General features: G+C 42.5%; 1 protein-coding gene and 1 pseudogene across 1 annotated transcript; one reads left to right on the plus strand and one right to left on the minus strand.

The window, feature by feature from the left end:
• The first annotated feature begins 66370 nt into the window (after positions 1-66370).
• Positions 66371-311892, plus strand: LOC126188614 (spondin-2-like). Its single transcript, XM_049930216.1, has 7 exons — positions 66371-66475; positions 73280-73565; positions 252598-252797; positions 261376-261480; positions 265650-265829; positions 271922-272161; positions 311769-311892. Exons 1-7 carry the CDS (start codon positions 66371-66373, stop codon positions 311784-311786), a joined length of 1134 nt encoding a protein of 377 aa, XP_049786173.1. The 3' UTR covers positions 311787-311892.
• On the minus strand, positions 198788-198905 carry LOC126189108 (5S ribosomal RNA; annotated as a pseudogene).
• Positions 311893-576716: the final 264824 nt, after the last annotated feature.

Raw genomic sequence — 576716 nt, forward strand, 5'->3', positions numbered from 1 at the left:
CTCAATCAAACATAAGAGTAACGTAATTGTGCTTTTGTTTTATCAGCGACACAGCGCTGCAGTTGTGTGCCATAGGCTTTATTTATTTGTCACTGATTATTTATTTAATTAATATTTCGCGTTTCTGAGGAAACTCACGCTCGGCATGCAAATGTGCCTTTATATTGCCCCCTGAATTGCGAGGCGAAAGGACACACCTGCAGGCGAGCAATTCACCTAAAGGCACAAGAAAATCTAAGTTATCTACAACTATTTACATGACTTACATTATACACATTATATACAAAATTTGAATGACGCGGGTGCGCCGTAAAAGTTCTTATGTTGGCAGATAGAGTGCGCGCATGCGCAGAAGCGTCTGTGTGACTCCGGCACTGCCGTTATATCGTACAGTTAGATCACGCTGCACAGTATTGCAGTTCACATTGTTCGTGTGCGCGCGTTTCTCAGTCGTTGCACAAAGAAAATATTCAACCAAGATTACATATGAAGACTACATTCTATGACAGGTAACTTAGTTTTAAATTTACAATATTTGTTATAACACAATACAACTTAGATTGTTGAATGTTCTTAGTTACATAGTATTGTTTTGAAATACTTCAAAGAAAAATGTCCGTATGTTTCAGGTGCGTTGACCTATACACATCGTGTCGTTATTACAGTTCATATTCATCTGCTGCACAATAATTTTTTACAGGTTAGTATCGTCGTGGTAAAGTTTTTTGATCACAGTACATCGTTGTATAACAACGTGATTCATACATAAGCGTGTCCATTTCCCATTTCCATTATAGTCGTTGTGATGCAGTTCGTTGTGACTAAAAGCATTGCTTATTACAGATCAGACGTGACCCGTCGAGTAATTGGTCCACGTGCAGTTCGTTTTTTTTTTTTTTTACATTCCGTGGAAGCTTGGTTGCAGAACCTCAGACGGCACATAGCTGGCGTCGATCCTTGGACAGTCCAGGTAAGAGTGTCCGTCACATTTCGAGAACATTTCATTCCCTGAAGTTCCAACCAAAATTCTTCCACCCGTCGTGTTGTTTTCTGGACAGGCACTTTGTGTCCATTTAATCCAGTTAACATCTTGAAGTTAGGTACTGTAGTAATGTCACTAGACGATGCACGAATTATGCCCTTCACATTTTCAGTTTTTTGCTGAATATAGCTCACCTAAATGTTCGTAGTTATTAATCAAAGAAATCGTTCATCGCGTTTACATAGGTACGATGCATAATGAATGGCATTAACCGTTTCCTTCACATAGGTTTCTGCGTAGTTGCAGAGTTAGTAATGTTCGTTAATGTCCGTGAACAGAGGTTCACTATGCAATGTCTTTTTGGCACTCGTTTTGTTCAAATTTTTACATAGTAACAGTTACATGATACATCAGTTAAAAAAATAAGTAATTATACATACACACGTCACATATTTTCTTAGCATAAACATAATATAGTTGCACATAAACATGTTTACATCATCATTACATAGCTATAGGTTATTACATTGTGTCACGTTTGATTACATGAATTGTCGATATTTACATCCTCTTTAGCGGTTTTGCTGGGATATTATCGATGTTTTTTTTTTGTGATGTCATCTGAAATTAAGATAGGTTAGACACAACATTCATTACATCAGTAGGCAAGACCAGGCGTTTTCACTACTCAATAAATATTCAAAATAGTAAGAGAGAGAAAATGTTCGATTCCTCGCGTTTTTTGCGTGTGTGTAGAGTGTCTGTGTGGCCTTGACTACTGATAGATGCTTTTCGTGTTGAGAGATGTGCGTCTAATCTATTTCTCAAAGTAAAAGATCGCTTCACAGATGACGTCTGTCGGTTCGTCAGGTGTCATACCAAGTCAGTGGTACCTACAATAACAAATGTTCCGTGAAAAATTAATATATCATTCACTGCTACGTAATCATAAATTTTATTTTGATATTCCGTCTTCCAGGTGGTGGCGCGCGTTGAAAGAAGAGTTCTTCTGCCTTCAACTGCGACTCTGGAACCGCTGAAATGAAAATTTCTACACTACTTATTATCTGTGTTGTAACAACAGAGTTTTTCGAGTTGCTTAGCAATATTTTGATGGGTATGACTTTGACATTATTCAGCATGAAATGCTCTAAGATCTCGGTGTGCGTATATTTCTAAAATTCTTTGAAGTGTGTCAACGTGTTCCTTCCAATACTGTGTAGCTATCAGTATATCATCTACATAGTGTGTGACTGTCTCAACTAAATCATCGCCAAGCACGGTATCCAGGGCTGTAATGAATACCCCAGAGCTGACATTCAGTCCGAAGGGTAGAACACAAAACTGATAGGTTCGCCCCCCGAACATAAATGCAGTATATTTCCGTGAATCAGGAGTGATACCCACCTGCCAAAACGAATTAGCGAGATCTATTGTGGAAAAATATTTTGCATCTAGAAATTTCTGTAATTGCTCTTCTAAATTTTCGGGTTTTGTGTGAACCGGTAAAATTATTTCATTAATTGCTCGAGCGTCTAACACTAACCTAATGCTTCCATTTGATTTTTTGACAACAAGTAGAGGACTACAATAAGGTGAGGTGGATGGTTCAATGACCTTCCAGTCTAACATTTGTTTTAATTCTTGCCACACAGCAGGTCGTTGAGATAACGGTACGTTATATGTCTTGTGGTAGAATATCTTGTGAGGCTTAACTTCAATCTTGTATACATACGTGTTGATAACACCTAATCGTTTGGTAAAAACTTGTAAATATTTGGATAACACTTCCTGTAGTTTTATACGTTCATGTACACCGAGAGCTGTAGCTTCACTTATCTTATGATCAAGCAATGTTTTCAAGTCCATTATCTCTGTGTCAGATGAGTATGTTTGCATATCTTGAATGTCATTGTCAAGTACTAACTGAACCTTGTACCCTGTACAGTGTTTGTCATGCTTTAGAGTTCTCCTGTCCAAATCAATAATAATTACACTGCCTTTATCATTTAAAATACATTTACCTTTGGAGAAGTCTATAATAGAGTCCTTCTCGCTCATAATATCTATTCCTAATATGCAATTTGTCACAAGGTTTTGTACAACCAGGAATGGCCATTGTACGGTTCCATTACCTATTTTAATGTTTACAAAAACTTGCTTCGTAACCCTACATGACTTATTACCTAGTGCAGTAGTTATTTTACAGTTTTGGGCAGGAAACTCAGGCACAGGTTCCAATTCACACATCTTTTTATAGAAATTAAAAGACAAAACGCTCACAGCTGCACCTGTATCTAGGATAATAGTAGTTGGAATCCCACCTACTACACCAGTAGTAGATGCTAAAACAATTTCATTTGTGTTTGAACGACATTGTGTACTGTCTTGTAAAAGTTCATCTGATATATTGTTATTGTAGTTGTATCTTATAAATAAAACAGGTAATTTTTGTTTAGAATTATTCGGCATATCATTATTCTGTTGTTCAAGTGTGGTGTCAAATAACTGATTAACATTGAAGTCGCCCCCCAAGAATTCTTCAGCCACGACCTGGGGCATAGAAGTGACTGTTTCTAGTTTGTTGGATCAGCATTTGTACTAGGTACTGACACAGATTGAGGTTGTGCATCAGGTGTCATTTCTATTATATTCACATTCGGATATTGCCTATTATGATCTCCAAACTTTTGCGGTTGTTGTTGCTGTTGCGCATTATAACTTACCTGTCGGTCGTAAGGTATGCTCCAATTTTGTCCTGGTGGCTGCTGTGGTAAAGCAGAGTTTGAATGAAAGTACTGATCGTTACGAGTCCAACCTTGATGCTGTCTTGGCTCGTAGTTATTATTATTTCTATTTCTGTTTGTGTTTTTGTTGTTGCCTTTGTATCCGTTGTTACCGTTGTAGTTATTACCGCGGTGCCTTTTGTATGGATTGCCGCATGAAGTGTTATTACTGTTGTAACTATTGTTTGTATTGGAATACGCGTGTTGATTTTGATTTTCGTATTGAGACGGCATGTGAGTTTGCTGTTTTTGCTGTACCGCGTATCCAACTGTGGGCGCGCCAGAATTGAGTTGGCAAGCCTGCATGTTTTGCATACCACTAGTGTAAACATTGTGGCTGCTGTTTTGCCGCGCGAAGCGCTGATCTTCAAGTAACATGTCAACCGAATCTAAGGCTGTTAAAAAATAATCTGAATCGTCATCCGGGATATGTAGGAGTTTTTCTTTAATGTTGAAAGGCAATTTGGCCTTCAACGCACGGAGTATATCACGCGTTGCGACTGGTTCGTCTAAAAAGTGTCCCATGTTCAAGTATTTTTCAAAATATCTGCGTAAGTTGCCATTTTTACTGTTAAAAATTTCAGGTTCTAAAATTTGTCTTCTGAGTCGCTCCTGGACGGATTGCGACCAGACTTTGTTCAGAAAAGCACGCTCAAACTCACTGTACGTGGTACATACGTCAGCTTGACTGTATGCCCAGACAGCTGCATCGCCTTGGATGTATCCGACAATATATGAAATCTTTTTTCCGGTCACTCCAAGTGCGTGGAAATGCGTTACTAAAAGATTTAAGAAAAATCACCGGATGAATGGTTCGTTTTTCTGGGATAAAAATCTGAAATTGCCTGTGTTTCATTAAGCTTTCTTCTTCCTTCGCATTGTGATATGGATTTATTCCACTGTAATTACTGGTATGTTCAGCTGGCGAGTAATTACGATAATGTTGCTGTGGTTTACCATGATAATAGCTTGTGTTTGTGTTTGCACATCGTGGTATGTGTTGTAGTCGTGGTGTGTTTTGTTCTTGTGTGTTTGTCGTGTGCGGTATGTGTGTGTCATACTCGAATGTATATTGGTTCCTGAACTGTGCATTTTGACTGATATTTTCGTTACATTCAGACTGTGGTCGATCGGTGAATTGTCTCATGGGTGCAGTGACGGATTGTACTGCGTCACTGATCAGCTGTTTGTTATTAGTAATGTATTGCGCTACGGAGTCGTGCACAATTGTTGGTAAATTTTCACGTAGGCATCTATCAAAATGTTTGTCTTTGTTCACTACCCAATCATGAAATTCTTTATTAATATTTTGAAAATGAGCTGTGGCATCAGATTGTAAGATGTCAGTCAGGTGTTGTTCAACATTGTCAAATTTATTCTGTACGTCAGTAATTCGTTTTTCAAGGTTGTCATGTACTGAAGGATATGTTTGAATTTGTTCAGTAAGAACTTCACACGTGACATTAAGGTTTTTTACTTGTGTCTGTAAAAGTGCTACGTCAGTTGTAGTCTTTTCTTGTCTCGTATTAAGCTGGGAAAATTTAGTACTGAGTTCAGTCATCTGTTTGGTCAGTGTGGCGTCTATAAGTTCCACACGTTTACATAAAGTGTCATTACCTGTATTGAGTGCTATGAGGTCAGATTTAATTGCGTCATTTTGTGTCTGTAAGGTTGCCATGTTTTCGGCGTTCTGTTTCCTTATGTATGCCATATTTTCTGCGTTTTGTTTCATTAGCATTTGTAACATGTCGGCAATGTTTACTGTTTGCAAGGTCTGTGCCCCCGTCGCGTCATTAGACGTGACGTCATGCATCAACATGGGCTCTGACTGAGACTTTGAAATTTTTGTAGTGGACGGCCTATTGCCAAAATTTCCGTCAACACTTGCGTCAATGTTTGGTAAATCGTCACTACCGGTTGCTGTCGTAAAGTCATTTTCTAACATTTGTCTCTCGTCCGAGTCGGATTGCGTCTGAATAGTACGTCTTTGCTGTTCCATTTTTGCGTATTGATTTCTAGTTATTACCATGCCACACGTGATATATGTTTCAAGAAAATATTTGACACTGATTTTAAAATAAAATGCAGTTGAGCATGAATCGCTCGTACCAACAATGGCTGTCTGTTAATTTAAAAATATAAACTGAATTTGAGATTATTGGTAATGGCTGCTGTCCATGTTACTACGTATCGTACAGAAGTCGGCCATATTGTACACTCGTGTATTGGTATTGTTGCATACGTTATTGTTTAAGGAAAAGTACTGAGAATGAAATTTATCACTGAAAACTGTTATGCGCGAAAGAAACACTACAGAATCTACTGAAAAGCTAATACACTGAATTATACGTCTGGTCAAGCCTGCTAACGCAAAGATGCTGCGTCTTACCTTATTTTGCTGGAAGTTTCATTGCGTCTTCCCGCAAAATTTTAGAATTGGAAAATATCTTCAGATTTTTTGTTATCTCTCATACATTCACGTCCAGGTCCAGAAAGTTGATTTTTCACATGAAACAAAGAGAACAATGTAACAAATGACAAAATAACAAGTCCGACACGCAGTCGCCAATATAAAATAAATAAAATAAAAATATTGTTTAAATATTAATTTTTCTATCTGTATGATGGTGATTGTGATTGTAATTGTAATTAATATTTGCTTATCTGGAACGTGGACGTTTAATTATTCGGTATCAGACGCTTGACAATGGCTTTTTCGTAAAGGCAATGTTACTCGTAGTTGACCGTGAAATAAAACTGAAATAATCGGACTTCGTAATTAAATCGTTTCCAAAGACTGCTGCGGTAGGTGCGGACTCATAATCTAAATCTCAATATTTCAATAATTTGCCAGCCATGCCAATACGTCGTACAGAGGTGATTGTCTACTAAACATAAAAAAGTTACACAGTTAGTTAAATCAGATATATTCAATGAATAAGCCTACAGTTCATAATCCTACTTACTTTTATAAATATAAATTCTTTACAGAATCGAGTGCCTAGTGTGGTTGCAACTCGCAGTATTCTTCTATAACATGAAATATGGCGGTGTGCCAGACAATAGAATAAAATACGTGCTTCTCGCACCACTTCTACCAGAGCTCTCTCTTTTCTCAATCAAACATAAGAGTAACGTAATTGTGCTTTTGTTTTATCAGCGACACAGCGCTGCAGTTGTGTGCCATAGGCTTTATTTATTTGTCACTGATTATTTATTTAATTAATATTTCGCGTTTCTGAGGAAACTCACGCTCGGCATGCAAATGTGCCTTTATATGGAGTGGGGGGGGGGGGGGGGTGACGGAATGGTGGTTACTGGTCCATAGTGCATATGCACAGTTGATTAACTTACAAAGCTTAGCAGTTCAGAAACCATTAAGTAAAAGTGTAGGTCAACTCGATATCTATAGAGCAGTTCACAGAAAGTTTAAGAAATGTTAATTGAGGAGATGTGTATAATGAGCCATATGCCAATGATAAAAGCCACATATTTCATGATAAATTTATATCCCGTTTTGAAAACTGTTGCTCCAAAGAAATTACTAAATGTAACACCAAACAGTTTTCAAACAAACCTTGTATCACTACAGGTATTAAAGTGTCTGCAGAAATGAGAAGAAAATTGTATGAGGCAGCAATAATTAGTAAAACCCAGAAGTAATTTTACACTATAAAAATTATTGTAACACACTGAGAAAAGTTGTCATAAAATAAAAAAATATGTATATTAGAGATGAAATTAACAACCTGGGCAACAAAATCAAATCTGTATGAAATGTTGTTAGAAGAGAGACAGGAAGAGTAACCACTTGGGTAGATAGTATTACCATTAAAGAGAATGAAACCATCTTAACTGACAGTGCACGAGCAGCTAACGTATCTAACAAACATTTCTTAAGTGTAGGTGAAATAATTGGTGAGAATAGTTCAAAAGAAAAAGCCATGCAATACATGGAAGAGTCAGTTATGAGAAATCGTAGTCAGATTAATTTTCATCTAACGCCCTCTTGTAAAATATGGAAAATAATTAAATCTTTGAAAAATAAATGTTCTGTTGGAGCAGATGACATCACTAACAAGATATTAAAACAATGTGGAGCAATTACAGCTGATGTTCTGAGTCACATCTGTAATGCATCACTAACTCAAGGTATTTTCCCAGACAGGTTAAAACATGCCATTGTCAAGCCTCTCTACAAAATAGGGGACACCACAGATGTCAATAATTATGGACCTGTATCCTTGCCCACAGCATTTTCAAATATTGTCGAAAAAGTAATGTACTCAAGAGTGGTTAGCCATCTCAGCAGTAATGGGATACATAGTAAATCACAGTTTGGATTTCAAAAATGCTGTTCCACAGAGACAGAAATATACAATTTCAGTGCCCACATAATAGAGTCTTTAAACAGTAAAATGTCACCAATAGGAATTTTCTGTGACGCATCCAAAGCGTTTGATTGTGTGAATCATGACATTATATTACAGAAATTACAATTCTATGGTATAAACGAAACACCAAATCAGTGGTTTAAGTCATATCTACAGAACAGGAAGCAAAAAGTTGCTTTATATGGTTTAAGTGATTTAAGGGAGTTTTCCACTTCATCTAACTGGGGTGAAATTACAGATTCAATCATTGGTCCCCTTCTGTTCTTGATATATGTGAATGATCTCCCTTCTTATCTGAAACAAGAAGCTAAACTGACACTGTGAAAGAAACTCCAATAGAAAATGAAACAAATAATGTGTTTGGAAAAGTTATTGATGGGTTTTCTGCCAATGGGCTTGCTCTGAACTTTGAAAAAACACTGTTCATCCAGTTTTATACTGCAAGTATTACAGTTCCTTCAATAAATGTAACACATCAACAGAAGTCAATAGCCAGGGCAGAGCATACTAAGTTTTTGGGTGTACATATAGATGAGAATCTTAACTGGATAATTCACATTTTGGATCTCCTAAAGCGACTAGGTTTAGCAACTTTTGCAATCAGAATAATTGCTAATTTTTAGGATACAGAAACTTGAAGGCTGACATACTTTGCATACTTTCACTCCCTGATGTCATACGGAATAATTTTTAGGGATAACTCGACACTTAGGCAAAAGGTATTCACTGCTCAAAAGAAAGTGGTTAGAATAATGTGTGGGGCTCATAGTCGCACATATTGTAGGCATCTCTTTAAAAAATCAAGAATTCTTACAACAGCCTCACAGTACATTTACTCAGTAATGAAATTTGTTCTCAGCAACCTGGGCCAGTTTAAAACCAACAGTGACATTCATGATTATAATACCAGAAGAAAGAAAGACTTACACTAACCTCTACTTAACCTATCTTTGGTACAGGCAGGGGTAAAATATTCTGCTGTAAAACTCTTTGATAAATTACCAGATGAAATAAAATGTCTGATAGACAGCAGAAACAGTTTTAAAAATAAATTGAATTCATATCTCCTTGACAACTCCTTCTATACCATAGATGAATTTTTGAATAGAAATAAATAAGTCTATAGGTACAATATACGTATTTTGTGCCATTTAAGGGCGTGGGGTAAGTAACAAAAATTTTAAGCTAAAAAACCTTCATTCATGTGTTCATTTCTGAAGCACTTGACACATTCCACATCATAACGGTTACCGTGAGATTGATCAATGGAACACGCAACTAACTAACTAACATATTATAAGTTGAAGAAACCCTCCACGTTTTTCTTTCTGCATGTGAAGGACTATCTTTCGACCCACTGTAGGTATTTAGGAACGGTTTTCATTAATACATAAACTAATTCACGAGGACTGTTTATGTATATAGTTTATAATGATAATAATTATAATGAGTATGTTTTACATGTATTGATATATCTTCTGTATTTAATTAGAGTTTGGAGTGACATCTGTTTAATTGGCTTTTGGAGTGACATCTCGTGCCAATGACGAGAGCTACGAGATGATTACCCACAGAAGTGGCGGTATCTGGTGGGAACAGCAGTGAACTGTCGCCGAAACTCCAGACAGCTGCAAAGCTTTAACAGACTCTACGCATCTATACATTCTATACATTCATTTTATAAATATTATAAACTGAAGTTTCCTGACGAGATTTTCTGTCATTCTGTGAATCTCAGGATTAATGTTGCCCATTCCTGATGGACTGCTACTCTGCTGGCTTGAGCGCGATGCGCCCTAGAGACGGCAGACGCATGATCACTTTTGCAAACGCTTAAATCGGTGTGGTGACATTCTTTCTGCTTTTGCGCAGAACTACGCGCATAAACTGCTTTCGTCGTACTAGTGGCTTCCTTACATCTGAGTCATTCCTATTTCGTAAACGTTAAAAGAGACCCCGTAATTATCTTAAGCAAGCACAAAGTTACATGAAATATTGTCTAGAACATTCCATCCATTGCAATCCTCGCTTCATTATCTAATTCTCGTTTGTGTGTCATATATGACATAAATAACGTTCGGAATAATATTATGGAAATTGCTGATTTTTCCCTCAAATATATTTTACAGTACACAATGCAATGCTTACTGTAATGAGGACTGTAGCAACCCAATATGGAGTAAAATTATTTTGAATTCGATAATGTGTATAAATTACCAGAGTTACAGTTGCTGAATTCTGTAGCGCTACTGTTAAAACACTACCCATTTCGAAGCCTTTTAAAACATATCGTCACGTTATTGACGTTTCCCGCCACATTCAGCAGTGGACAGCACTAACTAACTGATCGAGTAGCTCCTCGGTTGGCCCCAAGATGGTAATCACACCCTGTATCATCCTCCTGCCAAGGAAAAGTCCTTGGCATTACCGGGAATCGAACCCGAATCCGCCACGTGGCACTTAGTCTCGTCACAAACACAGGAGAGGTACTTCATAGTCTACTGATAGTACTTCTCTACCAACCCATTTAGAGGACGAGAAGAAGTTAGAAATACAATAAGGATATTTGAAAGTAACCCAAGCGAGGAGACATTCCAAGCTACGTGACAAGACTGTTACGGAGGGAAACCAGAGTTTGATTCCTCGTCGTCCTTTTACAGCTCTAAGAAATGAGTAGAGGAATCCTGAACAACAGCTGTCGTGATATCGTCACGCTAGCTCTCCGTGTAATAGTACAGAGAGCTGTTAGTACGTGATAAAGGAGTGGTAAATATCCGATGCAGTTTGATGATCGTAGGAACAATTCAGTCGTGCACAGTGTGAGTTTATCATCACAACCAAATTAGTGCAGATTATATAAAAGCTCTAGATCCGCTTATTAAATGTAAGCCCTTTGACCTACGCTAATAATGTTCCCAAAAGGCAAACAGTTATTTGCTTAATGAGTTCCAATACGGCACGAAGCTAAAAGCAGTTAATCTATATCATTTTACGGTGCACTCCTGTAACGAGTATCGCCATACACAGGAGCAATGACGTAAGGGAATATTTAATTAGATCAATCTATTTTCCCATCGCTAAAAAAACAGTTTTTTTCCTTGCAGTCTCTTTCAACAAGACTGTCATCATTCGTCCTACATGAGACCGAACGTCAGAAATTAATCGTTTTACGTATAACCGCATCCGTATCTGAGTGGCCAGCGAGGCTGAGTGCCATGTGGCGGATTCGGGTTCGATTCCCGGTAATGCCAAGGACTTTTCCTTACCGGGAGGATGATACAGGGTGTAATTACCCTCTTTGGGCCAACCGAGGAGCTACTCGATCAGTTATTAGTGGTTCCAAGGTCAAGAAACCTGCCAATAACCGGAAGAGCCATGTGTTTACCGTATGCCTGACCGTACCACATCCAATAACGCTATTGGAAGAGGATGACACGGTGATCGGTCGGATCTAATTTGCCCTTCTAGGACTGAACACGGAACTTAAACTAACTTTATTCAGGATCTTTCACAACCCCTACTAAAGGCATGTATCGATTATAGAGGAGACTTAGTCGATAAAGTTTGCCGGCCGATGTGGCCGAGCGGTTCTAGGCGCTTCAGTCTGGAACCGCGTGACCGCTACGGTCGCAGGTTCGAATCCTGACTCGGGCATGGATGTGTATGATGTCCTTAGGTTAGTTAGGTTTAAGTAGTTCTAAGTCTAGGCGACTGATGACCACAGACGTTGAGTCACATAGTGCTCAGACGCGTTTGAACCATTTTCGATAATGTTTTGATAAGTAATTCATGTTCGGAAATGTATCGTTTGGATAGGAAATAAGTGTGAAGATCGGATCACATTCAAATTTCCTGCTTACGATATGTATCCGAACTGAGAAGAGGGCACCCTATTCGCTTCTCTGACGTAATGTGCCCTCTGTTAAACATTCACAGATTGAGCGTTCTTCGGAGACTGAGCAGCAATGACGCTCGAGACAGTGCAGGATGACGAAATACATGTTTCTTGAGTAAACACAGATTCTGATGATTCGCGGTGAAGCTAGAAGCAATGGTAGAGATGCACAATGCATGCGTCGAGAACGTTTACCGGGTCGATCCAGTCCATCCGGCCCTATCACTACCAGTATGGGTGAGAGCAACTGGTAGATTCGCAACAGTAAGAGCTTTCACTGTGGCATCCACGGACGTGGCGCACACTGAATTTAAAAAGGATTTCTTTCTTCACATAGAAGAGAACGCGACGTCGAATACTTGAAACATTGCCCCTGCTATGGACGTGCCCCACGTGAACGTCTGGGGTGTTCTGCATGACCAACAACTTCATCTTTACCTCCGACAGAACGTGCATGCATTGAGGTCGGTAGCTTTTCCTTTACGTTTCAGTTTCCATACGTCGTTTCTGCATCACCAGGAGAGCCTCGATTCTTTAAGGAACCGAACTCCCAAAACAGCTTCAAACGTCTGATTACAAATGAGTTATTGTGTTAAATACGCTCTGGGTCGAAAATAAAAGACGACACACCACGAATGCAATATCCGAATGGGACAGAAATCCGTAGATGTGACGAACATGCACAGACAAACAAATTATTATAATTTCAGAAAATGTTGGATGATTTATTCAAGAGAAAGAGCTTCACAAATTGAGCAAGTCAGTAACACTTTGGCCTGCCTCTGGCCATTATGCAAGCAGTTACTCTGCTTGGCGTTCATAGAGTTCTTGGATGTCCTCCTGAGGTATATTGTGCCAAATTAAGTTCAATTGGCACGTCAGACTGACAAATTCCCGAGCTGCTTGAAGGGCCCACAATGCTCCGAACTTCCTCATCTGCGGAGAGGTGCGGAGACCTCGCTGTCCATGGTAGAGGTTGGCAAGCAAGAAGACAAGCGGAAGAAACACTCACCGGGGGTTGGGCTGGCGTTATCTTGCTGAAATGTAAGCCCAGTATGGCTTGCCATGTAACAAAATGGAATATAGAATATCGTCGATTTACTGCTGTGCTGTAAGAGTGCAACTAATGACAACCAAAGAGATCCTGCGATAAAAAGAAAAGGCACCCCGCACCATCATTCCTGGTTGACAACCTGCATGGCGGGTGACGGCCTAGTCGGTATCTCACTGCTACCCGGGGCGTATCGAGACACGTCTTCTGTGGTCATCGGGGCTCAGTTCTAAGCGGGACCCATCACTGAAGACAATTCTGTTATTGTTGTTGTGGTCTTCAGTCCAGAGACTAGTTTGATGCAGCTCTCCGTGCTACTCTATCCTGTGCAAGCTTCTTCATCTCCCAGTACCTACTGCAACCTACAGCCTTCTGAATCTGTTTACTGCATTCATCTCTTGGTCTGCCGCTACGATTTTTACTCTCCACGCTGCCCTCCAATACTAAATTGGTGATCCATTGATGCATCAGAATATGTCCTACCAACCGATCCCTTCTTCTAGTGAAGTTGTGCCACAAATTTCTCTTCTCTCCAGTTCTATTCAATACCTCCTAATTAGTTATGTGATCTACCCATCTAGCCTTCAGCATTCTTCTGTAGCACCACATTTCGAAAGCTTCTATTCTCTTCTTGTCTAAACTATTTATCGTCCACGTTTCACTTCCATACAAATACTTTCAGAAATGACTTCCTGACACTTAAATCTATACTCGATGCTAACAAATTTGTCTTCTTCAGAAACGCTTTCCTTGCCATTGCCAGTCTACATTTTATATCCTCTCTACTTCATGGACCTTGCCGTTGGTGGCGAGGCTTGCGTGCTTCAGCGATACAGATAACCGTCCGTAGGTGCAACCACAGCGGAGGGGTATCTGTTGAGAAGCCAGACAAACGTGTGGTTCCTGAAGAGGGGCAGCAGCCTTTTCAGTAGTTGCAGAGGCATCAGTCTGGATGATTGACTGATCTGGTCTTGTAACACTAACCAAAACGGCCTTGCTGTTGTGGTACTGTGAACGGCTGAAAGCAAGGGGGAACTACAGCCGTCATTTTTCCCGAGGGCATGCAGCTTTGCTGTATGATTAAATGATGATGCCGTCCTCTTGGGTAAAATATTCCGGAGGTAAAATAGTCCTGCATTCGGATCTACGGGCGGGGACTGCTCATGAGGACGACGTTATCAGGAGAAAGAAAACTGGCGTTCTACGCAACGGAGCGTGGAATGTCAGATCCCTTAATCGGGCAGGTAGGTTAGAAAATTTAAACAGGGAAATGGATAGGTTAAAGTTAGATATAGTGGGAATTAGTGAAGTTCGGTGGCAGGAGTAACAAGACTTTTGGTCAAGTGAATATAGGGTTATAAATACAAAATCAAATAGGAGTATCGCAGGAGTAGGTTTAATAATGAATAGGAAAATAGGAGTGAGGGTAAGCTACTACAAACAGCATAGTGAACTCATTATTGTGGCCAAGATAGACACGAAGCCCACGCCTACTACAGTAGTACAAGTTTATATGCCAACTAGCTCTGCAGATGATGAAGAATTTGATGAAATGTATGATGAGATAGAAGAAATTCTTCAGGTAGTGAAGGGAGACGAAAATTTAATAGTCATGACTGACTTGAATTAGACAGTAGGAAAAGGAAGAGAAGGAAACGTAGTAGGTGAATATGGATTGGGGCTAAGAAATGAAAGAGGAAGCCGCCTAGTAGAATTTTGCACAGAGCATAACTTAATCATAGCTAACACTTGGTTCAAGAATCATGAAAGAAGGCTGTATATATGGAAGATTCCTGGAGATACTAGAAGGTTTCAGATTAATTTTATAATGGTAAGAAAGTGATTTAGGAACCAGATTTTAAATTGTAAGACATTTCCAGGGGCAGATGTGGACTCTGACCACAATCTATTGGTTATGAACTGTAGATTAAAACTGAAGAAACTGCAAAAAGGTGGCAATTTAAGGAGATAGGACCTGGATAAACTGACTAAACCAGAGGTTGTACAGAGTTTTAGGGAGAGCATAAGGGAACAATTGACAGAAATGGGGGAAAGAAATACAGTAGAAGAAGAATGGGTAGCTTTGAAGGATGAATTAGTAAAGGCAGCAAAGGATCAAGTAGGTAAAAAGACGAGGGCTAGTAGAAATCCTTTGGTAACAGAAGAGATACTGAATTTAATTGATGAAAGGAGAAAATAATCGTTACATTTCCTAATCTAATTCTCGCAGCATCACTCGATTTAATTCGACTACATTCCATTATCCTCGTTTTGCTTTTGTTGGTTTTCATCTTATATCCTCCTTTCAAGATACTGTCCATTCCTTTCAGCTGCTATTCCAGGTCCTTTGCTGTTTCTGACAGAATTACAATGTCATCGGTGAACCTCAAAGTTTTTATTTCTTCTCCATGGATTTTAATTCCTACTACGAACTTTCCTTTTGTTTCCTTTACTGCTTACTCAGTATACAGATTGAATAACATCGGGGATAGGCTACAACCCTGTCTCACTCCTTTCCCAACCACTGCTTCCCTTTCATGTCCCGAGACTCTTATAACTGCCATCTGCTTTCTGTACAAATTGTAAATAGCCCTTCACTCCCTGTATTTTACCCCTACCACCTTCAGAATTTGAAAGAGAGTATTCCAGTCAACATTGTCAAAAGCTTTCTCTGAGTCTACAAATGCTAGAAACGTAGGTTTGACTTTCCTTAATCTATTTCCTAAGATAAGTCGTAGGGTTAGTATTGCCTCACGTGTTTCAACATTTTTACGGAATCCAAACTGATCTTCCCCGAGGTCGGCTTTTACCAGTTTTTCCATTCGTCGGCAAAGAATTCGTGTTAGTATTTTGCAGCCGTGGCTTATTAAACAATTCTACTCCAGTCACTAACGTCTGATTCCAGGGTGAAGACGTGTTTGGAGACCCGCTGGACAGCAGATGCATACCAACCTGACTGTCGCCATGATGCGGCCCAATAATCAGGACTGATGGTTTGGACTGCCATTTCTTTTCATAGCAGGTCCCCTTTGGTTGTCATTCGCGATACACTGAAACAGAGCGGTACGCTGACTATATTTTACATATAGTTTGTCAAATCAAATACCTTTCAGCCGTCTCGTTTCCAAGCTTATTTTATTTGGCTACCAGTTTCGACGATTTACTACGCCATCTCTAGGCCCCTGACCGAGGTGTAGTAAGATTCCACCTCGGTTCTGATCCCAACAGGTGCCAGCAGTGTTGGTATTAGTACATTTCTATTTGCTATAGCGATCATTTCAACACAAGTGATCCTACACATCTGACAGGGGTCTGAATACGGCATAGAAAATAGCCGAAACTGGTAGTTAAATAAAATAAGTTTGGAAACTAGACTGCTGAAAGGTGTTTGATATGACATCCTGTGTCGAACAGCCGAATCTCGTAGCCATCTGTGAAAAGACGGAGATACAGAGATATTTCACATATTGTTTTGTTGCCCCTCATGGCAAGCCATCATGGGCTTACATTTCAGCAAGTTAATGCCCGTCCGTACACTGCGAGATTTTCTACTGCTTGTCTCCATGCCTGGCGAACCCTACCTTGGAAAGCCAGGTCGTCGGATCTCTCCAGAGTTGAGGACGTTTGGAGTATTAAGAGCGGCCCTCCAGCCAACTCCGGAATTTGTCATTCTTACGGGCCAGTTCAAAATAATTTGGCACGGTATTCCTCAGGAGGATATCCTACAACTCTGTCAATCAAAGGCAAGTCGAATAACAATTTGCACAAGGGCCAGAGGAGGATCAAGGCGTTACTGACTTGCTCTATATTTAAAACTCTTTCTGTTGAATAAATCAACCATTTTTTCTGAAAATGTAATCTCTACATGTAAATCACATCTGTTGATTTCCGTTACATTCGGATGGTTCGTACGTGGTGCATCGTTTTTTTATTTTATTTTTTTAAAGAATGTATTTGCCTTTAAGGGGAGACGGAAGGCAATTTTTATTCCTATTCTGCCAATGCTATTTTACCCTTTGAATATGTACACTTCTCAAAAGATCTATAAGTGATAAAACAATGAAACATTTACTGCATGTATATAGCATATATGCCTCAATTTACAAGTAAAATGAACATAATACCTCTTATGGTTTCGAAGAAAAATGTTCTTAGTCTTTCACTAGTAAAATTTAACTTTTTTGGATATTAATTATTATAGAACAGTTTCTGATCAATTTACTTGTAATAACTTATTACCGCCTGCAGTACAAATTGACCAAATTTCATGTTTCTAACCCCATTAGATTATCAAATAATGCTACCTGAAAGTAAAAAAAAAAAAAAATGTAATTTTGAGAAAAATCCATTTTAAGTTTAATATTGTAATTCTAGTATAGTTATTGATGAGAATTACTTACCACTAATATTTTCCTGCACCATACTGAGCATCACTGAATCATACTGATCTTCTTTTCCTTTCTTGGTCCCTCTTATTTTCTGTCTGGTTTCTTTTGTGAATTTTAAATTAGCGATATCTGCTTTGCAGATTCTCTCTTTATCTATTTGCAACTAGGATTTTGCAGTATTTCCACTATATTTTATACCCAATAATTCCATAACATCCAGTTTTCTAATTTCACCATCATTGAAGCATAAAATAGCATCATAAACACCAAATTTGAGGGTTGTAAGCTGAACAAATACAGGTTTCGGTAACCGGTTCCAAATGACAGAATTCACACATTCATTTAAATTTTTGGTTTTCCCATGAAGACATTTCTTCAACACCGTGTCTTTACAAAGATCTCTAAATATGAGTTTAATTTCATTCATTACTGATGCAGGTAAAGAATGTTTGTCGTCATATCTGGCACTTCTCCTTTTCTTGCACCAAGTGTCAGGATCATTCGGGAAAAGACCGTGCACTGGATTTTCATTTGTGGGAAGCTTATGGAAAAAGATAGTCTATACAGCTTTCTTCATGATTTCTAAATTCCCTACATTTTTTCTTATGACCAAGTCATAATAATTCTGTAATCTATTTCTATATTTGTCAGGCGACCATTACCATCTATCTTCTTACCACCTTCCAATACTATTTTTGACTTTTCTTTCAAAAATCTTCTCAACCTGGACCCCATGCTCTTCTGGACATGCCCATTGCACTCTAATTTAGAAATTGACATTAGGACCATATGGTTGTTGTGCACATACCTGGTCATAAGCCTTGCTGTCGCCGTCCCAAGATTGCACAGAGCGTCAGGAAAACCATCATATCTCACGAAAAAATTATCGTATTTACATAAAACAAAAATTGTTTCACGCAGAAAAGACCAGGTATTTCAAATATACTAGAATAAAAAAATCGAATTTTTGAAGCCCACTTGCCTTCCGTCTCCCCTTAAGCATATAAACACGTAAGGAAGAAGTTGAACAACGATTTGAAATTATGGTTAAAGTTCGTTGGAAGCCGCTAAGTGCTCTCATTATGAGACTGTGGTTGAATGTGAACTAGGTAATTTGCGCTCCATTTTAAGCAAGAGCTACTTTCCACGCATCTGAATGTTAATGACGTCCTGTCTCCTGAAGTAAGTGCCGTGCAGTGATGTAGTTTTGCAACTATATTGATATATGTACATACTTTATGTAAATTGTGTTGCGAATAGAGTTATTAGCAAAAAGCAATAAATTAAAAAGTCATGCCTTATGTTGAAGTTTTACTGCGCACCATTTTAAGCAGAAGCTAGTTTTTCAAGCACCTAAGTGTTTACGACGCCGTATCTACTGGACTACGCTTCGTACAATGGTATAATATTGCAGGTACCTTCAGCGGTATGCGGATATCGTATAAAAAGTGTGCTGCGAATAGAATTAGTAACAAAGAAGAAATAAATGCTGAAGGTTGATTGCACGGGCAGCGAAAATGTAGTAAGTGATAAACTTATTTCATTTCACCATTTTGTGGCGGATGTCAGCGATAAAAAGTTTCTTAAAGGTTTGAGATTATGTGAACAGTTTGTTGGAAGTTGCTAAGTGCTCTCTTTCTCAAATTCTGGATGAATAAAATTCTTGTTTGTTTGCCTCCAGTTACTATGTCTCGAGACAAACACGCAGTTTCTAACGGTAGCACTTGTCTTATTATGGTAAACTTTTTAATCGAAATTATACCTCTAATGGGTGGATAGTGACAGCATCTTAAATTTTTAAATTGGGTCAATAATTACGCGAAGAACTAAAAATTGAAGTTTCGCCGCCCCTACGCTGCAAGTGTACCGGGCTCCCATCTGAAGGGGGCATGAGAGCGTTGTGTTAATGTACGCTACTGGCCATTAAAATTGCTACACCACGAAGATGACGTGCTACAGACGCGAAATTTAACCAACAGGAAGAAGATGCTCTGATACGCAAATGATCAGCTTTTCAGAGCATTCACACAAGGTTGGAGCCGGTGGCGACACCTACAACGTGCTGACATGAGGAAAGCTTCCAACTGATCGTTGCCTGGTGAAACGTTGTTGTGATGCCTCGTGTAAGGAGGAGAAATGAGTACCATCACGTTACCAACTTTGATAAAGGTCGGATTGTAACCTATCGCGACTGCTGTTTATCGTATCGCGACATTGCTGCTCGCGTTGGTCGAGATCCAATGACTGTTAGCAGAATATGGAATCGGTGGGTTCAGGAGGGTAATACGGAACGCCGTGCTGGATCACAACGGCCTCGTATCACTAGCAGTCGAGATGACCGGCATCTTATCCGCATGGCTGTAACGGATCGTGAAGCCACATCTCGAACCCTGAGTCAACAGATGGAGCGTTTGCAATCCAACAACCATCTGCACGAACAGTTCGACGACGTTTGCAGCAGCATGGACTATCATCTCGGAGACCATGGCTGCGGTTACCGTTGACGCTGCATCACAGACAGGAGCGCCTGCGATTGTGTACTCAGCCACGAACCTGGGTGCACGAATGGCAAAACGTCATTTTTTCGAATGAATCCAGGTTCTGTTTACAGCATCATGATGGTCGCATCCGTGTTCGGCGACATCGCGGTGAACGCACACTGGAAGCGTGTATTCGTCATTGCCATACTGGCGTATCACCCGGCGTGATGGTATGGGGTGCCATTGGTTACATGTCTCGGTCATCTCTTGTTCGCATTGATGGCACTTTGAACAGTGGACGTTACATTTCAGATATGTTACGCCCGTGGCTCTACCCTTCATTCGATCCCTGCGAAACCCTACATTTCAGAAGGATAATGCACGACCGCATGTTGCAGGTCGTGTACGGGCCTTTCTGGATACAGAAAATGTTCGACTGTTGCCCTGGCCAGCACATTCTCCAGATCTCTCACCAACTGAAAACGTCTGGTCAATGGTGGCCGAGCAACTGTCTCGTCACAATAAGCCAGTCACTACTCTTGATGAACTGTGGTATCGTGTTGAAGCTGCATGGGCAGCTGTACCTGTACATGCCATCCAAGCTGTGTTTGACTCAATGCCCAGTCGTATCAAGGCCGTTATTACAGCCAGAGGTGGTTGTTCTGGGTACTGATTTCTCAGGATCTATGCACCCAAACTGCGTGAAAATGTAATCACATGTCAGTGCTAGTATAATATATTTGTCCAATGAATACCCGTTTATCATCTGCATTTCTTCTTGGTGTAGCAATTTTAATAGCCAGTAGTGTAGATTGTGCCGACATTCCCGAATTACCGCTATGCGTTCGTTTTACTGATGAAACTCACATCACCAGCGAAGCTGTCTGAACTGTCCTAACAGCCACATTTGTGATGACGAAAATCGTCGTGCCATACTTTAGAGTGAATTTCAGCAACAGCACAGTATAATGTAGGGACAGGTATCATTGATGGTCATCTTAACGGGCCGTCTGTTCTGCGCAGATGCTTGACATACCTGCAAAAGTACTGGTGACGCTCCCGTGTATGTTGCACGTGGGGTCCTAGAAAATCTCAAGCAGACTTATGCTGAAAGATGGATTTGGCAAAGTGGACCAAATCTTTGGCCACCATGATCGCCAGATTTAACTTCTCTCGACTTTTTCAGGCGGTACCATATGAAGAATCTTGTGTGTATGAGGCTCTTGTGCAGTCGAAGCAAGATCTTCAGGCAACAGTTCTGGCGGCAATAGAAATTATTCAGCACACGCCAACGTTTGTGGACCGTGTGTGTGAAAGCATCAGTGGCAGATACAGTTTGTGCTACGGACGCCATGGTCGTCAAGAGGAGCATCTCCTGCAGTAGGCACAGATCATTGTGAAACGGAGATTTGAAGGTATTCCGATCTAACGTATTTTGCATCCAGACCGGCATTTCCGGCCTTGGGTCCCTTATCAAGACTTGGTCTATAAGGTCGCCTACACAACCCATAGAAGCCTGTAATACGAACTGAGAAAGACGGTTTAGAACATAGGGGAGCTTCGTTACTGCTTTTGATTGTAGTAACAGGTACAGGAACCCGACTGAGTTCAAACCCAAAATAGTTCCACGCTATACGCTGATGGAAAACAATCGTAATACCAAGAATAAGTCTTGCTGCATAAACGAAATTGGTAGGCGTGTTTCTGCATCTGAAAGATAATCTTTTTGAGATTTCGCGCCTATCACATAAAAGTGGCGTTAGTAGCGTCAGTATGATGATGCGAACTAAGTTTGCTTTAAATACGTGCTGTAACGGTCATGCGCGTTAGTTACCTTTGATGATGGACGTGGTGAGGTGCTGTTAGTCAAGAATGCCCTTAAGGTGGCGAAGATGCCATTATCATTACCCCACTAAGTGTAATACGTCTACGGGAAGCTGGATTTTCATTCTGCGATGCTGCAGGATAACTTGACTGGAGTGTAGGCACTGTACATGACTGCTAGCAGCTGAGAGCACGAGAACGTACGGTCGCAAGAAGACCGTATTCATGACGGCCACGTGGCATTGCTGAGAGGGAAGACCGTCGTGTTTGCGTGTGACTCTGGCGCGTCGTACTGCATCTGCATCAGCAATCAGAGCTGCAATTGGCACCGCAGTGACACAACGAACTGTCACAAACCAGTTACTTCAAGGACAGCTTCGAGCCAGACGCCCTGTAGCGTGAATGCCACTGCCCGCAGACCACCACTATTTGCGACTTAAGTGGTGTCTAGCGAGAGCTCATTGGGCGGCAGGGTGGAGATCTGTTGTGGTTTCTGATTAAAACTGGTTATGTCTCGGTGCCGGTGGTCAGAAGGAGGCCAATTGAGGGCCTGAAACAATCTGTCTGCGTACTAAACACACTGGACCTACTCCTGCAGTTATGATCTGGGTTGCGATTTCGTGTGTCCGTGTGATAGCAAGAGCGATTATCCCACATACCGTGACGGAAAATTTGTAGTCAGTGTAGCGATTCGACACGTTGTGCAACCATCCTTGAACAGTGTGGTGTCACCGCCAGACACCACACTTGCTAGGTGGTAGCCTTTAAATCGGCCGCGGTCCGCTAGTATACGACGGACCCGCGTGTCGCCACTGTCAGTGATTGCAGACCGAGCGCCGCCACACGGCAGGTCTAGAGACACGTCCTAGCACTCGCCCCAGTTGTACAGCCGACTTTGCTAGCGATGGTTCACTGACAAATTACGCTCTCATTTGCCGAGACGATAGTTAGCATAGCCTTCAGCTACGTCATTTGCTACGACCTAGCAAGGCGCCATAATCATTTGCTATTTATCTTGTGATGCATGTACCGTCAGACCGATGTTCACCAATTATGGATTAAAGTTAAGTATTCCAACAGCTATGACCTTTTTTGCTAAAGTCTAACTTCCTTAAATGCTCCAGACCTCACGCCAGCCTGCGTGAGCTTAAACGCGTGCCTTTCGGCTACCGGTCAAAGTGGCTTAGCTGTCTTGCTAAGTCACAACAAACAGCATTCCAGGTGGATTTTCCAATAGGGTAACGCTCACCCACATATCGATTTACAGGTTGTCGACATGTTGCCTTGGCCTTCTCATACACCAGGTTTGTCTCCAGTCGTGCTCATGTGGGACATTATCGGACGAGAACTCCAGCGTCAGCGCAAACAGCATTAACAATCCCTGTATTGACCGACCAAATGCAGTAGGCATGGAACTCCACCGCACAAACAGACATCTTGCATCTTTAAAACAAAGTGCAAGCACGCTTGCATGCTTGACTTCAACATTCTGGCGGTTACACTGGTAACTAATGTACCAGCCATTCACATTTTCAATGTTTATCTCGCGCATACACTAACTTGCGATGTTCACATATGTTATTTACTTAAACATGTTACCTAAACTATTGTATCGCCGAAATTTCATTACTCTACATTAATTATTTTTTATTGTCCGAGTTTATGAGTTACCCTGTTGATGTGACATACAGCTTGTTATAATAATAGTATGGATGTCAACTGCACTATTACTGACTACAAGCGAAGCGTGAGCTGACATTTGTGAGAAATGTGCACAATTAAGGATACATGTGCTTGAAATAAACTTGGTTGTTTATATGGGTTTCAGTCAGACTGGTTTGATGCAGCTGTAACATACGTCCATTTGAACCTGCTTGCTGTACTCGAGCCTTTGTCTACCGCCAAAATTCCTTCCCCCGTCATACACCGCTAGAACGTAATTTTCTTTTCTCGCTAATTCGATTCGGTAGCGTTTCAAAGTTATCCTATTTAAAAATGCTTCAAAGGGCTCTAAGCACTATGGCACTTAACGTCTAAGGTCATTAGTCCCCTAGTCGTAGAACTACTTAAACCTAACTAACCTAAGGACATCACACATACCCATGCTCAAGGCAGGATTCGAACCTGCGACCGTAGCAGCAGCGCGGTTCCGGACTGAAGCGCCTAGAACCGCTCGGTCACAACGGACGGCTATTAGATTTAGACACCTACCACACAGAGAAGTCTATTATTGGCCGTACTGTCAACAAATTTAACTTCCGTACAATGTTAAACTCCAGGAAAATAAGACAGGTGTTCAGTAAGTAATGTGACCGATTTTTTTAAAAACAGGTTGGTTTTATTCAGGATTCTTTTAGCTAGAAATCCCTATTTTGCAATACAATCTCCGTTCAAAACGACGGCCTTATGCCATCTTGCTGGGAGCGCATGTACGCGCGCAGGGTAATACTCTTCTGATCGATGTTGGAGCCACCGTCTTGCATCAACAAGCTCCCCGTCAAGCACTTAATGCTTCCCGCGGAGAGCGTCCTTAATTGGGCCGAACGATGGAAGTCAGAAGATGCGAGATTCTGGCTGTAAGACCATGAGGGAAAACAGTCCAATGAAGTTTTTGGAGCTTCTCTCAGGTGCGCACACAGGTTGCGTTGTCATGGAGAAGGAAAAGTTCCTTTGCATTTCTGGGGCGACGAACACGCTGAAATCGTTTCTTCAGTTTCCTGAGGATAGGATAGTACACTCCAGAGTTGATCGTTGCACCATGAGGGAGGACATCAAACAGAATACCCCACCAGAGTCCCAGAAGTCGGTCGCCATGACTACCGGCTGAGGGTGAGGCTTCGAACTTTTTCTTCGGAGGAGAGGTGGGGTGGCGCTTCTCCATGCATTGTCATTTTGTTTCCGATTCGAAGTGATGAACCCATGTTTCACGTGATGATGTTCGACAAAAAATTGTCAACATCAGGCTTGCAACGTGCAAAAACTTCGGCGCAGATTGTCCTTCGCTGCTCTTTTTGGTCCTCTGTTAGGCGGTGAGGAACCCAGCGGCTACACATCTTTGAGTACCACAAGTGGTGGACGAGTGTGTCAGCACTACCAACGGAGACGTCCAGTTGTGTAGAGAGATGTTTAATTGTAATCGGTGGCTCACCTCGAATGAGAGTGTCCGCACGTTCTAACATTGCAGGAGTCATAACTGCGTGCGACCGGCTGGAACGCGGGAGATTGGACGGGTTTGCGCGACCTTGCTGTGATGACGACAAACGCCTTGCTCAATTACCCCACCGTGCTTTTGTTCACTTCCAGGTCTCAGTAGACATTCTGCAACCGCCTATGAATGCGATGCTCTGGTTTTCCGCCAAAAAAACTCAAACGACAGTTCTTTGCTTGGAACTCACCTCCGTTACAGATTCCATTTTGAAGGCTAATTACAGCGCGTCACCACGAATCAGAACTTCATGAATCTATAGAGTTTGAAGTGGGGACATTCCACGATGTCCCACAACAAGTTCCACATTTTTTAATCTGAAACTGGCAGAGAAAAATATATGTTGCATTAGTTACTCAACATCACTCGTAGTTTCAGAAAAGACTTCCCATTTTCTTGCACTCTGTTCCCTATCTGCTTCGACCATCTTCAGTTAGCCCAAACGGTAAACCTCAACTACTACTTTTAATGTCTCATGTCCTGACATATATAAAACTTTATGCAGCATGTTTTCTACATGACAGTACGCAGATGTACAAGAACTCTCAGAGTATCGAATATGATGTAAAACCACCATGTAATAAGTTCATCCCTCCTAAACGACGCAGGAGATCAAAGAGATATTTTTCTAGGAAACATCTGTAGAGGGGAGGGGGTCATTTAGGGGAAGAGACCAAACTGCGAGGTCATCGGTCTCATCGGATTATGGAAGGACGGGGAAGGAAGTCGGCCGTGCCCTTTCAAAGGAACCGTCCCGGCATCTGCCTGTAGCGATTTAGGGAAATCACGGAAAACCTAAATCAGGATGGCCGGACGCAAACCTCTGTAGGGATCGATGGGATGTGACCCTACAGATGCAAGATGCCGAAGCGTCAAATGCGGTTGTGAGGACCTGTCAGGCACCCTGGGGCGCTAATGCGACGTCATTAGCGATTTAAGCATTTATTGATTTTGCAATAGAATCATCTTCTCCGCGTCACCAGTTGGAGCACACGGGATTGTAGCATATTGATTTGTCCACCTCAGCAGTCTTGAGCACGTCCGCATGGTCCAGGGCAATAGCACACCAGAGGCATGCAAGATAGCTGGCCCAGCTGATGACAGGCGTTGTCCATTCGATGGTGACGCCCAAAGTGGGTGCACTCGTGGGTGCACTCGTGGACTTTGAAGATAGTGTCCCAGTATGATCCCAGCTGTTCTTCACGGGACGGTGGTGCAGAATTACATCATGACCTCTCCACCAGAGGAAGGTCAAGGACGCTGGTGTCCTCTCACAGCTGCAAGTTGTGGGGCAGCAGCAGCTAGCATGCATCCCTGGAATAGTGACAGTTTGACAATGTGTGAGCAGGTTGTGGATGGTTCCATCATTGGGGGAGAGGGTGGCAGCTCACAACGACTAAATCGAGCAAGGTGGGCAAGCTGTTGTCTCACAAGAAGTAGTCTTCTGAAAAATGGCAGTCACTGTAGCAGAAGTCCTGGCGCAGAAACGGATCACTGCAAGTGAATAGCATAAGGGCTCTGAAGCCCGAGTTTTTGTAGCTGATTGTCGAGAGTGATGAATTTATCCCTTGAGGGGAATGACCTAGTGTGCCCAGGTTTTCTGCGCCCATCAGGTTCTTCATCATACTGTTGTGTCCCAAATTTTCATTTCAGGTTTTCAGCCCGTTACTTTCTGCAGTGTCTGTTTGTATAGGAAAAACGTAGAAAACAAAAGTACCCGTATCTTGATGAAATATGGTTTGTGGAGTTGCGTGAAAGGAGGAGCTGTCCCTCACATACTGAATATTCTTGCTGTAGAAGGCAAGATTGCATTCTGTATCCAATGTCACCCATAATTATTACGCATAGTGTTTGTCTCCTGTGTTGCTCCTCAACGAAGGCTGCCAAATTACGGTCATCACGGCAGTGTGTTTCACATATACAGTGATCCCTGTAGCACTCGTTCATACAAAGATCATCTTATACATTTTCATGTTTTCGCTGTGCTATGACTCAGCCATTAAATTTGGGCTTGCAACCGGCTATATTCTATTTCATCTAATATATCGACCGCATGTCTTCCGGCAATCTTCAGAGCCAGCGTTCGTGCCGTCAATTTACACCCATGATTCCAGCTACTACGCTTCCGACCACCAATGACGTTGATCAGTGGCAAAGAAACTGCTATAGGCACGCGTATTCAAATACTGAGATATGTAAACAGGCAGAATACAACGCTGCGGTCGGCAAAGCCTGTATAAGACAGCAAGTGTCTGGCGTAGATTTTAGGTCAGTTGCTGCTGCTGCAATGGCAGGGTATCAAGATTTAACTGAGTTTGAACGTGGTGTTATAGTCGGTGCACGAGCGACAGGACACAGCATCTCCGAGGTAGCGATGAAGTGGAGATTTTCCCGTATGACTGTTTCACGAATGTACCGTGAATATTTGGAATCCGGTGAAACATCAAATCTCCGACATCGCTGCGGGCGGAAAAAGATCCTGCAAAAATGGGACCAACGACGACTGAAGAGAATCGTTCAACGCGACAGAAGTACAACACTTCCCAAAATGCTGCAGATTTCAGTGCTGGGCCATATCTTTGGTGTGACGTCACGTGTGCTGCACTGCTGTTGAAATAGCTCGTTAATATTTTATAAATTTTAGACTTCATTTACTTATTTTAAAGTTTGTTTTAATATTTGCCGCAAAAGTAACTTATTAGTGGATTTTCATTAATCTGTTTTTCTTCCTGTGTTATTGACTCGAGTGGTCTGTTATTTGTGAGTCTGCTTTCGTCGTTCGTCTAAGCCTCGCGCCTCAGAAGTGTGTGTACATTTTGCGGCGTGCACTGCAGCTGTAGCGGTTATAAGCTAAGTACTGACAAACTTATTTGTGCTCTGTAATACAGTTATTAAATTTAATAGATTTCAGCGGTGTTGCGTGCCGTTTGTGGCGAAGTAACGACTTAATAAATTTTTGTAATCGTTCGCTCGCTGTGTTTTACAGAGTTTTCAGTGTGTTGAAGTCGTTAGTAGTTTTCGTGCTTTAGTTTTCAACTGACGTTTATTATTCTTTATAGTGAAATATTTCAGTAAAATTTTCATATAGTGTTTTAACTTCGCTTAGTGTTACAGTGGTAGTTTTAATTTTTTGGTTGTAGCTAATAATTTTGTGAAGTTTTGCTGGTATTGGTATCGCCTGTGTTGTAGTAGTATTAATACAAGTAGCTGCTTTCTTAGTAGGCAGAGAATTTCGAGGCCGTTATTGTTAGTTCTTAAATAGTTCTACTGGTGTAACTGAACTTTGGTAACGTAGACGTATAGTTTTTTTTTCAGTAACTGTAAAATTTACCATGAGTGAAAAGTGTGGGCTCTATCGTAGGTTTGTGAGTTGTGGATTACGGTGTGGGATTTGTTCAAAGTATTTTCATTGGGGGGAATGCAGTGGGGAAGCCAGTGGTGATTTTAGGGAGATCCTCTCCTGAGAATGTAGAATCTGTAGTAGAAACAAGTTAATAGAGCAGCAGGAGCGTAAGATCTGTGCCCTTCAGGTGCAGTTACAATGCGCAAAGGAGGAACTAGATAGGTTGAGGAGGGTGAAGGGTGGTGGGGAATGGGAACTGGGAACTGGCAGTTGGCAAGAAGGTAGCTAGGAAGAGGAGGTACTCATTTTTACTTTGCATACATGCAATAGATACGACCAACTGTCAGAGTTGAGTGGAGAGGAGCCTCGTGTAGCCGTAGATGTAGGTAACTTGCAGCAGTCCTCAGCAATTAGGAGGCCTAGGTTAGCTGCAAAGTCTAGCAGAAAGAAGATTCTGCTGCTAGGTAGTTCCCACGGTAGAGGTGTGGGCCAGCAGTTTCAGGAAGTGTTGGGGAGTGAGTACCAGGTCACCAGCATTGTGAAGCCTAGTGCAGGGTTGGCTCAGGTTACTGAAAGCATAGGGGAGTTATGTAAGAATATTACGAAAGAGGACCAGGTAGTGATAGTGGGTGGAGCAGGGAACAGTCTCGATAGGGACGGGGAATATGTCAGTGGTGACTTGGTTAAGATAGCTACTCAAACTGGTGGTACTAATGTGCATTTCGTGCAACTGTTTCAGCGTCATGATCGGCCTCACCTTAATGCGGTGTTAGGCGCGTTAATGTGGGGCTGGGGAGGGCACTGATGGTGGAGGGCATGGATCACATCTCAGTGGTGCCAGTTGGGTTTTTCAGTAGATGGGGTTTCACTAGCCATGGCCTGCACCTCAATAGGTATGGGAAGGGGAGGTTGGCTAAGCTTATAGGTGACAGTGTAGTGGGTGGTGGTGGTGGTGGTGGTGGTGGTGGTGGCACTCATGGAAAAATTCCTATAGTAATTGGTGTTAGAGCTGCACCTTTTTTTAGACTGAAGTCAGCTGATAGGTACACCTGCTTAAAGGAAGTGCCTCTAACTAAGGGCTCACCTCCAGAGGATGTACTGTTTCCAAGTAGAGAAGGAATTAGCATATTTCATCAAAATATAAGAGGTATTAGAGATAAAGTTAGTGAACTGCTAATAGATGTTAACTCTGAAATTATTGGTATATCAGAGCACCAATTAAATAATTTGATAATTCATAGGCTTCCTTTACCAGGCTACAGATTAGCCGGCTGTTTCTCGAGGAGTTCCTTGCGGGGTGGGGGAGTGGCTCTGTACGTAAAAAAACAGTATTTCATTTGAGTCCATAGAAGTATCACGACACTGCACTGAACAGATATTTGAAAGTTGTGCAGCATTAGTTGAATTTAGTGAAACTAAACTTCTAATTGCTGTTGTTTACAGGTCCCCTAACTCAGACTTCAGAGAATTTTTGCTTAAGCTAGAGAGGGTTCTTTATTCACTTTGTAGGAAGTACCAGAAAGTAATTCTATGTGGTGACTTCAATATTAATTTTGTACATGATTGTGCAAGAAAAAGGATGTTGGTAGATCTCCTAAATTCATATGATCTGATGCAAACTAGTTTTTTTCCAACTAGGGTACAGGGGAACAGTAGCACAGTCATAGACAATATTTTTATTCATTCTTCATTACTAGATGGGCATTCTGTTACTAAAAGGGTGAATGGCCTTTCAGACCATGATGCACAAATTTTAACACTAAAAGGTTTTTGTACTCTAACCAATGTCTTATTTAATTACAAACTACGTAGGAAAGTTAATCCAACGGCAGTAGTTTTTCAAAACTTGTCAAGGAACAAGAGTGGCAAGATGTTTATAGTGCCGATAATATAGATGATAAATACAATGCTTTCCATAACACATTTCTCATGCTCTTTGAGAGTTGCTTTCCATTAGAACATTCTAAACGGGGTACTAGCAATAATGGACAGGCCGGTTGGCTGACTAGTGGGATAAGGATATCATGTAGAACAAAGCGGGAGTTATATCAAAATATTAGAAGTAGTCACAATCAAGCTACAGTAGCCCATTACAAACAGTATTGTAAGGTGCTTAAAAAATTTTATTAGCAAGGCAAAAAGTATGTGGTATGCAAATCGAATAGCTAATTCACAGGATAAAATTAAAGCCATATGGTCAGTTGTGAAGGAAGTGTCTGGTCAGCAGCACAAGGTTGACAATATAAAGTCAGTTTGCAGTAATAATATTTCTGTTACTGATAAATCAGATATATGTACAGTATTTAACAACCATTTCCTGGGCATTGCTGGTGAATTAAATAATAATTTAGTATCTACACGAAATCATAAATTTCTTAGCAAATGCCTTTCCGAGATTGACGTCTGAAATACTCCTCTGTGATACAGACAAGAGGGAGATTGAGACAATAATCAAATCACTGAAGACTAAGGACTCTCATGGTTATGATGGAGTGTCTAGTAGAATATTAAAGTACTATGTCGCACATGTTAGCCCTGTATTTAGCCGTATTTGTAATTTTTCCTTTAGGAATGGTCAGTTTCAAAAAATGGTTCAAATGGCGCTGAGCACTATGGGACTTAACTACTGAGGTCATCAGTCCCCTAGAACTTAGAACTACTTAAACCTAACTAACCTAAGGACATCACACACATCCATGCCCGAGGCAGGATTCGAACCTGCGACCGTAGCGGTCACGTGGTTCCAGACTGTAGCGCCTAGAAACGCTCGGCCACACCGGCCGGCAATGGTCAGTTTCCTGAGCGATTAAAGTACTCAGTAGTAAAGCCGCTTTATAAAAAGAGAGAAAGGGATAATGTAGATAATTTTAGACCTATTTCTATGCCATCAGTGTTTGCAAAAGTTATCGAAAAGGCTGTTTTTGTCATCAGTCTACTGACTGGTTTGATGCGGCCAGCCACGAATTCCTTTCCTGTGCTAACCTCTTCATCTCAGAGTAGCACTTGCAACCTACGTCCTCAATTATTTGCTTGACGTATTCCAATCTCTGTCTTCCTATACAGTTTTTGCCCTCTACAGCTCCCTCTAGTACCATGGAAGTCATTCCCTCATGTCTTAGCAGATGTCCTATCATCCTGTCCCTTCTCCTTATCAGTGTTTTCACATATTCCTTTCCTCTCCGAACTGCGTAGAACACCCTCATTCCTTACCTTATCAGTCCACCTAATTTTCAACATTCGTCTATAGCACCACATCTCAAATGCTTCGATTCTCTTCTGTTCCGGTTTTCCCACAGTCCATGTTTCACTACCATACAATGCTGTACTCCAGACGTACATCGTCAGAAATTTCTTCCTCAAATTAAGGCCGGTATTTGATATTAGTAGACTTCTCTTGGCCAGAAATGCCTTTTTTGCCATAGCGAGTCTCCTTTTGATGTCCTCCTTGCTCCGTCCGTCATTGGTTATTTTACTGCCTAGGTAGCAGAAATCCTTAACTTCACTGACTTCGTGACCATAAATCCTGATGTTAAGTTTCTCGCTGTTCTCATTTCTACTACTTCTCATTACCTTCGTCTTTCTCCGATTTACTCTCAAACCATACTGTGTACTCATTAGACTGTTCATTCCGTTCAGCAGATCATTTAATTCTTCTTCACTTTCACTCAGGATAGCAATGTCATCAGCGAATCGTATCATTGATATCCTTTCACCTTATATTTTAATTTCACTCCTGAACCTTTCTTTTATTTCCATCATTGCTTCCTCGATGTACAGATTGAAGAGTAGGGGCGAAAGGCTACACCCTTCTTAATACGAGCACTTCGTTCTTGATCGTCCACTCTTATTATTCCCTCTTGGTTCTTGTACATATTGTATATGACCCGTCTCTCCCTATAGCTTACCCCTACTTTTTTCAGAATCTCGAACAGCTTGCACCATTTTATATTGTCGAACGCTTTTTCCAGGTCTACAAATCCGATGAAAGTGTCTTGATTTTTCTTTAGCCTTGCTTCCATTATTAGCCGTAACGTCAGAATTGCCTCTCGCGTCCCTTTGCTTTTCCTAAAGCCAAAGGCTGTGTATGTAAGGTTAATTGATCATTTTATATCACACGATTTGCTATCAAATGTACAGTTCGGCTTTAGAAGTCATTTGACAACTGAAAATGCTATATTCTCTTTTCTCTGTGAGGTACTGGATGGGCTAAACAAAAAGTTTCGAACGCTTGGCGTATTTTTTGATTTAACAAAGGCATTTGACTGTGTTGATCACACAATATTGCTCCAGAAGTTGGACCATTACGGAATAAGGGGAGTAGCTCACAATTGGTTCACCTCTTACTCTAGCAACAGGCAGCAAAAGGTCATTATTCACAATGTTGATAACGGCTGTGATGTGGGATCTGAGCGGGGTACTGTCAAGTGGGGGGTGCCCCAGGGATCAGTGTTGGGGCTGCTCCTGTTCCTTATTTATATAAATGATATGCCCTCTAGTATTATGGGTAACTCTAAAATATTTCTGTTTGCTGATGATACTAGCTTGGTAGTAAAGGGCGTTGTGTGCAACATTGACTCGGTTTCAAGTAGAGCAGTACATGACCTCAGTTCATGGCTTGTAGAAAATAAACTAACGTTAAATCACAGTAAGACTCAGTTTTTACAGTTCCTAGCACACAATTCAACAAAACCTGACGATTTAATCTCGCAGAACGGGCATATGATTAGTGAAACTGAACAGTTTCCTAGGTGTTCAGATAGATAGTAAGCTGTCGTGGAAAGCCCACGATCAGGATCTTGTTCAAATACTTAATACTGCCATTTTCACTATTCGAACGGTATCGAAAGTGAGTGATATTTCGAGACGTAAATTAGTCTATTTTGCTTATTTTCATTCACTTATGTCGTATGGTATTATGTTTTGGGGTAACTCTTCCCATTCTAGGAGGATATTTTTGGCTCAGGAACGGGCGGTTCGGGCAACAAGTGGTGAGAGTTCACGAACCTCTTGTCGACCTCTTTTCACGAGTCTGGGTATTTTGACATTGGCCTCTCAATATGTATTTTCCTTATTGTCGTTTCTTGTTAGCAATATTAGTTTATTTCCAATAATAAGCAGTTTTCACTCGGTTAATACTCGGCAGAAATCAAACCTCCATTTGGATCGGACTTCCTTAACTCTTGTGCAAAAATGTGTGCAGTATACTGCTGCATCCATTTTCAATAAGCTGCCACTCGAATTCAAAAATCTTAGCAGTAATCGGCGCGCTTTCAAATCGAAACTGAAGAGTTTCCTCATGGGTCACTCCATCTATTCTGTCGAGGAGTTCCTTGAAAAATTAAGATGATTCTCATTGTATTGCTGATAGCGTTTGCTTAATCTTATGGACTGATTTTCTTTCGGGTTCATGAACATTTATTTTTATCTGTTATTACTTTTTATGTTGTAAGTTCATGTACTGACACGTTCCATGACCTTGGAGATTGGCTCCTCAATTTGGTTCTACGGAACTTGACATTTAAATAAATAAATAAAAAACAAGTGTCTGCGTGCGAACCATTCAACGAAACATCAATATGGGCTTTCGGAGCCGCAGGCCCACTCGTGTACCCTTGATGACTGCACGGCACAAAGCTTTACGCCTCATCCAGGCCCATCAACACCGACAATGACTGTTGATGACTGGAAACATGTTGCCTCGTCGGACAAGTCTCGTCTCAAATTGTATTGAGTGGATGGACGTGTGCGGGTATGGAGATAACCTCATGAATCCATGGACCCTACTTATCAGCAGGCGCCTGTTCGAGATGGTGGAGGCTCTGTCATGGCGTGGGGCGTGTGCAGTGGGAGTGATATGGAACCTCTGATACGTCTCGACACGATTCGGACAGGTGACAAGTACGTAAGCATCCTGTCTGATCACCAGCATCCATTCATGTCCATGGTGCGTTCCGACAGACTTGGGAAATTCCAGCAGGACAATGCGACACCCCATACGTCCAGAACTGCTACAGACTGGCTCCAGGAACACTCTTCTGAGCTTCAACACTTGCGCTGCGGGACGCCTTGCAACGTGCTGTTGAGAAGAGATCTCCACCCCCTCGTACTCTTACGGACTTATGGACAACCCTGTAGGACTCATGGTATCAATTCCCTCCAGAACTACAGCAGACATTAGTCGAATCCATGCCACGTCGTGTTGCTGCGCTTCTGCGTGCTCGCGGGGGCCATATACGATACAATGCAGGTATACCAATTTCTTTGGCTCTTCAGCGTATAAATGGAATCTGCGGCTATATGATCGAACTAGGCTGGGATATCGATGTACCATTATGAGCTGCACTGTAGACGACTCTTTGCAAGTTTTGTTAAAGAAAATCTCGCTCTCCATGAGCTGCCCAAGCTGAAAATATTATTTCTATTAATGAAATTCTTCGCCCTAAGTCAATTGCCTCTTTCACCACAAGTCTCATACACACATTGTCGACGCAAGAAGTTTGACATTTTCATACCGCATAGAATGACCACGCTGATGCAGTGCTCTCCACAGCCGATTAATTGTGCTGTTATTGGCGGCAGTACTTCCATGCACTTTTCCTGCACGAGTCGTCTGTCCGATATACGAAAGGCCGTACGCGCAGGGGATCTCGTAAACCTGTCTTGCGGAGCGTCAAGTAGAACCCAAAGGTGTGCTATAGTCGTTGAGTGAGGCAGCGCAGACTCGCATTCAAGAAAACGACTGTTCAGGTTCGCGTCAGGCCGTATGTTTAGGTTTTCTGTGATTTCCCTAAAGCACAACACAAACGCTAGGATGGTTCCCTTGAAAGAGCCCACCGATTTCCTCCTCCGTCTTTCACTATTCTAGCTTGTGTTCCGTCTCTAATGACCTCGTTGACACTAACCCTTCTTTATCTTTGTCTTGCTACACTATACCGGGCAAAAGGAGGAATTCCATGACTTCTATTTCCTCAGTGTATGACGTAGAATCGCGAAGTACTAGCACAGCGCATCACTGTCGCTACACTATCTCAGGATCCCGCAACGAGGTGAGGTGCAGTTAAAAGGGACATTTTTGGGACGGACTACTAAAGGGGGAAATTGGAGAAAAAGGATATGGAAGGGTGAAGCGATACAGTAACTGTTGCAAAAATTTTGCAGCTGACAGGATCATAGTCTTCGTCTGACATTATTGCTTGCGGTGGCTACAGTTTGCCCTCAAGCTATTAATCTTTGCCTGCTTCCAATTAGTGACATTGGATGCGAGAAACCATTTTCGAAGTCAATGAAACCACTATATCTGCTAAGAAGCTTTTAAACTGTGCAATGTTGATCGATTCTATGGAAGATTTACTATCAGGGTGAGATGCTATACAGGTAAGTCTTTAAATATGTAGCAATGTTTTGACTGTCTTTTTTGTTAGTTTTCGCAGTTATGAACAAGGATTACACCTGTGTTGAAGAGAGCAGAATGACACAGGACTGTGCCGCTTTTACACAGCTCCGTCACATGGCTTATTTACTGCCGAAATGCAATGTGTTCAAATGGATCTGAGCACTAGGGGACTTAACTTCTGAGGTCATCAGTCCACTAGAACTTAGAACTACTTAAACCTAACTAACCTAAGGACGTCACACACATCCATGCCCGAAGCAGGATTCGAACCTGCGACCGTAGTGGTCGCGCAAATGCAATGTGTCTGTTTCTAGAAAGCCTGTCGGAAATTAAAACCTAGGAACAATAGGAAAAGAAGTTCCAAAAAGAGAAACTTGCTGAGAAAATCAAACCGACGTTTGGCCGTGGTTTCGCCCTAGATGAAGAAGAAGCAGCAGATATAAAAGTTGGTACTGACAAGAGGGGAATGAAGCTTTTATTCGCAGCTTTTATTTGATGTTTTGATTTATTCAGCCGATCAAAAGAAAGTATATCAGCTGCTCAGAATGGAGCTATGCTGACTATGCTGAGCTTTCTAAGGGCACAAATTTATGTGTGAGTTGAGTCAGGAATATAATGATTCCCTATCTCAAGTGAAAATATTATCCATAAATTGTATGTTGCTCAAAATTTAAGTGCATTGGAAGAATCAAGTACCTGCAAATAATTTACCATACATTTGATACATTTTACAAATGCACATTTTAATTTGTTAGGATTATAGTCTAATACTTTACTACAATTTATGCATATGCTAACAATTTATTAGTAAAAATAAAGAAAGAAATCTTCTAAGCCAAAAGATGTCATTTTGCCCCATGGGGCACCGCAAAATAACACGCTGACAACACTTTTGATATTTTAAATTCATAACGAAACTAGTTATTTTATATTGAATTCTACTGTTGAAGTATAGATATTAAAATTCTTTACACCATAATTCCAATAGATGAAACTCCGCGTCGGAACTGATCCACCTGAAACCTCTAAAATGTTTATTTCGCTACGAAGCTCGTTCGGCGCAACTAGGTGCTATGTTGTATGATGCGTATGGATTGATGTGTCCAACTTTTTTATCAACGAAAAGTTTATTGATTTTGAGATATTCTCTCGAAGAATATTGACCGTGAAAAGATTCAGACTCGCACTATCATTCCACACTGCACCTCCGATCGATCTGCGACACGTGATATGTGAAGAATGTTTGTCAAATCTTTTATAAATTGATAAATACACCTTAAATGCGTATTATTTTGTTGAATTTGTTTATTGTGCCATCGGATAACGAAACATTCACAATGGAAATTAGTAGCGTCGCACAACAATAGCAAAATCTCTCCAACACAAAACACGCCCGAGCTCTGTAATCGCTTCACACAGAGTCCTCAAATATACGCGTACATCTTTGGTTACTTATTCCAGAGAGATGCGTCCGTAGCACGGAACATTCAGTTCCTGCATTAATAATTCGCCACAGCTGAGTGAAAGCCTTTCACCATTTTCGAAGCATTACAATGCCCCTTTTTGGGCGCGGATTTTCTTATAAGACAATATGGGTCCATAATTGTAACAAAATTGACCCTATTGTTTCTTATAGTAATACTGAATGGAATATGCTGGCGGCTGATCATAACTTTTGTAACTTATGAACTTTGTGAAGCTTTCATAAACACTCGATACTTTTCATAAGGTTAAATATTTTGGCATTAGCCGTTTAAATAACTCTGTAAACAGCTCATGTGGCCATGGACTTTCGATCAGAATAGCCATCCCATTCGGGTAAGGGTTCCTGGGGGAAACCATGGAAAACCTGGAACAAGGCTAGTTTAACCTTACGTTCCACCCATTAATTACAAAAATGAATTAAATGTTTAAGTAACAGATCTTTATATGGGGTGTTCTTGCATTGGTGGAGTCGGGTAAATTTGAAGACGTCTTGGTAGCGACGTCAACACGACGTCTGGTGGAAGTTGCAGGACAGGTGTGTGTAGACGGAGAATTACCCTCTTCCTAGTGTGCGTGAAATGGTAGGGATGGTCAGGAACAGGGTTGATCTGCAGGTAGGACGACGGCTCGATCGTACCCTCACAGGGCCATTCTCAGGGCAGTGATGTGTGAACATGTAACATACCCCGGAGCAAGTATTAATGCTAATCATTACTGATTGGAAGGCGCTGTGAGAGAACTGGTTAGAACACATACTCGTCATTGTCACGCTACTGGTCTGAATTTAGTGATTCGGAACAAGTAATATACATTTTATTACTCACTATATGTGTAATCTTTCGCCACAATTATCGATTCTTTTCTCCTTTATACATTTATTTATTAATATCAGCGTACCATGTATATACTCGTTGTCCTTGGTAAACTCTGTTGGAAATTCTCTTTCGTGACTTCACCTTTTTTTTTTTCAATGGAGCACAAAGTCGTTTTCGAATATGACGCTCAAGAGCATATCCTTACTTATTAGCACACAGATAACCACTCTTGTCTCATCACTAGTTTCTTTTTATGACACTGCACCAGCACGTGTTCATAATTTATTTTGTACCTGGAAACACACAACACTTCACGTGAAATTCGTTGCTGGTCACGGAATCCCCTACCCCTGTACCTTCCCTCGACCGCTCCTCCGGGGCACGATTCGGTCGGAATCAGTTTTCCGAGCGCGATTCATTTGCATGAACCGCGACCTCTCTCACTTCCGTACTAACTGGTGTTCGTTGCCTCCAGTCATTATCCATCGGCACAGAAGATTGTGTCAGCCTATTATTGTTTTGCCAATTCGTGGAATTCGAATTCACATTATATCCTGGACTGTGCCTTCTGTCGTGTCGATTCTCTGTTTTTCCCGTATCTGAAATTGTTTCTATTACCGCTACGTGGATTACGGTGTTGGTCGTAATTATTGTAGTGCAGCGGAGCGCGATTTGCCTTTGTCTCCTGAATCAAGTGATTGCTCGCTCGGCTGCCTAAGCGTTATTCGACTGCGAGTACGCGCTGTGTCTGTCTGGTCTTGCCTTGATATCTTCTTGGATCACATCAGTGGAGTCCAAGACACGTTAATTCTTCTAAATTCTCCTCCGATGCGTGTATTAACTTCTCTCGTCTCAGCCGGAAGTTTCGCCTTCAAAATCCGCAGAACATCCTTGTGCGTTATAGGTTCATCCCAGTTCTTGTTTTATTTAAATACTTCTCATAGTATCGCCGTAGACATCCTGTTTTTACACAGAACGGCTCCGGGTTAAAGACCTTTTTTCTTAACCTTTCTTGCACACCCCGTGACCAATACTTAGCAAGAAACGCCAGCTCAAATTCCTCGTACGTTTCGCATGTATCCACCATAACCGTGGACGACAACGCACCATCACCTTGGATATGTTCTGAAACGTAACTGATCTTTTGCGCTTCAGTCCACGAAATTGAAGTGAGATTGGTGATAGCTATGTGTGCTTGCCTTACTCAGATTGCACCGACGTGAGGTTCTGCGGTGGGGATCGGGACTGCTCAGCTCACACGTCCGGATTCCACCAATTATACACTCCTGGAAATTGAAATAAGAACACCGTGAATTCATTGTCCCAGGAAGGGGAAACTTTATTGACACATTCCTGGGGTCAGATACATCACATGATCACACTGACAGAACCACAGGCACATAGACACAGGCAACAGAGCATGCACAATGTCGGCACTAGTACAGTGTATATCCACCTTTCGCAGCAATGCAGGCTGCTATTCGCCCATGGAGACGATCGTAGAGATGCTAGATGTAGTCCTGTGGAACGGCTTGCCATGCCATTTCCACCTGGCGCCTCAGTTGGACCAGCGTTCGTGCTGGACGTGCAGACCGCGTGAGACGACGCTTCATCCAGTCCCAAACATGCTAAATGGGGGACAGATCCGGAGATCTTGCTGGCCATGGTAGTTGACTTACACCTTCTAGAGCACGTTGGGTGGCACGGGATACATGCGGACGTGCATTGTCCTGTTGGAACAGCAAGTTCCCTTGCCGGTCTAGGAATGGTAGAACGATGGGTTCGATGAAGGTTTGGATGTACCGTGCACTATTCAGTGTCCCCTCGACGATCACCAGTGGTGTACGGCCAGTGTAGGAGATCGCTCCCCACACCATGATGCCGGGTGTTGGCCCTGTGTGCCTCGGTCGTATGCAGTCCTGATTGTGGCGCTCACCTGCACGACGCCAAACACGCATACGACCATCATTGGCACCAAGGCAGAAGCGACTCTCATCGCTGAAGACGACACGTCTCCATTCGTCCCTCGATTCACGCCTGTCGCGACACCACTGGAGGCGGGCTGCACGATGTTGGGGCGTGAGCGGAAGACGGCCTAACGGTGTGCGGGACCGTAGCCCAGCTTCATGGAGACGGTTGCGAATGGTCCTCGCCGATACCCCAGGAGCAACAGTGTCCCTAATTTGCTGGGAAGTGGCGGTGCGGTCCCCTACGGCACTGCGTAGGATCCTACGGTCTTGGCGTGCATCCGTGCGTCGCTGCGGTCCGGTCCCAGGTCGACGGGCACGTGCACCTTCCGCCGACCACTGGCGACAACATCGATGTACTGTGGAGACCTCACGCCCCACGTGTTGAGCAATTCGGCGGTACGTCCACCCGGCCTCCCGCATGCCCACTATACGCCCTCGCTCAAAGTCCGTCAACTGCACATACGGTTCACGTGCACGCTGTCGCGGCATGCTACCAGTGTTAAAGACTGTGATGGAGCTCCGTATGCCACGGCAAACTGGCTGACACTGACGGCGGCGGTGCACAAATGCTGCGCAGCTAGCGCCATTCGACGGCCAACACCGCGGTTCCTGGTGTGTCCGCTGTGCCGTGCGTGTGATCATTGCTTGTACAGCCCTCTCGCAGTGTCCGGAGCAAGTGTGGTGGGTCTGACACACCGGTGTCAATGTGTTCTTTTTTCCATTTCCAGGAGTGTATTATACATGAAACACGCACACAATATATGGATTAGTACATACACAAATTATATATATATATGGGTCAATCAACAATTAAGATTGTGATCTAGTTTTTACCATAACAAAATTAGAAAAAACAAAATACCTATGTTTGTACACACTTAATTACACTTTCTCATATAAAAATCCCTCCTGAAAACTGAAAAGAATGCACCAAATAAGTGTCTATGGCTAGTGCTGAAGAAAATACGGATATACTCCTTTACTCGAACGCCATTTTATTATATTTTAATTAATTAATTTATTTATTTAAGAAGTTTTGGTTAAGAAAGTTCTCTACTTCTTATTTATTTTTGGTATTTTTAGTTATGATTTCCAGTGGTTTTATTTAGGTTCTAGATTCAGTATTTTAAAAGCTAAAGAATGTATGTCTTTGGTTTTCAATACCACAGGAGAGCTAGATGTATGTCCCGCAGCGTCGATCTCGCTGATACTCCTCGTCGGAACTGATCCACCTGAAAACTCTAAAATGTTTATTTCGCTACGAAGATCGTTCGGCGTAGCTAGGTGCTATGTTGTATGATGCGTATGGATCGATGTGTCCAATCTTTTTTATCAACGGAAAATTTTGTGGTTCTGAGATATTCTCTCGAAGAACATTGACCGTGAAAAGATGCAGACTCGCACTATCATTCCACACTGCACCTGCGATCGATCTACGTCATGTGATATCTGAAGAATGTTTGTCAAATCTTTTATAAATTGATAAATACACACCTTGAATGCGTATTATTTTCTTGAATTGTTTTATTGTGCCATCGGCTAACTAAACATTCACAATGGAGCTTAATAGCGTCTCACAACAATAGCAAAATCTCTCCAACATAAAACACGTCCGATCTCTGCAATCGCTTCACACAGAGTCCTCAAATATACATGTTTGGTTACTTATTCCAGAGAAATACGTCCGTAGCACGGAACGTCCAATTCTAGCATTATGCTCTGCAAAATATAATTGATGTCAAATAATACAGACTTTTGGAACACAACAGGCCACTAAAAGCACTAATGTAATTAATACAACGACGAAACACGATGTGGGCGTTACAGGATATGCATAAAATAAATGTCAGTAGGGAGATTTAATAAGGAGAAGTCTTTAAAGACTGAACTGCAAATATTTAAAAGTAACCCTGGTTTGGTGTTTCTGTAGGAATGTAGATAATTTTGCAGGTTTGTAAGGGACTGATTTTAATCAGAAAACTTGTTCAACCGAAATCATAGCAAGTGTGTCTTGTTAGCAAAAAATTCAGTATAGCAGGGTACCATAAAACTAATGCACTGAATGGTATTAAGAGTGACGCAGACAAAAACAAAACAAATAAATTAAACAAATAAATTACTTTTTTGGTAGAGGTAGTCAAAAGATTTGCGAAAAGAATAAATTTTGAATTATGTACAGATTGGCAGATTTTACTAGATAACTGATCGAGTGAGAATATAGTAAAACTACTACCAATAAAAAACAGAGAACTTCAGAACTTCGTGGAAGTGTATGATGAAAGATACTAATCGGAAGCACACTATGCAATTAGGACACAGAAAAAACTATTCGGTTCTACTTAGATGGTTTTCATCTTATTGATTTACCCGCTCAGATGTAGGATTTTGATAATATTATTGGGTACGATTAAATGTTTTATTTGTTCAAGTATTGTTATGGTCCACCTAATATAAAAGATATAATGCCATCATGGAACCTGTACAGATGTGTGCCAAAGAAAGATCAATTTCAAACGGAAAATGACAGCGCTGTACTGCATGACGCAACTGTCAGTCTAAAATAGTTAACAAACCGATGATGGATAGTCCTGGTTTACCTTTGGCGGCAGTAACTTTAGAACTCTGTCATCGATTTCTTCGAAACGACAACTTCCGCTACGCAGCCGGAGCCGTGTTTGTTATCCCTCGGCCTAGCGCCAGTGATCAGTGGCCTGTCAATCATCAAGGCAGCGGACTGAAACACATGAATACTCCCACCCGCTGAGCTCTAAATAGCCATCCGGTGCGCAGAATAGTCTACTGCATCGCTTTGAAGTTCATACCGAATCGTGAGCTTCTTGTCTTAGACGAGAACAGCCTTTGTCTTTCTCCTTTTCTTTTTGCCACAGCTAATGTGTAAAAATTTCATTGTGTCCTAAGGAATGTCATTTCTCTTGCCCATTTTACGTATGTCTGATACCTATTCAAAATTATTAATAGAATTCTAAATATAGCATATACTGTGAAGTAACGCGTAAATAACGCTTCTTGTTGATTGCTGTATGCAGCTGTAAATTCTGAAGTGAGTTTTTAAATTGGCTGTTTGTGTACGTATGATATGCAACTAGTCGCTTTTTGAATTTCTGATGCGATTTATTTTCTGTACCAGTTTCAAGCCACCGCAAGATCAGTATCAGATGGAAATGTTACAATAATATTCAATGTTTGGTTACTGTAATACCAAGTCCACCTAAATACTGCGTGTATGTATAAGCTGGATAAAATGTACATTACCGGGATGAGTTTGTCATAGGTAACAAGCCGCAAAGCATTCACCACGACCCTAACCTCTACATGGTTATGGCACAGAAAATAATGTTCCTGCGTCACCATCTGAAGACGAACCTGCAGTGGTCGAAAACTAGAGGATGGTACAACGAATCGTATTAAAATTGAAAAAGAGGTTGGTAGAATATCATGCTACAAAAACATGAAAGTCAAACTTCCTGACAGATTAAAACTGTGTGCCGGACCGAGACTCGAACTCGGGATCTTGCCTTTCGCGGGCAAGTGCTCTACCCTCTGAGCTACCCAACCACTACTTACGACCCCTCCTCAGAGCTTCAATTCTGCCAGTACCTCGTCTCATACCTTCCAAACTTCACATAAGCTCTTCTGCAAACCTTGCAGAACTAGCACTCCTGGAAGAAAGGATATTGCGGAGACATGGCTTAGCCACAGCCTGGGGAATGTTTCCAGAATGAGTTTTTCACTCTGCAGCGGAGTGTGCGCTGATATGAAACTTCCTGACAGATTAAAACTGTGTGCCGGACCGAGACTCGAATTCGGGACCTTGCCTTTCGCGGGAAAGTCCCATGTCTCCGCAATATCCTTTCTTCCAGGAGTGCCAGATCTGCAAGGTTCGCAGAAGAGCTTCTGTGAGGCTTGGAAGGTAGGTGACGAGGTATTGGCAGAATTGAAGCTGTGTCGAGCGGTCGTGAATCGTGCTTGGGTAGCTCAGATGCAGGGTTCGTGTGCCGGTCGGGGCACACATTACGGTCCGGCACACAGTTTTTTATGCCGGCACGGTAGCTTAGCGTGTTCGGTCAGAGGGCTGCGTGCTCTCTGTAATAAAAAAAAACTGAGTCAAGGAACCAACGATCAATTTGAACGGATGTCTTGTGACGTCCGCCCCGACCAAATGCAACGAACTGTATCGAACCAAAAAAAAAAAAAAAAAAAAAAAATGGCAGGACACTTGCAGCGAAAGACAAAGGTCCTGAGTTCCAGACTCGGTCCGGCACACAGTTTTAATCTCTCAGGAAGTTTCATATCAGTGCACACTCCGCTGCGGAGTGAAAATCTCATTCTTGAAACATGAAAGTCTTTTAGCTGATGCCTAACTGGACGGGATAACGTCGGTCCCCTGAAAACTTTCTCACTTCTTCCTTTCTCGTTCCTGCACTTCAAGTCATGACATCCAAGTTATTTTTATTGTTTATAAAGTCTTTCTATGTTTTCATCTAGCCTTTTAGAAGTGCTTCCGTTAAGCATATTTGTGCCTGTCCCTTCAGAAGTTTTATCGAAAGACTATTAATACTGCTTATGGATTTTTTTGTTCAGTGATCATTTCATTAGGATTTGCGCCGCAGTGATCGGAAGCAAATTACAGCAAAGAAAACCACATTTCTTTTAAAATAGGGCTCAACGAGTTTATATCTTAACATAACATCCCCACATGTTGTTTTTCTTAACCACGACAATATATTTCTTTTGCAAGAAACGAGCATCAATGCATTATTTATTTGAACTTTGCAATACTCTTATGGCACATTGTCAAAAACAGAAGAATGCGAAAATCATATTGCGCCAACATCAGCTATAACCTCTGCTACTCGGTCAGCAAAAATCATCAGGCACATGGGCTATTTAAACCAACAAACCTTTTAGAAAATCTGCTAGACAAAAGCGGTACATTCTTGTAACTTCAAACATGTTACTCAAGAAACACTTTAAATAACAGTAATTTTGTGAGTGTATATACGATGTTTAAACACAGTGTGCGGCTTATTTAAAACGCAAATTGAACGTCAGAAAGTGATACATAAGCTCTAAACTTTAAGAAAATTTAACAGATATCACTCACCCCACTTCTGGATGTTTGCAGAGGGTTAGAACATAATTGCTATTTCGCTTATGAAACACGAGTGACAGAGTATGAACCGGTTGCAGGTGTTCACAATAACAAATCAAGGACCTTACGTGCCAATATCTAAATTAATGGAAGAAAGAACGTTCCAGAAAACGCTGTAAAATTTATAAATATAATGTCAAGCTACGTTACTTAGGTGAGGAACAGCCCCGGCCGTACTTCGTGGAAAGCGGTCGGTTAGCCGGGGCTGTTCCTCAGCTAAGTAACGTAGCTTGACATGGTACCACTGTACTTTAGCTTTTTGTGTTTGACTGTGCCTTATTCGAGCATGTATTATTTTATTTTATGCTTCTGAAGAAGGCTAGTTTACTCTAGCTGAAACCTGGGTAAAGACCAGTAACATTTCGCAACTGAGGCGGATTTTTGACCTATTGATTACGGGAACATGACTCCACATTCCACTGACGATTATTTGAGGACTAGGTAGGTTACCAAACTATACCTTTATTTTTCACAAATAAAGTACATAAGTCATCATAACATCCTCAGCTGTTTACATAAAAAGAACTGAAATGTCCGGTAGGTGTAGAAAACAAAGTGGAAAAAATCGTTCATCTCGTCCTCCTGGGTGCTTTTCATTGGACTTACAGAGCTTCAATAACGTGTATGGTCTCGGGGTGCGTTTATCACTGCCTGGCACATATAGGCGCGCTCCTTAAAAGTCTACGGAGGTCATTCTGTGACATTTGTGCTCATCCTTCAATGAGACCCCATGAGAGTACTTGGAGAGCCTGTGGCGGAACAGTGCGACCGCGAACATGTCTGTCAAGTGCGATTCACATATACACAACGAGGTTTAGGTCGGGCCTCGGCGCCCAACATTCCATTGCTTCAATGTCCAGGCTTCGCAAAACATCCCTACTGACGCCCGCCACGTAGTCCCTGGCATTAGTAGGAATACAGGCCACCACCGTATGCAACAGCCTCCACATGGTCCAACAGGCTCTGCTAGATGTACTGGCTGGCTTAAAGCAACCATGGATCTGTGTGGTTGTGAACACTGAAGCCCTCCCGCTGTCTATGTCCTTGACAACATCTGGCAGGTACAGCTCACCACGGGTCTATGCACACGAACGTGGCCATAATCTTGCGTCAAAGGATGTCTGGACTCGTTTGTGGATAACACATTTCGTCAATGACGAGGCTACCATTTGAGAAGGGGTCGACAGAAATGAAGGCGAGGTCCAGGATGTTGCTTGAGGCGGTGTACTCGAACAAGACGTCTGGGTCTTGTGGTCCTTTGTCGCAACCTGTTCATTACGGTAGGCTCGGACACAGTGGCTCCAATGGCCTTTCTGAGATCGTTTTGCAGTGCTCTAGTGGTATCCGTATGACACCGCAACGCAGAGATGGCCAGATATCGGTCTTCACGTGGGGTTGTAATACATCGGTAACCTTGTCCAACTCTACTTGTGTTCTGACATTTGTCCCATTAGCGTGTTCACTACCTATGGATGACACCTGGAGAGGCATTGGCATCTGCAGCAACGCAACCGTAAATTCATCCACTTTGGATCAAACCAACCGCCCTTGCATCTTGCACTGCATTAAGGTATCACATTGCACGTGCTCCCCCTGCGGGTCCGGGGATTAGAATAGGCCCGAGGTATTCCTGCCTGTCGTAAGAGGCGACTAAAAGGAGTCCATCCCCCTCACGGGGGTAGTTAGCGCCTGCGTCCGGAGACGGACGGTTCCACGACCTATAATTGTGGTCTTTTTGGTTTTTTAATTCTCGTTTCTTCCTTCCTTTGGTTGGTTCCTTTCTTTGCTCTTCTCCACCTCACTGTCTTCCTTATTCTTTTCCTTGACTTCTCCTCCTTGCCTTCTCATTGCCTTCTTCTCCTTGCCTTCTCATTGCCTTCTTCTCCTTGCCTTCTCATTGCCTTCTTCTACTTGCCTTCTCATTGCCTTCTTCTCCTTGCCTTCTCATTGCCTTCTTCTCATTGCCTTCTTCTCCTTGCCTTCTCTGGTCTCCGCCTCGGCGTTTGAGACAGTCTTTCCTCTTTCTCCCTCTCTCTCTTCTTTTTCCTCTTCTTCCTTCCTCCCTATGCGTGCCTGAAGGCCGACCCACGCGTTCGCACGCGTAGCCGGTGACGGGGTAACGCGTAAGTCCCCGCCCTGGGTAGACATGTAAGGCACGCGCGTACCCCCTGGTAAAGGCCAGGCCCGGGGAGGAGTGATTGCCTGAGCTGATACCTTCTGACCATGCCGATTGGTCCCTCCGTCTGTTTCTCGGGAGGTGTGACCTGAGGTGTAAACATTCACCTAAGGCGGGAGTGCCCTCTGAGAGGGTCCCCACAAGGAAGGAGCGCGCCATCGGAGACGCTGGCAATCATGGGGGATTCCTCCGCAATGGATTCCACTCCATCTCTCTCGACTTCTGCCCAAAAATGGAAACGTGACCAGCCACCAGTGACAAAAGTACTACCGCCTGCCCCACAGTTCCACGTCGTTTCTCGATCTGAAGACGGAAAGGATTTTTCCTCTGTCAACCCTTTCGTTATCCAGAAGGGCGTAGATGCCATAGCCGGATCTGTCAAATCTTGTACCAGGTTGCGTAACGGTACCTTATTACTAGAAACTGAGAGTGCCTTTCAGGCACAAAAACTGCTTCGGGCCACACTCCTGTACACGTTCCCTGTCCGGGTGGAGGCCCACCGAACTCTGAATTCGTCTCGTTGTGTAGTCTATACTAGCTCCCTCGACGGATTGACTGACGAGGAGATTCAATCTTTCCTCGCTGAGCAGGGCGTGGCAGCTGTCCATAGGGTCATGAAAAAGGTCAACAATGACCTTGTACCGACCCGGACACTTTTCTTGACCTTCGATAGTGTTAAGCTGCCATCGCGCATCAAGGCGGGCTACGAGGTTATTTCTGTTCGCCCCTATGTCCCGACACCTACGCGCTGCTACCGGTGTCAGCGTTTCAATCACACTCGACAGTCTTGTTCCAATGCGGCTAAATGTGTCACTTGTGGCAGGGATGCCCATGAGGGTGACTGTCCACCTCAGTCTACTCGTTGTGTGAACTGTCAGGGTGACCATGCCGCATCCTCCCGCGACTGTCCTGTCTATAAGGAAGAACGCTGTATCCAAGAAATTCGGGTCAAAGAGAAAGTGTCCACCTCGGCTGCTCGCAAGCGATTGGCTAGTAGGAAGCCCGCGCTGCTCCCAGCGGGGAAATACAGTACTGTCCTCGCCTCTCCTCGGACTACTAGGGAGGTGGCAACCCAGACATGCGATCTGACCTTCAGCACCAACATCGTCCGTTCGGCCAGTGCTAAGATCGCGCGGTCGACGTCTCCTCTTCCTCCCATCACCCCACAGACACCAGCCCCTTCATCAGCTTCTGCTAAGACGAAGACCCCGAAGTCAGATGCACGGGCCTTCAAGAAGGAACCATCCCGTACCGACTTCCTACGTACCTCAACCTCCCAGCCTTCGACCGGTACTTCCACCAAACGTCCTTCCAAGAAGGCTCAAAAAAATGGTTCAAATGGCTCTGAGCACTATGGGACTCAAGGCTGACTGAGGTCATGAGTCCCCTAGAACTTAGAACTAGTTAAACCTAACTAACCAAAGGACATCACAAACATCCATGCCCGAGGCAGGATTCGAACCTGCGACCGTAGCGGTCTTGCGGTTCCAGACTGCAGCGCCTTTAACCGCACGGCTCCAAGAAGGCTCATAGGAAGCACAGTTCTCCTTCTCCGCCACGGCGCATTTCTTCTCCTGCGCCACCCAGCGGTTGCCGCCCCAGGCCGTCATCCGTTTCGCCTGGCCGCACCGCTGGTAGCCGAACATCTGGCCGTTCACCGGCGGAGGAAGCTCCCCCTCCCGGCCATCCTCCCAAGATGGCCGATGAACCTATGGACCCAATGGACGATGACTGTCCGCCTACTGATAGCGGCGGCAGTGCTCGTTCGAAGCCAGGCCCTCAGCGGCCTTCGAGGTGACCCCTTCTTTCATCTTCCTTTTCTTACGATGGCACTTATTCACTGGAATATTCGCAGCATTCGCTCCAACCGAGAGGACTTGAAGTTGCTGCTCCGCTTGCACCGTCCGCTCGTCGTAGCCCTCCAGGAAACGAAGCTACGCCCATGCGATCAAATTGCCTTGGCACACTACACCTCTGTGCGTTTTGACCTACCCCCTGTGGTAGGTATCCCAGCTCATGGAGGGGTTATGTTGCTGGTCCGGGATGATATTTACTACGATCCCATCACGTTGCACACCGGCCTGCAGGCAGTTGCCATCCGCATTACTCTCCCCACTTTTACGTTTTCCATTTGTACCGTTTACACTCCATCGTCATCTGCCGTTACCAGGGCAGACATGATGCAACTTATTGTTCAGCTACCTGCACCATTTTTGTTAACTGGAGACTTCAATGCCCACCATCCCCTTTGGGGCTCTCCAGCAACCTGCCCGAGGGGCTCCTTGTTAGCAGACCTTTTCAACCAGCTCAATCTTGTCTGCCTCAATACTGGCGCCCCTACTTTTCTTTCGGACACATCTCACACCTATTCCCATTTAGACCTCTCTATATGTACTCCCCAACTTGCACGCCGGTTTGAGTGGTATGCACTTGCTGATACATATTCGAGCGACCACTTCCCGTGTGTTATCCATCTCCTGCAGCATACCCCCTCTCCGTGCTCCTCTAGTTGGACCATCTCCAAGGCAGACTGGGGGCTCTTCTCTTCCAGGGCGACCTTTCAGGATCAAACCTTCCCAAGCTGCGATCGTCAGGTCGCACACCTCACGGAAGTCATTCTCGCTGCTGCTGAATATTCCATCCCTCACCCTACTTCTTCTCCACGTCGCGTACCGGTCCCCTGGTGGACCGCAGCATGTAGAGACGCTTTACGTGCTCGTCGACGTGCTTTACGCACCTTTAAACGCCACCCTACAGTGGCGAATTGTATCAATTATAAACGATTACGTGCTCAGTGTCGTCGTATTATTAAAGAAAGCAAGAAAGCCAGCTGGGCTGCTTTCACAAGCACCTTCAACAGTTTTACTCCTTCTTCTGTTGTCTGGGGTAGCCTGCGCCGGCTATCTGGCACTAAGGTCCACTCACCAGTTTCTGGCTTGACGGTCGCGAATGACGTCCTTGTGGCCCCTGAGGATGTCTCCAATGCCTTCGGCCGCTTTTTCGCAGAGGTTTCGAGCTCCGCTCATTACCACCCTGCCTTCCTCCCCCGCAAACAGGCAGAGGAGGCTAGGCCACCTAACTTCCGCTCCTCGAATCGTGAAAGTTATAATGCCACATTCACCATGCGGTAACTCGAAAACGCACTTGGCGTATCACGGTCCTCCGCTCCAGGGCCTGATTCTATTCATATTCAGATGCTGAAGAACCTTTCTCCTGCGGGTAAAGGTTTTCTTCTTCGTACATACAATCGCATCTGGATTGAGGGACATGTTCCCGCATGCTGGCGCGAGTCTATTGTTGTCCCGATTCCTAAGCCGGGGAAGGACAAGCACTTGCCTTCCAGTTATCGACCTATCTCGCTTACCAGCTGTGTCTGTAAAGTGATGGAGCGAATGGTTAACTCTCGATTGGTTTGGCTGCTCGAGTCTCGACGCCTACTTACCAATGTACAATGTGGATTTCGTAGGCGCCGCTCTGCTGTTGACCATCTGGTTACCTTGTCGACCTTCATTATGAATAACTTCTTGCGGAAGCGCCCGACCGCGGCTGTGTTATTTGATTTGGAGAAGGCTTACGACACCTGTTGGAGGGCGGGCATTCTCCGCACCATGCATACATGGTGCCTTCGCGGTCGCCTCCCTCTTTTTATTCGTTCCTTTTTAATGGACCGACAGTTCAGGGTACGTGTGGGTTCTGTCCTGTCCGACACCTTTCGCCAGGAGAATGGGGTGCCACAGGGCTCAGTTTTGAGCGTCGCTCTCTTCGCCATCGCGATCAATCCAATAATGCATTGCCTCCCAGCTGATGTATCAGGCTCCCTTTTCGTGGACGATTTTACCATCTATTGCAGCGCGCAGTGTACACGTGTCCTGGAGCGCTGTCTTCAGCGTTCTCTTGACCGTCTTTACTCCTGGAGTGTCGCCAATGGCTTCCGTTTTTCTGCCGAGAAGACGGTCTGTATTAACTTCTGGCGCTACAAAGAGTTTCTCCCACCGTCCTTACGACTCGGTCCCGTTGCTCTCCCAATCGTGGAGGCAACCAAATTTTTAGGCCTTACATTTGACAGGAAACTTAGCTGGTCTCCACATGTGTCATATTTGGCCGCCCGTTGTACCCGTTCTTTAAATGTCCTCCGTGTTCTCAGTGGTATGTCGTGGGGAGCGGATCGAACCGTCCTACTTCGTCTATATCGGTCGATCGTCCGCTCCAAGCTGGATTATGGGAGCTTCGTATACTCCTCTGCACGGCCATCCATCTTACGCCGCCTCAACTCCATACAACATCGGGGTTTACGACTTGCGATCGGAGCGTTTTGTACTAGTCCCGTAGAGAGTCTTCATGCTGACGCTGGCGAATTGCCACTCACCTACCGGCGCGATATACTGCTTTGTCGGTATGCCTGTCGGCTACTGTCAATGCCCGACCATCCGTCTTATCGTTCCTTTTTTGACGACTCTCTCGACCGTCAATACGGGTTGTATGTCTCTGCCCTGCTACCCCCTGGAGTTCGCTTTCGTCGCCTCCTTCAACACCTTAATTTTTCACTCCCTGCAACCTTTCGAGTGGGCGAGAGCCACACGCCACCTTGGCTCCAGGCTCAGGTTCGCGTTCACCTTGACCTCAGCTCGCTCCCAAAAGAGGTTACCCCCGGTTCGGTCTACCACTCCCGTTTTGTGGAACTTCGTTCGAAGTTCATCAATATGACCTTCATTTATACAGATGGCTCTAAGACCAATGACGGGGTCGGGTGTTCTTTTATTGTCGGGGCACAAAGTTTCAAATACCGGCTCCATGGCCATTGTTCGATCTTCACAGCTGAGCTCTTTGCCCTCTACCAGGCTGTTCTTTACATCTGCCGCCACCGACATTCTGCTTATGTCATCTGCTCCGACTCCCTGAGCGCCATCCAGAGCCTCAGTGATCCGTACCCGGTTCACTCTTTCGTACACCGGATCCAACGCTCTCTTCAGCAGCTGGTGGACGTCGGTTCTCCGGTTAGCTTTATGTGAGTCCCTGGCCATGTCGGTATCCCTGGGATCGAAGCTGCAGATGCCGCGGCCAAGGCTGCGGTCCTCCAGCCTCGGACAGCTTCTTGTTGTGTCCCTTCGTCAGATTTTAGCAGGGTTATTTGTCGGCGCATTTTATCGCTGTGGCATGCCGATTGGGCTGCCCTTGTAAGGGGCCTTGAAACCTCTTCCCGTGGCTTGGTCGTCCTCCTCACGCCCTTCTCGGCGGGAGGAGGTAGTTTTGGCCCGGTTAAGAATTGGACACTGCCGGTTCAGCCATCGCCATCTGCTGACGGCTGCGCCGGCGCCGTTTTGCCCCTGTGGGCAATTGCTGACGGTCCGCCACATTTTAATGTCGTGTCCGGATTTTAACGCACTGCGTCTCGATCTTAACCTGCCATGTACTTTAGATGCCGTTTTAGCGGATGACCCACGAGCAGCTGCTCGTGTTCTTCGTTTTATCAATTTGACAAACCTCACTAAGGACATTTGATGATGCTGTTTTTTAATCCTATGCCTGTCAGTCTGTCTTTTATCGTGTTTTCCCTTTTAGTTGTTGTTTTAAACTTGTGCCTCGCGGTGCATTCTTAACGTCGTCAGTGCGCTAATGACCATTGAAGTTGTGCGCCCTAAAACCACAAAAAAAAAAAAAAAATTGCACGTGCTTCGTTGAATACAGGGTCCACAAATGTCAACCGCCATCTGTGTACCTAACTAGAAAACACTGGTACACCGGCGTTTACGTCCTTCTGAGGGTTCACTTCACACTGTAGTGCACAGCACAGTCAGTAGACGGCGAATTATTTGATTGTTACCTACAATGAAAGCGAAGATCTGAAGCCATGCAATAAGACCGCCTGTATCAAAATACATTTGATAAACGTGTTCCCCTAATTCTTTTGAACCGTGTATTTTATGACTCCTGTGATTGTTCCGCAATCGTGTAATCATACGACAAGTTTTTCTGGCTATTTATGCACAATGCATGATTTTATGTTATACTGCAATCTCTGCATCAATCTTCGATCCTCTGAAGATCTTCCTACATTTCGCTACAATTTTCTAGCGTTGCGATTCTCTGTACACAACAGCACTATCCTCGAAAAGTGTCATGGAACTTTCAACGTTATGCACTAGATCATTTATGCATGGTGTTCCTGGCGGATTAAAAATTGTGACGGTACGGTACTCGAACCCGGGAGCTGTGTCTTTTCGCAGGAAGACATTTACGGCTTTACTTCCGAAATACTCCTCTTTTACCGTCCAATCTTCACCGAACTACCCTGCACACCTGGCATCATTAGCACTCCTGGAAGGAAGAATATTGTGAAGAACTGGCTTAACACCATATTTACTCATTGTAGTGCACTCCCCTGCACTTAATAACTCTCCCTGTTAGATACAGTATTTATCGCAGGTAAAGTTATCCGATGGACAATGCTATCAGAAAAGAAATGTGCGAATTGTAATTTTGGAATACATCCAGTTTCGAACGAAGAAAATCCCCAACCAGGCCGGGAATCGAACCCGGCGCCCTTCAATAGAGCACCAGTAAAGCTACCTGCAAGATGAACAGCTACTTACTATGATATCCGAATATATTTGCGAATACGAGCAAGTTTGCTGAAAAAGTATTGGAAATCCTTCAAACAGATAAAGAGATGGGTAATACGCGAGCTGTAGCAGCTCTGCTGTCGTAAGTTGGTTTCACATTGGATGTCAACAGAACGTGAAGGAACAAAAGCAATAGTGGAACGTCAAAATCGTATTGAGTAGCCCAGAGATTGTGATATGCGACCCAAGTTACAAAAAGTCAGAATATACATAACTGGAGAGGTAAAGTGCGTAAATTAATCGCCACGGAAATTGCTAAAGGACCTGATAATGGTATCAATTTTAATCAACAGCCACAGCAAAATTAATGACGGATGTTATTGTCAAAGACAGTACGGTGAATTTTCCATGATGCTCAGAAGTAAAAGAATAAATTTGTCATACAAATATTTTAAAAAAATCAACATTTATTTGATCAAGAAAATATGTAGATACAAAATCAGAGAGAAAGCCGCAACAGACTTGTGCAGACACACTAACTCAGCGTGCTCGATCAGCTGACTGGCCGCCCTCTGTAATTAAAACAAAAAAGAAAAGAATAGAAAAAAACCTAAGTGAAGATTTCATCGATGGAATTTGAGGAACGTAGTGCGACATCCTCACAGACCTGCTGAAGAAAAACAACGAAGAAATACTCAAGCAGAAGAAGGAGCGGTGCCGTCTGTGACTAGAAATCAAAACGACTTGGGCTCGGGGTTCAAACCCAGTCACTTCTTAAATTTGGTGCAAAATCATCGACAATGGCGACGAAAGACTCTGTCTGCCAGGCAGTTAATTGTGGATTGTATAATAGCCACTTAGAGGTAGATGCAGATGTATTAGGTGGTCTAGTGGTTCTAGGCGCGCAGTCCGGAACCGCGGGACTGCTACGGTCGCAGGTTCGAATCCTGCCTCGGGCATGGATGTGTATGATGTCCTTAGGTTAGTTAGGTTTAAGTAGTTCTAAGTTCTAGGGGACTGATGACTTCAGATGTTAAGTCCCATAGTGCTCAGAGCCATTTGAACCATTTGAACTAATTACGTCCTGCAAAAAAAAAAAAAAAAAAAATATGCTAATAATAGCGAATATTCTGTTCAAGAATCACAAGAGGAGATGCTATACTTGGAAAAGGCCGGGAGGTACGGGAATATTTCAGTTAGATTACATTATGGTCGAGAAAAGATTCCGAAATTAGATATTGGGTTGTAAGGTGTACCCAGGAACAGGTAAAGACTCAGATTACAATTTAGTAGTGATGAAGAGTACGCTGGAGCTTAAGAGATTAGTCAGGAAGAATCAATGCGCAAAGAAGTGGGATCCGGAAGTACTAAGGAATGGAGAGATACGCTTGAAGTTCTCTAAGGCTGTAGATACTGCGATAAGGAATATCTCAGTAGGCCGGTCAGATGAAGAGGAATGGACATCCTTAAAAAGGGAAATCACGGAAGTTGGAAAGGAAAACATAGGCACAAGGAAGGTAACTGCGAAGAAACAATGGCTAACAGAAGAAATACTTCAGCTGCTCTATGAAAAAAGTAAGTACAAAACTATTCAGAGACTTTCACGAACACAGAAATACAAGTTGCTTAGGAATGAAATAAATAGGAAGTGCAGGGGAGCTAAAGCGAAATGGCTGCATGAAAAATGCGAATAAATCGAAAAGGAATTTATTATCGGAAGGACTGACTCAGCACATGGAAAAGATAAAATAACATTCGGTGAAATTAAAAGCAAGGGTGGGACAGTTAAGGATGCAATGGGAATTCCACCGTTAAATGCAGAGGAGAGAGCTAGTAGGTGGAACGAGTACATTGATAGCCTCTATGACGGGGGAGAGTTATCTGATGACGTGATAGAGGAAAAAACAGTAGTCGATATGGAAGACATAGGGGATCCAGTATTAGAATCAGAATTTAAAAAACCTTGGAAGATTTAAGATCGAATAAGGCAGAAGGGATGGATAACATTCCATCAGAATTTCTTAAATCATTGGAGGAAGTGACAACGAAGTGACTACTAATGTTGGTTGTAGAATATGAGTCTGGCGGTATACCCTGTGACTATGGGAAAAATATCATCCACGCAATTCCGAAGATTGCAAGAGTAGACAAGTGCGAGAATTATCACACAATCAGCTTAACAGCTCATGCATCCAAGTTGCTAAAAAAGAATGATGTAGAGAAGAATGGAAAAGAAAATTGAAGACGTGTTAAATGATCAGGTTGGCTTTAATAAAAGTAAAGGCACCAGAGAGTTCTGACGTTGCGGTTCATAATGGGAGCAGGACTAAAGAAAAATCAAGCCACGTTCGTAGGATTTGTCGACCTGGAAAAAGCGTTCGACAGTGACAAATACTACAAGACGTTCAAAATTCTGAGGAAAATAGGGATAAGCTATAGGGAAAGACGGGTAAGTTGCAATATGCACAGGAACCAGCGGGAACAATGACAGTGGAAGATCAAGGACTAAGCGCTCGGATAAAAAACAGTGTAAGGCAAGGATATAGTCTTTCGGCCCTGCTGTTCAATCTATACATCGAAGAAACGCTGACGGAAATAAAAATAAGGTTCAAGAGTGGAATTAAAATTCAAGGTGAAAGGGTATCAGTGATAAGTTGCGCATACACAGCAGAATGGCAGTCAATTCGGCTTTCAGATAGTTAAGGACACCAGAGAGGTAGCTCATATGTTGCGATTGTTAATGGTTGCAAGATCTAAGAAAAATCAAGACACAATCATAAGATTTATCGACCTGGAAAATGCGTTCAGCAATGTAATATGCTGCTGTATGTTCGAAATTCTGTAAAGAACCAAGAGGCAACAACAGTGGAAAACCAAGAAAGGAATGCTTTTATCAGAAAGTGTTTGAGACAGAGGTGCAGTCTTTCGTCCCTACTATCCAGTTTATGCATAGAAAAAAGCAATGAAGGAAATAAAAGGAAGGTTCAAGAATGGAAGGATATCAGCGATAATATTCGTAGATAACATTGCTACCTTCAGTGAAAGTGAAGAAGAATTACAGCACGCGTTGAGTGGAATAAACAGTTTAATAAGTATAGAACGTGGATTGAGAGAAGAAAGTAGAAAGTAATGAAGTTAGCCATAAACTTAACATCAAAATTGGGGACGACGAAGTTACGTAATTTATCTACCTTGGACGCAAAATAATAAGTGACGAACGAAGCAAGGAGGACGTAAAAAATAAATTAGCAATGGCAAGGAGAGCATCCTGGCCAAGAGAAGTCTGCTAGTATCAAATATTCACTTTAATAGTAGGTAGAAATTTCTGAGAATGCACCTTTGGATTACAACATTGTACGGTGGTAAATCATGGACTGTGAGTTAACGGGAAAAGAAGAGAATAGAATCGTAGGAGACGTGTTGCTACAAAATGATGTTGAAAATAAGGTGGACTGATAAAAGGATTGAAGGGTTTCTCCGGAGAATCGGCGAAGGTAGGAACATGTTGAAAACATTGACAAGAAGAAGGAACAAAATGACGGGACGAGTATTAAGACGTCAGTGAATAACGTCGATAGTAATAGAGGGAAGTGTGGAGGATAAAAACTTCAGGGGAAGACAGTAATTGGAATTCAAATAATTGACGACATAGGGTGCAGGAACTACTCTGAGATGAAGAGGTTGACACAGGAGAGAAAATCGTAGTGGGCCGCATCGAACTACTCAAGACAGATGACTAAAAAAAGACTTTTTATTTTATTCTTGACGTTCTGTTTTCATTGTATGTCCCAAATAAGATCCAAAATCTATATTTTTCTCCTTCAATGCAACTGAATATTTTACTGTTAAAAGAAGGCTTTTTTGTGAAAATTGCTTCGTCTGATTATCTTTTTGTTTGTGTATAGAGTAGGTTTCGCTCTTCACCCAGGTGTTGTAAATCTAAATCATTTTCGATTTCTGATATATGATCTCTATTATGGAAAAAGACATACGAAAAATATCCGTTACTGAATATTCACAATCTGTCACGAGAGTAAAGCAAACATTAAAACAAAGATTAAGAAGACACAGAAATACCAAATCCACTACCGTAACACGAGTGAGTACACCATGAGTATATTATCTTACGACGATTATGGAAGACGCCAGTCTCCTCCCACGAACGTCAAAGTAAATCTTTATTTTCGAGAATTCTTGAAGATGATGTTCCGTCCCGTTCCATTCCGTTGACGGTTTGCGTCAATGACGCCGTCTGAAGTGCGTTGGCGAATACTTTTATGTTCGATGTCCCCTGCGAACAGATCTCCGAAACTACTTATAATGAGAGAAAGGAGGATTATGAAAGATACATGGGTGCTAGTTGGACTGTAGGTGCTAGGGAGAGTCATAGTTTATTACATTCTTCTTTCCCCACCCACACCTCACCAAATGTAATTTCATGTGATCACAACTTCTATCGTAAAGCATGCGCCTAGATTTTGATCTTAATAACAGCAACAGAACGTATGATATGTTTTGATGATAATATTAATTTGTTCACATTGTTCTTGTGGTCTTCAGTCCAGAGACTGGTTTGATGCAGCTCTCCATGCTACTCTATCCTGTGCAAGCTTCATCATCTCCCAGTATCTACTGCAACCTACATTCTTCTGAATCTATTTAGTGTATTCATCTCTTGGTCTACCTCTACGAATTTTACTCTCCACGCTTTCCTCCAATACTAAATTGGTGATCTCTTGATGCCTCAGAATATGCCCTACCAACCGATCCATTTTTCTAGTCAAGTTGTGCCCAAATTTCTCTTCAATTCTATTCAACACCTCTTCATTAGTTATGTGATCTACCCATCTAATCTTCAGCATTCTTCTGTAGCACCACATTTCGAAAACTTCTATTCTCTTCTTGTCTAAACTATTTATCATCCATGTTTCACTTCCATACACGGCTACACTTCATACAAATACTTTCAGAAACGACTTCCTGACACTTAAATCTATACTCGATGTTAACAAATTTCTCTTCTTCAGAAACGCTTTCCTTGCCATTGCCAGTCTACATTTTATATCCTCTCTACTTCGACCATCATCAGTTATTTTGCTCCCCAAATAGCAAAACGCATTTAATACTTTAAGCGTCTCATTTCCTAATCTGATTTCCGCAGCATCACCCGATTTAATTCGAATACATTCCATTATCCTCGTATGGCTTTTGTTGATGTTCATCTTATATCCAACTTTCAAGACACTGTCTATTTAGTTCAGCTCCTCTTCCAGGTCCTTTGCTGTCTCTGACAGAATTACAATGTCATCGGCGAACCTAAAGGTTTTTATTTCTTCTCCATGGACTTTAATTCCTACTCCAAATTTTTCTTTTGTTTCCTGTACTGCTTGCTCAACATACAGATTGAATAACATCGGGGATAGGCTACAACCCTGTCTCACTTCCTTCCCAACCACTGCTTCCCTTTTGTGTCCCTCGACTCCTGTAACTGCCATCTGGTTTCTGTACAAATTGTAAATAGCCTTTCGCTCCCTGTATTTTACCCCTGCCACCTTCAGAATTTGAAAGAGAGTATTCCAGTCAACGTTGTCAAATGCTTTCTCTAAGTCTACAAAGGCTAGAAACATAGCTTTACCCTTCCTTAATCTATCTTCTAAGATAAGACGTAGGTTCAGTATTGCCTCACGTGTTTCAACCATTCTACGGAATCCAAACTGATCTTCCCCGAGGTCGGCTTCTACCGATTTTTCCATTCGTCTGTAAAGAAATCGTGTTAGTACTTTGCAGCCGTGACTTACTAACCTGATACTTCGGTAATCTGTCAACACCTGGTTTCTTTGGAATTGGAATTATTATATTCTTCATGAAGTCTGAGGGTATTTCGCTTGTCTCATACATCTTTCTTACTAGATGGTAGAGTTTTGTTAGGCCGGACTCTCCCAAGGCTGTCAGTCTGTCTAATGGAATGTTGTCTACTCCCTGGGCCTTGTTTCGACTTAGGTCTATCAGTGCTCTGTCAAACTCTTCACGCAGTATCGTATCTCCTATTTCAGCTACATCTACATTCTCTTGCATTTCCATAACATTGTCCTCAAGAACATCACCCTTGTATAGACCCTCTATATACTCCCTCCACCTTTATGCTTTCCCTTCTTTGCTTAGAACTGAGTTTCCTTCTGAGCTCTTGATATTCACGCAAGTGGTTCTCTTTTCTCGAAAGGTCTCTTTAATTTTCCTGTAGGCAGTATCTATCTTACCCCTAGTAATATACGCCTTTACATACTTACATTTATCCTCTAGCCATCCCTGCTTAGCCATTTTTACAAACGTCTCATTTTTGAGACGTTTGTATTCCTTTTTGCCTGCTTCATTTACTGCATTTTTATATTTTCTCCTTTCATCAATTAAATTCAGTATCTCTTCTGTTACCCAAGGATTTCTATTAGCCCCCGTCTTTTTACCTACTTGATCCTCTGCTACCTTCAAAGCTACCCATTCTTCTTCTACTGTATTTCATTTCTCCATTCTTGTCACTTGTTCCCTAATGCTCTCCTTGAAGCTCTCTACTACCTCTGGTTCTTTCAGTTTATCCAGGTCCCATCTCCTGATATTCCCACCTTTTTGCAGTTTCTTCAGTTTTAATATACAGTTCATAACCAATAGATTGACAGTCTGGAGCCTCGCGACCATTACGTCCGCAGGTTCAAATCCTGCCTCGGGCCTGGGTGTGTGTGATGTCCTTATGTTAGTTAGGTTTAAGTAGTTCTAAGTCCTAGGGGACTGATGACCTCAGAAGTTAAGTCCCATACTGCTCAGAGGCATTTGACCCAATAGATTGTGGTTAGAGGCCACATATGCCCCTGGAAATGTCTTACAATTTAAAACCTGGTTCCTGAATCTCTGACTTACCATTACATAATCTATCTGAGACCTTCCAGTATCTCCAGGCTTCTTCCATGTATACAACCTTCGTTTATGATTCTTGAACCAAGTGTTAGCTACGATTAAGTAATGCTCCGTGCAAAATTCTACCAGGCGGCTTCCTCTTTCATTTCTTACTCCCATTCCATATTCACCTACTACGTTTCCTTCTCTTCCTTTTCCTACTACCGGTTTCCAGTCGCTAATGACTATTAAATTTTCGTCTCCCTTCACTAACTGAATAATTTCTTTTATCTCATCATACATTTCTTCAATTTCTTCGTCATCTGCAGAGCTAGTTGGCATATAAACTTGTACTACTGTGGTAGGCGTGGGCTTCGTGTGTATCTTGGCCACAATAATGCGTTCACTATGCTGTTTGTAGTAGCTTACCGGCACTCCTATTTTCCTATTCATTATTAAACCTACTCCTGCATTACCCCTATTTGATTTTGTATTTATAAACCTGTATTCACCTGACCAAAAGTTTTGTTCTTCCTGCCATCGAACTTCACTAATTCCCACTATATTTAACTTTAACCTATCCATTTCCCTTTTTAAATTTTCTAACCTACCTGCCCGATTAAGGGATCTGACATTCCACGCTCCGATCCGTAGAACGCCAGTTATCTTTCTCCTGATAACGACGTCCTCTTGAGTAGTCCCCGCCAGGAGATCCGAATGGGGGGCTATTTTACCTCCGGAATATTTTACCCAAGAGGACGCCATCATCATTTAACCATATAGTAAAGCTGCATGCCCTCGGGAAAAATTACGGCTGTAGTTTCCCCTTGCTTTCAGCCGTTCGCAGTACCAGCACAGGAACGCCATTTGGGTTAGTGTTACAAGGCCAGATCAGTCAATCACCCAGACTGTTGCCCCTGCAACTACTGGAAAAACTCTTCAGGAACCACACGTTTGTCTGACCTCTCAACAGATACCCTTCCGTTGTGGTTGCACCTACGTTACGGCTATCTGTATCGTTGAGGCACGCAAGCCTCCCCACCAACGGCAAGGTCCATGGTTCCGGGGTGGGGTTGTTCACATTAGTGGTTGGTAAATCGTTTTAGCTTAACTTACAAGAAATTTTAATTCAGTAAAAATACATAGTTAGGAAAGCTTTTGTCGGAGAATTAGAGAAGTACATGTGTCCTGCAATTGATATAAGAACTGTAATAGTAACAGACTGTCAACCTCGGCGACGTGATAAGTAACATGGAGGAAAGTCTCATTCTTCACTCACCATTGTAAGCGTTTATTACCATCGTGTAGCGTGTAAGCTGAGGTCTGCAGCCCGTGTTCTTAGAGTTCATGTGGCTGATCTCTGTCGCGAGTCCCGTGTTCGATTCCAGAACTGGTCGCGAATTTTCTTCCATCGGAACTGGGTGTGTATTTGTTGTCCTCGTCGTCATTCATCTCTATCGACGGCAAGTCGCCGAAGTACCGTCAAATAAAAATACTTGCACCAGGCACAGGAACATCTGGGATGGAGTCTTCCGACCAAAATGCCATACCACATTTGATTTTTAAACAGAGGAAAAGGCAGCCTTTGTGGTGGACGAAGTGGCGTTTCCCGGAAGAAAGCCTTACCTGTCATACAAGCACACTTAGAAACAGTTTCCCGTCTAGTAGTGCAGTGCAGCGTGAGGAGACTAACGTAGAAGCTGTGGACGTGCGTTTCTTGCATTAGTTATGTCAGTTATTAATATGTGTTTTCCGTGTATTGTTATTAAATTTGGTGGAAAGCGCAAACTCCCAGTGTTTCGGAGTGCTGCGTCGTCAGTGGTTTAAGAGGCGCGCTGCAGAACGGTCAGTATAATCTTATGAAACAGTGCGTAGCTGTTCCTTGGAATATAGTTCGGGTGAGAGTGCGGACTCGTCTGTTCTCTCCTCATCTGCACAGTTTGTAGTACTACATTTATTTTACTAAGGAAATAAGCTATAAATTAAAGTAAGTGAAAATCACGCCTCCATTTTTGTGTCCCCGTGACGAGAGACGAAAATTAGTAACATCATTCCCTCTGTACAGGAATAATTTTCTGCTAGGTCAATTTTAAGGCGACGCCATTCAAACTGTAATTATTGGACGTCTTGAAGATAGCGGTGACCGTTGGAAAGGCTCCTTGGTTTGAAGAAGTACGATAAGACCGCAGGGATACATTCGTGCGAAGTAGCTGGCAGTTAAGACTAATCAGATAGTGGCAACCCAACAGACGTGGTGAGTTCCTACAGAACTTTCTTGTAAGGCAGATATAGCTTTTTGTAGGAAACGTCCATTTAGAGAGGCAATAGAAAATAGAGGCTATCTTGACACTGCTGCTTTCTTGCTCTGACAGAATTTTTAAATGGGACCCAAAAGGGTCACTTAGCCTCACTGTTTTCGGTGTCCTGGAGTGAAGACGTAGTGTCGGTGTCCGTCACTACGTACGGTGAGATAGTTTTGGTCCATACGTAAATGACGTAGTAAATGGTAGGACTGCCAATAGTACTGACAGCACTGTTAGGGAAAATGAGTAAATGAAAGTGTGTGAGAGAAACTGGGAGCCGAAGACTGCTTTGTTTTTTGTTGATTTGTTTTGCACATAACTAGAACCGCAAATCGTTCAGTGTTAGTCAATTGTGTATCGTATATCATTACAAAATATACAGTATATTGCATTTTGTAGGTAATAAAAACTTTGGTGCTTTTATGTAACCAAAGCAATTACTTTTGATGCAAGTAAAGTTTACGTGCAAAAGCATAAAAAATCTACATAATTATTATTGTTATTTTGTACTCAACAGAATGTTCATCATGATCAAAGGCAAGAGCTTCCTATTGTTCCTGATAAGTCGAAAGTTGTTTATGAATAACAGAAACATATTTTATATAAGCTCGACGAAGTTTTTAAGCGATATTTGATATGTTTTTGTTTTGAGCTTTTATCTTTTTTCACCGTTTCTGCGTTTTATAGTGCTATATGATGATTTAGTTTCTTAGTTTTACTACAAAATCCCACTGTTTCACGTTACATATCTACAATTTTCGAATAAAGCTTGAGGTAAACTCTGTCAATTTCAGTTTTGCTATAATACCGTTTATTTTTAAGTAACAGACGTACATGAGGATCACTGTGTAGAACAAACTGTTTCTTAAGATTACGCAGCCCTTTGTATATCCTTAGCCATAAATATTTCGTCTGTAACGACGACATTATGAGGGCTGCGACTGTTGATAAATACAAATAAAACAGTTGCAGCGTCAGTCACTTGTTTATTTTGCCACTAGGCGTTGCGTTCCGATGGTTACGTAGGTGGTGTTGCTGAAGAGAACATACGTATTTTCATAGTTGCAGACCATGGAAATGTAGGTTACTTTGCGTTTTTGCCAATGATAAAAATTGTTTATTTAGAAAAGGCCTTTGTAGTTAAAAGTAATGAATTTCGACCAGTGAATTGCTCTTACAGGGACGGTAGAGTTGTAAAAAGTTTGCACAGTGTTGTTTGATGTATGTAATCTCCATTGCATATTACATTCACACTGTCGCCTCAAAGATGTTGTACATGTTACAGATATGTTTGTTTACACTACATGCAGAGGTAGAATAAATAGTTTCTACATTATTTTTTTTTCTTTTTAAAACGATGAATAGGCTCCACCAGAACATTGACATGTGCTCAACTCTGTTACTATATTAGGTGGTTCTAGATACATTTTTGCCCGCATCCCGTGGTCGTGCGGTAGCGTTCTCGCTTCCCACGCCCGGGTTCCCGGGTTCGATTCCCGGCGGGGTCAGGGATTTTCTCTGCCTCGTGATGGCTGGGTGTTGTGTGCTGTCCTTAGGTTAGTTAGGTTTAAGTAGTTCTAAGTTCTAGGGGACTTATGACCACAGCAGTTGAGTCCCATAGTGCTCAGAGCCATTTTTTTGATACATTTTTTAAAAATGTGACTGTACTGCAGCATTGGATACAAAAATGATGATTAAATGGTTATGTACATAAATATGTTTTCCTGTTGTTTAAAAACAATGTGAATGGGCAGCACGTGAATACAGATATGTGCCCACTTAAATTAGTACAGTAATTTCTTATAGATGAAAAAATTACGACAGATCATGCATATATATTGCATATTCAGCTCATTGAGGGATGAATGGGAGTTGTTACGTTAATTGCTGTGCATTGAAACTGTAAATTATGAGAATGCTTAAGTATTTTGTCAAAGCTTTTGAAACAGTTTGTTGCAAAAGACGCAAAATAAACTACAGTGCCTTTGGTCTGCAATTGTGAAAATACAACTGTACTCTTCATCAGAACCAGCTATGTAAATAAACCTCCACCCGAAGATGATGATGTGAACCATCGAAACATGTAGTGGCAAAATAATCAAGTGACTGACACAGAAACTGTTCTATTTGTATATATACTTTCTCAGTTTCTAAATGATTCACTGCTTCCAGTTTCTAGGGGATTCTAGTAAGACACTGATCGCGTATGCAAACAAAGTGAAATGAGGTAACGCTCAACAGGTGTGCAACACACCTAATTTATAGGTAACGCAGTTCTGATCTTAACTGACAAAGGCTGTTAGGAAAACTTCCGTAGTCTACGCTTATTTATGATAGTCTACGGTAACATATGATTGCCTTAGAACTCTAGTAGCAAGCGATCATGTTCCACTGTTACTCTTCATTGCTAGCATTTCTCTTTCCCAAACGTCTCGACCCTCATAGGAACTTCATTATTGCATTTTCTAACTTTTCTTTATTTACATTTTCTAACTTTATTTTATTTATAACTTGATAACATGTGAACTTCATACTGAACACTAGTACACTCTTCCTACTTCGTTGCTTAATTTTCGGTTTCTGTTGCAAATCTTGGATGGAGAACATGTTGCAATTTAGGAGTAGAATTTGGGTCCTTCCCGTTGTTATGAATGCGGTACTGCCCTTGCTGTTCACCTATGTCCCCAAGATTAGCTTCGATTAACCAGTATCCAAAGTGACTGCTTGATTCATTGCTACAAGTAGGATCGAGTCAGGTACTTTCGAGGCCACAAGGTATGGCATGACCTTCATTGGGTGTTATTTGTTAGCGGAAGCGATGGGCAAGCGAGGCGTAACAGTACAAGTTTACAGACAGACGATATGTTCAACACAGCATGCAATTTTTTAGAATACGTACCGTTTTAGAGGTTCGAAGTTTTGACGCTACTTTTTTCTGAAATTCAGCTGAGAAAGCTGAAAAATGTTGTCTGTAGGAGGGCCGTTCCATTTTGAATTACACTCCGTCCTTTGCCATCATCCATGGTGCGCCATTTGACTCCTCATTAAAGTTGCAAGTATGTAGTACTTTCGTCTAACCATAGCTGGCAGGGCAACTTCCAGAGGTGTATTCCCTGCACAGCACAGCCAGTTTTCCCAGCCACTGTTATTACATCAGCGGACAACATGGACTGTGATTATCAGGGAAAGCACTGAAAAACTTAGTTTCTGTGCAGGGTCGTGTAAATACAGCGGATATTTGCCCCAGGCGATTGGTGACAGTATGTGGAGAGAGTGCACCGTCATGAAAAGTGCTCTTGCAACACAACAACCATTATCCTCATACGAGTTAGAAACCGTGGCTGCCTTCGCTGAAATGGGGTTCCAGGTACTGCCATATGAACCGTTTCCTGACTTGGTCCCTTCTGATTTCCACCTACTGTGATAAAGAAACCTCTGCGCAGACATAAAATCGCAGACTTCCAGGAAGTGTGAGCAGCTGTTCTGCGGCAGGAACGACGGCCTCCAGAAAAGTGGTTCGAAGAGGGAGTACAAAAGATAAAAAGGAGAATACGGTGTATTTGGAAGTACCTGGAACCTCATGTCAGCTTTTCTTGTTACGTCCACTGCAGCTGAGTATGGATTTCCGAAAATATTTCTGCAGTTTCTTCACGTCTCAGGCTAAAACGATATGACAACGACGTCGTCAAGACTACACATACTGTGTTCAGCGCGTTTTGAGCAAAGCTGTTGAAACTGCTGCAGACCCATGACTGGGGCTGGTAATTCTTGCAGCAACGGCAAATAATTACCAGAGAGACCAGAGAGGACTTTTTAATACGGAAGTAGTAATAAACGTCTTCCTCAACACCGTCATTCCTGTCAGGCTACTTTTCACTGCTCAGTCTGCGTGCGGTGAGCTTTTTCCACGTAAAAGTTGTTCCCAAAACAGAACGCGACAAGGCCATCCGTTACCCCTGTCTCAACACTGTTCGCCGGGTCTGCCTACTTTTTCCCGTGTGGGAAAGGTGTTCAGTAAATGGAAACAAGGGCAAAAGCTAGGCCTCCTGCAAACCTCATGTCGTCCTTCTTTCTTAAGCTTGTTTTTATGCTTTTTGTAATAATAATTGGTACCAAGTTAACGTGAGTTCAGACTGTACACAAATGATTTGTTTTATCTTCTTAATTCTAGAAATATAATTTTATAGTGTATCAATTTTGTAATTAACCTTTTACTACATAATCATATCGGATCTAGCCAACACATTACGTATAATTTCTCCTTTATATAGGGTGACTCTCCTGTAAGAGTCGGCAGGCGCATTTTCTCTGGTGACTCGGCAGATACTTGCAAATTCTATTTTTACAACATGCAGCTGGAGTCAGAGCAGACAGATACTGCTCATCATGCGACGCCCAGTGTCTATGGAAAGCGTCGCTTTGTTTCCGGTTACAACCACAATGATTTTTAAAGAGGAATGTTATGTACTCATTCGGTAGAGCTGTCTCAGATTAGTTTAGCCTAGCCTGCGCTGACTGCTGCCGCCAAGCATGCAGCGCTACTCAGTCACTGTTTGCTGGTTACTCATCATGTTTTGTTGTTTTGTCCCTCTTAATAAGTATCAATAAACAAATATCGGACTAGACTAATATGGGACCGCTCAACTGAATGGGCATGTAACTTTAAAAATCATTTTATTTGTAACGGGAAACAAAGCGACGCTTTCCATAGACACTGAGCGTTGCATGAAAAACGTAGTGAGCAGACGTTGCGCTGAATCAAAGACCGTTTTTCTTTTTTTCTTTTTTGAGTTATCAGTCTTCCGATTGGTTTGATGAAGGCCCGCCACGAATTCCTCTCCTGAGTCAGTCTCCTCATCTCAGACTAGCATTTGCAATCAACGTCCTCAATTATTTGCTGGATGTATTCCAATCTTTGTCTTCCTCTACAGTTTGTACTCTCTGCAGCTCCCTCCAGTGCTATGGAAGTCATTCTCTGAATTTTAACAGATATCAGATCATCATATTCCTTCGCCTTGCCAGTGTTTTCCACATATTCCTTTCCTCTACGATTCTGCCCAGATCTCGTTCCTTAACTTATCAGTTTACCTAATGTACAATATTCATCCGTAGCACCACATCTCAAATGCTTCGATTCTCTCTCTCTCTCTCTCTCTCTCTCTCTCTCTCTCTCTCTCTCTCTCTCTGTGTGTGTGTGTGTGTGTGTGTGTGTGTGTGTGTGTGTGTGTGTGTGTGTGTGTATATATGGCTAAGGGACCAAACTGCTATGGTGATCGGTTCCTAGTCTTACACACTACGTAAACTAACTTATACTAACTTACGCTAAGGACAACACAACACCAATGTCCGAGGGAGGACTCGAACCACTGATGGGGGCTCGATTATCTTCTTTTCGGGTTTTCCCACAGTCCACGTTTCACAACTACAGAATACTGTGCTCCAAACGCATATTCTCACAAGTTTGTTCCTCAAATTAAGGCCTATGTTTGATACTAGTAGACTTCTCTTGGCCAGGAATGTCACTGCTAGTCTGTTTATGATGGCCACCTTGCTCCGTCCGTGATTGGTTATTTTGCTGCCTATGTAATAGAATTACTTCTCTAGTTCGTGACCATCAATCCTGATGTTAAGTTTCTCGCAGTTCTCATTGCTGCTGCTTCTTATTACCTTCGTTTGTCTTCGATTTGTTCTCAATCCATATTCTGTACTCATTTGACTGTCCATTCCATTCAGCAGATCGTCTTCACTTTCACTCAAGATAGCAATATCATCGAATCGTATCGTTCATACCCTTTCACCTTGAATTTTAATTCCACTCCTGAACTTTTCTTTTTTTCTGTCATTGTTTCTTCGATGTACAGATCGAACAGTAAGGGCGAAAGACTACACCACTGTCTTACACACTTTTTAATCCGAGCACTCCGTTCTTGGTGGCCAACGGCCTTGCCGCAGTGGTAACAGCGGATCACCGAAGCAGGCTGGGCTAGAACTGGATGGATGACCATTCGGTCTGCCGAGCGCTGTTGGCAAGCGGGGTGCACTCAGCCCTTGTGAGGCAAACTGAGAAGTAGCGGCTTCGGTCTCGGAAACTGACATACGGCCGGGAGAGCGGTGTGCTGAACTCAAGCGCCTCCATATCCGCATCCAGTGATGCCGATGGGCTGAGAGGATGACACGGCGACCGGTCGGTTTCGTTGGGTCTTCATGGCCTGTCCGGGAGAAGTTTTTTTTTCGTTCCTGGTCGTACACTCTTATTATTCGCTCTCGGGCCGGCCGCAGTGGCCGAGCGGTTCTAAGCGCTTCAGCCTGGAATCGCGCGACCGCTACAGTCGCAGGTTCGAATCCTGCCACGGGCTTGGATGTGTGTGATGTCCTTAGGTTAGTTAGGTTTAAGTAGTTCTAAGTTCCAGGGGACTGATGACCTCAGAAGTTAAGTCCCATAGTGCTCAGAGCCATTTATTCCCTGTCGGCTCTTGTACATGTTGCATATTACCCATCTTTTCCTGTAGCTTACCCCTATTTTTCTTAGAATTTCGAACATTTTGCACCATTTTACACTGTCGAACGCCTTTTTCAGGTCGACAAATCCTATGAACGTGTCTTGATTTTTCTGTAGTCTTCCTTCCATTATGAAACGCAACGTCAGAATAGCCTCTCTTGTGCCTCTACCTCTCCTAAAGCCAAACTGACCGTCATCTGACACAACCTCAAGCCACATGTTGCAAAAGCAAAATTACAAATATCTGGCGGAACACTAAAGATAATGCGCCTGCGACTGTATACTCGCAACTGTGATGATGAGTCGAATAGTGCACCACGAATGATGGGAAAAAAATAAGTCGTACAGTAGTATGGAGCGCTGCTTGTAAAAATATGAATGCTTTTAGGAAACTGTTCTTTGCAGAATTTTCGGATTTCCAGCGCCTGAGCACTGCGCGTGAAAGGTATGTGCTAAGGTCGGATCAGGGTATCTCCAGAAAATAAAGTCGGTAGCTGCAACCGAAAGGTGGAACGAGTATAATATCTTTGAGTAGGATGATCTTTGATAGGTAAGAGAGCTGGGCGCGTGCAGTAAAAATCCGAGAAGTCGCAGGCAGCTAGGTGCCCGGAGGAAGCAGACGTGTGCAGACAGCTTTAAGGTAGGTCGCTGCCCCTGACCAAACTTTAGCACGTAAATTAGAGAAGATATATAATCATTTCGAATTGGTTTTTGTTAGATAATGTTCAGAGTTAGGATTCGTATGTCCAAGGTTTGACGCAGTAAGCGTTTTGTAAAATTTTTTGTAAGAGTGGTTCGTGCTACAAAAATGTTTGAAATGGTAGGTTTTGTGTATGACTTAAAATTTTAGTAATATACATATTGAGATCAACATTGTGTTTAAATATAACGGTCTGAATCATAATCCACATCCTTTGCTTGTATTGAATATGAAAATGAGTAGTAAAGTAAAGTTACCCACCAATGAAAGAATGTAAAGAAAATGAGGCCTCTATGCAATATACCGGGTGACCAGAAAGTCAGTATAAATTTGAAAACTGAATAAATCACGGAATAATGTAGATAGAGAGGTGCAAACTGACACACCTGCTTGGAATGACATGGGGTTTTATTAGAAAAAAAATACAAAAGTTCAAAAAATGTTCGACAGATGGCGCTTCATCTGATCAGAATAGCAATAATTAGCATAACAAAGTAAGACAAAGCAAAGATGATGATCTTTACAGGAAACGGTCTATATGTGCACCATCATTCCTCAACAATAGCTGTAGTCGACGAATAATGTTGTGAACAGCACTGTAAAGCATGTCCGGAGCTATGGTGAGGCATTGGCGTCGGATGTTGTCTTTCAGCATCCCTAGAAATGTCGGTCAATCATGATACACTTGAGACTTCAGGTAACCCCAAAGCCAATAATAGCACGGACTGAGGTCTGGGGACCTGGGAGGCCAAGCATGACGAAAGTGGCGGCTGAGCACACGATCATCACCAAACGACGCGCGCAAGAGATCTTTCATGCGTCTAACAATACTTTGTATTTTTTTTTGTTCTAGTAAAACCCCATGTCATTCCAAGCATGTGTGTCAATTTTTACCTCTCTATCTACATTATTCCGTGGTTTATTAAGTTTTCAAATTTTTACTGACTTTTTGATCACCCGGTATATGTGCAATTCATGGTTTGAAATCGATTTTGATCGAACTGACGTTATCAGAGCAAAGTTAATTCAAATAACTAATTTTATGACATTTCAGAACTGGCGTTATTCAAGTCAAGATATAATTTCATTAAGTAAACATTAGGGCCGAAAGTTAATTTTTCTGTACAATCTTAATGCCGTTGCACAAACGGCATTATTCTCTTAAACTTGATTGCTGAGTGAAATACATGCTACATTCCTGGCAAAATGGAGGAGTGTATGAAACAAGTTCACAGACGCAGTCAGATGCAGGTTTGTTGAAAAATTAATTTAGAACAATCTTATCAATGATACACTACTGGCCATTAAAATTGCTACACCACGGAGATGACGTGCTACAGACGCGAAATTTAACCGACAGGAAGAAGATGCTGTGATATAGAAATGATTAGCTTTTCATAGCATTAACACAACGCTGGCGCCGGTGGTGACACCTACAACGTGCTGACATGAGGAAAGTTTCCAACCGATTTCTCATACACAAACATCAGTTGACCGGCGTTGCCTGGTGAACCGTTTGTGTGATGCCTCGTGTAAGGAGGAGACATGCATACCATCACGTTTCCGACTTTGATAAAGGTCAGATTGTAGCCTATCGCGATTGCGCTTTATCGTATCGCGACATTGCTGCTGGCGTAGGTCGAGATCCAATGACCTTTAGCAGAATATGGAATCGATGGGTTCAGGAGGGTAATACTGAACGTCGTGCTGTATCCCAACGGCCTCCTATCACTAGCAGTCGAGATGACAGGCGTCTTATCCGAATGGCTGTAACGGATCGTGCAGCCACGTCTCGATCACTGAGTCAACAGATGGGGACGTTTGCAAGACGACAACCATCTGCACGAACAGTTCGACGACGTTTGCAGCCGCATGGACTATTAGCTCAGAGACCATGGCTGCGGTTACCCTTGACGCTGCATCACAGACAGGAGTGCCTGCGATGGTGTAGTCAACGACGAACCTGGGTGCAGAAATGGCAAAACGGCATTTTGTCGGATGAATCCAGGTTCCGTTTACAGCACCATGATGATCGTATCCGTGTATGGCGACATCGCGGTGAACGCAGGTTTTAAGCGTGTATTCGTCATCGCCATACTGGCGTGATGGTGTGGGGTGCCATTGGCTACACGTCTCGATCACCTATTGTTCGCATTGACGGCACTTTGAACAGTGGACGTTACATTTCAGATGTGTTACGACCCTTCATTCGATCCCTGCGAAACCCTACATTTCAGCAGGTTAATGCACGACCGCATGTTGCAGGTCCTGTACGGGCCTTTCTGGACACAGAAAATGTTCGACTGCTGCCCTGGCCAGCACATTCTCCAGATCTCTCACCAATTGGAAACGTCTGGTCAATGGTGGCCGAGCAACTGGCTCGTCACAATACGCCAGTCACTACTCTTGATGAACTGTGGTATCGTGTTGAAGCTGCATGGGCAGGTGTACCTGTACGCGCCATCCAAGCTCTGTTTGACTCAATGCCCAGGCGTATCAAGGCCGTTATTACGGCCAGAGGTGGTTGTTCTGGGTACTGATTTCTCAGGATCTATGCACCCAAATCGCGTGAAAATGTAATCAGATGTCAGTTGTAGAATGATGTATTTGTCCAATGAGTACCCGTTTATCATATGCATTTCTTCTTGATGTAGCAATTTTAATGGCCAGTAGTGCACTTTCACAAAAAAGGTAACAATTTTGGTTAGATACTTTCACGCTCTATTACTAAGTGCGAGAGCATAGTCTTCTATCAGGCGGCCGCTTCTGCCCTGTCTGTTTCCGAAACTGATAACGGTATCTCACTTGGAGAGCCGGAGGGAACCGCTTCCGTTCTGGGAAGGTGGGCCTCGGCAGGCAGGCAGGAGCGGCGGCCGAGCACGGCAGGGCAGGCCGGTAGCTGGCTGGAGGACGCGGCCGCGCTGCGGCGGGGCAGGAGGGGCGTCCGTGCTGACGCGTGCGGCGTGCCGCAGCCGGCTGCGTGCCGCGCCGCGCCGCCTCAGTCCTCCCGCGACGCCGCTGCAGACATGACGCGCCCTCCGCAGCTGCCGCTTCCGCAGCCCCTGGTGCTGCTCGCGCTGGTGGTGGCGGTGCTGGCGACCGGTGCCGCGGCGGCCAGCGCCGTGGCGGCCCACGAGCGCTGCCTGCCCGGCCGCCTGGCCGTCTACCGGCTGGTGCTGCACACGCACTGGACGCGGGCGCGCTTCCCCAGGCACTACCCCGAGTGGCGCCCTCCCGCGCAGTTCTCGCCCCTCGTCGGTAAGTCACTCGCCGTTCTCTGCTACAGTCCTCGTATCGCGAGAAGCGAGGTAACCGGCGAACACGGCACGTGCCATACGTGCCATACGTGCCATCTTCCTACAATTGAAAGAAAAACAGTCCTCGGTCACTATTTTTAACAAATCAACCTGGTTTCAACACTGCTAGGAGTGTCTTCTTCAGAAATTAAAACAAAGAATGGTCTATATTCTATAACATGGTCACAAAATAATGACTAAAAACGTATGATAGGGTATAAGTACGGAATCATCGTAAAAGACTGACAGTACTTACGTCATTTATAAAAAAGCAGGTGTTGACAGATGTGAAAATTACCGAACTATCAGTTTAATAAGCCACGGTTGCAAAATACTAATGCGGGTTCCTTACAGACGAATGGAAAAACTAGTAGAAGCCGACCTTGGGGAGGATCAGTTTGGATTCCGTAGAAATATCGGAACACGTGATGCCATACTGACCCTACGACTTATCTTAGAAGCTAGATTAAGGAAAGGCAAACCTACATTTCTAGCATTTGTAGACTTAGAGAAAGCTTTTGACAATGTTGACTGGAATATTCTCTTTCAAATTCTGAAGGTGGCAGGAGTGAAATACAGGGAGCGCAAGGCTATTTACAATTTGTACAGAAACGAGATGGCAGTTATAAGGGTCGAGGGGCATGAAAGGAAAGCAGTGGTTGGGAAGGGAGTGAGACAGGGCTTTAGCCTATCCCCGATGTTGTTCAATCTGTATATTGAGCAAGCAGTGAAGGAAACAAAAGAAAAATTCGGAGTAGGTATTAAAATCCATGGAGAAGAAATAAAAACTTTGAGGTCCGCCGATTACGTTGTAATTCTGTCAGAGACAGCAAAGGACTTGGAAGAGCAGTTTAACGGAATGGACAGTGTCTTGAAAGGAAGATATAAGACGAACATCAACAAAAGCAAAACGAGGATAATGGAATGTAGTCGAATTAAGCCGAGTGATGCTGAGGGAATTAATTTATGGAATGAGACACTTAAAGTAGTAAAGGATTTTTGCTATTCGAGGAGCAAAATAACCGATGATGGTCGAAGTAGAGAGGATATAAAATGTAGACTGGCAATGGCAAGGAAAGCGTTTCTGAAGAAGAGAAATTTGTTAACATCGAGTATAGATTTAAGTGTCAGGAAGTCGTTTCTGAAAGTATTTGTATGGAGTGTAGCCATGTATGGAAGCGAAACGTGGATGATAAATAGTTTAGACAAGAAGAGAATAGAAATCTGGTGCTACAGAAGAATGCTGAAGATTAGATGGGTAGATCACATAACTAATGATGAAGTATTGAATAGGATTGGGGAGAAGAGACGTTTGTGGCACAACTTGGCCAGAAGAAGGGATCGGTTGGTAGGACATATTCTGAGGCATCAAGGGATCACCAATTTAGTATTGGAGGGCAGCGTCGAGGGTAAAAATCGTAGAGGGAGACCAAGAGATGAATACACTAAACAGATTCAGAAGGATGTAGGTTGCAGTAGGTACTGGGAGATGAAGAAGCTTGCACAGGATAGAGTAGCATGGAGAGCTGCATCAAACCAGTCTCAGGACTGAAGACCACAACAACAATAAAATAATAAATATGCCAAAAGGGCATTAGCCACAAAGATATTTAAGATAAAATTGTGATAGCGAGCCACTAAGGGCTGCTCGTTACTTGTGTGGTGCAGGTTGCAAAACTTATACCCTATCATTTTTAGTCATTATTCTGTGAACATGTTATAGAATATAGACCACTCTTTGTTTTAGATTCTTAAGAAGACACTCCTAGCAGTGTTGAAACCATGTTAATTTGTTAAAAATAGTGACCGAGGGCTGTTTTTCTTTCAATTGTAACTATTCACGGTCTCTGAACGTGCAGCCATGTACAAAGTTTTGCCATCTTCCTATATTTCAGTTTTGTGCTACAGATTGTTAAACCTAGTAGTATACACCCTGAAATTGTCACACCAACTGTACACCGTGGCCCCAGTCACTCTCAATTATTATCTGTCGAAACTGCCTTGGGCTCTGAGCGCTATGGGACTGAACATCTGAAGTCATCAGTCCCCTAGAACTTAGAACTACTTAAACCTAACTAACCTAAGGACATCACACACATCCATGCCCGAGGCAGGATTCGAACCTGCGACCGTAGTGGTCGCGTGGTTCCAGACTGAAGCGCCTAGAACCGCTCGGCCACCCCGGCCGTTTGAGAAACTGCCTTAATATATAAAATTTTATAATGAAATTGGACTCCCATATACTAAAAACAGGAGTGACTTCTCGCGTTCTCCAAGGTACTGTTACAGGCTGTTCCTCATCTACATAAGCGATTTAGGAGACAATCTGAGCAACCGTAGTAGGTTGCTTGCATATGCTGCTATCTATGTATCGTCTAGTAAAGTCATCAGAAGATCAAAACAAATTACAGAACGATTTAGCAAAGATATCTGTATGATGTGGAGGTTGCCAACTGACCTTAAATAATGAAGATTCTGATGTCATCCACACGAGTACTAAAACGAATCTGTTAATCTTTGCTTACACGATAAATCAAGCAAATGTTAAGTCCGTAAATATAACTAAATACCTAATAGAACTCCGTCTTCAGGCCACGAGTGGCCTACAGGGACCATTCGACCGCCGTGTCATCCTCAGTGGAGGATGCGGATAGGAGGGGCGTGGGGTCAGGACACCGTCTCCCGGTCGTTATGATGGTATTGTTGACTGAAGCCGCTACTATTCGGTCGCGTAGCTCCTCAAATGGCATCACGAGGCTGAGTGCACCCCGAAAAGTGGCAACAGCGCATGGCGGCCTGGATGGTCACCCATCCAAGTGCCCACCATGTCCGACAGCGCTTAACTTCGGTGGTCTCACCGGAACCGGTGTAGTCACTGCGACAAGGCCGTTGCCACAACTAAATACCTAGGAATTACAATTAAGAACACCTTAAATCAGAAAGAACACACATAAAATGTTGTGGGGAAGATGTGTGCGTGTGTGCGTGTGTGTGTGTGTGTGTGTGTGTGTGTGTGTGTGGTTTGAGGTTTTCGGGCGCTAAACAGCGTGGTGTACTAAAGAGAGTGCCTACTCTTTCGGAGTGAGCTGCTCGCTCTGGGATCCTTACTAGATAGGACTATCGGAGTACGTCGAGAAAGGTCAAAGAAGGACAACACATTTTGTATTACTGAGAAACACGGGCGAGTGTCATGGACATGATACAGGATTTGGAATGGACATCATTAAAGCAAAGGCGTACATCGTTGCGACAGGATCTTCTCACGAAATTTCAATCACCAACTTTCTACCTCGAATGCGAAAATATTTGTGGCGCCGACCAACATAGGGACAAACGGCCATCTTAATAAGGGAGACCAGAGCTCGCACCGAAAGATAATAGGTGTTCGTTCTTTCCGCGCGCTGTTCGAGAGTGGAATAATAGAGAATTATTGTGAAAGTGGTTCGATTAATCTTGTGCCAGGTACTTAAGTGTGGTTTTGAGAATATCAATGTACATGTACATGTAGAAATGCGTTTTGTTTCACCTTCGTCACATATTTTTTGATCTAATATTAATATTAAAGTATCCAAAATCCGAGATTAAGTAAAATCTGCCATGGAAGCTTTCCAATGTTGAAACTTGCAAGTGATCCGGATCTAAAGACTTTATTTGTGGTTTAGATAGATGAAGACGCTATTTATTTAATGAAACTGGCATATTACAGAAATATTTCGAATATGTTATCGACAGTTGGCAGGCCTCAACTATCAGGGACAGTTGTGTTCCAACAGTGACCATTCTTACTGCGGAGGACTTTTTCTTCTTCGGTATCCGAAGATTCGACAGTTTCGCCATTGTTCATAACTATTGCAGGAGCACCTGCTTCAGAATCACTTGCATCACGGAAGTCATCTATGTCACATTCACGTTGAGTTCCTCTAACAGTGTTTCCCATATATTGCATTTTACTAATGTATAATGTCATTTCTATGAGCCATTTTTCAATTAAATGTACTTAACATTCAGCGACAGAACACTTAAACGTTGTGTACACCAGGATCACAGTCACCCTTCAGAAAATATTCCTGTCAGACTAATTAAACAATAATGTCTCGCAACTTCAAAGGTCCGTACTCTACTAGATTTCACTCAATGCTGAATTTATCTGAACTTACCTTGTTGGCAGAGGGCTGTGTAGGTACAGTGGTGCATGCATAGTAACAAACAAAGAACTCGAGGCTCAGAGTGACCCTGATGTGAACTTCTAGGATTAAGAAAGGACCAAGTATTCGAATCAGGTTGTGAGGTATGTCTGGGAAGAGATTGGAGGAGCCTCCAGCTAACAGTCCTCAGTGTGTGCTCCAGGCATGTAGGAGATACCTGGATATGTCATTCGGACATTTATTAGGTTCCCGTGAATGAGTACAAGAAATTGTTTGTCTCCAGTTGGGTCACAAATCTTGCTGATGACGGAGATCAGTTCGAAATTCCCACCCGCTGGAGGTTCGAGTCCTCCCTCGGGCATCGGTGTGGGTGTTGTCCTTAGCGTTACGTTAGTTTAAGTAGTGTGAAGTCTAGGGACCGATGACCTCAGCAGTTTGGTCCCTTAGGAATTCAAACACATTTGAACATTTAAAGTTCGAAATTGAATAATCACCTAACATTTGTTATGTGGTGAACAACCCACAAAATTTGATAAATTTCACGAACTTCGGATAAATACCAATAAATTTAAATGTAACAACCACCAGGTGATGTACCAATCCTTTAGCTACATTTACATGTCCATACATACTATGTGCATACATACTGCACCAGTCAGCACTCGGTGTACCGTGGAAGGTACGTTGTACCGCTGCTACTCATTTTATTTTCTGTTCCACTCGTAAATGTTACTGGGGATGAACGACTATCTATATGCGTCCGTACGACCCCTAATTTCCCTTACCTTTCCCTCGCGGTCCTTAAGCAAGATGTATGTCGGTGCCAGTAAGATCATTCTGTAGTTGTTCAAAAAGCCGGTTATCTAAACTTTCTCAACATTGTTTCACGTAAAGAACGTCGTCTTCCTTCCGCGGATTCCAGTTTGAGTTCATGGATAATTTCCGTCATACCACCGCGTTGAATAAACCTACCGTATCGTCTCTGGATTTTTTCCACGTCTTCCTTCAATCCGATATCTTCCTTCAATCTGACCGGGCGGGGATCGCCGCAGTGTTCAATAATAGGTCTTAGAAGTGTCCTGTATGTTGTTTTTCTTTATAGAAGAGCTACACTTTCCTAAAATTCTACCAGTAAACCGCAGTCGATGTTTGCCTTCCCTGAAACAGAAGTTGGGTGTCCGTTCCATTTCATGTCGTTCTGCAAAGTTACGCCTAAACATTTAATCGACGCGGCTGTGTCAAACAACCACTGCAGAATTGTTTTCCCCACTCATCTGCATTAAGTTTCAGTTGTCCATATTTAGAGCATGGTGCCATTCATCACACCAACTAGAAATTCTGTTCAGGTGATCCTGTATCATCCCAGAGTCATTCGCGTACACTGCAGAGTCATCAGCGAACAGTCGCAGGTTGCTGCTCACCCTGTCCGTCAAACTGTTTACATACAGGGAGAACAGCATCAGCCCTATAACACCTCTGTGGTACCCCTGACGATACCCTAGCCTCTTCTGAAAACCTACCATAAATCTCCATACCTCCATCTTCTAGTGGACGCTAGGACAACAGGTTTTATTGAATCTTATGTAGGAGGATGTGCTGAAAAGTATGACTCCGAATTTTTTATGTGAGAACTCTTAAATATTTTTAAATGAAACAAAAGTTATTAACATTCTACATCTTTATTCTTCATGTCTACATATTTGAGGCCCTCTACAGCTGGGGGGCTACGAATTCTAGTGTGTAACACGGCGGTGTGTAACCTAACTATGTTGGTGAGTGGGAAAAAGCGTGTTGCAGTAGTTTCCAATTCGAAGAGTTCATCCACACATGGAACTCCTTCGGCATGACTATGCCAGACGACACTAGATCACTGCAACATTTGCAACAATCCGTCGCCGTAAGTTCACTGTAATCGATCATCCTCCACGCACCCCCAACGTGCTCCCATCCCATTTCCACCTTTTTCCAAAACTTAAACAACACCTTCGAAGGCTTCACTTTGATAGTGATGACGCGGCGCAAGCAGAGGTGACGTTGTGCCTCCCTCAACGATGTCAAACGTTCTACTATTACGATATTGACAAACTTGTCGCTCGTTGGGAGAAATATGTTCGTCGCCAGGGTGACTATGTTGCGAAATAAATATGTAGACACTAAAAATAAAGATGTAGAATGTTAATATCGTTTGTTTTATTCAGAAAGCTTTAAGAATTTTGACATAAATTCGGTGACATTATTTTTCGGCACGCTCTCGTAGTTGTGTTTACTACGTTTATTTATACAAAACCGGTTTCGGTGTTACAATACACCATCGTCAGGCACCTGAGCGCCTCTAGGTGACCGCTTTGGTTTTCGGGAATCATTGTCACACCTTTTGTGGAAGGTCCAAGAAACATCGACGTCCGCAAAACGCCATCGCCTCTGGTGCGTATGACGGCGGCACATCATCTCAATGTTGATCACCGAGATTCGTAAAGGGACCTGAGACGGTGTATTGTAACTCCGAAACCGGTTGCAATACGCTAACGGTATTATCGTTACTAAGTATGATTCGTCACCCACTACAACGTAGTGGATTCTATGACAAATATTAAGTGATTATTCCATTACGAATTGATGTCCATCATCAGAATGGGTGAGAGTTATGTCACATACGGGAACGAACAAAATCTCGCCCGAAAGAAATTTTCGCTCTGCAGTGAGTGTGCGTTGATATGAAACTTCCTCTTAGATTAAAACTGTATGCCGGATCGGGGCTCGAACTCGGAACTCTTGCATTTAGCGGACAAATTCGCTACTGACTGAACTACCCAAGCACGACTCGAAACACTTCACAACTTTACTTCCGCCACTGCCTTGTCACCTACTTTCTGAAATTCACAAAAGCCATCCTGAGAGACTCTCAAACCTAGCACTCAAGGTCGAGATGGATAACTCAGTCGGTAGAGCTCTTGTCTGCGAAAAGTAAAGATCCCTAGTTCTAGTCTCGGTACGACACACAGTTTTAATCTGCCAGGAGATTTCAAACAAAATCTTGTATTCGTTGCGGTGACAATCCACTCAGTCTCCTAATTTCATACTCATGAATTTCTTTCATGCCTGAAATACACACTGAAGATTGCTGCCTGCAGGCTGGTTTTAAAGTATACGTCCTCTGTTTTCTTCCCAGACATAGTTTCAGGATGATAAACCAGGAGACAGGACAGGACAGGCAGCGCCAGTAAATTCCTCAAGATGTTTGTAGTGTGAAGTGTTAGCCGAAGTAGCCGCTTCGAGGATTTTGATGACAGACTTCTAAAGCTACTTCCTGCTAAGGTACATCAGAACTGTCCATTATCGGTCCGCTAATAGTTTTGGACACTTTTTATCTGAGTTCAAAATAAAACATCATTAAAAGGAAATTAAAGAAATAATTACGATGTTAGACAACTGTTGGCTAAAATCTTGCAATTTATTGCGTTCTAAGTGGCAAGTAGAAGACCTTCTGTGCAAGATACAGGTCATAATTGGCAATCCGGTAGGTGTTCCGTGCTCTGTCCTACTCCGCATTTATAGTCAGCGGTATCCACAGCGAAGTGACAAATACCAGAGATAAGACAGCTAAGAGACATCCACAGGATCCAATTCTTTGGGGGGTTTCCGAGTTTTAGTCAAGTTGAGAAATCCATAACTGTTTCCTTGCTATAGCTGCTGTTTGCAAAGTTGAAGTACTCTTGGGGAAAATACTTCTGGATCTCTGCTTCGAGCTGCTGGAACATTTATTTCCCTTGGCAGCTACTTCAAGACGAATGTCTGGTGCCACTATGCCTACGAACTGGACAACATGTAACAATGTCACACCTTTCGTTTAGCGCCGTGTTCACCTATGTTATAGTGGGTGGATTTGTACCAGACTGGGCAAGCACAGGCTACTCTGCAGCACTGCAACATGTTGCTAGTGCAATTGTTTCCACGGTTTGTTTCGAATACCTCACATTCTACCAGCGATCTTAAGAAATATATTATTTCTGGATTTCACCGTTTTGCAGTAATGATTGTTTCAAGCATTGCAGCAATGCCGATTTCCGTTTGAACTTGCGAAGTTGCCTCGACAGTCATCTGTTGAGTTGCAAGATAGTACTCGACTTCTTGTAATGACTGCTCTATGACAAATGAGCCGCAGCACCATTTTCGAGGCAGTGTAATCTTTGCTATCAGCTAACTGCTTCAAGTGACATATTTCAATAAAATTAGAATACGCTACTGTGAAATTCAGTATGGGATTATCCTGCTGGAATCTGCCATTTGATACGCAGTTTCAAATCCTTCCCAGAGAAAGAGACAGTAAATTCAGTTGTTTTCGTCAGGTGTTTTGGAAGAATGGTACCGCACGCATGGTCGGGTAGCCAGAAAATGAGTTTGTGGGTACATGCATGTTGATGGAGCTATGTATACTACCTACGCAATAGAGACTTGTGAATGGGTCTTCCTGTGTCGTTTCACCATGTCGTCTGCAGACACGTTGGCGTCGACCTGACCACCTGGAACAAAAGCTAGACCACTCGTTGAATACCATTCAATGTGCCAGTTGACTCTCCGTCTACACCATGCAAATCAATAGTGTCTACGATACGGCGTCAGTGATAAAAGACGCATGGTAACTTGAGAGCACCCAACTCCCAGTTAATATGTTCCCGATGCTTCATGGTGACACACTTCCTGCAAACTCTGCTCATGTTTCAGCTGTTCTCATCCGTCTGCTCGTGAAAGCCAATCAAACATCAGATGATTTTTTGCTTGTTTGTCGTCCTGAAAGTATCTGTGCCTATTCACGGAGTCGATTTCGTCACCACTCGCTCTACAGTCAACGCACCACAGCCAAGGGTGTTGTAACTGTCGGTTGATGCTCCCGTATCCCTTATGCCAATGATTGGACGTCTCCCGAAGTCCGAAAGACGGTGACAAGCTGCTCGTGCGAGTTTCCTAGTCGAACTGTGTTGTGACACCCACCAGAGGAGCCCCAGTAACGTCGAACACATTCAGTAGCCCTCATGTATGATACCATTCTTCATCTGCAGGAATTGCCTCTCTCTGTGCTGTAAGTGATGAAAATGGGCTCGCATGACGTTTGAATCTATAATACGACTGGTTTTGAAGTAGAGGATTATCAGTGTCGCAGCATTTGGTCAAAGTGCTCATGTGCAACCGCTTCTATTCCGTCAGGGTAATTTAATTTACCTAAACAACTTCGACAAGCCCTTAAAATCTGCCGTCCTATATTCAGTTGTACCCATTCGGACAAGTTTTGTACTGTTAGAAAGTTGTTAAAGGCTGCGAGAATCCTTGCTAGGATAGGTGTGTATTCGTTGTGGAGAACGAAGGATGTTATCATACAACTTTTCTTCCACTAAGCTAAGTTTATACTTTTAATTTATTTGCAACTAATATCAAAGCAGTTGCGGCTTCATCTTCAAGCACTTTATCATTGTAGCTGTGATACACCACCGCAAGTACACCCTGTCAATGTATTCCAGCATTCTCTAGGGTCACAGATGAGTGGAGGAAAATTTGCGAAAATTGACATATTGTCCTTTTCCGAAAACACGCGCAATGAATACTGGACAATAAATTTTGTTGTCCGTCTAGACTTCAATATGCCAAAGGCCTTACCGCAGTGGTAACACCGGTTCCCGTGAGATCACCGGTGTCAAGAGCTGTCCGGCTTGACCAACACTTGATGGGAGACCGTCAGAAACTGCCGAGCGCTGTTGGCAAGCTGGGTGCACTTGCCCATGTGAGTCCCATTGGGAGCTGCTTGATAGAGAAGTAGCGGCTTCATGTTGAATAAAGCTGCCAACGGCCGGGAGAGTCGTGTGCTGGCCCTATGCCCCTCCATATTCGCATTTCCATTGGCTGAGGATTTCACGGCGATAGCTCTATACCGTTGGGGAGTTCCGAGGCCTGTTCGGACGGAGATGAGATTGCAATATGATGGTTTGACATAGCTAGTAAATTTGCTTATAGAATATGAGTTGTCAACATACTCAGATCTAAAGACGGTTTGATGAATCAGAAACTAGTCTCAAGTTTGTGAGCATATGCAATTAGACGGCCTATAAAATTTGTTCTCCGTAAAAAATATTTCGCAGATAATACCCCATTTACAGCGCTAGGGAAACAATTGGGCTACAGCTGCCTTCCTCTACAAGAACTCTTGTCTATAGTGCTATGCCTACACACTTCTGAGTCAGTTCACCAAGAGTTCAGTTTCCCGCCATTTCTTCCGTAAGGGAAAGCTCTCGTTCTGTCAGGACGTGGAAGTAGTATCTCTGGAAAAGAGGATACAGTGCTAGCGTTTACCGTATATACAGAGTTGCTGCAAATATGTGATTACGTCATTCAGTAGTGGAATACACAACGAACGATTCAGATACTTTACTGAAAGGTGCAATTATACGGACAACCGGCTGCAAATAAATGTTTGGTAAACTTTCACAGGTTTCTACACCATTACTGATGTCTTCATCAGAATGAAACTTTGGAAAACCGTAAAATTACACTGCGAGAAAGCAGTGGTCAGAATTAAGAGCAGATATGCTCAAGGGGAAAAAAAGTAAAACACGTTCCAGCCATTGGCACGTGTGCCTAGCTAGCAACATGTCTGATGTATCTAATTTATTTATTTGTCACAACAGAAAACTACCAGAAGATGCCAAAAACATTTTTCAGCAGCTATCTGCATGTATAATAATTTTATCTTGGAACTCTTCCATTTGGTCCGTATTTGCATAGAAAGCACAGAAAGCAGACATAAACAAGGAACAGAAGTGGTCCTAATTCGCGCTTCAGTTTTCATAGCTTTTCTCGCCACCTGCGATACACCTCTCGCGACACACGCGAACAGAAGGATGAAGTAATATTCTTGATCAGAAACAAAGTGCGAAAGTATTGTTTTTCTGTGTATAAAAGCAGCTACATACCATCCAACGAAGGTGAGTTCACGAATAGCTAAATAACAGCTCAGTACACACCAAATAACTGGATTCCACAACCCCAAGTATATATTGCTCACATGCGAAGTTCACCTTTTAGTATTTTGTTTACTAACAGCCGCTCACACGGTTGCAGATGACATGATGTTCGCTGAGTAAAAAACGGCAACAGAAAAAAAGCGCACAGAAGATATGTCGCAAACAGCGACAATAATTGTTAAAACATGCTGTAACATACAATAAATAAGGTAGTATGAAAGTATCCATAGAAAACTATATTTCAAAAAACTAATAGTAATAATGTAATAATGTGATACTGTGTTTGTATAACCATGCTATTTTCTGCATGTTTTAGATTTTTAAAAAACCACTGATAATGGTGATATTTGTCGCCGAAACTTGTTTGGGAAATAAAGGAATAATAAGGTATTTTTGCATCAAGGCGGACTCAGTTTCTGATATTACTGTTTATCTGTCCGTACATTTGCACGTGAAGGGCAGTTATTCAAATCAGCAGTCAACAATAGTGCTTCCCAGCCTAGGTCGTGCCCCACATAATCTCCGTAAGTGTAAACTGCGAACCAAGTTTACGCTGTTTTTTACTCTTACTTGGAGGACTAGCGTGGCCGGCGTCATTCGTAAACACTGCAGAAATTTACACCAGGCGTCTCTAGGAGAAGTTACATGCTTGCTGCTGCAGTCGGCAAACAATTGCAATACGATAATAGCACCGCCGCTTTTTTATGCTGTCAATTCCTGTTTATGTTTACATGGCAGCTCGTATTCACAGCGGAAAATATTTTCCTCGAAGGCTACGCTGCTTTCAAAGACAGCTACGTTCCTGTTGACATGCTATATGACATACAATGAGGTGACAGAAGACCTGAGATAGCGATATCCACATATCCACATGTGCAGATGACGGTAGTACCGCGCACAAAAGGTATAAAAGTGCAGCGCACTGGCCGGGCTGTCACTTATACTCAGGTGATTCATGTGAAAAAGTTTCCATCTACATCTATACTCCGCTAGCCACCAGGCGGTGTGTGGCGGAGGGGCACAGTTGGAGCCAAAGTCATATTCCCCCCCCCCCCTCCCCCCCCCCTCCCACCACTCTGTTACACTCGCGGCTCGCGCGAGGGAAAAACGACTGTCTGAACGCCTCAGTACGACCTCTTATTTCCCTTATCTTTGAATGCTGATCATTGCGAGATTTCGAAGTTGGTGGTAATAATATATGCTCTACATCCTCAGTGAAGATCAGATTTCGGAATATAGTGAGCAGCCCCTTCCGTTTAGCGCGCCGTCTACCTGCAAGTGTGTCGCACTTCAAACTTTCTATGAGATTTTTAACGCTCTCGCGATGGGTAAATGTACCAGTCACGAATCTTTCCGCTCTTCTTTGGACCTTCTCAATCTCTTGAATCAGACTCAACTGGTAAGGGTCCCAAACAGAAGAGCTAACGTATGTAAGCTATTTCCTTTGTTGAAGGACTGCATCGCTTCAGGATTCTACCAATAAACCGCAGTCTAAAGTTCGCCTTACCCGTTACTTCCACTTGAGATCATTTCGAATAGTCACACCCAGATACTTGACGGATGTTTCCACTTCCAAAGACTGGGCATTTATTTTGTACTCATACATTAATGGGGATTTTCGCCTTGTTATACGCAGTAGGTTACACTTACTAATATTGAGAGATAACTGCCAGTCATTAAACCACGCATTAATTTAATACAAATCCTCATTGATTTGTTCACAACTTTCGTGTGATACTACTTTCCTGTAGAGTACAGCATCATCGGCAAACAGTCTAATGCCGCTGTCAATACCATCAACCAGATAGTTTATATAAATCGTAAAAAACAGAGGACCTATTACGCTGCTATGGGGCACACCTGAAGTTACTCTTGTTTCTGTTGAAGTCACCCCGTTCAGGACGACATACTGCTCCCTGTCTGTTAGAAAACTTTCTATCCAACCGCATATGTCATCGGATAGACCGTAAGCGATTCCGACGTGAATATGGCGGCACGATAAGAATTAAGTCTTTGAGAGGAGAACGGTAATTGGTGCTAGACGCATGATACATTTCACTTCGGAAATCATTAAAGAATCCAGTATTCCGAGATACACAGCTTACGCCGAGAGTACCAAATTTCAGACGTTACCTCTCATCATGGACAACGCAGTGGCCGACAGTCTTCACTTACCAACCGAGAGCGGTGGCGTTTGCGTTCAGTTGTAAGTGCTGACGGACAAGATACACTGCGTGAAATAACCGAAGAAATCAGTGTGGGATGTACGACGAACGTTTCTGTTAGCACAGTGCGGCGAAATTTGGCGATAATGGGCTATGGAAGCAGACGATCTACGCGAGTGCCTTCTCTAAAAGCACATCACCTGCAGCGCCTCTTCTGGGCTCGTGGCCATATCGGTTGGGTCCCAGTCGACTGCAAAACCATGATTACTGTTGGTAAGAGCACATGGCAGGGTTCGAGTGTAGTGCAAATCCACGAAGCCATAAATCCAAGCCGGCCGGAGTGGCAGAGCGGTTCTAGGCGCTACAGTCTGGAACCGCGCGACCGCTACGGTCGCAGGTTCGAATCCTGCCTCGGGCATGGATGTGTGTGATGTCCTTAGGTTCGTTAGGTTTAAGTAGTTCTAAGTTCTAGGGGACTGATGACCTCAGAAGTTAAGTCCCATAGTGCTCAGAGCCATTTGAACCATAGATCCAAGTTGTCAACAAGGCACTGTGCAAGCAGCTGGTGGGCTGTGTTTGCACTGAATGGACTTGATCCCCTGGTCCAACTAAACCGATTATTGACTGTAAATGGGTATGTTCGGCTACTTGGAGACCATTTGCACCCATTCATGGACTTCACGTTCCAAAACAACGATGGAGTTTTTGTGGATGACAATGCGCCATGTCACCGGGCCACAGTTGTTTGCAATTGGATTAAAGAAAATTCTTGACAATTCGAGCGAGTGATTTGCACACCAGATTGCCGGATATAAATCCCATCGACATAACCGAGAGGTCAGTTCGCGCAACGGCAACACTTTCCTCATTATGGACGGCTATAGAGGCGGCATGGCTCAGTATTGCTGGTGGTGACTTTGAACGACTTGTTGAGTCCATGCCACGTCGAGTTGCTGCACTACGCCGGGCAAAAGGAGGTCAGACACAACATTAGCAGTCCCATGATTTCCATCACCTCAGAGTAAGGGTTCTAAGGTTTTCATAAAATACGAGAGTATTTTCTTCCCTTTCTTCATCCCAGTTCTGAAAGAACAGAATAGCCTTATACAACAACGTAAAGATCAGTTTGGCAAGGTTCATAGGAGAAATCTGTTTTGTTTCGTCAAATGGACTGATGAAGGTAATCTCGCTGAGAGAGCATCAACTGGGTTCATGTAGTTCTATGACAATGGTTTTCCACTGATTTTCATTATTTACCAACCTCTAATCGCACAACGAGGTACACTGTAACAACAATATCACTGATAAACAAATTTTTATAAACACGTGCCTATGCGTTAGATGTTCATTAATCTAGTGTACCAAAGTTTGTGATCTGGAAAATTGTTTACCAAGGTGCAAGTGTTCTCCAGCGCGTATCCATCGTGGTACACGATAAAAAAAGGCGAACATGAGATTATCCTGAAGGTCAGTTTGAACACCAGAGCACGTGGTCTAGTTGCAGACGGTGTGCCACTGCCTTTCGTCGACCTACCCGGTCAGCTATAGGGAAGCTTAGCTTATTGTGGTCGCTGACACACGGAAAAAACATTGCCTAGGCAAGAGTTAATTAGAACAACATAAAAAATATGCGAATAATGGACAGTACAAAAACTTAGTCAGGAGATACTGGCGGTATTAGATTGGCGAATCAGACATTAAAAATAGTGGAGGAGTTCTGTTATTTGTCCAATACAAAAGTAGCAGTGCCCTGAATGCGGAGGATATGATATGTAATTTGGCAATAGCTAGAAAAGTAGTTTAGAGAAAGAGTAATTTCTTAGCTTCGAATACAAATTTTAATGTTAGAATGTCTTTTTTGCAGTTATTTGTCTGGCGTGTAGCTTTGTACCGATGTGAAACATGGACGATAAACAGTTCAGACGAGAGAATAGAAGCTTTTGAAATGTGGTACTTCAGTAGAATGCTGAAGATTTGATGAGTTCATCGAATAACTACTGAAAAAGTAACTGGGATGAACTGAGGAGAAAGCATTTTTATGGCAGAACTTAATTAAAAGAAAAGATCTGTTGACTGGAAATACTCTGAGGCAGGAATGTAGAGATGAAGTTGCTTCCACATGATAGGTTAGCATCGAGCTGCATCAAACCAGTTTTCGGACTGAAGACCATAACTACAATATGTCCTCTGAAAAAGACGAAATGTTAACCAGAAGAAATTATCTTCAGCGTAATTCCCAGAAAGCGTGTGGTACCAAGGGTATAAATAGCGGCCACGAAAGACTGCAGAAGAATTCCGGCTTCAAGAGACCATTTTTAAAAATTTTTTACGCAAGCACGTTTCAGCACTTTATGTGCCGTCTCCCGTAACATATTTTGTTTATTTTCTTGCCGAAAATTTATTATTGGATGTTAACGTCCTTCATGAGGACGCTTGTAATAATAAACTAGGTTAATATGTCAAAATAATTTTTCAGATGGGAAAAGAAAAAATCCCACTGAAAATGCCGCATAAAGTGCTGAAACAAGTTGGGGAAATAACAAAACTGTAAAACGGTGTGTTACAGAAGCTTGAATTCCTCTTCAGGTTTTCTTAGCAAACACGGAAAATAAGAAGAGCTACAATATCCAGAGGATGAGTACAGACATGGAAGCTTTCATTGTACGAAGCCTGTTCAAAAAGGTAATGGGAATATTGTAAATTCACTTGTTGTGTTAGTTTGACTTGTTGTTGTGTCGGTAAACAAATCTGAAAAGTATCAGTGCAGCACATGTATTTTAGTAGTGTAGGAGATTATTTTGTGTAAAAACGGATCAGAGAATTAAAATAAATTAAATTAAATTAAATTTTGCTACAAGAAAGGAATAAAGAACAGTAAAATTTTAGAAATGTTAAATATTGTTTGACGAATCTGCTAAGAATAAAAACAAGGGTTTAGGAGTGGTGTAATCGTTTCGAAGAAGGCCTTGAAAAAGTTGAAGATGACGGACGCTCTGGACAACCCGCACATAATCACCCATAAAGTCGTCGTAAAAGTGGAAGAAATGATTACGAATGATAACCGAGTCACAGAGAGGCTGCAGGTGTTATTGGTGTATCAGTTGGCTGATATCATGAAATTATTTCGGATGTTTTGGGTGTGATGTCCTTAGGTTAGTTAGGTTTAAGTAGTTCTAAGTTCTAGGGGACTGATGACCTCATAAGTTAAGTCCCATAGTGCTCAGAGCCATTTGAACCATTTTTTTTGTTTTGGGTGTGAAACGTGTGACAGCATAACTTGTTCCCAAATAGTTGAATTTCGAACCAAAATAGCGTCGAATGTAAGTCTCTCAGGAATTACTAGATAAAGTTATCAACGATGCAGAACTACCGAAATACGTCATAACACGTAATCCAACAGTATTTTACGGATATAATGTCGAAACAAGGCTCAGTCGTCCCAGTGGGAGAATTCTGGATCGTGAAGATGTTGCCACAACATGGAATGATCAATAACGAGTATTAAACGCGAGTAGGAGGCCGTTTACACGAATGTCTCACAAAATCAACGCCCGGATTTGTGGTGAAACATTGCGCGGCTTTCGCGCAGGGTAATGCAGTTGCTCACACTTTTTAGTTTCATCGAGAATTTTCTGCCGAAAACAACAGTGTAATGATACTCTAGTCTCCATATTCGCCAGACAAGTGACTTCTCTCATCCCAAGAATAAAAAAGAACTTGAAGGGTCGTGATATTACGGGCGAAGATGAGATTACAAACGCACCGCTGACAGAACTAAAAACTATTCGACAGATAGTCCCAGAAGTATTCCGAGCATTAGAAAACATGATGGCGTAAGTGTATAGTACACTACTGGCCATTAAAATTGCTACATTAAGAAGAAATACAGATGATAAATCTGTACTCGTTGGACAAATATATTATACTAGAACTGACATGTGATTACATTTTCACGCAATTTGGGTGCATAGATCCTGAGACATCAGTACCCAGAACAACCACCTCTGGACGTAATAACGGCCTTGATACGCCTGGGCATTGAGTGAAACAGAGCTTGGATGGCGTGTACAGGTACAGCTGCCGATGCACCTTCAGCACGATACCACAGTTCAACAGTAGTGACTGGCGTATTGTGACGAGACAGTTGCTCGGTCACCATTGACCAGACGTCTTCAGTTGGTGATAGATCAGGAGAATGTGCTGGCCAGGGCAGCAGTCAAACATTTTCTGTATCCACAAAGGACCGTATAGACCTGCAACTTGCGGTCGTGCATTATCCTGCTGAAACTAGGGTTTTGCAAGGATCGAATGAAGGGTAGAGGCACGGGTCGTAACACATCAGAAATGTAACGTCCACTGTTCAAAGTACCGTCAATGCGAACAAGAGGTGACCAAGACGTGTAACCAATGGCACCCCACACCATCACGCAAGTATGGCGATGACGAATACACGCTTCCAATGTGCGTTCACCGCGACGTCGCCAAACACGGATGCGACCATCATGATGCTGGAAACAGAACCTGGATTCATCCGAAAAAATGACGTATTGCCATTCGTGCACCCAGGTTCGTCGTTGAGTACACCATCGCAGGCACTCCTTTCTGTGATGCAGCGTCAAGGGTAACCGCAGCCATGGTCTCCGAGTTGACAGTCCATGCTGCTGCAAACGTCGTCGAACTGTTCGTGCAGATGGTTGTTGTTTTGCAAACGTCCCCATCTGTTGACTCAGTGATCGAGACGTGGCTGCACGATCCGTTACAGTCATGCGGATAAGATGCCTGTCATCTCGACTGCTAGTGATACGAAGCCGTTGGGATCCAGCGCGGCGTTCCATATTACCCTGCTGAACCCACCGATTCCATGTTTTGTTAACAGCCATTGGATCTCGACCAACGCGAGCAGCAATGTCGCGATACGATAAACTGCAATCGCGATAGGCTGCAATCCGACCTTTATTAAAGTCGGAAACGTGATGGTGCGCATTTCTCCTCCTTACACGAGGCATCACATAAACGGTTCACCAGGCAACGCCGGTCAACTGATGTTTGTGTATGAGAAATCTGTTGGAAACTTTCCTCATGTCAGCACGATGTAGGTGTCGCCACCGGTGCCAACCTTGAGTGAATGGTCTGAAAAGCTAATCATTTGCGTATCACAGCATCTTCTTCCTTTCGGTTAATTTTCTCGTCTGTAGCACGTCATCTTCGTGGTGTAGCAATTTTAATGGCCAGTAGTGTGTCTAACGGGGAGTGCTTTGAAGAGGATAACAGTGGTGTAGACGATTGAATACATTTCTTTTGCGGTGATTTTCCGGAGCCGCTGTGGGGCCGGTGTGTGAGCGGAGCGGCGGGCGGCCGCTGGAATGCGGTCCTACGCCCTCCGCTGTGTGTCCACCGCGGCAGCCGCTGCGCTGCAGGCCTTCCCTCCCACCTGACTCGCCAAACCTGCCGCGGTGACACCTCCACAGCCCACGCAAGCCGCCGGAAATACCGCGCCGCGCTAGCTGCTGCCGCTACCGCTGCTGCAACCACACTATTCCCACCTCGCTACTTACTATCCTCGCGGAAACGATGACGATGACGATGAAGATGTTTGGTTTATGGGGCGCTCACCTGCGCGGTCATCTGCGCCCGTAAAATGTCCCAGTTTTTACACAGTCCAATTTTTACATAGTCCAAGGTAGATGTACAGTTACAGCTTGATGCGCGGAAGGAAATAATGAAAAGGTATGGATTAAAAGTAAATAAAGATAAGAGTGAAGTAATGGTATTGGGAAGAGAGAAAGGGATCAACGGAAATATTACCTTGAATGGAGAAACCCTCAAAGTGGTAAAAAGTTTCACTTATTTAGGGAGTGAAATATCTAGGAATGGAAGAATAACTAACGAAATTAATCAAAATATCCACGGGTGTACTGCCGGTCTACAGTATCCAACGGGCACTTTTTTTTTTAATATTTCGGCAATTATACATGTCGCCATCATCAGGTGAACTGACGGACTGACCCCCTGTGAACGTGCCGGCACGGAGATCCGTACGCTATGGCTGCTCAGAGGGAACTGGGTTCGGTCGCGGCGGCGCATGCCGATTTAAATTCCCTCCGCCCTCGGCGCGCTCCCTCCGCTGTCCGCGCCCCGCGCCACGGTCGCGCTGTGGAACAGATTGCGACGGCGTCTGAGAGGACGTCGGAGTGATGGCTCTGTCCGCCGTGGTCGTCACAGCTATACGTTTGCTCGATTTACTCTTGATTAACCCAATCGCTGGTTCCCAAGCCTTGCTAAGATTATAGCCACAGTCACGGTTTATGAGGTCGTCATTGGTGCGAATTTCGATGGCCTCTCTAACAACGCTGTCCCAGTATCTCGACGTCTGTACCATAATCCTCGTGCGTTCATACTCCATAGCGTGATTTTCCGACAAACAATGTTCAGCGACCGCCGACTTGCTCGGATACATCAGTCGAGTGTGCCTCTGGTGTTCACGGCATCGATCCTCGACGGTACGCATCGTCTGACGAATATACGACTTGCCACATTGACTAGGAATCTGATACACGCCTGCCTTCCTCAAACCGAGGTCATCTTTGGCGCTCCTCACCAGTGCACGAGTTTTATTCGGAGGTCAAAACACACTTCCGACCCGGTGTTTCTTCAAAATGCGGGCGATTTTCCCCGAGAGTGCGCTTGTATATGGAATAAGCGCAGTGCCTACCTCCTCCCTCGTGATTTCATCCATCTCCACAGGTTGTGCTGTAGTGGTTGGGCGAAGAGCACGTTGAATCTGCCACTCTCAGTACCCATTTTTTCGAAATACAGTTCTCAGATGTTCCAATTCCTGGGGTAGACTCTCTGCGTCAGAGATAGTGCGCGCCCTATGTACTAGAGTTTTAAGTTCCCCATTCCTCTGTGAAGGGTGGTGGCAGCTGTCTGCGTGCAAATACAGATCAGTGTGCGTTGTCTTCCGATACACCCCATGACCTAGGGTGCCGTCAGCCCTTCTCTTGACCAAGACGTTGGACACTGTAGACTGTAGACCGGCAGTACACCCGTGGATATTTGGATTATCAAATACGCCGGGAGAAACTCAAGAATCACCAACGAAACTAATAGGAGGTTACAGAAGGGAGGCAATTTCTACCAAACAATAAAACACCTGATTCACATACGGAAGTTTCAGAAAAAGCAAAACTCTTTATGTATAAGAAATATTACTTCCCTATTGTCACCTATGGTGGTGAAACGTGGACAATGACAGGAAGGGACTGGAGCAGACTGCAAGCAGAGGAAATGAAATTTCTCAGAGGAGTTAAGGGAAAAACAAGAATGGACAGAGTATGGAATGTAGAGATTAGAAAGGACCTTAAACAAGAAATTGAAAAAAAGAGATTAAGATGGTATGGGCATGTTAAAAGGATGCATTTGCAGAGACTCCCCAAAATTATGGAAGAACTGAAAATGGATGGGAAAAGACCTAGAGGGCGCCCAAAAACACGGTGGAAAATGGAGTGAGAATATCAGTAGAAAGGAGAGGTGTGACCTGGCAGCAAGTGCAGCAAGAAAAGTGGTGGGAGGACCGAGCCAAATGGAGAAGACTCGTCAGCACCCAGACCCGGCAGTAGCTGGAGCGGTATTCGGATATAGATAGAAGGTAGCCTCTGTCACGATGATGATGATGATGATGATGATGATGACACAAGCACCCAGTCCCCGGGCAGAGAAAATCTCGATCCCGGGACCCCGTGATCCGGAAGCGGCAACGCTAGCCACTAGAACACGAGCTGCGGACCCTAGCGGAAACCTAGAACTGTTCACAGGTTGGACAAGGTCGTTAGCTGAGCCGAAAGGACAGAACAGGAAATAAGGGATGCGAGAGTGGTACACGAAGTATCCTCTTCCAGACACCACAAAGCGGCTTGCAGGCTATGGATCAGAGGTTCCAGATTTTTTTTGCTGCGTACCACGATAATTTTTAGAAACATGGGTGTACCACTATAGCTTGTTGACTTTTCTATGAACCCTGAGGTGTTAGTGCGGGGGGGGGGGGGGGGGCTGGAGGTAGGGTAATTGAGCGACGACTGCCGCAAGGATGAGGAGGGGTACGCAAGGACTAATTTTCGGCACCTTCCTCAATGCTGCTAACACAACTCAGACTTTTGCGTCGTGGCGGTCAGCTACTACGTATGGTAGGAATTTGACACACACATTTAGAGGTCCTTCGAAACAGTATACTACTTTCTCGAAGATAGCACAAATTATCGCTGGGTAAGAAATCTCTGTTTTGTGGAAACACTGCCTTACAGTCGTCCATGTTCATCGTCCATGTTCACCGTCCATGTTCACATGTGGTACTTTTATAATTTGTAATTAAATTATGCCGGTTCTGATACCAATATTCTGTGAGTACGACAAGAATGACATTTAAAATATTTATTAAGCTTTTATATAAAAAATCGTAATATAAACCAGTTGCACAAGAGAGTAATAATGAGAAGATGGAGTATAGTAAAGAGTCCAAAAACCAAAAAAATTCAAAATAAAATCGAACTTTGATGGTAAATCAGATTTACAACTCAGTAATTAGTCACTTTTCAAATTTAGTTCTGATGAAGATGTTTCAGTTGGGAGCACGTTGCGGATTATCTTTAATCACATCTTTAAAGAATGCCTCGACTGAGCTTAGTGCAACTCTGTATTTGTTTTTAATGTACAGCAACTTAGCAAACCCACTTTCACACAAGTAACTAGCCACAAACGACACCAAAAATGTTACAATCCAAAAAGAAAGAAGAGATTCCTGTATGGATATGGTGTCTGTTCTTTCGGATATGTCCGAAAGAACAACCATATCCATATAATTATATAGTTCTGGCAACACCGGCCATGACCTCCTTCTGTGCGGATGCACATACATTCCCCGAACTCTTACGGGACTTGGTAAGAATGTCTTCCACGAGTAATGAGTGTGATGGGGTGGGACACTACGAATGTAGTGTGTGGCCACACAAGGTGAGAATGTGGGTCTCGCGGGAGGCGTGCGCGAGATAGTCCCTGCAGTCGCGCTATCCTCTGTGCCTTCGGTGGCTCAGATGGATGCTGACACGGTAACTTAGCGTGTTCGGTCAAAGGGCTAGCTGCCCTCTGTAATAAAAGAACTGAGTTAATGGATCAACAACCAACTGAAACGGATGTCTTTCGACGTCCGCCCCGAGCAGATACAACGAACGAATACGAACAAGATGAGATAAAAAAAAATATGGATAGAGCGTCTGCCACGTAAGCAGGAGATCCCGTATTCGAGTCCCGGTCGGGGCACACATTTTCACCTGTCCCCGTTGATATATATCAACGCCCGTTAGTAGCTGAAGGTATTAATATAATTCTAATTTCGAAGAAGAGATTCCTGTTTGAAAGCAAATTCAACTGAACAGTTGCTAATCATGTCGACGAGTTTCTTTCGAGATTACTTCTTTCAGTAATTATCGTGAAAATAGTTTTCTTATGGATCCATATTTTGTGTTATCTTCGGGAAAGCACTTTTCAAAACTGTTTTGAATGATCTCTAAATGTGTAATAATGTCTCGAACTAAGCATCTCACGGGAGCTAGTTGGTTGTATTCCAAAAATGACTGAGGCGTACGGAATGAGAAAAAGAAATTGTTCAGTATTTGTGAATGAAAAAGAGTCGATTTCCTTTTGAAAGACGATTTCTATTGTCTGCTAAGAAAATTATTGTGCAGGCTCAGATTAAAAATCTGAATCCCGTCAAGTGTCAGCTAAATACGCCAATTTTGATAACCACTGATCATCCGAAAAAATTCTTCATATCATTGTTTTTGACACTGAGAAACATAAAGTCGGATCTCAGTTCAAATATTCGGTTCAAAATGCTGCCGCGAGAAAGCCATCTTACTTCAGTATGAAGAAGCACGTTTTTAAACTTACCTCCCATATAGCATGAATAGCCACGAGTTTAGAGCCCTTGCCTCGAAGAAATTTGTAACATTTACAGCGTCTGTCATATCAGTATGAAGCGTTTGTGGCATATCCTTTGAAGTATTATACAATGTGCTTCGACAATCAGGTGCTTTTAGTTGTAAGCTTACCACCTGAAATGCGTTTGGGTACCCGCCTGAGATACGTGTACCACTGCCTGAGAACCCCTGCTACAGAGGTTCACACAGACGTAGAGGCTCTTTGCTTCTGTGCCACAGAGAATACAAGACCATAGGGTCCACTAGGGTCACGCCTTCTACTGATGTTGATAAGGGACAGCAGTTCTTAATTGAATGGAAATTTAATCATTTAATGCCCGTCGTGATGTGAAGAATCCCTCAAAGATTGATAAATAACGGAATGGCGCTTCATCGTGTAACGCTTAACATTCCCGTCGGCGCTGAAAAATACTAATGTTGAGGTACAAGACTGACGATTAAATAAATTAGGTAAATAATAAGAAAACTATCACACAAAAATTCCGTCACATCACTTTCAAACTGCAGATCACAGTCTGTACATTCGTAAGTACAAACAAAATTGCAAAAGTACCACCGGTTAGATTGCATGTGTTTCAAGTTTGTGTCAAACGAGTACATTTTTACAAATTGCTATTAGGTCATTGTTGATCAACACGGCCTTTTACTCGCGGATCCAGGGTTCTGCTCAGGGAAATGGGAGGAGTTCACGGTTTTTTACAGTCTACCACCAACCCACCATAACTTTCCTTACTTTTAACGCGCCACAGACTGTAATAATAATAACAATAAATTGTGTCATATACGTGTAAAAAATGTCTGATTTGGTGTTAGCGCGAGTTATGCTTGACCTGTAAATCGGCACTTGGCACTTTCAGCTGACTTGAGCGTTCTCAGTAGCCGCTTGGCAGACAAACTAATCCACGTGGGCTAGCAACTGAAAAGAAATGTGTACTCAAGAGAGCTTGTAATTTTTCAGTATCTTTAGCATTTTACTGAGTCGAAGATTTCATGTTAATTTATTCTCAGAAAATCAGCTGAGAAATTTGGAAACTAATTTTCATAAAAATATAAAAGCTTTTACTGCTATTATTTCTTTGGGAAATCACGACGCCTGCTCCTCCCCGCCGTTTCCCCATAGCACATTGGAACAGCGCGTGCACGCTGTTCAAGTCCTGTAATTTCTAACTACATCTCTGAGCTGTTAGTTGAAATGTTATTGATTTTCCTCTGAGAATATGCCGTTACCAAATTTTGATGCCCTTGAGGTGGCACGTAGTTCTCTCGTGTAGCTGAAATTGCTCTGGTAGCAATTCCTATTCAGTAGTAGACAAGATCGTTAAGGGAACAAATGCAAGACGTCGTGGATAATGGGGAACGCCCGCTTTGTGCTACACGCGTACACGAAGCTGACTCCATCCGCGGCTTTCTCGGCCGCAAATGAGTCTCGAGACAAAGCGTGCTTGATACGATTGTTCGCCTCCGCCGACAACGATACCATTCATAACGCTGCCATTTGCTACACGCTGCTTGTAGCTCGTGCTCGAGAGCTAGCTTATCACGTGGAGGTGATGCAAGGAACACAGGAAGCCCCGTGGTCCGACGACGCCGCTGTTGACAAACGACGTCTCTCGTCGAATCACCGTGTCGCCTGCACCAGAAAGGTGAACAGGACTGCGTTAACAGGTCTCAGTGACGCTGATCGATTAATACTGCAGACGAAATGGTTCTTAACTTGAGGGATAGTGTTCGAATTCTCCTGGTGAAAAGTTTCATTTCTTCCGTTAGATGGATAAACACGGCAGACCAGCTGGTGCTTATCTTGAGGTAAAGTGTCAGAGTTACCATGGTGAAAAATTTTCATTTCTGTGTTTTGTCAAGTGGAAAAGAAGTTATGACGCACATTTTCTGGTGATCTAATGGACTATCTGCAAATCCGGGAAATGCATCCACAACTGCGAATATGAACCACCATCGGCTGCTTACTGGAATGACAATGAAAATTTGTGCTCGACCGGGTCTCGAACCCTGATTTCCCGCTTTACGGCAGCGGTCGCCTTAATCGCTTCGGCTATCCGTGCACAAATCACGGCCAGACCCAAACTTCCATATGCCGTCGTCACAACCTGCGTTCGTACTTTACGTATATTGCTATCCAGGAAGTTACCTGATATTGCCTATGTGACACGCATGCATGTCCGAAGGAAGCATTGCATTATACTTCTTAATAACACAGTCACTGCTACTTCGTGTGTATAAATCAGCTTTTAGACTCCCATGAGTTTGCTGATGGTAATACACCAGTCTGATCATTAAGAAGGGCAGGTTGTTACCAGTACTTCTTCCGCTCCTGCCTACGTCATACAACTTAATCCTTTACTGTATTTGCTTAGTTAGCCATTTTGAAAAAGAAAAGAAAAAGTTTGCTGTAACGCTCTTCTATGGTATTTCGTCGATACGATTTAAAGAGTTCGATGTGACGCTGTTCTGCGGTACTGCGTGGATACGATTTAAAGTATGAGTAACAAGTATACAGTGTGGACAAAAGCAGACTGATAGGAAGGTAACACTAACGTAAGGGCCGTTGTATCATGTAAAATTTTCCGAACTGCCACATATCGTGCGACGACGTGGAATTGACGCCTGAAAACCATAGCCGAACACTGAAGAACAAGCGGAAATGTCTGTATTCAAACTACGAGTAACTTGCCCCAGCTAATACCTGTTATGCTAAAGAGCGCAGTTACAAATTCAATTAGCTGGAAACCAGTAATCCTCCGATTCTTTAAAGAATTGAGCTTCCATGTATCAAATAGCTTCCAAGCCGACTTCGCAAATGAGCTAATGTGTAAAATATTTACCTTTTTGTTTGTCAGTTAGAAAAGATTTAAAATTATGTCTAAAGTCTGTTGGAAATAGCTAAGTGCTCTCATTATGAAACACTGGATGCATAAAACTGCATAATTTGCGCTGCATTTTAAGCAAAAGCTTGCTAATGACGTCATATCTCCTTAACTATGTGTCGTACAAAGATATAATTTTGGAGGTGTAAAGTGTGTTGTGAATAGAGTAAGTAGTAAAAAAGTAATAATCTAAAACGTCATGCGTGATGCTGAAGTTGACTGCATGAACACTGGAAATGTAATAAGGGATAAACTTCCTTCTTTTCATCTTTTTGTAGTGGGATTCAGCGAGAAAAGTTTCGAGTGGTTTGAAATTATGTGTAATTTTGGCGGTAAGTTCCTATGGGACCAAACTGCTGAGGTCATCGGTCCCTAGGCTTACACACTACGTAAACCAACTTACGCTAAGGACAGCACACACACCCATGCCCGAGGGAGGACTCCAATCTCCGACGGGGGAAGCCGCGCTAACCGTGGCAAGGCGTCTAGGACCACGCGGCTACTCCGCGCGGCAATTATGTGTAAAATTTATTGGAAGTCGTTCAGTGCTCACATTCTCAAATACCGGATGAATAGCGTCCTTGCATTTGAGCACCGGCAGCTACTGTCTCAAGACAACACACAGTTTCTGACTGCGATAATTGTCTTATTGGGTAAAACTTTTAACATAACATTATACACTGAATAACAAGTGTCATGTAATAGCGATATGTACATATACAGATGACAGTAGTATCGCGTACACGAGATATAAAACGGTAATGCATTGGCGGAGCTGTCATTCGTACTCAAGTTTATGGCTTCACGATGGGAATTATCGCACTTTGATAGCGAAATGGTATTTGGAGCTAGACGCATTGGTCATTTCATTTTGTAAATCGTTAGGGAATTCAATATTCCGAGATCTACAGCGTCAATATCAAATTCCAGGCATTACCTCCCAACCACGGGCAAGGCAGTGGCCGACGGCCTTCACTTAACGACCTAGAGCAGCGGCGTTTGCGTCGAGTTGTCGGTGCTAACAGACAAGCAGCTCTGCGTCAAACAATCGCAGAAATCAATGTGGGACGTATGATGAACGTGTCCATTAGGACAGTGCGGCGAAATTAGAGTTAATGGCTATGACAGCAGACGACGGACGCCAGTGTCTTTGCTAACAGCACAACATCGCCTGCAGCATCTCTCCAGAGTTCGTGAACATATCGTTTGCATCCTAGAAGACTGGGTGACAGTGGCCTTGTCAGGTGAGTCAGAAGACCCCGGTTTCTGTTGGTAAGAGCTGACGGTAGGGTTCGAGTGTGGTGCAGACACCGCGAAGCCATGGACCCAAGCTCTCAAGCTGATGGTTTCTTGGAGGCCATGTGCAGCCATTCATGGACTTAATGTTCTCAAACAACCATATCAAGTCACTGCGTGACAATTGTTCGCTATTGGTCTGAAGAACGTTGTGGACAATTCTAGTGAATAATTTGGCCATCTAGATCGCCCGACATGAATCCCTTTGGACATTTATGGGACACAATCGAGAGGTCAGTTCGCGCACAACGTTCTACATCGGCAACATATTCACAATTATAGAGGCAGCATGACTCAGTATTTCTGCAGACTTCCAACGACTTGGTGAGTCCATGCCACGTCGAGTTGCTGCACTATGCACGGCAAAAAGGGGTTCGACAAGATTTTAGGAGCCATCCCATGACTTTTGTCACCTCAGCGTATATCTTATAGATAGATTATCACAGCATTACAAAGTTTTCAATAATTATGCGAAATATTAAAAATACAAATTTTGTTCCCTTAGGCTGCAACTGTTATTGGATTTTAGTAATCGGAACACACGCGACAGTATGCGCTACCTAACACGTTCCAAAACGCCGCTCGTAGAAAAGGATTCTTACGGGGCTCATACCTCGGGCTCTATTGGTGATAGAAAGAAAGTATGAATGTTTTCGACAGCCCTTGGGCTAGGGACCACTTGTATACCCAACAGAAGGATCATGTTAGTGTCATCATCCTACAGTACAGTGTCAAAGTATGAATATTATACACTTCCTCTTGCTTAAACAAATGGAACAATCTTTTAGTTCCTTTTGCATTTGATGTGGTCTACGGTTGAACGTAAGTGACTTATGGAAGCACCATGGGGCTGTTGCTTAGAAAACCACAAAAATATGCTTTTTTTATTTTTTTCACCAAACCCGAGCCGTGGATTCCCAGCCGTCTACGCTCAGCAAGTGGCTGAAACTCTTACAAAATATTCCTAAGTTCCCAACCTCCAACAAACTAAGATTTTATTCATATTTTTATCCGTTTCAGAGGTATAGAGAGGTTCAAAGTTATCTGAAATGTACACGTAAAATATGCACGTAAAATTCGGTGTGAGGTCGAATCTAAACACATCAAACTGCTCAGATTTTAACGTTATATTCTCTAGACGCTTATCTAATGGCGACACCTTCCTCTTTTCAAAAATCTTTTCACATATCGAGAAACAGCTCGAAAACATAGTTTTTGGATACCAAAACCGAGCCGCAAATTCAAAAATCACTATACAAGAAAATGCCTGAATTTGTAGGATATGTTCCTAAGATCTCGATCCCTAACAGCGTCCGAGATACCCTACACGTGCACGTAAAATACGCACGTGAAATCCGGTGTGGGGCGAAGATGTAGTTTATAAAGTGACTTAGCACGGAGAAATATGCTCTAAAACGTCTCCATCATCATAAGAAGGTTTCTGGAAATCCCATGTTGTGGTACTGAAGCACATCCAATATTTTTGTGTACGTAAAATCCGGTCTCAGGTGTGAAATTTGTTTTGCGTTATTTCAATTTCCCGGTTAAGTAAACTATCTTAATTTTATTGACCCATTAAGTTTTCTTCATATGAGTTAAATTCCCTGCTGCGGCAGGGAAACGACGTGAACCAGCGGAAGAACGATACTGTTGGACCACAAAAAAGGAGAACATGCTCCTGTTTGAAAGACTGACTGAAAAGCAGGGTAGCAGATGCCTCGTTCTACCCTCCTCAGAACCTTTAAAAATCTTCCCAAAAATTTTGACATGCGAACATATTCGCCCTTTTTGTATTCTGAGAGACAGAGACAGTGACAGTGGGGAAATGACGGAAAAGTGATAAAGACTGGAAGACAGTAGCCAGTGGAAGTGGTGTAGAAAGAGCAATGAAGCCGATGGCAGTGTGAGAGAAAGAGATGGACACAGTGACAGTGGAACGTGGTTGACAGTAATAGAACAGTACTAGGAAAAGAGTGAAGGAGGCAGTGCGAGAGCGAGAGGAATAAAGACACGGAAAAAGTGGAAGTAGGCGGGAGCCAGCGATAATGACAGAGTCTGACGATGACAACAAGGAAGGAAGAGAGAGAGAGAGAGAGAGAGAGAGAGAGAGAGAGAGATTGACAGTGAGAAGGGAGTAATGAGATGTTAGCAATAAGAGAGCCAGTGGGAAACAGTGACATTGGGACGAGACAGTGGTAGTAGGGCAGTGGGAAGGAGACTGTGACTCTGAGACAGGAGATAATGACATTTATAAAGAGATAAAGGTAATTTGAGACAGGAGAGATTGACAATCATACACACATCAAAAAGTCTTGCATCACCTCGGTTCCGAGAGTTCCGGAACCCGTCCGGAAAATAGGAATAGAGATCAACATAAACATCATTTCCACCCATTTTATTGCATGTTGTACCGCCATACAGCGAGACATTCGAGGTGGTGGTCCAGATTACTGTACACTCCGATACCTCTAATAGCCGGTAGTACGTCCTCTTGCATCGATTCATGCCTGTATTCGTCGCGGTTTACCATTCACAAGTTCATCAAGGTACTGTTGGTCCAGATTGTCACACTCCTCAACGGCGGTTCGGCGTAGATCCCTCAGAGTGGTTGGTGGGTCACGTCGTCCATAAACAACCATTTTCAATCTATCCCAGGCATGTTCTATAGGGTTCATGTCTGAGGAACATGCTGGCCACTCTAGTCGAGCGATGTCGTTATTCTCAAGGGTCATTCGCAAGATGTGCACGATGGGGGCGCGAATTGTCGTCCAAGAAGAAGAAATGCCGCGCCAATATGCTGCCGATATTGTTCCACTATCGGTCGGAGGATGGCATTCACGTATCGTACTGCCATTACGGCGCCTTCCATGACCACCAGCAGCGTACGTCGGCCCTACATAATGCCACCCCAAAACAGCAGGGAACCTCCACCTTGCTGCACTCGCTGAACAGTGTGTGTAAGGCGTTCACCCTGGCCGGGTTGCCTCCAAACACGTCTGCGACGATTGTCTGGTTGAAGGCATATGCGACACTCATCGGTGAAGAGAACGTGATGCCAATCGCGAGCGGTCCATTCGGCATGTTGTTGGGCTCATCTGTACCGCGCTGCCTGGTGTCGTGGTTGCAAAGATGGACCACGCCATGGACGTCGGGAGTGAAGTTGCGCATCATGCAGCCTATTGCACACAGTTTGAGTCCTATCACGACGTCCTGTGGCTGCACGAAACACATTATTCAACATGGTGGCGTTGCTGTCAGGGTTCCTCCGAGCCACAATCCGTAGGTAGCGGTCATCCACCGCAGTAGTAGTCCTTGGGCGGCCTGAGCGAGGCATGTCATCGACAGTTCCTGTCTCTCTGTATCTCCTCCATGCCCGAACAACATCGCTTTGATTCACTCCGAGACGCCTAGACACTTCCATTGTTGTGATCCCTTCTTGGCACAAAGTAACAATGTGGACGCGATCGAACCGCGGTATTGACAGTCTAGGCATGGTTGAACTACAGACAACATGAGCCGTGTACCTCCTTCCTGGTGGAATGACTGGAACTGATCGGTTATCGGACTCCCTCCGTCTAGTAGGCACTGCTCATGCATGGTTGTTTACATCTTTGGGCGGGTTTAGTGACACCTCTGAACAAAACAATGTTCAAATGTGTGTGAAATCTCATGTGACTTAACTGCTAAGGTCATCGGTCCCCAAGCTTACACACTACCTAACCTAAATTACCCTAAGGACAAACACACACACACCCATGCCCGAGGGAGGACTCGAACCTCCGCCGGGATCATCTCTGAACAAATGGACTGTGTCTGTGATACAATATTCACAGTCAACGTCTATCTTCAGGATTTCTGGAAACCGGGGCGATGCAAATCATTTTTTTGTTGTGTGTAGAAACATAGATATAATGACAATGAGTTGGGTTGAATGAGTGAGTGAGAACGTGTAAGTGCGAGTGGACGGGGTGAGCAACATACTGTGATGGATTAGCGTGAATATTTTCGCATGCCAAAATGTTCGGGAAGGTGTGTAGAGGTCCTGACGAAGGTAGAATGAGGCAGCTGGTACTCCACTTTTCGGTCAGAAACTTTTAAACAAGAGCATAACCATCTCTTTTGTGCTCTGGCAAGAGCGTTTTTCCGTTGGTACAGACAACGGTTTCAGTTGAACAATGAAATTCCTACCTACGACTAATTGCGTTAGACCTACTTTTCTGTGATGTTTCTCGAATAATGATTGGCTATTAAAACAACTACCCAGAAAGTACCTGCCACTGCATTTGTTTTCGCTAACGCAGCCTTTGGGATGACGTTTGGTTCGGAGGGGAACTGGTTGGAGTAAAATTTTCACTGCCGGTATTTGGTCGGCAAGAGAGGAGAGTTGGTGGCGTGAAGTTCCTGATTACCAGTCTTTGTGGCAATGTCCTGGATTGAATACCAAATATCTTGCAGTGTTTTTGAAGTGAGGGTATGTGACACTATTGATGGTGACCCGTCTACCATTAAGCTCGGCGCTCCCCTAGGTGCTATTCGAGAGTAGTAGTCTATGTGACAGCATGGGGTTTCACCCACTCCATGCCCTTCATCCATGACTACACAAACACTACTCCTACTCTGTAGAAGCCGTCATCACATCCACACGACACAGATACATTCTAGATACGTCGTAACTGGTCGGAAGAAGGCAACATCAGACCACTTCCACTAGGACCTTGATAAGAGCGGCGTTTCAAGATTCCTGCACTTGCTCCTCTATGCTCATTCCCTGAGTGTCGTACTGCTTTCTGACACTGAAAGTACCGTAATGCCGTTAATGTCTTAAGATCTCAAGCTACTCTGCAGAAAGAACATTGCTGTAAGAAAATCGACATTCCGTACTGTGAGGCGCATTGTTATTAATAATGAAATATAGTGGCCCGTGTTTTAATTTTTTATAATATACAGAGCATGAACAAAATACACTAGCTCAAATTTTTGAGAAAAATTGGTTGTTGATACGCTTCTAAACAATTTCAGAAAATACCCGATTTCATGCTAGTGACGGATTTAGAAATACTTCATGTTGGTTAAATCTCATATAGGAGTTGTATATTTCAGTCTGATTAGCTTTTTATTACATAACGAAATATATTGCAAAACAGCAGCTACGTTGTGGCATTTTTGGAACATTGCTTCTGTATGACATTGTTTCTAGAGAAACATTGAATAATGTATCCTTTCTTACAGACTTGTAACAACATAGAACAAATGCCAAAGTTTAAACTGTATTTGTGATACATATTCAGTAACAAAACCTGGTATCGAATGCATCACTATTGAAGTTTATGAAGTTGGCACTAGAGGAATCTCTCTCTGGTTAATTGCAATAGCCCCTTTCGGTCCTGTTTATTCTTGTGTCGTTTCAGCAAAGAGTTACTGTATTTATGACTTGGTACACACCCTAATCTCTCTTGTCTTTCAGTCAGCTTCCCTATGCGAGGAGACCCAGAGGAAGAATACTGTTCCTGACAGGCGGCTGAACCCACACCGTGTGATATCCTAGCCAGCAATGCCATACGACATTTATATTTTTCTCCGCTTTAAAGGGTTTCATGAAAGTAACCACGTAAAAGTTCAAATGGCTCTGAGCACTATGCGACTTAACTTCTGAGGTCATCAGTCGCCTAGAACTTAGAACTAATTAAACCTAACTAACCTAAGGACATCACACACATCCATGCCTGAGGCAGGATTCGAACCCGCGACTGTAGCGGTCGCTCGGTTCCAGACGGTAGCGCCTAGAACCGCACGGCCACTCAGGCCGGCTCGTAAAAGTTCCATCTCGAAAAACACTTCGATTTAGATACACCGCCTGATCACATATAGTACCAAAGGAAGGAAATTATAGATTAAGGTTTCATCAACGACGACGTATTTAGAGACGGAACATAAAATCACAATGGCAAAAGTGGTGGCAAAATTCGGCCTTATTCTGTTCAAAAGTAGCACACCGACATTTGATTTCACTGGTTTAGGAAACAGCCGAACGGGCTTTCGAACCGTCGTTCTGGTGAACGCGAGTCGAGTGCCTTAACCAGTGCAACACTTCGCTTGCTACGTATAGTGCGAGCCACGTTTCTTGAATGCGGTTTTCTTGATTATAAAAGTAGTTCGATGAGCTCAAAAAGTGTGATAAAGTGGGTCTTCCATTTAGTTCGTTAAATTCAACCTTATAAAATTTGGCGTAAAAAATATGGACGTTGTACGACTGTAATATGTGGACGGAAATGGGCCCTCCATCTAGGGAAAATGCCATAGAGAGAAACAGAGACTTTGAATAAACCTAGAAATTCATGTATGTGAGCATATTATGAAAATTAAATGGATAGAAACCAAGCTATTGACTTCCTTTCTCAAGGCACTTCGTTGATTATTATTATTATTATTATTATTATCATCATCATGATCATCATCTCGTTAGAGATGTTCCGTCTGCGCAACTAGATAAAAGACTGCTTGTTTTTATGCCGTGGTTGTCAACTGTCACTGTGTGTCCCTCGGTCATCTTTTGTTTGTACTGTGGTGTCTGTATGCAGTGTGATATTCGTTTGTTGTGTAGATGAATGTGGTGTGTGTGTGTGTGTGTGTGTGTGTGTGTGTGTGTGTGTGTGTGTGTGTGTGTGTGTGTATGTGGTGTGGAAAAGTATTTTTAGGAAGTGTCAGTGATGGAGAGATGGATTAAGTTGTTATTTAATCTGGTTATGTTGTACATCTCGTTTTGTTATTGTTTTAGTGGTTAAAACGATCAGTGAGTTACCTACATGAATTCGGTCATTTGTGACTTTCTTGTTCAGTGCTAAGGCTCTTTGAATGTTAACATGTTTCTGTTGGGGTACTTTATTCTAATAATATTCCATAATATTCCATGTTAAGTAGTTCATGCCCATGCTTTATTAAGTGCCAGTCAAAGGTAGAATGGCTGTTTTCGTACTTTCAACTTCTTTTGTGTTCTGTGTATACAGTTTTGAACTTGATTTAATGCAATGTAGAATTATGAGTTGCAACTCTGTAGTGTATACGACGTGAAGCTCCTCTCCGATACACAAAAGGAACTTGTACAATCTCGTAAAAATGTCGAGATAATTGTTGTGTTATGAATTGTGAGGTACTCGGCTGTCAGATGCTAAGAAGAGAAAGACTGATACTATAATGTCAATGCTATTTACAACTCGTCATGTGTAGTCTCATCCTGCGAAATAATGTTATTTACTGGGTTATCTACAGATACACAGATGTCATAAATTTTGATTTTTCTGATATCAGCCCGGACAGCCCTTGCATCGTGGCAGTTAGCAGTGGCTCATTCCATTCGCTCCAGGCCAGTGGCCTCTTATGGCGTCGTTCCATCGGCCATTCGCCACAATGCGATCCACGAGGAGGCCGTTGCTGGCAGTTGAGCCCATCTGCCGGACGTTCCATCGTTCGGGTAACGACGGAGCGTCGAAATATCCCTGTTACGTGGTTCGGCAGGCTGCTGGGGAATGTATACGTGTGACCCGTTCGTATTTTGTGCGGGTTTTAACTGACCAGTAGACTCAAGTGCAGTTCAATCCTTGACTTCATGTTGCACAGCTCCAAGTATCAGTTACTTTTACAGAAATTTTAATGTCGACTGAAAACAGAGTGATAAATCACTGCATTGTTTTCTCTTACACAGTTTTGATACTAAATCCCAGGCAACGATACAGTGCAACATTTTTTTCAGCTCTTTTTCTCAACAGGCTTCCTTCTTAGTGGAGCAGTGAACCTCACGTATCATTAACAGCATTGGAAATATGGGAAGGGTAATGCTATATATCAAAAATTGTAGCAGTGCATGACTGATCAGTTTTATAATAAACTATGAACATCATGAAAACGATGATTACTTGGTGATTGAGATGATCGCAGCAAACATCAAATGGTTGTATTTTTCTGGAAGACTTTTGATATGCTTATGAAACAAAAGTTTTGAGCTCATCGATTTTGAGCTGTTCACATATTTTCGAAGTAGAGGTGTCGTGTAAAATGACTGTTCTAAACGAGAGCATTTCATTACAATGGACACACACACGCACCGAATGATCTTGATATTAAAACAAGTGCTCATGACTGAAAAATTAACTGTTTGTAGAAAATTTAAAAATAATCTGTAACAGTTTCTACGATACTATGATTATGTGACATCGTCAGTGGAAGCAGGAGGTGGTCTTCTATACCTGAGAGTCTAGTACCCTTTTGGAACACTTTATTGCATAGATCGTAAGTTTTGTTACATGAGTAACCATTTTCAACCAGTTCAGTTGTCATCTTTAGATCCATGATTGCAGAAACTACGGGTAGATAAATTCCTCAAACTTTTTTTGGAAGAGCAAGGGGTCTGGTAAATCGTGATATATATAGGAATCCACGTCGATAGACAAGTCATATCCCGGTCCCCCTAGGGCAACACTTATCCTTTGGTAATTATGAATTTGGTACATTTGCAACCAGTTACACTGGTGAGGCAACCATTAAAGACATTGCGCACCGCAAGAATGAATGTCACTTGCAGGCTTTGCAAGCATGTGATGCGGTAAAGGAAACACGTAAGTGGAGTAGAGACGAATTGGGGATCTTTCTAGCGACAATAGGGTACGCATGTTCAGAATTCCACAGACGTAATCGGATTTGGCAAGGAGGCAAGTTGTTATGGCCTGGCACCTGGAAACGAGCATCTTGGAAACAGCGAAGCTGGTCTATTGTTCGCGTGCTACTGTCGTGGAAACTGACAGAATAAAGTGAAACTACGAGAAGGCGATAAGGTGTTGGACGTCCACGGCTCATCACAGAATGTGCAGGTCGCAGATTTGACCCCTCTGTTAAGCAGGATAGGTGGCGATATTTGGTAGATATGTAGAGTACAGTACTGGTGCAGGCACAGGTGTTCCACAGCAAAACGTTCAGTGCACATTGTTGAACATGAGGGCCCGCAGTAGACGACCCCTAAGAGTTCCCAAGATGACCCAAAGACATTATCATTTACACTTGTCCAAAATACTCTAATCAAAATGAAGAGGTTGTGATATGTGTACACTTTCGTCTGACTCAATTATTTTATTCCACTTTATATTAACGTTACATGTCGCTGCGTGTTCAGATTTCATTCACGCTACAATTACAGTCACTCATCTATCACTGGCTTATATGAGTTTACCATTCCCAATTCCTTACAGTATGATCGCCTTTTCATTATACGTAGTGATTTAGCCGCCCCTACCACTGGTTTTATGCAGCCCACAACGCCTTCAAATACCACTCGCAAGATTTTCCTATTCTCTCGCTCGCTTCATGCAAACTATTAGTCCTAGAGAAAAAATGAACGGGATCTTTTCGTAGAAAATTTAATGTACTTAAAGTTTTGTACTGGAGGCTGGAGGACACAGTTTGGGGTTATTCAGGAAAAAACTCGTTTGAACGCCAGTTTTGCACGGTTTGAATACTTCTAAAACTATGGCTTCTGGTGAAAATGCAATTTAACATCATTAAATTTCCTACAAAAAGGTACTGTTCATTTTCTGTAGGAGTAAGATTTTGTGAATAGTGAGAAAGTGAATAGGAATAGGTTCCACGCGGTATTTCAAGGTGTTGCGGATTGCATAAAAGCCAGTGGTAGGCGCAGCTGAATCACTATGTATAACAGCTTCCCCCATCCCCAAATTAATTCCGGGATTCAAAATTCTGACTTTGTTCACACACAGAAGCGACCTACTCGCGTGATGGCTCTGGTTCGACTCTGTATAATCTTTCCACATAAATAATTTTTATGTGAGATCGCAGGAAATGCGGACACCCGAAATCTGCCCTGCATTGTTACTCAGGCTCGACTGACTCACTAATCGCGCCAAATATCTCCAGGAGCCAGTCTCTCCATTCTAGAACTATGGGGCATTTCCGTCAGCGATGCTGCCGCGCCGCAGCAAAGAAACGTAAGGGCAGATTCTTCCCTTCGCCCGAATGATCAATATGTGTGGCAACATGTTACCTAGTCAGATGAATCACATTTCTTGTTATACCATGTCGATAGATGTGTCCAAATACGCTGACCCTCTCGTGAACGGGTTGTCAAAATACCTTGACACTTTCTTTCGTGCTTAATCTTTCCCTCCGACGATGGCATCCTCCAGCACGATAACCGTTCGTGTCACAAGGGCAGAATCATGCTGAACCCGATGGGACGTGCTTGGGGCGCTACTGGGTGCCAGCTCTGCACCAGTAAACTACCAGCCAATAATTTACGGAAACTGCCTGACTTGAGCGTAGATACCCGTAGAATTAATGCTACAAAGGGTCGTACCTGTATTGTGTTCCAAGAGTGGACCATTATACTACTAGGCAGTTGCTCATAATGTTTTGGTTCGTCAGTGTAAATAATCGTACTGGTGTTGTTATCCATCCACCATCCATTAAAGCTCCTAAAAGTTCACAAGATTGTTTCTGAACCGGTTGTCTATCGTACACGTTCGAAAGCTGAGCCTTCTATTCGTGAAACAATTTCAGCTTTCTATGACTGGTCAAGAGAAAATGTCAATGGAAAACTCTAGGAAGAAAAAGTTCTATCTAGAAGTATGCAGGTAGATGACAGAAAATGACGTGGAGAAGCTATAACACATGAGATTTTTTCTTATCTTATTCTTACAGCAGTCAGAGATGAAACTGAAATACTGAATGACTGTAAGCCTGAAGAAAGAGTGTGGTGGTTACGATGTCGTAAAATTCACTACCAAGTACCAGAATGGAACAGACCTGAAGATAATGGCGAGAAATTTTTTTTTAAGCCTTTCCCTTCGGACTTCGTCTCGAAAACAGGGAAGTCTCTCAACAATGACGTTAGCTCCGGTGCAATAGAAGGCTGGAGTTTAATTGGAATAATGTTTGGGTGTGTGTGCCACTGTTCGGTTAGGTTGTGGTATTTAAAAGGAGGCAAGCGACGATGTTTTGGAAACAATGAAGTATTACTGAGATAGGAGAGAACCAACAAAGAAAAGGAAGGAAGGCAGGAAGGAAGAATATGGTTTAACGTCAACGGCGAGGACTTTGGACGCAGAATAATGTGGAGAGAAATCGACCATGTCTTTTTGGAATGAACCGACTTAGCATATGGGAAAACATGAGAAACGTAAATCAAGATGTCCGCACAGGATTTTAACCACCACCGTCCAGAATACGATTCCATTGTCTTAACCACTGTGGCAGTTCGCTCGGTGGAAATAAATATGGTTGTTTAGATAAGACTGGAAATCACGTTTGTGTTCAGCGAGGCAATGGAAGAGGCGCAACATAAGCCGTTTTGCACTGAGAAGTGACAAGTGACGTAATGCAGATTATTTGAAGACTAATGTGTGTACGAGATATAACACAGCTATTTCCTTCTGCCACTCGTCTTTACACAACTAATGAGAGTAAACATTGTGCAGAATTCCGTAATTATTTGTGAAAAAAATTTCACAGTAGCGGTGACCCATTGAAAATCGTCCGACGATGTTTACTTAAGAAAACTACTTCTGTTTTAAGTATTTGTTGTTTACAAGCATCAGTGTTTTCTCAGAATGCGGACGATGACACTCAGATAGCATACGCTTGTTAAAACAAATCGCTCTTAGATGTTATTTTGGTCAACTGATCCAGTTTATGATTTGTTTGTTAAACGGATGAAAATTTCCCAGCTGTTACTGGGAAGTTCTTAATAACTGTGTAGTCAAAGAGATAAGCTTACAAGTAATGGTTTCTTAATTGCTTCCTAAGGTTCTTGAATTTTCCGTACCATTTCGTACATACAACACACAGCCTACGAAGCATACGCGCAGTTATTTAGCACTTTCAATGTGTTTCAGTCATGTGGCTCATGTGTATTACGGACGAAGGCTGAGCATTGTAATGCACACACTTCAGTGCACATTTTGAGACCTAAACTCATCCCTTCATAGTGAATCCGGTAGCAAACGGGCCTGTTTTGCTGATCTGGCTATCAGTCTATATTATACCGGGTGATCAAAAAGTCAATATAAATTTGAAAACTTAGTAAACCACGGAATAATGTAGACAGAGAGGTAAAAATTGACACACATGCTTGGAATGACATGGGGTTTTATTAGAACAAAAAAAAATACAAAGTATTGTTAGAAGCATGAAAGATCTCTTGTGTGCGTCGTTTGGTGATGATCGTGCGCTCAGCCGCCACTTTCGTAATGCTTGGCCTCCCAGGTCCCCCGACCTCAGTCCGTGCGATTATTGGCTTTGGGGTTACCTGAAGTCGCAAGTGTATCGTGATTGACCGACATCTCTAGGGATGCGAAAGACAACATCCGACGCCAATGCCTCACCGTAACTCCGGACATGCTTTACAGTGCTGTTCACAACATTACTCCTCGGCTACAGCTATTGTTGAGGAATGATGGTGGACATATTGAGCATTTCCTGTAAAGATCATCATCTTCGCTTTGTCTTACTTTGTTATGCTAATTATTGCTATTCTGATCATATGAAGCGCCATCTCTCGAACATTTTTTGAACGTTTGTATTTTTTTTGGTTCTAATAAAGACCCATGTCATTCCAAGCATGTGTGTCAATTTGTACCTCTCTATCTACATTATTCCGTGATTTATTCAGTTTTCAAATTTATACTGACTTTTTGATCACCTGGTACATCGATCTGAAAAACATACTTCGTTACACTACGCTTCACGAATATGGTCTTCAACCAAAAGTGACAGGTATAAATATGTTCACAAAGCTCCTAGTCGCATTTTAGAGTATTCGGGAATATACGATTTTATATTCTCTTCTTATGTCGGTATACACTGCCAGAAAAACGTTAGTACACCTGGAAAGAAGACGTCAATTTTGATCCGATCATGGCATATGCAACCTGGGGGATGGGAGATGTTCTCATAATGGTTTCAACGTCGTCTGCCAACAGACATCATAGCGGGATACCTACCAGAATGCCATCTGTGTCTACCCGTTAACAGGAAATGCTCGTAGACGGAAGGCTCAGTGTGGTGCACAAGTGTGAAGGAAGCGGGCAACAATGCCACGGAAACCCACTCGCGCTTCCTACAGCAAACTGTGGCCTTCCCAGAGGCGGGACGGTCCTTCCGGAAAATTGCCACACAAGTTGGACGGGCTGCGTTAGTTGTGCAACGATGCTGGTATCAGTGGTCATGTGAACATTCTCACACACGTAGAGGAGGTTCTGGACGTCCACAGAGTACAGACGCCCGCCACGTACGTCGTATTGCAAGGGCAGCGGTGGCAGGTCGTACATCTACCACAGCACCGGAGCGAGGGCTTCTGAGCCCAGACATGTCAAAACGAACTCTTATTAGGAGTGGGACTATGGGCATGCACACGTTCTAGCCCGTCTTCCACTCTCTTCATAGCACGACGTGCACGGTTCAACTGGTGCCGTCAGAGGATCACTTGGAGGATGGAATGGCGCGCTGTGGTCTTCAGCGGTGAAACCAGATTGTGCCTGCACGGAAGCGATGGTGGTTTACGCGTACGACGTAGACCTGGTGAGCGCTGTCTAGTGGAGTGCATTCGTCCAAGACACACTGGCTCCACCCAGAGCTTTACGGTCTCGCCCTCGACAAGCTACAACTCTCCTCTACCTTTGGACATTCTTGACGGTACGCAAACCAGCTCTCGGTACGTGCAGAATGATGTCAGATCCATTCGTTTGCCGTTCTTGCAACAGCAAGGCGATGTGTTATTCAAACGAGAAATGTTCGCCCACACACTATCTATGAAACTCAACGGTCTCTGCAAGAGGTGCAGCAGCTTCCCTGGCCACCACGTCCTCCGAACTCGCCCCCAGTCGAGAACTTGTGGGACATGACGGGATGAGAAGTGACTCGTGCAACTCGTCAACCAACAACTATTAGCGAACTACGTGAACAGGTCGAGCAGGCCTGGAATAAAGTATCACAGAGCGGTAGCCACCATTTGTAGGACCGCCCTGGATGCCAGAGCCAGCGACTGTATTGCCGCCCGTGGAGGCTACTCCACGTACTGACGTAAGTGCTTTAGCGTGGTTTGATACCTGGTACTGCAGAACAGCTTGTGCTTTTGACCTGTAAATGTAATCATTTCATGTAGGCCTAGTCCATATGCACTGTTACAACAACAAATCTTAAGTGAATTACAAACCTCTAAAGGGGTGTACTAATTTTTTCCGGCCTTCATATTTCCCTTTTTTATAAGTTGACTACGCCCCTCACTCATACATTTCATGCAGTCAGCTTCCCACTTTCAAATGTTGCTCTCATCCCTTCGAGGAAGTAAATTCTGGAATTATATGCACGAAGGAATACAGCCTTGCAATACGGCAACAAAAATGAGTGGAATACCAGATATCTTTCATGAAACAGAACAGATACTAATTTAAGTTTCTAAGAATGAAATTGACATTGTAATTCTGTCAGAGACAGCAAAGGACTTGGAAGAGCAGTTGAACGGAATGGACAGGGTCTTGAAAGGAGGATATAAGATGAACATCAATAAAAGCAAAACGAGGATAATGGAATGTAGTCGATTTAATTCGGGTGATGCTGAGGGAATTAATTTATGGAATGAGACACTTAAAGTAGTAAAGGAGTTTTGCTATTCGGGGAGAAAAATAACTGATGATGGTCGAAGTAGAGAGGATATAAAATGTAGACTGGCAATGGCAAGGAAAGCGTTTCTGAAGAAGAGAAATGTGTTAACATCGAGTATAGATTTAGTGTCAGGAAGTCGTTTCTGAGAGTATTTGTATGGAGTGTAGCCTTGTATGGAAGTGAAACATGGACGATAAATAGTTCGGACAAGAAGAGAATAGAAGCTTTACAAATGTGGTGCTACAGAAGAATGCTGGAGATTAGATGGGTCGATCACACAACTAATGTGGAGGTATTGAATAGAATTGGGGAGAAGAGGAGTTTGTGGCACAACTTGACTAGAAGAAGGGATCGGTTAGTAGGACATGTTCTGAGGCATCAAGGGATCACCAATTTAGTATTGGAGGGCAGCGTGGAGGGTAAAAATCGTAGAGGGAGACCAAGAGATGAATACACTAAGCAGATTCAGAAGAATGTAGGCTGCAGTACGTACTGGGAGATGAAGCAGCTTGCACAGGATAGAGTAGCATGGAGAGCTGCATCAAACCAGTCTCAGGACTGAAGACCACAACAACAAGAATGAAATTTAATAAACCAAATATGAACAGGTCTCGGAAGGCCCAACTTCATTGAATGACCACCGTGTCATCCTCAGCCGATAGACTTCACTGGCTGCGTATATGGAAGGGCACGTGGTCAGCACACCGCTCTTCCGACCCTGCCAGTTTTCGTGACCGGAGCCGCTACTTCTCGTTCAAGCAGCTCCTCAATTGGCCACACAAGGACTGAGTGTACCCCTATTGCCAACAGCGCTCGGCACATCGGATGATCACCCATCCAAATGCTAGCCAAGCCCGATACCGCTTCACTTCCGTGATCTGACGTGCTTAATTTTTAGGGGAAATATGGGAGTGATCGTCATACCCTGTGGCCTAATTATCGTGAAGACTCGCATTTCTAATACTGTGCACTTATGAAACTCCTATAAATGAATCCATGCACCGTTCTTTTCTCAACAACCGCTTCTCTTTCATGTCCCTCGACTCTTATAACAAGAGACTGGTTTGTTTACGTGTTGTAGATAACTTCTAGCTCTCTTCCCTGCTATCTTCAGACTTTCAGAAAGTGTTTTGAACCCAAATTGGTCAGAAACATTCTCTACAAATGCTGTAAACAGATGCTGACTTACTTCAGTTTATCTACTAAGACAAGTCGTAGTCAGCAGTGCCTCGCAAGTCAGGTCGTTAAGGAACACATTGGCGGTGGCGCTCGACTCGGACGTAGTCGGTTCGAGTCTTGTTGAGGACAGAAATTTCACTGTCAATATTAGGTTGCCAAAGGGAGAAAGTGTAGTGGTACCTGTATACAATCAGGCTTTGGTTCCATGACGTGGATTAAATTCCTGATATTTCCGCAGTGTCTCTTGGTGCGAGGGCATGTGACTCTGTTAATGGTGAGCATTTCGTTGGGTCGGAACGTTAGGTTAAGCGCTATTGGTGCTATTAGAGAGGAGAATGCTGGCTATTGGCACAGGGTTTCAGTTTGCCTTTTCTCTCACATTGTCATCAACATCACAAACACGACAATGAATCTCTACACTCATACATCACAGTTTCTTATACTCTATAGATACAGTGAGTAAATTAAACGCACTGAAATGCAATGAATAAATTGGAAGGTACGCAGCCAGTGAAGTTGAAATGATATGAAGTGACATCTGCGCACACCATTCAGATATGTTGAACCAGCAATGTAATGTTTACGTACTGAGCACTGAGAACTTCTGGTGGTTGTGGTCGGATTGACATTGTAGGTGCCGCGCGGGGTAGCCGTGCTATCTGACGCGTCTTTGTCATGGTTCACGATGCTCCATCCGTCGGAGGTTCCAGTCCTCCCTCGGGCCTGGGTGTGCATGTTGTCCTTAGAGTAAGTTATTTAAAGTTAGATTAAGTAGTGCGTAAGCCTAGGGACCAATGACCTCAGCAGTTTGGTCCCATAGTCCTTACCACAAATTTCAAACATCGTAGGGCCAGCCGGAGTGGCCGAGCGGCTCTAGGCGCTACAGTCCGGAACCGCGCGACCGCTGCGGTCGTGGGTTCGAATCCTGCCTTGGGCATGGATGTGTGTGATGTCCTTAGGTTAGTTAGGTTTAAGTAGTTCTAAGTTCTAGGGGACTGATTACCTGAGATGTTAAGTCCCATAGTGCTCAGAGCCAACATCGTAGGTGGAAACATCAATCACAATGAAAGTGTATCAGGCGTGGAAATGTGCTTAGAAAGACTTCCTTTCCAGGCCACTACTCGCGGAAAGCCAAAAATCCAGTTTCAGTTGCAGTGTGTCACCAGTTTTCGATTGTGACCATCAGTTTGGATTGCCTTTATTCTCGCACTTAGTGAAGGAAAGAGTACTTTGTGAATGAAGAAAAAAAACCTTCCTCATGAAGTTTCTGAACGCACCTTTAGGGAAGTTATGACAGCAATTTAATGAGTCATGATTATAAAATAGTGAGATGAATTTTTACAGAAGAATGGAAAAAAAGACCGGTAAAAACCAACATTAGGGAAAATTAGATACGGTTCCGAAGGAATAAAGGAACATTTGAGGCACTACCGACCGTACGACGTCTTAGATTGTGGAAAGGCAGACCTACGTTTGTAGCCACTCGTATTTTTTGGGAGGACGGCGCGTTCGAATACCAACGTGACAGACTAGATGGTTTTTGTTATTTCCTTAAGTCGGCGTCAACGGGATGATTCCTTCGAAATGGACCCCGGCTAGATTCTTTCCCCACGTTCTCATCGATGGGAATTTAAATCCTTCTCCTTCTTTTCCTCTTCACATGAAGAGTGTGAAAATCTCACTTCGAGATTGGTTGTGGGTCTAAAGGTGTCGTTGCTAATCTTCTAGAAGGTAGCAGAAAATAGAGTAACGATAGAAAGGGGTGAGTGTGATTAACAACAGTGTCGGAAGTAAAGTATAGCAAAAATGTATGTGACTAGAACTTTAGAACATGTTCACGACAGCAATACTGTGCTGCCTTTCTTCAGTGTCTTGTTTCTTCTTCTTCACTGTAGATGAACAGTGCTAAACACAGGCCTCTTTCAGAGAATTCATGTCGAGCTTTGATGGGCGGTCTGGATTCAGTTCCTTCCCGCATGTCGTTGGACGTCGTCTGTCCATCTTGCCAGAGGATGTCCGACATTTCTCTTTGATTCCCCCAGACGTCTCTTCATCGGCGTTTTGTTCTGTTTCATGCTCCTTCCGATCACGCCATTTCAGTTTCGATATCCTCTCGACAACTTCACAGAACCCGTTCTTCTCCTTGTCTCTTCGTTCTTGATCCTCTCTGACTCGCTCCAAGCATTGGTCTCTCTATCCAATTTTGACAGAACCGGACACGATTTGCGCTGGTTGTTGTGAGTGTGTGTTTGGACCTCGTATGTAAAATGTCATAATGCATGTACGAGTAAAATAAGCCTCCCTCTTTAAATTTATAAGGATAGTCTGTCTGCGAAGAGAGTAACCGAGTTTCCCTAAGGAGACGTCCATTAATTACGTGAGCTCGGAATGGTGTGATTGGAAGGGGGAGTAGTCCGGCAGAATCTCACCAAATCACATTTAACGGGGAAGGGGGCAATGAAAATCTCAAGTTAACTTTTAAGTTCAGAGCGTATACATTATAGTAACGGATGACATTTTGTTTAATGTAATTAATGACGAGCGTAAGTGCCTACCAATCTTTATCGCCTCTCTGAACTGAACTGTATGCGTTACACGTGTGGTTGCCGAGCATTCTCCGGTTTGAAACAAATGCTGCACAAGTGTTAGATTTAGTTCCGGGTATCCACTGCCAAGCTCGTTGAAATCACTGTTGTCTGTGACATAGTCGTGATACTCCACAAATAACATAAAGCCGATGTTATTGTGCTCAGCATGAATTTGTATCAGAACTATTACAATGAATATGTCAAGCGCCACGCCGACAAGTTGAAACACAGTGCGAGCAACAAGTTAATCGTTTGTGGATGGAGAGCTAAGCTGAACTCTACCGACGAGAATTTTTGATCACATAAATCAGGAAGCTGGAGAGCGAAGTAATCATGCGGTTCAGAGAAAGGTATAAAGAATGTTGTCTGCAAAGTAAGTAAATGTTCAGTGGTGTTTAATGAGTATAGTAAACGAATAAAAGGTAACTTTTTGGGATCTGTCAAAACGCTTTATAGGCGTACTATTTTCGTGGAGCCTGTTTGCCTCTCTGTACATGTCCCTCTGTCCGTCTGATTACTATGTAGGGTTGGCACACTTAAAATAAAGTGTGTTTAATGCGCTTTATAAACAAAATATGATTTTATTTAAGTGTTTTAATCAGTGTTTGAAACAAAAAATCATTTTTATTTTTACTCTACTACGGGGTAAGCCTCACGTGAGGTGGACGAAAGGGGCACCACATGACACCAAATCTCACCAGGGGAAGAGGGGAAGAGGGGGGGTCCCGATTCTAAAGAAAACCCCCCACGTAATTAATGGACGTATCCTAATATCGTAGAGGTGAGACCTGGTGATCTCTGCTGATCTCTGCTGTCTGTTTATCTTCTCCAAGTTCGATGTTATGTACCAGATAAGCGCTTTCATTTTGTACTTTCAGAGCGTGGTTTGGTTGGAGACAGGGATGATAGCTTTGGTCTTTTGAAGGTTGATTTCGGGGCCTACAGATTGGGAAGTATCTTTGAATTCCCGGACCATTGTTGACAGTTCGTTCGTATCGCTGCTAAAGAGGATGATACCCAGTACAAAGCGAAGACGGTTGAGACATTTTCCATCTATGCTGACGCCGTCGTGTGCTCAAGACAGACCCTTGACCACACCCTCTAGAATCAATGTGAATAACTTAGGCGAGTTTGTGTCTCCTTATCTGACGCCTCTTTTCACAGGAACCTTTCCAGCGATCCAGTCTTCCTCTTCGGTATAGCTCTCCGATATGTATGTTCAGGAAAAAATAGCGACAGAGACCCGTGAGTATGATTGAAACAATGTCAGAAGTAAAATATAGCCGAAATGGCTCTAAGCACTATGGGACTTAAACATCTGAGGTCATCAGTCCCCTGGACTTGGAACTAGCCTAAGGACATCATACACATCCATGCACGAGGCAGGATTCGAACCTGCGACCATAGTAGCAGCGCGGTTCCGGACTGAAGCGCCTAGAACCGCTCGGCCACAACGGCCGGCTATAGCCGAAATCTGTATGACTAGAACCTCTGGAAGAAATCAGACTGTGGTAGATGTTTCATTATAGATTTCCGAAGACGATCGTCTGAAGTTTCTGTTGGTACAGTTGGTGGTGACCTTTGTGAATGGCCCGGAGGTTGTTACAGTTGCGCGGCATTAAACTTTCGTGGCGGACGGCTTCCAGGAAAGGTTGTCCAGGGCTACTACTGGCCGTGCTCGCTAGCGGTCCGGCTGCAGCTGCAGCCAGCGGGTCTGCGGCGCCCAAGGCTGGCGTGCCATTCAGCCCGGCTGGTTCGGCGTCGCCCATTGACGCCTGGTGGACCTCGCAGCGGCCACTCCTCGTGTGAATCAGCTGGCGAGGCCGGCGCGCCGTGCCGTCTGACCGCACACTGCGCTTCCGGGCAGTCTCTCATTCAACCGCTAACTACTGGGTTACGTTACCGCACCAAGGCTGTCCGCTGTGGGCCCGCCGCGGTGCTGTCCAAAGTGGGGAGACGAATTCGCAACTCCGACTCAGGGACATCACCTACTACTCCCTGCCGTCGCTGCCACAATTCGCAAAGGTCTCAGCGAGTCTTTCGCCAGAGCCGCCGCGCAGACTGCGAAACTAACAGCTGCAGTGACATTTACTGCTACACTGCTCGCAGTTTAAACTACGACACCATGAAGGAAAGCAAAGAACGAATTCTTACTTATTGTGTATAACAGTATGCACTGCCTCACAAAAGCATAAAAAGTGAAGTGCCCGAAATGGGAGGAGGGAACGAGACTGCAAGAGTTGAGGTGATGTGGGATGTTATTTCAGTGATAACGAAATGGAGTCAAACAAGGAATTAGGCTATATGAACCTATTTATCAGTATAACGTAACATCCTCTCTGGCCTGGATGCATCATTTGGTTGGGAAGGGTGTCTCAGAGCGGTTGTATCCTGTCCTAAGGCCAGTTGGCCGACAGCTGTTGTAATGGGCCAATGACATCCCGCATACAGGCACTAGCATGCAGTTGACACCCGAGTTGATGCCACATATACACTAATGGGAAAAAATCCCACCACCAAGAGGGAGGTGTGCGAGGTAAATGAAACTTCCTAGGCCTGTATAAATTTGAAAACTTAATAAACCACGGAATAATGTAGATAGAGGGGTAAAAATTGACACACATGCTTGGAATGACATGGGGTTTTATTAGAACAAAAAAAACCAAAGTTCACAAAATGTCCGACAGATGGCACTGTACAGCAAAACATCAGTGACTGCGCATTACAATCGTGTATAAAAGGAGCTGTAATGAGAGAAAGAATCAGATGCGCCAGCAGTCGCAGCATGTTGACGTTACCTGAAAAGGCGCTTTTAGTGAAGCTGTATTATCAGAATGGGGAATGTGCTGGTTCAGCGTTACGATCCTATCGCCATAGGGATTCGAACGGGTAAAAGTGCGCTGACAAATGCAGCTGTGGCGAGAATGATTTCGAAGTTCGAAGCCACGGGTTGTTTAGACGATAGACCCCGTAGTGGCCGACCGAGCGCAAGGCGTAATGCTGCTGAAACAGTTCAGGAAGAAATGGAGACTCTAGCGGGTTCGTCTATGCACGGGGAAGTCAGCGCTCGTGCAGTCGCACGTCGCACCGGCGTTCCATACACTACTGTTTGGTTGGCACTTAGGCGTACCCTCCGATGCTATCCGTACAAAATCCATCGGCATCATCAACTGTTACCTGACGATTTAGTGAAGCGGAGGGCATTTGCGATGTGGGCGTTTCAAAAGATGGCGAAAGATGACGATTGGTTGAGTAACGTGTTGCCGGCCGCGGTGGTCTAGCGGTTCTAGGCGCGCAGTCCGGAACCGCGCGACTGCTACGGTCGCAGGTTCGAATCCTGCCTCGGGCATGGATGTGTGTGATGCCCTTAGGTTGGTTAGGTTTAAGTAGTTCTAAGTTCTAGGGGACTGATGACCACAGATGTTAAGTCCCATAGCGCTCAGAGCCATTTGAACCATTTTTGAGTAACGTGTTGTGCACCGACGAAGCTCATTTCACGCTCCGAGGGTCTGTCAACGCCCATTACTGCAGAATTTGGGCTACCGAAAATCCTAGAACTGTCGTGGAAACTCCATTGCACGACGAGAAAGTCACGGTATGGGTTGGATTTACCACATCCACCGTTATCGGGCCTTTTTTCTTCGAGGAAATGCGTGATTCTGATTTTGTAACTGCTACCGTGACGGGTGAGAGGTTCGCCGATATGTAACAGAATCGCATCATCCCCATCCCGGCTGATAAACACCTGCTAGAACGTACGATGTTTATGCAGGATGGCGCTCCACCCCATATTGCTAGACGCGTGAAAGATCTCTTGCGCTCGTCGTTTGGTAATGATGGTGTGTTCTGCCGCCACTTTCGTCATGCTTGGCCTCCCAGGTCCCCAGACCTCAATCCGTGCTGTTATTGGCTTTGGGGTTACCTGAAGTCGCAAGTGTATCGTGATCGACCGACATCTATAGGGATGCTGAAAGACAACATCCGACGGCAGTGCCTCACCATAACTCCGGACATGCTTTACAGTGCTGTTCACAACGTTATTCCTCGTCTACAGCTATTGTTGAGGAATGATGGTGGACATATTGAGCATTTCCTGTAAAGAACATCATCTTTGCTTTGTCTTACTTTGTTATGCTAATTATTGCTATTCTGATCAGATGCAGCGCCATCTGTCGGACATTTTTTGAACTTTTGTATCTTTTTGGTTCTAATAAATCGCCATGTCATTCCAAGCAAGTGTGTCAATTTGTACCTCTCTATCTACATTATTCCGTGTTTTATTCAGTTTCCAAATTTAGACTGACTTTTTGACCACCCAGTACATCTGTAAGATGACATCTATTCAAATTTCGCGCCAGTCGCATAAGAGTGTTGTTACTGTTATAAAGTCTGAAGACTGATTTGATGTAGCTCTTCATGCTACTCTGCGCGGTGTAAGGCTCTTCATCTCCTAATAACTAATGCAACTTACATCCTGCTGCATCTGCTTACTTATTCATCTCTTGGTCTCCCTCTATGATGTCTACCCCCCCCCCCCCCCCCAAATTTCCCTCTTCGTCACTAGGAGATGCGAATCAGTTTTGCTTTAAATACGCTCTGTAATGGTCGTGAGCATTAGCTACCTTTGAAACTGGACGTGGTGAGTTTACCACTGTCAAAAGCTCACCGTGTTTGGACGAGGTTGTGTAATGAGAAGCTGGATATTCCTTCCATGATACTGCAGAACGACTTGGCAGGAATGTAGCCACTGTACATGGCAGCTGTCAGCGGTGGTCACGAGAATGTACGGTCGCAATAAGACCGGTCTCCGGACGGCCACGTGGCACTACTGGGAGGTAAGACCGTCGTGTTCTAAGAATGGCTCTGTGGCATCCTACTGCAGTCGCATCAGCAATTTGAGCAGCGGTTGGCACCACAGTGACACAACGAACTGTTACAAATCGATTACTTGAAAGGCAGATCCGAGCCAGACGCCCTGTAACGTTCAGTCCACTGACCCCCAAACCACTGCCGTTTGTGACTTCAGTGACGTCAAGCGAGAGCGCATTGGAGGACTGAGGTATGTTGTGTTTTCTGACGAAAGCTGGTTCTGCCTCGGTGCCAGTCTTGATTAGGAGGAGGCTAGATGAGCGTCTGCAGCCAGCCTGTTTGCGGCCTAGACACACTGTACATACGCCATGTGTTATGGTTTGGGGTGCGATTTCGTGCGACAGCAGAAGCACACTTGTGGTTGTGTCACGCACCCTGACTGTACTTCAGTCTGCTGATTTAGTCTCTTGTGCTGCCATTCATCAACAGCATTCCAGGGAGTGTTTTCCAACAGGATAACGTTCGTCCACATGCCGCTGTTGTAAAACAACATGCTCTACGGAGTGTCGACATGGCGCCTTGGGCTGCTAAATAACAAGATCTGACTCCAATTGAGTCCATGTGGGACATCATCGGACGACAACTCTAGCGTCATTCACAAAAAGTATTGAACTTGTGCAACAGGCATGTAACTCTATCCCACAGCCGGCCGCTGTGACCGAGCGGTTCTAGGCGCTTCAGTCTGGAATCGCACTGCTGCTACGGTCGCAGGTTCGAATCCTGCCTCGGGCATGGATGTGTGTGATATCCTTCTAGGTCTAGGGGACTGATGACCTCAGATGTTAAGTGCCATAGTGCTTAGAGCGATTTGAACCATCCATCCCACAAACTGTCATCCGACACAATGCATGCATGTTTGTACATGCATTCAATATTCTGGTCGGCTATTAATGTACCAGATTTCACATGTGCTACGATTTTTCTGGAACTTGCAATAACCTGTGATCTTGCAACGTGAATCACCTAAATATGTTACCTAGGTAAATGTATTCCCAAAGCTTCATTACTCTACACTGATTATTTCTTGGTGCTGGGATTTTTTCCTGTCGGTGTACTGTCAGGACGAGTCTGGAGATCTTGCTGGACAGTTCACAGATACCTGTGCCATTTTTGGATGAGAAATGTCCTTTTGAAAAATGGAAGCACAATACTGCAGCATGGGAGGTAACAGCTGAGGACGCAGCATGGAGAACGTCCGTTAATTTTTTGTTGTTCCGTCATTCCCTCACACACTAATAGCTCTGACCTGAAATCCTGCCCAGTGGCTCTCCACACCAAGACACAAGGAATCACACCGCTGTACCTCTCCAAAACATTGAAAGGATGGGAATACTCCGCAGGTCGCCGCCATATTCGCCGAAAACGGTTGTGTGGGGTAGTTTTACAATCGTGAGTCATTGTCGAACACATTCCGATGACGTTCGTCAGCAGTTCATGCTTTCCGGTCAGTACACCATACCAAACGCAACTGTTTGTGGTGTTAATGGTTGCTAGCCTCCGATCAGTGATGATGACACAGAATGTTGCACTAAGACCATCAATTGTTCTCAAACGGCAAGTGCACGTGTGAAGCGTTGTGATGGGCAGAGGTGATCGAGCAGAACCTTGAGAATAAATAAACTTGTCGATACCTTTACATGCAGTCTAACATTGGGCCTCTGTCATACCCAAAGGTCCAAAAAAATTCTATGTTATTTCACGATTTGACCAGATGGACAAAAGGATACCCACAATAACGCCCATTTAGACCTTGCCAGGTGCTGATAACGCTGTCTCATACGAGTACGTGGCATCTCCGTGTTCTTCAGAGCGATCATCCAACATCTGACGCTGTCCTCGCTCTTTATGTACCTACTAGGCTTGGTAACAAACACATAGACTCTAATACACTCTGGTAACGACAGAGAGTTGCAACTTTAATCACTTCCATATCCGTCGACGGTGTGTATTTGTACAAATTATATCCGACCATATCATCTGATTTCTAGACTTTTTCTAACATGAATTAGGAAGAATACATGATTAAATGTGTAGGTGATTTGGAGATGTACGTGGTTCGAAATTTAGCACACAGAGCTTCCATCTTTGGCACCAACTCGGCTGGGTATCGAACTGAGCTTAGACGATGTCATTCTATGCTGCCTCAGATCTACGCCAGATTTTATTAATTACAGTGGCTGGTGTGTGGTGACATGATAGGTTTTCAACACCCAGATAGTTAAATAGGGAGATATGGAAAATGTGGTGGCTAATGCAAAGCTCTAACACTTTCTGCACCGAGGTAAGCCAGACAGCACTAGCAAAGCTAGTCTACTGTTATCTTGTTGAAAGTTACTGTCATGGAAGCGTTGAAGATGGGGCACGGCCGTGGACCTTAACGCTTCAGAAATGTAACTGCTGCTGACCAAATTGCAGACTGCTCAGACCAAAGCGATCGTGTTGGGCAACGTTCATTACCCTCAGAGTCTCCACTTTGATTCAACCTTAAGGATGTTACATTTACAGGACTTTGAAAGCATGATACCACTGCTATCTCCAGTGTTGTCATTGGACGCAGCACAGTCGGTGTACATCTCTCTGCTTCTATGTCAACAAAAATGAAGCTATGGGCGTCCTGATGACAGCCAGTGATGTACCAGATGACATGTCACTGACTATGGAGATACTTCCATCGCTGAAAAAAAAACCTGCAAAACTATGCACTCGTGCTACATTTTTTAGTGTATGTACTTTCCTCACAATGAATGGTCAACATTCACAATACTTATGTATGAGCCGCTGACAATCGTCACGCTGGAAGACAGTTGAGCCATCGACACAAAACTGCATCTTGTGGAAGGACATAATAAATGATGAATAAGTTCATATGCATTTCCTCACCTCTTAGCTGCACCATTGTACAACGTATAGCCGAGTGACATGCAACCCACATTGTGGGAAGGTGCACGAACTATCTCCGTGGGCGTTTGTGGTTACAAAATTACGGACTCCAGCTTATTTACCATATTTACCATCTGTTGCTAGAGAACACTTGCGTCGCATCTCCCCCGAAAAATGCGTAGGAAGAGAAGGTCTGTTTTGCTACAACCTCGATCACCTGACTCCATTTGATTCCTGCTCCTACAGTCATGTAGGAAGTCTGCAGCACTGGACGTCTATCGAGACTGAATACGATCTTTTAGAATGAGTGGGGGTGATCGATAACTCGTCTGACAACACAGAATGGAGGTGGGGTATGTAGAAGCTGGAGGTTGCCATTATGAACAACAGCTGTGAATACAGAACGTTGTCAAAGTAATGTAGATAAATAAAAACGAAGTATATTAAAAACTTTCGAATTAATGGTGTTCTGCAGATCATCGGTAAACTGGATTTTTATAATCTATTCCTTAGTAACTTTCAGCTGAACGCAAATCAATACAAGTAGCCTTCTTTATTATCACCTAATGTTTGTGTTATTACAACTGCAGCCCCCTGTACGTTATATTTATATTCACCAAATTATCTTGCTGTGGTGAAAGATACGTCACGAACTGCCATTCACACCTCTTTCGCTCCCCCTGCTGCCCCCACCCTTTCTCCTATATACCACACTATTCGTAACTGAACTGCGTGTTTGATTACATTTGGTTCAGTATGTAATTACGTAAAAAATGTTCAAATGTGTGTGAAACCTTATGGGACTTAACTGCAAAGGTCATCAGTCCCTAAGCGTACACACTACTTAACCTAAATTATCCTAAAGACAAATACACACGCCCATGCCCGAGGGAGGACTCGAACCTCCGCCGTGACCAGCCGCACAGTCCATGACTGCAGCGCCCTAGACCGCTCGGCTAATCCCGCGCGGCTACGTCATCGCCTCTCCTGACGGCGGAACAGTGGGTTGTGATGCTGTTACCTTGTTACTGTACTGGGTGTAAGACTTAGGGACAAAAGTAACTTCTGCATGATGTGTCACTGCGAAGTATTGTAACTCGATTAAACTTCGACCGTACTTAGAAAGAAATGTCACACTATAGTACAGAAAATAACTCAGTGAAACTAATAGAAATGACTTACTCAAAATTAATAATCACACTGAAGTCACCGAGATTTGTGATGGTTTCCTGGACATTACAAAAGGTGGGACATGGTTCTTAGTAGGGTGTGTGATCAGCATGGAAAGCAATATATCCTCTGCAAGCTGCTTCCACGCTGGGCACAAACAAACCGACGCTTTCTGTCGACAATGGGCGTTACATGAAGGCCCGACGAGCAGCGTTTATTTGGGCTGACTCCAGCTCACATTGCAAAAACACAACTGCAAACATCCCCACGAAACATCAGAGAAAACCTGCCTAACGACTGTTAAGGGGTACACCCGGTATACAGGGTGTTTTAGGACCTCACCGACAAACTCTGAGGGATGATAGGTCATTATCTTTGTTGAGGAACAGGTTTTAGTGCGCCTAGAGACCTGCTGCTCGGCTCCGAGCGAGGTTGTTATTCTCCTCAGGTATACCAGCCCTGTCACTCAGCTTGTGTTATTGAAACATTGTCCTTCAGTGACATACATCTTGCCAGTGCTGCATTCAGCTTGTGTTGCTGTAATACCGTATCTTTGGTGTTACGCATCAATTCAGGTTCTCTTGTTGCTAGTACTCAATGAAACATGGAGTATGGATCTGATGAGCTCATTGAAATGATTATGCATTACGATGAGGCGAAGGGAAACGGAGGGAAAGCTCTTCATACCTACGAAAATCGTCTAGTTAATACTCACACCACAGTACCTTTTTTGCAGTTTGAGTTCACGAGAAACAAGGAGTTTGCGACCTCAGCATGTTGGTGGTGGTAGACATGACGTGAGTACAACAGATTTTGAAGGTGATATGATCCGTAGATTTATCAATGAACCTTCAAGCAGCATGCGTGCCATATCCCATGCTATGAGAAAAGCTGACGGATCTCCTTGGAGAATACTGCCGGAGTACAACCTACACGCGTACAATCTTCAACAGCTGATTACCCACATCTTATGCAGATTGTGCACTGATTCATACACCAAAAAGTGAGTATGTAGCATTCCAGACACAGGTTTTATTCACAAAAAAAAATGGTTCATATGGCTCTGAGCACTATGGGACTTAACATCTATGATCATAAGTCGCCTAGAACTTAGAACTACTTAAACCTAACTAACCTAAGGACATCACACAACACCCAGTCATCACGAGGCAGAGAAAATCCCTGACCCCGCCGGGAATCGAACCCGGGAACGCGGGCGTGGGAAGCGAGAACGCTACCGCACGACCACGAGCTGCGAACTTTTATTCACATATGAGGCCTTATTTACATGTGACGGGGATTTTAACAGCAGGAAAAGCCACATTTAGGACTATGAGGACCCGCATGCGGTTGTTGTAGATCACAGCAACAAAGGTTCTCCGCAAACACGCTGGCGAGGTACGTGGATAATCATCTTATAGGACCTGTAGTACAGCCACCTAAATTAAAAGGAGCACCTTACAGTTCCTGCAGACCACACTTCCTTACCCGCTGGACAATCTACCGCTTGGTGTGCGCAGAGGATTCTGGTTCCAGTATGATGGAGCACCAACACACTTCACTACTGATGCACGAGCACAGCTAAATAGATTTTGGGGAATAATGGATAGCACGAGGAGGACCTGTTGCATGGCCAGCACGTTCGCCTGACTTGACATACCTTGATTACTTTCTTCGGGAACATGTCAAGAGTACGGTATATGGTTCAAATGGCTCTGAGCACTATGGGACTTAACATCTGTGGTCATCAGTCCCCTAGAACTTAGAATTACTTAAACCTAACTAACCTAAGGACATCACACACATCCATGCCCGAGGCAGCGGTCGCGCGGTTCCAGACTGTAGCGCCTAGAACCGCTCGGCCACCCCGGCCGGCCTGACACTCTCTACAGTTGAATGGGTATTAATGTGATGGTGTGCAGCAAGTATTGAGCCAGAGGGCAGTTTGAACCATTCATGTAAATTACTGTCAGAAAATACACAATAATAATAAATGACAAATTTTCTACAATTGTACTTATTCATTGTTATAACCTTAAGGACGCGTATAAGACTGTGTGTTCCCTAATGAAAATGATCCTCATTGTGTGACCTATCATTTTTCAAACTTTGTCAGTGACATACTGAAACATCCTCTTGATATTTTTGAAAAAAAAAGCATCGCATTTCGAAACCTATATGTCTACCAGTTTCGGTCATGGACCCTCTTTACAGGACGTAAGATCATAACAGATCAGGTAAAAGCGTATTTAATGTTACATGATATTTCTCCACCTTACGTACTGTGAAACTGGTCCATTATTGAAACTGGTAGACATATAGGTTTTAAAATAAACAGATGATGGTTAAAAATGATTTTTAATTACGTAACGGCTGTCGGTTATTAATTAACCAAAAAGTTAAAAACACTGTAGGCAGATTAGACTTGGGTGGCTGGAGGATGGTTTCGTACCCTTCGACGGCAGTTCCACGCATGGGACGTTTTGGGGCAGTGGACCGGCCGGCAGCTGGCCAGCTAACCCGGCGGACGCAAGGTCCCCGGCCGCTATAGTTCAAGGTGGCGGCACCGAGGGTCGACCTCGAGCGGTCGGGACCTCTGGCACTGCGCCGCGCCGCGCCGCGCTGCCCCAGTGCTCAACACGACGGACAATGGCGGCTGCCTGTCGCACAGCGCTCTTTGTTCTCCTTCGCTAATTACGTGGGCCATAAAGCAAGGCCTTGTTGTTCGGTGAGGGCATCCGCGTGAGCCTTAGAGGGGCAAGTGGTCTGGTACTGAAGCTCCTCGTGGCGGTACGCTCCAAAATATCTGGCAGTGTTACTGTTGCAAACTAGTCGTGGGTGTCAGTGGTAGGGATAATACTAAAACAATGATATACTGAAGTATGGAGAAATCTACCAACTGAACTATTAATGAATTTAGTCAACAATTTTAAAACTCGTAATAAAAGTCCAAATGAATGGAGAACTAGTAAAAAAAAAATTACACATGCAATTCGGATTGATAAATCTACTGCCTTCGGTTCTTAAACTCAAATTAAAAATAATAAGGAATAAAATAAAAACATTCCAGGCCGGCCTGAGTGGCCGAGCGGTTCTAGGCGCTACAGTCTACAGCCGCGCCACCGTTGCGGTTGTAGGTTCGAATCCTGCCTCGGGCATGGATGTGTGTGATGTCCTTAGGTTAGTTAGGTTTAAGTAGTTCTAAGTTCTAGGGGACTGATGACCTCAGAACTTACGTCCCATAGTGCTCAGAGCCATTTGAACCATTTGAAAAACATTACAAGCATTACAATGGAGTAGTGTGATTACAAATCTGGTATCTCGTACACAGATGCAGTATTTCACTGTTACACAGGCTGTAGAGAAGTTCATTGAATGTAACAGACCAGCTTATGTTTGTTTCATTCACTTATAGATGGCTTTCAATAGGATTCACTTAACGGGCATTCTTTCCAACCTAGTAAAAACTATTTTTTCCAAACAACTACATCCAGGTGATAATTGGTTCCAGGTTAACTAGTAAACCAGTTAATAGTGCTATTAGACAAGGTGACTATTTGATCCCGCTACTTTTCAATACAGTCATGGACAAGGTGATAAAGAAAGTAATGGTTGCTTTTGGTTATGGAATGGGGGACAAAGAAATTAAAATAATTTGTTAAGCTGAAAATGCAGCTCTGGTAGCAAACAGTGAAGATAATTTGCAATAACTTTTACTTGTGTTTAAGGTGACAGCCGAACCTAAATGTGGCCAATTTGACGCAAACTGGCAATAGATGGAAAATTACTCGCCAGATAATGACAGTACCTTTGTACTGAATTGTCCAACAGTGGAAATGTCGAAAAAAAGCTTAGAGAGCAAGTACCAAAACCATACAAAGTCTTTAGTGTTTACATGATACAATTTGGAAAAACTAACATAACGGGAAGGATGCGAAGGCAATAATATGTGAGACCCATTATGACATACACATCTGAGACAAGATTTGAAACATCAAAAAGTAGAGGACTTTTGCAAAACACGGAAGCTAAAATGCTGCGGAGGATTGTAGGGAAGACACCGAGAGACAGTGAGATAAGATAACTTATTAGGAAAGGATGTAAAGTAGACGCTATTAATTAGTGGATACACGAGCGAAAGCGTGAATGAAACGAATACATGAAGAGGGTGAATGAACGAATGATTGTGAAAATCGTAAGAAATAAATCAGCCCGTAAACGAAATATAGGCCGTCCAAACAAAAGACTATGAGGTACTGAACGAAATAGGCTTTAGACTAGGAAGAAAAGAAAAAAGAGAAGAAGAAGATATTAAACAAAGTTTATGATAGGGGAAGCGGTAAAGCAGTTGGAACAGGAAAATATCTTCAAAGAAAAAAAACTGAACACGTATATTTTCACAAATTATATGGCGAGGTTCAAAAAATGGCTCAAATGGCTGTAAGCACTATGGGACTTAACATCTGAGGTCATCAGTCCCCTAGACTTAGAACTACTTAAACCTAACTAACGCAAGGACACCACACACATCCATGCCCTGGGCAGGATTCGAACCTGCGACAGTAGCAGCACCGCGGTTCCGGACTGAAGCGCCTAGAACCGCTCGGCCACAACGGCCGGCTATATGGCGAGCAAACGAGGTGTAATCACAATAGACAAACTAGAAATGATGTACGTAACTGTAAATGAATGCAGTGACAGAAAAGCTGTTTTAAACCCACTTATCATGCGATTAATTCCCGTCGCTGTCGATTAAACGCATCGACAGGCAAGAAAATTACTCACCAACAAACGGAAAATACGATGAATATACCAGGAGGATGAAAATACGAGAAATATCTGGACACTACAGTATATCTTACAACTAAGAAGCATCTTGATAAATACACACGTCGATCGCAGCGGTAAAGAATACCCTCACTCATGAGAAACGGGAGACTCGCACAAATAAGTAAATTCGTTACTGAGATCAAGAGTCGCCTAATTCCTTCAGAAAGACAGCGACCATTAGAGCCACTAATGGCAAACTCGTAAATGCCTTTAAACTCCACAGAGGAAACAATTCATTTTAGTGTAAAGTATCTTCAGTTTGATATTAGCTATAAATGAGCGAATACAACCAGCTGAAAGTAGAAATATACAGCAAAAATACATGAGACGTAGAATACAATATCATTTAAATCAGGAGAAAAGTTAAAATCTTGCAGGGGAACACACAATAAGAAGTATCCAACAATGAAAGATTCCTGGAAGAATTGCGTCGAAATGAAGTCATTGTTGCAGCATTTTCATAAACATGGTTATTACCTGTCTAGCGTTAACCTCCACATCGAAGTCCTACAGTTGAAAGGGTGAATTTGGAATATTAGATGTTATATTACCAACAAGAAGCGAAGAAGTGGAATACAGGTCGAACACTAGTGGGGGCAGAGAGAGAATTTTGCTTCTCTGAAATATTCATTCACTCTCCATAAAATAGTAGTGCAATGTATTAATGCTAGAAATTTTTTAAAATAATAACGTCGCATTGCTCAAAATTTGGTGCAAACTATATATTTCACTTGCTCCATATCGCAGGCTTACATACGGGTTTCGTTAATTACTTATTGACGTAGATATGCAATTGTTCCCAAGTGCTCAAGATTTTCTTAACGTAGGAAGGTCCAATGAAATCACCAAACGTGGTCAAACTACAAGATCGCGGAGACATGTTTGTTCAAGGATCATGTACCCTTACACGGATTATTTCGGTGTATTATTAATTTGTGTATTTATTATTCTTTCATTTGAAGTATTGCAGACTATTGATGGAAAGTACGCGATAGCAGACCAATCTATCTAGCTGTTCAAAGCATAAGAAAAATATACCGCTGAACGCCAGCAATGGAGTTGCTCAGCACGACAGTGGACTATGGAGAATGAGAGGAGCCCGCATTCGAGAAATTTTGTTGTGAGCTGTGTAGTTGTGAAAAAGTTGTGCTAGCACGATTCGCTTAAAACCTGAATACAACTTGAGAAAACCGGACTGCAAAAATAAAGTCACGTATCCGCGTTGAGAAGAGAGACGTGATCTAGAATTTCAGTGTGAAACGTTTTTGTGGTACCTCGTAGAGCACAGTCCATTGTGCCTTTTGTGATTCTTTGCGGGACACTGGATGACAAAATAACAATTAAATGTCGTCAGTAATGCTAAAAATCACCGTTCTAATACTGCAATCATCATGTCAGATACATTATAGAGTAGCCATTGATATGACGAGCAGCAATAGGGAAAGAATAATACCTCGTGCTACTACCCAACACAAAAGAAATATACAATGTGGTTGTGAAACATTTACACCGACAAACGGGAAAAGGTATATTTAAAATTAAGTTAAAAATGGTTGGACGATGGAAGTACGATAGTTCGTGGTGTTTGAAATAAGTGTGGTAGACTACAACCGCGGAGTGAAGCCTATCTTCGAAAGACAATTCCGTTACCATATTATGTAACCGAAAGTATAGTATAGTCCAGGATAGTGAAAGACAAAACGTACTCCTCCCCTCCTCTTCATCATCATCACAATCATTGGACTTTATTTCCTGGTTGAAAATCTCCTCCACTCTTCTCTATGTGTTACGTTCTTTAGCAATAACCACCATAAAACTCGCAATATTTGTTCATGAGACCGAGAAAATATTAGATACAGGCTCCCAGGTAGATGCCATTTTCCCTGACTTCCGGAAGGTGTTCGATACAGTTCCGCACTGTCGCCTGATAAACAAAGTAAGAGCCTACGGAATATCAGACCAGCTGTGTGCCGGCCGTAGAGGCCGTGCGGTTCTAGGCGCTACAGTCTGGAACCGCGAGACCGCTACGGTTGCAGGTTCGAATCCTGCCTGGGGCATGGATGTGTGTGATGTCCTTAGGTTAGTTAGGTTTAACTAGTTCTAAGTTCTAGGGGACTAATGACCTCAGAAGTTGAGTCCCATAATGCTCAGAGCCATTTGAACCAGCTGTGTGGCTGGATTGAAGAGTTTTTAGCAAACAGAACACAGCATGTTGTTCGCAATGGAGAGTCGTCTACAGACGTTAAAGTAACCTCTGGCGTACCACAGGAGAGTGTTATGGAACCATTGCTTTTCACAATATATACAAATGACCTAGTAGATAGTGTCGGAAGTTCTATGCGGCTTTTCGCGGATGATGCTGTAGCATACAGAGAAGTTGCAACATTAGAAAATTGCAGCGAAATGCAGGAAGATCTGCAGCGGATAGGCACTTGGTGCAGGGAGTGGCAACTGACCCTTAACACAGACAAATGTATTGCGAATACATAGAAAGAAGGATCCTTTATTGTATGATTTAATGAGAGCGAAACAAACACTGGTAGCAAAATATCTGGGAGTATGCGTACGGAACGATTTGAAGTGGAATGATCATATAAAATTAATTGTTGGTAAGGCGGGTGCCAGGTTGAGATTCATTGGGAGAGTCCTTAGATAATGTAGTCCATCAACAAAGGCGGTGGCTTAAAAAACACTCGTTCGGCCTATACTTGAGTATTGCTCATCAGTGTGGGATCCGTACCAGGCCGGGTTGACAGAGGAGATAGAGAAGATCCAAGAAAGAGCGGCGCGTTTCGTCACAGTGTTATTTGGTAAACGTGATAGCGTTACGGAGATGTGTTTAGCAAACTAAAGTGGCAGACTCTTCAAGAGAGGCGCTCTGAATCGCGGTGTAGCTTGCTGTCCAGGTTTCGAGAGGGTGCGTTTCTGGTTGAGGTATCGAATATATTGCTTTCCGCAACTTATACCTCCCGAGGAGATCACGAATGTAAAATTAGAGAGATTCGAGCGCGCACGGAGGCTTTCCGGCAGTCGTTCTTCCCGCGAACCATACGCGACTGGAACAGGAAAGGGAGGTAATGACAGTGGCACATAAAGTGCCCTCCGCCACACACCGTTGGGCGGCTTGCGGAGTATAAATGTAGATGTAGAAAAGTACGTGACTTGAGTAAGAAAAGCCTCAGTACATTTGCTTATGCCTAGGTTGCCCCTTGCACGGAACGGCCGACATGCAGCGACAGGAAGTTGACCGACCATATGACAATTACATTAAAAATCACGGAAACGGCTTCCAATACCGGTACCAGTTACCAAGACGGAATACCTCTTCGCCTTCTTCGATTCAACAAGTCTCCATAAGAAGCCAAGGCCACTAAATTGACTCTAGCTGTGAGCTTTACCACGTCTCCTAACGAAATGAGAGAAAACAGCTGGTCACACGTGAGCCGATTTCTGCCGTGGGCTAGTTCTGTGGATATGTCAACGGATCAGGCCTGCCGATCTAACGGCCGGCGCTTTGCACCAACATGCAGACCTTGCCCATCTGGTCTAGTCTCCCAGATCTTTCCAGCCATTCGTATGTGGCGTAAATCGGCAGATTTTCGAGATTTATCCGCGGGCGCAGGATTGTGGTACATACTCAACGGGCGAGAGGCCCCTGGCGACAGGTATCTGTAGTCGCGACTGTGTCTTATGGAAAATACTTTGTACAATGCGACGTTTCTAGGTATAATTTTGCTGCGCAAATTTTTGGATTTTCATATACGTTTGTATCAACGAGAGAAAGTTAGTACGGACAAGACTAGGAAGAAAACTGTGGCAGTCACCGGCGGCTTGTTCGCTATGTATTTCTCGAAAGAAAAGTAGCACAAAATGGCTTTTGTATGTATCTGATACTGCGTGAATCGTTGGGGGCGATCTGAAGGTTATATTATTCTTGAAGAATAATATTTGCTAAGATAGCTAATAATTGTTTTTATTACTACTACAGATTTAGACAGTCGTAAGCTGTTATCATCGGATCGTGTAACATTATTAGATTACATGTGTTGTAAAAAGCATGTACATCTAATAATGTTAGAAGATCCGATTACAACAGTGAAAATGTGTCTGAATTGGTAATAATAATAAAAGGAATTAACTAGCGATTTTGGCAAACATGATTCTTCAAGAATAACATAAAACGGTTTTTACTGGTGCTCAACATAGTGTTGGTTTTTACAATTCACTCTCCCTCTTTCCGCTCCTTTTCTCAAAACTGATCTAAAATTTTATGGTCGACTGTTGGAACGCCGTCTACAAACGTTTCAACCATTTATTCAGCCGCATTATTTTTTTAAGTCTTGTCCCTGTAATGTTTCGGGGTCAACTGCCGCAAACAAGGTATTTCGCTGTACAATTATAAATTCTTTTCGATGTAGTCATCGTTCACTCCTTCCCCATACCTTAAACATCTAAAACTCACTGTCACATGAACGTGGTTGGTAACAGAAATCCGCTCTTGTCTGATCAGCTGGAGAGGCGGGATCATCGGTTCCAAGAACTGCAGGTTTCGCGGAACTGAAGGTCGTGCCTCCAGTAACGCGAGCTTTGCAGAATCCGTCGGAAATATCCATGGTCCATCGCTAGCAGTTGCTTGTATATTGTCTGCTAATCATGGGCAGATCAGCACTTCTTAAGATGCGCCAGCCAATCACTGGGCGGATATCCTCCCCTCCTTCTCAACTTTGCCTACTTTTGTTATTACTTTTTAATATTTGCGGGTATTTAATTTTTAGCCGCGCGACCGCTACTGTCGCAGGTTCGAACCCTGCCTCGGGCATGAATGTGTGTGATGTCCTTAGGTTAGGTAGGTTTAACTAGTTCTAAGTTCTAGGGGACTGATGACCTCAGATGTTAAGTCCCATAGTGTTCAGAGCCATTTTGAACCGTTTGAGGGCGTTGCTAGAGTGTATAAGCAACGTAGCGCGACTCCGTTGTTGGTATATAACCCCCAACGTGCAGGATACTGATTAGTTTGGTATTCGTATCTTTCCGACGTGCTTGCTGTAAATGCGGAAACGTTAACTATGGTGACATTACTGCCAAATGCGTCCGAACAGACCGACGAGCTGTTATTCTTTGCTACCGAAGTACAAACACCGGTAGGCAACCATCGAAGAACGAAGAACGCGTATGGTGCGACAAAGGATGCTGCTGCTCTGTGATAAGACACGAACCGAATATCGCAAATGTGAAACATCCCCTTGAAAAATTATGAATGACTGTGCTGGTAAACTTCTATGTTATTTGATTTTCAAACAGCTGAGAAAAACTCAATGTACTCAAACAGTTTTCTCTTTTCTTATTCTGATCATCACTAAACTGACACACAATATTTTTAGCGCAACGCAATCTGACTTTCAATAATCCCTACAAAAGAAGCCCTGGCTGACAATAATCTATACCTATCATGAATCACTTACCTCACAAAAATCTTCGTTACTCAACTACTGCAACACAGCGAACGCCACTACTGTCATGTAAATAAAAGATTCTAACTACTGAAGGCACTAACTACTGATAGGCATAGTTAGCAAATGAAAGAGTTTGAGAGAGAACAAACAATGTATTTACCTTAATAATGTTCAAAAGTCATCATATATATATCTATCAATTCATGACAGCCATCTTTACAAATTTCCTTTCTCTGGTGGACACACGTCCAGCTCGTCTGCTTATAGTAACCTCTCAAAACTCTGGCATCTCTCTCTCCACATCCACCACTGCAGGCGGCTCACCTCCAACTGCCCAACGCTACCAACGCCACCTTGAGAGAAGGCCTGAGTGCTGCCTGCGAACAGCATGACGGGTAGCCAAGAGTAGTCATAACAAAAGGAAGCGAGAAGTGTGTTATAACGTTGTGCTGTGCGTGGGAGTATGTGAATGCAGCACAACGTAACTGTTTTAGAACGTTTTTAACGTTATTTATGTGATGCACAGTTCGAATTTGTGTTAGTGACAGACAAACAGACAAAATGCCGTACAGATGTTGTGTGAACGGGTGTAAAGGCAATTACCCGACGGGACCGAAAGTGCAAGTTTTTTCATTCCCAAAGGAAGAAAAATTATTAGAAAAGTGGAAATGGGCTATCCCAAGGGAAAATTTAACAATCAGCAAAACAACAAAGGTAACTAATTTAAGTTCATTTACGATTATACTGTAATATAAAGTAAACAATGTTAGCCATAACCTTAAATTTACACATCCCCTGGCACTTACTGTGTTAATCTTTTGAGAGTATTGTATTATTATTGTTATTACCGCCACTAATGTACCTTAAATTCTGGGGAAATTAAAGCTAAAAGCGTGTCCATTGCAATTTTGATTTTCTACGTTCTCGCTGAATTCTCAGAAGTTAAAGGACACTAAACGCCAATTTCTGTTGAGTTGTGAGCGTATCACTAATATTTACTTACTTGTTTTTATTTCCTGTCCGATTTTAGTTGTTTGCTTTCCATGAAAGTGAAGCCTAATATGGAATAAGAGCGAATCATTATGTGGTTCGGCGTTTTCCACGTAATGTGTTTAAAGAGATTGTTTTGTTATTGATTTAGAGAACTGCATTTGAGGAGTTACATTACTATGTCAGCAGACCTGCTCTTCTAAATCTAACACGGCGTTGTGTTTAGCAGGTTTAGATGTTTAGGCCTGTCAGCTTTTCACCATGTTTATCATAGCTTCATTAATTGAAGTTATACATGTATGCAGCTCTCTGTGATTTTACATAGGCCATTATAGGGAGAACTGATATTGGTTTATAGTTACCTTGTATGTCTCTGTCACCATTTTTCTGTATTGAAAGTGTAACTATAATATTAAGGCATTCAGGGAAAGGATTATTATCAATAATTTTATTTACAAAATGGAGCATTGGCTTTCTAATTTCCATAAGTATACATTTTAGAACCGAGTTGCTGTGCCCATGGTAGTCCTCTGTTCTGGACCTGTTCAGCTTGTTTTCTGAGTTGGGAAGATCTGTAGCAGTAGTTTTTCTCCAAGTGATTCTTTTATTTGTTTTACTCTGTAATTGCAAAAGGAAGGACCCCACATAAGATGCATCAACACTTTGTGATACAAGGAAACTTTCAGAATTCACAAAATATTCATTCAAGTTAGTTGGGACAGTGATTTCTTCCCTTCCTATGTTTGTTTCACTTTTTATCACATTCCAAGATGGTTTTCATTTCTTTTTAGAATTTAAAATGTACTCATTAGCTTTGATTTCTGCTGCTTTAATTTCAAGTATGTACATTTCTCTCAAGCTTATAGAGTTGTTCTTGTTCTTACAACTGTCAGCAGTTATGTTCTTCACCAGCAGTACAATATCCTCATTTTACTGAGTTGTGGTGTGGTTAAATTTTTTAGTGTGTGGTTAGTGATTATGGTATTGCCAGTGTGTCATCACAAGAGAGCTGTTACTGCCTAGTGTGTGCTTCATGATGGAAATGAATGTGTAGAAGCTGGTCAGTATAATGGACCATTCAATTAGTTTGAAGTCATTTCTCATTCTTTCAGTGTTCTCTTCATTGAGAATTCTGTATTTAGTTAACATCTTGAAATTATCAGTAGACAGTTTTCCATGTTCGAGCCATATGCCATCATGTCATATATTCCTAATTTGATGGTATCACATTCTGATTACTTCTGCTCATTGCCATGCCATGCTTCCATCCTGATTGGTTTTTTATTTAAGCAACATAAATTCATTGAGCTTACCACATTCAGCAAATACCATTTTTTCTCTTTACTTTTTATTTCTGGGTTAATATTCTCAGTGACAAAAATTTTGTAATGATGATGTTTTGGAGTCATTAGACTTAAAGTGGAGAACCTTCTTGTGACTGTTTCTTCATCAGTAGCTGGCATTTGGTAAATAGATGCAATAAGAAGTTTGTGAATGTGAAATGCCACAGCAGATGCTTCAAAAACATAACTTGTTGTCACTGAATAAGCAAATTGTACAAACAAGTTTTTGTCTGTACTTTTAATCCAATGTTCAGTCAAATAGAGATTGCTGCACTTAATTTCATCCAGCCAGTACTGGAATTAAGTAACTATACTACTTAAGGATTGAACATTTACATGTAACAAAATTAACTCATTTTCGCTACAACAAGGAAGTGGGCCTAGTTTTTTATTAAATTTTAGTGTGTCTTTTGTACTATGTTCTGATGTTCTTTGTCATTGCCAAGACCAATATATCTCTGGCTTTGTCAGGCTTATACATTTCTCTGATCAAGTTCTGATGGTTGAGACATGTGGTACTACTTGCTAGGGCAGGCCAATTTATTATTTCCCATGTTAAATACTTTTTGGGTTAGTTTTAATGAATGAACTGCTATTTGTGTGTGAAATAATTGATATAAGAGAAATTTTGTTGAAATAGCGATGTACGACACTAGAAATAAAACATGTAGCCAGAGAAAAGCGTTTCTAGAAGCTCCTGCCAGTAGAAGCCGCTCTTGGACGGACGGAACTTGTATGACTACTCTTGGCAGGCGAGCTGCTCAGCGCACAGGCCTTCTCTCTAGGTGGCGTTGACGCTACGCGCTATTCACATCCAACCGCCCAACACTACAATAGCGAATATTCCAACAATGCCAACCAGTCACAGACTGCACACAGCGCAGTCAGCGATTTTCATGCAGAGCACTACGTGGCGTTACCAGCATAAAACCCTAAACAGCCTACTTACAATTTCAGGTTTTAATGGACGAGGGAAGCGTTCTTTTTAAGAGTAGTGTCTGCTACGAGTACGTATTTATCGAAGAAAATCATTTTCTTATAACGTCACTTATGTGAGCGAAGGAGAACCAGTATTCATCAGTTTAAAAACTGTCAGTTTGAATTTAATGTACACGACTGAAGTGTTCACAAAAATAAATCTGGTAATGTTCCGCATTGCCTATATTTTGCTTTTACAATTCTATATCATTTACGCCGTGCATGAAAATTTAAGCTTATGCTGCGACATGCAACTGGGAACAAACTTCCATTACAGCGTACTGCAACTAACCGTTTACTGCGATGTGAGGTTTTCTTCTCATTCTTTATCGAGAGGTGTGCAGAAAGAACATTTTTAATTAACTTACAGTATATGCACTGTTAACTTTTCACACATACACTAATGTTGTCCAAGAAGTTTTGTACGCGTTCGGATTGTTCGCGACGCACATCCGAAGGTATTCCAGCAGTCTTTTGGCGAAACTGCTATTCTTAAAGAATCTGTTATTCAGTCCAGTCATTTTCCTCTCACTTGCAGTTGAAGAATTCAGAGGGGGTTATGTAAGAACCAGTTAGTGGTCATTCAGGACGGCTACGACGTCCCAACTATCGATCTAACGAAACTACGAAGTAGTATGAATCATGCATAACGATTGCGTCGTTCAGATTACCGCATTTAGGTAAAGCTGAAAACGCTGACGCTGAATGCTCGAAATTCAGTCCATTCGCACCCATCCTGTGACACATATCCTCATTACCGAAGTCACGCGCAGCTAACAGGAGTATTAAGACTGTGTTATGAGGATTGTGCAAACGAATACTGGACAAGATGTAATTAAATTCGTAGTAGAAATAAATCTCGTATTTTGGACGTTGGTACTGTGGACTGCAGTGGTCACTGTACGAACAAGTATGAGGAGAATAGGCATCAGCCTGATTAAGAACGTAATAAGTACACTGTCGAAGGTGGCTGGGTAACGTACAGTATTATTAACGATCCATAAATTAAACTTGTAAGTATCTAACGACCTCCGAGCGGTCGAAAGTTAAGAGCCGAGTAAAAGGCGCGTAGACGTTATTTAGACACACTTAGCAAACGCAATGATTGACAGCAGCCTCGTCAGCTCAGAGGTCAACACGCCGCGCGCGCACTGCCGATAGCCGGCCAGTGATAATTAAGCGCCGACAAAAGCGAGGGCTCTCCGTGCCTACAGGGTGACCGTTTAAGGAAGAGGAAGGCCATCCGTCTTGAAACTGTCGTAAGGACCTTGCCTGCTTCATCGGGCAGCTTCATTGATATCCTGTCGAATGAACCACGTGAGCCGCCTTACGCTTTCGGCATCTCTGGAATTCGACACGTAGAACTGTCATGGAAGTATCGGAATACACAATCGGTTTGCTGCAGAATCCTTGTACATATTCCCAGGTTAAATATAGTAAATTCCCTTGAGAGGGAAAAACTTCAGTCCACAAATCAGCACAGTTTTAGAAAGCATCGCTCGTGCGAAACTCAGCTTGCCCTTCTCTCAGATGATATCCTGCAAACTATGGATGAAAGGCGACAGGCGGTCTTGCGTATTCCTGCATTTCCGTAAAACCTATGGCATGGTGCCACAATGCCGACTTTTAACGATTGTACAAGTATATGGAATAGGTTCCCAGATATGTGAGTGGTTTAAAGACTTTTTAAGTAACTAAACCAAGTATGTTGTCCTCGACGGCTAGTGTTCAGACACAGGGGTATCGTCGGGAGTGCTCCAGGAAAGTGTGACAGGACCGCTGTCACTTTCTGTATATCTAAATGGTCTGGCCGACAGTGGAAGCAGTAGCCTACGGCTGTTTGCTGAATGTGCTGTTGTATATGGGACGGTGTCGTCGTTTACTGACTCTAGGATATACCAACTGACGTAAAAAAAGTAATCTAATGCGAATGAATATGAAAAACAAACACACAAGGTTCGAGTACAGCATTAGAACATATATTGTGTTCGAATATTGTGTTCGAACATTATGAATTATGAATTAATTCGAAGGGAACGGTCTATTGACACAGTCAACATGGGTTTAGAAAACATCGTTCCTGTGAAACACAACTACCTCTTTATTCACATGAAGTACTGAGTGCTATTGCCAAGGGATTTCAGATAGATTCGGTATTCCTGGATTTCCGGAAGGCTTTTGACACTGTACCACACAAGCGGCTCGTATTAAAATTGCGTGCTTATGGAATATCGTCCCAGTTATGTGACTGGATTTGCTATTTCCTGTCAGAGAGGTCACAGTTCGTAGTAACTGACAGAAAGTCATCGAGTAAAACAGAAGTGATTTCAGGCATTCCCCAAGGTAGTGTTATAGGCCCTTTGCTGTTCCTTATCTATATAAACGATTTGGGAGACAATCTGAGCAGTCGTCTTCGGTTGTTTGGAGATGACGCTGTCGTTCATAGACTAATAAAGTCTCTCTCTCTCTCTCTCTCTCTCTCTCTCTCAGGCAAGCTGAGTAAAGAACGCCACGTCTGCACTCCAGGCAAGCTGGGAATGGAAGACCAGTACGGAGACTTCTCCCAGTCCGCTCTTCGCCTCGGTTTCCCCTCCAGCAAAATCACTTACGCCAATTGCAGCGCAACTCGCGTTAATTATGCGTCGCTTCCCAGTGCCGACCAATGCCTGCTCTGGGAAGTGAACAAATTCCCAGAAAATTTCCCTTCCTCTCAACTTCTGCTATTTAGCTCCTCCAAGGCCACCCATCAAGGTTAGAGTCTGCACAAAACACCAGTTTTCCCAGAATTCTGACTCCCAGGAGAGTACTTCAAATTCCTTGGTCCTACGTTCCCATCGGAGGCCGGCGTATTTCATTCTGTCGCTCTTCACCTGATTTACTTCAGACTTTGGAGACTGAGAACTCAGCGTGAAGTTTCTATAGTCACGAACACGCATATTTCGGCCTCTGTTGACCGCTCTACCTAGCTTTGCGTGGCTTTCTCGCATGTTTCACTGAAAACGGGACGACGGACATTTATCAACAGGCATACAAGTTCTCTGTCTGCTTCCCAGTAGACCAGCATTGGTCAACCACCCACTCACTGTCACTCATCATAAGGCAGTTGGAGGCCGTGCCCCGTTACCGCTTTCTCAGAGCTTGAGCCGCCCTAAGCTGCCTATTATCGCTTCCCTTCGCTGTTCCCCAGCTGGCCACGGTCAGTTCTGAACACTTCGCTGGGATAAACTAGCCTCCAGTAAATCGACGCATTTCCACAAAGTTTTCATGTCACGTGAATTACTTTAAAACCATCACCCGACATTAATTATTCCGATATGTCCATACTATACCCTCTACAAGATGCATTGTGCTTTGTCAGTCATTTTTGTTCAGACCTACTGTTCGCTCAACGTAAGTTAGGTGATCTTTAATGACTTCATGTAAGGGGCATAGTTCTTGCCATCTTACAGAATAATAGAGAATTGTGAAGGTAGTTCGATGAACCCTCTGTCAAGCACTTAAATGTGCTTTGCAGAGTATCCATGTAGATGTAGATGTAGATGTAGATTGTAGTGTGCTCCTTGACACAGTCGTTTCGATTAGCATCCAGGAGTAAAACTGCTCAGCAATATGAACTGGAATGAACGTGCAAGGATTGTAGAAGGGAAGGCGCATGACTACAGTTACTCAGAGAATTTTGGGAAAGTGTGGTTCATCTGTAAAGGGAACCGCATGTAAGACAATAGTGCGACTCATTGTTGAGTACTTCTCAAGGGTTTGGAACCTGCACGAGGTTGGATTAAAGGAAGATATCGAAGCAGATTAGAAACGGGCTGATAGATTTGTCACCGGTTGGTTTCAACAACTAACAAGTATTACGGAGGTGCTCTGGGAACTAAAGTGGGATTCACTGGAGGGAAGACGACGTTCTTTTCGAGCAGCACTACACAGAAAATTTAGAGAACCAACATTTCATGCTTACTGCAGAACAGTTTTACCGCCGTCAATGTACATTTCGCATAAATACCATGAAGAGAAGATCAGAGAGATTAGGACTCGTAATGAAATGGAAATGAGCGTTTGGCGTCATTGGCCAGGAGACCCCTTGCAGGGCAGGTCCGGCCTCCTTGGTGCAGGTCTTATTACATTCGACGCCACATTGGGCGACCTGCACGCCGGTTGGGGATGAAATGATTAAGACAGCACGACACCCAGTCCCTGAGCGGAGAAAATCCCCGAACCAACCGGGAATCGAACCCAGGCAATCCATCAAACTGACCGCTCAGCTATCGGCGGGACAGGACTAATAATGAGACATACAGACTGTCGCTTTTCCTCGCACTATTTGCGAGTGGAACAGGAAAGAAAATGACTAAGAGAGGTGCAAGGTACCCTCTGCCACGCACCGTACAGTTGCTTGCGGATAAGGTTGCCATCTGTCCCAATATTTTGGGACCATCACAGTTGTGGACCTTCTTGTCCCGATATCCCGACAAGAGAAAATTTCGACCCGATTTTGCAAAATGCTGTTTCGAGCTTGGCCCAAGTGCTGCAGTAACGCCACCTGTTAGCGCAACACGTAACTGCAGTCTCAGTTTTATTTGTATCAACAAGTTTATGTTGACAAGATCGTCTCACAGATGGCGTTGCGTGTTGCATGTCCTGTATCGACGATGCAATCACCTTCTAGATCTATTGCCATTAATCGCGAAAATACCAAGCTTCTCTAGTAGAATTGGGCTCAAACCATTTAAGCAGTGCCATGCTGAAGAATCGGGCAGTTCTCATTTGAATAGCGATCTGACAGGACGATTCATCTAAACCTAGTACTTGCAACGAGTGCAAGTTAGTAATGTTTGAAGTTACTACTGCGGGTGCGTGGAACATGAACTGATATTGACATGTACACTACGTGATCAAAAGTATCTGGACTCCTGGCTGAAAATGACTTATATGTTCGTGGCGCACTCCATCGGTAATGCTGGAATTCAATATGGTGTTGGCCCGCCCTTAGCCTTGATGACAGATTCCACTCCCGCAGGTAAACGTTCAGTCAGGTGCTGGATTTCTTGGAGAATGGCAGGTCATTCTTCACGGAGTGTTGCACTGAGGAGAGGTACCGAAGTCGATCGGTGAGGACTGGCACTAAGTCAGCGTTCCAAAACATGCCAGAGGTGTTCTATAGGGTTCAGGTCAGGCCTCTGTGTAGGCCAGCCACTTACAGGGATGTTACTGTCGTGTAACCACTCCACCACAGGCCATGCACTATGAACTGGGGCTCGATTGTGTTAAAAGATGCAATCTCCATTCCCAAATTGCTCTTCCACAGTGGGAAACCTGTCCTGTCATAGTGCCACGCAAAACAACAAGGGATGCAAGCCCCCTCCATGAAAAACACATCATAACACCACCGCCTCCGAATTTTACTGTTGGCACTATACACGCTGGCAGAAGACGTACGCCGGGCATCCGCCATACCCACACCCTGCCGTCGGATCACCACATTGTGTATCGTGATTCTTCACTCCACACAAAGTTTTTCCACAGTTCAGTCGTCCAATGTTTACGCTCCTTACACCAAGCGAGGCGTCGTTTGCCATTTACCGGCGTGATGTGTGGCTTATGAGCAGCCGCTCGACCATGAAATACAAGTTTTCTAACCTCCCGCCTAACTGTCATAGTACCTGCAGTGGATCCTGATGCAGTTTGGAATTCCTGTGTGATGGTGTGGACAGGTGTCTGCCTATTACACGTTACGACCTTCTTCAATTGTCGGTGGTCTCTGTCAGTCAACAGACGAGGTCGGCATGTACGCTTTTGTGCTGTACGTGTCCCTTTACGTTCCGCTTCACTATCACATCGGAAGCAATGGACCTGGGGATGTTTAGGAATGTGGAAATCTCGCGTACAGACATATGACACAAGTGACACCCAATCACCTGACCACGTTCGAAGTGCGTGAGTTCCGCGGAGTGCCCCATTCCGCTCTCTCACGATGTCTAATGACTACTGAAGTCGCTGATATGGAGTACCTGGCGGTAGGTGGCAGCACAATGTACCTAATATGAAAATCGTATGTTTTTGGGGGTGTCAAGATATTTTTGATCACATAGTGTACTTCGATAAGTAAAGTCTAATAAACTTATCTTACCATAGCCTACGAAAATGCCTAATGATGCAAAGTGTCACTTTTCCGAGGATTACACAAAAGAGTGGTCTTTTGTCAAGAAAGGACGTGCGGATCAAGAAGCGTTGTATGTGATTTGTAACTTTTTCGTCTCAGTAACTCACGGAGGGAAGGCAGATGTAAGAAACCACATTTCTACGAAGAAACATAGAAACAGATTCGCGGTAACATCGACATCAAATCCTATTTCTGCATACATGATTAAAGAAGATACCCGGGAAGAACTGATCGTTGCTGCTACGGAGCTAACAACAGCTTATAAAGTTGTCACGCGTCGTAAATCATTGAGTTCTCTTGACTATAACGTAAAACTGAATGCCACAATGTATCCCCACTCCAAAGTCGCCGTAAAGCCGTCTACAGCAAGGGCCAAAGCTACAGCGGTTGTTAAAAATACTCTTACCATACTCAGTGTCCGAATGCATAACACAATTGCAATAAGTTTCATTTTACGGCAAGGGCACCGACGCAGTAAACACCGACGCATTGAACAAAGAAGTTGTTGAATTTTGATTTGTTGACTAACAAAGCACCGGAGACAACTGCAAAGTTTTGTCTAGATACTTTAAGACAACTGCAAATTCCATTAGATACATTAAACGCTTTTTGTAGAGACAGTACCAATACCAGTTAATGAGGGCTTCATGGCACGACCAGCGGAACGTGTTTCACCAAATTAAAGAACAACTAGGAAAACATATAGAAGGAATTGGATGCCCTGTCCATATTCTCTGCAATACTATATCAATCATTGCTGGAGTCTTTAACTGTCGACATTGAAATAACCCTCACGAAAATATTTAATTATTTTTTCAATAGACACGGTAAGTACGGAGAAGCTGAAAGAGTTCTGCTTGTACGTTGACGTCAATCATCCGACTCTTCTGTCTCACTCAAAAACAATATGGCTGTCTTTAGTGACCGCAGTTGAAAGAATTCTTAAGCTTTAGAATACACTAAAACGGTTTTCAGACGCCGAAGACAGGCCACCTAAAATAATTTCACATTTTTTGCAGTAGTTCGAACACTGAAATTTACTTCATGTTTCTTCCTTCAAACTTGTCTCTGTTAATATATATATATATATATATATATATATATATATAAGTGTGAAGGAGGATGAAGCCTGGATAATTGAAAAAAGAAATACATTAATTGACACTCAAAGATTTCTGAATGAAAGGAAAACTGCCAGTTTCATTGGCAAACTAAGATAATTTTGAATAAATTAAATAATGAGAACCATAACCAAGAAATAATTAATTTTATTTTGAAATTTGATGAAGGAACAATGGCTTTCCATACCATAGCATTTGATTACTTAGAGAAATGGGCTATTTCTTTTAATAAATATGAAGTATTTGATTCGATGATGCTATCTGAAGCCACAGATTGAGTAATGACTGAAAACGCTATTATACAGCTGACTAAAAGTGGTGTGAAGACTTTAGGCGATAATTGCTTTCAGCACTATGGGAGTTCACATCTGAGGTCATCAGTCCCCTAGAACTTAGAACTACTTAAACCTAACTAACCTAAGGACATCACACACATCCATGCCCGAGGCAGGATTCGAACCTGCGACCGTAGCGGTCGCGTGGTTCCAGACTGAAGCGCCTAGAACCGCTCGGCCACACCGGCCGGCCAATATATGTATCTGAAGAGCCTTTTAGAAACAGTGGCTCGGAAGAATGGAAGTCTAAACACTTTGTGGAAGAAAGGTGGGTTTACTTTCGTATGGAAACCGAAAATGCCAACTGCTAAACTTGTGCGATTATTTGTTTTCTGTTCCTGCACACAACGCCACTACGGAAAGAGTACTTTCGCTGGTGAAGGCTCAATGGACTGAGGAAAGAAATCTACTACCACCCGGGACTGTGGAATCAGTTTTACAGTGCCAGTTTAACTGCAAGCTCACGTGCATGGAGTTTTATAAACACTCAAAAGGGAAAAAGGACTTGCTGAAAGAGGTGCAATCCTCCGAAAAATATGGTGTACCAACTACCTCTGCCGCAACAAGTTCCATGCAGTTGTGTTCCAAATAGAAACTAATTCTATTAAATAACTATTTTTGCTTAATTTCTCCACATCTATCTCAGAGAGCCCCGACGAGGTCCTAACTGGATATGGCAACCCTACTTGCGGAGTGTGTATGTTGATGTAGCTGTAGACGTAGATGTAGAAGCTGAACTCCACTGTAATAAACTGAGAATTCCCTACCGTAACTTCTCTTCAGACAGAAAAAAAATAGCGTCACTAACCTAACAATCGAAGAGGGGAGTATTTAAAATAATCGCTGACAGTATTTTGCTTTGCATTTTCCTTTATTTCTTTTTCTAATACCCTTCAGTAAATAGTAAGTTCCTCGAAGGTACATGTAATCCTTAAAAATCTTTAAGTACATATTTTCCAATTCTGCACTGTCAGAGAAGCAGAAAAGCAGATGCAAAATTATAAAATTTTTAAAAACAACGGCTCTGCCTGCTGTCATGTCCCACGTGGTGACGCGCCGTCCTCATTAGTTGCATTTAATTTCAAATATGCGTTATTAATTGTTACATTTTCTGCACTGGCGAATAAATTTATTAATTTATATGGTTTTACTAATGAATGACGATGAATTATGTCGTGTAACAAATTACAGAATTTCTCTTCACACGACATTTATAATCTTGTTAAGTCGTAAACTTCGTAATGTAGTTTCATATTTTTTAATCTTTGCAATATGCATTAAAGTAATTTTAATTTAATTACTTTCTGTCTTAAAAAGAAAGAAACGAAAAATATTTTCTCACACCTGTCGCTTATGCACCAAAATGTGAGCTACCTGCATTTCCATTAAAACACAACGGTCAGTATTTGTGTAACTGCGAGTACAAGAACGCCACTTTCGCCCAATGTACACATATCTTAACTGCTTGGACAAGTTATCCAGTGTGACGATGTTGTATACAGGGTGCGTCCCTTAAATCCGGACAAATGAAACTTTTTTAAAGCAAATTTTTTAAAACAAAATACAAATGAAAATGAAAATCCTTTTACACATAAGTAAAAATGTCTTTCAAGAGTAACATTACTCGATGTAACCCACATCATCCACAATGAGCGCCTCTAATCGTGTCCTTAAGCAATCGCAGGCACTCTTTAAGATAGCTCTGTCCATATCGCTGCATATTGTTGCATCATTAGCGGTTGTAGAGATGCGACATTATGGTGTCTCGTCATATTGACAACTCTTCCAACTACACTCTAAACAAAGTAGTCAAGGGGATTCAAATCCGGACTATTCGGGGGGCCAGAACTGCTTTGACCAGAACTAGTCAACGTTACCCGAGAGCCACTTTTGGACTAAATGAATTAACTTTTCATAACTAGGATTCAGTGATGTGAAATTTCTTGAAAGACATTATGTTTACGCCAGTGACTGTTAAACATTCGCTGGCGTAAACATGTCTTTCAGGAAATTGGACTAAATGGTTCGTATGACACCCTCCTCTGTCATCCGATGCATTATTCCCTCGCTGACATTCAGTACTGATGCCAATTTCCTCAGCGATTGCCCCAGGTCCTCCGAAATCAGCGCCTGAGCTTTTTCGATTATACTTGGCCACAATATCGTAAACAGTTGATGTCGGATACACGAAGACTCTATTTCAGAGGGCGAAAGCCCAGTGCGAAGACTTTCGATAATCACGGCTCTTCGGTTGTACTCCGCACTTGTCCGTAAAATCTCGGGCATTCTTAGGTTCTGGCTGGTTACTAGATGCCTAAGGGTTTCAGGAACGCCCGTCACGACCTCTCGCGGAACGACGGTACGGTGGGAAATTCAAATTGAAATTTGTCCAGGTTTCAGCGCCGCACCTTGTACATTACAAATATTTTACTATTTTGAGTTACCATAATATGCGCTTCTAACTGAAAGCAAACATTTATCACTTGATTATTTCTTTTCATAGCTAAATCTCTGCTTGAAGTTACTGGCTGTTACGAAAATAATTATACGGACGTTTCATTCAATAAAAAAAATTGTACGGCCCGATAAAAGCTCTTAGTTTCAATCGCTGTCACATATACCGTGGTACATCCAACGAACTACTTTTTCTCTAAACAATTATTTCTTATTCTTATTTGTTTGCCAGTACATAACATACACTGACGGAAAAATAGCAACACCAAGGAGTCCTGCGACATAAACGGAGGTCGGTAGGCGTGTTTCTGCATCCGAAAGAAATGATTCAAATGGCTCTAACCACTATGGGACTTAACATCTGAGGTCATCAGTCCCCTAGACTTAGAACGACTTAAACCTAACCAACCTAAAGACATCACACACATCCATGCCCGAGGCAGGATTCGAACCTGCAACCATAGCAGCCGCGTGGTTCCGGACTGAAGCGCCTAGAACCGCTCGGTCACAGCGGCCGGCCTCTGTATCCGAAAGATGATACCTATTCAAATTTCTCACAAGTCGTATAAGAGTGCCGCTAGTAGCGCCAATATGAGGATACAAATCAGATTTGCTTTAAATATGTGCTAATCTGTCTTGAAAGTCAGTTACCTTGGAAGTTGGACGTAATGAGTTGTTATTAGTCATGAATGCCTTTAAGGCGACAAAGACACCATTATCATCACTGACTTTGAACGAGGTCAGTGTAATAAGGCTACGAGAAGCAATACGTTCCTTCTGTGATAGTGCAGGAATGCAGCCGTTGGACGTGACTGCTTGCAGCATTGGTCACGAGCATGTACGGTCGCAAGAGGGCAGTGCTCGGGACGGCCGGGTGGCACTACTGAGAGGGAAGACCATCCTGTTCGCCGTATTGCTCTGGGGCATCGCACTGCATTTGCAACAGTAAAACAGTAATTTTGGCAGAAATTGGCACAATGAACTATTAGTTTATTCCGTTGACCACCACCGTTTGCCACATCAGTTCTGTCAAGCGAGAGCTCATTGGAGGGCAGGGTAGAGGCTTCTTGTGCTTTCTTATGAAAGCTAGATATGACTCGGTGCCAGTGATGGCACTGTTTCTGTTAGGAGAAGACCAGTTGAGGGCCTGCAAGCAAACTGCCTACGTGTTAGACGCACGGGACCTAAACCTGTCGTGCAATTTCGCATGACAGCAGGAGCACATTCGTGGTTATCCCACGCACCCTGACTGCGAATTTCTACTCTCGTATGATGATTCAGTCAGTTGCGCTGTCATTGACGAACAGCATTCCACGGGATATTTTCCAACGGGATAACGCTCGCCCACATACCGTTGTTGTAAGCCAACATTCTCTACACAGTGTCTACATGTGGCCTTGGCCTGCTCGATTACCATATTGAAAGGTCCCCTTAGAAAAATTAATGAATTACTATGCAGATAAACCTCTTACATTATTTGATTTTCAAACAGCTGAGCAGAACTGAACGTACTCAGACATTTCGCTCTTTACCTATTCTGATCAACACTAAACTGACACAATATTTTTAGCGCAACGCAATCTGACTTTCAATAATCCCTACAAATAATGGCCCTGACTGACATTAACCTATACATTTCACAAATCACTTACCTCACAAAATTCTTCGTTACTCGAACTACCACAATACAGCGAGCGCCACTACTGCCAGCTAATAAAAGATTCAAACTACTGAAGGCACTAACTACTGATCGGAATAGTTAGCAAATGAAAGATTTTGATAGAGAACAAACAATGTATTTACCTTAAAAGTGTTCAAAAGTCATAATATATATAGCAGTTCATGACATCCAGTCTTACAAATTTACTGTCTCTGATGGACAAACGTCCAAATCATCCGCTCTCAAAATTCCGCCATTTCTCTCCCCACATCCACGACTGCTGGCGGCTCACCTCCAACTGCGCAACGCTACGCGCTGTTAACATCCAGCTGCCCAACACTACAATAGCCAACAACAATGCAAACCAGCCACAGACTGCACACAGCACAGCCAGTGATTTTCATACAGAGCGCTACGTGGCGTTACCAATAAAAAAAACCTGTACAGCCTACTTACAATATCTGTCTCCAGTCGAGTGCCCTTGGGACATCATCGGATGACAACTCCAGCGTCATCTACAAACAACATAAAACGTCTCTGTATTGGACGGCCAAGTGCAACAGGCATGGAACTCCACCCCAAAAATTGACATCCGGCACCTGTACAACACAATGAATGCACGTTTGCATGCTTGCATTCAACATTCTGGCGGTTACACAGGTTATTAATGCACCAGCATTTCACATTTGCAATGGTTTATCTCGCGTTTACATTAACTTGTGATCTTGCAATGTTAATCACTTAAATATCTCACCTAGACAAATATATTCTCAAAATTTCATTACTCTCTATTAAATATTTTTAGTGTTGTGAATTTTTTTCCTTCGGTGTATTTGCCCTTACGTTAATTTTAAGCTGTACGAAGCACATTTTACCTAAAAATTTAAAATAAGAATGTTACGGACGATGCAACGGTGTTGAATACTGCGAGTGCATTTATAATGCTACATGTGGTATGTTAATTCCCTGTAGATTTGTTTAAAGCAAGCCAATGGCAATTTTTACAAACGCTGCTACTTAAAATGTAATTTTTCATTTCGTTCGTCTGCTCCCAGATTTGAAGATGGTAGTTACACTACCGCAACTGGTCACCACTTTGTAAAGATTTAATTTTAAATGCGATTGAGACGGTACTTTGCAGTCAACATAGAAAAGATCCACTTCCGATCAAGCATCAATTTAGCAGTTAGATACCTGCCTAATGCCAAGATATTTCTGAGCCTGTACAGTTGGGCATTCATAGCAGTAATTTATAGAATCTAGGTTTAAATCAGTAGTGGTCTCAGTAGTGCACATCGAGTGAAAAGTTCTTCCCGTCGGGCCAAGTGAACGTAATTTTCTTGTGACTAAGACTAGTCCTTCCGCACGAGAGATGAATCTTCGAATCATTTGAGTGATAAAGAGTGTAACATCGGTGTTCCCTGTGGGCTGCGTGTACGAGTCGCATACTTCTTGTACGTTTCTATGCCTAGTATTGTGTGCACAGTCAGGGGCACGAGCAACTGCGTAATGTATTTGTATAGGTTTGATCTCGTTTTAGTGGATATGGACGACGTCGCATGTCTGACAAGGTAATCTGCTGCCTATTTACACATATACATGTACTAATTGCGAGACTAAGCCGGTTGCTTGCTTTAGAATACTTCTTGACTATTCTCGAGATGATTTGTTTTGTAGGACGCCAAGCGGAGTCTTTTTTAAAAAAGGAGAACTGCCCTCTGGGGCTTTCATGGGCTTTAGGCGCGGTTTCGAGTTATTTAACAACTGCTATATCTGTAAGACGCTTTTCATATATTTCTTTAAAATTTTACTTGTGTATGGTTTGTGCTTCTAGTGCGTTAGGCTGTTTACTGGCTTCTGAATATTTTACCGGTCATATTCCGATATATTTTACTCTCATCTTACAGCAAACCGCACAATTTTTTCTTCAAATTCTGACACGGCGGTTTCCGGCTGAGACGTCGAATTTTGCTAAATCGGCGTCATGTCATTTACTTGAAAGGTTGCGTTTATACTCTTATACCAATCTGAAAATGCCTTGTATAGGGCGAAATGCGTCATTGGAGGATAAATACAATGAAAAATCCAGTTTCGCAACCAAGATTATTTGTTCTTTCATATTTAAACTTTTCCTCTAAAAGAGTTAGCGTTATTTCAATAAGAGATTCATGAAAACATACCGTTTGCAGAACTGACTTTCAAAGTCAATGATTAACTTCCCTAGCTTGTCCGTTCCTGTATTTATTGGATAAAAAGGTTAACTTCGCATTTCGTACTGGGATGTGCCATTGCGAAATGTATGTGTAACAACTACAGTGTTTATTTGTCGTATGGCAAACCGCGGTCTATTTCGATTACGAATAATAAAAAAAAAGGACATCCTATCAAAGGTGATACACGAATTCGGTTTTAAGTCAGCACTCGCTTGAGTGGACGGGAGAATGTTATCAGTTCATAAATAAAAAACTATGAAACAAAATCATTTTTACGCTGAATTCAGCATCCAAAGATCTACAAGGACTGACAAGAAATTGAAGAACCTAGAAGGGGAGGAGGAAACGAAACTCTGGTTGTCGTTCTCCTTGTCACAGAGAATTGCAGCTCTAATAATTTACGTACCACTGATGATCTGTACGTGTATGATATAACATGCACCCCCGACCTTGTCTCCAGGGTGTTCACTTCATGTGTCAGGTAGTATTTTCTGGACTAGCAGACGCTACGGACTGTAAGACACTTTAATTTTCAAGCATTTTTTTAAAATAACATTTTTAGCGTTTTTATTATTAGAACCAGAATAAAAAAATTCCTAGTTTATAAAACCGAAATGACCTTTAAAATCCCTGAAAATCGTCGTCTGAAATTTCTTCTTCTTCTTCTTGTTCGTCTTCCTATTCGTCGTCATCCTTGTCCTTTCATATATAACATAGTTTTAACTGCCATCGGGAGCGTTACTTACGCCGCACGTAGTGAAAGATTTAACAGTAATGTGTTCTCTCAGTATGGACCACGACAGTTTTAACCAGGCACACTTACCTGACTGCAGCATCCTGCAGCGTGAATTCATGCTGGGTCCTCTATCACCCATTTGTTCCATTCCTGTTTTATATACACTTTAAATTGGTTATTTATCGAGACTTCAAGAGGTTGTAGTTCTAAAGTAAGTCCTCCCGGAATTACAGCAAGCTCTGTATTCCTCCGTCTCAGTTCCTCTTTCAAAGAATTTTTTCAAATTACTGCTCAACTGATTTAGCACAAGAGGAGAACTCTTCTTCAATAAAACACCTTTCCTCCTCTCCCGCACTCTGTTAATCCGTAATTGCATGCCAGCCTCGTCCATCCAACAACAGCACCTAGAGGTATCTCTCTGGGTGGTTAAGCCATTCCGGTGGAAATCTTTATTCGATTCCTATGTGTCTTTCCATGCTTCCTTTAGGAAAAGGAGTTCATTCAGCAATGGAAAGTTTTGGCGTTGTTTTGCACTTGAAAATGATAAGTGGATTAAGTTTGGTACCCTCAGCACAACATAAAAGGATAAGGGTGTAGCGAATTTTTTCATATCCACTTGTTTTTATAGTTACAATTTCAGCTATTTTGGTGTCAACAGATACTCGACATGTCAGATTCTCTATTTGGCTTAGTTCCATACTTGTTTCCTTTCTATGTTAAATAATAAAGCGATAGAAATATAATATTTTCCCTTCATACTGTTGTGGTATTTTCTGAGATATTTTGGTTGTGGTTCGCATGCTAAGTCCATGACGGTTCATAAACTTGTAGCACCAACCAACTCTATCCTTAAAGTCTGTTAAGTTCCACTGTAGCGCTAGCTTACATTTTTCTATTAATTTCAGTGCCATTTTGACGGTATCCTTGAATTCGTTTCAATATGTCACGTTCTACTTTTGGCCATTTTACATTCAGACCCCTATTTGCACATTTAGTCTTCCTCATTTTTCCAGTTCTTCATTACTAGGCCGCTCATCACGAATGGTTTTTTCCTGTTGGTGGAGAGCCTAAATGCCGCTCAGCTGCACTGTTTCCATGTTCTTTTGCATATACTGTTACTTTCATTTTAGAACCCCCATCATATGAAAACCTTTTATTTTTTTGGATTACGAAACTAGCTACTAACTAGAATATTATACTGTTACCGATAACACAAATCACTTTCACTCCAAGTTCACTGCCACCGTAGATTGCAAAGACGCATCGTAGGCTAGACAATGGCGGGACGGAAGGGAGTCAGTATCAGCAAGCTTGTGAATCCCCGCAACTCATATTCGTCGCATTGATGCACAGCTGCTGCTAGTAATCCAATATTTCCAGACAGAGGTAGGTTAAAAAAATGGTTCAAATGGCTCTAAGCACAATGGGACTTAACATCTGAGGTCATCAGTTCCCTAGACGTAGAACTACTTAAACCTAACTAACCTAAGAACATCACACACATCCATGCCCGAGGCAGGATTCGAACCTGCAATCGTAGCAGCAGCGCGGTTCCGGACTGACGTGCCTAGAACCGCTTGGCCACAACGGCCGGCTGAGGTAGGTTTCCCTCAGCATCGAATGTATGGCCATTCTTAGGATTGACTGGAATTAGAAATCGAACACTGGACCATTTCGACTATAAGAAGCACCTGAAATTTGGAGGCAATTCTTCAAAGAAAAAAGTGCCTCTTGGTAAAATCCGGTATATACACTATGTGATCAAAAGTATCCAGACACCTGGCTGAAAATTACTTAAAAGTTCGTGCGCACTCCATCGGTGATGCTGGAATTCAGTATGGTGTTGACCCACCCTTACCCTTGATGACAGCTTCTACTTTCGCAGAAATACGTTCAGTCAGGTGCTGGAAGGTTTCTTGGTGAATGGCAGACCATTCTTCACGGAGTGCTGCACTGAGGAGAGGTATCGATGTCGGTCGGTGAGGCCTGGTACGAAGTCTTCCAAAACATCCCAAAGGTGTTCTATAGGATTCAGGTCAGGATTATGTGCAGGCCAGTTCATTACAGGGATGTTACTGTCGTGTAACCACTGCGACAAAGGCCGTGCATTATGAACAGGTGTTCGATCATGTTGAAAGATGCAATCGCCATCCCCGATTTGCTCTTCAACAGTGGGAAGCATGAAGGTGCTTTAAACATGAATGTTGGCCTGTGATGCGATAGTGCCACGCAAAACAACAAGGGGTGCAAGCCATGAAAAAGCCATGAAAAACACAACCACACCATAACATCAACACCTCCGAATTTTACTGTTGGCACTACACTCGTTGGCAGATGACGTTCACCGGTCATTCGCCATACCCACACCCTGTCATCGGATCACCACATTGTGTATCGTGATTCTTCACTCCACACAACGCTCAATCGTTCAATGTTTACGCTCCTTACACCAAGCGACACGTCGTTTGGCATTTACCGGCTTGATGTGTGGCTTATAAGCAGCCGCTCGACCATGAAGTCCAAGTTTTCTCACCTCACACCTAACTGTCATAGTACTTGCAGTGGCTCCTGATGCAGTTTGAAATTCCAGTGTGATGGTCTGGATAGATGTCTGCCTATTACACATTACGACCCTCTTCAACTGTCGGCGGTCTCTGTCAGTCAACAGACGAGGTCGACCTGTACGCTTTTGTGCTGTACTTGTCCCTTCACGTTTTCGCTTCACTATCACATCGGAAACAGTGGACCTAGGAAGTTCAGGAATGTGGAAATCTCGCGTACAGACGTATGACACGAGTGGCACCCAATAACCTGACCACGTTCGAAGTCCCAGAGTTCCGCGGAGTGCCCGATTCCGTCCTACGACGATGTCTAATGACTACTGAGGTCGCTGATATGGAGTACCTGGCAGTAGGTGGCAGCAATGCACCTAATATGAAAAACGTATGTTTTGGGGGGTATCCGGATACTTTTGATCACACAGTGTACCAGTGGTATAAATATCGAGATAACAGCCTCATCTATAGCTGCCGATGACAGCGCAAAATGTGCAGGGTAGACATAGCCGGTATGAATCCTGTTTGGTAGGCACTAAGTCTCTCTGGGTGGTTGAGCCATTCCGGCGGAAATCTTTATTCGATTCCTATGTATTTTTGCGTGCTTCCTTTAGGAAAAGGAGTTCACGCTGCAACAGATTATCATCTTCCCACAACTCTGAGGGAGCGGGAGCGTCGTCCAGTGCGGTATGAATCGCAGGCTGATACCACTGTAACCATTCGATTGATTTCTGCGATCACGAAGCCTGCGCCTTGCGCTCGTGTAATGTCGTCCAGAAACACGAACGTTTGAAAGTGTGAAGCTTGGGAGCATTAAGTTAATTTCACTCTCTAACGGCTGTCTGCTGTCGCCTCGGGTATGTCTGCAAGTTCCTGGGGCCAAGGCGCTCATTTAGGTGTATATGTAAACTACTCAGAAACATTGTGCAGTACATGGTTGTCCGCGAGCGTGTGTGGCCTTACACTTAATATGAGCCATGCGAAACTAAAACAAACAAACAAAAAGTACGAGCTTTTCTGGAAGTGAAAGCAAAACAGTAATCAAAAATTCAATGTGTTAGAAAGTCTACATCTTTGCACATCTCGTGAATCAGAAATCTGCTGTGGGTAACGCTCAGTAGCATTTTGCTTAGTGTTGTGGATTGTATCATGCTTGGACCCTCCCTGGCAACCTCCACACCAGAGGTTATCCAGTGTGTGAGGAAGATTCCTGTGATGGCATACTGCAAGTCCTGATCTTGAAGTACGAACCTTTGGGCCGGCCGCGGTGGTCTCGCGGTTCTAGGCGCGCAGTCCGGAACCGCGCGACTTCTGCGGTCGCAGTTTCGAATCCTGCCTCAGGCATGGATGTGTGTGATGTCCTTAGGTTAGTTAGGTTTGAGTAGTTCTAAGTTCTAGGGGACTGATGACCACAGCTGTTAAGTCCCATAGTGCTCAGAGCCATTTGAACCATTTGAACCTTTGGCCGTAATGATGACTGAAGGGCTGAAGACACCTGTCCTGGTACTGCACATACCTCAAATTTCCCTCGATGGCTATGTGAGACGTTCGACGTCTGTTCGGCCGAAACATAGCTGATATCCTCACTGCTGAACCGGTGTGGCGTGCATTGGTAACCTGACCCTTTCACGAGTTTTATCCCAGCGCTCTTTTGCTCACATTCTTCATGCACTACAAAGTTAGAGGGGATCTGTACCATTTTTGTAATGGACGTCTAGATGCCAAATAGATATATGGCTGCATAATGCATTGCTGTTTATGCAATAACACTCTAGAATGAGGCACGATGTTTTAATTTATTACTTCTTTCCTGCTAATTCTATTTGCACCACATTTTTCAGACAGTCTCCACATATACCACTGAATGACGCTGTAAACTTACATTGCTGTACGTGACACAGTTCGGGAGATAGGTCGTCATAAACATAGAGATGCGTGAAAAACCAGCATTTTCTTAAAACGGAGCGCAAATTAGCCGGACTATACTCATCCAGTATTTGATAATGAGAGCACTTAAGAACATCCAACGACTCTAAAACATGCTATTTTATACACGAGGGTTCGATTCTTTAAAGAATCGAAAGTGACGGGATTACTGTTTCAGAATTCATAAACAGTTTTCAGAATGGCGTAGCTATAACAAACGAATATCATGCAATCGGGACACACAATCAGCTCTTCATGGTATCATGCGCAGAATAAAACTGCGGTCACTTTGACATTACTAACATCATGAAATTGTTCCAGAGTTTGTTGGCTCAAACAGTAGAGAAAATGCTGGAAACCAGCAACGTGCCCAGGGATATTATTCGACTATGCTGACATTACTGACGATGTAAGCACCCTCAGAGCATCTCCCACATCAGAATCATCTCGAGACGGAGTTGTTTGGATTTTGGGATAGTTTCGAACGCTGTCGTAGCAATTAAGTAATGTTTCATAGGATGGTATCGGTGTCATTGGGTGTAGTACGTGAATGAAATATTTGTTGAGGGGAGTCAGCATCACATAGAATTAGCGGCAGTATTCATGGAAATGCACTTTCGTCAGACAATGCATTGTAAGTGCTGATTAGCTAAAATCCACGTGGAGCACGTATTGGTCTCACCGCGTACTTCTAATACTCAGCCACATGTATCATATAATATATATATATATCATCAAAGTGTACGGGCCTGAAGATGACGACGCAACGTCGAAACTAGTAGACAAATATGAAATCTTAAAGACAGTCGGAGGAGCTTCATTTTCAATAAAAAAATTGTACCAGCTGATGTCCGACCATCATCCAATTTAAATTTTGATGTACGAAGATTAGCTAAAAGGCTGAAATATTAAGCTTAAAAGTCGCCAAACGCCGGGATCACTCGACGACCCTGTTTTTTATTTTGGATCCACTAATTTCTTCTTTAATCTTCCGAATGCAAATCTTGTGGACCGTCTAACGTCGCAGAAGTAACAGAACATCATGCTTCCCCCCCCCCCCCCCCCCTCCTTGCTGATGGTTGTAGTTTTATTACTTAATACCTGATAATTATGTATCAATGTTGCTACCCGTTTCCGGTCAAGGGTGTTCTCTTTGAGCGCGTATACTGCTGCTACCCGCATTTCACTTTATTACATCTACCGTTCAAGAGGAGACACTAGTAAATTTTTATGCCCTGGCGCTGGTACGGTTGATTTTCCGTTATTTCCCAAAAAGGTTACGTAACTCGGAAATGTGTTCTGTTCTTAAAACAGGTCGTTTTGAGTCTGTTATTTAAATCAATGTAATTAGTTAATATAGTATTCCATGTCCACATAACCAGTAAACAGATCAGCTAAAAGTACACAAAAGCAAAAAACACACACAGACACAGACACAGACACACACACAGACACAGACACACACACAGACACAGACACACACACAGACACAGACACACACACAGACACAGACACACACACAGACACAGACACACACACAGACACAGACACACACACAGACACAGACACACACACAGACACAGACACACACACAGACACAGACACACACACAGACACAGACACACACACACACACACACACACACACACACACACACACACACACACACACACACACACACACACACACACACATAGGGAGACAGAGAGAGAGAGAGAGAGAGAGAGAGAGAGAGAGGGAGAGAGAGAGAAGGAATCTTATGAAACTGATTTTTTTGTACAAATTTTACATTTTTGGCGCAGACTTGTTGTAACTGGTCTGTGAGACGAAATAATTAATAATAATAATAAAATGACATTTTTATCTCCAGAAAAGATACAGTAAAAGAAAATAAATTGAGCGAGGAGGGTCAACGTCAGCTGGTTCATTATAAACCCGGGTAAACTGTGATGAAGTTGCCGGCCGCGGTGGCCGTGCGGTTCTGGCACTGCAGTCCGGAACCGCGGGACTGCTACGGTCGCAGGTTCGAATCCTGCCTCGGGCATGGGTGTGGGTGATGTCCTTAGGTTAGTTAGGTTTAAGTAGTTCTCAGTTCTAGGGAACTTATGCCCTAAGATGTTGAGTCCCATAGTGCTCAGAGCCATTTGAACCATTTTTTTTGTGATGAAGTTAATCTCGGTTATATGCAGAACCTGACCTCTGTCAAAAGGGTCCTTTCTCTTAGCATTACTCGTCAGGAAAATGATACTCAGTAATATTCCTCTGTTCTTTAGGAATAAACACGTCTTACTCGACACAACTGTAGATGAAAACCCTCGGGTCAAGGAAGTGTCGAGAGTTCATAGAACTACCCAAGTAAGCGATGACTTACGCGATATTCTTGGAAACATACACAGAACATCGAAAAAAAAAACAGTTCCGAGATATTTTAAGCTCACTTTGTTCCCTGGGTAATCTTTTTGTTTCTGTGTTTTAGGACACATTAATAACACAAACATATCACACTAGTGACGAAGTAATTAAGTGATAAGTGTATGATGTGTGCTTGTCTAGAGATTAAAGAGTGAAACACGACCTACATCAATGACGAGCCGCGTAGCTCATGACGGCATTTAGAAACTGCTTGAAATAGCTGGGCGTGCTGTAATGAACTCACAGACCACACTAAGAGATCTGGTAAAAAAAAAAAATCAAAACGAAAGTCTATTAATACATTTAGACCAACACAAACAGAGCTAACTCTACTATTCCACAGTATATAGTTTTGTACAGAAAACTACATTTTACGGTTTATAGAATTAAATATGCACTCACTTGCCCTGTATTACGATTCGCATATATATCATTATCCTTTCTTTTTATTATCGAGTGCAACATAATACAGCTACAGTTTCTTTACATCAGGATCAATGTTTTGCACGACCTAGATATGTTTCTGTCTTGCCACTACTCTTTATATATTTCACTAACGTTAACTTCTATGTGGGCTGTGATAGTCCTCTCTTTCGCTCGGCTTCGTGAATCCAGTCGAACATCTGGTTATAAATGTCCTCGTCAGAATAAAATCCAGCGTTCCTCCTTCCCTTTGACTGCTCCGTGTGAGTTTACAACGTTTCGTTTGTCACTACCGTACAATATTGTGATTATTAGTTCAGCCGACTTTGGGCTTCATTCTGCAGCGGAGCGTTCTTTAGATCCACATACATACTCCTCAAGCCATCATACTGTGGGTGGCAGAAGGTGCCCTGTAATACTGATAGCCATTCCATTCGTCCGCAGCTCGTGGTCGTGCGGTAGCGTTCTCGCTTCCCACGCCCGGGTTCGATTCCCGGCAGGGTCTGGGATTTTCTCTGCCTCGTGATGACTGGGTGTTGTGTGATGTCCTTAGGTTAATTAGGTTTAAGTAGTTCTCAGTTCTAGGGGACTGATGACCAAAGCTGTTAAGTCCCATAGTGCTCAGAGCCATTTGAACCATTTGAACCATCCATTCGCAAATGGATCGTGGGAGAAACGACTGTCTATCACTTCCGTACGAGCTCTGATTTCTCTTGACTTCGAGGACCTTACGCGGAATGAACTTAGACGGCAGTAGAATCGTTCTGCAGCCAGCCGCCAATGCAGGTTCTCAAAATTTTCTCAGTGCCGTTTTGCGAAACTAACGTTGTCTTCTCTCCTGGAATTCTCTTTTGAGTTCACGAAACTTCCTTGAAATACTCGCGTGTTGATCGTAACTACAGCCAACAAATCTAGCAGCACCCCTCTGACGTCATTCTCTATTTATATATTGGTCATCTCTGGCTACTAACACAACCTCTGTGTTGTCTGTTCACATATATTTCGTCATTTCTACATCTTAAGGAGACCTGTGCGTTCTTCACTGGTTACATGTTAAACTGTGTAATTTATCTTTGAGTGCGTCGGGTAAGAGATGTATGCCCTCCACAACGTGAAATTTGTAATCTATGGCCGAGACGGGCCGCTTCGCCTGACACCCAAATACGATAGTTGTGTGGCAACGCGGCCGTAAACACCTACGTAACTTGGACTTGCAGGTCGAGGGACGCCATAGTGCGTTCACCCGGCTTCTATTGTATGTCCGAAAAGGTATCGGGACAGTCGCGGGCTCAAACTAACATTATAAACGTTTGCTAATGTACAGGCGCTTTTCAGGGCAGGTGATAAATGGACACGCCCACAGGACACGGGGTGTCAACATTTAATTGACGACACACACCTTGCCGAGAGAGGGAATGCTTTCCAGGAATAACTTTCGTGGCGGTTGTGTATGGTCTTTCTGTCATGAGAAGTGTTGGTGGTACGTAACAGCTAAGAAAGATTTGTAAAATAATTTGACCCGCAAGAAAGAGATCACGTGCTGGCCAATCAGTTGCATTGCTTGCATTGTCATGCCAGGCAGAAATCTGAAAATTCACCACTCCCTACGCACAGTCATTTGCTCGCTGGGATGCTGGCAGCACTTTGTAAGGCACGGTTGAGTCATTCCGCAGATTTCACTACCACCTTAAGCAATGCTCGCCGGTTACTGTCCCTCGGTATATGAGCATTATGTGCTCTTGGTTTAGCTCTGGTTGTTCCTTCGCCTTTGTACCTCACAGTCAAATCACCAACAGTGGACTTAGGTATCTTTAGAACTGTTGACATCCAATGACTCTCGTGACGCACCTAATCTACTGTTTCTGCTCCTCTACTGACCACACTCGCTGCCTCCTTTTTTTACTGGCAGATCCAAGTTTCGTGACATGTAGTGGTCGATTTCTCAGGGGTTTCCAGTTACTGTACTTTTGATCAGATGATGTAAAGTGTGTGTTCAAAGAAAATCCAGGCTACATATGATCTTCTTCCACATACATTTCGTAAAATGACTTTGGCAGGATAATTAGTGAAATTCCATCTCATGCGATGCGTCACAGACAGTTATTCTATTCCCTCCCACCACTCGCGTACTGAATAGAAGAGCGGGAAAATCATAATGGTGGCACAGGTAATTTCCAAAGAACACCTCAAGGTGGTTTGCGGATTTTGCGGATACTCGTACAATCAGCCATACAAGGGGAGATCAAAAAGTTTCTGTTCGATAACCAATGAAGATGGGAATCGTTTGGTCGGCGCGGGAGCGTAACAGATTTGCTCAACAAACTCCAGTGACAGACGTAAGAAGAGAGGTGTTGTACATTACGGAGAGACTTACTACTGAAATTTCGACAGAGCACTTTTCAGGAGGAGTCAGGCAATATTTTACTTCCCCTTAGATACGTCTCGCGAAATTAGAGCTAATACAGAGGCTTGCCGACAATCATTTTTCCACACGCCATTAGAGAGTGGAGCAGGGTAGGGAAGGATCAGTTAGTGGTACCCTCCGCGACGCACCTTTACGTGGCTTGCGGAGTATGAGGCAGATGTACGTACAGATGAAGGCAGTGCAGTCCGGAATCGGCATGCCATTCAGACAAAACCACCGTGAACATTGACGCAGTCATCCCACCGATGCACCACGTTTGATAAAACACCGTGTCCAGCTGCGTGAATAAATCCCCGTCGGACACGAATTGTCGACCCTTCAGGGCCATTCTTAAGGGACTGAAGCGGTGATAACCGCGTAGGGGGAGATCAGGACTATAGGTGGGCGCTCGAGTGTCTCCCACTTCTGCGTTACATTTGTAAGTAGGCTGTTTAGGTTTTTATGTTGGTAACGCCACGTAGTGCTCTGTATGAAAATCGCTGACTGCGCTGTGTGCAACCTGTGGCTGGTTGGCATTGTTGGAATATTCGCTATTGTAGTGTTCGGCAGTTGAATGTGAACAGCGTGTAGCGTTGGGCAGTTGGAGGTGAGCCGCCCGCAGTGGTGGATGTGGAAAGAGAGAGATGCCAGAGTTTTGAGAGGTTACTATAAGCAGACGAGCTGGACGTGTGTCCACCAGAGAAAGGAAATTTGTAAAGATGGCTGTCATGAATTGATAGATATATATATGATGACTTTTGAACATTATTAAGGTAAATACATTGTTCTCTATCAAACTCTTTCATTTGCTAACTATGCCTATCAGTAGTTAGTGCCTTCAGTAGTTAGAATCCTTTATTTAGATGGCAGTATTGGCGTTCGCTGTGTTGCAGTAGTTCGAGTAACGAAGATTTTTGTGAGGTAAGTGATTCATGAAAGGTATAGATTATTGTCAGCCAGGGCTTCCTTTTTAGGGATTATTGAAAGTCAGATTGCGTTGCGCTAAAAATATTGTGTGTCAGTTTAGTGATGATCAGAGTAAGAAAAGAGAAAACTGTTTGAGTACATTGAGTTTTGCTCAGCTGTTTGAAAATCAAATAACATAGCAGTTTACCAGTACAGTCATTCATAATTTTTCAAGGGGATATTTCACATTTGCGATATTCGGTTCGTGTCTAATCACGGAGCAGCAGCATCCTTTGTCGCACCATTTTCAATACGCGTTCTTCATTCTTCGATGGTTACCTACCGGTGTTTGTACTTCGGTAGCAAAGAATAACAGCTAGTCGGTCGGTTCGGACGCATTTGGCAGTAATGTCACCATAGTTAACGTTTCCGCATTTACAGCAAGCACGTCGGAAAGATACGAATACCAAAGTAATCAGTATCCTGCACGTTGGGGGTTATATACCAACAACGGAGTCGCGCTACGTTGCTTATACACTGCAGCAACGTCCTCAAACGGTTCAAAATGGCTCTGAACACTACGGGACTTAACATCTGAGGTCATCAGTCCCCTAGAACTTAGAACTAGTTAAACCTACCTAACCTAAGGACATCACACACATCCATGCCCGAGGCACTATTCGAACCTGCGACAGTAGCTGTCGCGCGGTTCCAGACTCAAGTGCCTAGAACCGCTCGGCCACACCCGCCGGCCCTAAAACGGAAGCTCTTTGATCACCCCTCGTAATGCTTTGCCGCTGAGTCACGAACCCTACGAGAAATGGGACCGCGTCGCCAGTTTAACCCGTCGGTATCAAGTTGTGGAAGCTGTGCAAGTTTTTACGAGGACCAAATTAAATCTAGCGCACAGCGGAGCGGGTCAGATGGCGTGGGCCGTCCTATCTGTGGGCCGGCCGGCCGCAGCCGGAGTTCGTCGGCCGGCGTCGTTTTGCTCGGCGCTGGCGCGGCCTTGCGCCAGAGGTCGGGGCCGCCCGCGCTCTCGCCTTGGTGTAGGTCGTGGACGCCGCTCGGCCGGCCGCGGCAAGGCGCAGGACCCGCACCGCCGAGCGCCGGCTCTCCGAGGCAGCGCCAGAAGCAGTGTCCGCTAACAAGGCCCCCTGTACGTATTCAGAGCCTGCACCCCTGATGGAACTGCCAAAATTCCTCCCTCCCGTCCACCCCCATTTTTTTTTTCCTGTATGGTATTTCGATTCCCCCCGAAGGGGGCGGGCTGGCAGCAGCTTATTACGCTGCTCTGCAGCCTACAGACTTTTTAAAACGTGAGAAAGAAGATAAGAAACAACAAAAGCAGGCGATAAAACGGCGACTGAAATTGTAAAACGGCGGAAAATTGGGGAAAGTTAAAACATAAAGCAAAGGGTTGGCAAAGCTAATAAAATACACAGGAAGCAGACAGGTAACATAGTAGACACACAATTAAAAAGACAAGGCGACAGTCTGGTTTCTGTTCGCAAGAGATATAAAAATCACACCCAGTGACAGTATGATGTCCGTTCGTAACACTTTGGAGAAGACACACGACACTGAACACTCACTGTAAACACTGTACTAAAATGTCGACGCAAAGATAAAACACCATAGCCGAGGGCAGATGGGGGGGGGGGAACAAGGAGGGGGGAGAGGAAAAACGAAAGGGGGGGAACCAAAGGAGGGAGAGGACTCATAAGGGGGTGGAGTGGCAGGGCAGATACGAGAGGGAAAGGGAAAAGGCAGAGGAGGAAAATGCAAAAGGACTTGGGGGAGAGAAGGGGGGCAGAGAGAGGGTAGGTGGGAAAAAAAGAGGATGAAAGGGAGGGGGAGAGGGAGCCCAGGAAAAGGACAGAGGAAAGGAGAGGGGGTGACGATCAGAGTTGATAGGAGGGATAAATGGAGGGAGAGAGGGCATCATCTGGGATGGGGAGTTGATGGAAGCCACCTTGGGAAAGGAGATGAAGGGTGTAGAGATGGAGGGTAGGGGGGACACAACAGTGAAGACGTGGCAGGGGGCGGGGGTGGGAGAGGAGAGGAGCAACCAGTGGGTGAGGGGGATCAAGGCGGCGGGAGGTGTAGAGTATGCGATATGTTCGAGAAACAGGAGCAGATGGGGGAAAGGAATGAGATCATAGAGAATCCGCATGGGGGACAGGAGGCATATACGGAAGGCGATGCCGAGTCCATGACGCTCAAGGATTTGGAGGGATCCCCCCACTCCAGTAATACTATCTTATTGTAGTTTTTCCACACTCAGATACGAGCCTACGAGTGACACGTCCATATGGGAAGGAATGGGAGGCATAGTGAAAACGATTGTCCAGTGAGATCTGAGGCAAGAACTAAATGGAAGTAGCTCTTACTTATGTACAAGCTTTTTATAATCTAATTTTTTTCCCACTGAGAAAACATAGCCGGCCGCTGCGGCCGAGCGGTTCTAGGCGTTTCAGTCCGGAACCGTGTTGTTGCTACGATTGCAGGTTCGAATCCTGCCTCGGGCGTGGAGGTTAAAGTAGTTCTAAGTCTAGGGGACTGATGGCCTCACATGTTAAGTCCCATAGTGCTTAGAGCCATTTCAACCATTTTGGAAAGCATACACTAAAGCATTGAAAGATTGAAGTTTCTTTGCTAACCACTGTGCTACATTTTTACCCAAAACTGTAGCACAGAAACTTCAACCTTTCAATGCTTTAGGTTATGTTTTCCCAGTGGGAAAAAAATTAGAATGTAAAAAGCTTGTACATAAGTAAGAGCTACTCCCAGTGGTCTCACAACACTAGATGAGTGAGCGATGCGGACGATTACCAAAGGCAGAGAATACGACTGTTTACATGGGGGTTTAGCTTATTGGTATATAAGCAGAGTAGAGCTGTTTGCAGCCACAAATCCTGCAACATTGTCAAGTCAGACTCAGGAGGGACGTTCTTGAATTATTTTTTATTTACGCAGTGGATCACATCAACCGAAACTTGTGAAACGCAGAAGCACCGGTCATGCTGCAGGTAAATCACATGTCCACTTTTTTGCTTACTTTCTACATCTTCGCTGGACGGTGTGGCCGACCGGTTCTAGGCGCTTCAGTCTGGAACCGCGCGACCGCTACGGTCGCAGGTTCGAATCCTGCCTCGGGCATGGATGTGTGTGATGTCCTTAGGTTAGTTAGGTTTAAGTAGTTCTAAGTTCTAGGGGACCGATGACCTTAGATGTTAAGTCGCATAGTGCTCACAGCCATTTGAACAATTTTCTACGTCTTCACGCCTCACTTCAGTCGGCAAAAAAAAAAAAAAAAAAAAAAAAAGAGGCGCCTTCTGTCAATAGCATATTTTTGAGAAGTACTGATATAGTAACAGGTCCACTGTGGGACAAGTAATATATTATATTTTTAAGTCCACTTGTGAAGAAAAGAAACATGTATTTTCTTCCACTCAGTTTTCTGCTCCCCTTCTGTGCTCTCGCCATTCCCTTGATAAGTCTCTTGCTCCCAGTTTTTCCCGATGGATTGCTATTGGAGCTGATGAAGTGAAAATTGTAATGCAGGCAGAATGAATATTCACTCTGCAGCAGAGTGAGCGTTGACCTAACTGCCAGATTAAAACTGTATGTGAGACTGGTTCGCGAAGCCAAAATCTTTGTCTTTCACTTGATATATCACTTCTTCTGGCAGTGATAGTCTCTCAGGGTAGTTTGGACAGCAGCAAAAAGGTATTGGTGTAAGTCAAGTGACTTACATGAGAGGCAAAGTTCTGGGACACTGTTTTAATCTGCTGGGAAGTTTTGCTTTACCTTATAGATGTGCGCGGCCTGTGATTGGTTAAAATCTGACTAAATTGCCTTTCTTGTCTCTGAATACTGACCCATTAAAGTATTTCTATAACGCGATATGGCCTCATTTCAACAGCAAGTTAACACAGATACCATCTACTTTGTGAAATGTTTAACCTGGGCTTAAGGAATGTTTAAATTCATCTTAATAGTCGGATTTTCTAACAACAGAATTATTATTTCACTTACGAAAAGTTTAATACGCTTCGCCTTATAGAAGAACATGTGTATTGAACACGCTTAGCTCATAGTTTAAATCTTTTCTACAAACGTACTGAAACTACTGAGTAATACGAAAACGCTATATGAAACTTTGTGTACCACTAGCTGAGACACTCTGCATTTCCTGGTTATTTGTTTATTCCAGTCTTCTATCACTCCATCTCCTCTTCCCTCCTCTCTATATCTGTCTCTTCCTTTCCCCTCTGTCCATCTCTTCTTGCCTCTTCTGCTTGTCCATCTCCTCTGTACCCCTCTCTCTATCACCTGCCCCCTTTCTCTAACCATCCCTTCTTTCTTTATCCACCTCTCATCCCTCCTCTCTCTATCCATCTCTCCTGTCTATCACCTCCACTTCTCCTTCTCTCTATCCACCACTGCCTATCCATCTCCTCCTGTCCCTCTCTCTGTCCATCTTCTACTCTTCCATTTCTCTTTCCATTTCCTCCTACCCCTCTGTCTGTTCATCTCCTCCTCCTCTTCCTCAACCTTTCTGTCTGTCTCTTCCTCTCCTTCTCTCTGTCTGTCTCCTCTTTCCTTTCTATGTCCGTCTCTCCCCTCTTTCTGTCCGTTTTCTCCTCACCTATTTCTGTCCATTGTCTCTTCCATCTCTGTCTGTTCAACTCGTCCTCTCCCATCTTCCTGTCTGTATCTTCCTCTTCCTGTCTCTCTCCATTTCATCCTCTTTCTTTTCTCTGTCCACCTCCTTCCCTCCCTATTATTTCCCATTCCTCTGTGTCTATCACCTCCTCCTTCTATCAGTGCCTATCTACTCCTCCCTCCCTCCCCTGCCCCCCCCCCCCCCCCCCCCCCCGCTGTTTGTCGATCGCTTCGTCCTCTCCCTTCTGTCTCCAGGTTATCACACTCATCCCGATAGGAGGTCCTTACCCATACAGTAACGAATATGTATACCAAATTTGATTGAAGTAGTTCCCGGGGTTTAATATGAGCATACACACGTGTCAAATGTATTTCGTAAATATTTCACTCGTATTTGAACACATACTTCACCTGTATGTGCATCGAATTTCACTCAGAAGATTCATTTTCACGCAGCTTAATGTTTATGACGTCGTATCTCCTGATCTATGTGCTGTAGAATGATATAATTTTGCAGGTACAAGCAGTAGTACATGTGCCTACTGTCTGCGAAACGTGTTTTAAACAGAGATGGTAGTAAAGAAGTAATAAATTAAAATGTCGTACATGATGCGGCGGTTTCTCGAGTTACGTCTTATCTCCTGAACTATGTGTTGCACAATGATGTATTTTTGTAGGTGCGTTCAGCGCAAATATGGATACTGTTTGCGAAAAGTGTAGCTTGTCGCCGCTGAGTCCGCTTGATGCCCCGCTGCAGCTAACAATAGTGATCCCCCATCAATTTACATGTAGAATAAGAAGCAACGGGGTAATAAATTTAAAAGTCTTGTGTGATGCGGAAGTTTCTTATGCATTTATTGTTAATGAGGTCGTATCTCCTGAAATAAGTGTCTTAAAGTGGAGTAATTTTTCTGTTACATTCAGTGGTACATAAGATTACTGTCTGAAAAATGTGCCACAAATACAGTTAATAGTGAAGAAGTATTGGTGATAAATAAAATCGTCACGTTTCATGTGGCAGTTCTACTGCATGAACAGCGAGAATGTAGTAAGCGACCAAGTTCTTCCTTTTCACCATTTTGGCGGCCGTCAGCGAGAAAAAGTTTCGTTAAGGCTTGAAATTATGAGTAAGGTTCGTTTCAAGTATCTAAGTGCACTCATTCTCAAACTTGGATGACTGAAGTATGGGTATTCTCGCGTCGTGGGCTACACTGCTTTTACAACCCCTTCCCCACATCTTTGATAGATGGGTGGTTATATCCCCCACAGTGATTATTTCCAGATAGTAAATGGTATGTGTAGCAAGTTTGGTTGAAATCGATCCATTGCTTTAGAAGACAATGTGGAATATAAATACCTACATGCACACATACACACACTACTGCCCATTAAAATTGTTACACCAAGAAGAAATGCAGATGATAAACGGGTATTCATTAGACAAATATATTATACTAGAACTGACATGTGATTACATTTTCACGCAATTTCGGTGCATAGATCCTGAGAAATCAGTACCCAGAACAACCACCTCTGGCCGTAATAGCGGCCTTGATACGCCTGGGCATTGAGTGAAACAGAGCTTGGATGGCGTGTACAGGTACAGGTGCCAATGCAGCTTCAACACGATACCACAGATCATCGAGTAGTGACTGGCGTACTGTGACGAGCCAGTTACTCGGCCAACATTGACCAGACGTTTTCAATTGGTCAGAGATCTGGAGAATGTGCTGGCCAGGGCAGCAGTCGAACATTTTCTGTATCCAGAAAGGCCCGTACAGGACCTGCAACATGAGGTCGTGCACTATCCTGCTGAAATGTAGGGTTTCGCACGGATCAAATGAAGGGTAGAGCCACGGGTCGTAGCACATCTGAAATGTAACGTCCACTGTTCAAAGTGCCGTCAATGCGAACAAGAGGTGACCGAGACGTGTAACCAATGGCACCCCATACCATCACGCCGGGTGGCGATGCGAATACACGTTCCCAATGTGCGTTCACCGCGATGTCGCCACACACGGATGCGACCATTATGATGCTGTAAACAGAACCTGGATTCATCCGAAAAAATGACGTATTGCCATTCGTGCACCCAGGATCGTCGTTGAGTACACCATCGCAGACGCTCCTGTCTGTGATGCAGCGTCAAGGTTAACCGCAGCCATGATATCCGAGCTGATAGTCCATGCTACTGCAAACGTCGTCGAACTGTTCATGGAGATGGTTGTTGTCCTGCAAACGTCCCCATCTGTTGCCTCAGGGATCGAGACGTGGCTGCACGATCCGTTACAGCCATGCAGATAAGGTGTCCGTCATCTCGACTGCTAGTGATACGAGGCCGTTGGGATCCAGCACGGCGTTCCGTATTACCCTGCTGAACCCACCGATTCCATATTCTGCTAACAGTCATTGGATCTCGACCAACGCGAGCAGCAATGTCGCGATACGATAAACCGCAATCGCGATAAGCTACAATCCTACCTTTAACGAAGTCGGAAACGTGATGGTACGCATTTCTCCTCCTTACACGAGGCATCACAACAACGTTTCACCAGGCAACGCCGGTCAACTGCTGTTAGTGTATGTGATATCGGTTGTAAACCTTCCTCGTGTCAGCACGTTGTAGGTGTCACCAGCGGCGCCAACCTTGTGCGAATGCTCTGGAAAGCTAATCATTTGTGTACCATAACATCTTCTTACTGTCGGTTAAATTTCGCGTCTGTAGCACGTCATCTTCGTGGTGTAGCAATTTTAATGGCCAGTAGTGTACATAAAAGCAATCAAAACAAAGCCCGTCCGAACAGGCCTTGAAGAACCAACGGTACCGACTGGCCTCCGTACCATACTGAGCCCTTAGGTGTCACCAGATACGAATAAGAATGGACATGTGGTCAGCACACTGCTCTCCCGGCCGTTGTCAATTTTCGTGACCGGTGCTGCTACGCCTCAATCAGGTAGCTCCTCAATTGGCCTCACAAGGGCTGAGTGCGTCCCATTTGTCAACAGCACTCGGCAGACCCGGACGGTGACCATCCAAGTGATAGCCGAGCACGACAACATATAACTTCGGTGATCTGACGGAAACCGGTGTAACAAATGCAGCAAGGCTATTGGCTTATATATGTACATCCATTTTTATAATTTGTATTGATTTGCTGCTCCAAAGTTTCGGTGAAAACTTACGTTATGGAACCTGGAAGAGTTTTACGAAAAATACTACTGGTAATCTTATGCTGACTAAATACGTACAGCACATGCAAAACAATTCTCACCGAATAGATATTTCTTTTCTGAATGGAAATGACCACAATAGGATCCTCATTACTGAATAATATATAACTCTACCACCACATGGTTCCTTGAAAGGAACTCTATACAAATGGTCTCAGTTTAATGACGGAAAGGAAAAAATAGAGAAAATAAGGAAAAATGTGGAAATATTTTGCGTCAGTTGGTAATTATTGCAACCCAAAGACATAGTCATTTTACATGAAAAACGTAGTTAAAGTTACATGAAGTACGTGGCATCTATACCACTGCAAGACAGAGCCCTTGTTCACAAAGCAGTCATGAAACCGACAAAAATACAAGGAATCGTTGGATGAGTAAAGAACGGGTCCGAATAGCTCGCCCATGAATCAAATGCATAACGTACAGAAAAGGAATACGGGCCTACATTAAACTGCATGTCCCACAATATTACTCAGAATGGCTTAGCACAGACGTAAATATCTTCCTCCCACATAGCACGCCAAGTAGCGCATTGCAGCCTATTTAATCTTATTACTCGTCGCTCCTGACTAGAGAATGGCCGGCCGGAGTAGCCCAGCGGTTCTAGGCGCTACAGTTTGGAGCCTCGCGACCGCTACGGTCGCAGGTTCGAATCCTGCCTCGGGCATGGATGTGTGTGTTGTCCTTAGGTTAGTTAGGTTTAAGTAGTTCTAAGTTCTAGGGGACTGATGACCTCAGCAGTTAAGTCCCATAGTGCTCAGAGCCATTTGACTAGAGAATGGAGATCACAATTCTCATTATAATTTTTCACATACAACTCCCAGTTGCAACCACCAACCCATTTCTTTCTCTCTCGAGAAAAGTGTGAGGTGATCCACATGAGTTACAAAAGAAATCCGTTGGAATTCGATTACTCGATAAATAGTACAATTCTCAAGGCGGTCAATTCAACTAAGTACCTGGATGTTAAAATTACGAACAACTTCAGTTGGAAAGACCACATAGATAATATTGTGGGGAAGGCGAGCCAAAGGTTGCGTTTCATTGGCAGGACACTTAGAAGATGCAACAAGTCCACTAAAGAGACAGCTTACACTACACTCGTTCGTCCTCTGTTAGAATATTGCTGCGCGGTGTGGGATCCTTACCAGGTGGGATTGACGGAGGACATCGAAAGGGTGCAGAAAAGGGCAGCTCGTTTTGTATTATCACGTAATAGGGGAGAGAGTGTGGCAGATATGATACGCGAGTTGGGATGGAAGTCATTACAGCAAAGACGTTTTTCGTCGCGGCGAGATCTATTTACGAAATTTCAGTCACCAACTTTCTCTTCCGAATGCGAAAATATTTTGTTGAGCCCAACCTACATAGGTAGGAATGATCATCAAAATAAAATAAGAGAAATCAGAGCTCGAACAGAAAGGTTTAGGTGTTCGTTTTTCCCGCGCGCTGTTCGGGAGAGGAATGGTAGAGAGATAGTATGATTGTGGTTCGATGAACGCTCTGCCAAGCACTTAAATGTGAATTGCAGAGCAATCGTATAGATGTAGACGTAGATTACGCCGGAATAGCGACACTTCCAACTTGTGTAGAACACGACACAGAACAGAGTAGAACAGAGGCTTGTGCTCCGCGTTCAAACAGCGACCACACTGCTCCCTCCATGGTCACGATGAATTCCTATTGGCAAAGCCTTACTGCTCACCAAAAAGCATCGATAAGGCACACCAACACAACTGAGCAACAGTTGACTACACCACACATATCGACTAGTAGGCACAGTGACACAGTGCGGACCGTGTTGCCTGCTGGCCGCGCTGTGGTGCGCGCGCCTGTTTGTTTACGCCGGGGCAGCTTCGCGTGTGCGGTGTTGTGAGTCTAGAACGAGATGGCACACTCGTACAGAAAAACGACCTTGAAGTTCAGTTTTGCGAACGACTATACGCGACCAAAGGCACACGAGATCGAACGTTTCTTAAGAGAAGAGGTAAAAATCGGTCCACAGGAAATCGTGGGAATCAATTTCTCGATCGTTTCAAGCGTCGTCTACGTCAAGCTTGTTGACGAGGCTGCTTGCGAAAGACTTCTACAACGATCACCGAACAGGTATCGTTTCTGTCACTCCGACGGGAATGTTGGTGCAGTTACGGTCGATCACGCGGGAATGGGGATCCGCACTATACGAGACTTCGAACTTCCGTTTGAGGTCCCGTCTGAAATTGTTACCGACGCCTTTCGACCATTTGGTACAGTTCTATCCCATGTGGCCGAAAAATGGACGAGTTTTACCACGTACCCCGTTTTAAATGGGGTGAGACAAATACGGATAGAGCTGCGAAAGCACGTCCCCTCTTATTTGTACATAGGAGGTTGTCGAGCGATTATAATCTATGATGGGCAACCTCGCACTTGCTCGGGGTGCGGGAAAGAAGGTCACGTCCGCTCGGAATGCCGCCAGCGACGTTTAGTGCAAACCCCATGGGATGACGTTCAGACACCACAACAGATGACTGTCTTACCGGTGACCTTTGTGGAAGCCCTGAGAGGCGACGTGAGGGAGATTTCCGATGGGCACCAGCAGCTGCCCCCTATAGAGAACATGGACACCAACGGACTGGAACTCAGACCACCGGTTCCACCACAGCAGACACAGGACACCACACAAGAGATGCAGCTGACGGCCGCTCCAGGCTCATCCGTGGTGGCTGCCAGTGCTTCCACCGAGAGCGTGATGGGCCAGGCCCATGACGGAGGATACGCAACCCAAACGGCCGATGCGGAAGCAAGGCAACGGAAACAGCGTTCGCCGAAGAGAAGAAAGAAGCGTCGACTGACTTCTGCTGACGATAGCCATAGTCCCGAGGGGGCAGTGGACGACAACGACAGTATCGACCTGAGACCAGTGGATTCAACAGATACCGAGATGACGGTGCAGGAATTACACAGCGACGATAACTTGAATTCTCCTTCTGGTGACCGGAAGGCAGAAGTGGAGATGACAATTGTCCAACATCAGAGCGGTGACAACGTTGCCTCCCATCCTTCGACCAGTTCCGGAAATATGCTGGGGGACTGGGCGCAAGAAATGGACAAACAGGAACAGAATGAAAATACGAACGCGACGATTGAGGATAGTCCTGGCCAGAGGCCGGGAGGGGTCGGGAAATGTTGAACAACTTAGTGTGGTGAGGAGCGCCGGGGGTGCAGATAGACGCTTAATGACACCGCTCTCCAAGTGATGAACACACGCCAGGCGTACCGCATTGCAACGATAAACATTAATGGCATTCGGACACCGCTTAAAATTCAAATGCTGAAAGATACGTTGCGCGCTGCGGACGTGGATATTGTACTCCTACAAGAAGTGCGTTTCACATCGCCGCCAGAGTTCTACGGCTACGAGGCACATTATTCAGTGCACGATGAAAGTGGATGCGGTGTGGCGATTCTCACCAGGGAAGGAATAGGACTGGAGGACGCCATGTCTCTCCCTTCGGCACGTGGCATAGCAATCACTGTCGAAGGCGTTCGTTTCATCAATTTATACGCGCCATCTGGCTCCACAAAACGAAGAGAAAGGGCGACATTTTACACCGAAAAGATAGCACCGTTGTTCGCTGGACACTATGATAACTATATAGTGGGCGGCGACTTTAATTGTGTCGTCGACAAAAAGGACCAAGTACCTCATTACGTGCCATGCATGGAACTGCGTGCGTTGATTACCGAAATGGCGCTTCTGGATACCTGGGAACTGCAGCATGGCGACAGACCGGGTTACACGTTTGTAACGGGACACTCGGCGAGTAGACTTGATAGAGTGTATGTGACACGAGCTCTACGGACGGCGATACTGGATGCCGAAATCTGGCCAGCGGCTTTTACGGATCATATGGCGTACGTCTTTACGATTTCACTAACGCGTCAGAAGATATGGCGGATTAAGGGCCCCTGGAAAATGAATTGTGCACTTTTACGTGACGCTGCATGTCGCCGGTCGATAGAGGCGGCATGGGAGACCTGCGTTCGCCGCCAACGAGCATACACCTCAGTTCTCCGGTGGTGGATCAAATGCGCAAAACCAACGTTACGGAGAACGTTGATACGGTACAGGCAGGACAAATCGCAGTGGAACCGCACGACGGCTGATTTTTATTTTACAGCCCTGAGGGAGCTGATGACCCAACAACCATCGCCGGAAAGGCACACGGCCATGCGCAGGATAAAAGCCAAGTTATTACAGCTGACGAGACTAAGAATGGAAGGTATAATGGTCCGGGCGCGATTGGCGGACACAGTTGCTGCCGAAACCCCCTCCATGCACCACGTAGTACGTGAACGCCAACGACGACGCAGGACATTGATCAGGGAACTAATCTCTGAAACTGGCCAGTAAGTTGTGAACCAGCATGATATTGCTCATGTGTTTACTGACTATTTCCGCCAGTTATATGGACCTGTACAAGTGAACCACGAGACACTACATGATGTCATCTCAGAAGTGCCAGATAGAGGACCACCACTAGATGCAGAGACTTTCATCACAGCGATAACAGAGGACGAGCTGACAGATGCAATTGCCGTGGGGCTCCGAACAAGTCCCCAGGACAGGACGGCTTCCCAATTGAATTTTACCGCGCCTTTGCATACCTCATGGGACGGACCTGGATTCAGATGTACAACGAACTCCTGTTACCACAGACTGAGATACCTGCCGAATTCACGGAGGGTATCATCATCTCAATACCCAAACCACGAGGTGGCAGAAGGCCAGGAGATTACAGACCACTCACTCTCTTGAACTGCGACTATAAGATTTTCGCGCGCATCCTTGGGGCCCGCCAACGGTCTTCAATTTCTGATAGACTCCTCATAGATCAAACTTGCCTCGGCGGTAAGAGTAACGTACATACGGCGCTCGGTGACTACCGAGATATCATCGCATTAGCAGCGGCATGCCGAGTGCGTGGAGCACTCGTCGCTATTGACTTCGATGATGCGTTCGACAGAGTGGATCATACGTTTTTGCATGCGGTGATGGGCAGATTGGGAATCCCACAGGCCTTCATTCTCGTGATCATGCGACTGTTACACGGCGTGCAATCAAAGGTCTTGGTGAATGGACGGGGCACTGACTACATTGTTATTTCAAGGTCAGTTCGTCAAGGTTGCCCCCTTTCGATATTTTTGTATGCAATGGCTTTGGAACCCTGTCTATAAGGTCTCCGAAGACGGTTGGAGGGAGTGCCGTTGCCACAACTGACCTTTCATTGCCGCGCTTATGCTGACGATGTGATGCTGGTCGCAAGGACAGGCGACGAAGTACGTACGGCGTTGGCATGGATACAGCGATACGGAATGGCGGCAGGAAGCGTGCTTAATCTACAGAAATCGCGCTGCATGAATGTCAGTCGAGGATTACAACCGGGGGAGGAAGGCCCGCTCATGTTAGTTAAGACCATAAAATGTCTAGGTGTTACATTCCACACGGATGTGCAGCGGACAGCAGCGGATAACTACCGACGCATATTGAAGCTGATGCGGACAATGGTGATGTTACAGAAATTAAGAGCGTTGGATATGATTCAGAGGGTGACCTATGTTAACGTATACCTAGCACCGAGACTCACTCACGTAGCGCATGTCCTGCCTTTGACGCGCACAATGGCATCACGGATACAAGCAACTTTCGGAACCTACGTGAGTGTGGGACATCTGTTTAAGATCCAATACACAACGCTTACGCTACCACCTGGAGAGGGTGGACTTGGTCTAGTGAACGTATATGAAAAGGCACGGGCCTTATTAGTCAGTACGATTTTCCGACAGTGGCGCGGTCAATTTCGCAATATCTCGGGTTTGTTGGCCGATGTACTAGCGCCCACTTCAATGCTGCCCCCAGTCAATGTGGGACATATTTCACCGAAGCTGTCACATTTCAAGTCTTTTTTTTTGGAGCTTAGCTATGTCAGAGATTCCTTCCCAACAACACGACTACCGACGACGCGAGATGTATACCAACTCTTACTGCGCCGGTGCCCCAGGAATATCCTGGAAAAGAAGTACCCAGACAAGAACTGGCGACCGATATGGCGCGTTATACGGAACGTTTACCTCCCAACGTCGGTACGCTCAACATGGTATGTGGTGGTAAATAGGAAGTTTGCAACGAATCAACGGCGGCACGCGATTCATTTGGCAGAAACTCCACTATGTGTAGGCTGCGCAACAGTGGACACTGATGAACATCGTTTAGCATGTAGTGGGACGGCTCCAGTGTGGCACTTAGCACAACAGATATTGGCGTTCCTGTTACGCTCCGCCCCTCACACAATTTCGTCAGACACACTTTTTTTACCCCAAGAATCTTATTTTCCGGTCCAAAAAACCAATGCAGTGACGTGGGTACGGGGAATGGTGGTGGACTACGTGTATAACGAATCGGAAAAGGATAAAATTGATTTTTGGCATTTTCTCCTGGATGGACACACGAAGTTGCAACAGCATAAGAGATATGGGCAAGACTTCGCTAATTACTTGCGACTTACATTTACCGACCCGCCGGCCAGATGGGGTGTGACGGGTGAGAGATGAGATAGACGAAGAAGCCGAGATAGACATCGATCACACTTACGGCCCCTTAGTTAATTTCGAGAAGACGACCCAGTCTTACACCAACGTCTGGGGAACGAGTCGATAGATGGCTCTCTTGCTCTATCGAACGCCGGGTCGTGAGCAGGTGTCGCCCCCGACACGAATTTCATTTCATTGCTACAGGAGCATGTTTCTTTTGTATCTGTACTATCCGCAATGTCTTCCTGTCTTTCATTTGGGCATTTTCAGTTTTCTTCATTTCCTTAATTAATTAATTTTCTAATTAGCCACAAAAAAACAAAAAAAAGTAGGCGCAGACTATAACAGCAAAATTGCTCTCGGGTTAGGAGACGCATAACATAAAAAGATTTGTCTTAGGTGATAGAAGAAGAAAAAGGAGTCGATTTAGAAGAGATAGGGGATATAGTATTAGAATCAGAATTTAAAAGAGCTATGGAGGACTTAAGATCAAGTAAGGCACAAGGGATAGATAATATTCCATCAGAATTTCTAAAATCACTGGGCTAAGTGGCAACGAAACGACTAATCACTTTGGTGTGTAGAAATGTATGAGTATGGTGACATACCATCTGGCTTTCGGAAAAATATCATCGACACAATTCCGAAGACAGGAAGAGCTGAAAAGTGTGAGATTTATCGCACAATCAGTTTAACAGCTTATGCATCCAAGTTGATGACAAGAATAATATACAGAAGAATGGAAAACAAAATTGAGGATGTGACAGCAGTTTGGGTTTAGGAAAGGTAAAGGCACCAGAGGGACAACTCTGATGTTGCGGTTGATAACGAAAGCAAGACTACAGAAAAATCAAGACACGTTCATAGGATTTGTCGACTTGGAAAAAGCGTTCGACAATGTAAAATCGTGCAAGATGTTCGAAATTCTGAGAACAATAGGAGTAAGCTATACGGAGAGTCGGGTAATGTACAATTGTACGAGAGCCAAGAGGCAGTAATAAGAATGGACAACCAAGAAAGAAGTGCTCGGATTAAAAAGGGTGTAAGACAGGGATGTAGTTTTTCTCACCCCCCCCCCCCCCCCAACTGTTCAATCTGTACATCGAAGAAGCAATAATGGAAATAAAAGAAAGGTACAGGAGTGGAATTAAATTTCAAGGTGGAAGGATAACAATGATACGATTCGTTAATGACATTGCTATCCTGAGTGAAAGTGAAGAAGAATTACATGATCTGCTGAACGGAATGAACAGCCTAATGAGTACACAGTATGGTTTGAGAGTAAATCGGAGAAAGACGAAGGTAATCAGAAGTAGTAGAAATGAGAACAGCGAGAAAATTAACATCAGGATTGCAGGATTGATGGTCATGAAGTAGATGAAGTTAAGGAATTCTGCTTCCTACGCGGCAAAATAACCAATTACGGACGAAGCAAGGAGGACATCAAAAGCAGTTTAGCGCTGGAAAAAGGGCATCCTGGCCAAAATAAGTCTACTAGTATCAAACATAGCCCTGAATTTGAGGAAGAAATTTCTGAGAATGTACGTCTGGAATACAGCATTGTATGGTAGTGAAACATGGACTGTGAGAAAACCGGAACAGAAGAGAATCTAAGCATTTGAGATGTGGTGCTACAGAAGAATCGTGAACATCAGGCGGACTGATAAGGTAAGGATTGAGGAGGTTCTGCGCAGAATCGAAGAAGAAATGAATCAGTGGAAAACACTGATAAGGATAGGGATAGGATGATAGGTCATCTGTTAAGACATGAGGGAATGACTTCCATGGTACTAGAGGGAACTGTAAAGGGCAAAACCTGTAGAGGAAGACAGATATTGGAAAACATCCAGCATCTAATGGAGGACCTAGGTTGCAAGTGCTACTTTGAGATGAAGAGGTTGGCACAGGAGAGAACTTTGTGGCGGCCCGCATCCCCCCCCTCCCCCCCCCAAAAAAGTAAGAGAAATAGGAAGCTGACAAATATAACAGGTAATGTTCGTAGTGTAGATGTCAAAAGCTGACAGCTTCACTTCAGGCTATGGACAAAGCGCCCACAGTCCTTCCGCCTGCTAGAAGTCTGAATATGGCAATACCCAAACAATATTTCCCGTACTTATCCTTTTTTCGTACTTCTGCAGGCACATGATAGTCCGATCCCGAATCTGTGATAACTGTTCAAAATTATCTTACAGTTCCGTGCTATAATTTCACTCCAGTGACATCTAATTTGAACTTGAGTTCTTTGTGTCCCTCCAAATTTTGTATTCTTTGTTGAGTTATCTATTTCCGACCTCCGGCTCTCTCTTTCTCTATAACATGTTGGACTACTTTTTCCCTGCATAAACAGACTAACGTTTGTAAAAACTGCAGCACCGAGAAATATACATGTAAATGAGACGACCTTGCTATGACACCTGTTATGCACATAAAAATACACTGTTGGCCATTAAAAGCTGCATGCAGCAAATGGTAAATTGACATACGCTGCATGACTGGATATGCAAATGACTAGCATTTGAAGGTAGTTGCACAAACTAGATAAGGGTAACGGTATTGGCATTCTGTATGCAAGGAATTAATATGTAGCGGTTTTCTCGTTCAGAAACAGCATTTGAATTGTTTGTGAGAAGATCTTGTAGGAAGGACCATCGCTCATAAACGATGAGGTTTATCTCTTCCTGATATTGTTTCTTGTGTTCGTCTCGACCCTACGACAGTCAAGCGAATATAGAATCGATGGTTTCAGGAGGGCCATCCTCAACGCTTTGTTGGATCTCACTGGCCACACGTGAGTATAGCCCGAGAGGTCAGACAAGTTTTACGCTCGCCATGCGGGTTTGTACAGTCAGTTCCTCACCTAGTGTCAGGAATTCGCAGAAAGACAAGTACCTCACAGAGACAGTGGAAAATCTGGAACACCATGGGCAGTCAGCACGGCGACTATTGTTGCGGCTTTCTTTAACGCGACAGCAGACACTGGTGCGCCTAATACAGGAGTAGCAGCAAAACGTATTCCAGCCGCGGTTTTTCTTACAGCATCACGATGAATGTATCCACGTGTGAAGGCTCCGAAAGTGTGAAAGTTACCAGCTATCGTTCGTCATCGTCACACGGGCCCAGCACCTAGCGGTTTGGTATGGCGTGCCATTGGTTACACGATACTACTTCATCTGGTTCTGATAGCCGATAATTTGGACTGCATTCGTTAGAAAGGCTGTTAGTTGTGCTGTATGATTAACGTCTCCGTGACGTAACATTCCAACTACATAACGGAGGACCACATACTGGCGGTGTTGTCCTGACCTAGCTTGAGTTCCTGCCACGTCGAGTTGCTCCACTACGCAGGGTCAAAGATCTGACACGATGTTAGGAGGTGTCTCATGACTTTTGTCACCTCAGTGTAAATTATAAAGCAATCCGTGTGACAAAGAATTTTATCAAGGTAAGTAAATCTTTTTGTTATTCATTTAACAAAGTGAACTGGTATTTCCTATGTTGTAGTTCCAGTGAGCCATCTTCCCAGAGCAAGTAAAGAACCCTAAGTTGCGGCTGCACATTTGTGGTTTCGTCTAATCATAATACTGTCAGAGGTATCATTGCTGTGGGCCAGATTTCGCACTCTATATACCCCCAAATCAAATAGAAACTTAACAGCAGTTTCTTTTACTGCACTACAAATAAACTGGTACAGTTGCCTAATATCGTATAGGGCCCCGCGAGCACGCAGAAGTGCCGCAACACGACGTGGCATAGACTCGACTAATGTCTGAAGTAGTGCTGGAGGTAACTGACACCACGAATCCTGCCGCGCTGTCCATAAGTCCGTAAGAGTACGAGGGTGTGGAGGTCTCATCTGAACAGCACGTTGCAAGACATCTCAGATATGCTCAATAATGTTGGCGTCTGGAGAGTTTGGTGGCGATTGGAAGTATTTAAACTCAGAAGAGTGTTGCTGGAGTCACTCTGTAGCAATTCTGGACGTGTGGGCTATAACCCTGTCCTGCTGGAATTGCCCAAGTCCGTCGGAGTGCACAATGGACATGAATGGATGCAGGTGACCAGACAGGATACTTACGTATGTGTCACCTGTCAGATTCGTTTCTAGACGTATCAGGGGTCCCACATCACTCCAACTGCACACGCTCCACACCATTACAAAGTGTCCACAAGTTTGAACTGTACTCTGCTGACGTGCAGGGTCCATTGTTTCATGAGGTTGTCTCCATACCCGTACACGTCCATCCGCTCGATACAATTTGAAACAAGACTCGTACGACCAGGCAACATGTTTCGAGTCATCAACAGCCCAGACCCAGGCGAGGCGTAAAGCTTTGTGTCATGTAGTCATCAAGGATACACGACTGGGCCTTCGGCTCCGAAAGCCCATATCGATGATGCTTCGTTAAATGGTTCGCACTCAGACATTTGTTGATGGTCCAGCACTGAAATAGTCAGCAATTTTGCGGAGGGGTTACACTCCTGTCACGTTGAACGAGTCTCTTCTTGTCGACGGCGGTCCCGTTCTTGCAGGATCTTTTTCCGGACGCGTCGATGTCGGCGATTTGATGTTTTACCGGATTCCTAATATTCACGGTACACTAATGAAGTAGTTGTACGGGAAAATCCCCACTTCATCGCTGCCTAGGAAATGCTGTGTCCCATCGCCCGTGCGCCGACTATAACACCACGTTCCCACTCACTTAAATCTTGATAACCTGCCATTGTAGCAGCAGTAACCAATCTAACAACTGCGCTAGACAGTTGTCTGATATAGGCATTGAAGACCGCAGCGCCGTATTCCGCCTGATTGCATAACTCTGTATTTTAATACGCATACCTATACCAGTTTTCTTTAGCGCTTCAGTGTACATCGTATACTCAGAATACGTAAAATTTTCTTATATATTCTTCTTACTGGTGACGCAATTTCAACTACAGGCATTATACAATACTGGCCATTAAAACTGCTACACCAAGAAGAAATGTGGATCATAAACGGGTATTCATTGGACAAATATATTATACTGACATGTGATGAATATATTATACTGACTGACTGACAAATATATTATACTGCCGTGTGATTACATTTTCACGCAATGTGGGTGCATAGATCCTGAGAAATCAGTACCCAGAACAACCACCTGCGGCCGTAATAACGACCTTGATACGCCTGGGCATTGAGTCAAACAGAGCTTGGATGGTGTGTACAGGTATAGCTGCCCATGCAGCTTGACACGATACCACAGTTCATCAAGAGTAGTGATTGGCGTATTGTAACGAGCCAGTTGCTCGGCCACCATTGGCCAGACGTTTTCAATTGGTGAGAGATCTGGAGAATGTGCTGGCCAGGGCAGCAGTCGAACATTTTCTGTATCCAGAAAGGCCCGTACAGGACCTGCAACACGCGGTGGTGCATTATCCTGCTGAAATGTAGGGTTTCGCAGGGATCGAATGAAGGGTAGAGCTACGGGTCGTAACACATCTGAAATGTAACGTCCACTGTTCAAAGTGCCGTCAATGCGAACAAGAGGTGACCGAGACGTGTAACCAATGGCACCCCATACCATCACGCCGGGTGATAGCCCAGTATGGTGATGACGAATACACGCTCCCAATGTGCGTTCACCGCGATGTCGCAAAACACGGATGCGACCACCATGATGCTGTAAACAGAACCTGGATTCATCCGAAAAAATGACGTTTTGCCATTCGAGCACGCAGGTTCGTCGTTGAGTACACCATCGCAAGTGCTCCTGTCTGTGATGCAGCGTCATGGGTAGCCGCAGCCATGGTCTCCGTGCTGATAGTTCGTGCTGCTGCAAACGTCGTCGAACTGTTCGTGCAGATGGTTGTTGTCTCGCAAATCTCCCCATCTGTTGACTCAGGTATCGAAACGTGGTTGCAAGATGCGTTACAGCCATGCGGATAAGATGCCTGTCATCTCGACTGCTAGTGATTTGTGGCCGTTGGGATCCAGCACGGCGTTCCGTATTACCCTCCAGAGCCCACCGATTCCATATTCTGCTAATAGTCATTGGATCTCGACCAACGCGAGCAGCAATGTCGCGATACGATAAATCGCAATCTCGATAGGCTACAATCCGACCTTTATCAAAGTCGGAAACGTGATGGTACGCATTTCTCCTCCTTACACGAGACATCACAACAACGTTTCACCAGGCAACGCCGGTCAACTGCTGTTTGTGTATGAAAAAACGATTGGAAACTTTCCTCATGTCAGCACGTTGTAGGTGTCGCCACCGGCGCCAACCTTGTGCGAATGTTCTGAAAAGCTAATCATTTGTATACCATAACATCTTCTTACTGTCGGTTAAATTTCGCGTCTGTTATACGTCATCTTCGTGGTATAGCAATTTTAGTGGCCAGTAGTGTATATGTACGACTGGTTAGTTGGCACTGGCAAGGCTAAGAGTTCGTTCACGAGAGCTAATTTCTGCCCGCGGCGTAAGTTATGGAGGCTTCACGCGAGTGAAGAGTGGACCAAGCCTGAGTGGCGGGTGCACTGGTGTGGTTAAAAATACGCGCGGACCACCGCGTTCGCTGACCTCCGCCAAGAGCGGGCGTCACGGCGCGGCGCGGCGGTGGTGTGATGCGACGTGATGAGCCGCCGACGACCCCTGTCGGCAGGCTCTGCTCTCTCGGCGCCAGGCGGGCGCCCCTCGAGAAAGCGGCGGCGGCTGCGGCGCCCGGTGGCCTATCAACACGCCGCGCTGTTCCGGGTGCTGACGTACCACGGCTCCACCGCCCACTCCCACACTGAAAGACAACACAGGGAATGCGGAAGTTCTGCTCTTGCATAGTCAGTAAACGGATGAAAATCGTATATTCTACATCTACATGACTACTCTGCAATTCACATTTAAGTGCTTGGCAGAGGGTTCATCGAAGCACAATCATACTATCTCTCTACCATTCCTCTCCCGAACAGCGCGCGGGAAAAACGAACACCTAAACCTTTCTGTTCGAGCTCTGATTTCTCTTATTTTATTTTGATGATCAGTCCTACCAATGTAGGTTGGGCTCAACAAAATATTTTCGCATTAGGAAGAGAAAACTGGTGACTGAAATTTCGTAAATAGATCTCGCCGCGACGAAAAACGTCTTTGCTGTAATGGCTTCCATCCCAATTCGCGTATCATATCTGCCACACTCTCTCCCCTATTACGTGATGATACAAAACGAGCTGCCCTTTTTTGCACCCTTTCGATGTCCTCCGTCAATCCCACCTGGTAAGGATCCCACACCGCGCAGCAATATTCTAACAGAGGACGAACGAGTGTAGTGTAAGCTGTCTCTTTAGTGGACTTGTTGCATCTTCTAAGTGTCCTGCCAATGAAACGCAACCTTTGGCTCGCCTTCCCCACAATATTATCTATGTGGTCTTTCCAACTGAAGTTGTTCGTAATTTTAATATCCAGGTACTTAGTTGAATTGACAGCCTTGAGAATTGTACTATTTATCGAGTAATCGAATTCCAACGGACTATTCAGTCACTTACACCCATTCCTCCAGACGTGAGACATTCAGATCGGTATTAAATGTTGTGTGTCATTACCGTATCAACCAAAAGTCTCATTTAGTTCGTGCTGTCTCCTGTCGTCCAGAAGAACATGAACTGCAGCAATTGGGAAAAGCGTATCTGTTAATCAAGGTTCGAAGATGACTGATAGGTGAATTGGTAGAGCGTCAGATCGTTGCATCGACGGTCCCGAGTTTGAAACCCACAAGTGGTGATTTATTTTAACTGTTTACTCGTGAAACTGTTACATGAGAGAACATTTTTCTATGTAAAAGGACGTTTCGGAGATTGTAGCAATATTCTTTTGACACTCTGCTTTCACTTCGTTAGTCGAAAGTAGTAGACGTATGGTACTAACGAAGAGAGAGATGACTGCCGAAAGAACATTGCTGCAAACTCTGAAACTTCCTTTTACATGTTAGAAATATGTTCTCCCATACAACAACTTCACGCATAAACAGTTTTATGGGGTTTCGAACTTGGGACCTTCAGTACAGCGATCTGACGCTATACCAACTCACCTACGAACAATCTGCATAACTCGATGTAACACGCACGCTTTCCCCACTGTCTGTAGTTCTGGTGTTCCTTTCAGTTACCGTTTACGCATGCTCTATTGGACGACAACACACAGCACGAACTAAATCGGTGTTTTGGTTCATACTATAACGAGACACAATGTTTGGTAATGATCTGCGTGTCTAACATCTGGAGGTTTAGGTGTTAGTGACTACACTGCGCCGGTCGTTGTGGACGATCGGTTCTAGGCGCTTCAGTCCGGAATCGCGCTGCTGCTATGGTCGCAGGTTCGAATCCTGCCTCGGGCATGGATGTGTGGGATCTCCTTAGGTTTAAGTTGTTCTAAGTCTAGGGGACTGGTGACCTCAGATGTGAAGTCCCATAGTGCTCAGAGACATTTGAATTTTGACTTGACTGCCTTGAAACGGATGATGAAAAACAGAAGGTCGAAATAGTGATTTCCGTCTCCCGAAACTGTGCAGTAGAAATGGAAAACCGCTAAATTTCACATTTGTCAGGAGAACCAAAAACATTGTATCTCTTTTTCTACATAACTTATTTGTATCCAAAAGCTTAAGAATGTATTCCGACACAACAGAATTATGCTGCACACCTTATCATTGCAACATATAAAAAGACAACATAGAAAGTAAATAATTCATTAAAACTCTTCTAAGAGCCATACCACGGAACCGATAGAGTCTAAGTGGGAATAAGTGTCGTTAATACAGATGCACGACGTTTTATTTGTGACAATACACGTACAGAAACAAAGCAGTACTATTCATCATTTGGAATTTCTGCTCTTCTATTTACAATATTTCGAGTTAAAATTACTGGATATAAGGTCCGCCTGTTATGTTAATAACTGTTCTCTCATGTGACCCAAACGTGTTTCAGCACCTCTGCTCCGTCATCAGTGGGTTTCCTTTATTAAAACATGTGAAATGTGAACACATTTTAACTGATAACTAACCTACGAAAATTGGGCTTAATAGCAGTTTTTGTTTGTTTTTGTCATTAACTTTATTTTACATTATAGATTTACGTAGGAACATTTACACATTATCATGTACTGTTAGCTGGATTCAGATGACAAGCTACCAGTACATGATAATGTACAAATAGCCCTACACAAGCGTGTAATGTAAAGTTAAGTTAGTGACAGAAACAAACAAAAACTGCTCTTTAGGTCTAGTTTTCGTAGATTGGTTACCACTTAAAATATTATATTATTCTGAAATATCAGGTACGCCAAGATCGCTTGTAAATCTTTTTATTGATTACCAGTTTCGGCAGATATGTGCTGTCTTCATCGGGTCTTGTAAGACATTGACAGTTCATTATCTTTACAAACTTGGGCAAGTCACACAGCGATTTTGCGTAGTTTTATAATAATAGGCACCAATGAACATCAGCACATCAAACATAAAATACCAGAAATATAAAACATACATCATGTTCCTCGCTATGTGTTATTGTAAAACAGTATCAGTAAGTGACTTGCAAATTTGTAAATATCATAAATTTCTTTTAATGTGTTACAAGATCCGACGATGAGAGCGCCGGTCTGTCAAAACTAGTAATCAATAAAAAGATTTACAAGCGATCTTGGTATATCTGATATTTCAGAATAATATAACAATTCAGATAGGCCCCAGCAGCTGACACTATGTCAAAGATATATAACAATTAAAAGGTGTTCAAATTCCGCAGACTTCAATAAAGGAAGCCCACTGATGATGGCGGAGAGATGATGACGTATATTTGGGTCACATGAAAACACAGTGCTTTGTATAACCGATGGACCAAATATCCAGTAATATTACACCAGTAATATTTTAACAAATAGAAGTGCAGTCAATAAAAACCCTTTCTCATATCTTTTAAATTATTGCAAGAGAATAACAGTACATAATTTGAAAAAAATCTTTCAGTGTTAATTTCTGTTTCTCAGACAACTCCATTCTTGAAATCAGGTGTTGCAAAGCAAAATCTCTCTGCTGCTGAGGGAGAAATTACAACATCGTCAACAGGTTTTTCTGTCTTGCAACTGATGAAAATGACTGATCTTTCAAATGATGTGCGGCTTGGCATACCTCTTCCATGGTCTTTCTTCTTTTGAATACATTGATATTTCTCCAATATTGTGTTTCAGAGTAAGAATTTTCGATAGGTATTTGCGATGGATAAGCATGAGACCCTTTGGTGTTGCTGCAGTAACAACAATGTTTCAGCGACATCTTTAAATTCAAGGAAGTGAGTTCCATGCATTAGAAGTATATGGAATGGGTTCATTGTGTTAGTTGATGGAACTTCTGGGAAAGCAACACTCAGCACAAAGATCATGCACCTTCTTGTAATGAATGTTTGAAACATTTTCTCCATGATTCGACACTTGTAAAAGGTCTAAGAAAGTCTAGACACATGAAACAGACTACGAAGAACTCAACCTACTTGAAGTAGCATTATGGCATAAAACTAATCTTAGGAAATGCAGATGAAAAGCTGAGAGTTACTAGAAGGAACTGTAATTAATTTACGAAATAGGATGACGTACGAAACACTTGTCTGATCAATCCTTGAACATTGATCACCACTCTGGAACCCTTAGCACTTGGGGTTAATAGAAATGGCGGAGAAAATCTAGCAAAGAGTGGCATGTTTCGTCATAGGTTTCTTCAGCAAGATCGAGCTTTGCGGAGAATATTGGCAAATTCTGCAAGATGGAAGAGGAGCACACATTACCAGAAGAGTCGGGCAACATACTGCTTCCTCCCACTTACATCTGGCGAGATGACAACCATTAAAAAACATTTACAAATGAAGCACGGAGGGGTTTGGGGTGGGGTGGGGGTGGGGTGGGGGGTGGGGGGGCTGGTAGTGGCAGCAGAAGAGCCCTCCGTCACAAACGCTAAGGTAAGGTATTCATTTAGATGTAGATGATCTCCGGCACCAAATTAGAAGTGACCATTCACCAAAAATCCCCATGGGCGATGTTGTTGTTGTTGTGGTCTTCAGTCCTGAGACTGGTTTGATGCAGCTCTCCATGCTACTCTATCCTGTGCAAGCTTCATCATCTCCCAGTACGTACTGCAACCTACATCCTTCTGAATCTGCTTGGTGTATTCATCTCTAGGTCTCCCTCTACGATTTTTACCTTCCACGCTGCCCTCCAATACTAAATTGGTGATCCCTTGATGCCTCAGAACATATCCTACCAACCGATCCCTTCTTCTAGTCAAGTTGTGCCACAAACTTCTCCCCAATCCTATTCAACACCTCCTCATTAGTTATATGATCTACCCATCTAATCTTCAGCATTCTTCTGTAGCACCACATTTCGAAAGCTTCTATTCTCTTCTTGTCTAAACTATTTATCGTCCATGTTTCACTTCCATACATGGCTACATTCCATACAAATACTTTCAGAAACGACTTCCTAACACTTAAATCTATACTCGATGTTAGCAAATTTCTCTTCTTCAGAAACGCTTTCCTTGCCATTGCCAGTCTACATTTTATATCCTCTCTACTTCGACCATCATCAGTTATTTTGCTCCCCAAATAGCAAAACTCCTTTACTACTTTAAGTGTCTCATTTCCTAATCTAATACCCTCAACATCACCCGACTTAATTCGACTACATTCCATTATCCTCGTTTTGCTTTTGTTGATGTTCATCTTATATCCTCCTTTCAAGACACCATCCATTCCGTTCAACTGCTCTTCCAAGTCCTTTGTTGTCTCTGACAGAATTACAATGTCATCGGCGAACCTCAAAGTTTTTATTTCTTCTACATGGATTTTAATACCTACTCCGAATTTTTCTTTTGTTTCCTTCACTGCTTGCTCAATATAGAGGTTGAATAACATCGGGGAGAGGCTACAACCCTGTCTCACTCCCTTCACAACCACTGATTCCCTTTCATGCCACTCAACTCATATAACATGGGCGATACAGTATGCGAAATAACACAGATAACACTGTATACTTTGTCTGATAGTTACCTATTTTTGTGATGAATATAAATGTGGCTGAAGTCGGTGATTACAGACTTATGCATGCTAGTCCATTCTCGGCGAAAATTGAGTTTTCAAAATATTCATTTCATAGAAAACATTACGGGGAAATTAATTACTGAACATCACATGGCCTGATATTTACTGGAAACTGACGGAAACAAATTTCAAAATGGCAGATTGGAAGGTGATTCTATTTTGAATCTTTCAAGACAGGCACCACAAATGATCATATTTTTGTCGAGAATATTCTACTGCATTTTCTGTGGATTCGATCATGTCATCACTCACGAACGGAATGTTTCTGACTTCTTGTTTTGTAATATAATGAGTTCTCAGGATTTCTGTTTTGATAACCTTTTCAGTTTTCAAGTAAAAGCTATCACTCTTAGATTTAAAAAAAAATGTTGTTTAGTCATTACCACGAAAGAACTTATTTACATGATTTGACCATCGTACTGGCATCTCATTTTTTCTCCTCTGTGGTCAGGCGTATGTTGACTAAGAAATTTTAGGTTGATGATCTGGGAAAACGGGACCTGACTTTCCTCGGCGTGATTTTCTTTTTTGTAAAAATTTAATGTAAGTAGAAAAAGAAAACTTTGTGACACTTTATTAAGATCCTGGCCAAATGTTAATTATCGAATTCTTTCTCGTAGAATCACTTATGAAAGTTCAGCTATACTCTCAAAATGATAAACTGTAAAAAAACAAAAACAAAAAAAAGCTTACGTCTCACATTGGCCCTATCTAGCAGAGAGGCTTACAAAAACGCTGCATTCAAACGTGCACGCATTCCATGTCCGTTAGTCTATTTACGAGCAACGTGCGTCATTTATTAAAACAAACCCAGTAGCAATTTCTGTGAAACTCGTTTCATAAACCGACCTTAACGTGGCGTCAACGCTGAATTTACATCGCTAAGTGTCGTACGTAACTGGCCATCATAAATCTGTCAGTCACGGTCTCGCTTGGGCCTCGTCTTAATGAGAACTCGACTCACGGGACTTTTTATTCAAGGGAAGTGAAGCAATGCCAGTAAAACTGTCAACTTTCAACCTTAAGAGCAAAAGAAGCACAGAGAAATACGTATACAATAGGCAACTATTTGTAATGTATGGATAACTAGGTTTCAACAAATTTAAATTTGTTTTCTTCAGAAGGTGGCCTAAGGACAATGAACATCATAGCTTACATTAGAAAGGTATGAAACTTAAGTCAAGAAAGGTTTTAACATAAATTAGAGAGCTCTTGCATTACAGAAATATGAGAACGACGACTGGTACTTACAATTTTACATTAGTAAGGACTAATGTACCATCGTCGTTTTTACAAATGTCGGCATAGATCCATTTGTCAAAATTAAAATATAGCTCTAGAAATAGTGTTTGTCACGTAAATATAAATTAGTACATGGATCTTGCAGAGCTCACAACCGACTGAGTGTAATCGGCCAGCGTAGTTACTCTGGGACCAGGGCAGGGGCTCTCATGACGCGAACCATGTGCCAATTGGCGTACAAAAGCAACGAGTAAATTATCAGTATTAATAACGTCCTTAGATAAAGTAACAATAAAAAGAAGGAAAGCGTTTTACACTCCCGTTATAACAGTATGGGAGCCTTGGTACAATTAATGTAGTTATACATCAAAAAGGCAGGTGGCGATTACTCCGAGAGAGTTACACACAGTGGTATATACAGCCAAAATATAAAAATTACATTACTATATTAGTGAAGCCCACAAACGGTATATATGTCAGAACTTTAAAATTGACAATAATGGCTCTTAAGACAGAATTACGAACCCTGGTCCACAATCCAGTTAATACACATTCGCAGGGAACCAACGTTTTAGAGCCAGACAAAATCACATAAGGGCCGATGTAGTGGCAGCCATACATCGTGAGAAAATCACATTTCGTAAAGGGTAGTGAGCTTAAAGCATTAAAAGTGCATCATAGCTTCCTGAGAAAATAGACCATTAAGGTTACCAGCATTGATGTTATACCATAAACAGTAGAGGTTTAAAGCCTTCGAAAAATTGTCTACAAGCAAGGTTCAACTGGTCGTTCAGTATATTACCGTCCTTGAGCTCTAGATGTTTAAAAATTTGTAACTCTTCCCACAGATCTAGTCTACGCCCTTTGACTTCTCTGTGTAGGATAACAGTGTCTTCTAACTGTTTAGGCGTATGGCCGGCTGTCAAGAGGTGTTCAGCAAATGTAGAGCTGTGTATATTCGCTCCTTTTTTATCTAATAGGTGTTGTTTATATCTTATTTTCACAGCTCTGCCTGTTTGACCAATGTAATATGAAGGACAGTTATTACAGGTCAGTTTGTAAACACCTGAATTGGAAAACCAATCGCTGGCAATCTCTACAGAATGTACAAGATTTCTTTTTAAACTGTTATCTGTAGAGAAAGAGACGTTACAGTTATATTTTTTCCTTAGAAGACGTTTAATCCTATACGATATATTACCCAAGAAAGGAATGGAAATAAACTTTTTAGCTTCTTTGCTATCAGTGGGGAGGTTGTTGCTCAAAGTCGAACAGTTTTGGGAAGTTTTGTTACTGAACAAGTAATCAATCATATTCTGATTGTACCCATTATTAGCCGCAATCGCTTTTATGACATTTAATTCCTATTGTTAGTCGGGAGGTGATAAAGGAGTAGTTACCATACGGTGAATGGTAGAATGAAAAAACGCCAGTTTATGGCCTTTTGGATGAGTTGAGTCAGCAGGGATGACATTATCTGAATACGTTTCCATACGGAAGATATTAAAATTGAAGGAACTATTCTGTATAGAAATTGTTAAATCGAGGAAGTTAAGTTCACCTTTTTCATTCTGAAGTTCTTTTGTGAAGGAAATCTTTTCATGTAAACCATTGAAAGTATTGAAGAGAAGCTCTAACTCATGATCAGTACCATCAAAAGCAATGATGATGTCGTCAACATAACGTGCATAATAGCGGATTTTGTGGCGTAATTCTGAACGTTATTTCCAGGGTGTTGATAAAAACATCTGCTAAAATACCGGCGAGGGGGCTACCCATTGCTAAATCATCTGGTTGCACATACATTTTCCCATTGAACGTGAAATTATTGTATTTTAAAACGACCTTAAGCAAACCAATCAGTTCCGCAATCTGAATTTCACTTGGTTTTTTATGTTTTAGAAGATTCTTTTTTACAAGGGCTATGGTTTCATCGACCGGGACATTTGTATAGAGGCTGACGATGTCAAAGGAAACCAGTCTAGTGTCAGGTATACATCTTACAGTTTGAATATTGTTAATTAATTCCTTACTATTTTTAACAGAAAAATTATTTTCAAATGTGAAAGCATCTTTAATTTTAAAATGGAGGCGCCTAGCAAGTGTGTGATGTGGACTACCTATTCCATTCACTACAGGGCGAATCGGGTGATTTTGTTTGTGCAGTTTAAACTGACTTCTGAGCACGGGTGGTTTCGGGTTCATATTTATAAGCCCTTTCTTTTGGAAGTTATTGAACAGGCTGACAGAACTAGCTAAAGTACGCCGGATTTCATTTTGCAATTCCGCGGTTGGATCTACGGTAACCTCAGTGATGTCATTTTCCTCAAAAAACTTTAGTCTTTTCTATATATTCATTTTTATAAGCCACGACAGCGGTGTTCCCTTTGTCACTCTTAGTGACTAAGGCGTCGTGTTCTCTAAGCTTACGATTAATGCTTTTTACTATACTATATTTGCCCAACTGCCCATTAGGAAGTAATTTAATTTCTTTTTCTATTATTTTATTACATTCATTGGCACATTTGACTTGCTCGGTTTTCTCTAATTTCAGGGATTACAAACCGATTTTAAGATCTACAATAAGATTACAGATAACTGGATATTTATCGAGTAGAGCAGGCAAATTATGTTTAAGGCCTTTACATAACAAGTCATTCTCAGCCTGCGTAAAAGTAATATTGGTTTTATTCAGTATTATTTCGTAAAATTGATGTTTGACAGTATTGACTGCTATATTAACATTTTTACTTGTGGTCCTATTACTAAACTTCAACAACTTTCTTTCATGTCTGGCCTTGATCTATGCCGACATTTGTAAAAACGGCGATGGTACATTAGTCCTTACCAATGTAAAGTTGTAAGTACCAGTCGTCGTTCTCATATTTCTGTAATGCAAGAGCTCTCTAATTTATGTTAAAATCTATTCTTGACTTAAGTTTCATACCTTTCTACTGTAAGCTATGATGTTCATTGTCCTTAGGCCACCTTCCGAAGAAGACAAATTTAAATTTGTTGAAACCTAGGTAATGAATTCTTTATCCACTGCAAATGGTCGGCTGTTTATAATTTTATTACGTGGAACCGTTGCTGTTGTGCAGATATGTTTAAAATATGGATAGCTCTTTGTAACATTCTTTCGTAGTACTCGCTTTGGAAATAATAGTTATCTGTCGAGAACTGAAATTCACACATCGAATCTGTCAGTGAGTGTAATTCATATAGCCAGAATGAATAGACTTCTTCACACATGCAACATTGAAAGTTTACTACCTCTTATTTACATACAATAGACTCGAAGGCCTTCGTACAGTCAGTGCAGATACTGAAGCAATGTCACCGTTTACGAAGTCATCAAGGAGGCTTTGCTTTACATCCTGTAAAACTAAAAACTTAACTCCTGCCCCACAGGCCATGAAGGCCCAAAGGTACCGACTGGCCGCCGTGTCATCCTCAGACCACATGTGTCAGTGGAGTGGAAATGGACTGGCACGTGGTCCGCACACCGCTGTCCCGGCCTTATGTCAGTTTACGAGACCGGAGCCGCTACTTCTCAATCAAGTAGCCTCTCAGTTTTCCTCACAAGGGCTGAGTGCACCCCGCTTGCCAGCAGCGCTCGGCAGACCGGATGGTCACCCATCCAAGTGCTAGCCCAGCCCGACAGCGCTTAACTTCGGTGACCTGACGGGAACCAGTGTTACCACTGCGGCAAGGCCGTTGGCTTTTACAACCTGTGGTTTAAGATAAATATTAATTTCGTTACTTTCTTCAAATGAAACGGGGAGCAATTTTAATTTACCCAAGGTAGCTACATTATGACACTAGAAACTTCCTTGCGGTCGCATAGACCCCCCTCCCCCCCCCCCCCCCCTGTGTCCAAGTGTTGTTATGTTAGAATAAAAACTCGAATTTCCGAAAATCTGCACCATCTTTACCATCAAAACGTATCCGGCTTCTGTGATCAAAGGGCAAGCTCGAAAGTATAACAGTAACTTTTTCGAAGGTACTTGTGTATCAGTATTATTGAATTATTTGTTTTGATATGCATCTATTCATTGCCGGAATGGCACGTCTAATGTGTTGATTTAAAATAATTTTATATGAATTCCATTCCGACTGTACTAAAATAGTTAACGACTGTAAGTAATAGCGTCAGTGATTGCGTTCTGTTAATTCCTTCTCTTTCCTGGTGGCTGTTTTGTATGTAAATTTCTGTGTATTTTAGTTGGTATGTGGCGAGCCATGCTGAGCGCAATGGCCAAGAACGGTGATTTGGTATTCTGGACCAACCCACCTCGTCTTTCCGAGGAAATCGCTAGTGAATGAGAAGAGTTAACCGCTGACGGCCATTGTCAGTGCGGGCATCTGCGAGTCACTTTCATGCTGTTCTTCACATAACGCGCCACGTGTGATGTGGGATCCAGGACTACATTCGCAGAAATCGTATAACGTAGCGTGACAAGCACATGCACTCGTGGGAGAGTCTCAGTTTTTACAAGCAGTGCCGTCTGGCCAAAACACGCTTCAAAGAAACCTTGTTTTGCGCCTTCCGAGAAAGCTGGCAGAGAAGATTCAGACAGATAAAGATCTCAGTATTTCCTGAGAAGTGAGAGACCTGCACTGCGAGCAGAGATTCTTCTCGCTTTGTAATGCGATGAGCCGACTTCTTGCGTCGCGGGGTAGCCGCGCGGTCTTAGGCACCTTGTTACGGTCCGCATGACTCCCACCGGTCGGAGGTTAGAGTCCACCTCGGGCGTGTGTGTGTGTGTGTGTGTGTGTGTGTGTGTGTGTGTGTGTGTGTGCGTTGTTGTCAGCGTAAGTTTGTTTGAGTTAGATTAAGTAGTGCGCAAGCTTAGGGACCGATGACCTCAGCAGTTTGGTCCCATAAGACCTTACAACAAACTTCAAAAATTTCCGATTTCGTGGTACCATTTTTCTTGGGGTTAATAACCTCTTGCCTGAAGTTTAAGAGAGATCCTCATTGATTAATCTACAAAAAATAGTAGAATAGGAGAAGTCAGGATGCCAGTTTCCGAGAAATGCAACGAAGGCATTGACTGAAGCAGCAAGCATAGCTGAGGAGTGGAGAGTGATTCAGAATTGTTTAAAAACTGTGTGATTGGCGTGTAACGATTGGTTAGTGTTGTAAAGCTTTCGTTACGAGGAGAGAAACTGCTAAGAAAAATATAATTGGCTAGGACTTTGAACAGTACTTTTTCATTGGCATTTGGGAATTTTAGAGAGATGAAAGAAATATGTGTCGGACGAGAACGCACTTCAGCTTTAAAGAGCTTTAGGAGTCTTCACATACAATGTTCGGAGGCATTACTTTTTAACACGCCCTCGTAGGTACGCGTCTGAGTTTATTCTAGTATATCCTATGAATACACATATGGAATTTTGTGCGTACTTGCATGCCACAATACACATTTATTTCAGAGTTTTTACTCTCCATGTAGTTTGGAGTTAGTTTTTAAACTGACCTACGTCGTTTCGACATGAACCATCTGCAGATTAGAATTTTTTTATCCTGTGACGAAGGACGTACGTTTTGCTGATAGTTGGACAGGTTACCCTTGTGACTGATATAATCAGATCTGAGAATGAGCCTCGTCAGTTAGAAAAAAAAGTAGTGCTATTAAGACGGACATTGAAGAATCTCTTTTACCGAATGACTGAAGATTTTCTCAGGAGACAGTACGTCAATCTTTGCACATTTCTTTCTTAAAAATAAGAAAGAGACGTCACTGATTTTCGTACAGGTATTGAAACTGAATCGAAACAAAAGTTAGAAATCTTCTTTGGTTACCGATAAATTGCGGGTCCCAAAAAAGGATAATTATAGATTTACATTCAAAATTTTCGTGATCATGCAAATTATAAAATAATATCGACTGAATTACCTTTGAGATGTATGAAGGTTTAGCGGGACCCACTGAGACAGGAAAAAAAAGTCGTATGGCATTTTTGGCTGGGATATTCAACGGAGTGGATTCAACTGCCTGTCGGAAAGGTTCTTTCAGTCCCATTTCCTTGTTGCTATGGCAGAATTGTAATGTATAGGTTAGTGTAAGGATGCATGTAGTCTTATGTCTGTACTCGTATTTCCACTATTGTAGATAGTTCCCTCTCTCTCTCTCTCTCTCTCTCTCTCTCTCTCTCTCTCTCTCTCTCTCTCTCACACACACACACACACACACACACACATATATATATATATATATATATATATATATATATATATATATATATATATATCTCGAAATGTGGTGCTACAGAAGAATGCTGAAGAGTAGATGGGTAGATCACATAACTAATGATGAAGTATTGAATAGAATTGGGGAGAAGAGGAGTATGTGGCACAACTTGACAAAAAGAAGGGACCGGTTAGTAGGACATGTTCTGAGGCATCAAGGGATCACAAATTTAGCATTGGAGGGCAGCGTGGAGGGTAAAAATCGTAGAGGGAAACCAAGAGATGAGTACACTAAGCAGATTCAGAAGGATGTAGGTTGCAGTAAGTACTGGGAGATGAAGAAGCTTGCACAGGATAGGGTAGCATGGAGAGCTGCATCAAACCAGTCTCAGGACTGAAGACCACAACAACAACAACAACATATATAAATCGAGTAACTTTCGAGTATTTAGGTACGACTTTTCATGTATTCACTGTATAGTCTATGAACACTCATATTGGTGGCGATAATGAGGAAGAAGAGGAGGAGGAAGATGAGGAGGAGGAGAAGGAGGCAGAGGGTAGAAACCTGCTGCCCGGACACAGCCTACTCCTCCCAAATAGCACCAAATGCGCCACCAAGCTTAGCCTCCCCTGTCCTACAGTTGGATCACCATCAACAGTGTCAATACCCTCACTTCATGAGACACTGTAGAGAGGTTTGGAATTTAATTCAGTTTACTTGCTCAGGGACAGGTGATCTGGAACATCTTGCCACCACCTCTCTTCCCACTGCTGCCCAAATACCCGCAGTGAAAACGTGGTCCACTGCCACGATTCCAACCCTCTTATAGGTTGCACACAGGATACAGTGGCCCAAGTGCAGTGACCAGTTTTCGTCCAATGAGCTGGGCGAGTTCATCTGTTTGTTCAGAAGGGGAGGCCGACAAGCTTTTACCACCTTCCAGCCGGTCGGCGATGACAGAATCGACGCGCATGCCCTGCAATCTTTCTCAAAAAGTTTTACAGAAACTATTGTGTAAAAAAATTCAGTTTTGGTTTATTTGTAGCTTTATATGTCAGGTTCATTATGATGTGCCCATCATTTCGTTAATGGTCGTAATTATTGAGATATTTATGTGGAAGTAATACAAGGCCCGGAATTCGAAAAAGTTTGCAATGTAAAATAGGGGTCGCTATGATTTTGCGTCTGGTGCATATTACATAGCTGGCCGAGCGGTTCTAGGCGCTTCATTCTGGAACCGCGCGACCGCTACGGTCGCAGGTTCGAATCCTGCCTTGGTCTTGGATGTGTGTGATGTCCTTAGGTTAGTTAGGTTTATGTAGTTCTAAGTTCTAAGGGACTGATAACCTCCGCTGTTAAGTCCCATAGTGCTCAGAGACATATTACATAATATGTCGCTGGTGATGAAATTTGCCGGCCGGTGTGGCCGAGCGGTTCTAGGCGCTACAGGCTGGAACCGCGCCACCGCTACGGTGGCAGATTCGAATCCTGCCTCGGGCATGGATGTGTGTGATGTCCTTAGGTTAGTTAGGTTTAAGTAGTTCTAAGTTCTAGGGGACTGATGACCTCATAAGTTAAGTCATATAGTGCTCAGAGCCATTTGAACCATTTATTTTGATGAAATTTAGCAAGCACGTTGAATTGTTCTTTAGACTTGGGTGGAGATCTCTATATGTCACCAATCTCGAGAAAATTGATCCGACGTAATACATTCTTTTGCGATCGCACCGCTCCAGCGGTAAAGCCAGAGTGAAAGATATACAACATCCCTCATTTTATAAATGGTTTGAAATTTCCAAATGAGATTTTGGCAAATGATAGCACACAAAGATGAGAGTATTTTGCCGTATTGTTATTATCTCATTATCCACCGTGTTATTCCACTAACTACAGACTTCTCCGATAAAAGAATGTAATTTTTAAGAGCCATCGACAGTTGGTGAAACGAGAAAGCTATGGGTTTTGTAATAACATAAGTGAAGTCTTTACACGTTTGTTTTGTACAGATGATGTGCTTTTTCGCAAGATGTTGACCTTAGTTTTCCTCAGTTCCTCACTTAATAAACTTAATAAACCACTGTTTCGGAATTCTCTCGCAGCTGCATTTGCACATATTATGGAGGTGAGACTGTGTAACTCCGCTGAGTTTATGTAAGCTCCGCTGAGTTTTGGCAAAAGAAGCAAATTTTAACATGGCAGCAAGAGAATTGTGTAGGTTTTACTCAAAATTCTCCACTCGTGACTCGTCTATGAAAGTTACAAATCGTTAACAAATTGAGTGAATATAAATCGCTGCATTTGCGGCGGAATTCTATTTAGATACTAACCGAAGAAGAGGTGGCGCATGTTTATGAACGGTCACCATGCAAATGTGGGCGTGGGAGGCCCCGCTTAATATTTATCAAAAATGTGAGTGTAGGCTTCAGTTTAGAACGGCACTCCCCATCCACCATCGGCATTGTCCCTAAAGCGCTCTAAGCGACCCCCACACCACTTCCGCCACGCCATGTGGAGAAAACTGCAAAATGTGATACTGTGTTAGCAATAGTTACTCTGTAATGAGCTGGATAGTTTTCAAAAGGAATTTGTACTTTCAAGGAACAAAACCCAGCCAGTAATGTACGTATCTAACAAGTGTGGAGCAACATCCACAATCTATTCAAGATAAAAAGAATACAAGTTAAAAAAATACAGAGATTCCACAAACTCCTGTTCATGCTGTGCTACAAAACATCTGCATTACACCATCTGAGGATATCAAAATGTCATTACAAATACTAGTCTGAGGTAATGTGTAGTACTATATTAAATGTAAATTGAGGTAGCATGGTATGTCTGAGACAGTAACTTCTCACACATATACAAATATATAACGCCTGAAAATTACCGGAGTTCCACTTATGACAGTCTCAAGAAAGAAATGTACGCATATATAATGAGTGTTCATAATAACTGGAGATTCAGAATGATACAGAACATTTCAAAGGTATATCAACAGTACAAAGAGGATTGTGATTAGTACAATTGTTTTAATGCAATAACGCATGACATATAGAAATTTTCTGTCATTAATGGAGCTCTTGACAGAGAACCAGATGCAATACCCAAGAATATGTATTAAAGTAAGGTAGGTAGCTTTGTGCTATTGCATCTAGTTCAGCTGGGCCCTGAGATTATTTGAGGTAAAGTAAGCGACCCCCACGCCACTTCCGCTCTCCCCAAGCTTCCCCAGCCGACTGCGCGTTTAGCGGCCACGCCATTTTGCGCGCACTACACCTTCGAGTCGAGAACCGCTGCTCATCTGAAGGTTAGCGACCTCGGCTACGGTGGCGAGTGTAGGCAAATATTGTTCTTCACACGTGATTGCCTTGAGTGCAGAAGAAGACGCAGTAACGACACAGCCCGTGGCTCGTTCTACAGCGTACAAAGGCAAAGCCAATGGCGACCGTACCGTGCGGCAGTAAAGTGCGCTAGCAGCTGCGCTGTCGACGGGGCGCTCCGTGGGCGCGGCGTTTTTATGCGCGTTTCACGGCAGATTTCTCGGCACCGCAGGAGGCGAGCTTTTTCATAAAAGAAGAGAAAGCGCCGAGCAGCCTCGCCGCGCTTGCGACAGCCGCCGCTCTGGCGGGCCGGGATCTGCCGGTGTCGCGCTGCCGGCCATTAATAACCCGACGCCACTGTTTACGGCGGCCGTATCTCGCGTCCGCGGCCGTCGCGTCCCTCTCCGATGACGTCACGGAATGGGGCTGCAGGTGCGGGACGCCAGCGGGTGGCTGGGCTCATAGCTTTATTGGTAGAGACCAACGGCACTGGACTTGGCTGCTGCACCAGCCATAAACCACCTGACTGCTTCATTCACAAAATCTCTGATCGCATTTAGTTGACTTGGCAATTAACCATTTTCGTATAACCGTACGAGTGGTCCCTGTATATCTCACTGAGCCGTGCGCAGCCAACACCGACCCAAAGGAAGGCCTCGGCGCTTGTTCGTGACGTCACGTCAGCTAGGCACGACGAACGCCAGGTCTGTTGCAGGCATACTCGTAGTAGTGGTGTCTCCCTCTCTGACACAGGAAAATGTGAAACTATCGGCGGTAGTTGACCAACACACATTGTTCTGAGAGATTTCTGCAATCAATTAATTGTGCAATTCATTACACTTCTTAACAAATAGTGTACTCCTGAACTTAAATTTCCACCTGTTTTAAGGATTGACATACAAAAACAACTTCATGGTCCAGCAGCAACAGAATTCGTGCTTCTTTACCTTATTTGTAAATCTGAGGAAGTTACGTTTGTACTGGGTTGCTTTTACAAGAAACTGTGAACATATTGGTGCTCTTCTTTATGTATCTTGGTTGACTATGGGATGAGGAGCGCTGAATGTTAATGATATATCTTGCGATTGTACACGTTGGGGGAGGGGGTTGGGGACAGAAGAAGAGGCAAAAGAGAGATACTTGTTTCATCAAATAAAATTTTTTTTATCTTATAATGTTTCTCCTTTCAGTTGCAAGAGGGGAATATTTATCTTTTCTAATGTGCGTATTTAAAAAAGTTTAAGCTCAGCAGTATTTTCGATGTATGACGCTATTTTGTTTCCTGTTTAGAATTCCTTTCGTTGAAAACGACTGTAATCTAATGACTGGCAACAGTTGGACATTTACACATGTAAATTAGTTCACATTTACAGTGACGATGTCAAACGAAAATAAAAAAAATAAATATAAGAAACGAGTTAATTGCAAGGGGGTTGGGGTAAATTTCGATAACCAAATGGATCAAGTAAATATAGTTATTCAAATGTAAAATTTTCGAAGCTTGCAATGGGGCAAAGCATCTTCTCATATTGATCTACGTTTGTTTCGACAGGATTCAGTAATACAGAACTATGATCTTCATTTGTAGCTTTACGATAGTAAGAAAATCTTTCATCTAAATAAAACTGCAGAATCCAAAACAATACCAAACATTTTGTCCAAAAATAAGAGGCGTTTCTGCGTGCAACAGACCTGGCGTTCGCCGTGCCTAACTGGCGTGACGTCACCAACAAGCGCCGAGGCCTTCCTTTGAATCGGTGTTAGCGCAGCTCGCGCTCATGCGCTGGTGACACACATGAACTGTCCGACGGAGGGAGATTGGAGTGGGACGACCGTTGGTCTGTCGTTCGGTTGGTAGTCTCATCGGGCGACGTGTATTTGGTCTTTTGACCGTTTCTGGGCCTCGTCACTTGGTCCTCTTGCAGGACGTGGGTCGGTTCCTTCCTTGTGCAGAGATGTCATGGCCCATGGTTCAAGGGTTATCCCTGCGTGGATGGGTCCGAGCCAGGGTGCCTGGATCGCCTTGTCTCAGGGTTCCAAACGGACATGGAGTTAGGTTGGAGCTGCAGTCAGCTTCGGACAGCCAAGACTCGCCCGACCGTCGCAGACAAACGTAACTTGATTGGGAACGACCTGGGTTGGTCGTTCGGTCGGTCGTCTTATCGGACGACGTGTATTTGGTCGCCGACCACTTGTGGAAACACTCTGTGTGTCGAATTGATTCATCCTTGTTGTTCCACAGTGATTGCCTTTACTATTGTTCGCGTTCTTGTGCAAGTGTGTTTACGTGGAACTGTGGGTTGCTTCTGTGATTTCCACTGAGTAGATGAATGCTGTCTACGTACAGTAGACAGTTGGTCGGTTGCGACAGAGGTAATTGATTAGTTTGTTGGTTGGTTCCTCAGCAGTTCCTAGGTCGTGTTGCCATTCGATTATTTAGTGTTATGCTTGGCTGCCTGTCTCACCTAAACTGTCGTTTGAGTTTCCTCTCCAGCCCTAACCTTGGAACGCTCCTGAGCACCACTGTTCGTTGTTTGTGGTTGTCATTTTATTCGGTAGCAGGTACTGTGCCAGGCCTTCAGCCATGTATTAACATTGTTTGGATTATGTTTAGTATATGGCCTTCAATCGAACTAAATGACAACTATTTTAAGATTAGGCCTTCAGCCGTGTTTCATTTAAAATTCTTGTTGCTCTGTATTTAGGCCTTCAGTCGCGTTTGTTTCAGAATCTGTGGCTTTAATATGTAAATCTCTCCCTGTAAGATTTCTCTTTAATTATCTTGAATTCTTGAAACGGCCTTCAGCCGTGTTCTGTAAATGTTTATCTTAAGGTTGTCTTTGTTTTTTCTTGAGTAATTGTTTGGGCCTTCAGTTGACAAGATACTTCAAGTTCTCTTAAGATGTTTTTCTGTTGTACAGTATAAAAGCTTACCTTTAAAGACTCTCTTTTTTTATGTAAAAAAATTTGTATTGAGCTTTCAAAAAAATGGTTCAAATGGCTCTGAGCACTATGCGACTTAACTTCTGAGGTCATCAGTCGCCTAGAACTTAGAACTAATTAAACCGAACTAACCTAAGGACATCACACACATCCATGCCCGAGGCAGGATTCGAACCTGCTACCATAGCGGTCACGCGGTTCCGGACTGTAGCGCGTAGAACCGCTCGGCCACTCCGGCCGGCCCTCTCCACTCTGTCTCCTCCTCTTTCCTTCACACATTACATCACTCTGGTAATCCATTTGTCTCTCGGTATTTCTATAGGTCTCTTGCCTCCTATTGCCATTTCACAGGCCTCTCTATCTTGCCCACTCTCATTCTTTTCACATATTAATACCCTTTAATATTGTGTTTTCTATAGTCTCCTGTCTCTGCTTCTCTTTCATTATTTTTTTCATGATCCATTCCTTACTCTATCCATTCTGGTTAGTCCTATAATTGTTTCTCAAAATTTCACTGTGCAAGCTTGTATCCTCACCTGCATTTGTGATGAATACTTTTTTTTCCTTTATTGTATTTCAATGCCCCATCTGGGCCGGGCTGGCAGCAGCATATGCGCCGCTCTTCAGCCAAAAGACAGTAATTATACAATAGAAGACATCTGAAATAACAGAAAAGAGAAAAGACGATGTACATAGATATAAAAAGGGGGAACAGTACGGAAGAGGACAAAAAGGGGATGACTGTAAAATGGAGATAAAACCCGTAAAAGGTAGCATACACACAAAAAAAAAGACACAAGGCGAAGTATGACCGGAGCATTAAAGGATCGATGGATAGCGTAGAACATAACCATCACTGACAGTAACACTACATACAAGTCCAGCACACAATTAAAAGTACAGCTCTTGACGCACAGGACGACAGCACCAAACACAACACTGATGTAGCACACTGATGACGATGAGCAAACTGAGAAGATAGAAGAGTCGGTAAGGGAAGACGGGAGGGAGGGGAGGAGATGGGGAAGATGCGTGGGGGGCGCTCCGAAAAGGGTTTGGGGAGTGAAGGACGTGGGAGGGAAACAGGTGAGGGGAGGGTGCAGGCACTCAGGGTGGGGGGAGGCTGAAGGAGGAAAATCCGCTCAGGGAGAAGGAGGGGAGAGGAAAAGGGTGGCCCTGGGGGGGGGGGGGACAACATCGCCAGTTTACAGTTGGAAGGAAGGGTAGTTGTCATGGCGAAGTTCGACGTCTGGGAGGGGGAGGTGCTGAAAATTTCCCTGATGAAGGAGATGGAGGGTGTGGAGGTGGAGAACGAATACTTGAGTACTGGAGCATAATGTACTCAGTACACAATTTGCTTAAATTAAGCACATTTTTGGTGCAGTATTGTCGTTGATGACTCTGCAGGAATCCACGTTCTTACCCGCTTTCTCTTTTCATTAATCTTCTCATCATTTCTCCCACTGTTTTCTGTTATTACGCACGCCGCGTAATTGAAACTTTGTGTGCCTGTCTTCAGAGGTACACAAAGAAAGCATGAGAGGTCGCCACCACGCAGGCGAAAACACACGTCTGGCGCTTCTCAGTTCCGAGTTGCAACCACCAGATGGTGTGCACTATTCGGGACCACTTTCTGCTTCCGCCATCACGTCCACTTCGTATTTGTCCACCAATATTGTTGCCAGCAGCTAAAGAAACCGCCGTCCAATGAGGAATACATTGCTTCCATTTAGCACTGTCAGAGATGGCAATACTTTTGCCAGAAGGCGGAAAAGGCTTGTCGAGGACACAGACACAGTTTAGATCCTGTAGTCAGAAAGTTTCAGTTCAATGCCTGCGGTCAGCTCAGTTGAGTTCCTGCAGCTCACAAGCGGACCATAGGAACTTCCCATCATCGATATGATATATGCTGGCAAGGTGTGCAGGAGACTAGGACTTCAACATACGTAAACACGAAGACACAACTTTCAACCTTTTTGAGAAAATTGACTTTGAAAATTATAGGTGTGGTTACAGTGTAGGCTATGTAGGGGCACTAGTGTTCACGGAATCCGCAGCCGAGTGTACTGGCACAATAGATCAGAATGTTCGGTCAGAGGGCTGTCTGCACTGTAAACTTCCTGGATAGTTTTAGGTAAAAAATATTTGTCATTAACACTGGAATTACCTTGCAGGTCAATCAGCTATACGTGTACATACACAGAGGTGTTTTGAACTGAAAAGGCAAATGCTCTCAAAAGCAGCCCGACGGCAAATGCTTGGTTCACAGTGTCCTTAAAACACTTATAAAGCTACCTTTGTAATTCATTCAGGGCTACAATGAATTCTGCAAACCTTGCATTTTCGTTAATGCCATGCGAGATTAGGGAACTGGACTGTCAGAATGAGGTCCTTCTTCAACGCAATTTTCTTTTTAAGTGCATCCTCATCACATCAGAAAGAAGTTTCTTTGTAAGGTCTAACTGTGGGCAGTGGGCAGTCAAGTCCACTTAATATCCGACGTCTGGATTCCATTCCGATTGTTCTAATTTTCATTCCCACAATCCTGTTTTCCTCGTACATTCAACTTCTTAATTTCTGAGTCATCAGTCTTCTGACTGGTTTGATGCGGTCCGCCATGAATTCCTCTACTGTGCCAACCTCTTCATCTCAGAGTTGCACTTGCAACCTAAGTCCTCAATTACTTGGTGGATGTATTCCAAACTCTGTCTTCGTCCAAAGTTTTTGCCCTCTACAGCTCCCTCTACTATCATGGAAGTCAATCCCTGATGTCCTAACTGATGCCATGCCATCCTATTCTTTCTCCTTGTCAGCGTCTTCCATACATTCTTTGCTCTCAGATTCTGCGAAGGACCTCCTCATTCCGTACCTTGTCCGTCCTCCTAATTTTCAACATTCGTCTGTATCACCACATCTCAAATGTTTCGATTCTCTTCTGTTCCGGTTTTCCCCACAGTCCATGTTTCACTGATATACAATGCTGTGCTCCGAACGTACATTCTACCAAAATTTCCTCCTCAAATTAAGGCCTTTGTTTGAGACTAGGAGACTTCCCTTTTTGCCACTGCTAGGCTGCTTTTGATGTCTTCTCTGCACCGTGCGCCGTTGGTTATTTTGCTGCCTAGGTAGTAGAATTCCTTAACCTCATCTACTTCATGATAATCAATCCTGATGTTAAGTTTCTCGCTGTCTCATTTCTGCGACATCTCATTACTTTCGCCTTTTTCCGATTTACTCTCAATCCATATTCCGTACTCATTAGAATGATCATTCCATTCAGCAGATCATGTAATTGTTCTCCACTTTCACTCAGAATAGCATCAGCGGATCGTATCATTGATAACCTTTCACCTTGAATTTTAATCCCACTCTTGAACCTTTTTTTTTTAATTCCATCATCGCATCTTCGATGTACAGATTGAACAGTAGGGCATAAGATTACATCCCTGTCTTACACCCTTTTTTAGCCTGAGAACTTCGTTCTTGGTTGTCCGTTCTTCTTACTCCCTCTTGGCTCTCGTACATATTGTATATTACCCGACTCTCCCTATAGTTTACTCTTATTGTGCTCAGAAACAAACGTTTGTTACATTGGCGAACGCTTTTTCCATCGTGACAAATCCTATGAACGTCTCTCGATTTTTCTTTAGTCTTGCTTCCATTATCAACCGCAACGTCAGAATGGCCTCTCTGTTGGTTTTGCTTCTCGTAAAGACAAACTGATCGTCATCTAGCGCATCCCCAACTTTCTTTTCCATTCTTCACTATATTATTCTTACCAGAAACTTGGATGGATGAGATGTTAAGCTGATTGTGCGATAATTGTCGCATTTTTCAGCTCTTCCAGTCTTCGGAATTGTGTGGATGATATTTTTCCGAAAGTCAGATAGCATATCGTCAGATTCGTAAACTCTACACAGCAACATGAATAGTCGTTTTGTTGCCACTTCCCCTAATGGTTTTAGAAACTCTAATGGAACGTTGTCTGTCCCTTCTGCACAAATCGTCATCAGTAACGATACAGGATAGGAATGGTCGGTGTTGTTGACGAGCAAATTGATGACGAGCAATCAGAGATGCACGTGTGATCACTCGCTGATTTTTGTGATTTTGGCTTATAGTATGCGCCATTCTTGCACTCCAGTTTTGAATCTTCCCCATTGCATGCAAATGCTGCACGATGGTAGAATGATCACAATTCAGATCACATTTATCACTTCTCGAGTACAATGACTTGGATCATTGTGGATTAATGCGTTTAAACGATCTTCAACAAACTCCGAAGATCTTCCTGAAAGTGTAGAGTCACTGATGTCATAAAAATCCTACATAAAAGGAGAAAACAATTTTCCGCCATGTTCTGTCCACTGGCATCATCCCTATACACGACGCAAACGTTTCTGGTTGCCTCCGCTGCTGTCTTCTACTGAACTCAGAGAGAAGAATATGTCGGAAAGATTACAATTTCTCCACTTAGCGTCCACAACTCCACTCACTCTCTGCAAACGACAAATGGATGTTATGTAAAATTAAATAGCAAGAGTGAATCACAAATAAAAATGTCAACCGATAAATATACCCATAGCAACCGGAATATCAACATACAAAACGAAAACGTAACGAACTTATGCACCAGCCTGATAGAAACTTTCTATAACAAGTGGGCTTTCAGTGGATAGTTTGCATCTGACTTAAAAGAGTCAGAAAGTTTCTTTTTTCAGCATCTCCGTGGCTCTCTTGCATGCTCAAAACCAACCTGTGATCATATGTGCTGCCTCTCGTCGTATACCAGCAACATCAAATAATAGTCCTATTTAGTATGGGACCCATGGCCGCCCGGCAGGCCGCGTGGTCTAACGCGCTGCTTCCCGAGCAGGAAGGCGTGCCAGTCCCCGGCACGAATCCTCCCGGCGGATTAGTCCGATGTGCCGGCCAGCTTGTGGATGGTTTTTAAGGCGGTTTTCCATCTACCTCGGCGAATGCGGGCTGGTTCCCCTTATTCAACCTCAGCTACACTGTCTCGGCGACTGCTGAGCAAACACCGTTTCCACGTACGCGTACACCATTAATTATTCTAACATGCAAACATTTGGGGTTACACTCGTCGTATGAGACGTTCCCGGGGCTCCACTGGGGGCCGAACCGCACAATAACCCTGCGTTCAATGTGGAGTGGCGGTGGGGTGAGTGGACTGCTGTAGCCTTTTGTGGGGTTGTGAACCACTGAGGGCTACGGCGGGATGAAGCCTCACCGTCGTTCCTAGGTCCTCGGTTTAATACAATGCAATACAATAGGTCCCATACACTAGAGCAATATTCCAGCATCAGACACAAAATGTTTTGTAAGCAGTCTCCTTTGTTGATTGGTTGTATTTTTCTCTATTCCTACCTATAAATGGACGTCTCTCGTCTACATTACCCGAGAGTAAACCTAAGTCGTCATTTTACATCCCTACAATTTTTAATATCCATATAATTAGTTGATTATAATTGTGACTCATTAATGTTGTAGTTATAGGACTAAGTTTTTTCACTTTGAGAAACGCACAGTTTTTCATTTATTAACATTTGCAGCGAGCTGCCAGTCTTTGCATCACTTTGAATTCAATATCCGACCGAGTATTTGTGCAGCTCTTTTTTTCCAGCAACACGTCAGTCTAGATTACTGCATCATCCGTGAAAATTTCGAAGCTATTATTAATATCGCTTACCTGGTCATAACCTACAATACGAGACCTTCTTTGTCGGTAATGTGAACTACGCAGCTACCACTAAGAAGAAGTTAAAAAACGAGAGTTTTACTAGCATGTTACATTCGAGGGGTGTTCAGTAAGCAATGCAACACATTTTTTGCTCAGACAGTTTTGGTTTAAAAATGCAGAATTAGTTATGGGACATCCTGGAATATTCCCGGTTCAGCTCCTATAGTTTCATGAGGTTCCGTTAGGTGGAGGCCCTATACGTAGCCTTCAAAATGGTGTCTGTAACGGAGGTGCAATTCAAGCAGAGAACTGTCATTGCGTTTCTTTTGAAGGAAAACCAGAACTTAGCAGATGTTCATAGGCGCTTGCACAATGTCTATGGAGACCTTACAGTGTACAAAAGCACGGTTAGAAGGGAGAGGTGTCCGTCATCAAAACAAAAATATCGCGCAAACTGGTCAGATCTCCCACGTACAGGCCGGGCGCACACAGCAGTGATTCCTGGAACGTGCAGGTACTTTCATTCGAGGTGACTGAAGGATCAAATCAAACGCCTCGCTGCTCAACTGGACGTCTCTGTGAATAGTGCTAACACACGCGTCAAAATTTAGGGGTACTCAAAGCTGCTTGCCCACTGGGTTCCTCGCTGCCTAACAGAAGACCATATAGAGCAACGAAGGACCAGCTGTGCTTTTTTTGTCAAACACCGTCACAGACGATGAAACATGAGTTCATTACTTCGAACCGGAATCAAAATGGCAATCCAGAGTGGCGCCACATCACCTACAATACTGGCCATTAAAATTGCTACACCAAGAAGAAATGCAGATGATAAACGGGTATTCATTGGACAAATATATTATACTAGAACTGACAAGTGATTACATTTTCATGCAATTTGGGTGCATAGATCCTGAGAAATTAGTATCCAGAACAACCACCTGCGGCCGTAATAACGGCCTTGACACGCCTGGGCATTGAGTCAAACCGAGCTTGGATGGTGTGTACAGGTACAGCAGCCCATGCAGCTTCAACACGATACCACAGTTCATCAAGAGTAGTGACTGGCGTACTGTGACGAGCCAGTTGCTCGGTCACCATTGACCAGACGTTTTCAATTGGTGAGAGATCTGGAGAATGTGCTGGCCAGGACAGCAGTCGAACATTTCCTGTATCCAGAAAGTCCCGTACAGGACCTGCAACATGCGGTCGAGCATTAATGTGCTGAAATGTAGGGTTTCGCAGGGATCAAATGAAGGGTAGAGCCACGGGTCGTAATACATCTAAAATGTACCGCCCACTGTTCAAAGTGCCGTCAATGCGAACAAGAGGTGACCGAGACGTGTAACCATTGGCAGCCCATACCATCACGCCGGCTGAGACGCCAGTGTGGCGATGACGAATACACGCTTCCAATGTGTGTTCACCGCGATGTCGCCAAACACGGATGCGACCATCATGATGCTGTAAACAGAACCTGGATTCATCCGAAAGAAATGACGTTTTGCCATTCGTGCACCCAGATTCGTCGTTGAGTACACCATCGCAGGAGCTCCTGTCTGTGATGCAGTGTCAAGGGTAACCGCAGCCATGGTCTCCGAGCTGATAGTCAATGCTGCTGCAAACGTCGTCGAACTGTCCGTGAAGATGGTTGCTGTCCCCATCTGTTGACTCATGGATCGAGACGTGGCTGCACGTTCCGATACAGCCACGCGGATAAGATGACTGTCATGTCGACTGCTAGTGATACGAGACCGTTGGGATCCAGCACGACGTTCCGTATTACCCTCCTGAACCCACCGATTCCATATTCTGCTAACAGTCATTGGATCTCGACCAACGCGAGCAGCAGTGTCGCGATATGATAAACCGCAATCGCGATAGGCTGCAGTCCGACCTTTATCAAAGTCGGAAACGTGATGGTACGCATTTCTCCTCCTTACACGAGGCATCACAACAACGTTTCAGCAGGCAACGCCGGTCAACTGCTGTTTGTGTATGAGAAATCTGTTGGAAACTTTCCGCAATATCCTTTCTTTCAGGAGTGCTAGTTCTGCAAGGGTCGCAGGAGAGCTTCTGTAAAGTTTGGAAGGTAGGAGACGAGGTACTGGCAGAAGTAAAGTTGTGTGGACGGGGAGTGAGTCGTGCTTGGGTAGCTCAGTTGGTAGAGCACTTGCCCGCGAAAGGCAAAGGTCCCGAGTTCGAGTCTCGGTCCGGCACACAGTTTTAATCTGCCAGGAAGCTTCACTTTCCTCCTGTCAGCACGTTGTAGGTGTCGCCACCGGCGCCAACCTTGTGTGAATGCTCTGAAAAGCTAATCATTTGCTTATCACAGCATCTTCTTCCTGTCGGTTAAGTTTTGCGTCTGTAGCACGTCATCTTCGTGGTGTAGCAATTTTAATGGGCAGTAGTGTATCTTCCGAGAAAAAAGGTTCCAAGCCGCACACTCAGGCAGTAAAGTCATGGCGACGGTCTTCTGGGATTCTGAAAGGCTAATGCTGTTTGATGTCCTCCCTTATGGTGCAACCATCTACTCTGAAATGTACTGTGCTATCCTAAGGAAATTGGTGAAACAATTTTCCCCTTAAAAGTGCAAACCAACTTCTCCTTCATGAGAACACCAGGCCTCACACAAGTCTTCACACGCGAGAACAGCTCACAAAACTTCATCCATCCTACAGCTCGGGCTCGCACCTTCGACTTCCACCTGTTTGGCGCAGTGGATGATGCACGCCAAGGGAAGCAGCATGTGGATGATGGAAAGTTTACTGATGCAGCAAGATGTTGGTTCCGACGTCGACCAGTAGAGTGGTACCAAGCGGGCGTGCAGGCACTCCTATTAAGATGTCGTAAGGCCGTCGCACACGTGGATGGGTGACAATCCGGTCTGCCGAGCGCTGTTGGCAAGTGGGGTGCACTCAGCCTTTGTGAGGCAAAGTGAGGAGCTACTTGATTGAAGAGTGGCGGCTCCGGTCTCATAAACTGACATACGGCCGGGAGAGCGGTGTGCTGACCACATGCCCATATCCGCATTCAGTGACGCCTGTAGTCTGAGGGTGACTTGGCAGCCGGTCGGTTCCGTTGGGCCCTCATGGCCTGTTCGGGCGGAGTTGAAAAAGGCCGTCGCAATGAACGGATATTATGCTGAAAAATGCGGTTGTGTAGTCGTAAGTGTGGGGAATAATATCCTGAGGGTGACATGGCGGCCGGTCGGTGCCGTTGGGCCCTCATGGCCTGTTCAGGTGGAGTTGAAGAAGGCCGTCGCATTGAACGGATATTATGCTGAAAAATGCAGTTCTGTAGTCATAAGTGTGGGGAATAATATCCTGTATTGAAATCCTTGAAGTCTCAAGAGAGTAGAGTCTTGTGTACACTTCAGGTGCTTGTGAGTGTTCGTAACGATTATCAGCTGTCAGTAAATTATTTCAAGTGGCACTCGCAACATCTCGTCCCGCAACAACTAATATCCAAGGAATGTGTATATAGTCTGTAAACTCTCTTTATAAAAATCAGTGTAATTATATTTAACAAATATTGTCGAATGAAGGATTTTTTGGTAATGTACTACACTGATCTGTGTAGACCTAATAACTGAGTTCGATAAAATTTCGTTTCCAATTATCACGACACTTTCCATAGACTCGAATATTGCGTCGGCAGCGGTGGCACTAAATAACAGGCCTGTAGAAGTATAATGGCGTTCCTAATGAAACAGTCTACTAATCAACGAAGGATCTCTCATGAAAATCAAACAGCTTACTTTAGGAGAAGAAAAATGGTTTTAAGTTCACAATGTCGACTGTAAAATACAGTCCTTATCACTGAACTGTCTATACCATTACCCAGGTCATCTTTTTAGTATTGATACTGTTGAATTGCCTTTCGGTGCGCTGTCTTGTCTATGACAAACATCGATGAACGCCTACTTAACTTCCTCGAAATATTACTGCAGTGTTTGTCGCTAAACAAGTCGGTAGCTCCGGGAGGACGGGAAATATGATATAGAGCTCATGTTTTTTCTGGGTATTAAAGAAGGTGGTGTGTAAGGACATCTGGCAGAGAACGAATGTTGGTGGTCACGGACTGGTTCGATTGTACTTCTGCGGATGACAAAGGAGTCAGGACGACAAGTATACGAATGAAGAAATAAAGAAAACAACATAAATTATTCTGTAGCAAAGACATCTACACGAGGACCGTACATAGCGAACTAAAGCACATGTAAAGAGCTACAAGCACAATCCAAGACGTCGTCGCGAAAAAGAAAGGAAAAGCGTTACTTATGCCACATAAAATTTAGAGCATAAAATATGAAATAATGTGCGATAATTTAATTTATACGAGTTTGCAGGACAAGTAGGTCTACTGTCTGATGATATAAAGAGAGCGAAGACAGTCAACAACTCGGCTTGATGTGAATCAGAAGGAGAGTACGCTGAACTTTTGTTCGAAAGATACTGACGACATTGTCGAAATTTAAGTAAATCTCAGAAAGGTTAGATAGAATGACGAAAGGGGAAACCGCTGTTTTCCTCCATGAAATATGAGTGCTGTCTCGGAACTGCTGCGCAACTGAAAAATTGTACCACAACAATACCAAACCTATAGGTACCGTTGATAATTCTAAACGTTAAAGGGAAGGCTCGTGCCGTTGTAGATACGTGTTTATACAGAAAAGAAGCGTTCTACACCCATAAATAACTGAATGAAGTTGAAGATAAAGCTAGACCCCAAATTTCATTCGTAAAAACTCAGTAGATGGAACTATCTCCAAGATACGTCGATGGATATCTTGCAACAAGTCGATTCGGCAAGGTAGTTCAGGAACCTAATTTAAATAGCTGAACAAAATCATCCAATCCTGTACCGTGAAACTAATAAACAGAGAATTATAAAAGATTTACAGAATTACTTGGAAGAGGCGCAGCCAGAAGGTTAATGTCCTGAAAGCAAAATTAAGAAAAAGCAACATTTTAATCTTGAAGTACCCTGTTGAGTGATTAGAATCTGCACAGTCGAAATAGGGGTAGCAACAAAATATCATTAATCATCCCAACATTCTGACACCATTTCCGACAGTTTAGGATAAAAGGCGACTGAAATTCAATGTCTACGTGTTTCAAATGAAGATTTCATACACCCTCCATGTAAGATAAAAACAAATGACAACTTTTTACTGATGGAGACCTTCAGAAAATAGGATACAGTGAGGGTGTTAAGTATGGAAGTATTACACTCAAAAATCAAAATACCGATTTATGGTAAATCCAAATGTAAGATCTAATAACACTTGGGTAGAAGAATGTAATAGGTGAAATTTGAGCGAATAAGATAGGTCTCCCTTACCATATTCGAGTCCATTCACATTCCTCACTTGGGCATAAAGAGACAATAATATATGCTAGCCATTTGCAGGAACGTAAACGACCACTTATTACGTTTTCAGGAACTCATCTGTCACTGTTCACCACACGTTCAACTACAGAAGACTATTACAGTTGTGCAGTTCATTTCTTTTTAAGTCAAAGATAGTGACAAGGCGAGAGTGTAGAGCTCTCTTACTTCTCGTGCTGTAATTGTCAACGTAAAAAATGTTCTCTTGCTGCTCTTTATAATTAGCATCAGATGTTGGGATGGAATAAATATTCCATCAAGCAGGTCAAATACACGTATGCACAAGAGATTTTCGCCTATACTTCTAAGTATTCGTTTTAATGTGATGCATTTCATCCTATAGAACACCAATTCATAAAAATAGTGCATTTCGTGAAAATAAATATTAATATACGATGACATCGTTTGATAGTGGAAAAACCACCATTTGATGCAATTGTCGGTACGTATTGTTCAGTTATTCGGTCCTAATCCAGAAACAGACAAAAGTTTTGTTCAGAAATGTTTTCTTTGGAAAAATAAGGCTTAAAGAGCAAAATAGAGATGGCTTGGCGCTTTATAGAAGGGGGTGGCGTGCTTCGCTCGAAAGGGAGTTTTACGTGCGGGACAATTTCGTGACTGCAACATGCTGATAGCTGCTATATAGGTCACTGTGGCTGGTGATTGATTTATGTGCTTTGAATCGAACTGTTACGCAGAAGTTGTGGACCCTGTACGACCAAGTTTCAAGGCCAGTACTCTTCGCAAAAGGAAGTGGGTCACGAACTTTGGCCTATTTGAGACAATCTCGGGCGACAGGACAAATGTCACTGGTGATAGAAACTGGACGACAAAAAACAAAGTTATCGACTGAGGACATTAACGTAAGTTTGCTTGCTGTTTCCGTCATTGGGTGAATTGCGTGAAGATACCCACTGCGGCAAGCGATTACAATGCAAAAACACATCTAGTACTTACAGTGTAGCAAACTATTCATGATGAGACGCTTTTACTTCTTTATTTGGAGAAAAGACATTTGAACTTGAAAATCATGACGCTTCGTCCCGTGCTGTTACGTCGGCTCGAATGTCTTCTGTGCGATCATTTTCCACGGTTTACACTCGTATAGTTCACATTTGTGATGTAGTAATTTCATCAGCTACTAAGATTCGTTTGCATCACTGAATACGAAATAAATACTCCACAAAGCAACCAGAATCTAACCCATCTGCATAATTTTGTTTTCAGAAACAAATTTAAGGGTTATGAGCCGAACTAAGTGCAAAATTTAAATGACCTAGAACATGCCTAAAAGTTTTCCAAGTGTACAGCTAGATAGGTACAGGAAAATGTTCTTAATATACTAGTAAACGAGATTTATTGCATAGACGAAGATTGATATAATTTTCTAAACTTCTATTGGCATCAATAGTGGTTATTCTTGCTAAAATGACAATGACAATGAAATGAATGGAAAACTTGAAAATAAGAAAAATCCATATACTATCTATTCAATAGCGTATTGTATTCGCCAGTGTAAATTTTGAAGTATATCTTCATTTGCAGGGTATCAGTTGGGCATCAGAGAACCTACGCTGCAATATTAATGCAAGAGAAAGATGTGTCTGTGAATTTTGCTGATTTCAGATTTTAATGTCGTCTTTCAAATCTGTGTATATGCTTTATACGAAGGTAAATAAAAGGTGGAAGATTTTCTAGTGCGATGTTAGATACAACAGAAGTCAGAAAAATCGCTGATACGCATTTGTGTCGCGTTCACATTAGATGGAATGTCATTCGATAGACAACTGAAACACTGAAGATGACACTGTATTCGAGCTTTAATCTGGCGAATAAAATAGTAGGACTTTATAGTAACGTTTATTAACTTTCTAAATCATACTGAGAGCAGAAAAACTTTCTTTCTTAAACACAACTTTGGATGTTCTCTAATAGCAATTTATTCGCTTCATGTTACTTCAAATTCTGTTTGAGCATTGAAAATTAATATTGAAGGAACATTAAAGTTTGACGCGTAGTCGACAACGAGATCACTGGAAGCGTCTGGGTAAGGTGTTGTTAAAAGATCTAAATCTATTTCAGTAAGGAATGGAAAGCACTTGGTTGCAAGAAAATATCAAATAAATATCACCATACAAATAGCCTGAATTAATAACTGTCTGCAATGAAGAAGTAAATTCTTTGCCAAAAGCAATGTTGTAAAGCCTGTAGATGCACGAGGGATATTTGGAAAGTAAGGTCCGCTCGATCTGGTAATGGAAGCCACACTGAAAACCAAAAATATATCTTTTGAAACAGTTTGCTTCACTTTCCAGCTACTTCTGTACATAGTCGCCGCTTTGAATCAGACATTTATCGTAGTGTTGTGCCAACTCTGCAACATCCTCGTCGTAGAAGGCAGCCGCCCGTGCTTTCCGCCACTTCTCTGCGCTGGTCTGCAGTTCGTTGCCTGTGTCAAAATGTTGTCTTCATAGCCAGCGGTTCATGTGAGCAGCTATGAACATTAGCGGGAGACAAGTCCGGATTTTATGTGGGTGATCAAACAATTCCCATCGAAACTGTTGCAGGGGTGTCCTCATTGCCTCTGCAGGGGGCGATCGAGAATTGACAAGAAGAAAGAAATGTATGACAGTTACGTGTGTGGAGCTACATGAAATCAGGCGAAACCTCACAGCGGGCACTCGTACTTGGCGGTAGACAGTATAATTCTAGTCAACTTCACATATTCGTTGTATGCTCAGAACTGGAAAGAGTGACGTAACGCGATCGACAGGCATGCTAGAAACACTGTCCAGCACATCTGTGCACAGCTACATCGGATTTTCACTGTCGTTTCCATTTGGCGACAGTCCTCTATATTGTTTTTCCACTCATAAAATCCAATTGTACATTTCAAATCCCTATTCAGCAACTGCATGTGTCAAATATACCGTTTCACAATGAAGTATGATTAAGTCCTTTAGTCGTTTGTATTAATGAACGTAGAATTCTCCTTAACATCATAAACTCACGTTCTACGAACAAGGCAAAAACGTGAAGATAAATCGGAAAGCTGTGGAATGCGATGCCCTTCGGATGTCATGGTTGTGTTGTTACTGAAAAGGAAGTTTCAGTTTCGACGACAGACCTAGAAAACCAGTCGAATAATTGAAAATATTTATTTCTCACCGTCGTGTGTCAGAAGTACTGCTACATTAGTAAATAGCTGGTGTTCTCTCTAGGTCATGACGAGTCGTAAATAAGAGTCAAGATTAAGAAATCATTTCTGCTTCAGTGTACAGTTAGATGGAGCAGAATATATGCAATAATTCCACTGTATTTGAAATTTAGCCACGCATGTTATTTTGTTCTGAAATGAGAGGCCTATAAATTTGACAAACTATCAACGCTTGGCGTTATGCCTCGTTCATCACAGCTCCACGGGAAATAAAACAACTAGTCGACGAAGCAATCGAGTAACCTTGAACAAGTTCTTTTGGTAAGTATTATTTTACCTAGAAGTCGCACTCCAAGTTTTGATTCGATTTAGAGTGAAAGCCCCCTCCCCCCTCCCCCCCCCCCCCCCACCCCATGAACCATAGTGAACCATAGACCTTGCGGTTGGTGGGCAGGCTTGCGTGCTTCAGCGATACAGATAGCCGTACCGTAGGTGCAACCACAACGGAGGGGTATCTGAGAGGCCAGACAAACGTATAGTTCCTGAAGAGGGGTAGCAGCCTTTTCAGTAGTTGCAGGGGCAACAGTCTGGATGATTGACCGATCTGGCCTTGTAACATTAACCAAAACGGCCTTGCTGTGCTGGTACTGCGAACGGCTGAAAGCAAGGGGAAACTACGGCCGTAATTTTTCCCGAGGGCATGCAGCTTTACTGTACGGATAAATGATGATGGCTTCCTCTTGGGTAAAATATTCCGGAGGTAAAATAGTCCCCCATTCGGATCTCCGGACGGGGACTACTCAGGAGGACGTCGTTATCAGGAGAGAGAAAACTGGCTTTCTACGGATCGGAGCGTGGAATGTCAGATACCTTAATCGGGAAGGTAGGTTAGAAAATTTAAAAAGGGAAATGGGTAGGTTAAAGTTAGATATAGTGGGAATTAGTGAAGTTCGGTGGCAGGACGAACAAGACTTTTGGTCAGGTGAATACAGGGTTATAAATACAAAATCAAATAGGGGTGATGCAGGAGTAGGTTTAATAATGAATAAAACATTAGGTATGCGGGTAGGCTACTACAAACAGCACAGCGAACGCATTGTTGTGGCCAAGATAGACACGAAGCCCACGCCTACGACAGTAGTACAAGTCTTGATGCCAGCTAGCTCTGCAGATAACGAAGAAATTGAAGAAATGTATGATGAGATAAAAGAAATTATTCAGATAGTGAAGGGAGACGAAAATTTAATAGTCATGGGTGACTGGAATTTGATAGTAGGAAAAGGAAGAGAAAGAAACGTAGTAGGTGAATATGGATTGGGCGTAAGAAATGAAAGAGGAAGCCGCCTGGTGGAATTTTGCACAGAGCACAACTTAATCATAGCTAACACTTGGTTCAATAATTATAAAAGAAGGTTGTATACATGCAAGAAGCCTGGAGATACTGATAGGTTTCAGATAGATTATATAATGGTAAGACAGAGATTCAGGAACCAGGTTTTAAATTGTAAGACATTTCCAGGGGCAGATGTGGACTCTGACCACAATCTACTGGTTATGAACAGTTGATTAAAACTGAAGAAACTGCAAAAAGGTGGGAACTTAAGGAGATGGGTCCTGGATCAACTGACTAAACCAGAGGTTGTACAGAGTTTCAGGGAGAGCATCAGATCTGTCCCTGCCACCACAAAAAATTGGTTCAAATTGCTCTAAGCACTGTGGGACTTAACATCTGAGGTCATCAGTCCCCTTGACTTAGGACTACTTAAACGTAACTAACCTAAGGACATCACACACATCCAAGCCCGAGGCAGGATTCGAACCTGCGCTGTAGCAGCAGCACGGTTCCGCACTGAAGCGCCTAGAACCGCTCGGGCACAGAGGCCGGCCTTGCCACCACAGAGCAAGAAGGTGAGGAGTAATGAACTCCCCTCAATTTTCTATGACATACCGCACCACTAGTCGAAGTCTAGCAGGAGCTGGACTAGGAATGCCGCCCCATGCTTAGGCTGTCGATAACACCGCAAAACAGAAAGCTGCCTTTGGAGTGATGTCGTGACTGGGAAGCATGTACTGAGTCATATTGCGTTCAGCAATGAATTGTGGATCTTCACCGCCATGGACTACCGTCGTCGGCGAGTATAGCAGTAACCTGGCGACACGCAACTATCTTCAAATGTTTTGGAGAGGCACAGCGGTGATTGTTACTTCTGGCGTCATAGTGTGGGAAACCGTCGTCTATGACTTCAGGCCAGGAAGGGTTGTGATTGAGAGAACTATGACGGCACAGCTGTACATCGCATCCTGCGTTCTCATGTGTTACCGCTCATGCGACAGTTTCGTTGTGCCACTTTTCAACAGGAAAATACTCGTCTACACTTCTCATTTGTCTCTATGAACTGTTTACGTGATGCTAAGGTACTCCTGCGGCCAACAGCATCCACAGATATGTGCGTTGGAGCGTCAAAATCGTCCCAGTACTGGTCTTCAGGATATTAAGGTTATTACGGATAGTAGTTCGGCGGCAGCTTGCCTCGGTAGAGGATACAAATGCTTTAAGACAGCCTTCCCAAACAAATCAGTGAATGCGTCCAGGCCAGACAGGTGCAGCGTCGTACTGATAAGAAATATTTTGCAGTGAAGCTCTTCGTAAATTTGATACTATGTTGTAATCACTGTATTAACATCACATACTACACTACTGGCCATTAAAATTGCTACACCAAGAGGAAATGCAGATGATAAACGGGTATTCATTGGGCAAATATATTATACTAGAACTGACATGTGATTACATTTTAACGAAATTTGGGTGCATAGATCCTGAGACATCAGTACCCAGAACAACCACCTCTGGCCGTAATAACGGCCTTGATACGCCTGGGCATTGAGTCAAACAGAGCTTGGATGGCGTGTACAGGTACAGTTGCTCACGCAGCTTCAACACGATACCACAGTTCATCAAGACTAGTGACTGGCGTATTGTGACGAGCCAGTTGCTCGGCCACCATTGACCAGACGTTTTCAATTGGTGAGAGATTTGGAGAATATGCTGGCCAGGGCAGCAGTCGAACATTTTCTGTATCCAGAAAGTCCCGTACAGGACCTGCAGCATGCGGTCGTGCATTATCCTGCTGAAATGTAGGGTTTCGTAGGGATCGAATGAAAGGTAGAGCCACGGGTCGTAACACATCTGAAATGCAACGTCCACTGTTCAAAGTGCCGTCAATACGAACAAGAGGTGACCGAGACGTGTAACCAATGGCAGCCCATACCATCACGCCGGGTAATACGCCAGTATGGCGATGACGAATACACGCTTCCAATGTGCGTTCACCGCGATGTCGCAAAACACGGATGCGACCATCATAATGGTGTAAACAGAACCTGGATTCATCCGAGAAAACGACGTTTTGCCATTCGTGCACCCAGGTTCGTCGTTGCGTACACCATCGCAGGCCCTCCTGTCTGTGATGGAGCGTCAAGGGTAACCGCAGCCACGGTCTCCGAGCTGATAGTCCATGATGCTGGAAACGTCGTCGAACTGTTCGTGCAGATGGTTGTTTCACCAGGTAATGCTGGTCAACTGCTGTTTGTGTATGAGAAATCGGTTGGAAACTTTTCTCATGTCAGCACGTTGTAGGTGTCGACACCGGCGCCAACCTTGTGCGAATTCTCTAAAAAGATAGTCATTCGCATATCACAGCATCTTCTTCCTGTCGGTTAAATTTCGCGTCTGTAACACGTCATCTTTGTGGTGTAGCAATTGCAATGGCCAATAGTGTATCTCAACACGTGAGTACTCATTGCATTTTTCCCCCCGTTCTGCGTGGTTTACTCCCTGGTGTGGGGCACTGCATTTTGCATAGCAGTGTTGGATTTCTACATAATTATGTAATCACGATGCTGTTCTTTAATTAATCTTCTAGATGTATGTAATGGATGTGGAACATAGGAAAAACAAGTTTGTGTTAAGAAGGATGTGAGGTTAGTTTGCAACTTACTGTCGTTGTTGTACAACTAGTACGTCGAAAAGAATTTAATGAAATGGAAAATAAAAGTTTTGGAAGACGAATAAAAGTGAGAGGCGAACAAATGGCACTGGTATGGTTCACAGACGACGTAGCCCTAGTGCTCGAAGGCAAGGAAGACTTAAACCGCTTGAAAAGAATGGTCAGCAATATGCCAGATAAAACAAAGACGAATTTGACAAACTGCCTATTGGATTCTGTCTCGGGTTCTTCGGCCGACGTTCATCTAATGATTTTTCTGACGTTTCGCCAGCACGAGTGGCTGGCATTGTCAAAGCTTCACCCTCCATTGCCGGTGGTGAACTGGAGGCGAGATCGCGGCCGCAGACTATATGTACCTGGCGCGCCAACGTCCGAGGGCTTCTCCGCGGTCATTTCCGGTGCGTTTCTCCTCTTGCTACCTGCGACGGTCGTTCGCTGCAGTACGGGAAGCCAGGATCCGTTTACCTTAAGGCTTTCCTCTTTCTTGTTGAAACTGTTCGCGTGTTTTTGGATTTCTACAGCTTCTCTGAACAAGCGCGTGTGATAGCGCTTCTCTACAGCCAGAACTTCCGTGTCGGCGAATTTTATTACGTGGTCGGTCTCATTCAGTGCGTGCTCTGCCACGGCCGATTTCTCCACCTGCCCCAACCTGCAATGTCGCTTATGCTCTTTGATCCTGGTGTTCATGGATCGTCCAGTCATTCCGACATAAACTTTTCCGCATGTGCAAGGTATACGGTATATTCCCGACATTGCAAGTGGGTCTCTTTTCTCCTTCGCCGATCTAAGACACTCTTTGATCTTTCTTGTCGGTTTGAAATTCGTCTTTACGCCGTGTTTGCGCAATATACTGCCGATTCTGTCCGTCACTCTGGGAATGTATGGCAGAAAGGCCGTACCCGACATTTCTTTTTCTGGTTCCTTACTTCGCCGAGTGTCTGGCTCTGTTACACTTCTAATGTAATTTGTGGAGTACCCATTGCTCCTCAGAACAGTTTCCAGGTGTTGCATTTCTCGTTCGAGGTGTTGAGGCTCACATATTCGTCCTGCTCTCGTTACGAGCGTACTAATCATGCCTCTTTTCTGGCTCGGGTGGTGGTTTGACAGTTTGTGCAGATATCCGTCCGTGTGTGTCGGTTTTCGATACACGCTGTGTCCCAGGTTTTCGCCGTCCCTTGTGACCAGCACATCTAGAAATGGCAGTTTCTTGTCCTTTTCTACTTCCATGGTAAATGTTATGTTGGCATGGAGGCTGTTCAAGTGTCTCAGGAATTCACCGAGCTGTTCTTCACCATGGCTCCACACCACGAAAGTATCATCGACGTACCTGTACCACACCTTAGGTTTGCAAGTCGCCGAGTCCAGTGCCTGTGCTTCGAATTGTTCCATGAAGAAGTTGGCCACCACTGGACTGAGAGGACTACCCATGACGACGCCTTCCAGCTGTTCGTAGAAATCGCCATTCCACGTGAAATAGCTCGTGGTGAGACATGCATGGAAGAGCTTTTTGATGCCTTGCGGGAACATGGAACCGATGTGCTCCAGAGCGTCACTGAGTGGCACTTTCGTAAATAACGAAACAACATCAAAACTGACCAGGATGTCGTCTGGCGCAAGTTTCAGTTTCTTCAGCTTCTCAATGAAATGTCCTGAGTCCTTAATGTATGTGTCGGTCTTTCCCACGTGTGGCTGGAGCAGAGAGGCCAAGTGTTTCGCCAGTTTATACGGTGGTGAGCCAGGAGCGCTAACGATCGGTCTCAGTGGAACGTTGTTCTTATAATCTTGGGTAATCCATACAGCCGAGGTGGTAGGGCTTCTGTGTTGCGCAGGTTTCTCTGTATGTCCGCCGGCAGAGAAGACGCCTTGATTAATCGATTCGTATTCCGAGTGATACGTTGCGTCGGATCTGCGCTTAGTTTTCGGTACGTCGTCGGATCTAATAGGTCTCGGATCTTTTGCTCATAATCTTCGGTGTTCATTACGACGGTCGCATTCCCCTTATCGGCAGGCAGTGCCAATATACTCTTGTCGGCGTTGAGATTCTTAATGGCTTTTACCTCTTCTTTCTTCAGATTGCAAGCTGGTGGTTTTGCTCGGCGCAGTATCCTGGCTGTTTCAGTGCGTATTTCCTCTGCCCTTTCACAAGGAAGGGTCCGAATGGCTGCTTCGGTGTTGGCAATGATGTTCTCCATAGGTATAGTTCTCGGGATGATAGCGAAATTCCCTCCTTTTTGAAGAACAGACACTTCCTCTTCGGTCAATTGTCGTTCAGTGAGGTTGACCACTGTGTGTGACATGTCACGTCAGAAAAATCATTAGATGAACGTCGGCCGAAGAACCCGAGACAGAAGCCAATAGGCAGTTTGTCAACAAGTGGCCACGAAAGCCTTAACAATTTTGTAAAGACGAATTTATTGAGTTCTAGGTTAAAATGGCTCTGAGCACTATGGGTCTTAACTTCTGAGGTCATCAGTCCCCTAGAGCTCAGAACTACTTAAACCTAACTAACCTAAGGACATCACACCCATCCATGCCCGAGGCAGGATTCGAACCTGCGTCCGTAGCGGCCTCGCGATTCCAGACTCTGAGTTCTAGGAATAAGACTAACGAGTGGTTGAGCATAAAGATTATAAACGACTCAGTATCGCAAGAAACTATGTTTCTTTTTCTTTTCATGAGAAGTAAGTAGAGAGAGTGGTGAAAGCTAGATAGATGTAAGAAGTGACCGGTGGAGGCGGAGAAAGCTTTTTCAGTAACAAGGTTTTATTGGTTCCAGATATTAACTACGCATCTGAAATTGAATATTGTACAGAAGTGAAATGTTGACATCAGAAATCTGGAGAGGGAGAAACGTTGTGCCATCGAAGAAGGTTAAAAAAATAAGTGAAAGAAAAACGAAGCCGTAATTAAAGGAATAAGTAGGGAAAACAACCAGTGGAAGTCTCTTAGCAGAAGAAGGGGAATGTTAGTACGACATCTGCTTGGGTGTCTTTCAGTAGATGTCTACACGCTCAGCGCAAGAGTCTTTTTCGTTTAGTTGGCATTTTCCGTGTAGCACGGGGTCCGCTCCACTAAGGACATGGCGAATTTACGTTTATTTAACTTTGTGGTCGGATACCCGTCCTCTCACTAGAATCGTCTGTTACGTAAGGCAGGCAAGCCGTGTGCTTTACCTGTCAGTGGATTGTGTAACTGTGTTCTGTGTGTGGTCGTATTGTAACTCTTTGTGCATCGTAATGTCTGACGCTTTTGCATAAACGAGTGTGGGAAATCGTCTGGCATCAGCCAGGGTCGTTAACCCATCGCCCAAATTCGATGCATGTCTGGTTCACCTTCCGGTCTAGCAAGCAAGCTAAGGCGCTGCGCGTTACGCTGTAGAAGCACATCGCAGGAAGCCGCAGCAGAGTGGAAAATTTTCGGAGTACAGAGGAGAATATAATCGCAAGGTAGGAAAATATACTGGATAGCAACTACTTGACAAACTGACGACTAAGAACAAAAAAAAGTAAAGACAAGTATTCCTCCTGGACTTTCGGTTTTTGGAGGATGCTGATTGGAGAAATCATTTGAAACCTACCACAGCCATTTAAAACTCTTTCTCGTCTCCCTTTGCTCCACTGACTTTCTCTAACTCTCTTAATGCAGCGTTCTAGTCGCCAGAGTATATCAGTAGTCACAACCCTACCTTCTTCTGTATTATGAATCCGCTCAGTTCCTCATTCATTCATTAAGACTCTCCAGTTTGCAATGTCGAGATGTGCCGCTATCTAATATCCGTTCGCTGCTGAGGAGCAGTGTTGGTTCACTGACCAGCTTTCAGTAACTCAGTCTGTTACTCACTTTCCTGTTCCTAACAAACTCAAGACGTGTTACACCATCTGTTAATACAGTTGTTGTTAACTCTTAGTCGAATGAGCGTAAGTCATGGTTCTCTTTCTATTTCGCGCCAGTAATTCCAGCTAATTGCAACTTCAGCCTGTCCCCTCTCCATGTACATTATCCTGTTTCGGTACTCCCACGAGAATCTCTATTGATGTAACTTGTTCTTGCCCTTAATTTTTTTTCACGCACATACAAACCAAGAATGTTTAGATTTATAGTGCTCGGGAGAGCCGCCACCAACCAGCTCAAAAGTATTCTGTCCTGCATACGTTAACTGCCCGAGCCTACCGGATAAGCGATGAAAATAACATCAAAGAAGAATTAAAGGAGCTGCAACACACGTTTAGTGCCAACGGCTATGATGACAACATCATAAGAAAGGTAGCTAAAACCAAAGGAAGCAGAACACGAGAAGAAGGCAAAGAAGAGAAGCTTCCACTGGCGCACTTACCAAATGTAAAAGGCGTGAGTGAACGGCTAGGCAACGTCCTCCGCTGACGAGGTTTCAGACCGATTTTTCAGTCACAGGATCCACGAAATGATAGGTTCCACCAAGGATGTAGTCAAAAATCTTAACACTGCAGGTGTTTACGGATTACAGTGTGGGTGCGGAGCTGCCTACATAGGAGAAACAGGGAGACCTGTTAGCTTACGAGTAGCAGAACACGAACTCTATGTACGATTACAACAACATAATAAGTCGGCGATAGCGGAACTCCAACGTGACTGTGGACAACCTATCAAGCTCCAGGAAGCCCGAGTACTGGCGAAAGAATCATGGATGCGAGAACGCAAAATACGGGAGGCGATCGAAATTTTTAAGCAGCCTGACAACATCAACAGTGAAGATGGCTACAAACTCCCGGGGTCCTGGCTGCCGGCCATCCCAGTCCAACGCGCCAGGAGCGGTCGCGGGGTAGAAGCTACGCGGGACACGGACGTATCTGCACAAACAGCTGTAGAGCAACTGTCAGTCCACTTCCGCGAACACCAGGAGGAAAACATGTCGACCAGAAGCCGAACGCTAATTGGCGGACAGCTACCAATCGTTGACGACATGGGCATCCACGAATAGCCTCTTTCCTTCCATCTTCCCTTACCTCATGACTAGCCAATCGTATTAGAGGGCCAACAGTGACATCAGACATTGATAGTCTGTAATAAATAGAAGCACCTATCCTTATGCACTACCAGTCGTGTGCTGAGGAAGGCCGTTGCAATTCGGCTAAAATGTCGGTTTTAGTTTATTATTGTTGTTAGTTTTTAGTTCAAATGGCTCTGAGCACTATGGGACTCAACTGCTGTGGTCATAAGTCCCCTAGAACTTAGAACAACTTAAACCTAACTAACCTAAGGACAGCACACAACACCCAGCCATCACGAGGCAGAGAAAATCCCTGACCCCGCCGGGAATCGAACCCGGGAACCCGGGCGTGGGAAGCGGGAACGCTACCGCACGACCACGAGATGCGGGCTAGTTTTTAGTAATGACGTGGCATAATACCCAGAAGAATTTTAATCACTATGACACCGGCCGCGAAAGTCTACGTTATTATATCAATGTTTAGATTTTCTTAAAGATTACTCGACGAAAGAACAATCTGTCGTGAAACAGGAAAAAGCACTGATTCTACTGAGACTAACTGGCCAACTGCACAAAACGTGTATGAAGAGATCACACGGCTATTTAAAATAAAAGTTTCTTCAACTAAGCGTTTATTGACAGTTAATGGTGTAATGTTACGTGATATCTAAAACGTTGTTTACAGTGACAAGATCTGGCCATCAAAACGCGGGTACTGAAGATTACATCATATATTTGAAATAGCCTTGTGCGTCCGTCAGTTCACGGAACGAGATGAGGTCAGATTTAAGGGGTGGCAATTGTCGCGACTGGTGACAGTTGACGTCTGTTGGAGACCTCATCAGAGTTACATTTAGACTCGCCGTAACGTTGCCCGTGGGCTACGCGACGCGATGCTGACGTCACCGCCTTTCTATTCGAAACGAACAGCACGGCGACAGTTCAACAAGAGGCATAAGGATGTCTCAGATACGAAAGCGCTGCGTCACAGGCCGCAGTCATTGCTAGAATAACACCGGTCGCATCATAAACAGCGAAAAAACTTCGAGAATGCTACTGTGAATTCTAACAGTTCTTCTGGCATCTGTTGTCGTAGCTCGTGGACGTCTTATTGTGGTACACATCCGTGAGAATCATGCGACATGTGTCTGGAACTCTCCAGCTAAGGATGACAAACTGTTGCCGTTGTCAAAGAAATCTTCTTGGTAACTGCACTGCGTCACTTTCTTTTTCTGTCTGAACAAACCTGACATTTTAACAAGCCCCCTGCGATCATTTTTGGGGCGTGTTCTGATGTTTGCAATAAGACAAATAGTGTGGTCTACTGACAAGAATGTTGATCGTTTTCGCCATTACAGGCCAGATGCGTCTCGCCTGAAATAAAAATAAATAAATTAAAAAAGCAAAAAAAAAGAAAGCATTTGATGAATGTTTCACTAACTTTTTGCTGCGGCAGATTTTATGTAATCTCAAGCTTTCGATTATTTCCTCCGTCGCCATCCTCCGGAGTTATGTGTAGACCGTTGTTGTTGTTGTTGTGGTCTTCAGTCCTGAGACTGGTTTGATGCAGAATCCATGCTACTCTATCCTGCGCAAGCTTCTTCATCTCCCAGTACCTACTGCAACCTACATCCTTCTGAATCTGTTTAGTGTATTCATCTCTTGGTCTCCCTCTACGATTTTTACCCTCCCTTGATGCCCTCCAATGCTAAATTGGTGATCCCTTGATGCCTCAGAACATGTCCTATCAACCGATCCCTCCTTCTAGTTAAGTTGTGCCACAAAATTCTCCTCTCCCCAATCCTATTCAATACCTCCTCATTAGTTATATGATCACCCATCTAAACTTCTGCATTCTTCTGTAGCACCACATTTCGAAAGCTTCTATTCTCTTCATGTCCAAACTAGTTATCGTCCATGTTTCACTTCCATACATGGCTACGCCCCATACAAATACTTTCAGAAACGACTTCCTGACACTTAAATCAATACTCGATCTTAACAAATTTCTCTTCTTCAGAAACGCTTTCCTTGCCATTGCCAGTCTACATTTTATATCCTCTCTACTTCGACCATCATCAGTTATTTTGCTCCCCAAATAGCAAAACTCCTTTACTACTTTAAGTGTCTAATTTCCTAATCTAATTCCCTCAGCATCACCCGACTTAATTCGACTACATTCGATTATCTTCGTTTTGCTTTTGTTGATGTTCATCTTATACCCTCCTTTCATGACACTGTCCACTCCGTTCAACTGCTCTTCCAAGTCCTTTGCTGTCTCTGACAGAATTACAATGTCATCGGCGAACCTCAAAGTTTTTATTTCTTCTCCATGGATTTTAATACCTACTCCGAATTTTTCTTTTGTTTCCTTCACTGCTTGCTCAATATATGATTGAACAACATCGGGGATAGGCTAAAGTCCTGTCTCACTCCCTTCCCAACCACTGCTTTCCTTTCATGCCCCTCGACCCTGCCTTTCTGGTTTCTGTACAAATTGTAAATAGCCTTTCGCTCCCTGTGTTTTACTCCTGCCACCTTCAGAATTTGAAAGAGAGTATTCCAGTCAACATTGTCAAAAGCTTTCTCTAAGTCTACAAATGCTAGAAACGTAGTTTTGCCTTTCCTTAATCTAGCTTCTAAGATAAGTCGTAGGGTCAGTATTGCCTCACGTGTTCCAACATTTCTACGAAATCTAAACTGATCTTCCCCGAGGTCAGCATCTACCAGTTTTTCCATTCGTCTGTAGAGAATACGCGTTAGTATTTTGCATCCGTGACTTATTAAACTGATTGTTCGGTAATTTTCACATCTGTCAGCACCTGTTTTCTTTGGGATGGGAATTATTATATACTTCTTGGAGTCTGAGGGTATTTCGCCTGTCTCATACATCTTGCTCACCAGACGGTAGAGTTTTGTCAGGACTGGCTCTCCCAAGGCCGTCAGTAGTTCTAATGGAATGTTGTCTACTCCCGGGGCCTTGTTTCGACTCAGGTCTTTCAGTGCTCTGTCAAACTCTTCACGCAGTATCGTATCTCCCATTTCATCTTCATCTACATTCTCTTCCATTTCCATAATATTGTCCTCAAGTAATGGCTCTGAGCACTATGGGACTTAACATCTATGGTCATCAGTCCCCTAGAACTTAGAACTACTTAAACCTAACTAACCTAAGGACAGCACACAACACCCAGCCATCACGAGGCAGAGAAAATCCCTGACCCCGCCGGGAATCGAACCCGGGAACCCGTGCGTGGGAAGCGAGAACGCTACCGCACGACCACGAGATGCGGGCTGTCCTCAAGTACATTGCCCTTGTATAGGCCCTCTATATACTCCCTCCACCTTTCTACTTTCCCTTCTTTGCTTAGAACTGGGTTTCCATCTGAGCTCCCCGTGTAGACCGTATCGTACTTTATTTGGTTCTCCGAAGCCAGGAAACTTCGATGTGTAATCAGAATCATACCGATTCTGTCATGGAGGTATATTACTAGCGATGGTAATTTCGTTAGACGGTGAATAGCTCAGTTAATTTATCTTTAGCCTTTCGGCATCAATAGCCGTTTCCCACGCAGCAGCAAGACTGTAGCCGCTGCATCCATTAAAGCTGCTATTGCACATACTGACCACGATGGCCTGTCTAATGATAGTATCACCGCACCTAGATGAATAAGATAATATTTTCGTTTCACGGAACATAATCGAATATGTGTTTACGATATTCTGTTCGGCAACAACAGATTCGTCAAAATCGCGATATTTAAAGTGACGCCGGTGCTTTGTACAGAGTTCTGAAGTCGTCCGTATCGATTCACCAATGTAATTGCTACCACGAATAATTTTATAATAACTTCCAGCAAGACTGATGCCAAGGCTGTCTTTTACTAGGTGCCGAATTTTCTTAATTTGCTTGGGTGGTCCGAAAATGGATTGAATATCATGTCTGCCCAGTACTCTGTTTTATTTGTTGTAGCACAAAAGAAAGGAAGGAGTGGATAAGCTTATCATCTTGTGCAGACTGAGTCACTCTGTGCTTCATTTTCTTAGAAATGGCTACTTGAACATCTCGTTTACTGTATCCATTCTTCCAGAACGCATTTTTTTTCAGATATCTGGGCTTGAAATCCAGGTAGCCTTTGCCCGAAATCATTTTAGCTCTACGCATCACCTTCTCTTTTCGACTGAATAATGAAAAATATGCACAGTGAGAAATAGGTCAGTATGTGTTAGCTTTCGGTAAACAGGCAAAACATCTAGAACTGGTAATTTTCTTTCTCTCTCCATCTCAACAGTGAACTTGATATTAGTCTTCACACTGTTCATATCATCAACAAACAGCACAAGACCTTAGATACCACGTGGCAGATCACAAATGTATCGTCAGTATAACGAAAGTAGGTCAAGGTTGTTCGTTTGCAGAAGGAAATGATGATTTCCTCCTGCGACTGCAGAGCAAACAGTTAATCAGTTTTGAAGGTTCCGGTTGGAAACTTCTAATGCAAACACCTTCAATGGGGCATCCATCTGCTTCCTAACAATACTACGTGGATACTACTCGCCAGCACTGATAACGCGCATTCGAACAAGAACGAAACAGGGCATCTATCGCAAACCAGATTTTTCTCTAGTTGACCTTCTTTCTTCCTATTATCGCTACGTATACAGTGTCAAACATTAAAATATCATTCTATGTTATGGTATCGCTATGTTACCTGATCGGTTTCAGAATCCCTTTCATTGATAACAGACACAGTTGAGCATTTGCGTACAGCTGAACGAATTAACAGATGATCATGAGTCTTTATAACTTGCATTATAGAATACACAGCTGTACCATAGTTTTTCGTTGAAGAATTTTCGATGAAGAAAAATGGTACAGTTGTGTATTTTATAATGAAATTTTTAACCTTCCTAAAAGTTGTTCAGTGCCATCTGCACAAAATATTTCTTCCTGGCTTATTTTGCAAGTTTATATTTGTTTCTCTTTGTTCTGTTTTGCGGATTTGTTTAATACATAAAATATAATATTCAATGTTAGTCGAAGTCGACATCATTAGCAACAAAGTATTACATTTGGAGAAGTATCGTGATAATGATCTGAAGGAACATCAGTGAGACAGGTGATCAGTAGAAAAATTGAGAAATATGAGTCCCACTCAACGCTATTATGAATTTAGTTTCTTAACCATTGTGCTACTCCATTCGCTCGTTCTTTATCGCCCATCATCCATGTGAGTTATGGCACGTTTCTCTGAAATGTACAAGCTATCGAATATCTTTCGCTACTACCGATATATATCAAGCCTAATTGTAATGAAAGTCCTCCAAATTCCTTAGTCTCCCTGCTAGCGAGAGTCGCAGCATATTAGATACGTGTATGATATTAATCAGTTACAAAGTTTTGGGTATATAGCTCGTATAAGCAGCTAGGACGGTAAGCGTAAGTCCGATCGGCAGTGTGCAGGGGAAACTAGCTTATCTTTCTGACTCCCTTTATTGCAGTGCAAATATAAACTAGTTTGTCTTTAGACTGTTTGCCTAAGAGTGTAAACTGTTCTTGGTTTGTGTTACCAACAGCAAGTGCTGTATGCTGCGAGGAAACACAGCTGTTATTGTTGTGTTTCTGCAGCGTAGAGCACAAAAGAAATATAGGAATAGATATGTGGTAATCATAGACTAAATTTCGTGTGAAATTAGCTTTTGAGGTTTACAATTAGATGTAATTCTCATCGAACTTGAGCAATTATGACATTAGTCGGCAAAACATATGCTCAGCGGTATGTCGTCGTTTATTTAACAGGGGAGCGGGTGAGGGGGGAGACAAGGCTAACTACACTCCTGGAAATTGAAATAAGAACACCGTGAATTCATTGTCCCAGGGAGGGGAAACTTTATTGACACATTCCTGGGGTCAGATACATCACATGATCACACTGACAGAACCACAGGCACATAGACACAGGCAACAGAGCATGCACAATGTCGGCACTAGTACAGTGTATATCCACTTTTCGCAGCAATGCAGGCTGCTATTCTCCCATGGAGACGATCGTAGAGATGCTGGATGTAGTCCTGTGGAACGGCTTGCCATGCCATTTCCACCTGGCGCCTCAGTTGGACCAGCGTTCGTGCTGGACGTGCAGACCGCGTGAGACGACGCTTCATCCAGTCCCAAACATGCTCAAGGGGGGACAGATCCGGAGATCTTGCTGGCCAGGGTAGTTGACTTACACCTTCTAGAGCACGTTGGGTGGCACGGGATACATGCGGACGTGCATTGTCCTGTTGGAACAGCAAGTTCCCTTGCCGGTCTAGGAATGGTAGAACGATGGGTTCGATGACGGTTTGGATGTACCGTGCACTATTCAGTGTCCCCTCGACGATCACCAGTGGTGTACGGCCAGTGTAGGAGATCGCTCCCCACACCATGATGCCGGGTGTTGGCCCTGTGTGCCTCGGTCGTATGCAGTCCTGATTGTGGCGCTCACCTGCACGGCGCCAAACACGCATACGACCATCATTGGCACCAAGGCAGAAGCGACTCTCATCGCTGAAGACGACACGTCTCCATTCGTCCCTCCATTCACGCCTGTCGCGACACCACTGGAGGCGGGCTGCACGATGTTGGGGCGTGAGCGGAAGACGGCCTAACGGTGTGCGGGACCGTAGCCCAGCTTCATGGAGACGGTTGCGAATGGTCCTCGCCGATACCCCAGGAGCAACAGTGTCCCTAATTTGCTGGGAAGTGGCGGTGCGGTCCCCTACGGCACTGCGTAGGATCCTACGGTCTTGGCGTGCATCCGTGCGTCGCTGCGGTCCGGTCCCAGGTCGACGGGCACGTGCACCTTCCACCGACCACTGGCGACAACATCGATGAACTGTGGAGACCTCACGCCCCACGTGTTGAGCAATTCGGCGATACGTCCACCCGGCCTCCCGCATGCCCACTATACGCCCTCGCTCAAAGTCCGTCAACTGCACATACGGTTCACGTCCACGCTGTCGCGGCATGCTACCAGTGTTAAAGACTGCGATGGAGCTCCGTATGCCACGGCAAACTGGCTGACACTGACGGCGGCGGTGCACAAATGCTGCGCAGCTAGCGCCATTCGACGGCCAACACCGCGGTTCCTGGTGTGTCCGCTGTGCCGTGCGTGTGATCATTGCTTGTACAGCCCTCTCGCAGTGTCCGGAGCAAGTATGGTGGGTCTGACACACCGGTGTCAATGTGTTCTTTTTTCCATTTCCAGGAGTGTAGATATTCTTTCCGGTGAGCCGTAATATATATATATATATATTAGGAAACGAATTTATAATTGTCTACCACCATCATTTTGAAAAATAAAGAATTTTTACATTGGTTCTCATCTGTCGTGCTGCATTGCTATATGATGTTGATAGTCACATACCTAACATAACGCTCATCGCCTGTAATATTTCCCGACAAAAGGAAATTGATTTCAACATGTTGTTACGTCACAGCCGCAACTGGAAAATGGACAAACACGAGAAAAAAAGGCACTCCCATCTATCTGATGCTTCAAACTTACGGCGACCATCAATTTATCCAAAAGAAAGTTCGCTGGAAGTACCTAGCAGGAGAAACTGTCTCACCGACCCTCAGTCTGCTGTAAAGGATTTGTCATTACATCCCCTGTCAGTGTAAACCGCTACATAAAATTTTAATTTTAATAATTAACAGCCTCAGTTGCACTGTTTGCCTAGAATTTACCTAGGTTTCAGTCGGGATAACCCAACCTTCTTCAGAATAACAGTAGCTACCGTCTTTCCACAGTGGACATCGTCAAGCTAAAACTACAAATCTATAAATTATCGTCAGACTAAAAAACATATCTGGAACTGCCTCGGCCCCACTTCTCGACCGCGATGCGGCAGCTACGAGTGCTGTACTGGAAGTAATTAATATTTACACATTTGCTGACCGGTCCGCGAAATGTCGAGGATGCTTATAAAATGTTGGCTGAATGTGGTATACCAAACAGTGAAATTAAGCGCTAATAAATTCTGCAGAAACTGCGATTGAAATACACATTATTAATCATAACGTCGTTTCCTGTTTCAGAGACTAGCAGTAAGAAGTATCACAAGAAGACTGTTCTGTATTTTATTTTGGTATACAGTCGTATAATATGTTCATGTCTGAATTTCGAGAGCGGTAATAATGGCTTTTTGACTCTGCTGTGTGACATGCTACTTTTATTGGCAAGCTAAACTTTTTATACTTTTCAATAACGTGGACTTAGTGTTCTGTAATTCATTTTCTCCCTGTGCCTTTCGCGCTTCAAGTGGCTAATACCGCCGACAGAGTATTTACTGAGATGCTTGATCATAGATAGTAAATTTCAAGTGTTTGCTTTGAGGTATATACAAATGAGTCAGTTACTTAATTATATGAATTTCAAGACCGTCGTCTTTTGATTTTGGATGCATGTTAGTTCGTTTCGTGGAATGTTTGATATACAACGACAACTTTTGTTGCGAATATTTGTATGAAAGGAGGCGTAGTACTTGGTCTTCATGTATCGTTTCTGAAAGAGAATCACTTATAAATGACGTCGGAAAATCTTGAAGTGAGAAATCAAAATACTTTCTATGGAATCTAGGCACTAGACATTTTATTAAACGGTTATAGTTAAATTGGAAAAAGAAAGTGTGTGTTTAGGTGTTTTCATTTCGGTATAGTCTAGCTGTTTAATGATCAAGATTAAAACTAAAATATACCAACGTCGGGATTGGAAGAAATAAGTATGAACATGCTGTTATAAGAACTCTTACAGTGCGATTCTTCCTTTGCTTACCAGAGGTTCTGTACTAGTGGCATGACAGCACACAGAGTACGTGACAAAATTTCGTCTGCTAAACATAATATGGTAAGAAAAAGTAGCCTCATCGATAGACCCACGCAGAAATTGACGAAAATTTTATCTCTGACTAAAGTACCAATGTCCTGAAAGTGGTTACTGAACTTGATATGCGTCTGTCGAAGACAGCGCAAAAGGTACCTGTATATGCGTTACAACATTCAAAGTGCTGTGAGATATCTCCGATAATTTATCTGATCGCAGCCATAGAGATTCAGTGGTGCAAAATGCGTGAAACCGGTGTTATCGACCCTATCATGAAAAATGTTTACTTGGAGAGAAAAATCAGTGGTAGTACACAATTCTTTCTAGTCGTGTGGTTCAATTCCTGTAATAATTTGCTCAGTTACACATTATGGACAAAAATAAGGAAACGCTAAAAACAGAACGCATTACCATGCTTACTGCGGTGTAGACGGCTCGTTAGCATTCAAAGCAGCTTGCAGTCGTTCAAAATGGCTCTGAGCACTATGGGACTTAACTTCTGAGGTCATCAGTCCCCTAGAACTTGGAACTACTTAAACCTAACTAACCTAAGGACATCACACACATCCATGCCCGAGGCAGGATTCGAACCTGCGACCGTAGCGGTCTCGCGGTTTCAGACTGAAGCGCCTAGAACCGCTCGGCCACCGCGGCCGATTATCCTGTAATTCTTCCTCCGCATTATTGCCAACCATTCTGGGACCATTTCGGCTGATCGGGTCCAACTCATGGTACAATGTTTGCTCCTCAATGTGATGCCGTGTTCAAAGACAACAGGGATCCTGTTCACACAGAGCGCATCGTCGAGGACTGATTTTCTGGGCACGAGTGTAAGCTATCGCACCTCTCGTGGCCATCACAGCACCAGATCTCAATATTACTGAGCTTTGTGTTCTACTTTGGAGAGAAGGGTGCGTGATCGCCATCCACCTTCTTTATCGTTACCTGAAGCTACCACTATTTCGCAGTAAGAATGTTCTAAAATCCCCCTGTAAGCTGTACAGGACTTGTATTTAATCTTTCCGAGACAACTGCAAGCGCAAGCCGGTGTGGCCATGTGGTTCTAGGCGCGTCAGTCTGGAGCCGCGAGACCGCTACGACGGCAGGTTCGAATCCTGCCTCGGGCATGTATGCGTGTGATGTCCTTAGGTTAGTTAGGTTTAAGTAGTTCCAAGTTCTAGGGGACTGATGACCTCAGAAGTTAAGTCCCATAGTGCTCAGAGCCAGAGCCATTCCTGGCCTGGGGAAGTCTACTAGTCTCATATGTCTTAATTTGAGAAAGAAATTTCTCAGAATATACGTCAGGAGCACAACACTGAATGGTAGTAAAACATGGATTGTGGGAAAACCGGAATAGAGGAGAATCGAAGCATTTTAGATGTGGTACTATGGAAGATTGTTGAAAATTAGGTGGAGTGATAAGGTAGGGAGTGAGGAGGTTCTCTGTAGAGACGGCAAGGAACGGAATCTATGGTAAACACTGACAAGAAGGAGGGACAACATGATAGGATATGTGTTACGATATCAGGGGTTAGCTTGCGTGGTACTACAGGGAGCTGTAAAGGGGAAAAACTGTAAAGAAAAAACAGATATTGATATACATTCAGAAAATAATTGAGTACGTAGGTTGAATTACTACTCTGAGACGGAAAGTAATTAAATATTGTTCATATTTTACTCTGTTCATTTATTTAATGCAAGCTGTCACACAGCCACTGTTTTGATTATAATGTTAAAATGCAGTACCACCACACTCTCAAATATTGCATTTACTGTAGGTTCCCTCAAACGCGTCCATTTTCCTGCATTTATTTATTTCTGTTTATCTTATTGATATTGCTTAAGTTCCTTATTTATTCTGTAATTACATTGATAATTGTCTCTTCTTTTAATTGGTTTGTTTATCACTCTCCATGTTTCATACCTCCTGATGTAGCCTTGTCTAGTACTAATTTTATTTTATTTTGTTAGTTTTGTTTATTAATAGAAACTGTTATGTAGGCATGCTATTCTTATTTTGTGTTAAAGGTTTTCCTGTCTACTCTATTGTTACTATTTAATGCTCAATTTTTACTTTTTCATTGCATTACCACCAGACTGTCAAAGATGTCACTTACTGTATGTTTCTACTTTAGTCTAGACGTGTTACTTCTCTTGCAATGTTGTTTGTAAACATTGTAACTTCTTTGGTGATAATACTCAGTAAATGTCTGAAGATGGCCTTGTAAGCCGAAAACCGTTTAACAACAAAAGTGCCGTCCGCGGTGGTCTAGCGGTTCTAGGCGCTCAGTCCGGAACCGCGCGACTGCTACGGTCGCAGGTTCGAATCCTGCCTCGGGCATGGATGTGTGTGATGTCCTTAGGTTAGTTAGGTTTAAGTATTTCTAAGTTCTAGGGGACTGATGACCACAGATGTTAAGTCCCATAGTGCTCAGAGCCATTTTTTTGAACCAACAACAAAAGTAATATTGTAGAACAAAAGCAAACTGGTGCTTTTCATTTATTATAATGTTGTTTTTCCAAGAACCGACGGGAGATTCTGTTAACATGGAAACCTAAATCTGGATTGCCTGATGCAGGTTTGAACCGTCGTTCTCCCGAATTCGAATCCAATGTGCTAACCACTGCGCTACCCCTTTCTGTCTACCACTTAACTGTAACGCTGTATTGTAATTGAATTTAATGAGACTGGGCTGACTACATACTTGAAGCAGTTTATACTGACCTCTCAACTAAATTTATAACGGAAGTTGGTGTTATTCTGAATAGCACTGGGTACGTTTCATATTAGTAATGAAGATCGTGATTTTACCCGCCAGTAGGGGCGGATTTGGTCCTATAGTTAACGTTACGCTTGGCTTGACGATGTGTAGTTGAGTTTTATGACACTTGTGCGGAAACGGAATGTGCAGATATTTCTGAGGAGTCTAAGGCACTTCAGGTGGTTTCTTGCTTTCACATTTGTTAGCATCGCCAACTGACAACTAAACATATTCAAATCTAACCTAGACCTGGAGCTAAGCTACTCATCAGTCTGTTACGACAACCATGTTCTTCACTTTCACCGTTGTTGACTTCGCAAAACTGCAGTCAATCACCTTCCGACGTTATTTAGACCTGGGGCAAAGCTACGTATCCACCTGCCGTCACAAGCGGGACTCCTAAGTGTGCCGTATGCTACTGGCTTTCCTGAGCGAAATGCTGCAGAAATGTCTCTGCACATACGTGTCACTCCACACAGGTCTTCAAACGACGTGTGTTTAGAGAATCGTGAATTGCATCATGATTCACATATCACACCGAATAGCAACTGATTAGATGGATTGGTTCACAGGTCCAGTGAAGGTTGACATCACGTCCTATAAAACATTGCGGTGTGGAGGTCACCCTCCGAGTTAATGACCGCTCTGGTTTTTAAATGAAGTTATTAAAATAGAAGTCCAACATCTGGGAGGAAACAGCAACAATAACAGCGCGACAAAGTTGTTTGTAACTGGTCGTCAACCGGTTTGCCGACAGTGTGTAACGAGTACTTCACATTTACTGCCGCAGTATCTAGTAGTAGCTCTTCGGGAAAGACGCGAGCCCCTGAATATTTTAAAGGTGATAGCCATAACATATTTCGGCATCAAAGCACTTTACTCGCAGCTGACACACCATTACCCAAAATGGAATCTTAGATGCCGACGGCGTCAATAGCGGTGAGCGGGTTGCCGAATATGGCAAAGGGGTTGGCGAGGGTGTGGGTAGAGGAAGGCAGAGGGGGGGGGGGGGGGGGAAGCTGGGAACCTGCGCGGCGATACATCACTGACAAGCGACTCAAGTGCCGCCGCAAACCGGATCGCGGCTCGGAAATAGCTTACCGGCTGGCGGGTCGTGCCCCTGGGGAAGAGAACAGCGGCCCATACGGCGCCCGCCAACCGGTTCTCCCCGTTTACCCTCTCCATATGGCTATCCGGAAGTCACGTCCTTAGCGTCACGTTCGCGTGTGCCTAAAAGTGGTATTACACGACGTTCCGGCACGAGCGCAAAGGCTAACACACGCATTATCCACCCGTGAAAATAGACAGCGGTTCTAATCGCCCGTGAATCTGCGCATGCGCCCTCGACGGCAGTAGTACGGGCATGCGCAGAGGAGGATATTGCGAGTGTGCTTTCTGGTAGTTCTTGTTTATGGTTTATTGTTAAAGTTCTGTAGGTTAAATACTGTCTTTCGCAACTGTAATGAAAGTCTTATTTCGACCAAACGCGTTACGCTTTATTCTAGAACATCTTCAGTGGTCACTGTAACAATTTTTTTTTCTCTTACAATTTGGTTCGCTACACTGTGAACAGTTACACTATAACTACTTCTATAAACAGTGTTAACTCTTATCATTGTTGTTTACATCATTCTTCCCGTTCTTCTATATGGACGTGTTAGATTTTGGCCCACAGCACTATCACTGCACTAAATACATTCACGTTTCTGTGCTGTGAAGAACTACTGTGAGGTCGATCACTTCAGCAGTTGGGTCCCATTGGAACTTACCACAAATTTCCAAAAATTCCAAGAACTACCGGCATTTCTTGGGTCTTGTTTTGCTATTGCTGGATGCGTTTGTCACTTCTTTGTTTCTGTAGTGGTGGGAGCGTCTGCTATCGCTGTGGTTGTTTTTGTAGTTTTTCTGTGTGTGTGTGTGTGTGTGTGTGTGTGTGTGTGTGGCCGGCCGTTGTGGTCGAGCGGTTCTAGGCGGTTCAGTCCGAAACCGCGCTGCTGCTACGGTCGCAGGTTCGAATCCTACCTCGGGCATGGATGTGTGTGATGTCCTTAGGTTAGTTAGGTTTAAGTAATTCTAAGTCTAGGGGACTGATGACCTCAGATGTTAGTCCCATAGTGCTCAGAGCCATTTGAACCATTTTGTGTGTGTGTGTGTGTGTGTGTGTGTGTGTGTGTGTGTGTGTGTGTGTCAGAAGAGAGAGAGAGAGAGAGAGAGAGAGAGAGAGAGAGAGAGAGTAGGCCCACAAAAATATAAACTCTTTTCTTTTTTGTTAGATGTGGGTGATTCTCTTTGTTTCGTGTGTGTGTGTGTGTGTGTGTGTGTATGTGGTAGAGCTAACATTTCCTGTGTTAATTATTGCTTTACTGTGGTATTGTGGTGGATGATCTACTGCGGGGATATGTCCTAGTTTGTGGTAGTATTTTGTGAAAACTAGGGGCATTGTTCTTTCTCTACAATATGTTTCATTAATTTCAAAGACGTCTGCTTGCTAATGTTTCGCTCTTCATTTGTAGGTGTTCGTATTGGGGTTTTTGGGCATATTTTAGTGAGTAAATTTTCATAAACGTTTTAATTAAACGCCGCGCGGAATTAGCCGAGCGGTCTCAGGCGCTGCAGTCGTGGACTCTGCGGCTCGTCCTGGCGGAGGTTCAAAAAAATGGTTCAAATGGCTCTGAGCGCTATGGGACTTATCATCGGAGGTCATCAGCCCCTAGAACTTAGAACTACTTAAACCTAACTAACCTAAGGACATCACACACATCCATGCCCGAGGTAGGATTCGAACCTGCGACCGTAGCGGTGGCGCGGTTTCCAGACTGAAGCGCCTAGAAGCGCTCGGCCACACCGGCCGGGGCGGAGGTTCGAGTCTTCCCTCAGACATGGGTGTATGTGTTTGTCCTTAGGATAATTTAGATTAAGTAGTGTGTAAACCTAGGGACTGATGACTTTAGCAGTTAAGTCCCATAAGATTTCATACACATTTGAACATTTGAACAAGTAATTAAACAAAAGCAAAATGTTTGGCCGGCAGACTTTCTTTTCTAAAATCTGTGTGTGGAAAACATTCTTTGTAGTGATTACTTTGTATTGTAGAAGTCGAATGGGTAAAACAAGTATTAAGCGTCCTAATCCAGGCGTATAGTGAGGATCCTCACGATCCTGTATATGACGGGCGGGTCTGGCCCACGACTGGTTTCGATCCGAGGCGCAGAAGGAAGTAGACGGAGAGCTAGCGTGATAATTGGCCCTCACACCTTCAAAGTTATTATCAATAACTCAGTATAACGACCATCTGAGGGCAAATATTGTCTTATTGTCAGTGCTAGGAGTAATGACGAACATGCTGAAACTTCCTGCCACATTAAAACTGTGTGCCGAACCGAGACTCGAACTCAGGGCCTTTGTCTTTCGCGGACAAGTACTGTACTATCTGAGTTGCCCAAGCACAACTTACGACCCATCCTCATAGCCTTAATTCCGCCAGTACCTCGTCTCCTATCTTCGAAACTTCACAAAATATTCCCAGTAATGCCACACATAATGAGAGTGAGTGCGATTGTTATCGGTTTAAGAATTCGACATTCCTGTTGTTCACGTTTTTTTCCGGTATGGCTTCTTTATAACGCAGCCGATATATGTTAACGTCAGGCGACTCAGACAAAGTTTTTAAAATGACAAAGAAATGATGGCTTCATTTATTTAATGTTAGAGAGACTACCTATGCCTCTGCGACCGGTCATGAAAAGCATTATTGGCAAATGTTTAAAAACTGCTGATTTATAGTGTTTTTGGATATTAACACAATAAATTGGAAACACTCAAATAACCGGCCTGTGACCGAAATTCGCAACCTTACTCCTCAGCGCTTTTCGAATGGGTCAGCTTATCCCATAACCGTATTTGTTTTTCTTTTCTTTCTTGTATTAATATCAGAAAATAATTCTTGTCTTCTGTGGACGTATAAGAACACTGAAACTGTTGAAACTGAGAGTGATGCACAGTGAATTAACTGCTACTACTTGCTTTATTTTTGCCTGATGACATTTCAAGATACCTGGCATCCCATCTTCAGACGTTTACATTTATTTACGTATTTTGAATATCGTTTCTTTACTAAAGGCGTTGGAAAATTTTGCCATGGAAAGTTTGAAGACAAGAAGACAGTTACCGCAAAACGTCGTAATTAAATCAATCAGTCAATCAATCAATTAATCTCTTTATTCATCCGTTAACAATATACATTGTATGAATGTAGTCAAATACAATATAGTTTTTTATCTTTAATTTGTTTCAAAAACATGGATAATAAATACAAATATTTTATATTAGTATATATAAATAATATTAATTTTCCATATTCAGATATTCTTCAGTGCTATAAAAACTATGTGTTAGTAAAAATTTTTTAAGATCTACCTTCAATTTATGAAATTCTTTAATTTTATTTATTGTAGAAGGAAATGCACTAAAAAGTATTTTGGGCTGGTAGTTTACACTTTTTTGGTAGAGTGCTCCTTTGTGGGTGTCTGTGTGAAAATCATCCCTGTTCCTTGTTTCATGGTTATGAACCTGATTATTTAATGTTGAAAATTCCTGGAGAGTTTTCAGAAAGCATTCACATTCATCGATGTATAAGCTAGGAAGAGTCATTATTTTAAATTCTTTAAATATTTCCCTTCATGACACTCTGCAGGGAACCCCTTTCATTATTCTAATTGCCCTTTTTTTTGAAGTTTGAAAGCTTGTTTTAAATTCTTTAAATATTTCCCTACATGACACTCTGCAGGGAACCCCTTTCATTATTCTAATTGCCCTTTTTTTGAAGTTTGAAAGCTTGTTTTGCCGTACCTATATTTTCCCAGAAGATCACACCATATCTAAGCAAACTGTTCTTGTAAGCATAATAGGCACAAAGTAATGATTCAGTGTTGTAACATTCGTGAAGCATTCTTAGCACATAGCAGCATTTACTTAATTTTTTACTCAAAACTTCTAGATGCTTTTCCCACCTCAAGTGCTCATCCACCCATATACCGAGGAATTTTGTGTACGGAGCTTGTGCAATAACATAGTTCCCTAACTCAGCTTTTACTCTTCTTCTAGCTTTACTTTTAATATTACTAAAATTCATCAATACCGTTTTATCCTTGTTTATGATCAAAGCATTATCACTAAACCATTTTCCTGTCTCATTTATTGACCTAGAGACACTCTGCTGTAGATCATCCTCAGTATATCCTTTTATAAAAATGCTAGTATCATCAGCGAACATCACCGCTTCTGCAACTGTCAGATGGTTTGGCAAATCGTTTATGTACACCAAGAACAACAGATGGCCTAACGCGGAACCCTGGGGCACTACATAGCTAGTTTTTTTTGAAATCTGAAAGATACTCTTTGCCTTCATGAAAAAGAAACAAATTTCACGACGCGCAAATAAATGTAAACAGCTGAAGAAGAGGTGAACGTAAAATGAATGTACTTACAAAAACGCGTGTTTCGAGGTGTAATTTGCTGGCGTGGCATATCGAGAAAAGGGTGCTATTCATAACGTAATGCTACAACATACGCTAATGTCGCGGACGCTATAGTTTTGACTTTATCCGCTAGGTACGCTCCTGTCGCGTCAAGTGGCGACGCTGCCCTCTAGCTCATGTAAATATGTGAATCACACCTGCGGGTCACCAAAGGTTGCCCATGCCTGCCTACTTTATATCGTAATGAGTACCTCGCCAGTCGTTTTTTTTTTTTCTGAGCAAATATGCATATAACCTTATATTTGTAACTTTCGATTTGCATACATAGCGCCTTGATTGACGAATGTTCGCATTTGATTGCGTCTTTTTCTTTATTTAACCAAGCCGGGAAGGAGAACCTGGCAGTAGTCATCGAGAGAACCCGATCAAATGAATAAACGAAAGGTTTAATTCCTAGTTCCGACTAGGAACTAGGAATTACCTCCTACCTTACTGTGACACTTCAGTGAATTCCTTCATGTGTCATCGACGGCAGATCGTCAAAACAAGTCACATCCTTCTCACGAAGTTCAGAAATTCATGTGGATCTTCGAGTCTCAATTCCTCCATTAATAAGGAATCAATACGTCCCGGGCTTCGTCCATTGTTCCCAGCCAGGGTCGAATCAAACACTGTCTCGCTTTTCGTCGTCTTACTCTAAGGATTATAGATAATGTCAGACCAATGACTCCAAATGCGTCCTCTACTTGCATAAATGTATGTTTTGATAAAAACATGCTTGTGCAACGAAGTGTCATATAAAACGAACAGTACAATAATCACATAATCCAATTACATGTTCGTAAGAGAATGGCAAGCATTTAATAAATAAGAACTGTGACCTCTCAGAATTTTTTAATTCGAAAGAACGACTTTACAAGGAATCAGGGATTGGCCTTTGAGTTTCGAGTGTTATTGCCGTCCAGTACTCATGCGTGGGTTCGCGCCATTTGTACATCGCGTAATGTTGGCCTGAATCGCCTTCCAGTGACATAGTAACCCTTAAGACATAGTAATAATATTCTTCTTTTGCTTTTCTTCCTAATAGGTGTTTCGGAGGATTATTCCACAATCATCAGCTTGATGCTTGTGCGACTTTTCTGTGGATAACTTTTCGCTGTCCTGCAGTAGTCACGGACTCTTTTTCCCGCATCTAGGGTTTACTCACATACACTTCCTGTAACTAAATTTTTTTCCTTTTATTCTTTGGGGCACGTTATGCTCTCTCATAACATGATTATTATGAATATCAGCCAGCTGCACTGCTCTTTAAATTCTTTTTATTTTATAAATCACTCACGATGAGCCCATTTCATCATATTGCCATCATCAGGTCCTCTTACATGTAATATCTTTGCTGCTATGTCCTGTCCGTTTTTAGAAATTCTAAACTGAAAACGTTATAATAAATCCACTTGATAATGGAGATAGAGCCGTCGAAAAAGCGTAGTTGGGGAACGATAAATGTTGTTGGTTAGGCAGTAATTTGTATTTTCATGTTGTTATTCATAACGGTCACGGCCAGTCTGCATGTAGGTTTAACCAGAGACCCACCTCGGCTTCACACGGGAAGCACTATTCTGTTTACGTCCTGACGACTTGTCTAGCGGTAATTGTGTGTGCTGGACACTGCTTAGAGTTAGTTAGGTAACTAAATATTGTTGGATTCCCTTTTTAATTAGTTACTTTTATCTGTGTGCGGCTTAAGCCCAACACGCTCAGTGAGCTTCGTGAACCCAGGTGGTAAATGACTGCCTGATGTAGTAACACGATATTACCGTGTTGTTACTTCTCATTAACGTGACAGAAAAATGTCAGGAGCATTAACCAATGTTAAGATTTACCATATGCGTTGCTGAATAGTTCTTCATTAACTCACCTGATGAAATTTACTTCGTAAGTGTATGCGTCTACTAACAACAATATTTTTATGTCGCTACGCTCTTGTTATTACTATTTCACACAACCCACCCTTATCATTCTCTACCTAACGAAATTAAAAAAAAATATATACGTATAAGTAAATAAAAAACTTAATCCATTCGGCCTGAAAATTACACATCTGATGTCTAATTCATTAACCGGTTACGTAGTTTTGAATGAATGAATCTGGTTTAGCTATAATATTTGGAGTGTTCTTACCGCAGACTATCTTTATTACGAGCAACTAACTTCAATGAATTAATGAACAGTTTGCATTTAAAGCTTCAGAGCTGGATATTAAAATTTTACTCTTTCTTTTCTTTGTTTTAGGTAAGATTTTACTTGCTGCACAGTTTCTTTTCTTCAATAGTTTTTATTCAATGGAGGATCGAAATCGTAATAACGTAAAACTACACATATTACTTACACGCTACCCGCACTAATATGAAATAAACAACGCGTTCTGTCTCTGATATGCTGTTTTTTCCTTTGTTGTACTTCATTGCCTCATCTGGGGCAGGCTGGCAGCAGCCGAAAGACATTAATTATACAACAGAAGACATTTAAAATTACAAAGTAGACGATATGGCGGACATAAATATGAAAATGGGGGAACATAATGAATGAGAACAGACAAAAAGGGGCGACTGTAAAATGGAGATAAAAACCTTAAAAACATATTGAGCACAAAAACGTCACGCTGGGACAATTAAAAGAACACAAGGCGAAGTATGGCTGGAGCATAAAAGTAGCAATGGACGGCGTAGCACATAACTATCACTGACAGTAACACTATGTACAAGTCCAGTACACAATTAAAATCTCAGCTCTGTACGCACGGGAGAACAACACCAAACACAACACTGACGTAGCACGGTGAAGACGATGACCAAACACATGATCTGCCAGGGGCTAGGAGATGAGGGAGGAAGGAAGAAGGGAGGGAGAGGTGGAGAGGGATTGATATGCTTTACCACAGAACTCCTTTATAAGACTGACTCTCTCTTGTTCAAACCATACTTTCTACTATATAAAAAGAACAACACCTTGTCCCTCTTTATAGTAATGTATGAAGGGGGACAGAAAAGTAACCAGAATCGTAATGCTGCACATCGTGTACTTGTAGTAGCAGGTTGCGCCGCCAGAGGGTTGTGGTAGGAGCTCTGCCACGCGGCGTCACCCAACAGTGAATAGTGTGGTTTCTTTGGCAGTTCTTTGAGTGTGCGTACAGTGCAGACGTGACACGAGGAAATGGCTAGTTCTTACGAACAACGTGGGTAGTGAAGTTTTGTTTCTTGCTCGGCAAGAACGCAGCAGAACTGTTGCGATGATTCAGACAGCCTACAAAGACGATGCTATTAGTAAAACACAAGTGTACGAGTGGTTTTCTCGGTTTAAAAAGGGAGAAATGGTGGTTGAAGATCAGCCCCGTTCCGGTCGACCTTCAACTGCTCGAAGCGAAGACAACATCGACAAAATCCGTGATCTCATCAGTGAAGATCGACGGAGGACAATCGACCAACTCGAGAACTAGTCCGAGTTGTCCTGGAGCTCAATACAGCGCATCTTGACCATCGATTTGGGGATGCGAAGAGCGGCAGCAAAATTCGTGCCGAAGCTTCTTACCAGAGATCAAAGGGATCGTCACGTTCAAGCCTGTCTCGAAATGAAGGACGCATTCAAAGATGATCCACATTTTTTCAACAAAATCATTACAGGTCATGATGCTATCGGTACCATCCAGAAAGTAAACAACAGTCATCACAATGGAAGTCACCTGGCTCACATCGACCAAAAAAAGCTCGACAGGTGAAATCGAATGTGAAAACGATGTTGATCTATTTTTTTGACATCAAAGGGATCGTACGTTCTGAATTTGTCCGTCAAAACCAGACAGTAAACCAACAATTCTATTTGGAGGTTATGAAACGGCTTCGCAGAAGTTTATCGCGAAAACGTCCGGCTTTATGGGATTATGGCGTGTGGTTCCTGCATCACGACAACGCTCCCGCGCACACGGCTCTCAGCGTTCGCCAGTTTTTGGCCTCAACGAAGACGACTACCTCGACCCACGCGCCCTATTCGCCGGATTTAGCACCCTCGGACTTCTTCCTATTTCCGAGGATGAAAAAAGACTTGAGGGGGAAGCGTTTTGCGGATGTGGAAGACGTAAAACGCAATGTCATGGAAGTGCTGGCAGGTATCAAAGAGGACGAATTTAAAAGGTTCTTCGAACACTGGAATGAACGTTTGGACAAGTGTATTAATGCTAATGGAGAGTACTTCGAAGGAGATTAAGGTTGTATTTTAAAACAATAAAGTATATGCTTTCTAGAAAGAAATTCCGTTTATTTTTGGCCTCCCCCTCGTATTTCGTGATGACGTAAAGAAAATTCTTCGTAATTTGTGGACAGTTATCTTCTGGGTTTATGTAGGGCGTTGCATGGACAGCATTCGGCTTCAACGGCTAATCTCCGAGGCATGATGTCGGTGGTTTCTCGTATTAACGACCAGATTCCGTCACCACTGAAGACAGCCAAGTTTTGGCCAAAAACCAGTCATAGAAATGTGCATTGTGACATTTCATACACTTTTATTGGTAAAACTTGAATGACGCTAACGAGTTGGATGGTTAAGTAGAGCGTTTGGCCGCAGGTCGCACGCACAGCCGCGACTTCCGGCTGTTCCGCGAAGGCGAGCCGGCCAGCGCCGGCCTGCAGGTGTTCGCCGAGACGGGCCGCTGGGACGTCGTGCCCGCGGGCGGCGGCGTGCTGGACGCCTTCGACGCGCCGGCCGTGGCCAGCGGCCAGGGCGACACCTCAGCCTCCTGCTTCGTCGACGGCAACCACACTCTGGTGAGTCCCGGCAGCTTTCTGATACAGTACTACGTCTCCAATGAGCCAGCAGTTGTGGCTGAGCGGTTCTAGGTGCTTCAGTCTGGAACCGCGCTGTCTCTATGGTCGCAAGTTCGAAATCTGCCTCGGGCATGGATGTGGGTGTTGTACTTAGGTTTAAGTAGCTCTAAGTCTAGGGTACTGATGACCTCAGATGTTAAGTCCCATAGTGCTCAGAGCCATTTTGTCTTCATTGTGAGTGCACACTGAAGCGTTCCTTTCCTTCGTGCTTTGGAGCAACTGCAGCGTTGTGCAAATTCCCCCTTAACGGAGGCCCACTCTTTGAAATATGCGGTGCGGAAGACAAATTGCGCCACGTACTGCTCCACAGGTTTCCCGGTAACTTGTAAGTTCGCGTACCATCAGGAAGGAAATTTTGTTGTGTTTGCAGAAGAGCCAACACCTCGTTACTAGAGGAGGCCGAAATGCAGGCGTTTTAGCTCACGCAGGCTGGCGTGAGGATGGAAGAACTATACTGACGTGAGGTCTGGAACATGACAAGGAATTAGAATTCAGAAAGCGGACGTAATTAGTTTGATACTTAATTTTAATCCATTAATGATGAACGTCGCTCTTGACGGTACATGATTCACAATATTATCTGTTCAGAATACATTCTTGAAGTAATTATAGTAACTGAATATGGTGCCTTGCTAGGTCGTAGCAAATGACGTAGCTGAAGGCTATGCTAAACTGTCGTCTCTGCAAATGAGGGCGTATGTAGACAGTGAACCATCGCCAGCAAAGTCGGCTGTACAACTGGGGCGAGTGCTAGGGAGTCTCTCTAGACTAGACCTGCCGTGTGGCGGCGCTCGGTCTGCAATCACTGATAGTGGCGACACGCGGGTCCGACGTATACTAACGGACCGCGGCCGGTTTAAAGGCTACCACCTAGCAAATGTGGTGTCTGACGGTAACACCACAAATTTCATATGTGTAGTCTAAGGATTTAAGTTTTTCTCTGAAACCCCATTACACACCAGCGGAAGACGTTGTCCAAACCCTTGAAGTGCCGCCCCGAAAACTGATCTTAGTGACAGTAGAGAAGGTACGGCAAGAATCCGAGTCGTGTAGCATGCAAAGCCTCTGCAGCAGAATGCATCACCTGAAGAAAGCATAATCCTATGTGGACCGAGGAACACAATATATTGTAATTTTGCGGGTGGACGAAGGAATAAAGGACACTAAAATGTATGAAGCCAAAGTCAGCGAGTTGCTCCAATATACACTCATCTTCAGAAAAAAAACAGGACACCTTTAGCAACTAGAGATAGGCCGTTCATATTCACAGGACATATAAATCAATATGTTCTGCAGAAGTGATAAACATTTCAAACATGTCGGCCCGCGGGTTCAACGTCAGCATCGATATTGGGGCGCAGTACCACCACCCACCGGTAAAATTTGGCTGTGGCTCTCGTTGTCACTATTGAGCCATGTGCGCCTCGCGTTCTTGCCGTTTGTTCTTTGGCAATTTTTCACATCGACTGTTATCTTGTTTCTTCCTTGCTTACTGGCGTAACAAAGTTACTGGCTTGCTTCCTCGAGTGGCAGCAGCAGCGCTTATCTGTCGTACTATCTTTGGTGTGACAGCTAGTATATCCCGGGTGGTGGTGGTGTGTGTGCTAGTCAGTCGGTTAGGATGAAGCAGTGAGGAACTCTCCGTGGCGCTAGGCCAGGCTGGGACCACTGGCGGCGTGCACGTGCTGTCGGATCATGAGGCGCTAGCTGCGAGAACGACAAAGTTCGTTGCCCACCGAACCTGGACGCTGAAGTTGACTGATCAGTTAACCTGTTATGAAGCCTCAACTATTGTGACATCTCTTCGTTCATTTGCAGGTTGTTGCTCTCTGGGCCGTTCGGGCTAGCAGCAATGTATGAAGTGATGAAGTGTTGGGGTCGGTGAAATCTTGCAGCCATCTTCCTATATTATGATTAATTGTTAAATTGACTGTTATTTACCAGTGAAGAGCACCAGCGGTATTTTCTGCCCTGTGGCCGTTAACATCCAAGATACCTGCCCAGGTCGTTAGCGTTGTTTTCCGGCAGTGTGCCTTTCCTCGTTGTGTTGATGCTGTCCGGTGCAGCGTGTAGTTCGACAGCCTTTTAAGTGGTTTGGTTCATATTTGCTTAGAGTGGTTGTTGTTCCCTTGGCTGTTTTTTTTAAACACCAATTTCTGAAGACGTAGTGCTGTTCGTATCCTCGTCCTTGGCCGATATTTTGCATTGTTGTGCCGTTGGTTGAACGGAAGGGAATTGGTTAAATTGTTGGTAGGTCCTTGGGCCGTCCCTAGTTTGGGTTGCCATCCGATTACCTAACTTCAGCTCTTGGCTGCCTGACTCACCTCACCTTACGTTTGAGCTGCCCTCTCCGGCCGACCCGTGGAACACTTCTGAGCACCACTTGTTTTGTTTGTTTTAGATTGTGATTTTCATTGTAGTTTGAAGTACTGTGTGAGGCCTTCGGCCATGTATTAATTCTGATCTTTTTAAATTTTACGTAAAGGCCTTCAGCACTGTTAAATTAAAATTTTGAAGACTGAATTTATTTTAAAAAAGAAAAAAAGAATTTTTTTTCCTTAAAATTGGTTCTATCTGAAATTGTATATAATCCAGGCCCTAAGCCGTTAGTTTTTCGATGTGTTATGTGTGGCCTGCAGCCGAGGATTTATGTGAACCCCTTTTAATAAGGTCCTCAGCCGTGTGTATTCTTAAAGGAAAATTATCTATAAGAAGGAAGGGGTTTATTTTAAATTGTTGCCGGCCGCGGTGGTCTCGCGGTTCTAGGCACTCAGTCCGGCACCGCGCGACTGCTACGGTCGCAGGTTCGAATCCTGCCTCGCGCATGGATGTGTGTGATGTCCTTAGGTTAGTTAGGTTTAAGTAGTTCTAAGTTCTAGGGGGACTGATGACCTAAGATGTTAAGTCCCATAGTGCTCAGAACCATTTGAACCATTTATTTTTTAAATTGTTTGTCTGACCTGTTGTTCAAGCCTTCAGCCTTTGTTTCAAATTTGTTTGTGGCCTTCAGCGGTGCAATAAGTTAATATTTCTTTAATTAGGATTTCTGCTGTTCTGTTGTAAGATTAAAAGGAAATTTCTCGGTTGGAAAAATTGTTTATTAATTTGTTTTAATTATAGTTGTCCTTCAGACATGTAGTGTAGGCCTTCAGCCGCTAATTGTTTTCAATTACCTTTTTTTAAAATTTTTACCTTCTATTTTTAATTACTTTTGACTTCTAAGTTCTTGTTTTTGGTGTGGTTTTGGGCCTTCAGCCCAGAAAGCATCTCAAGTTCTTTAACTAGGCCTTCAGCTGTATTGTTTAATTGTGATCTTTTAAAACCACGTGTAAATGAGTGGTTCTTAGAAAAATGAAGTTGTGTTTCTGATTGTGCAACTCACAGTAACTGTTCACGGTTCCATCCACAATCGTAACCTTATCCTGTGCGCTCTATGCATACCTATCAACCAGGTTTCAACTATAAACTGAATGTATCAGTGTGACTTGAGCAGATGTGCAGATAGGCTCGCAGACATATGCGCGAACAGAACCGTCAAATCAGTGCGTTTGTAAGAGGGGGTGTTACTGGCATGAGGGAATGTGATGCATTCCGGGAAATTACTGCTACTGTGGGACGAAGTGTTTCGGTAGTGCAACGGTTCCTAGAATACGACGAGATGAGTCATATAGCAGCACCCAGACCACCCCACGGGAAGATCTACATCTCATCCGAATGGCATTACAGGACAGAGCTGCATCATCCTAGGCTCTGGCGCAATAGTGGAACACATCGTACACTGTCAGAGATGACAGTCTCTCGCCGTTTATTACGGCACAGGTTATGTGCTCGTGGTCCACTTCTCCACCTACCTTTCACGAGTGTGTAGAAACATGCTAGACGATAATGGTGTAGGGGAATGGTGTCACAGGGAACAGGAATGGTATCAGACAGCGTTTTCGGACGAATCCAGGATCTGTTTTTTTTTTTTAATTATGGCCGCATTTTGGTTCGCCGCAGACAGAAGGAGCAGCGTCATGGTGACTGCACTCGCACAAAAAAAGGCTCTGAGCACTATGGAACTTAACTACTGATGTCATCAGTCCCCTAGAACTTAGAACTACTTAAACCTAACTAACCTAAGGACATCACACACATCCATGCCCGAGGCAGGATTCGAACCTGCGATCGTGGTGGTCGCGCGATTCCAGACTGTAGCGCCTAGAACCGCTCAGCAACCCCGCCCGGCTTTCTGCACAACACCACAGACGCTATTTTTAAACAAGACAATGCACGACCACATGTTGCTGCACGAACACGAGAGTTATTGGTGTCACAGATGATCAGCCTTTTACTCTGGCCCGCCACATCACCAGACCTGTAGCCATTCGAAAATGTGTGAGCCATGGTGAAACGACTGGTTCAGCACTATGACCCAACGCTAGTCACCATCAATGAACTTTGGAGGTGATGCTTCCAGGCGCTCAACGGCGAGGTTATCAACGATGAACTTTGGAACTAGGTGCATGCAGCCTGGATGGCTATCCACAGGACGCCGTTCGAGCCTTTCATGTCGTCGATGTCATCGCACGTGGAACAAGTTATCAGGGTCCATGGCGAACCATGTGCTTGCTAGGCAACAGGACACGATTAAAGAACCGAGGTGACTGAAATGCTGATGGGAACATGAACGTCCTTTAGTCGTTCGAGGTGTTCTGTTTTTTCTGAACATGAGTGTACAAAGAACTGTAAGTGACCCCATAGCAAAGAATGTGAGATAGACGCAAGCCTTAAACAAAAGTTGTAGAACCGATGCCAACACAGCCAAGTGGCTGACATCGAACACTCCAGTGCCAAATGCATGTATCAGGTACCGAAGGTGTATGTGGAAATCTGTTCTCTAAGACCAGCCGTCAATGGGATCGGTTTGTCCGCATCATATTATCTGAAGAAATAGCTGATCCACAAGTTACGTCGCCTGGTTGGGCACACAACGTCTTATGTTAAGGATACCACAGATTTCATCCAGCTCATATAGGAACACCAAGTACTTGCTACGGATCTAATGATTAGCTTTGACGTAAAATATCTAATTACCAGCGTGCCTACAGCTGAAATAATCTGAAACTATCAACATCCAACATGAACAAATATCGCCAAACATATGTGAAATCTGGAATTTACGAGGTGAGGTACTGGCGGAAGTAAAGCTGTGATGGCGGATCATGGATCGTACTTGGATATCTCAATTGGTGGACCACTTGCCCATGAAAGGCAAAGATCCCTCATTCGAGTCCCAGTCCGGCACACCGTTTTATTCTGCCAGAAAGTTTTAAGATGGTGGCTGTCAGCATTGCTAATATGGTAAGCTTAAACTGTCAAGATACGTCTCCGGACCCTTTCAGTAGGATTTATTTTCGAACATAGTTTCTACGCCATGTTACATCGCTGCGACTGCTACACGTTGGGCAATCTGCGTTGATACGTAAACAAATCGAATCAATTCATTCGCAATGTCCACTGAAGCGCCAAAGAAACTGGGATAGGATTGCGTATTCAAATAAAGAGATACGTAAACAGGAAGAACACGGCGCTGCGGTCGGCAACACCTGTATAATACAAGTGTCTGGCGCAGTTGTTGGATCGGTTACTGCTGCTACAATCGTAGGTTATCAAGATTTAAGTGAGTTCGAACGTGATGTTATAGTCGGTGCACGAGCGGTGGGTCACAGCATCTCCGAGGTAGCGATGAAGTGGGGGTTTCTCCGTACGACCAATTCACGACTGTACCGTGAATATAAGGAATCCAATAAAAGATCAAATTTCCGACATCGCTGCGGCCGGAAAAAGATCTTCTAAGAACGGGACCAACAACGACTGAAGAGAATCGTTCAATGTGACAGAGGTTCAACCCTTCCGCAAACTGCTGCAGATTTCAATGCACGGCCATCAACAAGTGTCAGCGTACGAACATCCTCGGTATGGGATTTCGGAGCCGAAGGCCCACTCGTGTACCCTTGATGACTGCACGACGCATAGCTTTACGCTTTACCTGGGCTCGTCAACACCGACATTGGACTGTTGATGACTGGAAACATGTTGCTTGGTCGGACGAGTGCCGTTACAAATTGCATCGAGGGGTATGGAGCCAACCTCATGAATCCGTGGACCCTGCATGCCAGCAGGGGAGTGTTCAAGCTGGTGGCGGCTCTTTAATTGTGTGGGGTGTGTGCAGTTGGAGTGATACGGGCGCCCTAGTACGACTAGATATGACTCTGATAGGTGACCCGTACGTAAGTATCCTGTCTGATAACCTGCATCCATTCATGTCCGACGGACTTGGGAAATTTCAGCAGGACAATGCGACACATCACACGTTCAGAATTGCTACAGAGTGGCTCTAGGAACTCTCTTCTGAGTTTAAACACTTTCGTTGGCCACCATAATCCCCAGACATGAATATTATTGAGCATATCTGGGATGCCTTGCGTCTTGCTGTTCAGAAGAGATCCCACCTCCTCGTGCTCTTACGGCTTTATGGATAGCCCTGCAAGGTTCCTAGTGTCAATTTCCTCCAGCACTACATCAGACATTACTCGAGTCCATGCCACGTCGTGCTGTAGCGCTTCTACGTGTTCGCGGGGGCCCTACATGTTATTAGGCAGGTGTACCAGTTTCTTTAGCTCTTTAGTGTAGTAATGATAACATCTTTATACGACCCCTCTTTCAGCCATTCTGTGTCGTCTCTAAGTCGACCTGTCTTACGTCACTGATTCCATACAATCAATTAGGATTTACACACCACTTCAGTGGCATGACTTACATCAGCCTTTCAAAGTGACTATTGCGCTCCTTTATTAATATTTCGTGCAGCGAGCTTACCAACGTTGACGCATTACTGGGGATATACTTATTTTTGTTTTTTGTTTTGTTTAGTATATCTAAATTGATTGGCCCCAAAAGTCCGAAATGGAGACATACATTGTAGAACTCCATAATCATATGATTAAATGCGGCTTATGGTGCGAATGTAGTCTGTTGTAGAGAGGTGCATAGTGGATATGGAGTTATCCGGCTATTAACATTGAATGAGCCCGCATCTCGTGGTCGTGCGGTAGCGTTCTCGCTTCCCACGCCCGGGTTCCCGGGTTCGATTCCCGGCGGGGTCAGGGATTTTCTCTCCCTCGTGATGGCTGGTTTAAGTAGTTCTAAGTTCTAGGGGACTTATGACCACAGCAGTTGAGTCCCATAGTGCTCAGAGCCATTTGAACCATTTAACATTGAATGATAAACGGTGAACGACACATGATGCAAATTATTCGAATTTCTGAGGTCACCAGTGCCTAATTGGTTCTTCAGTATCTCAGGAACTATGTTTCTACAAGCGTAAATCACCTTAAAATGTGATCAGAAGTGTTTGAAGATCGGACATCACGTCGCCTCCACAGAACCGTACATGGCAAAGGACGGTCTGCCGAGTTAGATCGCCGCCGATCTGAATTGGGGTGTCAGGAGCGCATTTCTACCAAGACTGAACGCATCGGCATCAGCAGCCTACGAATGACTCAAGAAAGATTAATTACTGCTATTGTGGCATGCACAGTTGACTACATGTTTTCTGTTCTCCTTTAATGCAGATGACCCGAGGATGTTGTTAATTTGACCGAAACTGGCAGTCAAAAATAAAAATAACAGGTACGACTGTGTATTAAGTATTGCAGTTCTTAACTTTTACGAACACCGTCCAACGCCGCTTATACGAAATATTTCATACTTTTGCCCCTTTTGCAAACATCTAGTCTCAGAACTCAACGACTGGTATGGGTCTGTCAGTACCGATTCTGGACCATGGAACAGTGGCAGCATGTAGCATGGACCGATGAATCCCGCCTTCAGTTGTATCGAGGTCATGGGTCCTTGAATTTGACTAGAGCACCGCGAAGCTACGGATGTTGCGCGTGATCAACGTTGTTTCCAGACAGAGGGCTCAGTTATGGTTTGGACCGTGTTGACATAATGGCAGTTAGGCTGTACTGTCCGGCTGAAGAGATCAACGACAAGTGAACGTTATATGGGCATTCATGATGTTACTTCCTTTCTGGCATTAGTGTATCCTCATGAAGATGCCATGTCATCGGTCGTTCGTTGCTAGATGGTGCCTAGATGAACAATCCGACAGTTCATCTTTGCCATGTTATTGGCAGAGAATTTATTTCAGTCAAATTTATACATAAATTATTTATCATCTTAAGCGATTTCGGCTGACAAGCTATTACCAGGAGTCTACAAATACTTGGTGGTCAGTGGAGGATGCTAGGAATAAAGATTTCCGTGAGGCTCACACTAGAGGAGATTTTACATAATGAGATGAATATGAAGTAGGCACAATAAATGAGTCTATCTACTGTAATCATCGTATAGTCGAATATTATCTCATTTCTGGCACTTCCGTTACAAAAATAATTGGATTTTCTTGCTTAGATACATTACATATTACGGAAGTGACATTAGTGCTGATAATGTTAATTTTCTTTTGCAGCTGTCAGTGGTGGTTCGCCTCATTCCGTCACCAGACTGGTTTGTTGGACTGGACAGCCTTCCACTCTGCAAGCATGGCAAATGGATTGACTCGCTCTCAATAGACGTAAGTGAACGACCTTTGTATACTCAGCTTATTACGAGGGTGACATGTCTGTATCATTTTTCGGAATGAATACTAGTGCTCTCCATCTGGAAATGAGTATTTTTTAATTTAATTTACTGACTAGTGTAACTAGCAATATTTTGTTGATTCCTACCGTTATTCCCCGCATCGTTTTTCATTTACTACGCACTGGTATTTGCGTACTTTTGGTGCAAGTGAACGCTAGCATAATAGGTTCTGAAGAGGAAGCACAGAAGTGTCAGCTGAGCACCGAACGCTGGTGATATTAAAAGACGTTTCGTGGCTGGAGTGAAGGGTACGTTTTCATTTTCATATAAAATATAAATTATTCTTCCAGGATGCATGATACGCTGTCTTGACGGAATTAGCTGCATGTATGAAAACACGCGTATACTGGGAAAAATTCGGAGATGAAATACCATAGAGCAGATCACATAAGAAGCAAAAATAAACTAGTACTGAAAATGTAAGTAACTGAAAGGAAAAGAAAATTTACCTCAACATGTTGGCTGAACAAGTGCAAATGATGGACAACATAAGGTTTTCCAAAGATTTCTCGAAACAGGTCTTAAATTATAAATAAAATGGGATAAGCGAAAAAAGAAAATTAAACACTTATGAAACGATAATTTGTTGTGATGGAACAGGTTCGTAGCCTAATCCATGTACAAGAAAAAGAACAAGAACGCCTGATCACTGCTAATCGATTTGAAGATACTTCAGTGACATACGTGAGAAATTTTATTACACATTTGACCTTGGTACTTCACTGTGTTGCAAACATGCTGACAATTTAGGGAAAACTTTTTTTCAAATTCGTTTCTTTCAAATGCCCCTTTCGGGTTTGCCGCCGGACCGTATTGTGCAGCTCCTACAGTACATCGTCTATGTAACTGTTTGACATCTTCAGACGGTGGCAGCTGCTGTTTTTAGTGCTGAAAGACGAGCCTGATGATACTCGCGATTTTTTTTACTTTATTATTGTTTCGATCCCTCGTCCCATATGAGCAGGGAGGGGGCTGCTGTTAGCGGTACAATATTCCGCTCTTCAGCCAAGCAAATTAAAAAAAAATGCATAAAATAATGAGAAACAAACATTAAGGTTGTTTTTCTATTTTAAATAAAAAATCAATAAGAAGCCGATTAAAAACGAAAATATATATGCATTTTAAAAACACATTGCAGAATAGTGAAATTCTTCTGATAGAAAACACTGCACCACTACAATTCCTTTTAAAATCAGAAGGACCTACACTGGATGACAAGTGTTGTGGGAGGGGAGAATATGTCCCATAGAGATGAGAGGTGGATAGTGTAAAATATAGAAGGTGGGAAAGACAGAGGGAGTAGTGTGGTGTGTTGATAGTGTAGTGGTTACATGAGAAAAGGGATGGGGATGGATGGAGAAGAAAAAGAAGAGAGGAGCCCTGACACGGGAATGTGTTTGTATAGGTGCAGCAGCACACTAGGGAAGTATCAGATGGGAGACAATGAGGTTATTGAAATCCAGTTTGAGGACGTTACAGGATATGTAGAGGTGTTCTATGTGGTTGAGGAGCGGTGGGAATTTTATGACCTGGGAAAGGATCCATATGGAGAAAAGTAAACGGATTCGGAAAGCGAGCCGGAGTACATGGCGTTCAAAGGTTTAGAGGTACTTATGGAACTTTGCTGGGGCGGAGATCCATGCAAAATTTGCATAGCAGAGAATGGATCGGATCAGGGTGTTGCAGGTGTGGACAATAGTGGAGGGGTATAATCCCCATGTTCGGCCTGTTAGTAGTTTTAGTTTATTGTGGGATTTCTGTTGGATGGTTAATATGTGAAGTTTCCATGTTAGTTTCCAGTCGAGAGTTAGACCAAGATAGATAATCGCGCGGCGAAGTCGAAATTTAACATGTCAGCAGCAGCAGCAATACGCGTATGCGGCCAGACGCTCGTAGTGCCCTCTGCCGGTAACCGCAGAAAGACCTTCCACGCATGTGCTGCGGGACGCTCCTGTGGTTAAAAGCTGAGTTTAACATCAGCTGAGGCCCACGAGAAAGACAGGCCGCGGCGCTTACGTCACGAAGGTAGGCCTGAACCCGCTCGTTCGCCCAACTCAGCAGGCAAAATGCGTTTCTAGACCTGTTAACTCGCAGTTGAGCGTGTACGCACTAACGAGAATTGCATCTTGTACTAGAATCAGCTTTACTGCTTAACAATATTACAATATAATTCAATTTAAGATCAGTATCTTAAAGAATCTTAGAGATTCTCAGCCTTTCTGTCCCCCTGTTTCCAGAATCGCAGCATTATTTTACTTTTTCTTTCTCTCTTCCGACGAAATGTTGCCTGTAGATCTCCTTTTTAGTAGTTTCTCTTCAAATGGTTTCATGCTGTTGAATTTGTTTTGAACTCTTCTCTGTTTCGGATCGTCTCTCGCGTTCGTTGAGCACGTCTTTTGACGTCTTGTATCTATGTAGACTTTTATTTTATTGATGTGACGAAATGGAAGATATTTTCGCTCGGTCGGTTTTTGTCCATTCTTCCAGGTGTCCATAAAATTTAAAGGTCGTTTCCGCATTAAGTCCTTGATCTTTTCGGTGTATATGTAGAGCTTGTTTTTATTGTTTTTCCAAGTCCCATCAGTAGTCCTCTGTGATCCCAGAATTTTCCTACGAATCGTTCTTACCCTTTTTTTCAAGATCTTCCAACTGTCAATTTTTATTTAAAATATAAAACTCCGAAGCATAGATTCCTGGTTTTATAACTGAATTGTAGTACTTCATGTTGGTCTTGTACGATTTCGCTCGATTCATGTACCTGTTCTGTGTTAGTTTACAATCGAGATGTATTTCTTGTGGCTTTTCCTTTGATTACTCCTTTACCCAATCCACTGGATTGCATCAATTGTCCTAAGTATTGCCATTTATCTTTTCGATTTACTGTAGCAGTTAATGTGATAGTTCTTGAATACAAGGATTACTGAAGGAATCGTCGACTGGAGAAATGGTTTTCATTATGTAACTTAGTAAACTGTTTCATCCAAGGAGAATAGAGATTTCTTTTCTTCACAGTAAGAGAGACTGTAAGAAAGGATTTACTTATTAACTCGAAAAAGGGAAACTTAGTGATGGTATTAACCCTTCTCTATCTGTTCACCCTTCAATGCCACTCACTTTTTAAAATGATGGGTGAGTTGGCCGTGATCTTGGTTGTACCAATCTGGATTTTCCTGTTGGAAAGTCCCTTTGCCATCGTTGTTCTGGAGAAAAACCGACCCTTTGAACAGCACCCTTCTACACCTCATTTGACAGGCTCTCGTAACTTCGTTAGAACATCGTGGTAGTAGGCTCTTGCGCCTGTCTGGTCCTTATGAGCATAATCTATTATCACCAGACCAAGAATTCTAGAAAAACTCAGCATTACCTTGCCGGTTGATTGTTGCGTCTTCTTTTTCGGCTGCCGTGAACACACTGCTTCCATTCCTTTTTCGTCTCAGGGTAATAATGATAGACCCAGAACATGATGATTAGGTGGCTGAAGAACTCATGTGGATCGGCCTAACACAGCTACAGCATTTCCACCACTTCCAGAGTTTGGTAGGATTTTTGTTTGGATGCGAACTGTCGCAAATCCTAGTGGGCTGCGAACTTTATCGCGTTCAAAGTGTCGTACTAGAAGCGGAAAAGTAATTCGGAAGTGATTTGCACATTCTCCAGTATCGCCTCGATTACGATGAGCCAATAGTCAATAACCAGCAGCTCCACTGCCCTTGTGTTTACGGCTTCTTCACATAGAGGCTGCCTGTCAGTTCACCGAAAAGAAATCGTCTACTCCACCTAACCACTGAGTCACGTGATGGTATATTGTTGCTGTACACTCTCATGAGGTTAGCATTAATTGCTGCAGCGTTGCTCCCATTCAAAAGCAGAAAACCAATTATTTGACAAGACTCTTTTTTTTGTGGGCTACACCATTTTGTTTTGGCTCTTCTAACGGTGTGCTCCGGTATTGTGTCGCGGGGATTTCAATGCCTAATAGGACGGCAGACATGTACCTGCTGCGAAAAAAGAGCTTGTTTTTTGGAGATGATGATGAAACCTTTTGAGCAGCCCTCGTAGTGGTACCGCGGACCACGCAGTGCAGCGTTGTGTCGGTTGCAGCTGCCGCTGTTGGACGCCGGCACGGACGACGGGATGACGTTCACAGCGCCAAACTGGCCCAGCGACCCGGCCCACCCTGTGTCTCGCATCACGTCCCGGGAGCCGTCGCACCCCGGCGCCTCCTTCCACTACCCTCACCTCGACCAGCTGCCCGCCATCGCAACACTGCATCTCCGCAGGGTAAGTCACCGCCAGCAGGCAGAATCTGATCACAGTTCCCCCCTCATCATACCTTTATTACCAATAGCTTTCATGAAAATTGTGATTCGTAGCTCGTAAAAACTTTATGTTCCACCTTACGGTAGGTCTTGTCATGGGTGATGCCTCGTCAGAGAGGTCTACTGCATGAGCGACTAGGGAAGTGATTCCAGTGGTGGTTCCCCGTTGCCTTCCACCGATGATGATAATGAGGACAACACAACACCCAGTCCTTGAGCGGAGAAAAATCTCCGACCCACCCGGGAGTCGAACCCGGGCCCTTTAGCGTGACAGACCGCCCCGCTGACCACTCAGCTATAGGGGTGGACATAGCTCGTAAATATTATAAAAAAAGGTCTTGATCATACAAAATTGTTGTTTGAAAAAAAACTGTTTAATGTCTACCAGTTTCAGCCACAAAAATCATCGTAATGGCAAGAAGAAAAGGAAAATCAAAATGCTAAACATGGCTGCGAAACAGCAACCGTGTAAATCTGATGCGGTTGAAAAATCAGCCACTCAGTTTCAAAACAAAGGTTTATTAGCCCTTGACTTAGGTTTCGATATTTCTTAAAATATTTTCTTCAGAAGGAGTGGGCCTTGTTACATCACATGATGGTACATTAGATTAGATGGAGCCGAGCGGCTCTTGTCATATATAAAATTGACAAAACAACAATTATCCCAAGCAGCCAGATTACACATATCGTACTTCAGAATGAATGGTCACTAATAAATGCACACAGGTAGGGGCTCTTGTCACACAAACGTTTCGTCCTGTGACTCCTTCAACAATTTTATGCTGACGAGAGCCTCTACCTGTGGGCATTTACTTACTAGTGAGCATTCATTCTGAAGCACGATATATGTAATCTGGCTGGTGTCTAGAGCCATGGCTTGGGATAATTCTTGTTTTGTCAATTTTGTATACGACAAGAGCCGCTCGGCTTCGTATAATCTAATGAACCATCATGTGATTTAACAAGGCCTAGTCCTTCTTAAGAAGAAAGTTTTAGAAATATCGAAACTCAGATCAATTTGTTTGCAATTGGTTGGCTGATTTTTTCAACCTCTTCAAATAGAAAATTGGTCAAATGTTTTGTGAAATGCTTTGTCTAAAAGTAAGAAATAAAATAGGCTGACGGCCTCGATACGCATGTATAGAAAGATAAGTGCGTAACATGTTTCGCTTATCTATTTCAACCCTTACTTTTACACTAATCACTTCACACAACATTCGATCCAATTTTTTTCGCATTTTTAATTTTTTTTTAATTTTCAATTTTTCTTTAGAAAGCAAGTCCGCAGCTCGTGGTCTTGCGGTAGCGTTCTCGCTTCCAGCGCACGGGGTCCCGGGTTCGATTCCCGGGTTCGATGACTAGGTGTTGTTGTGTCGTCCTCATTACGGTCGGAGGAAGGCAATGGCAAACCACCTCCGCTAGGACCCTGCCTAATCGGCGGTGCGGGTCTCCCGCATCGTTCCCTATGCTCCTCGCACCTCTCATCATCAACATTAGAAAGCATGATCTGATTGGTACCTCCTTTCCTTTCCTAGAATCTTCTGTTCCCTAAATGTCATAAATGTAGTTCTTGATTAGGGAAGTCTTTATGACAGCTAGATATCACACCCATGTAACTACATATCACACCAATGTATCTAACTATGCCCAAGATATCTACGCCTGGAAAAGACGCTCTTTTTGAGGCTTCATTTGCATAGATAGCAGCAGTTGTTCTTGAAATATTCCAATTTGTCCTGAGATCACTATACAAGTTTTCTTAATTATCCTGATTACTTTAAAACAATTAAAACTGTTGTAATAATGTACAATTCCGAAGCGATAACATTGAATAAATCAAGTGATTAAAATCACACGAGCTCTGGGCCAACCACTCCTTGGCCACTGTCAAGTGGTGTGACTGCTAGTGGACTGCTGGTACGGCCCTTGTATACACTAGCTGACGGCTGTGACGCTACTAGTGTCCGCGCAAGGATCTTGCAGACATTTTGAGACCTACTGCGTAACTGATCTCAGTAATTGACGGATTTTCGTCAGAAGCCGAATATCGGTTTGATCTTGCGTCGTTTCAGTAGGTGTCTTGTCTTGCTCCACCTAGAACCACAGAACGACAAAAAAGCAAGTTTCTTTACATACTCCTCGTCCGTTGATCGTTTTAACCGACGTTTACAAAATTTTAGCGTAGTGTAGTCCTACATTAAATCACAAGAACTAACGCCTATACCCTAAGACTGCAGTGTTTATTTATTTACTTGTTTTTCAGTTGTAATCGTGCAGGATGTACAGAAAAAAAACCGAGAACGCACACAATGTGTTGTGCAGGATGACAAGCGGACCAATTTCCGAGAAACAGCTCCCAGTTTGGAAGCTGCGGAGTTTCGAAGTCTAAGAACCATACTGTCAAATTTTCTTCGGATTTCGTTTCTTATTCCAGTCAGTTGAGCAATCCATTAGGCGTCAGAGTAAGGTGGGAACAGTGACTACACCTGCAATACTCGTCGTATCTTGATCAGGACGTAAAAGATAAGAGAGAAACCCATGTGACAATATTCATGGATTAGAAGCTGAGCCAGTTGTTCGAAATTCTGAGAAAAATAGACGTAAGCTATAAAGATTGGCTGACGCTGTAGCTGTCCTAAGCGAAAAATGAAGGAGGAATATGGGATCCGCTGAGTGGAATTAATAGTCTAACGAGAACAGAATGTGGTTTGTGAGTAAGCCGAAGAAACATGAAAGTAATGAGGTGCAGCAGAAATAAGACTAGCGACAGACGTAATGACAAAATTGTTGTCCACGAAATTGACGAAGGAATTCTGCTTCCTTGGAAGCAAAGTATCACATGAAGGAATAAGAAATGAGCATTTTGTCTGTATAATCGGCGATGAGAGAAATATATGAAAAACGCAACAAAAAGGAGCAGGATGAATAGGAAATGTGTTGAGACATTACGGAATAGTTAACATGCTATTAGAGGGAGCTGTTGAGGATAAACACTGTAGAGAACACAGGGGAATACATTCAGTATACTGTATAATTGAGGACGTAAGATATAGGATCTACTCAGAAATGAAGAGAGAGAGAGGGAGAGAGAGAGAGAGAGAGAGAGAGAGAGAGAGAGAGAGAGAGAGAGAGAGAGAGAGAGAGAGAGACAGAGAGAGAGAGAAGGAGGGAGAGGGAGAGGGAGAGAGAGAAGGAGAGAAGATATTCCTCGAAGTCACGAAAATTCGACTCATTCTGTGGTCGTATTTCGGGCTTTCTCAGTGTGTCCTTAATCCACCATACTCTTAAATAGTACGTTAAAAATACCTGTCAGCCCCCACTCCCCTCTGATTTAGATCTTCCACGGTTTCAAGCAATGCATAAATGCAACGACGTTAACGAACAGCCAAAGAACCCTTGATAAACGGAGCAAGGAAGAGATAAAAAGCAGACTAGCAATAGAAAAAAAGGCATTCCTGGCCAAGAGAAGTTTACTGGTATCAAACATAGGATTTAATTTGAGAAAGAAATTTGTGAGAATGTAGGTTTGAAGCACAGCTTTGCATGAAATGCAATCATGGACTGTGGGAAAATTCTAAAATGAGATAACTGAAACGTTTGAGGTGTGGTGCCATAGGAGGAAATTAAAAATTAGGTGGACTGATAAAATAAGGAATGAGGAGATTCTCTGCATAATCGGTGCTGAGAGAAATATATAATAAATACAACAAGAAGTAGCAGGATAACAGAGCATATGTTAAGAAATCGGGGAATATCTTCCACAGTACCGGAGAAACCTGTAGAGGATAGATCCTGAAGGAAGAGAGATTGGAATACAATCACTACATTGGGTGTCCCAATAGAAATGGTCAATATTCAGGGTCAACATTCAGGGATATGATAGGAACGACCATTCGAAGCTAAAGAGTCTAGTAAAGATGGGCTCTAAACTGCACACCTTAATGGCTATGAGCACTTCTTCATCTGCTATATTCTGAAACAAAGCTCTTTGATTTCCAGATTTTGGGGAGAGGTAGTTTGGACCAGAACAAGGAAAAACGTAGGCTCCAAGATGCATACCTCAAGAGCTTTGAGCAGTTGTACAGTGCAAGGGATGTGTTTCATAAAACGAACAAATGATCATAGCTTTTAAGGTGTGAATTTTAGAGCCCATCTTTATCAGACTTTTTTTTGCTTCGAATGGTCGTTTCTGTCGTATTCCTGAATACTGGCCATTCCTCGTGGGACACCCTGTATAACAGAGCACGTAGGTTCAAGTCTGCTCTTAGATGAAGAAGTTGGCGGGGCACATCAAAGCAGTGAGTACACTGGTGACCCAAAATGAGGTCTGTCCTCATAATACACAAAGACAAGAGAACTCCATTCTTATTTTGGTGGTCTTTCGGGTTTCCTCAATATTTACATGACCCACCAGTATCATAATTGTTCGTTGATAAAACCCCTGTCATTCCCCACCTCCATCTGGTATAGATCTTCCACAATTTCAAGAAGTACACTACTTGCCATTAAAATTGCTACACCACGAAGATGACGTGCTACAGACGCGAAATTTAACCGACAGGAAGAAGATGCTGTGATATGCAAATGATTAGCTTTTCAGAGCACTCACATAAGTTTGGCGCCGGTGGCGAAACCTACAACGTGCTGATATGAGGAAAGTTTCCAACCAATTTCTCATACACAAACAGCAGTTGACCGGCGTTGCCTGGTGAAACGTTGTTGCGATACCTCGTGTAAGGAGGAAAAATGCGTAGCATCACGTTTCCGACTTTGATAAAGGTCGGATTGTAGCCTATCGGCATCGCGATTGCGGTTTATCGTATCGCGACATTGCTGCTCGTATTGGTCGAGCTCCAATGACTTTTAGCAGAATATGGAATCGGTGGGTTCAGGAGGGTAATACGGAACGCCGTGCTGGATCCCAACGGCCTCGTATCACTAGCAGTCGAGATGACAGGCATCCTATCCGTATGGCTGTAACGGATCGTGCAGCCACGTCTCGAACCCTGAGTCAGGAGATGTGGTCGTTTGCAAGACAACAACCATCTGCACGAACAGTACGACGACGTTTGCAGCAGCATGGACTATCAGCTCGGAGACCATGGCTTTGGTTACCCTAGACGCTGCATCACAGACAGGAGCGCCTGCGATGGTGTACTCAACGACGAAGCTGGGTGCGCGAATGGCAAAACGTCATTTTTCGGATGAATCCAAGTTCTGTTTACAGCATCATGATGATCGCATCCGTGTTTTGCGACATCGCGGTGAACGCACATTGGAAGCGTGTATTCGTCATCGCCATACTGGCGTATTACCCGGCGTGATGGTATGGGGTGCCATTGGTTACACGTCTCGGTCACCTCTTGTTCGTATTGACGGCACTTTGATCAGTGGACGTTACATTTCAGATGTGTTACGACCCGTGGCTCTACCCTTCATTCGATCCCTGCGAAACCCTACATTTCAGCAGGATAATGCACCACCGCGTGTTGCAGGTTCTGTACGGGCCTTTCTGGATACAGAAAATGTTCGACAGCTGCCCTGGCCAGCACATTCTCCAGATTTCTCACCAACTGAAAACATCTGGTCAATGGTGGCCGAGCAACTGGCTCGTCACAATATGCCAGTCCCTACTCTTGATGAACTGTGGTATCGTGTCAAGCTGCATGGGCAGCTATACCCGTACACGCCATCCAAGCTCTGTTTGACTCAATGCCCAGGCGTATTAAGGCCGTTATTACGGCCAGAGGTGGTTGTTCTGGGTACTGATTTCTCAGGATTTATGCACCGAAATTGCGTGAAAATGTAATCACATATCAGTTCTAGTATAGTATATTTGTCCAATGAATACCCGTTTATCATCTGCATTGCTTCTTGGTGTAGCAGCTTTAATGGCCAGTAGTGTATTTAAGTGTCACGACGTTAAAGAACCGTGAGAGTCTTCGAACTTGAAACTAAATTGCTCATTTGTTTCTGCAGAGTTACAGATGTCACTAGAAACTGTAAGTAGCTGCCAGCTAGTGTTGCACCCTCTTGTGCTGATGTTCTGCGCAGGAGCGGGTGTACAGGCAGATGGGCTCGGTCGCCAGAAGGCGCCCCGTCGTGCAGCAACAACCGCAGCCGCAGCATCAGGCGCAAGCGCAGCCCGAAGAGGTGCCGAGCGTGACGCTGCCTCTCGGCCGTGACGTCAGCAACGAGGTGGTGTCCGCCGCCGTCGCCGTCCACACGCGGCGCTTCCGGCGCCGCCGCCGCAGGCTGCACAAGGGCACCGCTGCCGGTCCGTACCGAGACAGTGTGAGCTCTCTCTCTCTTACACCTCTCCTCTTAACAATGTTGGCAATTAAAATTACAAAACCACGAATGCGGCGCGCGACAGATGTCAAATTGCCATGAAAAGTGCTACAAGCTTCGATGTGAAAACACACTGGCGTCCAAAATTAAAGCAACAAATCGCTATTTCGCCTTCTTGTGTGCAATTCACGATATAATCATGCAACTCATTTCAGTGTATGTCCTTCCGATCGTGTTCTGCACCAATATGGCATTCCGATCAATGGACAACCATGCCAGCGATGACGTCAGGGCACCCACCAGATTTGTCGGGTAATCTCATATCCACAATTGCTGTGTACACAGTCACAGACGGTGCAGTGTGGCACGGAGAAGACGCCTGCCAAACTCTGCAGTGGAGAGGCTTGGGAAGAATGAAAGCAGAGCAGTTACAAACTGGCCCAATGGCTTAAGGTGAATCGGTCTGTTGATTCTCGGAGAGAGTTTATAGAGACCGAAACTGTATCCCAAAGAGCAGGGCAGGGCCGAGCATGTGTGAGATCAGACTGAGAAGCCTGTATTTGGCCTTAGGGGTACAATGGTACCGCTTTAATACTACACGGCAACGAGCATCTGATCTCGGAGTGTCCATTGGAAGTGTTGTGACGAGGCAAACGCTGGGCAGAAGCCTTCCGCAGAGTGGCCTTTACTGTCGGAGTTTTGTTGTGTTTGTACCTCTGACGCGACTTCACAGAAGGGAACATCTAGAGCGGAGTCGTCAACATGCCATCTGGACAGTCGAACAGTGGTCCAGTGTTCTTCTCATAGATGAGTCCGGATTTGGTCTGAAGAGTGTTTCTCGACGGATTCGCATCTGGAGGGAACGTGGAAACGATTTCGGGACCCTAACATTGTGGACACAGACCGATATTGAGAAGGATCCATAAAGATGTGCGCAGGGATTATGGTGACCGCTCGAACAGCTCTTCATGGAGTTGCACGGGTGAATCGGTACGGGTGAATCGCTAAAGTTTAACTGCTGCCAGGTGTCGTGACGAGATCTTGGGACCCCATGTGCGGTTGTTGCAAGGTGCTGCGGGCCCTGACTTTGTACTGATGGACAACAATGCTTGACCTTTTAGAGCACGGGTGGTTGATGTTTTCTTAGAAATGGAAGATATTGCACGCATGGCGTGACCTGCTCGATCTTCCGATTTGAATCCCATAGAGCATGTATGGGATGCACTGCGGAGACGGGTTGTATCACGTCAGCATCAACCAATCATTTCCCAAGAGTTGCGAGCAGCTCTGCAGGAAGAATGAGCTTCATTCCCTCAACATGAGATTGATGACATAATTCACTGTAAGTCTCTGTATGTCCATCTTTTTAGCGATGATCGCGGGACTCGGCTGTTCGATTGAGGATGCCAAATTAAACGCCTCGCAGCCGTCAATTTTCAACCTTATTTTGTTATGCAACCAGTTACGGCGCTTTATTACGCCATGGTGAAAATGGCTCTAAGCAAGGTAGATTATTCCTACACTTCGGGCAGGGGCCTGAAGATGGCATAATAAAGATCCGAAACTGGTTGCCTAATAAAATAAGTTTGAAAATTGACGGCTGAATAGTGTTTAATTTCACATCCTCATTTACTGCCTATACCTTCGTTGTCAGGCCTGTGTTGCTGCCAGAGGTGGTCACACCTCGTGCTGAGCACATTAATCAGTTGTCGGAATGTGTGTGCAAAGAACGAAGAACATTTTTGTCTACCGTTATGCATGTTACAGCTGTTCACGTTCTGTATTCTTTAGATTGTTTCTACTTTACTATCACCTATTTATACTATTTTGTGGCAAAATAAACGCAACCTTGCAAAAATTCCGTTTGTTGTTTTAATTTTGGACACCTGTGTAATTAGCTTTTGACCAAACCGCACAAAGTATGTAGGAGTATCGCTCCCCGCATTCTATACACAGGGTGCTTCCGTGATGATGTTACAAATTTTCACCGGTGAGGGACAACGGTCAATGTACGAATTTGAGGTAACAGTCCCTATACAGGAAAAGATCGAGTCGAAAGCTATAAGCCAAAATGGTTCCGATGGCGTTGACAGTGGACATGTAGCGGTACTGCTGTTACTAAGATTTTAGGGTAGACAACTTTCAGAGGCGGTAGTAAATGCAAAAACAAGAAATGAATGTCTAGGTAACATGGGCTCTAAAGTGTGTACTTTAATAGCTTCGATACTGTTAAACGCATGTCTTCTGAACAAGTGCCCGTAACACTTACAGTATGCATTTTAGAGCTGATATTTACTGTCATTCTCTCTTTTTATTTCTTTTTTGGTCAACACTACCTACTTGGAAAATATGGAAACCAAAGAGCTTGGACTGGAAGATATATGTTTCACAGTATCTAAGATGGACAAGTGCTCAGAGCTCTCGAAGTATACGTTTTAGAGCCCATATTTACGAAGCATTTTTTTCCTTGTTTTGGTCTACACTACCGCCTGTGGAAGTTGCATACCCTACAACCTTAGCAACAACAGTACCGCTACATGTATTCTACCGCCACAGGTATCAGAACGAATTTCGCTAATAACTTTCGACTCGATCGCTTCCGCGCCAGGGTCCCTTACTTCAGATTGATACATTTACCTCCTGCACCATTAATGAAAGTTTGTGACATCATCACGGAGTCACACTTTGAAAGGAAAGGGTACACATCGCGTTTCTCATTAAGAAATAGCATTTGTATGTGCCAGGTTCTATGTGGTTATTAGGCGGTTTTCCAGATCCCACTAGGTGAATACTGCGCTGGTGCCCAACTCACGTCTTAGTTACACGATTCGCAAACAGAGAACACTTTCGCTCACTTTCACACGAATTACACTACATCTATAGATGTTGCAGATTCTGTCGGTTTTCTTTTAAAAGAACGAATTAGGCTATATGGTTGGTAGAGATGAAAATGGCTGTCTGGCTTCAGATTACCAATTAACAGGTACATTTGACCTTCCCTCCTGATTTTCTGCTGTCTTCTCTCTGGCCAGTATCGGAATCTCATCTCCTCTGGTAGGTGTTTCTGATTATTAATGAAGGGGTTGAGAGAGACAACAGGGGAATTCCAAAGACCAGTAGGCCGAAAGATGAGTTGAAATCTTGCGTATATGTCCACAAACACACATTCTCTCTCTCTCTCTCTCTCTCTCTTTCTCTCTCTCACTCACACACACACACACACACACACACACACACACACACACACACACACACATGAAAATGTGAGGTAGTCTCTTACAGTTAAAATATCGGATACTACACACACAGGAATAGCACAAACTTGATACATAAAAACCATGTGCGGCAGGACAAGACAAAGAGAACTATCTGCAGCAGAAATGAGCGTTCTGTTAACTCGTCCAGCCGTTGACCAGAGAGAGAGAGGGTGTACACTGGGAGACGAATTGTAATGATTATTATTATTCACGAGGAATAATAAACTGAGGCCCAGGCAGCTCATACATAGTACTATCGAGCAAGCATGGTTAGCTTTGTCGTGGCTACCGGTTGATACGCAAAACGTTACAGCTGTAAGGTCCGTGGCTTTTTTTTTCTTTTTTTTTTGAGAGTAGTATACAAGCACAAATACACACAGATGGCAGCAACTTCTGAACTCCACGTACCTGCTCCAAACAACCACAACAAGTAATTGAGGATGAGACGGTCTGTCCTATCAGTTTTGTTACCAAGAATATAGCAACCCAGTAAGCGCCCGCCTGCAGAAAAACGGTCCGGTAGCCAACTTGACCAGAGTGACGGTTAAGTTTTGTCCTGGCCTGCAAGACCTTGTCTCGCGGTTCCGAAGCTGGTTTCCCTGGAATGGCGGCAACTTGTTGAAACGGGAGGGACAGAATGATTTCCATCTGCCACGAAGAAGCCGTGGTCTCAAATTCAAAATAACATCTCGAACAGCCTTCATGGCGTTCGCCACATCGTAAACTACTAGGAATATTTAAGTCAAGGGTCGGAAAATTGCTCCTCTCCTTAATAGCCGACAATCCTGTGGTTATGGAAGCCTGCGGCGATATCTGGTTGCCAGGGAAAAGTAGTTTGATGTGGTTCAGTTGACGATTAATTTCATAGGTTTTCTGAATAATAGTCGAATCGATCTTTGTGATATATCAAAGTATTCGTAAATTTGCGTATAGTTTAAATCTACTGTCAGAAAATAAAATGTGTGTCGGTATGACGCTCTCTGTGCGTCAGAAGGGCTGCACAGGGTGGCAGTCGTTTCCGCTGCGCCTTTGTGGCAGCTACAGAAAGGTATCTGCTGTACACACATATTCCGTTCCAGGGGGTAATTGAGTGGCAACTGGAAGGGCATCCGGCCACCCGCTAAACTAACCTTGTCTTGGCGTTAATAGATATACCGACTCTGCTCCGATGCAAGACAAAGGCGCAAGAAAACGAAAAAAAATGAATGTTGTTTCCAAAATGAAATTTTCACTCTGCAGCGGAGTGTGCGCTGATATGAAACTTCCTGGCAGATTAAAGCTGTGTGCCGGACCGAGACTCGAACTCGGGACCTTCAATGAAGTTTGGAAAGTGGGAGTCAAGGTACTGGCAGTAGTGAAGCTGTGAGGACGGGGAGTGAGTCGTGCTTGGGTAGCTCAGATGGTAGAGCACTTGCCCGCGAAAGGCAAAGGTCCCGAGTTCGAGCCTCGGTCCGGCGCACAGTTTTAATCTGCCAGGATGGTTCATATCAGCGCACACTCCGCTGCAGAGTGAAAATCTCATTCTGGAAACATCCCCCAGGCTGTGGCTAAGCCATGTCTCTGCAATACCCTTTCTTTCAGGTGTACTAGTTCTGCAAGGTTCGCAGGAGAGCTTCTGTAAAGTTTGGAAAGTGGGAGACGAGGTACTGGCAGAAGTAAAGCTGTGAGGACGGGGCGTTAGTCGTGGTTGGGTAGCTCAGGTGGTAGAGCACATGTCCGCGAAAGGCAAAGGTCTCGAGTTCGAGTCTCGGTTCGGCACACAGTTTTAATCTGCCAGGAAGTTTCTTGAATATTGTTTGTTTGTTAGAAGATCGTGTTATGCCTCGTGTAGGACAGGAGAAATGCCTACCGACACCTGTCATAATTTGACAGCAACATGTATGTGGCCTCTCGAGAATGCAGTTCATCATTCATTAATACTGCTACTGTCGTTGGTATCCCGATCTTTTAACAAACAAACAACTTTCAAATCTTTTTCATTTTCTTGTGCCTTTGTACTGCATCGGGGCAGGGTCGGCATGTCTATTAACGGCAAGACAAGCTTAATTTAAGGGATGACCGGATGCCCTTCCAGTTGCCACTCTATAACCCCCTGGGACGGAATATGTGTGTCGCTGGTCGGGATACCACGATTGTCGTGCGAATATGGCATCGATGGGCTCAAGATGGCCACACTCAGTGCCCGGAACGTCCTCAACTGTTCTATGTGACCAGCGCTGGAGAATATGACGCTTGGATGTTCATGGACATACAGGACTTGTGTCAGGTTGTGTGCTTGTTTGCAGCAAGACATCTGCCCACACGGACACTGTGGCAATGTCTGAAGCAAAGTGAACATTGTTTCGGTTTCTGTTGAGGCGGCAGAAGCGAGAGGCGGCCTACAGCGGTGGGTACAACAACAACGTTGTCTTTTCAGACTAATTTCTATTGCTCGTACTGAATCAGGATGGATGTAACCCTGTGAGGAGGCTCCGAAGGGCTCAACGTTCTCAGATTGCATTCGTCTTCGTCATACGCGTCCAGCACCTGGGGAGATGTTATGGGACGTTTTTGGGTATACAACACGAACACCTCTGGTACGCTTCTAAAGTCCCGCAGACTCCGATGGGTTAAACCAGTTGATCCTGTGATCGCGTACCCAAGGGTTTCGGGACCAAAGTTATCGACTCCGAATCGAAATTGAGGAACATATGCATCTCAGTGTCGAAAGCGGCAATGATAATTGACTCAGCTACAACATTTTGGATATGTAATTTGCTAACGAATAAAATTATTACAATTTAGACTGATTTTTCACGGAAAGAAGTGGTTATACTAGCTGAATAATTTAATTGTTTGAAATGAACATGGATAATTTTGAAGCAATACGCTCGACAGTCGACAAACGACTTCAAAATCGATGACTTAAGGAAGTGGCGTACGTAATCTGCGACTGCAAGTACAGTTCGATTATTTAATTTCGTGTCATGTCTGCCGATGTAAATATAATCATGATTACTGAATATTCTGTATCTGAATAACTCTGCTCAATAATTGCGACAATACATATTTAATACGATCAAACGTTCTGTGATTATCGTAACACTGAAATGATCTGAAACACGACAATATGCAAACATCACAGCACACTGTCACTTACGTTTACAAATTTCTTTTTACATGGGTTAATCAGATCAGAAAGTTAAAATTCGGAATCTACTGAAGCTCATTATAAAATATCAACTGTAGAAACAACATTGCAATACTGCATACCAAGCGATCAACACACAATAATAGCACAAAAATGCATGCAAATTTGTTTCAGTATTTCTTCAGTGCCAACATTCCAATTAAATACGATGAAATAATTACTTTCGAATAAAAAACCAACAGTCTGAAGGCCTGGCATTATGCAAACTGGCTGTTAGTTAATCTGGATCTACTCATGCATTTTTCAAAGGGATAAAATTTTATACAAACCTATTAACTTCCGTTACATATTTATGATACTCGGTGATAGCAATAGGAGTCAAGGAATCATGAACCTATCCCAGTTAATGATGACGTAAGTCAATAATGTAGTCCGCCATACGCACCCAACACTATAATTATATGAAAATTACTGTTTTGAAAAAAGTCACTCGGATTTACAATTCAAATAACTATTCACACTAGGCTTCAATCTCGCGGTCTCGTGAGGCTGGTGTCGTCGAACTTCATAATATTCTGGAGAGGTTAGTCGGAAGCGACAGTGGTGCAGAATTACTCCACATCCGAAGTTTGCGACTACTCATTAATATGAAGCAGTAGCACAAACTGTTGTCAGAGTTGTCTTCTGTGTCCACTGCAGGCTTGCGAAGAATTTCCTGCAGATAAGTCCCACCTCGCAGATGCACGTGAGCGCAGCGCTTCATTTATCAGCCCGCCTCGCAGCTGCGACGTCTGCTAATGAAGCGCACAGCAGCCGAATTTCTTCTTCTGCGACCAGCGTCCGCTCCCGCACTCACATAGTTTCAAAGTCCTTGTTACGAAGACGTATCAGCCCCAACCATCAAACCCACTTTGTTCCATGGTATCCCAGGGATTACAATAGCTGTATGTTAACATTATAGGTATGGGATTTTTGATTACAGTGAGCTTCATAAAAAATACACAGTAGATAATAAATGTGTATTACTTTGTGTTTGAGAAATAGAAATAACTATTCATAACTGACACTGTTTTGTGCCGTTACACACACAACTGTTAATGTGGACAGCAGGCTGTACATTTCTCACATGTTACTGAAGGTGGCAGGGGTAAAATACAGGGAGCGAAAGGCTATTTACAATTTGTACAGAAAGCAGATGGCAGTTATAAGAGTCGAGGGGTATGAAAGGGAAGCAGGGGTTGGAAAGGGAGTGAGACAGGGTTGTAGCCTATCCCCGATGTTATTCATCTGTATATTGAGCAAGCATAAAGGAAACAAAAGAAAAGTTCGGAGTAGGAATTAAAATTCATGGAGAAGAAATAAAAACGTTGAGGTTCGCCAATGACATTGTAATTCTGTCAGAGACACCAAAGGACTTGGAAGAGCAGTTGAATGGAATGGACAGTGTCTTGAAAGGAGGGTATAAGATGAACATCAACAAAAGCAAAACGAGGATAATGGAATGTAGTTGAGTTAACTCGGATGATGCTGAGGGAATTAGATTAGGAAATGAGACACTGAAATAGGCAAGGAAAGCGTTTCTGAAGAAGAAAAATTTGTTAACATCGAGTATAGATTTAAATGTCTGGAAGTCGTTTCTGAAAGTATTTGTGTGGAGTGTAGCCATGTATGGAAGTGAAACGTGGACGATAAATAGTTTAGACAAGAAGAGAATAGAAGATTTCGAAATGTGGTGCTACAGAGAAACGCTGAAGATTAGATGGGTAGATCATATAACTATTGAGGAGGTATTGAATAGAATTGGGGAGAAGAGGAGCTTGTGGCAGAACTTGACTAGAAGAAGGGGTTCGGTTGGTAGGACATGTTCTGAGGCATCGAGGGATCACCAATTTAGTTTTCTAGGACAGCGTGGAGGGTAAAAATCGTAGAGGGAGACCAAGAGATGAATACACAAAGCAGATTCAGAAGGATGTAGGCTGCAGTAGGTACTGGGAGATGAAGAAGATTGCACAGGATAGAGTAGCATGGAGAGCTGCATCAAACCAGTCTCAGGACTGAAGACTACAACAACAACAACAACAACAACAACAACAACAACAACATGGACGGTGGTTGTGCCCTATCTCGAACTGAACAAGCGTGCAAAGACACACCCGAATGTGCCATCCAAGCTCAGCAACCTTTTGTTGCTGCCAGAGGTGGCAGCTCTATTCAAAATGGTTCAAATGGCTCTGAGCACTATGGGACTTAACATCTGGGGTCATCACTCCCATAGAACTTACAACTACTTAAACCTAACTAACCTAAGGACATACACACATCCATGCCCGAGGCAGGATTCGAACCTGCGACCGTAGCGGCCGCGCGGTTAAGACTGAAGCGCCTAGAACCGCTGGGCCACACCGGCCGTCGACAGCTCTGTGTACTGAATTTTGCAACCCTGTAAACCTCCATATCAGCCATAAATTTTATCATGTATCCTAGTATACCAGCCGGCCGGTGTGGCCGTGGGGTTAAAGGCGCTTCAGTCTGGAACCGCGTGACCGCTACGGTCGCAGGTTCGAATCCTACCTCGGGCATGGATGTGTGTGATGTCCTTAGGTTAGTTAGGTTTAATTAGTTCTAAGTTTTAGGCGACTGATGACCTCAGAAGTTAAGTCGCATAGTGCTCAGAGCCATTTGAACCTAGTATACCATACACTGGGGTGGTAAAAGTCATGGGATTGCGGGTTGTGCACATATACAAATAGCGGTAGTATCTTGCACACAAGGTATAAAAGTGCACTGCATTGTTGGAGCTGTCATTTGTACTCAGGTGATTCATGGGAAACAGTTTCCGACGTGATTATGGCCGCGCCCGCATCTCGTGGTCGTGCGGTAGCGTTCTCGCTTCCCACGCCCGGGTTCCCGGGTTCGATTCCCGGCGGGGTCAGGGATTTTCTCTGCCTCGTGATGGCTGGGTGTTGTGTGCTGTCCTTAGGTTAGTTAGGTTTAAGTAGTTCTAAGTTCTAGGGGACTGATGACCATAAATGTTAAGTCCCATTGTGCTCAGAGCCATTTGAACCATTTGATTATGGCCGCTTGGCGCGAATTAACAGACTTTGAGCGAGGAATGGTGGTTGGAGCAAGACGAATGGGACGTTATCGTTAGGCAGTTCAATATTTCGAGACCCACAGTGTCAACAGTGTGACTAGAACACCAAATTTCGGGCGTTACCTCTCAGCACAGACAACGCAGTGGCCGACTGCCTTCACTTAACGACCGAGAGTAGTGGCGTTTGCTCAGAGTTGTGAGTGCTAATAGACAAGCAACAATGCGTGAAATAACCGTAGAAATCAATGTGGGACGTGTGACGAACATATCCGTAAGGACAGAGCAGCGAAATATGGCGTTAATGGGCCATGGCTGCGGGTGACCGATGCCAGTGCTTTTGCTAAGAGCACGACGTCGACTGCGGGGTCTCTCCTGAGAAAGACGCCTTATCAGTTGGAGCCTAGACGAATGTAGAATTGAGGCCTGACCAGATGAGTCCATATTTCAGTTGATAAGGGCTGACAATAGGGTTACAGTGTGGCGCAGACCCCATGAAGCCATGCAACCAAGATGTCAACAAGGCAAGGTGCAAGCTGGTGTTGTCTCCATAACGGTGTAGGTGGGTTTACATGGAATAGACTGCGTCCTGAGTGTGTTCGGCTACTTGGAGATCATTTACGGTGATTCATGTTCCCAAAAAGTGATGGAATGTTTATAGATGACAAAGCGCCATGTCACTGGGTCACAGTTGTTTGTGATTCCTTTGAAGAACATTCTGGACAATTCGAGCGGAAGATTTGGCCACCCAGATCGCCCAGAATGAGTCCCATGGGACACAATCGAGATGTGAGTTCATGCAAATAATCCTTCCTCGGCAATACCTTGGCGGCTATGGACAACTACAGAGGCAGTAGAGCTCAATATTTCTGCATGGGGTTTCCAGTGGCTTGTTGAGTACATGACACATCAAGTTACTGCACTGCGCCGGACAAAAGGTGGTCCGACACGATATTAGGAGGTATTCCCTAACTTTTTGTCACCTCAGCGTAAGTGCACAAGTAGTATAATTTCATTATTCGCTGTCCTCGCTGATGTCGTAATTTTAATGGCCAGAAGCGTATACAAACGCTGCGCATTTGCATCTGAATTTTCATATGCACTCATTTGGTCTCAATGAAATACAAGATATTCACAGAAAGTATAATCAAATTCAAAGCGGAAAGACAATTAGGTCTTAGTCAAACAAAGGAACAAATTGTATTTAGAAGTTGTTGTAGCACAACTGAAGACTGCAAATATGAACAACACTCTATCTGTTTTACCACTTCAGCAAGCATTCATAGACTTTGAGTACAATTTAGTCTCAGTTTAAAAAAAACCGTACTAACAGTACTTCAGAAATGAATCACTGTTTCTGCGTTAGCTGCTCAAGAATACATACATAAATCTTCCTACTTAAAATAAATTTTATCAAGCCAATGAAAAATTTTGTACTGAAAGAGTAACCACTTAAGTATATTCTATATCAGCAAAGTTATTTTCAATAACCCTAACGTCAGCTTCCAAGTTGTTAAAATGGGAAAACGAAGTAGGAATATGCGTTAGGGGGACATACCTTTATCAAATTTTTTTCTTGTTTACTTCATGCTGTTCTCCTTTCATACATACATTAACCTTGTCCCATAGATCATAAATACGATATTTTCTTTACACAAAATTGTAATTTTTTTTGCGGTTACTACTTCATATCTAAGAATTCATCTATTGAGTAGAAGGAGTTGTCATTCAGAAATTCTTTTAATATGCTTTTAAGTGTTGGTTCGCTATCTCTCAGACTTTTTATACTATTTGGAAAATGACCAAAGATTTTTGTGGCAGCATACTTCATCTCTTTCTGTGCCAAAGTGAGATTTAATCAAGAATAGTGAAGATCATCCTTTCTTCTAGTGTTGTAGCTATGCACTTAGCTGTGATTTTTGAATTGGGATGGGTTATTATTGACATAAGTGAATATATGTATTCTGAAGGTACTGTGAATATCCTAATTTCCTTAAATAAATGTCTGCAAGTTGATCTTGGAAGTCTGCAGCTATTATTCAGTTTACTCGTCACTCCCCAATGAATACTCTCTTAATGATGAATTGCCCCAAAACATGATGCCATATGAAAGCAGTGAATGAAAACAGGCATAGTACGCTAATTTACTGATGTGTTTATCACCAAAATTTGTAACAATCCTAATAGCATAAGCAATGGAACCTAACCGTTTCAGCAGATCATTGATGTGTTTCTTGCAATTCAATTTCTCATCACTGCACACACTCAGAAATTTTGAGTATTCTGCCTTTAGCAACAGACTTTTGTTCACAGTCTATATTTATCAATGGTGTTATGCCATTTACTGTACAGATTTATATAAACTGTGTTTTCTCAAAATTTAGTGAGAGCCCATTTGCAGAGAACCACTTAATAATTTTCTGAAAGACATTATTTGAATTTCTTCAGCTGATTCTTGCTTATGGGTGTGATTACTATACTTTTACCATCAGCAAAAAGAACTAGCTTTGCATCTTCATTAATATAGAGTGGCAAGTCCTCAATACATATTAACAACAATAAGGGCCCCAAGACTGAACCCTGTGAGACACTATTCTTTATACCTCCCCAGTTAGAGGACTCTGCTGGTTTTTGCAGACTATCTGTACTGCAAATTTCAACCTTCTGCATTCTTCAAGTTAAGTATGAATTAAACCATTTGTGCACTGTCCCACTCATACCACAATACTATCTAGAAGAATTTCATGATTCACACAATCGAAAGCCTTCGAGAGAGCATAGAATATCTCAATGGGTAATGTTCAGTTGTTCAGTGCATTTAATATTTGGTCATTGAAAGCATATATAGCATTTTCTGTTGAAAACCCTTTCTGAAAACCAAGTTGACATTTCGTTAGTACATCATTTTTACAAATTTACGAAGCTACTCTTGAATACATCACTTTTTCAAGAAGTTTGGATAAAGCTGTGAGAAGTGAGATTGGGCGGTAGTTGTTAGCATCAGATGTATCCCCTTTTTTATGCAATGGTTTATCAGTAGCTTATTTCAGTCTTTCTGGAAAAATGCCCTGTTTCAGTGAGGTACTACATATGTGACTGAGAATCCTACTTATTTGTTGGAAACAAGCTTTTAGTGCTGTGTTGGAAATGCCATCAATTCCAAGTGAGCTTTTACTTTTGAGTGAATTTATTATTTTCCTAATTCAGTAGGAAAGGTGGGTTGAATTTCAATTTTATCAAATTGGTACTGCCTCTTCCATATACTGCCTTGCATTTTCCAATGAATAGCTGGATTCTATTTTGTCTACAACATTTAAAAAATGATCATTAGAAATGTTATCTACTTTTGACTCCTTGTTAACAAACTTTTCATTGTGTTTGATAGAAACACAGTCTTCCTGTGCTCTCGGTTGCCCTGCTTCGCTTTTAACAATATTCCAAATTGTTTTAATTTTATTATCAGATGTGCTAATTCAGACATAGTATACATATATTTCAACAACTACTTAAACAAAGTGACAGACCAAATTTGTATGCAGACATTAATTTCAAATGCACCCAGAATCAAATAGTGTGCACTGATCAAATCAAAAGGAAATACTGCCAAAGACAGTGATGTAACGGATTCGTTAGGTGGCATTTTATGATTACAGCATGGTCATACAGGGATTCTGAAACCAGATACTGAATTGTGAGGCGTACGCAGGAGCACATGACATGCATACTCATAATTTAGTACTAGTGAAGAGGAGTCTGAAGTTTACGAGAATGGTCAGGAAGGATCAACATGGGGTACGGAAGTACTGGGGAACGATAATGTGCGCTCGGAGTTCTTTGAGATAAAGCGATAATGGCTAATACAGTAGGAAGTTTAATTGTAGAAGAATGAACATCTCTTAAAATGGAATTGTAAGAAACTGGAGAGACAAACATAAGTACAAAGAAAGTAATATAAAAAAAATGCAAATGAGCATACGACATTGTGGGCCGGGAGTCCCCCATTCGGGGAAGTTGGGCCGCTGAGGGCAAGTACTTACTGCATTCGACGCCACAATTGGGGACTTGCGTGGCGGAGATGGGGATGAAATGATGATGAGGACAACACAACACCCATTCCCTGACCGGAGAAAATCTCCTGCCCCAGCCGGGAATCGAACCCGGGCCCCTTGGCGTGGCATTTCACCGCGCCGTCCACTTAGCTAACGGGGACGGATAATATCAAAGAAATCTTGGGTAACGGAAAAATACACTGGTTGACAAAAAGGCGAAACGCCCACAAGACATGGTTAGATGTCAACGTAATTTCGTAGAGGTATACACCATCGGCGGGTATGTAAATATCAGATCTGAAAGTCTCTGTGACAGCTAGTTCGGTCATCAGAGTGCATTGGTATTGTTCGTGTTTAGCGTTGTTAACAGGCCTGGTGGGATATATAAGGGGCAACAACAGCGTCACATGTTGAGTGATCTCTGTGGAAGACAAATGCGGCGTACTGAGGTAAAACAGCGTCACTAGCACCCGACAAGGTTTTAATGGGGCCTCATTGCGGGTCTTCACTTAGCCAGTTGTTCCAGTCGTGCATTATGCTTGCTTGTGGGACATTCGGACGTGACAGTGGCCCACTGTTGGAGTACACGGGAACATGATGACATGCATACTCATCGTCAAGGCTCCGTTCGACCACGTCTACCACCACAAGGGAGGTTCACTGTACTGTGCACTAAACACATCGTAGCCCTTTCTCGTCTGCACCTGCCTTCTCAGAACAAGTAATGAACTCCCGCACCGTTGGTCAGAGCTTAACAGCAGTCGGACGAGGGAATTACCGTTCCACATTCAGGCTCCCGTCAACGCCGTAACACAAACGGCTGCGCTTCCAGTGGTAGCGTCACTACGGACTGCTGGCGTTACATGTGTTACGCGATGAATCCTAGATGACTGGCCTCGGTGATTGTGGCGGCTTTCTGGTGAGAGCTTCCATTCTTCCAGTTTCCGGAGAGCCACAGCAGTATTACTCCTGGCGTCATGGCATTGGTAGCCTTCGGGTATGGCTTTAGGTCACGGCTGGTGCTGCTTGGGGTAACTCTGATGGCACAACGATGTACCATAGCCATCCTGCGCCCTCATGCGTTACTTCTCACACGACATTATCATGCTGCCACTTTTCAACATATTAGTGCTGGCTCACACATGGCACGTGTCTCTATGAACTACACTTTGTGATCAAAAGTATCCGGACACCTGGATGAAAATGACTTATAAGTTCGTGGCGCCCTCCATAGGTAATGCTGGAATTCAATATGGTGTTGGCCCACCCTTAGCCTTGATGACAGCTTCCACTCTCGCAAGCATACGATCAGTCAGGTGCTGGAAGGTTTCTTGGGGAATGGCAGCCCATCCTTCACGTAGTGCTGCACTGAGGAGAGGAATCGATGTCGGTCGGTGAGGACGACACGAAGTCGGCGTTCCAAAACATCCCAAAGGTGCCCTATAGGAATCAGAGCAGGGCTCTGTGCAGGCCAGTCCATTACAGGGATATTATTGTCCTGTAACCACTCCGCCACAGGCCATGCGTTATGAACAGGTGCGCCGGACGGGGTGGCCGAGTGGTTCTAGACGCTACAGTTTGGAACCGCGCGACCGCTACGGTCGCAGGTTGGAATCCTGCCTCGGGCATGGATATGTGTGATGTCCTTGGGTTAGTTAGGTTTAAGTAGTTCTAAGTTCTAGGCTTAGAAGTTAAGTCCCATAGTGTTCAGAGCCATTTGAACCATTTTTTATGAACAGGTGCTCGATCGTGTTGAAGGATGCACTCTCCATCCCTGAATTGCTCTTCAACAGTGGTAAGCAAGAAGGTGTTTAAAACATCAATGTAGACCTGTGCTGTGATAGTGCCACGCAAAACAACAAGCGGTGCAAGCCCCCTCAATGAAAAACACGACCACACCATAACACTACCGCCTCCGAATTTTACTGCTGGCACTACACACGCTGGCAGATGATGTGCACCGGGCATACGCCATACCCATATCCTGCCATCGGATCCCCACATTCTGTACCGTGATTCGTCATTCCACACAACGTTTTTCCACTGCTCAATCGTGCAGTACTTACGCACATTACACCAAGCGAGGCGTCGTTTGGCATTTACCGGCGTGATGCGTGGCTTATGAGCAGCCGCTCGACCTTGAAATCCAAGTTTTCTCCCCTCCCGTCTATCTGTCATAGTACTTGAAGTGGATCCTGATGCAGTTTTGAATTCCTGAGTGACGGTCTGGATAGATTTCTGCCTATTATATATTACGACCCCGCTTCAACTGTCGGCGGTGTCAGTCAACAGACGAGGTTGGCCTGTACGCTTTTGTGCAGTACGTGTCCCTTCACGTTTCCACTTCACTATAATATCGGAAACAGTAACCTAGCGATATTGAGGAGTGTGGAAATCTCGCGTACAGACATATGACACAAATGACACCGAACTACCTGACCACGTTCGAAGTCTGTGAGCTCCGCGGAGCCCACCATTCTGCTCTCTCACGATGTCTAATGACTACTGAGGTAGCTGATATGGAATACCTGGCAGTAGGTGGCAGCACAATGCACCTAATATGACAAACGTATATTTTTGGGGGTGTCCGGATACATTTGGTCACATAGTGTATGTGTGATGTTGAGATACTCCCTTAACGAGCAAGGTCCCCACAAATGTCACCTATAGAACATGTGTGGCACCAGCCCTGAAGTCAACTCTGTCCCAGTCCAAGATATCAAGGATCAGTTACAACAGCTGTGAGCCATTTTGCCTCATTAGAGGATACAACTGCTATATGACACCCTTCCCAACAGAACCACTGCTTGCATCCGAGCGCCTGGCAGGGCAACGTCATCTGGTAAGCGAAGTTGTACTGCCAACTTCTAAGTAAATTTGATTCGATTATTTGGTCATTGGAATAACGTCAGATATCCTCTCAACATGTTAAGTTTCGTTTCGTTTCCTCCTCTCCTTCTAGGTGCTTAAATTATTGTGTCAGACAGTCTATGTCAGTTTAGCGACGAAACAAGAAAGTGCAAAAATGTTCATAAAAAGACTAATATATTACCGTAAGTCAATTCTTTGTGAAATAAATAGGAATTGCATGTTGACCAAGGCGAAGTAACTGCAGGAGAAACAGGAAAAATTCGAAGACATCGAAAACAATGGCGGTTGGGAAGATAGATTCAGCATACTGAAAAGACAAAACAATCTTCGGTGAAATTAAAAGCGACCAAATGAGACAGAAGGCACAGATAACATTCATTACTAATTTCTAAAATCATTGTTGGAAGTTACAAACAAAACATTATTCGAGCCGATGTGTAGAATCTATGAGACTGGAAACTTTTTCACAAGAATTTCGGAATAATATCATCCAAACAGTTCCGAAAACACTCTGAGACAAATAGGTGATGCATCCAAGTTGCTGGCAAGAATAACATCCAGGAGAATTGAGAATCCCTTATTGACGAGCAGTTAGGCTTTAGGAAAGGTAAAAGCACCAGAGTAGCAGTCCTGACGTTGTGTTTTATGATGGAAGTAAGACTTTAGAAAAATGAAGACACTTTCGCAGGATTACTCGACTTAGAAAAGGGTTCGACAATGTAAACTGATGCTGCTTCGAATTTATCATTAAAAATAAGGATGGATAACTGAAAACGAAGTTCTAGAATTAAAACAATGTAAGGAAACAAACCAATCTTTCTCCCCTGCTGTTCAATCTGTACATCGAAGATGTAATGACAGTTATAAAACATAGGTTTAGCAGTAGGATAGAAATTCAGGATTAAAGAATATCAACAACAAGATTCGCTTTTGACATTGTCATTCTCAGTGAAAAATTTAAATTTGTGGTAAGTTACTATGGGACCAAACTGCTGATGTCATCGCTCCCTAGGCTGTCACACTACTTAATCAAACTAAGTTACGCTAAGGACAACACACACATACCCATGCCCGAGGGAGGACTCGAACCTCCGACACGGGGATCCGCGCGAACCGTGGCCAGAAGCATGAGACCGCGCGGCTACTCCGCGCGGCCCATTCTCAGTGACAATGAGGAAGAATTATAGGACGTAGCAAATGGAAAGACAATCTAATGATCAGTGAATATGGACTGAGAGTAACCTGAAGAAAGGCGAAAGTAATGAGAGCACAAATGTAATGAGTGAGGGAGTTATCATCAAAAGAGAGGACCACGAAGAAGAGGAAGTGAAGGAATTCTGTTACCTGCAAAGTGACAGATTCACCCTCGAAACGATCTAAGCTGTAGCTGTGCCATATTTCTGCAAAATCCTCTCTCCTAGGGAGACTAGTCCTACAACGTAAGCAGGAAGTGGGATAAGAGGTACTGGGAGAAGTAAAGTTGTGAAAGCGAGTTCTGAATAGTGTCTGGATAGCTCTGTACGTAAGGACGTCGCCCGCAAAAACACAACTCCAGCCGAGAGCCTCGACAGGATCCACTGTGATCATGTGTAAAGAAATTTCTAAATGGCTCACAGTTCTTTGTAGAGTGAAAGATTCATTCTGGTAACAATTGTGTATGTGGAGTGGCCCACAAAGGCTTAGATGAGATACTCTGGGACAACCTGAAACATATCAAATGACTTGGAAATCTGCCTCGTCTGCCGACCTGTGTGAGTTTCTCTAGTGGGGCATTGGAAGGTTTCATGTCTACAATGGCGAGTCTACACTTCAGTGAATCGTATTATCAGGGATAGTATAAAAATCACTACTACGATGCACCTGAATTACTATTTTCTTCATCTGCAGTTACTCTGGTAAACTGCAAATTTCACAAGTTAACTTACCGTTGCTCTAACCCAGATCTCTGTCGTGAAAGAGTAAGGTTCATATTCCGGCCCACCCGGTTGGCCGTGCGGTGTAACGCACGGCTTTCCGGGCGGGAGGGTGCGCCTGGTCCCCGGCACGAATCCGCCCGGCGGATTTGTGTCGAGGTCCGGTGAACCAGCCAGTCTGTGGATGGTTTTTAGGCGGTTTTCCATCTGCCTCGGCGAATGCGGGCTGGTTCCCCTTATTCCGCCTCAGTTACACTATGTCGGCGATTGCTGCGCACACAAGTTCTCCACGTACGCGTACACCACCATTACTCTACCACGCACACATAGGGGTTACACTGGTGTGAGACGTTCCCTGGAAGGTCCACCGGGGGCCGAACCGCACAATAACCCTGGGTACGGTGTGGGGCGGTGGAGGGGTGAAGTGGACTGCGGTAGTCGTCGTGGGGTTGTGGACTACTGCGGCTGCGGTGGCGACGGAGCCTCTCCGTCGTTTCTAGGCCCCCGGCTAACATACAATACAATACAATACATAGAATGTTCGTATTCAAGGTGTGGAGGCACATTTTATCCATCAGACTGGCTGTTTTCAATACCGGTTGCGGAAATTAGAATAGCGCCTAAAATGTAGTCCAGAACGAGCGTTTACTTCATATCCAGAAATATTGACTGTAGGTAGAACGAATCGATCACCTGTAAGACTCAAAATTTATTTAAATATGATTTTCAGTTAGATGGACAGGCCAGGGTTGCAACAATGTGTATGAATCAGAGAGAAAATCTTAAAAATTGAAATGATTTGTCCTGTTCGGCTACAAGTTTAGTGTCGTTCTACTATTTCCCGAGTATGGCGGCAGTAACTCGAGAACTGATGATTCGGAGTGTGTGTAGTGTCGTGTATAGGTGCTGACGATGAGTAACAGAAATGTGAAACTTGGTGCCGGCACACAGCCTGCTTCATTCGAATAGCACCAAATGGGAAACGAAATTAATATGCACATATGACTGACTGATCACAGTAAAAATATCATATGTCCGTACTCCACGAGACACAGCTGTGAGGTTTCGAATTTAACCAAACATACTGACATGTTGAAATAGTTGTACGCCTATTCCTCCATTGCTGACCTAATGCTGACGATGGTAATTTCTTTCACCTCCAAGATTCGAAATCGCTGCCTCTGTACTAAGCGTCATCGTTCAAGCGTGTGTGTACGACACTGGTTACAGAGGCGGGTGCCGAGCTAGGCAATCGTTTTGTATGAACTAATAATCCCCGTGAATTTTCAAATGAACTGCTCAGTCACTGTGGTCGCAATTGAGGTTAGACACTTTAAAAATGACTGCCAATCCGTATATCCTCACTACTGTAGTGGCCGGTGTTATTTGTACGATGTCAGCAAATTCAACCATTACTGGCTGAGATCCATCATCAGTCCCTTGTCAGATGATACGACGCAGTCCATTCCAGTCAGAGGTGTCGTTGGCTTGACATCAGAGAGAGTTATCCTGTACAAAAGACTACATTCACGCAGCCTGCAACGCAGAGGTACCCCATCGCAGTGAGCTTTCACTCGTAACGAGGGCCTGCGCTACGTCACTGCCTTGGGCATGAGCTGTCCGTCAACCGCTGCCCATGTCACACATGACGCGGCACACATCGAGTTTATGACTCATTCCGCTCTCTATGGCGCATCCCTTCCACACATGCCAGCAGCATTACGCGCCACGTTGACGTTATTTCACGATACGGCAAGCCACAGGCAGAAATGTTGGCCATTCACCTCCGTTTACATTTCCGCAACTCAGTTGTATGGCACCCTTCCAGATCGATGACACACTATGGTAGCTCCTTCACCGTTTATGTTAAACAGCAACATGTAAGTGCACTGCAACAAATGCACGATGGCTAAAGGCCATTCGGACGGCCGGAATCACGCCGCGACTGCGTCCTAATGCCTAATCAATTACAAGTCGTAGTACTTTGAATCCGTACTTTCTTCACAGCTTTAAGATGTTTGCAAGTAATTCTCCCTTAATTTCGAATGTTAACTAAATTTCTGTAAAGATACTGTAAAAGGAGTCAAGTAGCAGACAATTCCTGACATGAAGTGTAATTTGTGTTATCTTTCAACAAACAAATGCTCGTAGTCACACAGATGTGGCGCTCATTCAAATATTGGAAAGTGTGAAGAAATGTGAGATTTTAACTTGACGTCGATGTCGAGGTAATTCGCGAATGAGCTCGAGGTTTTTACACAAGAATGGAGGAAATAATCGCCCATCTACTTGTTAAAGAATGGCACTGCAACTAGACGATGATTTGAATCACTCTCCGCTTTATCTTAACCAATCCGTCACCTTGTTTGATACAACTTCTGAGTCTCCTTTTCTGAATTCTTCAAAGATTAGATGGTAGCAGGCCTACTAAGTTCCACTTTTCTCGATTGCTTATCTCCTGGGAACTCATCCGCTAGAAGTAGACGAAAATCGAAACACTTTGGACCGCTACTGCTTTCTGTAGAAGCCAGTGTCAACTTCAGTGATCATACAGTACTGTTTTCAGTGTTTGGTACTCACTACTAGATGTAGCTCATCCCGAGATATCTATTAGTTTACTTTACTTTTTGCCTCTTCCATGGGTCAAATCGTTACAAATAAGAAACATTTTCTCTGTGTAAATTGTGGCTACATATTGACCTTTTGCATAACTGAATTTTTATTTTAATCAATCTACAACAAAATATCATGAATGAAACACAATCATCTGTGGAGTAGAAGCATTTGTCGAGTAGAAATAACTTCAACTCGTTTTTAAATTATCATTATTTGTCAGCATCTTACATCATAAGATAGATGGCCAAATGTTTTTATGGGTGCATAGAAGGATGTTGTAAGAAAGATAAACTAATAGCGAATGAGAATGTTCTCTGCAGAATCGACGAGGAAAGGAATGTATGGAAAACATTGACAGGAAGAAGGGACAGATTGGTGGGATGTATGTCAAGAGGGAATAACTTCCGCAGTACTCGAGGGAGTTTGAGAGAGTAAACTAGGGATTAGAACTATCCAACAAATAACTGAGGACTTTGTAGCCAAGTGCTACGCCGAGACGAAGATGCTGATACACGAGACAAATTTATGGTAGGTCGCTTCAAACCTGTAAGGAGACTGATATTCTCTCCCTCCCTTCTCCCTCCTTTCCACTCTTCTAAAAAAATCCCGGGTTCTGAATTTCACACTATTCTGATGAAGTCTACTACAAGCTCCAACGCTGATTTATGTATACTTCCTTAAAAATGTTGAATCAGTGTCTTGTCTGTCAATAGCTGTCGTAAGCTTCATTTCAAACTGTGTTGGTGACGTTCTCAAAATTACGAATCCTGGTATCTGCTGGTGGCTGAAAGGTTTTTGATATCGTGACATTAGTAGCAAACGCCTGCCACCCATACTGACACATTAAGATTCCAGAGATACGACGGCGGCTATTTGTGTCGAGAAAATCACAGACGATGCTATGGGTAATTATTCCAAGTTCTTTGTTTTTTTTTTGTCTACCTTTCTATACTGCTCACTGACATTTCTCATTAGTGCATGAAATTGAAGATTAATGCGGCTCCCTCTTCCTACCTGCCTGACCACAACGATTTGTTCTACAACGTAACAAATTTGTAACATCAGCGGGAAGGCCGCCTGGAAGTTAAACGGCGGCTACATACTCGTACACACACCACCTACTTGGTTTTGCTGACTAACTGAATGGTCCGTAAAATGTGCTCGGTAATCGCTTTACCACATGTGCGTTAATGGTTCTTCGTGCACTCGCTTTATGTAGCCTGGACTGAAAGATTACTGTGGCACTGGAAACAGTTCCATGTGTTTGCGTAAGTTTGCGCGGCCGGAGTCAGTGGAGAGTTTCTTGGGTCAGTAGACCCAGAACATGTTAGCTAAATTCCTTTTCACATTGACAGTCATTGCCAGAGGTTCAAATTATGAATCTCATTTGTGATGCTTGAACATTCTAGACAGAGCTACGTAACAATGTTGGAGACGCATTTGTATCCACAGATATCCTTTAGTGCTTCCCTTTGTTTACTATCAGTGGTTTACGAACAGCCTTTTCGTTCCTCGTAGGGTCGCTGAATAGCACCCGTGGTCTAAAAGTACGCGCCACGGTAGCTTAGCGTGTTCAGTCAGTCTCTGCTGCTGTCTGGAAATAAACCCTGAGTAAAGTGCTCAACAATGAACTTGAACGGGTGCCAAGTGATGTCTGCTCACACAAAATGCAACGAACAATCACAAACAAAATAGGAAAAGAAGGGGGTAGCGTTTTTGATCAGTAATCAGAACGTCCTCGGTCCCGGGTTCGAACCACGTCACCGCTTAAATTTTGAATAAAATTATCAGCATTGGTGGCCGAAGACTTCTTGCAGGAGAAGTCACCCTCATTCTGCTAACGGCCTTGTCACAGTCGGCGGGGGAGCGGACAGAGGTTCAACGCACTCTATTGCCCTTGGGGTGGGGAACTGATCCTAAAGGCGGAAGAATCAGCAAAGATCAGCGGTATTAGGACTCAGACGGCAATGCAAACCACTCCATTAAGGACACATGATGTGTATCCGTAGGACATATGACCTGGAATTGAAAAAAGTGTCATTATGATCTCTCTATTGGCAAAAGATTCCAGAATAGTCCCCCATTCGCATCTCCGGGAGGGAACTGCTAAAGGGGTGATCATGAAAGATTGAATAACCAACGAAAGGATAACATTCGGGTCGAGGAATATCAGAAGTGTGAATGTGGTAGGGAAGCTAGAAAATCTGAAAAGGGACAGTGAAGTGCTCAATCTGGATATAGTGTGGGTAAGTGAAGGGGAATGGAATGAGGGCAAGGATTTTTGGGCAGTTGAGTATAGGATAGTATCAAGAGCAACAGAAAAAGTATAATGCGGGTCGGATTCGCTATTAATAGGAAGGCAGGGCAGGGATTGTGCTACTGTGAAGAGTTCAAAAAATGTCTCTGAGTACTATGGAACTTAACATCTGAGGTCATCAGTCCCCTAGAACTTAGAACTACTTAAACCTAACTAACCTAAGGACGTCACACACATCCATGCTCGAGGCAGGATTCTAACCTGCGACCGTAGCGGACGCGCGGTCCCAGACTTGACAGCACTCTGATCCCATTTTGTGTTTTGTATATTTGAATTTTAAAGTATTTTGTTTTTAAAGCATTTTGTTAGCTTGTATCTCATGACTTTCTTCCTGCTAACCATCCTGCCCCCTACAGACCCTATTTGTAACTTGCCTGCCTCCTATTTAAGGGGGGAAACGACATTAGGAGGCAGTTTGACACTTGATTTTTTTCGGATTTCTTTTGGGTGGGAAAAATTAACTAGAAATTAATCAAATTTTGACATAATTTCATTCGTATTTCTAACAGTTTTTGTGACTTTTTTTGAATAACTTCAGCCAAAAATAACAAAGTTACGCTGTGATGTCCGATGAAGGTTGTAAGTACATTTCTCCAATTACGTGCAATGTAGCCATTCCGATTATCATCTGAAATCAAAAAGGTTTTGACTTTATATTAATAACTTATTTTCTAAGAATATGAACCTCAATGCAGGTTAAAAATAATAGAAATTAAAAATTTTGCAGGCGTTGCAACAATTTACTTAGATTTTCACGATTTTTTCTCTAATTATGCAAAGAAAAATATCCTTAAATTCATGATTTCATCTTACAAGTAGGTTAATATGATTCGTAATTTTATAAAGAATCATACAATCAATTTTCACAATGATCGGTTCTATACTTTTTGAGTTAGACTATGCAAATGTGGAGAAAGTCACTTATCGATTAAACGCGTTTTAAAAATAAATTCTCGGAAACTAGATGTTCTAGGAAGTTAAAAATAATGTGAAATGCTTACCGATTAATCTGCGACTCCAGCACCATATAGTAATCCTTCTTCTTCCTGGTAGGTTTCGTTTAGCGCTTGCAGCAGTGCTTTCCGGGCTTTCTGACCTTCCTTCGATTCCAATGAACTGCGTCGATTCTACCGGCTCACCCGCTGTTATCCATTTGTTTGGCATATTGAAGCTTTGCGTGCCTACTACAATGATTCCTGCCTCGTTCATGACCATCAGAAGGGATGAATTTCCTTCATTGATTAAGCCCGCTGCTAAATACGATGCCAACTCAACGACTTTTAGTCCAGAGGGCAAATGTTTAGGAGCTAATCGCCTAATAGTCGAATTAAAACTTCCATTCACATTTTGTGTGTGGCCACCTAAACATCTCTCAATTAAATCACCCGTTGATAAATCTTCATACATTGGATGAATTTCCTTCTGTAGGTCGGGGTGCAATGGAGTAGGGTGCGGTTCATGTTCCATTCCAAGAGCTGTTCGTTTCTGCCACACGCACCAGCTGTCTTCTCCCTCTGGGCAATACTCGTGTCGAGGATTTTCATCTGTGGAAGTCATGGGATAGTATGTCGCCATAATTGCTTTTTCCATGTCTTTTACACTACCTAAAATCTTAACGAATGCGGATTTCGCTTAGAAATTTTGTCAGCGCATTCTTGGATAGTTAATCTAACGATTTATGCATTAAAAAAATCGGAGTTTTTGAACATCGTGGCCGTGCGGTTCTAGGCGCTACAGTCTGGAACCGCGAGACCGTTGCGGTCGCAGGTTCGAATCCTGCCTCTTGCAAGGATGTGTGTGGTGTCCTTAGGTTAGTTAGGTTTAAGTAGTTCTAAGTTCTAGGGGAATGATGACCTCAGAAGTTAAGTCCCATAGTGCTCAGAGCCATTACTTCAAAATTCTACACCATCTGACTAATTCTGTTGTACTTAGTTTTTTGGTATCATGTGGATACTATCAAATAATGGCCTTAGGGACTGAAACTGGTCGTGATTTAAAATGTAAATTAAACTGCAAGTGGTGCTGACATTTTCCTTAAAGAATTTCTACTCTTAGAAGTAGGCCAACATGAGTTCGTTAACTTTTTATTTTCATACTCATTTTCCAGGTCTCTCCATGGAACATTAATACAGTTTCACAATCATTGGCGTGGGTACTCCAGTGGTGTTTACTCAACTATCAGCGCTCCAGAGCAAATCATCAACAAATATGTCAACTTTTGGCAAAAAATCTTGACACTTATTTGTTAGAGTCTCATATTCTTGTATCCAATCGCATTGGACGAACGTCCAACTCAGGGGTATTTCTAAAGAGGGTCCCAATAAAATTAATTTTAACATCTTTAAAAATAAATTGAATACGAATAATCTGTACACATATGCAAACAGAAAGGTTTTAAAGTTTACGAGCGCAGGTTATAAACGTTCGATATGTCCTCCTCCTGTTGCATGACAAACATCTAAGTGCTAGTTGAACTCGTCCCATAAGTGAGGAATTGGACATCCACTTTGTTGTAAGTGTTTATTGTTTTCCGCATCGAATCTGAGACAAAATTCCCTGTGCCTAGAATTTGCCGACTTACTTCGACCGAACTCAAGAACGCAGAAAACCTTGTGTTGTCGGCTAGGCGTCTTGCAATTGATTGCTCATTGGCGCGGGTACTCCAGCGGTTGTTTACTCAATTATCAGCGCTCCAGCCGTGGTACTCGAAATCCTAGATCCTGTTCTTTCCCTGGATGTGTGTTACTGATATCCAAATGATATATCGTTAAAGAAAAATTAGATGTGTCCGGTTCATCTTTTTGAACAAATTTGTATCTTATTAATGAATACTTGATATAACTTGGAAGCCTACAAAACTATATGAAATACTCTAACGCTGACCCAGCGCATTCGAAATGCAGTGTATGGCTAACGGAGGGTATTTTGAACATTTCGTGCAAGAAAGAGATTCAAGTAGGATAGTTGTTTCCTGTTCCTACCTGTTCGGCATAATGGAAGGACTATTAAGAGTTACAGAAAACGAGTTCTGACATGGAAATTAGCTTTTCCCGAACGCATCACCATATAGCATATTTCCTTTTCTATATGAGGAATGTGTCCTGAGTTTATCCATGCTCTTTTGTTGTACCCTGTCTAAAATTGAAGAAATAACTCAGCGTCAAAGATTTATCATCATTATAAAATGAAATTGTGACCTGTTCTATTAAATAATTACAGTGACATCACTTTTCTCAAGCGAAATAAATTATGAACTCACAGTTTCTGAAAACCTTCGCTTCAGTGTCTAGCCAAAAATGCTAAACTCATCCACGTGGTCGTTAACGAATCAGGTACTTCAGTGCTCAGTAAAATAGCTTTTACCATAAACTCCGTGGCGAAGTTGGTGAGCTACCACTGAAAGCTATCTGCGAATCTGCGTCGTCGCCAAGCCAGCTTTCAGAAGCGTCAAGGTCATCCCGCGGGTATTGTTTACGGTAATATCCGTCCACCCGCTCAATAAACGTGGCCACCAGATGGGAGCATGGGCGTTTCTAGTTCCCGTTTACACGTAGAGCTTTCGTTGACGATCATAAACAAACACAGCACTGTTTCTGAAACACTCATTTGTTTACAGACATGCGGTGGAAACATGCTTCCTGATTTTTTTTGGTAGGTATTTGTAAACATAGCTGTCATTACGACAGCAGATACAGACCCTCTCGATTAACTACGTGTTTCGCTGCTTCAGCTGTGCTGTACAGGATGTTCAGCATTTCCTATACTGCACGCAGCTGGGATTACAGAGGACGCTTGATAATAATTAAAGATGTGAATTCGCGAGACCGCTCGCCTTTCCGTTATGCTGAAGTTGCAGTTACTTTCTGTTAAACAGCATAACATGCAAGGAGACGCAGTGCTGGCCGAACTTGGGAATTAACAAAAAACGAGTTTAAGCAAACTCTTTTAACAAAAAGGTCAAATATCTTCAACGATAAAACGTGGAAGGAAAATAATCGTCCATGAGTATTACAGCTAGTAATATCAACATCCTACGTGAAGTGCACTTTTTTGTACGACACGATGTAGAACTCATAAATGGATATAGTAACTGATCTGCTACTTTATTTTTCCCGCAGAGCTATTAACGACTGACAAACCTTTTCTACATCTCCGTCATTGTAATATCAGTGAATGAAGACAGCAATATGATCTGAGATGTTGTAGTTGGGGCCCATTACTTGGCATTTCTGACACATTGGAATGAAACCGTTCCTACATCACTTGGAATTCCGTGAGTTAAATGATGGGCAGCGAACTCCTGACGGTAGTCAAGTTTGTTTTCTTGATCATGCCAGAGTGGTTCAAAAATGGTTCAAATGGCTCTGAGCACTATGGGACTTAACTGCTGTGGTCATTAGTCCAGTGTGCGATTTGTGCTTTTACCAGTGGGGGGGATGTCTTAGGGTGTTAGTATAATTATATATGTTACTAGCTTGTACCGTGGCGTTACCCATGGTTAAACAGTTATTTATAAATAGATGTTAATGCTGAAACTCACTATTCACGCGTATGCACTATCAGAAAAACCACTTTGTGAGTTGTTTTAGTAAACCTTCAAATTTAGATCTCTCCTGAGTTGATCAGGAACCATCATGTCTCAGTTTTTCAAAAAGATGGACATGAGAACTGTGACTTTCAAGAATAGCTCGAACAGCATTAAAAGAGGAAGCAACCCAACGTACGCGAAAAATACGGCCTAGTTTTAATAGCTGCGAGGATAATTCTTGTGAAACACTTTGTAGTAGTCTCTGATTTTTGGGACTTCGAGAAAACACAGAATATGAGGAATCTAAAAAAACCTGTATGTGGTATACATCTGCTACATCATTGTTAACATCGTGGACAGATAATTCCATTTTGTGGTTCATACAATGAACGACAGTAGAGTGGCTACGCCATTGTAAGGTGCAAGCATTGTTGAATCATACTTTTCAAGAGCTGCTAACAGTGTGCTGAAAATGCATTCTCCTGTCCCACTTTCTAATTCAACAATGTCAAAAAAATAATCGCAAGGAACTCCCTCAAAGGACAAACGTATAAATATTATTAAACAAGTTTTATTGGAAACCGTTGTACTTTCGTCCATCATGATACTAAAGTTTGTACCCGATTCTAAAAGGAAGTGAGCAAGATTCTCTTTCATTTCTTCTCCTACAAACATAATGATTCGGCATGCATGGTCAGAACGAAGCATATTACCGACTGATAAATCATTAAGCTTTTGTAGTTCGATTACTGCAGGATACGATTTGAATGGTAATTTCTGTTCAGCTATTACATATGCAGATCTGAACAACGAAGCAGTTCGATTACTTTTTCTTGATACCGCTTTCCCCACAGCTTTGCACTTCAATGACACATTTTTCTAAACTTATCTTTTTATACTCATGATTTCTACGCACTTCATGTGTGATTTGCACTTTGCATGATTCCCGATTTTATCATTTAGTTTTTTGGCGTTATTAACATAAAGACCAGCTAAAAACGCGTTATCGATACGCACATGTTCACCGCTTTCCACCTGAAGGTCACGAACTTGTGAACACACTGTGCACATTACTAAGTTTTTGTCATTTACGGACAGCCACGGCTTAGTCTTTTGACAGTTTTGAAAACGTGGTAAGGCAACACATTTTCCTACTATAATCGTAAGAGTACTGCTACTCCCATTCCTATTTTGAGATTTGTCAGAGTTTTCAGTCGCCGGAGATTTAGCCTCTTCCCCTGTATTAGCACCATTATTACCGTTTTCTTTTTTGCATTCAGTGTCTATTGTAACTCTTTTAGCACCACTGTTAGTATCCCGACTGTCAGAGTTGGTACACGTATCAGGTAATGCACTGCTCTTAAGAAAATCAGAAATTTTGCTTTGTTTGAATGACATCCTGAAATTCTCTAGTTCTTACAGGCCCAGACGCACTCAACTCACTAACGAAGCTACTGAAGCGGGAACGTGTGACGATCGCCGTGTGTTTGGCGGACACGAGGCAACGAACGAACGACACCAATTAATTTGGAGTACGCGATGCTGGGGAGCCTGTGGTTCACGGCTAGCGAAGTCAGACTGTCCGATCCCGTCTGACCTGTACCGTTGCTCACTTCACACTACTTTGTGCTTTCGTCCCAGGAGCGTTAGTCCGCGCCATACCGTTGCCAAAAGGTGGCCTAACAGTAAATGTTCGTACAGGTTCCGGGCCGGTCACCACCCTATGTCAGAGCCCGGAGTGGGAATTTCAGCCACCAGCTCACCCAACTCTGCGGTACGACTGCTGCGGCATGACTGCCACACTACTTCCCTCGCAAGCTCGCATGTAAACAGATGACGAACTTCAGACGAAAGCAGCAATGACAACATGATAATGATGATTTAGTTCTAAATGTTTTGAAATGCTGAACTACTACATAACACTTTTTCAAAATTAATAAGCAAACATATTAATATTATTAATAGTAAGACTGTATTAAAAACTTTCAGTGTTCGGCTCCACAAATTTAAATTATATGTAAAGTTTTACTCCAGTGCGTGGGAAATAAACATCCCAGGTTGGGATGCATAAACTAAAACCAGAGGATGGGATGGTCTAATGCAGACAGGGGGAAATCCCCCCCATTCATCATCATCATCTTGGACAGTTTCCAGCCACTGGCTGGGTCTGTCGGGAACACAAGCCTCTCCATCGTGTTCTGTCTTTCCACCATTCCCCCTCTTCCACCTTCGTCCAGTTCTCTCCTCTTCTTATCACACATTCCTTCACTCCCTTCACCCATCTATCTCTTGGTCTTCCTCTGGGCCTCTTCCCCTCCAGTTGCAGATCAAACATCCTCTTTGGTATTCTTCCCTCATCCATTCTCTTCATGTGTCCATACCACTGCAGTCTTGATTTTTCTATCCTGTCCTGTACTGGTTCCTCCTTTAGTCTCTCCCTCACATACACATTTCGCAATCTGTCTCGTCTTGTTGCACCCAACCTGCTCCTCTGGAACTTCATTTCGCTAGCCTGTATTCTACTTTTGTCGCTATTGTGCATTACCCATGTCTCACTTCTGTATGTCAATATGGGGACAAAGTAGGTTTGGTATATAATTCCCTTGGATTTCTGTGGCACCTCCTTGCTCCAAATAAGCCCCCTAATGCATTTGTAGAACTGCCCTGCTTTTCTGCACCTTTCATTTATTTCCATTGCGTTTCCCCCCTTACTTTCAATCACGCTTCCCAGGTACTTGAAGTTCTCTACCACTTGTAGTTTTTCCCCTCCACAAGTTATATCCACATTTGGCCTATTCGTCTTCCTTGTTGTGACAATTATTTCACTTATCTTTGCAGAAAAATGCATTCCATATTGTGCTGCCGTTGCCTCCCATGCATCTAACTGCTCTTGCACCTCCTTCTCGCAATTTCCCCATAACATCAGGTCATCGGCAAAAAGCACTGCTTTCATTTTATGATCTCCAATTGCATCTGACACTTGCTGTAGGATTTCATCCATAACAATAATAAACAATAAAGGCGAAAGTGCACTTCCCTGTCGCAGCCCATTTTCCAGCTTGAACCATGCAGTACGTTCCCTCCCCACTTTCACACAACTCTCACTCCCCTCATACATTTTTCTGACTTTTCGTGTTATCCCTTCATCTATCCCTTTTGCGTTCAGCACATCCCAGAGCTTGTCCCTACAGATACTGTCATACGCCTTCTCAATATCTAAAAAGGCCATGATTAAGTCCTTCCCGTACTCATAGTGCCTTTCCTGCAGTTGCCTTACCGCAAATATGAGGTCCGTTGTTGATCTTCCCGGTCTGAAACCATACTGCTCCTCTTGCAGTCTACTTTCAATACTGCTTCTTATTCTCTTCTCCAGGATCTTTTCATAGATTTTTCCACAGTGGCATAGCAGGGTGATTCCTCTGTAGTTCTCACATCTCCTTTTATCCCCTTTCTTGAAGATCGGGACTATAATTCCTTTCTTCCAATCCTCAGGAATTCTGTTCTCCTTCCACACCACCCTCAGCACTCTGTATAGCCACTGGGTTCCTACTTCTCCTGCTGCTCGTATCATATCCACTGTTACTTCGTCCCCACCTGGTGCCTTGCCATTCCCCCCTGCAAATCGCACACTGCACTAGTCCCCTACAATTTAGAACTACTTAAACCAAACTAACCTAAGGACATCACACACATCCATACCCAAGGCAGGATTCGAACCTGCGACCGTAGCGGTCGCGCGTTTCCGGACTGTAGCGCCTAGAACCGCTTGGACACTCCGGCCGGCTGCCAGAGTGGTGAGATGGACGTTGGGGAGGTCGCTAAAGTGTAAATTGCGGTACTGACTGAGGTGCCAATTTTATTTTGTCCACATAATAATCGACCAGAATATTACTGCACCTAGGGTACTTGATCAGCTTATCGAGAGTGATTTACAGTGTATGCCCAACTGGACTGAAAGCATTGGCAGTGCAATGCATTTTCCTTAATCATCATTGTACTTGTTTACTGTAACGTCACTGCGTGCTCCCGATAACGGCAAGGTGCAATACCATCGTGGTTGATTAGTACATAGGTTGATAGAGAAATCCTCGGCGCTCGTTGATATAGCTATCTTTTAAATCTTTTCGTTCGTTGTTTCTGCTAGAAGTACAGGTTTTGAGTTTTTTCCCTGTAAACCATGAATACATTAAAGTATATTTTATTGATTGTGTGAGCGGCTATTTTTCACTTACTTGAACAGCTGATAACAATGACAATAAAATTTGTACAATCTTAAATTAGTTTTGTCGTAACGAAATCTGTCTCACACAAAACCACTGACGCACTGCACTCGCAACACTTGCGACTGGGCGAGCATGCTGTGCTCCATACCCTTAGAAAGTTCTATAATCTTAATCCGTACTTTTCGGCTACTATGTAACAAAGTCAACAAAATTGCACAGAATCTGAATGGATAGGACTTGTCTCTGAACCACATAATGTTGACTGACAGTCTGCTAAAAGTTTGTTCTACACGGAAGGTTTACGTTTACTGGCTAAGTGAGGTAAGTTATTTAGAAAATGTTGCTTTTATTGTGGTCTTCAAAGCGAAGTCTGGTTTGAAGCAACTCTCCACGCTAAGCTATTTTGTGTTAGCTTCTCCATTTAGTACATGATTTTGATATACTGATCTATGAATCGTTTTCGTATCGATTGTGATACAGCGGTGTTCGATAACTAGGAGCTCCAAATGTCTTCCGATTCTCGGTTCTTCGCGTAGAAATGGTCTGCCATTCGTTCTTCGTTATTCAGACTTGTTCGAGAAGGGAAGTTTTTGTACGAGCCAACAACCGTGACATATGTTGGGGAATTGTCACCATAATTTCCACCAACTGCACATGAATTGTTGCACCCTTGTTCTTCTTCTGATGTCGAGAACGAACTACAACACGATACCCCAGTTCATCAGTGGGGCATGCCATTGGCTTATGTAGAACTAGGGAATAGAAAAGCATCAAAGGACTTGAGATGTGGTGCTATAGACGAATGTTGAAAATTATGTGGAGTGATAAGGTATGGAATGCGGAGGTTCTTGCACAATCGGAAGGAAAAGAATATGTGAAAAGCACTGACAAGGAGAAGGGACAGGATAATAGGACATTTGTTAAGACATCGGGGAATGACTTCCGTGGTACTAGAGGGAACTGTAGAAGGAAAAAGCTGTAGAGGAAGACAGAGATTGGAATACATCCGAGAAAAAGGAGGGTTTACTACTGAAATGTAACAAGGGGATTTCGCTGTGTAGCAGGTGTGTATTTGCAAATGAAAAAAAAAATACTTTATTTCTCCTAGGTGCTAATTTAACTATTATGACCATCCCTAGCAAGGTGCTTTACTTTTCAGGTAACGAAATAGAAATCATGCCCACAGGCGCGGCTTAAAAGGAGGAGGAGGAGGGGGCGTGGGCAGGAAGGAGGAGAGGGTTGTCACATATGTTACTGCTACACCTCCTCCTAATATATCTTGTCATTGCCGTCCCCTTCACTTTTAACGAGCCACAAGCAACTAATATTCATCAAAAATAACAATGCATTATTATTATTATTATTATATTAAAACATTTTACATAATTCCTTCCATCAGTGCTCAGTACATTGCTTCAGTGTAACTTCCAAGAAATTGTAGTTCAGATACCAGCATAGCAAAGATAATACGAATAAACGTTTCCTTCATGTTTTGTTTTGAATGTTGTTACCAACTGTTGAATGTTATTGCCAACTGTAGTGTGTGTGTGTGTGTGTGTGTGTGTGTGTTTGTGTGTGTGTATGTGTGGGTATATGTGTGAATTGGTATATGTTTCTGAATATTTAATTGTTTCTATGTGAACATGTAATTTTTTGAATTTTTTACTTGATATTAGTATTTTAAGCTTTTTTTGTATTTGCTATCGTTCATCACCTGTTCGTATTTCACAATAGTTTTCTGGATATATGTGAACCTCTATGTTGCATTTTAAAACTATTGCATATCTGTTATCATATTTAGCAGAGAGTTTATGTTCATATGTATCTGGACAAATAACCATAATGAATGTCGTGTTCCAATGCAAGAAAACTATCACAACCAGAAAGCTGTTGCAAGAAACCAGCATGTGATAAACGAAAGCAAGGTACAGTATAGAAATATACATGGTGTTATTAGTACAGGTACAGATGTGATTGGTAGCTTAATATGTACCTACTTCAGTGTGTTACTTGCTTTTCCTCTGCGTCTTTGATAGTCTTCCTGCAAACACAGCAGATAGTTTACTACCTGCTGTTTTCTGCACAGTTGCAACTGTACTGCGAAGTGAACTGTCAATGTCAGTATATACTATCAGGTCGCGTCCATGCGTCCGTACTTCAATACCTGTCCTGCTGTCCTTGGGAAATTAAACGGTAATGGCTTGCTTGTGCCACATTTATTTGCAGGTACCAACCAAACCAAACACATACTACTCGTAATAGCTGTAATAGCATGTTAAATGAAGTGAATAATGACACAATGTTGTTTACTACGCTGTCCTTAGTCATAAATAGAAATACACCCCTAGCACCCGTGTGTATATAAAACGAAAAATTTGAAAAAAATTCAGATATAGATGTACAGATCTAATACCAACTGACACCTGACACACATTTGCACTTGCACAAATAAACACAGACACAGGATCACACACACACACACACACACACACACACACACACACACACACACACAAATGGTTCAAATGGCTCTGAGCACTATGGGACTTAACTGCTGAAGTCATCAGTCTCCTAGAACTTAGAACTAATTAAACCTAACTAACCTAAGGACATCACACACATCCATGCCCGAGGCAGGATTCGAACCTGCGACAGTAGCAATCGCGCGATTACGGACTGTGGCGCCTAGAACTGCTCGGCCACTCCGGCCGGCCACGCACACACACACACACACACACACACACACACACACACAGCCACAGACCATACATGTTACACACATTCGGGAATTGGCTACGACATTCAAGAGTTGGCAATAACATTCAATAGTTAGTAACAACTTTGAAAAAGAAATGAAGGAAATGTGTGTCCATTTTGTCAGTGCTGTGCTAGTGATAATCTGAAAGCAAATATACTGCTTTAAAACCAGAAGAGAGCAGCAACGAGGAACCTTGTAATCATATGTTTGGAGAATTATTAAGTTATATTAAATTAGAAAGTGGCAAAAGTGTTTCTAACATGAAAATACAGTTTCTAATACGTAAAATAAAATACGATACACATAAATAGATATATATTACAACCCACATACGATGCTTTTCAAAAAATAAAGCCTAATAGATGACACTTAGTTGTAGTTCATTTTCTTGACTACTTTTTACTTTCAAAAATACATTAAGTTCTCAGCCTTTGATATTTTTTGTAATTAACTGTTGTGTAATTCGGTTATTTTTGTTATAATTTCGCAAATGGGCATAAGTCACCGTCCAACCCCGATAGGCGGCACAGTTGTGTTCTATTTTCGCAGCAGTAATGTAAGGCACTGATGTTGTTCATTGCAAGGTATACGCACCAAATGCTGGAACATTTTTAATTTTTAATTTTTGACTCGAGCATGTCTACTCGAAATCTTGACGATTGCCTTCTCGCAATATAACTTTACGTAAGTAACCTTTCTATGTTTCTGTCAAACGTTTTTCTATGCATTACCTTGTAGAGTTGTCAAAATTTCGTTCTGACGAAGACGGCCTTAGAGATTTCGAAACCTAGGTCGAGTATTAAGAAATTACTTGCAATCCATTGGCTGTGTTATTTCTTCATTCTAACTGCACATAGCATGATAAAATTGGTTTCATTCAGCTGCATATTGACGTACCTCATGTGACAAGTACCAACCTTATATTACACGCGTCTGAGAATGACAGGACAACAGAAGTAACAGATATTGGGGATATCATATCACCCCACTACCCTCATCACCCTGTATCCTCACCTGCCAATATTTTCTTTTTTTTTTTTATCATTCAACAGTCTTCTACCTGGTTTGATGCTGCCCGCCACGGATTCCCCTCCTGTGGCAACCAGTTCATCTAGTAGTAGCACTTGGAACCTACGTCCTCAGTTGTTTGGTGGATCTATTCCTATCTCTGTCTTCCTCAACAGTTTTTGCCCTCTACAGACTCCTGTAGTACCATGGAAGTCATTCCCTGATGTCTTGTCAGCGTTTTCCACATATTCCTTTCCTCCCCGATTCTGTGCAGAATCTCCTCATTCCTTATCTTATAATTTCACCTAATTTTCAACATATGTCTGTAGCACCACATCACAAATGCTTCGATTCTTTTCTGTTCCGGTTTTCACACAGTCCATGTTTCGCTACCGTACAATTCTGTGCTCCAAACGTAGATTCTCAGAAATTTCTTCCTTCCCAAATTAAAGCCTATCTTTGATAGTAGTGGACTTCTGATGGCCAGGAATGCCCTTTCTGCCAGTGCTGGTCTGCTTTTGATGTCCTCTTTGCTCCGTCCGTCACTGGCTATTTTACTGCCTGCGTGCAGAATTCCTTATCTACTTCGTGACCATTAATCCTGATATTAAATTTCTCTCTATTCTCTTTTCTACTACTACTCACAACTTTCGTCTTTATTCGATTCACTCTGAATCAATATTCTTTTGTTCATTCCATTCAGCAGATCATGTAATTCTTCTTCAGTTTCACTGAGGATAGCAAATGGCTCTGAGCACTATGGGACTTAACATCTGAGGTCATCAGTCCCCCAAAACTTAGAACTACTTAAACCTAACCAACCTAAGGACATCACACACATCCATACCCGAGGCAGGATTCAAACCTGCGACCGTAGCGGTCGCGCGGTTCCAGACTCAAGCGCCTAGAACCGCTTGGCCACACCGGCCGGCTGAGATATCAATGTCATCAGCGAATCGTATGTTTGATAGGTTTCCATCTTGAATTTTAATCCTGCTTCTGAACTTTTATTTTCGTCATTGCTTCTTCGACGTATATATTGAACAGTAGGGGCGAAAGACTATATACCTCTCTTACAATCTTTTATTATTCTGTCTTGGCTCTTGCACATATTGTATAGTACCTATCTTCTCTATAGCTTGCCCGTATTTTTCTGAGAATTTCGAACATCTTGCACCATTTTACATTGTCGAACGCTTTTTCCAGGTCGACAAATCCTATGAACGTGTCTTGATTTTTGTTTAGTCTTGCTTCCACCATCAACCACAACGTCATAATTGCCTCTCTGGTGGCTTTACCTTTCCTAAAGCCAAACTAATCGTCATCTCACACATCCTCAATTTTCTTTTTAGTTCTTCTGTATATTATTCTTAGCTGTTAAGCTAATTGTCCGATAGTTCTCGCACTTGTCAGCTCTTGCAGTGTTCGGAATTGTGTGGATGATATTTTTCTGAAAGTCAGATGGTATGTCGCCAGACTGATACATTTTTCACACTTCCCCCAAGGACATTAAATGAAACAACAAGTTTACTGTTACCAGTCACCGTTTTATTTATTTCCACGACGCGTTTCAAAGGTTTTAACCTCCATCATCAGGTGGATTTACATTAGCTGGTATGACATTTGTGTGTGCGTTGTGTTACGATTTTTTTGAGGAACTTGTGGCACTGCCTAGTGGAGAAACAAGACACTATTTCAGAACATGGTTTTGAATTTCATCTGACAAAAATTAAACTGATATCTTAGTACCTCCAGTGGTCACAGGTTCCTTTCGCTGTCGTAACACATCACATGTATAATAATAATTTCAACAACACATACCACAATCCACAACTCCTCTTGCCACCCCGCAGCACACAAAATGGCAGCACTCCAGTACATGATTAATAGAGCTATCCAACTACCACTCTCTGAAGACAAATGTGAGCAAGAAATTAAAATAATAAAACAAACAGATATTGAAAATGGTTATAACAGCTCCGTAGTAGACACCTTAAACACTCAATAATGGCAAAGCAATCACAACACAAAAAACAAAAAGAAAATAACATCTTCCATACAATCCCCTTTCTAGTTAACATTTCATACCAGATTGCCAATGTCTTCAAACGAAAAGGCATAAGCATATCCTTTACAACAGACAATAAGATTAGTCAGAAGGTACCCCACAATACCGGCACACGAAACCCACTTCATCACACAGGTGTGTACAAAATTGAATGTTTGGACTGTGACTGCTTGTACATAGGCCAGACGGGCAGTTCATTTGAGATTAGATTCAAGGAACACATGGCAGCGCTAAAAAACAAAAAATACCACACATCAGCAATAGCTACCCACCTGCATGAAACAAAACACCATGTTAACAAGTATTATCATCCTACACATCCAACCAAAAGGCAGAAAACTAGACATCCTCGAAACACTCCAAATATACAAACACCAAACGAAACAACCGGAATCCATCTTAAATGACAAAAATGTCAATATTTACAATAGTATCATCTCTGTTTTCAGCAACTGCCTACATTCTTAAAATGCACGCACACACACACACACCCACCCACCCACCCACCCACCCACCCACACACACACACAGGTGCACAAACCTTAATATTTACCATAAATATTGACAGCCGCCAAGAGTACAAGAGATTGACATCATTTACAGATAATTCACCACACCAACAGGTTGTACCCCTTGTCAGCTTGAAACTGTATGTACAGCAACTACTGGCCCAAACTGTATATCTATCTGCATATTTTATAGCATTAACCAATGTTTTACCCCAACCTTTAGGCAGCTAATATATGTAACATGTAATCTTAAGACCCCTTGCAACGTAAATGTTTGCTCTCTTATAATCACTCTTTCCACCCTTTGTCTCTCTCTCTCTCTCTCTCTCTCTCTCTCTCTCTCTCTCTGACTTTCTCTCTCTATTCCTGTCCCTCTCCCTCCGGCATCTCACATCTGTCTATTAATCCCAATAAAATAGTGTCATCCATGTATGATTTTACTACTGTAGCCAATATGATTATTGTGCTTCAAGTCTGTAACATGTCACCTGATTGTTATTAACAAGTATGAAGCTTAAGCCATTTTAACATTTCACCTGATTGTATAAACGAGTGAGAATGTTAAGCTGTTTTAACTTGTCAAAATTGGATTTATATGCCACCTGAAGTACACAGACATATATTCGACACCTCAAAACTCACCTCCAAATGCTTTAAACAATTATTTCTGTTATAATGTTGTTACGATGTATATTCTTTGCACTTTGCGATTATGTCTTCTCTTCTGCTATACGAACCTTGCATCCAGCAAATTCCAGACGCCATATTTGCGTAAAAATGTGGCATTATACATGTGATGTGTTACGACAGCGAAAAAAACCTGTGACCACTGGAGGTACTCTAGTTTACTTATTTATGTTTACCATTAGATATCAGTTTAATTTTTGTCAGATGAAATCCAAAACCATGTTCTGAAATAGTGTCTTGTTTCTCCACTAGGCAGTGCCACAAGTTCATCCAAAAAATCGTAACACAACACAACACACACACACAAATGTCATACTAACTAATGCAAATACACCCGATGATGGAGGTTTAAACCTTTGAAACGTGTCGTGGAAATAAATGAAACGGTGACTGGTAACAGTAAACTTGTTGTTTAATGTAATGTCAATAACAGTCACGATAAAGCCTAACCTAAAATGTTCGGATTTAAAATTCCCCCCATGATTTTAGAAATTCTGAAGGAATATTATCTGTCACTTCATCCTTATTTGACCTTAAATCCTCCGGCGAGTACAGCGTGTTTATAAGAGCGTGTACCTGCCGCAGGTGGGCAGCACGGCGTGAGGCGGTTAGCGGCATCGCGCTGCGTGGTTGGCGAGTGGAGCGAGTGGTCCGACTGCAGCGCCTCTTGCGGAGCCGGCGAGTCGCGCAGGAGCCGCGCCGTGCTGAGGACGGGCGCGCGGCCGTGTCCGGCGCTGTCCGAGGCGCGGCCGTGCGCCGGCGTCGCCGCCTGCACGCGCCGCTTCTTCTCCTGGTGACGGGCCTCGCCCCCGCCGCCGCCCCCGCCCTCACATCTCCCACCGACCACTGCCTCCGCTGCCGTCACACCTCACCGTGGCCGACCGATTTACTGCTGACACGAGCGTTAGCCGTCTGTTTTTCCGTAACTGCAGTCGAGACAGTCTTCTTACTCTGTAGACGAACTGTAATGTGGCTGTTTACTACTACGTCATCGCAACGCACGTTTTACAGAAATCATTTAGAATTTAATTTCGCCACGTTCCTTTTTCGTTGTCAGGATGAAATTGATGCGGATATCAAGCATCGTGAATAGAAATAAGGAAGATAACTGTATAGGTATTTAACTGCACTAATTACAGACACGCTGATACCAGGCACATTTTGCACCACACCGTTTATGGTCTTGGTCGAAAGCGAGCTGAATACCACTTCACTTCAGTAACAGGTGTCACGTGGTACAAGGACGTGATACACACCTGTCGTACGTTGTATCACAGCACCAGCGAACAGATACCACGAGAAGTAGTGAAAGGATTTGTTCCTGTCCATCATTTCCAGCTATTTTTCTAAATCGTTTTTACGAGATACAATCGATTTTGAAAACATAACTGCCCTGTCCATCGAAAGAACTCGGTGATTCTCGCGATTAGAGTAAATCTTTACATACACGTTTCCTGTCAAAAGTATAAATAACTGTAAAAATTGCAATGTTGAACAGATCTCTAAGTGCACTCAATGTCTCCCTCTCTCTCTTCTTCTTCTTCTTCTCTCTCTCGTCACTGTCGTCATCACAGTGACTAACCTGGTTTTTCACACTATCTCAAGTGACCGCCAATCACTTGACAATGGTCTCTAAGGCTACACCTGGTTGGACTTGGTACACAAATAAATTTTAAGTTTTTCCAGAAGCTGACAGCTCTGCGAAATCATGGCTTTTAAAATTCAGCATTTCCAAACATGTTGCTAAATTGCCGTGCCAGTACTTTAAACTCGTCAAAAGAAGAACGGAGCCATGCGAGTGGCTGTGGACTTCCTGTGTTTTGTTTACCAGAGCTAAGATGAAAATGTATTTCATCTCCTCCTGTGCAAGAGCGAGGGAATATATTTCTTGCTATTTAAGACGGTCTGAAAGCTTCTAATTCATATTAGCTTAAGTGTTGTATTGTGCATTTCATCGCGTGCAGTTTTGAATCAGTATAAAGTTTTTTGGAAGAAGTGGGCAATACGACACTCTGTAATACCTGAGGTGGCTCTATGAACACGACAAAATACTCTTGCCAAAATGTAAACGGCTCTTTATACATTAAATGATACCAACAAAACGATAAACGTTTTCGTAATGCACATGTAGAAAAAAAAAACTGATATGCGACAGTTTTCTTCTCACCCGGAGCTGATTCCTACAGTACTTTTGAGGTTGGTCGCGGGGTCCATACCATGAAATTACGTGACCCTTCCTCGTATGCAATGGATTCTTAGAAATCTACGTCTACTTATATACTTCGCAAGACAAGGTACAGCGTATCGTAAAGAGTGTATCGTGTCAGTATTGCAGATTTTCTCTCCTACTTCATTCTCTTTCTGACTATTTGAGGTAGCGAACTTGGGATCGGAGAAGCGAGCTTAAGGATATAACAGGAATAAAATTACAATATCGTGTACTTTTTTATATACATTAGTTACAGTTAACTGCAAATACCATCATTTACACAATGAACGTACCATTTGTAATGCATGTTACAAAATGTACCGAAACTGACGGCCATCAACCTCAATGTAAGCATGACATCGGCGAACAAGGTTCTGACGCACCCTGACAAATATCCGTGGTGTGTTCCGAATCACTTCACAGGGAGGTACAATTCTGGAAACTGATTTCATCCTCGTGTCCTCTGGGGTCTCATACACAAGTGACTTTAGATATCCCCATAGAAAATAATGAAGGGGATTCGGGTCAGGATACCTCGCAGGCCATGGAATAAGACCCGCCCCCCCCTACCAACCCAACGAACAGGAAATACAGCAGTGAGATGGTTGCGGCCATACACACTGAACTGAGGCGGTGCACCGTCATGCTGTATCCAATACCTCTCACGAACAACCAAGGGTACGTTCTCCGACAACTCAGGTAGAACTCTTTGCACGAAATTCAAGTACAGGCGGACGTTCAGATGGCATCATGCCGTCGTAGTAATCAGATTTGACCTCCTTGTTTCTTTGCAGAAAATAAAGAATGTACATGTAAATAAAAGGTACAGCACGTGTAAACTTGTACGCATGATAATTTTAAGTGAAAAACGGGAATACTAGACAAAGCGGCAAACAAGTTTACTTCCATATCTCCTTCAGTTGGATTCTCTTACCCCACGTTCCCTAACTCAATTTTTTCAATGGAGCATTCTCTATGTCATGTTACATTTTTGCACTCTCTAACGGAAACATTCTGTGAATCTCTGTACGCACTAATCCGTCTTATGATCCCCACCAGATATTACCATAGTATCGGCATAAGAGTAGCCCCGTTCTCTTCAAATACAGGCTCCCTAAATTTAGATAACAGGGTTTCCCGCGAACTGCTTCGTCCTCCAAGAATTAAAAGTTTCCCTAGCATTTCTATTACACTAACGTATGGGCTACCGCCTTGTTGCGAAAATAGCAACGCATCTCTGAATTAGTTCAAATTCAAATGTTCAAATGTGTGTGAAATCTTATGGGACTTAACTGCTAAGGTCATCAGTCCCTAAGCTTACACACTACTTAACCTAAATTATCCTAAGGACAAACACACACACACACACACACACCCATGCCCGAGGGAGGACTCGAACCTCCGCCGGGACCAGCCGCACAGTCCATGACTGCAGCGCCCAAGACCGCTCGGCTAATCCCGCGCGGCTCTGAATTAGTTCTGTGCCTGCTGCCGTGCCTACTTCACAGTTTGTCCAAGTCTCTCTGCAGTTCCTTCTGATCGTCTATCGGAGGTCCTTTCATGTATACAACAGCGAAAAATCTTACAGTGCTGCTGTTCGCCCCTGATAAATCGTTTACGGTATTGAAAACATCAGAGGTGCTATTAGGCTTCCTTGGGTCACATCCTATAATACATCCCTTTTAGCGGAACATGCCCCGTCAAGTACTACGTGTTGGGTTCTATCAATCAGATATTCCTCAAGACAGTCACATTTATAAGTAATGTTAATTTCGAGAGCAAGTGCTCCTAACACATAAAGGAAATGTATTTGCAGTTGCGAAGATGAATCACCATCTACTGTAAATTAGAATGACGATAATGGAAAATCTGTGCCGTACCGGGACCCGAACCCGTCCTTAACAGGTTCGGCTATCCGTGCACGAATCAAGGTCAGACCCAAACTTCCACATGTCATCGTCCTTTTGTCACAACCTTCACTCGTACGTTACGTATATTCCCGACCAGGAAGGATATATTTACTGAGAGTCGAGTGCCTGGTATTTCGTAGTTACTAAAAATGTGGATCACACCGGTGCTTAATGACTATAAACGGCAAAGTGGTTTCTTCAGTAAACAGTTGATTTCCTAAGACGTTCCGCCTCGGCGTGATTATCTCTTGAACAACACATGTGTTACCGCTTGATGGATCTGACACACGTCGGTCAAGGGCCACCTTCCTCTCGCCGCAATCTCCGACAGTGGGCGAAGCCCGGCTGCATTAAGTTAATTGTCCTTGCTCCGGACTCGAGTGGATCACATTTCCTCCGATGTTTTCGCCGTCGTCGTTTAGAAGCGTCGTCTGCAGCTGGTGGAATCAGTGCCAGAAGTGACCGGCAGTATAGAGGGAAGGTCGCGACGTGCGGAGGAGCGGGCCACAGAACGAGTGCGTGTTACACAACCTGTCGCCCGGGCCTGACAGCCTTAATTGTGCCGTAAACATGGAAGCTCATCGTCATGCCGCTGAAATAAAAAACACAGTCTGTGTTGTGACTGCACAGCCGTTAGTGTCTCAAGAGCTCATTGCAGGCGACGAGCTACAGCTGTTCTACACTTTTATGATACCACAGAAACCGTGGCACGCATGTCAACTTGCGTACATAATGACCAGCAACACAAAACAGCAGGTTGGACGCTGTAAAGTCTGAGAGAAAGACTGTAGCCCGCAGAGCGCAAGCAGAAAAAAAGTTCAGTCGTTAAGGGTGTTTAAACGGTAAAATCACAGAAGAATGCATGTGCGACGAGTGGAAAGTTAGAAAGTCATAGAAACAGGAGAACACACTCATTCTACACCTTAGAGCAGAAAGTAGGACACTGCAGCTTAAATGCGTGAACGTTATAGATTCAGTGCGTTCGCTTTCTACAGGAAACGGTTATGAATGATGGCATAAACTCTCATCACACGTATCAGAAAAATTATTGTGGGTGTACAGTCACATCGCTAGTACCATTGGCACACTGTCTGGACTGCATGATACGCACTTATTCAGCTCGCCAGTACACCTATTAATGAAAAGTCGAATTGTTATTTACACACAAATTTCGTTCACATATGTAGCATTCTTGAATAATGTATTCTAGAAGTTCTCCCCTCTTGATTAACATTTGTGAGTTACGAAGGTATAGGCTGTTCCAGTAATCCGAAGTCATGCATTCCAACGAAATCGATGATAAGTCAAGTGAAGAAAAGCTTTTACTCATCTTGAAAATAACAGCTGTATTGAGATCTATAGCAAGAGTGTGTAGAAGCAGTAGAAATACATTAGGTGTTTTGTGAAAAATGGTTTATTATTACAATGATTCTGTTGCGACTCAGATTTAATAGTGATAATTTGAATACACGCTGTTACCATTAACATCATCTCAAATAAGTCAATACAAATTAAGTCTATTTAGAGAATGTAAATACTTCATTGTACATATATATGTGTATAAAGGAACTAAGTCACATATTTTAAATAGTATTTATGGTGATATATTTATAACTTTGTATTATTTATTGTATAAAATATACTGAAAAGATAATACATCTCTTCTCTACCATTTTTTTGCTACTTTTACCGAGTATCGAGAGAACAATTGTGAACAATTTTGCGATATGTAAAAGAAATAGTTCCATGGCATTTTGGAAACCACAACGTTAAGTCAGAGAAGTATGTTCATATTCTATTGAACTTAATTCCTCAAGTACCTGCTGAATTTGATGTTTGGACATTGGCTTTTCCCAGATTATATTTGAATAAATCTGTCCATAACATCTTGCACACAGTTCCGTCGATGCGTCATCATTTCGATGGTACGCAAGTGCCTCAGCCGTCCATCTGTAGCTGGAGCAGGGTGCGGGCGACAGCTGTACAGACATGGGGCTCAATGTTTTTATGAATACATTATTTACCATACAGGAACCCAATTTAACGAGATGGAAAACACTTTTTAAAAACCAAAGTTTATTTGCGGTCCGAATAAACTTGAACAGAGCTTGAATAACAAAAAAATCTTCTTGAAATTGTAATTAATACAAAACAATTCAGTCTGGTTCCATAAATGAAACCCAATTAAAGACACAACACTTTAAAATATACGGCCTTCGCCGTTCAATAGTTCTTCAGTAGTACCTTTTTTGTACCAGATAATTTTCACCTACCGATATACTACTCAACCACCCATGTCTAACCGATCAGTACACCACCTACTTATACACGATCTAGCCACATTAATGTGACCACTGTCTGTGTTCAATGACAACGTGAAATAACTACTGACAGACGGCAGATAGCAGCACTGGCAGTGTAGGGTGCTACAGGCAACAAACTTGTGCTTGTGTCTTAGGATACCATGAAACAGCCCCTAGAGAAAGGGCTGTGGAAAACTATTCAGCATCAGTTTTTACCAAGTGCTCTTTAAAACAGTTTACTAACCAACAATACTTTTTTTCCTCAACAGAAACGAGATACAAGGCTTCACTGAAAAAAAAATTGAGGATTAAATGTGAAATTTCACAAGGGAAAGAGTTTAGATATCCTTTAGTCTTTTTCTTTTAAATTACAGCTCATAAAATATTAAATATTAATAATTAATGTAAGTCTGCAGGATTTCGTGGCTGTTGTCATTAAAGTTAAAATATTCCGGCATGTTAGGCCGCCTCATATTTCCTCTAAAATAATCGACGTTTCGACCCCTTTCCTGGAATCTTCTTCAGGATCTCCCGGTGTCTACTAATGCTAGAACACTGTCAGAGACCAGTGTCGAGTTCTCTTACAAAGGGGTGTTTTCCCGCGTTTATGCTGGAGAAGTGGGAGTATTGGTTAAAATTCTTGTGGCTACCATTGGTGGGCCATCGCCATGGGTTAATATTCCCGCGCTGATGCAGTAGATTGGCTACACTCTTGTGGGTACTATTGATGGCCCATCATCATTAGATAGAAAGGCACTATTCTGCACTTACGCTGGAGAATGGTTATTGGTTGAAATTCCTCCTACTGCTATTGATTGGCCGTCATCATTTACTAGATGCGAAACGGACAGAGCAAGAGAGGGGAAATGTTTACCCAAAATATTATTGTCTGCAGAGGTGACTTGCAGTGCGTTGTTGCTCTCTATTGAAATGACAGGCATTCTTGGATATTTCAACCGCGTCTCGGACCTTTCTTCTATAAATGTTTCTTTCCTTAGCCAGAAAATGTACGTTATTACAGTCGATGTCTAATCCACAGTTCCCATGATGTTCCGCTACTGCCAGTTTTACACTTTGTTTTAGCCGCGTGTGCCGTTCGTGTTCCTTAATGCGTTCTTTAAGAGTTCTTCTCGTTTCGCCTATGTACACTTTGCCGCAGCCACATGTCACTTGATAGACACCTGCAGGTTTTTCACTTTCCGAACGATTCTGTTCTATTACAAAGAATCTAACACCTCGAATACCTGTCTCACCCAGTATGTATGGACTACATGCCACTTCGCATCACCACCCAGCACAGAAGCAAGCAGTGCTCAACACGCTGTGTTCATGTGTCTTCCTTACAACAGTGACGACAACTCGGAATTGGAGGTGAATTTTTTAAAGAGGACATTGAAGGCAAATGGCTATGATAGTTGTTCAGTCGACAGGGCTCTTAGGAGGAATATTAATCACGCTAATAGAATGAGAAGGCGGTTTCTCGTCATTGTTATCAGATTACCATTCTTTTCTGGTGTCACTGACTGCTTTGGCAGAATTCTAAAAAAAAGAAAAACGAAAAAAATGGTATCCAGGTGATATGTGGCTGCGGCAAAGTGTACATAGTCGAAACGGGAACTGTTAAAGAACACATTAAGGAACACGAACGGCACACGCGACTAAACCAGAGTGTAAAACTAGCAGTAGCGGAACATCATGAGAACTGTGGCTCTGACATCGATTTTAATAACGTACATTTGATGGCTAACGAAACAAACATATACAGAAGAAAGGTCCGAGAAGCGATTGAAATTTCCAAGAATGTATGTAATTTCAATAGAGAAGAAGGCTATAGGCTCCCGGCATCGTGGCTACCCGCCATCAAGGAAGTGAATATGCGGCCGCGGTGTGTCAGCGCCATAAACAACGCGCTGCAAGTCACCTCGGCGGACAATAATACACTCCTGGAAATTGAAATAAGAACACCGTGAATTCATTGTCCCAGGAAGGGGAAACTTTATTGACACATTCCTGGGGTCAGATACATCACATGATCACACTGACAGAACCACAGGCACATAGACACAGGCAACAGAGCATGCACAATGTCGGCACTAGTACAGTGTATATCCACCTTTCGCAGCAATGCAGGCTGCTATTCTCCCATGGAGACGATCGTAGAGATGCTGGATGTAGTCCTGTGGAACGGCTTGCCATGCCATTTCCACCTGGCGCCTCAGTTGGACCAGCGTTCGTGCTGGACGTGCAGACCGCGTGAGACGACGCTTCATCCAGTCCCAAACATGCTCAATGGGGGACAGATCCGGAGATCTTGCTGGCCAGGGTAGTTGACTTACACCTTCTAGAGCACGTTGGGTGGCACGGGATACATGCGGACGTGCATTGTCCTGTTGGAACAGCAAGTTCCCTTGCCGGTCTAGGAATGGTAGAACGATGGGTTCGATGACGGTTTGGAAGTACCGTGCACTATTCAGTGTCCCCTCGACGATCACCAGTGGTGTACGGCCAGTGTAGGAGATCGCTCCCCACACCATGATGCCGGGTGTTGGCCCTGTGTGCCTCGGTCGTATGCAGTCCTGATTGTGGCGCTCACCTGCACGGCGCCAAACACGCATACGACCGTCATTGGCACCAAGGCAGAAGCGACTCTCATCGCTGAAGACGACACGTCTCCATTCGTCCCTCCATTCACGCCTGTCGCGACACCACTGGAGGCGGGCTGCACGATGTTGGGGCGTGAGCGGAAGACGGCCTAACGGTGTGCGGGACCGTAGCCCAGCTTCATGGAGACGGTTGCGAATGGTCGTCGCCGATACCCCAGGAGCAACAGTGTCCCTAATTTGCTGGGAAGTGGCGGTGCGGTCCCCTACGGCACTGCGTAGGATCCTACGGTCTTGGCGTGCATCCGTGCGTCGCTGCGGTCCGGTCCCAGGTCGACGGGCACGTGCACCTTCCGCCGACCACTGGTGACAACATCGATGTACTGTGGAGACCTCACGCCCCACGTGTTGAGCAATTCGGCGGTACGTCCACCCGGCCTCCCGCATGCCCACTATACGCCCTCGCTCAAAGTCCGTCAACTGCACATACGGTTCACGTCCACGCTGTCGCGGCATGCTACCAGTGTTAAAGACTGCGATGGAGCTCCGTATGCCACGGCAAACTGGCTGACACTGACGGCGGCGGTGCACAAATGCTGCGCAGCTAGCGCCATTCGACGGCCAACACCGCGGTTCCTGGTGTGTCCGCTGTGCCGTGCGTGTGATCATTGCTTGTACAGCCCTCTCGCAGTGTCCGGAGCAAGTATGGTGGGTCTGACACACCAGTGTCAATGTGTTCTTTTTTCCATTTCCAGGAGTGTATTTTGGGTATACATTCCTCCTCTCTTGCTCTGTCTGTTTAGCATCTAGCCAATTATGACAGCCAACCAATAGCAGTAGGAGGAATTTCTACCAATAACCCTTCTCCAGCGTAGTACAGAATAGTGCCTTTCTATCTAATGACGATGGGCCACCAGTAGTATCCACAAGAGTGTAGCCAAGAACACCCCTTTTTCTGCATCAGCGCGGGAATATTAGCCTATGACGATGACCCACCAATGGTAGCCACAAGAATGTTAACCGATACTCCCACTTTTCCAGCACAAACGCTGGAAAACTCCCCTTTATAGGAGAACGCGATACTGGTCTCTGTGTTCTAGCAATAGTGGACGCCGGAAGATCCTGAAGAAGATCCCAGCAGAGGGGTTGAAACGTTGATTATTTTAGAGGAAATATGACGCGGCCTAACACCCCAGAAGAATTTAACTTTATTAATAATTTACATTGAAAGTCATGCCGAGGCACACCATCAACTGAAAATTGCAACAGAGCAATAGAGCGGCCCACGTCAGCTTGTGTTACAAACCCGCAGACGACACAACGTAACGCAGACTTAGTCGTGGAACTAGCCACCCAGGCGACAACAAGCTGAGAGAGGTTACGTTGTGTACATAAACATAAAGAAGAGGAATGGGGCTCTTTCCTCGACCAGAAAACCCGAAAATGGGGTTGACCCGGTGACCGGGAATTTGCTATGGTATAAGCTTTCCGATTGTCTAGTGCAGAAGGAGACACGACCGGTGGGCTTCGCGGAATCGCGCCCGATTCTCCGGGAGCAACCCGGGTACTATGCGAACAAGTGCAGCCACGGAAGGACTAAATTGGTCAAGTGCTGCACGTCAACGGCCGCACAACCCTGCAGGGAAAACGCCGACCACAACGCTCACACCAGAAAAACTGTCCGCCAACAGTGGTGACCAATTTCTCTCCAGAAAGCCCTACGCTCCATGGGACACACCATCCATCATAACCGCCTGTTCCCGACTACCACCCTGCTTTTCCGCACAGCCCACTTCCTCTTTTTAGCAGACAGAAAACCAAAGACCCTCTAACCGGGAAAGAGCGTCTTCAACTCGATGGGCGCGGGCTATTGAACTCGACGCATGGCTCAGTGGATATACACGGTGTAAATTTTAAGTTGACAAACCAGAATAACTCGAAAAATAAGCTTCACACAAAAAAATGTGTAGGATCCAAAGTTGGTTATTTTCGAGGGGGACATCTGCTGGTGCTAAAATTAGCCCCCTGGGGGTGGTGTGGGAGTCAACTTTAAAATTTCAAATGGGAACCCCCATTTTTTATTACAGAATAAGATTCTACATAGAAAAACTACGTGCCAGATGATTTGTTTGACAATTAAAAGTTGTGTGGCCTCGTGACCACGAAACAAACAAAATTTATCCGAATCAGCTGAAAAAATTAATATTTGGGTCAACATTTAGAAAACTTTAATTCCTCTCTTTCAAATCTCACCCTATGGGGAGAGAGGGAGAGTTTTAGTTAGCGAATCAAAATTTACGAAGTAAATAAGTATTTTTTATTTATCAGTAACCATTTTACACGCAAAAATGAGAACATGGATTTTCTTGAATGACAGTGCCAACTGCCAAGAATCAAAACAAATCTTTAAGACAAAATGTGCGTAGTTTTTTTATGTAGAATCTGATTCTGCAATAAAAAATGGGGGTTCTCATTTGAAATTTTAAAGTTGGCGGGCTAATTTTAGCACCAGCAGATGTCCCCCTCGAAAATAATAAACTTTGGATCCTTCGTGTGAAGGTTATTTTTCGAGTTATTCTGGTTTGTCAACTTAAAATTTACACCCTGTATAAAGGGTGTTGGGGCGGACGCGGAAAAAAGTGCAATCATTTTTGTTTTATGGAAACGGAGCGATTTATCTAATGTCCGAAAGTCCACGATCATTGGCTTTTGGGTCAAGGGTAGAAGCATTTCCAAGACGGATAAGTGCGTAAGCTGTTCACGTGTCGCCTTGTTTAAAGTGTACGTGGATGGCAGAATGGTACAATCCAAAACCAACGCCAAGGCAACTTTGATGCACCACAGACCATAGAAGACAGGGATGAACGACGGCTGCGGAGATGTGTTCGGGCGAATAGGTGTGCAACTACTGAGCAACTGACCGCCCAGATGAACGAAGCGGCTACCAACAGTGTACCCTCAACGACCGTTCAGCTAAAGTTGCTCCGTATGGGCCTTTGCAACAGGTGTCTTTTTCATGTATCCATGCTGACTGCTGTTCATCGTCGAAGAAGGCTGGAATTTGCGCCCCAATACCGCAACGCAAATGGACGCCCACTGAGCGGCTATAAAGTAGACTTTTAAGGGGGGACGTTGATGAAATTGACCAAAAATGTCAACTTTTGATTTATTTTTTATTTGTTAGTACAACTCATCAACTCATGGACAATAAGTTCCCAGAGTTTCAATGTTGAAATAGCATCCGAAGTGACTGAAAATTAATTAAAAGTGTGACGCGGCCTCCCTGCCACGCCAAGCTCAGAGGGATAACAACCTCTACATTCACAAGGAGAGGCTTCCAAATTGTATCCTGGATCTTGTCAAGTCCACTTACAGGTTTCTGGCCGATCCTGCACTTCTCAAAATATGTGTTCATGGCAAAACCCAAAATCCAAATGAGTCTCTAAATTCACTCATATGGAACGATGCCCTAAAACAAATTTGCATCTGCTACAGTTGTCAGAATTGCAACTTATGATGCAGTTATTGAATTTAATGATGGGAACGTCGGGAGGATGAAGGTATTAGGAAGAACGGGCTTCCAGATAGGCAATTTTACTGACGACATCCTGAGAAAAATACATTTACAGAGCGTTTCTGCAGCTGAAAAGTCAGTTGAAGACCTGGTAAAGGAAAGAAGACAGACAACAAGAAACCAGAAGAGAAGCCTTGAAGCGAAAGTCGACCCGAGTACAAATGTGGTGCCTTCTGAAGAAGTGACATAAGGAAAAAAGTTAGGTTGAACTTTAAATTGCGTTTCCTGAAAAGTTTATGTACCTTTTCCTCTGATTCTATGAATGCTAGAATTATGAAATTTTGTACACATATTTCTGTAAACTTAATAAACGTTGTCTCAAGAGAAAATTTTGAAATTCTGATTGCAAGCTGAGATATGGGGTAAAGAGCTTGGAATTTTGCATGAATTTAAAATTGTACTTGTGGAATTATAATCAAAAAATTATGAAAATTCTCCTATTTGACTATTCCAAAAACCTCATGAGAGAAGCTTACAACATATAAAGAGATGAAACAGAAAAAAATTTGTAGAAATCTCTTGAATACTTTCTGAGAAAAAGGAACATACATTAGTTTTTGAATATAAAACTTCAAAATTGGATCAAAAAAAGGTGAATATATATAAATCAAAGGATTTTATAGGTAAATGTTATTTCCATGTAAAGCGTGGTACAAAATTTCATTGACATATCTCCAAAACTGTGGATTTGGTGCATTTTTGAAATAGTGTGTGTTTTTTTCATCAACGTCCCCCCTTAAGATATAGTGCGTTTTATGCTCCACCGAACAGACATCAGTTGGTGAAACGCCTGAAGAAAACAATTATGGGAAGGGTCGAGGGTGGAGGAGGCAGCATTATGGTCTCGGGAATGTTTTCCTGGCATTCGCTGGGTGATCTCGTCGTTCTGGAAGGCACTGTGGATCAACACGTGTTGCATTTACCGTTGGAGACCATTTCCACACCCACAAACAGCTTTTTTATCCTTGGGAGAATGGCTTCTACCAGCAAGACAATGCAACGTGTCACACACCTCGCTGGGTACGTGCGTGGTTCGAAGAGCACCAGGATGAATTTACAGCGCTTCCCTGCCCACCAGACTCCCGAGTACAAAACCAGACTATAATCTGTGGGACCACCTCGATGGGGCTGTTCACGCCAGAGAACTTCAGCATAGAAACTTAGCGCAGCTGGCAACCGGAATGGAGTTGGCATGGCTCTACGTCCGTGTCCGTGTCGTCCATTGACTGACTATTCCTGCACGTCTCAAAGCGGTCTACGCTGCACAAGGTGGGTATTCAGGCTTTTGACAGGGCGTCACATTAATGTGACTGGACAGTGTATAAAGAACTCATTCATACAACGGAATATAGTAATCGGTTCAATAACAATCAACATAAAAATCCTAGAGTAAGGAACATATTTCCAACATAAGATAGGACCAGCAACTTGGATAACATTAAGTCTTTATTGTAATTCCGTCAGAACTTATCGCGTCCCGAGAGGGAGTGGGATTGATCCATAGGTCTTACCTCGTTCGATCTTCTCAAAGAGTAAAAGTAGGCGCGGGTAGCTTCTGCAACTCTGACAGCTAGAAGGAGCAAGGTAATGCTAAGGTGCGGGATACGGAACTCGGTGAAGAGTGGTTACTGTTGCAGGGTAGAATTCATAAGATCCCTTATAGTTTGACAACTGAGAATCCCTACTGGCACTATCTTGCACTACTTTCTGTCAGTTGAATTTCTTACTCTGGAATCTATCTCTCTGGTTGTTGCGGAGCCGACGCTAGCGAATCGTACTAAGTCCCCCACGTCTGCCGTAGAACGACACAGGTTTCGTGTCGGTATGCTCAGCAGATCTCGACTGACTGTAACGTCTTCCTGAGCCTCTATTTATACTACCTTGATGCATCACGGAAAGCTTCTAGAATGTTCTATACCTTCTCCCTGGAGGCTGACCACGTACTTTGTATATTTCCATCATCATGTGAGAAAGCTACTTTGATCCCTGTTATGCGTTCGGCTACAGTGTCCAGCTAGTCACGAAACGATATTTGTCTCCTGGCGCCGCTTCGTCGGTGCTGGCCCGTCTCATCGACAAATACTGTAGCACTGCTTCCGCCCAGTAGCTTACGCCTAGCTGCCTTTCCCGCTGAAGTCCTAATACATTTAATTTGTACTCATCGCAACAAACTGCGTTTTATTATTCTGGCGTTTCGAGCTACAACTGTGGAAGTTGCATTAACAGTGCTTTGTTAGACCACAGTCACACACAGGTAATATGTCTACATCTACATCCATACTCCACAAGCCACCTGACGGTGTGTGGCGGAGGGTACCTAGAGTACCTCTGTCGGTTCTCCCCTCTATTCCAGTCTCGTATAGTTCGTGGAAAGAAAGACTGTCGGTATGCCTCTGCGTGGGCTCTAATCTCTCTGATTTTATCCTCATGGTCTCTTCGCGAGATGTACGTAGGAGGGGGCAATATACTGCTTGACTCCTCGGTGAAACTTCAACAAAAGCCCGTAGGAGCTACTGAGCGTCTCTCCTGCAGAGTCTTCCACTGGAGTTTATCTACCATCTCCGTAACGCTTTCGCGATAACTAAATGATCCTGTAACGAAGCGCGCTGCTCTCCGTTGGATCCTCTCTGTCTCTTCTATCAACCCTATCTGGTATGGATCCCACACTGGTGAGCAATATTCAAGCAGTGGGCGAACAAGTGTACTACGACCTACTCTCTTTGTTTTCGGATTGCATTTCCTTAGGAATCTTCCAATGAATCTGAGTCTGGCATCTGCTTTACCGACGATTAATTTTATATGGTCATTCCATTTTAAATCAATCCTTATGCCTACTCCCAGGTAATTTATGCAATTAACTGCTTCCAGTTGCTGACCTGCTATACTGTAGCTAAATGATAAGGGATCTTTCTTTCTATGTATTCGCAGCACATTACACTTGTCTACATTGCCATTCTCTGCACCATGCGTCAATTCGTTGCAGATCCTCGTGCATTTCAGTACAATTTTCCATTGTTACAAGCTCTCGATATACCACAGCATAATCCGCAAAAAGCCTCAGTGAACTTCCGATGTTATCCACAAGGTCATTTATGTATATTGTGAATAGCAACGGTCTTACGACACCCCCCTGCGGCACACCTGAAATCACTCTTACTTCGGAAGACTTCTCTCCATTGAGAATGACATGCTGCGTTTTGTTACCTAGGAACTCTTCAATCCAATCACACAATTGGTCTGATAGTCCATATGCTCTTACTTTGTTCATTAAACGACGGTGGGGAACTGTATCGAACGCCTTGCGGAAGTCAAGAAACACGGTATCTACCTGGGAACCCGTGTCTATGGGCATCTGAGTCGGCACACATAATACATAGTCACATATAGTGTCAGACAAATTTCACAGTATATATTGACTGTCGCTTTACCAAGCACAGTTAGTGCAGCTTTAGTAGGCATTGCTTATAAATGAATATTTTAGTTTGAAACTAGTCTCCAGCTTCATAAAACGCAACTGTGACGGATTTACAATAAAGAATTTGTGCACATTATTGGTGGTAAGTTCTGGGATTGGTAAGTAGGCAGCTGGAGTGGAATGCTGACTCCATTTGAGCACTGGTAACAACACAATGATTAATTAGAATTTGCAGATGGCAGTGATCTACACTGATTATTCAATTCTATAAAAGCAATGAGAATAATTTTAAAAAAATTAAAAGAAAAACAGCCTTAAGGCCCCAACTTTAAATTAATAAAAAAATTACTTTACACAAATATAACTTTAACATAACTGCAGATCTGAGCTTACTAGTCAATTATCAGGCCTCGTGAATATGAGGAATAACAAATAGCAAAATCTCATAAATACGTGAATTACGGAAAACATTCGGCAATATGATGTTATGATAGCCTGAAGGATCTACACAGCAATCAGCACATCCTCGACGTTTGGCGTTCACATCGGCCGCGCGTCTGAATTCCTTGCTGGAGAGCTCAAGTGACAACAACAGGCAGGAGGGCCTGCGCACAGCAATAACGGCTTCTAGAACACACAAACCCAGTATTAATACACAGTTCACCAAAACACTAAAGCCAACAGCCAAGCACTGGGTAGCGCGAAAAGCAGGAAGCGATGTTAAATGTTATAGTGTGACAACCGCAGTTAATATTAAAGCAATAGTTCATTACACAATCTCCAATGACGTGAAATTTCACTTGATGAACTTGTGAACCACAACCAGTTCAAGGTGATAATGACGAGACATTCCGCACACAACCCTAAATGCCAAAGCCCGGTTGACGGCGCAAAATTGTTACTATTGTAGTTGTCAACCAAAAGGAAGTAGGCAAGTCCAATTTAAATTGGCGCCTGAAGTTTTATACAGAGAATAAACTTTGATTCATAAAACTGACCACTTAACATATTAACAATAATAATAAAGAAAAGGAATCGCCGAATATCGGCCAGACTTGTAATGCAACGGAAGCAGGGTACAGCGCTGTTACATGGACTTGCTATACCAAGGATCCTGGACCCACGTCCAAGTGGTTTGAGGAATGACTAGCGAAAATCAAAGTGGCTACACGGAGCAATCAGAAAAGTTTCACCACAAAATGTTTCACCATGTAAAGTTAGTCCAGGAGCTCGCCGTTAACATGCACACCGTGAACTCCAGCGCTCTCCTCAGGATTTAAGATGGACATGACTCTCAAACAGAACCTATATTGACCGACGACTGCTTCCGCAATCCAATTCCGCTCGCCACCACACCCAGGCGCCGGAATGTCAACATCGTGCGTCCTGGCAGTACACCAGGCGCCGACTGACTACTCGCGACGCTCCGTGCGCTGTCTTCTCTCTTGTCACTGCCGCCAACCGACTCTCCGTCACTGTCCCGACCGAGTCTCCTCTTGCGAGCCGTGGCTGTCATCAATAGAGGGGCGCTAGCCAACCAGGACGCCGCAAAGCGCGTAACTTCTGCAGAGAAACTACCCTGCCAAGAGCACCGAAGGTAGACACGGCTCAATTGGCCTAAATTGTGCACAGCCATTTAGCCAATTACATGTTGTTTGTGTTGCATCACTTGATCGAGTGTGTAGGATATAGAAATTAGTAGTTGAAATTGTTGCGCGTCAGCATTAAGGCTTCGTGTAAGTCTTCACGAATGCGTGCGGATATGGAAGCGATGACATATCCCGTGCATAACATGGAAGTGGAGTGCAGGATGCTTTTAACTGCACACCAGTTTTGAGTTGTTAAACAGGGAGTCACAGGTAAAACTGCATATTGAGAGCTTAGGAATACATTTCCAAGACATATTTTGTATACTTCTGTGTACTCTTATGAGGACTACCGATTAATTCTGCCTATGTGTGATGCCATTTTATGGCAATGGAAATTCGCCATAGGTAACTCTGGTGTGCATGAGACGTAAAACATAATTGGAACGTTAATACTTAACACCTGCTTTGTTTAACCTTTAAATCTAAAGGCTGATCCAAAAAGTGAACATTTCAATTCCAATGTGTTTATCAACTACCAAAAAACAATCTTACATAAAAATTGAGAGACGCCACTCAGGCAAGATTATTTACAAAACATTCAATACGTAAAATCATAAGCAAGTTTATAAATCATTAGTTAACGATCTCCAATAAACATTGAGAAACGCCACTAAGGTGAATTTAACCATAGCTTTAACAAAACAACTCTAGATAAAACACGTTATTTAAGACCTTTTCAATTCCAATATTTTAACATTACATGGACACTCAACATCAGTTCTAACACGGAAACTTAGGGCATATTTATTGGGCAATCTTGCAAATTACTAGACTAGAGAACCTGGTAGAGCGAACCACGAAATCATTCAAATGCCCATTGGCTTGTAAGGTGGGCTTTTAGGGCATAGAAAGTTACAACTTTGTACAATCATAAACGTGTAACAACAGAAGTAAGGCGCAAGCTTGTAAGGTCGAAGTTTAACCAGGAACGCTGGAGCCGACTGAGGGAAGTAATTCTTAACTTCGAACCAAGACGTGGCTACGTTTGCAATCCCACATCGAGCAGGCCACCGAAATGTGAACCCAGAAAACGCTACCAAAGAGGAAGAACACACGAGCACAGGCGAAGTCCACCGCCCGTAAGCCAAACTTGTAATGTAAAGGGAAGCTCTGCGCTTCGGTTACACGGTCCCTCAGCTCACTGAAACACAGACCACACCCGACAAAAGGAGGCAAAAAAAAAAAACTTTTTTTAACTTTAGCACCCAAGATTGACCAGTAAATTAACACTATAAAATCAAGGCTAAACAAAAACTAATTTCAAGTCCTTGATTTAAGTGAAACAGTACCTGTAAAACAAACGCTAAGAATGGGACATGAACTGGCTCACGAGAACCGACACTCACTAGGACTTAATGACAGACATACTGGCCACCTTAAGTGGCCCTGCAAAGCTTAACACGGTAACCTTTAGAAATAAAAACTCATATTGCCCGCTGAGGACATATTGACATGGATTAACCGATATCGTAAGCAAATTAACACTTGCTAATAACAGCTAATGAACTAACATTCTGCAATACATCAATATTACGCGGAAGCAGAGCACAAGCTTAGTAAGAGGCATTACATGAAATCAAACACACATAAAATCACGCGTCCGGCAACGACTTACTATACCAAGAGCGATTACAATCACAGTTGATTGTAACTGGGTATCTTGATGCTCGCGATATTGCGAAGATGTCAGGCCATCACTTCGCAAGACCTTAACAGCGTGTCCCTCCAAGGAAGCAGGCACATCCACAGCTCACGAGGTCGCCGCAGAATGCACAGCGCCGGCCAACCCCCGCCGCCTACAGTATAACCACGTCATAACCGCCGCCCGGCCTCAGGCACGCCGTCTTCGCTTCTGCCCGCCAGCCAATTGCCGACCCGCCCACCGCCGCCTTCCGTTCACAAAGCGTTGTTCCCCTTACTCGCGGTCGGCACTCGCTCACATCCCGAGCCGGCCCAAGCCCCAAGACAAGCCTCTGTACTAGGAAGTCGATCGTACTCATGTCAGAGATGCTACTGGCCGGCCCGCCACGGCTCAATAATCTTCGCAACACAGTTTCCATTCAGTGTTTCATTGGCACAGCTGAATGATAGATTCTGTATTTTTAGATTTTAGAAAATGTATGGAAATAGAGAAAAGACAAACGAAAGATCTACAATATGTATGGAAATGAGGTAGGGATCATAAAAGCGGAAAGAATTGATGATGCGAAGAAGGTAGTATGACTATGTTTCATCTTATTGGTATTGTTTTGTAACTCAGATCCATACGAAGCAGTTGTTGAACTACAACAAATTATCAGTGTACAACTGATTAGATTTGCATTTAGGATGATGATTTTAGGTGAAAGTAAGAAAGACTAGCAATAACAAATGAACAGAACTAATGAGATGATTGATTTAGAATGTAGTTTAACGGTGAACGAATGCGTTATGACAATAACGAAGAAAGAAGAATAACAACTTGCTTAAAATTGGTAAGAGATTAAATATTCCCGTTGTCTATAAATACGGCTTGCTGAAGATGAATGATCCGAGAATAGGTTAGGAATATCATCAAAAGAACTCTGTTGTTTGCATCACAAACCTTAAAGTTGATGTGGTACAGTTCTCGATCCTTTTCTCTGGGCTGCTGTCTCACGTACTTCAGCATAACTGCTGCATCCTACGTCATCGACGTTCTGCTTTAGATGTATTCCAGTCCCTGCGAGTCTATTCCCTCAAAACAACTTTCAGCGACGACTGTCTTTACAGTAAACTTCTGTTCGTGACAATTGCGACACCTGAGAGGAAATTTACTCCGCAGATTAGGAGTATGACAGTACATATATTATTAGACTTACAGCACTGTTTATGAACTTTGGCTATCAGAATTTAGTTTGGTGTGAATCTGCCACGTTCTGTAATCAGAGCCTCCAGATGGCGTAGCATGGAATCAAGGAACGCCTGGATGTGATGTTGGGGATTACACTGCCATGTGGTTTGCGGGCGCGTCCGTAAAACATCGACAATGATAGCAGGAAGACCAGAGTGAATAAATTGCTGAATGATGAATGACGATATCACAGACACGTTTGATGACCCATTTGTTAGCGAACGTGCCAGTTCGGGAAGCAGTGATACACGTCATTCTTTGAAGAAGACTTGCACATTCGTCACCACAAGTGACCGGGCGTTGTTCTAATGTAATCCTGTCGAGTTTCCTGAAGGAGGGACAATGCCTCAGGCTCTAAAACTGCCCAGAAGAAGTGGTTGCTGTACCAAATTGAGAGAATACTTAGGATGAAAGATTACTTTTTATAGCAAACGGCCACCCATAATCAACAAACTAGGACTTTGTCCGCCAAGCCCCTCAGCACTTGTCTCCCTCCCTGCGTTCACCAGGCTAGCATTTAATACGTAAGCAGCCATAACTGCAGAACAAGATGAAGCCACACAACAATCGCCACTTAGAATGACAGTGATGGCGTTCATGTGCCCGTTGTGGTCGGAGGCAATGGTAGTTTCTGGTCAGTGGAAAGCGAAACAATGGCTTGGGTTCCAACGGTCAGGGTTGGTTGGTTGTTTTGGGGGAAGAGACCAAACTGCGAGGTCATCGGTCTCGTCGGTTTAGGGATGGATAGGGAAGGAGGTCGGCCGTGCCCTTTCAAAGGAACCATCCCGGCATTTACCTGGAGCGATTTAGGGAAATCACGGAAAACCTAAATCAGGATGGCTGGACGCGGAACTGAACCGTCGTCCTCCCGAATGCGAGTCCAGTGTGCTAACCACTGCGCCACCTCGCTCGGTCCAACGGTCAGGGCCTAAGTAGGTGGGTTCGAACCGTCGACGTAGACATGTCTACACCCCTTGCAGTACTCTAACATCAAGCCCACACTCTTGACAAAGCTGTTCTGTCGGTTATGGCCATGCGGCCAAGCAGGCGGTCATCCCGTGGTGTGATCACATTGTATAGTCCAAATACTCGTTCGTCACTGTGTACCGCTCTCTTCTACCCTCTCGTTGAACACACGCTCCACTGTCGTAGTAGTGCGGCTTGTACGAGCCCCAATGTCACTGTACGATAGACCTGTTTCCCAGAGATGAATCATTCTGCTCCAATATTAATCACTCGCAATCTGATATGGCAGTCTTTGATATCGATGAGACATATGACATATCGGCACTCACTTAAACATTTTCACTTTGACAGCTTTGCACCAATTGGACGTGGCGTAACACTGGCCTGTCCGGGCACACAAAAGAAAACGGCGCCGGGCATACGTGCTCGCCATCTATCGCCAATCTTAATCACTTATTATGGTTCCACTGATCACACACCCATTTTGGACTGAGTTAGACAGTTACCTCTGGGTGACCGAGAGAGGTGGCGCCGTGGTTAACACACTAGACTCGCATTCGGGAAGACGACGGTTCAAACCCGAGTCCGGCCATCCTGATTTATGTTTCCGTGATTTCCCTAAATCGCTTCAGGCAACGCCGGGGTGGTTCCTTTGAAAGGGAACGACCGTCTTCCTTCCCCGTCCTTCCTTAATCCGATGGGACCAGTGACCACGCTGTTTGGCCCCTACCTAAATCAACCAACCAATCAACTTCTAAGCGCAACAGTTTTCACAAACGGCATAGTGTGTACGCAACCATTCCATTTCTTTGAATCATTGTGCTCTTTACTAGGATTTTTTTCTCACTGACTTATTTCAGAACATCTCTGTTCCTTACTCGAACTGTTCATCCGATTTTCTAATAACTCCAAATTCCAAAGGCTTCTACAGTTTGCACCCACACAGAGCTATGCTCCAAAGTAGTTTCTCATGAATCTTTTTCATCACATCACGTTATTTTTTGGATATTAGCATCTGTTTCTTTTCATACGAAGCCTTCTTGCTTCGTGCAGTCCTTACTCTTATAACTTTCTTGCATATTTCTTTTGAGCATATTTGTTCCTCCACTTCTAGTCTCTTGCCAATGTTTAATATCTAATCATGCAGCGTGTTGACCTACTATGCGGATCCTTACCTTAGGCCTCACTTTTCATATGTGTATTGTCGGGTCTGCTGGTCTAGTCGTAAAATGCGTGCCTGGAACCCGAAAGGTCACGAGCTCGAATCCCCGCCTGACCATAGACATTTTCTTTCGCCTCCCAGCGATGTGAGGATCCGCCAGGATTCCACGTTATTCAAATGGTTCAAATGGCTCTGAGCACTGTGGGACTTAACATCTGAGGTCATCAGTCCCCTAGAACTTAGAACTACTTAAACCTAACTAACCTAAGGACATCACACACATCCGTGCCCGAGGCAAGATTCGAACCTGCGACCGTAACGTTCACGCGGTTCCAGACTCAAGCCCCTAGAGCCGCTCGGCAACACCGGCCGGCTCCACGTTATTCCGCAGGACCACTTTCCCCAGGTGGATAAGGCAGGTGAAATACGGACACGCAAGTCGTCGAAGTAGTGCGTGTAGACACCGTGTTTACATCAGGACGTTTTTGGAAATTTTGACGTGTTCTTGTAGAAAATGACTTTTTCGTGTTTTTTACATTTTCCTTAAGTATAGTAGTACTACGTGCCACTGATAAACTTTATGTACCGCAGGTTTTGTAATAGTTATCAATTATTCTGCAGTTTCCATTTAGTATCTGGTGTAGCAGTTGTTCTAGCTTGGTTCTGACGGTTGTCTTCGAAGAGAATGTTTTGGAACACTATGAATATCTAACGTATAACAACGCTTGCTAAGAGACGTAAGAATTGATCACATCTTTTGTTAACGTGTGGAGAGTTGTCTATGAATAAAAGGTTCATCTGTGGAATCTGCAATATTAGCGGAGGACTGCCCATGACAAGTACAGACTGCACAGCGGTATTTTCGGCGCTGCATGCTCGTCACTTTTCCCGAATTTGGTTTTATCTGTCGAGGAACATCCTTCACTGGCGACAGTATTCTGAAAGTATATGTGAATGTAGGCTCTACTAGCGTATACGCTGATGGAAAGCTCTTGGCTTTCCAGCCGTGTTGTGAACAACTTCTACAACTGTCGTATCCGGGCAAACGAATATGCTCTTATGCAATGGTTACTACTAGCCAACACATGTTCACTGTGAACGTATGGACTACGATTATTTGGGATCAGATCCCTGAGATATTTCTAACGCCAACCAGACTAATACAAACGATATGTCGAATTTTTCTGAGAGACGTTTTTCCTACTCATTTGATGAGACGCCGCTACAAGTTTGTAATATTAAGCTGGAAAACCAAGGAACTCTTATTCTCTTTTGATATAAATGTGTGGCACCGCCTGGATGCCATATTCCCAAGTTGACGGGTTTGAAGCGGGATACCTGTTCTATCGCTACCACGGTAACCAGATTTTATACGTCTTAAATAATTTTTGTTGGAGTCCTACGAAGGCTGTGACATATTCTACTCCCGTCACGACTCCCCGCTGAGACTGAAGTACGGAACTTCAGAGACACACTTAGTTTCATCAATCTCTACAGAGACGTTGTTACACATTGTGATCAAGTCAGAGGTCGTGCTTTTGAAGTCCTGTGTGCTGACCCCATGCCCCTCCACATCCGCATCCAGTAACGCCGTTGGTCTGAGGATGAAACGTCGGCCGGTCGGTACCATGGGGTCTTCCAAGGCGTGTTCGGACGGAGCTTAATTTTTTTTTTAGTTTTTTGTATTGCTCGGTATGTTTATTTCGAAATTTGGAATACTGACCCATTACCATACCCAGACCGTTATCAACTTTGAAGCCCCTCAGTAACCAAAATGTGGATTTTCGAACTGGATTCTGACTTGAAAAATTAATATTTTAACGTCCTGCTCCACACATTAAGAATTCTGCAGGTGATGGAAGGGCACTTTTTGACACTGATGACAAGTAGTTTGCATTACACTTATGGCTGATTGTCAGCCAATGTTACGATTATGGTTGGAAATTAGGGTACCAGACACTACCAGAAGAAGCTTCAATGTAACCGTTCTCAAGCTGAGATGCCCCATGCTGCCAATACCTTGCCTTTGTGAACAGGGATTCTCTCGTCAGTAACTAACTGTTTTCATTCACGCACAAGATACTGAGCACTGTGAGTGCGTTTTCTTTTCTATTTAGAATTATTATGTAGAAGTGTTGGAGAGAGAGTCGGAACACTTTCCAAGCATTCGCCTCTAGCCAGTCCTGTAATGAAAGAGTAATATACCTTTTTATTCCATTTTGATGTGAATGCTATCACATCAAAATGCAATAAATAGTATATTATTCTCTCATTCATTGTATTCACCTCATGTGTACGGTAGTAATTTTCTGAAATTAAAAAAATTACTTTGGAAAAGAAAAGTTTTTGTAGATATGAAAATTCTTCCAAGGTACAACATGGTTGTGTGTGAAGGAACAAATATTCTCTTCAATATAAAAGTGCTATCGGGAATTCTGTATTTAATAATCTGTAGGGGTTGGACAAAATATAGAAACACCAAAAACACATTACCAAGCCTAATACGTTGTAATAAAGCCTTGACATTCAAAACAGCTTCCAGTCGTCTCGGGATGGATGGCCCTCCGTCATTTTCAATGGAATCTTATACCTTTCTTCTGCCAAACAGGTGTAAGATCATGTAACTATGGTGAAACGTCTAGTATTCTATATATACATGGTGTTACAAAAAGGTACGGCCAAACTTTCAGGAAACATTCCTCACACACAAAGAAAGAAAATATGTTATGTGGACATGTGTCCGGAAACGCTTACTTTCCATGTTAGAGCTCATTTTATTACTTCTCTTCAAATCACATTAATCATGGAATGGAAACACACAGCAACAGAACGTACCAGCGTGACTTCAAACTCTTTGTTACAGGAAATGTTCAAAATGTCCTCCGTTAGCGAGGATACATACATCCACCCTCCGTCGCATGGAATCCTTGATGCGCTGATGCACCCCTGGAGAATGGCGTATTGTATCACAGCCGTCCACAATACGAGCACGAAGAGTGTCTACATTTAGTACCGGGGTTGCGTAGACAAGAGCTTTCAAATGCCCCCATAAATGAAAGTCAAGAGGGTTGAGGTCAGGAGAGCGTGGAGGCCTTGAAATTGGTCCGCCTCTACCAATCCATCGGTCACCAAATCTGTTGTTGAGAAGCGTACGAACACTTCGACTGAAATGTGCAGGAGCTCCATCGTGCATGAACCACATGTTGTGTCGTACTTGTAAAGGCACATGTTCTAGCAGCACAGGTAGAGTATCCCGTATGAAATCACGATAACGTGCTCCATTGAGCGTAGGTGGAAGAACATGGGGCCCAATTAAGACATCACCAACAATGCCTGCCCAAACGTTCACAGAAAATCTGTGTTGATGACGTGATTGCACAATTGCGTGCGGATTCTGGTCAGCCCACACATGTTGATTGTGAAAATTTACAATTTGATCACGTTGGAATGAAGCCTCATCCCTAAAGAGAACATTTGCACTGAAATGAGGATTGACACATTGTTGGATGAACCATTCGTAGAAGTGTGCCAGTGGAGGCCAATCAGCTGCTGATAGTGCCTGCACACGCTGTACATGGTACGGAAACAACTGGTTCTCCCGTAGCACTCTCCATACAGTGACGTGGTCAACGTTACCTTGTACAGCAGCAACTTCTCTGACGCAGACATTAGGGTTATCGTCAACTGCACGAAGAATTGCTTCGTCCATTGTAGGTGTCCTCGTCGTTCTTGGTCTTCCCCAGTCGCTAGTCATAGGCTGGAATGTTCCGTGCTCCCTAAGACGCCGATCAATTGCTTCGAACGTCTTCCTGTCGGGACACCTTCGTTCTGGAAATCTGTCTCGATACAAACGTACGGCGCCACGGCTATTGCCCCGTGCTAATCCATACATCAAATGGTCATCTGCCAACTCCGCATTTGTAAACATTGCACTGACTGCAAAACCACGTTCGTGATGAACACTAAACTGTTGCTGCTACGTACTGATGTGCTTGATGCTAGTGCTTTAGAGCAATGAGTCGCATGCCAACATGAGCGCCGAAGTCAACATTACCTTCCTTCAATTGGGCCAACTGGCGGTGAATCGAGGAAGTGCAGTACATACTGACGAAACTAAAATGAGATCTGACATGGAAATTAAGTGTTTCCGGACACATGTCCACAAAACATCTTTTCTTTATTTGTGTGTGAGGAATGTTTCCTGAAAGTTTGGCCGTACCTTTTTGTAACACCCTGTGTATATAAGTTGTATGTAATGTGGTATGACTTGCACTCACGGTAATTTCTTTACCGATTTTGGTGCAGGTTGGAGACAGAGCAGATTTTGTGAACTACGTTGCGTTGGTTCTCGATTGTGTCCGGGAGGAATAGTGTTTGATTATGCGAAGGTGGTTTGAACCTGACATTTAACCCGGACTGCTTTCACGCAATCTGATTTTTCGGTACAAATGCCTAAGGGACCTAACTGAATATTGAAAGGGAAATGGATGAAGGAAAGTGGGTTATGGTAATGGTTATCAAATCTGCGATTGAATATATTAGTAGCCTCCTGAAAAAAACCAAGATATCGGTGAAAAGAGCTGCCCTGTAACATAGTTTGCATACAACGGAAAAACGCTGAGGTTATTCAAAGAAAAGAATAAAAAAGGGATTTCATTATAACACATCAGTATATTGTGAAATAATCCATACCACTTAGCATGAACAAATAACCATGGAATATAAAACATACATTTTGCACTTCTTACGCACAATCCGTGCTACGACAGTGTCCTTTCTTGTATGTCCAATATATTCTCAAAATTATTTCTCCTTGCGTGGGCGTGAATGTTTCATAGTGTCACAATGTTTATCAAAGCGTTCGTTCGAAAATTTACATAACTGGTACACAAATATTATATAAAACCTGTAGCGATGCTACATTTCACTTCATAACATATCAGCATCCAAACAGTAAAAGGTAACCTAGTCTCTAGAACTATTCATAGCAAAAGACAAAAATTTTGTGATTCATTTGTTTCGTATCTTATTAGGCTCGAGTGATGCGGCAATTGTTTGCATATCTGCGCTCGGCGGGTCATTGTGTTTATTTTAAGAAGTTAATGCTGGACTCGAGTCTTTGTGGGGACGCACATTACAAAAATATTTCTTTTCCTAACATTTGCGCTGTGATGCGTAACATTTTACCAACTACAGCTCGATGGCTGTTCTTCTCTATTATGACAAATATTTTATATACAGAGCATCCGAAACCCAATAATATTACAAAATGGACGGTGATCGCCCAGCCTTCTCTCCAAAGCAGACCACGGACGGGGCAAGGAGGACATAAAAATCGGACTAGCACTGGCGAAAAGGGCGTTCCTGGTAAAGATAAGTCTGCTAGTGTTAAACATTGGCCTCAATTTGAGGAGGAAATTTCTGAGAATGTACGCTTGGAGTACAGTATTGTATAGTAGTGAAACGAACTGTGGGAAAACCGAGAAAGAAGAGTACCGTAGCATTTGAGATGTGGTGCTATAGAAAAATGTTGAAAATTAGATGGATTGATATTGTAAGGATTGAAGAAGCTCTCGGGAGAGTCGGCGAGGAGAGAAATACATGGAAAACACAGACAAGAAGAAGGGATACGATGGTAGGATGTACGTTAAGACATCGTGGAATAACTTCTATAGAACTAGAGGGAGCTGTAGAGGGTTAAAACTGTAGAGGAAAACAGAGATTCGAATACATCCAACAAATAATTGAGGATCTAGGTTGCAGGTGCTATCCTGAGGTGAAGAGGCTGGCACAGGAAAGGAATTCGTGCGGGCCACATCAAACCAGTCAGAAAAAAAAAGTGGGCGAGCGTAAGCCTGTTGGGAAACATCCTTTGGGGTGCTGCTGATGAATGAGTGGCAACACAACAGTTCAAATCACCAGAATTCCGTGCAGTTTTGGAGTCAGGGTGTATAGGATAACCACGATAGTCCTGCTGCCATATGAAATCGTACCCCAGACCATTCTAGTAAATGTAGGTCCAGTGTATCTCCCGCAGAGGCAGGTTGGTTGATGGCTGTCAACTGGCCTCCTGCTAACCAACACACGGCCATCAATGGCACGGTGGAGAACCATCTTTCGTCAGAAAACACAACAAACCAACACCCTGCCCTCTCGCTTGACACCATTGAAGTCGCAAATAACACTTTGAAGTTCCCAATTTGTAACAGTTTGTTGTGTCATTATGGCGCCAACTGCTGCTCAGATTTGCTGCTGCAAATGAGCTGGAGCCATATGCCAAACACGATGTTCTTACTTCTCGGTAGTGTGCTATGGCATCCCAAAGCACGGTCTTCCTGCAACTCTGCATTCTTGCGGCCACCGCTGCCAGCAATCATGTTCAGTGGCTACATCCCTGTGGAGGGAGAAATGTCCAGCTTCTCCTAGCCCTGTTACACGACCTCGCTCGATCTCAGTGAGGTGTTGATAATGGCGTCTTTGTTGCCTTAAGGGCATTTTTTGCTAACATGAACTCACCACGTCCAATCTCAAAGGTTACTAACGCTCACGACCGTTAGATCGCGTCTTTAAAGTAAACCTGACTTGCATCCTCATAGCGGTTAAAATACCGCCACTTCCATGCGACTGGTGCGATATTTGACTAATCAACATCTTGCAGATGTTAGACCACGCCCAGTAGCTTTCGGTTACGTCTCAAAACTCATCCTTGAAGCTATGATTTTTTTCCGTCAATGTAGGATAATGGTATTTGCAAAGCTCGACCAGCATCTGTATTTATGTTCAGACGTGTATTTCTCGCGGTGTTTCCATATTCTTGTCCAGCCCCTGTATGTTTCAAATTATAATCGGTAAGCGAAATCAAATTAAGCCGAAATATTATCAAAACCAGTTACGAGCTAAAGAGGTTTTGAGACAGGAGCTGTTGGCAGTTAACACAAGTTACTATTTCACAACAGGGAAAGTTGTTAAAACACGAAAGTAACTCAGTTCATTTGCATATATCTCACTCTTCATAGTAGAAGACTGTAATCCTACCCTCCCACACATCACTATCAAAATTCTCTGTCTCTGCGCAAGTTTTGAAAGCTTCGAGAGGCGTAAGACATACAAAAGAAAAACTTTTTTTACTTATCTTCATTTTCTCTTGTTGTTGGCTCCAGTTCTTGCGTCTACGGGTACATTCATGCGGCTGAAATTTTGACCTACTGGGTTCCAGATGAGTAACTAACTAATGAAGTACTATCTGTTGCTATGATTTTCTTTTCTTTTATCCCATTCTTCTATACCACACTTTCACAACCTCCATTTTCATACAACTATCAATTACATTGCAGCACAATAAATTAAGAAACACGTGTGTTTCCATCAGAAACCTGCCCACTACTGCTAACATTCTGCGGTACTCACGTTATTCAAAAGAGTTTACATACTTTCTTGACAAAATAAGAATCATCACCATGTTATAACATTATTTTATAAATGAATCCTGAAATAAATTTAATAATTAGCGTTAGATTGTGCAATTAATAATATAAATTTCAAGTATGCCAGATATTTCGTAATTTCAAATATTTCTACAAAAATAATAATTTTAGCTGTATCGATTATAAAAACTTAATTTCTTTTTATACATTTTAGCCTGAAATATAACACATCGTATAGAAACTCATATGAAATTCTTTCAGCGAAACGGCCGAGAATGTTCACCAGTACCAGATTCGGGATTAATCCTGGTATCGGCTACTTCTATGAAAAAAGGTTATGTTAAAAAGGGTGTCCCATTACAAGATCTTCTTCTATCTGAAGGTACAAGATTGTGCACGACGAATGAAGTGCGGCTTGAACGTCCACATCTTATGTGACTAGTTATAAAAATATACAGAATTTAGTCACCACAAAACTCTGTAACTGTAGAATTAACGGTGTCCTCCTAATAGCTTTAATATGTTATACAGCACTTAAAAATGTAGGACTCTCAATGTTTACAATCGCTGTAAAAACCACATCGTGGCTCCTAACAACAAAATGAGTACAAAATGCCGTAAAGGGCTTATTCGGATTCTAGTGCGCATTACTTCATCTGTTACTCAATTCAGTCACTAGTTTGAAACACTGGGCAAGAATAGTGTTTCTAGGTACGTTATCCTCCACGTACAACAGTCTCTCCTATCGTATAAAATACTGACATGGAAATGAAAAATAGAACTCTGGAACTGAACATCTAGGGACCTGTTATGTTGAGTCAGTGACAGGTGAAATGTAATAATGACAGGTAAAGAAGAAACTGTGAGCAATGATACGAAATGCTTAACAGGAAACAGATATCTAACAGCCGTAAATTAATGGAATAATTTTATTGTGCTATCACTTTCGTTGGCACACATGAAACGAGATAAGCCATCCAATAGTTTGTGCCTTATCTCGAGTGGTGTGCCGGCCGCTGTGGCCGAGCGGTTCTAGGTGCTTCAGTCCGGAACTGCGCTGCTGCTACGGTCGCAGGTTCTAATCCTGCCTCGGGCATAGATGTGAGTGATGTCCTTAGCTTAGTTAGGCTTAAGTAGTTCTAAGTGTAGGGGACTGATGACCTCAGATGTTAAGTTCCATAGTGCTTGGAGCCATTTTATCCATTCTTCGATTCGTGTATATGGGCCTCAAGGTGGTACCAAATACGCACCGAAACTGGTAGCACAATAAAATTATTTCATTAATTACCGGCTATTGGATGTTAGTTTTCTGCAAGACATCGAATTTCAGAGAGATGTGATGCGGTTATAGTAATTAGCGTCTAGAATTGGGGTCTGAAATAAAATCTGATGCAGGGAAGTTTAATAAGACACACGTTGAAATATCTGCTACGGGTCATTTTCCCTCGAAAAAATCAAACTGCGACACGAAACTTAGTGATGGAGTTAGTTATCCTTCAGTGCGATACACCTTTACCAGCGATGGATCGCTTGGCAAAGACCTCAATAGAACTAAGTTTTTTTTATTATTTGGAAGTCGTTCCGATACTAAAATAACCTCTCCGTCTGGAAATAGCAGCCTTTTAGTGGTGATTTCATCCGAGGAAAGAAGCAGAATGTTGGTTCCATATATAGGGTGTCTTAAACCCTTTGGGTGAAATTGAAACAGGCAATAGCCGGTCCACAACTGATCATATTGAGATAGGGAAGCAGTTGTTGGAAATGCATAATTATTGTATTACGGACGTACAAAACGTACATTCATAACAACAACGTAGAGCATAGGAACTGTTCTAAGTGACGACCGCCGACTTCAGTGCATTCACGTTAAGGCCCATGAAGTTCTGCCACATTCTCCGTCTGTTGGTGTCTGTTGTACCAGGACACTTGGAGCCTAGTAAGCAGGTCTTTTTCCGTTTCTACGGGAGTTTCGTACACCAACCATGACGTAATACCAGAGGAGAAAGTCCACAGGTGTGAGGTCCGACGATCGCGCTGGCCATGGGACAGTGATGAGGATACGAGTTGTTCAGGCGCTTGCGAACTTAACATCTAAAAGGGGTGCAGTCTCCAAGAACTGCGGCAGCAAATATCCCAGGAAAATAAAGTAATTTAGACCAGTCTAACGGGAAGACAGCAAATAAGGGCCTACTAGTTGATCTTGGACAATGTCCGCCCTTACGTTGGCAGAGAATCGTTGCTCGTGGCCACCGTCGTGGGTGGCGTGGGGATTGTCCTCATTCCAAACATGGCTGTTGCAGCTGTTGGAAACAACATCGCGGGAGAACGAGGTGCTGAGTGTGAACCGTACGAAGTTCGGCACTGCAGCACTGCGGTGAATAATCAGTTGACAGAAAGGGGTCAAAATCCGTTGGTCCCAGTGTTTGCACACGTTCTTCAAGACAGGTGGGTAGTACCTGTTCCAACAGTACTCTCCAAACTGTACCCTTCACGAGCAAGTTGACGGGTGCTTATTGCTGGTTGGTCGGCCACGCTATCCAACACCTCTCTTCGAAGTCTGGTGTTCGGAAATGCCTTTGGCGGGAATCTTGGCCGGCTCTCTATGGTGCGAGCGACCCTGTCTCTCGGTAGGTTGGTATCCATGGAGATAAACTTCTTCCAGTTAGAATACGCCTGTTGGGAAAGCATTCCCCGTACATTCGCATTGCTTTAAGGGCACTAGATCATGCCGCAACGTACATTAAATGCATGTATGTCACCTCTCGCGACGTAGTCTTTGACTACGTGTCATGTACTGCACAGTAACACACCTCACCATCGACACATCACAAGCTGTGTGATACAGTGGACGTCTGACAGTAGGAATAGTGGTTAATACGCCTGTGTGAAGTATGCGGTCGTCTCATGACACACGTGGCATGAGCTAAGTCGTGTACAGTGTGTCTGTTTGCTGATCAGGGTGTACGCTGTTATCACCCGCTGCCTATTCCAGTGCGCAACAGACACCCGGGATCTTTGCGAGGGTGTGGCACAACTGGTTGCGCCGTAGCAACACAAGGATTGACAGGCGGTAGTTGCTTTGAATGCTTACTACGTTGTTTTTATGCGGTGTACGCTGTGTATGTCCAGTACACATAAATAAGCATTTCCGACCATCCGTTCTCTATCTCGATATAGTAGGTTGTGGACGCACTACCCACTTGTTAAAATTTCACCCAAAAGGTGACTCTGGGCACTATGGGACTTAACATGTGAGGTCATCAGTCCCCTAGAACTTAGAACCACTTAAACCTAACTAACCTAAGGACATCACACACATTCGTGCCCGAGGCAGGTTTCGAACCTGCGACCGTAGCGGTCGCGAAGTTCCAGACTGAAGCGCCTAGAACAGCTCGGACACACCGGCCGGCGAGACACCCTGTGTTAGGAGAACACGGGAGTGAAGAAAGGTTTGACAGTTTCAAGAAGTAGCATGTGGGTGTCCTATAGAGAACGGTCTGGATGTTGTCATGGGCTAGAGGCACACTCTTGAAGTCTCCAGTTCGTGGTCTTGTGGTTAGTGTTGCTCACTTAGGATCACATGAAGGGCTTATTTCAATAATGGTACAAGACCACTTTTGTTCATTCTGAGATACAGAGTCCTATAAGTTAAAAGAGCGCTGAAAACTCTGCCGTTGAGATACCAGAAATATTCAAGCATATGGTTTCTTGCTAGAGATGAACATTTCTTTCTGTTTGTTTGGACCATTAATGTCAGAAGCATCATAGACAGAAAAGTGGAGGTTACGGACTTGTACCACTATTAAAATAAGCCCTTCACATGACCGTGGGTTCGATTCCCGGTCGCGACGGGGATTTTCTCCGCTCGGGAGTGTGTGTGCTGGGTGTTGGCATCGTCATTTTAATACTCATCGACGCGGAAGTCGCCAATGCGGTGTCAAATAAATAGACTTGTACCAGGCGGCCGAATTTCCCGGAAGTGAATGCTCGTTCAAAATATGCCACACGCACACGTTTCACCCCGTTGGTCAGCTTCCATACATGCTTTGTCTTGACAACCCTCACCTCAAAAGATGTCGGTAGTATGCTCATATTACGGTCTGCCTCTTGTGGACTTAATCTGCTACCGCCATAGTTTTTTTATTTCACTTTTTTTTCATGAGTACACTGCTTGGTCTTACGTGACCCGCCACGACTTTGCTCATTCTTCTTCTCAGAGTAGCCCTTGCACCTAACGCCCCCAGTTATTTGTCGGGAGTACTTCAGTCTCTGTCTTACCGTCTACGGATCCCTCAAGTACAATGGAAGTAAACCATGAATTCTAAACAGATACCTTATAACCTTTCTTCTTGTCACTGTTTTCCACATGTTCCCCTCCTTGCCGATTCTGAAGAGAACCTATTTTCTTACCAGCCCACACCGAGCGAGGTGGCGCAGTGGTTAGCACACTGGACTCGCATTCGGGAGGACGACGGTTCAATCCCGTCTCCGGCCATCCTGGTTTAGGTTTTCCGTGATTTCCCTAAATCGTTTCAGGCAAATGCCGGGATGGTTCCTTTGAAAGGGCACGGCCGATTTCCTTCCCAATCCTTCCCTAACCCGAGCTTGCGCTCCGTCTCTAATGACCTCGTTGTCGACGGGACGTTAAACACTAACCACTCCCCCCCCCTTACCAGCCCATCTAGTTCTCAACATCCCTGTATAGCATTAAATCTGAAACATTTCGATTCTCTTCATTTCCGACTTTCCCACAGTTTACGAATTACTTCCGTACAAAGCTACGCATCAAATATACGTTCTGAGAGACATTCTTTTTGATTTATGCCGCCACCATTTGATGTAATCTGTAATAATTTTTATTTTAATGTTATATGATCGAGATTTCGGTCTCAGGTCATTTTCAAGTACGCAAGTTATTTGCATATCAGAAAATATCAGAATGGTATGAAACAAAAGTCCTTGTCGAAAAAGCGTATCTGGGCTTCTATTTCATACCAGTCTGATGTCTTTTGACATACAAATAAGTTTTTGTACTTGAAAATGGCCTAAGACCGAAATCTGGATCGTATAATAATAAAATAAAAGTTATTACAGTGAAATGGCGTGAGCATCATTCAAAAAATTTATCATGGCTGTCGCTCCAGCCAAAATAAAAATTATCAATTCTGAGAACATTATCCTCAAAATAAGGCGGATGTTTGATATTAATAGACTACTTTTAACTAATGACGCCTTATTCACTTCATATAACGCTACAAATTTGGTAAAAGAATAAAAAAGCTGTGAAGCAAGATAGAAGCGTTACATGGCGGACAAGAAAAGAAAAATCATATATGTTATTTCTCAAGTCAGTATCCGTACTCATCGTAAGGGGATGAACGACGTATCGTTAGACCGGTTTTTCAGCCGACTTCTGATATTGCATACCGGTTTTGCGTTAAAAGTTATTATTTGTGCATAATTTTAAGTTAAAAGAGACAAAACTATCGTAGGCCAAAGGGCATCATGGATGCCCAGTTCCATACTTATATTTTACGAAGCTAACTTAATGTAACGAATAAGAGCCTCCCTTTACATGTTGCCTTATTACACATACGCATTGTCACAGATAATAGCCGTGACCACTGCGTTAGTCCATTATCTGTACCCGTCGTACAAGTTGGCTTGTCTAATCGAATACACTTTGCCAAATGACAAACGTATTTGTGACTATCGCCTTGAGTTGTGATTTCCTTATTGCTGCTAAGGTGTAACGTTCTTACTGTAACTGAAAATGTTTGACGAGTTAAAGTTATCGGTTATGTGGGACTACTGAGCCGCGCGGGATTAGCCGAACGGTTTGAGGCGCTGCAGTCATGGCCTGTGCGGCTGGTCCCGACGGAGGTTCGAGTCCTTCCTCGATCATGGGTGTGTATGTTCGTCCTTAGGATAATTTAGGTTAAGTAGTGTGTAAGCTTAGGGACTGATGATCTTAGCAGTTAAGTCCCATAAGATTTCACACACATTCGAACATTCGGGACTACTGACCTTGATCTCTGCCTGTCGTACACTCCAGGACAAACATTCAGAACGAGAAACAACGTTTTTGGACACATGGAAATGTAAATATAACGATGTATCCTAAATTCAAGATTATTGTTTCACGTTGTTTGGTTCCCGGTAAATTTAATGATATACGTCAAGTATATCTATGGTGCCATCATACCTTTTCTCATTGAAGTGTTGAGATTTTTATAGCCAAAGATCATAGTTGGAAAATACTAAGATTCGTGATGCCAGACCGTGTAATTTTTATCGTTAGTGCAAAAAGATAGCTTTGCATAAAAATAACAATGATAAGCAGACTTTTTAAAAAAATATAGACTGCAGGCTCTAATGACGTACGTAATAATATTTTAAGATGGCGTACTAATGGCACCATCGCTGTGTCGCAAAAACCGATCACTTCCAACCAATTTAACAGAAAGTAAAATACGTAAAAGCGTTTATATTATTGGAGTATTTACCACTGCTAATTAAACTCAGTGCAATCTGAGACTCTTGTCGTTATTTCAGTGAATAATTAGGCCAGCAAAATATACAGATCTTTCTCACGTGGAAGCTTGAAAAAAAGTGTGTCAAGACAAGAGATACATAAAACAAGAGTTGTACATCGTTTTCACTTTTTAAGACAACGGAAAAGCGAAATTCGGATTGATAGTAGAATTTGCATCAGATATGAACTTTTGACATTACAGGTAAAATTAAATCTTTGGCACTGAGTCATAATGATGTATTACACGTACTATGAAAATCCCAAAAAACACTATCACCTTCCCTGACGATGGGTCATCGCTTTTTCCGCGGTGTTGGAATCCATGTGTTTCCACTGCTCCCTTTGCTCCTTAGTCCTAGGATCAAAGTGAAACACCCAACACTTGTCCATGGTGATCAGGCACCGAAGAAGTAATGTGGATTGGCGAGACACAGTTGAGTCATTTCCTCGGCGGGATTTTTGAACTGGTGTCGGCAGTTGTGAAACCCACCGGTTGGAGACTTTTGTCGTTATCAGAAGTCGTGCAACATATTTAAGATTGACACATGACTGACTTTCACTTTTTCCTCTATTTTTATACCCCGGTCGTGGCGACTCCACTTCTCTTGAGTTTTTCCAAAGAGAAGATTGGATGTTTAGTTTTTTGTTATGCAGACTTGCGCCTCACCAACTCTGTCATACGATCGTGCACTGTGCCCGTTCACTGACCAGTTTAGCATACAATGTAGGCTACCACCGCTGTTATTGTCTTCACTTAAAACTTCTGGGCTGATACGTCGTGATCGATGTATAAAACTATCCCCTGACGTTTCGTCTCCGACTGCGGGAGACATCCTCCGAGGTAAAGCGGCGAACTGTTTTCTTGAAAGGAAAATGATGCACGTTCACGCTTGGCGATAACCACTTTGCTAACAGTGGCAACTGCATGTAAGTGGCACAACGCGAGGCGTCCGATGGGTCCGTCGTTCGGTTTCGTCACTTGTCGGATTCGTCTGGAACACTTCATGTCGACTTCACCGTTCTTTTATTTCTGCAAACGCAAGCAAACTAGAATTTGAAGTGTCAAAAGTGTGTGGTATAATTAAATGTTGGTAGTTTCTGATGGTAGCGGCGAGCGCCGATCACGGGAGCAATACCCCCTTACACGTCTCCGTCCACTGCAAAGACGAATTTGTCATTCAGATTCCGGTTCATTATTTTCGGCAACTGTTTTTGAAGAATGACGATGTGAAGAAGTAGCATACCAGTTGCGCTAAAAATAGTTTTTTAAGGTAACTGGCGTGCTACACAAAGGAAGTCTTTTATTACATTCATACTGTCACCCCCCGCCCCAAGTGCACCTATACTTGCAACCTACACTTGTTTCACATCGTCAAAGAGAATGATTGGATGTGATGAAACGTCAAAGAGTAGTAAGATTCCTTCACGCAGTGAAAGTAAAATTATGTTCTACAACAGTTCCAAATGTCTACCCAAAAGTACGAAAATAAAAATATTGACACTCGATACTGCCGTTTCATCATCGAATATACACAAGTATCGATAAAAAAATGCCGGCGCTATGGATCTGTACGTTTCCGGTACAAAATACCGATGTATCGATATATCTACATATCGTTGTCTTATCAAAATGGGACTTAAAATCTGATGTCATCAGTCCTCTAGAACTTAAAACTACTTAAACCTAACTAACCTAAGGACATCACGCAGACCCATGCTCGAGGCAGGATTTGAAACTGCGACTGTAGCGGTCGCGCGGTTCCAGACTGAAGCGCCTAGAACCGCTCGTCCACTACGGCCGGCCTTGTTTTATCACCAGGCCTACATACTAAGGTAGTGCCACAAGAGTGTGTACCATCACTGCAGGAGCACATGTTACTGTGAACAAACAAAAATTTTTTGGTATGTAGCATTATTTTGTGAAGGTAATAATTGAAATTTTAGATATTTATAAATTGGGGTGACGAAGGATTAACAAAGGTGGAGATTATACCCTAGCCACAACTGTGTTATCGACGATGTTTGCCCTAATGGATACGCAGATTTCCAAGAGATGAAAATCCAAAAATCCATGCCGCAGCAGCGGAACTGTTACCATTTTGATTCACTCAGTGGCTAGACTTTTCTTTAAACACACATATCCAAACGGTTACAATTATTGTGATGATATATTTCCGTTCACTGTCGAATCTTCATCCATATAATATCGTGCGATTATCAGTTGACTCTGGTGGCAACTTGAGGCAGCTCTAGGTAAGGCGTACACACAGGAGTGTTGCCGGCATCGGCACACAGTAGGTAACAGAGCGGAGACTTCCCGAGTTTGTTTGCGGCGTCGGCCCGCCCGCGGCTGCGGGTGACTAATGCTCTTATACGTACTTTGCAGCGAGGAGTCCATACTTTCTCATCACGTAAGTTTGGCGCTAAGTTCCGCATTACTGCTTTCGTTTGCAAATGAGCCCTGGCGAGAAGTTAATGGGGTAGAGGAGGGGTTCTTCGAGCTGCGGTCCTTTTGAGAGAGCGAGGTTACAACTCCACCGAGACTGAAATGAATACATAGCATCCCGCCGTATATTATTCTTCGAGTATGAATCTGAGGGTTATTAGCAAAAATTATAAAAAAATCCGTGTGTATTGCGGTTAACGACTCCAAAGGGAAGGCAGTTAACATTGTCGAGAGAATGTTTCCAGAGACTCTTCAAAACAAGCAAGAGGAACATAAAAATACAGCATAAGCTTTAAAGAAACCAAATGACATTAAGATACAATTATAGAAGAAAGCAAAACGTAGAAAGAGGAAAGATTTGAAATATTATCTGGGTCACTATCGGAACATTATAGTTGTCGTACACAGGGGTAAGCGGGTCGAAGGCTTCCATCCAGTCACTCACTGATCATTCTGGCCTGGCAACGGAAGACAGCAAAACGAAAGCTGAAATTTAGAATTTAGAATTTGAGAAATCTTTCACGCTTGAGTATCGTACAAACATACCTCCGTTTGAGTCTCATACAGATTCCCGTATGGAGGACATAGTGATAGACGTCCCTGGGGTTGTGAAGCAGCTGGTGGGTTGAAAATAAATAAATCGCCAGGTCCTGATGGGATTCCAATTCGGTTTTACAGAGAGTACTCTACTGCGTTGGCTCCTTACTTAGCTTGCATTTATCGCGAATCTCTTGCCCAACGTAAAGTCCCGAGCGACTGGCAAAAAGCGCAGGTGACGCCTGTATATAAGAAGGGTAGAAGGACGGATCCTCAAAATTACAGACCAATATCCTTAACATCGGTTTGTTCCAGGATTCTCGAACATATTCTCAGTTCGAATATAATGAATTTCCTTGAGAGAGAGAAGTTGCTGTCCATACATCATGGTTTTTGAAAGCATCGTTCCTGCGAAACGCAACTCGCCCTTTTTTCACATGATATCTTGCGAACCATGGATGAAGGGTATCAGACGGATGCCATATTCCTTGACTTCCGGAAAGCGCTTGACTCGGTGCCCCACTGCAGACTCCTAACTAAGGTACGAGCATATGGGACTGGTTCCCAAATATGTGAGTGGTTCGAAGACTTCTTAAGTAATAGAACCCAGTACGTTGTCCTCGATGGTGTGTGTTCATCGGAGGTGAGGGTATCATCAGGAGTGCCCCAGGGAAGCTTGGTAGGTCCGCTGTTGTTTTCTATCTACATAAATGATCTTTCGGATAGGATGGATAGCAATGTGCGGCTGTTTGCTGATGATGCTGTGGTGTACGGGAAGGTATCGTCGTTGAGTGACTGTAGGAGGATACAAGATGACTTGGACAGGATTTGTGATTGGTGTAAAGAATGACAGCTAACTCTAAATATAGATAAATGTAAATTAATGCAGATGAATAGGAAAAAGAATCCCTTAATGTTTGAATACACCATTAGTAGTGTAGCGCTTGACACAGTCACGTCGATGAAATATTTTGGCGTAACATTGCAGAGCGATATGAAGTGGGACAAGCAAGTAATGACAGTTGTGGGGAAGGCGGATAGTCGTCTTCGGTTCATTGGTAGAATTTTGGGGAGATGTGGTTCATCTGTAAAGGAGACCGCTTATAAAACACTAATACGACCTATTCTTGAGTACTGCTCGAGCGTTTGGGATCCCTATCAGGTCGAATTGAGGGAGGACGTAGAAGGAATTCAGAGGCGGGCTGCTCGATTTGTTACTGGTAGGTTTGATCACGCAAGTGTTACGGAAATGCTTCAGGAACTCGGGTGGGAGTCTCTGGAGGAAAGGAGGCGTTCTTTTCGTGAATCGGTACTGAGGAAATTTAGAGAACCAGCATTTGAGGGTGACTGCAGTACAATTTTACTGCCGCCAACTTATATTTTGCGGAAAGACCACAAAGATAAGAGAGATTAGGGCTCGTACAGAGGCATATAGGGAGTCATTTTTCCCTCGTTCTGTTTGGGAGTGGAACAGGGAGACAAGATGTTAGTTGTGGTACGAGGTACCCTCCACCACGCACCGTATTGTGGATTGCGGAGTATGTATGTAGATGTAGATGTAGGGAAGGGATAGAAAAGGGTATTGATCTGGAACTCTTAGAGTTCATGTGTGTTGATAACACATTTTAATGTAGTCAGTTTCCAACGTTTCTACGAGGGCAGATTTTTTTCTAATGGGAACCGTAGTGAAAACCAAAAATGTTTTATCTACAACATTTAGCTACGCGGCCGGCCACGGTGGCCGAGCGGTTCTAGGCGCTTCAGTCCGGAACCGCGTGACTGCTACGGTCGCAGGTTCGAATCCTGCCTCGGGCATGGATGTGTGTGATTTCCTTAGGTTAGTTAGGTTTAAGTAGTTCTGAGTTCTAGGGGACTGATGACCTCCGATGTTAAGTCCCATAGTGCTCAGAGCCATTTAGCTACACGTTCCTGATCAAAACTAAACTGATTCGGAAAAGGCCTCCCCGGCTGACAGGCGTCGCTCGATACTGGTATGTTAGGCATGCGGCCAGCACACCGCTCTCCCTGCCATTGTCAGTTTTCGTGACCTGGCCTCACAAGATCCGAGTGCGCCTCGCCAACAGCGCTTGGCATTCCTGGACGGCCTTGCATGTAAGTGGTAGCCAAGCCCACAGCTCTTAACTTCGGTGATTTGACCGGACGGGGGGACGGGAACCGATGTTACCAGTGCAGCAATGCCGCTGGCACAATTGCCGATTATTTTCATACACAGTCATCGCTCCGACTTTTACATTCGTCACAGTATCGTACCAACTTTCCAGTACGCTCGTCATAGAAGCCAACCGCCTCTGATTTCCACCGATTCTCTACGCTGTTCAGTGGGCCAGTTCGCTTCAAAACCTAGTCATAATAGAAAAGTAGGTATAAAATCTAATAAAACCTTCTTTTTAGATTGTTTGTGTCGTTGATTAGGAATCCAATGTTGGGATTACAAAACCCAAATCGGTGGATGCAATCAGACGCATCAAAAAAATACAGTGTATTCGAATACAACTTCGAGTATAAAAGTACTGTGAGGTCGCTGGTAACGAATTAGAAGTTCGAAGTTATCATAGTGAAAAGTTTTATTCGATGTTTCACATTTTTCAAACGAAATTATACTCATTCTTCGCTTGTCTCATTGCATTCAGAAGGGTCGCTGTCGGGACACTGGGGGACAGATCGAAAAGCAGATCTTTCATCTCAGGTGGCTTCTGTTTAGTATTCAAAAGTGTGTGAATTCCTAAGTGACCAAACTTCTGAGGTCATCAGTCCCTAGACTTACACACTACTTAAACTAACTTATGCTAAGAACAACACATACACCCATGCCCGAGGGAGAACTCGAACTTCCGGCGGGAGGGGCCGCGCAGTCCGTGACATGGCCCATCGAACCACGCGGCCACTCCGTATGGCTCTTCTGTTCATCTTCTTCAATTTTCATTTCCTGGAATCTCGAGATGGAAGTATCCCAAAATGCCAGAAGACGATGGAATATGACATGCGTCGTTAACTCTGGTGCGTATTTGCGCGTAAAGTCTTCCCGTTAACTCCTGGTATCCTCATTCCGGGATTTCTGCGTGCCTTTAGATAGCTGACCATTCGGCAACGGAGCAGCTGCGATTACGACATATCTCTGCATGAAAACTATGTGGAGTGATGGCGGCATCTGGTATTATTCCAGAATATTGGGAGTCCAGTAAAGTTGGCACCTGCATATTTTTTTCAGAGTTCTTGATAGATATGTTTTAGTACCGGTCTTCACTGTACAAAATCCGAATAGTTCTGCAGCATTTCGCAAAAAAAAGAAAAAACGATATGAATGGGCGAAATTTTAATCTTGCAATAAAATTATTTGCCAACGTGCGAAGAAGAGTTGTGATCACAATTCCGAATAGTTCCCTGAAGAATTCTTCAGAGAACTCTAATGACTGTTTTTTGTGTGGCATAAGTGTAGAATAATAGTTTATAAGATAATTAAGATAATGAAGTACCCTATTCTACAGTGAGACACTGCCGCACGGTATTAAAACGATCATTCACTAAAAAAGGGCAAATATGTATACGCAAATACATTTCAACTCGTTAACTTTACTATTCAGCCAGCAGGAGAACCATTTACATAGGTGGAGCCACGCAGAGAAAATTTTGTAGCCAACGATTTCGGATCGGTAGTAGTTCAATTTTAAGTCTATAAGCGTCATAAAATCGGTTCATTCTGTCATAAAAATAGTTAAATTAACTTACGCTAAGGACAACACACACACCCATGCCCGAGTGAGGACTCGAACCTCCCGTGGGAGGGGCTGCGCAATTCGTGACATGGCGCCCCAAACAGCGCGGCAAACAATTGAAAAATGTGTCGTTTCCCGATTCACTGTTTACTGTCAACTGTCACGGCATGTATCATATCGACTTGAGACTGGAATGACATAGCAGTATTGGGAAAATATGCACCAGTACAATCTACACAAGATTTCGCGGGACTAAGGTTTGAATGCGCGCCTTTTTTCTTATATTCTGTCTAGGTTTTGAGGCTAGTTGGCCTACTGTGCGCTGGTCTGCAACTCGCTGTCTGTACCAAAACGCTGTCCTCATAGCCAGTGGTCCATGTTAGCAAAAAGACGAAAAGTGCAGGGAGCCATGTCTGGGCTGTATGGTGACTGATCAAACACTTCCCAACGAAAACGCAGCAGTAGCGTCTTTTGTTGCAGCTGCAGTGACTTCCTTCCACACTTTCCGTCACGCATGACAGTTACGTTATGTGGGCTGCATGACATCAGGCGAAACCCCTCAGCGTGAAGGAATCGAATGATAGCACGCACTTCACGCTTGGCGGGAGACACTGTTGTGCTCCGCATCTTTATTCGCTCGCTGTGTGCTCAGAACTGAAAAGTGTGACGTGACGCGATCGACGGTTACACCAGGGGCACTGTCCAACACATCTTAGTAACGCTTCATCGGATTTTCACCGTGGTTTTACTTTCTCAGCCGTTCAGATATTGAACAAAAAATATTCCTCCTACGAGTTTGAAAAACTTATACATTTGTTTGCCCTACCACTGATTTCATTTGTACTAAAGGCTGTTTGTGCTATTTTTTAACTATGTAATTCACGACAAATGTCCTTACAAACGAATGAGTGTGTAATAACGTTAATGTGTCCTCAGATTTATGTCCACCGTGATGTAGCCTAGAGAAACAAAATTTTACATATAGTATAGTTCTAACTTCTTAGGTGGTTATACTGACGGATGGACGTATCTTTTTGTTCTTTTTCGTTTACCTTTTTATAGCACTATGGTAAAACTGCTCCTAGTGACGTTTATAACCATCAGAAATTTTAAAAATTTACGACGTTGACGTGGCAACTGTTGATAAATACATAACATATTGAACTTACAAATCAAAGTTTATCGATATCTATACTTTGGTGATTGTTTGGAGTAACTAGGACGTCTTGCGTGTTTCCCGTAAATCAGTTGCAAGGACAGAGGTACAATCAATTAACATTACACGGGATTTTACGTTATACATATGTTATTAGAGTTACATGGGAGGGAGATATAAATGTGTATTGTTCTTTAAACCCTACGTCACAGCCGTTGAACACTGCAAATACAATCCCTGTAAGAGGTCTTTCATTCAGAAGTTTCTGAGTTATGCATGTTTTATTGTATTAGATATAAGCCAGATATCCATAGTGTGTTACCAACCTGCATTATGAATAGGCCTAGTTTTCAGCAATTGTTTTTTCGTTTATCGGTCCATTGACATCTTCACGTTGCTATATTTTCTTAATAATTAAAATCTGGAATGAAATATTCACTCTGCAGCTGAGAGGGCGCTGATATGAAACTTCCTGGTAGATTAAAACTGCGTGTCAGACAGAGACTCGATCTCGGGACCTTTGCCTTTCGCAGGGAAGTGCTCCAACCGACCGAGTTACCCAAGCACGACTCGGGCCGCTTCCTCACAGCTTTACTTTCGCCAGTTACCGAGTTTGAGTCTCGGTCCAGCACACAGTTTTAATCAGCCAGGAAGTTTCAGTTAAAATCTGAATTCCCACGTTACGCCTAATGTTCTTCAGTGATAGTATTTAATGTCACGCGATGTATGTATTGCTGTTGTTGTAGTCTCCAGTCCGAAAACCAGTTTGATGCATCTTTCTACGCTGTCCATCTCTGCATAACTACCGCAACATACATTTTTTATCGGCTTACTGTACCCTTATACGACTTTTAGCCCCCTCTCCCCACACTTCCTTTTACTACCAAACTGATCATTCCTCGACAGCTCAGTATGTGTCCCATCAACTGATCGCTCTTTTTAGTCCAATTGTAACAAATTTCTTTTCTCCCCAATTCGATTCAGTGCTGTGCTGGCGTATGTCTTCGCCTGCACACTAGTCGCCACTAGGAAACATTGTATAGCAGGCGCTGAAGTAGGAGCGCCTAGGACAAAAGAAGGCCAAGACACGCCCCCAGGCTACGCTCAAAAATGGCTCTGAGCACTACGGGACTAAACATCTGAGGTCATCAGTCCCCTAGAGCTTAGAACTTCTTAAACCTAACATCACATACATCCATTCCCGAGGCAGGATTCGAACCTGCGACCGTAGCGGTCGCGCGGTTCCGGACTGAAGCGCCTAGAACCGCTCGGCCACGACGGCCGGCCCTAGGCTACGCGCCAATATCGGCTCCTGGGCAGCATGCAATAGGCCGCCGTCGCCGTCCGACTTGCCTCAACCATAATCTCAGTACCTAAGTACGCCGCATCGGGACTCAGTTCGCATTGCACCTCAATACGTCGCACTGCGCTCTAGTCTTCCACAGTGATAAAAATGGAGCAAATGGCTCTGAGCACTATGGGACTTAACATCTATGGTCATTAGTCCCCTAGAATTTAGAACTACTTAAACCTAACTAACCTAAGGACAGCACACAACACCCAGCCTTCACGAGGCAGAGAAAATCCCTGACCCCGCCGGGAATCGAACCCGGGAACCCGGGCGTGGGAAGCGAGAACGCTACCGCACGACCACGAGATGCGGGCTCCACAGTGATATTCGTCGCCTCGAACCTTAGGCGACGAATATCACTGTGCACTGTGGAAGACTAGAGCACAGTAAGGGAACATTAGTGTTTGTATGTAGTTGTCATATTGGCATGGACAATATTCAAGAATTAGTACATGTTATTGATTGCTGTTAACCACAGAACTTTATATTAGACTTCATTGCTTCACTGCAGCTAATTACTCATTTGGTTCATGTAATAAAGTGTATTGTAACCACGTGCGCATTTTGTGTTGTAGTGAGAGGAAACCGGCCACTCTCCTATCATACCACGCTCTCCTCATCCATGCAGGAACCACAAAACATCACAAGAGGGCACGGCCGCAAGAAGTGGGTGCGAGTCTGATCAACAACTTTTGTTTGCTTGTCATGGGTTCTAGGTTGCTGCAGGTGAGCTGTCGCTACAGTGGTTCTATTTCCTCATCTGTTCTTGTTGTTGCGTGTATTACAGGAGGGGAACTGCAGAACTATGTCTCTTTGCACACTGCTCATCTATTTGTCTTTTCATATTTTGCTGTAATTGTTTCGAGTTAGAATATCTACTCCGCCCCCTCCACCCCCTGCCCCTGCTCCTAAGCCGCAGACTACTCCAGCTCTGGAACTAAATCAGATTTTTCAGTTTCAGACCCAGCAAATCGCCACATTGCCGTCTATTGTGTAGCATTGCTTTCCGCACAAGCTGCGTCGGCTGCCCAGCCGACCAACTAGCCGATCAACAAGTGCCACCAAACAAAATTCCACCGTTTCGGCACTTCGATGAAAAAGAAGAGGAATAACTCGAATATCTCACCCAGTTCCAGGCCCACACCAGTACGTGCTCTGTCAAACTCTCGGCGCAGTATCGTATCTCAAATTTCATCTTTATCTACGTCCTCTTCCATTTCCATAATATTGTCCTCAAGTAAATTACCGTTGTATAGGCCCTCTATATGCTAATTCCACCTTCTCACTTTCCCTTCTTTGCTTAAAACTGGGTTTCCATCAAAGCCCTTGATATTCATGCAAGTGGTTCTAGTTTCTCCAAAGGTCTCTTTAATTTTCCTGTAGGCAGTATCTATCTTACCCCTACTGATATAAGCCTCTACATCCTTACAGTTTTCCTCTAGCCATCCCTGCTTAGCCATTTTGCACTTCCTGTCGATCTCATTTTTGAGACGTTTGTATTCCTTTTTGCCTGCTTCATTTACTGCATTTTTATATTTTCTCTTTTCATCAATTAAATTCAATATTTCTTCTGTTACACAAGGATTTCTACCAGCCCTCCTCTTTTTACCTACTTGATACTGCTGCCTTCACTATTTCATCTCTCAAAGCTACCCATTCTTCTTCTACTGTATTTCCTTCCTCCGTTCTTGTCAGTATTTCCCTAATGCTCTGCCTGAAACTCTCTACAACCTCTGGTTCTTTCAGTTTATCGAGGTCTCCGCTCCTTAAATTCCCACCTTTTTGCAGTTTCTTCAGTTTTAATCTGCAGTTCATAACCAACAGATTTTGGCCAGAGTCCACATCTGCCCCTGGAAATGTCTTACAATTTAAAAACTGATTCCTAAACATCCGTCTTCCTATTATACAATCTATCTGAATTCCTCCAGTGTCTCCAGGCCTCTTCCATGTATACAACCTCTTTTCATGATTCTTGAACCAAGTGTTAGCTATGATTAAGTTATGCTCTGTGCGAAAGTCTAACAGACGGCTTCCTCTTTCATTTCTTACCCTCATTCCATATTCACCTACTATCTTTTCTTCTCTTTCTTTTCCTACTATCGAATTCCAGTTACCCGTGACTATTAGATTTTCGTCTCACTTCACTATCTGAATAATTTCTTTTATCTCACCGTACATCTCTTCGTCATCTGAGGAGCTAGTTGGCATGTAAACTTGTACTACTGTGGTAGGCGTGGGCTTCGTGTAGAGCGTTCACTATTGTGTTCGTAGTAGCATACCTGCACTCCTATTTTTCTATTCATTATTAAACCTACTCCTGCAGTACCCCTATTTGATTTCGTATTTATAACTCTGTATTCACCAGAACAGAAGTCTTGTACCTCTTGCCACCGAACTTCGCTAATTCCCTCTATAACTTAAACTTATCCATTTCCCTTCTTATATTTTCTAACCTACCTTCCCGATTAAGGGATCTGACATTCCACGCTCCGATCCGTAGAACGCCAGTTTTCTTTCTCCTGATAATGACGTCCTCGTGAGTAGTCCGCGCCCGGAGATGAGAATGGGGGACTATTTTACCTCCGAAATATTTTACCCAAGAGGACGCCATCATCATTTAGCTATACAGTAAAGCTGCTTGCCCTCGGGAAAAATTACGGGTGTAGTTTCCCCTTGCTTTCAGCCGTTCGCAGTACCAGCACAGCAAGGCCGTTACAAGGCCAGATCAGTCAATCATCCAGACTGTTGCGCCTGCAACTACTGAAAAGGCTGCTGCTCCTCTTCAGGAACCACACGTTTGTCTGCCTCCCAACAGATACTCCTCCGTTGTGTTTGCACCTACGGTACAGCTATCTGTATCGCCGAGGCAAGCAAGCCTTCCTACCAACGGCAAGGTCCATGGTTCGTGTGTGTGTGTGGGGGGGGGGGGGTGGATGTTCTTATATCTGTATACATATATTACCTTTTACAGCTGACTCATTGTTCGTGGTGCTTTTCACGAACTGACAGGAGGGAAAGGCAAGTAAATGGCTCTGAGCCCTATGGGACTTAACTTCTAAGGTCATCAGTCCCCTAGAACTTAGAACTACTTAAAGCTAACTAACCTAAGGACATCACAAACAGAGATGCCCGAGGCAGGATTCGAACCTGCGACCGTAGCGGTCACGCGGTTCCAGACTGTAGCGGAAAGGCAAGTAAAGGAAACGGTTGAGTCGCCCGTGGTGGCCGAGCGTTTCTAGGCGCTTCAGTCCGGCACCGCGCTGCTGCTACAGTCGCAGGTTCAAATCCTCCTTGGGCATGGATGTGTGTGCTGTCCTTAGGTTAGTTAGGTTTAAGTAGTTCTAAGCCTAGAGGACTGATGACCTGAGTTGTTAAGTCCCATAGTGCTCAGAGCCATTTGAACATTTTTTTTTTGAAACGGTTGAGAAAGAAATAAGAAGGAAATAACTACCTCCAGCCCCAGACTGGGGCTCTAACGCGATTGTTCTGCTTTTCTACAATGATTGCCTTAAATGCCTCGGCCATCCCGACATGCTTTCCGTCAGACACAAATTCACAAGTTGCCGCTCGCTGCCCCGCAACGACCCCCACCTATTGACCCCCTACTCGCAGATTTCTGATTCCCGCCCACAACCATGGCTGTATATCTCCACTAGGTTTTCATCAGGAAGTCGTCGTGCCCATATAATTATACAGTACACTGAAAAAAACAACCTGGTATACTAGCCTAGTATCGTGTAGCGCCCCCGCGAGAACTGAGAAGTACCGCAACACGACGTGGCATGGACTCGACTAATGTCTGAAGTAATCCCGGAGAGAATTTACACCATTAAACCTGCAGGACTGTCCATAAATCAGTAAGAAAACAAGGCGGTAGAGACCTTTCCTGAACAGCACGTAGCAAGGCGTCCCGGATATGCTCAGTAATGTTCATGTCTGCGGAGTTTGGTGTGTTTAAACTCATAAGTGTGTGCCTGGTGCCACTCTCTAGCAATTCTGGACATGTGGGGTGTCGCAGTGTCGCATTATTCTGCTGGAATTTCCCACGTCCGTCGGAATGCGCGATGGACATGAATGGATGCAGTTGATCAGACAGGATGCTTACGTACGTGCCACCTGTCAGACGCGTATCTAGACGTATCAGGGGTCTCATATCACTCCAACTGCACATGCCCTACAGCATTACAAAATGGTTCAAATGGCTCTGTGCACTATGAGTCTTAACATCGGAGGTCATCAGTCTCGCGCGGTTCCAGACTGAAGCGCTTAGAACCTCTCGTCCACAGCGGCCGGCCTCACAGCACTACAGAGCCTCCACCAGCTTGGACAATCTCTTGCTGACTTGAAGGGTCCATGGATTCATGAGGTTGTCTCCATACCAGTACCCGTCTATCCACTCAATACAATTTGAAACGATACTCGTTTCCAGTCATCGACAGACGAATATCGGTGTCGACGGACCAAATAAAATGGTTCAAATGGCTCTGAGCACTATGGGACTTAACTTCTGAGGTAATCAGTCCCCTAGAACTTAGAACTACTTAAACCTAACTAACATAAGGACAGCACACACATCCATACCCGAGGCAGGATTCGAACCTGCGACCGTAGCGGTCGCGCGGCTCTAGACTGCAGCGCCTAGAACAGCTCGGCCACCCCGGCCGGCGTCGACGCACCCAGGCGAGACATAAAGCTTTGTGTCGTGCAGTCATCAAGGGTATATCAGTGGGCCTTCGGCTCCGAAAGTCCGTATCGATGATGCTCTGATGAATGGTTCACACACTGACACTTGTTAATGGCCCAGCATTGAAATCTGCAGAAGTTTTCGGAAGGGTTGCACTTTCGTCACGTTGAACGGTTCTTTCCAGTTGCCGTTGGTCCCGTTCTTGCACGATCTTTTACCGGCCGCAGCGATGTTGGATTCCTGATATTACCGGCACGCTCGTGAAATGATCGTACGAGAAAATCTACACTTCATCGCTACCTTGGAGATGATATGTCCGATCGCTCATGTGACGACTGTAATACCACGTCCAAACTCATTTAAGTCTTGATAACCTGCCATTGTAGCAGCAGTAACCGATGTAACAACTGTGCCAGACACTTGTTGTCTTACATAGGCATTGCTGACCGCAGCGCCGTATTCTGCCTGTTTACATATCTCTGTATTTAAATACGCATGCCTGTACCAGTTTATTTGGCGCTGCAGTGTAGATATGAACTGTGTCTGCTCTGTCGGACTCATCCGACAGAACAGACTTCACTAATATCTATGACTTACTCACGATGAGATGTGATAACCAAGTACTTCCACTATCTCTGAGTGTCCTATCTGTGGGGCACCACCAGTGCAAGGACTCTCAACATCCCAGTTATTTACACCTACATTCCGCAATCCACCTTACGGTGCGATGCGGATGGTATCTCTGCTACCAATGTCATTTTTCCCCCTTCCCTCTTCAAAAATGGTTCAAATGGCTCTGAGCACTATAGGACTCAACTGCGGAGGTCATTAGTCCCCTAGAACTTAGAACTAGTTAAACCTAACTAACCTAAGGACATCACACACATCCATGCCCGAGGCAGGATTCGAACCTGCGACCGTAGCGGTCTCGCGGTTCCAGACTGCAGCGCCAGAACCGCGCGGCCACTTCGGCCGGCCTTCCCTCTTCCATTCGCTAATGATGTGTTCGAAGAGCGATTGTCGATAAACTACTGCATGAGCTCTGATTTCTCTGATTTTTTCATTGTGGTTATTTCGCAAGACACATGTGTCTGGAAGTAATATATTCCGCAACTATTCTTCGAACATACGCTCTTGGAATCTCAAAACATGGCCCTTCCTGTAACGGCTGCCACTAGAGTTTGTAGAGTTCGTTAGATATCTTCTCTGTATCTTCCTGCAATATACTTGATAAGGGCCATAGACTGATGAACAACAATGAACAGTCGTTCAAACGACTATTTTTAAGCCTCTTTTTTTCGTGTGTGAGTTATGCTTCCTTAAAAATCTTCCAGTGAATCTCATCCTAGCATCTGCTTTTCCTAAAACTGGTTTTTTGTGGCCATTCCACTTCAGATCACTCAGGACCGTAACTTCCAGTGATTTTTCATCAATGGCGTGTTCGAACAGTAATGGATGGATCTCTTCGCCTAATTAAGAGCAGTATCCTGCATTTATTTACGTTCAGGGCAACTAGAGTCCATAAACTAATCATCAATCACCCGCAGATCATTCAGCATTTCACTGCGGTAGACTTGCATTGCAACCTTCCTATGGACAACAGCATCGTCTGTAAATATCCTGTAACTGCTCCACTAAGTGAACTACACCTGTCGGTATAGACTAATCGCTTTGCGTCCACATATCCACCCTTCAACACCTGACTTGCCGCCAAGGGGAAAATAAACATTAATGGCTTGCTCCTGCCACACATACACGGAGGTACCAACCAACCTAAAGACATACGACTTGTTACTGCTATAATTATTAGTCAGCAAATGACATAAATACTGATATAATGTTGTCTAGCACACTGTCCTCAATCACCAATAGAAATATCTGATTTATATCCATTACATCCAGTATATTGTAAACAGTAGTGACCCTTGGGGCACTCCATAAATTTCCCTCTCATCTTTCTGTTTCATTCCATTAAGAATAATGTATTGAGTTTTATCTTTTATAAGTGAACGCAATCACAAATCTGGTCTGATGCTCGGTAAGCTCGTATTTTATTCATTAAACAACGGAGTGAGACTGTATCGAACATCTTCAGCAAGTCAAGGATCGTGGTATAAATCTTCGCGCCTTTGTCTGCACACTCTGTATCTCATGGACGAAGAGATCGAGATGCCTTTCGCAATATCTCTGTTTGTACGAGTTGAGAACTATTTTATTCACCATGGTGACAAGAACGCCCCATCCCTCCACCTTTATCTTTCACCTTTCACATGAGTGTGCGTCAGACTTATAGCAACAGAAATGCAAGAAAAATAATTATGACTGATTACTGTGAGAGAAGACATGTATGAATAACGTACTATTTGCGTTCGGCAGGAGTGCAGCATAATGTATCAGATTTTACTAAACAGGTGCGTACGTTGACGGAGAGAAAGGAGGGGAGGCTGAAATGTTCCTAGTTTTGGCTCCATCCAGCTGGAAATGAAAAGTGAATTTGGTATGGCATGAGATACGAATATCACACTGTATATGGATTTACCAAGTATTTTCTATTCTTATATCAATTTTTCATTACAGGTAGAATGTCTGATGATAGAGATAGATGCAAAGTTCACGTCTGTTGTGTTACGGTCGGTCGTGTCTGGATAAAGTTTGCAAATGGCTTTCTCACTGTGATTTGTTATACACTAAGGGAGAATTATCCTTACTATATTTATCTCTCGCAACCTGGGTGTCTCGTTCAAAGACAGTGTGTTTCGTCGTCGAAGACGACCCTGCAGTGAGCGATCCACATCACCAACAAATCCAGCGACGAATTATACGTCTATAAGATTGTTCTTGATGATCGGTGAATATACACGAAAACGATAGATCGGAACAATACTGCCGCAGACGTCAGGATGTTTTCAGTGAAGTGTGAGCTGTAATGTATGAACAGTGAACTTAAGAAGGGATGCGTTGAGTCATCTAGAGCTGTTTCGGCCCATTTTGAGGCTACTACTGGCTTTTAGACTAGATGAGTGACTTGAAGGTGAAACGTGCCTCCACGGTTAAGACCATGCAGTCAAGGACACGTTTGATACAATCATGGCCCCAGCGCCGGAATAAGTTACAGTTCCGGAAGTAGTCTAAAAAAGTCATGGCGATCATTTTCTGGGACAAAGAAGCTGTTCTGTTGATGGACTATTACCTCTCGGCTGCAACATGACCGCAGAGTATTACGCTAACCTCTTGACCAGCTGGAGAGGCAGTTAAGATGAAACGCCATGGGATGTGTACAAAATATTCATTTCGTTACAGAACAACACATCTTCGCACACGTCCCAAGTTGTGGTCTTGTACCTTAGGACTATCCCTGTATCTTAACCTTAGGTAACATTTGAAGGTTTGATGACACCACACACCAAACGTATTGCTGAGAGATGCTTTGGCCATCTATTACACGCTTCATTTTTGAATGAACTACTTACGAGTGTTTTAGAATGAACTATGAAAGGTACAACAACAATGTAGCAAGTACATCAGTCTGAGTGGGAGGGTGTGTATCGAATAAACCTCAGGAACCTTTTAGCAAACCATGGGAAAGTATGTTGTTGATGATTTATTAATCGAACACAAATGGACAAAGAGTGTTACATTAAAGACAATATTTCATATTCCTTCATGCGTTTCCGTTAACGGGTTCACTACACGTCTTGTTTTCTACCTCAAATATTGTGTTCAGATGCTGCTTACTACTGTATCGTTGGAGGAAATCTATGAACCAGCCTTATAGCTACCATCAGCAACTGAAGAGGGGCTAAGGTTGCAATTACAAACTGTTTCATATACCAACAAAATTCTTTCCCCTGGCGCAAATTTATTGCAGACTGACCGATTTCGGAATATTATAATTCAGTCTACAGACGCCACCTGTTGTAGACTTCCTCAGCAGAGGAAGAGCGCAGAAGACGATTCTAACGTGATATAGGTAACACAGCTATTCTATTTTAAACAACGATTGAAAACAGTATAAATTCTCTACCGATAAATTCAGCGCTACTCAGAAACTGGACCTGCCCGTAACAGAATAAATGTGCTAGAGATATGATGAACGCTTAATTTCCTTCGAAGCGTGATTGTAGATCACTGCTCACTGGCAGTTTAAACGTTCGGCATAAATTCTGTTGCTTTGTCGGACACAGGAACGACTCCGTAACTGGGCGCTCACAGCTAAAATACTGCCCACCGACGCTGACGTAGTTTCTCGTTCCGCCTCTAGATGGCAGGAGCGCCGCCGAATTAGGATACACGGCACGGAGCAGCGCTGGAGTAATTACATTTCTTTCCGTGCAAGGGGAGCCAGGTGTGAATTTGGCGTCACGTGGCAGATTAATGCCTGATGAATGTGTGTATTCCGCTCGCCGTCACCGGGAAAGAATACTGCAGCACCAAATTAATGGATCTGAAAAGGATCGACGAAGAGCGGATACGCTAAACGGGGAAAAGCCTCTAATCTTCAGGAGCAATTAATGTCGTAGATCACCTGGATAAGGATACGTGCCCCCCCGCAGCTGGGCTGCTGGCACTTCGCTGCTGGCACATCGCACATCGCTATTCTCCGGCAGCCTTGTTACATACAGCTCCCGTCTTGCTGCTGGCAAAACGCTTGTCTCTGTTCGCTAGAAGTATTTACCCTGCAGCTCTTCACGTCGCTAGCAAACGACATTACTTGCAGTGGTGTCAAACGTAAAACATGCTCCCCGCATCTACTGTGGTTCTGGGCAAGGAGAAAGAAGAGGAGGTATGGAGTGCATACTATGAAAGCAGAACGTCTCCATTACGGATACCTTTACCAGCGCTTACTTTTTTTTCTTTTTTTTTTTTTTTAAAAAAGTGCCCAGAGTGCTTTCTCAGAAAGTTAAGAATATCGCAATATCGCAACAAACATTCAAATATATTTAAAATTTAAATACAAATCCTCATGCACCCAAGGTTGCATTCCTTCATTCCGCTATTGACTACGCCTTATCAAAGCCCCTTTCCCCGATTTACAGAGTGAAACTGCTGTTCTAAAATCTATTGCCGTTAACAATTATATGATCAAAATTTAGTTCGTCGTATGATCGATAAGGAAACCTTTACAAAGTTTTCCACGTTACAGAGAAATACACCCGGTGCGAGCAAAGCCGAAAATAGGAAAACGAATTTCTCTCCCTTTCCTAGGAAACGTATCATACAGGTTAAAACGCTTATTAGCGAATAATTGCAAATGTAATGCAACCTTCCCCACTGCAAACAGCTCAAAGAAAAAGATTTTGCATACAGTTAACAATATCAATGATCCCTTTTCTAATTCTGGTGTTTGTAAAGTGATTTTTAATACTTGCCCCTGTTCCTATATAGGTCGACCAGGGAGGGCGATCAAAGTAAGATGTAAATAACAGTCACTAGGAAAGAACATTAACTCGTTATTAATCATTCCCCTAAAGACCTGGGAGAAACCGTAATTTTGTGTGAGGAGGAAGTTAAAGTGCAGAAATAAGACATGTGAAGAACTGGAAATTATTAAATAGGTATGGTAACATGTCAAATAATCAGCTGCGACTTGCGAGTCCATTTTTTTTTTTTTTGAAATTTTAAGCTGGTAGTTCAGACGGGTAATGTAATTACAGTTCGTTAGTGCCCTCCAACTGTCATTCATTCTCATCAAATTTATATTTTTCTCGTAAAATATTTTGTTTATTTCTATTTTTCCTTCTTTTTACCCTTATAATCCGTTTTTTAAAGCTTCCCCTCCTTCTCCCCTACCTCCCGTCTTCTCCCATTTTTCTACCTAAACATTTTCTTAGTCGCTATTGGATACAACGTGACGGTTGATATTGTACAGTTTATCTGCTTATTATGCATATATGTTTTCACGCAGGTACGTCACCTACAGATGAGTCCTATTTCGTACACTGCTGCAACTTTGTCCCATGGCAGCAACCACATACCGGCCGTTTCACAGCTTTTTAATTTCATGTGTATTTTAATGTACAGTATTTTACGCTTATCCCAGCTCTAGTGGGAAAGAGTTTTTACACTGAAATGAATACATCTAGCTGCATACAGGCATTGATATAAGTCGACGCGGACAGTTGAAAATGACTGCCCCGACCGGGACTCGAACCCGGGATCTCCTGCTTAATTTTTGATGGAAGCCGTTTGGTTACTTGACATGACCGTCTTTGCTCTGAAATTTGTCGTCGCCAGTACATAATTTTACGTCAAGTAATTTTTGTTTGTTATGTTTTTATCTAGTAGTTTTGTATGCCCTTTACGTCTTGATAATTCTTTTTAACTATAATGTAAAAAAATTCCTCAATAGTTCCAGGTACTTCTGAAGAAAGTAATTTCTATAGTTGTCGAAACCATGGTCAAGGGTTGTTCATAAACCTTTATACCTACAAGTGATTGATTTTCTCAAATGATTAATATTTTAAATATCATCTAACCAGAAATAGCTGAAGAGATGATTCTTACCAACATTGTTAATGCAGTCTCTGTGGAGGAGCGACTGGTACTTACTAAGGGTAATATTTCGTAAGCTTTTATTTACATCCGCTTTATATGCAACATATGTCACGTCTAGATTTTCACCCTGATAATAAAAAAAAGTTAGTAAGAGAGTTGGTACTAACTTCAAAAAATATTAGACCCAATTTTTTTCTGTTAGGTGACGTTGAAGTGAAGGGATTTTGAAAGCTACTATGGAAACAACAAATAACGATAAAAAGGTTCTGTGATAGTATTATTTTAATCGGTTCTAACTGCATTTCAAAAGTTAGTTAAAATGTAAAAAAAACTTTATTTAATGTCCTTTTGAAGACCAGTTCTGATGTGGGTCTGTCCGAAATTTACTTCAGTCCCGTATGCGCGACCGTAGTCCCTGTCAACAGTTATTTGGTGTGTCTCATCTGGGTGTGGTGAGTGTACACCAAAAGCTATAAAACGTTAGTGAGTTACGGCAAAATTGCTGGCTCCATGCTGAGTGCTAATGTTTAAATCAGTTGTCTAAGGATAAATATCTGTACACTTTTCGGTAGCTGCATCATTTCTTCTGTAATGACGAACTATAGATTCGCATACTCATTCGATAACAAGCTTCTGCGGCAGCGGAGCTGATCTTACATGTTTGTATATTTATATATTGTCCCGGCTAGTGGAGAACCATTCCCTGCCGTGTGGGTCGGGCATAAAACATCTTTGAATCACGTTGTGAATCTAATTGTGTGAACTAGCAGTTGAAAATTGATCTCGTTTTCTATTTCCAGAGATATTTCATACACTTTCAAGCATGACATATCCAAAGACAGTGATTTTATTTGTTACTCGAGAATAACGTAGCAATAGGGTTCCAGTCTATTTTTTCTAGTTTTTGTTCCCCAAATAATTTGATTTAGTTACCTTCGTAGTCAATATGCCTTAGTTAAATCCTATTATCTGTTTGTAACAGGTTGATCAGCTTTTCTCAATAACACTTGAATATTCACAGATATAATTGTCTATGTACTAGCTGATTTTTGGTATTTAGAAAACTCGGAGAAAGTCTCGTATATATTGTTTTATTGACACAATTCACTTCTTAAAGTAATGAGAGATGACATTAGGGAATCAATGAAGAAGGAGCTGATCCTAGTGTGTATCGTTTCGGTATAATAACAGTCAGTCCGTATCACATTCCTTCGCGTACCTGTCACCAAAGATATGATTTCCCATGAAAGTGTCCTTTACCATTAATATCTGATAAATTATAAATATGCCTCTGGCTTTACAATGTCTAAGCTTCTTAATTCTCACGACATGATATTAATTATAAGTTCGAGTTCTTTCAATGTCTGCTCAGCACAAATTTAGTCTTTTGACAGGCACTATATGTCACGTCTCGTTTATTAGCAGAACCACCTTGACAACGATCGGCAAGGATATTAGTATGATAAGGTCCAACTATTTTCTGTCCCAGTATCTCAAAATAATCTGTTATCCACCACTCCAATGTCTAATCCAGATATCAGAATGATATTTAATTAGGCTTATAATCCGTAACTTCCGACTATCACGGAAGACTGCGAACATGCACCATTGAAAACAAAGACACAAGAAAGCTAACAATGCTGCGCATTGGTTTATATATTATATTCAAAACAAAATGCAGCTCTGTTATGTCCTCCTTGGATTCCCTCTGTACTACTTTGCGTTACTTCCAAATACAACTACCGTTTTTTTGGCTCTTGGGTCATTTAGTATTACAAAATTTAATCTATGGAAATGGAAGAGGATGTAGATGAAGATGAAATGGGAGATACGATACTGCGTGAAGAGTTTGACAGAGCACTGAAAGACCTGAGTCAAAACAAGGCCCCCGGAGTAGACAACATTCCATTGGAACTACTGACGGCCTTGGGAGAGCCAGTCCTGACAAAACTCTACCATCTGGTGAGCAAGATGTATGAAACAGGCGAAATACCCTCAGACTTCAAGAAGAATATAATCATTCCAATCCCAAAGAAAGCAGGTGTTGACAGATGTGAAAATTACCGAACAATCAGTTTAATAAGCCACAGCTGCAAAATACTAACACGAATTCTTTACAGACGAATGGAAAAACTAGTAGAAGCCGACCTCGGGGAAGATCAGTTTGGATTCCGTAGAAATACTGGAACACGTGAGGCAATACTGACCTTACGACTTATCTTAGAAGAAAGATTAAGGAAAGGCAAACCTAGGTTTTTAGCATTTGTAGACTTAGAGAAAGCTTTTGACAATGTTGACTGGAATACTCTCTTTCAAATTCTGAAGGTGGCAGGGGTAAAATACAGGGAGCGAAAGGCTATTTACAATTTGTACAGAAAGCAGATGGCAGTTATAAGAGTCGAGGGGCATGAGAGGGAAGCAGCGGTTGGGAAGGGAGTGAGACAGGGTTGTAGCCTCTCCCCAATGTTATTCAATCTGTATATTGAGCAAGCAGTATAGGAAACAAAAGAAAAATTTGGAGTAGGTATTAAAATCCATGGAGAAGAAATAAAAACTTTGAGGTTCGCCGATGACATTGTAATTCTGTCAGAGACAGCAAAGGACTTGGAAGAGCAGTTGAACGGAATGGATGGTGTCTTGAAGGGAGGATATAAGATGAACATCAACAAAAGCAAAACGAGGATAATGGAATGTAGTCGAATTAAGTCGGGTGATGTTGAGGGTATTAGATTAGGAAATGAAACACTTAAAGTAGTAAAGGAGTTTTGCTATTTGGGGAGCAAAATAACTGATGATGGTCGAAGTAGAGAGGATATAAAATGTAGACTGGCAATGGCAAGGAAAGCGTTTCTGAAGAAGAGAAATTTGTTAACATCGAGTATAGATTTAAGTGTCAGGAAGTCATTTCTGAAAGTATTTGTATGGAGTGTAGCCATGTATGGAAGTGAAACATGGACGGTAAATAGTTTGGACAAGAAGAGAATAGAAGCTTTTGAAATGTGGTGCTACAGAAGAATGCTGAAGATTAGATGGGTAGATAACATAACTAATGAGGAAGTATTGAATAGGATTGGGGAGAAGAGAAGTTTGTGGCACAACTTGACCAGAAGAAGAGATCGGTTGGTAGGACATGTTCTGAGGCATCAAGGGATCACCAATTTAGTATTGGAAGGCAGCGTGGAGGGTAAAAATCGCAGGGGGGGACCAAGAGATGAATATACTAAGCAGATTCAGAAGGATGTAGGTTGCAGTAGGTACTGGGAGATGAAGAAGCTTGCACAGGATAGAGTAGCATGGAGAGCTGCATCAAACCAGTCTCAGGACTGAAGACAACAACAACAACAACATACGTTTCTGAATACCCACTCTCTAAAGAGCGGTTACAGTGTGCAAAACTCTAGGTCAAAAGTAAAAAAATGGTTCAAATGGCTCTGAGTACTATGGGACTTAACTTCTGAGGTCATCAGTCCCCTCGAACTTAGAATTAATTAAAACTAACTAACCTAAGGACATCACACACATCCATGCCCGAGGCAGGATTGGAACCTGCGTCCGTAGCGGTCACGCGGTTCCAGACTGAAGCGCCTTGAACCGCCCGGCCACCCTGGCCAGCTTAGGTCGAAAGTAACTTAAGCAAGATGTATCACTGCAAAGTAACGCAATTCGATGAAACTTTCATCATACCTAGGAAGAACTCCTACAGGATAGTGCAGCAGTAAACTGAAAGAAATAACACTTTTATTCAAAGACAAAAATTACACTGAAGTCATAGCGAGTTATGATGATCCTTTGGGGATTACAAAAGGCGGGATATAGTTCTTAAGAGGATGTGTGATCACCGCGGACGGCAATAGACACTCTGCAACGTGGTCCTATAATGGCTGGCCACAACGTTGGTAACTGGTTCTGGAGGTTGGGCGCTCAATTCCCTGCACCAGCGCGGCTGATAGCTACGTGATGCAGTATGTCTCCACCACGTGGGATTTAAGTTTGGAGAACCAGCAGACGAGTACATTCGCCGAATATCCTCTTGTTCCAAGCGCACCTCCATCTGCGTAATTCGACACGATTACGGTTTTTCAACCATAAAAATGAAGTCGGGGTGCAATACACCCTTCAAATTACGCACATAAGGAGGAGTACGGTCTTACAATCTCGTTGACAGGTGAGCGTACTGTGTTCAAATATTTGGAGGTCAAACGGCCATACACCCATTATGCCTCCCCATGCCAAAAACCTGGTCCAACAAAACGACCATTTTCGACCCTGCTGAACGTGCTAGGTGCCGGGGTGAAGAAGAGTTTGTACCTCTTTAATTCTGACGAATTTTGCATGAGAACGAGACATGCACTCGACGGTAACGAAGGGAAATGATGGTGGATCCTGATAGTTGGTAAAATAAGGAGCGCACACTCACAATAATTTAATAAAAAATCGTAATCTACTCAGAGAAGAACAAAAAGAGAACTTTATCATAATAAACAACAGGAAATGGGATTCTGCATATATCTACGAAATGATATGCGGATAAAATATTACAATGAGATTTATTATACAACAGAATATAAAGGCAAATGATTATCGACACAAACAGTAGGTTAAAGGCCGGCCGCGGTGGCCGAGCGGTTCTGGGCGCTTCAGTCCGGAACCACGCGGCTGCTACGGTCGCGGGTTCGAATCCTGCTTCGGGCATGGTTGTTTGTGATGTCCTTAGGTTGGTTAGGTTTAATCAGTTCTAAGTCTAGGGGACTGATGACCTCAGATGTTAAGTCCCACAGTGCTTAGAGTCATTTGAACCATATTTTTTAGTAGGATAAAGGATAGGGTATTCTGAACTATTATGCGAATAAGAGTTGGCTCGAGAACAAGGGCTCCTACTCTCTGTGATGCAATAGCTAGACGATAATGACTGGAGGTCCTAATCTATCAAATATTATTCTCTCCACTATATTGCAGTATTGCTATTAGTAGTGAGAGCTCACATGGGATCGCATGGAGAAGCGAGCAAGGTGGACTTGTGTCAAAGCGAGCGCGCGTGCTACTGAGGACTTCAGTATAAAACTGATAGCTCCTACATTGCCGGAGCCGCAAAATCCTTTACCAATCCTGAAATTTGTAGCTGGTCGTCGGTAGGCAGCTTTCTGATGTTGTAGGCGCCGACTTCTGGTGTGCAGCAACTCTGTTTCAACCCCTGAACTCGAAGGCTGTCCGAGAATTCTACGTTCTGCCGAAAAAAGTGAGACTAAGTCACAAGACCGTCCGACTCTGATGAAGATCAGATCCCCAATCCCCCTGCCCGCGCAACGCAAGAGCGAAGTCAACATTGCTCAACTCCCTACTTCCCTCGAAAACCGCGAATCAGCATGCAGTGCTGATTCCAAAATTCCCCCACACTTTCTCAAAACATCATTCGCGCCAATAGCGACCGTTCCCTCCAATTTCGAGCAGGGCTTTATGACGTCAACTAGCCTCAGTTTCAGTTGACCAGTCATGCCTCTGCTATTGAGATGAGGGCACTGAACTTCCAATTTGACCAGCCACGAAAACAACCTGCCTAGACCACCGGCCATCCGGCGCCAGACAGTGGCACCTAGCAGGGCACGGTCCACAAGTATTCTGGGAATGAAGGGGACAATGCAGTCAGTCGGTGCCAGGGGTCCTCATTCCAGACGCGACAGAACGGTAAACACGTAAACTGCGGCGACACTCAGACATACCGCAGGTTGTTTCGCCCTGCATACAATAGGCGAAACTTGACCGACGTCAATCATTCCGCCAGGCGCTTTAGACATTGTGCGAACCCCTCAGAATGCGGGGAAGTGCAGCCACCAACCGGAAATGCAGTGTGCCGCGTCCTCCGATGCTCGGCTCGTGCAGGCCATCCAGGGAAGTAACCCATCATGTATAAAAGTCAAGTGAAAAGTACTTTTTGAGCTCTCAGTACAAATGCTTTCATTACAATAACCTTATTCGGTCTACACTCCTGGAAATTGAAATAAGAACACCGTGAATTCATTGTCCCAGGAAGGGGAAACTTTATTGACACATTCCTGGGGTCAGATACATCACATGATCACACTGACAGAACCACAGGCACATAGACACAGGCAACAGAGCATGCACAATGTCGGCACTAGTACAGTGTATATCCACCTTTCGCAGCAATGCAGGCTGCTATTCTCCCATGGAGACGATCGTAGAGATGCTGGATGTAGTCCTGTGGAACGGCTTGCCATGCCATTTCCACCTGGCGCCTCAGTTGGACCAGCGTTCGTGCTGGACGTGCAGACCGCGTGAGACGACGCTTCATCCAGTCCCAAACATGCTCAATGGGGGACAGATCCGTAGATCTTGCTGGCCAGGGTAGTTGACTTACACCTTCTAGAGCACGTTGGGTGGCACGGGACACATGCGGACGTGCATTGTCCTGTTGAAACAGCAAGTTCCCCTGCCGGTCTAGGAATGGTAGAACGATGGGTTCGATGACGGTTTGGATGTACCGTGCACTATTCAGTGTCCCCTCGACGATCACCAGTGGTGTACGGCCAGTGTAGGAGATCGCTCCCCACACCATGATGCCGGGTGTTGGTCCTGTGTGCCTCGGTCGTATGCAGTCCTGATTGTGGCGCTCACCTGCACGGCGCCAAACACGCATACGACCATCATTGGCACCAAGGCAGAAGCGACTCTCATCGCTGAAGACGACACGTCTCCATTCGTCCCTCCATTCACGCCTGTCGCGACACCACTGGAGGCGGGCTGCACGATGTTGGGGCGTGAGCGGAAGACGGCCTAACGGTGTGCGGGACCGTAGCCCAGCTTCATGGAGACGGTTGCGAATGGTCCTCGCCGATACCCCAGGAGCAACAGTGTCCCTAATTTGCTGGGAAGTGGCGGTGCGGTCCCCTACGGCACTGCGTAGGATCCTACGGTCTTGGCGTGCATCCGTGCGTCGCTGCGGTCCGGTCCCAGGTCGACGGGCACATGCACCTTCCGCCGACCATTGGCGACAACATCGATGTACTGTGGAGACCTCACGCCCCACGTGTTGAGCAATTCGGCGGTACGTCCACCCGGCCTCCCGCATGCCCACTATACGCCCTCGCTCAAAGTCCGTCAACTGCACATACGGTTCACGTCCACGCTGTCGCGGCATGCTACCAGTGTTAAAGACTGCGATGGAGCCCCGTATGCCACGGCAAACTGGCTGACACTGACGGCGGCGGTGCACAAATGCTGCGCAGCTAGCGCCATTCGACGGCCAACACCGCGGTTCCTGGTGTGTCCGCTGTGCCGTGCGTGTGATCATTGCTTGTACAGCCCTCTCGCAGTGTCCGGAGCAAGTATGGTGGGTCTGACACACCGGTGTCAATGTGTTCTTTTTTCCATTTCCAGGAGTGTATTACCACCTTGCAATGACATAGAACATCAATGAAATTGATGAAAATGAGAGGCGACATGCCAAAGAGGGCATGGAACCTCACAAACGTACCCAAAAAATGGTTCAAACGGTTCTGAGCACTATGGGACTTAACTTCTAAGGTCATCAGTCCCCTAGAACTTAGAACTACTTAAACCTAACTAACCTAACGACATCATACACATCCATGCCCGAGGCAGGATTCGAACCTGCGACCGTAGCGGTCGCGCGGCTCCAAACTGTAGCGCCTAGAACCGCTCGGCCACCCCGGCCGGCAACGTACCCTTCACATGGCTTGAGGTGGGAACAATTAATGCACTCGGAAACACTGACGTACATGATCGTTTTGGTAGTCCAAGTGTTATGATGTTGAGAAGCACGATGTTGCATAGGCGCACTCACCTCCGTAGCTTTGAACACGGTACACTCACTGGACAATGTTGTTGTCACACTGTACGCCTTCCCGATATGGGCCGTTTCAGCGAAGGGGTGCATTCGCCAATGACTTCATTTTAATGAATGACAATACGCGACCGCATCGAACTGCATAGTGGACGTTCTTTGGAACGAGAGAATATTCGACGAATGGACTGGCCTGTGTGTGATGCAAACTGTATATTCACTTTTACTGACGTTGTAGCATACGGAAAACCAAATGGAGGCACTTTTGGAATGCCTGTGTGTCACGTAGAAACAGTAGAAGCTATATTTCACATTCCTGAGGACGATTACATCCCAAGTAATGCTATCAAAGTCCCATTTGTCTTGAGAGGAGATGGAACTTACCCCCTGCTCATGAACCTGATGAACCCTTATGTCACGGAAAGTCTTGATCACTTGAAAGAAAAAGTCAACGTAGCACTTTCAGGAGCTGGAAAAGCTTCGAAAATGCATTTGGAATTGCAGCAAAAAAAGTGGCAAATCCTAAACAAAACCCACTGAAAAGAAGGTGAGCCAGCAGAAGTGGTTGTAAAAGCTGTTAGCGTTTCGTATAATATTATTATATAGAACAGAGGCATACTTCCTCGAGTTCACATATCAAGAAGGTAAAAAGCAGCTTCTACTGAGGCTATCAGAAAAAGCAATCTGTTTCAATGTTGCTTTGATGAAGGATATATTCTCTCAAGAAATAATATTCAAATAAAGCTTACATGTTTCACATTTTATTGCAACTTCTTTCCACAGTTTATCTAATTTGAAGCAGTTAACGTATTCAACATGCCTCTGCTCCCAGATAGCTTTTCTTTCCTGAACGGCTGAAGTAAGAACATGTATAAAACAGTCACTCACGTTTCTCGCTGTTTATACTGTCTCGACAGCACGCAACAAACATTACTGTTTGTGTCTGCTTGTCTGTCTCTAAGCTGCTTGTAGGTTGTGTTCCAAAAATGAACAGCACACAGACATAAGTGATGACACTTTCTGCAAGACCTATCTATCATTTTGCAGGACAATGCTCAAGCACGTACCGTGCAAGCTGTTACTGATTTGTTTGACTGATGGGGCGGCTAAGTTCTATACCACCTACTGCACTCCCCTGACTTAAGGCCTCGTAAGTTCAACTCGATTTATAAATTGAAGCCGGCCGCTGTGGCCGAGCGGTTCTTGGCGCTTCAGTTTGGAACCGCGCGACTGCTACGGTCGCAGGTTCGAATCCTGCCTCGGGCATGGATGTGTGTGATGCCCTTAGGTTAGTTAGGTTTAAGTAGTTCTAAGTTCTAGGAGACTAATGACCTCAGATGTTAAGTCCCATAGTGCTCAGAGCTATTTGAACCATCTAAACTGAAGTAAACACTTCGCGACATTCGCTTCAGAGCTGCTACGAATTCGTCGGGCAACAGACCGCTCCGCTCGAACTGTCAACACAACTGTCACTGCTAAGAGTATCCTACGACTTCCACATCGCTGGCAACGGGTTCTATATAATGCTGCTGGCTACTTTGCAAGTCAGTAAAACTTTCAAACACTTATGTATTTTGTACGAGCTGTAAATAAATAGTTTCCACTATTAAAGTTCCAACCCATGTATAAGGTATTTGTGATGGTTGTTTATTCGCATTATTTTCATTTCTTGTTCCATGTTTGTAGGACGGTGGTTATTGTGTTTTAAATGTTCTGCAAATGTGGAATGGCTTGTTTAGTACTTGCAACACCTGACACGTTCTTTATACCGTGTTTTAAAGTTCCTGCATGTCATGCCTATGTAGAATATATGACGACTTTAACATTCAGGCTTATATATTCCTGATGCCTTGAATTTATCCCTCTTGGTAATTGGTTGGGTTAGCTGTGATTGGAGGGTTTGCCAAGTCTTATACGCTATTTGGAAATCCTGTCTCTTTATTATGTTTGCAACTCTGTGTGTTAATTTTTGTGTGTATCTCATAGTGTACCATCTGCATCTTTTCTGCCTCATGTTGTCATTGTGTGTGTTGAGTGAGTTTGTAAGTTTTCAGCTTGTGAGTTATCTTGTATTTTGGAAGTGTTGTGTTTCTTTTGTATTTGTGTTTTTATTTTTTTGATTGGGCCTGTGTACTACAGGTGTGTCGTACCTATTGTTTCTAGCTACACTCCTGGAAATGGAAAAAAGAACACATTGACACCGGTGTGTCAGACCCACCATACTTGCTCCGGACACTGCGAGAGGGCTGTACAAGCAATGATCACACGCACGGCACAGCGGACACACCAGGAACCGCGGTGTTGGCCGTCGAATGGCGCTAGCTGCGCAGCATTTGTGCACCGCCGCCGTCAGTGTCAGCCAGTTTGCCGTGGCATACGGAGCTCCATCGCAGTCTTTAACACTGGTAGCATGCCGTGACAGCGTGGACGTGAACCGTATGTGCAGTTGACGGACTTTGAGCGAGGGCGTATAGTGGGCATGCGGGAGGCCGGGTGGACGTACCGCCGAATTGCTCAACACGTGGGGCGTGAGGTCTCCACAGTACATCGATGTTGTCGCCAGTGGTCGGCGGAAGGTGCACGTGCCCGTCGACCTGGGAGCGGACCGCAGCGACGCACGGATGCACGCCAAGACCGTAGGATCCTACGCAGTGCCGTAGGGGACCGCACCGCCACTTCCCAGCAAATTAGGGACACTGTTGCTCCTGGGGTATCGGCGAGGACCATTCGCAACCGTCTCCATGAAGCTGGGCTACGGTCCCGCACACCGTTAGGCCGTCTTCCGCTCACGCCCCAACATCGTGCAGCCCGCCTCCAGTGGTGTCGCGACAGGCGTGAATGGAGGGACGAATGGAGACGTGTCGTCTTCAGCGATGAGAGTCGCTTCTGCCTTGGTGCCAATGATGGTCGTATGCGTGTTTGGCGCCGTGCAGGTGAGCGCCACAATCAGGACTGCATACGACTGAGGCACACAGGGCCAAAACCCGGCATCATGGTGTGGGGAGCGATCTCCTACACTGGCCGTACACCACTGGTGATCGTCGAGGGGACACTGAATAGTGCACGGTACATCCAAACAGTCATCGAACCCATCGTTCTACCATTCCTAGACCGGCAAGGGAACTTGCTGTTCCAACAGGACAATGCACGTCCGCATGTATCCCGTGCCACCCAACGTGCTCTAGAAGGTGTAAGTCAACTACCCTGGCCAGCAAGATCTCCGGATCTGTCCCCCATTGAGCATGTTTGGGACTGGATGAAGCATCGTCTCACGCGGTCTGCACGTCCAGCACGAACGCTGGTCCAACTGAGGCGCCAGGTGGAAATGGCATGGCAAGCCATTCCACAGGACTACATCCAGCATCTCTACGATCGTCTCCATGGGAGAATAGCAGCCTGCATTGCTGCGAAAGGTGGATATACACTGTACTAGTGCCGGCATTGTGCATGCTCTGTTGCCTGTGTCTATGTGCCTGTGGTTCTGTCAGTGTGATCATGTGATGTATCTGACCCCAGGAATGTGTCAATAAAGTTTCCCCTTCCTGGGACAATGAATTCACGGTGTTCTTATTTCAATTTCCAGGAGTGTATTAGGTGTAAATAAAATTGAATTGAAATTGTATCAATCAAGAACGATTAATCCGAAAAAATAATTTCCAGTAAAAACGAAAAAAACTATTATTGTAATTTTCAAAATTTATTCCAAATTTATTTCTTTGCAAAAAGTATAACGAGTAATTTAGCTTACAGAGTAAATGTTCTGAATGTAACTGAAATCAAACAATAACCCAAGCCATGACCACAGTGTATAAACGTCACTCAGGTGTATGTATCATTTGCAATAGGTGTAAGTAATATGTTGTAAAAAATTCTTTTATACATAAGCGAATTAAAGAAATAACAAATATCCTCTGACTGACAACCGAACACACCTACTTTCAGTTCGAGAATGAATATCACCTTCAAAGTGATGGACAGTCCATGGGATCTTAGCAAACATTTTCATCAGTCAGATAGAAAATCATATATTTGAATAACCATTAATGGAAGTTTTAAAATCATATATTGGTACAGGTAAACGGATGACATTATTTGTCTGGCAGATGAGCCAAATAAAAAAATAGATGAACTCCACTCAGAAATCAACAAAGCATATCAGATCATAAAATTCACACTCCAAAAAGGAGAAGAAAATTAAATAAGTTTTCTTGATATAACAATAGAAAAAGAAAATGGTAAACATACATTTAACATCTTTAAAAAACCAACAGCCACAGACAACCCCCACAACCAGAAGCTTGCATCACTAAGACATATGTTACATAGATTAAACAGGATCCCACTCAAAAAGAGAAACTATGAAAAAGAAATGAGTAGAATCACACAAATACACTCCTGGAAATGGAAAAAAGAACACATTGACACCGGTGTGTCAGACCCACCATACTTGCTCCGGACACTGCGAGAGGGCTGTACAAGCAATGATCACACGCACGGCACAGCGGACACACCAGGAACCGCGGTGTTGGCCGTCGAATGGCGCTAGCTGCGCAGCATTTGTGCACCGCTGCCGTCAGTGTCAGCCAGTTTGCCGTGGCATACGGAGCTCCATCGCAGTCTTTAACACTGGTAGCATGCCGCGACAGCGTGGACGTGAACCGTATGTGCAGTTGACGGACTTTGAGCGAGGGCGTATAGTGGGCGTGCGGGAGGCCGGGTGGACGTACCGCCGAATTGCTCAACATGTGGGGCGTGAGGTCTCCACAGTACATCGATGTTGTCGCCAGTGGTCGGCGGAAGGTGCACGTGCCCGTCGACCTGGGACCGGACCGCAGCGACGCATGGATGCACGCCAAGACCGTAGGATCCTACGCAGTGCCGTAGGGGACCGCACCGCCACTTCCCAGCAAATTAGGGACACTGTTGCTCCTGGGGTATCGGCGAGGACCATTCGCAACCGTCTCCATGAAGCTGGGCTACGGTCCCGCACACCGTTAGGCCGTCTTCCGCTCACGCCCCAACATCGCGCAGCCCGCCTCCAGTGGTGTCGCGACAGGCGTGAATGGAGGGACGAATGGAGACGTGTCGTCTTCAGCGATGAGAGTTGCTTCTGCCTTGGTGCCAATGATGGTCGTATGCATGTTTGGCGCCGTGCAGGTGAGCGCCACAATCAGGACTGCATACGACTGAGGCACACAGGGCCAACACCCGGCATCATGGTGTGGGGAGCGATCTCCTACACTGGCCGTACACCACTGGTGATCGTCGAGGGGACACTGAATAGTGCACGGTACATCCAAACAGTCATCGAACCCATCGTTCTACCATTCCTAGACCGGCAAGGGAACTTGCTGTTCCAACAGGACAATGCACGTCCGCATGTATCCCGTGCCACCCAACGTGCTCTAGAAGGTGTACGTCAACTACCCTGGCCAGCAAGATCTCCGGATCTGTCCCCCATTGAGCATGTTTGGGACTGGATGAAGCGTCGTCTCACGCGGTCTGCACGTCCAGCACGAACGCTGGTCCAACTGAGGCGCCAGGTGGAAATGGCATGGCAAGCCGTTCCACAGAACTACATCCAGCATCTCTACGATCGTCTCCATGGGAGAATAGCAGCCTGCATTGCTGCGAAAGGTGGATATACACTGTACTAGTGCCGACATTGTGCATGCTCTGTTGCCTGTGTCTATGTGCTTGTGGTTCTGTCAGTGTGACCATGTGATGTATCTGACCCCAGGAATGTGTCAATAAAGTTTCCCCTTCCTGGGACAATGAATTCACGGTGTTCTTATTTCAATTTCCAGGAGTGTATATCATTTCAACCCCATTACTTTCCATGTTTCTGCCTAAACCAATCTCATCAGGCCAAGTAACAATGTAAACAGTGTAAGTAGGCTGTTTAGGTTTTTATATTGGTAACGCCACGTAGCGCTCTGTATGAAAATCACTGGCTGTGCTGTGTGCAGTCTGTGGCTAGTTTGCATTGTTGTTGGCCATTGTAGTGTTGGGCAGCTGGATGTTAACAGCGCGTAGCGTTGCGCAGTTAGAGGCGAGCCGCCAGCAGTGGTGGATGTGGGGAAGTGAGATGGCCGATTTTTGAGAATGGATAATCTGGAGGTGTGTCCATCAGAAACAGTACATTTGTAAGAATGGATGTCATGAACTGCTATATATATTATGACTATTAAGGTAAATACATTGTTTGTTCTCTATTAAAATCTTTCATTTGCTAACTATGCCTATCAGTAATTAGTGCCTTCCGTAGTTTGAATCTTTTATATAGCTGGCAGTAGTAGCGCTCGTTGTATTGCAGTAGTTCGAGTAACGAAGATTTTTGTGAGGTAAGTGATTTGTGAAACGTATTGGTTAATTTAGTCAGGGCCATTCTCTTGTAGGGATTACTGAAAGTCAGATTGCGTTGCGCTAAAAAAATATTGTGTGTCAGTTTAAGCACAGTAATTCATTAATTTTTCTAAGGGGACGTTACATATGTTGACCCTCACTGGAATCTTCCGATTTTTTCTTGTAGTTTGTGTAATTAGTGCAGCTTTTGTTTATTGCTAGCGCGAACTGTAGATAGAGTCTCCTTTGTAGTTGCAGTCTTTCATTGTTGTACAGTAAAACAGTTGTGGCATGTATGTAGATTTGCACCAAGTATTTCGCAGCTGCGGTTGCAATTAAGAGATATTATTTTCAGTGTTATGTTAATGTGTTCTCTAATTTTTCTCTTCAAATTGTGCTTTTCTGTGTTATCGTGTGAAATATTGTGACGATAATGGCGTGTGAAAAACGTAACACTAGGCTCCAAAGTAAACTGAGAAATGACAGTGAAGACGAAAGCAGTGTGTTAGCACCGCCGTGTAATGAATTAACTAATGTTCAAATTAGTAATTTGGTAATTGTGCGTAGGGAAATGGAGCATGCTGCAAATAGCGGTGTAGACAGTGAAACAATTAGTGAACAGGGAAGCATTATCGATCGATCGGTCGGCAACAGCTCGCCTCAGGAATCCGAAATGACAGGACACAATCTTGCAAATACTGTAGATTCAGGTTTTTCGTCCTCACCGTTTTCTCATATAAGTCAAGATACATTTTCTGCTTTTCAAAATGCGAATATTGCCAGTTCAAATGCACTGCCGAATAGCACTGAGGAACATGTTTCAGACACCAGTGCATTGTTATTACAGTTAATGCAAGAAATGGGACAAAGGCTACAAAAGTTAGACACAACACTTGAACAAAATCAGAAACAAATGGGACAAAATCTTCAAAAGTTAGACGCATTGGAACAAAAGCTTCAAAAGTTAGACTCAGTGGAACATACGCTTGAACAAACACGTGAAGATTTAACTACTGAGTTACATCAAATGCAATCGAAATGTCAAAAAGTCTGTAATGACGTAAAACACAAATTTGTGAGCATTTCCAACCTATTTTTTCGCGTCATGAAAATGCATTACAGGATCACGAAGCAGCCATAAAAGGACTGCGAACTATTGTTCATGAAAATCACGACACCTTGCAAGCTAAAATTGACTCAGTTGCATCTACCGATTCGGTTACGCAACTTGCAAAAACTCAGGAAAACTTAAAGGACACAGTAGATACGATTTCAACACAAATGGACACTCTGAAACTTGGTTCAGAAAAACACACAGAGGAAGTAATTTCACTATCGGATAAAGTAGCCGAACTTTCAGATCAGTTCACTAACTTATCTGCAAAGGTAGATCATGATCTGAATGACACAAGACCTGTAGCCTTCACTGACACTGAAGAGTATGAACAAATTAGAAAATTCAAACAAAATCAAATCAATACACTGTACAAAAGAGAAATCCGGGAAGTACAAGATCAGTTGGCACAAGTAATACAAGAATTACATATTTCAGAGGACACTCACGCTCCAGTACGGGAAGAGGTACATAGAAATACGGAACAACCACAAAATAATAACACAGGACACTTCGGAAATTATGAAAGAAATTGGCAAGGCGCATTGAATTTTGAGATGGAACCGCCGAAACGAAGTAACAATGAGCGATGTGCGACTCGCCGACATGATGATTTTGACTATAAGCTGTTCATTACTACACGTAAATTCAAAACATTTAAGAATTCTGGCAACGACATTCATCCACAAGCATAGCTTCATCAATTCTCTCATTGTTTTCCTCCCAACTAGTCATTGGAGTACAGATTAGAATTTACTTAGAGAATGAACCAGCTGTAAGAATCCGATCAGTCATTCACGATTGTCACAGTGAAGAAGAATTTTATCATGCCTTCCTCTCAGCATATTGGTCTCAAGCTACACAAGACCAAGTAAAACATAGCATCTTAATGATGAAACATTTCGAACAATCTGAATTTTCCAGTCTTGTGAAATATTTTGAAGACATGTTGCACAAGAATCAGTACCTGTCAAACCCATACAGCCCCTCAGAACTCATCCGCATTTGCTTAATCAAATTACCTGAACATTTACGACATATTATTTTGGCAGGACGTTGCAAAGACGACATTGAAGCTTTTCAGGGATTCTTACAAGAATTAGAAATTGACATTGACAATCACAGAACGCGAAAACAGGAACACAACAATTACAGGTCACATCCGTCGCAATTCCGCGATGAAAGAAATAATAACTGGACACGACAAGGCTATTCTCACAACACAAATCGTGACCAAACCAGACGCCACCCGTATGACAACCGTTGGCAGAGTAGTAATAATTACAGGGAAAGATCACCTCTCCATGGTAGTGACTATCACAGAGACAATCAGAGAAACAGACAATATGGGAACCAAAACAATTATTATCAAGGGAGACAGAATGACTTCAGACGCAACAGTTCAGTGCGCAGTTAAGATTCACAGAGAAATTCTCCACCATGTGATCAACAAGAAAGAAATTATGGAATCTACTGACATGACGATAGAGTATATAATCATAACGACAGACCTGAATTTCATCAGAACTGGCGAGATTCAAACAGGGCAGGGCCAATGTGAATTTGTAGAAGTTAGGTCTCCAAATCCCAATAACGACACGCGCCATCAAAGAGACAATAGGCAATGACTCGCACCGCAGGCAGCCACGTGCGCCGGCTGGCTCAGAGAAAAATAACATAGACACTAACCTCGAGAAAAATTTGAGCATCCTTTACCGATGTACCATATACCACCTGATAATTCCGTTGAAGCTGGAGCTTTGCATAGTAGGAAGAGTAAAGGCTTGCACCACAGTTCACATGTAAAACCGTTTATTGTAAGATAATCTGCTTTTTAACTTTGTCTTTGTCATAAAACTTTTCACTTCACATTTCTAGTATGCTTTGTCAGACTTAAGAAACTGTTACCATGCAACAATGTTTGTAGTTAAATATCCAGTCAAGAACCAAGAGAACTTATTTAAACAGAAATTATGAATGCATTGTTATAGTGAACAGACGACACAGTGTTGTTATTTGTATATTCTTGCTTGTTAGTTACACGATTATGTAACGACTATCAGGTTAACATACTGCTAATGAGATTTTAATGCAACATTTTGGTACTTGAAAAGATACTCTTTATTTGAAGTACATTCGGTGAGATTAAAGATGACTTAGCATTTGGTTTCTTTGCTAGCTACACGATTATATCACGACGCTACTAATGTGTGACACAATTTACATTGTTACTTTTATGCTGTATCTATTTTATATCTGCACAGTTTTTCTGAATTCTTCTGGAAAGGAAAACATGTTTTAGTAGTAACTTTTGTGGCATAGCTTCAATGAGACAGCCTTTTTTGTAGCACAACAATGCGTTTCAGTGTAGTACTTTATTGATCATGCCTAATGTACGTTAATAACTACGATATCTATACGCATAGCATTTCACTTTTGTTTATGATGAGGTAAGTACATTGACTTCTGCAGAACTTAGATTTCGGAGGACGATAACTATGACACTTCCACAGAATTACCTTACAGCAAGACGCACATTTAACACTACAGGACACGCATTTGAGTGATTAATTTTGTACTTCAAACATTTATTTTTAAAGATTTTTGAATTACAGATAAAGTTTTCTGTGATACATTTCATTCCATTGCTGCAATCTGTAACACCTGAGGGCATAATTACATTAATCCTCGGGGGGGGGGGGGGGGTACATGCTTACTTTGTGTACCGTGTGTTTGGCAAACACAAGGAGCCCTAGCTAATATGGTATTTGCTTATACAACTTTACACATTGGTACCATATTTCTCTAGCACATAAATTACACAGCTATCTGATCATTTAACTGAGAGATTTTTTTACTACATCAGTGACACATGTTTACACAATTACACAGTTGGATAACTTCACACTTATGAAACTGTATTATGTCTGTACTTTGTGAACTGTTCATATTTTTTTGGAACCATTGTGATACTATGAGAGCTTTGAATGATGTATTTGGTATGGGATCGTGATTTTTAAAGTACGTTTGAGGTAGATGACACTATTAAATGAGCAGAGAATTTTCTTTAGGTTTTGATATTATTGGAAGAAACTACGACGATTTTGAGATTTGACTGAGGTGTTATGATGTTATTATTACGACGAGCATGTGTATTTTGCTGTTGAGGTATGTTTATGATCAATAAGCTGATGCTATATGAGGAATTTGATTATGCTATGTATTTATTATGATGAAATATTGAAGAAGTGTTGACGAATATGTATATGTGTAATAAGGTAAGGAATAATGAGTAGTGGTTATGGAATCTGGTTTGTGGAAAAGGTTGTTGGAAGCCAAGAATCGTACTTTAAGAGTTATGAAATGTATGTACATACGTGAATGTATCACAATGCCGGCGAAAATTTTTTGGACACTGTTATATTTATAGGATTTTGTTTCTACACATTTGTAACGCAAATTCTCGACCTGTGAATTTTTTTTATATGAGACTGTCACTGTAGTGCAAACTGCTGTCGTAAATATGTCGGTAAGAAAGTTAAGTGACCACCTTCACATAATGCGTCGTGGGCACCCAGCTGCACGACAGTTGCCTGGAAAAAAGCCATTAGTGTGTGCCTTTCAGAGGCACAGGTGGAAAAAAAAAAGGAGGGCATTATCCTCGCTATTGACATTTCTTTGTAGAAAGCATCGCAAATACGACACGCTCAAACTTGAAAACATATGATTACACTGTGGAACTCTTAATTTATGATATTTACTAAAATGCCTAATGAAACGATGAGATACATTTCATGGCTATTGTCTTGCTAGTTGAGAGAAATGCCATATGGCTAGTGAATGACATTTCACGCCTTGCTTTGCCTATTTTGATTAATATCTAATTTATAGCTGCACTGCAGCACTGGTTAAAATAAAATTTTATAAATGTACTAATATAGATATTTTATGCCTATGGATCCAGTAAATAATAACTTTATGATCTACTTTAAAAAAACGAAGGAGCTCAAAAAGACATTTCCCTTCACAGGACTTGCATACATAATTTTCTTTTCAACTACTTGGTAATATTTTTCGTAGAATAAGTTGTGGTGCACCACTTTAATTACATAGACATTAAGATATGAATAGACATTCCCTTATCTGCATTGTTGTCTTTAGTGTACTATTTTTCTGCTTGAGCTTTGTCATGTTTAGATATTAGTTATTGCATTTGCTGCTGCTGTTTGCCAGGCATAGTTCTACTGAATTTCACTTTGTATTACTCTGTTAAGCCAGTTTTACTACTGATTTATTTTCATTGTTTGCTGCACATTGCCTTATATTAGTTGTCATATTGCAATTGCTCTGCTAATTTATTTTATTGCTGCTTGCTTTGCCAATTTGAATTTTTTTGGCATTGCTGTTTGTATTAATTGTTTTGTGCTGCTGCATTGCCTCGTCCCTTGGTTTAGCATCTGAGCTCAGTAGATTTAAGTTAGCTTAAGATTGGGTAGGCTATATAAGAGAACGAGTTGTGATGAATTGGATGAAATGCATTGAGAAGCTATAGGAAAATGGTTTGTCCAAGAAAGGATTCTGAAAGAGTATAAGAACAAAAAAGTAGGATTTAGGGACAACAGGTTTAGGTAGGATTTTCATGGAAAGTAAATAATGAGGTAAGAAATATGTGAAGATATAAATACAGAAAGCAAGCTTGGATTGGATTTTTTTGGTGGAAACAAATGTTGAAATAAGACGAAAGATCTATGGAATGAAGTTTTGGGTTGGACTGCAGTACCAAATGTTACCCTGAAAACGAACCCTGTCTTTCCTTCTGTATTATTCCGCTATGTGTTTATGTATGCTTGTGTATTTGTGTTTTCCTGTCTTTATGTGTTTAGTTAATAAGATTTATGTTGTAGAATTTTTCTATTACCAAGCTACAGTCACTATGATGAGGAACACTGTTATCCTCAAATATTTTTATTTATTTCTCGTTCAGCTACAGGCAAAGTGTGATACACTTACAAACATCAACATAAAAATTTAAATTAACATTAACAATGATTTACAATAAAATTTTCAGGGTTTCCAGCCACAAAAGTGCTTGGTCACTTATCACATGTATGTCCATCAGATTTCCTCCCTTAAGTCCGTGTACGTCGCACTCAACTATATGCTGCATGGTTTGACTCTCTCCGCACTCACAATTGGGGTCCTGGGAGAAACCCCACTTTTTCAACAAATATCCGCACCGACCAACACCTGTCCGCAGACGATTTAGAGTTACCCACACTCTACGTTGGAGTTGGAAGCCTGGAACTCGTTGAGATGGGTCCTCAATAAGGAAACTGTTATTCACCTTGCTTTCCTGCCATTGCTGTTTCCACAGGTTATCGATATCAATCTGTTGTTTGAGTTCTTTCCAGAAGGGATTTCTTGACATCAATCTGTCAGGGGGAGGAGGTAGGTCCCTGAACTTTTCTTTGTACCTCTGGATTGCTCTTTCACGTCTAATCGAGGGTGGTTCGATATTGGCAAGGACGGGCAGCCAAGGTTTCGGGGTGGGTCTTACTGTTCCTGTTATGAGCCTCATTGTCTCGTTAAGTTGCACATCAATATATCTGACATGCCTACTGCGGGCCCAGACAGGTGCTCAATATTCCGCTACACTATACAGAAGTGCCAGTGCTGATGTGCGTAGAGTTTCAGTGGAACATCCCCAGGTTGTTCCTGCCAGTTTCATTATGATGTTGTTTCTTGTTTTCATTTTTTGGGCGACTTCGTACAGGTGGCTCTTATATGTGAGAGTGCGATCTAGCTTAACACCCAGATATTTTGGCGTTCTATCGTTTTTCAACAATTTACCTTTTATTTGCACTTTTAGCTCACGATTTGCATCTTTGTTACACAAGTGCATTATTGATGCCACGGATTTAGTCGGATTTACTTTGAGGTGCCAGTTGTCATAATATTGTTGTAGTCGTTCCAGATCCCTGTTTAAAATTTCTTCCAGTTCTTCGAAAGTGTTGGCGTGAGCCGCGATAGCGATGTCATCTGCATACATAAAAGAACGAGATTCCAGGTTTGGGATGTCCGCTATGTATAAATTGAAAAGTCATGGAGCCAGCACAGACCCTTGGGGGAGACCATTTTGTAGTGTCCTGTAGCTGCTTGTTTTCCCATTCAGAGATACCTTGAATCTCCTGTTTATCAACATATTTCTGACTAGATCTATGATCTTCTTGCATTTCAAGACTTTTGACAATTTATACAGTATCCCTTTTGTCCATACGGTGTCGTATGCTGAGGTGAGATCTAATAATACCATGCCCGTTTTCTTTTTGTTTTGGTAACCTCTTTCAATGAAAGTGGTCAGGGCGAGAACTTGGTCGCAGCAGTCTCTTCCTTTTCGAAAACCGCCTTGCTCTGGGGGAAGAGCAGCTTCTATTTTACTTTCTATTCTGCCTAGGATGACTCGTTCAAACAGCTTGTAAGTGGTGCACAATAGAGATATCGGTCTATAATCTTTAGCATTCTCTCCTGTTTTCCCTGGTTTCTGGATGGCTATGATTTGTGCGTTTTTCCATTGCTTTGGTAACCGGCTGGTATCTATGATATTAGAGAAAAGAGAAGACAGCCATACTCTTCCCTTTGGCCCGAGGTTCTTCAAGAATTCTGGAAGAAGGCCGTCACAGCCAGCTGCTTTACCAGGTAACATTTTCTTTAGTGCTATATTTATCTCTTCTTGTGTTACCCAGTTCGCTAAACCTGCTTCCTCCTCGCTTGCATCTAGCTCTTCGTTCATCAGTTGGTGCAGTTCTTTTTTCTTCGAGGCGGAGGCATGGATTCTGGATGTTTGTAGTATAGAAGAGCATATCTTGTTAGGGGTCATTTTATTATTGATGTTCCGTCCCTTGAATTGTGCTCCGCCAAGTTTCCTCAGTAGACTCCAGCTCTTCTGTGAGGAGTGCGTAAAGTCCATTTGTTCCATCCGCTTTTGCCATCTCTGTTTGCGTTCCTCGTCCATAGCTCTTATGAGCTGTTCTCCTAGTTCTGGATTCTCTGTTTTGTTGTATTCATCGAGTAGTTGTTCGCACTCCTTTGTCCAGCATGGGATGTATTCTTTCCGCGCTCCTCTTGGTATTGAGTTATGTGCCGCTTTGACAATTAACTTCGTAAATCTGTCGTAATTTTCTGGAATTGGGGGAATTCTGTTTACATTATTTTCAATGGTATCTTTAAACTTAACCCAGTTAGCCTTCCTGAGGTTCCAGCGGGCTATAGGGGGGCTCTTTATTACTGGTATTTGGATCCCTTGGATCCCAAGGTCTATAATAACTGGTCTGTGTTGGCTCCGAGGAATACGGCTCAGTACAGTTCTCTTGGACGGAAGTGCTATTCCAGTTTCTCCAGATGAGACAAAACAAAGATCGGGCGTTGATGTTGTGCCCCACGCTCCTGAACAGAAGGTGGGGGTATCTTTTGCATCGTATATTAATGTATAATTATTTATATCTGCCCAGTCTGCCAGCATGAGTCCTTCTTTGTCGCAAGACTGATAGCCCCATCTGGGGTGGTGGGAGTTAAAATCGCCAATTATGACTGCAGGGTGTTGTGGGTTAGGTAAAACAGGTTGTTCCCATTTTTCTGAAGGTGGCTTGTACACGTTATACACAGTCATATCGTTTAGTTTGATTCCCACGGCAAATTCGTGGTGCATAGTTTCCTCAATATTATCAACCAGTTCTTTCTTGATCAGTGTTGCAATACCGTGTTTATTATGGGCTTTATAGCCCACAATTTCATAGCCTGGTATTAGAAGTCTCGAGATATTTTCTTCTGATAGATGTGTTTCCTGCAAGGTCAGCACATCAATTTTTTCTTCTGTTAGTAGCTTTGTGAGGATGCTGGCATTCTGCTCCTCCTTGAATATCTTCTACGACGGTACGGCATGGCTGTGTGCTCCGTGCGGCTGCTTCGAGTCGACTGAGCATGCTGCTGCCTCAAAACAGGATGTGCACTTCCTGCCCCCACTAGCGCACCCATTCAGTAAGCGAGCGTGACTCAGCATGTCGCAACCGGAAGTACTTGATTATAGCCCCACACGGCCCTAGTAATACTAGGGGCCGTGTGGCGCGGCAGCCTCGTCCAAATATAATTTGCATTTATAATATGTCATTTTCTTTGTAAAGATGTGTACACATTATTAATTCTGTTCTGTTTCAATGGTCATGTGTGAAATTAATGTTTCAAAAACTATTCTCATTATTTTATATATTTACTTAAGTCATAATTCCTGTAACACTGATGTACATGTTTATTTCTATTCTTTTGTAAAGCCTGTATTACTACAAATGTTATATCTATTATTATGTTTTTTAATGATGTATTTTGTACCTTTGTAATTGTATTCTTATGTTGTAAATTTATAATTGTATAGACACCAGTTCATCAAATTAAGTAACTTGTAAGCATTCATTTCACAGCACACATTTCTGTTGATCATAGTATATGCACGTGTGTTAATAATTCAGCAAGGGACTGGTGAACAGCGTTGCTGGTTCTAAGGACAATTCCAAAAACTTTGTGAGTGCACAAGTGGTGATTTATGGACTTGCTATATTGTCCGCAAGACTCTTCAATGGTGATTATGCACCTGCACAGTCGCAGCAGATGGCTGCTGGCAGTCTCTACAAGGACTGCAGTGGGTCTGCACCTCTGGTGGCCCACCACTACCATACTCTCTACCAGGATTACAGTGGGTCTGCTCTGTGATGACCTACCTACCAATATTCTTCAAAACTTCGACTGACTCTGCTGTGGGTTTGCTCTGTTGTGGCCCATTACCTGTCTGCATGTCAAGAGTCAGCACTGTCTTTCCATTGGAAGGACAACACTACTTCTTCAAGAGTGCATGGAAATCCACTTCTTCTGTGTGCAATCTCGTTTACTAATGAGACTTCGTGAAAAAAAGCTGTAATTACTATTATGATGAATGATCAGGACTGTATGGACTGTGAGAAAATTTTAGCTTTTGACCAACATTATATCAATAAGTGTGTGCATTTGATTTCTTTGTTATTGTAATTATGAAAAAATTTTTCAAATCTGTATTGGAAACTGCCCAAAACAATTTGTAAAATTTTTTGTGGGCAGCATGTGGGCTATGTAAGTAGGCTGTTTAGGTTTTTATATTAGTAATGCCACGTAGCGCTCTGTATGAAAATCACTGGCTGTGCTGTGTGCAGTCTGTGGCTAGTTTGCATTGTTGTTGGCCATTGTAGTGTTGGGCAGCTGGATGTTAACAGCGCGTAGCGTTGCGCAGTTAGAGGCGAGCCGCCAGCAGTGGTGGATGTGGGGAAGTGAGATGGCCGATTTTTGAGAATGGATAATCTGGAGGTGTGTCCATCAGAAACAGTACATTTGTAAGAATGGATGTCATGAACTCCTATATATATTATGACTATTAAGGTAAATACATTGTTTGTTCCCTATTAAAATCTTTCATTTGCTAACTATGCCTATCAGTAGTTAGTGTCTTCCGTAGTATGAATCTTTTATGTAGCTGGCAGTAGTAGCGCTCGCTGTATTGCAGTAGTTCGAGTAACAAAGATTTTTGTGAGGTAAGTGATTTGTGAAACGTATTGGTTAATTTAGTCAGGGCCATTCTCTTGTAGGGATTACTGAAAATCAGATTGCGTTGCGCTAAAAAAATATTGTGTGTCAGTTTAAGCTCAGTCATGTATAATTTTTCTAAGGGGACGTTACAACAGGATGGTACTGACTACTCACATCATCACCTGTTTTATTAAAACTCACACTAATTTTAGTCTTATCATGGTGTTATTGAAGTAGTAAATTACTGCGTGGTATTTAAATAACCAGACCAAGCGAATTATTATTTCAGTGCACACGACGATGATTTCATGTTCAAATTGTTCCCCTAGAGCCGCGGGGGATAACCGCGCGGTCTGGGGCGCCTTACCAGTTCGCCAGTTCACGCGGCTCCCCCCCCCCCCTTCCCTCCCCTCTCCTCCTCCGGAGGCTTGAGTCCTGAGTCCTCCCTTGGGCATGGATGTGTGTGTTGTCCTTAGCGTAAGTTAGTTTAAGGTAGATTAATTAGTGTCAATGCCTAGGGACCGATGACCTCAGCACTTTGGTCCCATAGGAACTTACCACTGATTTCCAAGTTCTGTTGCCCTAGAATTTGGAAACAGACAAATATTTAATGAGTTGTAGGCTTGCTACTCTTTCCGGTAGCATTGATTATTTTAACTCCCATTATGAGCAGTACTGCTACTCTTGGTCTTTGTTTTTAACAAATCAAAAAGTTTCCCTGACGTGGCACTTAGCTCGACCTGGTATCAGTTAAAACGTGCATGTCAACAGGCACTATTTATTTGTCCACACTTATCTGTGTCTAAATAGGTCTTAGTTTTCCTATAACACGTCGTCATCCAGATCAAGGTAATTCCAAAAAAATCCGTCCAGCTCTGATGCCGATTGCTGTTTAAATGGTGTTTCGTTTTCTTAACTTCTTGTTCTTAGATATTCTTAATTTATGGCTGCCTCTCCTGCGATTGTTGAAGCCGTTTTGACCACAGCACTGTAAATTTTTTATCAATTTCTTTGATTAACGAACCTTACCTTACCAACAATTCGCTAAGTGTCAAGTCAGGTAAATTTTCTCCGGAAAGATGGCTGTCATCTTCGAAAGTGCTTGGAGAACTGAGCTCTGCCTCTGCTTATAATTCTTCCTCCGTGTTCACGCAACCCACGCCACTCTCGTGGCTTTCGATCAGCCGTATCACGAGATTATCAGCAAACTCGTCTTTCTTCAGAAATTTCGCCTCGGTTTTCTTTAGGACTAGCGTCGGTGCGGTTGGCTACTTAAATAACTAAACATTTGGACAAGCCTGCCTCTTCGGTACAGAGCTTTCAGTTTTTTCATAAACGCTAATTAAATGCGAGAGGAAAAGCGTCAAATACTGTCCACTCTCCCAAATAGCACACCTCCCATAAATCCTCTGTAATTCTATTGTTCGTCGTATAACCGACAGAACTGACCTAGCCACATCTCCTCGCGTTCCCCGTTGCCCCGCGCGATAGCGGAAGTTTTAACCGATATCGGCTTCTTTAATTCCGCCGTCTAATTACACTGTATTGGAGCCTGCGTCAATGATGTTGCTCTTACAGCGGCCGTCTCTTACCTAATGACCGGTACTCCGGTTTCTTCGTTATTACCGACGGTGGTCGCTTTGCAACCGCTTCAGTTACTGTTAACATGGTTGCGTTGCCTGCTCCTGCACATTCTCCCAACGCCAATTTATCCTTTCGGATCTGCCACAGCGACATTGCCTAGGCTTCCTCCTGGGTCGCCAATGTCTTCCCACGCACGGTGGGTCCCAAACAGGCGCGGCTATTCGTTTCCCTGACTGAGTACGACAGGCCCACTTCTATCAGGCTGTCGCAGTTGCTGATTTTGCTCCTGTCTATTAACATTCCGCTGCGAAACACGTACCATATTCACATGATACTGGTCTCTTTCATTTCTACTATTGTTGTTCCCACTATGGCTTACAGTTCTGCGAATTATTACCATGGTGATGGTTATCACGGAGCCCACCGTGCGTGGGAAGACATTAGTGAGTGCAGGGTCTGAATCACAGACTCAGGCGGTTCTGCGACCTTGTAGGCTGCAGATTCCTCAACTTGCGCCAAAGGGTGGTGGGGTTTCGGGTTCCGCAGAATAGATCAGGTGTCCACTATAAGCAGGAGGCGGCTACACGGGTAGGAGGGGCTGTGTAGCGTGGACTGGGCTGTTTATTAGGTCCGAGGGTCTCGGGAAAACACAAGAAGGGCTTCAGCCACAAAGGGTGCAAGCCGAACACAGGAAGAACGTAGATACAGGAACCATCGGTGCAACAGTTGTAAATTGTCGTTGCTGTGTTGGGAAAGTACCAGAGCTCCAAGCGCTAATAGGAAGCACAGATGCTCAAATCGGTATAGGCACTGAAAGCTGGCTAAACCCGGGGATAAGTTCAACCGAAATTTTTGCAAAGAACCTAACGATGTCCCGAAAGGATAGTCTAAACACGGTTGGCGGTGGCTTGTTTGTTGCCGTTAGAAGTAGTTTATCTGGTCGCGAAATTGAAGTAGATAGTTCCTGTGAGTTAGTATGGGCAGAGGTCATTGTTGGCAACCGGAATAAAATAATAATTGGATCATTTTACCGACCTCCCAATTCAGATGATACAGTTGCTGAAAGGTTCAAAGAAAACTTGAGTCTCATTTCTAACACCTACCCGACTCACACGATTATAGTTAGTGGTGACTTTAATTTACCCTCGATATGTTGGTCAAAATACATGTTTAATTCCAGAGGTACGCATCAACCAAAATTATACTAAACGCATTCTCTGAAAATTATTTCGCGCAGTTAGTTCATGAGCCTACACGAATAGTAAACGGTTGTGAAAACACACTTGACCTCTTAGCAACAAATAATCCTGAGTTAATAACGAGCATCAAAACGGATACAAGGATTGGCGAACACAGGGTTGTCGTAGCGAGATTGAATATTGTAACCCCCAAATCCTCCAAAAATAAGCGGAAAATGTACATTTTCAAATAAGCAGATAAAAATTCACTTGACGCCTTCCTAAGAGACGATCTCCGCTCCTCCCAAATTAATGATATGAGTGTAGAACAGATGTGGCTTGAATTCAGAGAAATAGTATAGGCAGCAATTGAGAGATTTGTACCAAATAAATTAACAAACGACGGAGCTGATCCTCTTTGGTACACAAAACGGGTCAGAACACTGTTGCAGAAACAACGAAAGAAACATGCCAAATTTAAACAGACGCAAAATCCCCAAGATTGGCGATCTTTTACAGAAGTTCGAAATATAGCGCGGACTTCAATGTGAGATGCTTATAACAGTTTCCACAACGAATCTTGGCTCGAAACCTTGCAGAAAGTCCAAAGAGATTCTGCTCCTATGTGAAGAATGTTAGCGGCAAGAAACAATCAATGCCTTCTCTGCGTGGTAGTAATGGAGATACTATCGAAGACAGTGCTGCCAAACCAGAGTTACTAAACACAGCCTTCCGAAACGCCTTCACAAAAGAAGACGAAGTAAATATTCTAGAATTCGAATCAAGAACATCGGCCATGAGTAACGTTGAAGTAAATATCTCCGGAGTAGTGAAGCAACTTAAATCACTTAATAAAAGCAAGTCTTCTGGTCCAAACTGTATATCAATTAGGTTCCCATCAGAGTATACTGATGTATTAGCTCCATACTTAACAATCATATACAACCGTTCGCTCAAGGAAGGATCCGTACCCAAAGACTGGAAGGTTGCACACGTCACACCAATACTCAAGAAAGGTAGTAGGAGTAATCCACTTCATTAGGGGCCCATATCATTAACGTCGATATGCAGCAGGTTTCTCGAACATAAATTGTGTTCGAACATTATGAAATACCTCGAAGAAAACAGTATACTGACACACAGTCAACATGGGTTTAGAAAACATCGTTCTTGTGAAACACAACTAGCTCTTCATTCGCATGAAGTGTATATTGCTATTGAAAAGGGATTTCAGATCGATTCCGTCTTTCTGTATTTCCAGAAGGCGTTTGACACTGTACCACACAAGCGGCCTATAGTGAAATTGCGTTCCTTAGAATATCGTCACAGTTATATTACTGGATTTGTGACTTCGTAGTAACTGACGAAAAGTCATCGAGTAAAGCAGAAGTGATTTCTGGCGTTTCCCAAGGTTGTGTTATTGTACCTTTGCTGTTCCTTATCTATTTAACCGATTTGGGAGACAATCTGAGCAGCCGTCTTAGGTTGTTTGCAGATGACGCTGTCGTTTATCGACTAATAAAGTCGTCAGAAGATCAAAACAAATTGCAAAACGATTTAGAAAAGATATCTGAATGGTTGTCAGTTGACACTAAACAACGAAAAGTCTGAGATCATCCAATGAGTGCTAAAAGAAATCCGTTAAATGTCGAGTACACGATAAATCATTCAAATATAAAGCCCGTAAATTGAACTAAATACCTAGGAATTACAATTACGAACAAATTAAATTGAAAGGAACACATAGAAAATGTTGTGGGAAGGCTAACCATGACTGCGGTTTTTGGCAGGGCACTTAGAAAATGTAACAGACCTACTAAGGAGACTGCCTACACTACGCTCGTCCATCCTCTTTTAGAATACTGTTGCGCGGAGTGGGATTCTTACCAGATAGGACTGACGGAGTACATTGAAAAAGTTCAAAGAAGGGCATCAAGTTTTGTATTATCGCAAAAAATGGGAGAGAGTGTCACAGAAATGATACAGAGTTTTGGGCTGGACAACATTAACAGAAAGGCGTTTTTCGTTGCGACGGAATCTTCTCACGAAATTCCAATTACGAACTCTCTCCTTCGAATGCGAAAATATTTTGTTGACACCGACCTACATAAGGAGAAACGATCACCACGATAAAATAAGGGAAATAAAAGCTCGTACGGAAAGATATAGGTGTTCATTCTTTCCGCTCGCTGTACGAGATTGGAATAATAGAGAATTGTGAAGGTGGTTCGATGAACCTTCTGCCAGGCACTTAAATGTGACTTGCAGAGTATCCATGTAGATGTAGATGTAGGTGGTTTTGCTGTTGTTGTAATTGTTGCTACTACCACGGGTTTTAAAATTTTCGCGGTTATTCCACCAATTGTCTTCATCTTCGACCTTTTCTAAGAATGTGGTAATTGCTCTGTAACTACTTCCTGTATATCTCTTTGATTCACTTGGAAGCTCCCACAGTTCCCAGACAATCTCCGATTCAGTCCGTCGATCACGCAAATATTCTAACTTGCGGATCCTATTTTCGCAAAATTCTTTCGTTGAGCAGCGCGAGTTTACATCTTACGACTTTGACAATACGAAAGCGCGCCATACACATTCCTTTTTCTGCTCTGACCAATATTCTTTCAAGAACGCATTCTTTTATTCTTGATAGCTCAAGGTCGCAACGTCGAGGTTTAAGCCCCATCGCTTAATCTCGCAGGCTAGCACGTCGATTACAGCGTTAATTTTCTTCTTATCCGTCCACGATTCAGGCAACACCCTTTCGCAATGTTTAATGAAGTCGGCAGCGTGTAAGCCACACTGCTTTTTGAAGGAATCGAAACGCTCCTCCACTTTGATCTTCTGTACTTCCGTCTGAAAACGACTATTTATGCTTCCTATTTTTGATTGTATTCTATCACAGCCTGTATAAGATGACCCGTTTCGATATTCCTTACCATTATTTCTTTCTTGATTGCATCTACTTTCGTGTCAACAATTCCAACATTATTGTTAACAATTTTGATTGCTTTCTTCTGGTCATCCATTTTATTTAACCGTGCATACACTTTACGGTTAATTGATTCGGATTGAGCATCAATTTTACTGATCAACATGCTCAACAAATCGTTTATTTTTCCACATATTACTGGTTTTGACTAACTCTGGTTCTGTCTTGATGGTTTCCCGTATCCATCGTCAGTCGATCCGGTTTGATTTTCTTCCGGGTTCCGTAGCATCTAAAAATGTCAGGAATTCCATTTTTGTCAGTTGGTGTGTTCCAGCAGTAGCGTGTGTAATGCTAGCTGCCGGTTCGTCGACAATGGGTTTCGCTGTCAGCGTTCCCTTTTGTTCTGTCGATTGCTCCCCGTTAAGTACAATCAAATTATTAGTTTTATTTATGTTCATCATGCTGCCTGTTTTACTGATTACTGCAAAGCTAAAAATTTTGCGACTTATTTCCTCCACTTACTACTGCTGGGTATGAGCGACTTTATTCGTAGCAAAGGATTTAATTCGCTACGAATCTGCACAATGCAAAATTCGTGCCAAGAACAATACCAAATTGATACTCTCCTGTCACTAGCATCGCAACGGCCTATAGGACTGCGATATAAATGAAAGCGATCGTGTATGCATAAAGAAATTTTACAATGAGTATGGCTATCGTTAAGTGTACAACAGACCCTTCTGAAGGAATAATCTATTCTAAACCTAATCTAAATACTGATGATAATTTTGAAATGAGTGGAATATAGTGTAACTGTTCACAAACCACACACATGAGGAAAAATGTACCACGCAATATTTAATGCAAAAAATATTGATTAGCAAAAAAGGGGATAATTGAACGGTCGCCAGCCCACTAGGGCAATGAATATCCAGAATCCTAAGGGAGGTAATGGCAAAAAATTTAAACAAGTAACCAGTGGCGCAACAAGAAATAGTTGTCATTCTTTTCCACAACACAACAGTTCACGAGAAAATAAATGAATCAGGAAGCATTGAGTTTGCTGTTACTTACTCGTAAATACCAAATTTTGAAAGCAAAGTTAAATGAAGTTGCTGGTTAAATAAATGATTGACAGTAACTGAAACTTCATTATGTAAAAAATGACTTTTAGTGACCTCAGCGTAACTTAATGCAAAATTTGGAGAAAGACAAGCAATTTACTTTCAATCATTGGAAGACTGACTTGAATTTACCTTAATCAAATGAGCAATTGATTTACTTTCAACATAAGAATACTAAAATACGTACCAAGCCAGCAGGAGTCACTAGCTAAGCTAAGTACAGAACAAATGAAACTATGCACCTTAATTTGTCCTGGATTTTTAGTTATTAGTTTTGCCAGTGAAATTTAACATTACTTTAAGTGAATGAAGTTAATACTCAAAACTGCAAATTACTTAAGCCTATGTTATGCAGTACAAGAATGAACAATTACTGAAGCAGCACAATCTATGCTGAAATTGGTCACTAGCCATCAAACAAATCTGGCAGTAAATAGTTAACCAATTTTTTTATTTTTATGAGACTTGGTGATTGCATGGAAAGGAAAGGTCCCAGCTTGGTAATAATATCTCAGGACAATGATAACGCAGGTGCCTTACAAGTTAACTATTGCAGGTTGTTATTCAAGAAAGTTAATCATTAAAGTTTATTAAAGAAATGCCACTGGGTAACGCGTGTACAATATTAGCTATACTGTGTCAGTTAACAGTCCTACTATGTTATAGATGTGCGGATGATGAAGAATGTAGCCGACGACAACGTTGAGCTGCTACTGCTGCTGATTGAGAAACATGAGTCGTTTCCAGAGCCACTGATAGTTATGGAACAGACAATAGTTAGAATTGCAACTTCCTCCACCTGTCCACTCTGAGCGTGCTCTCAATACCTGCTGGTTAATAAAGTAGGTGCGCCGACATCGGCGCGATCACAACTGCGCACCGCGTCTGCGGGATCGCTCAGCAAAACCCTCCACACTCTTTCAAGACGAAGCTGCTGTCTCCTCTATGCTCGCAGGGGGGCAGAGACTCTCCATAAGCAATGATAACCAACGGCACAGCTACTCCCATTTCGTCGCTCCTATCGATACATTTAAGCAAAATTCCCTTGGCGATTATGCAGCAATTTACAATATTTACATTATAACTACAATCAATTATGTATGTTCGCAAATAAATACACTATTACATCCACTACGTATTAAATATAGTTTTTGTAGTAAAGCTTACAGATACAGAATTAGCAATATATTACAAGTTATCAACGGATATTAGACAGCGAAAAATTTTGGATAGTGCTGAAGGTATTTTATCTGCATTTTCTGTATTCAAATGGTTTTCAAAAGCTCTCCACGCTACACTATCCTTTCATCTCCGAATAACTACTGCAGCTTACATTCTTTCGAACCGGCTTACTACGAGGGCAGTTCAATAAGTAATGCAACACATTTTTTTTCTCCGCCAATTTTGGTTGAAAAAACCGGAAATTTCTTGTGGAATATTTTCAAACATTCCCGCTTCGTCTCGTATAGTTTCATTGACTTCCGACAGGTGTCAGCGCTGTACGGAGCTGTTAAAATGGCGTCTGTAACGGATGTGCGTTGCAAACAACGGGCAGTGATCGAGTTTCTTTTGGCGGAAAACTAGGGCATCTCAGATATTCATAGGCGCTTGCAGAATGTCTACGGTGATCTGGCAGTGGACAAAAGCACGGTGAGTCGTTGGGCAAAGCGTGTGTCATCATCGCCGCAAGGTCAAGCAAGACTGTCTGATCTCCCGCGTGCGGGCCGGCCGTGCACAGCTGTGACTCCTGCAATGGCGGAGCGTCCGAACACACTCGTTCGAGATGATCGACGGATCTCCATCAAACAACTCAGTGCTCAACTTGACATCTCTGTTGGTAGTGCTGTCACAATTGTTCACCAGTTGGGATATTCAAAGGTTTGTTCCCGCTGGGCCCCTCGTTGTCTAACCGAACACCATAAAGAGCAAAGGAGAACCATCTGTGCGGAATTGCTTGCTCGTCATGTGGCTGAGGGTGACAATTTCTTGTCAAAGATTGTTACAGGCGATGAAACATGGGTTCATCACTTCGAACCTGAAGCAAAACGGCAATCAATGGAGTGGCGCCACACCCACTCCCCTACCAAGAAAAAGTTTAAAGCCATACCCTCACCCAAGTCATGGTTACAGTCTTCTGGGACGCTGAAGGGGTTATTCTGTTCGATGCCCTTCCCCATGGTCAAACGATCAACTCTGAAGTGTATTGTGCTACTCTTCAGAAATTGAAGAAACGACTTCAGCTTGTTCGTAGGCACAAAAATCTGAACGAACTTCTCCTTCTTCATGACAACGCAAGACCTCACATAAGTCTTCGCACCCGAGAGGAGCTCACAAAACTTCAGTGGACTGTTCTTCCTCATGCACCCTACAGCCCCGATCTCGCACCGTCGGATTTCCATATGTTTGGCCCAATGAAGGACGCAATCCGTGGGAGGCACTACGCGGATGATGAAGAAGTTATTGATGCAGTACGACGTTGGCTCCGACATCGACCAGTGGAATGGTACCGTGCAGGCATACAGGCCCTCATTTCAAGGTGGCGTAAGGCCGTAGCATTGAATGGAGATTACGTTGAAAAATAGTGTTGTGTAGCTAAAAGATTGGGGAATAACCTGGTGTATTTTAATGCTGAATAAAACAACCCCTGTTTCAGAAAAAAAAGTGTTGCATTACTTATTGAACTGCCCTCGTATATTCATCTCTTCGTCTCACTCTAGAATTTTAATCGCCCCTCCCCCCCCCCCCTCCTTCCCATGCAGCACCCCTTAGCTCCCACCTGCCCCACTCACATGCCTCCAGTACTAAACTGCTAATCCCTTGATCTCTAAATATGTGAGCTATCAACCGATCCCTTCTTTCTGTCTTTTCTCCTCAGTTCTATGCTGTAGCTCATGATTGGTTGAATGATCTACCCATCAAATCTTCAGCATTCTTCTGTAGCACCACATTTCAAGAGCATCTATTGCCTTCTTGTCTGAGCTGTTTATCGTCCACCTTTCACTTCTATACGAGGCTATACTCCAGACAAGTACCTCCAGAAAATACTTCTTAAAACTTAAAAAAAAATTCGACTTTAACAATTTTCTCTTCTTCAGAAACGCTTTTCTTGCTACTGCGAATCCACATTTTATATCCTCTCTATTTCGGCCACTATAAATTATATTATTGCCCAAATAGTAAAACTCATCTACCACTTTCAGGGTATCGTTTCCTATACAAAATCCCTCAGCATTGCTTGATTTCACTATAGTATATTTGATTACTCTTGTTTTTGTTTTTAATGTTCCTCTCTTATCCTCTGCTCATGACACTGTCCATTCCGTTCAACTGCTCTTTCTTTTTTTCTTACCATAAAAAATGCCTAACTAAGTAATTAAGTTTCAATGATTGACTTTTATATAAAATGTTGTTCAATTTTTATATTGGCAAGATCGTTCATCAGAGCTGTATGAACGTGTCGTTCATTAATGAACAACGAATTTGGCCCACATTGGTTGTGGAACGTTGTGATGAACGTACTGCCAGGACTTTTTTAATCATGTTTCCACACGACTGTCTACTTTATCACGTTTCTTCAAGGTAAATTCGAACTGCTGAATCCCTCAGAGAATACGGCTATGGATTTTTTTAATTTTTTAATTTTTATTTTTTTTCTAACTTAGGTTGTAGCCCCTCGACACCCACACCGGCTTGAGGGCCAACACAATAGGTCTACTGCCAGCTCTACATATTGGTTAGTTTTCACTAAGTGAGATCTCGCTAGATGTGGGTACTGCGATGTTTGCGTACGGTTGGTTATGATTAACCATTAAGACGTGCTCACCTGGAGACAGATTTGGTCGAAAGTTGAACGAAGGGTAGGGGTTTGAAGGACAGAGGAAAAAAAGTGCTAAGGCAAGAGCCAGTGAAAAAAAAAAAACAAAAAAAAGCAAACTCTGCGATAGTTGGGTAAGAGCTGTAGCGGATTTCTTGCTATCTGCGACAGGTCATGCAACGGTAGGTTTTGTTAGGCAGATACCTTTGACGTTGTGAAGCGTTATTACTCGGCGGCTGCATCTGGGTACCGGCGTTGACTTCTTGGCCAGAATCAGCATACCTGTAAGATATAAGAAACTATCAGCCTCGATTGCGGTAATGAAACCAACCTTTATCTAGGTTTCAGCCAAAATAATTGAGGCTGTTTTAGTTTTATTTCTAGGCCAAGCCCTCTTAGACAAATTATAGATTCAGGCATATCGTCTGAAGAATGCTCAATTATTTGGGCTGAAACGTAGGTAAAGGCTGGTTTCATTACCGCAGTCGAGGCTGATAGTTTCTTATGTATTAGATTATCACGATTGCTGACTGGACTGCAATGTTGAAAGTACAAAAATACCTGTAAGAGTTGGGTTCATCAGTTAGTGCCCGATAGCTCGTATATCGATTCACATTGCAGAGTAGCGTTGGTGGTTTGTTTGTGCGTTAGTGTGCCAGCTTGCGGCTTCCCTGCAGTAGCCTGTTGGTCGTCTGTGAAAGCAGCTGGCATATCCAGTTAACGTTGCTGATGTGCAGGGGCTTGCCGAAGTTGTCGCTTGTGAGTGTATGTTAGCTCGCCATAGGTGGTTATGCCATAGCTAGCAATGTGGTGGTAACCTCTCAGTGTTATAAACCCGGTGCTGATATTGGCTAACAATGATCCGTTCAAAATGTTACCAGAAATGTTAGTTTCCCACAAAGAAGAGAGACTTGTCTGTGTTCAGGTTTTGGTGAATCATGTACTTTTACCAGTGGTACGAAATAAAGAAGTAGGTGCAACGAAGCACTGATGATATTAGTAATTTTGTTCGATATTTTAAGTGTTTTATCGAGATGTGACGTAATTTGATAACCTCGGAGAGGATCTCGGGGCAGAATGGGATAGCGGAGGAGAGCGGCATTGACTGTCTTCTAGTCTGAAGAGTGCTACAACCCATTTTAGTCACATGTAACTAGGTCTCTGAACGAAATGGAAGACGCGACAACTATTTTGACTTGGTTTGCAGAGCGAGTTACAAGTTAACAATCATCCTTCACGTTTTCAGTTGTGTTTTTATAACTTTTGATGAATGTAAATCAAGATAAGCTGTGATTTCTTAATTGTGCGCTCTTATATGACAGGTAGTCTTAAAGAGATTGCCATTCGCTATACGTTAGTTACATAATACGGTTAAATCCGTCAAAGGTTACGCTCCACAAAAGTTGTTAACCAGAAATGTGCTTTTAGGGCGGACGGCACGGGGCAGAATGGGATAGTGTCCAGTTCTGCCTGGTCACATTTTGATGCAACCTGCGTTTCAAACCATATTTCTCTTGCTTTATCAGATGGTGTGAACTTACACTAAAGAGACTGATAGACAGCAGTTGGTTATTAAATCAATCGAAACTGCAAATCAGATGGCAAATTTAAATATGTATTCACTGAAGGTCAAAAACACGAGATGGTAGTGTAGCTGAAGTCAGTGGAAAGTAGACTTTTTAGTCCAGCGATGAAAAATCTCATTGTCACCTCATTAACCTATCAGATAGCAGAAAGAAATGGCTTACCCGAAATATTTGACGAAGAAACTTGTCCATCTGGGTAGGACTGATTTATATAGGATTTCAGAAGCTATGGTCGCTGATGAAAACAGTGATTCAGGAAGTGTAGAATAAATTCCTTTTATTTACGTCAATGATCACCAGTTTCAGTCAGCAACGACGATCTTCAAATCTTCAGCAAAATATGGGACATGACATACAAGTAGTGGACAGATTACAACTAAAATCAATAACGAAAAATTGTTACTGTCACGGATGTGGAAAGATGCGCTTTAAATGGGATTTATTACCAAACATTCTATGTTGTCTATCCGCGAGCTAGAAATTGCAGGTTTTGCACGAGCAGTGGGATTCAATAAAGTAACCCTAACAGTAACGTGGTATTAAGTATTAAAAATAAATGCAAATATTTTCTTATTGTTACCCCTTTTTGATGGTCCTGTATTCCTTAGTATAAATCGCTCATTAACCAACTTTGTCTTAGTTGTAAGATGATATTCCTAATAATTACAAAGTTTACGGAATAATTTCACAGAAAATTGCCTTAACCCTTTCTTCCCGTTGAGCGGGGCAAACGGGGAACAAGCCTTTCTTTGAAGAAATGTAAAAAAGAAATACGTAATACACAGTCTTCAGTGGCTTTCAAGTAAGGTACGTTAGCTTATACTATAAAGCGATTTTTATATCTTTAAGAAGTGTTCCTTTTTCGCTGCTCCTGCATTTTACGAAAATTGTTTAAAGTTTAAGTATCCCTTTCCGCCACGATTCCTCCTATAGTCGGATATTGCAGATAAAACAAAAAGCTTACTATCGACAACAGAATACGAAAAGAGGCCCATATTGCTGATATTTACACAAACAAACAACTAGTAGTTTGTGTTAATGGAACTGCACGTCATTATACCCGAAACTAGAGAACGCTACAAGAAAAAGGGTACATGTTTCTCGAATAGAAGAGCGTTTTTCGGCTGTTCTGACTATAGGCTTGATCCAAAATAAAATTTCGTCGATTGTGGATCGAACGTGAGGCAGTTGTTGACTGATGTCGTTGTCAACGTGTTGAATGAATTACGGCGTTGGAGAACGCTTAAAGGAACTGCAGAGCAAGATGAATGTTTCTGACAACATGATAAAGCGGTATTTCTTGAGACTGTAGCAAAACATAAAAAAGTGCATTACGCTTATCTGGATACGTTTGCTGCATTGACAGTGCCAGCATTTTAGAGTAGCGTAGAAAAGCCGACTATAACGGCACCGCCGTTGCTATGTAGACTGTTCGTCCAGTACGAAACATTAAAATGCGTGATTGCACGTTAGGCCACAATGGTAACCACAAACTGGTAGATACGTTGGATACGTTTCGTAACGTCGTAATCCTTTACTGAATCGCAAGTCCTGGGTTTCCTTCTTGATAACTGCCACAGAATTTTGGTTGTGAGATAGCCTGAAAGTGCTACTACCGTTCTTGGTGAAAATCATTGAATAAACTAGCCGGTACACGTGTTGCAAAATGGCATCTGTTCGACAAAGTTTGTGCCAGGTACTGAACCATACGCTATTGTGACTGATGACCATAGATGTTAAGTCCCATAGTGCTCAGAGCCATACGCTATTGTACTTGCTAACGGCAGCTATCAATGTTGTGGAACGTCTCTACGTAGGGAAGAGGCGCAAACCGTTAACAGCAAATTGCAAATGAAGTAATGAACTCGGCCTTTCCATAAGAAGGGCCAAAAGCGATCTTTCTAATAAATCAGTGGTTGGAAGACACACTACGTGAATCATCAACAAAATGTATTGGCACATGAGGAACATCGAAAGAACTCGGTCTGTAATGTACCAGTCAAACGAAGTGAAACACATGAAACATCACAAGCGGCAATTGCGTCGTAAAGTTTCTAACAAATACTGATTTTGAAATACTGACATTTATCGAATCGGTCTGAAACTTTACAATTTCATTAATTTCACTTCCAGCCGAAGCTAGCACTAACTCTTGTCCCGACTCTATTGTTTGCACTTACCATATACCTGTTGATAGTGTCTGCGACTGTTTTTATTAAGTTAGTTTTCTTATTTAGGTGTTTCTATTTTTCTTTTTGGGCGAACAGACGTTCATTTCTGTAAATGAACTTAGCAGTATTTTTGTGAAACTGTTTCAGCGTCAAGCATCTAATCGCAATTGGTAAAAATAATGAAGAGATTTTTTAATAGCGAATGTAATTTCGCTTGTTAAGATTTGTGCTTCATTGTTTGAAACTGTATGAAATTCAGATCGGACTTCCGTTCTCCGTCTGTCACAGTAGTTTCTATTCAGGAAATAGTCATTTATTTCGACTTAAAAGCCATCATTGTTTTACTGGAATTGGCTTCGGTAGATAATCACACAAAATGAAATTCATTATAGTTTCACCAAAATTTTTCTAAGTGGTAGATTACGGAGTCCATCTTCGACAACACGTGCACAAGTAATACTTTCCTTAATTTGAAGCCATATTAACTATTAATCGACCGTGACTGTTTCCCAAACATGAAAAGGTTTTCAAATACCGCAACCAGTCACAAAAGTTGTTACAACTACGTTATTTATTTAGCAACATGTTTCGAGGTGACATATCATCCAGGCTATATTGGCATTACAAAAACTTTTAACAATTGTTTATACACATATTAAAGCCTCTTTATATGACTGGTGTGATCATCCCGTGTGGAAAGAGAAGGATAACGTAGTAAGAGGTGATGTCGTTTGGTGTATTAATCTTCTGTTTACATGTACATTTTATAAAAAGATCACTCACTTTGTTCTTGTGATGCGGCAGGTTTTTTTTATGGTGTGTTGAGGCATCGCTATTTCCACGGCTCTTTTGGATTTCGTCACCATTTACGAATTTCATCCCAGTACTCTTAAAACATTAAGTAGTACGTGACATTAACATATATATATATATATATATATATATATATATATATATATATATATCCCAGAATATCTTTGTAATTCTGAAAATAATAGTAATAATGAGCGTATGGCACTGGTGGCCGAGAGATCCCTCACGGGGCGGTTCGGCCGCCGCTCCACAAGTTATTTAACGCCACTACGGCGACTTGCGAGTGAATGAGGGTGAAATGATGATGAAAGACACAAAACACCCAGTCATCTCGAGGCAGAGTAAAATCCCTGACCGCGCCGAGAATCGAACCCGGGACCCCGTGCGCGGGAAGCGAGAACGCTACCGCAAGACCACGAGCCGCGGACATTCTGAAAACAATAAGTATTTATACCGTAGTTTGCATTTTAAAATTGTCAGAGACGCTCATTTTGTAATATATTACGCCAGCCAACATCAGTGACACAACAGCAAGACATACAGATATTGTTGCACCGGGATCGACATATCGATAGTCAAATCTAAACTTGCCTAGTTTTGACTGCCATCTGGTTTTCTACACTACTGATTCGTTTTGTGTATCGCGCTTTAAAGTCAACGTTGTGAAGTCTGTGAACAATGCTGAAGATGTCCAAAAGTGGGGTGGAAGTAGCGATTCCTCAACATATCACAAGAAAAGTGTCACGTCACAAGAACGAAATGAGCGATTGCTTTATAAAATTTTTATATCAACAGTAGACCAAACACTAAGTGACATAGCCTCTTCCTAAGTTATCCTTATCTCTCTCCACAGGATGATCACAGTAATATAAAGAAACTTCGGTATCTGTATAAAAACGTGTTAAATGTTTTTGTAATGCCAATAGCCAGATGCTGAGGTATCACCTCGGAACATGTCGCTAAATAAATAATTTACTTGGCAAACAAATTTTGTGACTGGTAGCTATATTTGAAAACCTTTACAAACCCTTTGCTTTCTGCTCATCATGCCAAGGAAGGTTATTTGAAATATCAAGGAAGTTTACAGGCAGCCCCTGATTTTCACAGTTCACTCACATTATTCTGTACATAAAACTGTCCTTGAGAGATAACGCATATCGCTCCACAGGTGCCCTCCAGAAGTGAAACAGACACTCATAACTTACAGCTGAAGGATGGGATACATTTTAAATATTGCGTAATCCTCTGTCTGGAAGCCACATTGAACCTCAGCTGGGACGTAACCTAGCACATTCAGAAACAAAAAATGTGTGAGGATCAATTCCTGAAGCTGCCAGTAAATAGTACTATATGCGGGTCAAGTTTCCCCGTCAGCATTCATAGACTTGAAACACAAAAAAATAAAATCACATTCCTTCTGTTGAGAAACTCACTTTGGAACGTGCAGTTGTAAAAATAGTATGAAATCGACCACATCTCTATTACTGAATGCAACGTGATACAAGATAACCTACAGCTCTACGAAACACACACGTTAAGAGATAATACCTTCCTGAAGCGTTAGGCAGCCTTAGGTCACTAATTTTTGCAAATGGCGTGTTATTATTTCTGTCCGCAGTTAGTAAACCAATTAATTTTAAAAATTAAGAGAGCTTTTGGCATAGGAATTGCCAGTACCCATAGCTGATAGATATTTTCACCTATGACAGATTGTAACAAATACAGTGCATGTAACTGCTACGCGTGCTTGTAGATACTGTCGTGGCTCCAAAAGAGAAGTTCGTTCCATCTGTTTGCATTCCGATCTACATCATGCTTGCGGATGGAAATGACCTCTGTACGTCAGGCAATACACTTCCCCTTGCTCTCTCACCCACTTTAGCTGTTACAATTACGTCTCATATGACAGCTGAAAAATTTACTCTCGAAAGTCGCACAAAATATGGAAAACAGCCAATGGTGAGACTTGTCACAAAATCAGAATACCAATTAGTATTTATGCTGCTTTTGTGAGAAGGCTCACAATGCGAATATTGACGTAAAATTGATAACTTTTTTACATAATTACCCAAGTACTGAACAAAGATGGAAAACGTAGCACAAGAAATTACACTTACAGACAACGATGTTTAATTTGTAATATTCGGCTGCCTGAACGGCCAGGGTCATTTTCAGGAAAAAGATTTCACAGTATACTCGTATTTAGCTATCAAGATGTTGCGCACCAAGAGACGACTGGGCTTACCGATTCACCACAGTCTTCTTCAGTATAGCCCCCCCCCCCCCACCCCCTTTGTGACATAAATCCTCCACTCGCATTTTTAGTCGACTGCATGCCATCCATGTCCGGAATAAAAGGTAGTAATCAGTACGAGTGATGCCCTTAACATTCCACAATTTTCGAGGTGTTCTGGCACTCCTCTATTCAATAGAGAAAGCTCTAAGTAAAAGCAGAGGACGAATTGCTGTCTTTTTTTATGCAGAAAACTCTTGCCATTGTGTCACCCTTGAACAACAGGGGTCAAATTCAAACAATGGATGTCGTGGACATGTCTCCTGCTTTTTCTTATGTATTTCTACGTAGATTGTGCATGTATTAAAATTTGAACTGGCAAGTGGTTCTTAACTGAAGTATCCGATATCACTTTCCATGTTGTGCCGGTAGACTGTGCAGGAGATGCTGGGCTCTACTCTGCTGCCGTCGGGACTTCATTTGACCGGACTATTCGCGTTGGTGAATCATAATTTAGTTCTATAGCGTTTGCCGATTCTGGTACATCCACTGGTACTTTCCCATTGCATTGCCATTTATGCAGGTCCACAGTGTATGGTGGCCGTTAAAATTGTGGTGTCACCGCCAGACACCACACTTGCTAGGTGGTAGCTTAAATCGACCGCGGTCCATTAGTACGTGTCGGACCCGCGTGTCGCCACTGTCAGTACTTGCAGACCTAGCGCCACCACATGGCAGGTCTAGAAAGACGGACTAGCACTCGTCCCAGTTGTACGACGACTTTGCTAGCGACTACACTGACGAAGCCTTGCTCTCATTTGCCGAGAGACAGTTAGAATAGCCTTCAGCTAAGTCCATGGCTACGACCTAGCAAGGCGCCATTAGCCTTACATAGCAATTGATAATTATCGTCTAAAGCATGTCTCAACAAGAACGATGTATACCAAAAGGATGGATTAAAGTTAAGTAAACAGACATTACGTTCTTTTCTTATTAGCATTCATTGAGCGTCCTGTTTCAGACTTCACGATATTCTGGGTGAGCTTATAGCGTGCATATCGGCCCCCTTAAAATAACACTGTGTCGGCTCTTCTGTCGACACATCAAAAATAACCTAGTACCAAAGGGATTTCCAGACTGAGTCAAATACTGTTGTTATCGCCACAACTACCGTGACGCCCAAAATATCGGTAACGGGATCAGACTGTCTTACAGTTGCAAACTCAATGGACTACGGTAAGATAAAATGGAAACTACATATCAGTTGTAGAGGACAACGTATATAGAGTACTTACTTGTGAACAATTGGGAACATATTACATAAATAATGCCCAAAGAAAATGCCGAATATAAGAAGTTCTCTAAGGACCAGTCGTAATATAAAATAATCACCAGTAAAATTGCGGTAGTACGAAGGAACATGGTCTATAGACACTGTCCCGTGTTAGTGGAGCCACAATGCGGAGCGACGTGGTTATATTTGGAAGTTATGTTAGGCGAAGGAGGGGTAACGAAGAAGACTTTCAGACAAGGTTGGGTTACAAGAAGGAATGACGTATATAATCGCATCCGCAAGAAGCACCCAATCAGGAACCGTCACACATAAGAAAAATTATTCGAAGGTGAATATTACAGTATTCACTATTGGTTACGTATCACCATTAATATGCCCACACTACACGTACTTGTTGTGTTGTAGTGTGTGTAAATGCCAAAGCGTATTACGTTAGCAAACTAACACCCTCAGTTAAGATAGTAGTTAATAGCGAAAGAGAGAAAAGAAGACCTGTTATCTGAAACTTAGTAGACAATTATCATTATCAAATAGGTCATACAGGCCAGAAAAGATTATCGAAAGTGTATAAACAAAGTAACACACTGACGGCATGCAAACCAGTATCACTAGATTCATTGAGGAGCTAAGTAAAACACGAAAAAACACCTGGCAGTGGGCAATAGATGTTACTGCCCTACTATGGCACATAAATAAATAAAAGTGAAGTAAATAAATAAAAGTAATCATGGCGTCGAATTATATAAATTAAAATTCCACTATACTACTACAAATAATTATTCGATCTTATGAGTTTTATGGCATGAACCAGAGAATTATACGTCATGGTCAAGAACCATCTTAATGAAAATACTATATAAAAATGAAAGGTTGTGAGCGTGTGGGTGCTATTCTGTCATTCTGCGCAACGGATTAATCCGAGATGTACCCTTTACCCTGTGGCTCCTGCGAGATGCAATTTCCACCCCCACACTACTACAGAAGTCAGACAGACGCTCCTAACGTTCTAAAAATAAATGCCTAAAAAACTTTTAGCAATAAATATCTTCTGGAGTCGTCCGCTGTAAGGAATTTCACAAAATTTCGTTACGTAACTGGTTCAAAAGGCTCTGAGTACTATGGGACTTAACATCTGAGGTCATCAGTCCCCCAGAACTTAGAACTACTTAAACCTAACTAACCTAAGGACATCACACACATCCATGCCCGAGGCAGGATTCGAACCTGGGACCGTAGCGGTCGCACGGTTCCAGACTGAAGCGCCTAGAACCGCTCGGCCACTCCGGTCGGCTCTTACGTAACTAGTGGGATACTTGGGTACTGGAGTAGTGCTAGTTAGTGTAAGAAAAACATGAAACTAACGAGAATTATTTTTTATTTTGCAAAAATTCTGAGAAATCACAATGGCACTTTTTGTTATGAAATGAACAAGTCATTTCCGGGTTCTTTTCGGAATGTGAAGTTACCACTTAAGGATAGGATTCGCTAATGAAGTTTCTATACAAAGTTTAAGATTGTTATTGACTTGGCAGAATGGTTGAGAGCCGCGCCTACTCAACTTGAATAATTATCCGTTAGAACATTGCTAGGTATGGTTGAGGCTGTTGCGTGTGAAATGCAGTGAAGTGCACTGTTGTGGAGGAAACATGGGGCTCGCAAGAGCTGTAGCGCACAATACCGTAAGCTGCGATGACGGCTGTCTTTGCCGCTCGCTGCTGACAAATAAGATAACTGTCATTCTATCTGGATTGACCTTCGCCAATCAAACTCTCCCTACGCCTTGATGAAGTCAAGGACTCCTATTCGCGTCTTTTCTATTGGCATGGTACACCGATCGGATAACCAGTCCACCGCGATGCAACTCAAAAATTCGCTTGCAGGCGTTTAACTATAACTCTGTCCGTTCACACCGCACAATAAGTGTGGCGGCCAACACAGTGAACAACGCTTAATTGCAAGGACTCAATATAGAGTCGCACTCCGATTCACTCTCGACAGAGATGCTCTCCCAGTGTACTGAGGAGAGACTTGTTCCTCGCTCTTTGAGTACACGTATAAGCGTGCACGCTCTCGTTACGTGTTCTCGCTCCAAGAGCGACAACGGAACGGCCCCTCTCCACACCAGACGTGAAGGGGTATATCTTTCGGTCTCTTCCATTACTCCTTCAGCTCAAGGCATCAGAAATATCGTCTGCCAATCAGCATTGCTCTTCTAAAACGGGAGAATGACGTTTCGTTTAAGGTGACCAATCCGGAAATCTGTAGCTTCGGCGTTTGGCGTTTGCTGTCTCCCTGTGAAAATCTCTGAAACTGCGTGCTATATTTGTAAAGAGTGCGTAGGCTGGGCGCTCCCACAAAATGTAGCGGACTTTGCTTTTAAGCCGAACACGGGGTCATTCTTCCTTTCACTCGGGCAAACACTGTCTCACCGGCTGACATAGATAGGCTGAGTCGTCCTCTGAAGGGACCGGCCCCCTGGCATGTGGTTTGCGTCTCCCAAACTAAAAGCCCCTGCGGCCGTCGTGTCTTGAATGTGTGTGTGTACGCCAGCCTTGAGTATTTCAATCTCGGTGCGCATTTGCGATTTATTAGTTATTTGCATGTGGTTTACACGAATTCATACAACATTGACTTTAACTTATCGAGTTTTGGTTCGAATGAAGTATCTTGATGTGCGAAATATGATTTTGAGGGCGGAATATGTAAGCAATGAAGGTCAGGAGACCATGATGTCTTACAAGGTAATTGTCACAACAACGTGATGGCCATCGCCACAATTGCAGCAACAAAGCCAAAATTGTCGCTAATAGAATGAAACCTATTAAAATAGTAAAATTAATGGACAGTGATATGGTAAAATGGAAGCACTGCATGTGTTACAGAGGGCAATACATACGTAGTACCTTAATCGGGAATAGACAGGAAACCATTACACAAAAAACGCTACAAATGAAAATATCCAGTACAATAAGTTCTTGTAAGAATCAGTCGTAATATAAAATAATCATCACTAAAATGATGGATGTATAAATCAACATTTTGTACAGACATCATCCATCGTCAGTAGCGCAGAAAATGCGGAAAGCAGAATGAATCAATAAGAGTGTGCATATGTCCTTGGGGACCATGTCCACCCCTACATGCAATATGTTTCTTGCTCTGTACAATCGCTTCTACCAACAGGACAATGCAACATGTCATACAGTTCGCCGTTTACGTGTTTGGTTCGACGAGCGTCAAGACAATATTACCTTCCTCCCCTGGCCACCAAACTCCCCAGATTAAAACCCAATCAAGAATCCATGGACCACCTCGATCTTGATGTTCGCGCCACAGATCCTCAGCCGAGAAACCTAGCATAGCTGGCCATGGCACTAGAGTCGACAGTGTCTGCGTAAGGCAAAGGTCCCGAGTTGAGTCTCGGTCCAACACAGGAAGTTTCAATCCGGTCTCCATACTAATGTCGGGTGGTGTGTGCCATATAATTAAATCTTACTTTTGTTTTTAGGGCATGGTACGAATGTTGAAGAAGAAGTTTCTCAGTGAGTGTCGGTTGGGCGTTTGGAGTGGTCTGAGACTGCAATGAAGAAAGGGGTTTCTTTAGGAAGGTGTGTGTGTGTGTGTGTGTGTGTGTGTGTGTGTGTGTGTGTGTGCGAGTGAATGTGGCGTGTGTGAGTGTGTTTGTGTCTGGTTTGTCTGTTTGTAAATGTGATTGGAGTGTGTTTCTTGGTCTGTAAGCTACGGGTTACCCCCGTTTCTTTAGTATATTTGCTATGTGTTGCTTTGTGTTTGTAAGTATGATTGCACCATTTTTGCCTGTTCTGAGTGTTATTGTTTTGTGTTTTCGTGTGTTATGAAGTGTCTGGAAGTGTCTGTGTCGTTCTTTGGTGTTTGTGTTCTCTGCTTTACTTGTTTTACGTCTTTTAATTTTTTGGTTGAGTTTTTGTACTATATGGGTGTTTAACCATTGTTTGTGGCTATGAGTTGCATTGTTTGTAATTATTTTTCATAGTTTTCATTGTTTTTTTTTTTGTTTATTGAATTTCGATTCCCCAAGAAGTGGGTGGGCTCGCAGCAGCTTAGTATGCCGCTCTTCAGCCTACAGACTTTGTTTGAATAAGATGAAGAGAATAAATAATAAAAACAGGGGATAAAAAAGGAGACTTAAATAGTAAAAAGGATAAAAAAATTGTGGAACTTAAAATGTAGAACAAAGGGGTGATGAAGCTAATACAATACATACGAAGCAGACAGGTAAAATAATAGACAGACAATTAAAAAAACACGGCGACAGTCTGGTTTCTGTTCGCAAAAGACAAAAGTCACACCCAGCGACAGCATGGTTTCTGTTCACAACACTAGAAAGACGAACAACACTGAACATTCACTGGAACACTGCACTAAAAAGTTGGCTAATGTGACATACCACAGCTGAGAGCGGGTGGGGGGAAACTGGACAGATGATGGAAAAGAAAAAAAAGGGGGGGGGAAGGAGAAGAAAAGCGAAGGGTGGGAGGGGCGAAAGGAGCCGATGGAGGATGAAGACCCATATGATGGGTGGGGGGTGCTGGGCAGACGCGACAGGGAGTGGGGAAGGCAGAGGAGGGGAATACAAAAGGACTTGGGGGGGGGAGAAGGGAGGTAGGGAGAGGTTTGGCAGGGAGAAAACAGGATGGAAGGGGGGGAAGAGGGAGCCCAGGGAAAGGACCGAGGAAAGGATGGAGGAAAGGAGGGGGGGGGTGAGGATCAGAGTTGATAGGAGGTATAGATGGAGGGAGAGAGGGCATCATCCGGGAGGGGGAGTTGATGGAAGCCACCTTGGGAAAGGCAATGAAGAGTGTAGAGATGGAAGGTAGGGGGGACACAACAGAGATGGCATGGCAGGGGGTGGGGACGGGAGAAGAGAGGAGCAACCAGGGGGTGAGGGGGTTCAAGGCGGCAGGAGGTGTAGAGTATGCAGATATGTTCGAGAAATAGGAGCAGATGGGGGAAAGGAATGAGGTCATAGAGGATCCACGTGGGGGATGGGAGGCATATACGGAAGGCAAAGCAGAGTGCATGACGCTCAAGGATCTGGAGGGACTTATAGAATTTGGGGGGGGGGGGAGCAGATATCCAGGCAGGACTGGCATAACAGAGGATGGGACGGATTAAGGATTTGTAGGTGTGGTGGATGGTAGAGAGGTGCAACCCCCATGTCCAGCCAGAGAGGAGTTTGAGGAGTCGGAGGCGGTTGTGGGCTCTGGATTGGATGGAGCAGAGATGAAGGACCTAGGTGAGGTGATGGTCAATGGTGAGGCCAAGGTAGGTGAGGGTGGGGGTGAGGCGGACAGGACGGGCATAGACAGTAAGGGAGAAATCCAGGAGCCGGAAGGAGCGAGTGGTACGACCTATGATGATTGCTTGGGTCTTGGAAGGATTGATTGTCCGGAGCCACTGGTTACATCATGCGACATAAAGGTCAAGGTGATTCTGGAGAAGGCGATGGGACTGTTGGAGGGTAGGAGCGAGGGCGAGGAATGCGATGTCATCGGCATATTACAAGAGGTGTCCTGGAGGGGTTTTTTTTCTTTGGTGGGTGGGATGTTATTTAGTCTGTGTAACATGTCACAGGGCCCGTATTTTTGATGATTGTTGTTCGCGGTTTACGATGTGTGTGTATGGTTTAAATGATTCTGTTATGTTTTCTTATTCATGACGACAGATGGTTTCCATTTACTACATTTTGTTCGTTTTTGCTAGTATGTATCGTAGCCTTTAATTTGCGCGAGATTCTGCGTATAACGCACTTGTGCCCTCTCTCTCGTGGGATAGGTTCCTTAGCGTAACCTTCACCTGCTTGACACTAGGACACAGGCAAATTGGTGTTCATATTTTCTATTGTATGTGGATGTTTTAACTGATTCTGATGTGTCTTATTTATTGTGACAGACGGTTCAAAATAGAACAACCTTTAAAATATTGATGCTCATGAGTATATATCCCGGTGTTTTAATGTGCGCGAGTGTCTCGCGCATACCACAAGTGCCCTCTCTCGGCGAAATTGTCTGCCCTAGTGCTTCCACACCCTCTTCACGCTAGTTCACAGGCTAAGTACCGATAGTATGCCGTGTTCGCACAGACCATCGCATTATAATTATGTTGTATAGATGGAGGTGTTATTTTAATTGTAACTACAGACGACGCCTCTGGCACGATTGTTTTATGCATCTCCCTTGCAGGATGTGACTTTAGTACGTGACTAAAAAGGTAGTTTGTTGTCTGTCATTAAGATTTCTTCAATTAGTTTTATTGTGTATGCAGTGGGTATTGAGGTGTACATGCTCTCTATGTCGAAAGAGATGAGTGATGCTGTTTGTGGGATGTTTAAAACTTTTATTTGTGTTATGAGTTAATTTGTGTTTTTCATTTCATAATGTTGCGTTATAATTCTGTTCATGTGTTTTGCCACATGGTATGATGGTGTATTCCAGAAATTAATAATGGGCCTCAGTGGAGTGTGGGGTTTGTGTACCTTGGGTTGGCTTCTGAGCGTTGGTCCTTTGGGTTCTTCTGTATGATGTTCTGTTTTTGTTATCTGTGAGTATGTGTCAAAGGTCTTAGAGCTTGACCGAGCGAGTTGGCGCTGTGGCTAGCACAATGGACTTGCATTCGGGACGACGACGGTTCAATCCCGCATCCGGCCATACCGATTTTGTTTTTCCGTGATTTCCCTTAATCGCTCCAGGCAAATTGCGGGGTGGTTCCTTTGAAAGGGCACGGCCGACTTCCTTCCTCGTCCTTCCCTAACCCGATGAGACCGATGACTTCATTGTCTGGTTACCTCCCTCAAACAAATCAACCCAACCTTCTTAGAGGTTGTTTTTGTGTGTGTCAGGAAGCGTCGCGTTGGATCAGATTTCAGTTTTGTTCAGAATGGTTCAAATGGCTCTGAGCTCTATGGGACTTAACATCTGAGGTCATCAGTCCTCTAGAACTTAGAAGTACTTAAACCTAACTAAACTAAGGACATCACACACATCCATGTCCGAGGCAGGATTGGAACCTGCGACCGTAGCGGTCGCGCGGTTCCAGACTGAAGCACCTAGAACTGCTCGGCCACTCTGGCCGGCTTCACTTTTGTGATAGAGGAGATGAAATGTTTAGTTTCTTCTATATATTGTTCTTTATTAATTAGTACTATGCTGTTCCTCTTGCGATTATTATGTTGTTAGCTTGTAGTTTTTCTTTTAATTTCTTAGTGATGTTTCTTCTGTTTGAAGTTTACCTTTTTGCTCTTTCTTTGACATGATGAATATATTATTTATTTATTTCTTCTGTAGTTCTCGTTTTAGCCCAATATTTAAAGTGTTATTTTTTTTTGTTTCTCTTCCTCTGTTAGCATGTTTTCTGTTATCTATTTAGTGGTAATCTATTTTTGTACTGATGTCGTGTTTGAGCCTTTTCTCTAATAGCTGTTTTTATTTCTCTGTTAATTCTGTATCTGTGAGATTTATTAATTTTGGGTGACGTTTGTGGTGCTGAGTGTTTTGCACTTTGTTATGGTTTTTCTTGCCACGCGGGATTAGCCGAGCGGTCTAGGCGCAGTCTGCCGCCGGCAGTGCTCCGAGGCGGTCACGCGCCAGAGCGCTGCGGGCGAGGCGCGCACGGTGTGTTTGTGTTTACTTCGGCCGCTGTAAGTGCCGTTTTCCCTTCTAGACCACCATGGCGCACAACTATCGGAAGAAGACATTACGTTTCAACTTTTGTTCTGACTTTGCCCGACCCAAGGCTCTGGAGGTATAACGATTTATTCGCGATGAAGTTAAAATACCACCAACGGATCTAATTGGTATCCACTTGTCCATAGTTAGCAGTACCGTCTACGTCAAAATGATCAACGATGCGGCGTGCGACAAGGTGCTTCAAGAGGCAAAACGTGGACTGCGCTTCTGTCATTCCGACGGCAACGTCGGACCCGTTACCGTCGATCACGCAGGTCTCGGCACACGGACGATAAGGATCTTCGAACTGCCGTTCGAACTACCTGCAGACGTCGTCATCGAGGCGCTCCGTCCCTATGGCAACGTTCTGGAACATGTTGCCGAACGATGGGTACAATTTCAAACCTATCCCGTTTTAAACGGTGTTTGACAGGTCCGCATCGAGTTGCAGAAACACGTGCCTTCCTGTCTACGTATCGGAGGCTGCCGTGCCATTATAATGTACGACGGCCAACCTCGGACCTGTTCCGGTTGCGGGAAAGAAGGTCACCTACGGTCTGAATGCATTCAACGACGTGTCGCGCAGCTCCCGTTGTCGGAAGCGTCCGTCACACCCACGATGACCGCCCTACCGGTCACTTACGCAGCGGCTCTCGCCACGTCTACGGTTTCGTCCAGTCTGTCGCCCGGTCCTTCCGATCGGCACGTCCCACCGTCCCAGTCACCTATGGACGGTGCGGACGTCCCACCTGACAACCTTGCCGCCGAACAGGCTCCCGCACCGGACGATGAGGAGAACAGTACTTCTTCACAACACCTGTTTCACAATTTCATTGTACCCACCGACGCCTTCGAACCAGGTCGACGCTCCTCCTTGCCGTCGTCCGACATTGAGGAACACGTGCGCAAACAACGCTCGCCACGTAGGCGCAAACGCCGTCGCCGTTCACCCACGGGCTCTCAAAGCGTCGCCACCCGCGACGACGAAGACGACATCCAACCAGCCGACATTTCCACACAGAGGTCGGCAGACAACTTTCACGAAGAACAAGACGTTTCGCAGGACGGGACCACTATGGAGGTTGCCACTCACAATGTCACGATCGGTGCGCCGGTTGAGACGCCTGTCTCCCCGCCGACAACTGCAGATCTTTCTCACCACGACGCAATCCCCATGGACATTGGACAGACCCACGGCACAGGAGCATGGGCCGACGACATTGACGAAGATACGCCCCCTCCTCCGGATCAGTTGCCTCCGCCGGACAAGGCTGCCTGTTAACATCAAAAGCGAGGCACTGCAGCTGATAGGTCGGGACTTCCTGTCGGTGCCCTCCTCTTACTTCCCTTGGTGATGGTAGATGCGCGTCCACCACCACTGAAACAAACGTACCGGTTTGCCACACTGAACGTCAACATGATCGGCACTGCACCCAAGCTGCAACTCCTATGTGATATGCTTCGGGCCTCTGGCGTCGACGCCGCCCTTCTTCAGGAAGTACGCGTTGCCACACTACCACCAGTCTACCGCTACAACTCATACACGTCCACATGTGATCAATCGGGGCGTGGAGTGGCGTTCTACATGTAACGCCGGAAATGCATATCCTCCTATTTCCATCTATTGTACTATTTTTTTCCTTGCTTTGTTACCTCAAGATATGACATTTCTGTCTCTTTGTATATTGTAATTGTTTTACTATTTGTATATTTATGCATTTATGTCGATGTATAATTGGTTTGTTTCGTAAATATTATTTGTATTTTTACGCTGGGTCTTGCCTAGGGAAAACTGCTATCGAACGATTACGTCGATAGGTCGTGTGAAGAATCAAAGTGTGTAGGATCTTTGGTAGTGTTAACTCTGCCGCGTGGAGCGCGGGCTGAGAGAAGGTGTCTGGCTGGAGTAGCGAGTGGAGCAGGTGTGTTGTGTGACGCTCCCGCGAGTTGCCGCGCTTTCGGGGTTTGGCAGCATGTAATTGCGCTCGACTTGCGATGATAGTTTCTGACATGGTGTCGCGGACGGGAAACATTAACTAGCGCACATCAAGAGCCCGTTTCGTCTGGTGACCGTGTCGAGAAGAAGGCGCGCCAACATCCAGCTTCTGCAACAGCGACGGCCGACAATGAGTGACTGTCGCCACCTCCTCGACCGACGGCTTCAAACCTTCAATCAACCGACAAGGAAGACTGGACGCAAGTAAAGTTTTAGAACTGTATGGCAGACCTCAGCTTTTCAAACTGTACCATTTTCGTAACTATAATTACAGCAACTTAGCATGAACCTTTGTTGCTCATTGTCCCAATTGCATTGCCAAGCAGGGTCCCTTCCTTTTCCGGAATGAACCCGAGTGTCGTTGAAATTCAGACGCCAGCATTAAAGTAACATCATTTCACTGCTTTAATTTCAAAGTTCAGTTAGCTGGATACAATATTCAGATTACACAAGCACAAATTAAGAGTGCGAGTTTTGTTACCATATTTTAGCTTACCTGTGACTGCAGCTCAGCTTGGTACGTACTAAATTTTACTATTGTTAATTGTTCAGAATCATTTAATTCAGGCTCAAAGTTAAATCTCTTCTTTCTAAATTGCGTAGATTCAAGTAGCTTTTGAAATGATTGTTGAGGTAGTCCAAGACTAACCGTATTTTACTGAATTTCGATGTGCTTCAGAAAGAAAGCTCACTATTAACTTCAGTCACTAAATTAACTTTCGATTTTCCGGTTTTATTAATTCTTTTGCTAAATTAAGTCAGGGTGTAGCGAAATTTATTACTTCTGACAAACTTTCAGTTTTCACACTACACGTGTCAACCTTCAGTTGCCACGCTTCTAGTGCTAATTATATGTGTAATAACCTTTCTTTTTCAGTTACTATAGTTATTGTCCTTAGGACTGGCGACCGTGATTTCCCCCAAATCTCAAATACCTAATTACCGCTAGTTAATTGTTAACGTAACGGCTGCACATTTACCTTCTTTATTAACTTTACCCCTTTTCAAAATTAATTTCCACCAGTTTCATTAGCACATTTCCTTTCATTTAGATGTAACCCTTTCCTCCCTCTTTACCGACAGGTTAACTTCGGTGACGATTGCTTTTCCAAAACTCCCATTAGGTACACGCGGTTTCATTTTTCACTGTCATTAAGGTCGGTAAGTGAGGGGGAGGTTACATACATACGCGAAGGAATCCCACTCAAGGACACGACAATCCTTCCCTGTGGAAGAGGCATGGCTGTTACCATCTTCGACACGCGCGTCATCAATATCTACGCTTCGTCTGGCTCCACGAACCGTCGGCAGCGGCCCACTTACTTCGGACATGACGTGGCGCCCCTGTTTTCTGGAAGCTATGATCGCCTTATCATGGGAGGCGATTTCAACTTTGTCCTCCATCCGCAGGACCAAATGCCTGGTTATTCGCCATGCCCGGCGATTCTCACCTTAATCGAAGATTTTCATCTAGTGGACGTTTGGGAGAAAATTCATGGCAATACCCCCGGTTTTACCCATTATACAGCACATTCTGAGAGCAGACTGGACCGGTTTTATGTCTATGCCCACCTTGGCAATGAAGTCGCCCAAGCTGAACGATGGCCCCTTGCATTTTCGGACCACTGCGCCGTCATTTGCTCCCTGGCTCTGCCACCTCAATCAGTGTGGCGCAGCAGAGGTTTTTTTTTTTGTCATCAGTCTACTGACTGGTTTGATGCGGCCCGCCACGAATTCCTTTCCAGTGCTAACCTCTTCATCTCAGAGTAGCACTTGCAACCTACGTCCTCAATAATTTGCTTGACGTATTCCAACTCTGTCTTCCTCTACAGTTTTTGCCCTCTACAGCTCCCTCTAGTACCATGGAAGTCATTCCCTCATGTCTTAGCAGATGCCCTATCATCCTGTCCCTTCTCCTTATCAGTATTTTCCACATATTCCTTTCCTCTCCGATTCTGCGTAGAACCTCCTCATTCCTTATCTTATCAGTCCACCTAATTTTCAACATTCGTCTATAGCACCACATCTCAAATGCTTCGATTCTCTTCTGTTCCGGTTTTCCCACAGTCCATGTTTCACTACCATACAATGCTGTACTCCAGACGTACATCCTCAGAAATTTCTTCCTCAAATTAAGGCCGGTATTTGATATTAGTAGACTTCTCTTGGCCAGAAATGCCTTTTTTGCCATAGCGAGTCTGCTTTTGATGTCCTCCTTGCTCCGTCCGTCATTGGTTATTTTACTGCCTAGGTAGCAGAATTTCTTAACTTCATTGACTTCGTGACCATCAATCCTGATGTTAAGTTTCTCGGTGTTCTTATTTCTACTACTTCTCATTACCTTCGTCTTTTTCCGAATTACTCTCAAACCATACTGTGTACTCATTAGACTGATCATTCCGTTCAACAGATCATTTAATTCTTCTTCACTTTCACTCAGGATAGCAATGTCATCAGCGAATCGTTTCACTGATATCCTTTCACCTTCTATTTTAATTCCACTCCTGAATCTTTCTTTTATTTTCATCATTGTTTCCTCGATGTACAGATTGAAGAGTACCCTTCTTAATACGAGCACTTCGTTCTTGATCGTCCACTCTTATTACTCCCTCTTGGTTGTTGTACATATTGTATATGACCCGTCTCTCCCTATAGCTTACCCTTACTTTTTTCAGAATCTCGAGCAGCTTGCACCATTTTATATTGTCGAACGCTTTTTCCAGGTCGACAAATCCTATGAAAGTGTCTTGATTTTTCTTTAGCCTTGCTTCCATTATTAGCCGTAACGTCAGAATTGCCTCTCTCGTCCCTTTACTTTTCCTAAAGCCAAACTGATAGTCACCTAGAGCATTCTCAATTTTCTTTTCCATTCTTCTGTATATTATTCTTGTAAGCAGCTTCGATGCATGAGCTGTTAAGCTGATTGTGCGATAATTCTCGCACTTGTCAGCTCTTGCCGTCTTCGGAATTGTGTGGATGATGCTTTTCCGAAAGTCAGATGGTATATCGCCAGACTCATATATTCTACACACTAACGTGAATAGTCGTTTTGTTGCCACTTCCCCCAATGAGTTTAGAAATTCTGATGGAATTTTATCAGTCCCTTCTGCCTTATTTGACCGTAAGTCCTCCAAAGCTCTTTTAAATTCCGATTCTAATACTGGATCCCCTATCTCTTCTAAATCGACTCCTGTTTCTTCTTCTATCACATCAGACAAATCTTCACCCTCATAGAGGCTTTCAATGTATTCTTTCCATATATCTGCTCTCTCCTCTGCATTTAACAGTGGAATTCCCGTTGCACACTTAATGTTACCACCGTTGCTTTTAATGTCACCCAAGGTTGTTTTGACTTTCCTGTATGCTGAGTCTGTCCTTCCAACAAACATATCTTTTTCGATGTCTTCACATTTTTCCGGCAGCCATTTCGTCTTAGCTTCCCTACACTTCCTATTTATTTCATTCCTCAGCGACTTGTATTTCTGTATTCCTGATTTTCCCGGAACATGTTTGTACTTCCTCCTTTCATCAATCAACTGAAGTATTTCTTCTGTTACCCATGGTTTCTTCGCAGCTACCTTCTTTGTACCTATGTTTTCCTTCCCAACTTCTTTTTAGAGATGTCCATTCCTCTTCAACTGTACTGCCTACTGAGCTATTCCTTATTGCTGTATCTATAGCGTTAGAGAATTTCAAACGTATCTCGTCATTCCTAAGTACTTCCGTATCCCACTTTTTTGCGTATTGATTCTTCCTGACTAATGTCTTGAACTTCAGCCTACTCTTCATCACTACTATATTGTGATCTGAGTCTATATCTGCTCCTGTGTACGCCTTACAATCCAGTATCTGATTTCTGAATCTCTGTCTGACCATGATGTAATCTAATTGAAATCTTCCCGTATCTCCCGGCCTTTTCCTAGTATACCTCCTCCTCTTGTGATTCTTGAACAGGGTATTCGCTATTACTAGCTGAAACTTGTCACAGAACTCAATTAGTCTTTCTGCTCTTTCATTCCTTGTCCCAAGCCCATATTCTCCTGTAACCTTTTCTTCTACTCCTTCCCCTACAACTGCATTCCAGTCGTCCATGACTATTAGATTTTCGTCCCCCTTTACGTACTGCATTACCCTTTCAGTATCCTCATACACTTTCTCGATCTGTTCATCTTCAGCTTGCGACGTCGGCATGTATACCTGAACTATCGTTGTCGGTGTTGGTCAGCTGTCGATTCTGATTAGAACAACCCGGTCACTGAACTGCTCACAGTAACACACCCTCTGCCCTACCTTCCTATTCATAACGAATCCTACACCTGTTATACCATTTTCTGCTGCAATTGATATTTCCCGATACTCATCTGACCAGAAATCCTTGTCTTCCTTCCACTTCACTTCACTGACCCCTACTATATCTAGATTGAGCCTTTGCAGTTCCCTTTTCAGATTTTCTAGTTTCCCTACCACGTTCAAGCTTCTGACATTCCACGCCCCGACTCGTAGAACGTTATCCTTTCGTTGATTATTCAATCTTTTTCTCATGGTAACCTCCCCCTTGGCAGTCCCCTCCCGGAGATCCGAATGGGGGACTATTCCGGAATCTTTTGCCAATGGAGAGATCATCATGACACTTCTTCAGCCTCCAGCAGAGGTTACTGGAAGCTTAATACCTCCCTCCTTAATGATCCACACTGCCGACAATGTATTGCCACTTCATGGGCGTGTTGCGAAAGACGCCTTCCGCAGTACACATCCACGTTCCATTGGTGGATCAAATGTGCCAAACCTGCAATCAGAAAGGCCTTCATACAATGTAGCGAGGAAGCAGCAGCATGGCATCGAGACACCACAAATTTTCACTACGCCGTCCTCCGTGAGCTCGATGCACTCCCTCCATCACCTGACACCCATAGGGAACGACAACGTACTAAGGCTCGTCTCCTCTCTCTTCAACGTGCACGACTGCATGGTGTCGTGGTGCGTTCCCGATGACAAGACCTCCTCCACGACGAAACCCCATCCACAATCCATGCCGCATCCGACCATAGTCGTCGACGTCGACTTTTCGTCCCCAACATCACGACCTCCGATGGTGTTTACCACACAACACAGGCGGCAGTGGTGTCTGCCTTTGCTGAACATTATCGCCAATTTTATAATGATGAACCGATGGCGACGCCCATTCCTGATGATCTCCGTCCTTCCCCTGATCGGACCCTCACCGTAGCGGAGTCAACGTCAATGATGTCTGCTATCACCGCAGAAGAGGTGGTAGATGCGATCAACAAAGGGGCCAAGAACAAATCACCCGGACCAGATGGTCTCCCGGTGGAGTTTTACCGGGCGTTCACCACGTTAATGCTTCCTCGCTGGACGGAAATGATTCAGGAACTCTTTACTCCGTCCTTCCCAATTCCACCTGAATTCGTCATTGGCATTCTTCTACGTGTGCCTAAACCGAAGGGAGGGTCTCATGTCTCTGCATATCGCCCCCTTACACTACTGAATGCAGACTATAAAATCTATGCACGCCTCTTAGCAGCGCGCATACGCACCGTTTTACCTACGGTCCTTTCAGCTGAGCAGACTGCACGTGGTTGTGGGGCCACCTTACAAACAGCCCTAGGAGAATGCCGTGACCTCATTGCACTGGCGTCGGTTTGTCGCCTTCGTGCAGCACTGGTATCCGTCGATTTCACGAGTGCCTTTGATCGCGTTCGACACCCATTCCTCCTCATGGTGGCGACACGTATGGGGTTCCCATTACTTTTTGTCGATGCCATTCGCCGGTTACTACTTCCCGCGGTCTCGATGGTACAAGTCAATGGGAGGCTTATAGGACCGATTCCTATACGCCGCTCTGTGCGTCAAGGATGCCCTATGTCTACTTTACTATATGCCATTGCACTCATCACTGGACTTACCTCTAGACTGCAGGGCCTCACTTTGCGTGACTACACCTTTCACTGTAGGGCATATGCGGACGATCTCCTCTTTCTCACCTGCTCCTCCACGGAACTCAATGACGCCATCCAATGGATCCACCAGTATGGACGTTCTTCTGGTAGCATTCTTAATGTCCGTAAATCGACTATCTTGCACACTGGGTGCGGCCTCCCGGCTATGGTGCCGACCCCACTCCCAGTCAGTGCCACCCTTCGTTACTTGGCTATCGAATTTACGAGCTCCACACATCGCACAGTGGCCCTGGCTTACCGGCGACTTTTGCAGTCGATTCGGCACCATGTCCGCGGTCAAGTACACCGTAACTTAAACCAACTCCAACGTGTGTCCTATGTCAACATGTACGTCGCCCCTAAACTGGTAAACGTCGCCCAGATCCTCCCAATGCCGTTACTCCTTGGCCGCCGCATTCAATCAGCCTTGGGATATTTCATGTCAGCAGGGGCTCTTTTCAAAGTCCGCTACAACACTCTAACACTGCCTCCTGCAAAAGGTGGCCTCGGACTCGTCAACGTGCGGGCACGATCTTCTGCACTCTTTGTCCACACTCTGTTGCGACACTGGCAGGGGCCGGTCCCGTCCTTAACACGCAGTCTCTTCTATCCTCCGACCAGCTTCTCTCGATCCACCGATGAATGTGGCACCTATTTCTCCATTATTGTACCACGTCGCCAATTGTTTCATAGAACTCAGCTACGTTCGGGCCGATCTTCCAGTCACCCGTCCTCCCCATACAAAAGATTATTATCGTTTGTTTATGCTGTCCAACCCTTGCGACCCCATGATGCTACAGCATCCTGACATTCACTGTCGCACGGTTTGGGGGTGTGTGCATGCACCCTTTTTACCGTCGTCTGTGTCTGCACTCTGGTATATTTTAGTCTATGGAAAATTCCCGACTAATAGTCGACTTTATCGCATAGGACTGGCCACCTCCCGACTCTGCCCTGACTGTCAGCTCGAAGACACCGACGAGCACCGTCTTACGTGACCCCTGAAACAAAACGTATGGCTCCTCATCCAACGAATCGTGGGCTTTTACCTCTGTGCCCCGCCAACGACGGTAATCCCGGATTTCCTGTTGTTGCCCCAGACATTTCACTACCCTCTTGCTAAGCACCATGCCCTCATCTGGTTTCGAGGACAGGCTTTAGAATACCTCTTTCAGAGTGGTCCCCATACAGTCCTTGACTTCTGGTACAAAGTTGTGACCGCGCATAGCACCCTCACCCGAAAACCACCTTACCGACAAACTTTTGCCGGTTATCTCCGCAGCGTCTTCCTTGACCCCCCTCAAAGTAGGGGTGTACCATGCCTACCTGTCACATGATGCAACACCCTTATCCACGTTCTCATGCATCGACCAAGAAAAAAAAAAAAGGAAGAAGACATAATATGTTATATTTTATTGTATTTAATGTTTTTCTTTTTAATATTTTTTTGTTTAACTAACAGTCATTTGTATATTTTTAAACGGTACCTTGAAGAACTCTTGCATAGTGAATATATATGTACTTTTAGTTTGTTCAACACCAATTATTAAAAAAAAACAAAGAAAACAGGATGTGTTATATTTTGTTGTATTTAATGTTATTCTAATAATTTGTTTACCTAACACTCATTTGTATATGTTTAACTGGTACCTTGAAGAACTGTTGCTTTGTGTATATATATGTATATGTACTCTCCGTTTGTTAAAAAAAATAAACAAAAAAAAGGCGCTGCAGTCATGGACTGTGCGGCTGGTCTCGGCGAAAGTTCGAGTCCTCCCTCGGGCAAGGGTGTGTGTCTGTTTGTTCTTAGGATAATTTATGTTACGTAGTGTGTAAGCTTAGGGACTGATGACCTTAGCAGTAAAGTCCCATAAGATTTCACACACATTTGAACTTTTTTTTGTTTTCTTCCTAGTTGTTTTTGTTAGTGAGTGTTCTGATTTTTATTTGGGTTTGTTCGGTATATATTGCAGTGTTATTCTTCTGATTTGTTCAGTTTTTTATATTATGTTGATCATCATTGTTGGGTTGTTAATAAATGCTGATAACATCCCATTAAGTAAGAAATTTTTAGTATAAAGCAATTTGATTTTGTTCTTTAACCAAGTCGTTTCTGCACATGATTTCGTTCATTGTGCTACCAAAGAGTTGTTTCTGACCTTTACATTAATATAACTCGCAGTTACATTGTTTATTTTACAGACCCCCTTGAATTTAAGGTGTTGGGTGGTCTTGTGGAATCTGAGATGGATGTTCTGGAAACTGTTATATAACTTGATGGGAAATGCCTGACATGGGTGTATTATCGTCATTTTTTCTGTTTACCGTCTTTCCATAAGTTTAATAAACGAAACAGATACTCTTAACAGAGACTTTAGTGATCAGTAATATATTTTCCTTCAATATTTGCAGCAGTAGCCGGCCTGGGTGGCAGAGCGGTTCTAGGCGCTACAGTCTCGAACCGCGCGACCGCTACGGTCGCAGGTTCGAATCCTGCCTCGGGCATGGATGTGTGTGTTGTCTTTCGGTTAGTTAGGTTTACATAGTTTTAAGTTCTAAGGGACTGATGACCTCAGAACTTAAGTCCCTTAGTGCTCAGAGTCAGCCCATTTGCAGCAACGCTGGGGTAACTTCTCGTTTACGCGACTGTAGAAATCACGTGGATTCGGGAATTCGTCGAGCCATGTTGGGATTGCATTTTCATCCGGAAAGGAAGTTCCATGAAGCTTGTTTGACAGAGAGCGGAAAAATGAAAGTCTGAGGGCGCAAGACCAGATGAATAAGGTGGATGCGGAATGACTTCCTAACCCAACTCCTGTATATGGTTTTTGGCAATCTAGGAGAAGGCAGCCTGGCGTTACCGTGGAGTATCTTCACTTCACGCAGTCTCCCCTGTCGTTGTTCTTGGACTGCGTCTGCAAGACGTCTCAGTTGTCGACACTGAATGTCAGCAGTGACGATTACACCTCGGGGAAGCAATTCCTAGCAAACCACACTGCCGCTGGAACTTCCTGGCAGATTAAAACTGTGTGCCGCACCGAGACTCGAACTCGGGACCTTTGCCTAGCGGGAAAGTGCTCTACCAACTGAGCTACCCAAGCACGACTCACGCCCCGTCCTCACAGCTTTAATTCCGCCAGTACCTCGTCTCCTACCTTCCAATTTGCTTGGGTAGCTCAGTTGGTAGAGCACATGCCCGCGATAGGCAAAGGTCCCGAGTTCGAGTCTCGGTCCGGCACACAGTTTTAATCTGCCAGGAGCTTTCATATCAGCGCACACTCCGCTGCAGAGTGTAAATCTCATTCTGGACACATTGTCGCTGTTCCACTAGCTGCATAACATTATCTTTTGTGGACGCGCACAGGTCTTTGCAAGAGAAGTTGGTGCTTTGTTTGTGCTCGGCCTTACCTTTCTTCTCCTTATGTTAGTATCAATAAACAATTTGTCGTCACCAGTAACGTTACAGGATGGGAATGGTCAGCGTTGTTCTCGAGCCAACTGATGATCTGCAACTAGAGATGCACGTATGGCTACCCGCTAATTTTTGCGGTAACCACACACTCGATTTTTGCAGCTTCCCATTGGAAGCAAATGTTACACGACGGTGGAATAATCGGAGTTCACCCCACATGTCAGTTTTCGAGTACACTGACTTGGATCATTGTGGATTCATGCTTTTAAACGATCTTCATCAAACCCTAAAGGTCTTCCTGAACGTGCAAGTCACTAAAGTAAAAAAGATCCTCCTTAAAACGAAAAAACGATTTCCTTGCCGTGCTCTGTTCAGTGGCATTATCCCTATACACGGCGCAAATGTTTCTGGCTGTCTTCACGGATGTCACCTCTCTATTGAACTGAAACAGAAGAACATGTCAAAAATGTTCGGATTTCTGCACTTGGGGCTCCATTCTCTAGTTTCCACAGCTCCACTCACCATCTCCAAATGAAAAAATGACAGTATGTAAACTCAAATAACAGCAGTGAACTAAACAGAAAAAATGACATTCAATAAATAAACCCATAGCAACCGGAATACCAACACGGGAAACAAAAAGGTTACAAAATCGTTACGCATCAACTTAATACACCAAAACAAATCTTCTCATTAAGTTTTAATGCATTTATAGTCCAGTTCAAAACACCAACAAAGATTTTATACCAATATTCGCGTAAGTGGCCCATACTAGACGCGGTTTCCCAAATTGGAAAATCGTGTAATTATCCTAATTTCTTACTTTTTTCTTTATCTTGTAAGGAAATTCTTATCAAGTGGCAATTATGCAATTATAATGCTGTCTCTGATAGTTACCTGAACTCACTATACAAAGATACTCTAGGAATGCTTCTCCACTTATAGAGGAAAAACATGAGCGGGTTCTCAGAGTCTGAAAGAAAAATGAGACTGCTGTCTGGTTTCCCGTTGCTGCACGCTGCGAGGCAGAGCGTGCACACCGCGTAATCTCGGCCAGTTCCCAGTACCTTCCGACATTCTTTCCGCTGAGTTATTAATCGACCGGCTGCCGTGACCCACTGGACAGCGCGTTCATCCCGGCAGATCATTAACGTCCTGGTTAAATATAGCACGATGCGCGGACGAGCATCCGGCGCCGAGTTTGAATTATTGCGCTTTCGGTTGAGATCATACATCACCACGTATGGCGCCAGAACAATGCGCCAAAGGCACAGTCGCTGCAGAGTTCCCACGATGGACGGCTGACGCTCCAACTTCGCGGTTAGCTGCTGTGTCGGTGTGTGCACGTGTGTGTGATAAAGAAAACAGCGCTCTAGTAGAGGATTAATGGGAGAAACAGGGGAACGTCAGGAAAATTACGAAAGAAAAATCGAAAAACAATTTCACCCCTTTAGCACTACAGAGCAGTATTTACAAAGAAGTTAGGTGCAGACAGGTGAAAATACTATCGAACCACCAGTTTAATACGAAGGACTTCCAGTAAGTAATAAAATAAATTTTTGCAGAAACCAGGTCGTTGTAACTCAGGATTCCAAAACACATATTATTCCTCTCTCTTTTGTCTGCAAAACCTTATTCCTCAACTTAGTCTTCGTTCATTCCGACTGCCTTACGCCAGCTTATTGGGATGTCCTATATGCCCACATGATACCACTCTACTGGTCGACGTTACAGCCAGCGTCTTGCTGCATCAATAACCTCCCGGTCATCCACGTACTGCTTCCTCAGAAGTGAATCCTCCATTTTGTCCAACTCGTTGCTCGTTGCGGGCTGGCAGCCGGTAATATGCTGGTCTACAGCCTACAGAAAAGTTAAAAAAACTTAATGAGAATATAAACAAACAAGAAAAAAGGCGATAAAATGGTGACATTATTAAAAAAAACAGTAAAATGGCGGCAAGTTGTGGAATTTAAAATACAAAAACACTGTGGTGACGATGCGGATGAAGACACACAATATGTAGACAGGCACAATTAAAAAACAACAGTCTGGTTTCTGTTCGCTCGAGATAAAAAACACAATTAGCGACAGTATGGTGGCTGTTCGCAACACTGACAGGGGACGCACAACACTGAACGCTCAATTAAAACAGTACTATACAGGTGACATGGCAACAGATTGGGGGGGGGGGGGGAGATCCCCGGACCTATGAGGGAAAAAGGGGGGGAGAAGAAAGGAAAAGAAAAAAGGGGGGAGCCAATGGAAGGAGAGGACATAGAAAAGGGGGCAGGGCGGATGCGAGAAGGAGTGGGAAAGACAGTGGAGGGGAGAGCAAAAGGACTCGGAGGAGAAAAGGGAGGCAGAGAGAGGGTAAGTGGGGAAAACAGAATGGAAGGGGGGGGAAGAGGGAGACCGGGAAAAGGACAGAGGAAGGGAGGGAGAGGTGAGGATCAGAGTTCATAGGAGGGATAAATGGGGGGAGACATGGCATCATTGGGGAGTGGGAGTCGATGGAAGCCACCTAGGGAAAGGAGGTGAAGGGTGTAGAGGTGAAGGGTAGGGGTACACAACGGTGAAGGCCTGGCAGAGGACAAGGGCTGGAGAGGAGAGGCATCAGGTCATAGAGGGGATGAGAGGGATCATGCAGGGGATGAGAGGGATCAAGGCAGCGGGAGGTGTAGAGGACATGGATATGTTTGAGAAAAAGGAGCAGATGGGGGAAAGGAATCAGGTCATAGAGGATCCGCGTGGGAGATGGGAGACATATATGGAAGGCAAGGCAGAGTGTATGGCGCTCGAGGATCTGGAGGGAGTTATAGAATTTGGGGGCGGATATCCAGGTGGGACTGGCATAAAAGAGGATGGGATGGATTAAGGATTTGTAGGTGTGGAGGATGGTAGAGGGTTTCAGCCCCCATGTCTGGCCAGAGAGGAGTTTGTGGAGTCAGAGGCGGTTGTGGGTTTTGGACTGGATAGAGTTGAGATGAGGGATCCAGGTGAGGTGATGGTCAATGGTGAGGCCAAGGTAGGTGAAGGTGGAGGATCGGCGGACAGGACGGGCGCAGATGGTAAGGGAGAAATCAAGGAGCCGGAAGTAGCGAGTGGTACGACCTACAATGATTGCCTGGGTCTTGGAAGAATTGATTTTTAGGAGCCACTGGTTACATCATGTGGCAAAAAGGTCAAGGTGATTCTGGAGAAGGCGTTGGGACCTTTGGAGGGTAGGAGCGAGGCCAAGGAATGCAGTGTCATCAATATACTGCAGGAGGTATACTGGAGGGGGGCTTGGGGCATATCTGCAGTGTACAGGAGGTAGAAGAGAGAGGATAGGACAGAGACCTGGGGCACACCCGAGGAGGGGTAGAAGGTGCGGGAATCCGCGTTGTGGATGGTGACGTAGGAGGGGCGGCATGAGAGGAAGGAGGCAATCAGATGAACATAGTTGGTAGGAAGGGTGTTAGGTCTGGAGTTTAAACAGGAAACCGGGGTGCCAGACACGGTCGTAGGCCTTTTCGAGGTCGAGGGAGACGTTTTTATGATCCGTACGTTTCAATATTATAGGAGTCATAGTTGTGTGCAACTGGCCGGCACCTTGTTGCAATGGTGACAGGCGCCTCACCCAACTCACCATACTTTTATTCACTGCCAGGGGTCCGCATGCATTCTGCAAGTGCCTAAGAATGTCTTCGATGCTATAGTTTTCCGCCAAATGAAACTCAGTGACAATTCTCTCTTCCCTGTTGCAGACTTCATTTTGAATTCTACATATAGTACAGCCACCTATCGGAAGATCATGAAACTATACAGACTGACACGTGAATATTCCACAATGTCCTACAGCAAATTCGGCATTTCTTCAACTTAGGAAAAAATGTGCTGCATTACTTATTGAACGCCCCTCGTAAATCACAGCTGTGAAATAGTGTTATGCATTATTTATAAAAGAATGAAAATACTGATATAAGCTCAGGAAAGATAAGTTAGCGCTCCGGAGAAATACAGGAACGCCCTAAGACTTATCTTGGAAGAAAGGTGGAAGAAAGTCAAACCTAAATTTACATAATTTTTAGAGTTAGAGATAGTGTTTGACAATTTCAACTGAAACAGCTCTTTGAATTAGTGAGGGTAGGAAGGGTAAAACACAGAGCGGTAGGTTCTCCATAACTTGTATAGGAGCCAGATTACAGTATGAGACATAGGAGACGAAAGTGAAGTGGCAGTTGAGAGGCGATTGAGACAGTCTGTACCCAATGTTACGTAATCAGCGCACTGAACCATCTGTGAATGAAATCAAGGAGAAATTTTGAAAGGAAATTTACAGTTCAGGAAGAAGAGATTAAAAATCTTTAGATGATACTGTGATTTTCTCAGAAACGGTAAAAGACTTGAGAGGTCAGTTGAAGTAAATGGATAGGTTTTGAAAACAGGTTATTATGAACACCAACAAAACTCAGACAGGGATGAAGAACTGTAGCAGAAATGAATTAGACTGTGCTGAGGGAATTAGATTAGGAAGCCAGACACTAAGAGCACTATATGACATTTGCTATTTGGGTAGCTAAGTAACTGATAATGGCTGAAGCAAAAAAGATAAAAGCAAGACTGGCAAAAGCAAGAAAAGCATATATGGGATAATTTGTTAACATCGAATATAAACATATTTTAGAAAGCGTTGCGACGGCGCGGTTATTTTGTTGCTCCTACAGAAAACAGTTCCACTCACCTTGCGGTGGTTTCTTCTTCTGCAGTCCAGTTCACACGCCTTTAGGCGCTACAGTCTGGAACCGCGCGACCGCTGCTGTCGCAGGTTCGAATCCTGCCTCGTGCATGGATGTGTGTGATGTCCTTAGGTTAGTTAGGTTTAAGTAGTTCTAAGTTCTAGGGAACCGATGGTCTTAGAAGTTACGTCCCATAGTGCTCAGAGCTATTTGAACCATTTTACAAATATCCCCTGTGCATATGACTCACACATGCAGTTTACATACACTTCTTACAGTAACGCACACACAGCTAATAGACTTGACAGTATTCTTTTATTGTATTACTTTGTACTCACACCATCATTCACACTAACAAACATATTAAGTCAGCAATAATCTTAGAAAACGTAATACTCGCAGAAGATACAGTTTTGTTTCCAATATATGCTGTTTTGACTACGTATGATTTATAGTCCGTAAGATGCTGACACCTTTCGTCCACAGCCGTAACTATTAGGAAATGCTGCATCGTAAGAGCACATCTGTCGTTCTAGAACGATGACCGATGTATGAAGCTACCTCCCGACTTAAACAGGCGCGAAATAAGGCGCTATGCTTCAGTGTTTTCTGGAATTATTTGTCTAGAGCATAGCGTTGTATGATAAAGAAACGTGGGCAAAAAACAGCTTAGAACAGAGGAAAATAGAAGTGCTTTAAAAGTGTTGCTAAGTGGAATGCTAAGGATTAGGTGGATAGTGTAGATGCCTAATATGAGGTACCGAATCAGAGAGGAAGAAATTTATGGCGCAATTTGATTAAAAGGAGGATCAGTTGACTGGATACGTCCTTAGGCTTCAATGAGCAAGGAGTAATCAATTTGATAATGGAGCGAAATATGAGTGAAAACAGAAGACTTTTGCAATCACGAAGTTTCATATGAATCTAAAATATAAAGCTTTTCTCAGTCTGAAGGCTGGTATGAACACCATGGATCTGTTGAAGACGGTATGCTCTTGCCTTCCCTTGGCCTTTGAACTGTCTTATCCAGTCGATTATAGGGGAAGATATTGTTCAGCATGGACTATAAATCACATTGCAACACATCATATTTCCACTAAAAATAATTGCCAGACGTGAAAGAAGCGACAAGTTACAGAAAAAAATGCTAGATCGAGGGCTGAATCCTAGACACCCAGCCACATTGAAGGGACACCAAAAGCTGAAAAAATACGCTAGACATAATCACATTGGCGTCTTGACTGCGATTTCCTTTAGAGTGTGCTGCAGTCTCCCCCCCCCCCTTCCCCCCTTCCCCCCCCCTTCCACACCCCACCACTCTCCAAAAATATCTAATACTTTCACGCCTTCTGCAGCCTTATTTCGGGTGTACATCAAATTAAAAGGCGTTTCTTTGCATTACTCCTTGTAATTTATAGGAAGGGGTAGAATTCTCTATCTTTCCATTTGTGCGCGCGCGCACACACACACACACACACACACACACACACACACATACACACACACTGATCAACCAAACCTTTATGGCCACCTGCTTTATACCGTTTAGGTTCACCTTTTGAAAGAAATACAATAGTGATTTTGCCTGACATGGATGAAACAAGTGTTTGTTAGGCTTCTAGAGGTATTCGACATCATATGCCTATGCACAGTCACGCAATTCCGGTAAACTGCGGGAGAGTGTTTCGCGAGAGCAGAAGTGGAGCCCGAAAATGTCCCAGATGTTTTCCATAGAGTTCTGATCTGATGAATTTGGTGGCTAAGCCATCAACGTGAGTTCACTGTCATGCTGTTCAAAGAATTGCAGCACGAATGTCGTCTTGTGACAAGAACAGTGACCTGCTTGAACATTCTATCGCAGTCGGAAAGAAAAACATCAAGCACGAAGAGATGCATGTGGTGTGCAATAATGTTCACTTCGGCCGTATCTGTGGTGTTAATCATAGATACCTTGATAACTGTGTCATGATAACTTCAGTTAGTGACACAGGTGCATGGAAGCCAAGATGAAGTCTCCCATAGCATAAAACTGCTCCACTATGCAGCGTCAGTGGCACGATGCATTTTTCGAGCAACCGTTTGGCTGACCGCGAATCCAGACACGAGAATTGTGCTGGTGCAGTAAGAAACGTGATTCATCTAACCGAGCTGCTTCTCCTGCTGTCTAGGGTTGCCCCCGTTTATCTGCGTCATTCCTTGGACGTACTGGCCCGTCAGTTATTCCATCTCTTGTGTGGTCGTCTGGATAGTCGTTTCCCTTGCTATCGTCCATGTTTATATATTGTAGATAGTCTTGTGTGGTCCATCTGTCCCACATGATCCCTCAAATTTCTTTTTATTGTCTTCATCCATTTGTTTACATCCCGTATTCCACACTGTTCCCTTATCGACACTTTCGTACTTTTATCCTACATGTTTGCTCTTTGGATCTGCCATAGTACTTTCATTTCCAATGCTATTAACTTTTCATTGATCTTTTTCGTTTCTGATCTAGGTTCTGCTGCAAGACAGGACGCACAATTGTTTTATATATTTTTATTTTCTCCCAGTTGTCATAAATTAGTTTCCCCATACAATATTCTGCAGCAATCGGCTACCCTTGCTACCTCCGTCTGTTGAGTTTTCACTGCCATGGTTAAGTCTTCAAAGCTGATTATAACATTCCCTAAATAATTAAAGCTCATCACTTATTCAAGTGACACACCATTTACTTATAATTTACGTTGTACAGATGCTATTGATATTACCATACTCTTAGATTTTTTAGATGGGATTTCCATATTATGTTTCTCGGCTGTTTTATTAAATTGGTGGAGTGACCTTTGCAAATTATCCTCAATATTTGCTATCAGTACAGCATCACATAAAATATTTATCACCTTATGTCCCATTTTATTTACCGGATCCTTTCTTATGTTGTCAGTCATGTTGTCCATTATGAAACTGAAAAGGGGGCGGGGAAATTAATGAACCTCCTTGCCTAATTCCTTTACCTAGTATAATTTCATCTGTGGATCCTTCGTGTGTTTTAATTATCACTTTATTACTTGTATCTATATCTTATGAGATTTTTCGCTTATTTTATTTCGAGTCAAAAACATTACAACAATATTTACAATATATACAATATAACAAATCAGGTCAAATCATAAAAGAACAAACTAAACGGTATTAGCCCAAAATTGTGCAACGGCAGCAGCATTGTCTGAAACATCAACAAGCTCTTGTGTGGAACATGATACAGGACATCTAGGACAGTTAATTAAATGTTTGGTTGTCTGTTCTTCTCCGCAGTCACACAAGGTGGAAGATTCCTTCATGAAGCCCCATTTAAACAGATTGTCCTTAGTTCGTCCGACGCCACTCCTGAGCCGATTTAGAGACTTCCACACTGTCCAGACTTGATTTCCACCAGGAGGAAGGGTCTCAGAAGGAGTCATCCAATCATTACTGTCAGATTTTGCTGTCCACTGAGATAGTCTGGCTGCTCCAGTCCGACCGGTGAGGGGTGTAGTAGTTCTCATGAAGCTCCTCCTAGATTTGAGTCTACTAATTGGTGGCTGGTATCCATGTAGCAGGTGATCGGTGTTATGATCTGCTTTATGTCTCTCAAGTTTGGCTGCGACTTCACGCCTTATGTCTGGAGGAGCAATACCTGCTAGTTTATGGAGTTTATCAATAGGTGTAGCTTTGAGGCATCCCGTTACTGTCCTGCAGGTTTCGTTCAGGGCCACATCAACCTGCTTTGCATGAGATGACTTGTACCATACAGGACATGCGTATTCAGCTGCGGAATAGCACAAGGCCAAGGCTGATGTTCTTAGTAGTTTGGGATCTGCACCCCAAACGCTGCCAGTGAGCTTCCGCAGGATGTTGTTACGAGCAGCAACTTTCTGCTTAGTGTTAGTGCAGTGTTTTCTGTAGGTCAACGTTCGATCTAAGGTGACACCCAGATATTTGGGGTAGAAACAATGTTCAAGCTCTTGATCTTCCCAAACCACTGTAAGTTTTCTATAGGCCTCTCGATTGCGTAGGTGGAAAGCACAAACTTGAGTTTTAGCAGGGTTCGGTCTTAAGTTATTGACTCTGTAGTACTCAGATAGGTCCTTGAGAGCAACAGTAAGCTGGTTTTCTACTGTGTCAAAATCTCTGGCTTGTGTGACTAAGGCAAGATCATCTGCATAGATGAAACTCTTTGTAAGAGAAGGTTGAGGCTGGTCATTTGTAAATATGTTGAACAATATGGGGGAAAGGACACTACCCTGAGGCAAGCCATTCCTTTGACTTCTCCATCTACTCTTTCTTCCTTGGAACTCCACATAGAATCGCCGGTTTTCCAAAAGTGTCTGCACAGTTCTGGTGAAATTAATGTCTCTAGTGATGTAGTAGACTTTGTGCAATAATTGTCGATGTTGAATGGTGTCATATGCTGCTGTGAGATCCACGAAGACAGCCCCGGAAATGTATCCTTTTTCATATCCCTCTTCAATATGTTCAGTCAGATTAAGGACTTGTGCTGTACAATTCTTTCCAGGTCGGAAACCTGCTTGTTGAGGTATGAGTTGTTTTTCAACAATGGGAGTGAGTCTATTTAGCAACATTCTTTCATAGATTTTATACAAATGGCAAAGGAGCGAAATCGGTCGGTAGTTCTTGGGATCAGCTGCACCCTTTCCAGGTTTTAGTAAGGGAATAACTTTAGTTTTCCTCCAGATGGCAGGGATCTGTTTCCGCTTCAGACAACCATTATAGAATTGCAGAAGCCATCTTTCCGTGATGGGACCAAAATGTTTAATTTGCTCAATCATTAGGTCGTCTAGACCAGGCGCTTTACCATTTTTGCATTTCTGAATTGCGGTTCTGAGTTCTTGTAAGATGAAGTCATTTGATAGATGGTTGTTTTCACGTTCAGGTTCTCTTTTGAGTTTTGTTCTATCTTTAGAACAATTGACCCTTCCATTCTGAACTAGATGATGAGCAATTTGATCTGGTGCAATGTTTGCATGGCCATGATTGTGGACAGGGTCGTTGTTCAGGCGTCGCAGCAACTGCCAGGCTTTCTGACTGCTTTTAGACATATCAAGGTTCTCGAGTAACTCTATCCATCGTTCTTTTTTGGATTTGGCTAAGGCTGAGGATAAATTTTGGCCAGCAGTTAAGGTTTCAATGCTGTAAGGATTATCATTGAAAAGTTGGATATAGTTATGTAGATGCTTCACGGATTCTTCTGTCAAGCCAGGTATGTAGTTAACTCGACAGCCTCTGGGAGTTGAGAGTCTTGAGCATCTTTTCACGGCTTCTACAAACTCATCATAGTTGGAAACTGAGGGTTCTATGCGTGAAACTTCTGAGTCAAGGAGGTCAGCAAACTTCTGCCAGTCTGCTTTCTTGAAATTGTATCGCCTTCGGAATGATGTGATTCTAGGAGTAATGGCTGCAAACACTTGGCAGCCTATGGGGCGGTGTTGAGTATTTGGTATCGGATTTAGAACAGTTTTTCTGCATTGGTGAGCTATGTTCTCGCTAACAAAAATTAAGTCGGGGTTATACCCACGTTTCCAACGCCCACTGTTAAAAGATGGTGGGAGTTTATTATCATGGACAAGATTAAGATGGTTGGTATCAGCCCAAGTCAAAACTGCTTCACCATTACTGTCGTCCTCAACATAACCCCAAACACTGCTATGACTATTGAAATCTCCAACAATAAAGTGAGCTTGTTGATTGGTGTAGTTGTTTGTAGGTGAAAATTGGAAATCTGCTCCTGGGGGTTTGTAAATTGACGACACAATACAACCATTCAGTTCTACAGACAGTATTTCAATATTGTTGAATTCTGTAAGTGAGGTAGAGAGAACAGCTATATCGTTCCTCACAAAGATAGCACTGCCATATTGTCTATGGGGTCGCTCAACTGCCAGTTTCATCCCAAGGATTTTTGGTCTTCTCATGGTGTCATCTCGATGGGTTTCTTGTATACATAAAATATCACACCTAGGTTCCTTGGCAATATGTTGCAGGAGTTCTTCTTTGGCAACAGACAATCCTTCTATGTTGATTGATACGATCACAAGGTGAGGTCTTGATAAAGACCTTTGGTTTCCATTCATAGTGAAACCTATAATGCAATGCTTTTGGAATGCTGACGTTCAGTTCAGTACTGGAGAATCTAGTCCAGTACCTATGCAGGGGCACCACGTGCAGGAGTCAGCTTCACCCCCAGATTTTTCGCTAAACCCGTTGGTACTCTCTAGTCGATTATGGTCTAAATTATACCCTTTTTTCTAATTCTACAAAGGCATTTGACAAGTCAACGAAACGCAGGTAGGCTGGGTTCTTAAACGCTATGGATTTCTCGAAAGTATGTTTTAAAGCGAAAATTGCATCTACTGCGGTCATGTTTTCCTGAATCCATGCTGTTCTACTATTTCTACATAATTTAGCATTCTGCCTATAATTACTGATGTCAAGAGTTTTAAGGTGATATAAAGCAGGGAAATTCGCTGGCAATAATCTAATACTCCTTTATCTCCTTTTTTGTACATTGGAACTGTAATGGTTTCTTTCCATTCTTTGGTATCCTACCTTCCTCCATGATATTGTTAAATAAATTATGAAGCTGTTGATATAATAGCCGCACCCCACATTATGTCAGTCCAATATACATGATGCTCGGAAATTCCTATTACAAACTTCTAGGAGTTGTAAAGGGTTTTAAACTGGCACCTATGTCCAGAAACGCCCTTTCCGTGCTACAGTCGTTTTAAAACACGCTAGTAACTCCAATTTTTAGGAGTAATTGAATAGGCGTGACCCAGTACATCACTTGTTTAATAGCGAAAGAAATTGTCCCTGTAGTCGTTGACGGGTTCTCTTCAACGTGATGCAGTATGGCCTCTCCCATTTCGGCTGTGCGGCGTCTCCTTGGGGCACCACAGTCAAGCCTGCTGACGGTGTAGCAGTTGCTTAACTGTGGCGAAGAGGGTATGCTTTGGAGTCGGACGTTGTGGATAACTATCTTGATAAAGGCGACGAGCAGCTCTTCCATTACCGTGAGCTTCGCCAGTCTGAAGGATCATGTCGGTGTATTCCACAAATCTGTACTCAGTCAAGTTGCCTTAACACACGCAGACACGCAAATAAGGCTCGAACCAGGCCGGAGAGATAGGACAGACGTCAAATGACATCTGTCGATCCGACTTAACCATCCTTCACCATGACTACCTTCTTGTATACCTACCTAAGAAACATGTTTTCAAACGGCTGTAGAGAGGAGACGGTACGTTTTCGGACATAGGTTCTTATTCAGAATATTCCCTATAGGAGTCCTTGAATTTTGTAAAGGGATTTTCCGAACACCCTGTATATTTGACACGGACCAAACGTAATTCAGTACCACGTAGGGTCAGCATGGCATCACGTTGGAGTCCTCTGTTGGTGAGTCCCATGCTCAACATTGTGTGCTGAACGGTGAGCCCCCAAGCCCTTGTGCGTCTATTAGCATTGTCGTCTGTCGTCATATCTGCCGTAGATCGCTGCCCATCCAGCTTGAAAGAGCTGTAAGCTTCCGACCTCCATGGTCTGTGATAAGGTGTGGACCTCCAACGCTTTGTCGCCTACTTAGAGTTCCGTCGTAGGCCTTATGTCAAAGCGGTAGGTGGATCAAAACAAAATGTCCAGACACTCTGTGACCAAAATGGTACTGAAACAGAGGATGACAGACTAAAGGCCGAAATACTAAATGTCTTTTTCCAAAGTTGTTTCACAGAGGAAGATTGCACTGTAGTTCCTTCTCTAGATTGTCGCACAGATGACAAAATGGTAGATATCGAAATAGACGACAGAGGGATAGAGAAACAATTAAAATCGCTCAAAAGAGGAAAGGCCTCTGGACCTGATGGGATACCAGTTCAATTTTACACAGAGTACGCGAAGGAACTTTCCCCCCTTCTTGCAGCGGTGTACCGTAGGTCTCTAGAAGAGCGTAGCGTTCCAAAGGATTGGAAAAGGGCACAGGTCATCCCCGTTTTCAAGAAGGGACGTCGAACAGATGTGCAGAACTATAGACCTATATCTCTAACGTCGATCAGTTGTAGAATTTTGGAACACATATTGTGTTCGAGTATAATGACTTTTCTGGAGACTAGAAATCTACTCTGTAGGAATCAGCATGGGTTTCGAAAAAGACGGTCATGTGAAACCCAGCTCGCGCTATTCGTCCACGAGACTCAGAGGGCCATAGACACGGGTTCACAGGTAGATGCCGTGTTTCTTGACTTCCGCAAGGCGTTCGATACAGTTCCCCACAGTCGTTTATTGAACAAAGTAAGAGCATATGGACTATCAGACCAATTGTGTGATTGGATTGAGGAGTTCCTAGATAACAGGACGCAGCATGTTATTCTCAATGGAGAGAAGTCTTCCGAAGTAAGAGTAATTTCAGGTGTGCCGCAGCGGAGTGTCATAGGACCGTTGCTATTGACAATATACATAAATGACCTGGTGGATGACATCGGAAGTTCACTGAGGCTTTTTGCAGATGATGCTGTGGTGTATCGAGAGGTTGTAACAATGGAAAATTGTACTGAAATGCAGGAGGATCTGCAGCGAATTGACGCATGGTGCAGGGACTGGCAACTGAATCTCAATGTAGACAAGTGTAATGTGCTGCGAATACACAGAAAGATAGATCCTTTATCATTTAGCTACAAAATAGCAGGTCAGCAACTGGAAACAGTTAATACCATAAATTATCTGGGAGTACGCATTAGGAGTGATTTAAAATGGAATGATCATATAATGTTGATTGTCGGTAAAGCAGATGCCAGACTGAGATTCACTGGAAGAATCCTAAGGAAATGCAATCCGAAAACAAAGGAAGTAGGTTACAGTACGCTTGTTCGCCCACTGCTTGAATACTGCTCAGCAGTGTGGGATCCGTACCAGATAGGGTTGATACAAGACATAGAGAAGATCCAACGGAGAGCAGCGCGCTTCGTTACAGGATCATTTAGTAATCGCGAAAGCGTTACGGAGATGATAGATAAACTCCCGTGGAAGACTCTGCAGGAGAGATGCTCAGTAGCTCGGTACGGGCTTTTGTCAAAGTTTCGAGAACATACCTTCACCGAAGAGTCAAGCAGTATATTGCTCCCTCCTACGTATATCTCGCGAAGAGACCATGAGGATAAAATCAGAGAGATTAGAGCCCACACAGAGGCATACCGACAGTCCTTCTTTCCGCGAACAATACGAGACTGGAATAGAAGGGAGAACCGATAGAGGTACTGAAGGTACCCTCCGCCACACACCGTCAGGTGGCTTGCGGAGTATGGATGTAGATGTAGATGTAGATATTAGTCTACTTTTTATGTCCTCCTTGCTCCGTTCGTTTGCTGTCTAGGTAGCAGAATTCCTTAACTTCATCTGCTTCCTGATACCAATTATCATGTTAAGTTTCTCGCTGTTGTCATTTCTGCTTCTTCAAAAATGGCTCTAAGCACTATGGGACTTAATATCTGTGATCATCAGTCCCCTAGACTTAGAACTACTTAAACCTAACTAACCTAAGGACATCACACACATCCATGTCCGAGGCAGGATTCGAACCTGCGACCGTAGCAGCAGCGCGGTTCCGGACTGAAGCGCCTAGAAGCGCTCTGCCACAGCGGCCGGCTCTACTTCTTCTAATTACTTTCGTCATCCTTTGATTTGCTCTCAGTCCGCGTTTTGTACTCATTAGACAATTGATTCCATTCAACAGATCCTGTAATTCTTCTTCGCTTTCACCGAGTATAGCGACGTCATCAGCCAAACTTAATGCATATATCTTTTCACTTAGATTTTCAATCCCACTCTTAAATTTTTTTTTTTATTCCCGTTGTGCTTCTTCATCTTCATCCCTTTCTTACATCCTTTTAAATCTGAGTGCTTTGCTCTTGGTTTTCCACTTTTATTGTCCCCTCTTGATTGTTGTACATATCGAATATTGCACACATTTTTCTCAGGATTTCGAACATCTTGCCCCATTTTACATTGTCTATCACTTTCTTCACATCAAAAAATCCTATGAAATTGTCTTGATTTTCCTTCAATTTTGCTTCCATTATCGACCGCAAGAATAGAATTGCTCCTTTGGTGCCTTTATCTTTCCTAAAGCCAAACTGACCGTCATCCAACACATCCTCAATTTTCTTTTCCATTCTTCAGTATATTATTCTTGTCTGCAACTTGGATGCAAGCACTGTTCAGCTGATTGCGCTATAACTGTCGCACTTGTCAGCTCTTGCAATCTTGGGAATTGTGTGATGGTGTTTTTCAGAACGTCAGATAGTATATCGCCGGTCTCATACATTCACACACCAATGTGAATAAATTTTTTTTTTACACTTTCCCCAATAATTTTAGGAATTCCATTGAACTATTATCTATTTCTTCTGGCTCATATGATTTTAAGTCTTCCAGAGCTCTTGGGAGAGGACAAGTTACTCCCTCGCCTATTTTTATATACGGAAAACTAGTAAAGATTTTGTTACAACCTTACGCACCTTGAGTAAGACTCTACAAAGTTAACGGCCTGAGCAGATGTTGATGGAGCCTGGTAGGGCGCTAAAAGCATGAGGTATTTTTATGGTTCTTAGTTTGTAGAATCAGCATATTGGATATTGAAAGCAATTGGCGGTGAGCACATCTCTCAGTAAATCTTGCTGGACAGTCCGACATCCATATAGGGCAGACAGAGCAGCCCCTAGCCAAGACAGGTCTCCAGCAGGACAATGCCGCTATACCTGCATTGCCATTAGCTGAAGGCTGGGCTGGGGGCGACAGACTGAAGGGACACGTCTACACAGTGGATTCGTAAACCAGACATTGTGTGCTGAGCCACACGTAATAAAAATTCACAAGTTTCCGTGTTCACCGCTACTGCCAATAGGCCTGTGACTCATTTCCATTGGCTGCCTTGGTTGTATAAGAAACTCTGGTGCCTGAGAAACGTTTAGCGATAGAATCTTTATTACACTTCATAGCTAGGACTAACCTGCTCCAAGGCACAGGCGATTTAGATAAAGATCTTTAAGATTGTATCTGTTCGCTTGTTGCTATGGGAAGTGGCATGACTTTGGAGAAAAACATCTTCTCCCTCCATGAAAACTTAAAAAAGCCAGTAATTGGTGGTTTCTTTTTTTTTTCCAGAGATGCAGCTTTCTTAACTCTTGCACTGGTTTGACATGAGTTTGTGCTGTTGTGTAGGAGGGGAGATTTAGCACCTCTAAAGCTCTGTGATTGGCTCAATATTGGGTGAAGGCGGTGTCGTTCATGCACTTTGCGGAAAAGCGGAATTTTTTTATCTGGGGAGGTGTGAGGCATTCGGGTTCTGGACTTTTGTCTGGAGGTATCTTCTGGTCGATGCTCTGGAATGTGTGGTTGGTGCTTGGTACCTGTCCTGAGACTGACTTCACTTGGAAGTAGACTGGAGAGCCTGTGGTGAAGTTCTTACTGTACCAACAGTGTGATTTCAAATATCTTGGACTACTCGTTTGCCGAGGGCACACTTATTCGTTTTTGGTTTGCCAATCTTGACGTTTCGTATCCTTGTGCGCTCCGTCGTATAAGTGAGCCAAATTGATCCTTGGTACGACCAGTGAATGGGGGTGTCACACACTGAAACCTACCGTGATTTCAGGGCTCTGGTAGGGTGTAAATTGCGATCGTCTGCCTGATTGCTAGACCGTGAAATTTTGCGTTTTTCGTGGCCGTGATCGATTCACAGGTGCTGCCTTACGCCTCGCCTCCGCCGCACACATCTCGCCAGCTGCAAGTTACATTGTTGCACAAAGCAAACTGGATGACGTACTGCTGCTCCGGACTTGCCAGGACGTACAGATCTCAGTCGCTACTTGCTCTCAGCTACATCTATATAGACTTCACTAGATTATCAGTCAAAGTCTGCTCAGCTTCAGATCAATTCAGATTGCGTTATCCACATTCTTAGGGCCAGATTACTTGACTCACTTCTGCCATCCAGGATCCTTGTCCATTGTTCTCCTAACCTAAATGTTAGTTGTTTACTGTATTCAATCAATAACTATAATTTATGTCAGATTTTATTATAAAAATAACTGTTGTTAGTAAATTATAATACATTCTCAGTCATTTTATACAGTCAGCACCACGGGTTAACTTTCATTGTGGTGTCCCCTGCTGGGTTAACTTTCACTCTTACCAACTGAAACCGGGACTCATCTGACCAGGCCACGGTTTTCCAATTGTTTAAGCTCCAAGCGATAATGTAACGAACCCAGGAGAGGCGCTGCAGTCGATGTCGTTCTGTTAGCAAATGCACTCGCGGCGGTCGTCTGCTGCCACAGCCCAGTAATGCCAGATTTCGGCTCGCTGTCCTAACGGATACGTTCGTCGTACGTCCCACTTTGATTTCTGCGGTTATTTCAGGCAGTGTTGCTGTCTATTAATTGTGACGACACCACGCAACCGCCGCTGCTCTCCCTTGTTAAGTGAAGGCCATCGGTCAGTGCGTTGTCCGTGGTGAGAGGTAATGCCTGAAATTTGGTATTCACGGAACACTCTTGGTGCTGGGGATCTCGGAATACGGAATTCCATAAAGATTTGCGAAATAAAATGTCCCACGCGTCTAGCTCCAACTACCATCCGTTTTCAAAGTCTGTTAATTCCTGTCGTGCGGATTTAAGCACGTCAGATACCTTTTCACATGAATGACCCGAGTACAAATGACAGTTCCGCCAAACCACTGCCCTTTATACAGTGTGCACATGTTACCAGTGTCATCTGTGTATGTATATACCACTATCTCGTGTCTTATACCGCTACAGTGTATTTCAAAAGAAAGGTCTAAGAGAAGTTAGCAGTACACCCTGAAAAGGCGTCTTGAACAGTATCCGAAAGGTCAGAATTTTATAGTTGACAATGTGACCTCAAACCCAGAAGAATTTTATTGACTGACAACGGCCGCGGAATCCTACGTTTACATTTACGTCTAAGATGTAGTTCACTTGTCCTGTAAATGTAAACATTGGGATAAATGTACGCTTTGACCATATATTGTGGTTTATAACAACTGAAAAGTATCAGAGAACTGCTGCACATATAGACGTGTCAAGATTCACAAGTGCATTTTAATTGTGCATATTTTTTAGTTGTGACAAACTTGTTTGGAATTTTATTTTTGGCAGACATGTGTACTTTGTGCAGTATACTCTCCACTAAAATGTTAACAAGGCATGAGTATTCAATACAGACTGTAACAATATATACAACCAAAAGAAAGAAAAAAGTTAAAGATCCGAGGATTACAATCTTTCCTGTCGAAACTAATCAATAAAATATAATTTTGATCGCGATCTCGGTTATACAAAATTTCTTTGAAGTATCTGCCTGTGTATTGGGCTGAAGTCAGACATTTTTATGTCTTCTTTGATGTTCGCCCATGACATTGTAATTCTGTCAGAGACACCAAAGGACTTGGAAGAGCAGTTGAACGGAATGGCTAGTGTTTTGAAAGGAGGATATAAGATGAACATCAACAAAAGCAAAACGATGATAATGGAATGTAGTCGAATTAAGTCGGGTGATGCTGAGGGAATTAGATTAGGAAATGAGTCACTTAAAGTAGTAAAGGAGTTTCGCTATTTGGGGAGCAAAATAACTGATGATGGTCGAAGTAGAGAGGATATAAAATGTAGACTGGCAATGGCAAGGAAAGCATTTCTGAAGAAGAGAAAATTGTTTACATCGAGTATGGATTTAAATGTCAGGAAGTCGTTTCTGAAAGTATTTGTATGGAGTGTAGCCATGTATGGAAGTGAAACATGGACGATCAATATTTTGGACAAGAAGAGAATAGAATCTTTCGAAATGTGGTGCTACAGAAGAATGCTGAAGATTAGATGGGTAGATCACATAACTAATGAGGAAGTGTTGAATAGGATTGGGGAGAAGAGAAGTTTGTGGCACTGCTTGACTAGAAGAAGGGATCGGTTGGTAGGACATTTTCTGAGGCATCAAGGGATCACCAGTTTAGTATTGGAGGGCAGTGTGGAGGGTAAAAATCGTAGAGGGAGACCAAGAGACGAATACGCTAAGCAGATTCAGAAGGATGTAGGCTGCAGTAGGTACTGGGAGATGAAGAGGCGTGCTCAGGATAGAGCAGCATGGAGAGCTGCATCAAACCAGTCTCAGGACTGAAGACCACAACAACAACTACTTTGATGTTTTTGAACCCGTTTCAAAAAATTGTTCAAATGGCTCTAAGCACTATGGGACTTTATATCTGAGGTCATCAGTCCCATAGGCTTAGAACTACTTAAACCTAACCACCCTAAGGAAATCACACACATCCATGTCCGAGGCAGGATTCAAACCTGCGACCGTAGCAGCCGTGTGGTTCCGGACTGCAGTGCCTAGAACCTCTTGGCCACAGCGGCCGGCTGAACGCGTTTAAAGGAAAGTAACTTCAACTATCGGCGCTATACATAATCCGTTTCTCGATTTGCATAACGTTCTCTGCCATCTTACTCCATACGTTACCTACAGCTATCTCTTGGTAACTATGGTATTTCATCACGTGGTAGTTTTCTTTTCTATAGTCGCTATTTTTACACATTTACAAGTGTGAAACGGACGTTGCCTTTTTTGCCTTTTCTGATACGCTACCTAATTCAGCATCAGTATGCTGTAATAAGCAGTCAGTAAACAGATCGGTAAGGTATGTGGATCTGTCTAATCATTGCCATGGTCCTGCTAAAGTAGCCATGCGAGACTGTGGGCTGAAGCGTATCAGTACGGAACCTGAGTCCCAGTATTGCTGCCGTTAGTCTAGTGTGAACCTTAGGCGGTTTTACACCATTTTCTAGGAAAATGTCGGGCCTCTTCGACGCTTACACTACGAATGACGAGTATACGCTCAGATTGTTTAGATAATTCAGATGACTGACGGAACACTAGACCTTCGTCGCCGTATGGCAACTATTTACAGCAAGAGCACTCTGCTAAGAAATTATAATTGCAATAGCCTCTAAATCTTTAATAGGCTATCACCCACCATTAACGTATCTTCCTACGATAAGACAGAAGTCGTAGAAGAACAAGCTGCGATCAGTTCCGCCATCCTCTGACGTCAGCATCAGATGATAGCCTATTACAGTTTTCCGTAAATGACCTGTCTTTTTGACATAACAGCACACACTCTCATTTTGCTTTGTAATTTTACTCGCCATCGGTAATTGCTTGCTTTCGCTGCTAATAATAATTTTCTGTGCGAATCAGCTGCAAAATAGCTCATTAATTTTTCATGAGGTGCATTACTAAACCTTCTGGGGTTCGTTTCCGTCCTGTTATTATACTGCGGATTCATCGTAGTCCTTTATGTGTTTTGTGTTTATTTATCCGTACGTAATTTTAAGTAAAACAGGTCGGCTACGTTTCTGTCGAGGAAATAAAAGCCTTTTCCTGCATGGAAATACACAATATTTAAAAATAATCTCCACCAATGGCCCATAAATGTCTTATGCTCTTCATCTCTCTCTCTCAATGATTATTAATGCTGTCATCTGTCAACATTCTTCACCTCCTCAAGAAAGCTAAAACAGTCGTCATACTTAAATCATGTAAACCACATTACATACCAAATAGCTACACACCGATTATACTGCTAAGAATGGTGCATGTTTGCTGGGAAGTCTTCTATGAACGTGTGACACCCCTCACACTAAATAAAATACCTGTGGAAGAGGTTGTTTCCGATCAAAAAGCAGCTTCAGAGACCAGGTAGTACTGCAGACCATCTACAAAAACGAATGCTGCCAGAAGAATCTAAAGTTCCCCGGTTCTGGCCAAGATTTTGGGGAGGTTTCTCTTAAAAGGAAAAAAAGGCATGGAAAAAAGGAACAGCGGCGGAACGCTCTCCTGTAACGTTTCTTCTCAGCTATGCTTACAGACTCTTGGAAAGAATGATGCTAGACCGAATACAAGAGCATACCTAGACGTGTTCGTTATTAGGGAGTGTCAGCGATCTTTATTTGCACAAAAATGTCCAATTTCGGTATGCAAATCGCTTGTATTTTCAGAAAACTGGTCTCGGCCCAGCTGCGTATTTTCGGACCATTTGTTGCAGTTACTGAGTAACTTGTCGATACACAACCACAAGTTTACTGTCATAACTGATTCTGTGATACCGCCTGAACAAGCATGATTTAGATCCATCACAAGCTGCTGTGGGAAGTGCTATCCGTGGCTGTTGTGTACCTAATAAGTGGATAAAGATTCACCACCGTTTAATAACGAAAATCGGAGGATCCTGAGGAAGCAGATCCTGTTGCACCCTCAGTTCAAAAGGGAACGCACAAATGACGGCAAGCGAAGGTTAGTAGAGATTTGCGCATGTGTTAAAATATCTATGCGCGAAGCATACAACTACCAACGTCGCACCTTTTCAAAAGATCTAGCAGAGAACCCGAGAAAATTCTGGTCTTATGCAAAATCGCTAAGCGGGTCTAAGGCTTTTATTCAGTCCCTTGTTGAACAGTCTGGTGTGGTAGTTGAAGATAGCAACACGAAAGCCGAAGTTTTAAATTTCACTTTCAAGAAATCGTTCACACAGGGGAATCGTACAAATTGTCATTCGATTATTTGAGAGACTCCCGTATGGACGACATAATAATAAGCATCCCTGGCGTAGAGAAACAACTGAAATATTCAAAGTAAATAAATCAACAAGTCCGGATGGAATCCCAGTTAGATTTTACAAAAAGTGCTCTACAGTATTGGACCCTTACCTAACTTGCATTTATCATGTATCTCTCACCCAGCACAAAGTCCCAAGCGACTGGGAAAAAATCACAGGTGACTCCAGTATATAAAGAGGGCAAGAGAACGGAACGCTAAATTACAGATCAATATCCTTAACTTCTTTTTACTGCAGAATCCTTGAACATATTCTCAGTTCGAATGAAATAAACTTTCTTGAGACTGAGAAGCTTATGTCCAAGGATCAGCATGGTTTTAGAAAGCATCGTCCATGCGAAACTAAGCTTGCCCTTTTATCACATGATATTCTGCGAACTATGGATGGAGGGCAAAAGGTTGATTCCATACTTCTAGGTTTCTGGAAAGCATTTGACACGGGCCCCATTGCAGGCTGTTAACGGGGGTACGAGCATATGTTCATAGATATGCGAGTGGCTCGAAGAGTTCTTCAATAATAGAACTCAGTGTGTTGTCCTCGATGGCGAGTGTTCATCAGAGACAAGGATATCATCAGGTGTGCTGCAGGTAAGTGTGATAGGACCGCTGTTGTTCTCTCTCTCTATATAAGTGATTTGGCGGACAGGCTGGGCGCCGGCCCGCTTGGCCGCGCGGTTCTAGGCGCTTCAGTCTGGAACCGCGTGACCGCTACGGTCGCAGGTTCGAATCCTGCCTCGGGCATGGATGTGTGTGATGTCCTTAGGTTAGTTAGGTTTAAGTAGTTCTAAGTTCTAGGGGACTGATGACCACAGATGTCAAGTCCCATAGTGCTCTGACCATTTGAACCATTTTTGAACAGGCTGGGCAGCAATCTGTGGTGGTTTGCTGATGATGCTGTGGTGCACGGTGAGGTATAGAAGTTGAGTGACTGTAGGAAGATACAAGATGACTTAGATAAACTTTCCAATTGGTGTGAGGAATCACAGATACCTCTAAACATGGAGAAATGAAAGTTTGTAAGGTTTCGAGACAGAACAACTGTGTAAGCTGTAAATATTTTCAGTTTAATGTTGCAATCTTATCACAGAAATCTACGCATTTACACAGCTTACAATGTGACAATGTTACGACAGTTGTCAAACGAACGCATCTCGTCCTCAGAAAGTGAATAACTAAACACAACAATGTTAAATATCAACTAGAAGTTTCTTTACAAAATTATTGTTACGTCTATGTCCTGATGTTGGCCAGTACTATGATAAATCATCCGATTCTGGTTCAGTACAATTTAGGAAGACAATCAAGTCTACGGAGGATGGTTAGTTTTGTGACAAGTTGAGCAAAAGATTACCAAAGATCACTCGAGTTTACAGTGGACGCAAGCTGGTGAACCAACAAGTTTACACCCCTGCTCGTGGTATTTACCTTAGCTGCGATGAACTGTCACCTGCATCGCTGCTCTCGTCCTCTGAAATTCCTATAAAAACTAATTAAGCCTTTTCTGACTTTTCCAGCAGAAACCCTCCCTATTTTTCACGTTTCACAAGAAAACATGTACTCATCCCTAGTCTTGGAATATGGCGATATGCATGCGCATGGCTGGAGCAGTGTGCATATTAAAATGCCCTCTCAGTCCTTACAAGAACAATTAACTAACTGGCTGGTTCGTTTCTCCACAGTTCGCACAAATTTCTCCTCTGCGTCGTACAGAGCGTTATGCGCCCCGTTCTGCGCTTGACGCCAGTTCAGAGAAGGGTCCCCGAAAACTTCGCTCTTGTCTTTCCCGTAGCTGAACTGTCTCCCCACCTGGGGTCTTTTGTTCTCCACGACACAGCTTTTTTCTCGAGCTATAGGAGCGTTCAGCGTTCCTCTTACGTTGTGGAAACACTCTCTGCCAATCGCAAGGGCCCTACCATTAAACTGCATGGAAATCTCGGCAGTTTACTCCTTCCTAGTTCGTTTCCGGCAATCGGACGTTTTGTGCCCGCTCCAGATGCCTAAAAGATACATGCATACATCACATGTGTACCATTCACTGTACACATGATCAACGCATCATTGGTTTTCTTTGTATCTATTTGCAATTTCGAAACATAATTTTCTAAAGCTTCTTTCTGTCCCGTTACTTGCTCACCAGTGTGCGTCACCTCTCAGGTCACCGACTCCAGCCACGGGACGCCCCCTAAGAGGTTTTCATGGTCCCTCCCATGGTGCAGCCCATGCTTCAGCCCGTGCCTGCTTCCACACAAAATGTTTCCTGTTGCTGCTTGTTTCACCTTCTGCTCATTGACATGCATTACATAGGAGCGGTGTGTTAATACTGTCAATTGAGTGTCATACCTTTTGCATTACATATTTATAGGCAAATCTGCTCATTACCACCAAAGTAAATTAGATGTCATATTCACCTTCCCATTACAATATATAAAACTTTTATGTAAGGTGCGAACTTGACCTACATTTATTCTGCCACCTTACATATCCTCCTCCTTCCATGTTCAGTTTTGTGCTGGGTCAATCAGTGGTTGAGAAATTGATTGAAGTTAGTGCAAAATTGTTTGCAACTTTTGGCTGTAGCAACTGACATATTTACAGACCAACTTCCTATCTAAATATTTTCTATACCTTAAATAGTGGTTCATTCAAAATTTAACACTATTTCTAATTTTCTGATTTTTATACAATTCTATTTAATTAATCTAAGGTTCTTTTCTTTTAATATAGTTATGTACATTTTATTTTTTATTTAAATTCAAACAATTCGAGCTTATCAATAAATTTGTATCATTCCGAAAAATTTTAACTTTGAGACTGATCTGTTTCTTGATTAACTAATTTATATTAACATGATTTCCCCCCCCCCCCCCCCCCATGAACCATGGACCTTGCCGTTGGTGGGGAGGCTTGCGTGCCTCAACGATACAGATAGCCGTACCGTAGGTGCAATCACAACGGAGGGGTATATGTTGAGAGGCCAGACAAACGTGTGGTTCCTGCAGAGGGGCAGCAGCCTTTTCAGTAGTTGCAGGGGCAACAGTCTGGATGATTGACTGATTTGGCCCTGTAACACTAACCAAAACGGCCTTGCTGTGTTGGTACTGCGAATGGCTGAAAGCAAGGGGAAACTACAGCCGTAATTTTTCCCGAGGGCATGCAGTTTTACTGTATGATTAAATGGTGATGGCGTCCTCTTGGGTAAAATATTCCGGAGGTACAATAGTCCTCCATTCGGACCTCCGGGCGGGGACTACTCAAGAGGATGTCGTTACGAGGAGAAAGAAAACTGGCGTTCTACGGGTCGGAGCGTGGAATGTCAGATCCCTTAATCGGGCAGGTAGGTTAGAAAATTTAAAAAGGGAAATGGATAGGTTAAAGTTAGATATAGTGGGAATTAGTGAAGTTCGGAGGCAGGACGAACAAGACTTTTGGTCAGGTGAATACAGGGTTATAAATACAAAATCAAATAGGGGTAATGCAGGAGTAGGTTTAATAATGAATAAAAGAAATAGGAGTGCGGGTAAGCTCCTGCAAACAGCACAGTGAACACATTATTGTGGCCAAGATAGACACAAAGCCCAAACCTACTACAGTAGTACAAGTTTATATGCCAACTAGCTCTGCAGATGATGAAGAAATTGATGAAATGTATGATGAGATAAAAGAAATTATTCAGGTAGAGTAGGGAGGCGAAAATTTAGTAGTCATGGGTGACTGGAATTCGACAGTAGGAAAAGGAAGAGAAGGAAACATATTAGGCGAATATCGATTGGGGCTAAGAAATGAAAGAGGAAGCCGCCTGGTAGAATTTTGAACACAGCATAACTTAACCATAGCTAACACGTGGTTCAAGAAACATGAAAGAAGGTTGCATACATGGACGAACCCTGGAGATACTAAAAGGGTTCAGATAGATTATATAATGGTAGGATAGAGATTTAGGAACCAGGTTTTAAATTGTAAGACATTTCCAGGGGCAGATGTGTACTCTGACCACAATCTATTGGTTACGAACTGTAGATTAAAACTGAAGAAATTGAATAAAGGTGGGAATTTAAGGAGATGGGACATGGATAAACTTAAAGAACCAGAGGTTGTACAGAGTTTCAGGGAGAGCATAAGGGAACAATTGACAGGAATGGGGGAAAGAAATACAGTAGAAGAAGAATGGGTAGCTTTGAGGAATGAAATAGTGAAGGCAGCAGAGGATCAAGTAGATAAAAAGACGAGGGCTAGTAGAAATCCTTGGGTAACAGAAGAGATACTGAATTTAATTGATGAAAGGAGAAAATACAAAAATGCAGTAAGTGAAGCAGGCAAAAAGGAATACAAACGTCTCAAAAATGAGATCGACAGGAAGTACAAAATGGCTAAGCAGCGATGGCTAGAGGACAAATGTAAGGATGTAGAGGCTTATCTCACGAGGGTTGAGATAGATACTGCCTACAGGAAAATTAAAGAGACCTTTGGAGAAAAGAGAACCACTTGCATGAATATCAAGAGCTCAGATGGAAACCCAGTTCTAAGCAAAGAAGGGAAAGCAGAAAGGTGGAAGGAGTATATAGAGGATCTATACAGGGGCGATGTTCTTCAGGACAATATTATGGAAACGGAAGAGGAGGTAGATGAAGATGAAATGGGAGATATGATACTGCCTGAAGAGTTTGACAGAGACCTGAAAGACCTAAGTCGAAACAAGGCCCCATGAGTAGACAAAATTCCATTAGAACTACTGACAGCCTTGGGAGAGCCAGTCCTGACAAAACTCTACCATCTGGTGAGCAAGATGTATGAGACAGGAGAAATTCCCTCAGACTTCAAGAAGAATATAGTAATTCCACTCCCAAAGAAAACAGGTATTGACAGATGTGAAGATTACCGAACTATCAGTTTAATAAGTCACAGCTGCAAAATACTAACGCGAATTCTTTACAGACGAATGGAAAAACTGGTAGAAGCCGACCTCGGGGAAGATCAGTTTGGATTCCGTAGAAATATTGGAACACGTGAGGTAATACTGACCCTACTACTTATCTTAGAAGAAAGATTAAGAAAAGGCAAACCTACGTTTCTAGCATTTGTAGACTTACAGAAAGCCTTTGACAATGTTGACTGGAATACTCTCTTTCAAATTCTGGAGGTGGTAGGGGTAAAATACAGGGAGCGAAAGGCTATTTACAATTTGTACAGAAATCAGATGGCAGTTTATAAGAGTCGAGGGGCACGAAAGGGAAGCAGTGGTTGGGAAGGGAGTGAGACAGGGTTGTAGCCTCTCCCCGATGCTATTCAATCGGTATATTGAGCAAGCAGGAAACAAACCAAAAATTCGGAGTAGGTATTAAAATCCATGGAGAAGAAATAAAAACTTCGAGGTTCGCCGATGACATTGTAATTCTGTCAGAGACAGCAAAGGACTTGGAAGAGCAGTTGAACGGAATGGACAGTGTCTTGAAAGGAGGATATAAGATGAACATCAACAAAAGCAAAACGAGGATAATGGAATGCAGTATAATTAAGTCGGGTGATGCTGAGGGAATTAGATTAAGAAATGAGACTCTTAAAGTAGTAAAGGAGTTTGGCTATTTGGGGAGCAAAATAACTGATGATGGTCGAAGTAGAGAGGATATAAAATGTAGACTGGCAATGTGAAGGAAAGCGTTTCTGAAGAAGAGAAATTTGTTAACATCGAGTATGGATTTAAATGTCAGGAAGTCGTTTCTGAAAGTATTTGTATGGAGTGTAGCCATGTATGGAAGTGAAACATGGACGATAAATAGTTTAGACAAGAAGAGAATAGAAGCTTTCGAAATGTGGTGCTACAGAAGAATGCTGAAGATTAGATGGGTAGATCACATAACTAATGAGGAGGTATTGAACAGAATTGGGGAGAAGAGGAGTTTGTGGCACAACATGACTAGAAGAAGGGATCGGTTTGGTAGGATATGTTCTGAGGCATCAAGGGATCATCAATTTAATACTGGAGGGCAGCGTAGAGGGTAAAAATCGTAGAGGGAGACCAAGAGATGAATACACTAAGCAGATTCAGAAGGATGTTGGCTGCAGTAGGTATTGGGAGATGAAGAAGCTTGGACAGGATAGAGTAGCATGGAGAGCTGCATCAAACCAGTCTCAGGACTGAAGGCCACAACAACAACACGTTAAATGATGATAGATATGTATTGAAGTCGAGGAAACCTTCATTTAACATTATCCTTTCCTTTTTCAATATTTTTCACTTCATCTCCAGCTTTCATACCAATAATACTCTAAGATAGTTTCATTTCTTACAATAAAGCTTTATCATCTATATTAAACTCAACTGAATTATTCCCATGACTTTACAGGCACAATCCCATTCATAAACATGTTTATATTCCCCAAAAATCTTAAATCAACGCATTATAACTTTACAAAAATTTTCAAATTTGACTTTTACAAACATATTAAATTTCTAATCCTACTAATTACTTTACAAAACTGAAATTGACATCATGGAATATATAAATCCATTCATATTTATATAGCCTATATTTCTGATAAACAAATCACACTTTACACTCTTAACCTCCCCAGAAATGTTAATATTAGGTTTTCTTAATTTAAACCTGTTGAAAAATATGAAATACAAGGAAATATTATTGATATGTCAAGATTAAAGTTTTAAATACATCGTTAATAAAGATCTGTTTCTAACACCTAAAAGTCTTCAAATTCAAATATTTTTTTTAACACAATCGTAAAATTTCGGATAGTAGTCTGTCACAGTCATTTCTTTCTCCTACATCTTTAATATGGTTCATTGAAATCGTCACGTTTTTTATGTGCCTCCGTCGAACATGGACTGATGGTCGGCCGAGTGGCTCGCCGTGTCTGCGTTGAGCATGGAGTGGCGATTGGCATGCGCATCACCTCGTTTCTGCTGAGCGTGAAATGACGGTCGGCAGAAAGAAAGGTTGCTTGAAGCTCTGAGCGTGTTGTGAATGCGTGGTTGCCTTTGTTCCATTTTGAATGTGCCCATGGCGACGCTGTATTGGTGATCCGTTTTTGGCAGCATAAAACTTTTCTTCTTCATTCGTCGAATCCTTATGTCGGTTCATCGTTGGTCTGTTCGTCTGCAGGTATTCATACGGGTAGTCATCTCCTATTTCTCGGTATGACATCTGAGTATGTTGCAATTTTCCATAGGAATATCGAATATTTATACTGCTAGAACAGTTAAATTGGATTCTCGTTGTTAGTTAAATGCAACAATGGTCTTGTACGCCAAGGGATTTGAAAAGGTTTCTTGATCTCTTCTGGTCCAGGCTCTTCCTTCTTCCAAATCTTCTGTGTGGCATCTTCTGTTCTTGGTGCATCTTGCTGTCTTCTCACTTGTGTCTTCGTTCTTCTCTGGACCGGGAATTGGGATTGAAGACCTGCTTAATCTCCTTATCGTTTAATCCGTTCTTATGGCGCCTTCTGGAAATTGTGTATTCTTTTACTGTACTCGGTTGTTCATCTACATAGATTGGACAACCTTCCATCGTTTTCTTGCTTCGTCCCCTGAGTATTCAGAGGTTGTTTCGTAGTTGTTGAATTTCATATGGTCTGATAATAGGTGCAGCTAGTCTGCAGGTGAATTTAAACACCCGCTCGTCCTTGCTGTAATATGTCCGCCTACGTTCCAGTTCGGTGGACATCCACCATCTCTCCATATGCTGCTTTAATCCTAGGATGCATGGTGCCGAAAACACACATGAATGCATATGCAGGGCCTCCAAGGCCCTGCCCTAATTTAAAATTTTCCTCTTCTCATATAATCATTCTTTGGAGTTAAATTTATTTCTGTCAGATTTATTGTCATACTGAAAGATTCCTAAGATACAGTAACAGGATCTGGTGGGCCTGATTAACATGTTCCTAATTTTTTTTAAAAACTCTAAGAGTGAATTTTTATTAGTTACATCCATTTACATACAACATATACAAATAATTTTATTAATTCACTTATAAGTTGCAGTTTACATTTTATAACATTTATTACAACCTATTTCTTCAACTAAAACATACTCATTATTCACAATATTATGTATATAGGCAATATTTTGACTAATACATTGTTCATATAAAATTGCATTTTTCTTAGTTTTCTACATGTGACAAACAAGAAGCGCAAAGTGCACCACTATGTTCCTTACAAATGTTGGTTTTACGCTTAATGCATGTCATAGCACTTTTCCTGTGTTTATTATATGGACAATAATTGCATCTTCTTCTTTTTCCTGAAACAGGTGGTAGGTCCGGCAGTATGACATCTTTTTGACCACCACATCTTTGCATGGCATCAAAAATTTTCTTTGGAAGATTAGGGATCTGAATACGAAGTTCCATTAGTGGTATTACCATTTCCTCTGCTAAATCTCTTAGGGAAAAACGCCTTTTATCACTTCTTCCACTATGGTATGTCAGATGTTGGGCGGAAAATAAAATTTCACTGTTCATTGCTGCGACGTCCATCATATTCATCCATAATGCAAATGGCCATCTTCTTGTTTGTCTCTTGCAAGTGTAATAACAAATTTTCTGGTCCATTTGATCTACTCTGCTAATGAGAACTACAGACTTTTTCTTTTTGGGAACATAACTCACCATTGTAATGTCACCTCTAAATGCAAACAAAGAGGAACGAATCGCTCTTGAGGCAGATGGTTTCATCTCATTAGGATTCTGGTTTACTTTGTTTCATTGTTCTAACCACTGTAATTTGCTTCTGAATCATCTCTTCTGCCAGCTGCACACTAGTAAAGAAGTTGTCAACAGTAATATTTTTGATGATCCTTCAATGCTTTTAGCAAGATCTTTCACCACATTCAATCCAAGACTTTTCTGAATAGGTTCATGGGGCTTCCTTCCCGTGTAAACAATTCCGTCTAAAGCATATGCAGATGTAGCATCACATAATCTAAATATTTTTGTGCCATACTTGGCTGGCTGGTTTAGAGGGCATATATTGGAAGAAGCTGCATCTTCCATGGAATGGGACTAGCTGTTCGTCAACTGTGAGCGAATCATTGGGAATCATTCTGTTTCTACACTTGTCAAGAAATAGTTCCCATACATAGCGAACAGCTGCAAGTTTGTCATCTGCAGATCGAGCCTCACGGGTATGCCTGTCATCAAATATAATCACTCTCCTTATATCCTCGAATCTATTGACTGACATGGTGGCCTTATATGTAGGATTTGCCTTTTCATCCAAGAATAATTCTCTGATAGGGACATCCCAACTCTTCTCAACACCAGAAAACAGTAAAAGACCAAGAAAACCCTCCATTTTAGCATGCGAAACGTTTTTCTATGTTTTACCACGTAAAGCTGCCACTCTTCTGCCTTCAATATTTGTGCAGTTGATGATTTCCTCTAGTATTTCCTTGGAGATGAAATAGTCCCAGGCATCCTTAGGTTTACAGGTTTTCAAACCACGGGCTGGACCAGATGCCTTCTTTACGATATTATGGACAGGCGTACAAAATGTTGCAGGAGGATCTAATTTCCAAATCGTTCCATTCCGACTAATGTATGTGTGGTCTTCTATAACTTTTTGTGGTGGTTCTTCATTTTCAGTCTCAGTAATATTATCGGAAGGACTGTCATGTGCCTCAATATTCACATCTGCAGGTTCATTGTCTGATTCTTCACTACTTGCATCTTCAAAAATATTTCCTTCCTCGCAAGAATCATGTTCTTCAAACCATTGAGCTACAACACTTTCAAAGTTAGCTGCATTTGCACGTACTGACTCTCTTGGTTTGTGTGTCGAAGCCTTAGCAAAAGGCGTGTCTCTCGAAGAGCAGCTTGTGCAGCACTAAACGAATCATACTCGTAACGATATGGGCCTTGCAGCAACAAACAAACTACAGTAACAATGAGGCTGACAAGAGCCGCACAGGATAACGATACTATGCAACAATAAAACATTTGATAACAAAAAGATCAATAATACACCGACATTGCAAATATGTGAAAGTAGTGTGTATTATTTTTTTAGTTATACTATTACTACTACAGCTACTGCTGCTGTTGGCACTCCTGTTGCTGGAAATACCACTACAGTTATTGTTGAATTAATAACTGCTCCCAAACAAATGTTGAAGACCATATAGGCTAAAGAACATTTATAAATGAGTGAGGGCTTCTGAAGCCCTGCTTATGCATTCACGGTGTATGGGTAAACGAATTGAATTATACAAAAAACTTAAAAGGGTATCTCGTTCAGACTTGGTAGGAGGAATGTCACAGTGTTAGTGAAAGAGTGCTGGAAAGCAGTTTGAAATCAAACAAAAAATTACAGAATTTTTTTAAAAATGAAGACATACAAGGGCCTCGGAGGCCCTGTATATGCATCCTAGGGTTAAACAGTTCGCGATAGAATTGCCAAGTATCTAACACTTTGGCAAAACCACTGTTATAACGCTTGTATGTGGCTTTCGTATGAATAAAGCTCACGCCAGTGTATGTGTTGATTGTAAACAGGATGCGTTGTAGCTCTCCGAACTTTTCCCCAGAGGTGTTATTCTCAATGGACCGTTGCTTTCACCAAGGCCTCTCCTTTCGTCATCTCGTAAGGTGACGTACTAGGCACTCATACTCAGAGTCCTTTCCTCTCACGCCTAACCGGTCTCCTCAGTCCTGCCGTCGATATGACCGCAATGATGCTGCACCTTGTCTGCTGACGTCATATCTAATACAATGTTTGTCCCTGATTTGATTATCTTACTTCTCTTACATCCTCACCTATTCTCTATTTCACGTGATATCATTACCTATTTTATTGTAACTCCTGCACCCTTAAATTACGCAACAACTTTACAAACATTAAAAATTTTAATAAACTTTACAAAATTTATAATTTACTCTATAAAAATGTTTTTCTTATCACTGTATTTATGATTCATTTTTTCTCCCCATTCTACTTGATTTTCTTAATATACAGGTCATGGTTTCCTCGTCTTCATCACGATGGATAGTAAGAGTGAAATTGTTGATGATGACGGTTAGTAAGTTAGTGAATTCCTTCCAACATCTCATTTTATTATTCTAACTACAAGTAGTTCATATTTTTTTTGAAAACTTCGCACCTTGACTCCGACTCCAGCGTCTTTTCTATGTAATCTCTTCTTTTTGGCGTTAGCTGTAACAAAACTTCAAAATATAAAATACATCTCTCCTCCCTTGCTTTCCTTTTCAAAAATGTTCTCTATTGTTCTATTGCATTGTTTTAAAACTTAAAAATTTGTTTTCTAAGTTGCACGTATCCCTTTCTCCTTTTCCTCTATAGTAAACTTTTATGTTCCTTCCTTTCCCCATCATATTCTTCCTTGTTGAAATATTTTCTGGGTTAATCTTACTTCCTACTGTTTATCTCTTTCCTCGAATTAACATGTTTCTTGCCTAGCTTAGTAATTCAATTCTCTTTCCTTATTATTACCTCCTAACGACTTCTTATTTTTATTTCCCTCAAATCTTTATTTCAATATCAGTTTGTGGTACCTTCCACAAATCATCTATGCTTCACGTATTCCCCCAAAATATCTCCTCAATTATTTGTTCTCCGTCCTCGACGGAACAAATTAGAAATGACTATCTCCTTCTTACCTCATTCTTTATTTCCTTCCTACTTCTTTACTTCCTTTCGTCCACACAAATCAACTTTCTTCTCCTTTACACTACGCCTGTAAGAGAGGATCTACTACTATTTTGTCCAACTATCCACATGCTGATCTCTGTCTCCTTCCTTGCTTTCTATTCTTTCGCCAGAACACATTTCGTTTGCAGAAGATTTCCTTAGTTATTACTTTCCTGTCTTTTCTTCATAATATCCTTTTACCTTCCTACGAAATTTTTTTATTTATTTAAATGAGATAAGTACAAGTTAAAAGTTTTATCTAGGTGCATTTTGTTTTCTTTCATACTGTTTGCTTTCTGGACACATAATACAACTAAATTCTCGTGTGGAGTTACACTTTTTTTCTTTTGTTTACCCTTTACATAATTTCAAATGACTCACATGGTGCAAACCCAATGATTTTCCTCTCCTATATGTCACCTGCCTTAGGTATTACTATTGGTGTTAGCAATGGTATTTTATCCTCTTGGCATACTATTCCTCGCTCCGTTTCGTATAAATGTGCTACGTCTCTTACAATTTGGTCACCTTCAGTTCTTGTACTACTGTCTATATTCACCATTAATAACTTCTGTTCCTCATCATCGGTCGATTCCCAGTCAACTGAATCCCAGCATGCTGGTGTTTGTATCCGGTTACCCCCTAAACTTACTTCAGAATCTTGCTGATCAAAACTAACTAAACTAAGTCTATTTACATGTTTAATTATATAATTAACTTAATTTTGCGATTGAATCATTTGTGACTGGTCTTCGTACCGTTCATCTTGTCAATTCTGTCTTTTACCTGTGTTTGGTGACCGCAACTCTATTTCCTGTACCAGTTCATTTCGCGTGTTTTTTCCTGCTAAAGCTTGATTTTCTCAACCTTTCTGCGTTCTTGCCATTCCTTTTCCACCTGAGTAACTTGCATTTCGTTGTTGAAAAGCTCTAAACCTTCGTGCCTCGTCTGCACGGTGATTATATCTCGATTCGTAGTTACTACTGTAGTTTCTAGGAGCAAATCCACTATTGTAATTCCGTGGCCCACCAAAACCATGAGTATTATTCGACCTCAGTGAGTTCCCAAAACCATAGTTATTATTGTTATCTCCTCGGTGATTATCATTCTTTCCAAAACGATTAGCTTTCCCTACGTTATTATTGCTATTGTAATTATTATTAAAGCCTAATCGGTTGCTACTATCCCCTCTACCATTGTTTTCTCTCACTGTACGTTGTTTCTTAACGTCGTCTTCACTGAAGATGAATTCAAGTTCTCTTAAAATCCCTTTGAACGCTTGTATATTTTCTCCTGCCCTACCAGCCAATAGCTGCTGTTAACGTAACGGTAACTTCATTGTGCACATACGTATCAGTTCCTCATCACTCCATGGATTATCTAAACACTGATTCTTTTTTGTCATTTCTTCGAAAAATCTAACTGGTTTCCTTTCTCCTGAATTTTCGAATAACTCTTTCTGTAACAATTCATACTTTATTCTATTTTGGGTTTCCGTGGACGACTATCGCTCCAAGGATGCGGATTTAAATTGCTCATACGACTGATAGTTTATAGCTACTCTTTGCATGGTTTCCGCTATTGCGGCGTCCGTATGCCCACAAATGAAGTCAAGTTTGTGTCTAAGTGGCCAATGCTCTGGTAAACCGATCTGGAATTGATTTATAAACGTGCGTAGGTCCAAGCAGTTCCCGCTTTCTTTGTAATGTTGGAATTTTCTGACGGTCAAAAAGTGATCATTGTCAAATTTTTCTATTCCACTATACGGCGTTTGTGTTTTCACAACATTATCCGTTCCCTTCAACTGTCTCATGTTTTCTTGTATTCGTTCTACCATATTTGGGTCCTGAGATGACAGATTTACGTCCCATCTAACATCGCATCTACGCAGCGGTGTGCACTTACCTAAACCGTACCGTTCCTCGTGTATCGGACTGAAAGATTCGTTTAAATTCCCTGTTACTGGATCAGTGTTTTGTCTTCCTATTTGATTCATATTGATTTGCGGTTCATAACCTGTTGTACTATCACATGGAAGTTGAGAAATTGGTACATGTATCGTCGCCACTTGCTCTGTTCTCGCGTCACTCGCGTACGTTCGGAGGGTCGGCTGCCGCTCTGTTGGAATGTGCGGATTTAGCATTTCTCGCTCCAATGTATCTTGTGACCGCACATTACCTGCTTCTCTCACCTGTGTTAACTGTTCTTTTCCCATTTACTTCTGTTTCATTTTGGTAATCATTGATGCAGCCTCTTGTGGATGTACGACTGGAGTCTCATGACCTTTTTGTGTTTGCGTTACTGCTACGGAAGATTGCACAACTGACTTGTTTACTTCTGCATTTCTGTCCATCACCTATGTCGGGTGATACTACCGATTCCGTTGCCTCACTACTACTTTCTGTACGATTATCGATACACTGCTTCAATTCTGTACGAAGGTGTTCACACTGTTTCTGATTTTTCGAGACTATGTTTTAAATGTGTGTATCGAATCTTTTTAATGCGGCTCGTGACACGTTTTCTGACATTGAGTTTTTCCACGATTTGTTGCGCCTTACCAGACGTCTTACGTGCTAAAATATCAACTCTTTGATTAACATCAGACACTGCATCCTGCACCTGGTCAACGTCAGAACGCATCCTTTTCTGGTCAGCCTTTAACGATTGTATAAGCTCGTGCGAGTCTCTCGCTCTCTCCAGATTTTATTAAACTGTTCATTAACTTCCGTCCGTAGTTTTTGCTGATCTTCGCGGACTTTTTTTGAATCCAGCATAGGTTTCAAATTTGAGAATATTTAAGCCAGAATTTGTCTCTGTTTTTAAATCTGGTCACCTTGTATTTGTTTCAGTTTTAAAATCTGCTAACCCCGCATTTGTTTCAAGTTTAAAGTCTGCTAACCCTGCATTTGTCTGCTTTGCGACCATAGTGAGTTGCTACAGTATTGCGAACACACTATCTGACTCTTCGCCATCGCCACCTGTTGCTATTTGACGTAAATTTTGCCGTTCGCGTCTTTCACGTGGCGTCTCACCGACTTCTGTAGATAGTGCGGACGCACTTACACACATTATTTCCGTTAGAAACTGTCCCGTATGATTGAGAATTACTATATCTGGTTCAACGTACTGTAGTTTCTCGTCCTCTGATTCTTCTTCTGACACACTAGATCCGTCATTTGATTGTTTTTGTGAATTCTCAGATGGCTCTGAGCACTATGGGACTTAACATCCCCTAGAAGTTAGAACTACTTAAACCTAAATAAACATCCACGCCCGAGGCAGAATTCGATCCTGCGACCGTAGCAGTCGCGCGGTTCCGGACTGCAGCGCCTAGAACCGCTCGGCCACCGAGGACGGTTGTATTTTCAGACTGTGATACCAAACGCGAAACTACCCCCATTCCCTCTGCACTATCACTACGTTCTGTTCCGTGACTCGCACTCGATACTTTTTGTTGTACATCAGTCTCCATCCTGGCAAGATCTTCAGTTTGGCATGTCAGCGATAATATCCGTTCTTCCGTCATCTCCGATCGTCTAACTAACCTCTGTCTTTCTCGAATTGCACGAGGGTGAGCTCTCGTCAACATCAACTTATATGATCTTACACGTTCCAAAATATCACAGACACTTTGTTAGACTATGTACAGATCATTAGCAACGCAGTTCACTGTTTAAAACCAACACAACAACGCCCTGAATAACTTCGCGCGCGCCAGCAAGGTCATGTACAAGCTACTTTTACACCAACATAAACATTATCTTATTTATTAATGCAACTTTCTACACTTTGCATCACACATTTTCTGTATTTTGACCACTATACATACACATACATTGGGTAACCTCCTCACAAAAACAACGAGACAAAAAGAATTTTTTTTCAATTCAAAAATGTTAATTTTCCATTCTAATTTGACTAAATACCATACAGGTAGACCAACTGCCATCATGGCAGGGTCGCCATTCAGTAGAGTTTTGAAAACAGAACAACAACTGCGTAAGCTATAAATATTTTTGGTTTAATGTTGCAATCTTATCACAGAAATACACGCATTTACACAGTTTACAATGTGACAATGTTACGACAGTTGTCAAACGAACGCATCTCGTCCTCAGAAAGTAAAATAATCGTAAACACAACAATGGTAAATTTTAAATAGAAGTTTCTTTACAAAATTATTCTTACGACTACGTTCTGCTGTTGGCCAGTACTACGATAAATCATCCGATTCTGGTTCAAAGCTCAGTACTATTTAGGATGACAATCAAGTCTACGGAGGATGGTTAGTTTTGTGACAAGTTGAGCAAAAGATTAATCAAGGTTGCTCGAGTTTACAGTGGACGCAAGCTGGTGAACCAACAAGTTTAATCCTCTCCTCGCTGTATTTACCTTAGCTGATATGAGCTGTCATCTGCATGGCTGCTCTCGTCTTCTGAAATTTCTATATAAACTAACTAAGCCCTTGCTGATTTTTCCAGCAGAAACTCTCCCTATGTTTCTTGTTATGCGAGAAAACGTGAACTTATCCCTAGTGTTGCAATATGGCGATGAGCATGCGCATGGCTGGAGCAGCACGCGTATTAAAATGCCCTCTCAGTCCTCGCAAGAACAACTAACTAACTGGCTGGATCGTTTCTCCACAATTGGGGCTCAACGATGCTACAGTTAATATCTAGCTGAATGTCAGCTGCAGTGAATGCTGTGCTCACACAAATTTCTCCTCTGCAACGTGCAGAGCATTATGCGTCCCGTTCTGCATTTGATGCCGGTTCACAGAAGAGTCCCCGCAAATTTCGCTCTTGTCTTTCTCGTAGACGAACTGTCTCCCCACCTGAGTTCTTTCGTTCTCCACGTCACGGCTTTTTTTCGACCAATAGGAGCGTTCTTCTTATTTTGTGGAAAATCTGTCTATCAATCGCAAGGGCCCTGCCATTAAACTGCGTCGAAATCTCGACACTTTACTCTTTCCTAGTTCGTTTCCGGCAATCGGACGCTTTGTGTCCGCTCCAGACGACTAAATGTTACGTGTATACATCACATGTGTACCGCTCAATCTTCACATGATCAACTGCGTCTCTGGTTTTTTGGTATCCATTTGGAACTCCGAAACGCAGTTTTATAAAGCTTCTTTCTGTTCTTCTTCTGGTGGCCTGTGACTTGCTCTCCAGTGTGCGTCACCTGTCCAGTCGCTGACTCCCACCACATGACGCCCCCTAAGAGGCAGCCTCTGCATCTGCCCGTGCCTGCTTCCACACAAAACGTTTTCTGTCGCTGCTTGTTTCAACTTCTGCTCATCGACATGCATTACACAAGAGCGGTGTGTTATTACCGTCGGTTGAGTGTCTTCCGTTTTGCAGTACATTCTTATAAGCAAATCTGCTCATTACCGCTGAACTACGAGTAAGTTACGTGTACCGGCCGGTGTGGCCGTGCGGTTCTAGGCGCTTCAGTCTGGAACCGCGTGACCGCTACGGTCGCAGGTTCGAATCCTGCCTCGGGCATGGATGTGTGTGATGTCCTTAGGTTAGTTAGGTTTAAGTAGTTCTAAGTTCTAGGGGACTGATGACCTCAGAAGTTAAGTCCCGTAGTGCTCAGAGCCATTTGACATAGTCACGTCATTTAAATGTCTACGCGTAACGCTGCAAAGCGTTATGGAACGAGCATGTGAGAACTGTGGTAGGTAAGCCGAATGGTCAGCTCCGGTTTATTGGGAGGATTTTAGGAAAGAATGGTTCACTTGTAAAGAAGACTACCTGTAGGACGCTGACGCGATCTATTCTTAAGTATTACTCGAGTTTTTGGGATCTGTACCAAGTCAGAATGAAGGACAAAATCGAAATAATTCCCAGGCAGGCTGCTAGACATGTTACCGGTAGGTTCGAACAACAGGTAAGTGTAACGGAGATGCTCTGGGAACTCAAATGGGAATTCCTGGAGAGAAGGAGACGTTCTTTTCGAAGGTAACTATTGAGAAAATTTAGAGAAACGATATCTGAAGCTGACTGCCGAACTATTCTACTGCCGCCAACATACACTGTGGTTAAGGACTATAAAGATAAGAAACGAGAAATTAGGGCTCATACGGAGGCATAGAGGTACTCGTTTTTTCCTCGCTCTATTTGCGAGTCGAACAGGAAAGCAAATGACTGATAGTGGCACAGGGTACCCTTCGCCACGCGCCGTAAAGTGGCTTTCAGAGTACAGGAAAAATGTAGATGTAATTGTACTCCCACAGAAACAGACAACCAAAAGAATCTCAAGACTGGATTAGTTTTGGTTGACTTTTCAGCAGCTGATGACACGATATGGTGCTACATCCTAATATTGAAATTTTTGAAAACAATGCCTTGCGGGTAACCTATTAAAAAACAATCTGAGCAAAGAAGACTAAACAGTGCGTACTCAATGGTGGCTTCCCTCAAGTCTCTGTTCTGGCACCAGTGCTATTCGAACTCTACACAGCGGACCTTGCTGAACTTGGCCTTGCTGAACTTGACCTTTTAGTTCCATATCAGAGTGGAGATCTTCCCGAATGTGAAGAATACATAACAAACAGGCTAACTCAACTTTATGAATATTTAAAGGCATGGATACTTAGAGCTAATGTTTCTATAACAGAAGTACGTCTTTTCTACCTTTCTAACCGTCTAGCATCAGCAAAGAGCAACGCATGGCTTGGCACTCGTGGTATAGTCACATCTTGGAATCACATTTGACAAACCGTTGACATAGCGTTAACACCTTAACGACATAGCTATCATAAGGCGTTTCTTGGGTTTTGGTTGATTTGCATCGAAGGATCGGTCCCTAAGGAATTAAACGTCATTGGTAACAATTATATATAGAAATTTAACTAATAGAATCAAAAATTCTTATTACCTCGCAGCTGATTCAAATAAAAAATGGGTAAGCAAAGTCAGAATATTAATATTAACCAATTAATATTAACCAATTAAGACTGCAGTTTTAAAGCAGAAGCAACTAACTTCCTTTGTGCTCCTTTTTTTTCTCCTCTTCAAAAAAGTAAAATTAAGTCAAGTCAAACAGAAATTCCACCAATTAAATAGAAATTTCGTAACTCGTGGTATAGTCACATGTAACATCTTGGAATCACATTTGACAAACCGTTGACATAACGTTAACACCTTAAATCATATATTCTACACACCAACGTGAATAGTCGTTTTGTTGCCACTTCCCCCAATGATTTTAGAAATTCTGATGGAATGTTATCTATCCCTTCTGCCTTATTTGACCGTAAGTCCTCCAAAGCTCTTTTAAATTCCGATTCTAATACTGGATCCCCTATCTCTTCTAAATCGACTCCTGTTTCTTCTTCTATCACATCAGACAAATCTTCACCCTCATAGAGGCTTTCAATGTATTCTTTCCACCTATCTGCTCTCTCCTCTGCATTTAACAGTGGAATTCCCGTTGCACTCTTAATGTTACCACCGTTGCTTTTAATGTCAGCAAAGGTTGTTTTGACTTTCCTGTATGCTGAGTCTGTCCTTCCGACAATCATATCTTTTTCGATGTCTTCATATTTTTCCTGCAGCCATTTCGTCTTAGCTTCCATGCACTTCCTATTTATTTCATTCCTCAGCGACTTGTATTTCTGTATTCCTGATTTTCCCGGGACATGATTGTACTTCCTCCTTTCATCAATCAACTGAAGTATTTCTTCTGTTACCCATGGTTTCTTCGCAGCTACCTTCTTTGTACCTATGTTTTCCTTCCCAACTTCTGTGATGGCCCTTTTTAGAGATGTCCATTCCTCTTCAACTGTACTGCCTACTGCGCTATTCCTTATTGCTGTATCTATAGCGTTAGAGAACTTCAAACGTATCTCGTGATTCCTTAGTACTTCAGTATCCCGTTTCTTTGCGTATTGATTCTTCCTGACTAATGTCTTGAACTTCAGCCTACTCTTCATCACTACTATATTGTGATCTGAGTTTATATCTGCTCCTGGGTACGCCTTACAATCCAGTATCTGATTTCGGAATCTCTGTCTGATCATGATGTAATCTAACTGAAATCTTCCCGTATCTCTCGGCCTTTTCCATGTATACCTCCTCCTCTTGTGATTCTTGAACAGGGTATTCGCTATTACTAGCTGAAACGTGTTACAGAACTCAATTAGTCTTTCTCCTCTTTCATTCCTTGTCCCAAGCCCATAGTCTCCTGTAGCCTTTTCTTCTACTCCTTCCCCTACAACTGCATTCCAGTCGCCCATGACTATTAGATTTTCGTCCCCCTTTACATACTGCATTACCCTTTCAATATCCTCATACACTTTCTCTATCTGTTCATCTTCAGCTTGCGACGTCGCCATGTATACCTGAACTATCGTTATCGGTGTTGGTCTGCTGTCGATTCTGATTAGAACAACCCGGTCACTGAACTGTTCACAGTAACACACCCTCTGCCCTACCTTCCTATTCATAAAGAATCCTACACCTGTTATACCATTTTCTGCTGAGTGAAAGTGATGAAACTTATTGGATGTATTGAGTGGAATGAACTGTTTAATGTGCGGAGAATATGGTTTGAGAGTAAACCTAAGAAAGACGAAAGTAATGAAGAGCAGCAAAAAGTACATTAGTGAGAAACTTATCACCAAAATTGGAGTTCACGAAGTGAAGAAATTCTGCAGCCCTGGTATGATGGACGGTTCAAGGAAAACATAAGAAAGAACAGACTAGCACTGGCAAAGGAGGCATTACTGTCAGAGGAAGCCTGCTAGTTTTAGACATCGGCCTGAATTTGAGGCGCTTCAGTCTGGAACCGCGTGACCGCTACGGTCGCAGGTTCGAATCCTGCCTCGGGCATGGATGTGTGTGATGTCCTTAGGTTAGTTAGGTTTAAGTAGTTCTAAGTTCTAGGGGACTGATGACCACAGATGTTAAGTCCCATAGTGCTCAGAGCCATTTTTGAATTTGACGAAAAAATTTCTGGAGATTATTTTGAATAGCAAGGACAGTAAACACACTTTTGGGGTATTTCCGGCAACAGACTGGAGGATATACCATATATGCGACCCAACCGTATTGCTCGAGACAGTGTGTCACTTGCACTTGGCAAGGAAAGAACTGTGACAGTTGATGAAACTTTGCTTATCTGCGGCCGAAATAGTCACTTTCTAAAGTGCCGAAAATTTTCAGATGACCTATAGTTCGGGGACTAATACTACTTCTGGAACTGAACCTCCCAAACGAAGAGAACAGCTAACGTTGTTTCACGCACCAGTCTAGATGCTTCTTCTCGATCCGTCGATTCAAAGGAATTCATACCGCTTACAAAATACAATACTTGACAAGTATCTGGGTACTCGGTGCTAGCTGGAATCACACAGCGACTGAACATTGCAGAGAAAACATTGCACGAGATGGCTCACAGTGAAATGTTTGCGTGTCTTGTCGTACTTGTACTATGTACGAGTCGACCGGGGTTCAGTAGTCGTGTATGCAAGCTGCCTGCTACTTTTGATCCCAGTAGGATAGAGAAATACTGATAAAAAACAATCACGAATTGCGAAACGGACTCACGAACTGTGAGCTATGCAGTTGATAGACAATACAAATGCTAAATGTGACACTCCTTGCCGCGCGGGATTAGCCGAGCGGTCTATGTCGCTGCAGTCATGGACTGTGTGGCTGGTCCCGGCGGAGGTTCGAGTTGTCCCTCGGGCATAGGTGTGTGTGTTTGTCCTTAGGATATTTTAGGTTAAGTAGTGTGTAAACTTAGGGATTGATGACCTTAGCAGTTAAGTCACACACTTTTTTTTTTTTTTGACACTCCAAAACAGCTTAAGGATCGCCAAGCGGACGCAGGGCACTGAACAGCGACTCTCCGATGACGAGACAGGAACCGCCGCCCTGTGTTCGCCTCAAGATCGGCTACCCACCACACTCTCACGCCCTTCTCAAACTTACCGCAGGAGGGCAGGAAGTTGCAAGTTTTGCCACAGTGAGGACTGAAAATCTCCCACTCTCTTCCTGCATACAGTGAAAGCCTGCAGAAATTTCACCTCCATCATTTGTTGTTTGTCTGTCAACAGACTAAAAGTCGACAGTGTACTGGCTCTTCTCTTAGGATTGGCAGAACAATGCCTGTATGTGTAAATGCAGCTCACTTCACACACTGTTTACGGTGACATAGAATTGCCTCTGTTCTCTGCTTCCGCTTTCAGGACAACCAGTATACTTCCGTTGAAATCTCTTGGGAGCTCACTTGGCTCACACTGCTTTGAAAGGCTCTTTTGAAGTACTCTGTCTTAAGAGGTTCCCAAAGGGTTTATTTGTGCTACCAATGCCTGTAGGAGCCCCTGGTGGGACACCTTCTGGATTTCTACCACTGCCTACCCAACGCCTAAGACTCGCAGGTGGCATGTCTCGTCACAGTCCAACAAATGGGAAAAACACGAGCTAAAATTCTAGAAATCACCGGCCCTGCTATTCCATTCACAAAGTTTACAAGAATAAATTGTTTATTGTATATATTGTCACTTAGCGACAGGTGACAAACCTGTATCGTCACACCAACACTGGATAGTGCTGCACTGAGAGGACCATGACTCAGGGTCGGCACTACACCCTGTGCTCCACGCGAGTGCCTCCAATGGCGTAGAGGAAGGTGCCAATATTGGTCCTAAAGCGCATCGCAGGCAGAGCGGCACAGCACGGAAATTGCACGCATATGCAACTGTAGGCAACTGGCTGAGGCAGGACATCCCAGTCACGTTCATTAGGCTATACATTCCTGTTTTCTGTAGTACTTATCCTCTCCTATACCATGTTACAGCTTCAGATCTTCAATTTTGGTACCTACTTTCTACACATAATTAAACGCAGAAATTTTAAAAGTGTAGGATGCAATACTGATCGTATTAGCTTATTTGTCTCCCTCCCTAATATTTATGTAAAAGCTTCGTTGGTGCTTATGTGGTATCCTAGGAAGTTGAAATATGACATCTGTTCAGCTGATTAATGATCAATGATTATCTTGGATCTGATAGCATGCCGTCATTTATAAATCAAACTTTTCGTCTTTAAATTTGATATTTTCATCTTATACACTCGATGTACGCCGTATTCACTTTCATAAATAAGTGTGATCTTTAGCAAACAATGCAGCGTTAGTACATATATTTCGATTGAGTTTCGTGCCCTTCATTACTTTATGACGCCATTATTTAAATAATGTTCCTGCGTAATAAATAAGTAGTGAACTTAACAATGATTCACACTTTGTAAATAGGTATGGGCATTGGTTACACGTCCTAATCTGCTCTTTCCTTCTCTCTCTATCCATCTCCTCGTCCCCACTACCCCTATCCATCTCCCCCTTCCCCTCTCTACGTCCACTTCCTATACCCCATCCCCCTTCCTGTCTATCTTCTCTCCCCCATCGCTCCCCCAGACCCCCCCCCATCCTCTCTGAGCTTGTTGTTGTTGCAAAGGAAACCTTTATCGGAACGTGAAGTCACTTAAAATGAGTAAATCGATTGGGATCGTTGGTATACGAATTTTGAGAGAGATTACCCCAGCTGCTGGATCTTTGAGGATAGTAGCTTATATGGAAGTATTTTAGACAGCTTTAATCTTCGAGGGGTTAGGAGTACAACGTTAGCCATAAATACAAGTCTCCGGTCTTCTGGTAAAAGCGACTGCGAGGAAGAAAATAAAACGGCAAACTGTTACGTATACATTTTTGTGTAAAACTATATGCAAAGAGAGACTATATAGTTACGAGAGATGCGATTTGTCTAATAGTTTAAATGCCTTGCTATCACAGTTAAAACTAACTGCGACAAAGAAAACGAAACAGCACATTCCCACACTTCAACAGACATTTTCTTTCTCGCATTCGGCTTTTACATTGTTGTTAAAAAATATAGCCTATGTGTGTCTGAATCTTTGTGAGACTATCGCATAAAATTTTGAAATAAATCGGTCAAAAAGTTTCCGAACAATGTTCAACAACGACTTGTCTTTATGTAGTAGTGTAGATATAGGTAAAGGTCTCGATTTGCTTTTAGGATCTGGGACTGGTACATCTCTGATTTTACTTGGTGCTTTGTATTTCGGGCAGGCGTCTGACAGTTCTGATGAAAAGCATCATTATACTCCGTAACTTTTGACTATTTACACAGTAAAAAGCATTTTCGGTACTATGAACACTATGCGAATTTACAAATTTCATTCCCCCCTGTTCTTCCAAAATTTGATTCAAAACGAAAACACCCTCAGTATAGGGACGTATTACTCTCAACCTATAATGTTCACTAGGCAGAATAATATCGGCTGTTGTATCTGATCGGTAGCTGATAATTTTTACAATATATTTTTGAAACCGTTGTACTATTTAGTACATTCCATGCTTGCGGTTACCAACCCTGCATTATGTATTACTAGACCAAAACTCTTATATCTATAGCTATGATTAAATTCAATTACTTTTCGATAATAGGATAAAGGTTTTACTAGAATAATAACAGTACCAAACAATAGTCGTTACAATACCCTTTGAACCATAAATAATCAAAATCAGATTCAGGAAATTAATACATGCAAAATGTTTAGATAAAAGAATAATATATTTTGTTCTCATCGTCTGTAAATGGTAGGAAATAGATTTCGAGCCTAATTAATTATATATATAATTGATCGTTTAGCATTCTTAGAATGCTTATTTCTGTAATTTCAATATTAATGTGTTTTTTATGTGTTAAGAAAATGTCAGCGAAGTAGCGAATATTGTTAAACTATTTCATATTATAAATTATGTTTTGCATGGTTATAACCAGTAGTATATTGTAGGAAGAGTACAACTACTTGGCGTCGAATATTGTTAGGGCAGATGAGTGTTGGACACACTAGACGACAGATCTGTGCGTACACTTGAGATAAGTTCTTGGTGCATGATTCAGGTTTGGATTTATAATAGAGCAACTCGTGTGTTGGACATTATTTAAAACAGCATATTAGAACAGTGCAGTGACGGGTTATTTCGGAGTGTTAAACAATTTTATTTAATATCGCAAAAGGCAGAATGATACGTGACTTTATATTCGTACTTTGTTGATATTAGTGTTGAACAAAACAGTGGACCACACACACCCATTTCTATCAAATTACTGCATCTGGACCAATTAATATCGCCAGTGTAGTATGTGCTACCATCGGTTAGCTGTAGTAGTAACAACGAGGCTTATTACACGGAAGATTGATCATGAGCTCATAAGATACTGGTTTCGAAGTGAATAAATCTATGTACTTACTTTACGTCAGTTGTGGCTTACATCATTGCAATGATATCCATTATAGTATCTTGTATTTATTGAACAAGCATATTTTAGCTCATGTATGCAGTCGTCGAGGGACACCGGAGGCAAGATATTCACAGATATTTAAACCATTTTTAACTACTCACTAACTGGTGGGACGTTACACTATCACATTCGAAGTTGTGTCATGCATGCTCCGACTCATAGTATGATTTTTCTAGCGGCCCTCCCCCGTATCCGACACGCTTTTTAACATGGGCACTTCGTCCTTGGTTGTCCGTTCTTATTGCTCCTTTTTATTATTTATATGTTGTATATTATCAGTCTTTGCCTATAGTTTTCTTTTGTTTTTATCAGTGTTTAGAACATTTTGCACCACTTTACATTGTCGAAAGCTTTTATAGGTCGGCAAATACGATAGTATGAGTCTGTCTTGATTTTTATGAAGTTATTTTATGAAGTTATGATTCCATTATCAGGTACAACAAAAAACCTGCCTCTCTCGTGGCTTTATCTTCCCGAAAGCCCGACTGATCGTCATCTAACAGATGCTAGATTTTCTCTTCCATTCTGCCGGCCGGGATGGCCGAGCGGTTCTAGGCGCTACAGTCTGGAAGCGCACTAACGCTACGGTCGCAGGTTCGAATCCTGTCTCGGGCATGGATGTGTGTGATGTCCTTAGGTTAGTTAGGTTTAAGTAGTACTAAGTTCTAGGGGACTGATGACCTCAGAAGTTGAGTCCCATAGCGCTCAGAGCCATTTGAACCATCTGCCATTCATATCCATGTCAACGACTTTGATGCACGAGATTTTAAGCTGATCGTACGATGTTTCCCGTGCATACGTCGCTATACTATCTTCCCATCGATCGTTGCTGATTCTCCTGCCTTTTAGGGACAGTTTCCCACCCAAAGGGCAACTGGTTGCCCTGAAACACTGTTTGTTCCTTCGCCGACTTTGACAAGGCCGTGGACAGAACGAGCGTGACTCCTTATACCGGAAATTTTCGGCCACCATTGCTGATTATTTTTGTTCACAATTTAAACAGTGGCTGGATTGAAACGTGAGACTCTGGGCGTTTACTAGCTAAAGAAACTCCTGGCGACCACCCGTGTAGATAGTCCCTCTCAGAGTTAGTTTAGGAACAAGAGGATAGTCACATTACATGCAAACATGATAGATGGGTTTTCAATTCTGTTATCTCTGGGTATGGTGTTTTCCCTTTTTATCGGAGTTTTACACCTAACTCGTTTTACACCTAATACGCTATCCCCTAGGTATGACACTAAAAAGTAATAATTTCCGCATTGACATTGTTTAATATTTACTTCTACAGAAAAAGGCACTCGTGTTAGTGCCAACTAACTTTCCGAACTTCAGTATTTTAGCTGGTTTCTAAAGCTACAATTGAAACAACTGATTCGCAGGAATATGTAGCTAAATATGCAAAAGCTGGGATGACTTGAGCGGGGTTTGAACTCTTCGGCTCTCTATCAGCAGCCTTCTACTCTTTCCTCTTCAGATATAAAAACCACAGGGATTTTCTTTACGGGAGTACTCTAGTAGTTAACTCCGGTCGGCTAAAGCGACACGATAGAGTAGTGGACTGTGAATATTTTTCCAGTTCGTAAGTAGCAGCCCTGGTATTTTATTGTCGCGTAATCTAAGTGGGAAACAGGGCGTGTCAAGCAGTCGTCGATGCGAATAGCGATCATCGACCGGTGAATATATTACGGCTTCCTCAGGTGAAAACATAAGATCGTATCGCTGCGGTAGGAAAATAAACCTGTGGATCCCTCAACAGAACACTTCTTACGCTTCGCACTGGACGGAATTTCTCACAGTAGTATGTGTACTATCCGTCTGTTATTGCATTATATATATCGGTTAGGTATTTCAGCATTGATAATAAATGTTTATTTCGTACTCGAGATAAAATGTATACGATTCATTCAACACGGCAAAATTGTTATATAAATTAAGAATCCCGCTCCTTTTTGGTGTGTGGCAATTTATTGTTCATTTAGATGATCGTGACTGATCGATCATTCTCATCGATGTTAGTAATCGAAAAAAAAAGCAATTTGTTCAGTTAAAGTTCTGTTCACTGTCCTACATCGGAGGAGAATACTAGTATGGTAAGTGATGAAATTAAGTCATTAATAATATTAGTAACGTCAAATGTGCTTTAACAACGTAAGTTTATATGGGACTATGCTTCACCCAATGAACAAAATCAACTTTTACGTCAAAGAAATCGGTAAAACTATGCCACAGTACCATATTGACGATTACGAACATGTTATCTTTGGTAGATTCTTCCTCAAAATGAAACCGACGTAGAAACACCATGGCACACCAAAGTCCTTAGAAGATAAAAAATGTAAAATAAACTACTAAAGCTGTTCATCATTCTACGTTGAGAAAATAGGAAGAAGGTTTAAAATAAGTTTCCGGGAATATATTCCTGCCTTACTGCTCAGTAATGTCATGCTGATGAAGACAAACGTAAATAGCATACATTGGAGTAACTATCACACAATGAGAAACAATTCTTTCCTATACGTTGTCCTCAGTAAGTAAACAGAATTGAGGAAATCTGCCTAAATGAATTTCTTGCAAGTGTGTATAACGATGTGTGAAAATAAAATCCTTAAATATGGTAGTTTCATGTGCCTCGGTATAATTTCTAGAAATGATGTGTCCCATTACTTTTATTGTTCAAATTTCTTTCGTGAGAATTGTCGAGCTTAAAAAATTTTTAAGTGGCTGTTGTGTAATCAGCTGAATGACCTTTTTTTAGTGTGGGAGTCTGAGACAAGTCACTGGAAATTGTTGACTTTGACACGTCATTCTGAAGAGGAAGGGTGATACAATAAAATGATAATAATGCAGTTTGTGCTTAGTGCTCAGTTGCAAGCCTTTGTTTGAATTCCTCGAAAATGTTTGATTTTTAAGGAAGTACATTACTTTCTGTTCTGTGTTCGTGATGTCTACATACTAAAATTACGTGAGATACGATAGTACTAATTAATATCCTTTTACGGTTATATAATGCGGAAGAGGCAGTTTATATAACGCGGAAGAGACGGTTTTAATGTTAAATATTGGTTTTGTAGAAGGACAGGACATCCGTTAAGACATCAGGGAATAACATCCATAGTATTATAGGGAGCTGCAGAGGGTAAAAACGGTACAGAAAGACAGAGATTAGTATACATCCGGCAAGTAATTGAGGACGTAGGTTGCAAGTGTTGCTCTGAGGTGAAAAGTTATGCACAGGAGAGCATCAACCCCTTCAAAAGACTGATGACTCAAAAAAATGGTTTTGTTACTTATATTAATTAATTTAAATGATATATATTTATCTTGGTGTAGAGAGTTTATTGAAAGGTAACAGTGTAGTGAGAACTATTTTATTGTAGTGTCTCAATCTCTTTCTTACAACGAAGTCCCTGAACTTTAAGTTCCATTGACATAGATTTTCCGTGACAGTTAGAAAAGTCTATTGTAGTCTTTATTCAAACTTTAATGTTCAGTTATGATTTGCAGAAGAAAACAGTTCAGATCTCCTGATGCTGTAGTTGCATTCCACGTAATATCGTGCTCAAAATTTTCCGAAATACATGAATTACATTTCGCCTGATTTGTGTGCAATCCATTTAACGTAACTGTTTTGCAGGTCTGCTTCTCTCTTTTCGGTACAGTCGTTTGACTATACAAAATGGTTACTACAAAAGGCTTCGTAAGATAGTTGCTCTGTATGACTATCTCTTCAGATGCAAATTAATACCACGATAAAGCAAAATGAGCAAACAGATTATGAGATGTGACACAGACATTATGCTTGTGAGCTCAAATTTATTATAATAAATGACATTTCAGAAAGTAACTTTCAACTTGAAATTATACGACGAACATTTTCGTACTGGACTGGGATCTGGACTGCAGTCAAGCACCCTGTTAGCTAACCACGAAAGTTCTTAAAGACAGTTTCATCACAAGTAACAAAGCATGTGGGCATTTTAGCTTGAAATGACATGGTGTAGAGTTTTGAGTTGGACGAAGACTGAACTCAGCACATAATCGGATTGTTAACTAAGCGCAATCAAATGTTACAAATAGTAATACTTCACCAGTAACGAGACAACTGTAACAAACGATGAGATGGAAGCGTTTTGCCTTGCCCAGATTCGAGCCTAGCACCTATCGTCGTTGACTTCTAGTCACGAAAAGAGTTAGAAATAGGTTTCTGCCACTAGTAGCGAACTGCGCAGAGATCTAAACTGGAAAAAACGTGACAAAAAGTTCTATGCTGACTGGGAGTTGAACCCTACACACGTCATCGTTGAGGAGACGTTGGGTATCGAATTTATTTTCACAAGTAACTAGAAGTGGCATGTTAAATAATGTGACGAAACGTTCTGTTTCTGACTGGGAGTCGAAACCAGTACATTTTTTGTTGACAGAGCGCGGAGGGACGTTAAAATTGTAATAATCTGTCAACTTAAATTTGGTAAGCGCTAGATACATCCTGAAATGACGGGATAGAAACATTGTGGCAAACCAGGAACGGAACACAGACCCTCGTGGGGAAACACTGAAACGGTGGAAATCCGTCATTTCAAAGGATTTGAACTACTATGCATTAACTTCATAAACAAGCAATGTTTGGGCATAAAAAAAGTATCCGGAGTAAGCGCTAGTGTGAGTCTTCTCAAAATGTTCCGTTAAGCATATGATGTTAAAAACTGCATCCCATGGGCGTGTCCCTCGCAGTTGTGACCTGTTTTCAACAACTGAGGCGCCTTGTGGTTGCAACATACGAAAAGCGTCAAGGAAACTACAGTCAGCGTTGCAACTTTACGAGCACGGTCGTATACACTCTGCTGATTTCACAAAAGAAACTATCCAGGAGTTTCGCTGGAAAGGAATCCCTAGCTCATTTCACTTCTCTACAGGGGAGACATACAAAAACTGCCTGACCATCGTCAGACTGTTTTGGTTGATGGGTTGGGTTGGATTGTTTGGGGGAGGAGACCATCCAGCGAGGTCATCGCTCTCATCGGATTAAGGAAGGAAGTCGGCCGTGCCGTTTCAAAGGAACCATCCCGGCATTTATCTGGATCGATTTAGGGAAATCATGGACAACCTAAATCAGGATGGCCGGACGCTTTTTCTTTTCTCCTCACATCGGGTTTGATGGGGGTTCATAACTGTTGATGGTTAATTTCTCTTTTATGTTTTTCTGTTATACTCCATAAACAAACGAAAAACGCCATAAAATATGCTCTGTATAGATGCAAATGAATTACAACTTATCCAGGGTACCATTATGACTAAAGTGTAATTTAATGAAATAAATAATATCTGTAATACGAGACTGTCCGAAACAAGACGCATTAACAAGATATTACGCACTTTCGACACCCTACTGCATGTCTTCATGAAGTCCTGTGTGCTTAAATTCACAATGAAAGTAGACTTAAAAATAACCTAGATATCAAAATATTCAATATCAATTAATTATTATTATTATTATTATATGTAAATATAAGTTAATTTTTAACGTAATCCTTAAATCGCGAGTTCTATTTCCACTTGGCCGTTGTTTTAGGTGAACTTTAACCTGGTGGGTTTCATACATCAGTATGCTTCACATAATATGCTGCACGAGGAAATGTCACTAAGCCCTTACCTACGTAATTATGAGAGACGAAATGCCGTTTAAGAGTGTAAAGATCATACATAGTGTGGTCGATATTTGGCACTTATGCCACGTTTACACGGTCATATTTATGAGTAGCCCATAACTACATGCATCAGCACAGAATCGCAAGTGGAAAGCAACACTTCCTGCAGAAATTTCCCCACCCTACCGTGTTGTCAGTTCGTGGAGCTGGTAATAGTGTAATGGCTGTGTCATCTCAAATAACCTGTTTTCTGATATCTGCAATATCGTGGTATTAATTTGCACCTGGATTGAAAGCCAAGAAGAGCAGCTATCTCTTCTTGCCTCTTGCAGTAACAGTTTTGTATAGTCAAACGACAGTACAGGAGACAGAGCAATGCAGAGCAGCTATCTCTTCTAGCCGCTTGCAGTAACAGTTTTGTATAGTCAAACGACAGTACAGGAGAGAGAGCAAAAATCGGGGCGGAACGCAATTTATGTTGTTGGGATACTTTTGAGCATGATAATACATGGCATTGTGAAGTCATGGCTAACAAACTACAGATTACTAAACGTAACAACCCCCATCTTATGCAGACTTCTTGAAGTGTGATTACCCGGCGGTAACTCCACCTGCCATTACATTATGATATTTGTTCATTTTATTAAGGGATGCTCTTATTTTTGGGAAGGGGGAGGGGACGATGTGGATGGGTGTCACCAATCCTCTGTTTTCGTGCGTCCAGCTACTATGCACTCTCACCCATAATCTGAGAGCAGCACTTACACCAGTGTCCTCTACTAAAATTTTTACCCTTCCTTGTTCCTTCTAGTACCACTGAAACCTGATGCCTTAACTTAATCCGTATCATCCTGTCACATGGTGTTTCCCAAATACTCCTCTCATCGTCGATTCTGTGGGATACTTCATTATTGATTTCAACAATACACTTAATTATTAGTATCCTTCGGTAACGCCACATCTCAGACGCTACGATTCTCTTCTTTCCCGGTTTTCCCGCAGTCCATTCTTTACTTCTCCACAAGTTCATTCACAGATATTTATTTCTCACATTAAGGCTTCTTTTGGCGAGGAATGTTATCTTAGTAAGTACTCACCTGCCTCTTACGTCCCCATTGCTTCGATCTTGATGCATTTTTACCTTTGAAAGTAACAGAGACCCTTCACTTCATCTAGTGAGTAGTCCCCATTTTCAATGTTATTTTTATTGTTAACCACGTTTCTGCTGCTCCTTAACACTTCCGCGTCTCTATGGTTTACTCTCAAGAATGGCCATTCTGTTCACGAAGAACTGTCATTAATCCTCGCTTTAAAAGTGGATAGTTCATCTATATCTATACTCCACAAGCCACCTTGCAATGTATAGCGAAGGTTAGTTAGTGTACTACTCTCACTTCCCCTTCCTGTAGTTTGCGAGAAGAAAGATTGTCGATAAGCTTCCCTGTAGGCTCGAATCTCTCCGATTTTGTCTTCATGGTCTTTCCACGAGATATACGCGGTTTTCGAGGTTACTAAACGAGATTCCATAATTAATTTCTTTGGATCTTCTCTATTTCCACTGTCAGTCCTGTCTGGTACTGATGACATACTAACAAGCAGCATTCAAGTACTGGTCAAATGACTGCTCTGTAACATACCTCCTCTGCTAACGGACTACATTTCCCGAGGATTCTTGTAGTGAATCTCAGACTGGCGTCAGACTTTCCTGCGATTAGTTCTATGTGATCGTTCCACTTTAATGGATCCGTGAGCATGCTCCATTTATATTCAGGGACAATTGCCACTGCTTGTAACAAGCGTAGGTCTTCTGGAGGTCTTCCTACATTTCGCTGCAGTTTTAAGGCGTTGGGGCTTTTTTATTCACTACAGCATCTTCTGGGAAAAACCTAATGGAAGTTACGATGTAGCCCACTATGTCTTTTATACGAGGTGTGATTGGAAAGTTTTAAGAATGGGATTGTAATTGAACAATGGTGGTACTTACATGCTACTGTGATGCATCTCCTTCAAAATAGTCCCCTTCTGACTGAACACACCAACTCAACGGTGTTTCCACTTTTGGAAACGTTCTTGTAAGTTTTTCTCCTGAAGTGTGTTAAGGACGTTCTCCGTATTTTCCTGGGTGTCTTCAGTCGAGTCAAATCACTTCCCTTTCAGTAAAAATTTCAGTTTAGGAAACAGGTAGAAGCCCGCATGGGCCAAATTATGGGAATATGGCGGTGACAAGGGCCTCCCGTCCGCTACACCGTTCGCCGGCTGCAAGTCTTTCGATCTGAAGCCACTTCGCCGACTTGTTTGTCGATGGGGATGAAATGATGATGATTAGGACAACACAAGATCCAGTCCCTGAGCGGAGAAAATCTCCGACCCAGCCGGGAATGGTTCAAATGGTTCAAATGGCTCTGAGCACTATGCGACTTAACTTCTGAGGTCATCAGTCGCCTAGAACTTAGAACTAATTAAACCTAACTAACCTAAGGACATCACACACATCCAGGCCCGAGGCAGGATTCGAACCTACGACCGTAGCGGTCACGCGGTTCCAGACTGAAGCGCCTTTAACCGCACGGCCACACCGGCCGGCAGCCGGGAATCGAACCCGGTCCCTTACGATTGACATTCCGTAGCGCTGACCACTCAGCTACCGGGGGCGGACGATATGGCGATTGCGGAAGCACAGGAAGTTTGAATTTGGTCAAAAATTCAACGATGGAGAAGGCACGATGAGCCGGAGCATTCTCATGGTGTCTCCTGTCTCCTGTCTTTTCACAATGCAGACCCATTGTTCAGCATCTTTTCGCGCAAACGCTCAAGGTCACATTTGAAGTATTCCTGATTAATTGTCTGTCCTCCAGGGATAAATTCATGATGCACAATACCGGTAGAATCGAAAAAAAATCACTTACGTTGTCTTCACCTTCGACCGACTTTGTCGTGCTTTTTTTCGGTCGTGGTGAACCTGAAGTCTTCCACTGCGAAGACTGCACTTTGGTTTGAGCATCACATTCATATACCCACGATTCGTACCTGTAATTACCGTATGTAAGAAATCTGGGTCTTTTTAGTCCAGTTAATGATTTCTTGGCGCACTTCAAGTCAGTATTGTCTATGGTCACTTGACAACGCTCTTGGAATGAATTTTGCGGACACTCGACGCATGTTCAGATCTTCAGTTAAAATTGACTGAACTGCATATAAATTTAAATTAACTTCATCAGCCATCTCCCTAATTGTAAGTCCACGATCAGAACGCACTAAGTCGCGAACTTTCACAACATTTTCAGTCGTTTTTGAGGTGGAAGGACGGCCGGACCGTGGTTCATCTTCAGATGATTCCCAGCCATTTCTAAATCTGTTGAACCAGACAAAAACATTTGAGTGGTTCATACAACTATCTCCAAAAGCTGTTTTTAATAGTTCGTAAGTCTCAGAAGCTGATTTCCCGGGTCTACAACCAAATTTCATACAAACTCGTTCCTCCGTTTTTACGTCCATTTTCACGCAGACAGAATCCGGCAACAAGCGCCAACAGACCCGCACTCTACCAGCTGCCACAGCGAACTGAATTTAGGAAACTCAGTTTCCTGTGAGAGGGTGTTCAAGGACAAGGCAATGATTCACTCCCCACCCCCGTGTACCTGACCGCCAAACCAGTAGGCAGTAGCGGATACATTCTTAAGACTTTCCAATCACACCTCGTACATATTGTGAAAAGTAATGGACCTATAATACTCTCCGTGGTAATCTCTCTCTTGCGGTACACCGGTAGCTTCTTTTTCATCTGAAGATTTCCCCTCATTGAAAATGAAGTACATTGTTCCCCTTCGCCAGAAACTCTTCATTTCAGTCACACAGTTGGTCTGATGTTCAGAACGCTCGTATTTTCTTCATTAGGCAGCAGCGTGGAACACTATCGAATCCCTTAAGGAAGTCAAGGAAAACGGCATCTATCTGGGCGCCGGTATCTACCGCCTTCTGGGTCTCATGCACGAACAGAGGGACCTGGGTATCAGGAGCTGGGTTTCACACGATCATTACTTTCGGAAGCCATGTTGGTTACTGCAGAGCAGATTTTCGATCTTCAGAAAAGTCATAATACGAGAGCATAAAACAAACTTCTGCAACTGACCCACACCAGAAATATAGGCCTGTAGTTTTGAGCGTCTGAGCAACGACACTTATTGAAAACGTGAGTGACCTGTGCTTTTCTGCAATCATGAGGGAAGCTTCGCTCTTACGAAGACCTGCAGTATACTGCTGCTAGAAGAGGGGCTAGTTCTTTCGCATACTCCGCGTAGAATAGTACTGGCGCCCGTCATGTCCAGTGGTATTCCATCTCCTCATCTGTTTGTCTATCTCATGGTCACTGTTTTCGATATCGACCATTTTGTCGTTCGTGTGACGATTTAAAGGAGTCACTGCAGTGCTTTCTTCCTCTGTGAAATAGTTTTGGAAAAAGATGTTTAGTATTTCGGCTTTTTCTGTGTCGTCCTCCGTTTCAACGCCACTATGGTCGCACAGCGTCTGCACAAGGGGCTTCGATCAGTTTACTGATTTAACTTTTAGGATTTTCTGTCAAGGCGATAGACAGAATTTTACTTTCAAATTTGCCACAGTGAGTCTTGTGAGAGATATCCGTTCACCAAGAAATTAAATCTAACTTCTGATTCTTTTATTTCTTTCAGTGCTTCTTCTGTATATAGGACGAGCAATGGAGGAGGAAGGATTCATCCTTAAATTACATCTTATATGCCAGCACTTCCGTGTTGTTCTTCCATTCTTACTGTTCCCTCGTGGTTCTCCTGCATGCTTTGTCTTTCCTTTGCGTCACCGATACGTTAAACTAAATTTCTGTGAATTTTCAACATGTCCCACAACTTCATATTGTCAAACGCTTTTTATAGGTCGACAAATCGTGTGAAAGTGTCTTAACGCCACAAGCAACGTAACTTTAAAAAGTTTGATATAGTAATACCTGATGTGCTGCAATGGAAAAAAATGTAAAACCATGGCGGAGGATTTTAGGGATGTTGGGTGTCTTCCTGACGTGAATGAATCGCTTATAATTAAAGAGACCACAGTCCTGTATGCGGCTTTGTTTTGTTTGGTCGAACGCCCATTCCTGTGGCCACATTCACTAAATGGAAGTTATTAACTTCGGCAGCCAAGTGATTCTGACGTTCGTTCGATGCGTTCCCGAATTCAATCTGTTCGTACTTTGTTGTGGGCCGTTCTTCTGACCGCAACGACAAATGAGTGTTATGGGTCGCGTTCTATACTTCACAATGCTCAGTCGTCAAGCACAGTGCCACGGTGATTTCATGTGCCGAGAATACATGCGCACAAATACGAGGGTTATACGCAAAGTAAGGAACGATCTGTCACGAAATGGAAACCACAGTGAAAATCCGATGAAGTTTCGCACAGGCGCGATGGGCAGTGTCTCTAGTACGCCCGTCGATCACGTTACGTCGTTCTTTTTAGTTCTGAGCACACAGGGAGCACATACAGACACCTAGAACAATTGTGTCTCCCGCCAAGTACGAGGGCCAGGTGAGAAATTTCGCCTGAAGCTATGCAGCCAACGTTACATAACTGGCGTGCGTTTTCTTCTTCAAGACAATTCTCTGCCGCCTTCAGCAGCGGCAATGAAGATGCTCCTGCGTCGTTTCCAACTGGAAATGTTTGATTACCCACAATACAGCCCGTAATTGTCTCCCACTGAGTTTCATCTCTGCTCACATGAACCGCTGGCATGAAGACAACATTTTGGCACAGACAACGAGCTGTAGGCCAGCGTAGAGAATTGGTGGAAATCACTGGCGGCTGCCTTCTATGACAAGGGTATTGGAAAGTTGATACAACGCTACGACAAACGTCTAAGTCGGATCGGCGACTATGGAGATAAGTAGCTGGAAGTTGTAGCTAACTGTTGCAAATAAAATAGTTTTGATTTTCACTGTGGTGTCCATTTCGCGACCTATCGTTCCTTACTTTCCGAATAGCCCTCGTAGTATGAAATGCCGTACTCTTCGGGGAAATACAGAAATGGAGATACGCACCAAATACTATGCTAGTCAAGTGGCGTAGTCTGACGCGAACAGAAGGTGAAATATATTATTATCAGATGAAGTATGGAAAGAGGGAGAAAGAAAAGAAACCATTGTAGTGAGTCAGCCATGGATACTGAAAGATCTCGACAGTCTCTTCCTCAGTATTTTAAGGGACAAGAAAGGTGAAGTGTTCGTCTGCGGTCCTTCCAAGTAATGCAAGACATAACTACAGAGAGTAAGAGACAACGCGTATGTTGGTAACTCCTGTAATTAAATTTGTTGTCGTCACTGGTGCTCTATGCCAGCAACATGACATATATTAATGAATAAAATAAGTGTTTCAACGCAAATTAAAAGAAATTGAATGTTTTTGATGACACAAAGTCAAGTTGAATTGATTATTTCTTGACTTGCCAGTAACGTCAGTGCAGACCCATTATTTCAGGGCTTTTAATATACTACAGGGAACTATAGTCAGATCTCTTACATTCCCAGTATTTTTGTTACCGTCAATTTGTAACAATTTTAGGCTATTGCTTTCTTGTGAAAGGGATAAAATATGTTGCTATTCAACCAAATACATCAGTTCAGTATGGGAACTTAACCAGAGATTTGAAACACTTGTTAGCAAGTATGAAGCAAAATGAGGAGAAAACAGCGCTTCACAATATGATGAATTGATTCGGCGATGTAAGGTTATTTCTGGTTTACCGGGGAAGAAGGATTTCCGCATTCATTTTCGCTGCAACTTGAGCGTGTTAAGCGGACTGCAAATTACTGGAACGGGATGTAGCGTTCCGTAATCAGTGAAAGAGGTACACATGAGCTAGCAAAACTATGCGTTACTGAATTATTGCATTCCTCCCTGGAATTCATTTTAACAGGATATCCCGCATCTGATCACAAGCTTAAGGCTGTTCTGAGACTACGTTGTTCTGTATGATGAATAATTTGATGCTTTTTTTGCATTATACTAGCGTAGCTGTTAATACCTTAAGGTACAAGCAAGACACCACCCCAGTGGCAGCACAGTTAGGAAAACGAAAGCCGAAATGAACAAGATCTACATAGTTCATGTCGACAAGCAAGTGGTAAACATTATTTCCTGCCCGTAGCTGATAACTGAATTGGACGCAGAGTGCTCCTCGGCAGAAGAGCAAGTGTTGTAGTGTACTAGTTAGTATTCTTCTTGACGTAAAACGATATGCTACTGTACCTATTTTCCTGTCTAACAATTCCCCAAGGAACTAGGTACATCTTACACGAGGTTCTTCAATGAACGAATAGGTGGTCGAAATTAAACTATTTCTTATCATCAACTGCGGTGGTTTTCTATATGTACGTGGGGACTTCATGAAGTAAGTTGTTCATTATTATGGCAGGTCAACTCACTGTAAAAGAATGGTAAACTACACTTCGGAGTGACGCAAATATATAACTATTTTTCAACATAGTCCCCCAAGTCACTGTAACCAACGCTTGGAACTTTCTACCAATCGCTCGATTAATCAACTATAGAAATCCTCTCGTTGGTCACGGAGCCATTCGAGTACCGCTGTGTGAACGTTCTTTCTGTTGGGGAATCTCTTTTCCTCAGATGTTCTTACAGCCTGTCAAAGAGATGGAAACCGCACAGTGTCATAACTGTATTTCCTGACCAGCGTCAACGACGTCAATGAAGTTTTAGTCAAATAATTACTCAAACAAATTTCGGACTGGCAGCTGATGGTCGTTCAACGCATCCCACGATATTTCAGCTGGGCACCTGCCGGTCGTTCTCAGGTGAGCAACTGAAGTTTTAAAATTCACAGTTAGCATCATTTCACTATGGTTGGAAGCGACGTTGCATTTGGTCCATATACCGCCAGTATTTAACAGCGGATATGTGTGCAGTTTAGACGTTTTGGCCACAAGAACCATACTGTCCCGCGCACTTCAGCTTTGTAATTCGCTTCCCATGGCCGCCTCATTTCAATCTCACTTTGTGATGTACTAATTTCCGTACCCCAGCAGAAATTTGCGGAAGGATTGCATTTCTGTCACATTCAGTCCCGTTCTTGCAGGATACTCGGAACATGTACTCTCTTTTGACAGAATAACCTTGGCGTGGGATGACATGGGGTCAGGGGTCCCACATCACTCCAGTTGCACGCGTTCCATACCGTTACAGAACCTCCACCACCTTGAACTATCCCCTCCTGACACGAAGGGTCCATGGATTCATGAGGTTGTCTCCATACCCATATACCTCCATCCGCTCGATACAATTTGAAACGGAAACGTCCGACCAGACATCATGTTTCCAGTCATCAACAGTCCAAAGTCGGTGTTGACGTGCCCAGGCGACGCGTAAAGCTTTGTATCGTGCAAAGGGTAGACGAGTGCGCCTTCGGCTTTGAAAGCCCATATCGATGATCTTTCGTTGAATGGTTCACACACTGATACTTGTTGATGGCCCAGCATTGAAATCTGCAGAAATTTGCGGAAGGATTGCATTTATGTCACATTCAGTCGTTGCTGGTCCCGTTCTTGCAGGATCTTTTTCCGGCCGCGGCGATCTCGGAATCTGACGATTTATCTGATTCCTTGATATTCACGGTTCACTCGTGAAATAGACGCACTGGAAAATCGCCACTCGGAGATGTTGTGTCCCATTGCTCGTGCGCCGACTGTAACACCACCTGCAAACTCAGTTAACTCTTGGTAACTGCCATTGTAGCAGCAGTAACCGATCTAACAACCGCGCCAGACACTTGTGTTATACAGCCGTTGCGGACCGCAGCGCCTATTCTGTCTGTTTATACAGCTCTGTATTTGAATACGCTTGCCTATACCAGTTTCTCTGGGGCTTCATTGTAACTTTCTCAAGTCGTTGAGTACCTTACAGAGTATGAAGAAGCCCATCCACTAAAAAAATCTTTCAAATTCAGGAACATCTACATGATAAGTCGTTTTTCTAAAACTACTCATTCTCCTCTTTTACAGATGGAATCATCTTAGCTAAATCCCTTCTCATTTCTGCAGATAACCTATGTTCACAGTGTAGTGTTTCCAGCTACACCTGTTGAACACCAGAAAGTTTCACGTTCCTATTCAAGATATAATGTTCTGAGAACTCTTTAATTGCATTAGGAGCTGACCGAACTTTCAGTACCCCTAGCCGTTCAGGAGTCAGTCTGATCTTCTGTGCTTCTGAAATATGTATAGCGGTGAAATTCGTATTTTTTTCAGCAGCTGATTTAAAGTCATAAAAATCTCTAACAGTCGCCGTGAATAGTGTTGTGGGCGTAGTTTCAGTGATGGGGCTAAGTAAATCTTTCGGAAATTCAGAGTTAGCTTCTCTAGTTTCTCAACATAAGGAAAATTCCGATCGCAAGACATAAAAGAGCGTTCTTTCACCAAAAACTTCTGTTTAATTTCCATAAAGTAAGACTTTTGAATTAGGTAAGTAAATGATTGTATGCAAATAGTTAACTATAACCTAATAATCAGAAAGACGATTTTTGTCGATGTGAAATTCGTTTCAATAATACATTGAACACATGATTTATATTGATGCCAATCCTTTTAATAAATGTTGAAATGACAGTTAAGGTATACCTGGTCTTGGGAGCCTCTTTAGATAGAACCACAATATTGTTTTTTCGAGTATATTCCTTTCTTTCGCTGCCTAGGTCCTTACTTTCACTTTGAGCACTTCCTACAGTTCTCTTCCTCCGTTCTGGGGCAGTTTTCCTTTCTATTTTGCAATATTATCTATTATTTGCATGTAAAAATTACTTCAGCAGTGCCCTATTGTTCCCAACAAACCACAGGGCTGTCAGCAATTCGCGCAAGTGCACGCCAAGATAATAACAGAGAGTTGGCGCGTGACTCGTTATTTAAACACCGATTTTGGCCTTGACACGAGTACCATTTTTAGTCAGCTATAAACGCTGTGTCCTGCTGTTCGGCCGTTATATCAGAATATATGTTACAGCGGATTTCACCAGTAACTCAAATTTTCGTTTTTTGCTTAAGCCGTTGTTTACTCACATGCCACATTTATTCAGCTTTGATCACGAGTAACTTGAGATGATTATGAGGATCGTTGCCATAAAGTTCTTGATGTATCAAATGGTTCAAATGGCTCTGAGCACTATGGGACTTAACATCTGAATTCATCAGTCCCCTAGAACTTAGAACTACTTAAACCTAACTAAGGACATCACACACATCCATGCCCGAGGCAGGATTCGAACCTGCGATCGTAGCGGTCGCGTCGTTCCAACTGAAGCGCCTAGAACCGCTCGGCGACACCCGACCGGCTTCTCGATGTGTCTAAAATGAAATAGGAATGAAATTTGTGGTAACATTACATTCTGGCGACACTAGTTCGTGATATTCCTTAATCATAAGATTTATGTTGGTTTTTCTACACTACAAGCTACAGTTATTGTAAGAGTTATTTTCTTTGATTCTCTTTCATAAAGAGGTACATCCAAACACTAGACGATATTCTCTCCTGAAAGTGTCCAGCACAACCGCTAAGTGAATTTATAATGTTTCATCGGTAATCAGAAAAATGAAATTTCACTACTAACGTTGTAAGTAGCCCGATTTGTGAATCAAATAAAACGGGAATACTTGCAGGTGAACTGATACATGAGCTACCTATCAACTTAAGTAAAAATAAAACTTGATTAGCGGAACTGTTATGCAAATTGCCGTTTAAAACGATGATATTGGAAACTAGCCCTACACCGACACCGAAAAGCTTCCAGAGGTTGCTCAGGGATACCTTCTGAGTATTTTCGTGTAAGCGACCAACGCTCTCCGGCTTATAATAGAGCTATTGCACTTCGTTTGGTTTCTTTATACGGTTAGCTTAGTGCACAACAGTTAAACTGTCGATGGTATTTGCTGTGTGTCTAGTTTCCATCCGCACACAGTACTTTCTGTCGGAAACACCGTAGGTCCTTCATACCAAAATACTCAGACGGTATCCCTGAACAGCGTCTGAAAATTTCTTAGTGGGATTCTGGTTCACCTTGTATACGTTTCACTACTCTGATTCTGCTTTAGCCATATGCAAAAGGGATAAAGACGGTTAACTCGTGTGGCGCCTCTGAGCGCAAGCGTGACGAAAGCAGTGAGCAGCATTCTTTTTCGGGATGGTGCGACAGGAATTGTTTAGCAAGTAGAACAGTAAAAATTTTAATTATATCGCACAAGAATCTAACATGTTCTTCCTTTTGTTTAGAGAGTGCGAGAAATAGGAAGAAGAGAGAACATACACACTTAAAAAGATGTCTTACAGTTAGTAAACAGGGAAACATATCATATCAGCAGTAAGAACAAACACACTCCAGACGCGCAAGGCATGGCAAAGTACAAGAAAATGAGGAGTTTCTCAGCTGCTCTCCTTCGATTGGAGAAATGACTAGTTACAGTGGATAGGATAGAATACCATAAATGGCGTCGCAACGCAATAGCTGCACTCATTGAGGGATACCCCATCGGTTAGCTCGAATGAGATCAATAATGGAGTCTCAAGTGGATGTTTAGACAAAGCAAGAACTCCGAAACTGACCAATTAGCCGCATAACTGTTGATAGAATAGCAAGCGATTTCCCTTCCGTGCTTTCAGAGAGGAGAAAGAGACACTGGAAATTATTCGATCTGAGTTGCTCCTAAATGGATCCAACACACACGTGATACGTCACACGAAGAAAGTTCACAAAGATCGAATAATGAAGTCAATATTCTGTGTCAAAATGGTAAGGAAAGCCTCTTCCGTAGGTACTGATGGAGAAGAAAAAGACAGTGTAAAAAGCAGTTATTCTAACCGTAGTACTCTTAACTAACCTACTCCCAACATCGACTATCATACAGTATCCAGAAAAAGAACAATTCACTCAGCAGTCTGTATCAGAATAATAAGAAAAACCACTTCTTTAGTATTTAGAGAGAAGATACACTGTGAAAACATTTAAATGAACTGCTCTACATCTAACTGAGGTTCAATGGATTAAAAACAACAGATAGCCAGTTGCGAAATACTAGTTTAGTACGCCTGAATTTTGCAACTGGTTAGCTGTTATTTGTAATCCACTGAAACTCTTGCACGCACAGCTGCTGAAGCGCAGTAATGGTCAAAATCTAGAAAAAAAGGACCTAACTGACTCATAACGTATGTGATTCTTCCCCAAATTGAACAAATGAATATGCAGCCTCTCCAAGGTTAATAAACCACAAACATTCTGCCGCATGTGACACAAAATATCTGTTAAATCTAATTAAAACCCTCAGACAACCGTATACCTGCACGTGTAATGAATCCTCGTGTAACCAACCTCCAGCATTCAGTAAACGACAGCCTACTTCGACTGCTCGTTCCTTGCTCTATGTGTACCGTTAGACCAGAGTGGACCGACAATTAACAGTTAGTGCAGATATTGACTGAAGGATGCCCTGCCACTCTTCTGACCCTCGACTGTGAATGCAGATACACTACTCGGTCGATAGTGGGACTGTTTAAGATAGCTTAGGATCCCATATACAATTAGTATGAGGCGCATTCAATAAGCAATGCAACAAATTCTTTTCTGAACCAATTTCGATTGAAAAAAATTCGGAATTTTTTGCGAAATATTCCCGCTTCCGACCGTATAGTTCCACGAATTTTCGATAGGTGGCAGCACTGTCACCTTCAAAATGAAATCTGTGACGGAGAAGCGCTCCAGTCAGAAAGCTTTTGGCGTGAAACAAGAGCATTGCAGATACCCACAGATGCTTGCAGTATGTCTGCTGAGAGCTAGCAGTGAAAAAAGGCAACATGAGTCGTAGGCGAGGCGTTTGTCGTCATCGCAACAAGGTCGCGAAAACCTGTCCTATTTCCAGCTTTCCAGAGGGCTGGACACAGTTGTGACTCCTGCAACGTTGCAACCCAAATCTTCGAATGGCATGCACTCCACCTTGCCTTCCGTATCCGCCTTCCTTCCCCCACATGGCTCCTGTACCACCTATTCCCCTTCCCCCACCTACTCCTTGTCCTCCAACATCTTCACACCTTTAATCCCCCCTTACCCCCTGGTTCCTTCCTTCCTTTCCACCACCCACACATTGCCGCGCCTCTATCGCTGTATCCCTCCCTCTCTCCACCTCCACACCCTCCTTCATCAGGGCAATTTCCAGCACCTCCCCCTCCCAGATGTTGGACTTCACTGTGATGTATACCCTACCTTCCAACTGTAACCTGGCTTTGTTCCCTCCCCCCCCCCCCCCCCCCCCCCCACTGCCGGCCAGGGTGGCCGAGCTGTTCTAGACGCTACAGTCTGGAACCGCGATACCGCTATGGTCACAGGTTCGAATCCTGCCTCAGACATGGATGTGTGTGGTGTCGTTAGGTTAGTTAGGTTTAAGTAGTTCTAAGTTCTAGGGGACTGATGACCTCAGAAGTTAAGTCCCATAGTGCTCAGAGCCATTTGAACCATTTTTTTGTTCCCCCCCTCCCCAGGGCGCTCCTTTTTCTCTCCCCTCCTTCTCCCAGAGCGGATTTTCCTCCTTCTCCCCACCCCTGAGTCCCTGTACTCCATCCTCACCTCTTTTCCTCCCACATCCTTCCCTCCCTGGCCCTCTTCAGCACACCACCCACCTGTCTTCCCCTCCTCTCTTCCCCTCCCTCGCTTCTTCCTCACCTCCTTGCGCCTGGCAGATCCTCTGTTTTGCTCATTGTCATCAGTGTGCTACGTCAGTGCTGTGCTTGGTGCTGTTCTCCTGTGCGTCGAGAGGTGTTATTGTAATTGTGTGCTGGACTTGCACATAGTGTTACTGTCAGTGACTGATATATGCTATGCCATCTGTCGATACTTTTATGCTCCAGTCATGCTTCACTTTGTGTTCTTTTAAGTGTCCCAGTGTATGGTTTTTTTGCGTGCTACTTTTTTACATTTTTTATTTCCATTTTACAGTCGCTCCTTTTTGTCTGTTGTCTTCCATAATGTTTTCCCCTTTTTTATATCTATGTACACCATATTTTCTCCTTTCTGTTATGTTTAAATGTCTTCTATTGTATGTTCTATGTCTTTTGGCTGAAGAGCAGGGCATATGCTGCTGCCACCCCACCTTGATGGGGAACGGAATTACAATAAAGAAAAAAAATGTGTATGGCCGCTAGTTCATTGCCGTCTAACAGAAGACCATAGAGAGCAAAGAAGGACCATCTTTGCGGAATTGCTTGAGCGTTACAAGGCAGATGGTGACAATTTTTTGTGGACCATCGTCACAGGCGATGAAACATGGGTTCATCACTTCAAACCGGAAACAAAACGGCAATCCATGGAGTGGCACCGCACTGAGATGTATTGTGCTAAACTCATAAAATTGGAGAAATGACTTCAGCGTGTTTATCGCCACAAAAATACAAACGAACTTCTCCTTCTCCATGACAATGGGCCTGACATAAGTCTGCACACCCGAGAGGAGTTCGCAAAACTTCATTGGACTGTTTTTCCTGATCCACCCTACAGACTGGATCTCACAACTTCCGACTTCCATCTGCATGTCTCACTGAAGGATTCACTATGTAGGAAGCAGTACTTGGATGACAGGGATGATGGAGCAAGAGGTTGACTCCAACGTCCATGTGGAAATACAGCCCCCCCCCCCCATCGCCCCCCCTCTCCCCCAGTAAGGTGGCGCAAGGCCATCGTATTGAATGACGATTAAGTTGAAAAATAGGGTTTCATAGTCAAAATAGTGGGGAATGATACGGTGTATTGGAGTCCTGAGTAAAACCAATCTATTTTCAGAAAAAAGTGTTGAATTACTTATTGAACAACCCTCGTATGCTGATGAAGGAAAAAGTCCACAAAATGCTAGTTATTTCTCTGATTGTATTTATCTTTTCCGTCTTTGTCTTACGTGGGAGCTTGATCTGGAATGAGTTACGGAAAACGTTGGCAGTTAATAGCTGCCAATTCTCAGCATAAGCTACCCGATAAATGTCAAAAATAAATCAGATAACAAAAATCGGCCAAGAGCGATAAAGTCTCACGCACTGAGGGTTCCGTACAAACTTAATTATATGTGTAGATACTTCATCAAGAATCTCGTCGATTTTTACCTGTTATCAATATCGATACTGGCAAGATATCGCTTCTGAGTATTCTAAGACCATTTCAAAATCTGTACATTAGTTCCTGAGACTAGCCTGGACATACAAAAGTAAGCGTGCTGGGCACTTCAGTTTGTTTGTGCAGAGAAGAGATTTAATAAAATAATTTTTATTTACTTACTAAATATGACTACAGCTTAGATTTTATGTTTGCATGCAGGAATATTTTTCTATTCTAATTTTTACGAATGATAAATGCAATATAGTTTCAATTGGCAAAAATATATATTTTTATGTGATATAATCACAGTTCAACCATTCCTGATATTTTCCCTCACTTGTACAGTGAAACCTCAATCCTTGCGAATTGTAGGTTTTGATTGAGTTTGCGATTATCAAAATATGTGATATAAGTGGCCATATCTTTTTATTGAATGAATTTAGATCAGACATTTCACACCGCCAAGGGACCGGTAGTCTTTAGTATATGTTATAAGTGTGAACACCTGAGAAAATTCCAGCTTATTACATCAGCATAAACAGCTTTTGGTTAAGAATTTTCAACAGTCAGCAGATATTATAACTCTACCAAATTTTAGCTCAGTCAATGTGAAATGTCAGTTATCTTTATTGCATCAAAATATTCCAGGACTGAGAAATAAAATTAATGAATTAACTATCTGCATAGATGAATTAGAGTCTTCAAACCCAGCTGACACAATCTGCCTCTCTGGACATCATGTGACCACTGGTATAGAAGTTTTAAGTGTTACAGGGTTTAGGTTAGCATCTCACTTTTGTAGATCAGAAATGGAGAAAGGAGGAGTTGCCACATTCATTAGGAACTGTCATAAATTTAAGAACATAGACTTTCATAAATTTTGCCTAGAACTGCATATGGAAGGATGTGCAACAGAATTAGAATTTCACAAAAAATTCTTCATAATATTAAGTGTATATCGAGCACCTGCAGGTAACTTTAATCTGTTTGTAAACCACCTTGAAGCTGTACTGGCCCATTTAACAACCAAAAACAAAGAAACAGTGGTTGCTGGTGATTTCAATGTAGATTTCCTTAAAGACTCTCCCAATAAGAACTTATTTGAGTTAGTAACACTATCACTCAACTTAATTCCCAGTGTAAAGTTCCCCACTAGGGTAGCCACTTGCTCACAAACAGCTATTGATAATATCTTTATAGAAAAGTCCAGTGAACAAAATTATATTACAAAACTAATAGTCAATGGCCTCTCAGACCATGACATGCTGTTCCTTCTGTTAAATGTTAATACTGAACATGATATAAAATCTGTTAAATCTGAGCTCAAGAGGGTAATCAATGAGCCAAAAATTGATTATTTTAGGACACTCCTCAGAGACATTCACTGGACTAATGTTTACAGAGCTCATGGCATGAATGAAAAATATAACACTTTTGCTAATAAAGTGCTTACCTTATTCAAACACTGTTTTCCCCCAAAACTTACCAAGGTTAGAGCAAAGTCTACAAAAAAACCATGGATTACTCGAGGAATAGGGGTATCTTGTAAAACAAAAAGAAAACTGTATCTGTCAATCTGAAACAGTTCCGATGTTGATGCTACAGCACATTACAAGAAATACTGCAAAATATTAAAGACTGTAATACGGATGTCAAAGCAAATACATTACAAGGAAAAGGTAGCCATATCAGATAACAAAATAAAGACAATATGGGATATAGTGAAGGAGGAAACTGGTAGAACCAGACATGAAGAGGAACAAATAGCATTAAGAGTAAATGATACACTGGTGACAGATGTGTATAGTGTTGCAGAACTTTTTAATCAACATTTTATAACTGTTACTGAAAATATGGGGTTGTCAGATTCGGTAGATGCTGTTATGGAATACCTCAGACCAGTAATTTCAAGCAACTTCCATAATATGAATCTGACTCTCACTACCCCAACAGAAATAATGTCCACCATAAAATCTTTAAAATAAAAAACATCTAGTGGGTATGATTAAATATCAACAAAGTTAATTAAAGAATGTGATTCTGAGCTAAGTAACATATTAAGCTATCTGTGTAACCAGTCATTTGTCAGTGGAATATTTCCTGAAAGGCTGAAATATGCTGAAGTTAAGCCACTGTTTAAGAAGGGAGATATAGAAATAGCATCAAATTTCCATCCAATTTCACTGTTGCCAGCATTCTCAAAAATTTTCGGAAAAGTAATGTACAGTCGGCTTTATAACCATCTTATCTCAAATAACATACTGTCAAAGTCACAGTTTGGATTTCTAAAAGGTTCTGATATTGAGAACGCTATCTACACTTATAGTGAAAATGTGCTTAATTCATTAGATAAAAAATTGAGGCAACTGGTATATTTTGTGATCTGTCAAAGGCATTTGACTGTGTAAATCACAATATCCTTTTAAGTAACAGGAAATGCTGCAAAATGGTTCAAATCTTATATCTCTGGCAGGAAACAAAGGGTGTTGTTAGGAAAGAGACATGTATCAAGCTATCAGGCGTCATCCAACTGGGAACTAATTACATGTGGGGTCCCAGAAGGTTCCATTTTGGGGCCCTTACTTTTTCTTGTGCATATCAATGACCTTTCATCAGTAACATTACCGGGGTGCCAAGTTCGTTTTGTTTGCTGGTGATACAAACATTGCAATAAATAGCAAATCAAGCATAGTCTTAGAAAGATCAGCTAATAAAATATTTGTGGACATTAATCACTGGTTCCTAGCCAATTCTTTGTCACAAATCTTGGAAAAAAGACACTACATGCAGTTCAGAACTTGTAAGGGGTGTCCGACGAGTATATGTCTAACATATAATGACAAGAAGATAGAAGAAGTGGACAGTGTTGAATTCTTGGGATTACAGCTTGATAATAAATTCAACTGGGAGGAGCAAACCACAGAACTGCTGAAGCATCTTAACAAATCTCTGTTGCAATGCGAATTTTGTCACACATAGGGGATACAAAAATGAAAAAGCTGGCATACTATGCTTACTTTCATTCCATAATGTCATATGGGATTATTTTTTGGGGTAATTCATCAAGCCAAGCTAAAGTTTTCTGGGCACAAAAATGTGCAGTAGGAGTTATATGTGGTGTGAACTCAGGAACATCCTGCAGAAGCCTGTTTAGGGAACTAGGGGTACTAACTACTGCTTCCCAATATATTTATTCCTTAATGAAATTTGTCATTAAAAATATATCACTTTTTCAAACCAACAGCTCAATTCATGGAATCAATACTAGAAATAAGAACAATCTTCACAAGGATTTAAAGTCACTTAGTCTTGTACAGAAAGGTGTGCATCATTCAGGAACACACATTTTCAATAACTTGCCAGCTGCCATAGAAAGCTTAACAACCAATGAAATTCAGTTTAAGAGAAGCCTAAAGGATTTATTGGTGGCCAACTCCTTCTACTCTATTGATGAATTTCTCAGTAAAACCAATAAGTACAATATAACATCTGCGCAATGTCAGTGCAGTAAAGTGTTCATTGTATATGTGTGTGTGTGTGTGTGTATATATATAAGTACAATCTAACTTCTGCACCATTTCAGTGCAGTAATGTGTTCATTGTAAATAAGTATTATAGTAGTTGTATTACATGTTTATTACCTTATAAATAAATAAATAAACTTTTTTATTTTAAATTCAGTGCATTAGTATTTGTAAAATGACTTTCATATAGTGTTCATTAAAAAATGACGATCATTCCACTTGGGACCTGTGGAATGGTACATTAGCTTATTTGTTTTAGTTGTAAATATTTGTCATGTATTGTTGTTTTTCTGACATGTTCCACATCCTGGAGGACCTCCTCACTATGGATCAATTGGAATGAAAGTAAATCCAAATGGGGTCTTAAGAGACTGGCAGACAGACGGATAAAAAATGAAAAAAAAAAGATTTTTTTCCCTGTGATATAATTACAAATTAGCAATTTACGGATTTTTTTTCCTTTATATGTGCTGTAAAACCTAGCTTCTCGGCAAATTTCATGATTCTAGGTCAACGTGAAGTACTCTATAGGTCCTCATGAATGAGTTTGCGAGTATCAAAATGTGACACAAATGGCCATATATTTTTATTACATGAATTTAGAAGCTAAAATTATTTATGCTGCCAAGGGAGCGTAGACCTTAATATGTGGCATAAATTTAAACTTCATACGCCTACCCGTTTCTGAGGGAAAGTGTTGTTAACAGTAGGAGAGATAGCCTGACAATAAGCCCATCCTATAACTGCTCCGTTTTCCCCGACTGTGGTATGTTACTCTAAAACCACGAGAGAGGACCACTGAGTATCTCTGGTATGATGGTTTTCTACAATTCCCACTTTTACAAAGCATTAACCTTTTCTGTTATTTAAATAAACACATGATTCGTGTGTCTGAGCAATCAAAATTCCTATGTGCTCCGATAGACGATAAACTGTCATGGAAAGCCCATGTTTAAGATCTTGTTCAGAAATTGAATACTGTCATGTTTACCTTTAGAACAGTATCTGCAATAGATGATAATAAAACCCGAAAATTAATCTCGTCTGCTTATTTCCATTCACTTATGTCACAGAGTATTATATTCTGGGGTAACTTTCTTCATATTCACAAACCGAACTTTTGGCTCAGAAACGGACAGTTCGAGCAATATATGGTGTAAGTTCACGAACCTCTTGTCGTCCACTCTTCAGGTGTCCGAGAATTCTGACATTGGCATCTCAATAGATATTTTCTTTAATGTCGTTTGTTGTTAACAATGTCAGCTTATTCCCAAAAAATAACATTCACTCAGTTAAAACTAGGTACAAATCTAATCGGCATCCTTCACTCTTGTGTAGAAAGGTGTGCAGTAGTCTGCTGTGCTAATTTTCAATAAGCTGCCACAAGAAATTAAAATAACAATAATCCTATCACTTTGAAGCCCAAACAGAATAATTTCCTGGCACTCACTCCTTCTATCCCGCTGGGGTGCTCCAGGAAAAAAAAATAAGCTACTTCCTGTGCTATATTTTTAATTATGCTAATATATACTGAAAGTCTGTTTTAGATCACAGTCGTAAAGCGGAAGTGCAAGGCTCGTTATGAAACATATCTTTGATCATACAAGACGAGCCGTAGCCTGATTTTTGATCAAAGACCCTTAACCCAAGATTTATGAAGGACTGACTGTATGGTCATCACATGTGCAAATCGAGTTTTCTCATTCCATTTTAAGGTCCCTTCTTTTGCATCAGCACTTAACGACGGAAGCAGTTTCCCCAAATTTACACTTCAGCTATTTTATGGCCATTGTGCAAGGAACAACTTTCAAACCATATGATCAGCTTAAAGGAAGATCGAACACTGGTCTGAGTGACAGTTTGCTCATCATCATCGGTAGAAGATGATTCATTACTGGTATGGCTCCCCCTTGGGGATACCAAAAACTATTGTTAGCAGATGTAAAATTTATGCTGTACCTCGTTTTCTTGAGACGAAAAGAGGACCCCTTTTCCGCACCGCTATAAATGGAAAAAGATGAGAAGCAGCAAATGGAGAGATCAGGCAACCTTTCAACTATCTCATTCAACTCACGGCCGCCAACAGCATCAGTTGGACAGTAACTGTTGTTGAAATCAGTTTTAATTTAGAATAAGGAAGGAAGAAGGATTTAGTGTCCCGTCACCGACGAAGTGTAAGAGACGGAACACAACCTAGGACAGGGGAAAATGGGAAATCGGTCATGCCATCACCTTAAGAGATTTACAGGAAATCACGGAAAACCTGAGTATGGATGGTTGTATGGGAATCAGAACTACGCCAACCTCCCAATCCTGCGTGTACATCTGTGTCACCTCGTTCGGTTTGATGAACTTGGTGAAACTGGCAAGAGCCTTAGATCGAATGGGCAATGATCAACAAACCTGTTGCACAGGACCTGGAAGCCACCTAAATTCGTATAATCCCTTTTAGTGATGCAATGGCGAAAGCATTCCTCTAGCCGCGTATTAAATGAATCACTATACTCGCCGCTTCAGGAGAGTGTCATTGTACAGATACACCCCTACCATTGTCATATGAATGCTTGCCTAAATCGAAGCTGTGTGGAAACGAAAAAAATGTGACACATTGAATAACACATTAATTCCTCCGTAACATTCACTGTCACCAAATACCGGATGGTTATAATTAAACTTTCCATATTTAACGTGTTATAACACGGAAACTAATTTCCCTATTAGTACCAAACTAGATAGCAATCATGTTCAGAGCTTGAAGTGCATGATTTCAATACGTCAACATGAGCTTGGACAAAAGGAGCAGAGCATTACTGGTGAAGCTCTGTTATCAAAACAACAGTAATGCTGCAGCTGCACTTCGAGAATATCGTCAGCTGAAAGGATTACGGATGGGTCCTCTTTCACAACCTGCTGTACGGAGCATGATGAAGAAGTTCGTACAAACTGGAGAACTGAGCGTTGCTCTGGGAAGAGGCCGACGACCGGTCGCAGCACAGGTGGTTCATTAAATCGCTGTTGCTATGGCAGACAAATATCCGTGTAATTCCCGTTCATCAGGCCGTGCGCGTGCTGCGTCACGATGGTCGAACATCCTGGGGCCCACAGTACGGAAGGTGCTTAGTACCAATCTCAAATGTTATCCGTACAAGATTCGTACCGTACAGTAGCTTGCACCACACGACGCAAAACGACGTGTTGACTTCGCTCTCCACTTTCTTGCAAAGATTGGACCATCCTATAGACAGACGAAGCTCATTTTTCTCCGACGGGTGATGTGAAGACACAGAATTGCCGGGAGTGGCTATCTTCCATTCCAGTCACTGTGCATGAAGTTCCTCTGTACGGTAAAAGTGTCACGGTATGGGGGGGCTTTACAGCTACGTTCATCATTGGTCCATTCTTTTTTGAACAGGTTGGCGCTCAAGGACCAAAGATGTGCAACGTGACTGCCCAGCATTACTGCGATATGCTTCGCCAGCATGTCATACCCGCCCTAAAGGAGAGAGATGCATTGTACTCAATAGTTTTCATGCTAGATGGGGCCCCACCACACATCGCTCGTGATGTTCGCCTGCCTCTCCGAAACACACAATCGCATTATCAGCTGATCGTTTAAAAATGCTTGGCCGGCACGATCATCTGATCTCACTCCCTGTGATTTCTGAGTGGCTATTGGAAGGACAGGGTGTACAGGGGAACATTCAGACATGAAGCGCAGCATATCAAGAGAGGTAGGTAGCCAGCACACCCAAAAATATACTTCGTTCTGCTGTGCAGAATGCAATCTTGTGCTTTCAGACACTTCTGGACACTAATGGACGCCGTATTGAGCCCATTTTGTAGCAGTATGCAATGGTATGATGTACCTTAGCAGCACATTAAACGTGTTTCAATTGAATTTATACTGCATCCCCATCTCCTTGACATTAATGCTACCAAGTTTGGTACTCGTATGGTAATTAGTTTCCGTGCTATAACCTGTTAAACAGAGAAAGTTTAATTATAACCACCCTGTACTACTATGATACTTTTTTCTTTCATATACATGAATCAATTAGCGAGTAAATACTGCAACGTTCACATCTCATGTATTTTGGCGGTATGGAGGAAGCAAGTAGTTTAACGTCAAAGATGCTTACTCATGGTCAAAATATGAAAAAAAACAATACTTTCTATACTATATAACTTGGAAGTCGTCAGAATTTAGTCACCTTGCATGCCATAATTTATTCAGGCAGCAATGAGCACTCGTCTATTTCAAAGAACGTATCTCAGAGGACCTTAGTCACTTATCCATCTGCTAAACATGTCTTTGACCGCAGCTCGTGGTCTCACGGTAGCGTTCTCGCTTCCCGAGCATGGGGTTCGATTCCCGGCGGGGTCAGGGATTTCACCTGCCTCGAGATGACTGGGTGTTGTTGTGTCGTCTTCATCATCATCATCATTCATCCCCATTACGGTCGGAGGAAAGCAATGGCAAACCACCTCCACTAGGACCTTGCCTAGTATGGCTCTGTCAAGGAGTATAGGGCTTCATCATCATCAAACATGTTACACAATTGTTTGTATGTCTGTAATTTCTTCATGCTGATATCATGGTAAAAAATGCTACTATTCCTAGCAATAACCCACTTTTGTACTAATATATGTATCATGTTAGCACCAGGTTAGAAAAAATCAAAAGACACATGTTGACTCTATAAGAAAATGTTGTTGTTGTGGTCTTCAGTCCAGAGACTGGTTTGATGCAGTTCTCCATGCTACTCTATCCTGTGCAAGGTTCTTCATCTCCCAGTACCTGCTGCGACCTACATCCTTCTGAACCTGTTTAGTGTATTCATCTCTTGGTCTCCCTCTACGACTTTTATACTCCACGCTGCCCTCCAGTACTAAATTGGTGATCCCTTGATGCCTCAGAACATGTCCTACCAACCCATCCCTTCCTATAATCAAGTTATACCACAAATTTATCTTCTCTCCAATTCTATTCAATACCTCCTCATTAGTTATGTGATCTACCCATCTAATCTTCAGCATTCGTCTGTAGCACCACATTTCGAAAGCTTCTATTCTCTTCTTGTCTAAGCTATTTATCGTCTACGTTTCACTTCCATACATGGCTACACTCCATACAATAATGACACTTAAACCTATACTCGATGTTAACAAAATTCTCTTCTTTCTTGCCATTGCCAACCTGCATTTCATATCCTCCGTACTTCGACCATCATCAGGTATTTTGCTTCCCAAATAGCAAAACTCATTTACTACTTCGAGCGTCTCATTTCCTAATCTAATTCCCGCAGCATCACCCGATTTAATTCGTCTACATTCCATTATCTTCGTTTTGCTTTTGTTGATGTTCATCTTATATCTTCCATTCAAGACACTGTCCATTCCGTTCAGCTGGTCTTCAAGAACCTTTGCTGTCTCTGACAGAATTACAATGTCATCAGCGAACCTCAACGTTTTTATTTCTTCTCCCTGGATTTTAATACCTACTCAGAATTTTTCTTTTGTTTCCTTTACTGCTTGCTCAATATACAGATTGAATAACATCGGGGACAGGGGACAGGCTACAACCCTGTCTCACTGCCTTCCCAACCGCTGCTTCCCTTTCATGCCCCTCGACTCTTATAACTGCCATCTGTTTTCTGTACAATTTGTAAATAGCCTTTCGCTCCCTGTATTATACCTCCGCCACCTTCAGAATTTGAAAGAGAGTATTCCAGTCAACATTGTCAAAAGCTTTCTAAAAGTCTACAAATGTTAGAAACGTAGGTTTGTCTTTCCTTAATCTATTTCCTAACATAAGTCGTAGGGTCAGTATTGCCTCACGGGTTCCAACATTACTACGGAATCCAAACTGATGTTCCCCGAGGTCAGCTTCTACCAGTTTTTCCATTCGTCTGAAAAGAATTCGTGTTAGTATTTTGCAGCCGTGGCTTATTAAACTGATAGTTCGATAATTTTCACACCTGTCAACACCTGCTTTCTCTGGAACCGCGAGACCGCTACGGTCGCAGGTTCGAATCCTGCCTCGGGCATGGATGTGTGTGATGTCCTTAGGTTAGTTAGGTTTAACTAGTTCTAAGTCCTAGGGGACTAATGGCCTCAGAAGTTGAGTCCCATAGTGCTCAGAGCCATTTTTTGAACCTGCTTTCTTTGGGATCGGAATTATTACATTCTTCTTGAAGTTTGAGGGTATTTCCCCTGTCTCATACATCTTGCTCAGCAGATGGTAGAGTTTTGTTAGGCCTGGCTCTCCCGACGCTGTCAGTAGTTCTAATGGCCTGGCTCTCCCGAGGCTGTCAGTAGTTCTAATGGAATGTTGTCTACTCCCGAGGTCTGTCAAACTCTTCACGCAGTATCATATCTGCTATTTCATCTTCATCTACATTTTTTTTCCATTTCTATAATATTGTCCTCAAGAACATCGCCCTTGTATAGACCCTCTATATACTCCTCCCACCTTTCTGCTTTCCCTTCCTTGCTTAGAACTGGTTTTGCATTTGAGCACTTGATATTCATACAAGTGGTTCTCTTTTCTCCAAAGGTCTCTTTAATTTTCCTGTAAGCAATATCTATCTTACCCCTAGTGATATGTGCCTCTAGATCCTTACATTTGTCCTCTAGGCATTCCTGCTTAGCCATTTTGCACGTCCTGTCGATCTCATTTTTGAGAAATTTTGTATTCCTTTTTGCCTGCTTCATTTATTGCATTTTTATATTTTCTCCTTTCATCAATTAAAATCAATATTTCTTCTGTTACCCAAGGATTTCTTTTAGCCCTCGCCTTTTTACCTACTTGATCCTCTGCTACCTTCACTATTTCATTTCTCAAAGCTACTCATTCTTCTTCTACTGTATTTCTTTCCCCCATTCTTGTCAATCGTTCCCTAATGCTCACCCTGAAGCTCTCTACAACGTCTGGTTCTTTCAGATTATCCAGGTCCCATATCCTTTAATTCCCACCTTTCTGCCGTTTGATCAGTTTTAATCTGCAGTTCATACCCAATAGATTGTGGTCTGAGTCCACATCTGCCCCTGGAAATGTCTTACAGTTTAAAACCTCGTTCATGAATCTCTGTCTTACCATTATATAATCTATCTGATACCTTCTATTATCTCCAGGTTTCTTCCATGTATACAACCCTCTTTCATGATATAAGACGCCCGTGTTCCCGGGTTCGATTCCCGGCGGGGTCAGGGATTTTCTCTGCCTCGTGATGACTGGGTGTTGTGTGATGTCCTTAGGTTAGTTAGGTTTAAGTAGTTCTAAGTTCTAGGGGACTGATGACCATAGATGTTAAGTCCCATAGTGCTCAGAGCCATGATATAAGAAAATATGCATCTCAAAGGGAAAAGATTAAAATGTTATTTTGTACGTGCATGTGGTATTTATACAGAGTTTCTATAGTCACAGTTACTTGCGTTCAGAATCAAGTAAGCAAAAGAGACAGTCTAAGTGATGGAACTGATGCTCGGATGCAGTGAATTATTTAAATGGAGTTAGCGATGTAAAGAAACTGTTTTCCAGTTACTTTTTTCTCCAGTGTTATAAAAGTTAGGCGGAAGGGGCAATGAAAGGTCTAGAAGGGGATTTTAAGTCGAAATTAACTGTGTTCCGACATCATTCATCGCGGTACCGATTTTTTTTTTCGAGAAAAGAACGCGCTGCTGCGAGTGTATCAAAAGACGAGTGTCTTCGTAACTTTAGAAAGTCGGGCTATACGTACTTTTTAATAAGCTGGAGTATTCAGCAGGCAGAGAAGTTCCTGCTAACCCCGATGCGGCGTCCGTGGGGCAGGGAGGCAACGGTTGCCGTGTATAGGTGGGCGAACCTGAGTGGGGGGAGCGGGATGGGGGTGCAAGAGGCGGGCCATTAGCGAAATTAGCTGTTTATGCCGTCTTAAGTTTCACATCTCATTGGCCGGCGGCAGGGCGCCCTGGTGTCAGAGCGGGCACCGCGCGCCCGCTGCAGTAATTCTATTACCCGCACTCAAGCTAACGACAGCGCACCGCCTGCGGCGTCTTCAGGTCAGGTAGCGAGCGGCGAGCTGAGGCACGAGGCGCGCGGGCTGTAGCCGACGGGGGGCAGACGTTATTGCGACGCGAAGCGAACGACATAGAGCAATCAACAAATATTTGAAATTCCTGCGCTAGTCACGTGGAAGGGGGGCAGACAGCTCTCTGTCCCTTCTGCAGAAAAAGGTCACTCCCGCCAGCTCAGCGGCAGTGCTGTTGCGTTCTTTTCTGTGCAGTTGCAAACTCCTCTCAGCGCTGCAGCCTTTGTCTATTAGTACTAGCATTCCTCAACTCGGTACAAGCAGTGTGTGAGATAAAATAAAAATTCTCTTTCCCTCTGCTTTTCCTCAACAGTTCCTTCTGGAGGAACAGTAGATGTAGGAAGACTGAAGCCCTAAAAATGACAATAACAGCACTGGACCTTGAAACTTATATTCATTTTTTCTTTGACAATATTGTAGGCTTATTTGATAATTATGTGCCGGCCTGTGTGGCCGAGCGGTTCTAGGCGCTTCAGTCTCGAACCGCGCGACCGCTACGGTCGCAGGTTCGAATCCTGTCTCAGGAATGGATGTGTGTGATGTCCTTAGGTTAGTTAGGTTTAAGTAGTTCTAAGTTCTAGGGGACTGATGACCTCCGACGATAAGTCCCATAGTGCTCAGAGCCATTTGAACCATTTGATAACTATGTTACGAAACCGCTCTCACAGAAGCAAGTACTAGCTGCGAAGTTTTATATTTAACGGCTTCCAGGAGCAACAAAACTTTCATTTTCAATATTCTGCCTATTTCTTGAAAGGATTTAAAAATTTTAAATGCTGTCGCAATCCACCCAATTGATGGTGTAAAGTAAATAGTTTAACACAGCAAGACAGATATTACAATTAGAAACTGTGTTTCTTTTAAGGCAAATACACGGATTTTATTGGTTCACATGGCTCTGAGCACTATGGGATTTAACTTCTGAGGTCATCAGTCCGCTTGAACTTAGAACTACTTAAACCTAACTAACCTAAGGACATCACACACGTCCATGCCCGTGGCAGGATTCGAACCTCCGACTGTAGCGGTCGTGCGGTTCCAGATTGTAGCGCCTAGAACCGCTCGGCCATCCCGGCCGAAACGGATTTTATTCATCGAGTATTTCAAAATTAGTATGCTTAACGACTTCCAACAGAATTTACACATAATTTCAAACCCTTAATAAACGTTTTCTCCCTGATACGATCCATAAAATGAATGAAAAAAAAAAAAGATTTATTACTTTCTACAAATTTTTCTCTGTTCATGCGGTCAAAACTGACCTTTGGGCATCACATTTTACTTCATAGCTTCTTTACTACTGTCTTTATACCCAACCCACTTTGCAGATAGTATCTAAATACATCACTGAACGTACTTGCAAAATTATTTCACTGTACAACACACAGTTCAGGAGATATTACGTCATAAACACTGAGATGCGCGGAAAACTAGCTTTTTCTTAAAATAGAGCGCTAATTATTCACACTATACTCATCCAGTGTTTCATAATGTGAGTAGTTGGCGACTTCCATTTAACTTCAAGTATAACTTAAAAACTTTTGTAAACTTTCTTGATTACATGGTTAAAGTCAAATATTTAGCACATCAATTCATTTGTAGAGTATTTGGACTTTTGAAGCTGTTTTGTGCTTGGGAGTTGGAATCTTAAAAGAATCAGCATCATACTGCTTGTCTTCCATACATGCAAAAAATTCCAGAGACAGCCTTTATTCCTTGCATATAACTGACACTGAGTAGTCTAGTAGTGCATGCAGAATACCACAGCTGGTAGATGCGTAGACAACAGAGCATGCATGGGGAGAGTGGTAGTGGTGGGGGCTGTTACCAGGTGATGGAGGGGAAGTGCCATTCTAAAGTGAAACTAGCACTCATATTTTTTGAATATTAAGTGGGGCACCTTCATACACACACTTGCATGATGATCATTCAAAAAGATTAGTCACCTCTTCTAATAGAAGAATCTAAATAGAATTCCACAAAAAATGCAGCTATATATTTTCATTTACATTAACCATTTCACTAACCACTTTTAATTTTCAGGGAAGTGTCAAGAGCGAGAAATTAGTAGGATATTTGTGCCGACTCTCACGCAAAGAGCATTTTCGAGTAAAAATTCCAGGTATCAAACCAAGAATCTAATTTCGAAGTTTCCCCCAACCAAATTCTACCTAAATAGAACAAGATCAAAATGGCCAACGAAATTGGGTCATTTAAATACTTAGAAAGTTATAGTAAAGGAAATATGATTTAATTAAAAGAAAAATAGAAAAAAGTAAAAAATTTATTCAGAGTCAATAATATGAATAGGTCGATCTTTATTTTTTTTACAATGATAAACAAATTGTAATCCTGCAGTTTTACATAATTTATCATCATGATTTGTAAAGATTTTAGCATAACAGTCTGGAAGAGTACTTTCGTATTTCTCTTCTAAAAGTAATAAAATTTAACACCAAGTTTAGATGGTAAAATTCGAACCTCCAGAATAATGTAAGATTTGTTTTTTAAGTTCTTAATGTTTGGAAAACGTTTGGAGAAAGTTTTAATTTTTGAAAAACTGGTTAGTTTTCTGAAAATATTTCAAAAGGAAATGAAAACATGAAGTTAAAAGTTCTTTACTTTTTTCAAATTCTTTATTCATTTATACAATTAGAAATTTTCAGTTAGTATTGTATGTTGAAAATCATAAGTTAAAATCTTTTTTCCACACATAATAAAATAAGCAGTTGTATCATTTGGAATATTTCATTAAGGAATGCACATAACTTCATTGCCAGTTTTTGAGTAGTTAAAACTTTCATTATTCTGAGCATATTAATTACATTAATATGATAATTTTGAATAAACTTGAATGGACTTCCATTTATATCATTTTTTTTAATCAAGTTACTCTTTTAAAATTTCTAAAAGAATGGCAAGCTTTTAAGAAGTCATTTGGTGATTCAATATTCGATAATTCTTCCATTTCAATCATGGGTATTTTGTAATGTACTATGATGAATAAAGAAGAATAAAGTAATTGGTTGTTTTTTGATTACTTGGGAAAACAACAAAAATAAAATAAGGCATATCGAATTCTGTAGAATTATAATAATTAGTAATATCTAGCTGTAACCTCTTTTTACCTAAAAACCAGCAAATGCCATTGTTGGAAGTTCAAAAAAGGAATTGAAATTTTTGGATTTTGAAGTCTATCATGTTCTATTTCAAGTAAATAATGTGGTTCATATTTACAACAGGAACACGAATTTCCACACCTTCTATAACGATTTTGTCTCCATTTGGATGTTTAGAATAATCATTTCCTGTACTCCAATGACAAATAGAATCTTCTTCATCTTTTCTCAGACTCCAAGTAAAAATTAAACTTAAATCACCCTCAAACATAATTTCTTTATAATCTTTAAAAAATCCAATAAATAATTCTAATCGATAAACAACTTCATTTTGTTTTGTTTTATATCTTCTATTGTGATGAATATGTACTTCTGCATTTAATACATTTGAAAGGGAAGCAGTTAATCGAATAAGAGTTGAATAAGAAATAATTGGATGTTCTATTCTGGATAAAACATTATTACTTTTTTAATTATCATAACATCATATATATAAATTGTGAAAATTTGGATGAATCCAACTATCACAAACATTAATATCAATTTTTGTGCCCTTGTTAAGAAGATTTAAATTATTTTTTATTTTCTCATTAATAGGAAATGATTTGGTTAATGATTTATTAAGGAAAAAATTTATTAATTCATTTCTAAAACAACTATTACACAGTCACAATGTGGCAGTTTTTGCGTATCATCAGCATGGACAACTGCAATGAATATGGATGATACGATACACTATGGTATTCTGTGGTTTGAATTCATTCTGTTTTTTAGCAGTTGCATTGATTTGATTTTGTATATGATACTGAGAATATTGTACATATGTATAATGCTTTATTCATACTACATCTTCTCCCAGGTAATTATTTTGTTCAAATTGCACAAGAATTCCACCTGACTGTAAGTTGTGTTCATATCACTAAAATTACAGATTGTACATCAGAGCTTTTATAATTTTTGTCTTCGATGGATTTAATTATTCTTAGCAAATTGATTATGAAAAGGAACCACAGAATACCACCCACACACAACAGTGATGTATGCTGCCAGAAATATTTTGCTCCATGATTCATGCGTAGTTTAATTTCGGCCTCACACATCAGTAATGAAATGTTGTTAAACAATAAACACCATCAGCTGTTCTTGGAAAATGCAGTCTGATTCGATTAATTTTTTCTTTTATAATTAGAGTTCAGTACCACCAATGCACATTTATTTCTTATACATCAGAATCCAGTTCGCAGTTTCAAGTAATTTAAATTTCCCGCTGCGATAAAAGTTAAGATGGCGCTCAAAAAAGGCAGAGGATTTCTTTTTTAATTAAGATTTTCCTTTGCTCAATAAATAATTTATCATCTAAATTGATGCCACCAATAAAAAGGATTATTAAATTGTTTTACAAATTAGTTTAAGACACATTCTTGCTATTTTCAACTAGAAGTACAGATGAAGTTGCTATATAATCGCAACTAACAATGGCTGTGCTTCTTGCAGCTATGATAAAACAATTAATACAAAATTATAATTAAAAGAGGAAGTGATTTTTCAATAATTAATCATAAATAGTTTTAATGCATTTGGCTCTATTAGTTTTTACCAGCAAATGAACATAAAAGTACAATAATTTTACATTAAATGTTTTTCATTCAACAGACCTCAAATTGATTCGTGTCTTGCAATGGCGATATATATCAGAAGAAGATGACAAAAGGGTACAAAATAAAAGAAAAGAATGACAGATTACCAATGACTGTGAGACAAATATTGTCTCTGTTTTACATAATTATCATCTTTTTAAGAAATAATTACGTAACTGAATGAATGTTATTGAGTTATGTAATTTTCCACACATTCATATTCCACTCGTAATTAAAAAATATATATCATGCATGTTATAATCGTTAAAGTCAATTAAAGTATCATTTTCATCAGTTATAGTTATTCATAAAATTTGAATTGAATAAAAAATTCGAAAATTTATAGGACGATCATTTTCATATATTCTTGGTCGAGCAAATTTAGCATTAGGTTTAAATCAAGCAATAATATTAGGTTCTCTAAGAAAAGAATCATTATGTTTAACAAATATTCCATTAGCCAATAAAAACTGAAGTTAATTAAATCAAATGGTTTTAGGAACATCTTTATCAATAATATTATAAGTTCAATAATTTGATTATTAAATCATAAAAAGCTTGTAATGTTGTTTCTTTTGTAAAATTGTAAAAATTTTTATCACTTCTGATAACATTTCAATTCAAAATTTTATCTGCTTTAATATGAATATTTGGATTTTTGAAAAGAATTTTTTTCTTAATTTTTCAAAAAATATTGTCGTACAGGAATTCAATAGTTTCTACATTACAATTAAATTTATTTTTTTATGATGTACACTCCTGGAAATTGAAATAAGAACACCGTGAATTTATTGTCCCAGTAAGGGGAAACTTTATTGACACATTCCTGGGGTCAGATACATCACATGATCACACTGACAGAACCACAGGCACATAGACACAGGCAACAGAGCATGCACAATGTCGGCACTAGTACAGTGTATATCCACCTTTCGCAGCAATGCAGGCTGCTATTCTCCCATGGAGACGATCGTAGAGATGCTGGATGTAGTCCTGTGGAACGGCTTGCCATGCCATTTCCACCTGGCGCCTCAGTTGGACCAGCGTTCGTGCTGGACGTGCAGACCGCGTGAGACGACGCTTCATCCAGTCCCAAACATGCTCAATGGGAAACAGATCCGGAGATCTTGCTGGCCAGGGTAGTTGACTTACACCTTCTAGAGCACGTTGGGTGGCACGGGATACATGCGGACGTGCATTGTCCTGTTGGAACAGCAAGTTCCCTTGCCGGTCTAGGAATGGTAGAACGATGGGTTCGATGACGGTTTGGATGTACCGTGCACTATTCAGTGCCCCTCGACGATCACCAGTGGTGTACGGCCGGTGTAGGAGATCGCTCCCCACACCATGATGCCGGGTGTTGGCCCTGTGTGCCTCGGTCTTATGCAGTCCTGATTGTGGCGCTCACCTGCACGGCGCCAAACACGCATACGACCATCATTGGCACCAAGGCAGAAGCGACTCTCATCGCTGAAGACGACATGTCTCCATTCGTCCCTCCATTCACGCCTGTCGCGACACCACTGGAGGTGGGCTGCACGATGTTGGGGCGTGAGCGGAAGACGGCCTAACGGTGTGCGGGACCATAGCCCAGCTTCATGGAGACGGTTGCGAATGGTCCTCGCCAATACCCCAGGAGCAACAGTGTCCCTAATTTGCTGGGAAGTGGCGGTGCGGTCCCCTACGACACTGCGTAGGATCCTACGGTCTTGGCGTGCATCCGTGCGTCGCTGCGGTCCGGTCCCAGGTCGACGCGCACGTGCACCTTCCGCCGACCACTGGCGACAACATCGATGTACTGTGGAGACCTCACGCCCCACGTGTTGAGCAATTCGGCGGTACGACCACCCGGCCTCCCGCATGCCCACTATATGCCCTCGCTCAAAGTCCGTCAACTGCACATACGGTTCACGTCCACGCTGTCGCGGCATGCTACCAGTGTTAAAGACTGCGATGGAGCTCCGTATGCCACGGCAAACTGGCTGACACTGACGGCGGCGGTGCACAAATGCTGCGCAGCTAGCGCCATTCGATGGCCAACACCGCGGTTCCTGGTGTGTCCGCTGTGCTGTGCGTGTGATCATTGCTTGTACAGCCCTCTCGCAGTGTCCGGAGCAAGTATGGTGGGTCTGACACACCGGTGTCAATGTGTTCTTTTTTCCATTTCCAGGAGTGTATTTGGAGTTCAAAAAGTTGAAAAAAGAAACCAACTGGTGAATGAATTTTTGTTTTCTCTTATTTGAACAGTTCATCATTCTCTGAGAAGAGAAAAATTATCACTAAATCGAATTAATCTACTCATTCATATTAAGAAAAATTATGTAAGTAAATGATGGATTGGGAACTAAAAATAAGAATTCCAGAAAAGGAATTAAGAAAACATTGTAAATTGTTACCAATTACAATTCAATATGCAATTACAAAACCAATTGGTTGTGGAAAACAACATTAATTGTTGATAATTATGTTTTAGCAACTGGATGGTTAAACTGGAAAAGACTAATCATTTATATTTTGATTCAAAAAGTTTACATCAACCAGTGTATCACGAATTTATAAAAGATGAAGAAATAGAAAATAAAGTTAATAAAAAATTGAAACATCCTGGCAGATTAAAACTGTGTGCCAGACTTAGACTCGAAATCAGGACCTTTGCCTTTCACAGGCAAGTGCTCTACCATCAGAGATACCCCAGTATGACTCATGCCCCATTCTCAAAGCTTTACGTCCCTCATTACCTTGTCTCCTACCTGCCAGTACCTCTACCAGGAAGTTTCATATCATTGCACACTCTGCTGCAGATTTAAAATCTCATTCGGATAAAAATTGTTAGTTTTATGGAAAATAATGATGAAATTATTATGTTAGATGAATGGAAGACAATTCACTTCTAGTTTTTGATGATTTTATTCTTGTAAACCAAATTCTATCTTGAGAATATTTTCCTAGAGGGATACATAGAGGAATAGAGTGTTTCTATTTAATTCAAACATATGCAAAAGCTGCAAAACAATTACTTAGAGGTCATTTTAATTTTTTAAATGTTTTAAGATTAGATGATACAGATTCAAATCATATTTTTCGTGAATCTGTTGATGCTGATATAAAGATTGATGAATTTAAAGAATTATGATGCAAATTTTGGGATGTAGTCAAATTCGGTTTTATAACAATAGATATGACAAGGATAAATTAATAAAGGCAAATAAAGAGAAAAGAGTTTTTTAACATTCAACATAAAGAAATATAATGAAATGAAGTGCAACCAAAAGTTACCTTTATATTCATGTACAAATTTTTTAAATAATAAATATAAAAATCTTTCAAAATAAAAATGTTTAACATCAAAGTGTTAAAAGTAAGCATTTAACATTAATGTTGAATGTAAATCTTAAGCATAAATGTTGAATATAAATATTTAACATAAAACAGTGAATGTAAACAATAAACATATACATTAAACAGAAACATGACTATCATATGTTTGATTCTTAATAAATGTTTGCAAGGTACATAACCAGAAAATTAAAAAAAATCAAATGAATTAAAAAACTAAAAAATTAAAAGAACACTTTAAGAAATGGGTAAAACAAGGAACAGACTATGAAAAATTTAAAAAAGATCAACCTGATACTGAAAGAATTGATTAAGTTAAACAAATATTGAAGGATTAGGAGAAAAAGATTTTATAGCAATTAAAGGAAACAGATAAGCTGAAAAACAAATATTTCCTTGTTATCAACATTATTTAGAAGAAATTATTGATATTCCAACAATTAAACATTATGAAAGTGGTAAAAGAGGTCATACATTAAGTGAATCACAAATAAATAACTTGCTAGAGAATTATTAAAATGAAAAAAAAAACAATGATAGCAAAAATAAATATAATGAAAGGATGTCAGAATTTGATAATCATATTGCAGATAAAGTTTTTGGACATAGATCTGTTGGACGATTTAAATTTGTTGTTAAGGTACTTGTACAACTCAATGGTGATAAATTAAAACTTGGTGAATAAGAATATGTAGGAACAGATGGATTAGTGAAACTTTTAACTAGAAAACAAGTAACTATGGATGATATACGAACAAAATTTGATTCTCTTGATTTCCAAAGTCTTACAAGAATTTTATTCGACTGAAATTCTACGTTTAATGAAAGTAATTCAAATAAAATACAACCAAATAGAGGAAATTAATACAATGATTTGAGAAAAACAAATCACAATGAATAACTTCCTAGTTTTTCATAGAGTTACCTCAGTGATTCATTTTAAAAAGTAACCTTTTTACCAACACATTAACAGCTAGAAATTGAGGGAATTTTTCCAAATGTATAACTAAAGTGAGGAAATTCTATGAAAATTTTTTCTATACTTTGGCCTAAAAATTTCTGAACAAATTAACTATTTACATAAACCAATTACAAACAACTTTTAAAAAATGTAATTTCAGTAGGAACTGATGGTTCACAGCAATCTGATTTGGACCAAATAGATTCTGGAAAAGGTGAACAGAACTTTGAAAGGAAATTTGGATGTAAACATTTATTAACTGTTATGGATTTATTTTCAAAATATGCTTGTGGAATTTCTGTTAAATTGGTGTAAATATAGTTGAATCCCTTAAAAAATATTCGAGTCTGTATAACAAAATAATTTACAAACAGATAATGATAAGGAATTTTATAATAAAAAATTCAAAATAGAAAATAGCATTGATCATAATTCAACTTTTAAGTTAATTAAGACTGTTGTTGAACCATTTAATAGAACACTGAGAAGATGTGGAAGAAATTTGCTGTTCACGTAGAACATTAACTAAAATTATGCAACCAAAAAATGAAATTAAAGATACTCAAAAAAGTCTAACTGAAAACTGATAATGGTTATAATTTGTTCGATATTTAACCTAAATGTAAAATTGGTGATGAAGTAATAATAAGTAAGTTGACAGGAAATTTTGAAGAAGAATACACAGCAAATTGGTGAACAGAAATTTTCGAAATTAAAGATGTTATTACTTGTGATACAATCACATATAACGTGAAAGATTTAAATGATAGACAAAAAAGGGGAAACTTTTAAGAACAGGAATCATTCTAACGAATTTACCATTTGATGAAAAGTTTTAAATAAGAATGGTAATAAAGTTCATGTTAAATTGTTAGGTTTTCAAACACATACATCAGTTGGCTAACTAGAAGTAAAGTATTTTTATGCCTTTTTTTTTGAAAATGTTTGAATTGGACGTATTGGTATTTTAAAAAATATTAATACAAAGTTTTATATATAAATGTAGTTATTTAACGAAACTTTAAAAATGTTTGGTATTAAATATACTTTTATTGTATTTATTGTGTCATTAAATGAGATATACTTTACTTTGATAGTCAAGTAATCGTTAATAAAAAGGGTTTGATGTCAGGATCTTTTGAAGATTTAAAACGTGACTTGAAGCTTCCAAATGTTTTTAAAAACTTGTTGCTTAGATGCACAGAAAATTCTTATTAAAGTTACTTTAAATTTGATTAGGAAAAAAAATAATAGGAAATTTAGTTTTATGTTCCTAAAAAAATTGCTAGATTATTCATATCTTCATACAGGTGTTCTCATGAATATTCTTCCAAAGTATTGAAATTATTCCAGTGCCAAAAATTCTTAAATTTTCTTTTGTTTTCTTATATAAATTTACTGTATTTGGTAAATAACTAATTCTTAAAAGTTTTCTGCAATTTTCTTATATATTTTTAATAATATCTATTTGATTTTGCACAATTCTCACTGCTTTCGTTAATATTCATGATGAAAATAATGTAATCTTGAACTAACAAAAGCTGGTCTTAAATATTGTTCTCTTAATTGGGGATCAACATGTGGTAATAATGTATTGATTTATTCATTTTGTTTATTCATTAAATTTTCTCTTTCATTTTGTATTCAAAACGATTTCTGAGGGTACGTAAGTCTTTTCACTCCTAAATTTTGTATTTGGATAATTGTTTTTAAAGTGTGGTGAAATAACTTGAACGAAAATTTTATATGTTTTACACTATTTTTCTGTAACATCCCCATCATGTCTATATTCCAAAATATATTAACTTGATTTGGATAAAACCTTGTATTGTTTTTGCATAAATGAAAATTAAGTTGGCTTGGTTATTATAAATAGGTGTATTAGTTTTTAGATACACAATCGACTTCATTTATATATAAAAATTTAATATATTTTCAATTTTTTAAATCGAATGAATGTTTTTCCTTACAAATATAAAGTAGAAATGAAAGTTGCCCAATTTGCATTCAGGAAAAAGGAATGCATAAAGAAATTAAAAGTAAGAATGAAAAAGTTACCTTTAAAATCATGTTGTAAAGATTTCAAAAGAAAGAAACAAAGAGGACTTTGTCATAACTAACATATTAAAACATTTATTTGTGGAAAAAGTGCTAAGGAAGATAAGAATTGTGCTAAGTATACTCGTAACTGTTATCATTCAAAAGTTGGTATTTAAGTTTTAAAATATCAAAAAATAGGAAACTACCTATTATTATCCAAAGTCGAATGTTTTTGCAGGAATATTTGTTTTTAAATTTTAATTGAAATGACATAGGAAATTATATCACGAATATAAATTAATAACTAATTATTTTTTATTTAATGTTATGTACTACTCCAAAATTCTTGTGAGATATCTCTTTTATCTTTTTTATTTTATTCGAATTTAGATCATAAGACCATGTGGTAATGTATTAATTCTTTTTGCAATATAACACATTTCACAATGTCAGAATTGAAAACGATTTTCTTAGTCATCCGTATATAATTCATGTTTAAATGATCTCATCAAAATCACTTTTCTGTATTATTTTATTTGTCAGTTAAATAATATTATCAACAGATGTAATTTAATTTTTCAAAACTGATTTTTCACTCCTTTTGAGTTTTCTCTTCTTTTTTAACCCTATTTTTAAGTACTGATTTTAATGTGAAGTAAAATGTTCCAATGTAACTTCTCGACAGTTATAATTTTTCATTTTTCCTAAAACTTTCTTATTTGTTAGAAGAAGTTCATAAAATTTTATCTTATGGAATATCTCTTGTATCAAATTCGTTTATTTTGAATTTCAATTCTTATAGAAATCTTCAGTTCTTGTGTTGGAAACGAAACTATCAGTATCAGTATAACATAAAATATTATTTTCACGTATTTTCGTTTCATAACATCAATTTTTTCTGAATATGTGGAATATTCATTGCAATTTAGATTGTTTTATTAAACAGTACTTTAATTTTCTTCATATGGACTGCAACTTATTTTCGCAAAAAAATGTTTATTACTTGGTTTTGAAATACAAATCGTTTATGTTTTGGAACTTTTATGATTTTAGTATTTTGTCTATTTCTAATATTTTCCATTTTTTCCAAGCACTTAATTATTCGCTAATTTGCAGCAATCTTTCTCAAAATCATTAGTTGCCTTTTTATCTAATTTTTGTATAAATCAATATATATCTTCACGCAATCTGATAGCTCAAATGATACGATTCTATTGATTTTCTTTAATTTTAATGCAGGATTTAAGCATTGAAATGCAAAATACATTTTTTCAGTATTTAACGTAACTAATAATTTATTTCCTTCTTCTGGCACTAAAGGTAAATATGTATGCGGATTATGTAATTTTCTTCGATATTCTAAATCGACTTCTGTAATAAAACCACGCTCATAATCATCTGCCATTTTAAGTATTTTTTTGGTATTAAAACATTTTGCTTCTACCCAACTGCAATTTTTAAATGGTAAAAATTGAGAAATTTTTGAATCATATAAAATATTTGCACTAAATATGGCATGTATTGTGATTGTTTTTTCGTTCAAAATTATCATTATGTTTGTTATAAGATGTAGCTTATCTTACATTACATTGAGAAATTCCACCTCTAATTCCTTTTTTAAGAAAGTCATTATTAACACTGGATCCCAAAAAATTTTGGAACTGTAAAATATCAAGAAGGATCAAGTTTATAAGCTTTAATATATTTTTCTCTTTTTTTCAAAATTATGTGTTAAAAGTAAAACATCAGAACTGTTACATAATTTTGTATATAACTCTCAATTCTTAATACTGAATTTCTTCCAGTGTATTTTTGCTGTTTGATATTTTTCACCTGAAATTTAGTCTTCATTAAGTTTTGAATACAAAACGATGATTTAGTATCTTGAAATTTCTTTTCTGTATCTGTATATTCGAAAGAATATACTAATTTTTAATTATTAAAAAGAATAGTTCACCTTCAAAATATTTTGCTAATTCTCTAAATTGTTCAGTTGTAAAATTAGAAGATTATTTCTCAGTACTTGAAGCCATAAATTTAAATGTATCCAAGAATTTTAATGTTAATTCATATTTTACTAGAAAAGATACATTTTTGTTCATTTTTTGGAATTGCTTCAGTATCTTTATTATCAATTACTAATTTTTTATATAGAATGAAATTCGATACTTGTTAAATTTTGAATCTAACCTGGAGTAAAAGTAGCATTTTTATAATGAAGATTACAATCTTCATAATCAACTCCATGATATTTTCCTGTTAAATCAGAATGACCTCTTACATTCTTTTCACCTATAGTAAATCCATTTTCCCAAATATGTCAAGTTTCGCAATTTTTATGATCGACTACTTCTCTTGTAGTTTTCATCGGAAATTTCATTCATATGTCTACAAATATCTCATCAATCTTCTTTTAACTTTTCAACAGATTGTTTTGCTGCATCTTCATCTGTATTACTATCAGGATTTTTGTAATTTCCATTACAATATTTTACATTAGAAAGTGGTAAATGTTTTTGATATTTGTCAGTATACAAGTTTTCATGATTTGGTTGACAACTTTGAAAATTGTTTAAGAAATGTTCGAAATCAGCATAAATTACAAAAGGAACTCATAATTAATTGTTATAATTTTGAAATTGAGTTTTTGTTTTTTTACAGGCATATATATTCATATCTATTTTTGTTCTGTTTGTATTTTACAATCATTTTCACCAATGTTAAATTTTTCTTATGATTGAAAATGTCTTAGACATTGATAACAAGTATAAAGCTGATGATAATTTTAGCTGTTTGTGAACGAATTAATCTAGATTGATTTTTAATCTATCAATTATGTTCTTCTCAAATTGAATTATATTGTTATCAAATTAAAATCAGATTATTATATTTTTCTTGTTTATTTTGTGTGTGGTGAAGAGAATATGCAAAAAATTTTTCTTCTTCTTTATTACTTTCATGTGCTTAAACATTAATTGAAATATTTGATTTCTTCTAAAACTTTGGATTAAATTTCATGTAATGATCATCTAATGTTTTTACGTTTACTTATTCCTTCTGTATCATGGACTACAGGATATAATGTTGATTTTCCTGACTACAGAAAACATTTTTCATCTGTGTATTTTACACTGACTATAGATTTTCGATCATTAATTACTTTTGGTAGATCAGTATAAGAAGAACCAAAAACAAGCCCACGTTTATTAATATTTAATTCAAAAATATTTATATAATATAAAGACCAACCAGATTTTTTCCTTTGCATTTTTTCCTTTTCAGTTAATAACTTATTCTTTGATTATAGATAATGATTTTTAAATCAGTTGTTCTTGACAATGCTTGTTTACTTGTTTTAAAATTAAATTTATGTGTTTTTTCTTGTCTCTCAAAATTACAATATAATTTGATGTTAACTTTAATTGTTCTTCTTTGTATTAAAATTTTCTTTAATTTTGTGTTTTTCCTCTTTAATTTGACTAAAAATTCTTGTGGTTCTAGATCATTATCATTATTAATAATTCAGTACGCTATGATTCTTGATTTGAAAGCAGAAACTTTTCTATAAATTCGTTTAGCTGATTTGAAAACATCTTCATCATCTAGAAAATTGAAATTTCTCTATTTATCTCATAATTTTTTATTTAACTCCTTTATGTTTATCTCCTAGATGTTTTTGAAAATAGCAGCCAATCTAATTATCATTATCGTTATTATTAATATTTTTCTCAGATCTATTGATGAGACTGGTTAACTGTGGTTTTATTAAGATTAGATCAATTATTTAAATTTTTCGTTTTGCACATTTTATGATCACTTAAAGATGTTTTAGTAAAATTGTTGTCATTATTATCAATTTTACCTAGAGATCTTTTGGAAAGAGCGATTGATTGTCTTTTCTTTGTGTAGGTAAAATTTTTAGTTTTCTAGTTTTACACATTTTATGAAGATGTTTTACAGATTTTTATTCATTTCATTATTGTTATCATTGTCATTAATATTATCAGCAGGATATACAACAGGATCGATTAATTTTTGTTTATTAAGTTTGGTATAATTCTTTAAATTTGCAGTTTTAGCAGTTGAATAATGTTTTTTAATGTTTTCTATTTTAACTCTGTCTTCCTTATTTATTTATTTATTTCCTATTAAGACAAGCAACAAATTCAAACATTCTTCCCTAGTTACATTTGCATAAATATTCTTTTTCCTATATTTAATGGGAAAATGGTAATTTGTTTTTTTCAGTATAGGCAAATGAGTTTTGATGTTTCTTATTTATAAAGGATAAAATTTATTAGATCTGAAAAAATTTATGTGATAAAATGAGAGTTTTGTTCCTTCAGAATAGGCAAACGAGATTTTTTGGTTGGCGAAATCTACAAAATTAGGCTCTTGGGCTGCATGCTGGAATTTTTACTTAAAAACGCTCCTTACACCACAATCGGCATGAATATGCTACTGACATTTGGAGTAAAACTTACATATTTCTCTTGTCACCTTGTTCAAAATTCGCTTCTTTCGCCAAAACTTAGAGGAGTTTACAGAGTCTCACTTCACTAGCATGTTGTGCAAACACAACCATGAGAGAATTCTGTAACTGTGGGTTATTACATTTATTACATGAGGAACTGAGGAAAAGTAAGGCCAGTATCTTATAAGATAGCATATTCTCAGTACAAAATAAATGTGTAGTGACTTCACTTATGTTGTTCCAAAACTCATAGTATTTCTCGTTTTGCCACGTATTGATAACCCTTAAAAATTACATTCTTTCATCAGCAAAGTTTGTAGTTAGTGGAATGACATGCTAGGTAATGAAGTTTTGCGTAATAACAATAAAGCAAAATAATGTCATATTTGTGTGCTATCATATGTCGTAGTTTCAAACCTACTATGAAATATTAGGAGTGTAGTGGATATTTAACTCTGGCTCTATCGGTGGCATGACGCGATCGCAAATTAGTGCGCTGTGTCAGATCAATTTTCACAAGATTTGTGACAAACCTCCACCCAAGAGTATAGAAAAATTCAATATGTTAGCTAAATTTCGTATTCTGAAACATATTATGTAATATGCACCAAGCACAAAATCATAGCAATCCTATTTTTCATTGCAAACTTCTTCTAATTTTCTGCAGTGCGATACTTCTATGTAAATATCTGAATAACTATGATTATTAACGAAATTATGGGCACATCATATTGATTCTGACATATAAAGCTGCAAGTAAAGGAAAAATGATTTAAAAAATTTTTTTAGAGAATTGTTTCTGTAAAATCATTTGAGAAAGGCTGCGTGGCATGCACGTCGATTTAGTCAATGCCGACCAGCCGAGAGGTCACAGACACTTCTCGTCCTCCCTTCTAAACAAACGAATGAATTCACCCACCACTTTGGACAAAAACTGGTGACTGCGTATCAGCCACTGTATCCTGCGCACCCTATAACTGATGTGTCAGCTTGAACTAACAACTGCAAGCAACACATGTGCACTTGACCAGTTAGTTACCAGCAGGTATTGTTACGTAGTAGCCGTGCAACCGAAACATGTCAACGTTGTTGTGTCACAAATCGCAGTGCAGCAACATCCTTAAATCAGGTGTTCAAGACAGTCTCCCAAATAGACGAAATGTATTCGCAGTTATGAATAAGTGCAACCATCATATGTATAACGTAATTACGGACTGGGGCACGAACCTGGATGTCCTGCCTTACGCGAGCGGTAGCCGTAACCAATTTGACTATGTGTGTACGACTGACGGTCAGTCCAAAATTCCGTATGTCATTGTTCAGCCGACACAGCCTGCATTCGTGACCATTATGTAAGTCCCATACAGGGGAGAGCATTTTGAAACTCGCAGACTAGATGGAGGATAAATAAGATACTGCAGTGCCTGTGTTGTTAAGAAGAACGATGCATGTCCAAAGAAACATTACATCGTTCTTAACAACCCAGGCACTCCAATATCTTATTCTCCTGGTTATTTTGAAGAAAAATGTGCGCAAACTTTGGTCCACAAACCTTGACTATCAAAGAGAAACAATGATGCATGGGAGCCTGCCATGACTAGATCTAAATGCAATAACGCAGACCTTTCTTTTCTAGTACAAAAAATATGACACCTGAGGAGACTTGGTGTCGTCAATATAAACCTACCACAAAACGAGAAAATGCTGGGATTCATGTGAAGGGGCAATGTATTGACTACATAACGGAGTTCCAAGCCATTTTTACACAAGAGTCCCAAAGAAGAGCTTTTGTGTCGGTTTCCCATTGTTGTATGAACGTTTTGTGCGTTGTACTCAAGTGTTGGCATACTATGTAGAACACCTGAACCACTAAAACTACCATCTTAACGTTTCTCTATTTTTTTATTAATCCAGTCTCGAAACTTTTTCGAGTGGTGGGGTATGTCACACATAACCTGTGTTTGTTATTTCACATGCTTTTGAGTTTTATGTGAACATTTTAAATTAAATTATTTGGTTGCATAAGACCTACTTTTCTCATTGTTTTAATAAATATTTTAAATGTAAGACGAAATAAATAAAACCACTACTGTAAGAGTAAATTTGCAACCAAAATGCATGCATTTAAAACGAATTTTAATTGAACAAGTTCACTTGCGAATGAAATGTCATTGATTTAGACTGTAATCAGGAAGAGCAGTACGCCCCCGTAAATGACGCAACCTGGCATTTTCGGTCGAAACATTTCCCCTGAGAGCAAATATTTATGACAGTTAACATGGCGGCATGGCGGACGTCAGAAATGTTCAAATGTGTGTGAATATCTAATTGACCAAACTGCTGAGATCATCGGGCTCTAGTTTTACACACTCTTTAAACTGACTTGATGTAACTTAGGCTAAGAACAACACACACATCCTTGCCTGAGGGACGACTCGAACCTCCGGCGTGAGGGGCTGTGCTATCCGTGACATGGTCCTCAAACGGTGCGGCCACTCCGCGCGGCACGCGAAGTCGGCTTCAAGTTTGTGACGCCATGACAACTCCCTTTGTTACACCTCCATGCTTGAGAGCTGCCGGCAATTAATAAGACACGAGTAGAACCGCCTATGATGTAGGCAAGCAAAAACGACATATAGCTGCCATGACTAATCGTCAAAATCTTCTGCCGATTGAGAAAGACGTGTTTTAATGCAGCCCAGAGCAGCGCTTCACACCTTCCTCAGAACATAGACCTTCCCCCATTGATAAGAAAATTTTCCAACATAGCTTCAGTATATTCTTTCAGAATACAGTCTCACCAACTAAAAGCAGCAGCAATAATCTGTGTTTCATTACAATGCATTTCGTGTCCCATTGTTAAGCAAGGCTCCGCCACTTGGATGTTTTTTGGGTGGTTGTCTTCAACAGTACGAATATTGTGTCTACCGTGTATTTTATCACATTGACATAAACACCAGGCTTCACCAGACAGAACGGGCATATGATTAGTCAAACTGAACAGTTCAAATTTCTAGGTGTTCAGATAGATAGTAAGCTGTCGTGGAAAGCCCACGTTCAAGATCTTGTTCAAAGACTTAATACTGCCATTTTCACTATTCGAATGGTATCAGAAGTTAGTGATCGTTCAGCACGAAAATTAGTCTACTTTGCTTATTTTCATTCGCTTATGTCGTATGGTATTATATTTTGGGGTAACTCTTCCCCTTCTAAAAGGACATTTTTGGTTCATAAACGGGCTTTTCAGGCAATAAGTGGTGTACGTTCACGAACCTCTTGTCGATCCCTGTTCACGAGTCCAGGTATTGACATTGGCCTCTCAATATATATATTCCTTACTGTCATTTCTTGTTAACAATATTAGCTTATTCCCAAGAATAAGCAGCTTTCACTCGGTTAATACTCGGCAGAAATCAAACCTGCATTTGGATCAGACTTCCTTAACTCTTGTGCAAAAAGGTGTGCACTATACTGATGCATCCATTTTCAATAAGCCACCACTCGAATTCAAAAATCTTAGCAGTAATACACACGCTTTCAAATCTAAACTGAAGAGTTTCCTCATGGGTCACTTCTTCTATTTTGCCGATGAGTTCCTTGAAACATTAAGCTGATTCTTATTGTATCGTTGATCTCGTTTACTTAAACTTATGGAATGACTTTTTCGGGTTCATAAACATTTATTTTTATCTGTCACTACTTTTACATTATAATTTCATGTACTGACATGTTCCATGAACTTGGAGATTTGCTCCTCAGTTTGGTCCTACGGAACTTGACCTGTAAATAAAATAAAATCATTTTTAACAGAACCCAATAATCTTGGCTGGTGGGCAGAACACGATTTATTGTTAAAATTTCTTAAAATTCTCCCTACTTTATATGATACGCTCTCAGCATATGTTCATGGTAAAGCAACTGACGTCGATTTATCTTGCTGTATTGCTGATGGTAGTCCGAACTACAAGGCACGACATCTGATTCTCACAGAATTTGTTCCGTTTAGATACATAGTTTCGTTCTTCAATTTCCTGCGTTAAGATTTTCGCATCAGATATGATACACGAATACAGTCTTCGAAACAGGATCCCAGTGCGTTGGTATGGCTGGTGATCGCTAATCACATGCAGATGCCGATCAGTATGCGTAGGTTTGCAGTAAATGCTATGTCAGAAATAGACATCATTGTGTTTGTAGATGCAAAGGACCAAAAACTGGAGCTTCCCATCAATCACAATTTACACTAACCTGAATACTAGGGTGAAGGGATTAAAATGTTCAAAAAACGGCTAAGGATGTCAGCTCCATGTGACATATATCCAGAAACATGTTGGTATTAAGGGTGCTGTCTCCCATAAAAAAAAGTCAGCAACTATAGGTGATAAGAGACTACCCATAACAATTCCACTTGTTCATAACATTTGTCAGTAAATAAAAAGTAAGATTTATTTAGCAAACACACCGAAACCAAGTTTCAACATTTTCATATCCGTCATTTTTCTCACTATACTCAACATATTTCTCAAGTGGAACGTGCATAAACAGGAAGACAATATCAAAGTTTACAAGCACACGCGACAGTCACCGATGAAACCTATTTAAACGTTGAAAAAATCACATTGAGTTGTAGACATGTTGTTCACATTGGCCGACTAAGAAGAACATCCACTAGATATTTCGTCAATGTATAGGTGAACGCAGCCAAATTAGAAACAATGAGACACCGTAGCACCCCGTCCTTGTGGATTTTTGGATAAATCATTTAGTTTCGGCGGAACGGCAGCATCAGATCATAATTTCATAGTACCATATTTAGACAACGAGGTCTTTTTCAGGAATAAAAGAGTCTTCCGTTCCATCGTTCGAGCAGGCTCGCTCTTCACTTTCCAGTGTCATGGATCGCTAAGAAAGAAATCCATTTTACTACCATAGTCCACCCGAGCAGCGAGGACTGAGACATTCCCTTTGTCTGCTTGTAAAACTACTAAATCATTATCTTTTCCGATAGATCAAATGTCTGCCCTTTCAGGAGAAGAGATTATTTGTTGGTTATTGAGAATAGCGCAAATTCTAACATACCTTTTTGCCTGATTTATTCCAATCGATCCTCTGAAATATCGGATACCGCTTGTTCCACAGAATAGATAAACTCCTTAATGGGAATGATATTCGGAATGGGAGCAAAATTTGGGCATTTTTCCAATACGAACCCAATGGCATCGTCCAGCTCGCTGCTTGCGCGGTCTTTGTGAGACGTCATCTAATGTCGTGGGACACAAAAGAAGCTCAGATTTTGGGGATTATCTGCTGTTGGCGGTCTTGAGCGCCCAATCCGACAATGTCCACGTGGCGCCATGAACCCATTTCCAAGAAGCCATAGAGAGAAGTGACGAAATTTTTAAATTCAAGATAATTAAACCTCAGGGAGTAGCATGCAGCTTTCTACGAGTAAAACGAATACGCTCTCTTAACAGTGCCTGACGAAACTGCTTTTTAATAGCATTGGCAGAACTTCTATTAGAAACAACTAATAAACTCGTACAAATTTTGAATAAATTTCAGCACCTTGGCAAGGACCAAGGGCACTCATCAGCTCTATCTATTTCTCCCAAAGTTCATCACACTTGCGCATATGATCAACCATTGCCTCCCCATAGAGTTACCTGAGGTGACTTCGTAAGCTTTCCTGGTGAAATAGCTTCTGATACCCTCCTCAGCTTCGCAGCCGGCCGCCTTATGTCGTAGCACAATGATTCAAGTCACCATACAGCCTGTTGCAGTAACCGAAGGTCAGCAACAGCAAACTCAAATTAATAAATAAAAATATTTGTGACTGGATACATTATTCACCAACAGTTACAATCTTTTCCTCGGAACAACCACGATATAAATTTTGACTCTGCTGGATCAACTATTTTGGCCATTAGCATAACTGAACACTATTCTCGGTCGCCGTGATTAGATGTATATAACTGTCTTCAGCTCTGGCCGCGCCGTACAAGTTTTGCATAGGGGAGAGTATTCTACCTACAGCTGTGGTTACCAAACTTTTCCTCTGAACGAACACTTTGTAAATCCTAGTACTTTTATGGTGCGCCTTATTTATTTTGAAGTTTAATAGAATTTTAATAAACGAGAAAAACTTGTTTTATTCATTGGTTAGTTCAGTTTTAAGTTGTAACTATTAGCATACAAATCATAATAAAATTTTCCAAAAAGGATGAGTGCCTTCAATAGCAGAAAAAATACAATGTTATTAGTAGTTCTTCACGGAACACTGATTTATTTTCCGCAGAACACCTAGAGGATAGTGTACCTAGCAAAACACGATGTTTCCTTGTCGGTGTTTCAATCTAGTGAGTGGTTTTAGGATCACATAAAGGAATGGGCGCTATATAAAGAAGTTTTTCATCACTCCGATTCCCAGAGCTCCTGAAGATTGGCGTTGACTGTGGATGTTGTATTACAGACACAGTCCCTTTGTCTGTTCATAGATGTCACTAAAAACGCAAAAAGATGCGTTTGAGCAGCGCATATTAGGAGCTGGTCCGGCAGTCGATCAGTTCCAGTCACTCCCCAGGAAGGGGGTACACGGCTCATGTTTTCTGTAGTTTAACCGTACCTAGACGGTCCATATCGCGGTTCGATCGCATCCGCATTGTTACTTTGTACCAGAAACGGCTCTCAACAAGAGAAGTGTCCAGGCGTCTCGGAGTGAATCAAAGCAATGTTGTTCGGACATGGAAGAAATACAGAGAGATAGGAACTGTCGATGACATGCCTCGCTTAGGCCTCCCAAGGGCTACTACCGCAGTGGATGTCCGTTCGGAGGAACTCTGACAGCAAAGCCACCATGTCGAATAATACTTTCTGTGCAGCCACAGGACGTCGTGTTACGACTCAAACAGCGCGCAATGGACTGCGTGATGCGCAACTTCACTCCCAACGTCCACCGAGGTCCATCTTTACAACCACGAAACCATGAAGTTCAGTAATACAGATGGGCCCAACAACATAGGAAATGGACGGCTCAGGATTGGCATCACCTTCTCTTCACCGATGAGTGTCGCATATGCCTTCAACCAGACAATCGTCGAAGACGTGTTTGGAGGCAACCTGGTCAGGCTGAACGTCTTAGACATACTGTTCAGCGAGTGCACGAAGGTGGAGGTTCACTGCTGTTTTGGGGGTGGCATTATGTGGGGCTGACCTGGCTGCTGGTGGTCATGGAAGGCGCCATAATGTCTGTACGATACGTGAATGCCATCCTCCGACCGATAGTGCAACCATATCGGCAGCGTATTGACGAGGCGTTCGTTTTCATCGACGACAATTCGAGCCCCCACCGTGCACATCTTTTGAATGACATCTTCCAGTATAAGGACATCGCTCGACTAGAGCGGCCAGCATGTTATCATGCCTGGGATAGATTGAAACGGGACGACGTGACCGACCAACCACTCTGTGGGATCTACGCCCAATCGCCGTTGAGGAGTGGGACAATCTGAACCAACAGTGCCTTGATTAACTTGTGGATAGTATGCCACGACGAATACAGGCATGCATCAATGCAAGAGGACATGTTACTGGATACTAGAGATACTGGTGCTTGCAGCAGTCTTTACCACCAACTCTGAAGGTCTTGCTGTGTGATGATACAACATGCAATGTGTGGTTTTCATGAGCAATAAAAAGGGCGGAAATGATGTTTATGTTCATCTCTATTCCAATTTTCTGTACAGGTTCCGGAACTTTCGGAATCGAGATGATGCAAAACTTTTTTTGATGTGTATACTTCCATAAGCAGTCCAAGGCATTTTCTACCGTTTGTGTGGTAGTGAGATATGAGACTGTATTTTTTAAATATTTTTAGTCCCACACACTAAAGTGCTGAGCAACATGTTGCAGGTATTTGGGTGATATTGTTAGTTCTTAGGTTACAGATTTTTATAGTGAGTAGAATTATGTATATTTTTAAAACTGATTATATATGGTGTGTGCAGTTAAGTAGTACTTCGTCGATCATGAACCATTTTGTACTTTGAAACAGATCACGGTCTTCTAGCAAGAAATGTGTGACATTTAAAAATGAACTGAACATTTCTCACTGTCGTAGCTATTTTACCTTTCTTGGAAATGGAAATTTAAATTAATTTCCAGTACTTAGAGTATAAAAATCCGCTTCAGTAGCCTGTAATTTTTTAAATTTATTCTACTTCCGTATCGTGCTGTACAGGTGGACGCTGTGGTTGCTGGTTTTTTGCGTGAGTTCTGTTACCTATTTATTTACATTATTATTGTTTTCATTTCTGTCCGGAACCCTCCCCTAAGTTAGCTTTTTGTTCCAATCTCGTTGGTTTGTTTGACGTGGATATGATCCCTCACGATTGATTGGCTCGACTGCCACACACTTATATTTCTATAACTATGTCAGTACCATTGATAAACTTTCATTTTAGGTTGTCAGCCATAGGACTTGTATGTTAGTAGCCCCTCCTCTAGTTCGTTGTTGGTGCCCCTGAAAGTGAAGCTTTAAGCTTCGAAATTGGTCGTGGACTAAATTAATAAAATTGTTGGCAACTGAAGCGGATTTTTATTCTATGAATGTGTTCAACTAATCAAATATTTTGTAGATTCCAATAGTTTCTATTTCATAATGCATTTTTTTATTGGACAAACCCGATTTTAGGATGAACTAGTTTCGCCTAATTCAAACTCGTTCATCCTGTTACCCATAGGAAAAAAGTATAGCCTAGGTCGAATCGGTTTATCCTAGTTAGAATTTAAATGCTTCAGGATAAACTGGTATGTCCTAGTCTGAGAAATAATTTTGCCTAGTAGGAATGCATGTCGTTGCCTGTACGAATGGAGAATCCCCGAATCATCTTTGGCACGCCCCTCGCGCCTCTTAACCTCTCTTTTCTCGCACTGTTCTTTGCTCTGAACGGTATTTTGCATCGACGAGTGCACGTGTTAAGTTGCTGGTTGCCTTTTTTAATGGTTTTATTATAATCCTAGTATAATTATTGCGAGGCGTTTCATTATGCATGAGCCTTCGTGTAGTAGACAAGCCAATCAAAAGCTATGGAGGGAAAAGTTTCTGGAGGAAATTTTGCAGAGTGAAAACGAAAAGTCTTAACATTATAGTGTGTTATTAGCTGACGAATATGCGGATTTGGGTAAACAAGTAGAAGAGGCGGACTAAAGAACATCATTACCAAAAAGAAGACTGAAACGATTTGCTGTTTTGAAAACTGGTGAAGTGAAAAAACTCATTGCGGTGTGATGGGTATATAAAATACTTTGTTCCAACTGATGAACTTTATGATGTGATTGACGCAGCTCATGTAGCTGTGGGTCATGGTGGTCGCGATAGGATGTTGGCCATCAAAAAATATGCCAACGAAATGATATGCCTCTATTTATCAATGTGTGATGTTTGTCAACAGAAGAAGACAAAAAAGAAAAGAGGGCTAGAGGCAAAGCCAATTCTCCGTTCAGAAATGAATTGCAGATGCCAAGTCGATTTGACTGCTTCCAAACACAACCAGACGGGAATTTAAAATCATTCAGTTTAACAAGAGCATCTCATAAAATTTGTTCTCCTTCGTGCATTAACATTAAAGAGGGGTGAAGAAGTGGCTAATCATTTGATTGACATGTTCCTAACTGTAGGGGCGCCATGCATCTTTCAGTCTGATTTGTCAATAATGCTATAAGTGAACTCACAATTCTTTGATCAAAACTAAAAATTGTGCATGGAAAACCAAGGCAGAGCCAAAGTCAGGGTTCTATTGAAAGTGCCAACCAAGACATTAAAAATATGGTAAGTTCTTGGTTAAAGGACAACAATTCGACGCAGTGGCCAGAAGAATTAAGGTATGTCCAATTCATGAAAAATCGAGCTTACCACTCTGGCATAAAACAATCACCTTACAAAGCATTATTCGGAATCGAACCTAGAGTAATACTTTCCACTTCCTCATTGGCTCTAGAAATCATAAATGATATTCAGGATGAAGATGACCTAAAGAAGGCAATCGAAGATGACAGCAATACTGAGCAGTACGAGACAATGATGATGGTAACATTGTGAAAACTGACTCAAACTAATTGCGACAGAAAATTGAAAAAAAAAGCAAGCTAAAAGAATGAAAGCTTCCTCTGACAAACCCCATCCACTAGCTGGCATTGGACGCAATGTAACCATACCTTTTCTAGATGCAGATGAAGGCAGAGATGACTTTCGAAACATAACTGGAGTAATACTTCAAAAGACTGATGAGGGCATCTAAAAAGTTGGCACCAAACATGGCATACTTCAAAAACATTATTGCAGGTATAATTTTATTAAAATTTTCCATATTTTTTCGTGATAAAATATTTAAAAACATTGTTTTAACTCCTTTTTTATTTTTTTACTGCTGATTTCGACGCCAACACTGAGAAGTTTTTAGATGTGGAAGATATTAACCAGGTTATTGAAATATCTTTAAGGACTGCAGCCACAAAACATTGTGTTGGATCAGGGCAAGGCTTCATGAAATGCAGTTGCATGAAAAATGTACAACCAAAAAATGAAATTGTAAGAAAAACAAAGCACTCTGCAATTCTAAGTGCCACCAAAGTAAACCTTGGAAAAATAAATACATACGCAAACTGCAGATAAGGTGATTTCTGTGGATGGGTATATGTAAGTTGATCTAGTGATGGATGTGAAATTACTGATTAGTTAATAAATAACTTTAATGAATCATATTGACTGTTTTATTTCTATTCCTTTATTCAGTTTACTTTGAAAAGCTTATAGAAGATACAAACTAGGTGAAATTAGTTCAGACTAGGACATACCAGTTTATCCTAAAACATGTAAATTCTAAGTGGGACAAACCGATTAGCCCTAGGCTAAACTGTTTTACCTTATCGGTAACAGGATGAACGAGTTTGACCTAGGTGAAACTCTTTCATCCTAAAATTGGGTTTGGCCGGAAACATATTTAACTTGTGAGAGGTTTTCTATAGTACTTTTACTTAATTTGATTTTAATTATTGATTACTGGTGCATATTACAGTAATAATGTAAAGACCGATTATTAAACAATGTAAAACAAGATTTTCTGAACTGAAACACTTTTAAATTTCAGTAGAATCTTTGTTTCTAAGAGCATGACCATGTTGTAAGTTGGAACATTTTTTCGCATCTAAAAATAACCTTAATTTCAAGCAGTAAATTTTCTCATTTAAGAAAAAGGGTGTAGCACACGAAAAGCGAATGCTATCATTTCAAAATTGTATAAAAACATGAATAAAGTTTCAGTTACAGGGCTTGCTAGTTGCAGAACACAAAAAAATACTCCAAGGGACAACACTGTCACCTACACCAAAGTAACCTGTGTAGATGTTTTGGTTACTATAAATTCTGTGATTAGTGACCCTACTTTACAGACAGGCTTTGGTGCTGTTGACTCGTGAAGTACTTGAGCTACGTCACTGTACTGGAAACTCTAGAAACTAACTTCCGAAATAATTGAAACACCACTCCAAGCGACGCAGCTCTTAATTGCAGCGCTGCACGTCGCACCATCAATAATTTAGAGTCCTAACTTCACCAGTTTCCCTCTGACACAGTCGAAAATGAGACTCGGGGTAAGTGCAGAAATTTACCGGTAGTTCCGGCAAATTTCTCCATGTAACAGACACGTTATGGGCGTGAAATTTTACTCAGAGTGATATATCGGTTCAGCATGTTTGAAGAACGCTAGACGATGTAATGAGTATTACCCAGCAGCAAGAGAGCTCAGAGCCCTTCGTCGTGAAATTCCAACACTAATTCTCCATCCGCCACCTTGCAAGTGAAAATACAAAGGCTCTGATTTCTTAAAGCTTCCAGAAGCATTGAGCCTTCATTTAACGATGTGATCGAAATTTGGTGACAATACCAAACAATATTGTTTTTACACATACTACTTTAGAGCGAAGGAGCTGTGCTAGCCATCCCGTTTGGGGATGTTCTGGCCTTCTGAGGCGTGTACAGGCGAGCAATGACGTGGTGGAGCAAGATTTCCTTTGGGTACACGACAGAAACAGTTCTTCATCCTTGACGCTTCACGTGCATCTCTGAATTGATGCTAGGCCCTTTTGGCAACGGGTCCAGGAGAATCACAGCATCACTATCACAGAAGACTGTCATTACGACTTTGCCAGCTGAAGAAGCTATATTAAATTTCTTCTATTTCGATTGTTGTGTGTGACGTCACTTCAGTAACTACATTTTGTTTCCTGCTCAAAGTGACACACGCAAGTTTCATCACCATTAGCTGTACGTGACAGAAAGGCCTCTCCATTGGCCTCAAACTGCTGCAACCGGTTTTCTTTGAATCTGTGGTCTAATGTGAGTGTTTACGGAGTCAGTCTTGATCACACTTTCTAGTATGCAGGAGTCTGTCATTGCACATGCACTTCCGATAGTTGTTGAACACTGCGCTGTCCAGCACGAATAATGTAATCCATGGGATTCACCGTATTGGAGCTATGCCCGTGGCTGTGGTAGGACGTCCCGAACGTGACCAATCATAGAGTTCAGTTTCTGCTCCTCTGACGCTTTAACTCTCTTTACCCTTCGCCCAACAGTACTCTTATCAACTATAGCATTAGCATACGCTGCATGCAAACGTTTGCGGATGTTTACCACGGTTTCTTTCTTCGCAACCAAGAATTTAATTACAGTACATTTGCTTCTGTCGAGCGGCTTGGGTAGTCACCTCTTTGATGGTTATCTACGGCTCTGCCATTTGTCGGAATTGTTGGGTTCGAAACTTTGTGCACGAGCAGAAGAAACATCAAACTGGTGGCACGTAAAAGAAACTAGTTTCCGTATATATTAATAGCTGTGTAAAATTTGGGGTATTATTTATCTAGCGACTCTCGTACATTTTAGGTAGTTGGTAACAATGTGGTAGCCTTAATGTGTTCGGTTATTAATAAGTGTTTTTTGAACACTTTTGAGTGTTATAAGAAATTGTGTGCTTTATTTTCTCCTCTCCTACCCCTTCCATGAAAGTAACATGAGCTGCTCCACCCCTTTGTCGGCTCTCTTCCCTTCCCCAGCGCATATCCTACTTATGCCTTGCATGGAAACATAGGTGGATGAGAGTATATGAAAGTATGTAGCATGGATTTTTACACAGGAACGGGACAAACGGAATGCAGTTCCTTGATTGTTATTCCAGAATTTCTGTAGAGCATTAATTACGCTAATGTTTCATAAATTTACTTGACTTTGATGCGATATATATCAGTATACAAGTACAGACAGCTGTACCTCAATAATATCAATAACGTTTAGTTGTAAGCACAAAAATTAAGCCTGTACGCCCGTTTCTAGATAACTAAGTGACATAATTTTTAAATTTATTGTGTTATTTTCCTGCTGATGGTAGGATTTCCTTTGTTTGTCGGCCCCATTCCGTGTATGTTCTGTTCCATGCTCTTGGGTGGTCGTTCTGGCAGCTTTTCCCTTGCGATAGTCCACCTTTACAAATTTGAACTAGTTTCGCGGGTTCCATGCTGCCTACAGGAGCCCCTCACATTCTTCTCCTTGACTTCATCCACTTCTTTATATCTTGTACCAGAATGAAAAATGCTATCATAGCACAGGAAAGGTGAATATGTCCTGGACAGAGTTAGGGATGTAAAGAAGGGAACTAGCTTTTCAACGTATCTGGAAACGTGAAGGAAATTCAAATCAAAGCATCTTGACATATTTGCGCTTTTTTACTTGTTAGTATTAGTATCCATGTCATGTAATATAGTGTACCGTCATCTCCCCCAGGAACAAATCCATCCCCAGAAATTGTATCCCAACACATAAACTCTTTTTTTTGTTACATGTAAACTCTTCACCCATGAGATATTATATAGCGTTTACTATGGCTCGCGAATGTTCTAGCACAGGATGAGGGACTTCAGCCTATAGATTGCTAGATGCAGGTGTACCAACTTTTTGCAACTAAGAGAGCTCACGGCGCTGTGGAAGTAGAGTTAACTCGTAAAAAAAGCGCGCATACGTCAAGATGTTTTGATTTAAATATCTTTGAAGCTGCCCATACGTCGGAAAGCCAGTTCCCTTCTTTTCAATGCCTCACTCTGTCCAGAACATATTCGCCTTTTACTCTACGATAATTTTGACTGTAGACCGCCATAGGTTGGTAACCGGCATCTCGGGCGGCTACTGATCCGGTAGATGTTTTTTAAATTGTCTTTCGAAACATGTTGCTTATATCGTGGCAACGGATAACACTTTCGCAAAACAACAGGACGACCATTAATTACATGTATTTGTCTACTTTCTTACGAAATTAGAACCGACTCGCACAAATCTGGAACATAGAACTAGCGTGCTACAAAAACCTCCAAGAAAAATTGTTTTTATGCACGTGTGTGCACATAAAATCAGACCGGTGCACGTACATGTGCTGCTATTACCTTAGCACTAATTTCAGCCCAATTAACATATTTTTGAAACGAAATTAATCGAATCGCACTATTTGCCTGCGCGACATCCCCATTCCATCGTAAAAACTTTGCTTAATATACTGTAACGTAGCTACGCTAAGACAGATGTTCGAATGACTACACTAATGTCGCTGATCGGGGCTAAACCAAAAACATTCTGCCGCATGTTCGTAGCACAAATAGTAAATGAGCACCAAGACCCGATTCCACACAGATCCTTTATCGATACATTTGTTCCCTTGTCCAAGACGGTTACTCCTTGGATCTATCTTAGTACCCTCATTTGCCGTTATCTTTTATTTTATCATTTTCGTTTCCGATTTAGTGTCTGCTACATATGTCATAACAGGACACACCCATTCTTTATATTCCTTTTATTTTCCCCTGAGTTGTCACAATTTTTTTTCCTCATACAGAATTGTGCAGCATTCGGCTACCAATAACACTTCCACGATTTGTTTTTTAGTTTCCTGCATAAGTCTTCATAGCTGATGATAAAAGTCCTTAGATAATTAAAACTCCATCTACTCATACCCTGTGGCAATGACATGTTTCATCATTAAGTTGCAGAGGACTAGGCTTAATGAGTCTCCTTGTCTAATTCCTTCATCTGCTATAATTGCATCTGTCAATCCTTCCTGTGTTTTAGTTCTCGTTTTATTACCTGTATACATGTCTTCTTTGATTTTTACTGTGTCAATTAAAATTCTCTTGTACATTAAGGTTTGAGATATGTAAATTGTTTCTAAGCCTATCAAAGGTTTCTGACAAATCATAGAAAGAGTGGTTTACTAAACTCTATGAATTCCTCCGTAATCTGCCTTAGAGCGATAATAGCGTGTATGGTTTCCTGTTTTTTCTGAATCCTTGCTATTCTTCTGCTATTTCTACGTCATCCTCTAATTCCAGACGTTAAAAGTTTGAAGTAGTACCAAGCAGGGTAATTCTCCGGTAATTATCTAATACGTGTTTATATCCCTTTTGTTTTGTTCCGGAATTGTAATTCTTTGAATTCTCTTGCTCTTCTAACTTCCTTTATGACACTTTCAAATATAGTACTAAGCTTTTGATATAATACTTGCTCCCCATATTTAGAAGATTTTCTGTTTTTAAATTTTTATTGCAGTGTAGATTTCCTTCCTTGAGAAGTCTATTTTGTTGTCATTCTCTGTGCTTTGGCATCTAATTTCAATTTCCACATTTGTTATGTCCTTATAATGTAATTTTAAAAAAATTTCCCACTGAATTTCGATTATATTCTGTATCTGAATGTGTTAATTAATATCCTTCTTTTGCTTTGGGAGCATCCACCATACTTTCTTTTTTGACCCGTAAAGGACTCTTTCCACTCCGTTTGTATATCGCCTCCAATAATCCCTCTTTATTTTCGAACTTCTGAGTTCACTCTGTTACGAATGATACTCCATATAATCGACTTGACGTTGACTGACTGTATATTTTAGAAAAGTTTTTTTCTCATGAATAACTAATTCTTGTTCGCCTAGACGTAGATTAATAAGGATTTTCTCCTTCAATCTATTCTGATGCATCGTCTTAGTACTCTCATCCTTTGTGACTACAATTTTAATCCTTTCGTCAGTCAGCCTCTTAATTTTTTTGATTTTTGGTCTGTGTTCCAGATTCAGTTTACACGTCATCAGTCCATGATCCGATCCTGCAATGGGCGATGTTAACGTTCTCACATATAATATTTGATATTGGATGAACGGTTCTATTGGTTATAATGAAGGCTCCAATGAATAACCCAGAGCTGTCTCTTTTATTATTTACACAAACATTGTTCCATACAAGAAATGTTGCAACTTTTTGGCAAGCCAGGTCTCCAACCTGTGACTTTTGCCTTTCGTCAGCAGTCACTCTACCGACTGACCTAGCCAAGCGTGACTCACGATCCACCCTCACCTCTTTACTTCTGCCAGAACTCGAACGACAGGTGCGTTGGTGCCTCATACAAATGGCTATCATTTTCAAAAGTGTGCAGTCATTTTCATGACTTGGGTACGGTGTCCTCATAAAGGAGTATTTCTGATATGTTCGTTACAGATGACCTGAAGTTAATCTTTTGCACAATTTATGCCAAAGTGGGCTGACAGCACCACTACAATGTGGGCTGACAAAACTACTGCATGATGTCCTTTACCAATATATTTCCTCAGATTCATTTCCCGTTGCGCCCTGCAGGCAGCTTAAAAATACTAGTTACTTGGTATTAATTACAAAGGGAGTGATGTACAAGTTCTGACATTCTTCTCCCATGACTGCTCCCTAGCAGAAGCACATTCTTAGTACTTTCAACCTTTTGACTCTTACAAATTATAAAACGCATTTTCCCCTATCTTCTCAAGGTTCCTAATCACCTTCGGCCGTTTTTCCCAACAGTATCCACAGCACTCAGGCTGCTGAAGTCGTATGGATTAAATCTAGCAGACTTGCAGCGATTCCTGATCCTCTTGTCAGATTTGGCAAGTATCTCAGCTGTCCAGTCATCTAAGTTACACTTCCGTGCTAGTAACAATAGCTTTCAGCTGTTCATCCTATGCTGCTGCCTGATTAGCTTTCGTTTTAAATTCAGCTGCTTTTACTCCATACTCGTAGAGTGATATGCACAACCAGTACAATGCCAAAGACTAGCCATATCTCCTTCGAAACACGTTGTTTCGCTGCATCCGGCATGGAATAAAAAAGGTTGGCAGCCTTACCAATCGCCACCATTTGTCAGTGCTCTGTGACAGCTCTCACACTTGTTCAATGTAACGAAATTTATTATGCTTAGACAAATTTCTTAGCGTTAGTAGTTCGACGAAAAATTTCGAACCTTGATTTATGACAGAAATGCATGTATCTTGTTTATGAACGCCACATAGGCCACTAAATATTAAATTACTAAGTTGTTTCCAGCAAAATATGATTTTTTCCCTACTTGATTTAACTTTTACCACAACAGAGGCTGAGATTAGATGACATTGCGTTTGATAAGGAAAAACAAAGAGAACAGAAACTAAAATGAAGTAACAATTGCTTATCCTCTAAACAAATAAAATATTGGTAAATACTCTTTATAAAAATACTGGCGATCGTTACTATTGTGCTACAATAATGAGCTTAGTTGTCCTTGGTAACGATGTTTGTTAACTTAGTTTGACAATTATTTGAAACACGCAGGTTTTTAGGTTTCTACAGCAGAAAATAAGCTAAAATTAACTTACATTTATCTGTTACTTGAAGAGTAGCTTTTATCGCTTGAAATCAAAATTAAATGCGGATCTACTCTCCTATCTGTACAACGTGAGTGTTGCCAATCAGCGTTCAACAGGACACTACAATTATTTGAATTTCATAGGGTCGATGTTACGTAGAATTTGTCCTGTCTCCAGAAAGTTATCGCAGTTATGAACAAACAATTCTATAAAATACTGAGATCAGAGGAAAAGGTCTACACTCCTGTGCAACCCTTTTTGTAGATGGAAACAAGGGCTTGATTTCAGGCACTAACACGCATCTTTGTTCGAGAGACCTACAATAAACTACTGTTAGAAAGTGGAAACCGTTATTCACGATATTCAGTATAAAATCTGACGAGCACTCCATATATCGCTGAGGCCTTTCGCTTTCCAACGATTTAAGCTAGTTTTGAATTCCTCTTTCACTTATTTCTATACCTGCAATTTTCATTTCTGTGCGACAGTCTATGTCTGGAACTGCGATATTTACCGTGAACTATGCGTGCATATTGTGGACCACTCCTGGAGCCTGCTATAATGGGATAAAGTCATACCTACGAAACGCAGCAAGGCAAGTACCTTCAACTTCAGATGTGATGGCAGAGATGGGCACATAATTCTTTGAAACAAAGTTTCATGACAGCAAAATAACAGCAACTTAGAAATAAATGGAAACTTTGGTGATAAAACGGTCAACACAAATGGGGATACAAAAACAAAAGTTGAACATAATCAACTGAATGTGTTATGAGGAAAGAGTTCATTGCTTATCAAAGGAAGTTCCAACCTACCGGACTGTTAAAAAGTCTGCAATGTTTTCAGCTGTCATAAGTTCAAATGCTCGTTGATCATGAAGGCACCGAAGCGAAAGATCGTAAAATGTAGACTGAAATTCGAGATTCTGCCTTAAGAAATTACTGTAGCAGTTGGTGCTCTTTTTATGTTGAATAGGGAAAAGTGGAGTTGTAAGGTGTCAGGCAAATCCAACACCGTCCATGAAAACCCTGACATGATAAGCAAATCCAACAGTATGCCACATAGCTCCGAATAAATAGTGACATTAAGTTAACCAAAGTAATACGATCAAAGAGTGAGCAGATGGAATACCACAGACTAACACAAGAATGCCTAAATGCATGTCATACCTTCCCACCGTGAAACAGACGCAGTTCCGAGGGGAGAAACGAGAACAGAAGCCAAGAGCAGAACCGTGTTAAGCTAGAAGGCCCTACGATAAGGGGCGGACACCCACGTCGCCAGCCAACCGCCAGGACCACCCCCCAGCCCATGTTAAAAGATAGAGCCCTCCAGAAGAACAGTATAGGTCTTACGATAACACTAAAAGGGCCACACCAGCTGCAAGTTTTAGCGTGAGACTTTTTCGCGTCTCTGTTACGTTGCAAACGTTAAAAACATTGCCCCACCACGAAAAGCATCACGTTTCTCATTGGATAGACAGAATTTTTGTAGACGGAGCTTACGGTTAACATTGAGACCCTGATTGGTCAGATGAAAACACAGCCAGATATTTTCTTTTTAAACCAACTTCGTTAAATTGCAGTAAGGAGAAGTTAGGAGAGAGTTGCTTCCGAGACGGGAAGCTGTATGGAGCTGCGCCGCCTGCCGCACCCCTGACGCTGCCTAACCAACGACAAGGTAACGCACGCGATGCCGCATTTTTGAGCGCATAAGGCTTCACTCAGAACTGCAGAAGTCTCATCTGTTACACCCCCGCTTTGCGTAATACTAGTGTCGATCGTCAATTAAAGTTCATGGTATTCAGATTTGCTACGTAAGTTAAAATCTGAAATGCGATGATTTTTCTGTTATATAATTATTGAGAAACCACATCAGCCACTGTAATTTACGACAAGTTAGATAAGTAATTAAAGATAATTGAGGGTCACTGTAGACCATTTTGATAGTTTTCTCTTTTGTGAAACTTAATTTCGACCTAGATTATAGATGTGATGTGACATAGGTCATCCTTCGATCCATTGTAGAACTTGGAAACCCATTCAGGGAAAATTCGTTCACATTTTTGTTGAACGCAGTTGGTTTTTATCATCCTGTATTAAAATATTTTCTTTTATCAATAGTGCAATTTATAAAGAGTGTTTTGTGAGTAGAATAAAATTTCCAATGGTAAACTTAACTGCTTTTCCGACATTATTTTACCAGCTAACTAAAAATAGGAAAGCCTTGAACCCCTTCCACTAAATTTATTTAGTATTAAGATTCTTTTACAGGGAGTGCAGTGGAGCTGACGCTGAAATCATTAAGTATTTTATTATATCATCGCTAGTATCACTGAACTCTTCTGAACTCTTCATGTCATGTGTGGTCTGGCGTCTCCTTACCAGCAACAGGTCCCAGGTTCAAACTAGTCAATTCCCTAAAAAAACACGCTCAGAGCATCGTTGTGCGAAAGTGGTAGGGAGACACGACTTAGAAGAAAGAGACACCACGCAGAATGTTAGAGAATGGCGACCCTGCCAGGATGGTAAAATACCATGATTGAAGGTCGACCAGATGCCCAACTAGGTCAGAAAAATATCCTGTTAAAAATTTTTCGTAATAAAATTTTTTTTGGAAAGGCATAAATAGTTGAAAACAGTAGCTGCAGCGATAGATAGTAAGAAAGTATTCAATAGAAAGTGAGACATTCTAGCAGAGACAATAGCATAATTAAGTGATGAATTTTAATATTGTTAGAATTAAGTTTTCTCTCCAAAGCAAGCGCACAGGTGGCGGATACATCGTTGACAAGTTGGTTCTGACCCAACAAGTAAGTGAATGGATTGTCAATCTTGGGTATAATAAGTGTCAAGTCGTGTGAACAAAAAGTTTATGAAACGCGTGAGATCGTATGAGCGCATGATGACGCGAAGTAGGGCGCGTGAATTGCTTTTAAAACAGAAAATAAGGGATTCGGAAAGATTAGCAATGGCAGATCGAGACCTTGACCGAATTGAGGTCGAGACCAAGCATGAAGATGGATAGAGAATAGAGAACAGTACAACAGACGGTGCAGTATCGCGAGAAATAGGGCAGATAACGCACCATAACGAGGATAATGTACGTCAAGGCATAGAAAACGTATGTCAGCATACGACAGAGGAGCAGGAAAGTAGAGGGACAGTCGATGAGGATTCTAACTTGCGTCTTGAATACGTAGAACCCATAGTACAAGTAATCAGACCTCCCTCACCACAGAGTACAAGGAATGCGAGCAGAAACGTGCCACCGCACACTTCAATGCAATCAGTTGCGAACCAACACTTGGGCGAAAACACAGAGCGTAGGACGTCGGAAGAAAACGCAATAGGACCCACCAATCTGGCAGAATTATTACAACAAATTACGGAAACCATGACAAGGCAAAATAAAGAAATAGCGAACCAAATTCAAATTCAGAATGCAGAAACCACGAGACAAATGCGTGAGATTAAAGAACAAAACAAAAAAATTCAGTTACACCTAAGTCATATTGAAGACGAGGCAAAAGAATCTCGAGAAGTGATAGGAAACTTAATAACAGGTCACAATCAATTCAGAACAGACATTGACAAGGTACAAGTGGACGTACAAACATTGCGTAATGACATTCAGGACGAGATCAAAACATTACGTAACAACACCCAGGGAAAAGTCAAGAAACTAGAGAAACAAATAAACGTAATTACTAGACAAGCAGCAGGTACAGCGCGTGAAATTGTTGAAAACAGTGTGTTTCACAAACGTATCACAAAAGCAGCCCTGAAAAGATATGATAATCGCATAGTCAAAATAGAAGCGCAAACGAAGCAACAGTTTCAGAAATTGCGAACAGAGTTGTTGCAAACTATTGAAGAGCGCAGTGAACAGGATCGAACAAGCACTGAGTCTGCAACCACATCCGTATCTGTAACAGCACCGGAAAAACAAGCAATTAACGAAGATATTACGCATTTGCGTTTCCAATCACAGGCGGAAAGTAACATACGTGAAATCAGACAGCCTGCATAGCAACAAACACGTTTCGAAGATCTTGATGAACAAACAGCACCACAAACACATGCGGAACCACAAATACGCACAATCTGATTCGTGAAATGAAGCGTCAAGGCTAGCCAGACAAGATACCGAACCAATACGTGACAATGGAAACCCAGGTCGCGAAGAGTACAGTGCAATGCATTCAGCGACACGTCCACAACCGATGGAAGAAAATTATTGCGTACCACTCCAACGATACTACGCAAGGGTAGGCGAAAGTTACTGTGGACAATATCCAATGGATCTACCACAACCGGAAAGAACGACGGGAGAAATGATCAGAAACAAAAGTGGCGAAGAATCGCGAATTTCATATGTAACTATGAAGAAGTACGACAACGATCATTTCAACACAGTCAGAAAATTTCAACACTTTCGAGAAGGAAACTCATTACATCCAAGAACTTTCATTGACCAATTCCGAGTAGAATTACCAGAACACTGGACGCTAGCACACAAATTAGACTTTATATGTGCACGCATGTCAGGAACAGTCGCAGAAACCATGCAGAATGTTGCAGCGACATGCCGATCGTACGAAGATTTCAGAGAGAAGTTTCTCTCACAATATTGGTACAGCGAAGCACAGAACAGAGTGAAGTACGAATTATTACAGAACCCATATTTTGAAAATTCAGGAGAGAAGAGTCCCGTGAAATTTTTCGAAGTAATGACAAAGAAAAATCAATGCTTAGATGTACCATACAGTGACGGAGAGTTGATTAAATCAAGCGCGATGAAGTTACCATTGAAATACCAGCAATCATTAGTAGGTCGCGGAGGCAATGACGTCGAAGCATTTAAAGGTATTCTAAGGGAACTAGAGTTCATATTTTCGGAAGATGACGCAAGAAAAAGACGAAGCGCACTTGAAAACGAAAGCAAAAAGCAGTGGAATTCACAAGACACAGTACGAAGAAACAATAATTACGAACCATGTGATAACTTCGCACCAAGAAACGACAACAGATTTCAACAAAAAAACGGTTATGGATTTAGAAGAGAATATGGCAATAACTATAATTCACCCAGGAACGGCAACAACTATTACAGAGGGAATAACGACAACCGGAACTGGTACTGGAGAACCAATAGACCGACAAATTACCAACAAAGAAACCAATATCAACAAGCTGAACAAGAAAAGAGAATACAGATAGAAGAGGTGGAGGTAAGACCACCAAACCCCGATAAACGTTCGAATGCCCATCCCAAAGAGAATGACGCACCGACCCAGGACAATTGCAGCACCTTGAACAGAGAAGTAAATACCTTATCACGAGAAGAGAAGAAGGAAGAAACAAAACCGCAGGGACCAGATGAAAACGAAGACAGGAAAATAACAATATCGTGTTGGGACGAAATTAATTGGGAGAATACTGACGAGGAAGATGAATTACCAGAGGCATGCACAACGAATGTAGGAGGAGAGGACGAAGTAATGAGTATTGCACAGCTATTTGAGATGGAAACCAGGGAAAGCGAATTCAATGAGGATAATGCGCAGTCGACAGAAGTTGAAAATAAGTTACTAGTGGGCACACAATCCAACGTATATAATGAAGGAAGTTATGAAGCAATAATTAGAGCATTTAAATGCGATTATGTGGAAGTAGCGACGAAGAAGGAGAAGATAGTCGAGGATGAAGAAAAAGTAGAGGATGATGAAGAAAGCGTAAATGAAGGAGGAAATAGAGAAGAGGAAATAAAAGAGAGAGAAGTAGCAGTCGAAGCTTATCCTACAGGAAGTTCGAATTGACAAGGGAAATTCCTGAAAAGACTCATGTATGATTCAGTGGAGGATTCGTTGATGCAAGAAGAAGAAGAACAGAACCAACCCTTTCAAATTCAACCAATTGTGAAGGCCATGGTAAAGCATATCCCAGTCAATATTGTAATTGATAGCGGAAATGAACTGACTGCGATCTCAGAAAATTTATTCATGCAGTGTAATGCCAATGAGGAATTGCCAGTTCTGAAAACACGTAAGATTAAAGTAAGAGGTCCTATTAGAAACAATGCTGCGGAAAAGACTGGCAGTATTAAACACTTTCAGTACAAGTTTGAAGTAAAACAGCTCAAACTATTTAGAGTGCCATCCTATGCAGTCCCATTAAGCTCCAGGAATAAAGTATTCCAGGAGATATCTAAAATGTTATATGTGGAGGTAGCTGGTTCAATAATACCATCATCTAACACCCCGCTCCATATTGTACAAAAACGAAATGGGAGCATCAGGTTAGTGCTTTCTTCCAGACAGATCAACACAATCATAATCACTGAGACAGATCGCCCAGAAAAATTAGAGGAATTGATACAAAACTTCCATGGTGCTAAGATATTTTCATCAATTGATTTACGGAGTAGATCCTGGCAAATAGAATTGGCCCCAGAATATAGGAAATTTACAGCATTTATCGTATTTGGTAGCTGTTATCAATTTAAACGATTACCATTTGGTATAAACCTATCAACAGCAGCGTTTATTAGGGGATTTAATACTATACTCAGTCCTGAAATTTTACAAAAAATTACTTGTTATGTTGATGATGTGATTATAACAGAACCCTCTTGGGAACATCACAACGACACATTAAATCAGTTTTACAGATCATGAAAGAGCATGTGGTCACAGTAAATATAACAAAATCCAAATTTGGAAGGCAAGAGGTCAAATTTCTAGGACATAATTTCAGAGGAAGGGGTAATGCCCAACCCAGAAAAACTAACGGCAATCAAAGAATTCTGTACTCCATATAATAAGAAAACTCTCAGAGGATTTCTAGGTCTCACCGGATTCTGTAAAAATTTATTTGGATCGACTCTCTCGCAACACCACGCCTATGTGCATTGACTGGAAAAAACACGCCATGGGTATGGGATCAACAAGCCAATGAAGAATTTTTAAAAGTGAAAGACGCACTAACAACGGCACCGATTTTTGCACATCCTGATCTAACACAACAGTTTTGTATGGCCACTGATAGCGCGAAAACAGGTTTAGGAGTTTTTTATTCCAAGAATACGAACAGGCAGGGCTAAAATCATGTAGAACAATTGCATTTGCCAGTGGTGTACTAAAAAAAAGCGAGAAAAACTATTCAGTCACGGAGCTGGAAGCATTGGCCATTGTATGGGGCTTCCAACGTTTTCGATACTTCCTATTCGGATGAAAAACAAAAGTAGACACTCATCACAAAGCATTAGAATCTCTGTTATCCGCCAAACTAACTCATGGGAGGTTAGCCAGATGGATGTTAATACTACAAGAATTTGACTTCACTATTACACACATACCAAGACCAGCGAATGTATTACCAGATGCTTTATCACGATGTCCACAGGGTGCATCCAATAACATAGGTTTGGAAGCAGCAGAAGACCAGTTTACAATGTACTATATGAAACAAGTACCTTTCGAAAACTACATTGCGACAGCATTGAACAACATAGGCAAAGAACAAGACAAGGATCCCGAAATACTAGGAATCAAACACAAGTGGAGAAGTAAGGATTTTCGTAAAAAACAATGTTTTATTTTTTAGACTAAATGTAGCAACGAATGAATGGTTAATTTATATTCCAGATGAACTAATTAATAAGTACATGTGGTATACACATTTAAGTAATGCCCACTTTGGACCAAAGAAATGCTTTTTAAAAATAAAACAAACAAGCCATTTTCCTAATACGGAAAGACGATTTAGAACAGTATTAGTCAAATGCAAAAAATGTATGAGGGCTAAACACGTCACTTTCCAAGCCAAACCACCTATGTTTCCAATAATCACTAAAAAAATTAAAACAAATAGCTGCAACAGATTTTATGGGGCCCCTCCCACGCGCAAAATATGGATCTATTTTCATATTTGTCGTTTTGGAACTTACTTCTAAATATGTTATCTTGACACCATTAAAACGGCCAACAGGTCTCACTATAAGTAAAGCATTTAGACAAGATTTTGTCGAGTGGAACGAATAATTTCGGATAATGGTCCACAATACAAATCAGTACAATGGCAGAACATGTTAAAACAACACAACCATACCAATCTACATATCTAAGTACAAACCTAGCGTAAATCCAGCAGAACGATCTATGAAGGACATAGGAACTTTATGCCGAATATATGCAGGCAAAAGACACAACACTTGGGATATATACTTTAAAGATTTTCAAGAAGTAATAAATGAAATGCCACATAGCACTACACTACTACCTCCAGTTACTCTACTTAAAAATATTGAACCCCCAAACATAACCAGAGAAAATGTCAGATTTCCTATTTTACCACGTAGACAGCACAAACAAGTAATAGCAACAGCACTCTCCAACATCAGAAAGGCAGCCATTAAAAGAAAAGAAAGAGGAGATAGAACAGCAATTAAAAGGACATTCTTAGTAGGCCAGAAACTATTTGTAAAAACACACCATCTCTCCAACAAACAGAAACACAAAATACATAAGTTTTATGCTGCATACAAAGGACCTGTCATAATTAGCTGAATTGCTCATGATAGTGCTGTGGAACTAACGAACCCAAAAACAGGCAAAACCTTAGGACTTCACCATGTGAGCCATATCAAAAAGTTTGAAGATTAATTTTATTACTGGTAAATAATCACCACAACATTTCAAGTTTATGTTGCAGATAAAATCGTCAGGAGAAGGAAGAATGAAGAGAGAGGAAGGTGGGAAAAAGAAAGTAGTTTCAATAAAAACAAAAACAAAAATAACACCAATACTACCATAGATTAAGGTGAAGGGATAAAGTGTAGATAGTCTAACACAATGAAATACTAAAATGCTATATACCATGACACTGCACAAAAATAAAATACGAATTTGAGGATTTTTGTAGAAGTTAAGACTCAAAATATCTTTAATTGTAACATGGAAAGGGCGCCGAAATTTGTAAAGCTTTTTAAGAAAGCCTAAAACAATGTAGGTACTACACATATGTTAGATGATTATAAGTAAAACTTTTTGTAAGAACCATTGTAAAAACTCCAGCAAGGACCCGATGCAATGAGCCACAAGTTGCAGCATGAGAAGTATCAAAAAAGAAAAGAACGTAATTAGCAAGACACGATTCCTACAAGGCAGAAGCGTCGAGAGAAGGGAAAGGACAGCGAGACCAACAGAGGGCCCTTGTAGCCGAAGTGGGCAGTACATCTGCTGCTAAGCGGAGCCACAGAGTGGGGGAACCCAGCTGGGACAGAACACAGAAGGCCAAGAGGGCCCCGGAACGTCCCGACTCAGCGGAGCGAACAAAAAACGGCCCGACGAGAAGACCACTTGGGCAAGCCACCACTGGAAAAAAAAAGTGTGTAAAAGTCACACTACTGCTATTAAACAGCACACTGATGCACAAAACTGAAGAAAACGTCCACAAAGTAGAACTGACATGTGCAAACAATTTATCAAACTGTTACTAAGAGGAGAACTTCAAAGCGACTAGTTATCAAAATATATTTCTATATCCTGCCCAGAGAAGAACCAAGAATCAAGTAAGAGCAGAGAAAAAGCAGGAAGAACAGAAGTTGAAGATTTGCAAGATTGAGACCAAGAAAGAAGATGTGTGAAGAACAGACGACATACCTTCCCAAATCCCTATCCTATTGTAAACTAGTCGTCTGCAAAGTATTACAACGAAAAACGATCACTTTCAGCGACACATAACGATAACTTTCACACATACAAAGCCAGTAAACCACGAAATTCTGCACCCACTGCTCCATTCCATTATGGGATCTCCACAACAGCAACACACAGTTGCAAAACCAACAAGGAATGACAAACGAAGCTGTACATCAAATACTTGCCCACATCCATCTCGCTCAACTCCATCACCTTCGTGCAAAAACATTCGCCAACCTCATGCTTAAACATTCATAGGACTGTGTGAATGTGTGAAATCAACTTATGTGATGTAGGAATTGTGCAAAAGAAACGTGTGAAAAACTAAAGAAGTTAAGCACACCAGACAGCTAATAAACTACAAAATAACAGTCATTGACTATGGACTTAAGTAAAAAATAGACTATCGATAAAAATAAGTCATTACTTCTGAGATGGACAGTATACAAAGAACAAAAGTAAGGCATAATAAACACTAAAACTATATGCCACTTATTTTCTCCTCATAAAAATAAAAGAATAACTATATTTTACCTATTTTCTCCTTATAAAAACAAAGAATAAAAAATTATCTTGTTGGATGTTTTCCCTTTTTTTTAACATTTGTACCATTTGTTAGGATAATATCTCAATACTTGTGTATGTATATTTCTTTGTCAAAGCAATTCTTGGAAATAATTCTTATTTGTTAGTGTAACAATGTTGAACTGAGTGTCTAGAAACAAAAACATTTTACTTGTACATGATATTTAGAAAATGTGTTAGGAATAATTTTACGTAATTACTACATTTATAAAAAAAATATTTCTAAGAAAATCGATGTGAAAGACTCCTGACTTTCGATAACAAACTTCTTAAAAAACGAACTTCACACTTAAATAAAGAAAGAAAATAATTAAAAATTAATAATAATAATAGCATAAAAATATTCTTCTCTTGTCAATATAAACATATTTTTGAGAATAATATGGAAGAATACAAAACTATAGATTAGTAATATAAACTACAGTAGCATAGAACCAGAATAACATGGCTGAACAGTAGGCAACAAAATTTAGATAAAGGAATAATTTTTGACTGACTTAGACAACGTTTCAAACATTGCCTAACTTCAGTGCAAAAATTAAGTTCGAAGGGTGGTGATATGTAAGGTGTCAGGCAAATCCAACACCTTCCATGAAAACCGTGACATGATAAGCAAATCCAGTAGTATGTCACATAGCTCCGAATAAATCGTGACAATAAATTAACCAAAATAATACGATCAACGAGTGAGCAAATGGAATACCACAGACTAACACAAGAATGCCTAAATGCATGTCATACCTTCCCACCGTGAAACAGGCGCAGTTCCGAGGGGAGAAATGAGAACAGAAGCCGAGAGCAGAACCGTGTTAAACCAGAAGGCCCTACGATAAGGGACGGACACCCACGTCGCTAGACACCTGCCAGGATCACCCCCCAGCCCATGTTAAAAGATAGAGCCCTCCAGAAGAACAGTATAGATCTTACGATAACACTAAAAAGGCCACACCAGCTGCAAGTTTTAGCTTGTGACTTTTTCGCGTCTCTGTTACGTTGCAAACGTTAAAAACATTGCCCCACCATGAAAAGTATAACGTTTCTCATTGGATACACAGAATTTTTGTAGGCGCAGCTTAAGGTTAACATTGAGACCCTGATTGGTCAGATGAAAACACAGCCAGATAGTTTTTTTTAACCAACTTTGGTAAATTGTAGTAAGGAGAAGTTAGGAGAGAGTTGCTTCCGAGACAGGAAGCTATATGGAGCTGCGCCGCCCGCCGCACCCCTGACGCTGCCTAACCAACGACAAGGTAACGCACGCGATGCCGCATTTTTGAGCGCATAAGGCTTCACTCAGAACTGCAGAAGTCTCATCTGTTACACCCCCGCTTTGCGTAATACTAGTGTCGATCGTCAATTAAAGTTCATGGTATTCAGATTTGCTACGTAAGTTAAAATCTGAAATGCGATGATTTTTCTGTTATATAATTATTGAGAAGCCACATCAGCCACTGTAATTAATGACAAGTTAGACAAATAATTAAAGATAATTGAGGGTCACTGTAGACCATTTTGATAGTTTTCTCTTTTGTGAAACTTCATTTAAACCTAGATTTTAGATGTGATAAGGCATAGGTCATCCTTCGATCCATTGTAGAACTTGGAAACCCATTCAGGGAATATTCGTTCGCAGTTAGTATTTATCATCCTGTATTAAAACATTTCCTTTTATCAATAGTGCAATTTATAAACAATGTTTGTGAGTAGAATAAAATTTCCAATGGTAAACGTAACTGCTTTTTCTACGTTATTTTACCAGCTAACTAAAAATAGGAAAGCCTTGAACCCCTTCCACTAAATTTAGTTAGTATTAAGATTCTTTTACAGGGAGTGCAGTGGAGCTGACGCTGAAGTCATTAAGTATTTGATTATATCATCGCTAGTATCACTGACCTCTTATGAACTCTTCATGTCATGTGTGGTCTGGCGTCTCCTTACCAGCAACATGTCCCAGGTTCAAACTAGTCAATTCCCTAAAAAACACGCTCAGAGCGTCGTTGCGCGAAAGTAGTAGGGAGACACGACTTAGAACAAATAGACACCACGCAGAATGTTAGAGAGTCACACTTCGAAAGTGCACGCGCTGTATAAACATTTCGTAAGATCTGTGACCCACGCTATGGTTTCTGTCATTTCCTTTTAAACTTAAGCTAGTGTCTACTTTTCAGCAGATGAGATGTGAATCTTACAGATTATTTCTCGACTCTCACTTTGTGGCTAAAGGCCCTGCGTTCGAGTCCTGATGAGGAGAGTTTTCTAACGTTTGACGTGACGTCAAACCCGATCACCTGAAACGTTGAAACAAGATAGCCACAGAATTAATGTAATCCTGAGAGATTATCTGCAAGGAATTTTACAGTCTTTCTCCAAATAGTGTAAAAGCTTAGTAAAAAGAAATTTTTCTACGGCAGTAAAACTTGGGAGATCTTTAATAATCATCTTGCATCTTGAGACTAAGATTTTCACGTTTTTATCTGTTCCACATACGTAAAACTATTCTGATACTGCTTTGGTAGATCATCATTCGCGAAGGGCAAGTGTGCGAGCTCGAATCACTAGTCTCAGGAGTCTTGACCAGAAACATGTAGTCAACGCGGCGTGTATTTCCATCCTACTATGCGAGATTTTATTCTTCAGTCACTGTTGTTATCAAGATCTATAAATAACTCATCGATAAGATTTAAGTAAATTTCTTATAAACGTCCCATCAAATATCAGAATTTTCTTGGTTATCTTATTGGTAGTTCCTCAAACCTTTTCTATTACGAAATTCGTAAAGGATTTATGGTAGAAGTTGGTTAGTATCATTATTTCAGTTGGCGAACTTGGCCATTTGGTAACTGGAATGCATCGACAAGTTATTAAATCGTTCAAAAAGAGGAATACAAGAAATATATAATAATTTGAAAAGAGCTTCCATTTGCAATAATTATGAGGCATACCAACCCCACCCCTCCCCCTCCCAAAGCGTTTTGATAGCAGATGGAGACCATGCAAAGGTTTTACATATAGTCGAAACATTTTGTCTCTTCATGAACGATGGAAATGTAAGTCCCCACGTTCATAATTAGTATACACTCTGAACTCTTCTGGTCCAGCAATGTTTATGTATTTCAGGCACCGCGCAGTGGTGCACCGTGGCCAGAGATGGAATGCACACAACAGAGGGTAGCGTCCGTTTTAGAGGCTTACTAATGGCTTTCCGCCTCTGTAGTTAGGAATAAAGTATCGCTGTAGGGAGGTTGGCACCACTGACACCTCACTGCAGCATTTCACCTCAAGCAAACATCTGGTTGCATGCGATGGGTGGCACATCGGGACGCAGTTGGTGTCTTCTGGGTCTCATTGGCCACTGAATTTTTCTTTTCTCAATAGAATACCACCTCTGTTCCTAGTTTATGTTGAGGAAGGACTCCTTGATGGTATGGGCCACTATCTCGACGTAATCTGGCCGGGCATAATCATAGGACTTGAGTATAGTTGACAAATTTCATTGTGAATCTGTCTCATCTACTCCAATGTGCTGAAGGTAATATGCACATTTCTATCATATTTAATTAGTTTAGGAAGTAGGTCTTAAAAACATAATCGTGAAAAAGAAACGTTAGGCAGCCTGAGATGTCACATTGCTTTGGTCCACTGGTGTGTTATAAATGTGACACTCAGCTATTTACATGAGAAAGTCTGGTAAAATCCAACAAAGAACTATAAACTGTAAAACAAGAAGTCAGTCTACAGAAATACAGAACATTAAAACAATGAACACATGTATACTGAAATTAATTTTTATGGTGTTAGTAATACATTATGCACAGCAGATAAAATACTACTGGAGCCTAGGAAGCACTGAAGCAAGTGAGAGAGAGGAAATTGGCAAGCTTGGAGCTTAGACAACATAGATGTAGAATTCTCGAAATATGAAAGAATAACGTTAAAACTGCGAATGATCAATAAAATAAATGAACGGTGGAAATAGAGTCAGGTACAAATTAATTTCGCACATACTTGTGTCTGCCTCCCACAAAGAAGAAACTATATCTTTTCGCCTAAAAATTCTAGTAGACCATTCTTCGAAATGCACCTCAAGGGGTGTGCGCTCAAACCATTAACAATCAAGTTTTTTACCAGAATGAAGAGTTTTTCGGAAAGACGGGTCCATCACTTTCAGTACTACAGTAATGTGACGTAACAAAAATATACAAGGGCTATTCGGAAAGTAAGGTCCGACAGGGTGCGAAATGGAAACCACAGTGAAAATTCGATGAAGCTTTGCACAGATGTGTTGGGCAGTGTGTCTAACATGCCCGTCGATAGCATCAAGTCGCTCTTTTCAGTTCTGAGCGCAGAGTGAGTACGTAAAGATGCTTAGAACAATAATGTCTCCCGCCAAGAATGAGGACCTGGTGTGAGATTTCGCCTGGTGTCATGCAGCCCCCATAGCATAACTGTCACGCGTTTCCTTCTGCGTGGAGATTCTCGGCTGCGCACTGAAGGGGAAATGAAAATGCTCATGCAGCGTTTTCGACGGGAAATGTTTGATCACCCACAATAGAGCCCGTAATTGACTCTCCCTGAGTTTCATCTACGCTCACATGAACCTCTAGCTATGAAGACAACGTTCTGGCACAGACATCGAGCTGTAGACCAACGTTGAGAATTGGCAGCGGCTTCCTTCTATGACGAAGGTATTGAAAAGTTTGCACAACGCTACCAGAAATGTCTAAATCGGAGCGGTGACTGTGTAGAGAAGTAAATGGAAGGTGTAGCTAACTGCTGAAAAAAAAATTAATTTTCACAGTGGTTTCCAATTTGTGACAGATAGGACCTTACTTTCCGAATAGGCTGCGTAAACATCCGTGAAGGTCTTTTGTGTGAGCGTGGTCTGTTTTGCCAAGTAGAATTCATTAATAATATGTTTTACATGCTCCAATGAGCTGTCTTTATTTTTGCTGTTTGCATATTCAGTGTGCTATCGACTTCAGAGTTACGCAGCGTCATCTTTAGACAACTCGCTTTATTCCATAGTTGACTGATTGGGCGGTCATATGGGAGCTATATACTTCTGAAACCGCTGTTGTGCATATACTTAGTATAAGTAAGGACAACTGGTCGGAAAATGTTTAACGAGTGAGTGATATTACTCGTACAAGGTCAGGTAAATACAAAAAATTTAAAGGAAATTATAGAGAAAATATGTTATTCGGGTATGTATGAGAAGTTATTAACCTAATTATAAAAAAAACATGGATTCCAAAAGAATATAAGTAGTACCTACCATGACAAATTTATTCAAAGTGCCAGACGAACAACCAGTGATAATGAGGGTTCTGTAAGCGGTCTGTTTGGGGTGCCTTACACCTAGATACAGGTCATAGAAATTCTTAATTGATGATAGTGACTGATCGCCAGCTGTGCAATCATTTTGCACGCATTTACTTTCGATCGTTATTATGAGTATCTGCTGGCAGTCTCAGCGACAAAGACGCTGAGTATGTTAAAACATTTAGTAACAATTCTCTAATGACTTGTCCTCAGTACGTCTTTCGTATTTATGTGAGGTATGCTGGATGTTGCTTTCTCTTTCATAGATATCTTCCTAATGAGAACATCGAACTGTATATTACTAGGAATTCTTCAGTCCTATAGCATACCTTATCTGATACATCGGAGGTAGTGTTTTGTTTGCTAGGCAACGTTACGCAACTGTGTCGCAGTAGTTTCGGAAGCCAAGAAACAAGACATTAGCCACCGTTCTGCTATTGACAGATATCTGGACATTGTAAGCATTTTTTTCCCCATACGACTACTGGAAATTTACATCAGTGAGATACGTATAGAGACATCTGCATGTACATCCTAAGACCACTCTTAGAGAGTGGCATGACCTGCGCCTTTTTAATTCATGGGTGTGATCTATACTGATCGACAATTGTACAGTGGCCCAAGTGGCTGTAATAGTAATCATGACTGCTAGCGGAACCTGATAAGTTGCAACGAACTCAACTCGACAAACGCTGGATCCAGCACATTTACTGTTACATGAACACTGCTAGAAAATAAAACTGCTATACCAGGACGGAATAAATAACGAAATTTTAATTGCTGTGTGCATAAAATACAGGAGAAACGACGAGTTATTTACTCGAAATCATAGGTGATTTATTAAGGGCGTAAAAGGTTCGAAATTGAGTGCGGTGTTCCGAGTGCAGCAGTGCAGGCTGTATACGTGACAGGATACTGAAACATCGTTCATTAATCAATGGGCTTGCGGAGTATGCTGAGAAAATGGTTCCATTTTCTGCTACCAGGTGAAAAAATGGCACTGTTAGCAGTCATAATGCGAAATGGTTCCTGTTTTGGCCTCAGGATGCTTTTTATCGCCGGTCGAAGCATGTTGGTTTCTTGTGGGAAGTAACTGCTGTTGTAAAGTATTAAGAAGGTTGAAGGTTTCCGTAAGAAAAGCAATGAGTATTGAGAAGAAAGTTATGTCGTCAGAACGAGAGCAATAGCAGCGCTTCATTGAGGGAATATCGGCGTCAGCATCAGATGCGAAGAGGCCCCCATGTCAAATGGGCTAAAGAACATGATTAAGAAATATGAAGACGCAGGTGAATTAGCTGGTGGAACAGTGAGAGGGAGGCAGACCATTCTGACGGCTGATGACAAATGAAGCCCCAAGCTACTCTACAACGCCGTAACTTTGCCCTTAGTTTTTCGTCACCCATGGAAATGAATGACATGTGGCCGGGAATATTCGTTGGCTGAACGAGGCACATTTTACTCTGCACGGTGCTATGAACGAACGGAACTATTGTATGTGTGGTTCTACTAGATCACATGTGTTCCATGACGAATATCCACTGCAGTCAGCGTATGTGACGGCGCGGTTTCACAAGCTCCTTCATTCACGGTCCGTTTTTCTTCGAGGAGATGACACCTCGCGGGCTTGTTAGGCGTGGAGTCACATCTGCACGTTGTAAGGCCCGCCTTGTGCAACACGTGATTCCAGCTTCGCAAGAGTGCCACTATGTCACTTGCCAGGTGGAAGGTTTGCTTCAAGATACCTTCGTTAACTACTGCATTATCTCTAGGCGATTTCAAGATGTGTGGCCTTCTACATCCCCCGACCTGCTTTCATGTGCCTTCTGGTTGTAAAGGTATCTGATAGATAGTGTCTGTCAAGGACGTATCTGGGCTCTTCATGGTCTGAAGTACAGCGCACAACGACGTATCGCTCTGATTACATCGGGTATTCTGCAAGCAACTGTCTACTATGCCATATTACGGATGCAGCATTTTGCTGAGTTGGGAGATCATATTGAACAAATGTTATAACTTGTTACCATATCCCTATAAACGCGCCAGAATCACGGTTACCTTGTGTTTCATCGTTCCTCCCCTTTTCCTGTACACACACACACACACACACACACACACACACACACACACACACACACACACATGATGACTGCTTACAGCGTCATGTTTTTACCTGGTGGCACAAGGTAGAACTATTATTTTTTCAGTATACTCCACGAGCGCACCGATTAATGTACACACCCACGATGTTTCAGCCTCCTGCGATGCATACAGCCCGCACCACACCACACTTAACAATGTTTGTTTAATTAAAACCACCTGGTACTAGAATGCCTGATACAGGTACATCATTCTATGCTACCTACGATGTTTCAGCGTCCTGTGATGCACACAGCCCGCACTACATCACTCAAAACACTGTCAGTTTAACTATAACCACTCGGTACTTGAGAGACATACAGCTACATCATTCTATGCTGCTTCAAAATGGTTCAAATGGCTCTAAGCACTATGGGGCTTAACATCTGAGGTCATCAGTCCCCTAGACTTAGAACTACTGAAACCTAACTAACCTAAGGGCATCACACACATCCATACCCGAGGCAGGATCCGAACCTGGGACTGTAGCAGGCGTGTGGTTCCGGACTGAAGCTCCTAGAACCGCTCCACCACAGCGGCCGGCTATGCTACTTCAGCTCTATGCCAATGTTAATTAATTTACAATGTCTAGCGTGTGGTGGTGCGCCAGTCTCTTGACATTCCATGGCAGTCTTTTTTCAGTGATAAAGAGATCTAGACGTGGCCAAGAGTCGAACATTCTCCATATCGAAATAGGCCAGGACAGCATCGAAAATTTGCGTTCTTTCATTTTCTTGTTATGATAACGTCAGCCACCGACTTCAATACGTCAAAAACATACAGGCTGCGTACTGACTAGTGGCTAAGCGAATCGAAGGCGGATGGCGATGGATACACAATGGCCCCCATACCATCATGCCAGTTGCTGGACCACTTCATGGATTCTCCACACATGGATACTTCCACAACAATCTTATTTTCGAAATGGTGACTCACCAAAAAAGATGATGTTCTATAACCCCTTGTCCAGTATTGATGTCGGGTGCAACAATGTCGGTACGGTTCTGTCTACTTCCGCATCAGTGGAAGCCTCACAATGGTCACTGTGTTCCAGAAGTCGTCGCTCTGTCCTTGTGGATATTGTCTTGCTGCAAAGGAGTCCATTTAAGATCTCAAAGGTCTTGCACGGCCGAGCGATCAGTATGTCTTCTAGGGCATTATTCGGTAGGCACCGCAGAGATCCTGCTTGGCGTTGTGTAATACTTGTATGATGGTCATGGGATCTCCATCACAGCAAGCAGTAATACCGCGGGACAATAAACCACACTTTCGATAGGCCAGATCCTCCCTCTGTGGAACTGTCGCATTTGCTAGTAGACATTTCTGCTTCTTTAATGAAATATTCTCACGTTTTCATCCGAGTCATGGCGTCGCATTGCAGCAACGTTTCGACGAGTTTCATACCCGTTATCTTCAGGCGAGGTGTCGGGTTCACATGCAGTTCGTTTATTTATAGCCGCTGGACCACAGACTCCTCTGCCAAGAGCCGAATGAATGGGCCAGTTACACGCCTCCGAAAAAGACGACGCTGCGGGCTGCTGTCTGGGAGGTGGTGGTGGGGGAGGAAGGGGAAAGGAAGATCTGGCTGGCATCATCCTGGTCATGATAGTCTATTCTATTAGATCTGGTGCCTCTGCCGCGCACTTGACGTATTTTAGGTAACGTAACATTCCGTGTTCCAGTTAACCGTACCCTTGAATCCGGTGATGTTGGACAGCAGCTTTTTCTGTTCAGTGAGAGATTCATGTCCTTCGTCGACACACTGCTACGCCACAGAAGGCTTGTAGGTTTGCTAGACTTGAACGCTCGTCGCATTTTCCGAACAGCACTGCGAGATGCTGTATCACTGTGTCCGGTCATTGTGCTGTGTGCCACAGTCGCAACTGATGCTGTAGAGGTCAGGATGGTCTTTGACTGTTAATCATGTACTTTATTTTAACCATTGATCGGAGTACGGTTTTTACGTTGTGCTTCTTCATTGTTCTGGTAATCTTGGATGTGAGCGCTGTGCATTTGAAATTTGTTCTGGAGAGCACCTTTCGTTTAAGGATTTCAATTTCCTGTATCACATCGAACAATTTTTCTTTTTAGTGTCTTGTGTAGTACTTCTACGTTCTATTTAATGCGATTTCAATCAGAATTAGTATTTTAATATTTTTGAAGCGGTGTTATACTGATCTGATACTTTGACGTTAAAATGTGATCGAGAAGCAATACTGATTCTAACGCTTATTTCCTCGTATGAAGACGAGAAGACAGAGAGCGTACTTCCACATGGCACTCCTGCATACGTATTTTCAACGGAGTAACAAGTATACAATAATTTCTTCTAGCCCTGTAAAAATGCTTAACTCCATACAGATAATCGTAAAAATTTGGCGCTTGTGAATTTTTAACAGCTATGGCAATACTTGTAAAATTTAAAACAAAACAATGGGGATTATGCAGCCTGTAATAGTAAGGGGCGTAGAGAGTAGCTGTCGTTGAGAAAGATCTCACAACAGTTCAAACCATCAGTGCAGTAAAATTGTCAGTGACTTAGATGAACTATCACTGCATCAATTAACTATTGCATGCACTCCACGTTTTCAGTTTTAAATGTTATGAGTATTGTCATATGTACACTCCTGGAAATGGAAAAAAGAACACATTGACACCGGTGTGTCAGACCCACCATACTTGCTCCGGACACTGCGAGAGGTCTGTACAAGCAATGATCACACACACGGCACAGTGGACACACCAGGAACCGCGGTGTTGGCCGTCGAATGCCGCTAGCTGCGCAGCATTTGTGCACCGCCGCCGTCAGTGTCAGCCAGTTTGCCGTGGCATACGGAGCTCCATCGCAGTGTTTAACACTGGTAGCATGCCGCGACAGCGTGGACGTGAACCGTATGTGCAGTTGACGGACTTTGAGCGAGGGCGTATAGTGGGCATGCGGGAGGCCGGGTGGACGTACCGCCGAATTGCTCAACACGTGGGGCGTGAGGTCTCCACAGTACATCGATGTTGTCGCCAGTGGTCGGCGGAAGATGCACGTGCCCGTCGACCTGGGACCGGACCGCAGCGACGCACGGATGCACGCCAAGACCGTAGGATCCTACGCAGTGCCGTAGGGGACCGCACCGCCACTTCCCAGCAAATTAGGGACACTGTTGCTCCTGGGGTATCGGCGAGGACCATTCGCAACCGTCTCCATGAAGCTGGGCTACAGTCCCGCACACCGTTAGGCCGTCTTCCGCTCACGCCCCAACATCGTGCAGCCCGCCTCCAGTGGTGTCGCGACAGGCGTGAATGGAGAGACGAATGGAGACGTGTCGTCTTCAGCGATGAGAGTGGCTTCTGCCTTGGTGCCAATGATGGTCGTATGCGTGTTTGGCGCCGTGCAGGTGAGCGCCACAATCAGGACTGCATACGACCGAGGCACACAGGGCCAACACCCGGCATCATGGTGTGGGGAGCGATTTCCTACACTGGCCGTACACCACTGGTGATCGTCGAGGGGACACTGAATAGTGCACGGTACATCCAAACCGTCATCGAACCCATCGTTCTACAATTCCTAGACCGGCAAGGGAACTTGCTGTTCCAACAGGACAATGCACGTCTGCATGTATCCCGTGCCACCCAACGTGCTCTAGAAGGTGTAAGTCAACTACCCTGGCCAGCAAGATCTCCGGATCTGTCCCCCATTGAGCATGTTTGGGACTGGATGAAGCGTCATCTCACGCGGTCTGCACATCCAGCACGAACGCTGGTCCAACTGAGGCGCCAGGTGGAAATGGCATGGCAAGCCGTTCCACAGGACTACATCCAGCATCTCTACGATCGTCTCCATGGGAGAATAGCAGCCTGCATTGCTGCGAAATGTGGATATACACTGTACTAGTGCCGACATTGTGCATGCTCTGTTGCCTGTGTCTATGTGCCTGTGGTTCTGTCAGTGTGATTATGTGATGTATCTGACCCCAGGAATGTGTCAATAAAGTTTCCCCTTCCTGGGACAATGAATTCACGGTGTTCTTATTTCAATTTCCAGGAGTGTATTAAAAATTCACACGTACAAATTTTCAGTCCTAACTGAATGGAATTAAGAATCTGTAGGGGCCTAGCAAAAATTACGTTATACTTTGTAGTCTGTTTTAAAATGTGTCATACGAAGAAGTTTTTTATGTAAATATTTAATTTACTTCTTCTCTCTAGTGCACGTCAACGCCTTGCCGCAATGGTAACACTGTTTCCCGTCAAATCACGGAATTTAAGCGCCGTCAGGTTTGGATCGTACTTGGACAGGTGACCATCCAGTGCGCCGAGCGCTGTTGGCAGTCGGGGTGCACTCAGCCTCTGTGAGACCCGTTGATGAGCAGCGGATCCGTTCACGAAAACTGACAACGACCGGGAGGGCGACGTGCTGACCACACGCCCCTTCCTATCCGCACCCAGTGACGCCTATGGTCTGAGGACGACATGGCCGTCGGTTGGTACCTTTGGGCCCTCAAGGCCTGTTCCGAAGGAATTTAGTTTACATTTCTCTCTAGTTATGCTGTTTGGCTTATCTTCAATACGGTAAATTTGGTTATCTTACGTACTTAACACTGGTGCTCTCTAACAAATGTACATTTGTCTTTAGCTTAAAAAGCACCACCACATAAGGCACAGTACTTTCAGTGACTCAGTACTTGACGGAAAAAATGTGAAGCGTTGCAGTCTTTAACGATATTCTGTAGGATGTTCACTCTCATTCCTTTCTTTGTTCTACTGTAAATATTGTATGCAGGAATAACTTTTTATGATAAATAAGGCTTCTGTCTATTTTAGATATAAAGATAATTACTAGCACAATTAAAAGCTGTCATATAGTTTTATAAAATCTTGATCTAGACAAATAAAGTTTAGATTGAAAATGAAGATTGCCTTTCCATATTCTTGACCATGTCAAGCCTTGTGAAAATATGACATTAAATTGCAAACGAACTCGACATAGCAATGGGCACTGGACGCATACAGTTAATACGAGGTAATTAAAAGTCTAGAGACACAATTTTCAATTTTATTCACTGGTAATAGGTTTAGTTTATTTGACCATGATCAGACCATTAGTGTGCTGCCAAAATGGTTTGAAGCTATTTTAGTACCTAGGTAGGTACACATCTCTTGCAAAGAGGCACATTCAAACCTTGCTGGCGGCACTCTGATGGCCTGATGATGATTAAATAACCGAAAGCGGTTAGCAGTGACGAAAGTTGGCGGTTCAGCCTCTGGACTTATAATTATCTCGTACTTTAAACCGTAGTTGCCTGTTCCGCTAGCATTTTGTCAGAATTTGTAGACACGCTTGAGACAGAACACTCACAGTTAATCGCGACTGAAATGTGCCATTGTTTGCTAGAAAGGAACATCTTTCCAAACAGGAAGTTAAATATCCCCTTTGAAGTCTTCCTCTGAACACAGTTTTTACGACATTAACAATTTCGTCTGTTAAGGAAACTACACGGTAATCAGATTTTTGATTTTTTTTAAATATTTATATCACATGACGTTCAGAATTGAAATATCAATCGTCCAAAGTAGATTGATGCAACTTTATAATATTCTCCAGAAGTTCTATGAGCTTATTTAATGCCCTAAACCAGGTTTTCCCAGACTTATTGTCACTGCATACCGCTTGACTTTTTTGAAATTTTGGGGCTCCACTATATTGTGATCGTTTTTTAACAAATCCCGTGCTAGGAAATGGAGTGGAGAATATGCGCCTTGTAAAATGCGCACTCCGGTGACATACCTAGGATTTCTTCGCATCATGATGCTACAGCGGCTCGAAAAGTTTAGAATGATCACCGACAAGACATCATCACAGTACTGCCAACGTCAAAACAAGGTCAATAGTGTCCGACCGAGACAGCAACGATTAATGACGATAGGGGCGGAGAGGGTACAATCCAACCTACGCTTAAGGCCCGAAACAAACATCCATTTTCTTTAACATTAGACAGATGCTATTTTATCGGTTTTTCTATCATTTTAATTTAAAAAAGTAACGTAAGTGAGTGATTTTACTATTAAACTTATGTCAGAATGTGTCTCGTTTACTTGTACGCGTACCAACTGGAATGTCTTCGAGTAGTAACACGCTTACCACCATCTGGGAACCCCTGATCTGAGTTAACGTCATTTGCTTTCGACGGTCAGGGGGACTCTGTGGTTGAATGTTTGTCTCCCCTGTGGGGTCCTGGGCTCGATTCCTAACCGATGTAAATTTTTAAACGAAGATGTGGGTTCTATGAGTCTTTCCGTGACGAATAAACAAGACGAAGATGGAAAAAAATCAGTAGCGCTTGAGACTGGTAAACGCTAGATCGGAGGTTCGTTTCTCGTTCCGGTCACTACTTTCTTCGTTATTTTTCCACTCAGCTCTAATACCCCTCTCTGTCCGTCAGAACAAGTCGGGAAGGTCCGACGGTAGTGACCGACCGCCATGTAATCATCAGCCGATAGGCGTCACTGAATGCGGATACGAAGGGCCATGTGGTCAGCACACATCTCTCCCGGTCGTTGTCAGCTTTCGCGACCGGAGCCACGACTTCATAACTAGCATCATAAGGGCTAGTAGGTGTATCCCGCTTGCCAACAGCGTTCGGTTAGACCCGGGCGCCGCCGATTCAAGTGCCAAGCACGGCAGCGCTTAACTTTGATGAGCTGTTGGGAACGGGTGTTACACCGCGGCAAAGTCAACGGCAGTTCGAATACCTACATCATGCAAATATTCAAGTCATCAAATATACGCTAGTTAACAGTTATGTAATAATCATTATTATGGAAAATTAATGTCCTCTTATTTCTAGTTACATATCGCACACAAACATTCCAGTTCTCATTGCAAATATAATTTCTTAAAGATTGTTAGTAAAGACTGTATAAATTAAAAATATTACAAATTAAACTTCTTTCATCCTTTCGTATTTAATGCTTCACGGAAATGCTCGTAGAATGTGCACTTGTTTTAAAGAATCTGCCATCGCCGGGAAGCGAACCACCGCCGCGTGCATTGTACCTCAGAGCCACGCAGCCTTTCGAAAACACTAGATGTTTTTAGAACTTCGAAGGAGAGGAGATAGATTGAGGTTGAACGTCCCGTCGACTTCGAGCTCTCTTTTTTTTCTTTTCTTCTTTTTTTGTTTTGGGGCGGGGACTCATCGTTCTTCTGAATGGTTTGATGCCGCCCGCAACGAATTTCTCTCCTGTGGCAACCTCATCATCTCAGAGTAGCACTTGCAACCTACGTGCTTACTTATTTGCTGAAAGTATTCCAATCTCTGCTTCTTCTACAGTTTTTACCTTCGACTCCTTCCTCTAATACCATGGAAGTATGCACTGATGTCTTAACAGATCTATTATCCCGACCCTCCTTCTTGTAAGTTTTTCCCATATATTCCTTTTCTCTCCGATTCTGCGCAGAAAAATGGTTCAAATGGCTCTGAGCACTATGGGACTTAACATCTGTGGTCATCAGTCCCCTAGAACTTAGAACTACTTAAACCTAACTAACCTAAGGACATCACACACATCCATGCTCGAGGCAGGATTCGAACCTGCGACCGTAGCAGTCGCGCGCTTCCGGACTGAGCGCCTAGAACCGCGAGACCAACGCGGCCGGCTCTGCGCAGAACCTTCTCATTGCTTACCTTATCGGTAAACCTAATTTTCAACATTGTTCTGCAGCTCCACATCTCAAAAGCTTCGATTCCATTCTGTTCCGATTCCAAGCGTACATTCTAGGACATTTCTTCCTCAAATTAAGGGCCATGCTTGATACTGGCAGACTCCTCTTTGTCAGGGAGGCCCTTTTTGCCAGTGCTAGTCTGCTTTTTATGACCTACTTGCACCGTCGGTCAAGGATTCTTTGTTGTCTAATGTTATTCTTATATTAATTTCTCGGTCTACTCATTTCTGCTACTTCTCAACGTTCATCTTCCTTCGGTATATCTCAGTCCATTATTAGCCATTAAAGCCGAGTATTTTTAGACTGCCATAAAATTTCAAGATCAATTTTGTCGAGAATTATTGACTTTGCATTGCTCTGCTTCGGCTAACTCAAGTACCACAAACATAAATACACTATTGGCCATTAAAAGTGCTACACGACGAAGATGACGTGCTACAGACGAGAAATTTAACCGACAGGAAGAAGATGCTGTGATATGCAAACGATTAGCTTTTCAGAGCACTCACACAAGGTTGGCGCCGGTGGCGACACCTACAACGTGTTAACATGAGGAAAGTTTCCAACAGATTCCTCATACACAAACAGCACTTAACCGGCGTTCCCTGGTGAAACGTTGTTGTGATGCCTCGTGTAAGGAGGAGAAATACGTATCATCACGTTTCCAACTTTGATAAAGGTCGGATTGTAGCCTATCGCGATTGCGGTTTATCGTATCGCCACGTTGCTGCTCGCATTGGTCGAGATCTAATGACTGTTAGCAGAATATGGAATCGGTGGGTGCAAGAGGGTAATACGGAACGCCGTGCTGGATCCCAACGGCCTCGTATCACTAGCAGTCGAGATGACGGGCATCTTATCCGCGTGGCTGTAACGGATCGTGCAGGCACGTCTCGATCCCTGAGTCAACAGATGGGGACGTTTGCAAGACAACACCCATCTGCACGAACAGTTCGACGGCGTTTGCAGCAGTACGGCCTATCAGCTCGGAGATCATGGCTGCGGTTACCTTTGACGCTGCATCACAGACAGGAGCTCCTGCGATGGTATACTTATCGACAAACCTGGGAGCACGAATGGTGAAACGTCATTTTTTCGGATGAATCCAGGTTCTGTTTACAGCATCATGATGGTCGCATCTGTGTTTGGCGGCATCGCGGTGAACGCACATTGGAAGCGTGTATTCGTCATTGCGATACTGGCGTATCACCCGGAGTGATGGGATCGCGTGCCATTGGTTACACGTCTCGGTCACCTCTTGTTCGTATTGACGGCACTTTGAACAGTGTACGTTACATTTCAGATGTGTTACGACCCGTGGCTCTACCCTTCATTCGATCCCTGCGAAACCCTACATTTCAGCAGGATAATGCACGACCGCATGTTGCAGGTCCTGTACGGGTCATTCTGGATACAGAAAATGTTCGACTCCTGCCCTGGCCAGCACGTTTTCCAGATCCCTCACCAATTGAAAACGTCTGGTCAATGGTGGCCGAGCAACTGGCTCGTCACAAAATGCCAACCACTACTCTTGATGAACTGTGGTATCGTATTGAAACTGCATGGGCAGCTGTACCTGTACACGCCATCCAAGCTCTGTTTGACTCAATGCCCAGGCGTATCAAGGCCGTTATTACGGCCACAGGTGGTTGTTGTGGATTCTGTTTTCTCAGAATCTATGCATCCAAATTGCGTGAAAATGTAATCACATGTCAGTTCTAGTATAATATATTCGTCCAATGAATAACCGTTTGTCATCTGCATTTCTTCTTGGTGTAGCAATTTTAATGACCAGTAGTGTATATACAAAATAAATATGTACAAAAATCCTACTGCCTTAAGGGCTCCTTGTAAATAATTTGAGTCTTGATACGGGTACTAACTTATAACTAGGAACTGTAATTTTTCGACTTGTCACAATGACTCCTGTTTCAAATGTAGCCGGTAGATACGGTGTGTAGGAAGTGCCGGCAGCTGGTCAGTTCGGGCGTTACGTCGGGCCGCTCTCGAGACGCCGCCAACGACGCAGTGCGAACCGAGAGCCTCTCCCGTTGTTTCTTTGCGGAACAAGCAGGCGCCGGGGGGTGGGCGGGGGGCTCACTGCACGAGGGCCCGCGCGAGGGGCGGCGCGGCTCGGCCGCTAAGCAATAACACGCGCCGCCAGAGGCGTTAATTAGCGCGGCTGCAGGCTGCAGGCAGCGCTCGTCATTAGCGGCCCTGGGGAACGGCGAGCCGCCGAGCACCGCTCCGCCCGCGGAGGCTTTTCTGCGCTGCCCGCGGGTCGCCCTGCTGACGGCGCCGTCGTCACTGCAGTTTGCAATTCTGCGAGCGCGAGCACTTGAAACTCCACAGTACAACAAGACAAGTTAGTAAAATTACCAAACTTTCCTCTCTACCACTGGTACATTCCTATATTTCTGCTACTACAGTGACGTCCTTGTCCATTTCTACACTACTGGCCATTAGAATTGCTACACCAAGAAGAAATGCAGATGATAAACGGGTACTCATTGGACAAATATATTATACTAGAACTGACATGTGATTACATTTTCACGCAGTGTAGGTGCATAGATGCTGAGAAATCAGTACCCAGAACAACCACCTCTGGCCGTATTAACGGCCTTGATACGCCTGGGCGTTGAGTCAAACGGAGTTTGGATGGCGTATACAGGTGCAGCTGCCCATGCAGCTTCAACATGATACCACAGTTCATCAAGAGTAGTGACTGGCGTATTGTGACGAGCCAGTTGCTCGGCAACCATTGATCAGACGTTTTCAATTGGTGAGAGATCTGGAGAATGTGCTGGTCGGGGCAGCAATCCAGAAAGGCCCGTACAGGACCTGCAACATGCGGTCGTGCATTATCCTGCTGAAATGTAGGGTTTCGCAGGGATCGAATGAAGGGTACAGCCACGGGTCGTAACACATTTGAAATGTAACGTCCACTGTTCAATGTGCCGTCAGTGCGAACAAGAGGTTAGCGAGACGTGTAACCAATGGAACCCAATACCATCACGCCGGGTAATACGGCAGTATCGCGATGACGAATACACGCTTTCAATGTGCGTTCTCAACGATGTCTCCAAACACGGATGCGACCGTCATGATGCTGTAAACAGAACCTGGACTCATCCGAAAAAATGACGTTTTGCCATTCGTGCGCCCAGGTCCGTCGTTGAGTACACCATCGCAGGGGCTCCTGTTTGTGATGCAGCGTCAAGAGTAACCACAGCCATTGTCTCCGAGCTGATAGTCCATGCTGCTGCAAACGTCGTCGAACTGCAGATTGTTGTCTTGAAAACGACCCCATCTGTTGACTCAGGGATCGAGACGTGGCTGCACGATCCTGTCATCTCGACTGCTAGAGATACGAGACCGTTGGGATCCAGCACGGCGTTCCGTATTACCCTCCTGAACCCAACGATTTCATATTCTGCAAACAGTCATTGGATCTCGACCAACGCGAGCAGCTATGTCACGATACAATAAACCGCAATCGCGATAGGCTACAATCCGACCTATATCAAAGTCGGAAACGTGATGGTACGCTTTTCTCCTCCTTACACGACGCATCACAACAACGTTTCACGAGGCAACGCCGGTCAACTGCTGTTTGTGTATGAGAAATCGGTTGGAAACTTTCCTCATTTCAGCACGTTGTAGGTGTCGCTACCGGCGCCAACCTTGTGTGAATGCTCTGAAAAGGTAATCATTTGCATATCACAGCATCTTCTTGCTGTCGGTTAATTTTCACGTCTGTAGCACGTCATCTTCGTGGTGTAGCAATTTTAATGGCCAGTAGTGTGTATTTCCGCTACTAAACAGCGCTACAAAATTAAGGTTAACGACTGAAGATAAGCAAACCGCACCAAAGCGGTGTCAAAGTGGTCGCATAGCCTTCAGGCGCTAGAGCAGCAGCCAGGCTGTGTCAGAATTTCTGAAGATATTTTTGTAACGTGCTCAACGAAGTTGTTGCACAGGTGGCACCAACACCAATATTATTTTTCGAATTTTGGACAGATCAGTATTATATGAGTTGCTTTTCGGAAAAGTTTCGTATAATTTTATACACAGTATGTTATATTTCAAGCTAAAATTTATGAAATGGAATTACTTTATAAAATATATTAGTTTCGATGTTATAATCTGTAAATACTAGTTCTTAATTGAAATCTGGCTTCGCAGGACAGAGCGAATCGGGTTGTGGAAAGGGGCCAAGGTCAATTACTGTTAGATATACGAGAACTCACACAACTTTGTTCCTCAAACCAATGCATAGTTTTCTCTTTAAAACAACAAAGATCAATTCACAGCAGCGGGCCCAAGTAACTTCTACAGAATAAGTTTAAATGATTGCTTTTAAAACACCTGGATTTAGGCCTTACTTAAGTAAAATTACAGTATCTTCTCGGCTAAAGGCCGAAACAGTACCTCAGATCGCTAAGGAAATTCATTAAAAGCGAAGGATTTACAAATTCCGGCTAAAGGCCCTATTAAGGAAAATTTGAGTTAATTCTTCAGCCGAAAGCCCAATTAAAAAAAAATTTCTTTTCATAATGAAAGAGAGACTTTAAAGATAAGCTTTTACACAGTACAACAGAAAAACATCTTAAGAAAACTTGAAGTATCTGTCGGCTGAAGGTCCAAACAATTACTCGAGAATAATTAAATACAAGCTATAGGTAAACATTTACAGAAGACGGCTGAAGGCCGTTTCAAGTATTCAAGAGAAACCATACAGACAAGAATTTACATATTAAAGCCACAGATTCTGAAACAAACGCAGCTGAAGACCTATATACAGAGCAACAAGAATTTTCAACGAAACACGGCTGAAGGCCTAAACTTAATGTTTTATGAAATTCGGCTGAAGGTCGTATACTAAACATAAAACAGACAATATTAATACACGGCTGAAGGTACCTGCGAACAAATAAAATGACAACCACAAACCACAAACAATGGTGCTCAGAACTGTTCCAAGGGTCGGCCTGGGGAGGAAACTCTAACCACAGTTTAGGTGAGACAGACAGACAGCCAAGCGTAACGCTAAACCTGCAGCACGACCTACGGACGACTGACGAAGCAACCAACCGCCTAATCAATTCCCTTCCGCCCGGCCAACAGCACGACAACCAAATGTATCAACGAAGACGAGGATCGCAGCAGGATTATGTCTTAATAATAATTGGCGTATAAACACAGTCAAGGCACAATAAACACTCAAAGAGAAAAAGAGAGCAACACCAAGCTGTCGAACTACACGCCGTTCCAAAATGGCTCTGAGCACTATGGGACTCAACTGCTGTGGTCATAAGTCCCCTAGAACTTAGAACTACTTAAACCTAACTAACCTAAGGACATCACACACATCCATGCCCAAGGCAGGATTCGAACCTGCGACCGTAGCGGTCACGCGGTTCCAGACTGAAGCGCCTTTAACCGCACGGCCACACCGGCCGGCACACGCCGTTCCGGACAGCATCAACACACTGCCGCAAAACTAGGCCAACGACCAGGGCAGGTAACCGGAACGTTAACGGCCACAAGGCAGAAGATACCGCTGGTGCACTTCACTAATAAATTATAATCATTTCAAAGATTAAACTAATAAATTATAATCATTTCAAAGATTAAACAACATACAGGGAGATGGCTGCAAAATTTGCCGACTCAAACATATCATCACGTTGCTGCTTGCAGGAACAGCCCAGGATGCACCAACCAGTAATCAACGAAGAGATGTCACAACGGTTGAGCTTTCACGACAGGCTCACTAATTACTCAACTCCAGTACGCAGGTGCGGTGGGCGACGAACTTAGCAGCTCTCGCAGCTGGTGCCACACAACTCCGACAGCGCGTGCACATCGCCAGCGGCCCCGGCCTGATCATACGCCGCTCAGACTCCCTCGCTGCTCCGCCGCAACCGACCAACTGCTCCACACACCATGACACGGAAATATAACTGCCACATCAAAAAAGTTACAGCAGTACTAGTACCGATAAACGCTGCTGCTGACACTGATGGAGGCAAGTGAGCAACTCGTTCAGATAATAACTGAGGGAGGTATAAGACGCCACTCGATGGTGACAAAATGCCCAAAAGGAAAAACAGCATTAACGCGAGCCGACCACGGCTCATGAATTTACAGATAAAATTATTTTTTTTCAGAAACATTTGAAATTACGATTAAAATTTCTCTGTCATTAATTACGTAATACTTTACTGTTTACTATGTTTGTTTCTGGATTGATTTATGAAATGATGATCAAAATTAATAATGTATCGAAAAGTAGTATAAATTCATTTGTTAAGAAGAACTGTAAAGCCTTTGGAATATTGTTATTTCCTTAACAGCCATGCCTCTGAAGTGATCGGACGTATTTTTGTATTTTTGTGCAAACAATGCAATTTCTCCTCTATTAATTCGGAAAATCAAAATACTTTATGGTATACTAGAATGTGAGACAATATATTGACATAAAAATGCTGCAAAAACAATCTTGACATATATTTAGTTCAAACCAACGGTGAGGGCTTGATGTGACATTTTTCATCTTCAAAAATCAGAGCCCTAGACAAAAAGAACTGGAGCCAACTCAACATGATACGCTAAGTAAACTAGAAAGTTTATTGAATCGTCGCTCCTCTCAAATCTTCATAAAAGGCATGTGGACTATTCATGGAAGTAGGAAGGAGAGGGTAGATTACAACCTTTCACCGTTATATTCATGCATATGTCAATTTTACACTCCAGCATGATCTACCTACAGGAGAGTAGAAAACAGGATGGTTGAAACAGCATAAATATTTTTTGATGCTTCGGGTCACGTTCAAATTTCGTCTAATGGTTTTGAAGGGTCCCTAGTAGTTCCAACATGTACACTAGAGCAAAAATTGTGGCCAAAAGGGTGTGACCACGTTCAAAGGCGATGCAGCGCCACAATGACTCTAGAGAGGAGTAGAAACATTCGAGGTTGTCAGCAGTTACAAAGGCTTACAAGATCACCTTGCTGCTGCTTATAGCACTGGGAACTGTCATTTTCGACCGCGAAATTTGGGGAATGAGCGTCACAGGGAAAGGGGAGGTTAAATTGAAGTCCTTTATGCCATCCCCTGAGACCTTTTCGTGTCGATTGTGACCAGCCGCGTGTGTGAAATATTTTCCTAGGCAACCGTAAGAAAATCGGATGATTTCAGTGCTGAGCGTTGCGGCTCTAACCTGCGTCACAGAGGCGTCAAAAGATGGGGTATAATGTGGCTAAGATAGGGGTGCGACGACGCGTCCACGGTGGAGCTGGGCAGTATCTTGGTGAAAATTGTTGCCAGTGTGACATCATTAACCCACCGCACACCTTAAATGAATGTCTGAGATCTGGTCTCTTTTCCGCGTGTGTCGACACGTTGCTGTTTGATGCCTTGCCGAACCATAGAGTTGAAGACACAGTTAACCAGAGTTAAAACTTGGTGTCACAATAGAAGGCAATTACGGGTTTCGATTAAATGATCCTTTAATACTCTTTCGCAGTGTATATTAGTGCCCAGGTGTTCCGGTTAAGCTATATTTGAAAGTCATTCCCATTTTCAATAAGTTCCTTGAACAGGGGCACAATATGCCAGTATCTCTAACGCTGGTATGTTGTAGAATTTTGGAACGTAATTTTATGCTCGCATATTACGACATTTCTGGAGACCGCCAGCTCGCTCTGTTCGTCGATGCGACCCAGCAGACAGCAGATACAGACGCCCAGGTAGATACCGTGTTCCTTGACTTCCGGAAGGCGTTCGATTCCGCATTGACACATAATGAATAAAATAGGAGTATGTGGATCGAAGAATTTCTAGCAAGCAGAACACGGCAAGACATTCTGAATGGAGAGAAGCCTCCACACGTAAAATTAACTTACAGTGTGCCCCAAGGGGATGTCACACGGCTATTACTTTTCCAAATACGCATGATATATCATAATTAATAGCGTAAACGTATACAGTAGAAAGTACACGATAATAGAACCAAACAAGTCTCCGACTTAGTGGTTACCAGCCACCATTAACATGAGTTTGTGTAAATGTCATCCCAGTTGGGAAAAGGTAACAATACTGTACACCATTAAGAAAAGTGATTGCAGATTGGTAGAAATGTAGGTGTTTTGAATGAGCACGACAAAAAGTACATAAATACTCGCAGTTAAAGGTTGTGTGGTGGTCCCGGAAGTCAGTTGGCTCATCAAGG

Source organism: Schistocerca cancellata, chromosome 5 (assembly GCF_023864275.1).
Source record: "Schistocerca cancellata isolate TAMUIC-IGC-003103 chromosome 5, iqSchCanc2.1, whole genome shotgun sequence".
In the NCBI taxonomy this organism is placed as follows: Eukaryota; Metazoa; Arthropoda; class Insecta; order Orthoptera; family Acrididae; genus Schistocerca; species Schistocerca cancellata.

Coding starts and splice junctions, on each gene's coding strand:
- LOC126188614 (XM_049930216.1), top strand. CDS start 66,371: ATGTGGAGAGAGTGCACCGTCATGAAAAGTGCTCTTGCAACACAACAA. Junction 252,798..261,375: donor TCGACGGCAACCACACTCTG/GTGAGTCCCGGC, acceptor TTTCTTTTGCAG/CTGTCAGTGGTGGTTCGCCT. Junction 261,481..265,649: donor TTGACTCGCTCTCAATAGAC/GTAAGTGAACGA, acceptor TGTCGGTTGCAG/CTGCCGCTGTTGGACGCCGG.